General features: G+C 45.0%; 3 protein-coding genes, 2 long non-coding RNA genes and 3 pseudogenes across 10 annotated transcripts; 6 read left to right on the top strand and 2 right to left on the bottom strand.

The window, feature by feature from the left end:
* Nucleotides 1-69218: 69218 nt before the first annotated feature.
* Nucleotides 69219-132200, top strand: LOC309663530 (cyclin-Y-like protein 1; the record flags this gene model as incomplete). Its single annotated transcript, XM_082478878.1, has 8 exons — nucleotides 69219-69362; nucleotides 115286-115386; nucleotides 118941-118976; nucleotides 121178-121229; nucleotides 122202-122321; nucleotides 126141-126307; nucleotides 129583-129745; nucleotides 131304-132200. 8 exons carry the CDS (start codon nucleotides 69219-69221, stop codon nucleotides 131418-131420), a joined length of 900 nt encoding a protein of 299 aa, XP_082335004.1. The 3' UTR covers nucleotides 131421-132200.
* Nucleotides 97685-393503, top strand: LOC309663529 (cyclin-Y-like protein 1 pseudogene; annotated as a pseudogene). Its single transcript, XR_014268273.1, has 3 exons — nucleotides 97685-97729; nucleotides 383939-384309; nucleotides 393403-393503. The product of XR_014268273.1 is annotated as a cyclin-Y-like protein 1 pseudogene (transcript).
* LOC309663533 (transmembrane protein 18) lies at nucleotides 178905-184892 on the bottom strand. 3 transcript variants are annotated; one of them, XR_014265336.1, is made up of 6 exons: nucleotides 184724-184892; nucleotides 183665-183785; nucleotides 181278-181332; nucleotides 180102-180195; nucleotides 179680-180014; nucleotides 178905-179115 (listed from the first exon to the last, which is right to left on the bottom strand). XR_014265336.1 is itself a non-coding variant. In XM_082478882.1 (5 exons), exons 1-5 carry the CDS (start codon nucleotides 184778-184780, stop codon nucleotides 179922-179924), a joined length of 417 nt encoding a protein of 138 aa, XP_082335008.1. In that variant the 5' UTR covers nucleotides 184781-184892; the 3' UTR covers nucleotides 179611-179921. The 3 variants fall into 3 exon arrangements, 2 of the variants coding, with proteins under 2 accessions (XP_082335008.1, XP_082335007.1); XM_082478882.1 differs by lacking the exon at nucleotides 178905-179115 and having other exon boundaries at nucleotides 179611-180014; nucleotides 183665-183782; XM_082478881.1 differs by lacking the exon at nucleotides 178905-179115 and having other exon boundaries at nucleotides 179619-180014.
* Nucleotides 179113-179632, top strand: LOC309663534. Its single transcript, XR_014265337.1, has 3 exons — nucleotides 179113-179306; nucleotides 179436-179473; nucleotides 179560-179632. It is a non-coding gene; the product is annotated as an uncharacterized lncRNA (long non-coding RNA).
* On the top strand, nucleotides 251918-252535 carry LOC309663528 (protein lin-28 homolog A pseudogene; annotated as a pseudogene). The gene has a single exon. The product of its transcript is annotated as a protein lin-28 homolog A pseudogene (transcript).
* A 4573-nt stretch (nucleotides 393504-398076) lies between the features above and the next one.
* Nucleotides 398077-399080, bottom strand: LOC309663527 (10 kDa heat shock protein, mitochondrial). Its single transcript, XM_082478877.1, has one exon. The coding sequence runs from the start codon at nucleotides 398646-398648 to the stop codon at nucleotides 398340-398342; it is 309 nt and encodes a 102-aa protein (XP_082335003.1). The 5' UTR covers nucleotides 398649-399080; the 3' UTR covers nucleotides 398077-398339.
* Nucleotides 399081-415792: 16712 nt separating this feature from the next.
* LOC309663535 lies at nucleotides 415793-418381 on the top strand. Its single transcript, XR_014265338.1, has 2 exons — nucleotides 415793-415920; nucleotides 417466-418381. It is a non-coding gene; the product is annotated as an uncharacterized lncRNA (long non-coding RNA).
* Nucleotides 418382-500151: 81770 nt separating this feature from the next.
* LOC309663536 (thioredoxin, mitochondrial pseudogene) lies at nucleotides 500152-508287 on the top strand (annotated as a pseudogene). The gene is made up of 2 exons: nucleotides 500152-500157; nucleotides 507721-508287. The product of its transcript is annotated as a thioredoxin, mitochondrial pseudogene (transcript).
* Nucleotides 508288-511108: the final 2821 nt, after the last annotated feature.

Raw genomic sequence — 511108 nt, 5'->3', positions numbered from 1 at the left:
ATAAATAAATAAAAATAACAAAACCAAAAACTATTAAAAAAAAAAAAATTAGGGGGCCTGAATGGGGCTCACAGGGATACAATACTCTCCTACACGAGTTAGGTTGATCAAGGCCTGTGCAAATCCACCGAGCGCAAACCAGCCCTCAGCTAAGGACTGATAACAGGTCAAGCCTCTCCCTCCTGAGCTAAGTCGTCTGGGGACCTACACTGTCTGCACTGGATTAGCACTACAGAAGGTGAAGACACCAAGAAGTAGAAAGGAGAGGCAGGAACGAGGTCACCGTCGTCAGCTGCAGAGCGTTCTCCTTCAGCCTCGTCTCAGAGTTAACTACAAGACCTGTTCAGAAGGTCCTCCTCTGCTGGTTACTTTGCTCGAGCTGAGAGAAGAGCTTCTCAGCCTTGGCACGACGGCTGTTTGGGGCCAGATCGTCCTCCGCTGTGGGCGCTGTGCTGGGCACTGTCGGACGTTGAGTAGCATCCTCGGCCTCCACCCACCAGATGCCAGGAGCAACCCCCTGCCCACTTGTGACAACCAAAAGGTCTGCATATATTGCCTAATACCCCCGTGGATCAGTATTTTCTGAACTGGGGAGGGAGGGTCACTCATGTGATTAGACAGTTGTGAGTTCAATGGAGTAGGTGGTGACCAGCGTTGAAAAAATGAAATGAAAGTGGATAAACAAGAAAGTTACAGGTTGTCACACATGGCAAGGGTAAGGGTGATTTCATGAGCATTTGGGTTCGACGCGAAATGTGCTTCTGACTGTGGATGGTCAGGAGCACATTTCCTATCTGGAGAGAAGGAAAGATAAAAGAGCTCAGCTAAGTGTGGTGAGGTTAGCTGGAGGAAACCCTGCACTGTAGCCTCAGGAATCAGGGGTTAACTGTATAAATCTCCCGTGAGATCAATTCATGGAGTCTTTTGTAGGGTATTTGGGAGAGGCGGCCAAGCATACCATCACAAGGCTCCTCGGGCAGAATGCAGGAAGACACAAAAGACTACAAGGACTGAGCCCAAGTGTATAGATGGAGTGATTAGGGCTCAGACCCGGTAGGATCGGGGTCACAGAGAAACACCTCAAAGAAAAAGCCAGTGTCTGGCACAGGGTTGCTCTACCATGTGCTAGTGTCAGGGTGGCTTATTTTGAAGATACTCTGTCTTCAATAGGTCTGTGTTAGAGGCCCCTTTTCACTTAGAGACAGTGTCTGCAAAAATTGCATTATATTACTGCCTTAAAAAATTCTTTTATTGAGATACAATTTACATCCCATAAAATCCACCCACCGTAAGTGTATAATTCAGTGCTTTTTCTTTGTATATTCTGAGTTGTGCAACCATGACTACAAATCTAGTTTTAAAACATATTCATCACCCCCAAAAGAAACGTGGCACTCATCACCTGTCACTCCCCATCTCTCCCCTCCTATAGCTGGCAATAACCACTCAGCTACCTCCTGTCTCCGTAGGTTAATCCTTCCTGGACGTTTCAAAGACATGGCATCAAATAATAGGCAGCCTTTTGTGTCCCAGCATAATGTTTCTGAGTTGTAACCATGCTATAGCACGAATCAGTATTTCATTTCTTTTTATGGCTGACTCATATTCCATTGTGTGGAGAGACCACATTCTGTTTATCCACTCAGCTGCTGATGGACGTCTGGGGTGATTCCAGTTTTTCTTTGAATAATGCTGCTGTGAACACTGCTCTAGGAGCCTGTGTGGACGTGTGTCTTCTTTCCTCTTGGGTGGCTATTTACGACTGGTCACACTATAACACTGAAGTTGTCGATTCAAAGAACAAAAAATTCACTACGTGAGTGTTCTGCAGAGATACAAGAACGCCTCTGGAATTAGTTCTCGACTATAGAACCCAAGTTGAGGGGTCTTGCTTCGTGAAATGAAAGGCTGTGCATTTTTCTCACATCTCTTCTTTTCACAGTCCGTGTTGAAGCATGGGAAAAAATAACCTGGGGAAACAATCTGCTTACAAAGTCCGTGTGATGGGTACCAAAAGAGGGAATCATTCAAACCCATCACCCCGATGTCTCCCAGGCCTGTGAAGTTTGTCATTAACAGGCGGGGACTGATGTCTTCTCTCGGTGATGCCTCCTTGCCCTACCACCTAATTTTGTGCGTTCAAAGTCATTCAATTTTTATGTAATTAGTGATATCCATCATGCCCCTAAAATGTGCATGTGTATATAAACAAAAACTGTGTACTTAACAGAATACAACAGAGGGAAAATTTCCACTCCTCACCATGAACGTTTTGGCTTTGCTGGATATCCCAGGGAACGTGACAGGCAGTGCTTTGGGACAGAGAGCTTCCCATCCCAGATCCTTCCGAGACCAGGGTATTCAGGTATTTTTGGTTTTCTCCAGTCACCTGAAGCATGCTTTTTCCCCCTTCAGGCCCACCTCTTCTCTGATCTGAGGTCTCAAAGGACAGGAAGCAGCTCTTGGCTTGGAAAATTTGCCAATGTTTTTTCTACCTTTAACACCGGAAAGCTTCGAATAGGAATACCAAATAATCCCAAAGCAAGCAGTCAACACACTTATCCATGGCAGGAGGAAACTGTAACCATTTTTTTTTTTGCCCTGCGGGTTGCGGGTAAAGAAAGTTACTTGTATAACTACACAAGGAGGTAATTTAGGATAAATTTCTTTAGGGTTGAACAAGAAGAATGCTCTGCACTAAGGAAATTAAAACTGTATACACTGGAATTTTAAGCCGTCATTAAAAGTATGCCTTTGAAAAATATTTAGCGACCTAAAAAAATAGTTTTAAGGCTAGGTAACCAAATCAGAATGCTAAGCTATTTAGACAGTGCGAGCCCCATTTTATTATTCACCTCCCTGCTACCCTCAACTCCCATGTTTGGATGGAACATTTTTTTCTGCAGAGAAAAACGACAGGCATGTCATGCACGCAAACATTAACACCGGTTTTCTCTGGGAATCTTTATTTTCCTGGACAGAAAACTGGCTATGCTTCGCTTTGTATTAGGAAGAGTAAACATCATTTAACATCTAAGCGGTAAAGTCTCAGGAAAGTGGCAAATATTTCATCAGGAGGCTCACGAATGAACCCGACCGTCTCCGATAACTTTGCGAACCCTCTCGCCACTACACCGTACCAGACGCTTCTGAGGTTACATTTATGGGGCGTCTGATACTAGGCAGGCAGCACACAGCAGTTCCAGGGCCCAGCCTCCCGCGCGGTCCTACTGGGGGTTTAATTATAGGGCTGGGTAGTGGGGAGCGGTTCTCAAACTGTGCAGCGGGTACTTCACCATTTTGACATTCAGCAGAAATTCAGAGAAACCCTCCTGCGTCCACCGACAGGACGGAGAGCCCTAAACGTGTGGATCTGGCTTTTCCCTTCCCTGAATCCTCCACCTCCGTCCCCCAGTGCTACCACAAAGCACCCCCGGCCTCCAGGACCTTCCCCTTTACCTTTGGCCCCCCGCGTCCACCTATCCCCAGACCCACCCGCCAGTCCCCCGCGGCCCAGCCCCTCTGCTGTCCCTTTCCCGTTTCTCCGCAGCCCCCACTCCCCGCCCCGAAAGGCCCTAGGATCCCCGGGAGCAAACTGTGAGCCCTAGCAGTGTTTTGGGAGCAGAGGATTTAGAGAGAGCAGGGCCAGCAGGGCCGGCAGGCCTGGGGGGAGGGGCCGGGGTGGGGGGGCGCTGCGAGTGCGCCGCTCTTCGAAGGTCGTCGGTAACTCCTTCCTGGCGGGGCTGGGCGCTGGCGTTGACCTCTTAACAAAGAACAGGTTCGGCCGCCGCCCCTCCCCCGTCCCGGAGGCCGAGGAGGCCACATGACCTTTCCAGGCTCGCCCCTCCCCCGCCGCGAGTGGCTGGAGGAGGGAAGGAGTATGGGGGAGGGGAGGGAGTATGGGGGGAGGGGAGATGGAAGGAGGAGGAGGAGGAGGGAGCCTGCAGTTGCGGCGGGAAGGTGGTCGCAGCGAGCAGGAGGGAGTGGAGGGCGAAGGGAGAAGGGGGCGGTGAGGAATGGGAGGTGGAACAGAGGAGTGGGAGGAGGAGGGAGGGGGAGGGGAAGGGGGAAGGGACGGGGAGGGGGAAGGGAGGCGGAGGGGGAGGGGATGGCAAGTAGAGGAGGAGGGGGAAGGGAGCAGAGGAGGGAGGGGGATGGGAGGAGGAGGGGGTGGGAGGAGGAGGGGGAGGGAAGGTAGAGGGGGAGGGGGAGGGAAGGTAGAGGAGGAGGGAGAAGGGAGCAGAGGACGGAGGAGGGACGGAAGGCTAAGGACAGGGGCGTTGGAACCCCATTCCGGAGACTCATTAGGATGTAATTGCCAATTTCTTTTTTTTTTTAAAAAAACCAGACTGTATAAATTTACAGTTTCCTTTTCAGCTGAAGCAGACAATGTTAAAACACATTAGATTTTCTGTTTCGGAATGCAAATTAAACATAGCCGAGCTTTTGGAAGGCTTAATTAAGGGCTTAAGAAAATATGAGATTTAAAACATGGATACTTGAGTAAGGCAGATTTTAGTCTGAGGGGAAATGTGGCCTTTTTTTTTTTTTTAAACTTAAAAAGAAAATTGCTTAATAATAAAACGGCCCAAGCCTTCCTTGAACATAACAGGAAGTCTGCTTAAAAAAACATTTTTTTTTTTTTTAAACAACCACTTGTTCACAGACTGAGAGGGGGTGGGTTTGAGGTGGAGGCTGGGTGCCCTGAGACCCAGCAGCGGAGCTGCCTGCCAGGTCATCATAGAGGGACCCCCCCCCCAAGCTTGCTCACCCGCCAGCCTCAGCAGTCCTGAGCCCTTCCCCCTCTCGTCTAGAGAGGACTTTCCTAAATAGCTGCCTGTAACTGGGTTCCCTTCTGTTCCCTGCTCCCGTCGTCTTCAGCCCCAAAGCAAAACAACAAAACCAACCAACCAGAAAAGCCACCGCCTCCCTCCCCCAAACAAAAACCAAAACCCACCCCAAACTTTGCATCAGCTGTTCTTGCTCACGTTACGTGAACTTCGTGGGCTATTTTCTGCTCTTTTCTTTCCCTTAAGAGATATTTAAGGCCTTTAAATGCCATTCTGTGCACACAAAACTTAAAAATGGTCTGACACGGGGGAAAATTGGCAAACGTATAGTTCACAATCTGTTACCGTCACGTGAAGCCAGATTCAGTAAAATCTCCACTGGCTCTTTCTTCCAAGCCAGGTTATGCAACATCTTAAAATCCTTAAAATCGTCTGGGGACTTGTCTGAGAGAGGAAGAAGGGGGAGCCATGAGGGAGAGGAAGACAGGATTTGGTTGCCACGTGTAAGTTTTTTCTGGGGGGGATGGGTCGTCGTGGGTGTAGCACATGTTTGGGTTTAGTAAGCTATACCATTTCAGTCTAAAGAGCAAGAAGTCTCTGGCATTTTAACTATCTGGGCTTTGCAAATTGGGAAGGAAAAAAAAACCAAAAGGCATCCTTTGAACCTGAGAGTTTCTGCAGGGTCTCTGCATCCGGCAGCAGAGCAGTGGACTGGCTTTGCCGGGACTGCCATGTCGGAGTAGCACAGACAAGGCTGCTTAAACAACAGGAATTTATTTCCTCACAGTCCGGAGGCCAGAGTCCAAGATCAAGGTGTCGGCAGCATTGGTTTCTCCTGAGGCCTCTCTCCTTGGCTTGTAGACGCCACCGTCTTCTCCCTGTGTCCTCACATGATCTCTCCTCTGCGAGCGTCTGTGCCCTAATCTCCTCTTCTTATAGGGACACCCGTCCTGTTGGGTTAGGGCCTACCCTGATGACTTCATTTTAACTTAATCATCTCTTTAAAGGCCCCCTTTCCAAATATAGTCATGTTCCGGCCTACTGGGAGTGAGGATTGCAGTTTACGAATTTTGGGGAGGACGCAACTATGGTCCTAATAGGACTGAGGGCTTCACACAGGAGGAGGGAGAGAGGGTGGCTAAGGCACTCCCACCCCTTCTGCACCCTGGCCTCGGGGTGCCCCGTGGTCTCTCGGCACCTGGGCTGTGCAGTCTGGAGGGAGGAGTGGGTGGAGGAGGTGGGGGACCTGCCCGTGGGTGGTGCAAGGGCAGTGGCTAACTGCCAGACCTGGGCCCTGCGCCCTTAACGACAGCTGCAGTTTTAATTCTCTTTTCTGGGAGATGAGAGGTTTTTAAAAAGAGATTACTTCAGTATTCCACCTTCACCGCAGCCTGTGTGTCATCTGAATATGCTGCTAGGGGTGAATTATTCCCAAGTAATATCTTTTTGACAGGAGTTGTATCTTGTTCATGTTTGGGTCCCCAGAGCTTGCTAGAGAGCTGGGCACCTAGGAGGGAGCCTAAGGTGTATCTGTGGAATGATCATGTGGGTTTTCCAGATGTTAATTTAATCTTCATTGATCCGATATACCAGGAACCACAAAGCCTTCTGTTGTGAAATGATTACTGGTAATTACTGAAAAGAGACAGTTTTGTCTTTCTTCTTTGTTTTAATTGGGAAGAAATATCCCTGCTGTGAATGTTCTGATGTTGCTGGTTTCCTCAAGCCATTCTCAGGAAGGAGATGTCCTAAGGCTAAAAAGTCTGTTGGAGCTTCTGTTTCAGTGGACTTCATTAACACTCGATTCCAGTGCAGGGGTGACTGGAAGGGGTTGGTGATCTCAGGATGCTTTTAAATGTGCGCAGATCAGCCTTGCAGTTCAGCCGTGGCAGTGTCGGCAGAAGCAGAGAGGATACAGTGAACCGCAGACATAATTCTGGAGACGTTTTTGCTTGTGATTATCTTGAAATGGTCCTGGAGCACGGGCTGGCTTGGTCACTGGTAGGCGGCTTGTCCTTTGCCTCTGGGGGAAATCCATCCTGTCCTGGACGCTCCCAGGGCATTGGTGACCTCCCCCTGTATACACTTTAAGGAGCGCAGTGAGTTCTGTCGTCCCCTGAGGCTCTGGGGCAGAAGTTGCTGGTAACTGGGCGAAGCTGAGGGAGCTGGGTCAATCCGGCACCCTTCATGGTCCTGCCAAGCCGAACAATTCTAATCTGCTGCACCGCGCGAGCAGGAATCTATTGTCAGTAAGTCACTAGCAATTATATATCAGGGCTGATGGAAAGCTTTGACACAAAGTTCCGTTAGGTAATTAATGACAGGCCAAAGGTTGGGGAAAATGGCATCACTCATTCTTTCAGTCCTTTTGCTCCCTTCTAAATTCTTGGGTCTTTTTCCGTGTATTTTGCTTATCTTGTTTGCCTTTGCACTTTATTTGGGAGAGGGCTGGAAAGGAAGTGAAGTGTTTGAAATATAGGAGTAGGAAATGAAAGGAAATTACTGCTTGGTGACAGCACCAAAGAAAGGTGGAAATATCTGTAGTGGACACTGGTGGGTTTTGTCTGCTCCCCTGTCCACCCCCGTCTTATGGTTAAAACAAGTCAGGTTTCCTTTAGGGAACACATGGCTACGTGTTCTTTAGGGAACTCTCAGGCCCTGTGATATAAAGCTCCAGGGGTAGACCTGGAGACCAGGCCTGGCCAAACAGCATTTCAAATCCCTTGGCTACAGTGACTGGTTAGGCAGAAGTCTGTGACCCATGATCTAGAGACTCTAGAGACAGCCAGATGTGGGCTTTTGCTAGAATTTCTAACAAAGAGATTTGTTTGTTTATAAATCCATCTTTATCAGTCCTTGAGACTGAAGACAGCACTGAGGCACTGAGAAACACGGAGCCAAGGAGTGGAGAGAGAAAGACCATAGTAGGTAGCATTTTAGCACCTGGACCTAGCCAAGCCTGAATAATATTAACTTCCTTTTTTTTTTTTAAACACAATTTGAGTTGCTCATGCTTGCCATTGGAAAAACACATCCTGGCTTATTAGAATACTAACTAACCTCTGTTTTGTAGAGAATTAAAATGATATTGAATGCTACTTATAGAGTCACAGAGATTCCCTCCTTTCTTCTTTCACTATGATGTATGATCTATGGGCATAAAAATGCATTCAAGATCCATATGTTTTACTGAATAGTAGAAAAGGAACAATCAGCGATCACTCAAGTCGCGAAAGAGAACACGGCCAGTGCGTCCGTCATCACCACCCATCTTTCCCTACTAGAAGTTACCACTCTTTTGACTTTGGGGATAATCATCTCCTTGCTTTTCTCTGTAGCTTTACTCCACGTCTGCACCCTTAAACAGAATGAATTTTGTATTAATGGATCGTACGGCGTGTATCTTGGGGGTCTTACATCTGTCACTCACCGTTACAGGCCTGATGTTCCTCTCTCTGCGTAGCTAGAGCTCATTCATTCTCAAGGCTATCAGAGCATTCAGCAGATGACAGTGCCACAATGTATCCATTAGGGAGTATTTTTTGCACCCGATGTTTACAGTAGAGAATTCACTGAAGTCGATCAGTCCAACAGAGCTCATATTGGAAACAAACTGAAATGTTATGTACTGCTCTTTGCGGAAGCCTGATCTTGAATCAGCCCAGCCATCTGCCGTCCTTGGTCCACATCCAAGCTGCTGATGGCTGCTAAAGAAAAATTGCACAACTGAGTGAATTCATGTTACTACAGATCACGATCTTCAACCCCAGCTGGGCCCTCCTGAGAGCGAGTGATTCTGCGAGCCCCTCTTCAGCTTTCTATTCCATCCTCCGGTCCCAACTGCGTCAAAACGACACAGCTTTCTCCCTGCCCTGTCTCGGCATGCTCTCAGCGGATGACCTTGCCTGACGGTGGTCATTAGGTAGAAAGTCATTCATTTCTTAACTTGGCAATGATGACTCTTACTTGCATCCACACCCACCTTCCCTGCCATCTCTGGGGTCCAGCTGCCCTTCTTTCCTGGTAACGCCTCCCCCTGTGCCCTCTCTCCACTTGGTAGCTCTGTCCTTGGCTCCCACTTCCCACCCCCAACCCCGAGTTTGACAATGTCTGTGAAAGGCCTTTGCCTTAATAACCTCATCTTCAGCATCCCTGCCACACTCCTGGGTCTTTTCAGGTCTCATCTGGATTATTACAGTCTTCCTAACTGGTCTGCGTTTTAGTTCAAGCTCTTTTCCTCTACCAAAGTCAGAATAATGTTTCTGAAATGCAAATCTGATTATATGAATCTGTGTTCATTTCCTAGGGCTGCCATAACAAATGACCTGTAACAGGTGGCTGTATTCTCTTACAGTTCTGGAGGCCACAAGTCTGAGATCAAGGTGTCAGCAGGATTGGCTGCTCTGGAAGCTCTGGGGGAGAATCCATCCCATGTCCCTCTCTCAGCTCTGGTGGCCATCAGCCACCTTGGCTTGTGGGCCCACCACTCCAATCTCTGCCTCCATCTTCACATGGAGTCTTGGTCTCTGAGTTTCGAACCTTCATCTCCTTTCTCTTTCAGGGACACGAGTCATTGGATTTAGGGCCCACTGTGAACCTGGATGATCTCATCTCAAGATCCTTACCTTAATTACATCTGCAAAAAACCCTATTTCAAATAAGGTTGCATTCTGAGGTGCCAGGAGTTAGGACTTGGACATATATTTTGGGGGCTGCTGTCTACCTCACTACATGCCTCCTTGCTTAAAATCATCCAGTGGTACCCCACTTCTCTTCTGGGTGTGAACTAAACCCCTCAGCCTGGAATACTTTCCCCAGCCTGTGCAGTCTTACCTGCTGTGCTGAGTACCCACATTCCTCCCCCTTTCTTAGTCCCTTCCACTCTCATGTCTTACTAAGTCTCTGCTCAGCAATGCTCTCCCTCCCTCTGGACTCCCCCATCTTTCTCCAAGTCCACAAAGTGCCATGTGTAGACGCACAACTAATAGAGCACAGAGGTGAAAACCGTCCCCAAAGCCAACCAGTGCAGTAGACTAGAAACGTGTGAAGTTTTATATGGAATGTTTAGTCTTAAAAAAAAGAGTCAAAATATACCTACTCTTAAGTTACCTGTTGGTAGGGAAAAAAAACCCCAAAAATCTTCATTAAAGAATTTGATTGCTTATGAAAATGACAACTGCAATTTCCCATTACACAGAAATTACTGATAACTATCGACAAAGAAGGGGAAATATGAGTGTGGCCACGGAATTCGAAGATGTAACTGGTTATTATGGTAATATTTAAGTGGAATTCTGTTTGCACCTTAGGGCAAAATAACCGGGCTGTGAGGTGAACAGTCTAGATAATCCTGTGTTTTAACAGCATATTTAAATTACAGCCCTGTTTACTTATAGGACTGAATGGCCAGTTGGACCAAAAAAATGTGGTTAGTACGGGCGGCAATTTCTGGAACTTCAGGTCATGAAGGAAAAGCAGATTTGGCATCTGGCAGGTGCCAGCAATGTAGGAACAAGACTTGCCATCAACACTGTGTTATGGATGACGTTTTATGGCTATCTGGTTTTATTCCATTTTTTTATACTTCTATTAAAAATTTTTTTTATTGTGGTAAAATATACACAACCCCAAATTTACCATTTTCACCATCTTTGTACAGTTCAGAGGCATTAAGTACTTTCGCAATGATTTTATTTCACCTTCCTGAGGAATTCTAGAATGCATACAGCATAACTTAAAACTGGCTTGAAAGTGCAGACACTTGGCAGTCTGTTCTTTTTTAAACCTATGAGAGAAAGAAATCTTTATGTCCAATAATACATTTGAGAATTTGATGAACTATTTTCTTGATGGCCTCTCACTACAGAGAGAAGAAAAAACTAGTTTATAAGCCTATGGACGTGATGCAGGCTATTGTTTTTTCAGTGCATTTTGTGCTTTCTATTTTGGAGTGAGCTTTCTGGTTTGTAGGATAAAAGAATCTCAAAGTGGGCAAGACGTCAGGAAAATAAGACTAAATCATGGTACCGATCCAAATGGAGAGAGCCTGTGAGAACTTGATGAGTATCCACGGGATTCTGGAAACCTTTCAAGTCCTCCTAATGCCTTCACTTGTAACTTAGGCTAGAAGCTGAAATAACAAGAGAACTTTGAAAATTCTGATGTCTCCAGATGGGGTGGAGTTATTTCAGTCTTCTGGATTTTGATGTTCATTTGGACATATTAACGTGCACACAATTAAAAAAATTTTTTTGTTCCAACAGAAAGATAACCCTCATTCTGCACAAAACATCTTTCGAGCAATCATTAAATAACAGATCGATGAAGTGCTTCGAATCTTCAGCTCAGCAAGTGAATTAATTTGAAGAAGAATGACATAAAGGTTCTCTGTTCTTTCTGTGAGGAAGTTTCGCCCAAATGATTTTTCAAGATGAGCAAAAGAAAAAAAAATGCATAATTGCAGCTGTCACTAGATCATTTTCTCCTTCATTTTTGGGATCTATTCTTACTTGTTCGAATTGTGTAGACAGCTTTGATCATGCTGCCGTTGCCAAGCAATTCACTCATCTGCTGAGTCCCCTACTGCCAAACCGAACTGCTCTCTCACCAGACGATACTTTGTTCCAAACAATCCGATTTTCATCCTGTGCTTTGAACTCTGTTACCACTGCCTTAAGAAGAGAGAATACTTTCGGAATTTTTTGACTATAGGAAACAGAACACATGAAGCTTGGTTTTCGCAACTTGGATTTTTATGTGGATTCCCAGACAGCTCTCATATTCTAAAATTACTCTTTGGTCATCTCACTATGTGTTCCCTAATTCTGCACTTCAGTGCTTCCAGAAGGGCTGCCCTCCTTTCCCCCGAAGGCAGAAAGGGCACAGTCACTATGTTTCCCCCCCGTACAGAAATAAAAATTATTTGTAGTCCATTTTTATCATGACTCTTGTGTGGACTCTTTCTTTTCTGTGTAAGGTGTTTCTAGTGCCTTGGTGGAACAACACACTTTTTTTTCTCTTTTTCAAAGCAAAACCTTCTTTTTTTTTTTAATAAATTTATGTATTTATTTATTTTTATTTTTGGCTGTGTTGGGCCTTTGTTGCTGCACGCGGGCTTCCTCTAGTTGTCGTGAGCGGGGGCTACTCTTCATTGCGGTGCGTGGGCTTCTCATTGCGGTGGCTTCTCTTTGTTGCGGAACACGGGGTCTAGGTGTGCCGGCTTCAGTAGTTGTGGCTCGCGGGCTCTAGAGCGCAGGCTGAGTAGTTGTGGTGCATGAGCTTAGCTGCTCCGCGGCATGTAGGATCTTCCCGGACCAAGGCTTAAACCCATGTCCCTGCATTGGCAGGCAGATTCTTAACCACTGCGCCACCAGGGAAGTCCTAGAAGACACTCTTGAAGCTTAAAGATAAGATGGTTTGAGGCAAGGTCTTAGAGAAAGCGAATTAGTCAGATTATTAAAGATACCAGAAAGAAAAGAAGCTAAGCATTAAAGTGTAAGTCAGCTTTGTTTCCAGTACATAGTTCCTAAGTATACCAGGAGTTGTTTGGAGTGGAGGGCTGAAAAAAATGCAAAATGCAAATATTCCAGAGGTGTCTGGTAATTTTTCTCTAAGTTTGCCTTTTCTTTATGCTTGAGTCCTCAGGTGTACATAAGAGACTACTGGAATAACTTGGTTTCTAGAAAAAGGGGTCACATGTAAATTTTCCAGATACTTCACACATTTCTAGAATAGTAAATAATCACATAAGGCAAGTACCTATTACTAGAAATCAGAAAACTAGGGTGTTGGTGCTGAGAAACCAAATTATCCCTTTTCTTCATGTCTGTACCCAAGCAGTTGAATGTTGCTTAGAGAAAAACCGCATACTGGGCCAACTGGTTTAACTTTAAACTCATGATCACAAACTTCAAATGGGTACCCGATACCACCAAGGCAGGCCCACTAGGAAAACTGCAAGCTTGCTTTCTCTCTCCCCTGCATTTGCACCCATCTTCACCCTTGTTACCCTAATTTCCACAGTGGAAGCATCCTGTTCCTATCCAAGGTCAATCCTCCCAGTTTCCTTATATCCTCCCATGAATTGCACCCTGATTTAAGTCAAGCAAGGGAATTACCTGGCAGTCCAGTGGTTAAGCGCTTTCACTCCTGTGGGCCTGGGTTTGATCCCTGGTCAGGGAACTAAGATCCTGCAAGCCCTGTGGTGCAGCAAAAAAAAAGTCAAGCAAGGCTTCGCTCTCCTGTATCACTCCCAATGACAAATAAACATGCTCTAGAACCCTTTCATATTTTAAAACATGCTCTAGAATTCTTTCATCCTCCCTTAACCCCATATCCTTCCACATTTATCCTTGAATTTCTTTGCTCCCTTCGCAGCTAAGCTTCTCTCATGTTGCCTATGTGTGCTGTCTCTATTTCCTCACTTTCCTGTTCACTCTTCAACCCATTCTAGTCAGGTCCACACCTCTGATTTACCAACATGAATCAAGCCAAAGTCACCAATGATAATCTCATCTTCCAAGGTGACCAATTCAATATAGCCATGTTTCTGGCCCAAGTTTACCTCTCAGCAGCACTAAACACAGTTGACCATTCCCCTCCTACCTGAACCCTTCGCTGCCCTTGGATTCCAAATTCAACACTCTGTGGATTTCCTTCTGTCTTCCTGGCTGTTCCTTCTCAGTCTCCTTCTCCATTACCCTATCTCTAAATGCTGGAGTGCCTAGGATTTGGCCTTGGAACTTCTCTTCACTCTTTCCTCCAAGTCAGAGGTCTTATCAACTGACAGCCCCCACGTGCGGCTTAATCAGCTCATGCAGTTTTAAAACATCTGACTTAGTTGCCAACACCTGGAGATGTTACACAACCCCCCCCCCCCCAGATTTCCTTTAAAAAGAAAAAAACAAAATATCTGTCAACATTGGGCTAACATTCTCATAATGGAACAATCAGCTCAATGGAGCAGAAGCTGCCCACTTGATGGGTCAGTTTGTTCTCCATGATCTAAGGTAAGGGAGTTGAGAATACAGTCCTGAGTTAGATTCCCGTAAGTATCAAAGACTGTCCTCCCTGAGCCACCAGAACATCTTCCAGTCAGTCTTCAGGGAATTTTACTGCTGGTTGGGTAGAGTCCGCAGGTGCATCTCAGGGAGGGGGAGGGGCGACCGCACTGTGAGGGGCTGAAGGACCCCGCCCACAGAGAGCTTAACAGCTCTCGGGCAAAAACAAGAAATGTAGGTTTTAAAATACACAATTACACCGCTCCAAATGCATAAAGTCCTTTTGGCAAAAGACTGCTATGATCGTGTAAAAGCATCAAGTCTGGCCTTCTTCTGGCCTCTCCGGGCTGAGATGGCCTGGGCACACCAGAAAGCCCTCGCCCTCTTCTCTCACACCCGGTATTAGGAGGCCCTCTTGTAGGGCGGAGAGATCCCCCAAAACCGCTGGGCAAGGACAGCCCTGCTCGCCGTGGCTCGCAGGCGCTAGAATGTTTCTGAACAGCCAGGAGTGAGAAGGGACCCGCCCGGCCTTACCCGGTGGCGGGCTGCGGTGCGGCGCTCGGAGGGCGGGTCCGGCCCTGGTAGGGCGGAGACTGGGGCGGGGCCCCACCCAAGAACCGCCTCAGCCCCACCGCCTAGACCCGCGCGCGCTTCCTCCAAACACCCTCCCCCCCACCCCCTCCCTTACGGATTCAGAGCGGGTGACTGCAGCTAAGGAACCAGGTCAACCGGGCCGGGATCCTGGACCGCCCAGAGGCGACTGCCTCCGCCCAGGAAGCCCCACCCAGCGGGAGCCCGGACGTCGGGCTCCCTAAGAACCCACGCGCGACCGGTCGAGGGCGCGTGCGGCGTGACGCGACCCGCAGCGCGTCCCGTGACGCCATCGCGCCCGCTTTTGAAAGTTGGCGCCCGGGGCCGCCTCCCATGCTGCCCTGCGCCAACCCCTCCCCTCACCTTTCCTCCCCCGCCCTCCACTCGTCGCCCGACCGGCCCCCCCACCCGTCCCTTCCCTTATCAGCACCCGCGGCCCTGGCAGCGCCGACGCAGGCGCACTGCACCGCGCCGCCGCCATTTTGTGTCCGAGTCTGTGGAGCGATTAAACCGTGCGTGGAGCTGCTTCTTTGGCGGCAGCGGCGGCGGCGGTAGCCGGTGCGGGTGCGTGGAGCTGCCTGGGGACGCCGGGTGGCCGGAGCGGTGGAGCGGCGGCGGAGCGAGCGCTGCGGGGGGTGTGGCGCGGAGGTAAGGGGGCCCCGGGTGGAGGAGGTTTCGCGGGCCGCCTCTAGGTGTCACGATGGGGCCGCTCCGGTCGGCGCTGGCTGTAACCCGGCGCCAGCGCCGCCGCCGGGGGGTGTTTGTCTCCCTCTACCGTCCCTGCTGCGGCGCGGCCGCCGCCATTGCCCGTCGCCGCCGCCGCGGCCCGGCCGCCCCCCCCCCCCCCCCCAACCGCGCCCGCCCGCCCGCCCGCTCGCTCGCTAGGCCTCCCTCCTACGGCGCGCTAGGCCTCCGGCGGTGGCAGCGACAGAGGCCCGCGCGCTGGCGACTCCATTTTCCTTCCTTTGTCTCTGCCCTCGAGGCCGGCTCTTGGCCCGACCGATCACCCGGCCGCGGCCCGCCCTCTGCCCTCCGCCCCTCCCGCCATGGGTGGCCTCAGCCGAGAGGCGATCTCCGCTCCCCGGCTTCCGCGCCCGCCTCGCTCAAGTGTCGACACCCAGCCACCGCGCGCGCAGCCAGGTCTCCATGCAGTATGGGTGTCGGGCCCTTGCCGACGCCTCTCGGGCTGCCCATCCTCCAGCCTGCCCAGTCCCGGAACCTACCCTGCGGCCTTGCGAGCGTCCCCCGCCGCCCGGCTGCTCCGCGGTCGCTCCCAGTCCGCGCGTCGCCGCCGCTGGTGTCCGTCTCCACCGAGTGGCGCAGGCGGCGCTGCTGCGGCTGCGAGTAGAGGGACCCCAGAGCTGCCGAGAGCTCCCTCTGCAAGGCTGGCTGAGCTGCTCGCGCCTCGACGCCGCCTGAGCGGGCGGGGGGACGCGCGCTCGCCGCCCCCGCCGGGCCCCGCTGCGCCCCCAAACTAGTGCCCGGGCTCCTCGCCCGATCCGACCGGTGCGGCCCCCCCACGGTGGGCGGAAAGGACACGAGTTCCACAAGTTTTTCTCGAGCCAGGGTCGGATTCCCCTTGCAGTGATAGGAGCCTGACTTTGTGCGCTAAGAGATCTCAAAAACCAAAACCTTCTTAAAAGGAAGATTGCTTCTGCGTTTCAACTTGCAGACTCATTGGTTGGTGATGGCATTGCTGACTCGTGCTGAGGGGTGCAGCCTGGGCTTCTGCATGACCCCTGGCAGCCCTTGGGCTGGATAAATTTAGCATTAATTGATTTCCCAGGCCAGTGAGTGTGCACACACCAGCAATTTTCAGAACCAATGAAATAATGAAGTGAGGCAACCAAGCTGACTGGAGGGCATCGGAGAGCATCCCCTCCTTTCGCTGCCTCCCACTTGAATTTTTACTGAACAGGAAAATTCAGGGGCCGAGGAATGGGTGGCCAGATAAATTACAGGACACCTAGTTACATGTGAATTTTGGACACACAGCGAATGATGTTTTAATATCAAGTACATCCCAAATATTGGTTGGGATATACTTAGAATGAGCCGAAAGTCTATTATCTCACATTTCACTTGAGTGAAGCTGGAGCCTTCATTGAAAAACTCATTCTTTATTTCTTTTTCTCTTCTCACTTATCATGCCCTTTAGACCTACAGGGACCAAGTGACTATCAAGCTGTTGAACTGTTACTAGTCTGAATTGTTATGTGAGGTAGACTTCTAAGGCTTCATATGAAGAAAAAAAAAAAGATGCCAGCTTCCTAAGACTTTAATATGAAAAGACAAAGTTTCTCATTAATAACTTTAGTTATCAATATTAGGTCATATGTTGAAGTCATACCATTTTGCATCTACTGGGCTAAAATATATTATTAAAATTAACTTGTTTTTAATTTTTAATATGGCTACTAAACCATTTAGGATTATATACGTGGTCTGCATTATATTTCTGTTAGATGACCTGGCTTTAAAGCAGGGATTGGCCAACGTGTTTTGTCAAGGGCCGGATAGTGACTCTTGTGAGCTCTGTGGTAGACAGACAGGATCTCTGTTGAAAATTCGCAACTTCATCCGACCTCGTAGCCTTTGATGATATGTAAAACAAATGGGTGTGGCTGAGTGCCAATAAAACTTTATTTATAAAAATAGGCGTGGCTTATTGGCCCAAGGGTGTAGTTTGCTGATCCCTGCTTGAGAGGCTTGGGGTTTTTATTTATAATTTTTAAATGAAGTATCTACATGACTCTTAGTCTCATGATTTGGACAGAGGGAGAAAATACTTGTAAGCGGACAATTTATCTTTCTCAGGGTGGTCTGACTACTAAATAGGAAATTGTTGACGGTTTATTGCTTTTTTTTAATAAGGGAGAAGAAAAAGCACGGGTATAGCCACTCATATGGGGGTTCTTCCTTGTGTCAAAGCCTCCTGGATACCCACCCACACAGGGAAGCGTAGGTCGGCTGTCATCCATTCTGCAGAGGCAGTGAGGGCCCGGGATACACACATTTTGTCCCAAGTGCTGCAGAAGTGTGAGGGCATGCTTCACCCACAGTCCATGTGAGAAACTGCAACTCCCTCTAACAGATGTTAAAGACAGGAAACAACAGACATGGGGGCTTTCATGCTGGTAAAGCGAAAGGAATTTTTACAAAGGGCTATAGAAGTAGTAAATCCCTTTTCTCACCCAATTAAAATGTTTTATTTACTGAGAGCATGGCATGATGTAATTTTATAAGAACTTACTTCCATGTGATTGGGAAATGCCCTGAAATGTAAAACCTTTCAGGATCCCATTAAGAAAACAAAAAAAAAAACAAAAAAAACCAGCGACAGGCACAGATACATTTTGGGAGGTGGGCTGGGGAACAAGAGCCATCAGTCGTGATTGGTAAATAAATGAGGTGCTTATATGTTTCTTTTACTGACGAGGGAGGCTCAGAAGTAGTTCTGGAATAAAATCATCATCCATGAAAGTGTAATCCCAAGAAGTTTATAAATTAAAGTTTGATTTATTACCTGATTCATGCTCTTCTTTTCAGGGCTGAGGGAAACTGGAAACAGTTTATGTCCCTTCAGTTTTGCAGTCCGTGAAATGTGCCTCAGTGACAATGTTTAAGTTGAATTTCCATTTCCATTGTTATTTTTCCTTTTGGCACTGGTGTGTAAATGTAATTTCGCTGCAACTGGAGTACTTGCTTAAGTAGCTGGGAACTCCTGTGGGATTAGGTTAGGGCTGGCAATGGGGTGCACTTTTCAGACCTAAGAGCTTTCAGCCTTTGGGGATTCCAGTGAATGGCTTGTACACGAGTGCCTATTTGGGGGCACCTGTTCCATCTCTTGCTTTTCATTACTTTGTCAAAAATCTCGATATTCTCCTGGAAGAAAAAAAAGTAAAATTTAGTGGATACTACTGTGTAATGGGCACTTAATGTAGGACTTTACATATATCTCACTATCAAAATTACCCTTTGACTACTAATAAGATACAAAATCTATAGTAATATAAAACATACAAAATACTTGGTAATATAAAGTAATACAATACCTTTAAAAATAGTCCATTTTATTCTCTCCCTAAACCGTATATCATTAAAACTGCTTTCCAAGTGATATAAATTGAGGCACAAATCATCAGTCTAATAAGTTCTAAATCATCTGTTGCCTTTTAGAAATTGTTGGTGGGAATCTTTGTTTTAACACAGCTGCCACTAACAAAATAATGCCAGGATTTGATAGGGGCAACTGTGTTAAGCTACTCCAGGAATGCAATGTGCTGAATGTTGATGTCCTCCTCCTAAATTCGTATGTTGAGATCTAACTCCCAAGGTAGTGGTATTTGGAGGTGGGGCTTTTGATAGGTAATTAGGTCATGAGGCTGGAGCCCTCATGAATGGGATTAGTGCCCTTATAAAAGAGACCCTAGAGACTTCCCTCTCCTCTCTTGTCATGTGAGGACACAGGGAGAAGGTGCCTTCTATGAACCAGGAAACAGGCCCTCACTGGATACCAAATCTGCTAGCACCTTGATCTTGGACTTCCCAGCCTCCAGAACAGTGAGAAATAAATGTCTGTTGTTTACAAGCTGCCCAGTCTATGGTACTTTGTTAGAGGAGCCCAAAGGGACTAGGCCAAGGGACTTCCCCTTAAAATGATAGACCCTAATGGGTCCTAGGGCCGGGGGGTGTGTTTCAGCTGCAGTGGGTGTGGGTGTGTTGCCTGCAGGTCAGTGCCAGGGGTTTCACCTGGACGGCTGTCTCAGCCTTGCCCAAATGCCACCACAAAAGCAGCCTGCCCCCAGACCTGTCCCGTGCCCCTCCAATGTAGTGAGTCTCCACAGCAGCAGGAGGCCGCCACACCTGCCTGGCCACTGACACCTGTGCCCACTCAGTGGATTCTAGGAGCTTCCGACGTCAGTACAGAATGTGCTTCCAGAGCCTTTACAGAAGTCTGAGATTCAGTTAAGAATCATGCCCTGCATTTGGCTATGACTTTGTAATCTCCTTTAATCTAGAACAGTCTGTCTGCCTTCAGTTTTTCTTTTATGCCACTGACGTTTTTGAAGAGTCCTGGCTTGTTGTCTTCTATAATGTCCCATGGTCTGTATTTGTCTGCCTGTCTCCTCATGATTCCATGCAGGTTGGACAATTTTGGCAAGAACACTGAAGAGGTGTTACTGTGTCCCTTTCATTGAGTTATACCGGGGGATCTAATGCTCAAGTTGACTTTTTACTGCTTTTGCTGAGCTTGGTTAGTTGGTTAGGGCTGCGCCCACTCAATATCCTTGTCATGCAAGCACCTTCTTTCCTGTGTAAGGAATGAGTCAATGGGGGGCAGGGGGGTGATATTTTGGGACTGTGAAGATCTGTTCACACCCATCCCCTAATTGTTCCTGTTTGAAGTACTACACTGCTGGTTACAGAATGGTGAATTACTAATTTGATCATTTCTTTTATAAATTATTCTTTTTTCATTTCCCCTTCAGCTTTATTAAGATGTAATTGACACATTAACACTGTGTGAGGTCTTCTGCAAGTTCTTAGCTAAAATTCCCTAAGAAGAAGAGCTTGACTTCTGTACCCCAACTTCTGTGCATCATTAGAGCCTCATGGTTTTTTTTCTTTTTTTGGTAATTGTTGTTGTTGTTGTTGTTGTTTTGGTTACATGTGTTGTAATCAATTAGCATTATTATTCTTTTGGATGCTCAAACTGTCCCCGAATTGGCCAGTGGGAGTCCTTTTGGCCACCATCAATATTAAAAGGCAGATTCCTGCCCACTCCAAGCCTCCTACATGTGACGTGGTTAAAAGAACTACATATGGAATTGATGTTTTTGATATTACTGTGTTTTCATGCCTTAGCCAGAATTTACAGCATTTAATTTGTCAAAGATTAACATCTTGGGCAAAGTTGACCTGGACCACAGGGAAATTTTGTGTTGATAAAACACTGTGGTTTACCTATTTAAGTCAAGACTCAAGGTTGCTGAAAATTTTACGACAGCAGAAATTCACTGACCAACCCCAAAATGTTTACATCAACATATGAGACAAAGCCCCAGCTCTTAGTGTTTTGAGAAGAAAGGCATTTTTTTAAAAAGTCACAGCAATCTACAAATTTCAATTGGATACAAAGACTTCTTGTGGTATTTCCAGTGTGTGTGCATTACTCCACTGTAGGTGGTGCGTGTCCGTGTGTGTGTGTGAGAGACACTGCTCCAATGAAGACAGTGTGCATGCTTGTGTGTCCACTTCTCCATGTATGTCCCTCTGTGTCTGTGTATGTGGCCGTGCATGTGTACAATGCTCCATCTGAGATAGTATGTCAGTGTGTGTGTGCGGGCACATGTGTGTGCTTCACTGTAAGGTACTTCAGCTCATGAGAAGCTCCTCGGCTCTGGATGATGATGATCTCAATTCACTTTGTAAAAGTAATTTCACTCTTTCCTGCATTTCTTTCATGCACAAGGTCACTGAATATGATTTCCCTCAAATTTCATGAAAAAATGTTCTTCCCTTACTGTTATTTGAGGGGCTGTTTCTTTGTATTTGCATATCCCTGATGCAACACAGGGGCACTTCTGCCGCCTGATATGCACACTTCACAAGCTGAGCCTGAATCTAATGAAATGATTGAGGTTAGCTTCCATGAGGCAAAAATCTTCGGTCTAAACTCATCTTAGAACTGGAGTAAAATGAATCTGGGAAAAATTACTCAGAGCTGCTTGTGTGGTTCCCGTTGCAGTCTCTTCTGAGACTGGGAGGTGGAGGGAATCATGAGTTCGGTAATGTATTACAGAAATGTGGCCTTGTTTGTGCTTGATTATGTTGATAGCAGTGTAATTTAGCGCAGAGTATGAGCTGTGCTAGAAATGTTAAAGCTTCTGATACAGCCAAGATTTTCCCTTTGCTTCCTTGTTCATCAGGCTCAAAAAGCACTAGAACCTCTTGCTAAGTTAGTGAAATATCAAGAGGAAAAACTACAGCATGTAAAAATAGCAAGAGAATAGAACAGTAGGTCAGAGAGTTAAAATACGTTTTGCAATCGAGTATGTGCAACCTTCCTTTTCTTTCCAAAGATCCTTTGTGGTCTCTTTCCCTGGGTTTCCACTGCATTAGGGAGGGGAGGCCATGTGATGGTGCAGTAACTGACAACCCCAGGGACTGACGACTCAGCTTTTTTCTTGCTCTTGCTACATGTCACTGCAAGTTGGCCCGAGGCCTCTGCTACAATGGTCACGTGGAGACTGAAGTTGATGGAGACAGGGAGGTGGGGCGGGGGGGGAAATGACAACCCCACTGTAAAGCATCCCCCTGAAATGTCATGTTTCTCACTTTCATGGGGGAAACAAGTCACAGGGCCAGACCTGAGTTCAGCGAGGTAGGGATGTTTCATCCTTCCTCAGGGAGTACTGCTCACCTTGAAATACGGGTGAGCACTATTGCAGATACCACATTAGTTATCAGGATCTAATACACTGAAGGGCTTGAAATATATGACATAATCATGCCAACGGCAAGCCTGTTCCATCCAGGTTAGTAACAAATACCCTACATTTAAGGTGTGCTGAGAAGCCAGACATAATATGCTCTAAACCATGATGTCACCCCCGTCGTCTTTGTTCATTTTTTCCCCGTGAGTGATCAAATACTTGGACTTCTTTGAATATATCTTAGTATCTAGGTCCTAAATGTTTCACTCTTGATTTTTTGTAAGAGGTTGTTTTTTGTTTGTTTGTTTGTTTTTTAAAGGAGGGGGAATTACCTTCTAAATATAGAAGGAATAGATTTTCATTGTTAAGAATTTAGGAAATGCAGAAAAAGATTAAAAAATAATAAAATATGCTATCAGAGACTTTCAGTTTAGGGGACACACACACAGAGCACAGAAGCCACTGAATTAGAACAAACAAAAAAGACAGCCCATTTTAAAGGAATTTGTATTCCTTTGATTATTAAAAAGGTTCTGAACATTTTCCCACCGGATGTTTAGAACTGTATGTATAATGTTTATTCTCTTACGTTTTCCTGTTCTTTTCTGTGCAGGGCTATTTTGAGTGTGACAGAAACCCAATTCTAAGTGGCACTGGTGACAAAGAGTATTGACTCAAGTAAGTGAGGACAGAGGTGCAGGTGGTTTCTGGAGCAGCTGGAAACAAGGATTTCAGGCCACCGGTTCTCACGGACATGCCTCATCCATCACCTCTGTTTCCTTTGTTAGGCTGGCTTTGTTCTGTCCCACTTGAGCTGCTTCCCCTGCCTAGCAGTGGACATGGAGGCCAGGGTGTCCCAGGCTTAGGTCGTTGGCTATCCCAACAGGGAGGGATTCCGTCAGACCCAGTGGACCTGGCTTGGTCCCAAAGGGCAGCTGTGGGATCAATCAATGGTGGATGGCTTGTTGGAACCAGATGGTTGGGATGGGAGAGGTGGGTACCAGAAAAGGGGTGCTTGTTCCACGAGAAAGGAGGGGCACTGGGCATGCTCTTCACCACTTCACCTTATAAGAAAGAATTTTTCACTTAAACAAATGCTACATTAACACGTATTAGCTCCTGGATTATCAAATAATGTATGGCAAGGTAAGGTCCATCTCACGTGTCACTTGCAGATGCCTCCCAGAGGTACGCATTACTGGTTGGTGTATGCCCTTGTCAATCATTTTCTGTGCACTTATACAGGTATCTATGTGTAGAAGCCCTCCAGATCTGACTAGGTGTTTTGGGGGAGATGTGAGTGGATGATGGGTAAGTTTCCTAGGCCTGCTGTAACGAAGTACCACAATCTGGGTGGCCTAAAACAACAGAAATGTATTGTCTTGAAGTTCTGGAAGCCAGAAGTCCAAAATCAAGGTTCTGGCCAGGCCATGCTCCCTCTGAAGCTTCTAGGGGAGGATCCTTCCTTGCCTCTTCCAGTTTCTGTGGTTTGCCGTCCATCTTTGGCTTTCCTTGGCCTGGAGATCACTCCGGTCACATGGCCACCTTCTCCCAATGTGCCTTCACATCATCTCCCTCTGTGTGCATCTGTCTCCGTGTCCATATTTTCCCCTTCTATAAGGACACCAGTCATATTGGATTAGGACCCAGCCTAATCACTTCCATTTAACTTGGCTACCTTGATAAAGACCCTATTTTAAAATAACGTCACATTCTGAGGTACTGGGGGGTTAGGACTTGTCTTTTTGGGGGGACAAAATTCAGTCCATGACAAGTTAAAAATATGATTTCAGAAAAACTCAGCGGTAACTTCATGTACATATTGCTTTGCAAGTTGTTTCTTTTGGGTGAAAATAATCTTGGAGTGCTGTCAACATCAATACATTCACTTCTGCTTCATCCTACATAATTGCTGCACAGTTTCTATAGTGTGGCCTTTTGACGTACAGTCTTGTGAACAACTGCAAGTATTTTGCTAAGGTGAACATCAAGAATTTTAATTGTGGGGTCAAAGGGCCTGTGTACTTAATCTTAATAGATGTTGTCAATTGCCCTTCAGAATCCCCCCAGCCACCCCCAAAATGATCAGGGCTCAAGGGTACCTTGTCCACCTATCTTCACTAAGACTGGATATGACTCACTGTTTCACTCAGTTTTTTCCCAAACTGAAATGGTATTTCGTTATGTTTTTAATTTCACTATTAATCGCTTCTCGGCCTTTTGGCTAAGATCAAGTGTAATTTCACTATTTACTAGTTAGGTTGAATATCTTTTCACTCTTTTTTCAGCTTTGTCTATTTCCTGCTCTGTAAAGCGGCAATTTGTAGCCGTTCCTTTTCAGTTTGTTCTACTGAACTGTTGGTGGCTTTCCCACAGATTTGTGACAGTTCTTTAGGAATCAAGCACATTAACCTCTTTGTTATTTTTTTTGCAATGTTTTCCCTTATTGTCCTTTTAAAGATATTTTAAATATAGTAAAATCTATAGACCTTTTCTGTGTGATTTCTCCTGTTGCTTTTATGCATCGCAGTTCTTTGCACAGACTTATATGGCTTCGTTGTCAACATCTAGCATGTTCATCTGTCTGGCTGAGTCCTAACTCTGGTGGTCTCAAGGGACAAGATCAGGGTTTTGGCAGACTTTTTCTGAAAAGGGCCTGATTGTAAATATTCTAAGTTTTGAGAGCCATATGGCTCTGTGGCAACGACTTAACTCTGCTGTTGTAGCCGGAAAGCAACCACAGGCAACACCTAAATGAATGGGCATGTCAGTGTTCCAATCGAACATTATTATTATTATTATTATTATTATTTTACAAAAACAGGCAGCAGGCTGTAATTTGCCAACCCTTGGACTAGACATAGGCAAATCTCCTATTCAGCCAGATTATTAGGCACACCAGCGTCCTTTATTTAGAGAGAAACAGTGAACACAGAGTAGAGTTGTTACAAAATCAAACGGACCACAATCAATTAATGACTCGCTTCAAAATAGTTTTTTGCACACACGGACTCAACAAATAACATGGTATGCGACTGTACGTAAGCCGTTGTTTCCTTCTAGTCATTTGGGTCTGAGATTCCTTCATTTGTCAAAAGACAAACGGATGACTGCAGTGCAAGGGGCCTGATACATGCCTCTCAGGCTGGCTGTCTGAGATTCTATTTTGCAAAGAAAAAGAAACATTGATATGGTTATTCTGCTGACTTGGGAAAACCGGTAGCTTCAGATAAAGAGGATTAGCTGTTGTTTTAGGAAATAAACATCTTAGTGACACAATTAATGTAAAGGCACTTATGGAGTTGATGACATTTCACCACAAATGGACGCTCTCCTTTTAAAACTTTTGCTCACTGAATGGTTACAAATGGACAAGACAGCATGCAGCACATCTCCTGCCAGTACCTATGTCAGACCCTGGCCCTTCCCAAATTCTTCTTGGCTTGTCAGGGAGCCCTGAAGAGCCAAAGGTGGTGAGGTTTGGGAGCCTCTAGGTTACGGGTCACCTGGAGTACTGGTAACACACAGATCAGTGCGTCTGCAGATCCTGGTTCCTCCCTGGCTACAGGAGGGGTACCATGCAGCTTGTCAGATGAATGAGCAAGTTCCCGGTCCCACGTTAGTCTCCTGAATCAAACTCTCTGGGGAGTGGTTTCTGGGAATCAGCACTGAGACAAGAACCCTCTGTGATCCTTCTGAGGTACCCTTACCACCTGAGAGCCCTGCACGTGAGGTTTCATGTCCCACAATTAACTTGCCGTGACTCTAATCAACTGCAGGAGATATCCACTCGAATTATCCATTTTAATGTCCAGGGCAAAGAATGTTGGGGATATTTATGTCTCATTCTAGGAAATGACTCAGTGGAAAAACTGACTTTATGTTTTCAACTTAACTCCATCTTCCTGGCTTGGTTATTACAACCATATCAAAATTCTGTCTCTAAAATGTTCTGATGGTTACTAAGACCAGGACTGTTACTAAAATTAACTCTGATGGTCCAAGTTTTCTTTATTTTACTCCTAATCTCTCTTGGTAATATTAACTTCAAGTTATTTTAGAAAAAACACAACGAAACAAACACAAAACAATCAAGCAAAAATAAACATTTTTTTTAATAACATTTTTTAATTGGCATTTTTTTAAAGAAAGAAAATTCTGCACCACTATCCATGATAGAACCAGACTGAGGAGGGGGAAAATGAATTATGCGTGACAATGTTTTTCTCGTGCATGACTCTTTTGATCATATTTTCTTAGTAGTATTGCTTCAAAGGGAAATCATATTGCTTGCATGTTAAACGTCACCTCGCGTAAATTAAATTGGCCTGGACTTGTTAAAGTATTTAGAGACTGTGTTATAACACAACACGTTTTCTTAAATATTTGTGTTTTCATCTGTCTTCGTAATTGGGCTCTCAGCTGCCGGAGGGCAGCTCATGTCTTATTTGTCTTTCTGGAGCCATGCCTGGCATGACATCTGCCCTTAACATACATCCTCTGAAAGCTTGATGTTTGTGTGGAAGAAGGATCATCTTCGTGGAAAATTCCAGCTGATCTGCACATTAGCTACCTTTGATTTAAAAGCGTGTTTCTCCCACTTAGAGATGAGATGAACACTTTGATTTGTTATCTAGTCTACATCTTACAAAAATCCAGATGCTAGAGTCTGACTGTGTATCTTTTATACAACCTGCGTTTCCGCAGTGCTGGAGCACCTCCACATTACTTTGCCTACATCAAATTTGGGTGTTTGAATGCCAGCCGATTAGAGCTGATTTTGAACTCTCCTGCTTTAAAAACGTTTTTTTTTTGGTCTTGAGAGCGTTCACTTTCTGGTTCCCAATAGTTTGATTTGTCTTTCAATTCTGGTGGGCTAACAGCCTCAGAGATGTTTTTGTTTGTGCCATTATTTAGAGAAGGGGAAGAAACGACCGGATCTTATTTACAATCTCTGTCCGATAAAGATTGCTTTGCCATAAAAGAAGCAAACAATAAAAAACTAGAAGTACAAGACATTGGGTCTTAAAGTCATCACACTAAATAAAACCAAAACAAAACAGCTCAGTTCTGGACTCTTGACTCAGGGCTCAGCCAGCTGCAGGTATCTCTGTCAAGGACAGAGGCAAGGAGTCGACTTCCCGGTGAATTTTCAAGTGAGTGTGTAAAATAATTTTCAAAAGTCAAGTTTAGGGCTTCCCTGGTGGCACAGTGCTTAAGAACCCGCCTGCCAATGCAGGGGACACGGGTTTGAGCCCTGGTCTGGGAAGATCCCACATGCCGTGGAGCAACTAAGCCCGTGTGTCACAACTACTGAGCCTGTGCTCTAGAGCTCATGAGCCACAACTACTTAGCCTGCGTGCCACAACTACTGAAGCCCACGTGCCTAGAGCCCGTGCTCCGCAACAAGAGAAGCCACTGCAATGAGAAGCCCGTGCACCCCAACGAAGAGTAGCCCCAGCCTGCCAAAACTATAGAAAGCCCGCATGCAGCAACGAAGACCCAAAGCAGCCAAAAATAAATTTAAAAAAAAAAAAAAAAAAGTCAAGTTTAAAATTCCCTGTTTAACTTTCTATAAACCTTCTGGCTCATCTGTTGCACAAACACCATCAGCAGATCCCTCTTCCAAACAATAAAAATACCTCTATTCTCCTGATAAAATCTTACTTCAAGTAAGTTGAAGGGACTACAGCTTTTTTTTTTTTTCCTGGAGTACTTTCTTTTTCTGCTTTACCCTTTTCTTGTTTGCTTATCGAGGTACAATTTACATGTAGTAAAATTCATTCTTTTTCAAGTGCGTAGTTCAGGAATCTTCAAACTATATACAACTTGTGGGTCCAATCTGGCCCACTGCTTGTTTTTGTAAATAAAGTTTTATTGGAACATGGCCACTCCTACTCATTTACATATTGTCTATGGCTGCTTTCACGCCACAATGGCACACCTGAGTAGTTGCGGCAGTCTTGGTCTGCAAAGGCAAATATATTTGCTCTCCAGACCTATACATAAAGTCTACAATCTCGGCTACAGTTCTACGAATTTTGACCAGTTTAACAGTCACGTAACTACCACCACAATTAAGATTTAAAAAATTTCCACTGCCCTTAAAAATTGAGGAAGCTTCAATTTGAGGTAAGAAATGATTTTAGAGAAGTAAAATTTTATTCTATATTTAACACGGACTTGAGGTTTTTAACATTTTAAATCCCTACATACACACAATATACTGGACATTTGTGGTTTGTCTTTCCAGCAGTGACTTCCCACTTCTCTACCTGATGGAACCCTGATTTCCTGTTGAGGAATTTAGCCCTCCACTGTTTTCATGTCTGACGTGTGGGTGGGCTGGATCCCAGCTGAAGCTCCTTCTATGCTTGCTGGTCCCAGTGATGCATCCAGGGGTCGGCATATGACAGAGTCAATAGGATGCAAGGGCTTCGGGGAAAGGAAAGCCTTACCCGCCCTTGGGTGCTGCCTGAAAAGATTCTTTGCTGTTGGACTTGAATGAGGAAGCATCCTGAATGCCTGGCACCCACCAGGGCCCACAACGGAGGTTTAGTGTGGAAGTGAAACTATGGCTGTCTGGGCAGAGCTGAGAACTGGAGAGAAAAACCAGATTGTGGTCCTGTTGATTTTTTGAGCCCAGATTCAAGTCTTGTCTCTCACTAGCTTTACTGCTGGACTGCTCCAGTAAGCTCCCTTGAGTGTGGAAGTTGGTTGGAGAAGGGATCTCTGTTATTTGTAACTGAATGAGCTCTTATTGATGCCCACTGTGTAACACTCAGGGAATTATGGAAAACACCTGATACGCACATCTATGCCATAAGTTGAGGATTTTATACTACTACTTAGCTTTCTGGGAACAGGACTTGCCTTGTAATCTCTAATCTTTTAATCAAATTCTCATTCTTTCCTTTACCTACTATCTATTGGGGAACTGCAGTGAGGCAGGAGACCTCATAGTGGCCAAAATGGACAGTCTTTACTTTGAGAAAGTGCACATTCCAGTGGGTTTACAGCCCCAAACCCCAAAGGTGCACTAGTCAGGTAGCCCTGAGTGCTACGGAGAAAGATGGAAGAGAGGATGGTTGGATTTTATAGAGATGGCAGAGAAGGTCTCCCTGAGAAGGCAACATTGGAGCAGAGCACTGAATAAAGGGAGGGAGCCTGTTCCAGGCAGAGAGAACAGCAAGTGCAAAGCCCTGGATAGGAGTGTGCTGCCTTGGTTGACAAATAGGCAGGTGCAGACGGGTGGGTGGGTGTGGTGGGAGAACAGCTGAAGACAAGGGTAGGGAGACACTCTTAGTGCTCAGGGCTAATGGCTCAACATGGAACCACTGGCAGCAAAACAAGCATTTGGGAAATGAGTATTGAGGGAAAAAAATGTCTTAACCAAAGTGCAGTCGATGCCTTGTGGATTAACCTTAGGCACTGTGGCAAGAAGGGGGTCTCTTTTGGGGAAGGGCGAGCTTTGGAGACCTCTCAAGTTGGGTGGCATAGACTTAAAGGTTGGGGCAAGCTGGTGTGGGCTTCCCAGGTGTAAGGATGCTTGGCCTGTGCAGGTTGAGGCGGGGAGGCGGGGGTGTGTGTGTCTAGTGCACCTCCTCCTGTTCCCCGTGGCCACGCAGCTGATGACGGGAGGGAGCCCGGCAGTTTCGCAGAGTCCCCCGCCCTCCCCTGAACCACCTGACACCTCAGCAGCCTCCTCTCTGGTCTGCATTCAAATTGCCAGTTGTTTGCTTTGATATCTTCTGGAAATGCTGCCCGACAAACCTGCAGAGTCCCAGGGCCTGTTTCACCGGAAACACAGCAAAACGCGCTGACAATCAGGTCTCCAGCTTTGTGGGGGAAACTTGCAGGGCTGCTCTAAGCCTGATGAACAGGAGCTCCAAGGGAATGCCTGTGATTTAAGTCCAACGGGGAGACTTCACATTTTCCAGGCTCTAAGCGTTTGCACCAAGGTCATAACATCCTTGCTATATTCTTTGCTTGAAATGTGATGAACAAAGACTCCTGGTCCAAGCATCCCGCTGTACCTGTGCTTTGTGAGTGCTTCCTCTGGCTGAGGACCCAAGAAGATGATGCCACCTCCACCGTAAAGGGGCTGGCGTCTAGTTGGGAGAGGCAGATAAAACAAGCCAAGAACTGCTGTGTCCCTGTTCGAAAGAGGTGGCTCGAAGAGATGTGAAGAGGGCCCCTCACTCCCCAGTCCTGCATTTGGGAGAGTGGGGTGGGCTCGGGTAGGATGGGGGTGTGTTAGGGAAACTGGCAGCAGAGGAGCTGTCTGAAATGGAGGTTTAAAACAGTGAGATATAATAATAACCTACCAGAAAAGGCCTCCCCAAACGCACACTTCAGTAGTTTTTAGTACACAGTTGGTCCTTGAACAGCATGGGTTTGAACTGCACAGGTCCACTTCTACACGGAATCTTTTCAATAAGTAAGCGCTCCAGTACTACAAGGTCCACGGTTGGGTGACTCCTCAGATGCTGAACCACATATACAGAGGGATGACCGTAAAGTCCCACAGGGTTTCAGACTGTGTGGAGGCTGGCAGCCCAACCCCTGTGTTGTTCAAGGGTCAGCTGTACTCACAACGTTGTACAACCATCAGCACTATCCCCCTTAGAACATTTTCATCACCCTCCAAAAGAAACCCCATCTCCACCAGCAGTCACTTCCCGTTTCCCTCTGCCCCCGGCCTCTGGCAACCCTAAGATACTTTCTGTCTCGAGATGCGCCTAGTCTGACTATTTCATATAAATGGAATCCTACAATATGTGGCTTTTGTGTCTGGTGTATTTCCCTGAGCATAATGTTCTGAAGGTTCATCCATGCAGTGACATGAATCAGTACCTCATTACTTTTTAAGGCTGAATAATGTTCCATTGGATGGATATGCCACATTTTGTTTATCCAGGTATCAGTTGATGGACATTCGGGCTGCTATGAACATTCATTCGTGTGTGAGTTTTTGTGTGCACATATGCTTTCAGTTTTCTTGGGTAAATACAAGAAGTGGAATTGCTGGGCTGAAAGGAGGTTTGAAACTGAGTGAGATTGGGCGTTTGTTTAAAAGGAAATATCTGGTGCAGAGAGAGAGAGACGGAGGAAGGGAGTGTCTGTGTGACTAATTTTTTGCTTTTAGTTACTCCTTAGAACAGAGGTGATAAATATGATTATTTCTGGGAAGTTCTTTAATCCAAGAGTAAAGAATTTTATAGCTGCTACCAAGTGAAAAGTCACAGGTCAGCCTGACGTAGAGCACCCCAAACAGCGTTAGCTGGGCTGGTTCTCGGATTTCGTGGACTTGACTTTCCTATGGAGCCCTCATGGCTCTGTGGATGTTTGAGAAGAGTCTTTCCGAGGAACACACACGCTTGATGTTCTGCTCTGCTCTCCCTCTGGACACGTGTAAATATGTCAGACTACGCCACGTCAAATGGCACCAAACTTCCTCATGGAGCTGTAGGAATGGGGAGGTTATATCTGCAACTGTTCATTTAGAGCACAGGTGACAGTGCTAAGGAAATCCTCAGTCTCCTGTCTTCTTCTCATTTCTGCAAACCAGGGATTCCTTTCCCTTCTTTCTGCAGGGCTGATGAAACCAAGCAAACAGAAGAACACTTTGAGAGGCCAATCCTGTTTGTGGCAATCATTTGGCTGGAAGGAAAGGAGAAGTGAGGAACACGCCTTGAAGGCGTTCCTCACTGATGCATCTTAATTGACAGTGTTTGTCAATGAAAATCCTCCCTAGTCTGTCCTTAGGTCACAGTGAGGACTCCCATAAATGAGTGCTATAGTTTAGGACTCGCCCGTGGATTCACACTTTCCTCGTCCTCTGTTCTCAGAATTCATGAGTGAAAGAATAAGCAAACTAATTAGTCAACCATCCTCTGGAAACTCGCAAACACAGGCTTTAGCATGAATCTTCAAATTCTGGATCTAGTACATTGTAACGGTTTTCATGCTTATCACAGTTTAGGGGAGTCTTTTTCTTTCTCTCGATTATTTCTGACGCCTTTGCCCAGTACAGTGATGGGACTGCATGGGAATGAAATCATTTCTCTTGTGTGGGACTGTGGAGTGAGTGCCATTAAGAGAATGTTACACCACAGACGCTGTGTAGCAACAGCTGCATGGATGGAAAATTCCAGAGTCTTTTTTGTTGCAATGTTTTCCATTTTTATACGTGCAAGGAAATGTGTGCTTAACTGAACTCAGCTGTTTGAAAATTCACAGAAAGTATGAGATAATACCTGTCTTTGCCATTTAAGCAATTTTAAGTAATGGCAGAAAAGATGTGCTTCATTTAAAAGAGTTTATGAAATATGTATTTTGTGGCCACTACTGTGCGAAAACTGAGGGGGGTTTAAAAACTGGAGTGTTTAAATTCTGATGGAAACAATGAGACGTGTGTGTCTGAAACAATACACAGTTTTTTTGCTTTTTTTTTTTTAAATGATGAGAAAATGAAAGATCACTGTAGAAGACTTTCACGCTTTATGGAAGTAGTAAGTTTTGAGCTGCACTTTTGAGGATGAATAGAGCTTTTTAAAAAACTACTGGAGAATACCTATAGAAAATTGTTTGTACGTGTGTATCTTCAGGGTACAGCTTGCTGACTTTTTAAAACGGAGTACACCCATCTAATCAGCGCACAGATCAAGAACAGAACATTACGGGCACCCTGCAACTCCCCCCGTCCCTGTCCCCTTCTGTCACTACCCACCCCCACTTCTTTGAACAGTATGGATTAATTGTGCTCATTTCTGTACTTTCTATACATTGAATGATATCAGCAAAAGGCAGGAAGCATCTATCAGACAGGAAAGAGGGATGCTATTTTGTGTGTGGAGGCCTCGTGATGTCAGATGTGCTGCTGTTGCTGCATGTGCTTTCAGACAGTTTGTTTTCATCCTGTGTAGCGTTCTGTCGTATAAATACACCCCACTGATCCATTCGGTCGTTGTTGGGATTTGTGGTGCTTCCAGTTTTAGGGACCTTTCAACAAAGCTGCTTTAGATATTAAAGCGCACGTCTTTTGGTGAAAATATGTCCCTGTTTCTGTATGTATTTACCCAGGAGTAGGAGTGGTCGGTTTTCGCAGATACCTAGAGACCAGTTTCCCAAGGGGTCATGTCAGTTCACACTCCCACCAGCAGAGGGCGAGGCTCCAGCTGCTCCCCAGCTTTGACCTGGGCAGTCTGATGGGTGTGCAGTCGGGGAGGCCTACAGAGAGCCAGGGAAGTCGGATTAGACAGGGGCTTAGGCACAGGAACTGATGGTCACATCTGCTGGGGAGCAGTGAGAAGCTAGGTGGCTAGGTGATGGGAGGACAGGTGGGCAGGCTTCCCTGACAGCCTGCACAGTTTGGACTTGCTCCCAAAGCAGAAGGAGACAGTGGTACACAGCCAATCTGATTACTGGGCATCCCACTCAGGGCCTCCGAGGGCTTGCTGTGTTCTAGTCAGAACTCCCTGGTGAATTAGACCTGATTTCCATGCTGCAGAGCTTTACTTCACTCTGCTGCCCATTTCACCCCAAACACAGCGTCCCTGCTGTGGAGCAGAGCCCTCCTTCTCTGACGGACAGGAACTCGGGTGAAGACCTGGGGTGGGCTTTCTTCTTTGCTCCTCCTTGTCTCACGTCTCACATTAGGAGCTGATCATGAGAGACTCCAGAAAACAGTACAACAACAGAGTCCCCTAGCAGGTCTTAAAGACAGCTTGAGGTTTTTGAGTTTCTTGCTATCTGTCTTTGGCAAAATGTAATAATTTTCAGCCTGACTTAACCTAAATTACTCCAGTACCTTGAGAGTGCCCCCAGCTCAAGACCCTATGGGAAATGGCTCTGGAGCAATGCTGCCAGCACCAGAGCTTCCAGCCACTTGTGGACGTTTACATTTCAAATTACTAAATTTAATATAGTCACTACCAACAAATCAATAATTAAAATGAAATTAAATGGAAGACTCAATTCTCTGTCACACGCGCCCCGTTTCCAGTGCTCGGTATCCACACCGGCGCGTGGTCACTGTGTTAGCACAGAACGCCTCCGTCACAGCTGAGAGTCCTGGTGGGCGCTGGATGAGACGATAAAATGCTGAAGCACGGAGTGAGGACTGGATTGAACCTGTACACGTGCTATCACATCCCATTTTGGTGGTTGCTATAAAAATGTCTGGTCTTTGATCAAAGCTGCATTGCTGTAGCAACATTATTTGTTCCTGGGTTTTTAAAACTTTCAGTCGTGTCTCATAGACGTTTCCTGCATTTTGTTTCTCTCACACATTATTTATTTTTTCCCTGGCTGTGAAATAAAATCTGGGTGGTTAGGCATTTCCCACAAAGTCAGAAGCCATCGTGAGTTAGTACTACATGTTGATTTACGGTTCATGTGCGAACAAATAACTTGCCCAGAAAAATGCTGTCTGTAATCTAGGCCTCCTCTGCAGCTGAGGTCAGCGGCAGGCTGGGCCACTCCTGTCTGAGGGCCTGCTGCCCAAAACCTCCAGTCGGTCTGGGACGGAAAGCAAAAGGATCAAACAAGACCCTTTTGATTAGGAAAACATTATTTTTGCATGTCCTGGGGATTTTTGCATGTTGTTGAAAAACAGTAATATATTCTGCTTTTCCAGGTATTTTCTTTATCAGACTAAAACAAATTTCTTCTGCGGAGCTTGAGTCAATAAAATTGTAACTCCAACAGAATCCCCTGCTCCTTCTTCTTTTTTTAAAAATTTATTTATTTATTTATTTATGTTTTTATTTTTGGCTGTGTTGGGTCTTCGTTTCTGTGCAAAGGCTTTCTCTAGTTGCGGGAGTGGGGGCCACTCTTCATTGCGGTGCACGGGCCTCTCACTGTGGCGGCCTCTCCTGTTGCAGAGTACAAGCTCCAGACGCGCAGGCTCAGTAGTTGTGGCTCACGGGCCTAGTTGCTCCACGGCATGTGGGATCTTCCCAGACCAGGGCTCGAACCCGTGTCCCCTGCATTAGCAGGCAGATTCTCAACCACTGCGCCACCAGGGAAGCACCCCCCCCCTCCTTCTTAGGTACAGAATTTATTCCCTTTTGGTTCAGCATAAAATGAAAACAAAGTCCCAGTGACAGACTAGTTGTATCATATGTGTTTTGGCCATTCATTCATCCACAAATTTTTATCGAGTACTCATTACAGACCAAACACTAAATTTGGTGGATTTATTTAAATTTGGGGATGCAGTGGTCACTCAAACAGATCTATCCCCTGTTCTCATGGCCCTTATAAATATAGAAGGGGAAGCCAGTGTTTTAAGAACGTAAGAACTAAATGATCACTGAAAAATGTGACACAGTTGGCAAAGACTGAAATGATGGTTAGGGAAATGGAAGTCAAATGGGACAAAATATTTTGATTTTGCACAAAAAGTCACAGAAAAAGCAGTGGTGTGAAATAAAAGGGCACAGGCTTTGGGGGTCAAGACATCTGGATTTATTTCCTGGTATATCAGTTATCTGCTGCTGCATAACAAATGACTCCCTAGCAGCTTAAAACAACAAATGTTTATTATCTCGTTGTTTCTGGGGGTAGGAATTTAGGAGCAACTTAGCTGGGTGGTTCTGACACAGGGTCGCTCATGAGATTGCACTTACGATGTCAACCCTGGCTGGAGGCATCCAAAGCCTTAATTGAGGCTTGAGGATCTGCTTTCAAGACGGCTCACTCACACAGCTTTTGGTAGGAGGCCTCTGTTCTCTGGCTTTTGGTTGAAAGCTTCATCCTCACCAAGTGGCCCTGTCCCATGGACTGCTTGAATGTCTTCACAACATGGCAGTTGACCACCCCAGGGTGAGGGATCCGAGAGAGAGCAAGATGGAAGCCACAGTGTCTCCTATGACTGAGTCTTGAAATTCACAAACCTTCACTTCACCCTTAATCTATTGGTTAAGTCACACACTCAAGGGAAGGGGAACTGGGCTCCACCTTTTGAAGGGAGAAGTATCAAAGAATTTGTCGACATGTTTTAAAACCATGGCACCTACCCAGGCTCTGCTCTTCTCTGGCTGTGGGATTGTGAGTTTTAGTTTTCTCACACAGAAATAAGTTTAATGGTACCCACACCACAAGGCTGCTCAGAGGATTAAGTGAGATACCATAAGTGAAGAAAACTTTGCAAATTCTGAGGAGTTATGTAGAGGTTGGTCATTCAGGAAAGAGCAGAGAAACATGGAGCCTCACACAAAGTTCCCATTTATTTAGTTCAGGGCGCCTGTTGAGCAATGAAGGGTATCCAGGATGATTCAGGAATGATCTGGGCTATGGAATGTTTTCTTCACCGTTTCATTTCCATTCTCTTCTATTAGAACTCCAGTTTGATATGGGTTGGACCCCCTCAATATTCCTTTGCTCCTTGCATCCCTGTTCTGAGTGGATTCCTTGATGCAATTTTCTAATTATAATTTCCTTTCTTTGCTTAGAGTAGCTTCTGTCTTTTTTCCCCCCATCCCCATGCTGTCTAATTTATTTTTCCCATCTACCTACTATTTTTCTTTACTCCCAACATTTGCTTCCATTCCTAGACGTTGCTGATCTCTGCACATTAGGGGCTTACAAACTAAAAGCGTTAAACCAACACAGACACGCAGAAAAAGGATGCTAAAGAAACAACTGTCTACCGATAAAGGAATGAGTTCTGTCAATGAAGAGCAAATATTAACGCAACAGCATTACACAGATTCAATGCGTTACTGAACTGTTGCGAGGGCTATCTAGGAGGGCCTCATTTCTTATGGTGTCTTCTTCTTTGTCTTCAGTACGGATACTGATAACGAGTAGTGACGCTCTGAATCCCAGCTGGAATGAGCAGGATGAGCACACCAGTTGTTTTCTTGAGCATCTGCTTTCTGCATGTCTGTGTCGGTCTAGCTTTTCTGGTTTGTAAGCCCCTAACGTGCAGAGATCAGCAACATCTCTGATCAGGGCTTTGGCATGGGCTTCCTCTTCTGCTAGCCTTGGACTTCTGGTCTGTTGATATCTGTAATTCCGCCAGTGTGGCTGTATTTAGCAAGAGTGCTTACTTGCCTGTTTTTGGACAGCTCTGGATCTCTCCAAATATTGGCTATTTTAACCTTTCTTCTATTAGCCTCATTTTCCCCCTTTCTTCCCAAAGATCAGTGTCAAAAGGAATGAGAAAAGTGCCTGAGGAATGACATACCACTGCAACAGAAACCTTCTAACGCAACTTTCTTGGCTCATTCAAGCATTCTTTATGGAGCACGTGCCCTAGTCTTAATAATTGACTCTTCTATGCCAAGTGCTATCAGTTTGAAGAAAATGAGGCACATCTTTTATTTTTCCAGAACTCACTGTTAAGCATTTCTGAAATTATTGGACTTCCCCATGCCTATCAGATTCCTTTAGGTTTCTGTAATGACAGCTGTGGGGATGGAGCTTAGGCTGTAGACACTGCTATCAAGTATTAAGACAGTCTCCACTGACAGACTGTTTACCCTAGTGGACACAGGTACTTTGATGTTTCTTCTGTGTATCTTTGAGTAGAAGTCAGAAGATCTGGATCTAATATTACTAGCTTTGCCATCGATGCAGGGTGTCCAGGGTCAGCATGACCACTGCATAGCATGATTGCTGGCTTACACTGTATTTGCCAAATAAACAAAGACAGGAAAAAAATAAAAGTAGGACCTCAGGTAATTTAGTCAACTTGTCTAACTTTGAGATTCATCATTTTAAAAATGAGATAACTGCATCAATGTTTTTTTTTAAAGATTCTAAATTAAATTTTCAGATACTGGATGGATATCTTAGGGAAAAAAAAAACAACAAAACAAAAACCCCAACCCAGAGAGGTCAATAAACAACTGCAGCGCTATATGATAGTTAAATGTTATCCAGTGATGATTTCTCAGGAAGTAATTTTTTTCAAGGAATGTACATAAACTGAAGATGATATTTTTTATTAATATTATCACCGTTATTACTGTCACTCTCCTAAGGTGCTTTACTCTGGCAAGCAGTTACAGAATTCACCTGTTTTATGCTTAGGTGTTTTGATCACACTCAGGCACCTTCACCTACGCGACGTTCTGATAATCTGACAGCTCCTCAGCAATCCCTTACCTTAACTCCTCACGTTCATTCTAATTCTTTTCTCTGTAGGGTGAGTTTTTATAAATCTTCCTAGTAATGGATTGCTGAGCCCCTAGCACAAAGGAATTGAACTTATTGTCTACCCTTCCACACCTACGTGCGTTTCCAGCAGACAGCTTGCCATTAGCAAGGTAAACTCACTTTCCAATGTACAATTTGCTAAGTTTTCCCTAGTTACATACTTGCTATCAATTTCCATAGTTTAACTTGTTTTAGAAATTGATTCTGATTTTGAGTTGCCCACTGTGTATTTCTCACCTTAAAACTGATCAGGAACATGTACAATGTTATACATAATGCTGGACTACCCAGGACTCGAACAATTAACTCTGTCTTGATGCTGCTTGATTTGACTCCAATCCCAAAATCCTAATCCTTGGCTACAAGCATTTCCTTAAGAGGCACTCTGCTTTTAGAATCTCTTCTGTAAATGAATTAGACAAGTACTTGGGTTTTCAATTACAGTCTCATAAATCAGGAAAAACCCCTTTTGCTGTATTTTTTTGTACATTAATCACGTGTAGCAGTGCCACCGCCACATCTGTTAGGTTTCTGCAATGTCTGAGGGACTGTGTATAAGGTAGAAAACTCCTGTACAGGACACTCCCCGGTTTCCTGGGAATTCTACTATGCTATGACCCATGGGATAGATGATAAAATGGCTTGTTTTAAAGTCACTGAGAACAGATGGCTCTGGGGACTGAATTTAGTGATTAAAGTGACCAGGGATATAGTACAGGTTGCAAGTGTAGACTATGGTGTTATGTTAGACTTCACAGGTTCAAATTCTTGTCCTTCCTTGGACTAGTCACATGAGCTGGGCAGAATTCCTTATTCTCTCGGAGCCTCGGTGCCCTCATTGTGAAAGAGGATAACCCGCAATGGTTATTGGGGATTAAATGACTAACAGTTGTTGAAGGCTTAGATCAGCTCTCTGCTCAGGGAAAGCGCTCACTGAATAAACATCAAACAAACAAAAAAGCCCATCTGCGCTATTTCTTTTCCCTGATATAAAGGATAAAAATAAAATCCCAAACCACAAGAAAGCAGGATAGTCACTGACTAAATGTTCTTCCTTATTTTTAATAGCCTATTCCCTTGTGAAATTCGAGAGTGGACTTTGGGATGAGAAGGTGGCATCTGCGGGTAGAAAAATGGCTGGCTGAAGAAAGGACTATTAAATATTTTATATGTGGGGTAATTACCCAGAATACAGAAGGCAGTTTTCTGTGGTTGGGAAACTCCCTGCTGCAGTGAGAGAACCTTCTTAATTTTTGTTCTAAATTTTATTGCGTGTGACAGGCTGTGTTCTCTTTAGCGGCCTTCTGAATACTGGATTTGCTCATATAGTTCATGAACTGAGTTATTCCACTTGTCTGTGAGCTCTCATACACTTGGTTCCATGAATACAATTTGATACATTTGGCTAAAAGAAACATTAGTAACGTGATAAGAATTTCATCTTGGCATAGATGTAGCAAGATTGGAAATATGTAGCAAAATACAGCAAGTCTGGCTCACAGGACTGTCTTTGTGTACAGAAAATTAATTTGTTTCTTAAAAATCCAGAGGGCTTGGCATATCCGGGATAGTTTTATTTGTAATGTAGCTTTTAAAATATTCAGTCCTTTACATGCACAGAGTAAAGGAAAAACATGACTTTAACCCTTCTTCAATGCAAATATTTGACAGAGCATTTAAAATTTTATCTCAATATTTTCCCTCCAACTCAATTAAGTTACTAAACTTTCTTTCGTGGAAAAAATCTAAATCACGCTCTACACAGCATCAATTTGACTAATATTTTTTTGTCAGTTCAATTACATATCACATTTCAAAACTCACATGGATTGCTGGCAACCATATCTAGCCAGTTATGGAAAACTCTGGAGAGGCGTACAGACCATTTCTGCTCTCTTTACCAGAATATAATCAGAAAAAGGAACTCTGTAGGAGGAGGTACAGTGGTTCTAAGAAGAAAAAATTTAATTGATATGCAAAGTATCCCCATGTTTGATTTTTGATACTTTAAAGACCATCAGTAAAAAAAATTATTTTATCTGCTTCACTGAATGCTCTGCTGGAAGGGCCGACACTTTGGAAGAAACTTTTCCTGTTGGAGTTGAATCCTTTTCTGGGTAATCTGTGTTTGGTATGTATATATGTGTGTGTTCCAGCTACTACGCTGTGTAACAGATCACCCTCAGAATGCAGTGGCTTAAAACAACGGTAATAATTCCTTCTCTCTCCAGGTTTCTAAGCATCAGGAATTTGAGAGTGACTGAGCTGGGTGATCCTGGCTCTGGTTCTCTCATGAGGTTGCAGTCAGTTTTTGATCAGGGCTGCAATGATCTTGAAAGCCTGACTGGGGCTGGGGATCTGCTTCCAAGGTAGCTCCCTCCCTTGATTGGCAAGTCAGTCCCTGTCTATGTGGCCTCTCTACATGCTGCTTGAGTACCCTCACAGCACGGCAGATGGCACTGTGCAGAGTGGGTGATCCAGAAGACCAAGGTGAGAGCTTCGCCGCCTTTTGTGGCTTAGCCTTGGAAATCACACACCATCATTTCTGCTCTGGTCTGTGGGTCATGCAGGGCCAGTCCTGGTCCAATGTGGGAAGGGCATGAATTCAGTTGGTGAGCATCACTGGGGGCCATCTTGGAGGCTGGCTACCATGGAGCATATGCTTCCATCACATGTTTTTATCAACATTTGAGAACATGCTTGGTAAAATACCAATTTTCCCATAAACTACTGGACATGATCTACTTAAAAAGAGTAAAATAATTTAAGGTTTAAAAAAAAGAACTCAAACACAGCAAGTTCGGGAACCGTGAATGTGATGTGCTTTTGAACAAAAGAGTGGTTTTAAAGGCACTTCCTTCTTAAAGGGATAAAAGATTTAAAAGCTGTTGTGTATGCAGTCATTTTTTTTTTTAAAGATGCATTTTTAAAATACATTTATTTATTTTATTTATTTATTTTTGGCTGCCCTGGGTCTTCAGGCAAGCAGGGGCTACTCTTCGTTGCGGTGCCCACGGGCTTCTCATTGCTGTGGCTTCTCTCGTTGTGGAGCTCCGGCTCTAGAGCACAGGCTCAGTAGTTGTGGCATATGGGCTTAGTTGCTCCGAGGCATGTGGAATCTTCCCAGACCAGGGCTCGAACCCGTGTCCCCTGCATTTGCAGGCAAATTCTTAACCACTGCACCACTAGGGAAGCCCTGCAATCATTCTTAAGCTTGGAATTATGCCTTTTCTCCTTTGCTTGGCTAGAAGTTATACATGCCTGAGGAGTTTAGCACCTATAATGGTAATTCAAGGAAACAGGTCATTAGATACAGAAAACGTGTATGTGCTATGGTTCAATAATGAACTTATTCACATAGAAGAGAATCTGGGAAATTTGGGATCTGCAATCTAAAAAACTCCTGATGTATGCCTCATTCCATAAAACCTCTCCACCACTGGAAGCCTTAGAAGGAGCACGTTGATGTCTGTAAACGTGGTAGAAAAAGCCCAACTGCCTGCTCCAGAGCATCTGAGATGCACCTGATATATCCTCATGAGAAGCAGCTTCAGAGTTCTGGGGGTGGCTCCACGACATGAAGCACGGCCTGACGCCTCATTAAAGACAGCCTTGGAACAGGAACCCTATGTTCCCTGTGTAGTAGAACACAGGCACAGGCTGGAGAAAGAGGCAACTGCAGAAAGAGATTAATATGGAGAAAGTGATACCCAGCTTCGGGAGTCCGTAGTCTCTTTGACTGGGGCTGCTCGTGGTTGCTGTGTATGACCAAATTTCAATGGTGGTGCTAACCCTCCAGCTCATCAGCATTGAGTGCAAATGCACCTTTGCAGGTTTTCTGTTTCATTGCCTGTTTGGCTTGGTTTTTCTTCTTTATTGAAACTGGCCTCATAGCTAAATTTGAAAAATGGAATGGTGGGTTTGCTCTCTACCTCTAAGAATTTGTCATGAAAAACAACTTTACCAGAAACAAGACAAAGCAAACTGCCAACCCTCACCCTCAATTTTACCTCTGTAATAAGAAACCACAAAGAGATAGGGAGCTATGAGAAACATGGGACAATTCTTTGAGAAGGTTTAATAGTAATTTGTCTTTAAGGTACCAAAAATAACATGTGCAAGTGAGATAATACATATTTTTAATTAGATTTTTTGGGGGGATGGATTCTTCTCCAGGCTCCACTTGCTAGAGGCTTATTTTTATCTGGGTTCTTCCTTTTCTAAAACTGTTGGAGAGAATTATTTTCTCAGGACATCAAATTCTTGGCTCAAGTTGTAACTAGACAGGCTGAAGCAGTTTTTTTTTTTAAAGTATCTTCTTCCTTCTTGTTTCTCATCTTTTATTTCTCAAAATACATGTGCTTTTTATAGATATGGGAGCAATTTTCAGATCAAGCTCTCTGAAAATAGTCTGAATTAGAATATATTAGGGGAAAATCATAATTTACCCACAGAAGCCCATCATGTTTTATTTTATTAAAAGCAGTACACAGAGGCTGCAGACAGGAAAAAAATGAGGTGGAGATTTTCCCCTCAGCTATTATTTAAACCAGAGTGTTTTTTTATAGGAAATGTTTTTAATGTTATATGGACACACTAATTGAAAATAAATTTAAGCACAACTAGTTTCCTTTCTGCTTTGCTTTGCTTTTATTTCTCCTCAAATATCCTCTGGGAGTTAAAGTCCATGGGTCATATTTTACAAGGGTATCCTTTTCCAGCTGTGGAATTAACTCTGTAAGATTCCAAAGAACTTTGCCCCTTGGATCTGTTTCTCTTGTCCATTCCTGTTGACTCTCTTCTGGTTCATGCCCTTCATCCTTTTATTTATATTTATAGTGGTGGCTCAGACTCTTCATGACCAGTTTAGCCTCCACACTGCATGAGATTATTACTTTTCATATAGCAATACTGTGATAGCATCCTATCTGCCCAAAAGTTTGTGAACACTTTCCATTGCTGTTAAGTAAAGTCCAAACCCCTCTAGGTCAGCACTGATGGTATGTCAAAAAGCTGGCACCGTGACACACGCAAATACCGTATAATCCAGCAATTGCCCTCTTGGGCTCTGGTCCCAGAGAATTGAAATTTATGTTCACACAAAGATCCATATACGAATGTTCATAGCTGCTTTATCTGTAATTGCCCCAAACTGGAAACAGCTCCCAGTGTCCTCAACAGGTGAATGGTTAAAGCAACTGTGGTACAACCGTACTATGAACTACTACTAGGCAATGAAAAGGAATAGGCTATGGACCCACGCAACAACTTGGACGTATCTCCAGGGAAATATGCTGAGTGAAAAAAGCCAATCAGCCATTCGCTGAAGGCTGCTCCCGAGGCAGAGTAATTCCTCGGCATTTTTGGTTTGCTGCTCACAAGAGCACAGTGGAGTTTGTTGCCACAGCAAGTCCCCAAGCCAAGAGTTGTAGGTGCCAGCAGTTGGAAGACAGCCTGGCAGACATGAAAACGCATGTGCCAAGGGGAAATGGGTAAGCGCAGAAAGAGCTAACGGCTAAGAGTGAGATAAAGGAAATCTACCAGAAAGTAGAGCAAAAAGACAAGGAGAGAAAGGATAAAAAATCAGAGGACCATTCCAGGGGTCCAACAGCTAAATAACAGGAGTTCCATAAAGAGAAATAAAAACAAAAAAACAGAAGGAATAAATCATACATAATTTTTAAATTAAGTCCAAGAAAGTGATTTCTGCCTCTGATAGGCACACGGTGGCAGCTTAGTTCTGAACTGTCTCCTCCTAGAAAACATGCAAAGCTACAAGAAAAACAGCAGCAACCTGCAAGTCACATTTCCAGTGGATCCGGGAGTCAGAGAAAACTTGCAGACTCCAAATTACAAGCACAGCTCTCCAAGTCAGAACCAGCAGGAAGCCCCAGTAGTTTTATATCATCCTACTACAGACACAGTGTTATAAAGTATCAGGGAAGATTAATCTGGGAGTCATCTGTGTAGAGGTGGTATTTGAAGGCTCTGGAATAACCACTATGCCAAAGAGAGGAGAAAGGGCTTAGTCAGTGACGTTTAAACGTGCTTACAGATTTACGAAGTAAGTTCTGATATGGGGTGGGACCTGCGGCTCTGCATTTCCAAACAGGCCCCTGGGTGATGCTGAGGCTCGGAGTAACCAGATCCACGGAGCAGACTCTGGGTACCAAGGCTTCAGGGCAGGGCTCTCAGCCTCGGCTGCACTTTCCAGTCCCCCAGGGAGCTTTACAAGCCCCACTGCTCAGGCTTCACCCCAGAGCAGTCCATGGGATCTCTGGGGGCCCAGCTCAACTGCAGCTATAAAGGCAGAATCTGGTGCTCAGCATCGCTAATTATTAGAGAAATGCAAAGCAAAACCACAGTGAGGTATCACCTCACACCTGTCAAGTGGTTATCGTCACAAAGTCTGCAAATAATAAATGCTGGAGAGAGTGTGGAGAAAGGGAACCCTTGTACACTGTTGGTAGGAATGTCAATTGGTGCAGCCATTATGGAAAACAGTATGGAGGTTGCTCAAAAAGCTAAAAATAGAGTTATCATATGATCCAGCAATCCCACTTCTGGCTGTATATCTGGAAAAGATGAACATTCTAAGTTGGAAAGATGCATGCACCCCAATGTTCGCTGCAGCATTATTTACAACAGCCAAGACATGGAACAACCCAAGTGCTCATCAACAGATGACTGGATTACGAAGATGTGGCATATGCATACAATGGAATATTACTCAGCCATAAAAAGAATGAAATGCTGCCATTTGCAACAATGTGGATGGACCTAGAGAATATTATGCTTAGTGAAATAAGTCAGACAGAGAACGACAAATACCGTATGATATCACTTATATGTGGAATCTAAAAAATAACACAAATGAATATATGTGCAAAACAGAAACAGACTCACAAATACAGAAAACAAACTTGTGGTTACCAGTGGGGAGAGGGAAGGGGAGAGGAACAAATTAGGTGTATGGGATTAACAGATACAAACTACTACATATTAAACAGATGAGCAACAAGAATATACTGTATAGCACAGGGAATTATACCCATTATCTTGTAATAATCTATAATGGAGTATAATCTGAAAAATACTGAATCACTATGCTGTACACCTGAGACTAACACAATATTGTAAATCAACTGTACTTTGGTAAAAATAAAATGATGCTTTCCGGGAAGGCGGGGGAGCAGATGAAGGCAGAATCTGGGAATCAGGTTGTAGACTAGATGCCTTTGGGGCCATACAGATGCCTTAAAGAGGGAGGCAAGCAGCCGCAGTGGAGGAGAGCTGGCAGCCCACACACAGTGGCCACATGTAAATATGGGCCCCGTTGCTACCAGATACTCAGTTTGTCAAGAGGGCCAGGCACTCGGATGGTTGATGGGAAAACAATGAAATTTTACATGTTGCCACCTAATCCAGATTTCCCTGAAACACAAGAGTGGGGAAGCACTGGGCAGGTTGGAAGACCTGTTGGTGGGATTTAGTTTGGCCTGGTGGCAACCTCTGATCAAGACTGGCACTCGGAAGTGTGCAGGGAGGGGCTTCCCTGGTGGCGCAGTGGTTAAGAATCTGCCTGCCAGTGCAGGGGACACGGGTTCGAGCCCTGGTCTGGGAAGATCCCACATGCCGCGGAGCGACTAGGCCCGTGAGCCACAACTACTGAGCCTGCGCATCTGGAGCCTGTCCTCCGCAACGGGAGAGGCCACGACGGTGAGAGGCCCGCGCACCACGATGAAGAGTGGCCTCCGTTCCCCACAACTGGAGAAAGCCCTTGCACAGAAACGAAGACCCAACACAGCCAAAAATAAATATAAATTAAAAAAAAAAAAAAAAAAGAAGTGTGCAGGGAGGGGAGGGAGGGGTTTCCTCATCCCCGTGACTGAGGTTTGGTAGGTTCACTGGATGGAGTCTACGGACGCCAAACACCTGCAGTGCTGGCATAGCTCTGCACAACGAAGACTTGTCCTGATACAATGGCAAAGGTCCCACTAGAGAGGCGGGGCACTTCAGGACTTGAGGAGGACAGCATGAGAAACTAGGTAATCCAGAAAGCTTCTCCATCTTATTTCCGGGATACAATTATCTACAGACAGCTATCTATCTATCTATCCATCCATCCATTCATCTGCTATCTATTTATCAATATACACACATAAAACTTTTTTTTTCTGGTCAAGAATTATTGAGGCAATGGTAAAATGTGTACTGTCAATGGCCTTATTGATTTTTATTCAATAGGACATTTTATTACACATTTAAATTTATGTATTCAGATTAACCCATGAAAAGCTTCATGAGCACCTCCACCCAGGCAGCTTGCTTCTCTACCTTCACGACAATATTCCTTTATCCATTCATAAACCCATACACCACACTCTTGAGTACATTCCCATGGAAGTTGCCAGCACAGTGGCCCTTAAATCATCACAACTTTCTACTTTTCTCTCTCATTCATATGATTTTCTAATCCTCTATTAATGTTTAAAAAAATGCCCAGTGATATACAATGAAAATAATTATTTTTCTAAACCTGCCTAGGTAACCTGACCATATGTTAGGTGAGGTTTTACAGACTTGTACTGTAAAGATATAAATTTATATTACACAGAAGAAATACAGGAGAAAAAATGCTGATTAAAAGGCATCATACTGAATAGTGACAATGTGCACTGAGGAAGAAAAATGGAAGTAAGATTGAATTGTAAGTATGAGGTTCTAGAATGGGAGATTCTGAATGCCAACTGGCCACTCATTTCCAGAATGGAATGCATAGTAGCACCGTACTTACTCAAGTTTGATTTAAGTCTTTACATGTTCACTGTTTTGTGATCAGAAATATAAAGAAGAATCCACAATGCACTGTATACAAGGGCTGTCCCTGATCACTGTCTGAAATCATCTTATTTGCTTCTATCTCAGCCCTCCAGTACCTAAACTCTGTGAGGGCAAGACCTAATGGGTCTTGTTGAGCAATTAGAGTAGGAGCTGGCAGTTAGCAGGCTGTTTTAGTTTGCTAGGGCCACTGCACAGAATATCACTGACCGGGGGGCTTAAACAACAGAAGTGTATGGTGTTGCAGTTCTGGAGACTGGAAGTCTGAGATCAAGGTGCCGGCAGGGCCAAGCTCCTTCTGCAGGTACTTGGGAAGGGTCCGTTCCAGGCCTCTCTCCTAGCACCTGGTAGTTCTCTGCCTTGTGGCAGCAGAACTCCAATCTTCGCAAGGAGTTCTCTCTACGTGTGTCTCCAAACTTCCCTTTTTAAAAGGACATCAGTCATACTGAATTAGTCCCCTCCCCTGCCCCACACTACAGTATGGCCTCATCCTAACTTAACTAATTACTTCTGAAATAGACTATTTCCAAATAAGGTCACATTCTGAGGTCCTGGGGGTTCGGATTTCAACATATGACCTTTAGGGAGACACAATTCAACCCATAACGTAAGCACACATTACATACATAGTGAATAAATGAATAATGAAACAGGGAAAGAGCCTGCCTGGGCACCATTCTACTCCCTAGTGACCAGGTCACTGCACATGTCTGATGACATCTACTCCACGAGCTAGAATTCTGTAAAATATCTGACAATAGTATTTTATCTTGATTCTTTATAAACACAGGATAGTGATTCCTTGAGTGACATGGATTGTGACACTGTATGAATTGCATATAGTTTAATAACAGTTAAAGTGTATAAAGAATTTTAGGAAGGATATCCAGTTAAACCTACAGAATGGCTTCTGGTGTGACCTGTTGGCCTGAGCTGAACCTTTAAGTTTGGACCCTGGGAACACCGCAGCCCAAGGTCTGAAAACCCACTACTCTAAAGTGGAAGTTCGGCAAACAGTCCCCTGTCCCACATGTGCTCCTCAGCTTCAGATACGCAGACTTTCCTCTCATTTGGCTTCTAGCATCACCCTAGGTATCTGTTGTCTTCTGACCTGTTTTGTCTTCTTATTCATCCTATACTTGACCAACCCTGACTGGTCACTTACTTGTATCACAGGAGACAAACTCATTGCAGAAATTCTTAGACATTTTACACGTAATCTCTCAAAGGTTACAACTTTAACAGAGAGGAACTTTCTGTCACATATGGAAACGTCAACACCTGCATGTCTACTGTGCGAGCTGCTTTTGTTCCTAACTGCTATTGCATAGATCTGTGCTGGACCTTCTGGGGTTGCAGAAAAATAAGCACCATGAGGGGAAGAAGCCAGATCTGATTTTTTTCATTTGCAACTGTATTTCCAGTTTGTGAACAGCACCTGGCATATATTTGTTTTCTTACTGAGATTCCCTTCCTGCTGGGAACCTAAGTGCTAATTGCTTGGCCTTCAGCAGAATGACTGAAACTAACTAACATGGGGCCCCTGTGGAAGGCATTTTATGTACTTCTGTACTTTAGGCTGCGGCCTGCAAGCTGCTGGGAAGGTGTTCTTCCATTATTTAAAATACTTTTTCCTATATGTTGTTTTCTCTGTCAATAAACACCCTCACTTTCAAGATAACCACGTATCTACTGAGAGTCAGCTTGACATTTGGGTAAGACTTTCTTTAAACCATTTCAAATATGGGTTCCTCCCACGTGAAACTGATACTAAAAAATCAGTGGCCAGCCACTTGGCCAGGGAGTGGAAGAAACAGAACTCAAAGCAAGCTTTCTGACGCTAAGCTCAGTGTTCTTCCCAGGAAAACGTCCAAATGACTCTCTTACTTAAGAGACAAAAAAGGGAAAGAGGAACACACAGCTTTTATAATTCGTAGATCTAAAACTGGGAGCGACACGTGCCAGTCACCTCATTCTATAGGTGGGGAAACTGAGGCCCCAACATTCCCCCAAAGGGTCACAATATAGTAATGGAAAAAGAGTGTCTAGAACACAACAACTAATAGAAATATAATGCTAGCCTCAGACGCCAGCCATATTTGTAACTGAAAATCTTCTCACAGTGCCATTAGAAAAAGTAATAAGAAACAGATGAAATTAATTTTAATAATACATGTAACCGATCCAATACATCAAAAATGTTATCATTTCAGCTTGTAATTAATATATAAATTATTAATGGATATTTTACACTCTTCTTCTCACACCAAGTCTTTGAAATATTCTTACAGCGCATCTCAATTCAGGCTAGCCACATTTCAAGGGTTCAGTAGCTGCATGTAGCCCGGGGCTGCCCTCTTGGACAGCACAGCTCCAGGGCAGCCCTTCAGCCCCAGTCTAATTTTCTTCTCCGCAACTGCACCCCTGGCTCCCAGGCTTACACACCACCAGAACTTGTAAAATATTAATCGTAAACAGCTGGTGCTTATTTTGAATTACCGTGCGTGGAAGATACGAGGGGTAGCAAGCAGCTGGGAGGTACATTTCGTTCACGGAAGATGTTTTAAATTTTAACTCCTGTCCAAGAAATGCAAATCAGTAATAAAAACTAGATTATAAATTTCAGAGTGGGACCTAACATTTAAAATATTTGTGTTCTGAAGATAAAGGTGACTAATACACGTGTGACGTAACGCTTCCAGTATTGCTGAGTTTCGTTCTTTTGAGTTATTTTCAATTATGGTAACATTCCATTAAAACTCACCCCTGGGGCTTCCCTGGTGGCGCAGTGGTTGAGAATCCGCCTGCCAATGCAGGGGACACGGGTTCGAGCCCTGGTCTGGGAAGATCCCACATGCCGCGGAGCAACTAGGCCCGTGAACCACAACTACTGAGCCTGCGCATCTGGAGCCTGTGCTCCGCAACAAGAGAGGCCCGCGCACCGCGATGAAGAGTGGCCCCCGCTCGCCGCAACTGGAGAAAGCTCTCGCACAGAAACGAAGACCCAACACAGCCAAAAATAAATAAATAATTAAATAGTTAAAAAAGAAAAAAAAACTCATTAAAAAAAATGTTATTAAAAAAAAAAACAAAAACTCACCCCTGACTCCCAGGCTCCTCCACCCCGTCCCGTCCCAAGGAGCAGCACATGGCCTCTCACACCAACACAGTAGAGGAGCTGGAACACCATTCCCCCCCACCCCGCCCCTTATTTAAATCCTTTCTAGTGCTACTGGTCAGTCTTTCCTAAAATGTGCTCGGCAGAACAACACTTTTATGGGATGTGGTTAATAGATTCTAGAAGACAAAAAAGAGTTTCTGTGTCCATGTAAGTTTGGGCAACACTGGGCTAATCATATTAATTATGCTGGGGTTTGGCTGCCTGTGACCAAGCTGAAGTGACTCCATATTCTCCCCAGCATCCCGGGCTGTTTCCCTCCCCTCTCGTCTTCAGCTTGTACCCTTAGTCTTCATGCTCACTGCCTCGTATCTGCAAGATGGTTTCCCCACGTATGTGTGTTCTAGACTCGAATAAGAAAAGAGGGAGGGAGGGACGGAAGGAGGGAGGAAGGGAAGAAAGATGCTTCCAGCTGAAAGCTAAAACGTTCCCCCAAATCTCCAGGAGGGTCCTACTCAGGCTCATCGGCTAGAACGAGATCCCACGGCTCGCTGCAGCTTCAAGGGAAGCTGGGAAGGTGCATAGTTTAACAAAGCACACTACGGTGGTGAACTCAGTCACCCTCGTCTACCTGAGAATGACGGCGGAAACGGAATCTGGGCTGCTCCGGATCTGCCACACGGAGTCAAAGCTTTCTTAGAGCCATTTACTAAAAATTTTGCTTTCTGCGTGTCAAATGGGGGACCATTAATCTCTCCCCCCCCGCCCCCCCGCATAAAATTCTCATTTTTTCATGGAGGAACTTGCAGAACTGCTGTCCGGTTAAGTATGCTTTGGGCGAAGCTGCAGCCACGCGTCCTAAAAGGGAGACGCACAGAGGGTCTGAGGAAGACCCCGTCTCTCCTGCCCCGGGCGTCCTGTGTCAGCTTCTACGTTCCTACAGCCTCTCTCGGAGCCTCAGCTGGTCTCACGACCTCTCTTCGGGCCATGAGGCATACGTGGAACTCGCTCCTCCAATGCAAGTTTCTGCTTTCCCCACGGAAGGGGCGGACATGCACACAGCGACCCCGTCCCGCTCCCTCTGCCTCGGACACAGCCTGCAGTGACAGCGGCCAGGTGGTGAAAATGAGAGCAAGTCCCCCAGAGTTACAGAAACACCCGCCAGTCACTCGACGCCAGCCGCTGCCTGCCTCCAGATTCTTGTTACGCGAGCAAACAATAAGGCTCTCTTACCGTACGATGAAAGCCGCCTCGTCGTGGCAGCGTGTCACTCACCTGTCCGCCCGTGACGCCTCACTCCCGCAGCCTCAGGCCCCCGGCGTCCTTCGCCGCCGCCGGCTCCGCGCACCCGACCTCAGCTTCCGGTTGTCGTTCCGGCTCAAGATGGCGGCGGCGGCCAGACAGGAAATCCTTGCTCCCAGCAAACCCTGAAGCCCGCGGAGCGACTCCTACTACGGAAGACGCACCGCGGCGGGGAGGGCAGGTGGGAAGCGCTGGGACACACCCTCTCCCCTCAGAGGACCCCTCGGCCCGGCCCGGCCGCCCACCCAGCCGGGAGGGAACTTGAAATCCGGAGCTGCCCAACCCCCACCCCAGGAGGGAAGGGTTGGAACGCCACCTATGAAGGTGTCACCTGAGAGAGGAGCCCCCAAACAGGTAGCGCTGAAAACCGAGGGGTCGCGCCTCCATGAGGCCCACAGCCTCGGCTCTTGCAGGGCTCGCCTCTCAGACTCGCACGGCGGGGCCCAGCGCAGAAGAGGCCTCAGGAGGCGTGAGGGCTGCCGGGACGCGGTGGGAGTGGGGCTCGTTTGCCTGCCAGGCAGCGTGGTCCTGAGGGGCCGGCACCTGCTTTGACATGCGTCTGGGAGCCAGCTGGGGTTTTCTCCGGCGATGGAGGCTGGCAGGTGCCATCTTCCTTCTTTTTTTTTTTTTTAAACTCTGGATCCAGAGCTTTCCACAACAGATGAGAAGCTTAGATGCACCCGGGACTGCGCTCTGGAATGGGTGCCGGCGTTCCTTGCTGACAGCCAGTGTTTCACGGAAGGGTCATGGGCCCTTGTGGAGGGTTCAGCACTCAAAGTCAGCTTCCGACCTGGGTCTCGGTTCCTGGTTAGCTCTGTCGCTCACTTGACAGCCTGGAGACCTACCCTGATCCGCAGCCGACTCCTTTCTCAGGGGGTGGGGTGGACTCGCTTTCCCCAGCTGCTGCCTGCACTCTTGCCCCAAGCTGAGTAGACCATTTGGAAGGACAGTACTGCCTTCTGTTTGACTCCAGTCAATTCTCTACTGCCTCAGCCATTCACAGGATTGGATCGCCTCTGATGTTTGGTATTTTCATTATCTCAGGAGCACCTTGTAATTGCCATGCATCTTTGGATGCTGAAATGTGCACTGGTGGCCGTCCTGGTACAAGGTGAACCAGTCTCCAGCCCTAGGTAGGCTTGGTCCTGACCTTTCTTTTCCCACCAAGGTTCCAGCAGGTCTGTGGGTTTTGAAAATATTCTCATTGTTTTCTGGGAGACAGTATAGCTTAGCCAGCATCCAAGATGGCACCCAGTGAGTCTTCCCTCCTGATAGTCACATCCTTGTGCAGTTCCCTCCACATCAGTGAGGGCTGACCACTACTATATGATAACGGATAGAATATTATGGACCTCTTTGGTTGTGACTTTGGCAAGATGGGTCATAAAAGGCATTGCCACTTGTTGCCTTGCTCTCTCTTGGATCACCTGCTCTGGGGGAAGCCAGTTGTCGTATGATGAAGACAGTCAAGCACCCCCATGGAGAGGTCTTTGGGATGAAGAACTGAGGCTTCCTGACCACTAGCCAGCACCAAATTGCCAGCTCTGTCTACACCCCGTCTTGGAACTGGATCCTCCTCCAGTCCCAGTCAAGCCTTCAGATGACTGCGGCCCTGGCTGACACCTTGACTGCAACCTCACGGGAGACCCTGAGCCAGCACCACCCAGGTAGGCTGCTCCCAAATTCCTGACCCATTGAAACTAGGAGGTAATGGTCCTTATTGTTTTAGACTGCCAAGTTTCGGTGCAATTTGTTACACAGAAACAGGTAGCATATATAATAGTTCAGCGGCCAGCCATGGCCACCAGAAGTTCTTGCAAAGTCCCCTGCTTTTTTGCTAGACTATTATAGAGTTTGTGGCACAAAAGTGCCCATATAGGATTTTCCATTTGGGACATGAGTAAGTACTTTTAAAGTACTTAATCAATACTTTAAAAGTACCTTAGCACTTAGTACTTCAGTACTTTTCAGTATTTATTAATTTGGAAAAATCAGAAGTGGTGTGAGAATGCAAAGAAAAAAAGGTAAAGTGATATTTAAAAATGTAATTGAGATAAGAAATGTAATTGAATTAAAAAAAATCGAGAATGTCAGCTCCGGGAGCCAAACATTTCCCCACTGAGTTTATCTGAGACCCTGGATGGCTGCAATAGGCTGCTGGAATTGAGTATTACGTCTCCTTCATCCTACTCTTTACTTTTTGAAGGTGAGTTTTTTTTCTTTACTCTTGCAAAGATACAATATGAGAGCCCTGCCCAGGAGCCAAAATGGAAACATACATGCATTAAATGAGAAACTGTATGTTTCGTCTGTAAACAATGAAGGATTTGCGGGTAATATATGTGGAAGAGGCATGTTGAGTGAGTCAGCATCCAGCCTGGCTTCCTGGATCCTGGACAAGTCATTAATTTTCTGCATCTGTGTGCTCCTTTGTAAGCGGGGAGATGGAAGAAGGTTCTTGTGAGGGTTCGATGAGATAGTTCACTGGAGCCGCTTCCATTCTGTTCTGTTTTTGTTGTGATTATGATATACAATTAAATTGCATTAAGTAACTGCATTATTAAACGCGAACATGGTTATAAGGGACGGGTCAAATAGCGCACGTTACAATGCAAATAGAACCTGAGCCCGATGAACCACAGCTGATATTTAACCTAATCCAATCTCAATGAGGTGGCCGGCACATTCATTTAGTATGATTAAAACAAAAATGGGGTCATTTAATACAGAAGTATTACTCTAAATTTTTACCTTGTACAATTAGCACAAAATATCTTTTCATCGTGATTATCCATTGTTGTTAAAAACATAGTGAATTGTTCCTGCGGCAGGCAAAGCTAAAGTGAAATATAATCTTCCCTCTGAGCCCTGAGATGAAAAAGTAAAGACACAGTGTGTCACTCAGAAGGAACTTACACACACAATTTTGAAAATGCAGTGTCTTCATACATCGGCTTTCTTTTTCTTTCTGTTGATGACAGCGTAACAACTTCATATTAGCCCTTAATGAACATCTCTGACGTTCAGCTTATTAACTTTTGAAGATGTAGGACAAAGAGTTAAAATTGACTGGAAACTCTTGATAGAATGATGGGTGTTAGACATCAGGACTTGATGGCTGTAACCCTCATGGCTGTCCCATTGGGTGACATTCATACCAGTAAACAGAAGGAAAATTTCCATTTTCAACTTTGGACTCTGAACATTAGGTTTCATTTACAAGCTGATTTGTCCTGATTACTTAGAATTATCCGATAGAGATCAGGAGCAGAAGCCCTTCTGAAGCCCCTGCTTAGCTGTCCCCCCCCCACCCCCACCCGGGGGACCCTGCCTCCCTGCTAATCGCCTTCTGTTTGTACTCTGCAGATCCAGGCCACATTTTAATAGGGATATTAAAGATGTTTGCCAAGCACCCAGTCAGCCGGAAGACCGCTGGCAGGTTCACGGTGTCATTTTATTGAAAACAGAGTGGCATGTTTTTTTGGAATACATTTACATAAGAAGGGAAGGCTTAAAGGGAGAGAGAAAGGCAATTTGCTTGTGAGGGCTTTGATCCCGTCAGGCATCCTGAAAACCTTTAATGATGAGTTGTTCTTTGCTCACACCCAGTGGGGCTGAGTCTGGTCTGCAGACAGGGAATAGGGTATATAGCTCTTCTCGCCCTTCCCGCTGTCACCCACACCTGGGCCCTACCTGGGCACCTGCCTACCTACCAGGAAGACCTAGTTCCTGGTGCAAAGAGCAGGCAGGTAGAGGGGGAGAGGAGGTCCCTGTGTACTGCTCTCTAAGCTGATCTAATTTTTTAAAATCTAAATTTATTTATTTATTTCATTTTTTATTTTTGGCTGCATTGGGTCTTCGTTGCTGCGCGCGGGCTTTCTCTAGTTGTGGCGAGCTGGGGTTCCCCTTCGTTGCGGTGCGCGGGCTTCTCGTTGCAGTGGCTTCTCTTGTCGCGGAGGACGGGCTCTAGGCGCGCGGGCTTCAGTAGTTGTGGCTCGCGGGCTCTAGAGCTCAGGCTCAGTAGTTGTGGCGCCCGGGCTTAGTTGCTCCGCGGCATGTGGGATCTTCCCGGACCAGGGCTTGAACCTGTGTCCCGTGCATTGGCAAGCGGATTCTTAACCACTGCGCCACCAGGCAAGTCCCGTAAGCTGATCTAATTTTGTTTTACTGTTTTTCTGTGTTGTGCTTGCTTCACGATTTTCTCGCTTTGGCTCAAGGGACCTTTTTTCCAGGAGCAAACCTCGGAATACAGGAGGTTTAGGTTTATTATGCTAAATTATAGTCAGCATGTTAGTGGAAGGTTAATACGGGAGATGCAGTGGCCACTGCTTCCCTCAGACTCGGGCACCAGGTATGGAATGCTTCCTGTGCCTTATAGGAACATGAGACCAGGTCTTGGTCACTGGGATGAGAGAACACATAACAGCCATCACGAATTGTGGCAGAGAGTACTGGTGGCCCAGGTTCAAAGTCTCAGTCTTGAGAATGTTGTTGCCTCAGCTCACAGTTGAAAAATAACGACCTCTGCCTTGAAAGAGGCCCTTAACGTCTGCCGCTCGTGTAATTTGTTAGTTGTTGAAAAGATAGTTTACTACTTTAACCTGTGTGGGTGTATATGCACATCATGAGTGTGTATGGGTATATATGTGTTTCTGTATGGTTGTATGTACTTAAAAGATAAACTAAGGCATGTTAACAATTTTAAGAGTTTGAGCAAAAATTGATTTGAATCAGGCAGTGCCTAACCGGAAGTGGTTAGGAATGCTCCACCGACAGGAGCTGGGGTAGACTTGGATAGAGAAAAAGCGGAAGCAAAGTAAGGAAATGATTGGTTGGCTATAACTTCACGCCTAGTTGGCTGTTTGGGATTGATTCTGGTTTCCTGACTAGGCTTCCACCGCATAAGAGCCCCCTCAGTCTAATGGCCTCCTTGTTTCATTAGTTTAACAGTGCACGTGTGTACAGGGGCACGTGTGTGCATGCATGAGTGTTCACAGGTGTGTGTGCCTTCATGTGTTTGCACGTGTATGCATGCGTGCAGATGTGTATGTGCACACATGTTTGTGCAAGTGCATTTATGTTTGCATGTTTATATTTGCTCACTGTACACAACCTGTGGTAACCTCTCCTGTACTTCAGTCTTTTTTTCCCACCACTGCTGCTTGCTTTAATGTTTGTATGTAATCAGAAATGATTTTGAGGCCCCCGAATACTAGACTGCAGCTTCAAGGAATTAATGCGTCAGGAGGAGCAGACTGATTATGGCAGAGCGAGGTTATTTGAACATAACTCCCAGCAATCAGGGACCGCAGGAAGGAACAGGAGCAGCGGCCCTGGGAGCAGGTTCCTGCCTCCCTGCTCTAGATGGGAGGGTGCCCGTTGCCTAGAGCAGGGTGAAGGGCTCAGGTAACAAAAGATGTTCTGGGGCTCCTGTGAAGGGCAGTAGCTTCCAGGGCTGAGGCGGCTGCTGAGCCTGGCGTGGCTCCGTGCCGTGCTTGGCTCCCAGGCTGCTATGTAGACTGTGGGAGTAGCATCATGTTGGTACATCAGACAAAAACACCACTGCGCTAGACCACCACAACCTGCCTATTCAGTTAAATGAAGACCAGCTGATGCCTGGAGACATTTCTTTTCCATTGTTTCTCTTCCTTTCTTTTCATCTCCTTTTTCCTTTCACTCTCCTCTCTCTTCTCCCCTTTCCACCTGTCACTCTCCCTCCCTCCTTTAAAAAAAAAATCAAATGGTTATAAAATCACTTTTCTGCCTAGGCAACCCTCATAATCAGATGGAAAGTCTGGCACAGTATTTATCCCGATACATAACCGTGTTTTTCCTGTAGACGTAACATTTACTCCTTAAGCTTTTCTTACATTTATTCCCATATTTTTTCCCAATGTCCTACTAAGTTGTCTTCTTAAATGTAAAAGCAAAATATATCCTCTACTTCCGCTTAATATCATTTGGGCCGAGGAGGCTCTAAACTATGTATCTGGTTGGGATAGAGCCATGGAAACACAAGCAGAGGCAGCACTGGGGAGCTTTAAAGAATGACGTCTCATGATGTTGATTTATTCGAGCCGGCCACGCCACATGAGTCATATTACAGGCAGTCACGGTGAGGATAAAAGCCACCATGCTTCTTGGGTGCTTTGCATGCCAGGCAGTCTAAGTGCTCTGCTTGCCTTGTCACACATCACCCTTAGCCCTCAGTGATGTCCTTACTCAGGTTCTCTCCGTTCACTGAAGGAAGGTATGAGCTTTCCTCCAGAGGGCACAGTACCAGGAAGCTGTGATTCTAACCCGGGCCATCAGCCTCCCATCCAAATCTAACATATGCAGCAACCAACAGGTGTTAAAGGACATGTGCAGCAACAAAACGTGAGTGAGCGCCCATCCAGAGGCAGCAGTGAAGGATGAGCTTGCAGTCTGGATCTCAGATCTTCCCCACGGCTTATTTAATTAAACTCTAGGTGGTTTTGCGAGGGTGGGTGAGGGGAGGCTGGTTAGTAATATGCACTCTTGGGGCCCGCACGGGACCTGCTGAAACAGGTGGGGCCACCCTTGGTGTCTGAACGAGCCTTCCTTTGGGGCTTGCTGATTGTCATTGGTGCTCAAGTTTGGGACCCATAGCTCCAGGGTGAGCTCTACAGCCGTTGCAGATTCTGAGGCCACTTTCTCTCCTCCCACAATATGAACCCAAGCTGTGACCAAGGGGGTTGAGCAGGAGGGAGAACGCAAGTATGAATGGGAAAGGAGAGGGCATGTGACAAGGGTATTTAGGTTGCCACCCATGTGGTCATCAATGCTTCAGCTCTCTGCCATCAGGGTAAAGGCTTGCAGTTGGGTTATAATTATTCCTGAGCGGCACCTTTCTTCTGAGAGAGTCACAGCTTAGAAGAGTCTACAGTGAAGAAGCTGGTTTTTAAATTCTACTACAAACTCCAGATTCTTCCTACCCTCACCAGTATGCATCACCTCCCCTGACTTGGCGAGCTCCTCACCCCTGGGAGGCTGATGTAATGAGAATTAGATGCTAAACCAGGAGGCCAAGAGGCAGGGCTCCTGGGTTCTCTCTCACTCCAGGGCCTCTCGCTTGCTTTAATTTCAGCAGTGCCTCAGGCAGGTTAGCCCAGGGCCCTGTGAGGTAACTGCACAATGACCCAAAGCTGCTGGGTCATTCTTTTATTAGGCTGTTCCACAGTCTAGTGGATTTCATGATTAGGAAGTAATTTCATTCCCTAAAGCATACTGAAGACCCAGGCTACGCTGGGAGAACATTGGTTCAGTTGCCGCTGTCTCCCAGCTGAGACTTAAGAAAACAAAAGAAACAATTTCGTATGATAATATTAGCAAATATGTCTTCTATAAGCCCTGTCTTCATGCCTTTTGAATTGCATTGTCTCCTCCCCATATTGTTGACTTACTTGTATAAAGGATTTTGCTGTGCCAAGTGGGGAAAATTATTTCACGCTTGCTTTGATCAGAAATCTGTTGAGGTGGCTAAACCATTCAGTATATTCTAGTGTGGTTAGCTTTGCTAAGGGAAGGGAAAGGCGATCAAATCATTAGCATAAATTAAGAGGCCTAAGTGCTGTCTTGAATATTTTTAGATGGATTTAAAAAGTAGTGTAAATTTATGAAGGTCAAAGATGCTGGGAATCTAAGGCATGCACATTGTTCATTATTTTAGCAATATTCTAATACCATGTTTCTCATGTGTCATCTGACATCTAGATTATGTAAAGCCAAAATGAGGTCACCGTGACAACCATCTGTGCCATTAATTCATTGTTATGAGTTAATTTGGATTAGGATCTCGGCTAAATTATGAAATGTTTGGCCTTTGTTTTAGCTGAAGACCATTTGGTGGTGATTTGCATTACTTCCAGTTTCTGGATTCCGGCAGCTAATGCTGCCTTTTTCTCCCCTCCCATGAAAAGGAGTAATCCCTTCATAATAGAATTTGTAACTTTACGTAAGAGGAATTGGCTTACAACTTTGTGGAGGGCGGGTGGTGGTGCTGGTGGTGTGTCTACTACTTAATGATAATAAAATATTTGTTTTTAAAATACCTCGAAGCTTCCAGGATTTTATTTACTGATTATATCAAGTAATTGCCCACGGATATATGGCATTATGGAAACTTGCAAAAGTGAAAGATTAGTTGGTAGGCCACAAGTAAATTATGGCTGGAAGAGCAAAAATGACCTAAAATTAATGAAAAATATGTGGCCTCATCCAGTAGTAGTCACTTACAAATGACAACAAAAGTTGCCCAAAACGTAGTTATGTAATTAGTTTGATGTGGGAAGCTGAGTTGCCAAGGAGTCCTGGGACACTGTAGCTGGCCTGCAGGGGGCTACAGCGGGCCCGTGGGAGTAAGCCCTGGAATCTGGCCAACCTGGAAGGGTCTACTGGGCAGGCTGTAGGTGACAACCAGTAAGAAAAAAAGTCTCAGGATAAGTTACGAACCTTTATGCAGGTGTAAAAAAGGTCTTAAGTGTTTTTATTAGTTGCATTATTGCTCTATCTAATTATGTTAAGTATAGATAAGAGTAAATGAGAAACAAAGTTGAGTTTAGGAATTAAAGTCTGGATTTGGTGCAAATTGAAAAGTACACGTTTTGTTTCAGGCAGAGAAAAAGGATCCATAGATCAGAAAATGTAGGATGAAACCAGTGGATCTATATATGGTGGAGGGTAGATAGGAAATAGATTCATGGCTTTTTATCCTAGGGTGGAGAAAGTACCGGAAAGATGGACTAGTGGGAATCATTTTCGGCTTTGAATTCAGAGAGACTTAGTAAATCCTGGCTTTGACTTTGTTATGGCAGCCCTAGGAAGCTGGTGTATAAACAGTGAAGTGATAAATCACCAGCAAAGGAAGTGGTTTTGCATCCCAGCTGCCACAGCTGGGAGCCGTGATGTTTACACATGAGACGTAGAAAATAGTCATGGAGGAAAGCACTTGGAAGAAACGGTGGAAACCTTCCAGATCATACAGAGGCCTGAGGATTCCTTTTTCTGCTTAACACTTTTGAGGTTGAACGAAATCTTCCCAGTTCATGCATAGAAAAACAGGGGCCTTCCCATCATCTCAGGTCACTGTAGCTGCTGTATTTACTGAGATTCCGGTGTTGTGTGAACTGACGAACAGGAACTGCAAAAGCAAGGGAAGTAGATGAAGAATTGCCAACGTGTTACTTGGTTTAGCCAGAAACACGGAAAAGCTTGAACACTGAACATACTGCACCCTGAGAAGGGAAATGTGGCCTATTTGACAACAGAGAGGAACCAGTTTGGCTTAGACCAAGGGTTGGTAAACGTTTATTATAAAGGGCTGGATAGTAAATATTTTCAGCTTTGTGAGCCTCACAGCCCGTTGTCGGGTTTCAACTCTGCTGCTGTGGTGTGGAAAGCAGCCACAGACAACATCTAAACAGATGAACACGGCTGTGTTGCTGTAAAGCTTGCCGCATGGACACTGGAATTTGACTTTCACGGAGTTTTCATGGGTCATGATGTAGTAGGATTCTTTGATTTTGTTCAACCATTTGAAAATGTAAAAGCAATTCTTACCTTGAGGACTATGCAAAAAGAGGTGGTGGGCTGGATGTGCCCTTGGGCTGTGGTTTGCCATCCCCTGGCTTACTGACCCTTGGTTTAGAATAATGACAATGCTGGAAGAACTGAGACGTTGAAAGGTAAAGTGGGTCCGAGTCAGAGACCAAGACAGAAATGCTTGCCTAGGCTACTATGAAGTACAGTTTTCTCTTATATCTTTGTTATCCGTAAGATTGGCGGCTCACGTTACATCTATAGTTGAATGAATGAATTCTAACCCATAGTATGTTCCCTGGTGTGGGTTTAGCTGTTTTTAGTTTATCCTCCCCACCAACCGCATTATTGTTGTTGTTTATAGTTAAGCCCAGGGTTAAGAGAACAGTGGTAGTTCTGAAGACATTCCTTAATTGGGTAAAACCATATCTTAAAAACTTTTTCTTCCATGACTATTCTCTAGTCATCTCTGTGGTCCCTACCTGGTGCCCTGGGGCAGAGGCTCACTGCGCTTGTTTCCTTCTCCTCCTGTGGGCTTTGGCACAGCTAGACCCCATTTCCTAGTTTCCCTGGTACATAGGGCAGCCCTATGCCTGAGTTCTGTCTGGTGGAATGAAGCTGAAATGACACATACCACCACCTCCAGTCCTCTAGCCCCAAACAGCCTCGTGTGCTGTGTTCCACACTCTCTCCTCCCCTTGTTGTGCCTGGAAGGCAAGTTCTTTTTTATCCTAGAATTTGGCATATCCATAAGTTGGAAGGAGGAGAGGCGTACAGGAGCACTGCCAGAGCAGGAACTTGTGTGTCGGAGCAAAAGCAATAATGTTTATTCCGTTAAACTGGGAGAGCTGTTTGTTACAGCCATTATCCTACTCTGACTAACATGCACTTGGTGTGTGAAGACAGAGTACACCTAACAAAACGGTGCCCGCGGAGTAACGATTCCTATTTCAGTGACCATTCACTCACGTTTGGCCCTATGTACAGAATCACTCATCTCACTCCAGACCTCTGGCTCGTCCCTCATGGTCACTTTCTAGGCCCATCCTGAGCGGGCACACCTCGTGGTCTGTGCCCCAGTCCTCATCTGCTAATTGATTGTCTCTCTCCTATGCTGGGTTCTATCTTCGAGAGCCATTCGTGGTGCTCAGGTGAATTCTCTGTTCAGTTTTCCTTGCATCTTTTTAAACCTTCAAGTTAATGGATGACTAATAGCACAGAAGATACATTCAAAGGGCACTGAAGTAGATGGTTGGTGCATGTTTTTGTGAGCCAAAGGGAAGCCGGGGGTAGGTGAGGAATGTGAACCAGTTCAGGAATGAGGTCATAATGTCCACTGATGACAACCCCATGTTAACCTGGGGCATCCAGAGGGGTGGGCAGGCTGCCACGGTCTAGTGTTACTTTGGGATGTTTATAAATATTATGGTTTGGTAGTGTTAGAGGCTGTTGTATATGCTGGTGAAAATATGTTGATGATCATGCATATTAATGTATATTATGTAACAGATGTCACACAGAATTATGGGATATAATGATATATAAAATATATATAAAATATATAGTTGTATTCTATAATCATATATAATAGAAAAACATATATAATTATTTACATATGATTTTTTGATATATACAAATATATTTTTTATATATAATTTTCATATATTATATAATCATTACATAATATAATATTATATAAAATAATATATTATAAAATATTACATACACATACACATGGTTGTTGGCATCTATTCCGCTGAAGTGGAAGCTGCGTTTTGGTTTGTTTCGTTTTTTCTCAAGATGTAGCACTTTGCTTTTCCAGATGCCAATTGATTTACCACCTGAAATAAGGGATACAAGATTATAGGTTATCTTCTCGAGTGTCAAATGGTGTGATTGCAGAGGTTTAGTGTTTTGTCTCACGATACGTGCCTGATATGCAGCACAACGCATCCTAGAATCTCCATAGCGTCACTGCCACCGAGAGCGGCCTCAAGGGTTTTTCAGTGGAGTAATCACTCGCCTTCTCCCACGTTTACAGGTTTGCACGTGCACTCGTAATAATGACAGATCCATTTGTCAATACGTAGAGAGCCTGCTGTGAGAAAGGGCTCCTGGGGCAGTTTCCTCGAGTGGAAACCCTTGTAGGGCAGTGGGCATACCTCATCCTAGTGTGGTTTAGTGTTGTGAGTATTCCCCTCCTGTCTCCCCTTTCCCACTGCCTTTTCCATCTCAGTAATGGACACTCCATCCTTCTGCTAGCTCAGGCCAGAAACCTTTGAGTTGTTCTTGTGTGTATCTTTCTCTCCAGTCCACACCAATTCAACAGGAAGTCCTTTTGGCTCCAGCTTCAATGTGGGTCCAGATCTGACCATTTCTCCTAACCTCTCCTGCTCCAGGCCACCACCATCTTTCTTCTGCAGCCCTCCGAGCATTACTTTTATACATAGCAACTTTAGTTAGAGGTGATTTTTTTGTGGGCAATAAAAGAGAGATAAAGGATCTGCAGATGAATAAGAATTGTGAGAAACAGAGGACCTGAAGTAGAACCAATTGGTCTATTTATCAGTGATGGAAGACAGGAAAAGGAGAGAAGTACTTCTGAGGGAGGAGGTCAAGTCTTGGTTGGTTGATAAAACTTAGGTGAGAGAGTTGTGCATGGGTTTCTAGGTTGTATAGCACTGCTTGACGGTCTTGCCCCTTGTAGGGGTCTGGTGGGTGAGCAGGGTGGGGAGGCAGCATAGAACATTCTTAGGTGACTTGGAGGGAGGGGAAGAAGCAGGTTTGTGCAGATGCCTTTTGAAGGCCTTGTAGAGGCACTTTGTTGAAGGCAAAATAACATAGCTTCAGGGTGAGGGCCAGTCAGCCTATTCTGGAGCGATAATGAGGATGCCTGGGGATCTGCTAAAACGCAGATTCTGATCCTGTAGTTCTAGGTAGGGCTGAGGTCCTGCATTTCATTTCTTTTCTTTCTTTCTCTCTTTCTTTCTCTCTTTCTTTCTTTCTTTCTTTATTTCAGTTGAAGTATAGTTGATTTACAATCGTGTGCTAGTTTCAGGTATGCAACACAGTGATTCAGTATTTTCGCAGATTATAATCCATTATAGGTTATCACAAGATATTGGGTATAATTCCCTGTGCTATACTGTAAGTCCTTGTTGCTTATCTATTTTCTGTGTTTTATGTATGTAGTTTGTACCTGTTAATCCCTTACCCCTACCTGCATTTCTAAGACGCTCTTAGATGGTGCCCACGCTGCTGTTCTCTACAGATAGCCTGGGGCTGTACTCTCATATGGTAAAACTTCAAATCCCTCTGCATTAACCTACCTACAATTGCCCAGCTATGCTTCTTAATCTCTGTTTTCTTCATTTGATTTGGGGTAGGTAACCTACAGCTATTTTTGTCTTTTAGTTATGGGATCCATACAGTAAGGTCCCCCCTCCCCCCTCCACCTCCCTGCCCTTAGGACCACTTATTCTTAAAGTTCACTAAGGGACATTAAAAACAAGTGACACAAATGTAAGATTTTATAGGTTTCTTGAACAGTCTCGTAAAAAAGAAAACATAAACTCTTTTGGAACAAAGACCTTACAGATCAGGTAGCAAAAATGTTTTTCAGACCTTTTAAATCATTTAAAAAAATTGAGGTGAAATTTGCATTAAATAAAGCTGATTATTTGAGAGTGAACAATTCATTGGCATTTAGTATATTCGCAGCATTGTGCAACCACCACCTCTGTGTAGTTCCAAAACATTTTCATCACCCCCAAATTAAACCCTGTACCCATTAGGCAGTCACTCCCCTTTCCCCTTCCCTCAGCTTCTGGCAACCACCAATCCGCTTTCTGTCTCTATGGATTTGCCCCTCCTGGATATTTCATCTAAATGGAAGCATACGATATTTGTCTTTTTATGTCTGGCTTCTTTCACTTAGCATAATGTTTTCATGGTTCATCTACGTTGTAGCCTGTGTCAGTACTTTATTCATTTTTATGGCTGGATAATATTCTATCGTAGGTACACTCCACAATTTGTATATCCATTCATCCTTTAATGGACATTTGGGTTGTTTCTACCTTTTGACCCTTGTGACCAATGCCGCTGTAAACATGTGTGTAAATTGTGCATTTTTCTATGTGTAGTTTAGGGAGTGATTCTTTCTGAAAGACACAAGTTGATTTTGACGTAAGCAGAGGAGATTCATCAAAGGTTTGACACTCTACGATTCAAATTCAAAAATGAAGAAAATGACTTTCTAAAGCAGACCTCAAGGTATTCTAAATTGTTATAAGCGATGAACACTCTCCTTTGAAAAAAACTCTTCAATTGTTTATTCAGGAATCCTGGGGTTTTAGGCACAAAAGGGATGTGAGTACAGCCGTGTGTAGTGTCACAGGAGATCAAGAGAGATTTCTTCTCAGAATTCTTTCAAAGATCCACAGGACTTCAGAGACGCCCGCCTCTATGCCCCACAGTGGAGCTGTCTGCCTGCCTGCCTGCCTGCGAAGGGTACAGTTTGAAAAGTCTCTTACCTTCTAGCTGTTAGAACTCAGAACCACGTGGAAGGTCAGTCACAGTGAAATGGAACATAAACATGCACCTGTCATCCCAGGGACCCAGAGAGGCTGCTGCGCTTTTCTGGGAGTTAGGTGGAAAGAGGGGTGTGTGTGTGTGTGTGTGTGTGTGTGTGTGTGTGTGAGTGTGTATGTGTCTGTCTGTCTTGCAGTCATTACTGTTTTGTGTTTTTTTTTTTTTTTCCAAGCAGCACGGCTCATCTGCTCTGAGATATCATCAAGCCTCATAAGCTGAACTCTGAAAGGGTGACCGTGCTGGGTGCTGATCACTCCAGACTGAGGCCCGTGATTAAGATTTATCCTTGAGCAGCTGCAGAGCCTCTGCTCCCGTCTGCCCTGGAATTGGCCCCATATGGCAGGCCTTGTCGGGTGGGGCTGGAGGGAGAGCGTGTGCTCCTGAGCTGTGGTTGTGGACGGTGTCGGGGCAGATACTGAGCTCCTGTCCGGGATGTGATGAGACTGGTCCTAAATAGCTTGTCCAGCACATGGCACAGAAAGGGATCTTAGGGGGCTTCCCTGGCAGTCCAGTGGTTAAGACCCTGTGCTTGCAGGGCAGGGGGCCCGGGTTCGACCTCCCGTCGGGGAGCTAAGATCTTATATGCCACGTGGCGCAGCCGAAAAATAAAAAAATAATTAAAAAAAAAAAAAAAAAAAAGAAAGGGATCTTGGGCGATGGAATGTGGAGTGCAGTTGAGTCAGACAGAACCAGGGAACTTGGGGCCAGGGGTACAGAAAGCTGAGCTTGGATGTGGAGCTCCTGCACCAGAGCTGGCTCTTGTACATTGCTCCTGCAGCTTCCTGGGAGGAAGGCCCTTTGATAGGAGCAAGGCTGCGGTGTGGGAAATGCTAGGTCTCCTCACAGCACAGAAGCCCTAAGGTGAGGATTGGTGAATAGGGACGGCAGACTGTGCACGTGGAGATATTTTGATGCCATGTTTAGCATTTCATGGATGCATTGCATGTCTCCACTCTAGAGAGACCTGGAGAAGCCATTTAAAGCCAGATGCACTTGGGGGGAAGCATTCTAGAGTTTATAACTTGGGTTTACCATGCTTCCTTACTGGAGAGCATTTAAGTCAGGGGTGATGGGTACCATAAAACATCAGAGGTCGTTTGAGTTCTCACTGATGCTGGCAAGGGTTAGGTTTGTATTTGGAAAGGGTAGATGATTGCCTCTCTTAATGGTAAGGTTGCCTGCCTAAACATAATTTCTTCTTGGTCACACTCGGCCCCTCCCTTCGGAGGACTTCATCTCTTGGACTCTTAACGTATGCATAGCTATCTTTTACGTTGCTTTGGGGTGTTCCCTATTCTTTCTTTTTTTTTTTTTGGCCACGCCTCATGGCATGCAGGATCCCTTGCCCCCCTGCAGTGGAAGTGCAGAGTCCTAACCACTGGACCGCCAGGGAATTCCCCACACTGTTCTTTTTAACTTTACCTTGTCACACCAACTAGACACTGTGGACTTATTGGTGTGGATCTGAAACTGTCACCATTAGCATTTTTCATTTATCTGATGGCTCAGACACTAAATATGGGGATGTCCCTTCTGGAAGGCCATGAGTCCATGCAACCAGGATTGATTAACCCGCACTGGTTCCTCGCTGTCTGTGAGGGGGCATTGGATCTAATGGAGCCTGAGGACAGAGACAACTCCAAATATTAACAAAACAAAACAAAGTGAAAACACTTTATAAACTGCAGGGGTGAGAGGTTCAACTATAGAAAGCCCGATTGGAATTTCTAACAGGACCCCTGGTTCTCTCAATTTATAGTTTAGGTGGGGAATGAGGCCAGTGTCCAAACTCTAATAATCCAAACAATAAAATTAATTCAAAATAAACAAGCAGAACAACAAAAGTGTATGTGTTTGTAATATACTTTGTGCATAATACATATATATATACGTATTCATGTATATGTATGTAATCTTCACGTTTGATTGTAGTAGATGATTACAACCAATTTTTCAGTACATTATACTAGAGTAGAATGTTTGTCATCCCCCATTCTTCCAAATAATTTACTGAAAATATTACACTTGCAATTAACTTTTCTTGACTATGTTTCAAAAAAAGTGTAAATTTTCTCAGCCCAGCTTATGTAGTAATTATTACATGTCAGAAATTAAAATGGGATTTCAAAGTAACTTTGTCCTTGGAAAGCTTTGCTTTGCTTTAGTGGCAAATTTCAGCCTGCACATTTCATGGTGTTTATGATGGTGGGTTTTTTGTTTTGTTTTGTTTTGTTTGTCTTCAGTCCTATTGACCTGGACTAGCTAGGTCTGCTAGGCAGTGGAGAAATGGCTCTGCTGTCTCAGATTTATGGTTTAATTTACCCAGCAGTTCTTTAAGCATATGAGGGGCAAATATTCTTTAACCTGTGTTGAAAACTTTGGGCTTCTACTTTTTACTTTCAGCTGAAGTTGGAAACACTTCAGAGGGAGAAAAGATACAAAGATGTATGACAAAGAAGACACGTGATAACAGTCTCTGTCTTTAAGGAACTTGCAATCAAGTCGAGGCATTTAAAACAGAAATACATGAAAAAGATAACTAAGAATTAAAAGCAGAAAATTAGGGGAGTAGCCCCTAAGCATTAGACAATAGTTTGGGGCAGGGCGGGTGAACTCTGGCTGGAAGGCTTAGGAAAGGAGCTGCAATTTGAGTAATTTATTTATTAATTGAAGTATAGTTGATTGACAATGTTGTGGTAATTTCTGCTGTACAGCAAAGTGAGTCAGTTATATACACACACACACACACACATACTTTTTAATATTCTTTCCCATTATGGTTTAACCCAGGACAATTGAATATAGGTTCCCTGTGCTCTACAGTGGGACCTTGTTGTCCATCCGTTCTGTGTGTAACTGTTTGCATCTACCAACACCAAACTCCCAGGAGCTGCAGTTTGAAACACTGCAGATTTTGCAAGATGGGGAAGAGTAGGTAGGACATTATAGGCAGAGGGAAACAGGAAAAGTGTGGGATCAGTGTCTTCCCCATCCAGCATTTCAAAGATTGGTGATATTTATAAATTCCAAGAACTTGCTATTAGTGTAAAAGAATTCTAGGTGTATCCTGTCACTTTTTTTTTTTAATAGTAATTATTTATTTATTTATTTTTATATTTATTTTTGGCTGTGTTGGGTCTTTGTTTCTGTGCGAGGGCTTTCTCTAGTTGCGGCAAGCGGGGGTCACTCTTCATCGTGGTGCAAGGGCCTCTTCACTATCGTGGCCTCTCGTTGCGGAGCACAGGCTCCAGACGCGCAGGCTCAGTAGTTGTGGCTCACGGGCCTAGTTGCTCCGCGGCATGTGGGATCGATCTTCCCAGACCAGGGCTCGAACCCGTGTCGCCTGCATTAGCAGGCAGATTCTCAACCACTGCGCCACCAGGGAAACCCCTATCCTGTCACTTTTGACCTTCTTCCTCCATCTGTACTTTCCCCCTAAATTGCAATGAGCTAATTTTGAGAAAAGTCAGACTTTATAAAGGCCAGACTCCATTTGGGCCATCTCTTTCCTTTTAAACACAGTTGTAAGGTATACCAAGTTTTCGTCACTAATTATTTCTCTGAAAAAGAGAAATAATTAGTGACGAAAACTTGGTATACCTTACAACTGTGTTTAAAAGGAAAGAGATGGCCAACTGTTAAATGAAAAACAGAGAAAAAAAAAGGTGAAGGGAAAATGATCTAAGGAACCGAAATGTGTGTTTATTTTGTTTCTTGTTGGTTTTTTTGGCCCCCTTGGGATGGCAGGTACTGCGTCTTGAGAAGGACCACATATGTTGGTTTTCTGCTGCAGCCAGGACTTCCTACAAAGTACGGTATGGCCGTCCTCCGGCAGTGCAGCTGCACGGCCATTTTGCTTGTAGTCTTCAGCGTCTCCAAGTTCACACGTCTGAGGATGGCACCCTGCGACGTGGTTGGGCTGCTTCCATGGCCCCCAGCCCTGCAATCCACCCAGCTCCTGGTGGGACCTGGGGCGGTGCTGGCGAGGACGCACTTTGCTCTCTTCTGCCCTGGCTAGCACACAGACCTTTCTGATCGCCTCCTGCTGGAACACAAACAGGGGATCCGTCTCTGCCTTGTTTCCCCAGTTACAGGTAATTAGCTCTGTGCTTTTGAATGCTAGTGCTTGAAATTGCGTGTTCTGCATCTGCCTTATTACGAAGCCGCTCGGCTGCCTCTAGACAAAACATCATCTAAATGAGATTTGCTCTCAAGTATCTGGTATGTGGGAGGAGGCAGCAAAGGAAACAGCGGATATTTCAGATCTATGGAAAAATATACAGCATGGCTGAATAATGGCATCCAGCACACTCACGAATTAAACACATCTTGATCTAATAGCCAGTGGTAAGGAGTACGCATTTCTATTTTGAACTCTCATTTCAGAGGTGGGGTGAGCCATATAAATTTTCATAGCAGTGATTTGTTTATTTTATGATTTCCCGTCCTGACCCTTTTCTCTTTCCAGCTCTCCAAGAGGCAGGCTATTTGGCTTATCACTGGCTTATTTAAACTTGTGCAATTCAAATATGATTTTTTTTCAAAACACAATTTGTCACGCATCTGGAGTCTCATTTTGATAAGGGCCTTCGGTGTAGAGAACTGTACTAAGATTCCAAATACTAAGGTCTGTAAAGGAGTGTCTGTCTACAGGCCGTAAAGATTTTATCTCACATCTTTCCAGAATCTGGCTTTATTAGTACATTGGCGCCAATATCTGATGTAGGTTTTAATCCCGGCAGAGGTGGAGGGCCGGGGGGTGTCCATCCTAGTGTGCCCCAGCTTTCCTTCCCTCATCTTCACTTCCCCTTCCATGAGGGGCTTCACCTTACTTTCCTCAGGCCACAGATGTCTCCCATCCACCCCTCCACCTGCCAGATTAAAAAAAAGTTGTGTACATTGATAAATGATGGAAAAGACCTTTATATACATGTACAAACGTGCACATGAATTTCATCTTATGAAAGCTCTTCCTTGACATCTTATCTTCCTCCAGCCACCACCTGTTTCTCTTCTCCTGTGTGAAAAGGATGGCTAAATGGTCTCCAGAATTCACTTCCCCTTCCGTAGTGTGGAGATGTTGCTGGGAGTGGGTGTCCAGGTCAAGTCTGTTTTGTAGCCCTCTTGCCTTGAGGAGGGGTGTGGTGACTCATTTGCTGGTGAGATATGCGTGTCCCTTTGGGAATAGGTGGGGGGAGAGTGGAGCCACAAAGCAGGCGGAGCCTGGGTGTCCGGAGCGTCCTTGGAGGAAACCTTTCTGACAGCTAGGAACGCTGGACTGCGTTGGACTGGTACAAGAGTAAGAGTAAACTTGTATCCTAAAAGCCATTGAGACATGTGGGCTTATTTGTTGTGGCAGCTCATGTTACTCTAACTCAGGGTTCAGCAGCCTACAGCCTGTGAGCCAGATTAGCCCGTTGCCTGTTCCTGTAAATAAAGTTTTGTTGGCGCTCAGCCACACTCATTCAGTCACATATTCCCGTGGCTGCTTTCCCACTACAACGGCGGACAGGAGTAGTTGTAACTGAGACCCTATGGCTGTTAAAGCTGTTTACTGCCTGACCCTTTGCAGAAAAAGTTTGCAACCAGTGCTCTAATATTTGAGCCTCAGATGTCTGCTGAGAATGCAACACCAGGTGCATGAGAAGTACCTCCTGGTACTGTTGAGGGCAGAGGACAACCCCCCATGGACCTGGCCCTTCATTTACTGACATGAGGTCCCCAAAGCCTCCGAACTTCCCCCACCCCCTACACACAGACAGACACACAGACACACACACACACACACACACACACACACACAGTCTTAGGGGTGAGAAAACCCAAGGGAAGAACACGCTAACACACCTTTGTTTATCTAAAGGGATTGTCTATCTAATCGATGGTTCTCCAACTTGAATGTGCATCAGAGCCATCTGGAGGGCTTGCTAAACACAGATTGCAGGGCCCCACCCCTGAGGTTTCTGATTTGGCCCGTCTGGGGTGGGGCCTGAGACTCTGCATTTCCCACATGCTCCCAGGTGGTACCAGGAACCACACCTTGGGGGCCACTAACCTATGTTGTTCTGTAAGACTATGCTTTGCACTGGAGTGGACATAAAGTAAATTTTTTTTTCTTGCTCATGATTGGGTCAGAGGGGAGAGTTTGTTTTAGGAGTAAGGTATAATACTTTATGGAGAACTACAGAGCACCTTTTCTGCTCGTCCAAGTAGGGGTGTGAGTTTTGTGACTCTGCTACTCTAAAAGTTTTTAATTAAAAATTTTTTTTCAGTACTTGTGATTTTTCTAAAGCAATGATTACTTGAGAATAACCAAAACCATACAGTAGGATGATCATCCACAGTTTGCTTAAAGCTAACCTAACCACAGACCAGTAAGCACGTGAACAAACACAAACAGCCAGCAGGGTAGCAGCAGGCCGCCCGGCCTGTGTGGGATGCGACCTTGGGTGTTGAGGCACCTGGAAGGTACCACACATGTGTCTATGGGACTGTCTCAGCCCCAGTGTCTCCAGGACCTTCTCCTTGGGACCCTCCCCTCTTTTCTCCTCCCGGCTGCTCTTCTCCTTCTAAGGTAGACCCTGTATGTTTTGTGTTGGCCAGGTTTCTTCTCAGAGAGTGACATGGTGCAGGCCCTGGAGGTGGGGCTCAGATCGAAAGTCTTCTCATTTTTGCCAAAACTGTTACCGAGTCCAGACTCGTTCCGCTCACTGCACGACAGGCCAGTAAATCGGGAGACGAGGTGTTGAGGCAAGGAATAATGACTTCATTTGGAAAGCCAGGACTCCGAGAAGATGGTAGACTAATGTCCTAGAAAACCATCTTACCCAAGTCAGAATTCAGGCTTCTTTTAGTATACTACAAGGGGAGGGGCTGTGGTTGGTTCTTGCAAACTTCTTGGTGTCGGAATCCTTCGTTCTTGCAGCTGTCCACGTAGGTTAGGTCACAATGTTCCTATAATCCTCCAACAAGACAAATGTTATCCTCTGTTCTGAAACTTTTAATCGCTATATGAATGGAAAAGTGTTATACCGTTAAAGGTCATAGCCTTGAGAATGGGCTGTCCTATATATTTCACGGTATGGGCAACATTCTTAACTGGAAGCAAAGACGATAGAATACAAAGGTTAAAGTAAAAGAAAAAAATCTAATATAGAGTCACATTTGTTCTTCCCTGTTACAAAACCACTGGTGGCATCTCAGCAGAGATCTTGCAATCGAGGAAATGCAGGTGGTAGACTTTAAAATCACATGTTGGGCAAAGGTGCAGGGAGGGGAGAAGAAGAGGGACATGGAGGGATGGCGAGAGAGAGGGAGGGACAGAAGGGGAGAGATTTGGGGCAGGGAGAATATTCTTCACTTGGTACGTCAAGCCTCACGCATGTGGCTCTACCCTGAGTCTCCCCATCACCCACCCCCATAGGAGCAGTGGTGGTTTCAGTTAAAAGCTTCCCACCTGCTCTTTCACTGGCGGTTTCTATTTAACTATTTCACGTGTGGCTTAAATAACCAGAACTTGGTATGAAAAAAATTGTGTCCGGGCTTCCCTGGTGACGCAGCGGTTAAGAATCTGCCTGCCAGTGCAGAGGACATGGGTTCGAGCCCTGGTCCTCGAAGATCCCACATGCCGCGGGGCAAATAAGCCCGTGCGCCACGACTACTGAGTCTGTGCTCTAGAGCCCACGAGCCACAACTACTGAAGCCCGCGCGCCTAGAGCCCAAGCTCTGCAACAAGAGAAGCCACCACAATGAGAAGTCTGCGCACCGCAACGAAGAGTAGCCCCCACTCGCCACAACTAGAGAAAGCCGCGCACAGCAACAAAGACCCAATGCCGCCAAAAATAAATAATAAATAAATAAATTAATTTTAAAAAATTGTGTCCTTCTAATGCATTAATGAATTATATACCGGGTGCCATGTTAAGTTCATGCTAATTACCTCTTCTCTGCCTGTAAATTTCATAAAGACAGACACTGTGTTTCTTTGGCAGGGTCCATAGGGTAGAAAATGGTGCTGGACCTTGGGGGGTTTAACTTGAATGAGGTCTAGAAATTTGCCTGATGATTTCCATTACCTAATGGGCCAAGCAGATCTCTTATCAAAAAAAGACTGTCTACTTTGTCGTTACGATAATTTCCTGCTGTGGTTTTAGCATAGGTGTCTAGCGCCCCCTTTGCCACCACAGTAAAGGTTGAGATCAGGGGTTAGTAAACATTTTTCTGTAAAGGGCCATGTACATATTTGCAGCTTCTCAATTCTGCCATGCTAGTGTGAAAGCAAGCAAAGACAAGTTAATGGCTCTGGCTGTGTTTCAGTAAAACTTTATTTACAAAAACAGACAGCACCGGATTTGGCCTGCGCATCCGTAGTCTGCCTTCCCCTGGTTTAGTCAGTGCATACAGGTCACCTAGGGAACTTGTTAAAATGAAGTTTATGGTTCAGTAGATGAGAGGTGGCGGAGAGAGAGTCTGTGTTTCTAACAAGCTCCCAGGAGATGCTGTTGCTGCTGCCTCTTAAACCACACTCTGAGTGTGGAGGCTTTAGGTAACATTTGCTTTTTGTAGATAGATTGGGCAGTTGCAAGCAACCAGGAGAGGCTGGTGATGATTCCAGTGAGCTGCACAATTTTACAGAATTTCAGAGAGAGAGAGCCTCAAAAGCTGTATCTAAACTCGGAAGAAGACTGTGGGAATGATGCTTTATTTACTAGTGTCTTCTAACCAAACCAAACCTGTGAACATTGGGTATTGCTTCTCAGGTTTCCTGGAACCCATTTACTTTAGAAACCTTTCCAGAAGAATTCAGGTAATTAAAAGGGAGCCTAGTTTTCTGTGTGACCTTGGATCTATCACTTGACCTTCCAACACCTGGGGGCAATGCAGATGTACTTATCAAATTGTGTCAAGACAGGATCTTACTGGAAAACAGATGTTGGGTCAGCATTTCCCACATGTGGGAGAGCTGAAATCCTGCAGGTAGCTCATAGTCGACCTATTCATAATGATGACTTTTCCAAATACGAGAGCTTGAATACAGAGGACTAATTGCTTTCAGATTTGGGAAAGGTTAAAAAAAAAAAAAAACCCAACAAAAAACCTTGCCAGAGCAAGAACAACTGTAGAAACTGTAACAAACTATGAAACTGTCTTTAACTCACTATCTTTAGTTGTTGTCTTTCTAAAGTATGAAACAATCTTTAAAAGGATAAGCTTTCCTAAAAGTCTTCCTCCAAGCGTTTACAGTGACTTGTGCTCGGACCACACTGCATACTTGATAGTGCAATATGGTTCCGCTCATTGGAATCATCACCGGCCTTCCCCACCCCTCCTCCCCTGCCCTTCCACCTCTGCCCAGTTCCAGTAATTCTTTCCATATGGAAATGAGACGCTGCCAAATTTGAGAGACCCCTTTCTCTGGTGGATTGTTGGAATCAATTCCATGTGTATAACTTATCTGGCAGTTTTTACGACACGTGGCCAAGGGGTCTGGGATTATTTTAAGTTTCAGGTTTTAAAAATAACAGGCAAATTTGACCCTCTTGGAGGATTTGCTACTACTGGGCACTCTCCTGGGACATTCAGGTAGGGATCAGGTCTCCTCCTGTCATGTCCAAGCCCTCTCCCAAGGAAAAAGACTTTATGTTGGCGACTGTTTGTATAAGGCATTTGTTTTGGTTGACCTTTCGTCTGCTGTGTTAATGGTGTGGAAGGGGCTGCCTGGGTAAGAACGTTCTAGCTGTGGCTCCTTCTAGGTTTGGGTCCCCTCAGAGGAAGCGTGGCCTCAGGGTTAGACCCGGAAAATGTCTCAACAGATAGTCTTATGGCCTCCCTCTGTTTCCGATGTGCCTGCCCTTCGTGTAGCCATTTTCACGTTTTGTAGAACATATGTAAAGTGTTGTATCTTACAAGGGAGTGTTGGTGATAAAAGCGTGGTTGTTTATTGTAGCATGACAACCCCAGCAATGCCTGGCTTTGGGAGGCCCCACAGAAGTTGACAGATTGCCTTCAACTTGTACTTCTGAGAGCAAAGGGGCACAAAGTGGGGAAGCAGAATTCTCTCAGAAGAGAAGGGAGTGCTGTGAGACTCCCCGCGAAAGAGCAGAGATCGATAGCTATTTTGCTTTGACTTTCTGTGGAAAGTTCACTCCATAGACTAGAGTCAAAGACATTTTCTTCTAGGTACCACAAAAGGTGAAAGGGTCGCTTGTGCTTTTGGCGCTGCCTGAGTATTTTGGCTGTGGACACTGGCCAGTGTCAGGCTAGGGGAAGTCTTTATAAAATAGCGTGTGTATGAAAATTTTATACTCTTGAAATGAATCCCTTATTATTTGTTTAATCTTGGCTCCACCACCAACATCTGAGTCTTAGTTTCACATTAAAAGATAATCTACCTTGAATGCTTCTTTTGAGAAAGAATATACAGATAGAAGCATCTGTCATGCAGCTAGGTTCAAATAAACAGTAACCATTGGCTATAAGTCATTTTGAATTAATCGTATGTGCAATTCAGAAGATTTCTCCTGGTTAAGAGGAGAAAAAATAGCATGAGGGTGTCTGTTTCCTTTTAACTTTTGCTGTTTATAGTGATGGCATTTCTTGAATTGATCGTCTCTGTGGTAGGCTGTCTGGGCTAGAACACTCTGGGTTGGGCTACTCATTGTCCTGGGTAAATGTGGGAAATGCAGGAGTTACGTGCAAATGTGCCCATACATTTGATAATGAGTTTTGAGGACTTCTGAAGAACTGGAGGAATGTGGGGTTAGATGCTTTTGGAGGCTCAGGTGAAGGACCCAGCTTCTAGGAGATCCCAGGAGCAGCAGAGTTCTTGGGTCTGGTAGGTGGATGCCAGCACGTGTGTATATCCCACAAGAGGAAGAGCAGAGGAGACACAGAATCATAGGTCCCACTGGCGAGCAGGCTTCTGTTCAGACTTTGCCCAGGTGGCCCTAGAGGACAGGACTGGCCACGTTTTATCAATTCTGAAATGTACATTTTTGTAGGATAGCACGTTCTGAAATCAGACTGCTTCTCACAATCAGCCACGTCTCATAATTATTGGCATCTTTTTCTTCTTATGTAAAATAAAGGTGTGTCTTGTAGTCGAAACCCTCTTATGTTTGGTGAAATGTGGTAGATTTGGGCTCCTTAAGTTGGAACGAGAAGGCAATAAAATGAGTTACTTCCGTCTTCTGGAATCAGAGGGCCAGAGAGAAAGAAGATGAAACATTTGTGTTTTCCCCAGCTGACAGTTCTGCTCAAGGCAGAGAGGAAAGGTCAGCGTTCCTTATCTAGAGCTGTGGTTCTAAAGGGGGGGTTCCGGAGCAGCACCACCATCACCTGGGACCTCGTGAATCAGAAACTCTGGGGGCAGCCCCACAGGCTGGCTTTGAACAAGCCCTCCAGGGGATCCTGACGCACAGTCAATTTGAGAACCACTGAACCGGGGCTCCCACAGTTGTTTTCCTGGAGGGGTGTTGTCAGAAGCATCCGGTGTGGGATCTTTAGTGTTCCTCCTCCCCTCACTTCACCTTCAGTCCGGATGGAGCCGTTCCCTCCTTTGTAATTATCTGTCCTTCCTGCGTCACGTGGTACTACGCTCTCTTTTCTCATCCCACCTCTTCCGTGACTTGTTTTGCAGGCTCCCCCTTCCGTCCGGCCCTTAAATGGTGTTCTTCCGCAGGTCTGGTCTGTGTCACCTTTCTTTTTTCACTCTGCACTCTTTCACTGGCCAGTCCTCTTGATGCCAGCGGTTTCAACCCACTTCTCTGGCAATGGCTCTGGCATTTCTCTCTCTAGTCTGGGTCTTTGCCGCCCCTACCCGCATACCCATGAACGTTCACAGGTACCTCACACGCAACCCATTAAAACGGTCCTCCTTGTCTTCCTCCTCAGACCAACTTTTTTCTTCCTGATTTCTTTCTTAGTGAGTAGTTCCAGCATCTCACTTATTGCTTAAGGTGAAAACTTGGGTATTTTTGTACGTCTCCCTCTCTCTCAGGACTAACATTCGTTACCCACCATCACATCGCTCCTACCTCTTAATATCTCTCCAAGGCATTCTGCCCTCTCCGTGTCCACTCCCTGTGACCCTAACTGGGTCTCTTATTATCCTTTGGAATATTGTGTGGCTCTCCCTCTGTTTTTTCCTGCCTCCGGGCTTACTCCAATCCCATTTAATCTCTCCATGTTGGTCAGATTAGAGTGACATTTCTCATGTGCAAAACTGGTGATGAGATTCCTTTATTAAACAGTCTTTAATGTCTTCTCATTCGCTCAGCGATATTTCCCAGTCCAGATCCCTTCCGGAGCTCTGCTCTTACGAGATTGTCACCTAAGTTTGGGAACTGCTGCTTAAAGTTTTTCCCTTTGGAAACTCATAATCACCTTTGGCATTTTAAATGTTTTGGAAAGTCCTGTCGTCAAGAAACTCATTTAGGTTTGACCGGGCATTTCTCATGGTCTTGGTTGACCCTGCACCTCCCACATGTCAACCTTGTAACACCCCGTGGCATTTGTGTCCTCAGTGCCTTCTGGGAGAGGCTGTACTTTCCATGAGGCTGGTCATGAGCTGACCCCAACTTGCTCTTTAGCCTCATTTCCCGTAGCTCCCCGATCACATTTTTACTGGTAGTGATTTTGAAGTCTAATTTCCTAGAAATGTCATGTTACTTCATGCTCTTGGACTTTTAGCCTTTGCTTTGACCTCTGAATGCAGTGCCCTCCATCCTCCTTGCCCCCTGGAGAATTTCTTCTTGTCATTCAGATCTCAGCTCGACTACCTTCTCCTTCAGGAAGCCTTCCCTGACTCCTCTAGACACAGTTGGCACCCTGTCTGGCACCTTTGTGTCTTGTTTACACTTTTATCATCATCATCTCCTTACAGAGTGTACCCTTCTTGAGCACAATGACATTGGTCCAGCAGAGTGTCTACATAGCACAGATGTTCAGTAAAGACTATTTGTTGTGAAATGAGAATGTGAGTAAGTGATTGAGTAATGGCACTTTCTGGCTGTCACGATGTTAAGAGCTACTCCTTGTAAGACACTTACTGCACAGGAGGGCTGTTTTAGACACACCGTCTATGTTAACTCATGTAATCCTCCTGCTGCCCCTATGTGGTGGGCACTAGTGTTATTATCCCCATTGTTCAGATGGGCTGAACGTGAAGGATGTTTGGTATGGCCAGCCTGTTTTCTGCAGGGGAAGGTGAAGGGGAGCGCTCATCCCTGTGAGGACATTGTGGGGGAAGGAACAGATATCTTTAGGAGGCACTTCTCTAGAGAAGCAGAATAGATACCTGGAATGATCTTTTTTTTTCTTATTGAAAAGGAAGAATTTCTCAGTCTCCCCTAAGAAAATGAGTACTTCCATTTTGTTAAGTAATCGGCTGCTGGGTGTTACTTGCAACTTGCTGGCAAATTTAATATATAGTTTCCTGAGCTGTTAGTGCTGAGGGTCTTCTTTTAAATGGAACGGGTCGTTTGGTAGCAGTGGTTTTCAGCTGGGGGCGATCATGCCCCCAAGGAGACACTGGGTAATGTCTGGAGACATTTTCTGTTGTCACAACCTGGGGGAGGGGGTGCTCCTGGCATCTAGTGGGCGGAGGCCAGGGACGCTGCTCAGCGTCCTACAGTGCCCGGGACGGCCCCCCAACCCCGTGGCCCCGGCACCACAATAAAGGGTGATTTGGCCCAAATGTCCCCGGTGATGAGTTGAGAAAAACTTGAAAAAAGTTGATGGTTATAGGTTCAAGCTTACAGTGAAAGAGAAATTAAACAGAAAACTTGGAGGTCTAAACAAAGCAAGGGGAAGCGGCAAATAAGGCCTCGTCAGAAGTGGGCTGTGTGGGAGTCCCTAAGTTTTAATGAGCACAGCACAATAAAAGTCATAAAACTAAAGGAAGGTGACCCCCCCCCAGCACTCCATTCAGTATTGGCAAAGGAAAGCAAAAAAGCCCCCAGCCTTGAAAGGTAGGATTAAGGAAGTTAGTTACTTGCAAGAGACCTTTAGACTATTTACACTTGTTTCTGGAAATCTACAAAAAACATACACTGAAGAATTTTCTCTAAATGTCATTCTTAAGGCAGTGTCCTAGAAATGTCATTCTTGAAGAAATGTTCCAGAATGATACTAGCAGGAAAAAAGATTGCTTTCCATAAATAGGAAAAGGGGAGTCAGATGCATGACCAATGTGTGTCAGATCTGATGGGTCCAAGATGTATAAGACTTGGCAAAGAAATGGAAACTGTAAAATATCTTTAAGTATCTTAGGGAAAGGAGGCCAACCGGAAGAGACATCTCCACATTGGGCAAACATAAAAGGAGGTGTTTGTGACAGTCTGTTGCATGGGGGAAGAAAATACTAGACCATTTTGAAAGAATAAACAATACGTGTCAGTGTCAGAAGGTCTTTAGCATTGTCAACACGCATACAGACCCTTCCTGGTGCTCACACCCAAGCTGTGTGGTAGGTGTCCCGCGTCAGAAGCAGGAGGAGAGGTAATCCGAGGACAGAGCGCCCAAGACACTGGCACGTGCCTGGCCTCGCTCACTTGTGGGCAGGCTGATCTAGAGATTATGTCGTGAAGTTTATGGAGAGCCAACCTCCACAGGACATTTGAGTAGCTTAAAAAGAAGTCTGAAAACACACAACCTGTTAAAACCAAGCGTACTCCTCCAAGCACAGCGAACCGCAAGAAAAATGTCTGATTTGTATTTGTTGTTTGCTATATTGTGAGGTCAAAACGTTGTCCCTGTCACATCTGGCAAAAAGTTGACCGCCCCCGAAAAAATAAATAAAAACGATCAAGAAGACTATATGGTTTTATGTCCAAGTTTGATAATGATAGATGTTTTCCTATGTACGTATTTTTGTGCTGTACTATATTCCTGAGCGGCAGCAGTACTGGTAAGTCATTTGGAAATACATAAATAAGCATACTGCAGATGCACACTCCGGCTTGACCATTCAGGAGCCTTGTGGTCTACGACAAGGCACTTGTGTTTCTTTCTGGTGACTGACTGTTTTTTACGCTAAGCTTTGTTGATGTGTAATTTGCATCCAGTCAGACACATCCACTTTAAGTATATGGTTTGAGATTTGACAAACGCTTATAACCATGTAATCACCATCACAATCATGATATAGAATTGTTCCGTCACCCTCCCAGAGTTCTCTCTTGTCCCTTTGTGGTCAGGCCCTCCCCCTCCTAGCTTCTGGCAGCCACCCATCTCATCTCTGTCCACAGTTTTGCCGCTTCCGAAATCTCATGGAAAGTAAATCATACAGCATGAGGCTTTGGTGTCTGGCTTCTTTCCCTTGGCATAACACCTCTGAGGGTCGTCCAATTTGTTGAGAGCATCAGTGGTCTTTTCTTTTTACTGTTGCATAGTCTTCCCTTGTATGGATGTACTTACTGTAGTTTGTTTATCCGCCCATCAGTTGAAGGCCATTGGGTTGTTTCCAGGTTTGAGTGACTATGAATAAAGTCACTGCATACTTGTACACCTGTGTCTTGGCGTGAACACGTGATTTCATTTCACTTGTATACATCCCCAGGAGTGTGATTGCTGCCTCGTGCATTAAATGAGTGTTCAGCTGTGTAAGAAACCCACCAAACTGTTTTCCAAAGTTGCTGTGCTGTTTTACTTTCCTACCAGCAGTGCGTGAGAGTCACAGTTGCTCTACCCCCTTGCCAGTCTGGGTACGGTCGGTTTAAAAAAGTTATCCATTTAATAGTGGTATTTTATTGTGATTTTAATTTGCAGTTCCCTAATGGCTAAAGATGCTAAACATTTTCTCCTGTGTTTATAGGCCATCTTTATCTGTTCTTGGGTGAAGTGCACTTATACTTATTGAGCGTCTATATATATACATGCAGAATGACATTTGTGTTGATAGGATTTTGTTTTTTAGTATTAAAGTGAAATAATGCAAATGAATTTTTTTCCTTTTTTTTTTTTTTTTTTTTTTTAAACCCCATGCCTGGTACATAGCTTTTCCTTAACTAGAACCTGTTTGTTTGTTTGTTTGTTTTAAAATAAATGGATGGTTATTGGACAAAGAGTGACTTAGGGGTTATGAAAATTTGACAAACTGAATGATGCTTTTTTCTCAGTTTTTCATGAGGGTGGACCTGGAGCCCCAGGTCTAAAGATCTTTGGAGGAAGGGAGGTGGAAAGGGGGTGATGAAAACTTGGATATGGAGATGGATAGCTGGAGAATGTTCCAAAGAGCTGAGCAAGTTTGCCACACAAAGAAATCAGCCCTTAGCACATGGGCAACCAGCAATCATTGAGGATGTGAAGATGAGAATGTCATCGTTAGATCTGAGTTTCAGAAATGCAAGTGGGACAGTCCTCTACCATTTAACCTGTTTTCCCTGTATGCTCTTGAGTGTGTCAATACGAGCAGCATCCTGTTAAGTCAAGACAGTTATCATTTCAAAACCTAAAAAGTATGGAGGGGTCAACTCTGTAGACTTCTACGAAAATGATCATCATGCCAGGCATAGTTACCTCTATGGGGTTGATAAAGCTCCATGGACCCAGATTATCTTCTGCATGAACGCAGCACAAGACCTGAAGACGCCACCATTTGTCCTTGACATCTGACCTTAATCATCTTCACTTGGTCGCCTATCGTTCTGTTACATGAATGCAGGATGACATATTATCTCAGTCTTTTTTGTATGCTCTTTATTTCTCCTGTTTCCTTTTTGCAATCATAGCTGTTGTAATTCCCCATGGAGGCATAAATATATTCTGCTTAAAAGCAATACTGCTAAAAAGTATGTGCACTAAAAATGGGAAGTCTCAGCACATTCAACACATCTTGATTCAACACATATTGTTGGAGCACCTATTGCCAGGAATTCCCATGCACTGCACTTAATATTTGGGATAAATATATCCATGTATAAAACATGCAGAGGTGCCCAAGGAACATGGCTCTGCATGCTAGCGGAGGGAGAGAGGCAACGCGTGACAATAACAAATAACAGAATTATATGCTATGTTAGAAGATTGTAAGTGCTCTGTGGAAGAGCTCTTTAAAATGCTTCTGTGTGGGGCTTCCCTGGTGGCGCAGTGGTTGAGAATCTGCCTGCTAATGCAGGGGACACGGGTTCGAGCCCTGGTCCGGGAAGATCCCACATGCCGCGGAGCAACTGGGCCCGTGAGCCACAATTACTGAGCCTGCGCGTCTGGAGCCTGTGCTCCGCAACAAGAGAGGCCGCGATAGTGAGAGGCCCGCTCACCGTGATGAAGAGTGGCCCCCGCTTGCCACAACTAGAGAAAGCCCTTGCACAGAAATGAAGACCCAACACAGCCAAAAATAAATAAATAAATTTATTAAGTAATTTAAAAAAAATGCTTCTGTGTGGCTTGGGTAGCGTTGTGACCCTTGTGCTCTTCCATGGCCAGGGCCATTTACGCCACAACTGGGATTTGGTCCTCATGGGACAGGACAGAGAGCTGTGAAGCTGTGATAGCGAGAAAGGGTCAGGGGCGTGAAGAGGTAGGGAGCTTGGGAGCCTGTCTGCACAGGGTGTTGGAGGTGGACATGCCATCCACAATGGAAAAAGGAACCTCCTGCCTCCCATTGGAAAAGCTATTTGTGCTCTCCTGATTTCAGGATAATTTCACACCGAAGTTTCTCAGGGGCTGGGTGTGGGGAAGTTGAAACAGAATTTTCAGACGTAAATACTGTCTGTAATGAAGTCGGATTGCTGTGTCTGTAAGTGCAGATCGAGACCTTCTATAACAGAAGACCTGAAACGGCCCCTGATGCAGCTCAAGCATAAATTGATCTTTTTGTTGTGTTGTTTTTAATTCCACCTACAAATAAGAGTTTCTTGACATGTTACTTTTGGGTATTTCACAACTTAATTTGGTTACGCAGAATGTTCTTTTGCTTTCCCTCTTTCTTGGTAATAAAACACGCCTGGCTGTTCCTTCAGGGGCAGCTCTGCCTCTGTCCTGTTGCTACTTGTGCTTTGAATATTCCTGAAGAGAGAGGGTTCACTTGGCAGGCGTACATTATGACCTGGTTTGAAAAAGAACTCCTCCCCACAAACACATTAATTTCTAGAATGTAGGCAGGCTCTGTTGGGTGATACAGTTTTCATCTGACACATAAAACATGCCAACAGATTTTTTTTTTTCTCTTACAAGCAGAATAGAATCTTGTAATGCCATAAGCCATCAGATACTTCTGCTTTCCAAGTTTGAATTACTCCTTTTCCTCTTGAAGCTAATGATTTTATTAGGATGAAGGTTTTCTGCGTATAATAGATTTCTTTGCTCCTTTGCAGAGTTTGAGTGGTGTGTAATTGAGCCTTTAGGTAATTAGCCGTTGCCGATAGGCTAGGTGCTAGGGAGATCAGATGCAATTCCACCCCCTCTCATTATATTGTGTGCACTGGCCCATGGGTAGAAGTTTGCCAACCCTTGGTGAAGATGATGAGAAACAATATAAAATGTCAGTTAAAAGCCAGAACTTAAGAATCAAATACACCTGGGTTTGTATTTCCATTTTTTTTTTTTTTTTCCATTACTTGCTGTGTGATCTTGGGCAGGGAATTAACCTTTCTTTGTTTCAGTTTGGGTTTGCTCATCTTTTTAAAGAAGACAGGGACAATAATGCTGATTTTGCCAGGTTTTATAAGGATTAATAATAATATGTGTAAAGCATTTATCCTGGTTCCTGGCATATTATAAATGATGTCATCGGTAGAAAATAATTGTGTTAAATTATTTAGAGCTTTAAATTTTAAATATGAAACATTAAGGTCTACTTATGTTCCAGTATCTTATTGTTCTTAGACTTTGTCTCTGGATCCTCAGATATACAGGCAAATAAATAGCACATATACCCAGGCTGCCCCAGCACATGAGGACAAGTGATGACTATGGGAAGTCAGTTTGCTTGTGGCAGAAACAGAGTTGTCATATAACTTGAATTCAGCACCACTTAAGAAGTCCTTGTTTATCAGGAAAAAAGTCTGAAAAAGTTCTCAAAGTCCTTTGCCCATTCTTCTGTTTTACTGTGTGCCTGTGTAGCCGAAGGTACAGGTGGACCTACTCTCCCTGGTGATTTGATGCCATCTAGTAACATAGCTGAGGGATGAAATGCAACGTGAGTCTCTAAAGTGTTTCTTTTGTTTTTAAGGTTCAAAAACAAATAAAACATGATGCCTTTGACAATTATTAAAGACCATAGCTGAGTCTGTGTTGTGGGCATAAGATCTTTGCTTTCAAAGAACAGAGCTTTGCACAGTTTTCTCATGTCTACCGGAAAAATGTATTTTGGTGTTATTTACAAATACAATTATTTTCTCCCAGGTCCTATTTGAGTCCTAATTTTTGCAGAAAAGACATATTCAGAAGCGTCAACCTTTTCCCCAGACTGTTGTTCTTTGATTGCCATGCATCTGTTTCACTTGTATTTAAGAAAGGCAGTTAATCTCAAGATGTAGCTAACAAAGAAGAGCGTGTATCTTTGATGATGGCATCAAACTTTTTTTTTTTTAACCACCATCCACCCAGTGTCCCCTCCACTTGTATGTGCATTTAGAGTTGGCTGCACCTTGTTTGGTCACTGCTGTAGAAGTCCAGAAAAGATTTTCTTCCCCTCTTTCCCCTTGGGTTGCGGTTGCCATCACATTTAAAGAGGCATTGCTGCATGTGTAAGAATAAGCTCAGTTCCTACTCATCCTTCAGTATCAAGCTCAGGGGTCTCTGCCTCCAGAAAGCCTTCCTGATCGTTCCATCCACCTGGTTTTGTTCGGAGGCTCTTGTGGGTCCCCCACCACAAGCTCTGCTTGCTTCTCCTATGGGATCACTATGGTACGAATATTACCTGTGAGTCCTTTGCGTTCAGGTTCTGTGCTTTCCATGGCTGGAATAAAGTAGGAACTTAATGTATTTCTGAATGCATCAGCAGAGCACTTGAGAGTTTTGTGCTCGATTAAATCATTATTATTTTAAATGAGATAATTCATGTATCGCAGTCACATAGTGTCAGGCACCTAGTAAGTACTTGGCTAGTTTTTATATTAGTTGGGATCATTCAGCTGAAGGTACTGGAAAACCCAACAAACAGAGGTTTAAACAGAGAGGGATGTTCTTGCCTTGCCCATCGTGAAGACTGGGCGTAGGACGTCATGGTGGGCGTGGTGGGACCGTGGCTCCGTGATACAGGCAGGCACTTCCCATTTTTTTTTCTTTTCTCCACCTGGCATAGGAGGATGCCTGTGTCCTCATGCCTACATGGCTGTTGAGTGGCTACTGCACCTCCTGGCTCAGGTCTCTGTATGGGCAGGAAGAAGGAAAAGGAACAGTGGGACCAAGAGTGTAACTTTCCTTGAAGCCGCACTTACCCTGTGGCTTTCACTTACTTCTCATTGGCCAGGACTAAGTCAGTTACTTAACCAGGGCTGTGGAAGGGGCGGGATCAGCCAACTCAGAAGGTCTGTTAGAGTTCATTGTTTTACTTCTGCACTGCTGGCTTGCAGAGGGGGTTGGGGGAGTATGTGTTGATGGTCCTCTCAGTGGGCCAAGGCGGTGACAGGTTCACACACCACCCCCCCTGCCTCACTCTACGTTGCTCTCCTTCATTTCCCCTCCATGTTTCCTTCCTCTCCTGTTTTCCTCCCTCCAGTCTCTCATTATGGCTCAGTATGGTCTGTGGTCCATCATCAGCATCCCCTGCGAGCGTGTTAGAGCTGTAGGGTTTCAGTTTTCACCCCAGACCTCCAGAATCAGACACTTTGACAGTGGGGCCCAGCAGTCCGTATCATGACATGCCCCGCAGGGGCTTCTGATGCGAGCATGAATTTGTCAGCTCCTGTTTTCTATCTCTTGCTCTGGGTGTTCTTCCAGGTAACTGGTCACCTAGTGGAATCAAAGCATTCCAGAAATATTTGTGTGCTTGACCATTTCATATTGTGTTGTTTAAGAATCAGGTGAGTTTATATTTATAATCCAGTTTTTAAAAATACTAGCTGACTTGAGTGGCTCTTGGACGGGGTGAGTTTTTCATTGTGTGTGGCCCTTGACTGGGGGTAAAAAATGGAGTTTCTAGTTCTTGCTCAACATGCAGCAAACAAGTTTGATTATTATTTTTTTCTTTATGGAAATATTTGATTGTGTATTTGAATAGGCCTAATGGGCAGTTAGTTCTCATGTTATAAAGACTGTATGTACACACACACACATATCTCAAAAGAATACTGGAAGAAAATATTTCTAATTTTTTACTATAACTTTAGTTAAAGCAACAGCCTTAAAAATAGCAATCATCAGGAAGAAACTGTTTATGGAATCAGATGCAGACAACTTACTTTTAGAACAAACACCTTGCACTTTCAATAAGAAAAAAATAAATGATTGTATGTGTTTGAGGTGTGAGATAAAATTAACACGAGGAGGAGAGGAACAATGCAGATTGTGTGGGTAGGAATTTATTTTCCTTTCGGGTTCCAAGAGTCAGCGCTATTATCAAACTAAAAATTGGCCCTCTTCCAGGAAGACAAGGTTTTGTGCCAGCTTTGTTTTATTATTATTCTTTATGCTATTATTTTTGGCTTGCAGACAGCAGCTTTCTGCAGCAAGGATTCACAAATGGTTCTTCATGTTTGATGTAAATGTAAAGTCTGTCAATTCCTGAGCCTGCATATTTTGCAAAAATATCATGCACCAACATCTTCATTCTTGTTTGGAATGGATTCAGGAAAATGTCCTTGGCTCCAAAATAGCTTTAAATCAGGTTTGGACGCTCTAGGAGGCTGGGCTTGGCTCTAGCCTCCTTTCCTTCTGCCGCCTCCAGTAAGGGTGGAGATCTGTGGGCATCGCTGCCTGAAGAGACTTGGGCCTAGAAATAAACAGAAAGCTACGTTTTTCCATGCTACCTGGCTCTGAACCTTTTGCATAATCAGACATGCGTTGTCTGAAAGTAACATACGAAAGTCACATGTGAAAGGCAAGAAAAACAGAGCGAGGAAGAGATGTCTGTCTCACCTAGAGAGTCTTGCTCACCTCACCAAGGTTTACTAGCCCTGTGCACACCTGTTTCAGGCTGCCTTGGGTTTCAGGAACCGGTGGACTCCAGAGAAAAAACAGGAGCTGGCTTCCCATGGGTTTTTGCAAGTTCCTGTGTAATCTTGAAGAATTTTACCTGAGTCTTCCCGTGATGATATGCATGCGTACCCCCAGTGGTGACATATATGGCGTCCCTTGGCCTACTCGACCCTGAGCGATGGGGCCGCTGACTCCCTCTCATCTACTGTTCTCTCCTATCTCGATGTGCAAGCAGCATGTTCTTCTCTGTGTTCCTCAGTCGAGTCCTTGGGCATTTGCACGTGCAGCGTTCTTGATTTGGAGCCCTTTCCCCCAGATACGCACATGGCTCTTTATTCACCCAAGAGGCCTTTTCTGACCATTCATGCTCAGATAGCCCCTCTGAAATCTCTTGCCCCTTACTATGCCTTATGTTTCTTCATAGCATTTGTCTCGACTTGCCATAATACATTTTTAACTTTATTTCTGTCTTCTCCATTGGAAAGTAATCTTGATGGCGCAAGAAATTTGTTTTGTTCCTTGCTTTCCACCTCAGTGTCTAGAAGCTGGTACTCACTGAGTGAATAAATGATATGTTATGTAAATAAATTAATATACAAATGTGTTCCTAAATAGTAATTTTGATTCGGGTGATGTATCGTACTTATGTTAGTTGGATATCACTTTACTCAAGAATTTTATCTGACTCTTCCAGTGATGATATGAATGCATAAATCCAAAGATTATCTATCTATCAATCTATCATCTGTTTATCCATCTCTGCCCTCTACCTATTCACTGATCTATCATCTATCTATCCATCCATCCATCTCTTCTCTTTTTTTTTTTAATTTTTGAATTTTATTTTATTTACTTTTCAACAGCAGGTTCTTATTAGTTGGGATTGACATATATACGTCTATTCTCTTGTCCATATCTATCTATCTATCTGTCTGTCTATCTATCTGTCTGCCTATCTGTAATTAGGTTCCAGATAGGAAGCACTAACCTGGGTAGGGTGACCCTGGCTTCCATGGAGAGTATTAGGTAAGAGGTTAGACTTGAGGTGGCTTCTGGAGGGAAACGGATTTGTCATCATCATTATCAATTACCATGATTGATTAGTAATGAGGAGACAGTGATTAACTATCATGTAGAATTCAATTTTTACATTAGCAGTTACTTTGTTAACTATATTAGTGTGAATATGAATTTTTTGAAACTCCCAGTATAAAAAGGGTGAAAGGGCTTCCCTGGTGGCGCAGTGGTTAAGAATCCGCCTGCCAATGCAGGGGACACGGGTTCGAGCCCTGGTCCGGGAAGATCCCACATGCCGTGGAGCAACTAAGCCCGTGCACCGCACCACAACTACTGAGCCTGAGCTCTAGAGCCCGCGAGCCACAACTACTGAGCCTGTGCACCACAACTGCTGAAGTCTGTGCACTTAGAGCCCATGCGCCACAACAAGGGAAGCCACCGCAGTTAGAAGCCCACGCACCACAATGAAGAGTAGTCCCTGCTTGCCGCAAAAATAAATAAATAAATAAATTTAAAAAAAAAAGGGTGAAAAAAGGATGTAGTTCCTACATTATTTTTTTGTGCAGTGGCTTATTCATGTTACTGAAAAGTAGCTTTTATTATCATTTAAGGAGCAGTTCTTTTGCCTCCCACTTCCCTCTCTCTAGCCCTTGCCTCCTCCTTCTAGCTCCTTTTTTCTTTTCTTTCCCACTCACTGCATCCCTGCCTTCTTCCTTTGATTCTTCGTTAGATGAGGAAGTTCTTAATAAAAATAATTGAAATAGGTGATTTTGCTTGCATAATGACATTCCCTTATGTCTCATAATAATAATAATAATAATAATAACAATAATAATATATACCAGGTCATAAGCACTTTATGTGCACTGCCTCAGCTGACTCATCTGTAAAGTGGGGATCATGGTGAGTACCGTACAGCTGGAGGACTAGCTCAGGGTTAGTGGGTGTAAATAACTACCTTGAAGTCACGTGGCTAGATAAATATCAGATCCAGAATTTGACTTGGGAGTGTCTTTCTGACAGTCCACCTGCTTCTCCAAAAGCTGTTGACCGGGTGCAGAAAAGAAAAATTATTATTAGTTTTTCATTCTGCAGAAACTTGAGACTTACAAACCATGTTGCAAAACTAGTACACAATCTTCCCATATCCCTTTCCCCCAGCTTTTAAAAATGTTAACATCTTACATAGCCATAGCACAATGATCAGAATGAAGAAACAATAACATTGATATGATACTGTTAACTGGCCTGCAGATTTTATTCAGGTTTCAACAGTTTCCCCATTAATGTCTTTTTCCTAGTCTGGGATCCCACATTGTATTTTGTTGTGGTATATTCTTAGTTTTCTTCAATCTGGGCAGTTTCAGAATCTTTCTTTCCCTTTCATGATTTTTACATTTGTGAAGAGTATTGGCCACTTGTTAAGTGAATGGCTTTTCCTGGTATTTCCTCAAGATTAAATTTAGGTTATGCATTTTTGGCAAGAATACTACAGAATCGAAACTGTCTTCTTCTCAGTGCATCATATCAGGGAACACTTGATGTCAGCATGTTTCGTTACTGGTGAGATTAACCTTGATCATTTGGTTACAGTTGTGTCTGCCAGGATTCTCCACTGTAAAGTTACTGTTTCTCCTTTGAAATTAAAAAATATCTTGTGAGGAGATACTTTGACAATATGCACATATCCTGTTTCTTATCATACTTTTTTTCTTTCTTTTTCATCGTGTTTATAACCCTGACATTACTACTCTGTACACAATCCTTAAAAGAGAAAACTACCAGTCATTGTATTCACTTGTTTACTGGAACAAATGTTTGACTTACACTGTTGGTAAACACTAAAAAATTGGAGGGGCATATTATATGGGAGCACTGTGGGAAAAGAATTTTTTTAAAAAAAATTTTTAATTGGTTTTTTTTTTGAATTTTATTTTACTTATTTTTTTAAACAGCAGGTTTTTATTAGTTATCCATTTTATACATATTAGTGTATACATTTTAATCCCAATCTCCCAATTCATCACACTACCACCACCCTGCCCCTGCCACTTTCCCCCCTTGGTGTCCATACGTTTGTTCTCTACATCTGTGTCTCAATTTCTGCCTGCAAACCGGTTCACCTGTACCATTTTTCTAGGTTCCACATATGTGCGTTAATATACAATATTTGTTTTTATCTTTCTGACTTACTTCACTCTGTATGACAGTCTCTAGATTCATCCACGTCTCTACAAATGACCCAATTTGTTCCTTTTTATGGCTCATAATATTCCATTGTATATATGTACCACGTGTTTTTTATCCATTCATCTGTCAGTGGGCATTTAGGTTGCTTCCATGACCTGGCTATTGTAAAGAGTGCTGCAATGAACATTGGGTGTATGTGTCTTTTTGAATTATGGTTTTCTCTGGGTATATGCCCAGTAGTGGGATTGCTGGATCATATGGTAATTCTATTTTTAGTTCTTTAAGGAACCTCCACACTGTTCTCCATAGTGGCTGTATCAATTTACATTCCCACCAACAGTGCAAGAGGGATCCTTTCTCTCCACACCCTCTCCAGCATTTGTTGTTTGTAGATTTTCTGATGATGCCCATTCTAACTGGTGTGAGGTGATACCTCATTGTACTTTTGATTTGCATTTCTCTAATAATTAGTGATGTTGAGCAGCTTTTCTTGTGCTTCTTGGCCATCTGTTTGTCTTCTTTGGAGAAATGTCTATTTAGGTCTTCTGCCCATTTTTGGATTGGGTTGTTTGTTTTTTTAATATTGAGCTGCATGAGCTGTTTATATATTTTGCAGATTAATCCTTTGTCCGATGATTCGTTTGCAAATATTTTCTCCCATTCTGAGAGTTGCCTTTTCGTCTTGTTTATGGTTTTCTTTGCTGTGCAAAAGCTTTGAAGTTTCATTAGGTCCCATTTGTTTATTTTTGTTTTTATTTCCATTACTCTAGGAGGTGGATCAAAAAAGATCTTGCTGTGATTTATGTCAAAGAGTGTTCTTCCTATATTTTCCTCTAAGAGCTTTATAGTGTCCCATCTTACATTTAGGTCTCTAATCCATCTTGAGTTTATTTTTGTGTATGGTGTTAGGGAGTGTTCTAATTTCATTCTTTTACATGTAGCTGTCCAGTTTTCCCAGCACCACTTATTGAAGAGGCTGTCTTTTCTCCATTGTATATCCTGCCTCCTTTGTCATAGATTAGTTGACCATAGGTGTGTGGGTTTATCTCTGGGCTTTCTGTCCTGTTCCATTGATCTATATTTCTCTTTTTGTGCCAGTACCCTATTGTCTTGATTACTGTAGCTTTGTAGTAGTATAGTCTGAAGTCAGGGAGTCTGATTCCTCTAGCTCCATTTTTTTCCCCTCAAGACTGCTTTGGCTACTTGGGGTCTTTTGTGTCTCCATACAGACTTTAAGATTTTTTGTTCTAGTTCTGTAAAAAATGCCATTGGTAATCTGATAGGGATTGCATTGAATCTGTAGATTGCTTTGGGTAGTATGGTCATTTTCACAATATTGATTCTTCCAATCCAAGAACATGGTATATCTCTCCATCTGTTTGTATCATCTTTAATTTCTTTCATTAGTGTCTTATAGTTTTCTGCATACAGGTCTTTTGTCTCCCTAGGTAGGTTTATTCCTAGGTATTTTATTCTTTTTGTTGCAATGGTAAATGGCAGTGTTTCCATACTTTCTCTTTCAGATTTTTCATCATTAGTGTATAGGAATGCAAGAGATTTCTGTGCATTAATTTTGTATCCTGCAACTTTACCAAATTCATTGATGAGCTCTAGTAGTTTTCTGGTGGCATCTTTAGGATTCTCTATGTATAGTATCATGTCATCTGCAAACAGTGACAGTTTTACTTCTTCTTTTCCAATTTGTATTCCTTTTATTTCTTTTTCTTCTCTGATTGCCATGGCTAGGAACTTCCAAAACTATGTTGAATAATAGTGGTGAGAGTGGACATCCTTGTCTCATTCCTGATCTTAGTGGAAATGGTTTCAGTTTCTCACCATTGAGAATGATGTTTGCTGTGGATTTGTCATATATGACCTCTATTATGTTGAGGTCGCTTCCCACTGTGCCTACTTTCTGGAGAGTTTTTATCATACATGGATGTTGAATTTTGTCAAAAGATTTTTCTATATCTATTGAGATGATCATGTGGTTTTTATTCTTCAGCTTGTTAATATGGTGTATCACATTGATTGATTTGCGTATATTGAAGAATCCTTGCATCCCTGGGATAAATCCCACTTGATCATGGTGTATGATCCTTTTAATGTGTTGTTGGATTCTGTTCGCTAGTATTTTGTTGAGGATTTTTGCATCTATATTCATCAGAGATATTGGCCTCTAATTTTCTTTTTTTGTAGCATCTTTGTCTGGTTTTGGTGTCAGGGTGATGGTGGCCTCATAGAATGAGTGAGTGTTCCTTCCTCTGCAGTTTTTTGGAAGAGTTTGAGAAGGATGGGTGTTAGCTCTTCTCTAAATGTTTGATAGAATTCACCTGTGAAGCCATCTGGTCCTGGACTTTTGTTTGTTGGCCGATTTTAAATCACAGTTTCAATTAAATTACTTGTGATTGGTCTGTTCATATTTTCTATTTCTTCCTGATTCATTCTTGGAAGGTTATACTTTTCTAAGAATTTGTCCATTTCTTCCAGGTTGTCCCTTTTATTGGCATAGAGTTGCTTGTAGTAGTCTCTTCGGATGCTTTGTATTTCTGTGGTGTCTGTTGTTAACTTCTCGTTTTTCATTTCTAATTTTATTGATTTGAGTCCTCTCCCTCTTTTTCTTGATGAGTCTGGCTAATGGCTTATCAATTTTGTTTATCTTCTCAAAGAACCAGCTTTTAGTTTTATTGATCTTTGCTATTGTTTTCTTTGTTTCTATTTCATTTATTTCTGCTCTGATCTTTATGATTTCTTTCCTTCTGCTAACTTTGGGTTTTGTTTTTTCTTCTTTCTCTAGTTCTTTAGGTGTAAGGTTAGACTGTTTATTTGAGATTTTTCTTGTTTCTTGAGGTAGGCTTGTATAGCTACAACCTTCCCTCTTAGAACTGCTTTTGCTGCATCCCATAGGTTTTGGATCATCGTGTTTTCATTGTCATTTGTCTCTAGGTATTTTTTGATTTCCTCTTTGATTTCTTCAGTGATCTCTTGGTTATTTAGTAACGTATTGTTTAGCCTCCATGTGTTTGTGTTTTTTACGTTTTTTTCCCTGTAATTCATTTCTAATCTCATAGCGTTGTGGTCAGAAAAGATGCTTGATATGATTTCAATTTTCTTAAATTTACTGAGGCTTGATTTGTGTCCCAAGATATGATCTATCCTGGAGAATGTTCCGTGCGCACTTGAGAAGAAAGTGTAATCTGCTGTTTTTGGATGGAATGTCCTATGAATATCCATTAAATCTATCTGGTTTATTGTGTCATTTAAAGCTTCTGTTTCCTTATTAATTTTCTGTTTGGATGATCTGTTCATTGGTGTAAGTGAGGTGTTAAAGTCCCCCACTATTAATTGTGTTACTGTCGATTTCCTCTTTTATAGCTGTTAGCAGTTGCCTTTATATTGAGGTGCTCCTATGTTGGATGCATCTTCTTGGATTGATCCCTTGATCATTATGTAGTGTCCTTCCTTGCCTCTTGTAACATTCTTTATTTTGAAGTCTATTTTGTCTGATATGAGAATTGCTACTCCAGCTTTCTTTTGATTTCCATTTGCATGGAATATCTTGTTCCATCCCCTCACTTTCAGTCTTTATGTGTCCCTAGGTCTGAAGTGGGTCTCTTGTAGACAGCATGTAGATGGGTCTTGTTTTTGTATCCATTCAGCGAGCCTGTGTCTTTTGGTTGGAGCATTTAATCCATTCACGTTTAAGGTAATTATCGATATGTATGTTCCTATTACTATTTTCTTAATTGTTCTGGGTTTGTTTTTGTAGGTCCTTTTCTTCTCTTGTGTTTCCCACTTAACGAAGTTCCTTTAGCATTTGTTGCAGAGCTGGTTTGGTGGTGCTGAATTCTCTTAGCTTTTGCTTGTCTGTAAAGCTTTTGATTTCTCCATCGAATCTGAATGAGATTCTTGCCAGGTAGAGTAATCTTGATTGTAGGGTCTTCCGTCTTCCCTTTCATCACTTTAAATATGTCATGCCATTCTCTTCTGGCTTGTAGAGTTTCTGCTGAGAAATCAGCTGTTAACCTTATGGGAGTTCCCTGGTATGTTATTTGTCGTTTTTCCCTTGCTGCTTTCAATAATTTTTCTTTGTCTTTAATTTTTGCCAATTTGATTACTATGTGTCTCGGCGTGTTTCTCCTTGGGTTTCTCCTGTATGGGACTCTCTGCGCTTCCTGGACTTGGGTGGCTATTTCCTTTCCCATGTTATGGAAGTTTTCGACTATAATCTCTTCAAATATTTTCTCGGGTCCTTTCTCTCTCTCTTCTCCTTCTGGGACCCCTATAATGCGAATGTTGTTGCGTTTCATGTTGTCCCAGAGGTCTCTTAGGCTGTCTTCATTTCTTTTCATTCTTTTTTCTTTATCCTGTTCTGCAGCAGTGAATTCCACCATTCTGTCTTCCAGGTCACTTATCTGTTCTTCTGCCTCAGTTATTCTGCTATTGATTCCTTCTAGTGTAGTTTTCATTTCAGTTATTGTATTGGTCATCTCTGTTTGTTTGTTCTTTAATTCTTCTAGGTCTTTGTGAATCATTTCTTGCATCTTCTCAATCTTTGCCTCCATTCTTATTCCGAGGTCCTGGATCATCTTCACTATCATTATTCTGAATTCTTTCTCTGGAAGGTTGCCTATCTCCATTTCATTTAGTTGTTTTTCTGGGTTTTTTTCTTGTTCCTTCATCTGGTACCTAGCCCTCTGCCTTTTCATCTTGTCTATCTTTCTCTAACTGTGTTTCTTGGTCCACAGGCTGCAGGATTGTAGTTTTTCTTGCTTCTGCTGTCTGCCCTCTGGTGGTTGAGGCTATCTAAGAGGCTTGATGGGAGGCTCTGGTGGTGGGTAGAGCTCTCATTTACCAGTTTTATTTTACATAGGATGCCTCATTTACTAAAACCATAGATTCCAAGTTGCTCCATGAAAAATGTGATATTCTTAGCTGTCAACATTAGGGAATATCCCCAATCACATTTTTAAATTGATTTAATGTGTTATTTTTGAAAACATAAGTTGGGATATCACAAAATGGATTTAGCCTGCAGAGGCTTACTTTCAACCAGAGAGCTCCATTTCCATGTTCCGCTTAACAGAACCCCAAAATGATCTTCCTTCCCAAACCTCTTCCTTTTCCTGCACTATCTAAGAAAAAGTAACCACACTCTACATAGTTCCCTAAGCCAGAACCCTAGCAGCCATTTTTGCTTCTCTTTTCCCCTTCCCGCTCCATATCTAGTCACTGAGCACTTCTATTCTACCTCCCAAATGACCTCAGATCCTTTCCCTCCACTCCAATCTCTGCCACTGCCTTTAGTTTGAGCCCTCACTCCTCTCTTAGATGAATATAAAGTCTCTTAATGGGTTTTGTTGCTTCCATCAGTCCTACTTATTCTCAAGCGTGACCTCACTACAAACCACCTGATAGTGACGCCTTAACTTCACAACATTCAATGGCTCTCATGTTTCTGGGAAGAAAACCAAGCTCTTTACCCCAGCATCTACTTGGGGTTAATAGATCTAGGTTTGAATTTCAGGTTTAAGTACTTTGCAGCAGTGTGACCTCAGACTATTGGGCTTTCTAAGCCTTTGTTTTCTCACCGTGCCTGAGGTCACTGAGGGCAGGACTATTTTTCACACACGGGTGCCTGGCATGTAGGAGGGACTAATCAATGTTGAATGAAGGGAAAGTATTTTAAAATCCACATCAAAAAATTGTTCCTCCTTAAAAAAAGAAAATCCTGATACACTATGCCACTTCCAACCAAATTTGACTTCGACCTTTATTTTCTGATGATCACAATAAGGTGCCTTTGGGGATCCACACAATCGGGGATCAAATCCTGGCCACACCCCTGAGCAATCATGTGACCTTGGGAACGTGACTTAACGTCTGTAAAATCTGTAAAATGAAGGTTTCTGAGGATTTTGTTCCCGAGGGTTAAATGAGTACCTCACTTGGAACGGGGGCGGGCGCATAGTGTTTGCCAAATGTTAACTATCGTTATCATCTTCATCAAATCAAGACCGTGGTACTTCACTTTGTGACTCTCAAGTTTGTATGAGAAAATCGTGCTTTATGCGTTGTTGTTGGCTAAAGTAGGGAAACCTGGAAACTCCTGCCGTGGAAGAGAGCAACAGGCGAGAAAAGCGAGTTGCTGAATCCCAGCGCCTCAGAGGTGGGAGGGAGGAGTTCGGTCCCTAATTTACTGATGAGGAAGTGGAGGGGTGACGTGTCCTCGAGTCTCATTCAAGACACAGCCACAGCTCTTTATTGAGAGTAGGACCAGGGCCCCGGGGGTTGCTATGGTTAAACTGTAGGCGGAAACTAACACTCTTTGGAAGGCAAGACAGGAGGAGCATTCAGTTATAAAAAACGGTCAAAAATTGGGGTGAAACTAAGTTCGTTGAGCAATACATCAAATGAGTCAACTGTGGACCCGGTGAAACCGAGTTGCTAACTGAACTGGTATTTTACGAACAGGGGCTTTCTACAGAGCCCACTGACTCAGGACGGCTTCGATTAACAAAGTCCCGCGGCGCTTCCCGCAGGACCGGAAAGCTCGGAGCGCGAGAGATGAATGGAAACCAGAGTCTGGGGCGCGCCGCTCGGGGGGCGGGGCAGCCGCGGGCGGGGGCGGGGCATTGTGAGTCACATGCCTGCGCTCTGAGGAGGGCGCGTGGAGGGAACTCTGGTCGTGATTGGTCCGTCGTAACCAGGTAACCGAAGGACACATTCCGGTAGGCAAGGGCCGGACGGGCTAGCTACTTTCAGTCGGGAGGCGGTGGCGGAAGGAGGAGGAGCTCCGGCTGCGCTCTCTCCCTCAGTGCCTGCGCGTCTCAGCACTTGTCTGGTTCCCAGCCCTTTTAAATAAGCGGGTCTGGTCACCGCCCTCACAGACTAGTTGGTTCCGGGGAGGCGGCGGCGGGGGTGCGGCCGGGGCCGGACCCCTGCCCGGGGCCCAGCGGCTGGGCGGGGGTGCGGCCGGGGCCGTACCCCTGCCCGGGGCCCCGGCGGCTGGGCGGACAGGAGAGCGGCGGGCGAAGTCGCGTCTGCATGTGCGGCACAGCCCCGGCATAGCCCGGGGCTGCCAGTGCCCGCCGCGCCATTGTTGGGGGAGGGGGCGTCTTCTGAGCTCGGCGGAGTCGGGGGACGAGCGGAGGCGGCGGCGGTGAGGAGTGAAGGCGCCCCATGGGGAACTCGCTGTGTTGTTGCCTGTCCCCCAATGCCAGCCCCAAGTCGGGCCGGCGCAGGGGGTCAGCGGAGCCGGACTGCGAGTCTGAGGTCTACAAGGCGGCGGCCGGGAACGCGGTGGCAGTAGCTCCGGCGGCGGCTACCGTGGAACCCGCCGAGTTGGATTTCGCAGGTGGCGAAGGCCACCACCTGCAGCACATCAGCGACCGGGAGATGCCCGAAGGTAAGAAGCGGCTGACGCGCCTCGCCCCTCGCGGGGTCGGCGCCGTCTGCTCTCGGGCTTACCTCTGGCCTCCGCCGCCCCCAGGGTCCCCCGGGAGGGAGACGCCGCCTAGGGCTCCTTCTTGCCCGGAGTTGGCTCTCCCAGGGCTGGGCACCGGGGACGAAGGCTGGCTCTGCTTGGCGTCCCCACCCCTTATTCTTTACCAGTCGCGTCCGGCCAGTCTCCTTCCCTCTTCCCTACCCGAATGCCCAATTCTTTCCCCCGTTCCCATTTCCCAGCCCGGCCTGAGACCCTCCAATCCGCGGCCCTTCCTGTTCGTGGTTCTATTTAACATCTCGTGGGACTTAGCAGAGACTTTCTGGTGTATTCTCTCTTTTCTTAATGCAAACTTAAATACTCTAACTTTGGCGTATCCATCCCGTCTCCCTATCCAGATGGTACCTAAGCGAAGGAACTAGGTAAGGGCCTGATGATAGACTTCTATTTGTTAAGGTAGTTGATATTCGAGACAATTAAGACAAACATTAGAGGATTTGTCATTTAAATTCAATATAGAGATGGACAGAGTCAGTGTGGTGTTCTTAACTAAAATTCTTTGGATTTTAATGTTTTCAGTCGCCCTGATAGAAGCTACTTTATCCCTTCTAACTATAATTTGAACACGATAGGAAAGAAAATGGTGGGAGAGGGGCTTAAAATAACTGTGAATGGTGTGAAACGTTACTGCCACGGCTGCAGAGAATAGTTGTTGGGTTTTTTTTCTTTACCAAAGGAGACCCCATGGAGTTCTGATTACTTTTAAATTCCCACTTTGACACAAGTATGTCTTCAGTTGCACAGCCTTAACCGACTTCTTTTGCACGTTGCCTGTTCTAAGGGAGGGGTGAGGTGGTTCCTGAGACTGCTGGACAGAAGTTTCAAAGGAGAAAAAACAAATTCAGATTGTAATTTGTAATATAAAGGTTTGGGAGTTAACATACCACATCCATCCTGCAGAAAAATGTCTCCATGGCTCCCTCCTCCTCCGCCCCCCCACCCAAGTAGAATACTATTTAACTTTAAGAATGTTCAGGTAAAAGTTCTGAAGACTAAATGGCTGGGGGTGGGTGTTGTCGGGGAGGAGAGGAGAGAGAGAAGAGAGGAAATGTTTTGATTTTTGCCTCTAGAATTTTGGAAAGGGATGGCTCTAGGTTAAAAAAAAAAAAATTTCTGGGTAGCATAGTGGCACTTTAATAAAGACTGTTCTTTGAAGTATAAAACATTGTATCATAAAGATGTTAAAGCCCCACTGGCCCATTTGTTTCATTTAAATGCCAGAGATTATTTCATTATTTCATAGACGAAATGTCTTACAGCTCTTCTATTTAAATTTTAGTTGGGTTTATTTAATTTCTTTAAAAGTTAGAATAATTAAGCCTGTGGATTCACCCTTATGATGGACGTGGCTTTGTAAGTGGAAAGTACTCCCTTTTCAGAATCGTTAGATATTGTGAAAGAATGAACAAATTATGTGAATTAATTGTAGCTTTAAACACAAAGCATGTAAGTACTTGTGAAAACTGCTCTGCTTGTTGCTATAAGGTAAGCCTCTAAATGATTTTTAAAAACAGTTAGTAGTTGTCTAGTGTAGGAGGAGAGACGAAAATTGGACCTTTATAGAATTCTTTTAAGATTTACAATGCATTTTCTTGTGTATTTCACTCGGCCCTTCCATCTACAAATAAGGCCCGTATATATTCTCCCTCTGTTGCCGATGAAGAAGCCAAGACTTAGAGATCTGAAATGACTGTGTAACACAGCTACTGAACAAAAGAGACAGACTTGGGAGGTGGTAGATATGCCAAATTCAGTTCTTGGGATGCTGAAGAAAGTGTTTAGAGTGCACCTTATATTTTATAATTTATCCATAAGTTAGGCCTATCTCAGCATACTCCAGTTTTGATTATTGCCATTCCAGTTTATTGTACACAACTCAGAAGCAACATTTACCTCTCCATTCTCTGTCTGTACATACATTGCAATGGATATGAATAAAAGTAGAAGTCATGAAATAGCCTAAATTTATCAGTCAGGTAAACACGTTGATATAATTTAAAGAGTTTGTTCTGGTGAAATCCAATTGAAGCCGAGAATGCCCTGGACAGAGGGACATTAGGGGAAGCTGGTAAGCGGGCAGGTAAGGTACTAAGCATTTAGCATACGACTATGTATGATAAGGAAGGAGTGCTAAATCAGGAACTGGAAAAATAGAGTTCATGAGTACAGAATTTACCTTTTTATGTTTAACATGATTGTTAAAATTTCATTTCAATTTGTCTTTTTTGGGGGGGCATTCGATAAAGTGATAAGAGAAACCTCAATTTCAGCATTTGCCTATTAATTAAGTTTCCATAGAAACAAGGTCAGAACACCAAATATAAAGTACAGGCACATTGGAAGTTTGCTCTTCATGTCTTTATTTCAGACAATTTTGTATCAGTTTCCCTGGAAACTGAGAAATACCTACTCAGATATAAAACATTTTGGCTTTTCTACAGTGAAGAATTATTTGGTTACTTAGAGAAAATCGTACATAAATGATGCTCTGTCTTGTTCTTCAGAAACATTGGAGAAGAACATGATTTCTTCAAGCCATCTCAATAAAGTAACTCCTAAGAACGTAGTATAGATTTCAGATAGACTCAAAAGAATTTTTTACTACTTTGTCTTTAACAGTATATCTAATATAACTGATGGTAGTGTCATAATAGAAAAGAAGATGCTACGGTCCTATTATCTGATTTTATTTTTATTCATCAACTTTTCATACAGCCTTTATGTTCTGACCTTAGGAGCTTTGCTAATTCTCTGGTGAAAGGTGCTCTCTCAAGTGACCCCTACCTCCCATCCCCCTGAAGAGTGGGTAGGGAAGGAATTGGCAATATGATGTGGAAAAACCTCTGAGCAACAGATCTTTCCTTTTTTTGGTGACAGTATTAATGAACATTTGATGTGAAAGATTGAGAAAACACAGAAAAGTCCTTCACTCACACTCAGAATATCCAGAATTTTTATTAATATTTTGGTGTTGATTCTTCCTGAACCTTTTGTATGCATATAAACATAACATTGTGTTTATTTTACAAAGATGGGATTGTTCTTTATGTGCCACTTTGTAACTTTGTGTTATAAAGAAAAGTAACAACATGAAGCTCCTGGAACTGTGCTGACACCTAGAGAGTGCTCCAGGGTGATGTATTTCCATGCAACTGTGCATAGCTCTACAGCCTGCCTTTTACCAACTGTTTACTGTGCCATCGAATGGTTGGAGCATAATTCATTTACCCAGCCTTTATGGTTGAGCATCTTTTATAATCCCATTATAATGCTTTATTCAGGGGACACAGATAAAAACTGATGCATTATATTGATACTTCCCTATAGCATTCTGATTGTACACTTTGTCTTATGACTTAATTAAATTCCTAGGGTGAGTCACTTTGTAGTAAAGGTATTTTAACATTAAATGTTCTTTTCCCAAATTAAAGTTACCATTGATTTTTCACTGAACATTAGATTTCCTCTTTTAGGTTTTCGTGGTTCTTGGTAACCTGTCTTGTGTCTTTGATTCTGAGTAACTAAACTACTACTCTAAGAGATCTGAAATTAACTCTGGTCTTAGGTGACAGACACATCAAAAGACAGCATTAGAAGAAATCTTAGATGATGTGGGAAAATTGGGAGAACCTTAACTGGTTTTGGGTACACTGAAACATGATTATTAGGCACCATTCCAGAGGCAGGACAAACAGTGGTTAGACAAGACAAAACCCGTATCCTAACTCAGGTCCTTACTTTCTAGAGGTGCCTGGGGGCTGACGACACAAGAATAACATCAGGTAGTGAGAACAGTAAGAAAGAAAATGAAGGTAATGGGCTGGGGAGGAGGACAGTTTTACAAGGGGTGGTTAAAGACAGCTTCTCTCCTTAAGCGACCCATGAGCAGTCCTAAGAGAGCCATGTGAGGCTGTGGGAGAAGAGGCTTCTGTGCAGTTCCTAAGAAGGGAATATGCTTGATGCGTGCCAAGGACAGAAAGATGGGTGGCTGCAGCTGAGTGAATGAATGCCAGGAGGAATATGGGGGATTAAGACCTTGTATGCCTAGTGGGCCTTGACCAAAAAATATGAATTTTAGTCTAATTGTAATGGGAAACTATTGAAGGATTATATGCAGGGGAATGATGTTAATTCTTAGAAAAAGGGAAGGGGGGTAGAGAGGGTGGAGGGAGATCAGACCAGCTACTGTGTGAGAATAGACTGTAAGGGTGGAAGGAAGCAGAGAGGGAGACCAGTTAGGAGGCTGGTGCGGTAGCTCAGGTGAGAGCCAACAGTGGCTTGAACAAAAAAGCGATATTAATAAGGGTCTAAAATAGGCTGTAGTATATAGATTGCTCTTGCATGTCATTTGATTCTCACCATGTTCTGAGTTAGGTAGTGTAGGAATTCTTCTCTTAGGTATAAATTGAGTTGTCCAAGGTTTTAAAAATGAGTATTGATAGAGAGTAGGACTGTAAATTCCAAATGCATGGCATATAGGAACAGAATTTATTGTTGACATTATGTGAGCTTCTTTGGAATACTACCTTTTTTCTCAGCCTTTTTTGTTGTTGTTGTTTTAGTGTATGAAAGTAATAAAACTTAAGAGTTAAAACAGTAACACTGCGTAATGTGAAATGAAATGAAGGTAACTTGCAACCCAGAAAGGTTCTTAAAAGTCCAAGAAACTGAGTAAAGTACTCTTTAGAAATATATAAAGCCAGGTGTACTTACCTATGTGTCACCTCTCAGTCATGATCACTGTAACACTGATTGAGGATTAAAATAAGGCAAAACTGAGAACCAGGGTAGAGGCAGGTACAGAAGCAGTTGGAAACCAGAGCTGGGAAGTTTGGAAGCCAGGATTGTCCGAAGCTAGGAAAGCAGGATCAAGGCTTGGGTGAGCAGTAGCCTGGCAGGTGCAGGAGCCTGCTGTGTACCCGCTGGTGAGGCAGCCCAGCTCAGGGCTGGCTGGCAGGAACTCCCTGACTGCGGTGGAAAGTGTGGACTCAGAGATGAAATCATCAGTTTACATGGTAATTGTAAAGATTGTAATGTTTGTATTATGAGCCATAAAACTAATACACTGCACAGTATAGGGATGCTAGGGCAGTTCAGTAAATGCAGTGGTTACCGTTAAGTAAACTGGTGCTCAGCAGTTGGCCCAGAAACTGCTGACATCTCCTGTTTATTTGGAATATATTGAAATCAATATGTCGATATTAATCGCTTTCTGAAATATGCTGCTTCTGTCAGATGCTTTCTTGGTCACTTCCCTCTCCCTCTAATATTTTAACAAGGACAAATCATTTATCGACAGTTTGATAGCATAGTTTTAACACTTTTAGCCTTCAGTAATGCATTTCATTTGTTCTAAGTTGCCTATGTTTTCACACTTTTAACAACTGCAATTGAGATGGATCTTAACAACTGGTAGAATCTTAGATTGGAGGAAAAACAGTATTCAGTGTCGGTGGTGTTTTACAGGTTTCCTCTGAGGAATGTTTACATTAAGACCGAGTTTAATTTTTCTTTAATCATACTTTTTCTACATCGACCTATCATGCTGTCAAATAAGTTGCAATTTAAATTGATAATACAAAAATGATGGGTCTTAAAATACAGTTTTAATCATAACCCCTAATCATGAGCTCAAGAATATTTCTCCTGGGTAAAACATTCTTAGAGGTTTCTAAAGAAATAACTTTCGGAAGAATCCATGTAATTTCCTGAATGCACAGTAATTCCCTGAAGTCTCTAAATTACTGTGTGTGCATGTGGTGGGGAGAGGGATGAGAGGGATGGTGGGTGGTAAAGCTTTGCTTAATAGTTGGCAGTCTTACCTTTGTGATAGTGAAGAGTGTGGTAGGTTTTATCATAGTCTCCTTAGGCTCTTGGGAAGATAGTTCATGGGAAGTGCAGAAATATTGTGTGTATGTATGAGTTTACTGTCTAATGGCTCACATGTCCATTCTATAAGATAGTGATGTGGTATTTTTCATTAGCAAAAAGTGCAAGTTATATAGAAAACTGTTAGTTATATAGGCTATAAACAAAAGATTAATATTTTCTGAAAACCTCATGCAAACTGACAGCAGTAGGGCCCTGATGTTTACAGTACATTCAAATGATAGGCCAACTCACCAAAGTGGAAATAACACTGATAACTGTGGGAAAATGGTCAAACTGTGTAATCAAAAGAAATACAAATTAGATCTACAGTGAGGTTCCTCATTCATATCAGTAGGAATTTTTTTTTTTTTTTCAAGTATCCAAAGCAAGGGTAGGAACTCAAAATGTCATGATTGGTAGCATTATACCCTAATGTGCCCCCCATCTTCTTTAGGAAGCAATTTAACATTGTACATGGAGCCGTGAAAGTGATCTAACCTTTTGGCTTAGTCATTCCACTTCCGAAGATCTTTGCTAAGGAGATAAAACCATTATTTTAAAAAACTATGTACATGAAGATTTTCCTCATAATATTTTAAGAATAGAACTTTGTAAGCACCAATCCCCAGCAATAGGGGATTGGCTAAGTCCAGTATAGGAATAACACTTGATGGGCCAGTGTGTATTCATTAAACAATAAATATGCAACAGTGGGGTGGAGAGCGCTTGTTAGTAACAAGAAGACATAAATTGTACACTAATTAGAGCTTTTTTTAACGTATAAGAAAAGCAACTAAAAGTAATGGTTGTGAATCATTGTGTGTTAATGATTGTGAATGGTTGTGTGTAATTTTTAAACAGAGCATCGTTTTGTCTCATGCAGATTTTTGTTCATGATATTTGTTAAAGGAATGAGCAAGTGACTTTTACCTTTCCCCACCTTTAGTGTGATCATCAGTACTGCTGATTAACCAGGTCTCCTTCAGTTGCAAGGTAAAAGAACATCACAGAGTTAAGCACTACTTGACCCAGGAGTTAAATGATCTCCTCAGTTCTGCTCTCCTCTGTTGATGTCTCCTGAAAAGCCTTTCCCCTCATGATAGCAAGGGAAGTGTCCAGCAGCTCAAGACTAGCTAAGGATCCTAGAGTACAGTTCTGCCTTTCTCTTTTCTTGGCAAGTCCCAGGACAGCTGTGATTGATTGGCCGGTCCTGGGTCCTGTGCCTACCTTTGAACCCCCTAGGATAGAGTAGGGAGAGTGCCAGCTTTTTTCTGGTCACTTGGGCTCAGTTTACTTTTTTTTTTTTTTGCATGTTGTCATTTCTTTTATCCCAGCCTTCTTGACTTTTGTATTTAGATCTGTAGTAGCACATCTTGGTTTGGCGGGTGTGTGTGTGTGTGTGTGTGTGTGTGTGTGTGTGTGTGTGTGTGTGTGTGTGTGTGTGTGTATGTGTGTGTGTGTGTTAAAGCTTGCTTCTCTTTGATTCTGGCACTTAATTTTCCTGGACTTCCATTGAAAATTGTTAAGTTTTACCATGCCATAGACACTGATAAATAAGACAGCTACTTTGCAAACATTTCTGCTTATTTTTTTAGATTCAAATGTAGTCTATTTACTTTCTTTTTGGTATAGGTAAGTAGTCATGAATTCTTTCGGAAGCTATAGGTTAGAGGCAGCTGTGAAAGTCTCTGCCTGCCATTTTGTGTACAGCTGAAATAATTTATTTTCCCATTGTCTTAATTTTTCAAATATGTAGGAGAAAAAAACTTTAAAATAATTATATGGGTCTTTTACATAAAAATGTTGAATAGAATATTTTCTCCAAAAGCAGCTTTATAAACTTCAAATTCAGTGAAGGAATTTTCATGAAGAACAAAGCAGTTGGTTTAGCTCTGTAAATTACTAGTGCTGGCAATGACATTAAAATGGATGGCTCAGATTCCTGTTAAAACGGGAAGTCCAAAATTACTGTTCGTGCCAAATTCTTTCTGGGTGGGAAAAGGGGATTCTAGGTAGATACATTTGTGAAATGCTGGGTTAGACAGAATTCACTACTAGACTAATTAGTTTTTAATATATCAATGTGTGTATTCTTTGGATTCTCTAAGAGGCAGGGATATATTTGTATTTCGCTTTGACCATCAAAGCCATCTTTCAAAAACAGATCAGTTATTATGTGGTTTGGGAAATAATTGCCTTAACCATTACTCTTTATCTGAATCTTGGTCCAGTTTCTTAAAAGATTGGTTAAATGGTTTGAGATGGACTTTGCTGAGGAAGTGTCATAGGGCTTTTATGTTTGTTTGTTTGTTTGAAACAACAACCTTACGATCCTATGTGGTAGCTTGTGCTTGTTTTGTATTTCTGCCTAAATAGAAGACGCTATCCCACCTTGGTGCAAGGTGGGCTACAGGCAGACCCACCTTTTCGTGTAGGTATGGCCAAAATTTTTTTCTAGTAGCCCTATGATCTGCTCCAGAAAGTACTCTTATTGAAGCCCCAAATTGATCATGCAGCGTGGAATGAAGAAGTGAGTTTAGCTTTGGAAATAGAGGGCAAAGTTAAAAATCACTCTCATGGAAGTGTTCCTCTAGATTAGAACATTGAACTTTTATGTAGTCCTCTTAAATCTGCCATGATGAATAGCCCCCAGATAAACCACAGCCAATGAAATGAGTTCATTTGTTGAATGGAGTTAGAATTAGCCATTTGATTGTCTGAAGAACATTTGCCAAAAGCAACTCACTTCGTTTTGGCATATTTGATATATTGAGCTGGTATCTGACAGTAGTTGGCCACAGCATAACTTGCTTCTTGAGACTGTTCCTGGAATGTGCTAGTAATATCAGCTTTAAAAGAGGGTGACTGAATTTTTAATTGATAAATAGGAGGGGAGTCACATATATGATTCATCTAAAAATGGCATAGATTATTTAGGTGCAAGTTAAAGAAGTCTAAGACATAGCCATGGTTTTACTCCACATGTATGGAGAGTTTCTACAATTTTGCTGTTTCCCAATAGAATTTTTATATTGTGCCTTTACTAAAATTGCCTTTTTGTCATTACTAAAAGCTCTTCTCAAGACTATTAATAAGTGGTTTCAATCAATGTGTAGCTATCTTTAAAATCATGTATTTTTCTACTCAACTAAATCACCACACCTTTTTCTCTTCTTCCTATACAGACTTAGCTTTGGAACCAAACCCTTCTGACCACCCAGGGGCAAGCACCATTTTTCCGAGCAAATCTCAAACAGATGGTAAGGCAATGCTTTTTTTTCCCTGAGAAAAAGAGTGAAAACTGTTTTTGTTTTGTGTATTATAGGAGGTATTTAGAAAAACTCTTACAGTGGTTTAAATGTTTCACTTTTTTATGTATTCACTTGTCTTATTTTAATATGTTGATGATACAGTTTCCTTTAGTTGTCAGTGTTTTAGGGAGGAGAACACTTAGACTATCTGTTTATACATTTTGCCACCTCTTTATCAACATAGTCAACTGGCCCCATGATTTAGATGTGGTCTATTTCTCCATGCTACTTTGTCCTTTTCCCCTTGCTCCGAAGAGCACATATGTTAAAGACAAATGATAGGGTTTAGGTCACAGTTAGGTTTTCATTTGATCAAATCAGAAAAATCAGTTGTTATATATGGGAATTGAGCCTTGTGATTTTGGCCCTGTTTTACACAGTGTTCAACCAGACGAGCCTATCTCACATCCAGATTTATGCTACTCAGAACTTTTAAGCTATTCAAAACTTTCTCATCCTAATGTAGTGCTGTGCCAGGGTAATAAGAGCAACATGCCATATGGGGTTTTCCAGAAGATTATCCTCAGCATGTGAAACTCATATACATTTCCTGTGTCCTCCTTGTTTTAAGATGAGAATCAGAACCGTAGAATTTTTTGCACTCCTGCTTGCCTGCTTGTCTTCCTGAATGTTATGTTAAATCCTAGTTTATTTGCTAAAAAGCCATACGTGACCAAGTTTTTCAGTTGATTACGAGAGCAGGAATACAAGAAGTGAACATTCCATAATATTTAAAGTGATGCAGCACAATAAAAAACGGAGGTTTGGTTTTTTGTTGTTGTTGTTTTGCTTTTGGTTTTTTTCCGTTAGATCACTGGTTTTTATAAAAGGATATAACTCAGGAACAGCCAGATGGAAGAGATGCATAGGGCCAGGCATGGGGACAAGGCACAGAGCTTTGATGCCCTCTGCAAGGGTACTACATGCTCACCAACCTGGAAGCTCCTGGGGTTTCTAACTTGCATTTTTCTAGTGTGTGTACTTGAGCCACTCATTTCTGGTTAGGATTGCTCTATTTCTCAGTTTCTTCCAGAGCCATGAGCTGCTCACATGTAGAGGGGCTCTGGAGACAGTAAAAGAAAAGCTGTCCCATGCCTGTCTCTCTCTTCAGCCTTAAGGAATCCGTGCCTGTGATGCCTGTCTGGAGTTAAAGGAGGCAATGTGAGCAAGAGTGTGGCCTAAGACCCTCTTCAGGCTTTTATTCTTCTGGCCTTTGTTGGAGCAAAACCGTTTTGTGTGCTGTAGATATGTTCATTTAGGTCAGCACACTCATTTTAAAATTTACGTTTAACATAGGTTACTTTCCAGTTGTGTATTTTTTCAGTAAGGTATTTGAGTAGGTTACCATTAAGTGGTTCAGGATGCTTCCAGAGATCCTGGTGCGTTCGGAGATGAGTGCCTGGCCAGAAACTGGTTCTTAGAGTCGTCATCTGTAGATTGTGGTAATTAAAGTAAGCTGTGTGTAAATGAAGACTTAGAAAATACTCCTGGCTAGTAGTTCAGCTATGCAGCAGGTACATTTTTTTATTAGCTAAGTTTCTCACCTGGCCTAATTTGCTTTGTCCTTTTCTTTTGTAAATGGGGAGTCTTTCATTTGTACCTAATACAGAATATCTATTAGGTCAAAAAAGTGAAACTAAGTTTTTAGATTTTATTTATCGGACTCATCTTGCTGGGTGATTTAAATTATATATTTTGTTGGAAATTATTTTAAAAAATAGAATGGAATTTTATCTCATTGTGTTATTGGTAATCCATCAGATAATTAGTGACTACTTTTATTTTTCTATGGCATTTGTATCAGAATTCATCAGTTAATTTTTTTTATTCTTAGTGCGGGAAAAGAGGAGGAGCAGCCATTTAAACCATGTAAGTAAACAGTTGAAAAGTTAAGAAATTAATAGTTTGAATTAAAAATATGTCTGCCATGATTCCTAAAAAATATGATGGATCCAATACTGTTAGCATGGACCTCTTTTTTGTAGATTTTCTAAATCTCTATTTTCCTAATTATCAAATGTATTCAGGAAAGTCTTTGACTTAGTAGTGCCCATTTTTTAAGGGTTCTGACATTTACGTTAAATTTCACTAATACGGTTGTAGTATAAAGATCTGCCTGAAATTCTTTTGCCTTATTTTTTTGATCTTATTTTTTAACCAAAGTAATAAAAGTATAACAGGTAAGTTAATTTTTAGCACTGTCCATTGACTTCTTGTCATAGCAGGTGAAAGCTGAGCTTCTTCGCTCCACCATGACGTTATTTCCCTCCCTGTGTTCCCTCAACATGTATCAGTTTTTATTAAATCAGAATCAATGTTTACATTACTACGACTCTGCAAATATTGTGCATTGCTGAGCCATAGAGTTCTCTGACTGTGCCTCCTCCTTGTACACCCTTCATTCTTTTTCTTAAATATTAATGAAATTGGAGCACTTCTGCACTTCTCTAGGATAACCCAATCCCCCTTTTCCTAGCCAACGTGATCTCACACAGCCAAATGCAGTAAGTAGCTCCCTGCCCGGTCTCCCTGCTTTCACATTCTTCATTTTTTCTGTGGAATTAATTTCCTGACTATATTCACTTGCCTGTTTTCTAACAGCTATTTTTTTCCCCAAATGTTTTAACATTTGTCACATGCCTATGAAAACTATTTTCCGTCTACTAAGCCACATCTGTTCCATTTATTTCTTGGAGACACTTTGCCCCAATCTTTTGTCTTCCTACTCCCATATAGACTAGTGTTCCCCTAGGCCTGCTCTATGCCTCTTTTCCTGGGATATCTGTGTGAAGTCATCTGGGATCTCACATAACTCTGCTCTCTTATGTTGGATCCCCTATGTCCTAGATTCTGTTTCCCTCTTGTCTTGTTATACTTCCTTGTTTTACTGGAGCACATTTTCCTGGGAAAAGGGCACATGGGCAGAAAGTTTATAGAGATCTAGCCTCTCTGAAACTCCTTCTATTTGATAAAGTATAGAATTCTCAGTTGAAACTAATTTTTGCCGTTCTAAAGACATTTCCCTCTCATCTTCTCATTTACACTGTTGCTCTTAAACCTGTTGACATTGTATGGTACATTGTACATGACCGATTTTAGTCATTTTCCCCCATCCCTTCCTTCTCGGGAACCTTTTAGTACCTTCCCTCTCCCTGGGATTTTGAAATTTCATAATTTGGTTTGGTATAGACCTTTTTTGTGTGTTTCTTTGATATTCTGTTTTTTTCTTCCAGGTTCGTATTATTCAGATGTTGGAAGTCTTAGACTTACCAGATCGCTAACTTTTTTCCCCTCCTGCTTTGCATTTTGTCTTTTTGTCCTGCTTCCTGGAGATTTCCTTGACTGTGCTCTAATCCTTCTATTGAATATATTGTTTTGTCTACCTTATTTTCAATTTATAGAGTTCTCTTATATCCTGTCATTCTTTTTTTCACTGATGCAATTTCAAGTTTTCATTTGCTCCTGAGTTTTTATCACTCCCATCAATTCCTTCTTCCTGTTTTGTTTTGTTTTTTTTTAAAGCGGCCTTATATTTTATTTTATTTATTTATTTTTTGGCTGCATTGGGTCTTGGTTTCTGCACGTGGGCTTTCTCTGGTTGCGGTGAGCTGGGCCTACTCTTTGTTGGGTGCGTGGGCTTCTCATTGCAGTGGCTTCTCTTGTTGCAGAGCACAGGCTCTAGGGCGTGCGGGCTTCAGTAGTTGCGGCTCATGGGCTCTAGAGCGCAGGCTCAGTAGTTGTGGCGCATGGGCTCAGTTGCTCTGTGGTATGTGGGATCTTTCTGGGCCAGGGCTCGAACCCGTGTCCCCTGCATTGGCAGGCGGATTCTTAACCACTGCGCCACCAGGGAAGTCCCATTCCTTCTTCCTGTTTTGATCTCTTACTTGTTGGGGGCTTCCCTCAAACGCGTGATGGTCCTTGGCTGTCTGTTAAGATCTAATTGGAAGCATCACTTGGACAACTCGTTAACTGATGGGCCTCACTGCAAGGATTTGGGGACCACGCCTCTGAACTCTGAGCCTGCCTTGGGTTCTGTAAGACAAACTGGTTTTCTTGTTCCTGTCCTAGTCACTCTCTGTAGGTACCAAGGTTGTGCTTCCTCTGTTCTGCCATGTCAGTTACCACTCCTTTATCTAGTCTTTTCACCTTTCAAACATTAAAAATCATCTGCTGTTTATCCTGTCTTATGTATAGCTTTTTTAAAAAATGCCTTTAATTCTAATGAGATGATATCTGAAAGAAGGGGGAGAGGAAATAGATTTGTGGTCAGTCTACTCAAACTTAGATTTATTCTTTGAATATAGGTTCTGAGTTTGAAGTTTAATGCAATATAATTAACGATATTAATTCAGACAATATTTTTGATTATACCTATAATTAGAATATTATACTTTTCTACTAAGGCCTTGAGTATGAATTCTATTCAAACCACTCACCCTACCATATTGTCCATTAATGTGCAACATAGATGGAGTATTACAGACTTTTCAGTGAAAGTCATTGATTCTTAATAAACGTATCCAAAACTTGTGAAAAGGGGGAAAAAAAAGTGAACTTCAGCTTTATTGTCTTTTTTTTTTTTTTTCATTTATATACTTTTATTTGGGAATGTTTAAATCAATACAGAGAAAACGAAATTTCAGAGACACTGAATATCATTAGTTTGGATATCATTATTATAAAAGAAACACGGAAATTATTTACAGGATGAAAGATTTCAGAACTTCAGTGGCAGCTTCACGTGATGCCATTGGGGGAACGGGCAGCTTCACGTGATGCCATTTCATATAGTGACTTATTTTAGTCGACATATTGTCCAAGAATGTCACCATCTCTAAATAAGAAATAATCCTTGTCATCTAGAACTACTTTGGTGCCTCCATATTCTGGGAGAAGAACTTTATCTCCAACTTTCACACTAACTGGTTGAATCTCTCCACCCTTTCCTTTAGAGCCTGATCCAACAGCTACTACCATTGCTTGCAATACTTTTCCTTGCGATTTTTCTGGAAGCATAATGCCTCCTTTGGTTACAACTTCGGGTGCACTTCTTTCAACTAATACTCGGTCAAAGAGGGGAAGAAACTTTCTAAATGCCTGTCCTGCCATGACTCGGGTTGCCGCACTTCGTACTCTCGCTCTCTCCAGCTTTATTCTTTTAATGGGTTAAAATCAGAGGCAGTAGGCACAATGGGAAGAGTCATTGGGTGGGGGCAGGATTTCAACAGGTACTTGACCTTTAATGATAAGCTTTGAGGGTTGTTACTTACTAGCCTCCTAGGTATGATTATTTTCTAGTCTTCACCATTAAACCTGCAGTCTACTAAGCAACCTTTCCCCTTATAAAGATTGTAAAAGTCCATGTATTTTGTCCTTAGTGCTGAATGAAGATAAATACTCTTCTTCAGTGACCAATTGAAATAATACCTGTGAACATTAAACTGTCAGTAGTGTTTTTTGCTACTTGTTTTTTTTTTTTTTTTGTATTTGCATTTTATACCCTTATGTGTGTCAGTGCAGTTTATTGAGGTTGTGAGCCAGCAATGGTAAAGCTTTAATCATAAGGGACAGTTATCTTAAATTTTCAAGCAAGATGAGAGGAAAGTAATCTGCTGGCAGCTAACATATCTAGGCTTTGCTCAGAGGCTTCAATTCTGCCATCCTTTAGTGAACACTAGATGCTGGAAAGTTTGAATAGTTTCAGGAGTAGGCCTGTGGAAGTGTTTCTTTTGTAGGATCGAGCCAGTAGACTGTAAGTTGCTGATACAACTTAAATGAGCCCCCATAGGATTATAGAGCACATCTAATTAAAAATTTTAAATGTTTTAGCAGTAATATTTCCAAAGACAAATCAATATACATTCATAATAGAAAAAAAAGTTTTTAATAGAGGAAAACAGGATAAATAGCACCCAAAGCTCTACCAACTAGTCTATATTTTGGTACATTTCCTTACTATTTTTATTCCCCTCATATATATAGATTTTTGGTCAGAATTGACTTTTATTACGTGTAGTGTATGTCATATTATACCCTAATAGTAGTGACCTTAAAAGATAACCTGCTTCGTTTAGAATCAAAGTATTTGAATGAGTGAATTTTCATTTTTCATGCTGTATCTGTTTTTTGAGATTCTAAAATTACACATTAACCAAATAGCTTAAGGACCATATCAGAGTTTTAGTTTAAAACATTTCTAGCTTGAAGGAGAAATTAGTCTTCCAAATAGTGATACTGTTTCAAATATGTTACATCTAGAACTTTTTGTTAATAAGGAATAAGTGGCTTTGCATAAAGCATCTGAAACAAGCAAAATGGTGTTTTATATATGCCATTTGGATATTTCTGATTATTGGATACTGGCAATTTTTATTTAAATGCTCTGTATTTTAAAAAGCATCAACTAGATTTTCTCCCTGCCTCACCTTTCATGTATTTGTGGAGGACATTGATGGGAGAGTGTGACAGCATGGTGAAAACTATTTTATATTAATAGGAGGAAGGAAGGCTCATCTGAATTAGTAAACAAACAAAAACCAAAACCAAAACCCAGCTTTAAAATTGTTCGTATTCTGTGGTATTAAAGAATGCTACTCTTCCTTCCAGTGGCTTTCAGTGATTGGGATTTGGTTATTGGCCTTACTTTAAGGAACAGAGTTGTCCTAACATAGTTTAGGCCATTTTAGTATTTGACTATTGCCGTGTTCATGGGCTCTTCACAAATAAATGGATACTTCTAAAGTGTTTTAAAGATAGTTCATTCTCTAGAGGGTCTCAAAAAGTTCTTTGTCACCTATCCAACACCACTGTAGATAAATTCTCACGAATTTGTATCTTTAGTAAGATTTACCTCCAGTTGTAACTGATCTTAAATAATTTCTCAAACACTTGTCGAATCCTAATTTGTCCCAGATTCTGTGCTCAGTAGCTGGAGGTAGGAGAAGAATCTTCCTAACCTGGAGAAGCTTGTTTACTTAAGAGGGTGGTACTATGCAAGCAGCTGAGACCATGGAACAGTTGGTAAATTAGATGTGTGAGTGTGCAGAAAGTGAGAAGTTTTGTGGTGTGCCTGCTGGCAAAGGGATCCTAGAGGCAGATGGGGTCAAGCTTGCTGGGACAGGAGGAAGAAAAAGGCATTGCAGGCAGAGAGCAGCATGGGTGAGGCAGGAGTGTCAAATAACACGTAGAACAGAATTAGTACAATTTTGAAATGAATGGCAAGTATTCTCTGAGGTTCTCACTTGAGTAATGTACTGGCAGTCTTACTTAAACATGAAGTGAGAAGTTAAATTCTCAGAGTTGTTTTATCCGTTTTTTTTGGATGCGAGAGAATCTTTAAGCAGTACCTTTTTGTCCTCCAGATAAGGAAATTGAGGCCCAGAGAGACTTATGGCCCCCAGCTTTTTAGTGATAGAGCAGCCCTGGCATGCCCAGCCTCTGATTGGAAAACGTTTGTTTCGTCACACTGTCTCCTGAACATTTATTATTGGTGTTCATTTACTGCAGTGAAATGCTCCTACATCGGTATTATATAAAGCATTACGTTTTATTGTAGTAAATGAATAGAAATAGGAAATCTCAGCTGCATTTCATTGCTTAAGGAAAAAACCCTGAAATCTTATTCTAAACTTTTTACATTATTATAAAGGTAATTTATAATAGGTGCTTGCCAGGTTTGATTATAGGTACTATATCAAGGCAGCATTTTATAACCCATTTCTCAAAGCTCGTCTGTGGAAGTCAGAGTATAGAGGTTTCCCATAGAGCTGCACATGATATCACACTCAGGCAGTTCATGGAGTGTAAGAAAAATCTTAATGCTTTATCGTTTGACATTTTAACCGAGGAAAAACACACACTTGATAGGTTTAACTTACTGTGACATTTTCTTCTATTTCCCTTCCCCTTCAGGTATCTCCAGGGCAGCTTACTAAAAAGTATAGCTCATGCTCAACAATATTTCTAGATGACAGCACGGTCAGCCAGCCTAATCTTAGAACCACAGTAAAATGGTGAGTACAAGTAGGTTGCCAAGGGCTGAGTGACAGACCCCCTTATCGCTAAAAGCATCCTAGCCATACATAAGTTCATTCATTTGAATTGTCCTTTTCAGTGATCAGGTTAAAAAACTGGTGTCAACTATAGATTGATTTCAAGGACCTAAATATGAATTTTCAGTTTCCATTTTAATCTTAGAGCGCATGATAGAAGGGAAAGCCAGTTAGCAAATAAGAAATCCCAGAAAAAGTATAAATCTTTATTTGACGCGTTTCTGTTGCTAAGCCATTGTTGAACACAGTGAGAAAGAGAGGTGCTTTTGATTGGCTGTTTCTAGAGACAATTATTACTGTATGAGTTGTAGTCCTCAAACAACGTGCACTACTTTGGAAGCTGCTCTTAGAAGAAGGAACAGCTTGTCCCCTGCTGGCACCAAAGCGAATCTGCATTTAAATTTAATTGGAGTTTGTCAGATTTATCCCACTGTGCTTTTTTTTTTTTCCTGCACTCTTTCTGTATGAAATTTTACTTCTCCTTCCTGTCCCCCAAAGAGGGGGAGAATATATCAAACCAGTCTTAAGAAATACACACTCAAGCTTAATTTCTTTGTAGATGAAATTTGTTCAACTGAGGTTTTAACTTAATAGACACATTTAAGTTTTGTTTATATATATATATCTCCAACACACTGTATCACTCACAGCAGAGAACAATAAAAGAGGTGAGGTTTCGGAAACATGGCTGTGGTCAGGCTTATACTTAAGGAGACACGAACAGTGTCATGATGATGGAAACCATTCTTTAATTTCTGGGAGCACCTCATAGTCCACAATTGGAGATGCACTTTCAAAACACCCTAATGATGAACCTTTCAAGCTTATTTAAGAGAAAAAAACCAAACGGGATGCAGAGCTTCTTGCCTCCTCCCTCGCGGTTGTCCACGAAACATTAACATCTCCTTAGGATATGAATGTTGATTTTCCAGAACACAGTTTGGGAAATGCTATTTGAAAATATTAATGTCCTTATCCTTAATTTTATTTGTTGTCTTAATTTTATAAGCTAATTGTATTTTTAATTGGTTTTTAATGTGCCAGCTTTTTTTTTAGCTATTTAAATTATCAGTAACTTCTACTTTAATTAAAGACAGCAAGTTCACAGTCATAATAATGTAACTTTCCTCTCTTGCTTACAATAATAGTTGCAGTCAAGTCATGTTTCAGCAAAAATTGAGCCCCATCTCTAAAGTCCTGAGTTTGGGCACTTATCACATAATCACTGAATGTTTTTATTCAGCCAAGACACTGAATCTGTGGGTACAAAAACCACTCTACTTTGGCTAGAGTCGCAGCTTCTTTTGAATTCAAAAGAGTCTGATGTCCAGTATATAATTCAAAAGTACTTTGAAAGTAAACCTTGCTCAGGGACTTCCCTGGTGGTGTAGTGGTTTAAGAATCTGCCTGCCAACGCAGGGGACACAGGTTCGAGCCCTGGTCTGGGAAGATCCCACATGCCGCAGAGCAATTAAACCCGTGCGCCACAACTACTGAGCCTGTGCCATAGAGCCCGCGAGCCACAACTACTGAGCCCGTGTGCCACAACTACTGAAGCCCACGCACCTAGAGCCCGTGCCGTGCAACAAGAGAAGCCACCACAGTGAGAAGGCCGCGCACCACGACAAAGAGCAGCCCCCGCTCTTGGCAACTAGAGAAAGCCCGCGCGCAGTAACAAAGACCCCATGCAGCCCAAATTAAGTAAAATTAAATAAAATTAAAAAAAAAAAAAAAAGATTAACCTTGCTCAGACAAGAAGGTTTCATCCTTTTTTTTCCCGACCTAGTCTAATTTTTGGAAGTACAGTAAATTTTAATTTGCTCTCATGAAGTTTTAGAAATGATCATTCATCACATTCATTATTGGTGAAATAAAGGTTTACTGAGAAAATTAATAGGGCCAATTGGCTTTTAGGAATGATTTTGAAAATGTTTATCATGGGGTTAGTTTTCAGTGGGGTAGTTGTTCTCAGTGGGGTAGGTGAGCCTTATTAGAATCACTTATGCAACTTTTCAAGATATATGTTTCTGGATGCACAAAGTCCACCCGCCTGCCCCCGCCTCCAAGACACAGTGTCTGTGTGTCTGTCTGTCTGTCTCTCTCTCTCTCACCCACGCACACACACCTGTTGACAAGATGGGGAATGATGTGAAGCATGATTATATGGACAAAAGCATCCCGAGTGATTCTCCGATCTTAACCCTAACTCATTCATCCCTAAACTTTGCTGCACGCTGCAGTCATCTGGGGCTCTTTAAAAACAGTCCTGATGCCCAAGTCATACCCAGTGCCGGTTAAATCAGAACATCTTGAAGCAGAAGCCAGGCAGTTTTTAAAGCTTCTCAGATGATCCCAGTGTGCAGCTGAGCTTGGGAGCCACTATTTGGTTAGAGGGCAGGAGAAAGAGAACTGCTTCTGATAATTAGTGGGACCTTAGGTAAGTCAGTTTTAAGCCTTGGTTCCCTTATCTGTAAAATGGGTTGTTTAATTAAATGTCATCTACGGTTCAGTGGTCCTTTCCATCATAAAACTTCTAATGCTGTGATTTTAAAATCAATTTGAAGATGAAACTTTGAAGCACTATAGAAGTATCCATCTTTGATGCTAACGGTGTTACAGGCCTTTATACAAGTGCTAAGATTCTATAGACCTATTCTAAAATTCAGATTTGCCTTCCCTCAATTATTTTGAGTTTCATTTTAGACACTGAGAACAAAGGGGAGCATATAACTTAACCAGAGAACCCCTTTGTTGCCTAATATACAACATCTGTGAATAACTTAGGAATATAGTAACTTAAAAAAGACTACCTAAGGACTTGTATCTATCTGTTCGTTAATACTTTATTTAAAATAATTTGGAAATACCTGTCATTAATAGGATACTGTGTAGTATTATGCTGTCTTATTAGCACTGCTTATTTCAGGATAGCTAGACCTATCATCAGTTTTGTGGCTATAAAATTTTGCTATTAAATTTTCTAATAATTATGTAAAAGTGATTTGAAATCATTTTGGTATAGAGCACTTTTATTATTTACTTTTAGGGAAATAATGGAAAACGGATGGGTAGGTGGATAGCGAACTAAATCAACTGAAATGCAGGGGCTAACAAAACAACCACACACACACACACACACACCCCCACACACAAACTACTATATGGCTTAAATTTAAGCATGTGTATAGATAGATATAACTTGTACAGGACAGAAGGTTTTGTGGGTAGAAGGACAAATGACAGGGGACATATGTAATAATTTATATATTATAATAATCAACCAAAACATGCCTTCTAACAGCATATCTAGCATTTTGGGTCTCCTAATTTTGCTAAAAGCTGAAGAACCTAAAACAAGGGGGAAAGCACCCATGTGGTACTGTTCTGAATTCGAGGATTTCGGGGCCACTGGGCCTCTGGAAGGTCTTCCCTCCTTGCTAACCCCTTTTTAAAAATGTCTTCAGGCCTGATATGATAAAAATCAGTGATGACAATGTATTTTTTTTCCTCCACAGTATGACCTTAGCAATATATTACCACATCAAGAACAGGTGAGCTCTTTTGAAACCTATCTTGTTATTCCAGCTAATTAATTTACAAGGTATCAAGTTTAGTGTTAGGTAATAACTATAGATGTTACTGGCATAAGCTTTTATTATTAGAGTGCTTTTATTACAATATAGAAGTGAATCATTTATTTTTCTCTTAGGACCCTTAATTCTTAGGTTACTGAGCATCCCAAAGAGTATTTGTTTATATGGGTTATATTGATAATTTACTGTATTAGAAATTGAAATTGAGAATTTAAAAAATTAAATTCATTGTATATTAAAACAGGGTGTGCCTTAGCACTACTGAAATTTTGAGCTAGATAATGCTTTGTTGTGGGGTGTCGTCCTGTGTGTTATAGGATATATAGCAGCACCCTTGGCCTCTACTCACTAGATGCCAGTAGCACCTTCTTCCCTCCACATTACGACAACCAAAACTGTCTCCAGCCATGGCCAGAAGTCCCCTGGGGGACGAAATCACCCCTGATTGGGAACCCCAGTGTTCAACATAAATCATTTTTTTTAATGAAAAATAACTATTTTCCACAACAAAAAATATTGAGAGAAAAGTATCTCCTCAATAGAAGACAGCTGATTCTCATATCTATTCTGTCTTCAGTCATTTGTTTTGAAGAAACAATATGAAGAAGATCCAGCCGCTTGCAGATATATAGTTGGAAAAAGATGTATTTTTAAAGCCTTCAGATAATTTGGTATATTCTTTGATACTGTACCAAAAGTCTGCATGTGCTAGTTTCTTAAATTAGTTAAAATGGAATTCTAAATCATATCAATGAACTTGTAATAAATACTATGTTAAATTAATACCCATTGATCTGTCATGCATACTGAGTAGATCTTTTTACCTGTACCTGACTTTATAATATTATACATTGGTCATTTGGAAAGTATTGGTTCACATTTCTTTAGACAGTGTCAAAAACTCACTTTTGTTAGTATCACCACCAGTCTTACCAGAAAAGTCTTTTAAGTGTTGAGAAGTTGTCAAGTTCACAATCGAAGGTAGAAGTTTTCCAAAACTCCTGATATTTTTAGCTTGATGGCTTGAATTTTATCATTGGCAACAAATAACTTTAGAGTTATTTTCCTTGAAGTGACAGGCTCACTTTGTTCATTTTTGAAAGAATGACTGTGTCAGTTGTACATTCAAATAACGATGGTGTTCAATGAAAAAAGTGTTTCAAATAAAGATGGTGTTCTATGAAAAAAATGACTTACCGCCAAGTCACAAGTGCTTTTCCTTAACACAGCCATATTTCAGTATGTAAAAGTGCTTAATGCATACTTTTCACTTATTCAGAATATTAAAAAGAAGGACCAAGGTTTAAGAACACTATTAATTTTTACTCTTTTATCAAGGATGTTCTTCAAGCAGATTTTTTAACTGCAAGTGGCAGTGAATAATTGAATGACTTCTAATTCAGTTTGGTACCACTGCCTTGATTCATGCTCAGAAACCAGCAGTTTTACCCACTTTTGCTTTTATACATCCATAGCAAATGTCACACAATGTGAAGGGCAGGTAGTGTCTTAGTATTCTTATAAAAGCAGTTTTGACCTCTTGGGCCTCCTGAAGGAGGGGATAGGGGAGAATCCCAGAGGCCTGCAGACCACATTTAGAGAACCGCTGTTCAAATGAGCGCAGTGTATTAGTGTGGTGAAATTTTAAATTAAAAAGCCTGGTTTCTTTTAAAATAAAAAGACAATTACATTTTTAACTCAAACTATTTAAAAGAGACAAGAAGAAATACACAATAAGGATATAAAGAACTAAAGAGAAAAAAACGGGAAAAAACCATGAATCTCATATTCACATTGATTGAAGTGAGAAGAATTTATTGCCCACCACCACTGCTTCATAAAATGTTCTTGCATATTCCAGTGTGAGGTTAGAGGGGTGAAAATATATTGGTTTACTAGCATTGCCTGTTAGGGAGGGTCAGTGCTTATAGAGGCAACTCTGGCTGGTTGTTGTAGAAAAGGTTTCACAGAACTTGATGTGCTGAGTAAAAATAGGTCAGGAAACCTTTCTAAGGGTGGAATCCAGGAGAAGAATTTATAAAACTGTTTGCTTCGTTGAAGGTTAAGCTTCCTCTACCCCTCTCTCTACTCCTAGCCGATATTTTACTAAGATAGTAAGTCCTGAATTAATTTTTTAAATGCACATTCTTATTTTATAGAGTTGCAGATAGATCCTTGGATATTTTTGATGAGAGATTACATCCACTCACAGTAAGTGTCAGTTTTATTGAAGTGGTATTTTTCTCTTATACAGTTGTGTTTATTTCATGCTGATTTGCTTTGAAATTAATTACTAGAAGAAAATTACTTCCTCCAGCTCGAAGTCAAATTCATCTTCCTTTAAGTCTTCTTCCCCACGCCATGTTGTGTCTAGTCATTTTCCCGAAGGCGTGTTGTATAAGGGGTTGATGGATATGAACCGAGTTGCACTTTGTGTGAATAGTGAGCAGGTAAGTAAACATACCCAAGTAACAGAAAATGTATCTTTTTAAAGGATGATGTTCCATAGCATCAAACAATATAAATATTTGTAAATAAACCTAATATGATAAGGCCTCTAAGAAGAAAATTAGAAAACTGTTTACATTTTAAACGAATTAAAATGACAAAGTTTTAAAATTCACTTCTCCGGGTGCTCTGTGGCCACACGTGGCTGGCGACTGCTGTACAGGACAGCACATTCTTAGAGCCTTATGGTTACAGGACACTGGAAATGTGTTTTCAAAGTTGACTACAGAAAAGTATGACATATGGTGATCAGCAAGACTTTTGAGCCTAAAAGTATTGGGTTGGCCAAAAAGTTTGTTTGGTTAGTGAATATATTGTTCAATAAAATGCTTGGTGAAAATGAAAACTGTGTCTTTTATTTTTACTTAAAACCAAATGAACTTTTTGGCCAACCCAATAGTTTACATTTGGTTAGAATTCTGTGGGGAGGAACGTGGAAATACATAAATTTTCTGCGGTTGTGCCTGTATTTTTCTTTAATGAATGGTGGTGAGTACTGGATCACTGTGGTATTTTAGGATCCCATTGTTTAGATTTAAAAGACTACAAGACATGTCACCCAATCAGAATTATTTTAAGGGGCACGTGGGCCCAAGTGTGAAGACTGCTATCTTAAGGGTACTTTTAAGTATTTTTCTTCCGTGGATACTTAAATTGCATTTTTTCTCCCTTCAGCGAGAAAAGATTCCAGAGGAATACTTCGAGCATGATCCTGAACACAAATTCATTTACGGATTTGTTCATACTCTTTCTAGTGCCGCACAGCTAACTGCTGAAGGTGCAGTAGTAACTTTGGTAAGATATTTTTTCTTTCATAAAGCATCTGTAGAAATTTCTGTCTTGTACACATGGTATGGTCCTGTTTTTCCCAAATGAAAGTAGGTTCCTGAAACGATCATTAGATCTTTATTAAGAGAAACCTATCAAAAGAAAGTAAAGTATACACATTTGAGCTTTAATCATCATTATGATTTAAAACGTTGCCATTGCTTTTCTCATCACAAAACAATTGCTATTAAAGGCAGCAGGAGAGATTTCTGGTTTCTCCTTCCACACCTGAGGGGACACACGCACGCACAGTGCACACACGCACACACAGACGACGCGTGTGGTGGTGGTGGGGCGGGGCAATCACTGAGCGCTCTGGTCCACAGGCAGAAACAGGTTCCGGGCAGTTTGAAGCTGAGTCCCAGACTGCACTGCCTAGGCAGTTCTGATGTGTGTCCTGACTGAGAACTACTGCCCTCAGTTCTCTGTTCCTTGCATAATGGATAATGGTGTTAACCATCCCTGCTGTCCTCTTATTGCCTGCATGTGAAGTTGCCCAGGACTAGGGTGCCAGTAGGACTTCAGAAGGCTTTACTCTAGTTAGCCTGCTAAGCTACAGCTGTGTAAGGACCTTTTTGTCATCCATTCCTAATTCCTATGGTAAGGTTTTATCATTTGAATAATAAATCATATTCAAGTGAGAGGTAGTTGGGATTGTTTTACTCCTCCCTATAGCAAACCTGTAGGGGGGAAAGTCAGCTGCGTGGTCTGCAGGGAAGGAATACTTAGGCCACTCACTGCCTGCTCCTATCAAGGCAGAATTTAGGACAGGAGGCTTGTCCTTTTGAAAAGAGACCCCTCAGTGGGTACTGGATCAGACACAGGCCTTTTCTTGGCGCTACAGGCCACTTGGAGTGCTTAGCACATGCTTGAGAGAGGCAGGAATGGTGCTTGCATATGGAGAGCTAGGAAATGCAGGAAGGAGAGTATTTGGGTTGGAAGAGGGGCATTTCTTTGTAGCCAAGTTAAGCTTGATGTACCTGCGAGACAGCAGAATGGCAGTGTCTAGTAATCATTTGAATATATGGGATTGGAGCATGAATCTGAGCTAGAGGGAGGGAATTAAGTGTAGCTGTTCAAATGCAGAGAAAGTATGTAAAATAAAAAGTGGGTAGAAGATAGATCCTACTAGAGACTGTCAGCACTTAAGGGACAGATCCCCAGAGGAGTGGCTACAGTGGTAGGAAACCCAGCAGAGAACCCTAAGAGACACCAGGAGAGGTTCAAGAAGGAGAGTATGGTCCAAACGCTAAATGCTACCAAGAAGTTGCTCATGTCATAAATACCATGTCACTGAATACCTACTCTGTGTCACTTTTCTACATGTGGGGGGTGGAGGAGAGAACAAGTTGGATAAATAAAGTTCTCGCCTTTATGGAGCAAGTGTGGAAGACGTAAATTTTTTTTTTTTTTTTTTTTTATCGGAGTACAGTTGATTTACAGTGTTGTGTTAGTTTCAGGTGTATAGCAAAGTATAAGTGTTTTTTTTTAATGAGTGTTTTTTAAAAGATGACTATTTCAAGTGGTGGTAAAAACCATGAAGAGAAAGCAAGGTAAAGGGATAAAGTGATTAGAGGGGCTTACTAGAAAGCTCAGGAAGAGCCTCTTTAAAGAGGTAATGTTTGAACCCAGGACCTGGCTGAACTGAGGAAGATCAGGTACGCTGGCATTACGGGCAGAGGGGACAAGTGCAAGGCTCTGAGACAGGAACTTGTTCTGTGTGTTCAAGGAAAAGCAAGGTGGCCATTGTGATCCGAGCGGGGAATGAGGGAAAGAGCATAGGTGATGAGGTCACGGAAGGACAAGGCCGTACCGCACAGGGCCTCGTAACTTGCAGGCCACGGGAAGAAGGTATTTGTTTGATGGGAAGCCTCTGGCAGATCTGGAGCAGGCGCATAAAGTACTCTTAATTGAAGAGGCTCTCCTGGCTGCTTTGGGGAGAACAGACTGTAGTCTGTTGGGAGGCAGAGAAGTTAGGCAGTGGCAGCGATACAAGTCAGAAGTGACAGACAGAAAAGCGGTCAGGGTACCAGTGAAGGTAGAGATAACAAGAAGTCCTAACAGATTGGAGCAGGATACACTCAAGTGCAGGTTTTTGGTCTCAGCGACTGGGCGTGTGGCAGTGCTCTTTCATTTATGAGGGAAGGCCTGGGGAGTGGAGCTCTGGGACGAAGAGCTCTGGGTTGTTTGTGTGAAGGCACTGGTGACCACGGCAAGAGTAGTCTCTGTAGAGTGGTAGCAGCAGGAGGCTGACTGAAGTGGGTTAAGGAGAGGATGGGAGATGAGGAGCTGGCCTCAGGCCTGAGGACGCCGTCTAGGGGCAGTGGGGGACAGGCTGGGGACATGGAAGCATTCACACTGGAGGAATCCTCTGACAGGGAGAAGTTGTTCAAAAGGAGACTAACTGTGGGCACAGTGCTCTGCAGAAGTGAGGTGGGATCAACTTCATTCATAGGAGAGTTAGCTTCAGTGAAAAGAAAGAAATCTCGCTTCCTCCGAGACAGGAGGGCAAGTGGGATAAATGAATATCAGCACGTGTACCAAGTTTGCCAGTACAAAGGTGAGAGGAAGTTGAGAGATTGCCAGTGTCGTTTCAGTGCCTCTGATGAGTCCCATAAAGTAGAGAGTTGAACCTTGCGGGGAGAGTCGTTCTTAGGGTACTAGAGAGTGCTGAGTTCTTTGGGGAATGGGAGCCGAATTTCACTAAGAACATATAATCTCAATACCCGTGTTTGAAAACACAGTAGAGTTTGGAGGGCATGGGCGAATCTGAGCTGTCAATCTGATAACCCTTCAGAGAGTAAACAGACTCTTTCAAACTGGACATTTTTCTTTTTGTCAAATGGCATATACACTCTTCTACAGAGGTAACAACAAATCACAGCTTACCTCTCTAATCTTTGCTCAGCTGTTAACTCCATCCAGTTCTTTGTAGGGTAGACATTTGATACATGTAAAAGAAACCGTGAAATCATCTCACAAACCGGCAGGTTTAGAGGAGCCCCAGGGATACAGACACAGGCAGGTCTTCCCACCTTAAAACCAAAAGAATTGACTAAGCTGCAGATTATGTAAGACAGAAATGAATAATGAAATGATAATGGAGATGTGAAAAATTGGGGCTATGAAAAGGACTACCCTTTGTATGCATGTGTGTTCCTTCAAAAGGCACTAAAATATGGGAATACTTGACAGTTGTAAAGCCCCTTTGTACTGCCTGTCCTGCTGTGCCACGCAGCAGCCACTGGGAGGCTCTCTTGACCACCAGTTTTTATCTTCAAGTTCATGCCACAAAAGGACTGGTGACTGACTCTGAAGAGAAGGTAAAGATGTGCTCAGTCTTACCAGAATTTTACACACTCAAGCGTTATGTAAAATCGCCATGCAACCACCACCAGTCTTGTAGTTAACATTGCACGTGATAGGCACTCAAGCATTTACTGAACAGTTGAAGTCGACACTGGGCTGTATGTGCTGCCCTTGACAAGTGGGAAGGTAATAATACAATGCGTGTCTTTAGAATGCCCTTTGCTGAGATGTCCTTTCATTCCTGTGACCAAAATTGGGTTGGAAATTCACACGGGCAGAGTAGAAATATCAGACTCACAGAAATATCTGACTTACAACTGTGACCTGGCCTCTGGCCTTGGCTTGGCTGAGCAAAGTCTTTGTAGAACCTAGGAATAAAAGGGGTGTCAAAAAGAGATGAAATCTGTCATTCCTAACAATTCTTATCACAGCACTTAAACTGAACGAAAATCAAAGATCAGTGCTCTACTTTTGCAGGTTTACTTAGAAAGGCTTTTAACTTATGCTGAGATCGACATTTGCCCCACTAACTGGAAAAGAATTGTTTTGGGAGCCATTCTTCTTGCCTCCGAGTTTTGGGACGATCGGGCTGTATGGAATGTGGACGACTGCCAGATCCTCAAGGACGTTACAGTTGAGGACATGTGAGTTTGTAAGGTTACCGTGAACTTTCTAACCATTTTCCAATACCTCATTTGCTCTCATAAAGTTTACATTTTTAAGAAATGTTACATTTTAAGAAAGGTTACCTTGTGCAGAGAGCTGAAATAGACATAAAATTACAGCCTTCTTTCTATCTAGCTGTAGTATAACAATTTGTATTTCCCCTCATTCATTGGTAGGTCTTGATGTGTTATTGTTGTAATATTCTGCTTGAGAAATTGAAATTATTTTTCTGGTGGTTTTTGCCAAACATTTTACAAGCTCACTACCAGAGCAACATGGTACAGTAAGTAACTTGACAGCTTTCTTAAAGCTGTCTACCAGGTCCAGTCCATTTTTAAGGGGCACATGCCTGGTCTTTGAAGCAAGTGGCCACTGTTAAGGTCTTAGGGCCTCTAGACTACTGACAGGTTATAATTTCAACCTGAGTCACACATTGTGTATTTGCTTTTGCTGGTCTATTTCTCCTTTTTATCTGAGGTTCTGTTGTTACAGAAACTATGAGGTACAGGTAGCCACATATAAAGGTTTCAGATCCCTGTGTTCCTGTCTCCTCCCCTAAAGTCTGCTGAGTTAGGAAACACCTACCTCTCAGGTCGTCCGGGAAGCATCCCTGGGGCCTCACCCAGGGCACTCAGCAAACACAGCAGCACTTTGTGGGGCCTTGAGTTAACTAGGCAGGTTCTCCTCACAGATGGCACGCTCACATTGGCATGAAACGCCAGGCTTCCAGTCTGGCTCTGGTGAAGGGCCCCAAGGGTGGGAAGCAGGATGAGCCAGAGAGGTAATTCCAGCAGACTCTCGAAGTGCCCGCTTGACAGTGAACCTGTCTTTGTGGGTGGCATTCAGGAAAATGTGAAAGGACACCTCTTGATTATATTGGACAGCAGAGGCCGATCAAGATGGCAGGCAGGGGCAAGAGTTTGTTTTTGTTACCTTTGCCCCTTACCCTAGATAATTCACAATTACCAAAGTGCATATTTACAGCTGAAGCGAGGAAAGCTGTGACTAAGAGAAGGGACCAGTGACTGTCAGTAGCTGTCAAAGTGGCTTTTGGTGAAAATGCCCACTTTGGTGATCATGTAAACCAAGTGGTCGTGGTGATATTGCTGGTAGCAATCTTAGCAAACAGTGGAACAGCAGATAATGAATTTGAAATGAATAGAAGTACTTTTGGAAGTTGCAGAAACTAAAGTGACGTTGACCAACACTATCATCAGTCTTGAAACTGGTCCCTTGAAGGAAGGAAAATTTGTAATCGTGAACACCATCCCTGCCATGATGGCAGCTGAAATTTTCTCAGAATCTGCAACTGAGCTGACTGGGGCTCTGGTTCCAGGTACAACATCCGAGAACATGCAGGGAAACGTGTGGGTGTTCATAGACATTGAGCCCAGGAGCATTAGCGGCACTGTCCAGCTATGAAGAAACTAATTCTAAACAACGCTTTTCTGTGTAGAACGGAGAATCACCAGTAATTATGTTTATAATAGGCTGCTTTTGTTTATGATCTTTGGGAGTTGGAAAGCATTACAACAAAGTGTTTAATACACATTTGTTTCATCCCTCTGCTGTTGACTACTATTTGTAATGGTCTCATTTTGAGTCTGAATTGAAAAATTGCTGTCTATCAGCTTTTCCTTAAAACTTTCTAACATCTCTGTGTCTTGTTAAATATATATTTCCCTTCAAAAGAGTAAGTTAAACTGAGCAGCTGCTGTTCAGACAGTTTGCTGCGCCTGTAAGTGGTAGGCTCTTCAGCCACCTAGCCATTTAAAAACAGCAAAAAACACAGAAGATGCATATTCTGTAGGCATAATGCTTTTCTTCAGTGATTAAAGCTCTATTAATAGACATGTTAATCCTATGAAGTACTGTATTTCCACACAATTAAAATGTATTAGTGGAGAAAATATAAAAGGGATAGTGAAGTGCATTTATTCCTGTAGTAAATTAAGTCCTGATTAGCTGATTATCAAAACATTATCTGATTTACATTTCTATAGACTTCTGGCCGTATGAACAGGAAATTAATTTTGGAAGTAGGTTCAGTTAGGTTTAAAGTTCAACAAATGAGAAACCTCATTTCTGCTCATACTCTGCTCTCCATACAGGAGAACATGGAGCATTTGTTGATTTATCCAATGGATAAAATATTAACACTTGAAAACCAAGAAACCAAATGTATTGTAAAATAAGCCACTTGCATGTTTGTTTGGGTATTTATCATTTTTATCTAATCAACTCTCTAAAGTGATTGCTGTGAAAAGTGGTAAGATTTACTCTAACTTTATATTTATTTACTTAAACATTTGGCAAGCAAATGGCTGGATATGGTCATATAGCAGAAGCCTGCTCCCAGCACTCTACTTTCCCACTTCATTGAATTCGCCCTCTGTGGGCGTGTGCAGTCTGTCCTGGCAAGGGGCGGTAGGTCTGAACATTCTGGGCTGCTCTCCTAACACCGGGGGCAACAACTGCTCTATCAGAGGTCGTATCATAAAGTGGGTTTAGCCTAGCTGAGACATAATCTTACTGCCTTCCTAAGCTTAAAAAGTGCATCCTGTCCTGTCATGGTGACGACAAGTCACCCTAGTAAGGTTTTAAGGTGAACAGAAACTTGCATTATGCCCTTTGACACAGCCCCATGCACGGGGTGGGGGTGGGGGGATTCCCTTTCCCATCGAATGTAGCTTATTTATTTATTTACTTGAGATGAATCCTTGTTGCCTCAAGAGTTTTCCCCCCTCAGAGATAATAGCAGTGGCTCTCGATGGATCCATTTGTTGCCATGGTGATGTGCCCACTCCTTTTGTTGGCTCGTCTCTACTTCAGTAAGCCCCTTCCTGTCACCAGCCCGGTGAAAATGTCTGCAAGTTCTTCAGAGCTAATAAACAGCATACATCATTCCTTTCAACTGATCACTAGAGCGGGGCCTCGTGAGTGAGTGTGGAGCATGAATCGTACAGCTGCACTAATGGAACTCTGAAGAATGAGCCCCTGAGTCAGCAGCATGAGTGCATAAGAGGGCCATGACCTCTTCCCCCTTGTCCCAGACTCAAAGTGCTGGGACGCAGAAAGGACCACAAATAGCTGTACCTTGTTTGAACATTAGGGTATTAATCCAGCTGGGTAGCCATTATTGGTTTCAAAACAGTATTTAGAGCCATCCTAGTAGCTCAGAATGGTATTTTTGAAGATAGCTCAGTTGACTAAAATTGTCCTGTGTTGGTTTTGTCTTCTCCTCCTCCCCCAGGAATGAGATGGAAAGGCACTTCGTGGAGCTACTTCAGTTTAATATTAATGTTCCTTTCAGTGTGTATGCCAAATACTACTTTGACCTTCGCTCCTTAGCAGATGACAACAACCTGAATGTTCTATTCACTCCTCTTAGCAAAGAAAGAGCACAGAACTTAGAGGTAAGGCTGTGAAATCACTAACTGGGGTTTTCTGTCAGCCACCGAAGCCACACCTGTAGCTAAATTATATTAAGCAGTGATTAGGAAAATGGAAAGCTGTTAACAGTTTGAAGAGCTTATTGACCCGTTGGCATCATATTTCCTGTGTCTTTTATGGTTTATACAGGGATCCCACATTATAAAAAAAAAAAATTGTCTCTTCTGTAACCATAATACAGAATACTTTCAATCATATTTAATCTGTTCTTAATGGTTTTCCATTTGAACCTCTACACTTACATATAACCATACATGAATAATTTCTTAAAATTGTATCCCTAATCAGATGTACCTACATAATCTACTTACCACTCTTAACTGTCTTTTTTTTTTTTTATATAATTGATGTTTTGGACTATTTCTACTGTCTTGATATTTTTAATAAATAAATAAATGTATTTATTTATTTATGGCTGCATTGGGTCTTCGCTGCTGCACGCGGGCTTTCTCTAGCTGCGGCGGGCGGGGGCTGCTCTTCATTGCGGTGCGCAGGCTTCTCATTGCAGTGGCTGCCCTTGTTGCAGAGCACGGGCTCTAGAGCGCAGGGTCAGTAGTTGTGGCGCACAGGCCTAGTTGCTCCTCGGCATGTGGGATCTTCCCGGACCAGGGCTCAAACCCGTGTCCCCTGCATTGGCAGGCGGATTCTTAACCACTGCGCCACCAGGGAATTCCCTCTTAACTGTTTTTTACTCAGCTTGCAGTTCGTGTGTGTGTGTGTGTGTGTGTGTGTGTGTGTGTGTGTGTGTATGTGTATCACAGTTCAGTCCCATGAGTTTATTAGACAAAGCATCCGTGGCTAACCTGAGAGACCTATACTTGGAAGGTATAATGTGGATTCAGATACTGGATGTAGAAAGTACATGAGTTTTTAATATAAATGGTAACGTACATGGAACAACGTAATACTTATGGCTTATGATTTTTGGTGGGTATACAGCAAAATTCACAACTGAAATGAACACATTTAAAATTGATACTTTCTGTGGTACCTTGGTGGTACTTTAGAATAAGATGTTTTTCTACCATAATTTATGTGCAAGTGAAATAGCACCTTTCAGCGCTTGTCATTAGACCTCTCCTACCTTCAGCACATACCTACCTGATTAAAATTTTCTTAGAGTATGTAATAACTAATGAAAACTGAAGAGAAGTTGAATAGCTGAGTAAACACTGATTTTGCCCAAGTGTATGTCCATTACGTTTAAGGATCACGTGTGTAGGTAACAGATGATATTGCTATTAGGAGCCTATCATTAGCAACCCAATTTTTAAGTAACTCTAAGTTATTAGGGCAAGTTACCCCTTGCCCCAGCAATCTAATCATAGCCCTTAAAGGTTATTAACTTAGGGAACTGTCAGTTAGTGTAGATATCAGCTATCCAAAGTAGCAGTAACTATGAACTATCTAAACGAATGGAGATGTGTGGCTTATCAATGATGCTTTTTTTGTTTTTTTAAGGTCCGAACATTTTTTTTCCCCCCTAATTATACCTATGTTCTACCTGATTGACTTTCCTAGGCCATTTCCAGATTGTGTGACGACAAATACAAAGACGTGTGTAGAGCTGCTATGAGAAGGTCTTTCAGCGCTGATCATTTCATTGGTATTCGGCGCTCCAATGCCATCCTCTCTTAAGGGAGAAGTGAGGGGTTGTAACATCATAAACCCCTCGAAACAAAGACTGGAGAAATATCACCTCTCCTGCTCAGAAACCAGCAAAGTTAGTATTTTCACCTTAAAGAAAGACATTGAATTCAAGAGACTCATGGACAAGCGAAGATTATGCTCATAGGAAAGAACGGGACCTCGTCAATGTAACACGCTCTTCTGTCCTTTTTATTGTAAACAGAGTTACAAAAACCACTCCAAAGCTAAAAGCTCCCAATCCACGCACAGATATCTGCTCCCAATCCACGCACAGATATCTGATAGCTGTGAGCTATGTGACGTTTTTTAATTAATAGTTTAAATTTTTAGACTTTAAAGACACTAGCTATATAACTTCTATGTTTTTCTTACCTCACTGTCCCATACTGCTGCATATTCCTTTAGAATCAGTGCAGTATTACCATCAAAAAATGGGACTCCAAAAAAAAAAAAAGTAAAAAAACAAAAAAAGAAAAAAAAACAAAAAACAAAAAAAAAACAAGAAAAAAAAAAGAAAAAAAAAAACAAAAAAAAAACAAAAAAAAACATGGGACTCCTAACAACTCATAAAGCCAAACTTCGGAACAGACTGTTGTAGCATCGTTAGGTTTTGCAGGGTTCTTCCTCCCTACTATATCATTGAAGCTGCTAGTCATTATTGGCAATCAATTTAAACCAAAAAGCTGCTGAATAACACATGTCATCCAAATTCTTTGCAGGCAGTACTTATTAGCATATTAGCATGTTTGCGATCATAAACAGAGAAAGTAGGTTATTTCCTTCTATTGGGTCCGTGCTGCATTTCTTGTTAACTATAATGGTGCTTCTGATTTTGTGATGATTTTCCTCTTTGTTATATACTTGTGTTAAAGGATATTTTCATAATTCCAGCCAACATGGTGGTCCAGTAATTAACAAGCCGGTGATGAAATAGAAGGTGTCCCAAAAGTCTTAGAACAATTTTAAGCTTTAATATAGTGTGCTTGGATACTCCAGAACAGTGTCGCAGAAGTATAAATGCTAGACTGGCAAAACATCACTTGAAACTTTAATCGAATTTCTTCTAAACTCATTTACTTTTGTACATTTTAAACATTAAGCTTTTATTTTTTTATTTTTTATTTTTTTAAATGAATTAATTTATTTAATGGCGTGTTGGGTCGTTTCTGTGTGAGGGCTTTCTCTAGTTGTGGGAAGCGGGGGCCACTCTTCATCACGGTGCGCGGGCCTCTCACTGTCGCAGGCTCTCTTGTTGGGGACACAGGTTCGAGCCCTGGCTTGGGAAGGCCCGTGAGCCACAATTACTGAGCCTGCGCGTCTGGAGCCTGTGCTCCGCAACAAGAGAGGCTGCGATAATGAGAGGCCCACGCACCGCGATGAAGAGTGGCCCCCACTTGCCACAACTAGAGAAAGCCCTCGCACAGAAACGAAGACCCAACACAGCCATAAATAAATAAATACATAAATTTTAAAAAATAAAAAATAAAACAATAAACGCTTAACGTTTAAAATTTACAAAACTAAATGAGTTTAGAAGAAATTCGATTAAACTTTCAAATGATGTTTCGTAAGTTTGTGGCATTTATACTTCTACAAGTATCAAACCTTAAAATTGCACTAAGACTTGAGGGGATACCTCCCCTCCTCTTTTTAAAATAGTCCTTTGCAAGGCTGGGGTGCTTACCTGCTTGATCACCTAAGTTTCTTTTTTTTTGATTTGGTAAAGGAATTATGAACAACAGTGTTAGTTCACATGTAATAAATTGAAAAGAACTGGACCCTAGTAGTAGTGACAGGAGAGTAAGTGATACGAAACAGCTTTTCTATCCTGTGTGTTAACCTGGCTGTAGGTGTCTCACTTCAAGTTCTATGTAAGAGGAAACATATAAACCTTAGGAACCCTTACCTCAGGCTTTAAAAGGCAGGGAGGTCCAGTAATCAGTCTTTTTGGAGATTGGTAACGATGTCACCTAAACTTGAAATATTAAAAAAAAAAAAAAAAAAGTGTTCTCAGCTATGTGAAATCTTTCTCCTCCTACCTTCTCAAATGTAATCCTAGGAATTTTGCCTGTAAACAAAGCATTTCTGGGCCAGAAGTACTTTCTCTCTTTATAGCAAGGCTTCACATTATACTGAGTGCTGCAGGTTCCATCATTTTTAAGGGACAGAGACATAAATGATAAATTATGGTATATAAAATACTACAATCTACCACCTCAAAAAATATTGTTTATGGAGTTTGGAGCTTGGAAATTCAAGTACTGATTGCAGTTTTATTTTGAAAAGAATGCTACAACTTATGTGGTTTTTCTTCCTCATGTTTATATTAAAAGAAAAGCTAATAAACTCTGTTTTAATTAAAATATATGGCTACTGTGTTTGTAACACTTCTCACTGTTCACATAACTTTACAACTCTGCCTAACTCAAATGTTTTCAGTCAGCTCTGATAGTCGGGCCTTAAAGCATTTTCCAACTAACCATTCATAAGTTGTTTTGACCCCTGCCTTTAGTTAAGATGTAGACATTTATTTCTTCAGCTTACGCTCTTTTCAACCTGAAGATAATCTAGTCCACTTAAAATCACTGGCTACAGTGCTCAGTGGCATAATGCATTAGATGGCATTTTTGAATTGTTTGTTATGGTGCCAAGATGGAAATGCACATTGAAAGATAAAAGTAGGTAAATCCACAGAGAAAGGAATTACAGGAATACTGTAGAATCAGAACTTGTTGTTTGAGGGTTTCAAGCAATTGAACAGGAAAGAAAATGGAAGAACAGGAAGCAGTAGAATTGTGGTTGCTGTTAAGAGGGTGACTTTTAAACAAGCCACGTAATTTGACTTTAACATGCTATTTCACTTAACATTCAGTTGGAAATATACCAGATCTCTAAAGTTTCTTTTAGACCCTAGCCACTGCACTTGAGCAATATTCCATCAGTCCTGATAGTATTGCCGTAGTATTTCCTCCACCTTAGTTACCTTCCTAAGGTCACATCTTTAACTTTGTTCTTGTTAAGTTGCTGATGAGGAGAAATGATCTGATTTAGTACAGAAGGAAAAAAAAAATCTATCACAAGTCACTGTTTATATCAATAGTTTGCACCGCGTAGTAATATGCCAGTTACTAAGCAGAAATGCTGACATATCTCGAGTGGTCGAATGTTTGAAAAGAAAAAATTGGGGGTAGGAACATTGGGCATGACTGTAGCTTCAAGAACAAGTTGGTAGAATAAGGGGAATCGCTAAAAATTGCTTTTCCCCTTCAGCTTTAATTCTAGAGGCAATACAGCCATTTTAATAAATGGGAAATTGAGGCAACTTAAGGTAAAAATTTAAACATCACAAAGTAGGTTCTCCAACAAATATGGGGCATGGAAACTAGTTATTAATAGGGTGGCAACTATGGCATTTTTTTCCAGATTTTTATACCGAGGAAGGGTTTGTTCCCTAAAGTAGTAAGACTATAAAAGAATATCTGACTACCTGAACTCAAATTTTATTTTTTCGCTTTTTAAGAAAAATTATTTTTCTCTATTGGAATACTGACATCTGTGCAATTTTAACTCTGGCATACCGTGAACTGAACTTTATTCTTTACAAGGAAAAGACAAAAGTTTGAAATGTATGTTTGAACCAAATTAGATTGCCATTTTTGTATGTTAAATTCATGTGGTTGACCCTAAGACAACTTCTTAGGGCCCAGTGTTTCTGGTTAAGAGAAATTTTTTCCATCCTGTATCAGATTCCATCATGACCCTATTCTTTCACATTTACTCCTAATGTACCCTGTATGCCCATTCTTGAAATTCAACAGCACTAAATCCTAGTTTTACAACAGGTCAAATTTCATTTCTTAGTTTTCCCATTCTATAAAATATACCATTCCTTGATTTTTGAAAAATGCTGAAGCCAGTATTTACTGGAAAACAATTCACTCTGTATTCAGGTTATGCAATGTTTTTGGAAATGTTTACCTATAGCGTGTAGGTTAGCTAAAATCTTTCATCACCCAAGACTTCTCTCTAACCACATGTAAAATGACTACGACTGTTCCCTCACCCAGAAGCCGCATTCTTGAGTATAGAGCTATTTGGTAAAGCACTTGACAGCTGGTAGGGGCTCTCCCAGGGGTAAGTGCTAATTTCTATGCAGAATCTGTAGATTACACCCAGCATCTATCAAGTTAAGGATTAGATCACCTAAAATCTTAACTGTTAGCCACTCACCAGCCTGGCCAGCCTGACACCGTGCCAGCAAGAATACAAAAGATCTAGGAGCCCTTCAGAGACACCTGGTCCCTTGTACACAGGTGCAATCTGTTTGGCTTCTGAGGCAATTTCCACTAGTCCGTTTTAAATGGGTTTGGCAGATGAGATAACATGTACTTCATGTGAAAGAAATGTTATGAATACCAGTTTATGGTTTAGGATCGCTAACATGCAGAAAGAACCAGGAAAGTGAAGTAGTATAGAAATTAAGAGAAATCCAGAGTCAAATGAAAAGAGGTGAATGTTCTTTAAAAAAAAAAAAAAAAAAAAAAGGAACAGGTTAGGTGATTACTTAACTGCTGTGAGGGCAGCTAAATAATTTGAATGTGATTAGAGAAAGTCAGTGACAGCCTCAGAACCTAAGGTCCTCAAGAATATGTCGATCTCTACTTCAAGACCTCAAATTACTCTGCTAGCTTTTTCTTACAACATCTATTCCTTCATCTTACCGTTCTCAATTCTACTGACCTTTACTTCTAGCTCCCCAGATGGTGGCCCTTTATCTCCTCACTGTGGGAACCGACTCTTCCAAACGCAGGGCATCAGTGTTTTGTCCACCTCCCACTGCCCTCTCTCAACAAGGTCATCTCAGCTTCACCCTTTGACTCTCTGCTCGTGTCCAATGTGGCAGTGCTTGATGTTGGTTACTACTATGAGCCATTTCTAAAACACTATCACCAGGTTCCAGGAAATACAGGATTTCTATGGCTCACGGGCTAACTGGCCCCTTGTAATCCCCTTTAATCAACTACTTGAGCCCTCCTGTGTTCCCACAAAGTAGTTGTTCCCAATTTGCTGCACTCACTCCCCTGATCTGCCCACAACCCTAGATGTATCTCCTCAGGCTAGGCAGCAACCCCACCTTCCAAACTCCAAAACTCATTTCATCTGGCATTAGAAATAGATGCCTCACTTCTTAAGGTAACCCCTCTCATCTAAGGGAGAGGAGTCCATCCCAACTCTTCAAATCAAATTTCTATATCCAACAGCCCCACCACCAGGATGGTGGTGAGGATGGGGCAATTTGACCTTCCTCAGCCCTTGACATGTCCTAGTGTTTCTCAAGATGTGGTCTCCAGACCACCTGCCTCTCATGGGCTGAAAGTCCCTGTAAGAAATGAAATGTGGAATCCTAGAACAGATAAAGAACATCAGTGGAAAAATCTGGTGAAATCCAAATGAAGTCTGGAGTTAACAGTAGTGCGTTAATGTTGACTTCTTAGTTTAACAAATGTGCTATGATAATATGTTAATATTAGGGCAAAACGGATATATCTTTGCAACTTTTCTGTAAACCTAAAATAATTCTAAAAGTTTACTAAAACAGAACAAAAAGACCTAATTCTTGGATCCCAAATTAATCTCAATTCCTGGAGCTGAAGCCTGGGAATCTACATTTCTAACAGGAACCCCAAATGATTCTTATGCAGACACAAATTTGAAAACTAGTCTTTCAATTCCCTTTCCATTCCATGCCTGAATGGCTGCTTCCTCCTTGTTTTACTTACCTTAACCTGATTTCATCTTTTAGATCCTCTCAACCCTAAAATATAAGTACTATCATTATCCCCCTTTCACAGATGAGAAAGTACTAAGATGCAGTACACAAACGAAGTACTAAGAGCTTAAGTAATTTGTTCAGGATCAACAGCCCATGAATGATGGAGCTGGGAGTTGAATCCCTAATCAGTCTAGCTCCCAAATCTATGCACAGAACCATTCTACTTCCTCTCATTCTGTTGCACGTAAGAGCTCTGTAACTAAATCACTAAGAGAAGCATTATTACCTATTTCTCCAACTTCCTAAGTCCAACAGTGCCCCCCTTTTCCACTGGGGGGAATGAACAATGAGAAAGCATTGGGAAGATGTGCCAACTAGAGACCTGGACGGGTAAGGCACAGTGGCTCTTGCACCAGGATCCAGCTCAACTGCTGTATTTTCTGTTCTCCCAAATGCCCTAACATGTACCAATCTAATAATGCTCATAGTACTCACTTTGATGCTAAATTAATTATCTCAGGTTTACTAAGCATCTGTCCAGATTGTCAGGGAAGTGCCAACTCTAAATCAATTGACAGTTGGCCCTCCGTATCCACAGGTTCTGCATCAGTGGATTCAACCAACCATGGACTGAAAATACTTAGGGAAAAAAATTTCAGAAAGTTACAGAAAGCAAAACTTGAATTTGCTGCACACCACCAACCATTTGCATTATATTTACAACTACTTACTTAGGATTTGTATTTGGTGTTATAAGTAATCTAGACATGACTTAAAGTATAAAGGAGGGTGCGGGGGAAGATGGGAGGATTGTACGTAGGTTATATGTAAATACTGCACCGTTTTCTATAAGGGACTTGAGCATCCATGGATTTTGGTATGGGGTGGCACGGGGGGGAGGGAGACTACTGGAACCAATGACCCACAAATACAGAGGGAGAACCATATATCCTCTTATCTTATCTGGGTTCCCTTCGTGAAGAATAGATTAGAATTGCCAAAGCCAACCTCCTAACGAGTCAAAGCAAGGAATTTATGTCTCCTCATCCCTCGGGGCCTGGACAATCTCATGCCTACTTAACGTCAGACCTCCCAGCCAGGACTCTGCAAGGGAGGCTCGGCTCTGGGACAGGCAGGTCCCCTCTTGCACTGGGAAGGCTGGAACATCACTGATTCGAGCTGGGGAAGAAAGCCGAAGACGGGCAGCTCTGAGGAACTGCTGAAAGCAGCGAGCCCCTCTTTCTGCACTTCCTAATCTGTGTATTTTCTTTGAAAGATGCCAAGAATGACACAGCTGCATCCTCTTAAGACATTTATGTCCATGGAAATGAGGGGGCTTTCAATGTTTAATTATGGAACAGGCTACAGACACATCTAAATAAGGGGAAATGAGTCTTCTAAAAAAGACCTTCTTTAAAAGGTTGTACAAATGCAAAAATTGTGTTCTTCAGACACAGGAAGGCTGGGGTCTGAGTCAGACAGGCAGCCGTGAGGGTGCCGTGTGGACCATCACTTCTCATTGGTGACTGGGAAGGAAGCAGGTCCCTGACTCTGCGAGGGGAGTCCGGGCACCAGTGCAACCAGCCGTGTGGACCTCCAGGGGCTACTGGACGTCGTAAATGACCCCTTGGCACATAGTTGCAGTACCACCTTCAAGCATTAGCAGGAGGAATGAACAACAAAATGTTTTATGGGGCACTTGAGAGAGTTGCCATTGCTCTGTGGAGTGTCAGTGGTCTTCTGCCCCCTGATTTCTCTCAGGGAAACACTGGGCTCTGTCACCACTGCCCTGGGCGGGAGAGGCCAGGCAACCTTCCACACACCGCACTCCTCACTCCTCACTAGGGGTCTGTCCAGGGGCAGCACACAGCCTGTGAGCATGCTGGACACAGGGAGGTAGGTCCTCTCACAATAAAGGCGCATGGATAACCTGATACATCTACCCCACTCAGAGCACAGAGTCCCAGAACACCAGGGTGCTTGCTCTGTGAGCTCCTTCCAGAGACTGAAGCTGCCACGTAACTCTGACATGTGCCTGCAGGGGACACTCCTCTGAGTTCCTCAGGGATGGGGGAAGGGCCCTATTGGCTGTCGACCCCAGTTAATGGCCTAGGTGGGTCAGAGACAGGTATGCAGCAAACATTCGATAAATTCAACACGTCGTAATGAAGGGGCTGAGTTATGCCAGGCAGCTGCTCAGGACTCCACATCATGAGGTTCCATGGTTGTTGGCTGACTGCCTGCTGGCCTGGCATTGTCCAGCAGCCACAGAGGCAGCAGCAGGATCCTTCTTCACTGGCTGGACGAACAGGGCTGCAGGTGTCCTGGATCCTGAGGGATGATCTCCGCCAGAATACCTCCTAAAGGAGGTCCAGATATCACAGTAGGAATTAATGAAACTTAAAATACCTGTGATTAGTATGTGCTAGAAATTGTAAAATAAAAATTTTAGAAGAGAATTGGAAGCTTGAAAAGACTATTGGAAATTCTAGAATTAAAAAATCAATAGCTGAAATCAGTAACTCAGTAAACTAACTAGAAGTGATAATTAGTGAAGTAGACAGTAAAGAGGTAATACTCAGAACAAAGCACAGAGAGAATGCAGGAGAGACTACATAAGAACAAAAAGCATAAGAGGTTGTGGAACAAAGTGCAAGCCCTGCTGTATTTGTAATCTGGGTTCTGGAAGGGCAGGAGGGATGGATGGAGAGAAGCAATCATTGAAAAGATGAAAATTCCTCCAAACTGATGAAAGACGTCAAGCCACAGATTCAAGAATCCCATAAACCCCAGTCAGAATAAGCATACAAGAATAAACAAAAAAAGAAGGCACATCAAAATAATATTCCAACACAGAAAGATAAAAAGACAAGCAGAAAATCTTAAAAACAGCCTAGGAAAGAAAAGACCTATTCCATTTTATAAAAGCAGAAACTGAGATGGATAGTTAACTTTTTAATAGAACAAAAGAAGCCAGAAGACTGGAAAGGCATCTTCTAAAACAATAAAAGCAAATAAATGTGGGAGCAAATTCTATAGGCAGTGGATACATATTTCTAAAATAAAGGATAATATAGAGAACATTTTAAAAAGGGAGGGGGCAGAATTGAAAGAGAATGTGAAAAGTTAGAAAAAAACTTGTCAATTGCCTGAGAGACACTGAATTCTGGTAAAAAGATGTTACTTCAAATTAAATGCTAGGAAGGGGGAAGTGGGAGAACCAACATTCAAAATAAAGAGGATTGGACAATGTTAAATAAAAGTACTGGGATAAAGCAAAACTATACAACAGAAATACAAACTTCTCTGTAAACCAAACAACATGTCTTAAGTGGGGAGAACAGAGAGAGACCATCTCAAAGCCTGGTGGACACATAAATACAACACAAAACAGATGACAAAACTGAGATTAAAATGCCAAGATCAGTAAATGTAAATGTGCTCAGTGCACTTAGTGAAAGATTTTACATTGACTAACAGAGCAAAATTCAGCACTAATTTGTATGTAAGAGACATTCCTAAATCAAAAGATTCAAAACGTAACAACTAAAAGGAAGGGTCGGAATAGAGCAGGCAGGTGTCCGTAGCAACTGGTTCCAATTTCCAGGTTTTCCACATCCCCGGAACCAGCTCATCATGGGCCCCTGGATATACCAGCACCTACCACAGGCGTGCCCCCTCAGGAGTCTGGGTCCCCGTTTCTAAGAGCCCCGACTTCTTCCCCTGTCTTCCCACTCCTCGGGGTGTATCTGTTTCCTGCAGTTACTGCCTCTGATAGCTCACTGTCTGCTTTTCTACTTGTCTAATACAACTTAACCAATTCCTTGTATTACATTTTCTCTCCTAAAATAAAAAAGAAAGCACAAGTCAGGAAAAAGTAAAGATCAAGGAAGAAATTAATGAATTACAACACAAAGAGCAGAATAAATCAGAAATACATCTTTGTGAAAAAATCAACAAAATAGGCAAAAATTATAAGCTAACTTAATCAAGACAATAGGAGAAAAACAAATGGATTAAATTAGAAATGACAAGAGAAAAATAACCACAGATCAGAAGAAAATTTTAAAGTGCAAGGTAACACTTTGTGCAACTTTATGCATATAAAATGTAAACACCAGAAGGAATTAAAAACTTCATTTTATAGATTTACAAATTTGACCATGGTAGAGTCATAAACTTGAAACCAATAGCCTTAGAAGAAATTGAGTTAATAAAGAATCCTCCTATAGAAAGCAAAATACCCAGGTAGTCTAACAGGCAAATTCCATTAAACTTTATAAATCTGATTATCCCAATGCTACCTAAATTATTTTGGAGCACAGGAAAAAAAGGGAAACTTCCAGATTATCTTTATTGAGAGTAAAACATTGATTCCAGAAACAAAGAATGAAACAAAATGACTACAAATCACTTTTATTTAGTAATAATGATGCAAAAAATTAAATATTTGCAAAAGAATGTACCAACACATTAAAAATATGATACTTCTTTTTTTTTTTTTTTTTTTTTAATTTTATTTATTTATTTATTTATTTATGGCTGTGTTGGGTCTTCGTTTCTGTGCGAGGGCTTTCTCCAGTTGTGGCAAGTGGGGGCCACTCTTCATCACGGTGCGCGGGCCTCTCACTATCACGGCCTCTCTTGTTGCGGAGCACTGGCTCCAGACGCGCAGGCTCAGTAGTTGTGGCTCACGGGCCTTGTTGCTCTGCGGCATGTGGGATCTTCCCAGACCAGGGCTCGAACCCGTGTCCCCTGCATTGGCAGGCAGATTCTCAACCACTGCGCCACCAGGGAAGCCCTATGATACTTCTTTAACATAACATTGAATACAGTGGTTCCCAAATTGCAGGGCTACATCCGAGGGTCCTGAGGTCCCTGAAACACTTTTAAGGGATTCCTGAAGCCAAACTATTTTCAAAATAATACTTGGATATGTTTTTTCTACTGTGTTGATATTGCCACTGATAGTGAAACAAAAACAAGTAAAAACCAACCACGCACAAAGCAGTGGTGGGTAGAATGGCAGATGCCTTAGTGCAAAGGTGGTAGCGGCCCCAAACTGCTTTGGCTGTAGGATGTCCTGTGGACCAGCTCCGGGTGAGGATGGCCCTGATGAAGCAATCGCCTTATTAAGTATACACCACAGACCTCGAGCACACAGTTTATGTGACACAAACAGAAGGGATGCGTCTTGCACAGTCTGGGATGTTGATGGGCAGGAAGGAAGAGGAGGAGAGTGGAGTCAGGGAACAGAAGGAAGAGAGACCCCAGAGCCCTGATGCGCACAGAGCAGGGACGGTGCTGGGTCGGAGCCGAGGGGTGTGAGCCCTGGCTCTGCCCTCAGGTACCATTTGGGAAACACGACAACAGAGCAACAGAGCAGGACAGAAACCGGCAGTGGCTCTCAGTTTTTACCAAAAGTGCTTTAAAAGCTATTTTTCATACTTCTTGTTACTCATTAACGTGTGTAATTTTATTTCTGGTATTGCTGAGCCAACACTATTTAGCACCATATTACGTTGCTAAATAATATCAATAAATACCCGATAAGTGGAGTGGCAACAGTACACAACCAAAATGACCAAATTCAAAATATTTGTATGGATTATAAAGCTTTAACTTTAGATGTTTGTGTTTTACACTTCCCTCTACTTCCTGAGGTCATAATTTTCACACAGGGAAGAGTTTTGTTTTTGTTTGATTTTGGTAACATATTGTCCTTAAAGGATGCTGGGATGCAGGCATGAAGCCCCATTGATGGGCTGGTCCTTTGGGGAGACACCCTGAACTCCAGCCAAACACCAGATTTTTATCAGAGGTGCTGTGCTGACAGCTGAGTGGAGGCGCTGCCAGTGTGTGCAGGGAGTCAGAGACGGAGAAGCCTGTGGCCCCCCTCCCCACTGTGTCCCCCCCTCCCCACTGTGTCCCTGAGATGGCCTCTGAGCAGGTGACTGTCCCGGAGAAAAGGCACTCCTTCCCTGACTGCAGGAAAGCAGAAGGAGCTGAGGGTGCTGAGATGTATACCATGCCTCTAGCAAACTTTCTTCCTACCTACAAATTAAAAAGAAAAATAAAGGATTAAATCATGTAAAGTTACCACGCTCAGGGAGATAGAGAATTTCAGAGAAGGGTGCCGACGGGAAAACATCATGTGTGTCTGTGCATCTGACCGTAATGCTGCCCACTCCTTGGAAGGGAGAATTCACTGGAAGACCAAATTCGTAGAGTTGATAAATGGAGATGTTCTGAGTTGGAGGACGTTTGCCCAGAAGTGCCCTAGGAGTCGGGTTTAGGGCCTCCAAATAGTCTTAATCGAGTTATTAATGATCTGAAAAAGGTGATAATCAGGCCGCTAATGTGATTTCAGCAGGGCTGACATTCAGAGGGGTCACTAACCTGTGAAGAGGAGGAGGATATAAATGGTTCAGGAAAGTATAATCATTCAACTGTGAAATTCCAAAAACCTGGTGAAAAAGAAAACAGGAGCTCATTTTAAAATAAATAGCTCTAGTCAGCTTACAAAATGAATTGCTCATTTATCTTAAAAACCTTGATCACCATCAGAGATTTAAGCATTCGTGTTTACAAGGGGAAAACAAACAAGCAAACAGACATGAGTAGCTTTATTTGTTTTCCCTCCTGACTCAGAAAAATGAATATTGTACTGGATTATCTTTTCTAAAAGTTAGTGATGTGGCACTAGACAGGCCACCCGGAGGTTTTCTAGACATCTGGGTGTGGACATTCCTGGGTGCCCAGCTCTTTGGGATCCAGGCCTCCCTAAGTGACAAACGGGGCCTCAATGGCCAGTGCTCTGGTGACCAAGCAGACGCCTGGGTTGAAGGTCTTCTATGCGTTCACGGAAATACTGTTGAGACTGAAGGTGGGACCCAGTTTGGCTGGATTTACCTGTGGTTCCAGTGTAATTATTACTTGGGCCCTATTTTAGTCTCAAGTTTTCCTAACTTGAGTGGAAATTGTATTGCTACCCCAAATTCAGACGTTACGGTTAAGAGCCCGGACCCTGGACCAACCCCTGGCCCGTCCACCTCCTCGGTGTGCAGCGAGAGCCAGTTATCTTAGCTCCATGTGCCTCTCCCACCTTTGTAAACTGGGAGAGACAGTGCCCTCCTGCCGGCTGTAGTGGGGACCACGCCGAACGCCTTCCGCCCGCGTCCCTGTGCAGTGAGTGCCGTGCAGAGGCTCTCAGCCCAGGAGCAAATGAGACCCGTGCCTGCTTTGTCTCTGCCAGGGGCGGGGCCCCCTCCCCCTGCTCCAGCCCATCCATGGAGATCTGTGGAGACTACTTGACCCGCTGAGCCCCCCAGGCCGCGGGTTCTGCCATGTGGACCCAAGGGAGCCTCCATCCCTTTGACGTGGAAATGACCAGGGTACCTGTGCCCCTCGGGGGATGCACACGCATCAAAAGGGAACCTCTCTCTCTCTCTTAGTTTGGTGACACAAACATGGAGGTGGTAACAGAGAAAAAGGTTTTTGTTAGAAGAGAACTGGGCCAGAGCAGAGCGAGATGACAGTCCCTGAATAGACTCTTTCCTTTCCAGCAAATAAAATAAGGCCGCTTAATTATTCTGTCACCAGTAACCAAAAGTACCTTGATGTTTACATCCTGCAGGACTGTTTTTTCCAGGTTAGTAGAGCAACACCTGTGGGGTAATACAGTCTCCTAAAAATTGTGTTTGTTGGACCGTTTGGAAGTGTCTGGGGAGAGAGAAGAAGATGGTCCAGCTTTCACATCGTCTGCTCGTCAAGCTGGACAAGCACAGGGTGATGAGAGCGGCCACATGAAGTGCAGAGCAGCGGGCAATGGCGGGCTGGGATCCCCAGACGCCCAGAGCGTCACTGCCAGAGAACCAGCAGAGCAGGTGCCACCTGGAGAGCCAGCAAGCTCCCCGGGGGTCCCTGGTTCTAAGGCTACAGGCACATAGGACACAATCTATTTCCCTTACGTTGCCACCGCCCACAGATCCATTGAAACAATTGTTGTGTTTTATTGTAAATGACTATAAACTTAATGTAAACACATCATTGTGCATCCCCAGGCACCAACATAAATAAACCCTATCGTGTATTTATGGGGTTTTCTCAAATCCTTCCATGTGCAAAAATTTCCATTTCCACAGCATAAACAATCCAAATGCAGGAGGAGCTAATCCCACACCATGAAAAGATGTTATAAATTTTTAAAAGTTGGACGTCTTTTAGTTGCTATCAAAGTAAAGCAAGATTGTAAAAAAACACTTCATCACTTCAAAACGAAGAGTAGTATTAGTTTCAAACAAAAACTCAATTTGCTTGGCCTCTCTATGAATCTCACAAAGTTAATTTGCCTCTTTTCACAAGAATGAATCTCACAATAAATCGTCAACCCTACTTACATGCCCATCTTGTCACTGAATGGCTGCTAGCAAAATAGCTACACAACCCTGCCGGTTATCAGGAATGTGCTTCCAGTTTTGGTTTATTTTGATTTGCATGTTGTAAGGGACACAGCAAAGGTTTGGTCCTTAAAGATCGTCAGTCCTCCCAGCAGTGCAGGAAGAGGCACTGGCTTCCGGAGAAGAAGTGGGACCCAAGCATCTCATCAGCAACCGAGCCCAACTCAGGCCTGGCCTTTCGCATCCCTCACCAGAGCTGCACGACTGAGCTGCTAGGGGTCTGGGGGCCCATGTATATCTGAGGGTAAAATGAAAATAAAATCTGTATTTCCTTGCTGGAGAGGATGTGGAGAAAAGCAAACCCTCCTACACTGTTGGTGGGAATGTAAATTGATGCAGCCACTATGGAGAACAGTATGGAAGTTCCTTAAAAAACTAAAAATAAAACTACCATATGACCCAGCAATCCCACTACTGGGCATATACCCTGAGAAAACCATAATTCAGAAAGAGACATGTACCAGAATGTTCACTGCAGCACTATTTACAATAGCCAGGACATGGAAGCAACCTAAGTGTCCATCGACAGATGAATGGATAAAGAAGATGTGGCACATATATACAATGGAATATTACTCAGCCATGAAAAGAAATGAAATCGAGTTATTTGTAGTGAGGTGGATGGACCTCTGTTGATGTTGGAGAGCTTCTTGAGCCCTGCACTGTGTGATGTTGGTGACAATGTCATCATGAACATGGTGCAGATAGCGCGGTCGTTTACATGGAGGAGACTGAGGCCGGAAGACTCTGCCCCGCTGCTTGGACACGCGCCTCCTCTGGACCCACGCCTGCTTCCATTGCCACCTCTGCCAGGAAATGGAGGCTCCCGGGGAAGTGGCTTTGACGAGGATCTGCCCTGCAGGAGCCTGGGTGCTCAGAGGCCACGTGCCGCCCTCCGTCCCCTCCCAGCGCTCTCGTGGGGCCAGGAGCAAACGCGAGACCTCACTGGTCCGTGTTCCAGGACCGGGCCTCATTTCAGAGCGAAATCCCTCAGCCTCCTAGGATGCTTGTGATGACGGTCCCCCTCCTCTACGTGGCCAGGCCAGCGGGTGGCCAGTGTCCACACCTGACCGTCGTGGGTGTGACGCTGGTGTCACAGCGAATAGTTGCATCGTTGTCACGGGGCCTGGGGGCTTTTGGTGTCGACTGAAAGGACAAGGGGGCTGTGCGGACTTCCAGCAGGTTTCTCAGCCAAGGGTGTCCTCCCCCTACAGATCTCAGGGGGGCTGGGGAGTAACCCGAGCTCGTAAACAACAGGAGCCCTGCCTGATCGCTAGAGACTAAATTCTGTGTTTGTTTCCTCTTCCCAGGAAGGGACATTTATCAGATGGTACTTGTGCCTGTTACTCCCTCACGCTTTCATCAGGGGAAGCAGCCTCAGCCTTCCAGAAGGAAGAGGACGGGGCGTTCTGGAGGCTGGGACGCCTCCCGCCCCTGGACCAGCAGCAGGTGAGCCGTCTGAGGCACCCAATTCCCTCAGCACCCTCACTTGCAGGTGGGCACAGGCGCCAGGATGGAGGAGGTCCTGAGTTCTCAGAGAGATGCAGGAGGCCCTGAGGTCCTCCCAGCCGTAAAGCTCACATTTCCATCCGCTACGGCAGAGTCACCTGTACTTAGGGTTTTCCAGTTGACCCGGGAGAGAAAGGTGAGTTCTAGGATTTAGACAAAAAATCCCACCACAAGACTTTCACAATTCACTTTGTTTATTTTTAAATTTCATTTGGTGACTTTACATGTTATCAGAAATCCTAAATAGCACAGGAAATAGAATTGTGTTCGCACAAAAGGACAGAGAACTGTGGAAATCGAGTTTTCCCAGCCCTCTAGAGTATTAATTAAATTTTGTTATTTACCAGCTAGATGCTGACTGTCGATTAGTGCTGACAGAGACTAATCGTGTTGTCAGAGGCCGTGGTAATTGTGTCCAGTAACAGGGTTACACCTTGAAGTCCCACAGGTAGACTCACGTGAACCTGTCTGCTCACCCCCAGCAGCTCATCCAGGGAGGAGAGGACCAGAGGGCAGCTGGGGTGTCAGTGCCGTCCTGCCTCTTTCTCTGTCCACCAGCACCAGATCTCAGAGTACAGCCAACAATCCCTCCACCATGGTCCCCAAGGGACTAAACGCTCTGCACCCTCGTGTGTCTAGGTTCCAGTTCTTTTTTTTTTTTTAATTAAAAAAATTTATTTACTTATTTATTTATTTTTGGCAGCGTTGGGTCTTCGTTGTGGTACGCGGGCTTCTCATTGCGGTGGCTTCTCTTGTTGCAGAGCACGGGCTCTAGGCACGTGGGCTTCAGTAGCTGTGGCACGTGGGCTCAGTAGTTGTGTCTCACAGGCTCTAGAGCGCAGGCTCCGTAGCTGTGGCGCACGGGCTTAGTTGCTCCACGGCATGTGGGATCTTCCCAGACCAGGGCTCAAACCCGTGTCTCTGCATTGGCAGGCGGATTCTTAACCACTGCGCCACCACGGAAGTCCCCAGGTTCGAGTTCTTGGTTCCCGTTATCCCAAACTTTCCTTCCAGAAATTCCCTATCTCATTTTGTTACCCTGCCACGCTCCAAATTTCTCAAACTAAAAGTGCACCACTCCTCCTTGACGCCTCTCTTTCCTCACACAGCACATCCAGAGCTTCCTAATGTCCTGATAGCTCCCTCTCTGGAACGGATTTCGGATCCACCCACTTCCTCTCTCCGCCACCTCCCAGGATCAAGTCAGCATCAAACTTGCAGGAACCCCTGCAGGAGCTCTGGGGTGTCCCTTTGCCAGTCCGTACTCCGCTCTCCACCCAAGACTGGAGTAACCACCCAAAAACAGAATTTAGATTACATCACTGCATGGCTCCAAGTCTTCCACATGGTGCCCATTACACACGGAAGGAAACCAGGACTTCCCTTTCTCGCTCGGCCCGTAAGCCCTGTGTGCGCCGCTGTGGGTCCGGCTCTCACCTTGGCTCCCTGTGCACCCCGACCACGCGGCCTCCCTCTGCTCCTGTCTCGGAAGTCTTCGCCCCTTTGAGGCTTTCTTATTTCTTCTGCCAGGATGTCCTTGTCCTTGGCTGCCCAGCCTGCAGTCCTAAGTCAGGTGTTGCCTCATCAAAAGGGACTTTCTCGACCAGCTTGCCCAGTAACACGCTCTCGAGTGGTTCTCTAAGTCCAAGACGATTTTAAGTCCAACGGTCAGTCGTGACCTTGGTTACATCTGTGCTTACTGCTTCTGTTAGAGAAAAAGATGGTGAATGTCATTTTTGCTGCACTCTGAATTCTTAGTGCACAAAGTGGGTGTTTAGTAAGCATCTGTTTGGTGAAAAGTCACCCAAGGAAGAGGGTGGGTGTGAAGGTGAGAACAGGAAATGCAGACTGAGCCAGGCCTGACCTGTCCTGCAAGCACAGAGCTCATTCTTCACGGCCTTTCCCAGCACCTTACACATCCTCACTTCTGTTTTCCTTCTTCTCTGTGTTATTCGTTCATACATCCATCTCCCCATCCCCGCTGAGGTGAGGGCTGAGGTGGGCACTCTCCGGGGACACCCGCCAATTCCTGGAGGACCCTAGCGGGGTCGGGTGGGCTCAGGTCGGCCTCTCCCTCCCTCCAGGCCACCTCCTCTTGGCTGGTCAATGCACTAAGGCTCAGAGAAGAGGCCACACTCACTTAGAGGGGGTTCCATCCCCATGGACCAGTTTTGCTGGAGCTAAAACAGAGCTGCCATCAGTCCGCGTTTGATCAAGGGCCCCAGCCTGACCTCGGGTGTGACCTTCTGCTTTTGCAAGATCGGGAAAACCGAGGGTGAGGCCGTCACCCCCCAACCGTGGATCCACACGGACTGAGGTGGTGCAAAAGAAAATATATGATATACTGTAATACACAACTAGATGCACTATTATCATGTATATTATGTTTCCTTTTTAATTCTTAGAAACAATATATCATATTATATTTTATGTGTTTTATATTTAATATAGTATATTAAATACACAATACATAAAATAACTTTTTGTATCATATATATTGTATATTATATAATTTCTCTGTATCTTATAGTCCTGTTAACACTCACCAGGGTCCAGATGCTAATATATGTGCGTGCCTGTGATCAGCCCGTGTGGGTCCCTACAAAGACTGAGCAGAGGAGTGAATTTGCCAAGCTTTGTGAACTTCTAGAGTCTGTGTCTACAGTCTCCTGGAGAAAAGATGCTTCCGGTGGGTGAGCAGCTTTCCCGGGACAGAGGCTCTGAGATGGAGACGCTGCATGAGGTTTGTCGGGGGTCGTCTCCCAGCACCAGGGACAGCCCTTCAAACTGCCCCCCGCATAGCGTTCCCACCGCCCGGCCGCCAACACTGTCATCTTGGGTTGCAGGGAGTGTGACCTGGCAGCTTCCTGCCCGCCAGGCAGTTTCTGCAGGAGCCTCAGGCCGTCGTGCGAGCAGCTCGACCCTCCCCTCAGGCCCGCAGTGATGAACGTCTCCATCCGTGTGTCTGAGGGACACGGCGGGTCTGCTCCCCGCCTGCGCTGTCACGGGGAGTGTGCACTTCTCTGAGTGAGTGCGTGTGCATGTGAGCTAGTTTGAAAATCAATCCATTTTGAATTTTGTTATTCCACACAAAAATATAGTTATTTTATAGATCTAATCATAGTAAAATTAACTCAGACATTCTTCAAATAAACTTAATTAATTTACACTGGTGAGTGTTGGGTGGAGATTAGTGCCCTGTGGTGGGCATGTCCCCGTGAACGATCACAAAACCATGTGGGTTTGAGAACAGTGTCTGTTCAACCGTGGTTTTTTGTTGGTTGAAACCACTTCACCCAGACACAGCATTTAATGCAATTATCAATGAAGTTTTCGAGGAAGTGTTTAGATGTAGGAAAAGCACAGGTGTGATTGATGCAGATTTTTTGTTTCCTTGAACCAATTTTTGTTTGTATGACCTGGAGCAAAGGACTTTAATAAAACATTAAAGACGGAACAGAATTTTAACATTGTCTGAACAAAATTCTAATTTTGTAGGTAAGAAACTGTAGCTCAGGAGGAAAAGTGGCCTCCTGAGGAAAGAGTCGCAAAAACATTTTAGATTTTAAGCAAGACCCGAAGACTTGCAGTACAATACCATTGAAACTGTCTCTAAACACCCCAGATTGTGTTGTGAGGACTTGGAAATGTGCGAAAGCGAATTCTAATGTCTAAACAGCTCTGCTTGGACGGAGTCGTCCCCTCACCCTCGTGTTCCCGCTCCTTGTGAAAGGCAGACATTGTACCTGTCAGAAGACATCCTGTTCCTGGTCTTGCTAGGATAAAGAACCAAATTTTTTTGGCTTCCAGGCCCAAGATAAGGAGAAGTGAACGGTCCTGGCAGGTAGTTGTCCTGTCCCCGATGCTTGTCACCACTCTGTCAGACCAGGAACCTTCTGACTCTGACCAGGAAGCTGTAGCCCGTGGGAAGTGGGACAATTCAGAGAAGCAGCAGCAAACACAGGGCGCTCACTCCACGCGGGGTTTTTCTTGTGACCCTCAGGTCTTGAAATCCACCCACTTGTATTAATTATACCTTACTGACCTCTGGTATAAAGAGTTTATATCATGCTCAGAAATAGATTATTAAAGATTATGAAATAAAGCAAATACTGTTGCATTGTCTTGGTAAGCATAGAGTGTGTAAGTACTATGATTGTGTTTGGGTTATTAACTAAAACAACAGAGATTTTATTCTGAGTTTTGAATTCTTGACTGAAAAAATCTTGTTACATTGAACACTTCATGTGAAGGCTTAGAAAACGCCTGGACGGGAGTCTCTGTGGCGGGAGCAGGGCGTTCGTGGGGAGAAGGTAGGTGACGCCTGGGGCCTGCCTCGGGCACTGGCCCTGACGCCGCACGACACCCACCTGCTCGAGGCTCCGCTGTTTGTAAGTTTGGTCCATTATTCCCGAGAGTCTCAGCTGACCCGCAGCACTGAGCCTAGTGTCGCCTGGCAATGGTGGCCGGGGTTATTTGCATACTTTTTTCCTAATAACTAGGTCAAGAGAAAATGATGTGTGTCACAACAACAATAATGAAGGTCAAACATCCAGAACCGGCGCCCAGTTACACATCCCAAATCCCAACATTTTGCTGCCACCGGTTTTGCTGGTAAAAAACAAAGAGGACATGGAATTCCAAAAGGCAAGAGAAGGACACATGATGGGGACAGATAATTCTTGAATCTTCATCGCCTGCTTTATTACTGGTACTTTTCTTATGAGGCATTAAAAATAAATAAATACAAGCTTTTTAAGGCCCATTGTTAGTGGGACTCAGTTCAATAAAATTCATGAGTTCAAACTGTTTTTAAATGTGCAGCTGCAAACAATACAGCTGTCCACTGAAAATTACCCAAATGGTTTTGTGAGGCATCTCTTTACAGCAGAGAAAACCAGAGCAACGGGCTGTGCTAACTCTGACACTCAGGCTGGAAGACTGAACCCTACACTGTGTTTTGAAGACAACTTGAAAGCATTTTGTTACTGATCATGTAAATATTGAGCACAGATTACTTTTGCTAATACTGGTAAATGCAGAAAATTTACTAAAAAGTCATAAATACAGAGAAGATTAATATCTAAAATATATAAAGATGCTCAGCAAATCAATAAGAAGACATAATGGAAAAAAAGCAAAGGGTATGATCTGGTAATTCACAGGGAAGAACATGAATAATCAGAATAATGATTAGCAAATGCTCTGGGGTTTTGGCCTGAGCACATCACCACTGGGTCAGGGGGAGAACCTCCCAGCCCCCTGGCTGAGAGAGGAGCTTTCCCTCTGAGTTCTGACTCAAATGCCTGGGGATGCATTTAGGATGGTCTCTTCAGCTGATGCTGATGTCTGGGTGGGTTTGGGAGTAGCTAACATACACTAGATGTGGCTGAATACTAATAACTTTGAAAATATTGATCAAATGGAAACATTTATGAAAAATACAATCGGCCAAAATTCATGTAACATTTTTAAAGAGTATATAAATATCCAATATAGAAAAATTTTAAATAATGAACAATCTCCAGTAATGCTTCTGGAGTCAGAATGAGTTCTGAGATAATGAGTTCTTTCAAGATTTCCAGCCTTAGCCCCTGGGAACCTGCATAAATGTTCCAGAGCCCGTTACAGGACTGAGCACCAACCCTGCACTGTGGTGATGCCAGAACAGCTCTGACCAAGACTCTCAGAGATGCGTCACCGAAGGACTCCATGGGCAAACCCGCAGTGGATCATTCGTGGAGAATCCAGAATAGTGAACCCTCTTCTCTAACAAGAGGCTCAGCGCTAGGAAACCAAGTGCTGTGCTATAAGACAGCATCCTGGCAAGTGAGAAGATTTGCTCGATCATCTTAAAGGATTCCAAATAAAATTAAACCTTACACCCATTTTTGATAGAAAGCCATCTAAAACCAACTGTAGAAATCATATTCAGAGGAAATCTCATTAATAACTGCAAACAACGCCAATGATCTTTAAAGCACGCTCTGGAAGTTCTGACCACTCTAATAAGATATAAGATAGATTCTGCTATATAACTATCTTTCAGACTCCTTCCATGCAGTAGACGTTCAATAAATATGCTCTATAAAGGAACAGTTGAAAAGATGAAGAAATGGTGTTGTGTTGAATTGAATTTCCGTGTGACAAAGAGCCTCGGCGCTGCTCTCTGCGTCCTCTGTGCTGCGCGGGTCATGCGTAAAGGAACCCGGTCACGACTGCACTTGGCTGCCTGTCGCTGCTCCTTTTTGAAATTATGACATAACCACTCCAACAGGCTTGTCTGACCCCAACCGTGGCTTCTAGACTGAATGGTTGAGTAACTCGAAGTAGGAGAGGCAGAGGAGCCCGGGATGTCTGGATGGGCTCCGGCCAGGTTGCAACCGTGGAGTGTCAGACAGTTGCCAGCACCCAGAGGGGCCTCTGAGAGCCGACACCAAAGCTGCAGTCAGGCTAGTGACAAGGGCATTAGAGGTGAGCAGGAAGTAGGGGGTGGTTCGCCAGAGTTCACGCTGCCGTGGGAGGATCGGGCCCGTGTATCTCACACGCGCGCACACGCACACACAGGACACGGTCACGGGAACACTCCCGGGGCTGTTTGTATAAGTCATGTCACCAGACTAAGCAGCGGAGCTACCCAAGCCAGCAGGAATATTAAAATAGACGCCACAAAGGAATTTTGAAATCACAGCGCAGTTATAAGGGCATGTCATTCGAATTAGCCAACTTTAAATTTTTAAGATATAAATATATTTTAAAAATTTTAATTCATGTGCGAGTTTTAAAATAATTCTAATCTCCCAAGGTTACAAAAACCATGTAATTTTCAAAGTTGTTGGAATTTGTATATTGTGAATATTTTCAGAAAAAAAATATAACTAGAGTCACTTTTTTAATTACTGCAAAATCGACCACAGTAAGAGATTATCGTAATTTTATAGCCCAATGCTCCCAGTGAGACTTTCAGGAAGGAGTGTAACATGAAGTTACATACAGAGGGTTTCTTTTAATGAAACATTTACCAATTCTCTTATGCCTTAAATAAAGTAAAAATGTTCTAAAACAGTTAATTATTACTAATTATTAATGCTTTAGTTTGTAGCTAGCTTTAAAATTCTAGGAACTGTAATATACTGTATCTTTCATATATCAAATATATATATTTGATATATTTAAATATATATTGACCATATTTTGGTATAGCTATAATTCTGCATCTCTGCTCCCCTTAACAATAAGCTTCCGTAAGAAAACTTGCTTACCTGCCCTGCTTATGGGCTTGTAGAATTAGTATATAATAATATTGTAACGTCTTTGCATATCATGTTTCTTTGACCAGGAGCAGATGATTTTCAACACACCTCTTGTCTATAAACAAATCATTTTCCATAATAGCCAGGAGAGAAAATAAATAATAATGATCAGAAAAGAAATGCAGCCAAATTTTCTTTGATTGAACTTCATATGTATGATTATGCCACTAAATTAATGTTTTAATTAATAAATAACACGGACATAAAAGGGAAAAATAATGCATTAAATATTCAATTATGTTCACATATTTTTGAAAAAAAGTTAAAATGTATATTAAACATTAGTCTGTCACAGCAATGAGTAGCTACATTGCAGGTTCTATTTTTGAGGATTCTTTCACAAATACTGGAGCATCAAGTGGTCTTCTCTGCAGGGTCACAGTTCCTGGACGTATAGCCCAAAGCTGCCAGTCTGCCCTCAAGGTCAAAAGCACATTTCAGTCATTTTATTTTGGATTTTTTGTGTGCATGAAGGAACAGATATACATGTAGATAGGAAATGTCTTAAGTATTAAGATAATTTTGGTCAAGATTCATAAATATCCCATTTCACAATAAATTCCAGAAATTTCAACACTGCCCATGTCACTGTTTCTCTGAGATTAATTCTAGATGCTTTCAGAGTCTCCAGGGTTAAGACATTTCCACTAATATGCCTTCAACAGAAAATTGGCCAAAATTTTCTAATATGTTCCATAAACCACCACAGTTTTTCAAGCTCTCATGAATCAGAGAAAGTGGCTGAATTACATTATTCGATCCATTGCTGAGAAGAAGTATCCACTTTTTGTTGAATCTGCTGGGGGTGTTGAGCCCACGGCGTCTGATTCCCCAGGGGTGTCGTGCTTCACAGGCATGGAACTGACTCCTGTTCTGTCCTTTGTCCTTATGCTTGCTCTACCGTCACTGCTGGTTTCAGATCTACTGTTTAAAAGCAGTCACCTAGTACCCGGGGCTGGAAACTCAAGGATTCAGGACCCCTGGGCACGTGACCCCAAGAAGGGTGTGCATAGCTGACTCAGCGGGTAGTCCACCCAGGAGTTCTCTGAAGACACTTCTTATTGAATTCAACAGCTACTAAAACAGAAGGCATGCAAATGGGAGATTTGAAGTTGTCCTGGATAATTATTAAAACAAAGCAATTATTTAGAACATGGATCGATAAAATATTTCTACTGGGTAGAGCATGTTATCACTTAAATTGTCTACAATTGCATGGTTTAGAAAAGCAATGATTTACAGTGACTTTTATTATTGTTTTGAGTTCTTGACAGACTTGCCCCTGTGGTGCCCTTCACAGAGCCCTGATTGGTACCCACCACACAAGCTAAGGAGGAACATCAACCAAACCTTCAGGTCCTGCTGTGGGTCCCCAGCAGTAACCTTTGTCTTCAGGTTGGTGTTTGACTCTCTTGTGTATGAGCGTTACGTACGTGAACCCCTAGTAACACGGGGATTGGCTGCTTGCTACACAGAGCCTCTGGTGGTTTTTCTGTTCGAGGGCTCTTGTGAGATGTTTCCATGCTAATATATGCAGTCGTAGGAGTTCACTTTAACTGCTGTAATCAAATCTAGGAATGCTTATTTCCCTACTATGTGCCAGTGGGAATTCTGTGATAAGGAAAACAGGCAGAGTTCTTGTACTCCTGGAACTTACAGTCTCCTAGGAAGACAAACCCATCAGCAATTAAATATAACCTGTCTGATTATGACTATACAGAATCATATCTATGCTAATAATTAAAACAACATTTATCATCAAATCATGCTGGAAGCTTTTACGAAAAATAAATAACTGTCTCTGATGATTAGAAACATAATTCATATGGTATTATGGTTATCAAATAAAATTCAGGAAAATGACTTCATATTTAAAGAGTTGCAACTCCCAGATTCAAAAGTGGCAAAAAAAAAAAATAGTTTGTCTAAAAAAGAGATGTTTTAGAATAGCACTCCATTAAAACTAAGGTATAGAGAAATATTTAGAGAAATAATTTGAGAATAAACACAAATAAACCCAGAACAAAATCATAAAAACTTGATAAAAGAGAAAGAAATGTATTGCTTAAAAGAAAACTAAGGAAAAAGGATTGCTTGAGTATGAAAGTTGGAGCAATAACTCAGCTTCTGTAATTCATGATACTTACATTAAGCGTTTTATTTTGGGGTTTTTCTCCCAATAAAAGAGTGGAGAACACCCTTACTGTGGTAGAAGATGTAATCTATGAAACGAGAGAATCAGAGATTTTTAGTGTCGAGTAGATATCACTTGAATACCCACGGTCTCTTTCCATGAAGAATGTGTACAACCGAACCTGCTGAACCTTTGTTTAAAAGTTTGGGTGACACCAGAGGGTCCAAGATCACTAAAACTGACTTTAAAAATTCCTTTATATTTATTCCAAGTAAGCAAACTATATTTTTTTAGGTGCTAGATTTTCTCACTTCAAATGCTGTATGATTAGGAATATTGGTTTGGTTTTGTTTGCTTGGATTTCAAGAAAATTGAAAGCATAGAAGCATAGGGAATATCTTTACTTCATTTCATAACCATAGAGTGTGTGAGGGGTGTGGGAGACAAGAAAAGGAAAAAAAATATCAATTTATTTAAAAGGAAATGCATAAAACAAATACTTATATTTGGAGCAGAATTTTGAATTATAATAATTTGATATCCTGAAATCTTGAAGAATCCAATTAGGATAACTTAGTTTCTTTAAGAAAAAATACTACCTAACTGATAATAAAATATTATGACTCTCTGCAAAGGTTATAATGCAATATATTTTTCCATTCTCCTGTAATGGTCACTGACATTTCCAGTGTTTCTCTTTTACAAATAATGTTGCCATGAAGATTATTTTATGTCTCCTTGGGATTTGTGTGATAGATTCCTCAAGGTACAGACATAGAGGGAGGATATACATGTGCAAATCTTCCACTGAACTCACTATTTTTCAATGACTGCCTTAGGTGGTTGAGCCATTTACACTCTGTGCAGCACTTCATGATCTCCTGTGACTTTAGACACTGACCAGAATGTGTTATTTCTGGACTTGTACATTTTTAACCACCTGGTGAATGTAAAGTGGCATCTCGCAGTTTTATTTTGCACCACCCTGATTACCAGTGAGGTTATCTGTATTTCAATATACTTTTCATTCGGGATTTCTCATCTGTGCACTGATTTTTTTGTATCTTTTGCCCATTTTTATATTGGGTTTTTGACATTTTTGTATTTTTTATAGCATTTCTCCATACTGTAGAAGCTAATTCTTTGTAGACCAGAGGAGCTCACTACAGCTTTCTAATACATCTTGATACTTAGTAGGAAAAGTCACCATTCCATTTTTATTTTATCTTGTTTACATAAATTTTTAAGTGCCAATTTTCAAGGTCCCTGTAAAAACCTCTTAGGGTTTTTATTAGAACCACAGAGAATTTACAGATCCATTAGGAAGCAGAAGGCATCTTTCTGATAATAGGTGTTCCTATCCATGAATATGGTATATGAATCCCTGATTGTTCTATAATTTTGTTCAATAAAAAGTGGTAATTTTCTTTATTATAATCTCTTGGTTTTACTGAGTAAACAAATATATCATTTTCAAATAGTAATAGGTTTTTTTTTAATCTTTACAGCTTTTATTTGTCTTCTTGGACTATTATTTAAGAATATTACCTAAATGGACTATTACCTAAAGTACAGTGCTGAGTAAAAATGCTAGTAGTGGTCATCTCTGCCTCTCTTCTTCTTAACTATAATACTTGCTCTATTCTCTGACAAATAACCTTCATTAATTTTCTAGAATGTTTAGTTCTTTTGGTTTCCTAGGAGTTACTTTTAAAAATAATAAATGGGTGCTTACTTTGTTCAAATTCTATTTTTTCTATATCTATTAGGAAGAAGATATGGTTTTTCATTTCAGTTTGATAACAATTTTCACACATTAATATATTTGTATTATTAAAACTAACTCTTTCTGGGATCATCATAAATTTGTCTTGATATATTGTTTTGTTGTTGTGTGTGTGTGTGTTGTGTTTATATTTTGCTACAGATGATTTGAGTAACAAAATTAACAATCTTGACCTAATAGATATAAAAATTTACCCTCAAGTCTTGGGTATGTTCTCCTGAAGCACATGTGGAACATTCAAGAGCTGACCATGTACCAGGCTGTAAAACAAGTTGATATCATTACAAAAACTCAGTGTAAGACATAAAACTTTCCTGACCCCAGTAACATTGTTAGAAATAAAAGGTAAAATGCTATTTTAACATACAACAGCACACATTTGTAAAGTAAATGAAATCCACATATAACTCGTAGATGAAAGAAATGTCAAAGAAAGTTTGAAAATATATACAGGTGAATAATAACAAAAAATACTACATTAAATCTTTGGGAGACAGCAAAAACAGTATATAAAGGACAATTTATAGCCACAGGTACTCAAAATACAGATTTTTTTAAAAGACTGAACAATAATAAATTAAGAATATAAGTAAATGTTTATGCCATTAAATTAAGCAAATGAGTGGTTTAAAATCTACTTACAAAAATACTATCAGCCTCAAAAGTTTTATATTATATCAATGCATCACAGTAGAGATAAACCCAAACTTTTACAAACTACTTAGAGTATAAATTAGGGAATATTCTTAGAGTGCCTATTTTTTTTAATTTTTGATGAGTCTCTTATAAGCAAATTTGATTATCTGCATCTTTTTAATAATCAACTTAACAACCATTTGAATTTGACTTTGCATGTTTCACCCATTTACATCTATTTTGATGAGAGATAGGTTTGCATTTATGTCTATTATCTTATTTCATAGGTTATACTGACCCTTGTTATTAACAGTGGTTCATCTTCTACTCTAACGACTGCTTTCGAATTGAGTGATTTATTCCATATTTTTCCTTGTCTAGTAATTCCAAAGCTATTTATTGACTTTCACTTTTTTCTTTAGCAACCATCATTGAGATTTTGACATGTGTCTAAACACTCTCTAAAGGTAAGAAGCCCTAAAGTGCTGTTTTGGTGGGAAGAGTTTTGCTTCAAAATTCTATTTTAATGTTTATAGGGAAATCATGTTAAGTCCATTTTAATAAGTTATATTTTTCTAAGAATTTATTAATTTACTGCAATAATTCAATATTATTTATATTTTGTTGAATCTGCAGTTTATGCAGTTAGATGTCCTTTTTATTCTTGATATTGACATTTCTGAATTATTTCCTAAACTAGGATCTGTAGAGATTTATCAGTTTTATTAGTATTTTTATAGATCTATTTTTTTATCTTTAGGCTTTCTATTGTATGATGTTTTCTATTTCACTAATTACCTCTCTTATCTTGACTACTGTTTCCTTCTCTGAGTTTTTTGGTTGCTCTTTTGCTAACTTCTTTGGATGGTGACTTAATGTTCAGTCTTTCTTCTTTGCTTATCTCTTCACTTTAATACTGCAGTCACCCTCCATCTCTGCCAAGATTGGTCCCCAGGTGTTGACAGGTGGCACTGTCACCTCTCGCTCTGGTACTGCATCACCATCTGCCCTTGAACAACAAGACTGCGGTTGTTTTGAAACAAGTGAGCATGTCCTGTCCTTACTCAATCCCTCCAGGTTTTCTCCAAGCAGGTAGACTGCACTGCACTCCGTGGGACCCACATGACCCTCTGCTACTTCGTCCCCAGTGTCATCTGAAGCCATGCCGGCCTCGTGACTGCAGTGGCTCTTCTGTGGATCCTTGTGTCTGGAGTGTTTCCCACTCCATTTGATCACCATTCTATCCCACCTCAAGGAGCTGTCCCACTTCCCCGTGGTGCCATCCCAGAACAAGCCTGTTTTCCAATCTGCGGTGATCTTGTTTTATTCTGTGTGGGTTTTTTAAAATTTAATTTCTTTCTAGAGTGGGTCGGCACTGAGAGGAGGAAAACTTTCTTTTAAATGTGTCTCTATTTGCAGAACTTACTACTTGAGAGGTGCTCAACCAGCCTTTGTTGGAAGGAGTTACCTCGAGGTGGGAACCACATGAAGATCATCACTGAGCAGCCTGGGTGTGAGGGGCTGGGTGTCCACAGCCTGAGCTGCAATCCAGGTTCTCACCCACTTGCCCCGTCACCCTTCGGGGCTGAGTTCCTTACTCTGTGACCAGTAGGCTTACCAACATCACATCTAAATGGACGTTTGCTGAATATGTCACCAGACATGGAAGGATATCGCCAGAACTGCAGGTGTGCTAAGTCAGGTTCCTGGGGTCTTCAGAGCCAGTCCCTGCCTTGGGGTCCTGTCCCTGAGATGCAGGAACCCCAAGACTGGGGCTGCAGATGATGGTGCAGGAGTATCAGAGGTCAGACCTGGGCGACGTGGGCGGGAGGTGAGGCCGGCGTCCAGGGACAGGGGAGGGCCATCACTTGGAAGGGTACGAGAGGGCATGTCTATGCATTTACTTATATTTATATGTATTCCTGTGTTTCCTCATTTTCCATTCAAATGCCAAAAAGTTCCAAAGTGCATCTTAGCCAAGATGTTCTACCAACTTCCCTAATGTGTGGCTCCACTCACCTTGCTCGCCAATGACTGTTTATATGCCTTTGACTGTCAGATGCCTGTGGTTCCTTCTGGTAGAGAGTGAGACCCAGTGAGAGGAAGAGAGGAGGGGAGGAGGGAAGAACGGAGCCGAGGACGTGGTTCCATCCATCCTGCCGTCCTGCTCGTCTACTACTCAGTCCCCTGCAGTCAAGTTTCATATCTCGGTATTTTCCTAATAAAACCGTCTCCCTCACTATACTTCACACTGATATCCTCCATATACTTTAATTTGTTTCTCTTATTTTAATTCCATTCTGTTTTGGGTGCCTGACCTCAAGATCATATTGCATACCCGTTCCAAGTTTTGAGTCTTTGCATTTGTTTCCACTCACATTTTTAGAACCTGAAGACTTAAATATCAAGCTACTTGTCTCTGTCTCAGTGTTACATGAATGAGTCTGTTTTCCAGCAAACGTGGTGTGAGGTTTATGTCGGCCTTAATTAGGGAATAATGATGCCCTGGACACACACATCTGGATTGTAATCAGCCCCCATCCCCCCCTCGTTCTTCCTTTCCCTTCCTGAGGGGTCCTGGTCTCCTGTAATATACGAGGTGGTCCTGAACATTTATTACAAGAACAAAATGCATACCATACACCTCACTATTTATAATAACTGCCAAGGACTGAGATTACATATTTCAGTGAAAATACCATAAAACATTACATGTAAAGTCAATTATGTCTGTATTACTAAGACTTTAAATCTGCTACCTTAAATATCTGTCATTGACACTGAATTTTTAAAAATCACTTTACATTTATGTATTATTTCACAATGACTAAAATCCCTCTTATACTATGAAATTGGTTTTAATTATTTTGTAAATAAAAAGAGCTTTATAATCCTATTCTTAAATGGTATGTTTAGCTTACTATTTAAAATGACAATTTTAGCTGTAGATGAATGTATTTTGCTGGACGAAATTAAGGAACTTAGAAATATTACCTCACATCGACCACGTATTTGGCCTTTACATACTGCACATATGTGTATTTGTGCAATATTGTGTGTATCGGGTAACATGTACACACGTATTTAGCAATAAATCCAAAGAAAGCACTGTTACTAGTTTTACTGTTACTAGTTTTACTGTTACTAGTTACTGTTCCTAGCAGCTGTTACTAGTTTTCACAATGAATGTTACAGTTGGGGTTAAAGCGAGGATCTCACCAACTGATGGACGAACTGTCTTGTTAGAATGGAGAGTCTGAGAGACAGAAGAATGTCCAAACAAAATGTGGCTCATTGCGTTTCTCTAGAAAAGGCTGACACGTTTATTCTGGAATGGAGGTGAGATGCTGGCCCCAGACAGCCCCCGGGGTTTCCAGGTGTTGCACGCCCTGTGGGACACGACCGTTCCCGCAGGAGTGAAAACGATGAGATGTAGGTGGCTTTGGGGAGCAAGTGGTGGGGACACAGGCCACCCAGGAGTCTGACCTGGGGGCCTGGCTAGGCTGGGATGTGGGAGCTTCCAGGCGCCCAGGAGAGGCAGGAGCTGCTGGTCCGAGGACCACACGGGGTCAGGCATCCACAGCCAGGGCTTCGTCCTCAGCCTGATCTCTCAGGGAACACCTCCTGACGCGGCCACATGACTCCCAGGTCTCGGCAGGTGCAACGTTCTGGGGGGCTCTTGCTGTCGATGGGATGGGAAGAAGCACCAGCTTTCAATTAAATCAAACACCTCCGCCCGATGACCCTTCCCTCCTGGGTGGGACGCTCCCCCCTCCCTGGGGGCTGTTATGTTCTCGAGGGAGAGTCACACCCCAAGGAGAGGAGTGGGCAGCCTATGTGGTGTTGCTAAACGAGACGTATTCAGAGCATCTCACTTCCTCCACACGAGACCCAGTGGCCGCCGTCACTCGGAGACTTTTCCCATGGCAGGTGGGAACTCAGCAGAGCCGAGGCGGGTTCAAGTTAGGTGCAGATCAGCGAGGAGGACCTTTCATCTGGAGGAAACTCCGTGACCAACACTGAAGACGAGAAAGACCAAGCAGGTGTTGTTTGGGGGATTGGTCCCCCAGAGCAGTGGGGCGTGGGGAATGCCCAACCTTGAGGCACCCTGTGGGTCTGAACAATTGATGAATAAGACAAACAGATGGAGTACGTGGCAGTGACCAGACCTGGAGATGGTGACAGAGCTGCAAAGTGGCCAGGGAAGGACCGGGGAGGAGGGATGTCTGGGGGAGAGGGTTTACAGAGAGAACAAAGGAGGAAGTCAGGAAAGGCTTCAAGCTTGGACCCAAGAGAGTAGACCTACGTGTGGCTGGAGAGACAGGAGTGGATGTGGTCACCCCGGGACAGGGCAGCCTTGCCGTCGTGTCTGCAGAGAGCGGGTTTCCCTGCGGCAGCCCCGGCCCGCATGCAGCCTGCTGCCCGGACTCGTCTGACCCCCACCCGCTGGCTCTCCAGCCTCCCCCCTGCTCGGGTCTGTGTTATCACCATGCTGTCCTCACGCCTGTGACTTTCCTTGCTTCTCACCGGGACGAAAACCCAGGGTCCCTTCATCTACAGAGACCAGCCGAGAAAGACTCTGAAATCACCAAACGGAGGAGAAAAGACAGAATGACCTGAATCATCAAATTCAAGTTCAGGGATTTTAGGGCAACCTTTGACACTGAAGAAAACGTAAACTTAAGGTAAATAAGAGGAGGTGCGCTCCGTGCGGTAGGTGGTAAACCACGGAGCTCACCAGCAAGGGCCACTGAGATGCAGCTTTGTTAACTTCAGAAGTGACATCCTAGAAACTTTCCCCATCTTTTCCACTGAAGCGGTGGCGAAGTCCCTGTGCCCCCGTCGGGGGGGGGGACACCCGTCGGGGGGGGGGACACTGGCCTGGGGCCTCGCCGAGGCTGAGGCTGATGTGGGCGACGGGCGTCTGGTCAGCAGTGGAGGATGGCGGGGAGGACGGCAGGGAGGACGGCGGGGAGAAGCAGCGTTGGGCCCGTAGAGGAACTGCAGGCTCCCCGAGGGCAACTTATGAAGAGAAACCCTGCAGTGCCACCTGCTGCCTGACTCCTGAAGACGCCAGAGTAAGAGGTCTGAGCCAAAGTCACTCACTAAAGCGGGAAACGCGGGGCAGGCGCTGTCCGTGTCACTGGGTCATTTCCTACATGCACCTGGGAGGGAATCAGGGCACACGTGGGTTCTGTGGAGCCCAGTAGACAGATCCGACTGAAGCAAGGAGAGACGTATTCAAAGGACTCTTCCTCCTGGGGGCCCTCCTTTCTGAGGAGGGGCGGGCAGGGCTGGGGGGCCGTGTGGGCAGGGCAGGGCCTTGCAGGGAACGGCCCCCATCAGGAGAGCACCCCCAAGGGGCCTCGGCAGCCCCCTCTGAGGGCAGGGTGGTCTCAGGGTGAAACACGCCCATAACCCACCCAGGCTTTGCCCTTCACTCGTTCTAACATGAGAGATCCGCAGAGTTTATTGCGTCGTCCATCAGAGTTCCTGGACGTGAGACTAGAATCCACCTTCTCGCCTGCCATCCGCTGTGAGCGGGCCTGGAACTCAGAAACCTCCCATCCGCCTTCGTGGCCGCGCATCCAGACGGCCTCAGTTTAATTCTGGGACCAAAGGTGTGAATGTTTGGGCGTGTGTGGGTGAGAAGGTTCCAGAAGTGGAGCTGCTCACCCCGGGCCAGCCGTGGCAACCACAGGCGATGTCCTGGATCTGGCTTCCTCAGCCCTTTCCGAGTGCGCACTGACCTCCCTGAGGAGGGCCGACCTTGAAGTGAAGGATCACCTTCTTGGGGTGAATGAGAAAGATCCCAGAGCACAGCTTACCTGCCAAAGGCCATGAGGATGTTTCAGGCGGGGCCCCGGCATCTCCACGTTTTCTTGCTTTGTTTCTGTAGCTGGCCCTGGGGCGGAGGGGTGGTTATTTTGTTTTCAGACAGGAAGTGAGGTGAGTTGAGTAGCCGGTGGGCTTGGGGCAGAACTGGGTCTTCTGGACCCAAACGCGGCTCAGGACTCCGTCAGAGGAGCCAGGCGTGGCCCCATCCAGGAGACAAGCTGAGTCTGGGAGTCAGCTTTTTTCAAACCTGGGTGACGTACTGACCCTTCAAAATGTGGGGAAATTCCCCAAATTAACTAACTTGAGAACTATTGGCCTAAAAAACTAAAATGTATTTAATTAATTCTATCAATTACTAAATATCACTGCAAGATAAGCCTTTCAAACTAGTAAAATAAAGTCAGAGATTATCATGAAAATGGAATCCTAGGATTTAAAACACATCTTATTCCAGACCTGACTTCTGACATCCTTGGACCCAACCTAGCAGAGGCGGGCCCAGATCTGGGGACTGGGGCAGGTGCACCTCGCCAAGAAGAGTGAAAGCTGTGAGTCCAGGGTGCCCGAGGGCACGTGAAGGCCGCAGGGAGCAGGGGACATGCAGCTGGTGGGAGACGTGCAGCTGGGCAGCGGGGATCTGCTGGGCCCTGGGCACAAACGGCTCAGATCTAACTGGGGGGCAGATCCGGGGAGCCTACTGTGTGCACCCAGGGCCATGAATTAACACGGAGACACCGCGAGGTCGGGGTCCAGACAAGTAAACTGCTGGCCGCTGTGTGTGTGCTGCCTGATTGAGGGTCGACCTGCAGAAGTGTCGTGTATTCAAGAAACGTCCTGCTCCTTCGGTGAGAAGAGCGGTCCCTGCAGGCTTGGGTGGACGGTCTTTGCCCATCGCCCACGTTCAGATTCCCCTCAGGCAGAGGACACCCCCAGCCCGGACTCGAAGCCCTGGTTAATCTCCCAGGTGGCCAGAGCCCCTCAGTCCCTTCAGGTGAGTCTCAGGCCCAGACATCTGCCTGAGCATGGCAGCGGCCCCGGGGCGGACAGGGTGCAGGGGGAGCCCCGTGAGAACCAGTGCCTCAAAACCCGCAAGAAAACGGGCCCTTGCCCTTATCTGGGCCCCCTGGGGCTTGTATCGTCACACGTCCTGCAGTGGAGATTGGGAAACACAGACGGTGCTTCCAAACAAGCCAGGAGCCCTGGGGCAGAGCGGGACGCCCTGGGGCCGATTTCACTGCCCGGGCAAGTCCGCACCAGGCCTGCTGCCCCTGATGGCACAGCTGGGGAGAGATCGCAGTCCTGACTGTCGCCCCCCATTGCAGGGTTAGACTAGAGCTTATTTTTATGTGTGGTTTGTGTGGAAGTGAGTTTAAATATGTCCTTTCCAAACCTGATTTTAGAGAAACAGGGATCAACATCTATCAATACCCAGCAGCAACTGCCAGGTTTGGAGTCAGTGGGTTGAGGGGGTTTCATCCTGAGAGCCCTCGGGCTACCAGGTCTGGGCTCCCTCGTTGCCGACAATCAAAGATGGTTGACATTCACGTGACTTTAGCCCAAAAAGTGTGGTGATACGAATCACAGTAGTGTCAATGATGAAACTACGCAACTGATCAATGAAATTTTTTTTACCCCACCAAACCTCTTTTCTTTAAATTTCTCACGCACGGGCCCTCTTTTTTTCCCCAGAAACGCAAGCTGCTGTCTTCCTTCTCTCCGCTGGCCCGCCGCCTCTTACACCAGCTCACCGAGGACAGCGCCACCAGCCTGCTCTGTCCACTCTCTGGGCCAGCGTCTCCAGGCAGCTCTGACCCAATGACCACGCAAGGGTGATTTCTGAGGGAATGCATGTAGAACTAGATGAAGTACAACAAGTTTAGCTTCTACTTCCAATTCGGACATCAAATTCCGAGGGCTGGGCCTCTTCCTTACACCAAGCAAGGCTCCGAGGCCCGCTGGGTGCCCTACGGTTCGACTCAGCCCTGACACTGTCTGCCTGGAGATGGCCTCCGACCCCAAGCTGAAGGGCTCAGTCCTGTACGACTGCCCTTCCTCCGCTGCCCACTGGGCCTCCAGGTCGTGCTCCAGGGGCCTCGGCAAGGTGCCCAACTTGAGTCAGTGATTGAACTCAACCTCCCAGAGGTCAGGGGTGGGACCGACGGGGGCGGGGGGGGGGTGGAAATCCCTGGCTCCCAGCCCCCATCCTCGGGGGCTTTTCAAACATCACCTCACTCACGTAACAAAAGACACCCAAGGCTCTCCTCACAGGAAGTTCAAAGGGTTTCAGGAGTGGGACTTTGACCAAATATGTATTTCTTACTATAGATCACAATATCAAAATGTTACACCAGGTCCTTGCAGTTTTAAAGATAATTATAACTGGGAAATGTTGACCATTATATTTGTGAATGAAAAATGTTGCTGCCGTATCAGTAAGCAAAGGACGCTGCAGCCATCCAGCCATCCGCCATTACAGCCGCCCAGACGGTGAGCCCTGAGGATGCCACTGCCACGCCCTCAGCCACTGCAGCCACCCCCTGAAGACGCTGCCCCCTGAGGGCACTCAGGAGGGAAAGCACAGGACACTGGCCCCAGAGAGCTGAGGTGCGGATCAAAGGAACGATTCCAGTGAGCCCAGACTCTTGCATCTTCCCATACATAGAAAAGCACTAAATTCTTTAACTTGGGATGTCTGGTTTTCTTTAATTAACAGTAATTTTTCGATGTTCCAACTACCTGATCTTTGTGGCAAAAACCCCTGTAGATCCCGGCTCCCCCCGACCTCTTGTGAGCGGTCCCTCAGAGCTCTCTGAGAGGCTGCGTCCTGGGCTTAAGTCCTCAGTTTTGTCCTCCAAATAAACATCATTCTCAACTTTTAGGCTGTGCATTTTTTTCAGTTCACATATACATGTATATATTTGTATATTTTTATAATATATATTTTACAAGTATGATTTTGCCAAGAGAAAAGTCACCTGGCTCAGGTGACAAGCACTTGTACACGCAGTGCGTGTTTCACTCACTATGAATCTGTGACACGAGGACACACGTTTACCTGCGTCACTGTGCTCAGCGCTGCATGGGGCAGGGTCGGCCCGCGCCTTCTCGGGGATGCCCCCCCCACCCCCCAGCCCTGCTGCCAGGTGGGCTCAGGTGCGTGTGACTCTGGCTGATGAGACCAGGCAGACAGACACCAGCACTCCCAGGCGCACCCCCAGCTCCTCACTGACCCTGCAGGTCCCTCCCCCAGGTGCGGAGCCAGGACAGAGCCTCCTAGTGTGAAGACAGCAGGACCGTGGGTAGTTGGTTAGGGCAGCTCATAGGCGTGGGGCTGTCCTCCCAGACACTCAGTACAGCACAGGAGAATGGACCGAAGGGCTTAACTTTGCATTAACTTCACAGCAAAGAAACACGCTGCTCCAGACGGTAGGAACCTTTCCCAGGCCCTAGAGCTCTCAGCGTTGATGTGAAACAAATTCACACTGAGCGTGAATGATTAGTAACAATTAGAAGTGCAACAGTATTTGCATTTTATTTATAATTTTTAAAAACATTAAGACATTTCTATTTGTAGAGCAGATTTCAGCTAGATCCTGGAAGTGCAGGAGATAATTTGGTCCAAAATTTTTCACAGAGATGGCGTTCTAGTTTTTTAGAATAATCGCTTTTTCCTTTTGCAAAGGAGTCACTGCTTCCTGAGCCACCTCCCCGTGCTCGCATCTGTCTCGGAAAAGTTAAGCTTGAGAAAAGTGAAATTCTCCAGTTTGCCTGCCAATTCATCCCTTAGAAATATCAAAACATAATTCCAATTTAAGTATTTAGAATATTTTTCTCTATATGAAAATTACAGCCAAATAGAATAAAATATTTATGTATTCACAAATACAGATTTACAAACTATAACTGTGGTATTCTTTTCTAATAGAGATTTGGCAAAAAAAAAAAAAGAGTAAAAAAGGAGGGACTCAGAGCTGAGATGGGGGACCAGTTACTTGAGAAATAGGTGGTCACAGATGAGCTGACGGCTGGTCTTACTCAGAAGGCCAGTCCGCCTGGGTCTCGGGGGAACCTGAGGAAACCACAGGTGACGCTTGAGTCTTACCGACCGGGTGGGTTCATGACACTTCCCGGCAACCCTTTGCTCACATCGATGAGGTAATATTTTCAAAATGACTCTGAAATGCATCTTTAATGAATTAAGTACAACACACCTGCAGACGATCGAAGTAACACATATCTTAAGGTGCAATCTCGAGGTCTCAAAACCCACACAGTTGTTATGGGAGTCAATACCGTGGCCGTTTTGTATTCCCAAAATACGGGCTTTAGTGCCAAGCATGTCTGTCTCGGTAGAAAAAAATCATTTTTTCCAATTTTCATGCCATTGCATTTGCTAAAATACCCTTTTGAATTTATAGTTCAATGCAAACATTTTTTTGCTGTAGACTTCATGCTTCTGTAGAACTATCCAGAAAACAAATTGGAAGAATCACTTTACTTCTTTAGTAACTATTTACTGGACACTACTCCAGGTGCCTGGGGAGGACATGGAAATAACGACACAAGCCCTGAATCTTAAAATAACTAATAGCATTTTTTATTTGATTTTTTTGTATGATCTAGTCCATACCTTCATGGAAATTATTATCTGGTTAGATAGATAATATGTAAGCATTTAAAGAGATGGTTAAAACCAAAATAACGTGCTAGCATTTGTTAAGTCATGTCAATACTCTGGAACCCAAATAAAAGTCTGTTTTCCATGATTTTCCCTAATTTTTGCCACAACACAGTGGGTAGGTATCAGCCATACCTTTTTCCAACTGAAACTGAGACTCAGAGAGGTTGAGTGCTTTACCAAAACTTAAAAAAAAGCAAACAGAGCTGAGATACAGAATCGGGGTGTCACATCCGAGCTCATCTCTTCCCGCCACACCCAGACACACTCGACCCTCCAGGGAAGTAGGGGGCGGACACTGGACGGCGCTGGGTCCCCCTCCTGGACCGGCCCCGGGAGGGACAGGGCACGGCTTGCCCCTGGCCAAGGAGCTGTGAGTGACAAGGGCAGTGGCCCTGGCTCTGCTGGGACGGTGTGGGGACATGGCAGCACGCTAAAGTCATATGTCTTCATAACTTGGGTCCTTTCAAAAAATGTAAAGTAAAAACAAAACAGGAAGTTTACTCATAGTTGGTAGACTTTAGGCCGTTTTAGAAAGAAGAGGCTGCACAGCCAAAACCAGCGTCAAACCCCAGGATGTTGGTGCCACCGCCCTCCCCCATGGGCCGCCAGCCCTCCTCCACGTGTGGGAGTGGCTGCCACGTGCCAGACATCGAGGCCACTGTCACGGGTGGCGGTGCTGGCCACGGACGAGCTGGTGGCAGAGAAGCCAAGGGTGGACGGTGCAGGTCGTCGCTGTGGGGTCTGCAGGGGCCCTGAGACAAGAAGGTGTCTCCCTGGGGGCCTTGGTGACCCCCGTCTGCAGTCTGCACTGTCCTGGGAGTTACTGCCTTGACCACGTCTCTGTGCTCAGGGTCCAGGCTCAGTGGGTCCTCGGCTGCAGCCACAGGGCAGCAGGGACTACAGTCACTGGTCATGCCAGCAACCGCTCTCAGGACTCAGTTCCTCGAGGATGGCGGGTCAGGGGTCGTCCTTGGTTTCCCGCTACACTGGCCTCTCCAACCTGGCGGCTTGTTCCCCCAGAGCAGGAAATGTTCACAGTCTTGGAAGTGACCCCATAGCTCTGCCATGTCCTTATCACTGGAAGCCCTTCACTAAGTCCAGCTCACATTCTCCAGGGGAAGGAATCACATGCGGCCTGAGTGCCAGGGCCTTCCTTGAAAGATGCCAACGTGGTGGGGGGCAGGAATAATTGGGTCAGGAATGCACGAAATTTCACTCTAATCAAAGGACAGGATGTTCTCTAAAAATCAGAAGTGCAGAGCCCTTGACATCTGGTGGACCGAAAGCCAGGAGAGATGGCTGAGCTGACCCGGGGCAGGTGAGGGGGGAGGGAAGCCCTTGGAGGTGGTGCGAACACCCCAAGGCTGCAGGGACCCCAAGGACCCCCAAGGGGCAGCGTGGCCGGTGCCCTTCCTCAGGCCCACACGAGGGCTCTGGTGGGGCTGAAATGCAGCTCCACGCCTGGCTGGGGCCCTGGGATCTTCTGCGAGTCCAGGCGAGGTCACCGTGAGTGACAGCCCGGCTTCAGGACCAGCATCGGCAGTGGGGGGCCGGGCCTTCTTCCTCTAGATCAGGATCGCAAGACGGTCCAGGGGAGTGACTTGACCCCCTCCCGCAAAGGCCAGACTCTGCACCCGGGGCGTCATCCTGCACAACCGGCCCCCCGGGGCCTGGAGGCGTCTCTGATCCCCACTGGTGGCCATCCTGACGGACCGTGCACTCCCAGGAGATCTGCGTCTTCTGGGGAACCGTCCGCAGAGAGGACAGTTTCCCAACACTGCTTCTTACCAGCCTTTCCTGCTACAAGCCCAATTAGGGGTTCCTGTGATACCAAACCATGGGAAACTTATGAAGTATTCAGACTATTCTGTTTACTCCGGTGATGCAATCAAATCAATAGCAGTTGTAACCAGAATCTGGGGAGTGATTTTCTGGAATGGATTCTAAAATATTTGCAGCTCAGGGGGGTGGCCGTTGTCAGGCCGTGTGATAAAGCGCAGGTCAATTACGGAGCTCGATGCTCTAAATTAATGCCACATGACAGCACGTTCGGGCCGCTTAACAGACGTGGTTTTTAAAGGGGGTTGACAAATGGAACTTACGGGCCTGTTTTCCTTTCGAGAGGCTGTGATGGAATTCTGCAGCCCCCCTGCCGTGGGCTGACATGAAAAGATGACTCTGCAGAGTCCAGATTTAACACCTGGTTACGCTCTGGCCCTGGGACTGCAGTGCGTTTAGCTTCTCAGGGGTCCACTACCCCCTCCATCTGGTACCAAGGGACCACGTGAGCCGGTTCTGTTCCCTTCAAACTGCTCCCAACAAAGAACCCGGCAGCATCTACGGAAAACCAGGGTTGAACTAAATAACCAACGCTTTTCTCAGTTCAAGAAGCATTTTGGGGTCTGCCGTGTGCCAGGCCTGCTGGACTCTCCACGGACTTGTAGGCAAGCAGGATGAGAACAGCAAGAGGAACGTCACCGGGGGCCTGAGACCCCCTCAGGTCCCAAGGTCCGGAGCTTCCCCCCATGAGCCTTTGATGGTGAGACTTTTTCTGGATGTGCAAGGAAAGGCTTTGCTGGTTGTTAAAGGGATTTCATGCAAAATGATGTAAAACAAGGCGAAGTGAAGAGATGCCATTGGAAGATGCAGACTTAGTGCCTGTGGGGTGCAGAGCCAGTTCACAAATGAGCCAGAACCTGGGCTGTTAACGCCCTCTGGGACCCTGCATGGGTGGCCCGAGGCAGTGCCCCCGGGGGCCTCCGTGAGGTGTCCATGGAGGCGGGACAGCCACGTAGCGGCCCGACCCGAGGGCAGCAACAACTGTGCCGGCAGGAAATGGGGCTGGCGCCTCATTTCTCCTCGTGGGGACCGTCCCAGAGCTCCTAGGCCACGGGTCAGCCCTGGCCACACCCCCGACTCAGGGTGGACAGCGTTCTGGCCTCGGGCTCCTCACGAGGGGACGCCTGCAACGAGCCTGGTGCCGCGGGGCGCCCTCGGCTGGGGTCGTGCAGACTTGTGGGTGAACCGCCCCCCAGGCCTCCTCATGTGGCCTCTTCCCTGACGCTGCTTCTCCCGCCCGAGACCCCTCAGCACCCCTTCTCGCCAGCATCCACCTTCTTACAGACACAGGCAACACCCCGCCCAGAAGCGTCCTCAGCCAGGAGCCCCTGGTTCTGCCCCTTCCTGGACGCGGGGCCTTGAGCATCTGGGCTTCAGGGGAGTAGCAGGCACTGTGGGTGCCCGGCTCAGGCACGGGCGCTGCACGGGAGCCTGCCTCCTCCAGGCCGCCACAGTTAGGAGATGCAAGGAAAGAAACATTACCTACAGGGCACACCGTGTTTCCCTACAGCTGTTCTACTGCAAGCCATGGCTTACTTGACTGTAAGTGGGATTTCTTCTTCAGAGTTGAACTTGGCAGAAATGCGCTAAAAATGCTAGCTACGCTCCTAAACCACAGGGCACGTAAACCTTGAAGTCAGAAACGTTTCCAAAAACTGCCATTTAATTTTCTGAAAAGCAAGCCAAATACAATGACAGTTATGATTTCCACTTGAATCGAAGGAGGGTCAGTGGCGGGGGACCTGACCCGTCCCCAGACCCCTTCCCCGGGCCAGCCCACCGCCCTCGGGATGAGGCTGCCTGGGCCTGCGAAGGGGTTTGCAGAACCAAGGAAGGGTCCTGATCCATCTGGGGGATACCCCGGGGCGGCCTGACCTCATCAGGAGAGTCCCCAGGGAGACCTGAGGAGGCAGCAGGTGAGGCCGGGGACCCAGAATCTGCTGACAGCCCCGTGCACTCGGCAGGGGACCCCATGGCCCGGACGAGGCACAGCCGGGCTGCGACTTCAGCCTTGAGACCTGAGAGGAGAGCCCGGCCCTGTTTTCAGCGGTTACACTGCGGTGTTTGTTCTGCAGAGAAAACTAAGACAGTTGCTAAAACTTGAATTATTTCCTGTAATTTCTCTGCAAAATTCTCCACAACCGTTGCAGCACAAGTGAGAGCTGCGTGTCAGCTGAGCTGCTTGGAGAAGGGCACCACTGCCCCCGGGACGGCTCAGGGCACAAGCCTCTACCGCATCCTCTCCTCCGGGCCGGCGCCGTCCTGGGTCTCTGACGCTTCGCCCTGGAGGCTTGGGTACGTGTGTCTCCAGCCGGGACTTGAGAGGAAGTGGATGGGAAAACTGTAAAGGCCTGTAGTCCAGCTGCTGAGGCCCCGAGGCGGCGAGGTGGCGGAATTTAGTGCCTGGCGTGAGAGCGAGGCCGGGGGCGAAGGGCCCACGGGGGTGGAGGCGGCATTCCAACGATGTGACGGCGCTCCCAGAGCAGGCCGGTATTTGAAGGGAGATGATCTTAGGGCAGCCGGACCATCCGAGGAGGGAACTGACGGGTCTGAGACCAAGCGGCTCCTGAGACGGGGTGTGCCCCTCTTGGGGGGGCGGCCTCGCGGGGGGCCGTCCTTGGTTAGGACAAAGTAGGGAGCCCCGGGCGGGACAGCGGAGGCTTTCGAGGACCAAGGCCTGTGGGCGGGGTCTGGTTGCGGAGGCAGGTGATGTCCCGGGAGCCCCCAGCATGTCCCTGGTGACGGGCAGACAGGCCCCGAGGCCCGAGGGGGCTGGGCCAGCGGGCAGCTCTGCTGACGTGGCAGAGCGGTCCCCACTCTGAGCTCTGCGGGTCCCCCTGAGACACCGGCGTGGACCCGCCGAGGGTCCTGAAGGAGAGGCTGCAGTGGTACGGCCAGGAGCTTCCAGAAACGGCGGGCCGTCTTCAAGGGCTGGGGAGCGCCAGCCGCCTGAGCAATAGATGAAGATGTCTTCTTAAAAGTGCTGATGTTTTCAACAAAGACTCTGAAACAAGCAAAAAAACACAGGCAAGCCAATAAGTGAAAAAAAGCAAAGACAAGCTAACCTTTCATGTGTTCTCATGGAAAAGCTTTGTCTTCTCCTAAAATTGCAGTTTGGCTTGTTTCCTACATCAATTTACATGTAAACTCCGAAGTTCTAGCCCTTTTATTGTGACACAAACAACCAAACCAACCTTTACCTTCTTATTGTTTTTGAGGCTGAATCTTGGGAAAATTCCGGATCACATCTTCTCTTTTCGGGTTGGTCATAAATCACCTGGCCTGTCACTGCTGTGAAAACTCCTGGGCAACTAAGACGACGGGGAGTTGGCGGGTCTGCAGCCCCGAGCCCACGACCTCAGCTTCTCTCACCAGCTAGAACAGCGGGCCGGGCCTGCGCTCTGGGACCCGCTCCCTGAATTCCTGCTCGTCTCAGGAAACCACGGTTCAGGTTGGATGCCCAGCGCCCCCGGTGGACGTCACAGGTACCGAGTATCTCGGCCTTCACTGTTGCTTGCAATCCACGTAGATTCCATTCCAGTTATTAGCCTTCCTTCTAGTTTTACTGTAGAAAATGTAGGGAAAACATGTTGACATCTCTAGACTGAGAACTGTACTTTGAAACATAAACGTAAATGTTAACTGTGGAAACAGAAGCATCCGTTTGCTGCAACACGTTTAAAAGCAACTCGTGGGACCCGGGACTGCCGGCCATCCTGCCGCCCCCACGTGAGGCCGCGTTTCCAGAGGGTCTGTCCCTGCTGTGTCGTGACGACACAGGCATCCAAGGTCAGGCAGAACACGTGTAAACAGCTGCCGAGACGGAAGCAGACAGCAGGCTGGTCCCACTCAGGGGCAGAGCGGGCGCTCAGAGCTGGGGATTCAGGGACGAAGCCCCCATCTGATGCTCTGGGACTCTGAGGCCGGTCGTGCTGGACTCAGCGCCGGCCTGTGACGGACGCAGGGACTCGGGGGGGAGGCGGGCCCCCCCTCCACCTGAGGACGGAGGGTTGGGCCCTCAGGCCAGGCAGATGCCCGGGACTCCATCAGCTTCCCGCTCACACCCACCACCGCGGGGCCCCGGGACCCGGCAGACCTGGAGCCCGCGTTCGCAGCCTCGGGGCCCGGCTGCGCGGTGAGGGGTGAACTTGCTGCTGCCACATCCTCGGGGGCTACTGGGCGGTGACCACAGGCTCCCCTGTAGCAGCCACGGCACCCCTTTCCTTGGCTCAATCTGTCTGCAGAGCAGCCTTGAAACTAGAAGACAGTTCACGAGCAAATGTGCTTATTGACTGACCGGGAGGGACGGGGGCCGGGCTGCTACGGCCGGGCGGTGTCCCCTCGTGTCACAGGAGGGCGAGTTCCTGACCTCCAGACGCCTGCGTGTGCCTGTGTGCACGTGTGCGTGGGCCACGACGTAGTCTGGACGCTGTTAACCTAGTTCGCGTGAAGAAAGGGACTCAGAGCCCCTGGGCCCGCTCGGCGCCCTCAGCCCAGACAGCAGACGTCACACTCCTAGAGGCAAGGCCGCCTGGCCTGGACTCAGCCTCGGGCGGTGACACGGTGCGTTAGCGCCCCCTGGGGGTCGCATGTGCCAACACGAGCGGAGGCTGAGAAACGGATTAATAGCGCGGTGGAACCGGCGGAGGTCGGGCTCCGCCTGCGAGCTGCCCAGAGAAGCCTCCTGGCCCTGTGGTCACCTGTCCGCGTCCTCCTGCTGGGCGCCTGGGGAGAGCTGAGGCTTCACAGCTCCCAGGGGCTCCAGGCGATTCTGACGTTAGATAAACCCCGTGTTACCACCAGCCCAGCAAGAGCAGTGCAGGGAGATCTGACACGTGTCGGATGCTTTGGTCCTTACAGCGATCTTATTAAATACGCGAGGCAGACCCCTTCCCACCGGGGTCTTGTCTCCCAGGGAGCGACGCTGTACACTTCTAAGCAAACCCCTGGGACCCTGGGAACTCTTCATGCAGGAGATGGGATCTTACAAAAGGAGCTACTCCCAGGGCGCCTCCGCGGGGCCGAGACTTAGCACGGGAAGCACCCTCCCTGCACCCACGTCACACACACACACGTGACTCCCGAGAAGTTTTTCATGAACACGTTAATCGTTACAATCACGTGCACTAATGCGTGGAACTCCACAACAATATTCTGTGGCTCCTGTTCTGGAATATAATTGTGTATTTTAATTTGCTGTGGAACAGGGCTATTAAAACTCCCAGGACGGTGTGGAGACCCCAGGGTGCGGATGTGACAGCTCTGCAAACACAGAAACCCATCCTGTCTGCACCTGAACTTCCAATCTCTGACCGTTTTCAGTGTCAGTTATTCTGCTCCAGACGGAGACTCCAGGGAGTAAACAGAGGACGCTCTGCATCTGTCACACACACACACCCCTTGGCTGCGGAGATAGGTCCCCTGGTCACTAGCCCAACCTAAGCAGGCGATCAGCTACAAAAGGAAGTGAGGTGATGACTGAGGCTGGATGCTACGCTGCAGGAAAGGGAACAGAATCCCACCAATTTCTACTCAATGTATTTCAAAACTTTAGACCTTTGAATTACATACCAAGTATGTCTTGAGAGATTCTTGGATAAATGTTTATACTGTCAAAATATAAATTGTCTGAATTTACAACTTTTTTCAACTTTGCAACTTTTACTATGAAATGCATGTAACTTTAACACTCAAATCTGATTTCACATAAACTGAATTTACTATTTTGGTTTGATAACTATGACGTCAGTAACAACTTGCAGAGCACAATTTAAAGAGCAAAAAGCTTATCTTGATTAACTTCACGGTAACACCTTCTATTTTCTGCGGTTTACACCACAATTCTCAGCAAGCGAACCCGTCAGGAAGAGACCGTGGCCCTGACATCCCTTCATGGACGCCTGCTGAGATTGTAAGGATGCCGGCAGAAGGTGACAGCCAAGTGACATGCAGTTAGTTCAAAACAGTCACAAACACACTGTCATCTTTACAGTTTTGCTTATTTATTTCATGTAGATGTTAGCTGATGTGTAAATGTTTTGTGGTCTGTTTCATTTACTTACACAAACTTCCATCAGATGCCCAAACAACGTCACCGGGCATCCTTCTCTGGCTCCAAATCCACCCCCTTTTGCTAAAGCTTTGGGGTGAGAAGGGACCGCAGGAAACCAGTAATGGGGATATGCTTTCCTTCAACGGACCAGGAGGCCCCCTGTGAACCCCTCCTGTCAAGCCCCACGCAGCAAGGCTCATACACCCCAAACCCTCTGGGGACACTTCTGGCTTGTAGGATTTCCCCAAGCAGGAGGACAGAGAAATATTTGTTAACACTGAATTAGCCACTGAATGTGAACTTACTAAAAAGTTAAAAAATAGTCTGTTTGTGAAAATAAAACTGTTCCAAAAAAATTGCACACGCCAGTGAACAAAAAGGCCCACATCATGTCTTTAGGTTGATATGCCATTAACGCCAAATTTATGCAAAGTTAACAATGTTATTACACTACTGTCACAGGAAAACTGAGATCCAGTCAGACAGTCCCATATTAAGAGAGCCCAAATAATTATGGACAGTGAAAATGCCCCAGAACCTCCTTGGCTTGTGTGGCCGAGGCCAGGATGTTCCTATCCATGCATTCTGTCCCCTGGGCCCTGGCCCAACCGCACAGCTGGAGGGGACCAGCCTCCCGCCCTTAGCCCCTCCCACCATACCCGTGCTCCCAGGGCACCGCGCTCACAGGGAACCGGCCAGCTCGGCCCTGCTCTCCGAGGAAATCACTCGGGATGCAGTGGACTCTTCTGAAGCCATGAGACCATTAGACACCCTGAAGTGGAAATTTCCAGAAATGCACAATGAGGCATGCTGCCAGGTACAAGAAATTTAAAATCTGACTTCACATGAGATGCTGTTTTTTAAGCCGATTTTTAAAACATTCAATACAGAAGTTTAAGACATCAAGGAGGGACTGGAAAAAATTTCAGGATAAGATCTCCAGTAGCTTTATCTAGGAAGTTCTACCTACTCACTTCTACAACTAATGTCAAAATTCAGGAAATAATTTCTCTACTGAGAGTTTACAACTACCTAGAAAAACTTTATATATCTGGATTTCAAGATTTAATTTCATAATCTGTCAAAGTGTCACCTTTTGAGCTTCTAAATATAAAAGCTTTCATATGAACAGATTTTCTTTTCTTTTTGAAATCTGAAGAATGTATTTCACTTATCTTGTGAAAATTATGGTAACTGTTCACAAAGTATTTTCTTAAACCCGAATCAGGAGCCAACAGCAGCCTCTTTACGGAACACTGTGTGTTCAGACAGGGGCTCTGCTCACCTGTCACCCTCCAGCTGCAGCTCCACGTGTGACAAGACCACGAGCGTCCTGCACAGACGCTGGTTTACAGAGCAGACATCACAGGGAAATAGTGCACCTGCTCCGATAAACCAACAGCGTCACGTCCCAGGACACCCAAAGGGTAAAAAGAAGGTGGAACATAGGAATATAATCAATCTTTGTATTTGCCATAAAAAAAATCTGTTAGTTGAAACAGGTGTTGACAGAATGTTGACTGTGTTTACTTGTAACTTTCCTTCCAGAAAACAACTCAAGGGGCTCATCCAGCCACTGCTTCCGTGGATCCCGACCCGGGGCCTCCGAGTGTCATCACATCTCTAACTGGATGAAAGGCAAGGCAGCCCCTCGTGTTCTGTCCTGTGGCAGCACCACACGGAGAGGCCACCGCTGTGCAAACCAGGGTGACACGAGGTGACACGGGGTGACGGAGGTGACGGGGGTGATGGAGGTGACAGGGGTGATGGAGGTGATAGGAGATGATGGGGGTGATGGGGGTTGACGGGGATGACAGGGTGACGGAGGTGATGGGGATGACGGGGTGATGGGAGGTGACGGGGGTGATGGAGGTGACACGGGGTGACACGAGGTGACACAGGGTGATGGAGGTGACGGGTGATGGAGGTGACAGGGGTGATGGAGGTGATAGGAGATGATGGGGGTGATAAGGGTGATGGGAGGTGACAGGGGGTGATGGAGGTGATGGAGGGTGATGGAGGTGACGGGGGGTGATGGAGGTGACGGGGGGTGATGGAGGTGATGTGGGGTGATGGAGGTGACGGGGGGCGACGGGGGGTGATGGAGGTGATGGAGGTGATAGGAGGTGACGGGGATGATAGGGGTGATGGAGGTGATGGGGGTTGATGGGGGTGACGGGTGATGGGGTGACGGAGGTGCCCACGCGTGGATGGCACTGTCCCTCACTCAGTCACCGTCCCCACGTGGATGGACGTCTGGTAGCTCACACGGTCGCAGGAGTGCTGTGGACGCGTGGCGGCGTGCGCGGCTCCGTCTGCTTACAACTTAACTGGAGAGACGGGAGCCCCTGCAGGCCCGGCGAGGGCCCTGGTGGACGTGCGGTAAACTCTGTCCTAGAAGCTGGTCTAGGTGCGTTCCAGGAGCGGACGGGGTCTGAAGGATGCTCACGCAGGGCCGGCTCCGAGCCGTCACTCCTCCTTGGGTCTGCTCCTCGCCCTCCGCCTCTCCTGCAGGGTCCTCAGCTCGGTCATCTCGGTCAGGGTCTTGCGCACCCACAGGACCTGGGAAGAACCGTGCAGAGACGCCGTCAGAAGTGGACACGCGCCGTGTGGGGAGGACGGAGGCCTGGAGCTCTGTCACGCACGTACCACGATGGCCAGGGCGTTGAGCAGCAGGGGCGCCGAGAACACTATGGAGATGAACATGCCCCTCGAGTCGAAATACTGGTATTTCGAGAACAACCTGTTTCAAGAAAGATTTAAAGATTACGGGGCGTCACAACACGGCGTTCTCGTGATACTCTGTCTCAGGAGCCCCTCCACACAGGAGGACGAGGTGGGCGCACAGCCCCGCCTGCACACGATGGCGACCTCAGTCCCTTTACGAGGCGACCCTCCTAACCCCGTGGGGGACGACCCCCAGGCCCTCCAGGGGCATTGCGGCCCCCATGCAAGCTCAGGCCGAGCCCCCGGAGAGGGGGACACGGCGTGGCCGGGCCAGGCTGCCCCCAGCGTCCCGCTCGGTGGCGGCGCAGGACGTGACCTTTACGTCACTGACTCAGCGACAGTCATCGCCCTGGGGCCACAGTGAACAGAGCCCAGCGAGGGGTGCTCAGCATGTGCGTCTTAATTAGAAGCGGAAGAGACAAAGCGGGGGCCGGGTCGTGCGGGGGGCCGAGGGTGGGCTCCTGACCGAACGACAGGGGCCTGAAGCCGCCAGGAGGGCACGGCGGCCGGGGCACGGCTGTCACTCTGCTCTGAGGCCCGTGCGGTCCGGGTGCCGAAGGCAGAGCCGGGAGGCGGGGTGCTGATCGGGCCACGTCGTCCCCCGGGTTGCGGGGACACAGGGGGACGGCGGCGCTCCCCTCCCCACTCGTTCCAGCCTCCCGAGGGTTCCTGCCTGACCTGCGAGGTCCAGAAGGAGAAGCTGCGGCCCCCGAGGGAGGAGAAGGCCTGGGGGCGGCTCTGGAAGGGGGGCCAAGGGGAAGGGTCAACTCTACAGCGCTCACTGGACACGGAGTGGCTTGCCCGGGTGTGTGAGCAGGAAAGGACACGCGGGTGAGGACAGAATGGCCGGTGTCCCGGAAACCGGGGAACCAGCGTTTTCAGGACCAAGTAAATCGTGGGTGGATCTCAGTCTCCCCGTCACGGACTAGAGCGCTTCTGTTTTGGGGTGGGGGGGGCCTCCAGGGCCCACGGTGACCGAGGAGACCGGACGGTGGTCACCGTCCAAGGCTCATCGTGAAGGAGGCTGGGGGCCTCCCGGTGTGCTCTGCCGCTGACGGGGACGGTGTCACGCAGGGTCCGCGTGCCCGGGCCGCTCACCTCCAGTTCACTGCCGCCGCTTCATTGATGTACTCCGCGCAGTAGACTAAGGTCACTGAGAAGAGAGCAAGCCCACGTGAGAAGTCAGGGGACCAGCCCACCGCCACCGCCTTACACATCCTTCACAACGTGCTGCGTAACGTAAACGTGACAGAACAACGCCACGCTGGATGAGACGTAACTTCTATTTCACACATAACGTGAGGGAACATTACACAGAAAGGAAACCCAAGGTGACACACGAGGCCGGTGGTCTCGGTCAGACCAGGCCAGCCCTCAGCGGGGCAGCGCCGCGGGGACCAGGCTTCCTGCCCCGACGCCACCGTGGCCGCACTGCGCCGTCTGCCGACCTCCCTGCCCCGCAGGTCACCGTCGGGTGCAAGGCCGGCAGTGGCACCCGAGGGCCCTGAGACCGGAGCTGAAGGCCACCTGCCTCCACCCTCCGGCTGCCTGGATCCCCCAGTGGTGCTGGCGGCAAAGACACGGAGGGAGCACCGACCTGAGGGGACAGGAGCCGAGGGGACGGCCCTGGCCGCCCTCACAGTCCCACCTGGAGCGCGGGGAGCGCTGGGGGCGTGGGGAGGGGGCCCACCCAGGGCGGGAGGACCGCGGGCTGGCCCAGCACCACGTGCTGCTCAGGGCCTGGAGGGGGTGGAGGAGGGGGAGGACGGCCACCAGGAGCCTCAGCCTTGTAAAAATGTGCACACCCTCCGGTTCCTGGGGTAAAATGGGGGGAGCAGTCCTTGACCACTCCCTCGACGACTGGACCCGGAGACGCACATCAAGGAAGCAAAAGAAAGGAGACGGTAGAGGAAAAGAGAGGCCTGAGCACGGGGGGCCCACCTCCCCGGAGGGCAACGTGATGCATCGACCACGCGCCCCACTCAGGAGCTGGGGAGCAGTGAACCAGTCTGTGCTTCATTTGTAAAACTGCAGCAAATAACATCCCAATCTTCTGCAGGTGTGAGAATTAAATGCGCCATCAGATGTGTAAACGCACTTAGACCAGCATCTATCAGCCCCACGCTAAAACAGTCACCCTCTGTTCGTCCTTGAAAACAACAAACCCAAACGTAGCTCCCAGGTTCACAAAGCTGTTCAAGTATGGGCTCCTTGCATGAGGCTCTGTGGCTGAGGCCATCACCTTTTTTGTGCTTCCTGCCTCAGGGCCTTTGCACACATTATTCCCAGGGCTTGGAGTGTCCCTTCCGGCCCTCGAACGCCTGCTGCCTGGCTGGTTCCCCCGCATCCTTCCCCCCTCAGTTTACCTGTCAGGGCAGTGACTTAAGTGCGGCCCCCTCCAAGGGTTTCACGGTGCTCCTGCCTCTCCTGCCATGATGCGCAGCAGGGCTGTGGTTACCCAGTGGATGCTGGGGCCCCACCAGCTCTACGAGGCTCAGGGGCCCATCTGTCCTGCTCACCCCTCGCGTTCCTTACTAGGGCTCTCACGTAAAGAAATGAAGTAACATCCATCCCTGACCCTCAGGACTATTTCTGTGATGCAGGCTTGCTGCTTCGCGCCTGTCCTAAGACAACCTCTTGTTTGGAGTTCCCACCTTGCACAAGGCCAACTGAAAAATGACAGTTAAGATGAGTTTTTGGACTTTGTTAAACTACCAAGCAAGATCTTCAGCATCTTCCCAACGTCCGCAAGATTAAGAGCCCAGCATAGCCTCTGAGGCCCCGGCCCACCTTTCCTGCCTGAACATACTTCTAACTGGTCAGCGTCAGAATGTGGTTCCTCTGACACCTGGCCCACCCTTTCTGTCCGTCACCCCTGTGCTCTCACCCGTTGCCTCCGCCCCAGATGCCAGGCCTGGGCCAGACATCTGTTCCTTACCCAAAGAAAAAGAGATTTTACTCACTCTTTACAGCCCCTACCATAACTTTATCTCCTCTGTGAAATCTTTCTCAATGATTCCACACAGCTCTGTTCCTTCTCCAAACCCTGTAGATCTTACCTTCAAAACTGACCCGGGCAGTGTGTTATTTTTGCACCACAGAGCTTTCCTTCCTGGTTTGCACTCCCTCCCAGAGCACGCAGAGCAGCTAAGCCCCCAGAGGAGCCTCTTGTACAGACTCAGCGTTTCGGCAAACCCAGCTCTCGTTTGTGTAACTGGTATTCAGCACCCTCCCAGGAACACAACAGGTGCTTGAGACGCCTTTCAAATCCAATATCCAAAATGTACCTTATCTTTACAGTACCCACAAGTGAAATATGGGAGCGGCCTGCAATCAAAGTAGAACACAAGACAGGAGCGTTGGGAGGCCTTACAAGTACATTCACATATCACTGGGGCTACAGAGAGAACGCGCACACGCGCTGCCGCAGCACACAGCCGTACTCACCCAGGCACTGGAAGTACTCACCGCGGAACTGTACTCACCCAGGCACAGGAAATGCCCCACCTGCAGCTTATAGCTCCGCGATGAGAAGCAGGTGAGCAGCGCGCAGAGCACGTGGAAGGCAGCCAGCCCCACGAGCCAGGGCTCCGTCCAGTCCGTCTGCTGGAGGACACACAGCAGAAACCCCTCAGGGTCCCCCTGCACTGGACCAGGCTGCACGCTGCCTCCCCTCTGAGCACGTCCTGAGCGCCCCAGGCCTCACAGGACACGGGCAGGGGGGACAGGGACCCCCACTGCACCCACGTCCAGGGACTGTCACCCGGCCGTGCCTGGCTGCCCCCACACAGGACTGAAGGCTTTCCTACTTGTCGAACAGAACTGCACTTCAGGCTGGGAGATTCTAAAGACCCTCCTCCGCGGGGAGATGAGAAAGTGGTGCCTGGGTCGGGATGCACTCGGTCGCCCCCAGAGGCAAAGCTACCAGTTCCTTAGAGCAGTGATTAAAGCCTCAGAAATCCGGGCCACCCAAACTTGCAAGACGTGGTTTTCTCCCGCCTTTGTGACACACACCCTGCACTCCAGATAGTGCTGCGACCGCATGTCTGCTCAACTCCAGAGGTGGGCTCGTCCGCACCCCTGTACTCGGACCCCCTCCTTGAGGCTCAGGTCCCCCGGGGGCACGGGTGCTGGCGGAGCGGCCCGCGCCCCGCCACTCTGCCCACAGCGGGTCCACGCCACCCGGACCCCCCATCCCAGCCCAGGACGGCCCACCTCCCCGCTCCCCGCCGCCACGAGGTCCCAGCTCTCCCCGCAAACCCCCTACCCCCGACCGCCCCGCACCTCAGCATCCCGCCTGCCCTGAAGGTCCTCCCACCTCGTCCCGCCCCCACGCCCCGGACCCCCGCCACGCCCCGGCCCCTCCCCGTCACGCCCCGGCACCCTCCCCCGCCCCGCCCCGCCCACCCAGATACTGGCCCCGACCCTGCACCCCCCCCACGCACGCCTCCCGTCCGGCGCCGCCGGCCTCCCCGGCGGACGCTGGGAAATTTGGAGAGGCCCCTGCCGACAGCGACCGAACTGTCAAGGAGGCAGCAACTTACCGTGATCACGGCGGGGATGCTGACGGGGAACTTGCTGACTGAGAATGCAGACGACATCGCCCCCGGAAAGGCCCAGCCTCACCACCACCTTTTCGTCTTCCCCGCCCCGCCCGGATAGGTCAAGAAGTCCTCTGGTGTCCTCTCGCGTTATCTCCACTTGTCGCGATGCCTGCTGTGTCCGGAAGCGGCAGGCACCCTGCCATCTCGCGATATCTCCAGTGCCCGGTAACAAGTTCAAATCTCGCGAGATTCCGTGGTGTTAAAATAAATATAAGGGAATTACGAGTAGCCGCCAGCGTTGTTTTCCCCGCCGAGCTGCTGCGAGAGGGATGTTTTAGTTCTTCCTATGTGACGGGCGCTCATAAATGGCAGCTCGGAGGACTGGGGGCTAGTGGGCGTCCCTGCCTTCCTCCCCCGCAACTCCCAGGGCTGGGGGCGTGGGGTATCGCTCAGGAGAGTGACCTGGACCCCTAGGAACATAGGGGAGAGTGACCTGGATCCCGGGGACAGAAAGGGACAGTGTCCGGGACTCGGGCGGGGGACAGAGAGGGAATTGACCTGGACACTGGGGAAAACGGGACAGTGAGCTTTATAGACAAAAGCTTTATAGACAAAATACAACAAATTAATATCTCATCTTCAATTTATATATTCACTATTCTGTTAGTGTCTCCTGACCTCAGGGATCTTGGAGGAGTTTGTAACTACATGGATTACAGGGCACATCGCCATGTGCTGTTTCCGTTGATTTATGTTTCTGTCTCAGACATAGGAGACGGTATATTTATTGATCTTTGTCAAACTCACAACATTTTGTGCATTGCCTGGACATACTAAGAAATTTTTAAATGGAATTTGAGGGTTTAAATCATGTGTAACAATTGTGCCTTCGTGTGTCAAAATTGGGGCTGCCAGGCTGTGGACTCGGGCCGGCTGTGGACTCAGGTTAGCCGTGGGCTCCTAGGTGGGGCAAGCAGGTGTTTCGACTGTGGTGGTTTGCAGACCTTGGGCTCAGCCAGGTGGGCTTTGGCCTCTGCATGTGGCGCTGATGTGGGTCTACAAAGGCAGGGACTGGGGTAGATGCCATCAGATCAGAGACACCCAACAAGGGCTCGATTTTATACAAGTCTTAGAGACATTGTTTGCTTTGGCCTTTGCAAGGCGGCTCCAGCTGTAAAGGGGGGTTTCTGGCCCAGCAAATCGTGCCCTCCACCATTCTGCAGGAAGGGCCAAGGGGTGAAGCCGGGAAGCCCTGGACCGTCCAGCAGTATACGAGTCACACCACGGTGCCTCCAGACTGAACCTGGACGTTGGGCATCTCCGGGGCCCAACCTGCCACACAGCCAGCACTGTGTTCTTTCCTGTGGCTGCCCTGACGGAACACCCGACGGGGGGCTTAAAACAGCAGGAGATGGTCCCTCTCAGTCTGGAGGCCAGAAGTCCAAAGTCCCAGGGGCAGCAGGGCCAAGCTCCCTCTGAAGGAGGGGGGCAAGGTCCCTACTGCCTTTTCCAGCTTCCCATGGAGGATGGCAAGCCCTACATTCCACTGTCACGTGTGCCTCCATCTTCTCTTCTCATCAGGGCACCGGTCACTGAGTCAGCGTCCACCCTCCTCCAGTAGAGCCTCATCCTAGCTTGATCACATCTGCAAAGACCCTGTTTCCAATAGGGTCCCAGTCACGGGGACTAGAGCTTGAACATATCTTTGGGGGACACAGTTAACCCATAACCTGTGTAACAGATAGCTCTGCCATACCCAGGGGTGCCTGCTCCGGGAATGGACACAGCAAGTGGGAAGAAAAGGTTCTGAACACAGTGGATGGGAAAAAAAGAAGGAAACCTCAGTAGGAGCTCAGGTATGTAGGTTTCAATTGCCACTATCTTAGGGAGGAAGTAATAGATGTCCTCCCCTCCCCGAGGATATAATACCTGTGTTACGGAACTCAGGTCCAGCTGCTTGCTGCTCAAAACTCAATGTTCAAAAGGTAAGTTTTGGTAGAAATGGGAAATATTGCTTCTAATCAGAAAGCCAGCAATCTGGGGAGAAGGTGGGCTGGGTGTCCCCAAAACCAACTCCGAAGATTCTGCCCGGCCACGAACGTTTTTAAAGGGAGAGAGGGGACGTAATCTCAGTTAAATCGTGGAGGTAGGAGATCAGACTCATCGCCATCCCCCACTGTGTGCAGGCTGTCGACTCCTTGGCTCTTTCTTTAGATGCTGTCTTGTTCACAGTTTGTTCACAAGATTCCTGAAAGGGGAAGCTGAGGAAAAGATCTGGTCATCTGTTAATTACTTATTCTTCATTTTTACTTCCTTGATCTACGGGAAGAACCAACAGATTAGGCAAGGCTTTGTGTGACCAAGAGATTTGAAAGGTGTGCTTGGGTCTGAGATAAGCAGAGCATGGGGGTGGCTGGTTTAAGTTTAGTGACAAGACAAAAGGGGCCTCCTGCAGAGAGCTCGTTCCTGCCAGAAGCTGCTAACACCTGCATAATCTCAAAATTGACTTCCTTCTGGGACCGTCTCTTAATTGGCTTCAGTCCTGCTTCACAGGCCACAGCGTTCCTTATCTGAAAGAGGTTGACGTGATGGGGGTGTAGTTGACCGTTACCAGAAGCAGAAACCCCCTATGTTGACCTATTACTTAAATGCTCCTGAACCACTCGATGGGATGGATGTTATGGATTCACCTCGCAGTGAGGAGACTGAGACTCAGGGAAGTAAACACGCTGCCTAGCATGGCAGCCAGGGACACCGTCAGGATCTGGGCTAGACTCAGCTGATTCCAGAGACTGTTACTTTTCCGTGGCACAGACTCTGCCAGATGCTTTCCCCATCAGCCTCCTCCCAAGTGGTCCCCCTCTAATTAGAAAACGCTTCTTTGCATAGGAGGCAGCTATTCCCCAGAGTAGTAAACCGTTGGTTCAATGCCTGACTCTCTTCGCAAATACTGCCTAGTCTCAGAATGCAACTCTCCAACAATTCTGCCGACCAACAATCTGCCTTCTTGAGTTGACGTTCGGGTCTTAGGTCAGGTTGAGCTCTTCTCTCGAGGCAAAGCTGGAGTCGTGGGGTGAGGGCCCGAAATGCTGTGACTGTTAAACCATCTGTCCAGGTGAGGATTTGGTTAGAAGACGGAGCTGTCTGAGGATGGGCCTGCCGTCCTGCAGTGACTGCTCTTAGCGCTGACGTTGGATGCTTATACTCAGCGTTTACTACCCTGACCTGTCAGGGAGATGGGTTGTTGAAATCCAAGACTTCAAAGGCAGGTTTTCTCCTCACGACGATGGCTTCTTACACCAGGGCATAAAGGGCGGGGTTCTCGGCGTCCCGCCGACGCCGGCTCCAGGGCAGAGTCGCTGGCCAAAGGCCGGGTCAGAGGAGCTGACTGCGTGCAACGCAGGGCAAGAGGGATGCTTTAGCAGCTGCCGCGCACTCCTGCTGTTCCCATGACAACCCTCCCGGGAAGTGACCGGTCCGCTCCGTGGGCTCCTGTCGCCTCAGGGCGCCCGCTGCCTTCACGGCAGCCACTGGTGCGTTCCTCTAAGAGTCCAGAGCCGGTGGAGAAGGCGTTGTGGGTGTCGACTGAAAACTAATGCACAGCCTAAAAGTTGAGAATGATGTTTATTTGGCGGACAAAACTGAGGACTCAAGCCCAGGACGCAGCCTGTCAGTAGCGCTGAGGGACGGCTGTGAAGAGATCAGGGGGGAGCCAGGATCTACAGGGGTTTTTGCCGCAAAGACCAGGCTGTCAGAACATCAAAGATGACTGTTCATTAAAGAAAACCAGACATCTCAGGTTAATGAATTTAACACTTTTCTATGCATGGGAAGATGCAAGAGTCTGGGCTCACTGGAATCGTTCCTTTGATCTGCACCTCAGCTGCCTGGGGCCAGTGTCCTGTGCTTTCCCTCCTGAGTGCCCTCAGGGGGCACCGTCTTCAGGGGGCGCTGCAGGGGCTGAGGGCGTGGCAGCGGGCATCCTCAGGGCTCACTGTCCGGGCAGCTGTGATGGCGGATGGCTTGATGGCTGCAGCATCCTTTGTCTACTGATACGGCAGCAACATTTTTCATTCACGTGGGCTTTCCTGTGCTCGGGCCGTGGGGTTTATCATCTCACTTATTTTTAAGACATTTGAGGGCTTCCCTGGTGGCGCAGTGGTTGAGAATCTGCCTGCTAACGCAGGGGACACGGGTTCGAGCCCTGGTCTGGGAAGGTCCCACATGCCGCGGAGCAACTGGGCCCGTGAGCCACAACGACTGAGCCTGCGCGTCTGGAGCCTGTGCTCCGCAACAAGAGAGGCCGCGATAGTGAGAGGCCCGCGCACCGCGATGAAGAGTGGCCCCCGCTTGCCGCAACTAGAGAAAGCCCTCGCACAGAAACCAAGACCCAACACAGCCATAAATAAATAAATAAATAAATACATTTAAAAAGAAAAAAAGAAGAAGCTGGTCCCACGTGATGGGTGGAGAGTCGAACTCTCCTCTCCTCTCCTCTCAGGCAGCCTCTTTAAAAAAAAAGAAAAAAAAAAGACATTTGAGACAAGTAAGATATAATTTTAAATGCAGTTGTTAAGCACAAGGAAATTTCCACCTCTGCTTCAAGCAATCATTGGCTCATTCTTACCAAATTAATGGGCCAAAGACATTCTGTTGAGTATCTCTCACCTTATTCGTTTAGGGGCAACTGCTATTGTCCTGGTGCCACAGAAAGACAAAAGCCCCAAGGCATGAATGGTGCAGCCAGCAAAAGCCTGCTTGTGACTTCAAGCAAAAATCAGCAGGTGATCATTCCTGGGCTCTTGCTATGCAGATAAGCCTTTGGGATTCCTTGAATGTTAGGGCCGGTGCTCTGACACGAAGAATCGTGTTGGGAGATTTGCGGGCTCCTGCACTGTGGAGGTGGCAGGGTTCCCCAAATATTACACCCTTCTTACTGGTGTAAAATCACAACGTGACACGTGGCGATCAGTTCATATTGACGTCTCCTGGGACATTTAGAGAGGATAGACTTCACGTGGAATATCTTAGTCCTTCTGTGACAGCTGCCAGATGATTTTCTGGGTAACATTCTGCGTGGGCTGCCATAACAAAATACCACAGACCAGGTGGGTTAAAGGACAGAAATTCACTATCTTAAAATCCTGGAGGCTGGAAGTCTGAGGTCAAGGTGTCCGCAAGTTGGTTTCCTCCGAGGCCTCTCTCCTTGGCTTGGAGACCACTGTCTTCTCCCTGTGTCCTCACGTGGTCATCCCTCTGTGCCTGTCTGCGTCCCAAGCTCCTCTTCTTTTAAGGCATCAGCCATGTTGGACTACAGCCCTCCCATGTAATCTCATTTTACCTTAATTAAAGGCCATCTTTCCAAATATCATCACATTCTGAGGTACTGGGGGTAGGACCCCAACACATGAATTTGGGGCAGGCACAGTTCAGCCATGACAACTCCCAAGGGGATCATTCAGTGCAGAGAGAGGACCTTTCATGTCCTTGTTTCTAATGGGATAAGCTCTGGGAATAGTGGAATGAAAATGGACTTTAGATCAAAGAAAACGATTTGAACCTGAATTCTTTCCCTTACTGGCTGCATGACCTTACGACTATTATTTTTTACTTATGTGAGCACTAGTTTACTCCTGTGTAAATGAGCATTCTAAGGCCTTTCTGATGTAATTTTTTGTGGACTGTGGTGATATGCCTTCACTGCCTTGCTCTGTGCCAAGTGTTTGCTATCTGCCTCATAAATAATAGCTATTACTATTTCTATACTGTTTTATCCCAACTATCCCCGGGGCATCTTCTTTTCAACTTTTTTTTAATGCATAAGATGGATATTCTATCTGTTTCCAACTCTTTTCTGCGTGTGGAGGAAGCAGTGCAGATGGAGGTGAAGGGAGATGCATCAGCTACTCTCGTCATGACAGTGCTGTTTCTTTTATTTTGGGGACGGTGTTGTTCTGAACAGAACACTATATTTTATTTGCTTCTTTGAATTCCATTGCACATTGAATATTGCATCTTGGAAGAGGTTTAAAGGTCAGAAACATTTTTTTTCTGAGACTCTACAGCCAGTTCATATCCAATCACTGTAATTTTGCTTCTAATGTAAATATTCCTGCATTCATTAAACATAAGGTATTTACACAGATATTCTACTCTGAAGCTGGAGATCTAGGTTGCCTAATAAATAGGTCTCTTATTGAAGATGAACAGTGTTCATCTTTGCTTCCTTGATTTCTTAACTTGCCAGGTTCATGTTCCTCTTTGTCCTAAATTGCTTCCAGTCTATTCGAGAATATAGGATGTACAGTTACTCCTTGGAAGGAGGTAGACACTTCTGACCAGTGACAGGAGGCAGGTGTGAGTTGGGCTTTTACCAAACCCTTTTCTCTTCTTCCTGGGCATGAAGCTCATCCCCGCCTCCACGTGGCCAATGGCAGTGTTAACAAGGACTTTAACCAAAAAAAGGGAAAAGGAAGTGATCGATTGAAGGTCAAACTGTGTGTGCACAGATCTTGGAAAGAGGGCTGCACCTTCTGGTTGTGTGTCTGTCACTTGGCGACACCTGGCATCCGTGTTGGGGTCTGTCTGGGTTCCCAGAGTCCCTTCCCGGCCCCTTCGGTTGTCCTGAGTCACCCTCTCCTCCAGCTTCAGCTCATGGAAATTCAGCTCTGCAAAGGAGGGGAGCGGGTGCTCGGGGGCGAGCAGGAGTCAGCAGCTGGAGGCCCCACTCGGGGAGTCCTCCTTACACCCGACTTCCGGGGCGTGTTAGTGGCTTGCAGGTCGCTATATTCGTGCGTGATCATTTTAACTTTTCTTCAGTTATTGCTTTGAAATCATGCAACTGCCAAGAAGCATGACATTTTTGTTATCACGAACTTTGTGATTAGAGCTGCTGAATTTCAATAACATCTTAAGGAATATCATAAGAAGATGAATGCAGTATCTAATCTAGAATACAAATTTACAGTGAGCAGAAATAATAGTTTGTTTTGAATCACAAATCTCCCTCCACACACAAATCCACATGTAATTCTGCATAGTATGTCTCTGGATTGTTAGTTGTGACCTGGATGAAATGATAAATTAATAATATGGTGATGACACACTTTTTCCTTTGACAGCAGAGTGAATTTAACTATTGAGAAGCAGGAAAAATTGACAACATACTTTGATGGATTGGTCATTTAACTAAAAGCCAACTGGATACATCTTTCCTTTTTGACAAAAATCAAGGTTTCTGAAGCTGCTATCCATGGTGGCCTCAGTAGATCCATGAAGCTCTGGATATCACCAAGTTTCTTCTTCAGTCTGTTTACATGTAATTTTTCTGCAGAAAATGTCTAAATCCTTAGTTAAATTCTCAGAGAGTCCATGGAGAATATCCAGTCCATTTTCTGGTTCCCAGAGCTTACATATCCTGGACTTGTCTGCTCTGTTGTTTCCCCTACGACGCATCTCCCAGTGTGCTGTGAGCTGGAGCCTTTCCCGGGGGCACACGTCCCTCCACACTCATAAAGCAGCTGAAGTGTAAATGAGGAATGAAGTGAATAAGATCAGCCCACCCAAGGCGAAGAGGAGCGCCACGCGTCTGGGCAGCTAGAATCACCACTAGGCGTTCGACCATCCCCAGCGAGAGACAGGCAGGGCCACCCTCCTGGCTGGAAAGTCCTGGATCACACATTTCCTCATAACACTGTCAACAGAAACCCCTTTTGAGTTCAGAACTGTCCAGTTTGGGATGATAATTGTACAATCACTCTAGTTACCGGGAACATGATCGGATCAGCGGATCCAGCATCGCTTTACCTTTTTGCTGTAAATGAGTTATTTTGTCAGAAGTGATGTTTTATGTGAAATTGTGAACGGTGGATGAAGTGGTCAAGACGTCCACAGTTGGCATCAGTGGAAGAAGCACCGTGAGCCCCGGGCACCCAGTTTGGGGGGATTTTCGTGCGGCTGACCATTGGGGGTCTGTAACCTGTGTCTACTTCCTGTGAACATGTGAATCGTAACTGCACGGGCAGATCACAGAGGGGAAAGGGAGTGGCCATGGTGACCGAGCGCTGGCTGGAGGGACGGTGCTGACTGAAATTCACGTGTCCTCTGACACGGAGGCTTCTCTGCCGAAGGGACCTCCTGGCATGTCAGTCTATCCTTTACGGACCAAGGTAGATCTTCCTAAAACTTCACCTTCACTAATCCTACATTTATTCTTCAAATATCTGTTCATCTGACACAGGACGTGCTTGAAAATCCAGGTCAACCTCTGCCCACAGCCGTCTCTCCCGTGAATGCCCTGTTTAGGCAGAATCCCCTTGCTGTCCCCATGGAAGAAGTAGCAATAGGGTGATGGATTTGCAGCCCTACCAGGGGTCAGCTGTGTCAGCAAATAGAGGGGTCTGGAAATGAGGACTATGGGTAAACACATCGCGTGCGTTCAGACACTGACTTCGTTCCATAGAGGGGTCTGGAAATGAGGGTTGTGGGTAAACACATCGCGTGCGTTCAGACACTGACTTCGTTCCATAGAGGGGTGTGGAAATGAGGACTGTGGGTAAACACATCGCACGCGTTCAGACTCTGGCTTCGTTCCATAGAGGGGTCTGGAAATGAGGACTGTGGGTAAACACATCGCGTGCTTTCCGACACTGGCTTCGCTCCACAGAAAATCTGCAGGTGGTGCTTAGCGGTCTCTTCCTCTCCTTTAACTATTACTAAATGATGCTTCCTTATCACGTGCCCACGGCTACGTCCTGTCGTTAAAAAGACACGGACTCTTGCTACTGTCTGTTCCCTTCACTGCTTTCGTGGTCTTTGAATTACATGCACCGAGTCGGTTAATATTTCATTGGTAAAAGGATAGAATTAAAACAGAAAGGCCAGGTTCCTTTGCTTGCAAAGGTGCTGTTCCATGTCTGCTCTGTTCTGGGCTGAAAGATGTGCCGTCCTCCCTGGAGACAAGTCTCAAAAAGTAAGCAAAACAAAACGCTCGCATGAAAAGTAATCGTCCATAAATCTACTCCAAATCATGTGTGATAGTTTGATGTTTTAAGCAGTGTTATTGTTAAATAATCTTTTTATCAATCATCTATTATTTTCCAGTGGCTGCCATAGAGAATGCTTTTACTTTTTTATCGTGTGATATTTTATTTACAGGATATAGAATGTAAGTGAGTGTTAATACTCACCTTTTCCAAGAGAGTCTGAAACTGAGCAGTTCAGACCTGAGAAGGTTAGGGACTTTCTTTCTCTTGATTTTAAAATTCCTCTGTCCCATATGACTTACAAGAGCATATTTTTATTTTCTTTATCGTCTATAAATTTACACTGAACTCAATTTCATCATTTTAAGAGTGACGCCTATCCTAATACTATCTTCTGCACACAGCCACAGAGAGTATTTATAAAAAAAGGATGCATTAAACTGTTTTATGGAAGCTTTACCTGCAACAATAGCCTTAAATCACATTTTCCTTTCCTGATGGAGGGCAATGACTTTCTCCTTCTCTTTGTAGGAGATAGCTTTCTCTACAACCTCCCCATTGATTTTAAGGGAGGATCCAAGCTTCTTTTTCCTCTATAGTCTATTATGTCTTAGTTTGTAATCGAATTCAAATTATTTATGCAACAGTAGTACTTATTTTATTTCATTTACATACTTGCTTTTCATTGAAGAGTATAGGTGAACTGAGGTTTATATACCTATTTTAAATTCACTCTGGCATAAATGAAGGTTAATTTAGAATTCTGACAGGTCCTAAGGGTCAGATCTTCCCTCTTGCCAGGTCCAATCTAATAGAGTTCCCATTTTTCCCTTGGAAATCTACCACAAAAAATCCTCACCCGTTTTTATAGGGTCTTTTACTTGCCGTTTTCTAGCACCATCAGAGTGTGGAAAGGTAGGCACCGGCGCCTCTGGCGTCTGAATTGCCTGGACCCCCAGTGTCTGCCGGCTGCTGCCCTCGAAGCTGCACAGACTCACTCCCTAGGTGCCCTGGAGGGTCTCTGTCTCGGGTGGGCTGTGATCAGAGCGATGGGGGGACGCACTTGCCTGGTCTTCCAGGGCGGGGTGCAGACCTCACTGTCCTCTCTGAGGAGCCAGGGGAGGGGCGAGCAGCATGGAAGCACGGGCAGGATGCGGCAGGCGAGGCTGAGATGCCTCCACACGCGCTGATTCCTGGTCAGGAAACCACGCTGAGCAGGACGGATGCGGGCATCCAGGCCTCTGGTACCGTGTTCTGTCAGCGAGGGTCCAGCTGCTTAGCACTGCTTGGAAAGTTACTGCTTTGTTGGAAGCAGCCGTGAGAAGCATGAAGTTATATATTCCTGGTAATGCTTGTTGTACTGGAAGAAGGAAAACCATGTCTTCAGCATAAGTGGCATTTCCAAAACCGCCAGGAGGAGGTCCTCCTGTAGCGGAAGTAACTTCCGGACGATACGTTTACACCGAGGGAGTGTGTCAGAGGTCTCATCATTTCTACACATTATAAACTATATGGAAAACGGCCAGCTGACTCACGCTGATGACACCTGACCGCTACACACATCTCTCACGTTTGCTAAGAGTTCACTCGGCCCAGGAATTACTGACCACCTTAAAGAGCACGTGAAGCACAGTTTCAGACAGTTGATGTTCCTTCATTCATGTTCTCAAAACTCAGCAAAAATGTTGGTATCTTACATTTTGTATACAAATTTAATGATCATATCTTTTCTAAATAAAAATAGAATATTATACCAGAAATTGAGACCTTTGAATAATCACTTTAATTGTCAACACACTCATGACCTCTTTTAAATTTTAATGTGTTGTATAAATTTAAGAACGTATAGAGTCTGACTTTTTTTTTTTTTTGAAAAGCATATTTATTTATTTATTTATTTATTTATTTATTTATTTATTTATTTATTTATGGCTGTGTTGGGTCTTCGTTTCTGTGCGAGGGCTTTCTCCAGTTGCGGCAAGCGGGAGCCACTCTTCATCACGGTGCGCAGGCCTCTCACTATCGCGGCCTCTCTTGTTGGGAAGCACAGGCTCCAGACGCGCAGGCTCAGTAGTTGTGGCTCACGGGCCTAGTTGCTCCGCGGCATGTGGGATCTCCCCAGACCAGGGCTCGAACCCGTGTCCCCTGCATTGGCAGGCAGACTCTCAGCCACTGCGCCGCCAGGGAAGCCCCCTAGAGTCTGACATTTTAAAAGGAGATTGTTATGTATGCAACATTCGTTCTGAAACTTCTTTTACCCAGACATCTTTTTTAATATGAGGAGGGAATTTAACCAAGTCTTAAAAAATGTGTTGCTTCAAAAATCAGAGTCACTACAGGAAAAAAGAGTAACATAGGTTAGAGGGGAGAAAATGGGGTGGGGGGAGAGAAGAGAGAGGCAGTGGTCAGATGAACATGAGCTGTTGTTCAATTTAATCGTGTGTCACAGAGATACACACAGTTCTTAAATCATCTCTGGCATCACCGTGGAAACCTGAGGGCACTTTCTCTGGAGAGGGGACCACATCCCCTGCAGGCAGCATTTCGTCCTTTGGAAAGCCAATCTGTTAGGAAGTTAAGCTTACCTTTTTTCTCATATGTTTTAATTTTTTTCCCTGAGGCCAAAACTATTTTTCTACTTAACATCTCCTAAAATATTCTTTATGTCTTTAGGGACCCACCACCCACTGAGCACTTGGGGAAACGGCGGGGCCAGCATTGACCCTCCCTTACCCCGTCCTGCCTGTAAAGCTCTGTATGCGAAGTCTGCCGGGGCTGCGCCTACGAGAACACACATCATAAGGACATGATGTAGCTATCGCCCACCAGTTGCTTCTGTGGCTTTCCTTACAAACACGGCTGTTGAGAATGTTTTCCCATTTATAGGAAACAAATGTGAAACAAGGTGAAAGCGTTTCCTTCTGTCCAATATGGATTCAGCCTATAGTTTGAGGACTTATTTAAACATTACACTCTCTTCCTCTCCTTTTCAAGCCAACTTCCAACTTGATTATTGTGTTGTAATGATCAAGGACACGTGCATTCAGTCCTACAGTAAATTACAAGTCCTCCAGTTGTGTTGTCTCCCTGCCACTGGACCATCAGGAGAAACAACGCCAAGTCTGTTACTTAAGCCTGTAACCAAAGTCCTCTTCAGTACTGTAATGGATCAGTCTAATGACCCAGGCTTATTAACGATCCATTAATAAGCCTATTAATGGTTATCAATGAGAGGAAATTGGGGATTAGGAGAGAGGAGATAAAAGCAGACAGCAGAGCAGATGGGATTTTCTTTTATTTGTCTTTGCAACGCAACCTTAGGAGAAAGAATAAATGCTGAAAGTAGGAAAAGTATACCTAAACCTTGGGCCTCTATTACGACACCTGCAAAGCAGAGAGCAAATAGGTGAAGAAAGGTAAGGAACGTGGGAAGGGTGCTCTGCTCCGCCACCTGACCCCACGTAGCCAGGAGTGGAAGGAAGGGCTGGAGAAGGTAACTCTAAGAGCAGATGACCATGTCCTCCTGTCCTGCTGCCCTCCCCGCACAGGTGACCAGACCTTCTCCTTAGGCTGCACACCTAGAGCAAGAGGGGGGAGGACGTCTGCTTCTCCTAATAGTGCTCATCGCAGGCAAATCGTTCCGATGAACACCACTGGCAGCAACCAGAAAATTGCATAAACACAATCAATATAGAGAAGAAAAACATTAAAGTCATCAGAGACCGAGCAAGGCAATAAGGAATCCAAGGATCTGGTTCCTACAAAGACGGGAAAATGGGGAGCGGACCCCAACACTGGTGCCCTCTTCCCTTCATTGAATGTGTTGATTCACAAGCAGCAGCTGAGATGTGGAGAAACCAAGGAGAAAGAGGCTGGGAAATTCAGAAAATACATTTTACATCTTACAGAACTAAAGGGACGAGAGTTTGAGTTCAGGGCCCACTATAGGGAAGGGGCTCAAATGGGCCCCCAGAAGTAAGGTGAGCAGAACGCAGAGAGGAGGTGGGGACCCAGCGGGGACATCGCAGTAGGGATCCACCTCCACCTGCCCGGCCACCAGCCGAGTCCGAAGTGACCCCTCTCCGGGGAAAGACAGTGGCATCTGGAGGCCTAAACTATCTCTGAAATTATCTATATACTGTCGGTGACTCGCTCAGATGTTTCCAAGCATGTGGGGGACAGCATCAACTGCCTAAAACCAAGAAATTCAATCCTAACTGTTCACTAGTCGACATTTTATAGGCGTTTCTTGTCAGTCAAATAAGCTAAATAAAATAAATGGTAAGAATATTTGAAATGAAAAATACACGCGTCTCTACTTACAGATGAAACGTGTTTATGAAAGAAATATTCTGTAAACTGTTAAGTTTCACAGATGAGTTAGACTCACTAAGCACAATGTCATTTCACAGAAACCCAGTTTATTCTCCAGCAATTAACTAACAGAAAGTACATTTTTAAAGTGATACCATTTACCACAGCATAAAACTCACCAAGACCCTAGGAAGCATGTGTAAATAAGTGTAAAGCCTCTATACCAAAGTTATGAAGATTATTGAGAGAAGGGAAAGAAAGCCTAGATAAATGAAGGACAGAGTGTTTTCTCAGGTTGGAGGAAGCAACATTCTGAGAATAAAACTTCTCCCTGAATCAGAGCAGGTATTTTTGTTTGTTTGTTTGCTGCCAAGAGACTTGCTAATCTAAAATTTAAAAGGAAGCAGAAAGAACCAAGAATAGCAAAAGATCTTAGAGCCCAGAGGAGAATATATACTACCCAAAGTCAGGATTTATTGGAAAACTAAGTTAAGTAGAACAGTGCAGTTCTGGTGAAACGGAAGGAAAGAGATCGATGAAATAGAGTCTGGGCAAGAGAAAGCCTGCCCAGAAAGTTGATATAAAACAAACGGGGAAAAAGGGAAGTCTGCTTAGTAAAAAGTGCTGGATCGACTGAAATACTCAGTGAAAAAAACTCAAATCTGGATGGACTGCAAATCTAAATGTGAAAAATAAGATAAAACAGCTTCTAGAAAATAATGTAAAGATTCTCTCCTTTGTTATTGGGGTAGGGAAAATTTCTTAAACAGGATAAAAAAGCTCTGGATATAAAGAAAAAGGGACTTCTATTTATTAAAGACTCCACTACAAGTTTTGTTTTTTTTTTTAAAGCCAGCCACAGAGGAGGAGAACATATTTGTAATACATATAACTATCGAGAGAATCATTACAGTGATAATAATAACATATATAAATCAATAAGGAAAAGACCATCAGAAACAAAAAAGAATATCATGAGTGGGCAATTTGCAACAGGGAATCTCCAAATGGCCAATAAATGCATGAAAAGTTGCTCAATCCCATTAGCCCTCAGGAAAATGAAAATGAAAACCAAAATGACAGAAACAATCAACACAGTGAAAATCAACCTGTGAAATGAGAGAGAATATTTGTAAAGCATATATCTGATAAGATGTTAATATCCAAAATATGTAAGGGACTCCTACAACTCAGCAGCAAAAAACAAATAATCTCATTAAAAATGGGCAAAGGACTTGAATGGATATTTCTCTGAAGAAGGCATAAAAATGGCCAATAGGTGCATGAAAAGATGCTTAACATCATTAATCACCAGGAAAATGCAAATCAAAATCACAATGGGATACCACCTCACACCTATTAGAATGGCTATTATCAGAAAAAAAAGAAAAAATAAAAGAAGATAAGTGTGGGTGAGATGTGGAGAGAAGGGAACCCTCGTGCACTCTCAGTAGGAAAATAAATGGTGTGGCTATAATGGAAAACAGTATGGAGGTTCCTCAAGAAATTAGAAATAGAACTGCCATACAATCCAGCAATCCCACTTTTGGGTATTTATCAGAAAGAATCTTGAAGAGATGCCTGCACTCCTATGTTTATTGCAGCATTATTCACAGCAGCCAAGACACAGAAACAACCAATGTTCACTGATGGCTGAATGAATCAAGAACATGTGGTGTATATATACAATGGAATACTATTCAGCCTTAAAGAAGAAGGAAATCCTGCCATTTTTGACAACATGGAAGAACCTTGAAGACTTTGTGTTAAGGGAAGTAAGCCATCACAGAAGGATAAACACTGCGTGATTCCACTCATATGAGGAGGTACCTGGGGCCATCAGACTCGGAAGCAGAGGGTGGATGGTGGTGGCCTGGGCCTGGGTGGGGGGCAAAGGGGGAGACGCTGGTCTAGGGGATAAAGTTTCAGTTCTGCAGGATAAGTTGTGGAGACCTGCTGTACAACATGTGCCTACCGTTAAAAATCCTTAAAGAGGGTGGATCTCATGCAACGTGTTCTTACCACAATTAAATAACAAAACATAATGAAGCACCATTGCCTTGTACCTGAAATGCTAATTCTGATGCCATTGGCTCCACTGTTGGTGAGACTGTGAGCGGCTGAACTCCCCGAGCTGCCTGTTGTCACCTGGTGTAACCACTTTAGGAAGCTCTGCCATTTACCTTAAAATCTGGGTGTACACGCATCACAAAACTTAGCATTTCTACTACTAGTTATACAACCAACAGAGATGCATGCATAGGTGCCTGTGTTTATACCAGTATCATTTATAACTGACTCATGTTGAAAAAGTATCCATGAACAAGCAATAAAAGGGATAATCAGTCATGGTGTGTTTATACAACAACCTATAAAACAGCAATAAAAAAATAACTCCTCTACATGACAGCACATATGACCATCACAAATGTACTGCTGCTCAAGGAATACACACACACACACAGACACACACACACAGGTTAACCCTGGGCTGGTGATAAACTAGTGATTGGGTGGATAGGAATTCATGGGTGTTTTCACTTTGGGGTAATGCATCAGGTGATAACATTTGTCACTTCACCCAAGTATGCTAAACTTCAGTATAAATGTGAGTCAAAAAGAAGAAATTAAGACTACACATATTAATAAGAAAAATAAGCTCTGTTAGCTTGATTTGTTCTTCGTGACCTGTGAAGACGCTGGTGGTTATTTCTTCCTTTTCCTGTACGCCCACGGGCTGAGGTATAACAAGAATTTTCACACTAAGTTACGGGGAGGGAAGTACCACGGGCCGCAGGAGCGAGCTCGCAGGTTGGAATCAGTGTTAGTGATGCTTCCTGGTTAAAGTGCACCCACGTTTCGCAAGCAGCTTCGCTGCAGGAGGGTTATCAGAGGAGGCGTTTTCATCAGAGAACCCTGGACAAGTGTATCCAGTGCTCTTTCTGGATGTGCCAGCACCAGGGCTTACGTTACATTCGGGAAACCTCCCTAAACTATGCCACCTCTAGGACCACGGAGACACAGGCGGCGGTGCAGGCGGCGTGGATGGAGATGCTGGCGGGCGCGCAGGCGCACAAGGCCCCCGCGTGGGTCCGGAGCGGGTGCTGGTGGTGGGGCTTAAACGCTGGGGCCGCCCTCACCTGGGACTGCGCCCCGGGTGGCCTCGTCCCCGCAGTCAGGGGCTGGACCCTGAGAGCAGAGCTCGGGGGCTGGCCGTGCCCGGGCCGGGAGGGGGATCTCTCCAGGCCCCTCCAGCTCTGCAGGCTGTGCGGCAGCCTTGTGTTCCTCAGCCCGCGGCGGCACCTGGCCACCTGTACACGTTGTTCTGTGTGTGTGTGTGTGTGTGTGGTGTCCGGGCCCAGACTCCCCCTTTAACAGGGATTCCTGTTGTGTTGGATTAGGGCACACCTGACCCAGGATGACCACATCTTAACTAGCCACACCTGAAGTGTCCCCATTTCCCAGGAGGGGCCCCTCCTGAGGTCCTGGCCTTCCGACACGCGACATCTCCCCGACACGTGTGTCCGCCCCGTGCTGTAGGCATCGTGCTGACTTGGTCCAGGGTATTTCAGCACGTGGGGGGCCGTCGGTGTCCAGTTGCTGACTGAGCAGATCAACAAATTCAGGTGCAGGTTCCCATCAGGATGGTGGCAGGAGACATCGCTCCCTCACGAGAACCTGGACGTGGAGTCTTGTTATAGCAGAAATCGGTTAGGGCTGCTTCCAATCTGCAAGGCCTTTTTCTTTTAGCCCGATCAGCCGTTTTCTCAGAAATGTTTCTCTTTCTTACTTAATCCCATTCTGAAAATGGTTACTTTCTAATCAGAGCTGTACAATGCACCTGGTGTTTGCTCCTCCAAGGAAGCACTCCCAGCACTCCCTTCCTTTGTGACCATCCTTTGTTCCAGAAAGAGAGTCACAGTGTGATAGCCTCAAGGACCACTGGAACCCTCCCAAGACTGCCCGACACCAACTTTGACCACGTAGAAGTTTTCCAGGAGGAAAGAAGAATGCAAGCTTGCACCTGCCCTTCTCCTTATCAGCACACTGCCTTCCCCTCCTGAACTCTAAGACCCCGTCCTATTTTCTCCCAAGGGACGGCACAGTCTTGAGGGCGCTGGCTTACTGTGGCCTCCTTTGCCTGGCAAAGCAATAAAGGCTACTCTTTTCTACTTCACCCAAAACTCTGTCTCTGCGCTTGTATTTGGCACCAGAGAACGGAGGCTGGGATTTGGCAACAGTCTCAAAACTCTGAGAAGCTGTCCTCCCGCCTCTGCCCTTCCTCCTGTCCCCGCAGGGCGACCTCTGCTCACCCGCTTCTAGGAAACAAGCTCTGGGATGTTGGTTCCCACACAGCATGGCCCCCGGCCCGTGGTCCCCGGGTCACGGGTCTGCACGCAACACTGGTAGATCCGCCCACTGGTCCCCGGTGGACCGCAGCGGTCTTTCTTCTCTCACTCTCCATCTTAGCTTTTAGCAATTAAAATAGTTTTTTCACATGCAGAAAATATGAATTCCTTACACTTTTCTTTGCCATTATTGTTTTTAAATTAGCTCCTTCGTGCTACTAGATTTTAACTTTTCCATGCTTACTTGGAAGGCACTTGAGTAGAGGTGACAAGTACTTTCTGAACTCAATCATACTCAATAGTTTTTCTTTTCACTGTGAAGGATCTTTGAATGTGTGTGTTTCTTTCACTAGGCTGGCGGAGAAATTTATAAACTGATATTAGAATTTCTTAAAGGCATTCTAGATAATGAGGTGAAAAACACCAAGTGTGATGTGGGAGGGATTCAGCCCCTGAAATGTTGTTTACGAATCACTGGCTGAATCTTATCACAGGAGAACAGTTTTCAAACACTTAGTTTTGAGAAGCATCTAAAATTCAATATGCGCCGAACCTTCAAATGCTTTTGAAGGAGGTTGTCTGCTGCAAAGCTAAATAGCAGTGAACTTAAAAATGTATCTCTTCTGGCTCTAAATCAGCCCATCTGCTGCGGAGAAGCCAGCGTATGGTGAGAGCCCAGAAGCCGCTCGGTCCGACCCCAGAAGCCACGCGGGTCCTCCCACACTGAACCACCTTGAGGACTCCTGGCTGGTTTCCCAGTAATTACGGCTTTGGTGCTGCCAAAGTGACTTGATAAATTGTGAATACAATGAGCAGTTTGAAAGGCTAGTGTGACCTTTTCATTCCCAACCACAAAAAAAATATAAAATAAAGTTTCTAAAAGGCTGATGAAAATACATAATCTAAATCTATTCCATACCTGATAATGAAACAATAAATTAATCATTAATCATGGTTAAAGATGTTTGTGTATGTGCATTTAAATATATGTAATAAATAGTAAATACACACATAGAAGAAGAAGTCACCTTCAGCAGCCCCATGTCTGCTGGCCTCTGTTACGAGGTCTTTGTGTCACAGGCTGTCCGGTTATTGGGAAACAATGGAGGAAGAAGACCACACACTCAGCCCTTAGTTTAGGGTCTTTGCACAGGATGTGGTCTCCTTCTGACCCGGGCTTGAATCTCATTATTGCAACTTGTGAGCTCATATTATCCTGGACGAATGACAGGGTTCTCTGAGGATGAGCAGAGGGGATCTGCTCGTCGTGGGGATCTCCCACGTGGAGTTCCTGTGAGTGTTAAATAAACGTCTGCGTGCACACACACACGCATGAAGCACAGGCACGCCGAGGTCCAGCATCTGAGGTCCTGGTCGTACTGGCTCATCAGCCTCGCTGTGCTGACGGCTGCATCAGGCCATTTAACCTGATGCCATTACGTATCCAGCTGGCCCAGTTCTCATTCATTTTTCAGATTCTAGGCTCAACAAACTCTCCAAATACAATTTAGTGTTTACGATCTATTCTCCATTCCATGTTGTAGCCGTGCAAAGAAGGAGTCTTGCACTGCCTGTTGTTTGAAGACACACACAGACACACCCACACACACAGACACTCATGCACATCTTCTGAATTTTGAGACAAGCGAATGCTTGCTGAAATGTAACTCTTTGTTAACTTTGTTAACGCTCAGGTTTCTGTGCACGGACACGAGTTAATAAGTAGCTGGTGTGGAACAACCATCGCTTTTGTATATCGATTTACCCACAATTAGTTTCTAACTGTTGACCACATTTAGTTACTTAACTTTGATCTGATTTGCTTCTGTAGACTTTGCTTAGTGTACGTCTCAATTTCATCTTTGTGAAACAATAGATGATTGGCTTGAAACTCTTAATCCTAACAGTGTTTTGTATAATTTACTAGCAAATGAGCATCAGGGACAAATATTTAGGAATTAGAACAGTAGGTAAGATTACCCACTGCAAAGTCACTCAGCTCCCCAAAGGGCTTTCTAACCATCTCTCCTCCCTCCACCATCCAACAGCTGCTCTTGGTTACTTCCTAGACCGAGATCATTATTCCTTTTCTGGCTTCCAAAGCTTTACCGTGTGTGGCCTCACTTTAGCCAGCCAGCTCTTCACATCTCCTCATCCTGTGTCCTTTGCTTCTGCCCTCACTACCACCTGCTCTCCTGCCCTGGGAGGGTGGGGTGACCCCAGCCTGCGTCCAGGTTTGCAGTCACATTAAGTGAAATAAATAAATTCAACCCAGTCTCATCTCTCAAAACATCCAGAGGGCAGAGCTGGACGTGGTCAGTGCCTGACGTGGGTTCAGGCCCAGCTCTGTCGCCTTTTATTTGATCCTGGGCGAATTCCATGAGCTTGAGTCTCAGCTTCCTTTGCCTGGGAGATGGGATCGACGGTTTCCAGGTGACAGCGTGCGTAAGCGAGGCTCACACAGAGGGAGTGCCCGATGCACACCACGAAGCACCCAGCGCAGCCTGGCTCCCGCCGCGTGGCCCCTTCAGGAGCCTCGAGATCTTGGAGGGACGGCTAGCTGTGCCTGGAGGCTCTGGGCCCCAGCGCCTGGGCATGAGGTAACTGCTCAAGTTGGCGGGTTCGCTGGTAAACTGATCGCCACGCATCACACATCATTAATCCATGTGAAGCACTCGGCAGAGTGCACTTTAGTTTGGCTCTAATAATTTCAAAATAAAAGGAATACAACAAAATTATACAAATAACATATAACAGAAGGAATAAAGGATTTCCCTTTGTCTATTACTTTCAGCTCACCCCGCTTTACTCACTGTAAGCTAGTCTTAAGATCTTCTTAATAATCAGTAGTAACAGAAGTGAACTAGCCCTGGTTCATTATTCACGGCGACTCCAGGATCTCTGAGCGTCACGAGTGATCTTTGCTGAAGGCCCTGAGCGGAGCGTGTCTGTTACCGAGTGTGGCCACTAGATGGACACATGCACACTCTCCCCACGCTCCTGCGGGTCTATTTTCATTCTTAACTGAAGTCCTGTTCAAGCAACTGCATCTTTTTTCTCTCTGTTCCTGGAGCCGTGAATTTTTATAACATTTTTCATTGTCCTTTTAATAATCCTTGAAACTTTTTGTGCCTTCATTTAACCCCAAAGCCAGATTACTATTCAAATGGTCCCATTTGATAAAAATATTAGGTGTCTATCAAGTAACAGCAGCTTAATCCTGCCGCCCCAGGAAGCTGATGGAGCTGCGGCTTTGGGGTTGCGAGGGGAGCAGGCAGGGGTCTGCACCCGGCAACGACCTTGAGGACGAGCATCAGGCCCAGAGCACACCTGTGCTGCAGAACTGGAAGACGGAGCCCTGTGGGGGGGTGAGAGCCCGGGAGGGGGTCTGAAGCGTCCGCCTCTCGGGCTCGTTTTACCCTGTCTATAAACAATCGGTACTCGGGGAAGGGGATTGGAACTCATCACTCCCAGAACCCTCAGCTTCAGCGATTTGCTCAAGGTCACAGAGCTGTTCAGAGGCAGCTCAAAAGCGATTTCAGGTGGGAATCCTCCTCTTCTACTTGGAGATAAATCATCATTCAATGCCAGGTGTGCTGAGCACTCGGGGTGTCAGAGAGCCGGAGGTTCAAATCCTGTCCCTCGCCCGCCGACCTCCAGGCGTGGTGGGGTGAACCCGCCTCTCTCTCCCCTCCAGGGGCGTCTGCTCAGCGCCCAGTGACGTGGAGGCCGCGGGGTCCCAGGGTCCGCGTCACAGAGCAGCCCGAGTGGGGCTCATCCCCTGCTTGAAAGACGCCTGTCTGCGCTGGACGGCGGTGGACTTGTTCCTGAGATGGAGAGGCGGCAGGTGCGGGGTCAGCAGGGAAGGAGAAGGACACAGGGGGCTGCAGGGCGAGGAGGTCAGGAGCCATCACCGGCCACCCTTGGTGGCACGTCTGCCTGTTTGGACTCTCTTTTCAGAAGGTAGAGGAGAACAGCTGTGCAGCTTTAAGCTGTGGAGTCCCTAACAGATCATTTTATGAAGCTTGCTCACTGTGGGAATGTGTGGAAGGGGGAGGGCGGTGGTCCCTGACTCGGGATGGGGGCCCGTGGGTGGGGTCACAGTGGGGAAGCCAGTGTGGACGGGTGGTCACGACAGCGCCACAGGGGACCTGAGAGGGGAGAGTCAGGGGATTCTGGGCCCCACGGGTCGGGCGGAGGGGCTGGGAGAGGACGCCGGGGTGGGATGCAAGCCTGGCGCTTCGCCTGAAAGCTCTGAACGGAGGGACGAGCACGCGGTGCCCTCGGGAGCAGCCAGAGCCCCTCCGGTTCCTGGGGTGCCGGGCTGCAGCCAGAGCACCACCGGGGTGCGAGCCCCGGCCTGGATTTCAGGAGATGGACAGAGGCTGCTGGGCAGCCTGGATTTCCACAGCATCGAACGCGTGGAGGCCCCGCTTTAATCCCGCCGTGCCCCCTGACCTCACTGAGCGCGACGTGTGGGGCCGGGGCCGCCGTTCCTGCTCCGTCCTCCGCGGTACCCGGTGCCCCTCACCTCGTGTTGTGGCAAACGTGTTACCTTGAATTTCCCGGCGATGGATCAAGCCTAGAGCTAGAAAATGCAATTTCTCTTTCCTCTGGGAGACCCACCTCACAGCCCCTCTGATGCAGGACTGTGGAGACTGTCCGCCTCTCTTTGCAACGTTCTTGGCCTGAGGCTTCCGGCCAAACATTATTAACTACATGCAGAAACAATTTTAAGGCTTTTTTTTTTTTTTTTTTTTTAATTTATTTTTGGCTGTGTTGGGTCTTCGTTTCTGTGCGAGGGCTTTCTCTAGTTGCGGCAAGCGGGGGCCACTCTTCATCGCGGTGCGCGGGCCTCTCACTATCGCGACCTCTCTTGTTGCGGAGCACAGGCTCCAGACGCGCAGGCTCAGTAGTTGTGGCTCACAGGCCTAGTTGCTCCGCGGCATGTGGGATCTTCCCAGACCAGGGCTCGAACCCGTGTCCCCTGAATTGGCAGGCAGATTCTCAACCACTGCGCCACCAGGGAAACCCTAAGACATTTTTTTTAATTGAAGTAAAATTGCTCTGCAATGTTGTGTTAGTTTCTGCTGTACAGTGAAGTGAATCAGCTATAGGTATACATACATCTCCTCCCTCTTGGACCTCCCTCCCCCCCATCCCACCCAGCTAGGTCACCACAGAGCACCGAGCTGAGCTCCCCGTGCTGTACAGCAGGTGCCCACTAGCTGTCTGTTTTACACGTGTTAGTGTATTGATGTCAAACCTAATCTCCCAATTCGTCCCACCCTCCCCTTCCCCCCTGTGTCCACATGTCCGTCGTACAGAGTGAAGTAAACCGTTTTAAGGCTTTTTAACCCAAGCTTTCTATATTCATTCGGAAGTACATACTATTAACCAGGTTCGTGAAACCAAAGTGTTTTCCCGAAACCCCAAATTTCTTACTGAATTTCCTTCAGTGACATTTGTTTGTCTTTTTCAAGTCACATGAGGAAACTTTACTGTCAAGACTCAGTCTTTAAATAATGACCAAATAAGACCTGTTTCTCCCCAGGGGCCCTGTTCCCTCCTCTTACAAACGTCAGAAATAAAGGGTCTGTCAAATGAGAAACCTCTGAAGCGAATACAAGTTCCACGTCCCTGTGAGGTAAAGCCCGCTTTGTATTTGAGAAAATGAATAGTTACATAATCATTTAGTCAACCTTTCTGTCAACACATATGTATTGACGTTTACCTGTGGAACGCGGGCCTTACTGAGATGATTCTTTTGGTTTGTGTGTGGCCCTCATCCAGCAGATGGGTGAACAGGTTCATGACAAGTCCACATTGGCAGATCTATTTCTGCCATAATCAGAGGTGATTCCAGACACTTGGCTACTTTTTATTAATTGTTTTGTTGTGTCTATTAAGATCAGGAAGAACTTTAAAGTTAGTTTCATTGGCATGTAGGTATTAAATCCAATAAATAGATTATTTTAATTCTCATAGATAATAAAATATATTTTGCACCGAAAAAGCACTCTTTCACCTTTTATTTTATTTGAATGGTTAAGAAAAACACATTCTTCTTTTCCATTAGTTTCTCTTTTAGAAGTCATAATTTTCAGTCCAAATCCAAACTGGTAATTGTTCAGTTAATTAAAAACAAAATACAAGCATGTGCTGAAGCATCTGTGTCTGCAATGTCTCAAGGAACAGTAACAACTGAGCAGAAATGGTCACTGAACCTCCCAGGCGCCCAGAAGGGTCCAGGTGCCCCTGCTTCTGGAGTCCCCTCGGCCCTGGACTCCTGAGGGGGGTGTGTGGGGTGTAGGCTGACATCCCTCCTGTTCAAGCTACTTCCTGCTGCGTTTCTCTCATTTGCATCTAAAAGGGGTTCTGATTACTAACTCGGCCAAACTGAGAAAACCAAGGACACTTCGCTTCTACCTTCAGGGTCAGAGCAAGATCCTCCTTTCTGCCTTTCCTTCCACCCGCGTCCGGCTCAGAGCACGGTCAGCTCTGCTCCCTGACCTCTGGGCTGTGTTCCCATCTTCCTCGGCTTCTGCTTATGGATGTATTAGCCCACCTAGTGTTTGCATTGAGAGTTTTCTCCCACTTTTCCTCTTCTGCTTGTGTTGAAGCTCCTGGAACCGGGGCTGCGCCTTGCCAGCTCAGCGGACGTCCCTCCACTCGACCGCACACACCGTGCCGTTGAGAAGGGGTGTTTGGGAAGCAGGCGGGCTGGACGTGCTGCTCTGAGCCTCGGAGCCAGCACGTGCTTCAGGGATGCTGGCTGGGGGGAGAGGCTGCTTCCCTGGGAGGCCTTGAGAGGATGGTTTTCTTTTCTTTTTTTTATTGAGGTGTAGTTGATTTACAATGTTGTACCGATCTCTGCTGTACAGCAGAGTGACTCAGTTTTACACATAGACAACAAGGTCCTACTGTATACAGCACAGGGAACAATATCCAATCTCCTGGGATAAACCATAACAGAGGAGGGTTTTCTGAAGGAAGACATCTGAGCTGAGACCTGCGGGATCTTTGGGAGCAGGAACCAGAGAGGACTCTGAGGGGTGTCCAAGTCCCAGGAGGGGGTCACGGGGGAACCTTCTGGACCCTGTGAGGTGGGCCCCGAAAGAGAACCTGCACCAGAATTCCAGGCCAAGACCCCATGGCCTTGAAAGATAGACAAATCACTGTGCTTTTTTCCAGCATGTGAGGGACGTCCATCAGGCGGCATCTTGTCAAAGACATTTGGATTTTTAACCCCACTCTCAAATATGAAAAGTCACTTTGTCTCAGAAAAAAGAATGCTGTCAACATTCAAAAGTCAAGAAGGGGGTCTTTCAGGAGGCTGCCTTAGAGACCAGAGGCCTAGCTCCTGCAGGCCTGACTGAAACGATTTGTCCACAGTTGTCCCCTTAGCTCCAGGCCTGGAGCTGGGGTCCCCCACCGGCTCTTCCGAGGTCAATCCAGGGCCGTGTGGAAGTCAGATGCTCTTTCCTGACAGAAGTCAGATCGTCTCCTGGGCTTTCCCTCCACATTCTCTTGGGTAACAAAATCCAAGGCACGCGATGCTGAGCTGTATCATTTCTCTGGAGCAGAGTTGTTCTCTAGACTAAACCACAATTTGGAAGCTTGAAAGGTGTAAAGCAAACAACCAAGAAAGGAAAAGAGAAGGTGAAAACAGACAGGGGACGGGCTTCTGCGCTCACTGCCTTGGCAACAAACTTCCAGAAGCCTGATGGTGCCTTGCGATGTGGTCGTATTCCTGTCCTTTATGATCGTGAGAGAACAAACCCAGCATTTTCAGTGCGTTTTACACGACAGCAAAAAGAAATGCTGTCCCCCCTGTTAATGACGCTGGGAATCAAGACGCAGAATTTTAGTCATCAGAGATGCAGATGATCATTTTTTCAGAATAATTAGAGTGGGAGCCAAGAGAGTCAGGGCACAAGGGTCCCCGTGACAGGAGAGGGGGGACATTCAGACATGACAGCTCGCCTGGTGTTGACATGGGCGGACGAGGGGGTCTCCAGTGCTACAGGGAAGGTTCCAGAGATTTCAGCCGTCACGAGAAGGGGTCCCTAAAAGCAGCATGAACTTTCAACCATTTTCTGTAAAAGCTTTATTAGGGACCAAGTATATTGCTACAGCAGAATCTCATGCTTCCTTGTCTTCTAAGAGATGACAGTTGTCATTGTTTTCCAGTATATGAAAGGAGTGCAGATTTTGACTTTAGCAATGACTTCTGTGCTGTAGAAAGAAGGGGAGTGATGTGCTTCTTTGGCAGCGTCAGCCCTTTAAGATGACGGTGATCTTGAAGCTTCCAAAGAGGTCCGGGGCTTTCGGTGCTTCAGTGAAGGGTGGGCCAGCCTCCCAGGGCTCAGCATTCCCGAGCCGTCCCCACCGTTGGCTGATGGGTGCAGGCCCAGTTCACGCCCAGCATAAGTCATGGTTTTAGACTCACCTGACACAGAGGCTAACTCGATCTTAACACCAACAGAGCAACCACACACATTTCCTCCAGAACAGGTCATGGACCCTGTGACTGGAGGTTTCCATCTGTGTAGAGGCTCCCTGGACCCCAAGCCTGCACGGACCCCCTCACCCTGCCCGCAATGTCTTCACAGGAAACTCCCCCAGCACAGAGCCCATGGTGGAATCCAGTTAACATGCCACCTGATCACATTTAATTACCAGTCCACAGTGATTTACTCAGAGCCAGCGATGATTTCCAGGAGGGTTAGCTAGGTTAACAGTGCATTATTCTTCCAATGCTTAGATCAGATTTTTTTATCTTCATCTTTTCTCTAAACTATTTTTTCCTTCCTCTTAATGTGAGGAAAGGAATCTAAGTATTGGGGCAGCTGGTCAACTGGCATGTTTTGCCATTAAGTTTTGTCATGTTTAAAAGGATGGGTTTGAAAATAATACTTAAGTTTTTATTTGTGCTCTGGTTTCTTCTACAAAGCAGTTGGAGAAGGACTGCATGAAAACTGGGTAATCTTGCCAACTCAGTAGAATATCACTGAAGAAAGAGATGTGACTTTTATTTTAAGAAAATGCTTAGAAGTCTAACAAAATGCAGAAAACACACAAAGGCAATGGAATGTGATGAAAACGTGACTCTGGGGAAGAATGGGTGATTATATTACTTGTAACGGGTCTTGGAGATGGAGCACGTGCCTTTCAGAGCTCATGGTTCTCTTGAAACAGGTAGGATTTGTCGTGAGCGTCTACAGGCCTGAGTTACACCAGATAACGTAGAACAAAGGAAGCATTTTCGATTAATGAAAATGCATCTTTGTTTGTGCTTTAAAAAATTGATGTCTAAGTCCTGCCTGCCATATGCCCATGGGAACATATGTAATGCTTGAAACTGGATATTTAGTTTGACTAGGTTAATTTCAAAAACAATGACAACTGAACTTAAAAGATCAGGCTATAAACGAAAGGAAATAAGAGTACAGGTTGTTAAAAGACAGGTATAAAATAATGCAGAAGAAGTGCTGCTTCTTTCTATCAATCAGGCTCCAGTGATCTTAATTCAGCTCGAGCTAGTTTTCCATGTTTGATTTCTTTTTATTATTTTAAGGAGCAGATTTTCACTTGCCAGATGGATTTTTGAAAGCAGTTCCAGTTTTTTCTTTTTTCTTCTTGGTTTTCCCCAAATGCAAAGGAACAGGTGTCTTTGGGCTGACGTGTCCTTTCCAGGTTACACCCTTAGGATTCTGCCATCTTGGTACCAAGTAAACTTTGAACTCAGTGCTGGGTTATAGAACACAAGGTACGGACTGGATGGGGTATTTTCAGGGAAACTATTTCATGCTGTTAATTTGAAGAGAAGTGCTAGGCTGACTGCACGCACTTGACAAAATGCTTCTTTTGTTTTAATATGTACAGTGGTAATTTTCCCAGAGGTGATCTTTAATTTCTGTATTGTGGTAAGTCACTAGCTTGTTCTGATATACTTGAAATATAAACCTGTATGTTAACCATACTCAGTGAATTCTTTGTTATAATATCTTTGCTTTCAAAATAACATGGCATCCCAGAAAAGTGATGTGTACTTTTCTGTCATTTTGTCAAATTTCAAGGTAATTCCATTTAAATAATGTGAAAAAATGATATGTTTATTTATAAAAATAATATTTGGAGATAAGATATATAATAGAAGCTTTAGGGCATACTATTTTTTAAGATTGCATGGTAAAATAGGACTACTGGGATGGTTTTTCGTTTTGAAACAAAAGTCTCTGATGATAATGCTAAGAGACGTGGTCACAGAAGTGTCTGCTCACAACCCCGTCCTGCATGCTCGCCCAGAGAATGATTGTATGCTCCACTATGGGAAACATGTACAGCCATTTTATTTATTATAACTTTTTTTCTGTGGTATTAAAAGTTGGGAAAAGCTTACGTGTTTGTCATTAGTAAAATAGAGCCTATGCGTGCCCTGGACTACCACTCCACGATCTGGAGAAGTAAACAATGCTTTACATGCAGCAATGAATGACATCAGAAATGAGAATCAAAATGGTGTGCAATACATACAATAGTAAGTATGTAAATTAAAATATATGAAGAACATCACATATTTTTTCACACACAAGCTGGACTACCAAGAGATTCATTAATTATAATAGAGTGAGTGCTTATTGGAGGGAGAATAAAGATAGGGAACAGGGAATAAAAGGAACAAAACAGAAAATACAATTTCATAACAGAGGGACCCAGCCTGGACCTCTGATGATCACCTTCTGTCAGTTCAAAATACGAAAGAATCAACTCTTTCCTTTCAGTGTCTTGTCTTTATAATAAAAAAATAATAAAGTGTAAAAGAATGTAAAATCATGATATTAAAGCTGGTCTTGGATTATAAAAATAGATGAATTACTATTAACAAAGAACATTTTAAATCAGATATATTAAGCAGAGGCTAATTTTTTAATGCTACCAATAGATAAAGAAGAGAAGCATCTAGAAAAAAAAATCACATGTTTTATTAGATGATTAAATAGGGTCTGGACAGTCATTGCACAGAGATGTTAAATTTTCCATTATTTTTTTTTCCATTATTTTTTGACAGACTGGAAACTGTAGAGCCTCTTTAATTAAAATATAATCAGCTGTGACGGAAAATCCACTAAGAATTTGTGAGTCAAAATGTGATTTGAGAAGATGACAATTTCCTTAATAAAATGTCAAACTTCAGCTCTAACATGTCACTATTTACATTAATTGAAAACGGTTTAATACACCAAAGAAGTTAGAGGTTGTCAGAATGAATTTTTCAAATGACCGAAAAAAGATGTTTAAAAGAAACTCACTTCAAATATAATGTCATATGTAGGATCAAAATAAAGGGATCTAAACAGATGTACTCTGCAAATCTGAATTTTAGAAAGGAGAGGACTTAGTATATTAACAACAGATACAGTAAATTTTAGAGCAAAAAAATTACCAGGGACAAAGATAAATATTATCCATGGATAAAAAGATTGACCCGTGGAGAAGGCACAGCAATCCTGAATGCAAATCACCAGACACAGCCTCAAAATACGTAAAACCAGAGCTAATGGAGCTGAAAGAGAAGCGGACAAATCCACACTCAGAGTTGGCAACTTTCAGCAACTGACAGGACTCTCAGAAATTCATCACGGGCGAGGAAAGCTGACACCCTGAGGCAGCGGGTCTAATGGACATTTACAGAACCTCAACTCACATACACGCCATCCTAAAATCCACAGAACCCGCACCAAAATACACCATGTCTTAGTGTATATGAGAAGCCAAACAATTTTAAAATACTTGAAACCATACCAGGTGTGCTCTCTGACCACAATGGCATCAAAATAGAAATCAATAAAATAAACATAATACAAAATTTCTGAACATATAAAAATTAACAAAACATTTCTAAATAATCCATGTGTCAAAGAGAAAATCTCAAGGGAAATAAGAATAAATCACAAGTATAAATAAAAATTAAAATATATTAAAATATGAGAAGCAACTAGACCATTGCTGAGAGAGAAATTTTATACCACTAAATGCTAAATTAGAAAAGATGAAATCCTCAGATAAATGGGTTAAGCTCCCAACTCAAGAAAATATAAGAAGATAAACTCAAATCATGAAAAAGAAAGGGAATAGGAGCAGAAATCCATAAAATTGAAAACAAGAAAATAATACAGATCATCAATGAAACAAAAAGTTGGTTCTTGGGCTTCCCTGGTGGCGCAGTGGTTGAGAGTCTGCCTGCCAATGCAGGGGACACGGGTTCGAGCCCTGGTCTGGGAAGATCCCACATGCCGCGGAGCAACTAGGCCCGTGAGCCACAATTACTGAGCCTGCGCATCTGGAGCCTGTGCTCCACAACAGGAGAGGCCGCGATAGTGAGAGGCCCGCGCACCGCGATGAAGAGTGGCCCCCACTTGCCGCAACTGGAGAAAGCCCTCGCACAGAAACGAAGACCCAACACAGCCATAAATAAATAAATAAATAAATAATTAAAAAAAAAAAAAAGAAAAAAAAAGAAAACAAGGGAATATAAACTTAAAAAAAAAAAGTTGGTTCTTTAAAAAGACTCTTTAAAATGATAAACCTCTAGTGAGACTGAAAATGGTAAAAAGAGAAAAGATACAACTTACTAATATAGGGAATGAAGCAAGATATATCACTGTAGATCCCACAGATTCTAAAATATTAACAAAAACATAAACAATTCTGTGCACATGAATTTGAAACCTTACACGAAATATATCATTTCCACAAAAAAACACAAAAAATCACTCAACATGAAGTGGATAATTGGAATAATCATATAAATATAATGTAACTATCCTATAAATAAATGTACTGAGATAGGGCAACTGACATTATCCAGTTTGTGGAGCAGGAAGAAAAATGAATGAAGACACGTGAGCAGAACCTCATGTGAGCAGAACCTAAGGGTCTGTGAGATGCCATCAAGTGAACCAACATATACCACATACACAAATATACAACACACACATGCAACACACACAAACATACATGCACCACTCACACACAACATATACATGCAACACACATACACATAAAACATACACATGCAACATACAATACACACAACATGCACAAATATATACGCATACAGAACACACATACAACATACACAAGAATACAAAAGGATACAAAACTATCATCCAAACATAAAGGATAAATGAATCCGTTCCCAGATAGGCAGAGCTGGGGTGTCTGATGTAGTGCCTGTCCGACAGGAAATGCTGAAAGGATTCCTTCTGACTGAAATGAAGACCCAGGTCGTCACTGGCACACGGTGTATCAAGATGAGACCTGAGCCGTGGGAAGAAGGAGGGACATTGATAAATATTCACGCACAGGAAATATAACCACCATTTTGCAAGTCATCTTCTTCTTTCTATGTGATTAGAAAGACAAAGGTACAAAAAAGCAATTTTCGACCCATGTTGATGGGCACACATGCTAGACGTAATTTTTGAGGGTAACACGCAGAGGACGGGATGGGGCGGTACAGGAGCAGAGGACGTATTCGCAACTACCGTCTGAAGTGGCACTTGCGTATAAAAAATACAAAGAACTCTCAAAGTGCCACAGTGAAATCGAGCAATCTAATTATAATTAGGAAATATGCAAAAGACCCGGAGAGATATTTCACCACAGGGATATAAGGATGGCAGATCAGCACACGGAAATGTGGTCACATCTTACCCACGAGTGAAATGCAAATTAACACCACAAGGAGACCCACTGCTCACCTGTTAAAACAGTTTAGCTTTTTTAAAAAGTGACATTCTAAATGCAGGGAAGGATGTGAAGAGTCTGGTGAGAACGTAGAAAGACAGAGCCACTATGGAAATTAGTTTGCCAGAGTACATGATTATTTCAAAATAAAGTTTAAAAAGTAAAGAGATAGACAAAAAGCAGTCTTGGGATAGAGAATGTTAACATATATTGGTGAAATATTAAATTCATTAGGAACAATAAATAATTCTGAACATTTTGCATCAATTAAGTTTCCTCAGTCAATCTGCACAACACACACAAATTGATGGAACTCCAAGATTTAAATTTCTCTCAATTTTGTTGAGTCCAACAAACAAAATATTATCAAAAATCCAAGATTTAAACAACACAAAACCTTTATTCCTTGGATATACATATTCAAAATTAGAGAATTGACGCTTTACAACACCCTGTGGACACTATACAAAACTTACTGTATATATGCTTTGCTGTAAAACAAGACTGGAAAGGGTATTTCTGACAAAATGTAGTCTTATTAGCCCGGCTCTATTCACTGTCTCACAGGAGGGATTTTCTGTGCAAATGTTAACTTCAGTGCGGTCTCCACCTAGATTTCCACCAGAATGCATCAGCACCCCGCATCCTAGGAACCCGCGTGGTGGGGTACTCTGACCGTCCACGATGGCCATTGCTGAGGACGCAGCCCAGGGAGCTGTCACACATCCTAGGTGGCTTTAGTCTTCCCTTTTGGGAAGTAACCCAACAGAATCCGGTTAACCTAAAATTCCTAAAGGAGATTCTGACACATTCCAGTACTTTCCTAAGATGACTGTGGAATCCTTTTCCAGAGACTTTTATTATTATGGAAGATTGAGTAGATATATAAAAATAAGATAATGTTATCCAACCAAGTGATTAATTTTTGTCAGCTCTTTCTCGTCAGCTGCAATCTGAGACATTTTCTGACCCCAACATTTACTTTTCTGAAGTGTGCATGGCAGCTGTGTTTACAAAGAACCCGTCACACCTGGATGTACTGATTTCCCACCTCAGTTGTTTCTTGCCTGAGCATCTGTGCTAATTGTTTTTAAAAAAAGCAAGGTTTTAGAATTGTTTTAACACCTGGAATATGGAATTTGAATTTCTCAAATGGAGAATTAGATGTTTCATCATCTGTCCCACGAAATCACATTGATCCCTCTCTTTGAAAAGATTTCATTTACTGATCCCTTAGCTGCATTTTTTAAGCAGCTGTTTTTAACAATATATTTTTAAAAGGGCGTTTACAAATATTTATCAAGAAACTTAATTTAGGAAGTCAGCCCCTCCTCCCTGAGCGAGCACTAGCCTTTGAAGAGCGTCATAGGAAACATTTATCTTTCATTTGATCTTCAGCTGGATTTTAACCCACTGCTTGTTGTGTTGGTGTTGGGTGGGGTGAGGTTGAATACATGAAAACAGCCAGATTTACCCTTAATGCCCTTTGCCAATGCTCTACTTCTAGCACTTGCTTGTATTATTCCCCACAAATGATAGAAAATCTTGGCAATTCCCATAGTGCTCGGTGGGTCGTACACTGTCCTTTGAGGTCAGGCGTAGCTGAAATAGACCGATGGCGAGACCCCACCTCTGGGGCTGGTGCTTGACCCTGAGACAGGGCTCAGAAGGGCCAGGCAGCAACAAATATTGTGCAGGGACAAATACCATTCAGAAGGAGTATGAATGCTTAGAGGAACGCGCAGCCCCCAGCACAAGATGCTGCATCATCAGAACTTTCGTGCCCAAATCAGCTTAAGGCTAATAAAAAGTTAACAATTGGCCAGTGGATCTGCCATTGAACCTCTGGCCATCATGCAGTCCGACGGCATCCCAGTCTCACGTCCCCCCATGTGAACAGACGGCCGGGACGAGGGTGAGGGGTGACGCTTCTGCCAGAGCAGGGGCTTTCCTGGGGGCCTCGAGCCGCCCAAAATTCTTCAACCGCAAAGCTAGGGCATCCGGCGACGCAGGCTGTGTTTCCCAAGGATCCAGGACAACAGAATGTCTTAGTTGAATCTTAATACTCTTTTGTGCCATGGTGAGTAGAGTCCTTTAGACGATGGGCCTCGCATCAGGCCCAGCCCAGGCCTACGACCATCCTGGGGAGATGACCACAGAACGTTTAACTCTGCCCGTGAATTTGTCACCCAGAGAGATCACGGTTTTTTGTTTAATATACGGTTTTTGATGATATCTTGATTTTTTTTCCCCAACTAACTGTACTGCGATCAAACTTGTTCCTCCTAATCTTTCTTTTCATTGCTGCCAACGAAGCTTCTCTCCCGACATGCTTCCTCTGAGCCCTGAAGGAAGGACACAAACATAGCAAATCTGATGCCATAAATGACAGCTGCCCTTGCTTGTCCCTGACAGTTTCAATTAGCAGAGGGTTTTCCTACCAAGTAATTTATTATTCATAGAAAATCTTTGATGTAAAATTTATTTTTAATTGAGTAGGTATAAATTTTAACTTTAATTTTTACTTTGATTTGTTTTCAAAGTACATCAAAGTTAACACCTTGTTAAGAATCTAATCTCTTTTCTAAGATTTCAGAATCTTGTGATTAATTTGAACAAAACAAAGAAACTGTAAAAGTCTTGGGGTATTTTATGTTCCAAGTGATACTATAAATAAGCTCCGCTTGACCCTCACAGCCCCCCAAACACATGTACCTAAATATCTAATGTGGCACCTGGCAAGCCCGGCTCATTTTACAGAATCAGAAAACTTCAGAGTAAAAATTGTATATTCTTGCAACTGTGATTCCAAGAACTTCTGTGCAGAAACTATTCCCTTTCCCTCTACCGTACCCAGCTTCAATTAGACATTTGAAAAAGCCAAAGTGGGCATCACCTAGTGTTACACGCTCGTGTCGTGAGCCAAAAGGAGCAGGGACCAGACGCTCAGTGAGGCTGTGTTGGTCCCGGCCGGGCACCTTTTTCCTGCTTCAGGAAAATTGGAGTCATCAATTCTGTTCCAGGCAATGTATAGTGACAGATTTCCTTGTGTTTGGTACAGTTTTGTGAACTTCTGCTTGCACTGCCTGGACGAAGCAGTAACACAGTTACTACGTTGAATTAGCACCTGCCAGGTTGTCTGTACACTCACCATCACACCTTCTTAGAGTGGAAGGTGCGGGTCTCAGGTGCCGGATGGAAGAGAAATAACCGAGTGTGATGCTGTCACCAAAGTAACACGCGAGCATCTTTACACGTTAGTTCCATCAGGCCTCTTACGGGTTAACCTCCTGGAATTAACAGGCTTAACTTTTTCACGTGGGCTTGTTTGTCAAAAAGGCGTCTTTAGGGTTTCCCTGGTGGCGCAGTGGTTAAGAATCTGCCTGCTAATGCAGGGGACAGGGGTTCGAGCCCTGGTCCAGGAACATCCCACATGCCGCGGAGCAGCTAAGCCCGTGAGCCACAACTACTGAAGCCTGTGCTCTAGAGGCCGCAAGCCACGGCTGCTGAAGCCCACGTGCCGCAACTGCTGAAGCCCACGTGCCGCAACTTCTGAAGCCCACGAGCCACAACTACTGAAGCCCGCGCGCCTAGAGCCCGTGCTCCGCAGCGGGAGCGGCCACCGCAGTGAGGGGACCGCGCACCGTGGGGAAGAGTGGCCCCCGCTCACCGCAGCTGGAGGGGGCCCGTGCACAGCGACGAGGACCCAATGCAGCCAAAAATAAATAAATTTATACATATAAAAAAAAGGTGTCTTTAAAAAATATACAGTCCATCTGTTTTGGGCGAAGGGTTGGAACTCGCTGGCTATTCAGGCAGCGCTGCCACAGCTTTTATGGTGCGTTTAGTGGACGATCGAGGCCTTGTCCAAGGGGAGCAGCTCAGCTGTGACACTTCTGTGAAGTACGGCAAACCAGGCAAGGTGCCTCACTGCAGGGACGCAACATGGGAAGAAGGCGCAGTTTAGAAAGCTGTAAAACCCCCGGTTTTCTTTCTCAATGTGCCTGGACCTCCCAGTTGGCTCAGAAGGTGAATCACAGCCTGGCAGAGTCTCGCTTGGACTTGGTGGCCAGAGTTCTCTGCGGCTTGAAGGATCCTGGGCCCGACTGGCTCTGATGGGGGAGGGATCTCTAAGGAAGGGGCCGCCCCCGGAGGAGGCTCCCCCCAGCTTGTGCTGGGAGCTGCCCCTCCGCCGACACCCGCACCCCTGCCCCAGTGAGCGGACACCCACGTCCCGGCACTCACACGCTGCCGCGTCTCAGACGGGTTTCCAGACGCCCTTCATTTGCCCTCCTTCTTGCCTGAGATGGGATTAAACACTCAGTTAAAATTTCCCTAAAGAAAGAGAAATATAATGAGGCTAATATGTTCAGTTGGCGGTGAGGTGACTTTAATTTTTATTTCTATACTTCATAATGATTTTCATTTCAGATTGACAAATCAATGTACATAATTTTCAGGAACTTATGGGACGATGTAAAATATTACATAATGCTTAAGCCATATGAGCTGGTCTGTGATTTTTCTGTGTCCAGAGATACATTTTTTTCAATACTTCAATTGTAATAAAAAGTATGACTATTCATTATTAAGCACTGGACTGGTGCCTCAGAAACATTAGTGTTTTGTTTAAACTTACTATAAAGAGTGGTCATTCTCCTATTAGTCTTGGTGTATTTGAGATTTCTCAAATTAGCACAACACCAGCTGTGACCTCTTCTTGAAGACCGAACAGCCCAGAGATCATTTTCAAAAGTTAGCTTTTCAATTAGCTGCTTCTCCTGTAGATGCAGTGGTAGAAGCTTCAGAAGTCTTACTACTAAGCTCTGAAAAAATGACTGAACCTTTTCTCCAGTTTCTGATACATTCAGTTAGGACAATAATAATAGGGTCTAACAGCTGGGGGCCCTACAAGAAGCAATTATTTCCAGAAGGAAAGAAAATGTGAGTAATTTTGCCTAAAAGTGAAGAAAAACATGGAATCATTTCCATCTCTGAAGTAACAATAGAGCAACCATGGGGTTTTTTTGTTACTTAGGTGACTATTAGTAACACATCTTTTTTAAATGAAGATTTAAAAAATTTCACACAAAACAGCCGAGAAGGAAACACATCACTGTTAAAGTGATCAATATCACATACAGGTTATAGATTAATTAATGCACAGCTAGTAAGTCAATCAGCTTTGTTTGATTTTATCTGGTTAAATATTTCTAAGTCGTAATCACCTTATAGCATTGCTAAAGGAAATATTTTTAAATGCTTAACAGTTTTTACTTCTGTATGATTCTATTAAAATATGTTTGTGTGTGTATAGTTTTTACATACTTGCATCTACAAAGCCTAGTATGTTTTCTGTATTTTAATGTATTCAGTAAGGACTTCTACCTGTTAGCAAGTGAACATTATGTTATCTATGCACAGTGATTTGAATGTAAACTTGGAGTAGTGTTAATTTCTGATTTTGCTCCATTTTTAATCTGTGTTGTTATGAGGTGCAGGATGCTAGTCTAGTGATGGTTGGGGCATTTCAGCAGGGACTACCAGGTGCCCACTCAGCCGGCTCTGGTCCTGAGGACACGTCCCGGTAGCTGTGATGGGGAAGAAGGGGTACAGGGCGTGTGCTGACTTTGTGGGAGGAGAGTCCTGTAGGAGGCGGTGCCCCGCTGATGGAGGGGAAGAGGGTGGGGGTCTGCTCCCAAAGGGAGAGAAGAAATGCTCCAGCTTCATGGGTTTCTGGGGTTCTCCTCATCCGTTTGCCCCCGAGAGAGGCCTGATGTGCTTCCGTATTTGGGAAAGTAACTGCTTCAAAATAGGCATTGGCTACCTCAGATCTGTTATAACCGTGTGTCTTGTCCGGTAAGCTACAGCTTACACTTGATGGGAATTTAAAAATTTGAAGAGTTTTAATATCCCAAATTCATTCTAACTTATGATATTAGTGCTTTATCATAAAGAATTGCTGATGCTTTTATGTCTGATAAATACTCATGGTTCTTTCTCAAATGTCAAACCAGGAGAAAATACCCTTTTCCACAGACATTTTGGCTGTTTTGTTTCATTACCTGATTTCTCCCCTTTGATTCTACCCTATGGTTTACCAGCATGCCCTCTCAGCACCTCGTCATTCTACGTGCTTAAATTCTGCGCAATCAACATGCCGGACAGCTTAGCGGAGAGACAGGGTGCGGAGAGCAGCGGTTCGAAGGCCTTCTGACTTGAGTCACCGTCCTAAGGCTGCACCGGAGGGACAGACTCAGAATGCAGCTGCTCCAACTCCCAGCTCCATCTCGCTGTAACACGCGAAGCAAATTAGAGTTACGAACACAGGGAGGTCTGAGCACTCACACATTGCTCTTGAAATGAGGTCTCTTTCTTCAGTAGAAAAATGAATCTGTGTAAAGCGATCAGTGTTCAGTGGAAGCAGCAAGGACTGAAAGGAAAGATGGAATTTGTGGCTGGGTGGCTCCTGGGAATGGTGGATGGTGACACTGTTGACGGTAGTGACATTAGACCTGCTCCTGATGGACATTCCCTAGTGACATCTGTGCTGTACTGATGTCACCTGCTCCTTTCACCTTTAAATGCCGACCTTCTCTGTGGTCCACGGGTCAGCACAGAAGGAAGGATCGCAGGGCCTGGCGCTGACTTAGGCCTTTCCTTCACCAGCTCCAGGCCAACTGGGGCCAGTCGGCTTGGGCAGTGACCATGGGGGGGGGGGTGTCCCCACTGTCCTGAGCTTCACTGAGGTCTTTGCACTTCAGGGGTCCCATTGGCCCCAGGAGCATCTGGGGCCTTTGTGGGGGGCTCCTAGTGGGAACCCAAAGCCCTGAGTGGTCCAGGGCCTCTGTTGCTGTTTAATATAATAAAGTCAATATGAGGGCTTGTATCTTCCTCAGCCAATTGTCAAGGCTAACTTAACAAAAGTGAAAAACTACTGTAACATACACGCACCCAAAGTGAAGACGTGAGGAGGCGACAGGGGCCCCTGGGAATACACGCTACAGAACCGAGGAAAGAGGTGAAGCAGCGGCAGCATCTAGGCAAAGGTGTAAGGGTGACAGTTAGAGAATCCACGTTAGAAGAACTTAGCCTAACACACAGCACGGGAGTAACATGTGATCGGGAAACAACAAGTTTAGCCAAGGTCTGAAAGGACGGACGGCCTTTCCAGGGCTGATTCCTTCTCAAGGAGATAAGCGCAGCTGCAGGTTCTCATTCCCTCCAATATGCTCCTCTTGGTCTCAGACATGAACAATTACAGGCTTTAGTTGTACGGTCATTTTGGTGAAAATTACACAATTTTATGATGGGGTAAAACTTTACGAATTCTAAGTCTGCATATCTCTATAGCATAACTTTTTTTTGTGGTTTATTTTTGTCATGAAAAATAAAGTAAGTGGCCCTCCCGTGCTGATGACTTTTTAATGCAGTCACGAGAAACTTTTGAAATCCCAAACCTAATGATATTAGATATTGGAAATGTCACTCCCTGTAACCTATTTATGGGGCATATTCTGAGAATTCACTGTTCACCAGTTTCCATTCTGACTTGAGTTAACATCTGTGTCTTCATCTCCACCTTAAATGGAGCTAGGCTTGCAAAGTTTCTGAAAATTCTAAGTATTTATCTCTGTGAATAAACACCTGGATTGTTTTACTTGTAAAAAAAAATCTACACCTTTTAAAAAGAACAAAACTCCACTACTTATTAGATTTTTAAAGAGATTTGACTTATTCTAAAATGAAAACACATATTCATAAAATACCCCGTGCATGAATGCTCAGAGTGACTTTATTCATACTTGCTCCAAACTGTCCAAGAAGAACAGAAACAAACAAACAGAAATCTGATGTGGTGTACTCACACAATGGAATCGGGCTAAAATCGCCCAATAACACGCGTGTATCTAAAAAACAGTATGCAGACAGACACCAAGAAGTACCTTTAATAGGACTTGGTTTTTATGCAGCTCTGGACCGGGGGAAGTAGAGCAACAGCGATGGGGACACATCTTGCTGTGGGGCGGCGGCTTTCTCAGGGAGACGTGCTTGGCGTGATTTGGAGGCTGGCGACACTGGTGTGCACGTTGGTCAAAGCTTATCGAAATGTACACTTAAAACATGTGTCTTCTGCGTGTCAGGTGAAAGCACAGATTTTGTTGAACTAAGAGGAACAAAGGTGTGGGGCTAGCCTGGCTCAGCGGAGCTCTGTAGGCCGTGCTGTTCACCTTTTTCTCCCGCTCTCAGCCCCAGACGCTGGTCCCAGGGGGGTGGGGTAGGGGGAGGAGGAGCCCCTGTTAAGGGCTCTGCAAGGGCGCTTAGCGGGTTCTTTGGCTTCAACCTTGATGAGAAGTCAGCTAACGAGGAAAAGCAGCGCTCACCGCGCCCTCCTCCCTCCTCGCCTACCGTCCGTTCCCTCCGCCATCGCGGACCGGCTCGGGCAGGCACCACGGCGGCCCCGGGGACGCGCACAGACAACCCTCTGCTCCAGGCGCCCACGTGCCGGACGTGGGACGGAAACGAGTGCGAAGCTCAGAGTGAAGGCGGCGTCGGGCTCGGCGGGACTCGGGCAGAGGGTTGAAGCGGTCGGCCCTGCCGGCGGGGAAAGGCCCCGGGCGCTCGGCTGGGGACACGGTGGGCGGCCGAGCGGTGCGGGAGCCCCGCCCCGCCCCGCAGGGCGAACAGCCCCGCCCCTCGGGGACAGCAGCCCCACAGCTCGGCTCTCGCGAGACGGGCCCCGGGAAGGTTCCGGGAAGGGGCGGGGCGGAGAGAACCCTGCGGGCTCGGGGAGGCGCGGCGGCGTCCTGGGGTCTCACGCCCCGCCGGGGGAGGTGGCAGGTGAGCGAGGAGAAATCCGTGTTTGGACGGGAGGCGTCGTCTTCCAGCAAGTAGCGAGCACCCTCTCGGGCCGCACGTTCCAGGGACACGGGATGAGCGAGCGGATGTGTTTCCTGGTGATAAACGCTAGAACGACAGGCGCCCCGTGGGTGTGATCCCGTCTGGAGAGGCCGGGCTGACCGGCCGGGCACGAGGGACACCTCCCTGAGATGGGTTTGGCACTTGGGCCGAGATGAGGAAACGCCTAGAACGCTTGACGTTGGCGGATTTAGTGAGCGGTCCGTACAGGTCCTCCCAAGGCCCCTCCTCTGTCTGGGTTATTCCCCCCTCCGCCCCCGTTTTTCCATCTGGGCGATGGGCCCCGGCTCCGCCCTGAGCGCAGGGGGTTTACGCTGGGGGATGCACGGGCCTCACAGGAGGAGGCTGAGCGAGGCCCCGGGGACCTCAGGGACGCGGGACGCTCCGTCGCCTGCACCCGGAGCTCTGTCCCCCGCCTCAAGCCTTTGCAGCAAAGCTGATGAGAGCCGGGTGCTTAGCTCACACGCACAGTGTACCGCCCTGGGGAGCTTGCCTTTATTTGCTTAGGAAACCGTCTTTCATACAGTTCACGTTTCATTCAGGATACTTTCTGCTTACAGACATTTTAAAAAAGATAGCTTTTAATGGCTCAACCGTTAAATTAATTTGAAAACCACCTCAAGTATTACTTACTTATTTTTAGTTTAATTGCACTATTACATCTTTCATAGTTTTCCTTGTACATAAGGAAATTCAGGTGTTTGTTTGGCATAAGTTGGGTTAGTCCTTAATAGAAGCACCCAAAACTAATTTATTTTGGAATTTTAATTCACTGATTCCGTGTCTACATAGGCTAAAGTAGGTGAAATTGCATCTTTTAAAGATTTCATTGTTAAAGATCATACTTTATAAATGGATTGTGTTACTTTTTAACTTACATGCATAGGCAGACTAAGTAGATTCTGTGTGAAGCAGTATAAAACAAAATGCTTACATTTTTATAAATAATGCAAATGCCTGAATCATCATAATAACTTTTTTGAACATGGGTATTCATTGTGCATTATAATTGTCTGAAGTTCAATACTGCGTTTCATTAACTTGTGAAATTGTTTCTTGGCATGTTTTTCTATAACTTCCAAATCACCACTAAACGTACTTTCTTATATACCATTGAATTTTAATCTATGTTTTTATTAATACGAAAGACAGAATAACTGAAAAAATCAATTTCTTATTTTAAAAAGTGATAAACATATTTATTAATGTGTTGATTTAAGAGTATTTACATTAATTAATTTCTAAGTCCCTAAAGAACTGGGGGTGCTAAGAAGAGCAAAGGTACAAGATGAGCTTTAAAATGAACCCCTCACCCTCCTGCACTGCCCTTGGCGCAGGCTCGCTCCTCCAGATCCGCTCACTCTCCAGGGAAGAGAGCAGAACGATTGCTGCGACTCCCCAGGCTTGGAACCTCGGGGAAAGGTCGGGGAAGTGGTAAGCTCCCGGGACCCCAGGTGGCTCTCGTCCTAGGAGCTTGCAGGGAGCCCCGAGCTGTTCCCACAGCAGTGAGGACGAGGCTCCCAGAGCTACAGGTGTGTGGGTGTCACTCACACACCAGGAACCTACAGGTAAACATCCAGCCACGGAGGCTGAGAGCAGGAATTCTTCTGCCCCGTTTACTCACCGTCCCCAAACCGCCCTTGCCTGCCTTTCTAACTGCTTTGCATTCAAACTGCTCTTCCTGTTCTCAGGCCTCTCGCTTGAGCTGCTTCGTCGGGGAAGCAACAGAAATGGGCCTGAGCCTCTCTGTGCCGTCCACCCAGCTCGTCACCAACCCACCTCCCCTGCAATCACGCCACCCAGGGACGCTCCACGCTGAGGGCATTCCTGGGAAGCAGGCTTTTTCCCAGGAAGTGCTCGTGAATTAGCAATTTAGGCAACGTGTCTGTGGGTCTAAGTTAAAATTCTATTGCCGTAGCAGGTCGTGCTAAAATTAGAGGGAGACAGATAAGAAAATATGTTGTGCTGAAGCTAATTAAGCAAGGCTCTTAAGATGGCATCTGGGATTTGGCCTCTGATACATTCTCAGGCATCAGCTTATACGTCGTTCTTACAGCCATGAGACTGGGTGAGACGGCAGGGAAATGAATCACAGGAGGAAGGAGAGAGATGGGAAAACGCACTCCTGGAAGCCACGCGAGGATACCGACCACGTGTGCCGTGTCACCGTGTCCCGTGCGAGAGCCCACTCAGACCCGACCCGAAGGCACAGGCACGTCACGTATGCATTTTACTGCATTAACATGTAGATAAAATCTCCATGGAGAATACAGTACTGATGGGCAAAAGGAGGCGTTATCTGTGCATCTAGAGTATAAATAACCCCATTTATGGTGTGAGGGTAATAATGGGGAAATGAATGGGGTGGAGAGATTTCTTTCTGCATCAATTTTATTCCCCACTTTGGATAAATGTCATTCAAGAACTATAACAGATGATATTTCATCTCATTTTCTTTTTCTGATGCTGACCAGGCATGTGGTTTGAAGTAAGACGTGCCACTCGCTCAACCTGTTCCCTTATTTATGAAGTGAGATCCTGAAGGAGCGATTCCTCAGCTGGTTGTGAAGTCACTTCTGCATCCAAAGTGATGTGCTTCCAGACTCCACTCTACCCTGGGTTCTTCCTTTGTCTCTGCCCAGAAAGCCAGGTAGGCACACGTGTGTGTGTGTGTGTGTGTGTGTGTGTGTGTGTGTGTGTGTGTGTGAGAGAGAGAGAGAGAGAGAGAGAGAGAGAGGGAGAGAGAGAGAGAGAGAGGTTCTTGTGTGGAGGAGACTATTGACCGTGCTGGGCCCCGGACAAAGCAGTTTTCGTGCAACACCTAAATCCTCACAAACACCGAATTCCGTCCCCTCTGCCCTTGCTGAAGGCGTGAAGAGGTGTGGTCTGCATTATCATAAAATTCTCTGCTCACTTCACTGAAATGTTGCATTCACAACACAGTCAGTGCTTGATTATAACTGTCTAACTTTCAAATTGTCACTTGGTTTTTTTCTTGGATCTTGAGTAAAACTGTGAGTTCCTTAAGAAGCCAATTTCCCCATTGCATCTGACAAAGGGCTTTACACTGAAGCTGGAGCTGAATTAGGAGAAGTTGTGCATCACAGGACCTTAAAGTTTGGAAAGAAACATGCCTCATTCTACCCTGATAGCAGCACCGTCTGTGAAGCCCAGTGAAGATGAATGTTAAAGTGCCCGTGACGAGTGCATCATCTTCAATAAGGGCTTCAGGCAGAGACACAGAAAACGTAAATCCATTAGAAGACATGAAGAAATGAAAAGATCTGAGAAAAAATGGTAGATATGGGAGACGGGCATAATAAAAGTCTCTGAAGATTAAAAATAACAACAATCGGACAGAGTAAACACAAAACTTCAAGCAAATTATACATAAATTTAAAAATAAAAGTCTTCAAACTTATTATTAGGCTATACTGTCCACCTGGAAAAATCAATCCAGAAAGACCAGAACCAAAGTCACTTATAAAACGAATGGATTAACAAAGAAAAACAGTTGAGCATCTACGTGATGATATGCAGGGAAATGAAGACCAGACGGTCATGAGGCTTTTCGGAGAAGACAGTGAAGCAGCACATGTCAGATCCTTAAGAGAGAAACTGTGAGCTAAGTTCATCACCCTCTGCAGGGAGAATTCCAACATGAAGGCCACAGGCTGCTATAAGCATGCATAACCTAGCGTATCTTTTCTTTTAGTGTATATATTTCTTGTGAAGGTTCCCCTAGAAATCTAAAGAAGAATAAGCTTCAAACAACCAAAAGGATGAGACATTGGCCTAGGATTCATATGAGCCTGAAATGCATATTTATCTTTATAACTAAGATTACATGGTGGATATAAAGGAGAGAACGTGTGGTGTTATCTATTGGCTCGTAGTGTCTAAACATGCTCCAACACTGTTAATACGGTACCAATACCAAAATCTGGATATGCGGGAATGTAAACGCATGCAGCCACTATGGAAAAGAGTATGGAGGTTCCTCGACAAATTAAAAGTAGAACTAACATATGATCCAGTAATTCCACTTCTGGATATGTATCTGAAGAAAGTGAAAACACTAACTAAAAAAGATATCTGCACCCTCATGTTCTAGCAACAGTATTTATAATTGCCGAGATGTGGAAGCAAACTAAGCGGCCGTAGACAGATAAATGGGTGAAGAAATGGTGACGTCTATATGCCGTAAAAAAGAATGAAACCTTGCCATTTTTGACAACATGGATGGGCCTCTAGGGCATTATGCTGAGTGGAATAAGTCAGACAGAGAAAGAGAAGTGTCATATGATCTCACTTATGTGTGGAATCTAAAACACAGAACAACAGCAACAAAATTAACCAATCTCATAGATGCAGAGAACTGATTGTTGGTCGGCGGAAGTGGGGATTGGAGAACAGACGAATGGAGGAATATGGTCCCCCCAAAAAACTGGAGGATAATGGAGAGGATGGTAGAAGTTAAAGTTGCTGTATTTACCCAGCTTGAATTACTTTTTAATTTTTAAATTAACATTCAGTTCTTTGAAATGAATTATGTTCTCCCTGGACAGAAGTCGGAATTTGATTGAAATGGGGGCAAAGCACAACTCTATTGCTTCAGTATCAACCCACAGACCAGACATTGCCCAGAAGGTGAAGGAACGGAGACACATAAACATTTTTCCAAAGAAGACCTTCAAATGGCCAGTAAGCCACGAAAAGATGGTCAATATCATTAGTCACGGGAGAAACAAATTGAAGCCACAAAGGTGTGCCCGTTTGCACCTGTGAGGACGGCTAAGCTGGAAGACAGCAACGTGGCGCTGAGGATACGCCGAAGCCTGGAGGCTCACCCGCTGCTGCGGGGACGGAAAGTGTACTGGGCAGCCCAGCAGCTCCTCACCCGGATACACACTGAAGGGACAGAAAACAGCCAAAAGTCGGACGCAGTCCAAATGCCCACTGTCTGATGAAAGGATAACAAACGTGGTGCATCCACGTGATGGAATATTGGTCAGCAACAGGGAAAGAGTGAATCACTCGCTGACAAGTTGCTACAATCCTGTTACTGACAAGCCAGCAGCGGAAGGTTGCGTGTTGTATGGTTCCGGTCCTGGGAGGATCCAAACCAGAAACGTCTAGAGAGACAGCAGGTGGATGGTTGTTACCTGGGCTGGGGGAGGGGCGGGCGGGGTGGAGGGGCTGCTCGTGACCAAGCAATTTCTTTTGTGTGTGATGAGAATCTTCTAAAGTTAGACTGTGCTGATGATTGCATAACTCTGAATATACTAAAAACTACTAATCTGCACACTGCAGAGTTACTTTATGGTAGTGAATTATATCTCACTAAAGCCCATAGGTTAAAAAAATAATCATAATCAAAAGTATGAAATACTTGGAAAATGTGATGATAAAATCAACATATAGGAAAATCTGTGGGATACAGACTATGATTTTTTTTAAAGATTTGTTATATATATATATATATATATTTTTAACATCTTTATTGGAGTATAATTGCTTTACAATGGTGTGTTAGTTTCTGCTGTATAACAAAGTGAATCAGCTATACATACACATATATCCCCATATCCCCTCCCTCTTGCGTCTCCCTCCCACCCTCCCTATCCCACCCCTCTAGGTGGTCACAAAGCACCGAGCTGATCTCCCTGTGCTATGTGGATGTTTCCCACTAGCTATCCATTTTACATTTGGTAGTGTATATATGTCCATGCCACTCTCTCACTTCGTCCCAGCTTACCCATCCCCCTCCCCGTGTCCTCAAGTCCATTCTCTACATCTGCATCTTTATTCCTGTTCTGCCCCTAGGTTCTTCAGAACCTTTTTTTTTTTTAGATTCCATATATATGTGTTAGCATACGGTATTTGTTTTTCTCTTTCTGACTTACTTCACTCTGTATGACAGCCTCTAGGTCCATCCACCTCACTTTTAAAGGATATTTTATGGCTTTAACTAATGTATTTCACCCCCGTCCAAAAGAACTTGTGTAATGATGGAAATAATCTATTCCAGGCTGTGTGATGTGGTAGCCACTGACCACATGTGGCTTCTGAACCCCTGAGATCTGGTTAGTGTGACTAAGAACTAAAGTTTAAAATTTTTAATTTTAATAATTCAAATTTAATTGTAGACATCACATTATTAATTAAAAAACTGATAATTGGTGGGTTAGGTCTTCAACTCTATTTTTTTTTTTTTTCTTTTTTTATTTTTTTTTTAAATTACACTATACTAGGTGAGCTTTATTTATTTATTAATGGCTGTGTTGGATCTTCATTTCTGTGCGAGGGCTTTCTCCAGTTGTGGCAAGCGGGGGCCACTCTTCATCGCGGTGCACGGGCCTCTCACCATCGCGGCCTCTCTTGTTGCGGAGCACAGGCTCCAGACGCGCAGGCTCAGTAATTGTGGCTCACGGGCCCATTTGCTCCGTGGCATGTGGGATCTTCCCAGACCAGGGCTCGAACCCGTGTCTCCTGCATTGGCAGGCAGATTCTCAACCACTGCGCCACCAGGGAAGCCCCCTTCAACTCTATTATACTTAAAATGAACAACAAAGACAATGAAAAGATACAAGTAATAAAGACAAAAACAGAAAATTGTGAAATTGAAAATAAATAATCTGCACACGGTTATCATTACCAGACTCAATTATTGCAAAGAATAATCATATAGGCACACAGTTTTAATGAGGTTAAAAAGGGAGGGGACTGCGGGGGTGGGGAGGGAAGAGGAACGGGGGGGGGGGGGGGAGACATTCTGAGGACACAAAAGTCCCCTGAAGCAAGGATCTGAATACAGAGGGGGTAGAGGTTTCCATCCTTAAGTGTGCATCATGTTTACTTGGAGGGCTTGTTAAAACAGATTGCAGGGTCCACCCCCAGGGTTACTAGTTCTGTAGGTTTGGGTTAAGCTTGAGAGCTTTCATTTCTGACTAGTTTGTAGGTGGTGCTGGGGACCCTCCTTGAGAACCACTGGGGTAAGGTAAAAATCGACAGTAATGAAAGCAATTAACACACTCTTAGCAATAGTTTGAATAATTTTATGCAACTGATTTTTTAAATGTATATAAATGTGTACAATTTCATAAGTAAGAAGAAGTAAGACACCTAAATCTAAGTGCTACTTCCAAGTAGTCCCCTCCAGCTAGCGGCCCAAATTTCCCCCACCTTGAAAAAAATGGATAAGCTTTATTTACAGTTACGGTAGAGGGGAACAAAACTTTAAGGAATTAATCATCTTTATCTCAAACAAATGATTTGACAAAACAAGAAGACATAAAACTAGCCAAATAATTCCATATGTCTAGCAAAACTTTGACATCAAATAAAGCTTTACTAAAGAAGATAATTGTTAATTAATCTTGTTTAAAAATCTAAATGCAAAAATTATTTTAAAAAAGAAAAACAGTGTACCCGTATTATCTAGTAATGTGTGCATAAACCATGACCAAGTTGCGTTTATCCCAAAGAAGACAAGTGTGATTAAATATTAGAAAATCTATTACTACAAGTACCACATGAGCAACATGAAAAATTACCTTAGGATTATCTAAAGGGTTCAGAAACAAACTTGTCAATAGCATTTAATTCCTATTCATGATAACAAAAGAGAGCTTTTTTTGCAGAATAGGAATAGAGAGGAATGGCATTGACCTGATAAGGGATATTCATAAGGAAAAATAATCAAACATAACAATGGTGAAACTTTGAAGTTCTTTTCTCTAAAGGTTACCAGTGTTATGCTCAGTTTTTTAAAAAGGTATTTCCTTTATAGTCAAGAACAAGGCACAGATAAACTCTATCATGGCTAATGTTGAATACTGTACAATGGCCATGAAATTAAAGGACAAAATTGGAGGCATGTGTATCTTAAAGGAAGGAATGACATTTCCCTTTCTAACAGTCCATAAGATTGAAGAAAAGAGAATTATGAAGAGAATTCAAGACTTTCTACAATGATCCATAAGAGTTAAGCTCAACAGATGAATGTATTCAAAATAAATATACACAAGAAAGCATAATTTGTTATTATATTCCAGAAAGGGCCAGTGATAAAAAAATACCATGTATCAACAAAATATTATGTGGCACCTCTCAATAAGCCTAACATCTACTAGATATGTAAGGCCTTTTTAGAGAAAATTACATAATTGCTGAATGCGTAACATACATAAATGGAGGTATATACCATGGTGGTGAAGTCTCAGTATTCTAAAAAATGTTAATTTCCCCCAAATTAATCTATGCATTCAGTGAAATATTAAAATGTGTAGAACGGGTGAAAGTGAGGCTAACATTTTATATGGAAGTACAGGAGTCCAATTTAAGCAAAGGAACATTTGAAAAAGCAGAACCAGGAAAGTCAATTGGCTAACCAGACAGTAGACTTTCTTTACTTCTATAGTAACTAAGTTAAAGGAGACTCAGTGTAAAAATTCAGAAATGTTTGCTCTGCACACATGTAGATTGAGAGCAGGTGGGCTTCAAATCACTAGAGAAAAATAGAATTAATTTCTACCTAACGTCATAGCAAAGATTAGTTTCAGATAGATGAGTGTGAAAAAGAATTTTTTTTCACAAGAAAATATATGTGGAGATGTGTCGCATTCTGAGAACAGGAAGGCTTTCTCCAAGGTTTACCAGTTGCCTCTTTAACCCTTAGCACCAACCACATGAGGCAGGCACACGTGTGGCCCCACTTCAAAGACAATTAAATGCCTCACAGAGTCTCAAACTGACTTCCCCCCGAGGTCTCAGAACTCAAGGGCAGAGTTTGGATTTTGCTGAGACCCCTGACTGACTCAAGGTTTTCACCCAACATGGGTGCTGCCCCTCCTCTTCCTTAGGTTTCCTTTTAGACAGTCATTTCTGAGGACAGATGCTAGAAACCTACTGTAAAATCTGTCTTCTCTAGAAATCATACCACGCATGCTTTTTGTTCTCTTGTTCTCAAAATAGCCTTGAGCACAAATCAAACTCTGACTGGGCTTGACCTGTATTGAACAACCATTAAAATTCTGTGTCTTTCCTCAACTTCCTTGGCTAATTGTAGAAGAGAGAACGCATTCTCCTTGCAAACTCACCTGCCAAGCACCCCACTCCTGAGACTTCTTCCTTCTCTTTCCTGCTGGACCACAGCTCACAATCAGCATCCTTGACTGCCTCAAAACTGTCCATCTTAGATTACAAAGTCTAGGTTGCAGAGACTCTGTCAGCTGCACCGATTTTGTACAACGATGCTACAGATTCATTAGTTCCATGGCCTCGTTGATAAGGATAACTCCATGAGCACAAGACATCAAACTCCACTTGCGAACACCTTTATGAGCACTTGCACAAATTATTCTGCCAGCTTGACAAGAGGAAGACTGGATGAATTCGTCTTGGGCTCTCGTGTAATTGAGCACTAATCCCATTTAACGCTGACACTAAATTCTGCCCTCAAGGACTACATTTCTCCCTGCAATTGCCAGGCATGTTGGAGTGCTAAGAGAAAGAGCACCAAGTGGAGTTTTGAGAAATGAGTCCAAATCCACACTCAGCAAGCATTGAGTTAGTGTGACTCTGAGTCAGTGATCTCAAATGTCTACACTTCATGATGCTGCTGGTGTCTTATTTACCTTAACCTGCTCTGCTCATCCAGTCCTGTTCCAACCGGTAAAGAGCTTGGACACCATCACTCTTGTCCTCAATAACAACAAAAAAGTGAGTAAGCTGAAAACCCATGATTATCTTCAGCTGCATCGAAGAACTGAGGTCACAGGAAAAGCCCCACCCCTAAACTGGAGAGACTGGTAAACACAGAGAATCACAGCCAAATCCACTTACAAGGATCAGAGTCACTGCCGCAGCCGTGAACTGATGGGCCTCCTTAAAGGTCGACTGGCAAATTGCTGGGTGCTGAGTGTGGACAAAATCAGGAGTTAGAAACTCCTGGGGCCCAGCCTTGGGGACCCCACACTTTCAAACGTTTTACTTCCAGGAAACACGTTGTCCTCAAGGTGAAGACAGGAGAAAATCCACCCATGCTTCCACCAGGAGGAAGGGGAAAGTCTGCCATCAAGGGAGACTGATTTGCTAGAACATTACGTGACTTGGGGGAAGGGCAATTAGACATGTAGACATCTGTGGTCTCTGCCAGCCTTTCTGGTTTATATAAGGGGGAGGGGGGCAAAGGTTAAGACATTCTTCTGAAGGTCACAGCCCAGGGACACTTACAAGCCTGAGATTTGATCATAAAATTGTGGACTGTTCTTCTCCCTCCCCACACCTGACCACACACCAGCAAGGGTGCAGTGAAACAACAGTAGGTCACAGCTGAAAGAGCTTCAAGACACTGACTCTATTTAAGAAAGGATTTTTAGAGAAATCCTAATATAATAGGGGAAAAAAATGAGATTAGAGAAAACGGAAACCCCTGGCACTGACAGCTATGCGAACAGCAAACACAGCCCAGATTCTTGCCAGATTAACATAAAACTTCATGCTGAAAGCCTGATTACCTCCGCTCCTCTTACCAAATACATCATGTCCAGCTTTTAACCAAAAATTACAAGACATGCTACAAGGCAAGTAAAACCACAACCTGAAGAGAGTATCCGAACAAGACTCATATCACTTTAGGGTGTCATGCTGGCCCTGCTACGCCCCCTATAACATTTCATGGGTATGCCACTTATCCCAGTTATCAATTTCTGGCTTTGCATCTGCATCCATTCTTCACTGCCAGCTCTGCAGCGATGGAGCTGGTTACTCTCAGGACCTCTCCCGTTCAGCTGGCGTGATGAGAAGCTCTGTCAGCAGAAGATGTGCGTGTAAAGATGTCACAGGAGAGAACTCCTGCTGCCAGTGTCCTTGTCCCCACAGTGATCCACAGCCACCCCCCACCTCTGCAGGAGACCCTCCAACAGTAGCAGATCAAAGAACACTTTGTGAAGGGGTAGAGAATGCTGGCAGGTGATGGGATGTCCCAGGTCACCAAGACACTGCTGGATTTAACTCAGAGGAAAAACTTCTATGCAGGCAATCTTCTAATGTCTGTGGAAATCCTCAGGAATGTGACAGACACATTTTAAAGGGCAAGTTACATGCCTGCATCTGATGGCGTCCAGAACTTCTTTCAAATAGTTAGCAACCTTCTAGATGAAGACAACAAGGAAAAATGGGAAGATGCACAACAGATTTATCTGGGCTCAATAGTGTTAATGCAGGTGATTGAAGATTTTATACACATTGTTGGAGTGGGGATGATGGACTTTCACAATTCATACTTAATGACTGGAAATGCAGTGGTCAGCATTCAGAAGCTTCCTGCAGCCTCTGTTCTAACAGACATCAACTTCCCAATGAAAGGATGAAAGGACATGGTTGACTGGGCAAGGAACTCAGAAGACAGGGTGGTCATTCCAAAGAGCATCTTTACTCCCATATCATCAAAAGAATTAGATGAATCATCAGTCTTTGTTCTTGGAGCCGTCCTGTACAAAAACTTAGATCTAATTTTGCCCACTCTGAGAAATTATACTGTCGTTAATTCCAAAATCATCCTGGTCACCATAAGGCCTGAACCCAAGACAACTGATTCGTTCCTGGAGATAGAACTAGCTCATTTGGCTAATGGTACTTTGAATCCCCTTTGTGTGTTATGGGATGACTCAAAAACGAACGAGTCTTTGGGAACCTGGTCTACCCAGAGATGTAAAACTGTGCTTACCAACGCATCCCATATGAAATGCTTACGTGATCGTCTCTCTACCTTTGCCATTTTGGCTCAGCAACCTAGAGAAAGAATCATGGAATCCTCTAGTATACCTTCAGTTACCTTAATTGTGGGCAGTGGCCTTTCTTGCTTGGCCTTGATCACCCTAGCAGTTGTCTATGCAGCATTATGGAGGTATATATGCTCTAAGAGGTCCATAATTCTGATTAACTTCTGCCTGTCTGTCATCTCATCCAACATCCTCATCTTGGTTGGACAGACCCAGACACATAATAAGATAATGGTGGACACCCAGGAAGATTCAGAGAGAGAACTTCTCCCTACAACCTCACTACCAGGTGATAATGAAAGCAAGCCAAGTCTAGATTCAATCAGACAGTCTGATATTTATCAGATAAACAGCTATTAGCAAATCAAGAGCAAAACCTGTTCTGTAAACTCAATGAAACCATGAGTCTCTGTCATTTTAGATACTTTGACCACACCTTGTATGCAACATTCACTTAAGGTGGACATAGCAATACTCTAGAGGCAGGCTTCTGTGCCTTCAATCAGCATCTTTCAATCAGAAATCCTCCTAATCGAGGGTCTGGATACAGAATGATTGGGGATAAAACTATGGGCCTCACCTCTATGAGGTACAGGTTCAGTGGAATCTTCCATGCAGTCCATTTAGACTAAGAAGTGTTTAACTACATTAGCTCATCTACATATCCTTCAATGCCTTTGTTTTCACCAAAGGGAACCCATTGATACATCCACCATAATAATTGACTAGACACTAGTTCATCAATAAAGACCAATCTCCTATAGTCAGTTTGATAATAATTGAAGTGTTGATTGTGGATACATCTACCTAAATCAAAAGGACTTGCAGTTGACTCTGCAAGACTCTGGGGTATGATCCTTTCAAATACAATGCCAGCTGACTGCCTTGTTCTGTGCGTTCCTGGACAGTTCCTAGGATTAAAGGTTAAACTAACTGGCACATATATATCAATAGTATCATACTGAGAATACCAAAGTGTTATAAAATAAATTATAGACATCCTTATTTTGAAAAATAATAACTAAATGTGAGAGGGCAAAGTTAGACACTAACTTTAGTCCCAGGAGACCTAGCAAAAGTCCTCATTGACAGATCAAGGAAGCGTCCCAAATTATTTCAGATGTGCAGACATTTCCTTATCACTCTTTAGAAGGAATTTCTCTCATAGTTCTTTATGTATGGACCACTGAATTACATAATAGGCCTGTGTCTTTTCATTCAATCTTGCAAAAAATAAAAAAACTCTGTGTTGGAGCACTTTTTAAAGTCACATAATCTACAAAGTTTCCTTACTACATCCAGTGCTTATTTATCCTTTATCAAGTGTTGTTATGTTTTTGTTATGTAGTTGCGTAGAGATAATTGGTAAAGATGGGCCAAACTAGAAGGCTGTGGTTATTCTAATGGAAGATGTTCTTGTGTTGTCAGAATTGTGGGTTTTTTTTTTTTTAATAAAATCTTGAATTTTAATACTTTAAAAAAAAAAAAGATGTCACAGGAGGAAGAGGTTTCTCCCTCTCATTCCAGAATTCCACTTCTTTTCGATCCTACTGTATAGCTGCCAATGGTGTGTGTATGGGGGTCCAGTTCTTCTGAATCATGTCAAGTGTCAACAGCGTCCCAGGGAGAACGCCCCATAGGTTTCAACTGCACGGCCACAGTTCCCAGGTTTTCAGGGGCCCCCAGGAGCCCTGCAGCGTGCTCCCCTGCCTCAGACATCAGGCTGAGAAGAGTAACAAGGAAAAGAGAAAGAGAGAGTCTCGTTCAAGGTTTATGTAATTAATCTCTTAACAAAGTCAGGGAGGATGTTTATTTCTATTTATTTTTTTCTCTTAAGAGTATTGTTACATTAAAATTCTTATGTATTAGATAAAATGTATATAGATATTTGTATATTTGGAACTATCCAATCTAAAGATCATTGTCTGTTTTTTCACTAATACTATGTTAATTGGAGAATTAACAAACATCCTAATCAAATATTATGAGTTTTCTATAATCTTTGATTTAGTGATTAGGATGTACTTTAGTGGAGATTCTTCATTCAGTCAACAATGTTGAACCTACTGTATTCAAGAGACTATAAGAAGTATCTGGGATGGTGCAAGCAAAGGAATCACACAGGTATTTCACAGGAAAGATAGGCGTGTTCTCGTTGGGCAATTAAGACACTTACGTGCAAAAGTGAAATGTGAACTAGAAGGTGATCATTTTCCAGAAGGGACACCTGCCCACCTAACAGGAGGTCTGTCATGGTCACACGAGGAGTGTGGTGCAAATTGTATGTGAGCTCAGCACGCAGCTCCTGGCACTGTGCCCAGGACTTGACAAACCCTAGTTTTAAACTCCGTGGTGGATACTTTCTGTTGCTATTTGACTGCATCAGTGGAATGCAACTTGGTTCCCTTTGCTCCAAATGGCAGGTAAACTTCCAGCAAGGTCTGTGACTTGACCTCCCACACACCTGGCCTAGAACCTGACATTCAAGGCTCAGAAACTCCTTCTAAACCAGTTACATAGTTATGTTAACGTAGGTCAAGCCACGTTCATTGTATAGATCTCATATGTTAACCTATAAGAACTGTGCTCTACTTATCAGTTATAACAGAATTATGTCGTATAGTAACTTTTATCTTGTAAAATCCATCTTGTTGTCAAGTAACGACATTCACATTGCCGTCTTCTAAATAGCAGTTATAAAAACAAAATCTATTTAAAGCACACGTCTTAGCTGCTGGGTGTATTTCTTCTGGTTCTTCTTCTCCTCTTTGTCCAGGACTAATTAGTTATTCTTTGAGACATATAGGTGTTGAGGTCTCTTTCTAAACAAAGAAGTTCTTTCTGGTGGGGGTATTAAGAGCGTAATGGAAGGAGTGTGTCAGTTCTCAGGGAACCAGCAATTACTTACGAGACACCTGTGGGCCCGAAACCCGCCATCCTGTGCAAGAGTGCTCTTTCCAGACCACAGAGGTGAGGCTGATGGGCTGAAAGCAAAAGGGCACAGTGATTTATTCCAGTAGAGCTTTCTTTTTTTAAAAAAAGTTATTAAATAAAACTCTCAACTCTGAGAGTGACATTTCTAAAGAACCAAAGGAAAAGAAAATGTGAAAGAAACAACCAGACATGCAAGTGACATCCTCTAGAGCATTAGCTTTCCCGAAAAGATTAATCAAAACTAATCAGGAGAAAACCAAGATACACAAAGTGCTGTTTAAAACCTGCTACCAGTTCTAAGTAAGAGGTAAAGCTGTGCATGGCAATTATCAAAAATGCTTGAATTGATATAAACATTTTAGATATTGAGCAAAATGTATATGTATATTTATATACACACATACACCTTTATATGTAATGTGTGTGTATGTAGAATATATATATATATATATACATACACATATGTATATATTGAATATACATACCTGTGTCTGGTCAAATGTATGCGTGTAATTACAAGTATTAAAAATGCAAGTGTGTATAGTGTGACTAGGACAATTGATATTCATTCAATAAATATTGAGTATTGAGTCAGGTACTGATTTATATGGGGCATATATTTCAAAAGGCTTCACAGAAGTAATGATGTGACTACATGCTTCTATTAAAAAATCAGCCTCATAAATACACTATCTGATTTCTTTAAATTTGCATTATAATTTTACACTCTGCAAAAAGGCACTTTAGTTGATCCTTCGGCAAACTAATGGAAGGCCCAGTTGTACAGCTCTGGGGTTTGACTGACATCATTAGAAGCCCGTTTGCAAGTCCGACTAAAATTTTAGTCCAAAGAAAGCGTAATCTTCCTGAAGATTGGATGAATAAGCATTCTTCCAAAAGGAGCTGGGAAACAGGAGACAGGACTCTGTCAGAAACTCCGCATCATCCGGGTTTAAGTCCTTCGCTCAGTGTCATGGCCGGGACATCCCAGGACACAGCGGCAGCAGCGGTCCCTTTGCCGAGCCGGGCTTTGGGGCTGTTCTGACTTCACTTTTCATGACAATTATTCCTCCTGTTAGTGGGTTTGCACAAATGTTCTACGGAAATCATGTTGAAGACTTTGGTCACAGGCTGTGCTGCAATTTGAAATGAAGAGGATCATCTCGCGTTCCTTGAGAGGCTTTCGCGGAGGAAGCAAGCCCTGGGGGAGGAGCTCACAGAGGGAGGAGCGTCCTCAAACCCAGCTGCATCCGAGGAGCTTCCGGTGAAAATAACGAAAGCTGCTGATTTTCCGCTGCCCCGTGAACAGTCATTTAAAGATAACACCGATAATACTCACATCGTGCCCTTTGCAGTAAAATTTACACTCTTATGCATGCTCGTCCGGGCATTGATTTTTGGCAAAAGATCACAAATTGTCAAGGTTTAACTTTACATTTTTTAATGGTTTCCCAGGTATGTGTTTATGGGATGTTGCTGGCATTTCTAATTCTCATCCATCCAGGTGTCTACATTTTGAAGGGCCCCACTCATATTAATTATTGAAATTGTTTTTAATGCCGTCACTGTCTTGAACTTTTTCATAATTTTTGAACAACAGGCTCTGCATTTTATTTTGCACTGGGGCCCTGAGATTGCACAGCTGGGCTTGGGGTGGGGGGAGAGGGGGGGGTGTACACACCTGCCTCCTGTCCTGCGTGAGGCTCCTCCCCGCTCACCTTCCTGTTGGTTTCCGTCCCCGCATCAAAAGACAGGCATGCGGCCTGGACGCAGAGCACCTGGAGGGCCCAGGACACACCTGGTGATCTGAGGACACAGGAGCCCAGGCAGGTGAGGGGGACAGCAGTCTAACCAGGTGAGCGGGGTGACAGGGGCAGAGATGCCACCTGGACTCCTTGGTCCACAGACATCACCCTCTTCCCGTCCCTCTCTCCTCTCCTGACTTGTCTTCCCGCAGCAGCTGGGCTGGTCAGAGCTCAAAGTGCCGGCCAGGCTGACCTTGGGCACCATAAATGGAGGTGACACGAAACCAGGCCTCCTAGCTGCTGGTGGCTGAGACACCTGCTGAGGACGGTTCCTGAGAGCAGGCAGGCTGCCCGTGGGCATCTCCACCTGGGGACCAGAGACAGGCCCAGGGCCAGGGGATACAGGACGGCCACGACCTGGCCTTCACTTTATTCTCTGGCAGGAAAACAGAAACGTGATGAAAGCTCCCCAGGCCTACAGAGCTGCCTTTGGTCTGGGGTCCGCAGGGTGTAGGGCCAGGTGACTTGTCAGCTTTCTCCCCAGAGAACGCACAGAACAAGTGTCCTGCCCACAGTCGCGTCTAAAACGCAGAGATTCAAATGCTTCTGCTCAGCTCCGTGTGCGTGTGTGTGTGTGTGTGTGTGTGTGACCACAGTGCCAGACCTGGGAATCTGGAAATGAATCTTTTGGTCCATGGAGTCGTCGGTAATGAGAAGCTCACAGGAGTGTCCCCGCCGGGCGGCTGGTGACACTAAGTTAAGATGGTGAATGCTGGTGACACAGTGGGCCCAGGGTGGACCAGTTTGTCAAGGAGTCTTCACTGCTACTGCTTTCCTGTCAGGTTACGGAGCCTCCACAGAGGCGGAAATCAGTTTCTAAGTTGAATTAGAAGAAGATTAATTCCGGTCAATTCACATGAAAACTAAGGAGAGAAACTCCCTGGTCTGAGATGGTTAGAAACACGAGGCTCTGCAGGCAGGTGTCCCTGTGAGCAGGTGCATCCATGGGCTGGGGACGTGCTGGGGATGAGGCGGGGATGGGGACAGAGAGGGGACAGAGAGGGACAGAGAGGGACAGGGGGACAGAGAGGGGACAGAGAGGAACAGAGAGGGGGACAGAGAGGGACAGAGATGGGGTGGCGATGGGCTCTGAGGAAGCACCGAGGGAACGTCAGCACCTGATTCCAGAGCAGAATGGCAACGGCTGCAAACGTCATCAAGGAGATTCATTCTGAGTTGGGATGTGACAAGAAGGCAGGTACACTTACGGTTTTAGTTCTTGATCGTGGTAAAAGGTTAATTTGCCAGATTTTGCTGTGTTGTCGGAAAGCTAATAGCATTTGAGGAATGCTGACATCGGGTGTGGAAATCTACTGTAAAGGGGGTCTTACCATACTCTTCCAGGAAGACTGATTGATTGATTGATCGACTAATTTCAGTGCCTGTCTAGGAGAGGTGCAGGGGTGACTAGGGCTATTTCTGCTCTGTTCTTAACAGTTGAAAACGCTTCCTGGCTTCCCCTCACCCCTAAGTCCACTCCATCCCCTCCGCTCTGACCAGCATCAGCTGGAGTCCTGGTGGGCTCTGTCCTGTCCCAGCCAGACCAGGGCTCGAGCCAGTGTGCAAGGCTCTTCATAGAACAGGACGTGAGGGGATTCGCTTGGGCGAGCCTTTGATTGGACACCGGCTGCCTGGACTTGCTATCTTGGTGGACAGGAGCCGATGCAGAGGAAGGGAGACATCTGGACGGCTTTCCCATCACCAGCCCAGGAGGGTCTCTGCCCCCTCTTGTCACTGTGGACATCAAGGCTTAGCCCATCTGAGGGGAGAGTGACAGTGACAGGCCCCCGGGGGGAGTGGGCCAACTGTGACATTACATTTCATTATATTCTGCATGGAATGTATGTGCATATGTGCAGGTACATGTCACAGGTTATGCTACAAATAAGCAGATAGATCACAGTTTACCTACTATGTTATTGTTACCTTTTTGGTATCAACCCCCTGTTTACAGAATAACGTAGTTGTGTCTCATCTGACTTGGACATCAGCCCTGCCCAATAAAAATGTAAAATGAGCCCCATATGAAATTATAAAGTTTCTGGTAACCATATTGAAAAAGTAAATAAAAGCCAGGTAGATTAATTTTAATATATTTTAATCCAGTGTTTCAAAATCTTGTTTAAGCGTGTGATCAACATAAATATATCCTTAGATACTTAAATGGTCTTGGAAACGTGGTTGATCTGCCCGCTCACCCCCGCCTGGACCAGCACACAGGGCCAGTGATTGTGTCATTCAGCTTTCCCCCAGAGACCCGAATTTGTGCTTTCAGGTGGTTTGCCTTTGAGTGTCCTGAAGCTGAGCCTCAAATCAGGACAAACTGCTACCCATCCGTCCAGGGAGGCCCAGCACTGGCTGATTGAAGGATGGGGCCACACGGAGGGCTGTCCTCAGCCTCTCTTCCTGCCCCCGAGGGCCGCCCGCACGGCCTCGAGTGGACACTGGAGCGGCTGGGGGCCAGGCCGTCGCTCTGCATGTCCACTCCTCCACAGGGCGTGCTCCAGGGTCACTACGTGAGACCCACAGAGCTTCACCCTGCGCCCCTTTCCTGGACGTGACTGCGGCCCCCCGGGATCCAGGGTCATCTCCTCTCCAGTCGCTCCTCCGCAAGGCGAGGCCCTCCCTGGGGTGAGGCCACAGGACAGCACTTTCCCTGCCCAGCTTCACCAGCATCCCAGGCTGACCCATTTGTGGATCCAGCCTGGGTTTTATCTTCCATTTGGCTGCTGGTAGAAAGCCCACCTGGGGACACAGGTGTGTCCTGAGAGGGACTTGTCAGTGCAAAGAGGTGCAGGGTTTCGAGTCGCCTGTCCAGGGCGCTGGCTTATGATCTGGACCTGCCCCTGCCCCTTACTGAGTATATAACTTCCTGGTAGGAGGTTCTGCTCTGTTCTGCCCCAGGGGCATCACTGGGCTCTGACCACACCCACCTCAGGACAGGCGGCTCCGGGCTCATGAAGCCTTGTGTGTCCAGGACCAGGTGCCCCGTGTCCACTGGGACTCACTTGTCAGCGGGTGAGCCGCTCTGCCCTGACGCCCGTGGACCGCAGCCTGGGTGGGCCTCCTGGCCCCTCAGCGCAGCCCTTCTGCACAGCCGCCCCCCCCGGGGCCCGGCCCGTGCAGCAGGGCCATACGCACCCGGGGCCAGTATCAGTCACTGCATTAATTGTCACCATAGACTGGTAAGGCTTTCTTGGTCAACTGTGGGAGCCTGTTAAAATTTCTGAGTGGGAAACCTAGAATACACGTGACCAGGGCCTAGTGAAGATGCTCTTCTTGCTTTAGGACCTGTTAGAGTCAAATGAAAATATTCGGAAGGGGATGGAGAGAGGCCAGAAGAGCCGGTACAAGTCAGAGAAGGAAATGCGGAGCCTGACGTTTGTAGTATCTGACTAATAAACAGCAATCCGATCATCTTCTCATTTCTCTTTTCTTTTTAATCTTCAAAACCGGTAATAAATTTAATCTTTTAAAAAAGTGAATGTACAATTATTTTTACAAAGTTTCAGAGTCACCGGTTATGAATTAAAAATAAAAGTCTCCGTAGCCATCCTAGGTGCCCGCGTTGCCTTTGGCGACTTCACCAGCTCCCAGGTTCCACCGCCCCCAGACCTGAGACACGGAAGTTAATTGTCAGCTGAACCTCTTCGGGAGAACAGCACCGCCAAGAGGGAAAGTCCATCTGTTGAGGGTGGTGCGGGGGGCAGCCGGCTCCTGAAAGCGGGTGTTCATCTTTTCATAAGGCTCACGGTCAGAGCAATGGGAAGGTTAGCCAGCTCTGACAGACCTGCCTCCACCCTGGGAGGGTCAAAGGAAGCGCCATTCCTCCTCCAAGCTTGCAGAAACCTGCAATGGCAGCCTCGGGCGGACCCCAAGTCCCTTCCCTGACCCTGACCCCTGAGCTTGGGCCCAGCCAGGCCCTTATTTCTGAGAATGTAATTCGATCTATTCTATTGTTTTCAGTTTTGCTTACCGCCTCTGTCACTGTGTTGACACGCCCGGGCGAGTGTGCGTGTTTCACTGTGTGTGGACCTGGCACTTTCCACTTATATTCAGATTGGCTCATCCACAAAGGCTTGTGATAGGATAGGATTAAACAGAAAAATCAGGCACTATTAACTTCTTGTCTTCTTTGTTTCTTTCAAGAGCTCCTATTTTCTGTCGACCAATTTATCTCGACTGGGAGGAGTTTATAAATATTTCAAAGACATAAAATAGACCCCAGAGCACTCTCTGCAAGGCTTTCACAGAACTTATCATAACAGCCACGTGTGCCTCCTCTGAACCCCATGAAAAGAGATAAAGCAGCTCCCAGAGACGAATCTTCCTCAGTTTTAGCTCTTAACCATTCACTTCGCTCATTCTTAACCCCGGTGTTAAGAGCTGTTCTGAAAATAGAGTGTCCCCCTCTGCACCTGGCTTCTCTCTCCCGTTTGGAGATTTACTCGCTGACAAGAAGACCTTGACAGTCGTCACTGCTCCACCCGCCCCGGCCGTGGGATCTGGGGTGCATCCACCTTCCATCAGGCCGTGAAACTGCAGTGGGCTTTCTTGTACCACCTCCTTCTCACTTGGTGACAGTTCCCTCGGGACAGGTTTGGGCACGCAGGCGGTGCCATGTGGCCATGTGGCTGTGTGGTCGGGGTTTCCGCCTGCTGAGACCACGACACCCTTAGCCTTCGGGCAGCTGGAGGGAGTGGCCTCGGGGGTGCGAGGCCGGGGCTCTGCCTGGCAAGGCTGTTTCTTTTGGACGCAGGATCCATGCAGACCCTGCCGTTCTCCATCAACGACAGTGTAAAACAGGTGCAGGAAGCGTGACTGCAGGCTGTAACTTTACAAGCATCCTGGCTGGGTCTGAGGATACCTGTGTCTCCACTGGTTTGTCTCCAAGTGTCCGCTCAGATTTGTTCTAGCAGTTTCCCTGTCTCCAAGCAAGGTCTCATCAGGTGTTTCCCTTCTTGCCAGTCTGACTGATGTGAAACGCGCCTCCCTGGAATTTACACATCCCTGATGGCTGGGTCACACTAAGCCACGATACCAAAGCCATGTGGTTGTGTGTATTACGGTTACCTTCTCTCAGTCTCTGGCTTGTCTTTAAATGACAAGTCACTTTGCTTATTATGCCTTTGGCATAAGTATTTAAGATCAATGTTACCCAGTCTTGTCCATAATTTCCTTAATCGATTGTTCTCTTTGGGTTCTTTTTAAAAAGTCTTCTTACTCAGATCATGAATATGCTCATCCATGTAATTCCAAAACTTAAAATTGTTTTCCTTTCACTTGAACGCATTTTCTCTATGAAGAACTTATTTTCGTGTATGGTGTAGAGGAGAAGTAACTTCATTTTTCTCATGTTTAACCCACTGTCCCATTGTCAGTTCATCCATGAGTTTTATTTCTCTTCTGCTATAAATACAATATCCGTACATGGGGATGTTCATGCCAAAGCTCTTCATTCTCTTCTGTTGAGTTTTGTTTTTCTCTTTAGTGTCTAGAACTTTGATATTTGGAAGGGATTTCTGGCTTCCCTTTTCTCCTTGGTGGTCAGCACTGATTTTCTATTCTTGACCATTGGTATGAATTAAACATTCACACTGTTATTGGGACTGGTATTGGGACGGGCAGAAGGTCTGCATCCCAAACACCAGAGCACAGATCCTCTCCTGAGGACAACCTACTCTCTCATTTAGCTCCTGGGGGTTTAGCCCCAGGGAGGTTAGTGAAATACTCAGTGTTATTCGTTCACCTCATGTGTTGAATATCTAGTATGTGCCATCTAATCCTGGAGATACAACAGTTGACAGAGGACCCATTTATCTGTTCTTTCAACAAGTAATTACGTAGAGCTGATTTTTGTGCCAGGCACAGGTCAGGGATCTAAAATCTATGGCCAAGTCCAACATGACAGCTGGTTTTGTAGTAGAGATGTTTTGGAACACACTTGTGCCCATCATGTATTGTCTTGATGGAGGACGTGATCTAATGAGGGAAACAAGAACCTCAGGACGATCCCACTCAATGGTAAAAGGCTTTTGGGGCCAGTGGGTGCGTTGGACAGAATTCCACACTTACTGAGACAGCTCACGATCAGGAATGGACATCCGTGTGCTGACTCCCTAAGTGTGCTTTATAGGGATTTTTTTCCCTCTTATTCGTGTAGTACCATAGCTTCTGTATTTTGGTTACCTTTATATTTAGTTAATTTTTGGTGATTTTTTCTTTAATTTCAATTGAACGGAAACTCATTTCACAATTTTAAAAGCCCAGCATAAATTCAGAATTCATTTTAAAAGACATCTCAATCAGTTGAGGAATGTTAGTTTACTCAATAAATGTAACTGGGATAATTGTACTTCAGTTTGCGGAGGTGACCCCAAGACCACCTGGGATGGCCCAGTAGAAGGACCACGGGACTTAGGGAGCTCAGGACTGTGAAAGGACAGAGATTAAATTCAGCAGAGGGAGTAGGTCCAGGACCAAGCAGGGGGACCAGGCAGGAGCTTCCAGGCGCCCCTCCCTTGGAACCGCGGGAATGCTGGGTTCTCCCAGCCACGTGGATGGGGCGTGATGTGCTGTCCGCGTGGAGCCGGCCCAGCCTGGGGTCGGGAACGTGGGGTCACGCGGGGCAGGCCATGCCCAGGGCATTAAACTCAGCTACCGGGACAACAGCCCACAGGCAAAATGCAGTCCCCGTAAACCAGGTTAACAGGAACTTTCTGATTGAACTGGTACTACGTGTGCCAAGGGTCAGTCCCGAGACAAACCTCTGGGGAGAGTGTGCGGGGTCTGAGCAATCCCAGACTACAAGGTTCGGGGGGAAAATAAAGTAGTATCCCTATTTTCACCCTTTCACAACAATAACTTGAAAATGACTAAAACTCTAAATGGAAAACCAGAGTATAACTATTAAAGTTCTACTAAATACAGAATGCCATTTTAAAGGTGTAAGGTGATTATGGCTCCTCTGAATATGAAATCAAACCAAGTAAGTCATTAAGAAATATACCACATCGTTGAAAAAAATTAAAACTTTGATAGAGATGAGAAACAAAGAGATTTGTAGAAAATATTCTTAAAATATATAACAGAAGAACATGAAAATAGTGAATTTCAAAACCTACCTTGAGACCTCACAAATCAGTCAATAAAAGATCAGCCCAAGCAGCGGGCAGTGGACAGAGCAACACCTCCCTGGAGGAGGGCATCCTACCCACAACAGTGACTCTATTTACAGATGCGCCTACAGGGCTGACCCCAAGAGGGTTATCAGGGCAGGTCCAGAGCAATCACACAAGTCCATAGGCACAGAGAACCTTCCCTGGGTCTGCGAGAGAGAGATCATGACAGAGGAGGAAGGGCCCCTGCAGGGAGAAGGAAGAGGGAAGACGTGTCCATAGAACAGGGATGTGGTCCCGCTGGAGGCTCAGCCCTTGCCTGATGCCCAGCAAGGAAGCAGCTGCAAATACCTGAGTTCCGCGAACAATCCATGAGCCAGGAAACCTGATCGGTCGTCCCCGAACCCCAGTGAGACCCAGCTCAGCCTCTGACCTACAGGGCTGCAGAAGGTAAACGGGTGATGCTAAAGCCACTACAGTTTTGGTAGTTTTGGCAACAAGAGAAAACTAACTTTCTAACACACAGAAGAAAAAAAAGTGAGCTTATAAACACCTGAAAAGTCACTCAATTTTATGGGAGGTCCTGCAATTCCAAATTAAAACCATACTGAGCTATGATTTTCCCCACATTGGTTAAGAAAAAATAGAAGAGTGACAAACACAGCTTTGACCAGGACGAGAAGAAATCTGAAACTTAAGCACTGTTTACGGGAACTTAATATGGTACCAATGCTTAAAAGGTCAAGGTGGAATTGTCCATCAAAATTTAAATCCCGCACAACTAGAGAGAAGCCCATGCTGCAACGAAGAGCCCACGTGCCGCAACTAAGACCCGACACAGCCAAAAAATAAATAAATAAATAATAAATCTTTAAAAAATTTTGAAATCCCACACATAATCTGACTCAATAATTCTACTTTTATAAATTCATCAGGCAAATATATTCCTGTAATTTTGAAGATATGTATACATAAGGCTGTTTCATGTTATCATTACTAATAGCAAATTTTTAGGAAAAAAACTGTTATAAACTGGTGATATGTTGGCAAAATTGTGTAACAATATACAATGAAAAAGATTTAACACTCTGAAAGTGTGTTAAAGAGCTGTATGCGCTGAATAAGAAGTTTCTTGTGAGAAGTGAAAAAAAAAAAAAAAGCAATGAAAAACGTAGACGCAACACACCCAAGACGATGTGTGACGTGATTCCACTATTTAATGACGCATTTGCACACAAGGCACTGTCTCCAAGGGCTTTCGTCGGAGTCCTTGGTAAGACTAGATAAGGAACCAAGAAACACCCGCCCCCTGCACGTTACAAGTTCCAGGAGGCCAGGTGGGTCCCAGGGCCCGGGACCTCTGACTTCTGCTTACTCCAGGCTGTGGGCACCCCTGGATGATCTCATCAACTGTAAGAAATACCTGTGGTTTTGCAACTGGAAAGCACAGGGTTGGGAATTTCTACCTCTAGAAAAAGATGTACCTTTGCAATAGAAAAATAGGATATTATAAATATTAAACTATAGATACGCTATAATTTTTATTCTAGAAAAAGAGCTTCTTATCTAAATCCATAGTAACTTTTAATGTAAAATAGTCCCTAATGTTTTGGTACACTTGAGATATGTTATTTAATCAAAATATTAATTACGAATTAGCTGATGTTAGTTATTCATCTAAAGAATATTATATTCTGTGACTTTAAATAAAGCAAGATACAGAAGAAATATTTATGAAAAGTACTACCCTTAATTTAAATAGTAAATAAAAGAAAATCTCCATTTTAAAGGGCATATATTTTGGTAATTAAAAACATATATATATATTTGAACACTCTTTCCTAAGTATTTTATTTTTATGACACCTCTGGAAAGATACTCTTTTCCAGCAGCACATAGAATTAATGAGAGATAATAAATTTAAAGTGCATTATTGCTAACTGTGGTATGTGTTTCTCTTTATCTTTCTCACCTCTCTTGGAACATTCTTTATTTTAGTCTGTAAGTTTTCTCTTACCTTCCCTTTTTTTGTTGCTGCAGCTGTTGTTTTAGAGTCACAAGTAAACACGCTGAGCGTAAGAAATACGACAGCACGTGTCATTTACACGAAGCGCTTTGTGACTTCATCTTTTTATTACTTTCTGTTTCCTTGAAAATTTTTCTCATAAAAACTCACAGGATATTCTTAGGAGAGGTCTGGAAAGTCAGAATTCTCCTGGGTACATTCATATCTCTTTCTGCTTCTACTAGAAATAACTTCAATTTGAAGTAGATTATTTGCTTTCACAACCCTGCAATTTTTGTCTTGGAGCTAACAGTCTTCAGGGCGTGAAGAAATGTTGAACTTAATGGTTAAGTCAAGGACCTTGGTAAACACAGAGTGAAGAATGATTTCATTAAAATCTGTTAATATGAAGGCTTCACAAGGAGTTCCCTATTAATACTTGTCTTTTGTCTTTGGGTTACTCTGCTTTCTTTCTGTTCAGTTTGTTTCAAATTCATTTTTACAGTTCATAATAATGAGTAAGTAGCAAAATGGATCAGCAAAATGTAAACTGTGGTACATGTGAATTAAAGTGAAAAGGAAGAGATGGCCAAGCAAACTTTAGAAGATGGGGTCCCCTGTGAGGAGAAGGAGGTCTGTAATTTGACCGGACGTGAATATTCAGGGGTGTTGGTAACATTCAGTGTCTGACAGTGTAGACAGAGGAGAGGCAATTTCCTTGTTTGTTAACTAAGCGGGTTTACCTGGTAGAGCGTGTACACTGTATAGGCGTGTAAGATGCAGCTGTAAGAGGATAAGCCTGGCCATGCTGTGAAAATGACAGATAATTTCATTATACACATATTTTATTTGGGGCACACAGGTGTTCAATAAATGTGTGGAAGTGATTAATAGAATTTTGGAGTCTTGGCTTTTACTGTGACTATGAACTTTTAAGATCTGGATGATTAATATCATTTTCATAACAATTAAATTATCTCCTGTAGTTAAATTGACAGTATTTTTCCTCTGTGTTTGTCTGATATATCCTTGTAATTAAAATATGATAGTCCGGACCTCAAATACCCAGAACAGTGCAAAAATGAAATTGTGTCTCATGCATTTGAGCTGATTAGTTGAGAACATTAATTAGCTTAAAACAAAGGCACAACCTTTGCCTCCGGACTTGTCTGGGGCCAGCAGCCGGCCGACCTGGGGCCCGGGGCCGCGGGCTCAGCCGACTACCATGGGCTCTGTGTCAAACCAGCAGTTTGCAGGTGGCGGCGCCAAGGCGCCGGAGGAGGTGCAGGAGGACGCGGCCCGGGCGGCCGAGGAGCCGCAGCTGCTGCACGGCGCCGGCATCTGTAAGTGGTTCAACGTGCGCATGGGATTCGGCTTCCTGTCCATGACTGCCCGCGCCGGGGTCGCACTCGACCCTCCGGTGGATGTCTTTGTGCACCAGAGTAAGCTGCACATGGAGGGCTTCCGGAGCCTGAAGGAGGGTGAGGCCGTAGAGTTCACCTTTAAGAAGTCTGCTAAGGGCCTGGAATCTATCCGAGTCACCGGCCCTGGTGGGGTGTTCTGTATTGGGAGTGAGAGGCGGCCCAAAGGGAAGAACATGCAGAAACGCAGATCAAAGGGAGACAGGTGCTACAACTGTGGAGGTCTAGACCATCATGCCAAGGAATGCAAACTGCCACCCCAGCCCAAGAAGTGCCACTTCTGCCAGAGCATCAACCATATGGTAGCCTCGTGTCCACTGAAGGCCCAGCAAGCTCCCAGCTCACAGGGAAAGCCAGCCTACTTTCGGGATGAGGAAGAAGAGATCCATAGCCCTGCCATGCTCCCAGAGGCCCAGAATTGAGCCACAGTGGGTGGGGGCTATCCGTTTGTGATCAGAAAGTTTTGAGGAACAGGTATCAATTGGCAGAGTGGAGAAAGTTGGGGCAGGGTGGGTAGGGGCAGCTGGCACTGCCGTATATCTCAGGCCGGGGGCCAAAGCGTCACCCCCTCTTCCCTCTTGGTGGGGGGGAAGGGGTGAGGCAAAGAAACTCCAATCACGCTCTATCCAAATGCACGTGAGGGCTTTGGGGGGTAACCCTCCCTGCATGCTTTATCTGAGTCTCCACCCCCAGAATCTCCAGCTTTTGAAAGTGGCCTGGATAGGGAAGTTGTTTTACTCTTCAAGAAGGATATGGAATAATATTCCCCATACCAGAGTGAAAAGCTTAAGCGTGAGACCAGATCGATGGACCCAGCCCACAAGCCACTACCTGCTGGGGGAGGAAATCTCTCAGGGGTAAGGCAGGGTTGTCCGCATCCTGTCTCCTCACAACCTCCTCCTGGGATAGAGTGCTGACAGAACTGTCCCAAGCAGTGGGTTGTGATGATAGGCAAAAGGGGGGTTGAGGGAACAGCTGCAGACCTGCTGCTTCTAAGCTCATTCCCACCCCGTTCTGGGCCAATACAATTTTATTTATTTGCTCCCTTGGATGACTGTACCTTGGGTCCCACTTTCTCCAGGATGCCAAGTGCACTAGCTGTGTGCGAATGACGTATCTTGTGCATTTTAACTTTTTTTTTTCATAATATAAATATTCTGGTTTTGTATTTTTGTGTATTTTAATCTAAGGCCCTCATTCCTGCACTGTGTTCTCAGGTACGTGAGCAATCTCAGGGATAAGTCGGCAGCAGCTCCGGGTCTGCACAGCGGGAATACTTTCTGTTGCTCTATCACCAGAGAGAACAACTATTTGGAGCGTATAGCCTATTGAACTACCTCATTTTTGCCAATTAGAGCTGGCTTTTCTGCCACAGTGTCCTCTTGAAACCTCTCCATCTTCAATGTTTCATGGGAGACTAGGTTTTAACTGGGTTGCCCCATGACTTGGTCTCCTTCTACTGAAAGATTGGAAATTGGTCTGAACAGGAAAAGGTGGTACAGAGAGGTTAGGAGAGGCTGGGCCAGGTAAAAGGTGCAGAGAGGGGAAGCCAAGATTAGGCAGAGGTCATCTGGATGTGTGATAAAGGATTCCTGTTCCAGACCTCTAATCCCAGGGCATAGGACTCGCTTTACATACCACGTCCATCCTTCACTGGATTGGGCTAGGCCTAACATACACAACAGGGTGTATTGTATGTGTTTTTGTAAAAACTGTGAGTTGGTAAGGACAGGTTTTAAGAATGATACCTCTGTACCCATCTTGAGCTGCCCAGGGATGGATATATGAAGCAAGGACAAGATCCTTAATCTTTAACAATTCTGGACTTTTCCTCCTTGGTTTCCAGAGAGACCATCAGTGATGGCTTCTTTGTGGTTCCCAGAGCCAGTGTCCTGCCCTGCTGCAGCAGTAATTAGTGTCATGGTAGCTAAAGGAGAAAAGGGGGTTTCGTTTACATGCTGTGAGATCACTGCAAACCTACCTCACTGTGTTGTAACGGGGCAAATGCAATAGAACGCATTGGGTGATGTGTGTCTGATCCTGGGTTCTTGTCTCCCCCAATTGCTGCCCCCCTCTAGTTATTGTATTTGTCTGGGCTTCGTAGGACTTCACAAGTAGCTGATTTGGTGATTGCTAGGTGGCCTAGTTTGTGTAAATATAATGTGTTGGTCTTCTCCATGTTCTTTTGGGGTTTTATTGTTTACAAACTTCTTTTTATATTGAGAAAAATAGCCAAAGCATCTTTGACAAAAGGTCTGCGCCAGCCAAAAAGATCTGAAACATAAACTTGGGGGCCCCTCTTCTTGAAGTGGGAGGTCTTGAACTACACTTTCTTTTGTGTTCCCCCTCCCCTGTTTCCTATTTTGAACAAGATCTTCTGTCCTAAAAACTGTATTCCTACCCCCTCTTCTTTTCCCCTTCGTGCCCCCCAAAATAGTCCATACACCTATATGTTTAATTTGTGGGGTGTCTGTGATTAAATGATTTGTGCAAAAATCCTGAAGAAGCTAAGAACTCACCATCCCTTGTTCTCAATCTCCTGAGTCATGACCATCCCTTGATTTGATTCATGCCAAACAGACTGCTGTCTTTGGATGGATTAAAACCTACTTTAATCTCTAATCCTAGGGTAGAGAGGAGCAACGAGGGGGCCTTCCATGTAGAAGGTGGGGTTGGGAGACCACGAAAGGAAAGATGAATGTATAGCCAAGTCACTCAGGAACTTTTATGCAGGTGCAAGAAACTTATGTCAAAGTGGCCACAAGATTGTTTAATAGGAGACGGACGAATGTAACTCCATGTTTACTGCTAGAAACCAAAGCTTTGTGTGAAATCTTGAATTTATGGGGAGGGAGGGAGGGTAGAAAAGCATGTACCTGTTCTTCATCCCTTCCCCTCATTACTGAACTGCAGGAGACTGAGCCCCCTTGGGCTTTGGCGACCCCATCTGGGCAGTGTTTATTTGTTGGTTGATTTTGCTGTGCCAGGTACTTCCTTTCCCATTTGCTATCATTTTGTAACACTCATGCTGACCCTTTTCCCTTCCCCTTCTTTTCCTTGGGAAAATACAATGAATAAAGACTTATTGGTACCGAAAAAAAACAAAAACAAAAACAAAAAAAAAAACAAAGGCACATGAAACGATTCATCAGCTCACCTCATGCCTCGGTGCATCAATCGTTCATTTCAATGGTCTCTGTACTGGCAGCGGCGATGGCTCTGGGCTCCAGAGAGTCAGGAAGCCACAGGAGGGGACACGGGTGTCCACAGGCTCTGCCCACGTGGGTCCCGTTTCACAGGCAGAAACTCACACGGGCCGTCGGAGGAGGGCGCTGTGCGGTATTTCTATTAGAAAGATGGTTCTAATTTCTCTGACTTTGTGACATTTTGTCACTATTCCCAAAAGCAGTATTGTTTAAATTAGAAACTAAAGGGACACCATCTGATCCAGGTCACTGTTTTCAATGACTCACCAAAGTCCCAGCAGATTTCAGAGCTGGTCACGCCCAGAGGCAGGAAAGAAGCAAACTTCCTGGATGTGGTGTCCACCCCGTGCAGTAACCCACAGCTTGTGCATGTGTCGCCTCTGCTTTCGTGCATGTCTGTTACATGTGTTGGTTGTAAATCATACATTCATATCATTTTCTTTGAAGTAGCCGGGCTGCAAGAGCGCTGAGAACTACGGCTGGGTGAGTGCTTTGTGCCCAAGATGGCGCCGGGGGGGGGGTGGAATGTTTCACCTGAAATTCCTCACGAGGGACATAATGACAATCGTTATTTGTGATCCTTCCCCAAGTTTTATTTTCATGGAGCCTTTTTATGTACTTATATGCACGGCAACGAGGCGTGTTTTAGTAAAAACTGAGTCATAAGCATTTTTCCATCTTGTCTTACAAACTTATAATTAAACCTTTTAATGGCTGTACATCCATTTGATGGTTGTACCAGCGACATTTCAATGGGAATTCTCATCTGCGTGGTTGTTTACATTCTTACTAATTATTTCCCTTTGTTAAGACCTCATAGATAGGATGACAGTTCAAAACTCACTAACATTTTCCCTCCCTTTTGCACGTAATGCCGAACTCAAAATTTTATGTTGGGTGGGAACACAGATGCAGAAAAAACTGACAATATAAATGAATGGCTGCTAGCCAGTAAGGGGGGGAACTAGTGCACAGTCGCCTCTTCTGGATAATAGTGCATTTGTTCAAGCACAGCACACACAAACCTCAAACTGTCCAGAATGTCTAACCTTCTCACGCCCCTCGCCACTCCACGCTCCAACTTCAGAAAGCTGCCACTTCTTAGAAGTGTCACTTTTCTGTCTCAGGCCTTTGGAAACGCTTCCTCTTTCCTCTGCCTGGAACGTGTTTGTTTTTTTCTCGCTGCTTCACGTTCACACGCGTCACAGTCACTGCTTCCTCTGGGAACCGCCCTGGTGACCCAGCTTCCACCCAATTCCTCTTTGCTCTCCTGACCTCTGCCCTTTGGCAGGCTCCCGGAGACCCCACCCTCCGTGGTGACGTGATCCCCGTCATGTGTCACCGGAGCACGGTGGGTCCTTGTGGATGCGCACGGGGCCAGCGTCCCTCCATGCGGCTCGGCCGGGGTGACTGGTGACCAGCCTTGGGGAGCAGACGCCACATGCTCCTCAGGCAGCCCTGCTTTCAGACTTGCCCTCAAGTTCCCTGTCCCCTGTGCATGAAATAAGGTCAAGTCTCAGCAAAGAGGAGCCAGGACCCTGCACCAGCCCCCTCTTGCGGCTTCTTCTCTGGGGACGAAGCAGCCTCCCCGGGGGCCCCACCTGCCACCCAGATTCAAGGCACGAAAGCTTTGTCAAAATTCAAACGACCAGTCGCTTGGAGCCGCCCGGGTGGGATGCCTGGATGTGGTACCCGAGCCGGCTGGGCCTCCCGAAACCAAGCCCCACACGCCGGGGGCTGGGACCCAGAAGTTCGTCTATGGTCTCAGTGCTGGGGGCTGTGAGCCTGAGGCCAAGGTGAGCCCTAGGGAATAAGGGCCTCCTCCCCACCCGAAGGAGGCTGCCAGGACGGGGTGACCAGAGGAGAAATCTGGACAGAAGTCTGTTCTACCCAGAGAGAAAAGCTGATGAGTGGCTGGTCAGAGAGGCTGGTTTAGTAGAGGTGGGATGAACTGAGACGACAGTGAGTGGGGTGAAGGGTTAAGTCAGAAGACTCTTACAGGGAAACAGAAGATGCAGAGACGCTTCCAGAACGGCTGGGTCAGGATCACAGGGGGTGCTGACCCAGGAGGTTAAGGTTTTGGAGAAGCGTGGGTCACACTTGCATCTCCCCGGAGCAGGGCCCCTCCTGGTCTGTCAGCATCACCAGCCCTGCAAAGTGGAAAAACGTGGTCTCCGTGGTTTGACAGGGTCAGGGTGGGTCTCCCTCAGGTGTCAGAAGCTCAGGCTAACACATCGCGGCCCCTTGTCACCAGTGCCCGAGCTCTGAACTCTCAGGAGAGGCCGCTGTCCTTCCAGGTTCCAAGACTGGGCTTTGGGTGACAAGAAGGAAGGAAGGTGACTTACCAGCCACACCTGTTCCTTGAAGTGAGCAGGGCTGTGTCTCCTGGAAGCCACATCGGCTCCTTCCCCTGGACGTGCGGCCCAGGCCTGGGGGGCGGACAGCCCTCAGCCTCAGGCTTGCTCTCTCCATCTCTGTCTCTGTCTCTGTCTCTGTCTCTCTCTGTATGTCTGTGCCAAAGCGGATCCAGGGCCAAGGGTGGGTGGACGGGCCTCACGCCACCTGCTTCGGGCCAAACAGATCGTAGCCAGAAAAGTTACAGGCCACGAAGCAGATGGTAACCAGGTGTATGTACTTGGCGGGCACAGGGAAGAATTGGGGCGTTCGTGCCACAGACAAGGAGGAAAGCAGAGTGCGTGGCTGGGAACTGGCCTCAGGCCTGGGGCGCCGAGGACTCAGCACCCGCCGACTAAGGCACAGCGGAGCCGGGGCCGCCCGGGCACACCTGCCGGTCAGCCCCCTCCGCCGGCGTCCCAGGCGTCAGCAGGGCTTGGACACGCATCTGAGGGCCCCCCTCCGAAAGACCTGTGGCTCCTGCTGTCTACCCGCTTCCCCCCGCCCCACCTGGAGCCTTGAAGGAGGAGGGGGCGTGGAGGCAGTGAGCATCTCGGCCCCGGGCTTTTGTGTCTCTCTGCGCCGAGGCCGGTTCCGCATGAGGCTGCAGGGGGGGGCTGCTGCCTGAACAGAGGTGCCCGTACCTTCTCTGCTCCGCTCCCGAAAGGACAGACAGTGGCTCCGTGGTGGGTTCATTCCGACGCCGCTTCCCAGAGCTCTTCCCCTAATGTTCACGAAGCGCAGAAAAGGGCTTTTCTTCTTTCGTTTGAATGCAGATTTTTCCTATTGAGAATTAGCAGCTGGATAGTTTTAATAAACAATTTCCAGGTTGATTGTCAATGAAGTGTTATTGAGTCCAACAGCTGTGTGTTTGTGGGTTTTTTTTTTTTCCAAAAGCAATGTTTCCTAGGAGCAGAAACAGTACAAATGTGCACCATCTTTGCTGCTCTTTCATCGGCATCAGTGCCCAAAATAGCTAATCAGTATCTGAATTATAAAGAGATTTTATGTTTTCTTTATGAATGGAAGCACTTAGCCTAAGAGACTGGAAGTGGAAAATTTGGGTCACATTGAGGTTTTGGCCTCAAAGAAGATGGGGGCGGGGGGTGACACGTGCACACATGTCACAAAGAGACACCTTCGGACAAGTGACCCCACAGGAGTCGTGCCGTCCCGTCCACTCGAAAAGGCTCCGTGATCCTGGGGAGAAGCACGGGGAGGGCTGTGCCCCTTCCCCGTCCCCTCACTGAACCCCGCGACTGCAGGCTGGCTGCAAACTCAGAGCGGTGAGGGTAGAGGGAATGGTCTTCGCCCGTGACACAGGGACGTGCAGGCGCTTTGGGGGAGGGTCCCGGCGGCGGAGAAGGGGGTGGAGGCAGAGGCTCCCCAGCCAGGGCTCTAGGGCCCCCTATTCTGTAGCCATGAAGGCTTCAAACATAAAGCATTTTGGTGCTTTCTGAGCTGTCTTTCTCTCATCTTTCCTCCACCCGGGCCTGCAGCTCTGGCCCTTGCCCTCCGTCTGGGCCTCCAGCGCCCCGGCTCACCTTGAGAAGGCGGAAGGCCCGTTCTCTTCCCACACGTGGTCACTGTTAAGAGGGATCGGTGACTCCCGCGGCACAGCCGGCTGAGCTCCCGCAGGGCGGATGCGCGCCTCCTCTCGCTGTCACCTCTGGGCGCAGTTCACTTTGCTCCTGTCTGCAGAGTCAGCCCCGTGGTGCAAAGCGTGTCTGGACTGCTACCCGGCACCTGGAAGTCTCGCGCGGGCTCGGTGGCACACCGGGCTCCAGGTGGGTGACAGGTAGCGGGCCTGCCCGGGGCGTCTCGGATACCCCTGGGCGCGCGCCCTGGCGACGAGCGTGCCGCACCTGCGCCCAGACGCGCTCCTCCTCCCGCCTCCTGCGTCAGCGGGGATGCTTCCAGAACCCCGCGCCGGCGGCAGGGCAGGACCGGGGCGTCTTCCGGGTTCCTCCCTCCTCCGCTCAGGAAACGCAGGTCCCCGGGCTCCTTTTCCCCGGTGTCTGGGCATCGTTTCCTCACCCAGCGTCCCGAGCTCTGTCCTCAGGTGTGGACGGCCCTGGGCTCCAAACAGCTCCTGCGGCCTTGCTTACTGCGCCTCTGACCCGGGACACGCGCCCCTCCCAGGAACAGCCGTCCCGGCCGCGACCCTGCGCCCGGGTCACCAGCGCAGCGCTTCCCCGCCGCACCGCGGGCCGCGCGGCCGGCTCGGCTCCTTCCTGGGAGACTCGGGCCGGACGCCCGGCTCCTCCTCTGCGAGGCCAGCGGCGGGGCCGGTGCTGAGTGCCGCCTGTCCGGCGAGCGGTGCCGCGGTCCTCGGAGCGTCCGGGGATGCTCCGAAGATCCACTCGAGCTCGCGTGGAGGCCCCTGAGTCTGGGCTTGAAGATCTGGACCCTCGATCTGGATCTGGACTCACGAACGGCTGACGCCCCGGCCCCCAGCGCCTTCTGTTCCCTCGGCCTCGGGGCCCTTGTCCGTTTGTTCCCCCGGAGGGCCGGCTGCGACCCCTCTCACACCTGCGCAGGGCTTCCTGGGCACCAGGAGCCCCTCTCCTGGGCTGATTGACAAGCAGGCTCGCTGTCCGGAGCCTTGCGGGCCCAACTTCGCCCACCGTCACCCAGGCAGACGGCTGAGGGCCCCAGCCCCTGAAAAGACGCCGATGGGTCTGTGAACGCCCCCACTTGGCTCTTTCACTTTTTACTTACAGGCCAACTTCCCGAGAGACACACGTGCACGTGGGCGGGACAGGACACGTCTCAGCGTGAAAAGCACAGCGTTCCAGACCTGCTCGCTCCTCCCCCCAGGAAGAGTCCGCCCTGAGGTTGGAGGTCGGGGGGCTTTGCCATAGTTTAGAGGAAAGATCACCACGTGTCTGAGGTCTAATCTGAACACAGTTTAGGAATAAGCTGTGTTTTCTGCTAAAACTCCTTCCTGGAATCATCTGCCTACGTTAAAACCAATTAACAGACAGCACAAGAACAATCAAAACAAACCAGTTTGCGTATTCCGGAATCCTAATAAGTTTCCTGTTCTCTATGATTCTTAAGTAATCACAGCCGATTTGGTGCGGTCTCCACGACGGGGTTTACTTTATCACGACGCACCCTCCTGCCCTCCCCACTGCCCTCCGACAGGTCCCACCTCCTTCCGGTCAACACCGGTCCCCACGACAGGGAAGACAATAGCACAGTAAGTGTTATGATTCTGTTTTCTAATCCATCAGCATCATACCATTGACTACAAAACAAAAAACAGTCCTAGATATACTTCGTTTTTTTTTTTTTTCAATCTGATCTAAATGTAACTAAATGGAAAAGAAAGAGAGAGAGAAGAAATTGGGTTTAATGTTGTTATTTCTGGCAGCCTGAGCCCAAGTGAGTTTGTAAACATCTGGGGCTCCTGACAGCTCAAAACACTCTCCCATGTGTCCTGTTGTTTGTCTTTACTTCAACCTGCTGTGCGCTTTCATGCGAGTCCTCGCGAAGGATGCCGTGACCGCTCTGGTGTCCTTGAGTGGTTTCCCCTTCCTGAGCCATCGGACGCTGCTGCATCTAAAAATCCAAATCCCTACCTTACGTGCTTTGTAATGTTCCTGAGACGCCCTCTCTCAGAATCACAGGTAACTTACATCTACCTCGCCTCTTATTTTCAAGCAACACACAAACTTCCCAAGGTCAGGAGTGTCATTTGTGATCAGGGGGCTCTTTCTGATCTACAGACACAGCTCTATGATAATGTCGACTCCCTGGGAACTTTCAGTGGTCTGTCCTTTGGATGCTGGAGTGTGCTTTCCTGCACAGCTGTGGCCACATGTACAATCATTACGGGAAAGAATTACATGGGAAAAATCAAGCCCTCGATGTCTTCCCACCCCTTCTGTTCCCTAGAAGGATCCACTTGTTAACGTCTTGGCATGTGACTCACTTTCCCAGTAGTTTCAGGGCAGGCACCACGTTTATCAATAACGGTAAAATCCGTAAATAAACGATCACTACAGTTAGTGCCTGCTTCCTGCATTCCAGACACTCTTCTAAAATGTCCACAGTTTATCTTGTCTAATGCTGACAGCGCCCTATGAGGTAGCTGTGACTCTGCTTCCACTTTATCTGTGAGGAAACTGAGGCACAAAAGGAGAAGATTTCGCAAGGTCTCACTGGTGCCCGTGGCCCAGAGGCATTTCCACCCCATCCCTGCTCTGAGCCACTGACAGAGTCGGGGCAGAAGCCGATGGTACTCGTAGAGCCTCCTCCGCCCCGGCAGCCCCGGGCAGGTGTCCCGTGTCCGCACCCACTGGCCCGGAGGTCTGGTGGGAAGAACGCAGCAGGGCGGGCTGGCGGGTGTGGCCTGGGGACCCCGAGCAGCTGGGGTGCACCGCGGAAGCTCCCGTGAGCAGGTGACGATCCCACCCCACCCTTCTCACGGCTACGCAGGCTTTTCCAGGCGCAGCTCCAGTGAAAATACCTGAATTGACGAAGAAAGCCTTGAACGGATCGAGTTTAACATGAATTAATAAAGAACAGTGTGCCAGCCAGCAGAAGGAAGGTGTGAAATAGTAATTATATTCAGTTTCAGAAAAACGAAGACAGAATTTTTGCACCTCGAGGCAATGACCTGAAAACTTCACACCTGCTCTGTCTTGACAACACGCACACACAGGCTTTTATATCCACCTGCACACCTGCCTGATACACACACAGATGCACGTGTGTGTGTGTGTGTGTATGTCACAGGACCAGAAAAGTGAACGGGTCAAAGCCAACTGTAATGAGCAAGGTGCTTGACGCCTCCTGTCCCAGGAGCCTGAGCTCAGCTCCTTTGCCCCTCCCCACATCCCTGCGGCCGCACCTCTGACATCTGTCACCACAGGGTAGTTCTTGAACATTATAAGGACCGCCTGCCAGTGAAAGTCTACTCGGGAGACAGAAACCAGGCAAGTCATTTTAAGAGAGACAATTTTAAACAAAAACTGTTTAGCCAAGCACCGGAGACCTGGAAAGGTCACAAGACCACCCCAGGCGTCGGAGTAGCGATTGGGGGCGGGAGGGTCGAGAGCTGGTCTGTGGCCGGCAGGGCACCGGGAGCAAGGGAGGTGGGCCGGGAGCCGGGTCCACCCCCCGGAGGCCCGCACTGCTCGGGGTGCCTTCAGTGGCCAGCCCCGGGGCGCGTGCAGACCGCAGGCGCATGCCTGGTGTATGTGCTCACCCAGGCGTGCACCCGCAGCCAGATTGATTTCCGCGTTAATCTGCAGACACACTAAAGTAAACACGGCGCGTCTGGTGCACCGCGATCCATCCAGCAGTTCCCCGGGCTCCTCTGTACGTTCCTTCTCCGGCAGTAAGACCGTCTCTCCCGGTTTATAGCACGTGTCCTATTTGGTGAACTCAGGTTCAAAGGCGCAGTGGCTCCAGAGCCGCCAGCCTTACCCTCTGCGAGGCAAGCTCAGCGACAGGAAGGCAGTGCTCTTTGCTCCCGGCCTCACAGTGTCTTGTTAAAACTCGGTTCCCCAGAGTTACTCGGGTTGGAACCTTTCCCTCCTTCAGTGACTCGGTTACCTTCATCGTCCTGCTCTGCATTCCATCCTGGGATCCCAGCATATTGGTTGATTTTTTCTAAATTTGTGTACGTGAAAATTCACTTTGTGGTGTTTGGTTACATGCTGAGGGTCACGTATGCACCACCAGAGCCCCTTGTGGAGAAGTTCTACCATCAAAAGTGATCCTGCAGTCTGCCCTCTCCAGCCCAGCCTTACCCTCCCCCAGCCCCTGACAACCAGGGATGTTTCCCACCCTGGTCCCTTTGCCTTTCTCAGAGCGCCATCTATTCACACAATGTGTAGCCTCTGGACTGGCTTTTCTCACTTAGCAAAATGCAGTTAAAGTTTATCCATGCTGTTGTCTGATATTTGCGTAATACCTTTTTGTTGTTAGCTAGTAATCCATTATATGGACGTACCAAGTTGTTTATCCCTTCTCCTTTTAAAGACCATACAGGTTGTTTCCAGACTTTTACTATAAGTGAATTATAACTAGAGGCCCTATAAACCTTCCTGCACAGAATTTTACAGGAACATAACATCCTAGAAGTCAGATGCCCATGGTGTCACAAAGGGAACGTCCCCAGGGTATTAATAGATACTGTGACCTGGAGCCCTGGTCTCTCTCACCTGGAGCCCATGAGCAATTCCTCCCAGATGGTGATGTTAAACAGGGGCAGGAAAGATGAGCAGGGGCTGAAAAGCACTGCAGGCCTCAGGGCACCGCAGGCAGGGCTGGCCCCGAGCTTGGCAATGTCGGACGCCTGATAGACATTGAATAGGAATTGATGAGCAGTGTCCCCACTTACAAGGATCCACAGCCACGTCACCTTTCCTTTCAGGTGACACCTGCTGACATGAATTCTAAGTCCAATTGGGTGGGTTGGAGGCCGCCCAGGTGGACAGGACCGCAGGGGATGGTGTGTGGTGACTCGCAAGCTCCCTGCAGGTTACTCTCGACTTTCTCAGAGTGATTTCAGCTGATGGCCGATGTTTACAAGGACACGTGTATACGCGTATTCAAGGACACAAAGCTTGGAACATGGCCTCAAGCCACACACAATAAATTTGCACGTGATCTGCCTGAAAAAAAGTACAACTGAAATAAAGTTGGCTCTCCTTCCACCAAATCTACATGTTTTTTATGGTATTTTTAGAAAATATTTTAAATGTCTATGCTGCTGATTTTTCAGTTTTGGTAGTGGCTTCCTTATTTCACATCTGTACTGTAAGAGTGTTTTCAATTCTTAGAAATAACTATAGTCTCTTAGGAGTAGAATTTCATGTTTGGCCGAGAGGCATGGTGGGGTTTCCCTCGTCACAGGGGGCAGAGAATGTCACACTGTCCACTGAGTGACCACCATGCACCACATGTACCTCTCATTGTTTTCTGCTTGAGCTTATTGACCCCTGAACAAACCTTTGAGGTAGTGCTATTATTATTCCATTTATAAATATGGACATGAAGGCTTGGAGAGGTCACAGGAGCTGCATAAATTAAGAAGCTCCTAGATGGCGGAGCCAGGACCAAACCAGTCAGTCTGATTCCTAAGCCTTACTTCTAACCATACACCATAGCCATAGCTTGGAGGAGTCAATAATTCATTGTTGTTGTTGTTTTTAACATCTTTATTGGAGTATAATTGCTTTACAATGGTGTGTTAGTTTCTGCTGTCTAACAATGTGAATCAGCTATAGGTATACCTATATCCCCATATCCCCTCCCTCTTGAGCCTCCCTCCCACCCTCCCTATCCCACCCCTCTAGGTGGTCACAAAGCACCGAGCTGATCTCCCTGTGCTATGCGGCTGCTTCCCGCTATCTATCTATTTTACATTTGGTAGTGTATTTACGTCCACGCCACTCTCTCACTTCCTCCCAGCTTCCCCTTCCCCTTCCCCGTGTACTCAAGTCCATTTAGTTCATTGTTTAATGAACGAAACCTTTGAAATATTATATTCTTTGACAGATGAGGAACATGAAGTTCAACGACTTCTAGCAAATTGCAGATAAGTGAGCAAATACATGGCAGGGCCGGATTCGAGCCCAGACTGTTCAGAAACGGACCGGCGCTATCGAGATGATGGCCAGTTCCAAGCCTGCACAGTCATGCAAGCGTCAAAAGCGAAGGGCACTCTGATTAGGGCGACAGACGACAGCTTCCTACACCAGGGAGGTTTCAGTTGAGAGCAAGAGCCGGGTCAGCCAAGCCAAACGTGAGTCTTTTCCAGTAGAAGCTGAGACAATAAAGTTAGGCTTTTGCCGCTGATATAACTTGATATGTGCTTTAAAAAAAGAAACAAAACCTTGAGTGTTTCTAATTGCTAACATACTGCAAATAATTTTCCAGGAGGCAGTGAAATTTCCTGGGTGCCCTGTTATTAGAACTCAGTGTTTCTGCACAGTGTCGACTGACAAGCGGCCTCGGTGTCCCTGCCTTTGCTTCCTGAGGTCCGGGGCTGGGTCCCTCCTCCCCAGCTTTGTCCTGCCAGATGCTCAGGCTGGTGTTTGCTGGCAGCTACCGTGGGCATCCTGCAGCCACTTCCAATGACTCTCAAAGTCAACCCCGGACCGCTGGCTTGGAAACGGAGGATGGACAGAGACTGCAAAACTGGCCCAGGTGGGTGCCTACGAAGACTTCAGTTAAGACAGAAGGTGCAGGAAATGCCTGGGGGTTTGGACGTGAGGTCCTCGCGCTTTAGACATGATGCTTATTAAGGAATAGGCCCAAGGGCACATCACACCTCCTACTTCTGCGGAGAACTATTTACTGGGCCCCCCAGGTGCCTAGAAATGTGCCTTTCCTTGGGCTTATAAAGATTAAGAAATCACGACAGGAGACATGTTTGTATATAATTATATTGTAATTGTGCTTGTGTTCAGTGTAGAGCCCGCCAATCCTGACGTTTCTTAAGGGAAGCCACCCAGGGGCACAGCCTGCACACCCGCGCTGCCCACATACGACTCCACTCCCTCTGAGTGAGGGGAACAGAAAGTGGGGAAACCAACGGACAGACACGAGGAGACCGGAGCCGGGCTCCGGGGACCAAGGGGGGAGGTGAGAGACACCGTGCGTCCGTCTGTCGGCCCCTCGTGACACACTCGCTGATGGAGCGCACGGTCCACGCTCCCAGAGGGAGGGAGGGTGGTGTGGCTCGAGCAGCCCCTGGCCTGGGCCGCAGGCGCCTCACCAGCCGACACAGATGGCAGCAAAAGTGCAGGGAGGACCGTGAGCGGGAGGCGGGCCTAGAGGCCTGGACGGGGCGCAGCCGGACGTTGAGGGCAAAACTCAGATCCAGATTGAAAAACAAAAATGCCAGGCCCAGTGGGAGAGTCTCTAGATGTTGGAGAGAGAGGGCAGGGCGCTGGCAGGGCAGCCGGCCCCCGGGCCACCCTTCCCACCGTCTCTGATTTCCGACCCCAGGACTGTTCCTGGCGGGCGGGGAGGCCTCAGGGTCTCTGTGGGGAGTGGCCACCCCCCCTCCACCCCCGCCTTGCGGTCCATCCGACCCTCAGGGGGTGGAACTCCGGGGCTGGCTGGTACAGGACGGGCTCTGCTTCCCACCGGACACGTGACACCGACCTGGACGCGGCGTGAGCGGCCGCCTTCAAAGCAGATGCGAAACCCCGAGGACCTCAGACGCCCCCAGTGTCACCGTGTGGGAATGGCCCGCGGAGCATGGGCCTCGGGGGACAGGTCACACTCCCTCCCACGAGGGGCCCCTCTCGCCTGTGTCTCTGTCTTACTAATGTGTGGGTTTCAGCTCGGCCTGATCCCGATTAAGAGGCCGTGACCCACTTTGTGAGTGCAGAGGTCAGGGCGCTTGGAAGTTCAAGGGGGCGGGACAGGGCTGGGGGGCAGGGTCTGGTCCCCAAATGCCCCACCGCATCTCGGTCACCCGACTCCTGCGGATGGGCGCCCTCGTCTCTGCAGCCCCACGCGCGCTGGTCAGAGGGTGGTGTCCGTACGAAGCAGGCAGGTGCACACAGAGGCACATCGTAACATCCCCTGTGTCTGTAAAGGTCTGAGCTACAGACGGAATAAAATAAAACTGAATCCCCTGCGTTACAGATCAGGTGCCGTGTTCATTTCTGAACGTTGATGGAGTAGTGACTCAAAACAGCAGAAGAGCAGGCTCTTGGGCTCTGGCGTGCAGGCTGATGTGCTGCGCTAGCCGGCTGAGCCCCTCTGGAGGCTCTCGGGGGTCCTTGCTGTGGCTGCATTTCCCCACGCCCCTCCTCGGTCCGAGTGTAACCTCTCCCTGCCCTTCACAGGGATGCATGTGATGGCATTTAGGGCCCCAGACAGTCTGGGGTCAACTCTTCAAGACCCTCGACCCTCGGGTAAGAAAGACTCAGGTTCCAGGATAGGTAGGGAATCTCTCTTTGGGGACATTTTCTCACCTTCCGAGGGCTTATATTAAATTCAGCGAGTTAGGTGTTCCTGCCCCACAGCTGCCTGGAGCTGTGTGCAGTGTGGCATCTCTGGACTGGCGAGGGAGCGGGGACGGGGAGGCCGGGTCGCGGGGCGGGAGCGCACCGGCCCGGAGCAGGGGGACCGCCCACGGCACCTGCCACCCGCCCTGTGTGCTGCCCTCAGGGGCTCTTCCCCTTCGAGAGAAAAGCCTGCTACCACCAGGCGCTGGCGTCCACACCTGGGGCAGCTGTTGGCCCGGAGGCTGTGGGTCCGGGAGTCCTAACAGCCGTCGTTCCTGTTAAATTGCCTGCGACGGGCCAGGGCATCCATGACGCCCTGACATGGTTTGCAGAACCCTCCTTGTGTAAAGCTGATGTTTTCGGCTTCCCCTGGGGAGAGTTCTTGTGGTTTTCAGTAGGTGCTGAAGTGGATTCTGTCTCTGAGCCGCAAAGTTCAGAGTTACTGCCCCCACCTGCTCCCTGCAGACACCGCTGAGGGACACCGTTGACGGCGTGGGCTACAGGCACAGGTGAGCACTAAGACGTGTCCTTTGGCCAGTGACGTGAGGGGCAGATTCATGCCACGGTCACCTCCTCTCCCTCCTTTGTGAAAAACCCTCATGAGAGGAAAGCAGGGCCACTTGTGTTAGGACGTGAGACTCTGAGCTTCAGGAAGGTCCTTGACTGGTCACTGTCATGGGCACAGAACCCACGGGACGCCAGCCCAGTGCTGTGACAGCTTTGTCTGAATGGTCACAGCATCGCCCCTTTGGCCTGGCACTTGGGGAAGGTCAGTGCGTGTCTGCCGAAAATATAACCAGACTCTGTCCCGCTAGCAGGACTGTTGGCCGATCATGTAGGTGAATCTTTTTCTCTTGGTCCACAGAGCTCACCCCTGTACGGTTTTACGTTTCCCCTGGTTTATTCAATCTCTTGTTCTCCGTGTCTTCATATGAGACAGAATTTCATCATGATGATTCCTTTCCTTTTATCTGAGCACGGTCTTTATATTGTCCTTTAAAGTGTGTGAGGGTAAAAATCTGCCTACTTTTGTCCAAAATTATCTTTTTGTCCCTGAAAATCTAGATTTGATGAGCATGAAATTCCAGTGTGATTGTAATGGTGATAGTCTCTCCTTAGCACTTTCAAGGTATAACTCACTCTCACCCGGGCTTTCACTTGAGAAGTCAACTCTCAAGTTAATTCCTATTTTATCTGTGGTGGAAATCTTCTTTTTCTTTCTGGATATTTGCAAGATCTTCATTTTGTCTTTGGGACACTGTAACTTCTCTGTACGCATCTAGATACTTCCTAGCATTGCTATTTTCTTAAGTCTGAGACTTAACGTCCTTCAGAAATTCCGGGAAATGCTCAGTCTTCACCTGTTCAAATCCCCTGGCAGACAAGTTCCCTTTGTTCTCTCTGTGAAACCCTGAACCTGACCCCAATTCCTGCCTCTCGTCTGTCCAGACTTTCCTTCTGCTCAGGGCCCCGTGTTTCCCAGCGCTGCCTCCGGGTTTCTGTGTGGGCCTCTGTGAACTCACCTGTAACTCGGGGTTGGATCTTCCAGTCTTAGCATCTGTATAAGGAGTCGACTTGCTACAGCCCGAAGCCAAGGCCTCTTTTTGTAACTCAGGTTCCGCTGATCACGGCGGCGCCCGTCCCGCCACCTCGTCGGCGGCGCTTTCCCGCCGCAAAGGCCTAGCCCTGTGGTTGCACGAAGCTCTCTAGCCTTCACGCTACAGAAGCAGCCTGCCAACCCCTGGCCCGTATATGATTTCAGTTCTAGGCTTTTACCTTATTCTCATCAGATCTACTCGGTCATTTTTCAAAGTTTCTTCCTACTCATATTTTCAACCTCTTTATTTCTTTAACTAATTTAAAGACATTTATTCTATATTCTGCGCTGCTAATTCCTTTACCAACAAAGATCTGCGTCTTTGTAGATCTGTTCTGTCACCTCGTTCCTGTTAAATCTCGCACAAGCATTTTTCTCCTTCTGGCATTTTATGCATTAGTGGCAAACCCAAATTCCTTACAATTTAACTTTGAGAATCATTGGAGGTGGAGGCTTTGCTGTCTATTTTTCTTGCCGTTGGCTGTGAACCCACCGTAGGAGAAGGGGTTCTGACCTCCCCTCTCCCCCCACCCCACCCTCTCGGGCAGGCATGTCCACTCAGGTGTCACCATCACCCGGGGTCTGGTCCTTGGTCTCAGCTTTGGGAAGAGGTGACAGGAGGCCCATCTACACTGGGTCAGCCCCAGGCCGGGTTTCCCTCCAGGGCCCCTGCCCAGCCCGCGGGAAAGGAAGCCTAGGGCCAGGGTCAGGCCGACGCCCTTCAGCTGAGGCAGGGTCATCGTTGCTGACCCTCCGCTGTGACCTTGTCTTTGCCTGGCGCTCCGTCCACCTCGGAAACCTCGTTGCCTCTTGTCAGCTCGTCAGCGAACTGAGTGTCACTTTGTCTTTGGCAGTAGTGTCGTCAGGGCTCTGGTCTCGCAGAAGCTGTAAGAGGACCTTCAGCTCAGCCCTTTTAGGTAAAGTGCACTTACATCATCTGTGTGGTTAATATTGACAAAAATGTTAAACCGGAAAGCATTTTAGTGATTATCAAACTGCAGTTTCTCATTTTATTATCTGTGGCCAAGAGCTATGAAGTGATCTGAGCAAAATCACAGGCTTTATGAGCCTCTTCTCCAGCTTTAACGCAGAATATCGCAGTAAGCCCCTGCACGCTTGCTCCTAAGTGCAGCCCAATGCCTTGATTCGCAGCAAACCAGAGCCTGTGTTCCCTTTGCCGACGTGACAAATGTTTAAAATGAGAGTTTACTACAGGATTCTGATGGTTACGAGATGAACTTGAGCACAAATGACTACAAAGCACCAAGAAAATACCACGTGCCATAAGGAATAAAGTTTATCTCTACAGGGGTATGTCCTTCAGTATGAATAATCATCTGCCTGAAGGAAATAGACTCTGTAATTGAAGATAATGAGTATAATTAGAACTGAATCTATAAATCTCTGTCTTTCTCAAAGTACAGTATTCTCTGACTCTCAATATGTACTTCTGCATTTTCACCCAAAGAAAATCTCCCAAGGCTGGTGCAACAAAAATTTTTCCACAGATGCTGACAGCAATTATTGTACTGTGCATATTATACACTATATTTTAAAGGTAATTCCATACTAGAAAATCACTTTAAAGTATAAAAAAATCCAGGGCTTCCCTGGTGGCGCAGTGGTTAAGAATCTGCCTGCCAATGCAGGGGACACGGGTTCGAGCCCTGGTCTGGGAAGATCCCACATGCCGCGGAGCGACTAAGCCCGTGAGCCACAACTACTGAGCCTGCGTGTCTGGAACCTGTGCTCCGCAACGGGAGAGGCCGCGACAGTGAGAGGCCCGCGCACCGCGATGAAGAGTGACCCCGCTCGCCGCAACTGGAGAAAGCCCTCGCACAGAAACGAAGAGCCAACACAGCCAAACATAAATAAATAAATAAATAAATTTATTTTAAAAAAAAAAAAAGTATAAAAAAATCCAAAGCGGTGTATGGTAACATCCAACTTAAACCGAGACACAGAGTTTCAGGGAGGAGAGAAGGCCCCCAGTGACACCGCGTGACGGAGAATGGGCTGGATTCCGTCCTGGACAGTCTGTCCCCGGGGGCGAGCTCGTTTTTATGACAATGTTCTGTGTGAGACACTTCAGCTCAGTTCCAGCCATGGGCTAAACACAAACATCCCTAATTAAATACTCTGTAATATTTCCCGTCCGTGTAACAGTGGCACGTTTATAGAACTGGTATATTTGTTGCATAAGGAACCTGGCCCTTAATTAATGAACATGCGGTAGTAAAAGAAACAAGTTAATTCCATTAAGTGTGTCATTAGCATGCTCTACACGAACTACAGGGGATTAATCATTTTCTTGTCTCTCTGCTTCCTAAGAAAGCTCTGCTGTGTTGACAAGGAATCGCTAACCCTTAAATCCTCTCGTTATTTTTTCTTGAGAGCCCATGGATTTCTATTCGCTCTTAGAGTCTTGAGGTCTGGCCACGGCACACCTTCAGGCCACCGACGAACTAAAGCAGGTGTGGGGATCCAGCTGCTCTGGACTCTGCCCGGGATGCTCGGTGGCCTGACTCCACCCACCCTCCTTCTGTCCTGGTCCTTCCGCAGGGTTTCTCCCCAGTAAACCTCCTCGCTCCAAACCTGTGACCGCTGGTTTCAGGGGTGTGGGGACAGGTCGCTCCCACCTGGGCCTGGGGGCAGGTGGTGTGCACGCCGTCCCAGGGCTACGACCCTCCCTCACACAGGATGCTGGGGGGGGTGGGGCGCATCCTACATGCAGGAGTTAATAGAATATGTTTACTATATTATGATTCAATGATAATCTTAAACATGTGAAAATAAAAATCACTAAAGGAAGAAAGCCACAATCATCACACCCTGGAGAACGTCCGATGGAGTTACCCGAAACCTGATCCCTCTTCCCAAAGATCCCACTTGGCTCTGAACCAGCTTTACGAGGAGTGAATGGTAACAAGCTGACAAAGCAGTTACACTTTGTGATGTGGTAAGAATAAGCATTCCAACAAGATTTTTAAAGTAACATCTAAATAAGTAATTGGCAGTAGGAAAAACTTATATTCCTTTCACGTAGACATAAATGACAAAATTTCAACGAAGCGGGGGTCCTTCTGGGTGCCTGTTGTCTAAAGTAGCCAGAATCATCTTCATCTGAATATCGGATCCGCAGCTCCCATAGAACCAGGGCGGTACAGACCCCCCCGACGGCCTAGGAAATAGAGCCGGCCTTAGCTTTTAGAAATAAGTAGGGCTGTTCCTCGGTCCTAGGTATGTTTTGGAAAATGTTTACTGATCGGCACACTGCTGTTCTGATGAGACACTCACAGTCCTGTCAGCCCCACTGTCTCGGAAATCGTCCCTTAAACACGTAGCGAAAGCGCCAAGAGAACCAAGGAGGGAAGAATTGCATATTTCAAGATACCTGTGTGTGCAGAACATTAAAAACCCTGCCACGACCGAGAATCCTTATTTGAATCTCTCACTTTTGATGGGTTGTCAGAAACCCAAGGTCAGGAAGGGAACCTGGGGAGTCGGATTCAGCGGCGTCCAGCGTGTGGAGTGTGGCAGGCCAGAGCGCCTGCGGCACAGGTGATGCCCTGCTGCTACCTGGTGCGGCCCTTTATGGGTTAAACCTTAGGGTCACCGCAGAGCAATTAATGGTGTGATGACGTGGCCACTGTGGGCTTTCTTCTCGGTGTTATGAAAATTTCTAGAAACACGAGATATCCACAGATGTGCCGGCATCTCTGTCCTCAAACCCATCCTTATCTGACATGGAAGCACTCACGCTATTCAAACTCCACATTTGACACAGAGACACTACATTTGTTTATTTATTAAAAGGAAAGAACCACAATGGAAAAACTGAATTGCTTTGTTATGTGAAAAAAAGCAGTGTATTTTCATGATTTTTAAACTATCTTTTTTATTGCCATCTTTTTTGAAATATTGAATAACCCAAAAAGCAATAATACTTTTTTAAATAAAATTGCTTTAAATTGTATAATTTAAAATTAACACCCAAGTTATGATAAATAACAATAAGGTAGAAAATTAGTACCTTAGTTTCCCTTTATTTAAGAGTAAATAAAGCAGACCTGCTCTGTAAGAAAGACTAACAAGAGTAATAACAGAATGGACTTGGAACACCAGGAAAAGAGAAATAAAGGCAGAAAGGGCGAGTATCTGGGCAGATACGATGGGCTGCTTTTCTTCTTTTGAATATTTTAAATTGTGCTTGACAGTTGAAAGTGCATATTACTAGATTAACTAAGGGTGTTTCCAATACATGACTGATAAAATTAAAGTCATCTATATCCTACAGCTTCCCTCAATCTGCCAGGTGAACATTTTATAGCTCTTTCTAAGAGTCTTCTGCCATGGAGATAGAGCTACTGCTACTACTAATAATTAAGGGTAATAATAAGCTAACAAAGAGCTAGTATTTATTGAGTGCCAATTTTGTGCAGACAATGAGCTATGCTAGGTACTTTCTATAATTATCTTTAATTATTTCAACCACACTGATGAAAATAATTTTTGGTTCCCATTTTACAGATCAGAAACTTGCAGTTCAGTTAAGCGAACGACTTGCCCCAGACACTGAAGTGGAGAAGCCAAGGGAAAAAACCTTCTTGGCTTAAATCAACTGCTCTTGCAACTAGCGTGCATTCCCTTCTTGTCATTAATCTCTGAGCTCAACCCTCTTTCCTGAGCCTCAGGTCCATCCCCGAGACAGCTGGTGAGATACACGGAGCGCGGCGGATGGGCAGGGTCCTCGTGTTACAAACGCCGCACCGAGTTCGAGAGAGAAGCTCATGGGGATCTGGAAAGATCATCTTCTGTGTTTGCGGGTGAAAGCAATTGTCTTCATGAAATCCCCAGAAGACTCTACCTATCCCTAACTTTGTGTCTAATCTACCATTTAATAAAGCAACAATATTCTCTTCTCAAAGTGGTACACAAGTCTCAGGTCTTTGGGGAATTTAGTTTTGAAGATTAGTTAGGGTTCAAGAGAGTTACTCTTGTATATTTTCCAAAATGAGGACATTTTTTTCAAAAGTAAGTCCAATTTGCTTTTCTTGCAAAATCTTCCATTTTGGATTATCTTAAAAAGCATAAAAGCACTTAGGAAGTAAAAAATATTCTTCATATGCTTGTATACTATACACTTACATCTATCATATAGATTTTATTTCATGTAGAAAGAAGAGTACATTCTCATTTTAGAATATTACAATATACAGGAAAAGAAGAAAATAAAACTCCTCCAACCTCATTAGCCAGCGGTAATCGCTGATCACACTGTGTTTAGGGTTATACTTAATTCTGCTCAGGCATTTACATATTGAATAGTTAGTTACGATGTGATTACACTCTTCACAATGATCCACCAGTTTTATTTATTGTACCTTCTGCCCATCGATTTCAGTAACTACTCTGAAGTCTGATGGTTAATAATTGCCTGACACAAATCTCACATCTGTACAACCTTCCTTTCCTGTGTTTGCTGCCTTTGACTTTAACAACAGTACTGTGATTAAAAAAAACTTTTAACTCTATTTCTATTTATTACTGAGGAGAACATTGTAGGTGTGTACATGTTTGATGGAAAAACTGCCAAAATTTACCCCAAAATATCAACCACTTTATGGACCCAGGGAAAACTCCAGAGAATTCCAGTTTCCCTTTATCTAGGCCAACATCTTATGAGTGTGTATGTGTGTGTGTTTCCAGTGTTTGCCTGTTTATTGACAAAAATGTTAGCTTTTAATTTCAATATCTCTCACTGCCAGTGAGATGGAACATTCTCTTCTCGTATTATTTGAATCTTTGGACACTCGGTCTCAGCTTTCCTCTGTGCTGGTTCCCTTCCCCGAGGAGGTGCCCTCTGCTGCCCCCATGCATTTCTTGCCATTTTACTTTCTTGCTACCAGAGGTCAGAGGCCAGCCTTCCTGATAAACTCTTGGTGCATCCATTACAAGTGGGAAAAGTAAACTGAATCCATGATGGTGATGGGCTTAACTTCCACTTACGTCACTTAGGGGTGGGAACGGCTCAGACTTTCAAATTTTATTTTGGGATCCTTAGACATTTCCTTCCTTGTTTGAACATTATTGACTAATCACAATTTCCTGAAAATTGTGGGATATTATTAAGAGCTCATCATTTCAACAAATGTATCCTTAATTGGCAGGTTCCAGGGCATGTGTAATTTTAATAGCAGAAAAACTTCAATCTCCTGCAGCCCCCTCAGATTTTCAAATACTCTCAACAAGGAGCTGTTGACAGCTCTTCCACACAGCAAGAGGGAATACAACATTTGGGCCAAAGGCATTTTTGCTCTACATTCTTAGGTCAAGAAAATTTCTCTGTATAAACTCACCTGAAATCTAAAAAGACTGCTCCCTGGATTCCCCCCCCCTCCAGGTAAGGTCTAAAACCAGAATTCTGCATGGCGTGTAGACACGGGGTGGCGATGGGCAGAGCGTGGAGGGACTCCGTGCTTACTTTGCACTAAATCTCCCCCAAAACCGTCCCTGCTGGAGCAGAGCATCTGCAGATCCTCCCCACTCACCACTTGCCAGTTGTAGAGAAAACACAGAAACACACACTTTAATTTCAATGAGAATAAATCAGCACTTCTAAAACTGGTTGATTTCTATTCAAAAATACTGAGTCTTCATGTAGTAACAATTTGAGCTTGCACTGATGCCGAAAAAATCAAAAGTGTCTCCAGATACTAAAGTTGTTCTCAAAAAGCAACAGGGCTCTTTCCACTGGCAAAGTCTCACAGGTTTTGCTGGTCGAAGTACTTATCGAGAGGCTTTCCAGCAGCTGGAGGTACAGTCTAACCCCTCACCCCACCCTGAATTGTGCTTTCCCGTCACTCTCCACACTCCCAAGACTTGTGTGTCCCCATCGGACTCCAGCACAAAGGCTCTTAATCAGTCCAGTGGTTCAATGGAATTCCAAAAACTAATGTTATTCCAATAGCTTAAGATTTCTTACTGGTGGCTTCCAGAAGGTGGGCAAAAGTCAATGCCTACTAAGCTGAACCAGAGCAGATTCCTAGAGACGCAGCCCAGCTCCCATCAGCGTCCACTGGTCTCTTCTGCACATCCCAGACTACAGTGAAGATGGGGTACATGTACACAGTGGAATATTACTCAGCCATGAAAAAGAATGAAATATTGCCATTTGCAGCAACATGGGTGGGCCTGGAGATGATCATACTAAGTGAAGTAAGCCAGACAAAGAAAGACAAATATTATTATACACACACACACACACACAAATAAACTTATTTCCAAAACAGAAAGAGACTCACAGACATCAAAAACAAACTTATGGTTACTAAAAGGGAAAGGGGGGTGGGGGGAGGGATAAATTAGGAGTTTGGGATTAACAGATACACACGACTGTATATAAAATAGATAAACAACAAGGACCTGCTGTAGAGCACAGGGAACTGTCCTCAATATTTTGTAATAATCTGTAAAGGAAAAGAACCTGAAAAAGAATATATATATATAGTACATATATACATATATATATATATATATATATAACTGAATCACTTTGCTGTACAACTGAAACTAACACAATATTGTAAATCAACTATACTTCAATAAAAAAAAAAACAAACTTGAAAGGCCAGTTGTTCTGTTTTGCTGTCATGTTCCCCAAAGTAAACGGGGACATTCCTGGGGGCGGAGCTTCCTCCAAATCCTCCATAGGAGTCCTGATGTATTGATTGCACACTCAACACAATTCCCCAGATCCTTATTGACTACTTTGCTGGAATCCACATGCATGGGGGTGAGAGAAACCCAAACTGTCTGCACACCCACGGGGGCCAGCCCATCCTTCTCCCTCACCTGAGGGGCAAGAAGAGGCACAAAGGCCCCTGCTGTTGGCATCATAGGAGGTTCTCGTGAAAAAAGGCCTAATTTGCATTATGAACACACATTTGGGGGATATTTTCATCAGCTTTGGCATCAAGATTTCTGAAATAAGGAGCCATATGCCATCAACTTGATTTAGGCTTAAATTTAAACAGCTTCCATGCTTATAAAGATGAGAATGTTGGGTAATGTTGTACTTTAAATAATAATTAGGGCTTTCTTATAAAAGAATTTTAAAAACTGCTTGAAGGAGTTTCAAAGCCTGCTTAATTTTAGGCTGTCTCAGAAACAGAGACAATTTTCATAATTTTGTTTTCAAGAGTATAGAGCTGTCATTCTTCCAGGCACCTTAAGGAAGCAGTTTTCTTTAAAAGGTTACAGAACCTTTTTTCCTTCTATCACATTTCTCTTCAAAAAGTATCTAGTTTCAAAGAACAGATAAATATTTTATGTGTGCTTTTAAAATTGTCTATTTTTAATATTAGGAACTGAGATATTTTAGTTTCATTGTAGACAGCATCTGCTGGATATATACACACATCCAGCAGGTGTTTATATATGTGTACATTTGATAGGTAGATGGATAGATACACAGTTGGTTTAAAAAGTCTCGTTTGGGGATCATGGTGCTTATATATGATTCACATGGTAACTGCAATTGCCCCAGAAATCCACCGTGTGTCTAAAAGAACGGGAAACAACACATTTTAATCACTTTTCTGTTCTCTCAGGACCATGCCAACAAGGTAGGGTTACATGGGTCTTTTAGACAACCAGGCAAGTGACGGCAGAGAAAACCAAATGAAGAGACAAAACCCACCAGACTATAGGATTTAAGTTAATCATGCACATGGTTTTATTATTAATTAGCCACCAGCTCTGGTTTAAGCAAAATACCGTGACTGTGGGTGGAAATCAGAGGAACATAGTCACATAACCCATCTGTAACCAAGTAACCACCCTGCCTTTCAGTAACTCCATGACAGTCAACACACAGAATCCTTCATTCTGTGTGTTCTGCAAACAAACGCTGCCTCAGAAAAGGGAAATACTGCAGACTCCGCCAAAAGGCATTAAAGTCTAATCGGAAGTAAAACACAGTGAAGGACAGAAAATGAGTGGTCCTGGCCACATGGGGAGTGACCTTAGGCTTTCTATGACCCCAGGTGAAGTCGGGAGCAATTACACCTCAGGAGGATGGAAGGACCATTTATGACAAGAGGACTCGCAGCCCAGGAGGAATTGACGTTAACGGGACTTGATCAGGTCCTGAAAATGAACGGGGCCAAGATGAAAGAACCCAACTTCAGAGGGATGTGAAGGAGGAAGGATGGAGAGAGAAAAGGCGTCTGCAATGCACCTCGGTCTGAGACGAGGACTGGGCCACCCATGACTCAGCACAGCCGTGCATCTTAACACTGTTAAAGTCACATTCTTAAAGTTCGTTTTTAATAAAAAGGTCATACATGTTTATTACATAATATTGAGAAAATATAGAAAACGACGGGGCATTAATCACCTTCAATACCACCGTCCAGATGTAACCACAATGAAGGTCTGTCCTTGTGTGTATGTGTGCAAATGAGTGGGAATGTGTGTGGGAATGTGTGTACGTGTCTGTAGATGTGTGTAAACATGTGTGCATGTGTGTGAACATGTGTGTACCCGTGTGTGCTTAAGATCATCATGTTTTGCTTTCTGTTTTATTTGCTTTTTCATAAAATATTGTACCTTGAGTATTTTCTCCTGTGACGAGACAATCTGAAATATAATATTCCGCTGATTAAACTTATTATAATTTAGTGGTTCTCCCATTCATAGAAATTAGCAAAAACCCTTACCTAAATAACTTCATAAGGTCAAAATGGAAACAACAGTAACCGATTCATGTTTAAATATGAACCAGGAAGATTAATCGCTCTAATTTAATTTCAAAAATTAAGAAATTAATAATAAATCACCAAATTAGTTACTTGAAGGAGGTAAACCGATCAGTTTGATAAAAATAGGTAATCCGTGCCCTGATTAAGTTAGAACCATTTGAAGTTCATTTTTTCATGCCAGAAAGCAAATTCATAGCTATTTCTGCTGTTTCCAATGCAAATGCTAGAATTCTTCTCATTGTACCAAGAGCATATTGTGACATTCTGTGATAAAAGTAATATGATAGAAGGCTAAATTTTATTTCATAGAAATTTCACTGTGCGTTTTAAAAGAATATACTATTTTTAATCAGTGGAGGAAGGTATATGGAGATGGTAATTCTTGCTCTCGGCTTTCTTACCACATTAGAAAATTGTCCCATGGTGTGGCTACATCTGCTTTTATTTGGTTGGATTTTGTTTTGTTTGTGTGTTTTGCTATCCAACCCCTTCTGAAAACGTTTCCTTGTATGCGTCCCCCCAGTTTCCTTCTGCTGCCCGCCCGCCACATGCACTCGGTGTCGTGGGAGTTAAGCGGCTCCATCGTGGGGTCTCAGGAGGCCCCGGACCCGATCGCGGCCGTCGGGAGCGCTGGCTTCCGGACCCCTGTGAGCGCTTCCCTCGGGCAGGGCCCCTGGTAGGGATGACAAAAATTAGACAGAATTGTGCTTTGACAGCATCTCTTTCACTGGCATCAAGAAATTAGGAATGTAGAGCTGCCGGAGATAATCTCAAAGGTTGTCACCATGCAAGAGGTGTTCAGGATAATACCATTCGCCCGAGGATTTACTAAGTTTGGAGCAAACTTCACTGATGAGGGAGAAGCAAAAATTGCCTTTTCTCCTTAATTTAGTCTGAGTTGGGTTTTTAAACTTGCAACCAGGTGTCCAAATAGGCACAAGCCTTTCCTCCACATAGGAAGCGGACTGGACACAGTCTGACAGCCGTGGCCAATGAGCACGGCCCTTTCAGCCTCAGGTGGACAATCCCCTGACCCCGGGTCACTTCTGATGGTACCGAGGACTCACAGATGGGGCCGTGTTCACATTCGGGTTGAATTCTGATGATAATAGTGATGTCAGAAGAAACTTAGGCTTGAGACGGGCCTCCACGCCGGGATGGGGCAGAGTCCCCTGGGTCAGAGGCGCCCCTCTCTCCACGGCTAGGAGTCCGGAGGGTGTGTGAGACCGTTTGGGGTACAGGACGACACAGTCCACGCACGCAGGTACCAGTCATCCCGTGTGGAGCCTTCTGTGCCCCGAGGCCACAGGCCGTCCTGAGTCACCAGGCTGGACGGGCGAGGAGATGGCCCTGGTCCCCGTGCGGTGCGCTAGCTGGGCCCGGAGGCATCGTCTTCCAAGGGCCGATGAGTGAATGACGTCCGGCCCCCAGATCTTCCTGCCCAGGGACGTCCGCCCTACCACCTGCCTCCTCAGCCTCACCTGGGACCTGACCCTCCTCCCCGTCTGCCACGCTCGTCGGGGGGTGGCGGAGCGGCCCCTTCCTATTTTCACCCCGCGGTCGGGGGCCTTGGGCCTGATACTCCGTGTCCAGGTCTTGGGCCGCTGGTCCCCACGGGCCCCCAGCCTTTCCTGTCACAGCATGCTGTGTCAGAGCAAGAGACCTCGTCTTCCCTTCCTTCTGCCCGCGGGCATCCTTCCGGGCTGGACCTGTTCAGCAGTCACGGTCAGGTCTGGCTTGGGCTGTGCAGGTGGACCTGCTGGCAGCCCTTGTTTCCAGAACACTGGGCCTCGCCTGGAGCCGCCTAAGAACCACTCGTCGTGGTTAAGTGGCCCCTCCAGGCGATGGGCTTCCCCGTGGAACCTCTGCCCTGTTAGGGAACTTGACAACTTCGGGGTCGAGTTGGGTTTCCTGACTTCTCCTCCTACCGTTTCCAACACGTGGTGCTCAAGTCCATTATGTCCGGATAATCAGACGTGAATCATAACAGCACAGAAGCTAGTTATTGAGTGTTACACTATTGACTCTGGAACATGTAACCAGACATCCACATAGGGATGGAGGGGAAGCAAAACCTCCCAGGGTGCGTCAGGTGGAGACGGGCTGGGAGCTGTGGGCGAGCAGCGTGCCGTCAGGGAGAATCTGCGGGGATGGGCTTCCCTCTGCCCCCCGACCTCCCGGGGGTCCCAGGTGCTGGCTCACTTGGCTCCCTTCTGCCACCAGGACTCAGGAGCCCTCAGCAGAGATTTTCTCTTTCTGGGGCCATAACTTCCCAGCCCCAGGGCTCCAGCTTCCAAAGATGCTGAGAGGGAGGGAGCGGAGGCGGAGCCGGTGAAATCACAGGCGTGGGGAGCCGATGAGGGGGAAGCAGCAGGGGGACAACGAGGCCCTCCTGCCACGGATGGAAAATCCAGGGTGCCAGCTGCCCTCAGAGCCTCACGGAGCGAGAGGCCAGGAAGGTGTTGTTTCCTGTGATCCCACCTTTGAGAGAACAGTGTGTTAATATAGGAAAGGGAATAAAAGAAAGAAAATCAGGAAGTGCTCATGTTAGGGCTTTAAGATAAGACAAGAGAAATCCTCCCTGGGATGTTTTGCATTTGGTGGCTCCCAGAAAATGTTGACCTGACCGGTGCCTCAGATGCGTCCAAGTCACGCAGAGAATGGTCTGTGCAACTGGACGGGCAGGGGGACGATCACGGGAGTGAAAAGATTAATACACTTAGAAACACGGTGATAACGGGAGGACCCTGCTCTTAAAACAGGAAGAAGGCAGGTACTCTGGAGGGTGTGTCTTAAGACATTTTGAAATAGATATTATGAACGTTCAAGGGAATTGATAGACTTGCAACAAATTCTAGGTTCTTTCTGTATTTCTGCTTCCAGATTGTCTTTCATTGAATCCTTCACCAGGTTATCATGTTTCCTGAGAGTGATTCAGTTCAAAGGCTGCCCATTACATCAGAAATCCTCGGGGAACACTAATGCAGAGGGTGGTCTTCTCCAAATGACTTTCTAGGACTTAATGGGTTATAATTGGTTGGAGGAATGCAAACGGACACTAAATTTTCACTAGGATAATGGTCATTTTTCAGTAATTGCTCCTTCTTTTTAATGGAACTAATTTCTCAGCATTCTTTCTTCCTAGACTTTCTAGAGAAGGTCAACATGAAGAGAAACACATTAATTGATGCTTGGAATGGTTTCTTCTTTGAAAACAAGGTTCAGTAATATCTGCGTTTCCAGTAAGCTGAAGGAGTCATGGCTGACCAGCAGGAAGCCTTGCTGAGTGACAGCTGACTGAAGAGCCTCCCTCACCTCACTCCTCAGTGCCCCACCGGCACCAGCGCTGCAGGTCGGCCTGGTTTCCCTCACCCGCGTACTCATTGCTCCTCCAACCAGCGACCTTCTGTGCGTCCCCACTGTGCTCCAGACCGGCCTTCCTGCCTGCATCTGTCCATTTCCTGTTGCAAACTGCCCTTACCCTTGCTAATGATCTAATCTTATAACAAGCTAATCTAATAACCTCATCTTGGCCATTAGAAGCTAATTATGAAAAGAGTAAGTGTTGTATACAGATTGGGAAGGCAGAAATAAACTGTCTTTGCTCACAGAAGACAGACTATATGTGTAGAAAGTCTCAAAGAATTAAAAACAACAACGACAAAGACCTCCTGGAACTAATAAGTGATTAAAGAGTTTTAGGATTTGCACTTAATATACAAAAGTTGATCACTTTCTTGTATGCCAGCACTGACCAGTTGAAATCTGAAATTAAAAGCACAATACTGGGGCTTTCCTGGTGGTGCAGTGGTTGAGAATCCACCTGCCAATGCAGGGGACACGGGTTCGAGCCCTGGTCTGGGAAGATCCCACATGCCGTGGAGCAACTAGGCCCGTGAGCCACAACGACTGAGCCTGCGCATCTGGAGCCTGTGCTCCGCAACAAGAGAGGCCGCGATAGTGAGAGGCCCGCGCACCGCGATGAAGAGTGGCCCCCGCTTGCCACAACTAGAGAAAGCCCTCGCACAGAAACGAAGACCCAACACAGCCAAAAATAAATAAATTTATTTTTTTTAAAAAAAGCACAGTATTGTTTACATACGCACCAAAAAAGGAGAAATACTTAAGTGTAAGAATTTTAAAAACATACAAAATAAATATAAGGAAAACCACAAAACTCTGATGAAAAAAATCAAAGAAAAGCTAAATAATTGTAGATATATTCTACACCCAAGGGTAAAGACCCAATATTAACAAAATGTCATGTCTTTTCAACTAGTTCTGTAGACTCCGTGTCATTCCAATCAGTAAGTTATTTTGTGGATGCTGACAAACTGATTCTAAAATTTACATGGAGAGGCTAAGACCTGTGATAGTCAACGCAATATTGAAGGAGAAGAACAAAGTCAGAGGACTGGCATTACCTGAATTCAAGACTTACAATAAAGCTGCAGTAATCAAGACAGGGCAGTATTGCTGAAAAAAATAGACACATAGTTCAGTGGAACAGAATAGAGAGCCCAGAAATAGACCCACATAAATACAGTCAACTGACCTTCGACAAAGGAGCAAAGGCAACACAATGGAGCAAAGACAGTCTTTTCATCAAACGGTGCTGGAACAACTGGACAACCATGTTCAAAAGAATGAATCTAGACCCAGACGTTACACCTTCACAAAAATTAACTCAAAATGGATCATACACATACATGTAAAATGCAGAACTATATGACTCCTAGAAAATAACATAGGAGAAAACCCAGGTGCCCTTGGGTGTGTGGGTGTCTTTTTAGATACAACATCAAAAGGATGATTCATGAAAGAAAAAAAAAGATAAATCGGACTTAATTAAATTAAAAACTTCTGCTCTGCAAATGGCACTGTTAAGAGAAAGAAAATGTAAGCCACAGTCTTGGAGAAACTATTTGCAACAGACATCTGATAAAGAATTGTTATCTAAAATATATAAAGAGCTCTTAAAACTCAACAAAAAGAAAATTTATAATTGGGTTGTTTGTTCCACATCATATGTCATCAGGGAAATGCAAATTAAAACAACAAGAGACCACTATACACTTATTAGAGCAAATAAAATCCAAAGCACTGACAACACCACATGCTGGTGAGGACAGAAGAGCAGCAGCTCTCACTTGTTGCTGGTGGGATGCAGAATTGTACGGTCACTTTGGAAGATCATTCTGACACTAAGAGTAAACACTCTGAGCATATGATCCAGGAATCGCGCTCCTTGGTATTTATATAAAAGGAGTTAAAAATTTTATGTCCATACTGAAACCTGCACACAGGTGTCTATAGCAGTTTTTGATAATTAGCGAAACTTGGAGGCTACCAAGATGCCCTTCAGGAGGTAAACAGATTAAAAAAACTGTGGTTCATTCAAACAGTGGACTATCATTCAGCTCTAAAAAGAGATGAGCTCTCAAGCCATGAAAAGACATGCAGGAAGCAAAAATGCAGATTACTATGTGAAAAAAGCCAATCTGAAAAGTCTACCCCCTATATGATTCCAAGTATGTCACATTCTGAAAAAGGCAAAACTATGAAGACAGGGAAAAGGTCTGTGGTTGCCAAGGGGTTGGGGAAGGGAGGGGTCTGTAGATGGAGCACAGAGGATGCCTAGGGCAGTGAAAATGCTCTGTATGATATTATAATGGTGGATACATGTCAGTATACATCTGTCCAAACCCACAGAATGTACAGCACTGAGGGTAAACCCTGGTGTAAACTATGGACTTTAGTTAACAGTAATGTCAGTATCGATTCATCAGTTATAACAATGCACCATAGTCGTGCCAGATGTTAATAACAGGGGAAACCGAACGTCCATGGGCGTGAAGGGTATGTGGGGACTTTCTGTACCTTCCCCTCTCTATTTCTATGAACAACCTTACCTCACTCTGAAAAATAAAGCCTATTAATACAAAATAAAACAAAACAGAACAAAAAAGCGTATCTAGCACAGACCTGTGTACTCAGCTTATATCTGAAAACATTGCCCAGTGAATATTTTTCCCTGTTAACTTACCCTGTAAGCGGACCAAACACACCCACGACCAGATTCAGAGTCAACATCAGCTGTTAGGCATCGGCGCCTCAGGAGGCAAATTCTGCTCAGTCCTAATACGCCTCGGGAGCTACGTGTCAGAAAGACAGTCCCAGCTCCAGCTGGATTTAAAGATCGTGTCTCTAACAACGCAGGTTTTCTGGAGACCCCGAGACAACTTGTAATCCCTGATTTTGTGTTTGAAGTGACCTGAGGGGTCTCAGAGTGCGAGCAGCAAAGAGGGGAAGGGACTTCAAAGGTCACAGATCTGATGACAAGATGTGGGAGTGTCTGCTTACTTCTGCACTGGGGTCCGCGTCTTGGGAGTCATCGCCGAGCTCACACCTGCACCCGCCCCTCCTGGCCCCTCCTAGGGTCCCTCGGCACCCCCAGAAACCGTCCCTGGTGCACCCACACTTCCCACCCAATCTCGGCATTGGCTGCACCAGTGTCTGTCAGACTATCTACGGGAAGGACTATTTTAATTATTATTTCCAATATGTCATGGGCCAATACACGTGTCAAAGACAGCAAAAAGAAATGGCTAAAAATCTGAAACTGAAAATAACAGACACACAAAATACAAACTCAGATATTTTTTGCATTTTAATACATATATAACAAACAGAACATAGGAAAAAAGAAACATTTTTTTTAAATGTATATATTATTCAGTTAAAGCTTTCATATAAGTGATTAGCATAGAGAACTGTTATTCACAATCCCAAGCTTCTGCTTTCACATTTTTAACTAAAAAATGACTGAAGTAGTGATTCTCCACTGTGACCCCTTATAAGCTCACTTTGAAGGGAATGCACGTCTATCAATATTTAAAGCATTAACTGACAAGTGAGCTTGCTTCTTACTTATTAATTTATCTTCTCTGGATTGAATAGCAGTCCTACAGCAAGGGTAACGTATTTCTAAAGGACTCGTGTGACTCGTTTTAATGTCCCTGTGTAGAAGCTGGTCATCGGTTTTGCTAACAGGAAAAGAAGGGCAGATGCGAAGGCAGTTTCTTCAAAGTCAGGGGACTCATTTTTAATATTTATCAAAATGAAGCCAGGGTGACTGCATTTCCAAATATCCTTTTCAACCATTTTTCAGTGGCCAGTTGCAACAAATTCTCCTGTAACATCGTAATTGATTTAATTATCTGTCAGTGAAAGACATAGATTCTATATTTTGTACACTTCAGGGTTAAAGTTGACAAACTCACCCTAAATATCACATGTTGTCATCTGGTCCTCCAGGCACAACCAGCACACAGCTCGTGCTACTGGCAGATCCCCTCCTGAAGTCCCCTGCCCTGGGGCGGGGTGGGGGGGGGGAGGGTCTGCTGCCCCCGGGCCTGGACGCTCCTCCCTCGTCCCTCCTCCGCCCCATGGGGACCGAGAGCACAGACACACATCACCTGTCACGGAAACTCGACTGTTGAAGAGAAGAGAGACAGTGGAGCACTGGACAGCAGCCTTGGTTACAAGCTTCTCACATTTGCAGGTGAAGAGCGTGAAAACGACTGCCTTCCAAGAGGGCTGGGGAAGCAAGGGGGAGGGGTGCAAGGTGTTGAAAGACTATGGAAGGAGGGAGGGAGGGAGGGAAAGAAGGAGGGAGGGAAGGAGGGAGGGAGGGAAGGAGGGAAGGAGGGAGGGAACGAGGGAACGAGGGAAGGAGGGAGGGAGGGAAGGATGGAGGGAAGGAAAGAAGGAGGGAAGAGGGAAGGAGGGAAGGAGGGAGAGAGGGCAGGAGGGAGGGAAGGAAGGTGGGAAGGAGGGAGGGAGGGAGGGAAGGAAGGAGGGAAGGAGGGAGGGAGGGAGGGAAGGAGGGAGAGAGGGCAGGAGGGAGGGAAGGAAAAAAGGAGGGAAGAGGGAAGGAGGGAAGGAGGGAGAGAGGGCAGGAGGGAGGGAAGGAAAAAAGGAGGGAGGAAGCTCTATTTACTGTATGAAACTTGACCTGAGAGCCATGTCATCAAAAAATAAGAGTTTAACCTCATTTTCAGTCTGAGCCTGTGCTGGTGGCAGGTGGCCCAGGGCTGTGAGGTGTTGTGAGGACGCAGCCCCGTGAGGGGTAGCAGGCAGGCTCCAGGCAGGGAGACCCCAAAGAAACAGAGGAACCCGCTGCCCCCGCCCCGCACGTCCTGCCTGAGTCAGGACACGAGCGGGTCCAGAAGCCTTGACCGCGGGTCTCGGGGGTCAGCACCCCCGTCTCATGCACGTCCGTAAGCACCGCTCTTGACACTGTGCGTTGTGTGTTGCGGACTCAGCGATGACTCTCCTTCTAAGGGGAGGGGCTGGTGGCTGCTTATTTACCAAAGTAGTTTTCTGATGCTGACGAACCGATAGCCAAGTTTGCGAGCCTTGATTAAGTTTCTACTCAGCGTCAGAGAAACGAGAACTACTAAGAAGGACTAAAACATGCCTGCCTTTCCTAATGGTAGCTGGCTCTGACCCTGATAATGGTGTGATGTTTCAAATGATGGATTTAGAGAATCATTCCTGCATCTGAGATTCTATTCATTTGCTGTCATTTTTATTCCCAAGTTGCATGTCTGAAAGTTTCCATTTCTCTTTAACACTAGGTCCCTTGGAATTCTGCTTCCTTATGAAGATTGATTACCTACAACTTGAGGCAACTATTTCTCAAACGAGTAAAGACAAATATTTAAAACTAGCTTTGCTCTTAGAAATCCCCTCATTATCTCATTTCCAGAAATACGAATAATCTCCTGAGTAATTTATGATCTCAAATCTTAAGATCACGTAGTTTGGCTGATTTTAACTACATAAATTTGGTTATACGGAGATTTTAATTATAGTATTTTGAGAGTGTGATTGATACCTGTTAACGTCTAACAAAGAGTATCTGAAAAAGGACAGTTAAGAAAAAATGCATAATGATGGGTTTTCACATAATAAACTCATTATATTAAGTAGGGTAGAGTTTGCATTTAGTTTTTAATTAATTTCCTTATTCCTACAGGATAACAGCAGCCTGAATCGGAATCTCTTCACATACCTTCCCGAACCATAGAGCTCAACACAGACAGTAAATAAAACCCTCTTAACGAGGTGGCCTTGTTACCCTCATATGGGAAATAATTATGAAGTTTGGTCACAGATTTTATTTTGCTGCCTCTCAATCATTTAAAAATCATTATCGAGGTGGGAATATAAAATGGGTTTCAGGCACCAGTTTCCTCCTTGATGTACCCTTTGAGCGTCTAGACATATGGATGGCAGGCTCAGTGGCAGCCTGTGCATGCTCTGAGGCTGAGGGGAGGGCTGTGCACCCAGACCTGATCCCAGGAGACCTGTGCAGGCAGCGACCCCTCCATCCACTCAAGCCTTCAATCACGTCCCTTCAGTCGGTCTCCTCCCTGCACTAATTATAACTTAATCAACACCCACAAAGCGTTTACTATTTACACTTGCTTCAGGCATGCTGTCTCCTATAATCTTTAAGAAAAATTTTGATCTGGTTATTATCATAAAAGAGAAAACTGCAAAACCAAAATACACAGTCTGGAGGCTAATTTAAAGGCAGCGAACCACAGTGGACCCAGAACCCTAACTTTCAGCTTCAGACCACCCTCCCTCGGGTGCACAGCTGCGGTGCCCCAGGGACCCTGCCTCGGGGGGGATCCTGGGACACCCCGTCCCCTGGGCCCAGCTCTGTTCCATGCGCCTGTCCCCACCGGCATCTTGTGTCTTATGTGGCTCCTGTTTTAGCAGAGAAAACGACTTACCGTGGGGGGCCAGGCTTAGTCGGCCAGACTGTGGAGGGGGACCCAGGCAAGGAGTCCAAACCAGAGGAGTCTGGGCGGTGGGGGAGGGAATGAGTGGGGTTTGGGGTCAGCAGATGCAAACTGTTACATCTAGGATGGATAAACAGCAAGGTCTTACTGTAGAGCACAGAGAACTGTATTCGGTATCCTGTGATAAACCACAATGGAAAGGAATATGAAAAAGAATGTATATGTAAAACTGAATCACTTTACTGTGCAGCAGAAATTAACACAGCACTGTAAATCACCAATATTTCAATAAAATTGAAAAAATCTATGTGCTATTGCCAGTAACAGGTTGTAAATCTAAAACAATTATTTTTAAATTATCAATAAAAAATTCAATCTTAAAGAAAACAAAACAAAAACCAGAGAATTTTGACACATCAGAGCTCAAGGCCGCGGCTGGTCCCAGGGAAGTGACGGCTCTTGGTCTCGAGGGGCCACTGATGCTGTGAGACAGGAAATGACAGCGCTTCCTGTGGGGCAGGTGGGGTCACAGGTGAGCCCTGAGAGGCCAGGTGACAGGCAGGAGGAGGGTCAGGGGTTAGAGGGGAACCAGAGGCCCGCAGGAATGCTGGGGACGCGCTCACGGCAACCGTCCCTCCCCACCGGGGGCTTGAGGGGAGGCCCTCTCGCCCCAAACCTTTACCCTCCTGACCTTGGGGATTTGCAGGCAGAAGGCAGGTACAGAGGCCAACCCCGGCCCTGCCCCCAGGCAGCGGGAGACGCGGGTGCAGGTCAGGCCCCCGGGCCTGGGGAGGATGTGTTCTCCGGCCCCAGCTCAGGATCCTTCCTGACCCAGCAAAGGGACAGGTCGCTGCCATTTCCTCAGGGCGACAGCTTTCCTCCCCCCCGTGCGTCCATCAGGGTCATGCCCACGTGGGGTTAAATCCACATTCCAGAAGGACAGAAAATAACGATAATAAAGTTACTGAAATGACAAGGGCTGAGCGGTCTATCCACCCCTACATTCTCAGTGTCCTGAATAGAGGAACCGCGTCTTTGTCAGATCTCGCCTGTAGCTTCCATTCAGCTGACACATGGTCCACAGTACATTTATTTAAAATAATCTGAGTGCCGTGAAGGTGGTGATTATAGCACAATGCCCGCAGCGTCGACGACAGGCTGCTCATTTTCTGCACAGAGAAGTTACTTATTTTGGAGGAGCTCTTTTTGTTCTCCTCAGAGGGAGGAAAATGAACGTTCTGGGGACCCTGGAAACCAGATGCACCGTCTTCTGATTCTTTTAAATAAATAATTTAACATGTGATAATATAAGCATTCTGTTTTCAAAAATATTCCCTTGTACTTATGCCTGCAATTCACTGCCAACGTTCTCAAGGTTCCTATTTATTCATTTCCACCTCAGGGATGTGACTTGAATATAAATTATATTTAGGATAATTTGTGAGTATGCAGTGTAATTTTTTTCCTTGTCGATTGGCGCTGTTGAGACACACAAAGTCGGTGCTTTCGTGTGGGGTTCGTGGGGCGGATTAAACTCGGGGGGCACCAAGGAACCACTTCCTGCCATCGCTGGGGCCACGGATTTGCAAATGTCCGGGGGTCCTCTTCTCTCCAGACCCCAGGCTCTCAGGGCAGGGCGGCACCTTTTCAGCCTCTGGGGACAGGCGCCCTGGGTCCTGTTCCTCGGTGTCTCCGCTTCAACCTCACGGCTTGTCCTGCACTCTCGGATTGGGAAGCTTTACCTCCTTCTGAGAACCTGCCCGGCCCCCTGTTTCCTGGCTTCTCCCGAATCCCGGGGGCCGGCGTCCAGGGCTCGTCCACCACGGACCCACGGTCCTCCTCACACGGCCAAGACCAGGTTTAATCTCTACTCTAGTCAATAGCCTGCTTGACTCTCACTGATTTCTGTCGCCGCTAAGATCCCACAGAATTCGCACCCTGGACCTCCCAGAAGAAGGGCAACTTCCGACTGTGTCATATATGGCTTCTTCCCTAGACGCCCACCTTTCTCCACCTGTGCATCCCCAGGACCCATCACCGGGTGAACTGAGAGGCCTGGAGAGGACCCGTGTCTCCGGATTTCAGCATGGATTTTGGCAAAGTCTCCAAAAGTATCTTTACTCCCCAGAAAGGTGTATGAGCTGCCTGGCAGCACGTGGGAAAGTCTGGGGGGCGCTGGGCGGGCAGCGGGAGGCTGCTTCCGAGACCTGGGGTGAGAACCAGAGATTTTCACATGTCCTGATCCGTCGTGAGGAGGAAACGTTTTCACACTTCTCAGGCCCGTCATCGAATGCACAGCTTCAGGGACATTGGCTGCTACTCGGTTCCCAGTCCTGCTCGGGCACCTTGGGTGTGACAGGACAGTGACATCATGAGGCTGGCACCGGGAGGAAGCTGCCCTTGGCCGTGGCCCCGACACAGCCATCACTCCTGCCCTGCAGTCACCCGGCGCTGCTCCCTCCCCATGTCACTCAGCCCAGCAAGGGAGCGTCTGAGCTGGAGGCCCCTTCATGACGGAGGGAAGACAGAAGCGTGGTCAGAGGCTGCGCTCCTGGCCGGACCACGTCCGCTCGGGGAGGAACTTGTCTCGAGATGAAAAGGTGCCTTTGGACATGGGAGGAGATTCTGACAGCCATGCCGCAGAGGATGCGGGTCCTTCCCATCTCAGATGTGACAGGCTTCTGGGATGCGTCTGCAGCAGAACAGCAATGTGTTTTTAGCCTCATACATCTTAGACTTACATAGATTTTTTTAATTAGAGTCAACATAATGGATATTACTGATTTCTGAGTCTATTATGTTAAATTCCAGATTATACTGTGGCTGATTATTTAGGTTACAGCTGGGCATGATTTAAAATTTACACTCTTTAGGTTTAGCCCCTTTGATAATTAGGACTGAGGAGTCATGCTGTGCTTTATTTCCGCTTTTTTTTTTTTTTTTGATGGTGCCTCAGGGTCTGATAAACAGTGAATGTGGAAATTCACATTTCTCTCAGGAATGTTTGAATGCGTCTAATGCTGCATGCTTTATTGCCTTCTTCCTAGTTGATTTTTGATCACCACAGTGCTGTGCAGGTGAGCCAGGCTGTAATCTGCACACCACAGGGGTTATATTTCAATAAAATAGTGAATCCGTACCCAGGCCTTCAGATGACTGGCCAGCTCAGTTCCCAGAGAATTTGATGAAAAGCGGGAGGTGTTTGGGAAGGAGGGGGTGGGGACCCCAGGAGTTAGAACAGGGATGAGAAACACCCTGCTGATGGATGGTGTCCGCGAGGCCGAAAGAGGGACCCACCTACAGGGCTGGGCAGGTTGCTGGAAGGAGCATGAGTTACTGAGAGTGGTTATTTTTATGGGATCGACACTGATACGAAAACTTTTCAAGTGACCACTCACAACGGCTGACAACTGTCATTAGATCACTTGTTTATCAGAACCTTCGCATCAACGTCCGCGTCATCGTCCCCGTCAGGCCGCTGCCCCCCCGACCAGCAGAGGGGGGGGGGGTCGTGCGTTAACAGCACAGCAAGGAGAAGCGCTGGGCTTGGAGGACACAAGGCACTTCACGCACGAGGAAAAGCTTTATTTCTATTATGTGAATGCTCAGATTTGATTGCATGGGAGATTTTCAGTGATTTGATGTTTTAGCTTGGCTTTGAAGAACAAAACAGGACTTTTCAAAGGCAAAGAAATAGGAAAAAAGTTGTTAAGGGTGAGTGAAAGGAAAATGAAAGTGGATGTTTATAAACACACCTTCCTTCCACTTATTCAGCCAGGGGCTTCCATGGAGACAGGCTCCCAGGCCCACCCCCCTTCTCGCTCGGTGCTGACCCCACCGCCCCCTTCCTGTCCCTCAGACCCCACAGCACGTTTCCTCCTGGGGCCTCTGCACCTGCGGGTCCTTCCTCCCGGTTCCTGGCGTCTACCCAGGTCTGCACCCAACAGCACGAGGAGGTCAGAGCAAGAACGAGGCCTCAGCCCCTAAGGGCTCACCTCCTCACCCGAAGTTCTCGAGCTCCAGCCTGCATCTGAGGCCTCCAGAAATAAGAAATTGGCAGATGCCCCAGGTGGTGAGCGTGGGGGCAGGCGGTCTGCGGACTCCAGGTCTGGGAGTGGACGGAGGCTGCAGCTCTCACCTGCGGGTGGTGGGCCGAACGTGCCTCCTCGTGGACCTAGGAAGGGAGCCGAGGCAGTCATAGCCCCCAGAGCTGACCACAGCCTCCGCCGTGTCCTGGCCGCGGGAGCCACATCTCAGGATGTGCTGAAGTCTCCCCGTCACCATAGCAACAGGAAGAGCTGGGTACACTGGGTGAAAGATGGGGAATTTCAGGTGAGACCTGGAAACTTAAAAGGAACCAGATTGGATTTCTAGAAGTGAAAAATCAAGTACCAGATATTAAAAATTCCTTAGATGGAATTAAAAGCAGATTGAGCAAGAGAAGAAAGAACTGGTAAAAATCGAGGCCTGTCTGTACTCGTTACCCAAACCGAAACACAGAGAGAAAAAAATGAGGGAAAAGAACTGAGCCTCAATCCCCTGTGGAAGGAACAGTATAAACAACTCAAACGTGTTAGTACTTTACGCCCCAGGAAAAAATGTCAATGACAAAGAATGGACAGAAAATATATTTGAAGCAATATTGGCGGAAAATAACCCAAATTATCTGAAACAGCAATCTGCAGATCCAGAAAACCTAGCAAAACCTGAACAGGATAACGACAAAGAAAGCCACCCAAGGTCCCTGGGAGCAAGTTGTTGAAAAACGAAGATAAAAAAACAGCCAGATACAAAAAGGGATTTATTCCACAACGGGAACAATGATAAAACTGTCAGAGGATATTTTGTCACAAAAATAACAATAGCGTCAGAAGAAAATGTCACTGAATAAAAAGTCTGTCAAATTAAAAATATATCTAGCAAAACCATCTTTCAAAGATGAAGAATAAATAAAGACATTTTCAGATGAATTAAAGCTGAATAAATCTGTCCCCAGCAGATCCGCACCTCAAGAAATGTTAAAGGAGGTTCTTCAGGCTGAAGAGAGATTATACTGGGAAGAATCATGGTGCCCAGAAGTAATAACGAACACTGGAAATAGTAAATATGAGGATACGGAAAAGCAATTACTTCCCTTTCTTCTGTTACATTCTTCAAAAGTTAATTGACTATTTAAAACAACAATAGCCACAAAATATGGTGAGTTTTATCACTGAAAATGCAGGTGGCGGAGACCAGCAGGTAGGGAAGGAGAGCCTGTGGTAAGGGATGTACAGCGTCGGGAGGGTCTTACGTGACAGACGTGCGAGGCTGCCTCAGAGAAAACCATAAAAACACCAAGATGAATGTCGTGGTTTTGAGGGACACCTCTGAAAGGGAACTAATACAGCCCCAGAGTCCATAGCGGGACAGAAAGGATAATAAGGGGACACGGGAGCAGGACCGCGAAAGGACACAAGCGCTGGACGGGGGGGAAATCCCGCTGTACTGAGAGGGCGGCTCCTGGGCTGTGAGCCCCTGACAAGGCACCGGGGCTGCAGACTTGGCTGTTGACAAACCCCCGCCGGCCGAGCCTGTGCTGAGAGCCTGGGAAGCGTGTGACTGAGCCCCGGGGCGGGAGGATGCTGGGGTCTCCCAGCTCGCCACGTGCATCCAATAAGCCACATCTGAAGAGTCTTAGGAGTGCATTTTTGAGCCAGAAACGCCCATTCTAAATGAAACCAGCACAGTTACTCAATTCCTCTGCCCCAGAACACACACCCACCTGTGTCAGGTTCACACCAGCACGACGGCCTGTGATGTGAACGCTGAACACATTTCCAGCTCACGCGCAGTCTCCTGTACCGTTTACCCACGTGCACTTACAGCTTCACCAGGAAACACAGAAGGCTTAAGTACGTTTGATGACAAACCGACACGACACGTGCACGTCCTGACCCGGACACGGAGCAGCTCCCTCCCGGGGTCCCCACGCCATCCTCTCAGGTCACATCGCTTCCCACAACTGCTCACCTTATTTCCGTCAGTTTATTTGCCCATGTCTTACTATTTAGATACCTGAGTTGTTTCCAGTTTTCCACTCTGACCAGTTAAGCTGCAGTGAACGTCCTCTACGTAGCTGCCTGTGACTGTGCTGGCGTTACTCTAAGGTAATTCCTGCAACTGGAGTTGCTGTTTGAAAGCAGGTGCGCGTAACAGTTGTAATGGACACAATAAAATGGCTCTTCAGATGGGCTGTGTGAATTTATACTCCAATAGCCTGTTCGTAAGAGCCACATCCTTGACAATTCTACATTCAGATTTGTTCATTTTTATAAAATGATGGGCTATGAAATTGTCTTTCATGCGTATTTTCCTAATTAATAATAATGCTGACGTTTTTCATAAACTCACTCTTTTTCTCCTGTATGAATTATCTGTTCTCAGTCTATCCCCACTTTTTCTGTGACAAATCTCTTTATCTTTCAATAGATTTTTTATTGGATTGTGAATGGTCTTTTTCTAATCTTGATACTAACTCACTATTACAAATGCTACAAAAACTTCTCAGACTGAAACTTAGCTATACAATCTCTATGGTGTCTTTTTTACTTGGATTTTCTGTTTCTAAAACCATTGTGCTCACAATTAGTATTTTCTCTTTTCCTCTTACTCACAGTTTCCGTTCACTTCATCGGCCCATACTCCAGGACAATGTTGAAAATTATGATGGACTTACCTATAATTACTCTTGACTAAAATGGGAATGCAGCAATATTTCACTATGAAAGCACTGATATAGGGTTTTGGTGGGTATTTATTTTAAAAAAATCAAATTTGACAACTTCTATTACTGTTCTTTTAGTGTTTTTTTGATTAGTTCATTGAAATTTTATCAAATGTGTGCTCTTTTGTTTATTTTGCTTTTTTTAAACTCCTTCAATTTGTTAACTTAATGTGTTCATCTCTTGAATAATCTTTGTATTCCTAAGTTAATGTGTTCATCTCTTGAATAATCTTTGTATTCCTGAGGTAAATGCTATTTATTCAAGATGGATTTATGTTTCCTAGGACACAGCTAGCTTAGATGTACTAATATTTTATTTAAGATTTTTGTATCTATGCTCATAAATGAGGCTGAGCAATAATTATTTTTTATTCTGCCTTTTAAAAACAAAATTGTTCTGATTTTCAATAAAAGATAGAATTAAATTCAGCAACATCTTATTTTTTTGCTGGCCTCTGTACTCACATAGCTGTGGGACGCAACTCCTTTCCTGGGATGGTCAGATTCCTTTCTGGTTGAAATGGTCTTTCTGATTTTCTTTTTTTTTTTTTTTTTTAGATGAGGGTTTGATGCTGATAATCCTTTATTGTCTGAAAAAAAAAAGATTTTGTTTTATTCTTACTTTTTATATAACTTCTTATCATGGAAAATTTCAACTACATACGTAAAGGAGAATGTAGTATAATTAACTCTAATTGTAGATGGCTTGTCTTTAGCTTTTATCAACTCCTGGCCAGTCTCCTGTCCTCTGCTTCTCCCCTCCCCACCCCGTCCCTAAATCCAGGCTTGTTTCTATCACCACACCAAGTTATCGGTCGTTTCTCACTCTTTGGAGACTTAGGTTGTTTCCAGCTTTTCTGTAACCAATAATGAATGCTGCAGTGAAATCTTTGTACATGTTTCTTTATGCAGTCATGCTGATATGCCCAAGGTACATTTCTTTACATATCTCTAAATATTTCCACATGTATCTCTAAAAGACACAGAAATTTTTTTTTTTCTCTTTCTGGATAAGCAATCAACTCCCAGTTAACTCCACACCTGTGGCTGAACCATATAAACAGTTTCTGAAGAAACTAAAAATACATTTTCAAACTTGAAATTAATCAACAATAATCTCTTCATATCATCAAATATCCAGTCATTCTTCACATTTCTATAATTGTTTTAAAGTATTTAAGATACATTTTTAAATGCTTGAAATAGAACCCAGACATATTCTATGATTTGTTATTGGCTATTATATCTCTTAAAACTCTACTAGTCAGGCTATTCCTTCTTCATTTCTTTTTTCCCCTTACAATTTATGTGTTGAAGAAACTGAGACTTTTGTCTTACAGAAGTCTTACCAGCTGACGCTGATGATTGCTTTCCTGATGTTTAATTTTTTTAAGTATTTTCATCAGTTCCCAGTATTTCCTGTAAACTGATAGTTAGATCAAGATACTTCACCAAATTCATGGTACATGTTTTGGTGAGACTATTCCACTGGTGACACCGTGTTTTACCACCAAGAAGTGTCTAGTGTCTACTCATCTCCCTCCCTCTCTCTCTCTGGCATTAATAATCACTACCACCAAGGCTCATTAATGTATTATGGGTAGCAAAGTCGTGATATTTTAACATTACCATTCTTTTCTTATTTATTAGCTGAAATATTTCTACAAAGAGAAACCTCCCTTTATCAACTATTTGGTTCCTCTGAGGTATGGTTTTTATATGAAAGGCAGGATAAATGCTTTATTCTTTCCCTTTCTTTCCATTTTCAAAATTACGAGTTGTTTCTCCAGTATTTCCCAAAAGAGATCACGGATTCCTTTGATTTTACTTGTTGAGAATCATTAATAATTCATGGAATTTTATATAATAGAGGTGCTTCAGTCCCTTACAGAAATTATCATTCCTGATGCTAAAATTGTCCCGTCCTTTCTCAGGGGAAGCTGTTATGTTGTATCCTGAGCACTTTTCAAGAAAGTTCTAGTAAGTGGAAACATTATGAGGAAAGGGGCACATAGTCTGTTTCCATCTCAGTGAATTTTTACAAACTGCACAGGTGTGTGGGCCAGCCAAGGAGAGCACCGCCAGCGTTTCAGAATCCCTCCCCTCACCCACCCCCCACCCCGTAACAGCTGGAGCCCCAAACAGCTGCTGCACCTTGAGAGCAGCGCGGCCAGGCCTGCCCGTTCCTGCCGCCTGTACAGGTGGGACCGTGTACACAGCAGCCTTTCGTGTCTGATCATCGCTCAGCATCACGTGTGTGCCATCCATCCCCCCCACTGCTGTGGCTACAAGTGGTTCAGTCTTGTCTGCGTTAATCTGCTGTGAGAAGCAACAGTTCATCCACGTGACTCTCCATGGGCCCTCGTGTCTTATCCCACTTTTGGTCACAACGACAGTGCTGCCGCCGTGAATGTTCCAGGACACGCCCTCCGTGCTTCCAAACAAGAGACGCCGTCTGCTCAGCTGCCTTCCTTCTGGTGTCTCAAGGCGTCCCAGCTTCATCTGGTCCAGTTCTTTCCCCGGAAAGCAAATCAGCGGCGACTCTTTCAGCGGGAAATGGTATCTAGAGACCATAATACTTGTTATCATTTCTTTGGCTAAAATTCAAAAAGTAATTCCAACCAACTAAATAATTCATAAGAATTAGTAAATAGCAAAATAAATTGCTTTACTTTTACCACGCTTCTCTTTACTTCTCAGTTCTTTAGACATGTGAATAACAAAATTATTAGCAACCGGAGGGAAAGCAAAGTAAACCACGGTCCTGGGCAGGTCCTGGTTGGAATTTCTAACTTCAAGGACAGGTACAGTATTATGAAAACCCTATACTTTATAGTAGAACACAAGGTTGTTCTCCTAATAAAAATTAAGTTGAATCCTTATCTCACAACTCAACCATAATAAATTATTTTTAGGTCAAAGATTCAAATGTGAAAACTAAAATCATATAAGTGCCGGAAGAAAACTTGGAGATATTTTCATATGATATCAGGATGGGAGATGTTTCTAAGCGTGACTGGAAAGTGGGAGAAGATTTAGAATTCACAATTTGATCAACGTCTTAAATGCTACATTGTGTCCAAGAAAATGAACAAACCAGGAAATATACAATTCAATAACAAAAGCTATGGGATAGCACAGGGAACTCTGCTCAATATCATGTAACAACCTAAATGGGAAAAGAATTTGAAAAAGGATAGATACATGTATAACTTGGTTTCCTGTGCACCTGAAACTAACACAATGTTGTTGATCAACTACACTCCAATATAAAGCTAAAAGTTACAAATAATAATGATAATAATAATAAAAACTGAAAAATGGCCCAAAATATAGAGAATCAATTCACTCACTAATAAACGAAATGGAAGTGTCCTAAGGATGCTTAACTTCATTGTAAAACAGACACTGAAATCATGAACTGTGATTTCTTCCCCTTAGTTTGCTAATTATTGGATTAAATAGAATTTGGGAAAATATGCATTACACATTCTTGGTGGAATTGTAAGCTTTAATGAAACGCAGTTGAGAAGTCTATACCAAATACAAAAGGCTCATGCTTATTCGACCTGAAGATTCAGGAGTACCAACCCGGGCACAGAGAGGAGCCAGCCCGGCCGAGGGGCAAGCAGCTGGCCGTGTTCCCAGGGGCCTGCCGAGCTGCGTCGGGCCCAGGATGGAGCCCCAGGCGGCGAGCTTGCCCATCATGGGGCAGGTCCCTCTGCTGGGGAAGCCAGGTCCTGCTGGGGGCTCCTGGAACAGGCGAGGGGCACGAGTCCCACCCGTCACACGGAGGGCCACGTCTTTACTCTTTGTAAAGTCAGGCCTGATTTCACCCTCACGGTGCCTGGTTGTCCCTTTCCTAAGGGGCTGCCGTGGACATACCCGTTGCCCACCTGGCCAGGCGTGGAGTTGCCTCATCGCAGGACGGGCTCCAGTGCCAGCCCTGTGTCCCCTCCGCTGCTTCAAGGGTGAAGGGGAGTGTTTGTCGCCACGCCTGTCCTCCCACTCTGACATGCAGCTAGGAGCCTGTCTGTCTGAAGAATTTATCAGAGTTGCTGCAAAACTATGAAGAATCCCAAGTGATGAAACTAAAATAATCCGCGTGGAAAGGAGCCCCCTGTGGTCACCTGTGCTGCAGAAATGGGAGGGGCTCTTTGGGGAGAAATCCTCTCCTAACCACTGCGTCTGTTTCTTTTCAGTAACCCAGAAAGGATGTGCTGTTTGCCTTGTATCTTCTTCCCACTAAAAGCTGGTGTCAGAATATGTAGAAAATAAAGTAGCTTAACCTGGAACGCTTTAATAACAGTCTTGTGAGTTGCAGAATTATGCAAAGTAGGACACTTCCTGCTGTTGAAAGTTGTGGGCTCCCGGCTCCCCATTCCCAGGCCTCGCTCACGGTGAGGTTTCTATAAATCCTGCCTGGCAGCCGGTTGTCCGTTGTCTCGGGATCTCATTCTCTTTATCTAAAGGACTGACTTTTCTGAGCAATAAGCTAAGAACAAGGTTTCCCAGCTCCTATGCCCGCAAGGACACAGTCACCTGTGGGAGATTTGGCAACTCCACGTGTCAGCCCCAGAGCTGGGGACAGCTGGGCACTTTCCTTCCTTGACCGTGTTCGTTCCCTGCCCTTCCGTGGGACCCGGGCTGAGGCTCCTGTGTGCCAGGAGCTAAGGGCCAGCATCTCCTGGACCTGGGGCAGCCCGATCCCCGGTCCATACAGGCCTCTGTCCACCCCCTGCCCCTCCCAGAGGCCACTCGTCTCCACTTGCTGCGGGAAGGGGCCCAGATCTGCCTCACCTTTGCTCACTTGTCCTCATGAAATTCAAACCTTGAGCAGAATAACCAACCAGAGATTCTACCTCCAAGTATGTCTGTCTCTCATAAGGCTTTGCAAAAATGCTACATCACTCAAAATCACTTGGGTGTTTCCTCTTTTAAAGTTCAAATCCTTGTATTAGTAAAGGAATAATGATTCTCAAAAGTGGACAGTCTTGAAAGAAGGTCGTTAAAACAGTTAATTCCATTAAAAATAAATTTGTGTTACTCAAAATGTCATAAGTGCTCTTTGTCAAGGTACTTAAAGTAGAAGAGCCAATAAAACTGAATTTCTCTGGATATGCAGTGTCCTATAAATATTGTAAATATTTATCATTGAGTAATTAAAATATATAAATCATGCTAATATTTTTTGCTATATGTATGGACAGAAGCACAAAGGACATCAAATTGCCTACTGTTTAGTTATGAAGTATCTAATTTTATAATTACACCAATTGAAAACATGGCTATTATTCACTTTTAAATTTGACCATATATATGATGGATGACAAATTTAATATCCAACATCTTTTTTCTTGTATCAGATTCTCAAAAGACATTCTAAATTTTGAAATTTGTTAATGGTGTTAAAGGGTATTACTGAGGTGACAAAAAATCCTTTTAGGGAAAATATAGTAATAAAAATAGGGAATAGAGAAAAAGATTAAGAAGTGAGAAGTTTCACTGCTTGAATTGCTAAGCTTGATTTAAATATGAGTATGGGACCATCATTTTTTTAAATTTTAGAAATGTGCACTGTTAATAATTTTATAATAATAGTAGTAACATTTGTAACTCCATGGCTTTTCTATTTGCTCAGGGTGCAAAGTGCACGGGCTCCTTTGCTCTGAAGTTTTCCCTCAGGGAACAGCCCTCCAAGCTGCGAGGGCGAATATGATGCAGCCCGTTAACTGCTGTTTGGCTGGATGGGATGTGTCAGCTCCTTCTCTCAAAGACGTTGGTGGATGTGGGGTATATAGGATACACACACACACACACACATATATATATGTGATATAGGGAAGGATGTATATATAGGATATAGGATGTATATATATAGGATATAGATACAGGATACAGGATATAGGACATAGGGAAGAGAGTGTGCAGGTTCTGGAATCTGGGGTGTGGTGAGAAAAGGCTCTCTCCAAGGGAGACAGGAAATCCTACAAAAGATAAGGATGACGCCCACCCTGGATGTAGATGCTGACTGACCCCATGTCACCGTGTGATTCTCTCCAGCTACTTAAACTGTGTCTTTACATGTTTCCCTGAAAATAAATTCAATTAAATCCATGCTACGGGATTGTAGTGACAACTAACTGACCTAGTGCTGTAGAAAACTGTGTGTACATCTTTAGTACTGTATCTGACAGGCAGGGGTGCACACGAGACTAAGCAGTAAAAGTAAATACACACACACTTGCATCACTGATGCTAAGTTCTGACCCTAAGAAGTCCACTTGACAGATATTTTAATAGAGGCTAAATGATAAAATAAGTTGATAGGTAATCCAAACACTTAGAAAATATTGGTTTTTGTCTACTGAAAACATATTGAAAATTTCTACTGAATTCTTTTCTCATTGTCTTTGCTACAGAAATGTTTAAGCAATCAAAAAGTCAGACACTGGGGCTTCCCGGGTGGCACAGTGGTTGAGAATCTGCCTGCCAATGCAGGGGACACGGGTTCGAGCCCTGATCTGGGAAGATCCCACATGCCGCGGAGCGACCGGGTCTGTGAGCCACAACTACTGAGCCTGTGCGTCTGGAGCCTGTGCTCCGCAGCAAGGGAGGCCGCGATAGTGAGAGGCCCGCGCACCACAATGAAGAGTGGCCCCCACTTGCTGCAACTAGAGAAAGCCCTCGCACAGAAACGAAGACCCAACACAGCCATAAAAATAAATAAATAAATAAATAAATAAATAAATATTTTTTTAAAAAGTCAAACATTACTGTAGCATAAGCGATCAATTATTTATTTAGGAATTGTATTTATGTTGATATAGGGGTACGCTTTACATTAAACTTCTGTTCCTTCGGATGCTGATGGGTTGTGGCAGCTGACTTTAATATTCAGTGTTATACACTGATATTTCTGATACAGAATTAACTCATGCTTTATGTAATGTGACAACTAAGTGGTGAGACTAGTCTTGGTACCTGGCTGTGAACTTGGGCAGCACAATACCCCTCGTCTAATCTTCTATGGTTTTTTCGTTCTTGTCTGTCCCGCGCGGCATGTGGGATCTTAGTTCCCCACCAACCAGGGATCAAACCCTCGCCCCTGCAGTGGACGCTCAGAGTCTTAACCACTGGGCCGCCAGGGGAGTCCCTAATCGCTTACGTTCTGATCCATTGTCTACGCAGATATAAGCAGCTTTGCACAAATTATAGCTAGCATCCCCTGAAATTTTTGTCATGTTTTCTGGGATAAGGAAAAGGCACCATTTAAAACTGTCATGTAGAAGAGTACCTTATTTTTAAATATGTATTACCCTGTAGCTATAATGAGAACAATTTTAATGCAATAGGTATATTGTTCTTATTCTCCTTTCGAAATTCATCCTGACAGTAAAATAATGTCAGGAGGTTTTAGTCTTTTCCTCAGCTTGTGACAAGCAGATTATAACCAAAGCAGTAAAAAGAGAGTTTCACCTTTTAAAAGAACAGAGATCCAACTCCTGTCGGGGCGGCGTTGTCGTGAGCTGCCTTCCAGCCTCGCTTCTGTCCGGGACGCAAAGCTGCTGCCCGGCAGGGCCTGGGGAACCGTCCTGGGGATGAAGGGCATTTGGGAAAAGCTGCGGACAGACCCTCGTCTGCTCAGGGTCACCCTGCGGGCTCATCAGCACTGACCGGCCCCAACTCTGTCCTGTCCTTGAGCACCGCCCAGCAGAGGGGTCACCAGGTGGAGGGAGGGGGCCTCTGCTGGGCCTGAGGAAGCCCCCGGCCAGGGAAGGGGTCCCCAGACAGAGGACAAGAGGATTCAGGTCTGCACAGACACCTCCACCAAGTCAGAGCAGAGGGCCAGCTAGCTGGGCTCTGCAGATCGTCCCTGACCCCAAGCCAGGGGACACTGCAGGCAGGAGGGCAGGGCGGGGCCCTCAGGAACACAGGAGCAAACTCACAAAACGTTAGCCAACTGAACCCGGCAATGAGGGAATGTTGAACTACATTGATTTAACACTGCAATTCCATGAACAGCATTCACCATAGTAACAGGCTGATAAAGATGTACCATGTAAAGGACCATAGATGCAGAAAAGACATTTGACAAAACTAAACATTCATTGAGAAAAAGAAAGAAAGACCTCTCAGCAAACAAGGACTCAGGGACTTCTCCGTCTCCGGAGGGGCCTTGGGAAGTCCAGGCTGCTCTCACGTGGGGAGTGAAGGATGGAGACACCCACCAGCCCACCACCAGGGGCCAGCGGTGCCAGCCTCCTCCATGCAGGAAGGGTGGAGACAAGGCAAGAGAAAGGCTGACAACTGCCCCCAAGTCAGAGGACGGGACTGTCTTCATAGAAAATCCCAGAGAATTAGGAAAAAAACTCATAAGAGAGATACGTGGTTTCAGCAGATTTGCAGAACAGGCAGTCGGTACCTAGAAGTCAGCTGAGTTTCTATACGATAGCAGCGAACAACTGGAAATTGAAATAAACAGTGTGCCACTCAGCAGAGCCCCCAAATGTGAAAGGTCTGCGGTTGGTTTGCATTTACTCTGGCCTGGTACCCAGTGGCCACCACTGGCCCAAGGTGGACCGCACCTGGGGGGTCGCGTTTGACACAAAGCCACATTGACTCCAGCCCCACCTGGGGCCGGCCTGTGCTCATGAATGCACAACAGAAAGCATGTTTCCCACTAAGCACGGCCGACTCTGCATCTTCCTCTCTGCCAGGCAGGCTGTGTTTTCAGCCCACTGTCACTGAGACCCTCAAGGGTCTGCCTGTGTCTTTGCTGCCCTTTCCACTGCCCCCCCGGGGTGCAAGCCCCTGGCTTCTCAGAGGAGCAACCACTGAAATCCCCGCACTGTCTGTTACTGAAGCCAGCAATCCAGAGGGAACACCTACCCATCAGGGCAGAGATATCTTCGTAGCTTTTCCTGTGTTCAAAGCGGCTTTGGATAGCGACCTTTTGTTGACTGTTAATACCCCGGGAAGTCTTTGCTGTTACTTGTAAGTGTATAGAACACGCAGCTACATATCATGACGTAATTGCTTAGAGACATATTTGGTGTTTATTTCAGAGAGACCACTTTAGTTTAGAATTAAAAAACCAAAATAATAAAACAATGTAAAACCTGGACACAATTCTAAGTTTGAGGGTGAGAAGATCAACAGTAAAAGGTAAAATGAAATAAATTCATGAATTTCTTCACTGCATTCACCATGTTGGACAGAGTGAGCTATTTGAATAAGAATAAAGTTTAATTCCTTAATGATTTGGGGACTAAAACTATGCGAACACTTGTCATCCTAAAAATGACTTACATTTGACAATAAGTAGAAGAGTTAGCTGCAACTGAAATGTGGTTTTGCCCCTGGTTATTGGGGAGATCGTGCTGCCCTGTGTTCTCCCCACCATTACCATCAAGGTGCTGACTTAGAGACTGTCATGAAAACTCACGGGTGTTACAGTAATAGTCTCTCTCTGAGTTTGTTTTTTTTTAATCCACGACATTGCTTCTGAATAATGAAAGGGTTTTAAAAGCTAGTGAATAATCAGACATTCTGGAATCAGAGCACAAAAGAAAAACAAAAATCTTGGTTTTATCTGTGCTAGATACCCATTTCAGATCCATCCGATTCCTAAGTCACGTGTACTTGCTGTCATGATTTTCAGGAACAACAAGAAGAAGAGTTTCACTAGTTCCACAGGTGCTGGGTGTTCCCAGGCTCAGTGAAGCTCACAGTTGGAAATTCATTGCCTATTAATGAGCTAATTGAGGCAAAATGCCTTCTTTTGAGAAGGAAATGTCTTGGACTGTCTGTGGAACATTGGTTCACTCCTTGGAAATGTTTGGAAATACAACCCTCATTTTCCCTCAGGGTAAAACAACAATAATTTTTATTTCATTTCATTTCATGTTGATTTGTTTTATTTAATCTTATCCTATCTTAGCTATGTTATTTTATGTTATATTATTGAGTTAGACAGGGAAAAGTGACCATCTAGAGGCTGTAACAGATTATGAGGTTTAATCGGTGTTCACTGTAGCAAATTCACAAAAATCTGAGATTGTTACTTTTTAAAAAATACACCTACTGGTAGAGCATATCCTCCACTGGACTGACTATAAAACCTCCTGAGTTGGCTCCCGTGGTCGACGCTTTCCCACGGTGTGGACAGTGGTCTTTCCGGAGCCCCTCCCAGCCCAGGGTGGGTACCCGCAGCGTGCAGGGCCACATGGGGTGCACTCCGGGACAGGCTGGGGGGGAGCTTCGCAGGAACGAGGGGCTGGCAGCCCCGGCCCCACAGGAGGATGTGCGGGGCTTGTTTGAGGGATTCGGGGCCAGCGGGGAACCGAAGCTGCTGCCGGGGGCGTGCAGGCCTTGCGCCTGGTCCCGGGAAGAGGGGGCATTAGATCCCAGGCGCAGAGCAGGGAGGGGGCTTAGACCATGGGACACCTCCTGGTTTCCCAGATGCTGAAGCTCTCGTAACAATATCAGGCCTTAATTTGAGGCCTGGAACCACAAAGGGCTTGGAGGATACATGTCCAGGAAGAGGAAGACCTGGCCTTAGTTGAGGTAGAAAGAGCACACCTGGAGAGGGCATCACCTTTAAAGGGAGGAGTGAACTGACTGGCCTCGGGGACTAAGAGCCCCACCAGGGGGTGTGCAGTGGCCTCCGTGTAGACAAGGGGGCCCGTGAGTCTCCCGCATTCTCAGAGGATGGAATTATGAGGGTAAACACTGCGACTTCATAGAAATAAGAGACACGGCAATCCGAGCCGCCTCAGGTCACTTGTCTTCTTTTGTTTTTGGAGATGTCGTAGAGAATCTAAACACTGTTTTCCTGAGAAAATGTATTCTAAGATCTGGATAACTGCTTTAGAAGTGATCTTTGGAACACAAGATAATTAAAATAACTTCCCATAGATATGTAGAGTATATAAGACACGGTAAACTTGTTTTAAAGAAGGACCCCAAACACTCTATGTAGATACCTGCCCTCAGGAAAGTGAGCACAGCCCCCAACCCCTAAGTGTGGGCCGTGCATAGCAAGACGACACACACACCACAGTGGGGGAAACAGGGTGTTGGTGGTGTAACTACAGTGAAGAAACCTGACAGACACCCTGAGCCTGGTGGCCGGGGTCAACATCCCCAGCCACGAGTCAGGTTGACTGCACAGTCCCTGGATGAGATGTGAGGAGGATGGTGTTTTACCTCTGGGGTCTTCCTCCCAACAGCCCGTAACTCCAGTCTCATCGGGAGAAAATATCAGACAGAGTCTACCCAAGGACATTATGTAAAATTCCCAGGGCTCCCCTGGTGGTGCAGTGGTTAGGAATCCGCCTGCCAACACAGGGGACACGGGTTCGAGCCCTGGTCTGGGAAGATCCCACATGCCCCGGAGCAACTGAGCCTGTGCACCACGACTACTGAGCCTGTGCGCCTAGAGCCCACAAGCCACAACTACCGAGCCCGTGCACCTAGAGCCCGTGCTCCACAACAAGAGAAGCCATGCAATGAGAAGCCCACGCACCGCAACAAAGAGTAGCCCCTGCTCGCCACAACTAGAGAAAGGCCGCGTGCAGCAACAAAGACCCAGTGCAGCCAAAAATAAAATTAAAAAAAAAAAAAATTCCCAGGAATTACTTCTCAAAACTGTCAAGGTCACCAAAAACTGGGAAAGACTGAGAACTATCACCCCCAAGAGGATCCCAAAGAGGCATGACAACTAACTTCAACCTGGGTCCTGGATGGGATCCTGGAACCAAGAAAAAACTGTGGGCAAAAGCTAAAGAAATTTGAAAAAGTATGGACTTTAGTTCATCATAATTACCAATGCTGTCTATCAGTCATAACATACACGACCCCCCTGCAAGATGTCAACAATAGGAGAACCTGGGTGTGAGGTGTATAGAAACTCACCCAACGATCTTTGCTACTTTCTGTAAATCTAAGATTATTCCAAAATTTTAAAAAGTTTATTTTCAAAAGTGGTTTATGATCTATAAAATACTTTACAAATATAAAGGTCTCTATAGCCCATTATAAATTGATATGGAGTTTATAATCCTTTACTGTTTGTTTTTGCTATAAAATCACAAATGGATTAGTGTAAGCTTTCTTAAAGTTTATCTTTTTAATGTACTGATTGAATTTCATTTTACTGTTACTTTTCCAGAGGCTGACAAGGGAAAAAGAGGAAGTGAAATTTTTGTAGCTCTGCAATTTTCCATAAATCACCAAGTAGTAAAAATATCAGCATAAATTAAAGATAGTAATTTAGTCTAGCTTTATTACTAATGCATGAGAAATGCATTTAAGCAATTTAAATTAATAGCAGAAGTGTTACAGCAATAAAGCCGTTCCCTTTTTTCTAAGTCAAATGTATACATTTTATAATAGAACTGTAGCATTTAGAATTCATAGTAGACAGCTGTTAAAATCACTGTGGAACTGCACCCTGATTGGATAACATTTCACTCCCTCCCCTTCTCAGCCCTGCCATGGACTTGTCAAATGGCCTGGGCTCTGGATTTCTATGATCTTTGCTCTTATAATTTAAGAGCAAACAGCTGGGTTTAAATTTATTAGATTTCTTGAATTAAAATAATTTCTCTCTCCTATGCAAGCTAATAGGTCCACAAAGAGAGGAAATCTTCCAGAAAGTCCAAGTGGAGTGTATTTGTGTGCATGCACGTGGACACCCACAAATGCTACTGCTCACGGTGTTTCTGCCTTTACGGACGCGCCTTCAGCCCCTCCGGATTAACAAAGAGCATCAGGAGGCCGGCTGTGCATGATGTGAGTCAACAACTCTGACGAAGAAAAACAAAACAAACCTCCCTCTGCAGCTGAAGTCAACAGAGAGCAAACTGCTTCCTGGCTCCCCTGTGCGTGGCCCTGTTATTGTAGGTGGGACAGAGACACCCCCCCCCCCCACGGCCTCATTTTACCTTGGTCACCTCCTCTAAGGCCCCACCTCCAAATACAGTCACATCCTGGGGTTAGGACTTCAACACACACATTTGGAGGGGACACGATTCAGTCCGTAACTCTCTGGCTCTCAAATTAAGGCCAAGGATCCATTTTTCAAAACAATCCCTGCACAGTCGTGTTTATTGCTTCAAAGAGACAGATGTTGCCACTAAGTAACAGTTCCCACTAAATATTTAGAACTGAAAACCAAAATGTTATATGTTTCTGAATACAAGCAAAATACAAGGAAACTTACTTTATAGGCAAAGTATCATTTCTGGTTCCTTGTGGAGATCAGATCTGTTTGTACAACAGGCTCAGTTCCTTCTGTGAATGGGGCTTATTTAGAGCCAAATGACAGAAGGGGTTGAAGAGAGAAAAACAGCAGGATGACAGGTGTTCTGCCCCTAAATCAGATACATAACAAACATGAAAGCTGCATACATTCCTCAGAAGCTAAAGGTCATCTTTTATTTTACTTTTTTGACATAATCACATGAATTTATAGTAAACAAGATTTTAGCATAAAGACAAATGGACTCAATAAAGTGTTAATTCCCCAAATGCTGACGCACTTTACCCTCTTCTAACAAAATGCGTGTTTCCCTTTAAAAAAATAAATGAATATATGCACAGGTTTCAGGCTCCCCACGGAGGTCTGCCAGCGACTTGGGAAGGCGTCTCCGCTGTTCTGAGACCATCCTGACGCTAACTAGGGGACCACGTGCGGGTCTTAAGACGCCCACAGCCTGTCACCTGCCATTTCAATGTATTCCTGTGAAACAGATATGAGTGTTTGAGAAGATATCCTTCTGCTTCCACTTTAAGTTGAATTCTGATACATTTGGGAGAAAAAAAATCTCAGTTTCATCAGGGTTTCAAACTGCAGTGCTCAGAGCCTAAGTGCAGGCAAGACAACTTCTGAAGCCTCATCACATCTTTAAAGCACAGCCATCTCTGCTGCGGTGATTTCACTGAGCCCTTGGCTTCAGCCCGAGTACAGGCTGTTTGTACAATCTCCAGGGGTGGAGAATCTACACGGAGCCTCAAGATCTCAATTAGAAGCACATCTGCTATAAGGAAGCACCCCCCGAAGCGCTGGGTCCCAGGGATCCTTCCAGAGAACTAGGAACATTCACAGAGGAGACCCTCCCCAAACAGAGACCAGGAACGGACACACCAGCGCTTCTGTCCTGGAGGGTCTCTTCAGAGGATATCGGGATGAAACTGAGGAGCCCAAGTCCTGGATTGAATTCTAACAGGAAGCACTGAACACCTGAGGGCTTCCAAAGTCAACTGGAAAAACCACTTGGATAAGAATCTGCCACAAACAGGAAAGAAGTCCAGGAATCTGAATGTCGGAGAAGTCTGAAGGTCCTGCAGAGGACTTGCCCTCCCTCTTTTCCGCACGCCCCCAGGCAGGCCCTGCTGGCACTCGGTCCTCACGGACCCGCAGTCCAGCCCACCTCCCTGACACACATCCACGGCCTCCCTCACCCCTCCCTGGATGGGGTCTCCTCACCGTGCCCCTGCCTGCAAATGTTCCACCAACCAAGGAGAATGAACAGAGCCATCAAACCACGCCTCTCCCACGTGCTGGATCCAGGCGTCCTTTCCTGAGCCGTCAGACACAGGCTAAGCTCACCACCCCACCTGCTGAGCCCAACGCCCCCCATTTTCTGCTTCCCCCCATCTTCCTGCTGATGTGTGTGAATCACCGACCTGCTCCCAGCCGGAGGCTGGTGTTTGCTGCCCCCTCTGCCCAAGATGCTCCTCTTCTCCATCACTCAGTGGCTCCCTGGTTTCCCAAAGGTCCCCTCCTCCCAGGATCTGGGCATGCATTGCGAGCTCCAAGTTCTAAAGCAGTCTCAAAGCCACTGTGCTGGCGGCTTTCTGTCTCACACACATGGTTCACAAGAGCCATGAACTCAAGTAACTCTCCCAAGATAACACCACAGTCACAGGAACGTGATGAGAAAACGCGGGGTAACCGCCTTGGTGCTTCTGAGCCAACCCCCGATGCTACTAAGTCAGGGATGTGTGGGTGGAGGGCAAGCAAATCGATGGCGTTGCTGCAGGTGAGACGGACATCTGGTCGCCACCGCATCCCAGGTTCTTTCCTGCAGCCTCCGGGTAACACTGCCATTACCAAAGCATTTCCTCTTTTCTTTCCTCCTAATGCAGTTTTCAGTGTGGCTTTCTGTCCAGGCGCGGCTGCTGTGTTCCATGGTGCTCTGTTGAATGGCGTTTTTTATATAAAAACGATATATGTATGAATCAGAAACTGGTAGCATTTTAAAGGCTGCCAAATTTCACTCTAACCAGGAAGAACACTGCTGGAAATTTCAATACGGAAGAGAAATATATTGATGAAATGATTCTGTCTCCTCAAATGTACACTCAGTGTTTCTTCTGCTGTAGAATTTGTCACAAAATCACTAATGGCCTTCTGGAATGACTTACTCTCCATCTGTCTGCATCTCCTTTATCCCTGAAAGCCTAGACCAGAGGCAACCTCTGAGGGTCCAGTGCAGAGAGAAGAGGACACACCAGATAGGAGGCTGCTTTGTGCACAGAAGTGAGGGGCTTGCCCGTTCTGACCAGGATCCTCAGTCCAACAGCCGGGCTGTGCTGAATGTCAGGTGTGTCTGCAGGTGTAGGAATGAGGCGCCCCCAGCCTAAGGGTGTAGGAAGGCAGCCCTGCCAGCACGGGCTAGCACAAGGGGCCAAGCAGGTAACAGGATGGAACAAAACGCGTCTGACAGCCTGTGTGTGGTGGGAGAGTAATGGCCCCCCAGTATGACCAAGCTCTAATTCCCGAAACCTCTGAATATGTCACCTTAGGTAGCAAAAGGGAATTTTCAGATGTCGCTAAGGTTATGGACATGGATACGGGGAGATTATTCTGGTGGGTGAGTTTTAAAAGCAGAGGTCAGCTGCGGTCAGAGAAAAGTGACCACAGAAGAAAGGTCAGAGGTGAGGGGCGTTGCTGACTCAGAACAGAGCCAGGGACTTGAGCCAAGGCTGCGGGCGCCGCTGGAGCCCAGGAAAGGCAGGAAGAGACCCCCAGAGCCTCCGGGGGCCAGCCCTGCACGCACCTTGGCTTTAACCCAGTGAGACCGAGTCCAGCTTCCGACCTCCATGACCGTAACATGACAGATTCGTGTTGTTTAAGCCACTGAGTCTGTGGTTATCTGTTAAGGTAGCAAAAAAACAAACACACATGATGCGAAAAAGACCAAAAAATACATACGATATAAAAGAAGCAGGTACTTTGTCTGATTTTTGCTAATGCAAAAACAGAGGCTAAATTTCATCATGAATCTAGATTTTTCGAGAGGTCATAAATATAAATTTTATATGAACTACCTCAATTATTAAATATTGGAGGAACACTTCAGGAAGGATCAACCATGACGAGAATCAAACAAAACACATTTGCACGGGGTTGGTTATCAAAACCAGGAAATGTCTGCTTCACGGTCTTCTCAGTACAGTCCCTACTTTGTGTCACTCCTTGACTTTCTTCTCTTAAAAGGAGAATATTTTTATCTAAGTGTGTGCAGAAAATCTGTGAAGGACTCTTCCTTGTAACTTGGCACAATTGTTGTAGTAAATGAAACTCTCTGCTGGAAAAAGTTCTAATGCCTTTGAAATTAAAACATTTGGTCAAACCTGCAACAGTCTTTAGGAGCTGTCTTTAATCACAGGAGTATAAGATGGTGTATGCAGCTTACAGAAGGATGACAGAGCCCCAGGGATTCTTATAAACTGGGGACTCCAGGGACCCAGATGTGCCTGACCCAGGGGAGAAACTCATCTGCTGGATTTTAAGGAACACGTCTATTAGAAGGTGCTTAGCTAATGAATTTTAGTAAAAATGTTTATCAAACTTTATTTTTAAAAGTGTAATATTTTGAGAAATTGTCATATCTAGTTAATGATAGACTGCTTATACCTTCTGCAAATTATGTGACTATTGCTTCAGTGCATATGTATTCTCTTATCATAATCTCACTAAGAGTAGGAACTCTATCTCTTATTCTTTTGGTTTCTCTTGAAGCGAAGAATGTGGTGTTCTACCTGAGATGTGTTAAACTGCTTGGTCACTAAACACACACGCACGCACATGACCTCTTCCTTCCAACATTATCTGGACTTTGCATTATCAACAGTTAATTAGTTCTCTCTAGAGTGGCCATGAGGGGCCTAAATTAAACCCTCGGAAGGAACTAGTACTTACTGTAAATCAAGCCTTCGGCTCTAAATCACAAACATCATAGCAATTCCCCATCACTTGGGATGTGACATGTAGTTGATTTCTAGTAGAATTCCCCTCTGAAGACCACCCTTTGCTTCTTCTGGTCCCTCACTCCTCCCTGCCCTTTCATTTCTCGGTCAAGGGCACAGGGTGTTCCCTGTGACAACGGCTGGACCCCGCACAGGCATCGGCTCCCTCCCTCTGTGCCCCCCCCCCCAGCGTCAGTTCACGCATCACACCTTTCCCCTCTCTCCCTCGGGTCCCCTCCTTCCTCCCAGGCGGCCTCTCCGCTCACGCGGCTCCGCAGCCGCTCCAGAAACGACGCGGGTCACAGCCACGTCCGCCAGGGAGCTCTCCTGCCTTCATCAGTGATTTCCAAGGTTTTGATTATTTTTGAATGAATTCTCACCAGCTCAGTAGCCTAACGGATAAAACCAAGAGAAGGAGAGACTCTCCGGCTGAAGCCGGGACGGCGGGGGGAGGGTTAGGGGAGGGGGTGGGGGGGAGGGTTAGGGGAGGGGGTGGGGGAGGGTTAGGGGAGGGGGTGGGGGGGAGGGTTAGGGGAGGGGGTGGGGGAGGGTTAGGGGAGGGGGTGGGGGGAGGGGGTGGGGGAGGGTTAGGGGAGGGGGTGGGGGGAGGGTTAGGGGAGGGGGTGGGTCCCCGCCGTCGGGCCGCCGCCCAGGCCCGCCGCCCCGGGGTAAGGCCGGCCCTCCGCTGCGCTCGCACCGCCCTCTGCCGTCCGCCCGCCTGGAAGGTCCTGCCCCGAACCAGGCGAGCAGGGCGCCCGCTCCCCGCCTGCGCCTCCGGCGAGGAGGCCTCGCGCTTCCCGCCCCGGGGTCCCCGTCCGCGGAGCGCGCGGCCGCCTCGAGGCCCGTGCACGCGGCCGCCCTGTGACTCCCCGGCCTCACGTGCGGACCGGGACACGCGGCCTCCTTCGAGCTGAGGCACCAGCGAGGCGGGCGCTGAGTAAGCGGCACTGTAAACGCGAGGAAGTGGAGGCCCGGAGGGGTGCGCCGGCCGCAGCAGGAGGCTGGTGCAGACGCGGGCCTGCACTCCACGGCGCCGGGACCGAGGACCCTTCATCCTTCTGCGGCGCTTCTCAGATTCTTTCCCCGGAATTGCTCTGCCCTTTTCCTGGCCACGTGTGTTCAAGGAATATTGAAACGGGACGTGAAATTCCGACACACATTGTCGGGGGCTCCTCCTGCTGCTGTCGGCACCGTTCCCGGCATCCCAGCCGGTGTCCTGAGGACGTTCCGGGAGCAACGCCCTGGACACACAAAGCGTGGCATCCTGCAGGGTGGAGGCGACGGCACGGCCGGGGTGGGAGCCGGTCTCACGCCTGCTCGCGCTCGCCAGGCCAGCGAACCGGAGGCGAGGTGTCGCGCAGGCAGCACGACTTCACTCGGGAAGCCGGCGGACCGAGGGGATGGCAGACCAGTGTCTCTAAATAACCGTCTGAGCGGGGTCTGGAGGCCAGTTTCCTTTACAGAATCAGAGAGGGGGAGGAGATGGGGAAGTAAAGTAAAAAGGCCCTAAGTTTTGCAAATGTCCCCGGGAATGGCCAGCCTCGGGGAAGGGAGGGGTCCATTTCTTCTTTCTTGCAGCCATCCACGGGGTGGGGGTGGGGGTGGAGGGCAGGGTCCGGATGTTTCCCTGAACAAAGACACTTTGGTTTAACATTCGGGCGGAGGGGCAGGGTTCCCCGAGGCAGGCCATTGTGTATAGACAGTATCCTTTTCGTGAACAAAAGCAGCGGGAAGCAAAGGTTAAAGTGAAAGAAACAGATCCAACATGTAGTCAGATTTGGTTCTTCCCTGTTACATAACTAGTAACCAGATTTACACACATTTATGGGCATCGTTTCCAGCTCAGCACCACAACTGCACTGACTTTATTTCCTTTATTGCCCCTCTTCCTGTTTCAATGAACAAGAGATTAGTTGCCGTGAAAATGAAAGTTTTTCATTTGCTAAGGTTTTTATTAAAGCCAGGACATATGGTGTAGAATGTCTACAACTTAAAACTATCAGTATATAAAACCAGTTTCCTTAGGTGCTGATTTTAATTTGAAGAGCGCTCACCCTTTTATTTTCATGCAGGAAATGGAACTGTGGGATCAAGGTACCCCAATTATCCCCTCCTGAGTAGCTGAGGGACACAAGCTTTCCCCAGGCTGTGAGAAAGATAAGCACTCGATCCTACAGACACTTCAAGTCAAACGTTAATCACGTTCCATAAACTATTTTGAGTTGAACTCTATTTCTCAGTAAAAAGGAAGGAATTTCAAGGTGAGGCAACAAGTTGACAGTATATGTCCTTTTAGGTTAGGAGCTGATCAATTGTACTTGGTCAAAATGGTGGCGTCTCCATAGTGATCTGTGAGCCCGGCGTCTGGACCACACACAGCAGAGAGAAGGTAGACTTAGGGGTCAGCGCTCTCCATCCACCCCCAACGCAGCACCTCCAAGATGTGTGACCCTGGGAAGTTGTGTGACCCCTTTAGCCTCTAGGTTCCTGGTGGAGACGATGAAGTAGCAACATTTGTCCCGGTGGAAGAGTGAGAGAATTAGGTAGTGATGGACGGGAGCATGTGCCTGACACAGGGCTTAGCACTAAGCAGGGGCTCAGGACCTGTTAGCAGTCGTCATGACAACCCTAATTTCCACAGGGGCAGCCGTAGGGCTCCCCTGTCTCTCTCTGTTTCTGTCTCTCTTTATCTCTCTCCCAATGTGTCTGTCTCTCTCTGTCTCTATCTCTCTCCCAATCTGTGTCTCTGTCTCTGTCTCTCTCTCTCTCTCCCAGGGACGTGCTCTGCTTTTGCACAACTTCATCTGAACCCTGAGAGAAGCAGTTTAGAAGCTCCGAAATGGAAGGTGGATTATGTAGGGGCCACATCAATTAAACGTGTTACAGTTTCAAGTTTCTCATTAAGCAACTTCTGTTCTAGACTAAAGTTCTATTTCAGGAAGTAAAGGAAGAAAGGGCATTTTATTTCAATCTAAGCCAAAGTTGTAACCACATAGAGAGATACAAATTGATTTCCTTTTGACCTGGGGAGTCCTTCATTTGCAGCCAGCCGTTCACTGACATTCTCAAAAGGCATTGAAGAAAATGTTTAATCAAAGAAAAAATGGTCATAAATATGGCTCTAGACAGGCTTTTAAGGAAACCACTTCATAACCAGTTAAATGGCTCACAAACCTATTTCTTTATATACAAACAGAAAATTACCTTTTCCAATTGCATTCTAAAATGTAGTCCTTTTTTTTCAAGCACAAAGTACTTTTGTGGGCAGTGGTCCCAGTTGCTAACACTACATAATTGGTCGTGTGCAACTTTAAAATGGAAGAGAAAAACACATTTTAATTTGATTTGAGCACTTGTTTTCTAGTAACCTATAAACCAGATTAAACGTTTTAGAGTATTTCTTTTTTTTGCAACCTCTGATTTATTTTGGACTTGCAATCATGTACATGCAATTTTCCAGTAAAAATGAAGTTTCCAGCCTTCTGGACAGTGACCATTTGAACTACTTAACTGTGACAGCCTGTGCTTCGGCCCCAGAGCGGAGCTTCGCACTAACTAACACTGGTTAGAGGCGGCATCCGAGGCGGGTCCTCAGATAATGCTTCAGTCGGCTTCCTCGACGCCCACCACCCCCGCCAGGTGCAGATCCTGCTTCCCCAGCAGAGCTGTCAGCCCTTCACTTGCAGATTCTCCACAACCTTATGCAGCATCTCACACAGCCTGGGGTGGGTGTAAATACGTACGTATTCATCATCACGGTAAGAATTCACTAGCTGGGGGGAAATGGGGGAAAAGACACATGAAAAAGTCAAGTTTAAATGGTGACAAGGTCTAGAAATTAGTGAGTTCTAGAAATGCCCCCAATAAGTTAGTAAGTGACCAGCCAGAGGCCGTGGAGAACCACGTTAGAAGTTTTGAAAGAGTCTGCAGTGATTGCAACATGCAACAGTGCATCTTATTCAAATACTTACCGTCCGAAGGTTTTGATTTACCCCCAGCTGCCTTGCAGGCCTCTCTGAAAACCAGAGATGGTCTTGTTGTGGAGGGAGCACTGTTGCCCTCGACCCCATTGGACCCACTTGTGCAGGATTCGCCATCCGCTGTGCACTGACCTGCCCCCTGGGGGGCTTCCTGACACCCAGAGTCCTGAGGCTGGGAACGGGGTCACCTGGGGTCCTTTGCCTCCAGCTTGGTCCACCAGACACAGCAGTTGGGTAAACCATCTAATCCTTGGAAACTTTTTCTTTAAACTAATCAGAGTAGTTTCTGTTGCCTGGAATTAAACACAGTTCTGTTTCCACCTTCTGTCTGTCATGGATACCTTTCCGTGGCCCCGTTTCCTGATAGCAGGAAGCAGTAAGGCAGCAGCACTAGACACGCAGAGATCTAATCTCTAGGACACGGAAGTCCCTCATCCCCAGAAGTGGGTTAAGTAGGAAAATGTGTAGGCGTAAATTACAAACAAACAGTTTTCTAAGAGGAGGCCAGATAACATAAGTATTTTCTTACTTTACAAGAATTCCTATCCCAGTGTTAAAATCTCAAATTTTTGAGTACTTCTGGCCTTGAGAGATTCTATAAAGGAAAAGAGAATGAGAGAAAAAAAAACAAAAAGGGCAAATGAACATCCATCCTTGGTGTCATTTTGCAGACGAGCTACAGGACATGAGGTGTGTTTCTTCTGTTCTTCCGTTTGTTTGTTTCCAACCGGGTCCCCTGACGCATAGCCCCAGGTGAACCCGAGCCCTGTTTACCCAGAAGAGGCTCTTGGCAGGAAGGGGCCAGGGTAGAGCAGCCCCACACCGTCCGCAGGCCGAGGGTCATGTGGTGACACAGGCCCTGAAGGCCACGCAAGGGTCCTGTAGGAAGACGGGCCTCTTGGTGCCACAAGTCGTGTCTGCCATGGAGACACTTCTCCAGCTGGTCTGATTCCATCCTTGTCTGGGAGCTGCAATTACTCTTTTTTTTTTTTTTTAACATATTTTAAATATCTTTATTTTCTTTCATTATCAGAAGGCAGATTATACCAACAAGCATTGTAGTATTTGTGTGTTCTGGTACATTACAATTCTCAAAGGAGATCATCCCAAATAGTAATTTTTTTTTAGAATAGGATGGGTTTACTTTTTTAAGTTTTTTTTTTAATTGAAGTATTATTGATTTACAATGTTGTGTTAGTTTCAGGGGTACAGCAAAGTGAATCCATTATATATATAGAGAGAGATATAGTTATATATTATTTTTCATATTCTTTTCCATTATAGGTAATTACAAGATATGGAATACAGTTCCCTGTGCTATACAGCAGGTCCTTGTTGTTTATCTATTTTATACATTGTGGTGTGTATCTGTTAATCCCAAACTCCTAGTTTATCCCTCCCCCCATTTTCCCCCTTTGGTAACCATAAGTTTGTTTTCAATGTATGTGAGTCTATTTCTGTTTGTGTATAAGTTCATTTGATTCATTTTTTAGATTCCAGATATAAGTGATATCATATGATATTTGTCTTTCTCTGTCTGGCTTACTTCACTTAGTATAATAATCTCTAGGTCCATCCATGTTGCTGCAAATGGCATTATTTCATTCTTTTTTAAGGCTGAGTAATATTCCATCATATATATACACCACTTGTTCTTTATCCATTCCTCTGTCAATGGACATTTATGTTGCTTCCATGTCTTGGCTATTGCTGTGAACATTGGGGTGAATTTATCTTTTCAAATTAGAGTTTTGTCTGGATATATGCCCAGTAGTGGGATTGCTGGGTTGTATGGTAGTTCTATTTTTAGTTTTTAAAAGGACCTCCATACTGTTCTCCATAGTGGCTGCACCAATTTACATTCCCACCAACAGTGCAAGAGGGTTCCCTTTTCTCCACATCCTCGCCAGCATTTATTATTTGTAGACTTTTTGATGATGGCCATTCTGACTGGTGTGAGGTGGTACCTCACTGTAGTTTTGATTTGTATTTCTCTAGTAATTAGGGTTGATGAGCATCTTTTCATGTGCCTCTTGGCCATCTGAGTGTCTTCTCTGGAGAAACGTCTACTTAGGCAATTGCTCTTATCCTTCCCTTGCACTAGGATCCCTCTCGGGTCCTGAGACAGCACAGCAGTGACCTTGGCCAGCACACTTGGCCTCGGTGTTGGGCCACCTGTGCAGTGCAGACGTCCAAGGGGGCCAAATTCTTAGGGACAGAATCACCCAAAAAGGGCAAATTCCTAGGGACACCTGTGGACCATGTGTGGTCCCAAGGGTAGAATCACGAACAGCTTGCTGGAATGATCGTGACTAAGCAAAGGTCCAGGGGCAGTCGTTGGAAGCAGGAATTAGGGTCAAGGACCACAATTCACATCCTGGGTCCCTGCTTCTCGGCTCCATAATTTTGGACAAGCAAGAGGGCGCCATGCTCTCAGCAACCAGTTCTCCTCTCTTGACCTTGGCAAGTCAGGGTGGTGAGGAGAGGGGCAGGGATACCAGCCCCCAGACCCTGGACCTTCTGCAGCCCTGGAGCTCCACCTTTGGAAGACCCAGCCTGGACCACTGCCCCAGAACATCTCAGGGTCAACAGGCTCTCAGATTCGCCCTCCACCTCCTCCTCATCTTACTTTCCTGAGGACGACGGCCCAGGCCAAGACCGCACAGCAATCCCAGCTCCTGGCAGATGCAGGGCAGTGGGAGGGCACCCTCAGAGCCAGAGCGTCCTGCCGGAGCCCTGAGCCCCGGGGATGTTGCCTGAGGCCTGACCCTGTGACCACCTGGCTTTCTCACCTGGATGGTAACAAATAAGACAAAAGCCTCCAAAACTAAGTGGCGACAGGAGCTCTAAGCCTTGAAGGGCTGCTGTCCTATCTTTTAAAGTTCTATTTTATTGGGTTACTTATAAGACAAGATACTTTCATTTTAATTATAATTGCTTTATGGATTAATTATCACAATGATTATATGAATATTTAATGCAATTTTATGGTGTTTACCGACAGTATCTTGAAAGTTAGCTGCTATGTATCAATAGGCCGATGTTAATAATTTATATTCATAAATGCAGCTTGAGTCTCATTAGCAAAAAAGGCTGGAAAATATGTGAGCACATTACTGACAATGTGTGAGCGCTGGGAGTTCGTCAAAGTAAATCTTTATACAAAAACCACCAACAGCTTAAATGTATGAATATTTCTTAGATAAAAACTTTTTCTTTGTCATGTTGATTTTTGGAGTGGTGGCAGTTTTTTAGAAAATTATGATTTCTATTTCTCATCTACTCGCTGCTCCTGAGCCCTGAGTCTGTGTTCATCAGACACAGGCGTCAGTATATTAGATACCCCGTGCATTGGGCTTTGAGTGGCTTAATTTTAGTGCTGGTTTTCCATTAATGTTTCAGCCTTGTGAGAATTCCTGGGGTGGATAAAGTTTACTTGTTCGAGCCTCGGTGGTGTTTCTCCCACGTGACGGCAGAGGCGCCCATGAACTTCCACAGAACTGGATGCAGGTCAGAACGAACGTGGGTGTCTGCCCACTGCGCCAGCACTGGGGTCACTGCCGCCCGGGGCCCACATTCTGACACCACCTCTGTGTTTGCAAGGCCAGTCTGCCCTGCGTGTGGGGAGCTGCTCTGTGTCCCTGCCTGCACCTCTGACTGGTCTCCCACAGCCCGTGCTGACAAAGTGACAAAGGGGCAACGCCGTAGGACAGGCCATGTGGTCCAGGTGCCCGCTTCCCCGGGGCCGGCATCCCCGCTGCTGACCGCCGTGCCCTGGCTCTGCTGAGAGCACAGCCTCCACACCACCCCGTTCATCCCCCTGCACACCACATCCTGGCCAGGCGAGGCCTCCAGGTCCAAGGTCCCACTTCGCAGGGAGATAGAAACGGGCCACACAGGACATACAGCCGCGCTGGGGTCAGCCCTGTGACAGCGGGGGCTCCCGAGGCTGTTTGGGGGGTCACCCTCCCCTGGGCATCTGCGGGATGTGGTCCCACTACAGGGACCCCTGGGGCCATAGTGATGCAGCGACAGCATCCCACGTTCAGCTCCTTGGGGTCCCCAAACCAATACCCCGTCCCCCTGGACTCTCATCTCATGTCCAGATTTCAGACCAAAGTCTGAGAGTAAGAAACAGTCACTTTGCAACGTTCACATTTTTTTCTGAAGAAAGGTGGGGATAAAACGAGATAATATAGATAAAGTGCCTGCCCCATACTATGTGCTCAATAGATTTTACCGTTTGAGGTCAATTTAGAGGTTCTCTGTGAACAGAATTCCAGTCTTCACATTATCCAGCCCCCCAGGGGGCCCCAGTGGAGGGTCCCAGGCTCAGTGGGGGACACGGCCCTGGGACTTGGGCCCAGGACTTCTCAGCAGACGCATTTCTAAGGAAAAGTCATTGAAGGACTGACCTGAACCTTCCCTTGGCCCGGGCAGGGAATATTGATGATCTTGGGCTCCATCCAACTTGGTCACTGCAGCGACTTCCCAGCCTCGATGGAACTGCCAGTTTAAAGATGCAAGAAGTGTTTTTGCATAATTCCTGTTTTGTGCAAGTAGCCACATTCCTTTCATTTCTCTGTACTTTCTTATTCTTTATTGTTTTCATTTTATTTCAAGAGATGAAATACATTCATGCTCTGTCAAGAGAGCCCCAAGGAATTTAGAAGCCTTTTTATGTGAAGGAGAAAGGCAATAGAAAATAAATAAATAAAAACTTGGGAAACTTTAAAATTCTACTTTTATGATGAGAGAAGCTGAGAGAAGCTGGGAGCAACGGTACAGTGAAGTTTGCATCTCCGTCCATAAGTTATGCCATGTTCTTCTCCATGTCCATAATGCAAATAATACAGCAAATTAACGTCTCACAGGAAGGCTTGTTTACCTTCCACTGAAAATCTAGCGGCTCTCATGCACTTTAAGGGAAGGCTGTGGAACTCTGTAATCCAGCAAGCTCCGCTTCTCACCACCCATCCATCACGGATCATTAGATAAGCCGCCCCCTCCCCGCCCCGTCAAGGCTGACTGCGCTTCTGGTCAACGAGGAGTGTCCTCTGAGGTCTCTGAAACAGCCTCTGGTGGTGCAGCCCTTGCAGGAGCTCAGGAAAGTGGGGTGCAGGCCACGTGACTGATTTACATGTGCTCTTTGTTTTTATGGGATCGGATTCCATTTTGGAAATTGACTTGTGGGGCTGGGTTCCCGCACAGACACGAGCTCTCAGCTGCAGACTAGGGTCCTCCTCCTCCTCTTGGGACGCCGGCCCACGCTGGTCATGCAGGGCAGGAGACCCAGGCCGGCCACAGGGATGAGACATTGCCGTCCACACCTCGGGAGCCCTGCTGTTTGGGGAGATTTCAAGCCGATACAAGGAAACGGTGCCCCATACACGGTGAAGGTCCGTGCCCCGGGCTCAGCCCTGGTGGTTGGCGACCAGGCCAGGAGATGCCTTGGCCAGGATTCGACTCCCAGTCCTTGTGACCTGGGCATGTCACCCACCTCCCCTGGCCTCAGGTTCCTCGCGTGTGAAAGGGGAGAACACCCAGATCAGCTCCGTAGCAATAATATTCTCTCTGTTTAATCGTGTCTGTTCAGGTTCGTAGCCAAGACGGGCACAGCTGGATAGCAAACAACATAACTTTCTTCCCAATGTAGATGACACTCATGAACAGATGTGCAGCATTTCAAGGAGAAGGGGGTGGAAGAGAGCTACAGGTCCCCGGGAGGACCGATGCAGAGTCTTGAATTGTGTCTGATTAAAAAACACGAAAGTGCTGGTGACACGTGTGGTGTTGGTGCCTCGATGGCGTCGGGTTTGATTGCAACAGTCATCCTGCAGGAAACACACAGACGGCCGCCCAGACCCCGGGGAGCCTCTGCCCTCCCCAGGGACCGAGATGCACGTGAGCAGTGGCTGGAGGCCCCGTTACCCCCGGACTTGGGAAAAAGCCCCTGAAATAAGGAAGATGAGGGCACCCAAGACGATTCACGAGCTTCGAGTTTTTGAAACCTCCCCGGGAGTATCTCTGGCTTTCACAGAGCTGTGCTCTATGCTGGTTGTTACTCTTTTTTGAGTTGACAAAAATCCTGATTTCTGTAGGAACAGAGAACCCGTCAGCATCAACACGGGATGCCTGCAGGAAAACAGGCCGAGGGTGTCTGCCCCCAAAGGAAGCAACTTCCTGGATTTCCCTCTATAAACCAAAGAGAGGGGCCCCAGGGTCCCCCACGAGGAAACCTTTAACCCCTATTTTCTCTGGAAGAGGGTCACATCTCTGTGGAATTCTGGATTCTCCTGAGACCGGTTCGCTCTTCACTTACGGTGAGGGACACATGGCCACCTATTAAGGAATTGTTTGGTGATACGTGTTGGCCTGCAGTCTTTGCAGTGCAAACTCATGCAGCCAGTGAACATCACACACAGATACCGTGTCTGGGCCGTAGTTACCCTCGGTGCAGCTGCAAGGCAGTGGGAGTTGGTGGTGTTCTCCTGGCCTGTGCAGTCCCGTCAGATACCCAGACGTCTTCAGTGTTTCTGTTGGAAAGCCACGTTGCCTTTTCCTGACAATAAATACCTTTACTTCTAAAGGATCCTCAAGGTTAATATATCCGACTTTTCTAAGACAGCTATAAAATGTGTCTGTCATTAATAAGGAAGGTGACACTTCATTAATCAGTCCTGCCACACACCTCAACCTCAAAGATCCCCCCTCTTCACGGCTCCCCACCTCTTCATTCTCCCGAGCAGCCAGGGTGGGTGCCCGAAGCACAGGAGAGGCTGCAGGGCAAACCGGGAGCTGGAGCTGAATCCTTGTCGGGTCATCAGACACCCAGCCGCAGCCAGAACGGCCAGTGATGAAGAACATTCCAACGTGACAGGCAGCACACCAGGGACACGGGACCAGACAAAGCCCGGTGCCCAAGCGCCCCGCAAGCACCGGCCCTGCTCCCGGGCAGAAGCTCAGAGCTCCTCGGGGCTCTGCGTCCGTCCCTGGCACCCGGAAAGCCAAGATGTGCCGACCTGCCCGTTCTGTGCTTTCCCGGGAGGATGAGCTCAGCCTGCTCGATATTCCAGGCTGTGTGACCTGCGGACAGGAACACAGGAAAGGTCAGAACGTGCCTGTTGTCAATCATGCTGTTTTGCTCACTTGCAACAATCATTCACTCGTTTGAGCCTCGCAACAACATAATTTTTGTGGACGTAACTTTATCGCCCACTTTAGGCCAAGGCCCAGAGAGGGGAACTAAGTGCCCAAGGTCAGGGCTGGCAGGCGGGGTGGCCCTGAGCCCCAGGGCTCTCCAATGCGGGCACCATGAAAGCCACCAAGGCCGAGGCTCTCACCTGGTGAGGAGAGGTAAAGGTGAGCGTTTTGAAACTCTAAAATGAAATTGAAAACTGAGAAGAAGTTTTTTCAGGTAATTAGGAGGAGTTTGGCAGATCAATGCAGTAAAACAGGTAGGGTCTACTTCCCACACGGTGTCCTCGTGACCACGATGAAATCCCTCACGCGCTTTTAAGGCCGGGTGGCGTGAGGGCTTCTTTACATCCCGACAACCAACCTCTCCCTTCATCTTGAGAGCAAAAGATATCACTGCTCACACATCCTGAGATGAAGACATCATGAAGCCAAGGCCATTTCCAGGGGACTTAAAGTCTGAAATGCATCAAGTCCTTTAAATGGAAAACTTGCCCTTTATATGATAATTAGCTCAGTTCAAAGGACAACTCCACTTTCTAGAGGATAAGAAATATTTGAGAAGTTATATTAGACACTTCACGGCTTGAAACGAAACCCCTGGCTTGCAGGGGACTCGGAAGCACTGCCTTCGCAAGCCTGTCTCGGCTCCTGCCGGCTGGAACGAGCATTCCAGGGAATAAAATGAAATTGGTTTATGTTTCCTCAGTAATCGTATCTGACAGAATAATTTTTCAGTAGCAAATGGAAATGGTAAACATTCAGGCGATATAAACAATTCTGAAGTACCTACCCACAGTGTTACCCTCCTTCCTTGGAGGAGCTTTGGCCTCTATTCTAGAGGTACAAGTGAAGTGAGTTCTTTAGAGAAAGTCAGCTCACAATATCTTTATTAATTATGAATGGTAAGGTTATATTAATGTTTTGTGTTTCAACTTATTACAAAGATATCTCCACTTTAAGAGAATGTTTCTGTGGATGAACTTGGACGTCCTACAGCTATTTGGAAAGAAAGCATATGTGAACCCGTGCCTGTCCCGCAGGAAACCCAGAGTTAGAGCTTGCTCTGATTTCAACAGCCATCTTCACCCTGTATTTATTTTTAGAACAACTGGTTTTCTTTTTTCACGAGGTGATTCTTAGATTCTGGATAGCTGAATAAACTCTTGCTGAAAACAACGTGTTGTAACATAAGCACATTTACATCTCAGCTCTCAGCACCACGCAGCACACATTCCTCCGCGTGGAACCTTCCCGATCCCACGACAGAGGCCCAGCTCCATCTGGCCCACCGACCCTGCTCCCTCCTCGGGACATGACTGCCCGTACGCAGCTCTCCCTGTAAACTGCTTCATGGGAGCCCTTGGATCTGGCCCTTTTCTGATGCTCTGGCCAGTGTTCTTTCCCCTGCGATCAGAGATGATTGTGCCTTTTCTCCTTCCCGTCCTGATTCTCTGGAATCACGTGTGTTAATCAGCATCCTTGGAGAGACCACCTCTGTCATCTTAATCCTGGTAAATCACGAAAATCCCCTCTTCCTGTGAGAGACGATTGGGTCTGTCCCCACCACACTGATTCTGTGTGTGTGCGGTTGGACTCGGGGACCTATTTTAAGAATAGGTCTTCTCGGGGCTTCCCTGGTGGCGTAGTGGTTAAGAATCCGCCTGCCAATGCAGGGGACAAGGGTTCTAGCCCTGGTCCAGGAAGATCCCACATGCCGCGGAGCGACTAAGCCCGTGCACCACAACTACTGAGCCTGCGCTCTAGAGCCCGCGAGCCACAAATACTGAGCCCGTGCACCTAGAGCCCGTGCTCCGCAACAAGAGAAGCCACCGCAATGAGAAGCCCATGCACGGCGATGAAGAGTAGCTCCCTCTCGCCACACCTAGAGAAAGCCCACACACAGCAACGAAGACCCAATGCAGCCAAAAATAAATAAACAAACAAACAAAAAAAGAATAGGTCTTCTCGTCAAGGCTGGCGCTTCACAGGTGGCTACAGAGCTGCCTTAGCCGCATATCCTGGAACTCACAATCCTGAAGAAGCAGGGCCACGCCAAGGAAGTGAGCCTTGAATCAGCAGGTCTGAGAACATTCCATCAACTACTGGCTGTGTGACCTTGGCACTTGGACTTGAAATATCCGAGCTTTGAATTTCTTTTTCAATAGGGGTGCGTGTTAAACACTAGATGGTCATTCCTGAGATCCTTTGATCAAACGTCACGTCAGCACTGAGTTCCTGAAAATGGCAGCTAGTATCAGAAAACATATAAAATAGTATTTTTTAAAGGCTTGAACTATTCCTACTTATAAAGAAAGATGCTGAGTTCTTTTCATTTTTAGTTAATACTTCATTTTCATTTGAAAGGATTCTAACACTGCACAAGCATGCAGAATGATGAGAAAATCGTGCATCTCCGTGGACCGAATAGTGAGTATAAAAACATAGACTCACCACCACTAGGCATGGAGGGTTCAAATTCCATTTCTCAGGCAAATCAAAGCAGCGTTTCCAAAAATACTTTTAAATAATGATGTCTTTACCACCATTTTCATTTCCCTTTTTCTGCCATACTTACCCTAGTGTTTTCTTTATCTTTCATTTTCTACTCATATTTCACAAATAAAGGCATATTAAAATATATTGGTTAAATTGTGGACTTTTTGCTCTCAAATCCCCTCCCCTGATGTTAGTTGAGTTACTTTGGACAAAGTACCCGGCCACTCTATGTCTGCCTTTTCATCCAAAAGATGGGCTGGTGACATTATGATTAAATTAATTGACTTGAAAACAGTTAGAATTATGCCTAACACAAAGGAATCACTCAAAATTGTGAGCTACAATCACAAGGAATAAACTAAAGCCTAAAACAATGTATGCTTAGTCATAGGATATTAGCACAAAGAGTGTTGTATAAAGAAGGAAGGATGCAAGGAGAAATGCATAAGGCTGAAATATCTTTCTTTGCTGCTGTGAATAAATTCAAATAGTATTTGTCCAACACTTGACCACACAGCATGATAAGGCATTACCAGGATTGAAATTTGGAAAAATCCACGTGATCAATTTTCAAGCAGTGACATACTATTTTGCTAGAGATTTTTACTGTAGAGATAGTAATTAATTTTAGCCAACTTTCTGTACTCTCATAATATTGAATAACAAGTGATGTTTCAGAAAAGAGATAAAATACAAAATAATGATACAACCAAATTAGTGGCAACAGAAAGCTGGCTTAAAAAAGACAGTAATGGAATCACAGAAATCATAGGTTAAAAAAAAAGCACAAGTGATATGGGAGAAAATAAAATCAATATTGAAGAGGCAAATATTGTTAGATTGGAGTCCTACAAATTGTACTGATTTTGATTATTATCATTACAACCATTTTTAAGGAAAAATTTTAAACTAAAAAGAAGTTTGTGACAAATACCATATGAGCATCTATTCATTAAATAATACATGGCTAGTCTAACTTGCAGAGTCCATACCTGTATAATGTATCCAAAAAAATTGAGATCAGCATCCGGAAGAGCTACTACACCCCCATGTTCACTGCAGCATTATTCACAGTAGCCAAGAAGTGCAAACAACCCAAGTGTCCACTGATGGATGGATGGATGGATGGATAAAGACGTGGTGTATATATGTACAAAGGAACATAACCTAGCCTTAAAAAGGAAGGAAATCCTGCTGTACAGGACACTTTGGATGAACCTGGGGACACTATGCCAGGTGAAATAAGCCATCACAAAAAGGCAAATCCTGCACTATTCCACTTACATGAGGCGCCTTGAGGGTCACACTCACAGAAGCAGAGAGTAGAATGGAGGCCCCAGGGCCCAGGGACGGGATGAGAGTGGGTGGCTGTTCAGCGGGCGTGAGGTTTCCGTTCCGCAGGATGAACAGTCCTAGAGTCTTCTGTACAGCAGGGTGTACAGTTGGCAATGCCGTATTGCACAGTTTAAATTTTGTTAGGAGGATAATCTCATGTTAAGTCTTCTCATCGCAATAAAAATGTTATCAGGAGGGTCTTTTATATTATTTTCTGTAATGTTTGTATGTTTGAATAGCTAACAATTAGTTTTTTTAATTAAAAGGAAAATATAATATGGTTTCCTGATTCTAGTTGATTTTATTAATTACATATAAGACCAATATTTTTAAGCCACTGTATTCATTTTCAACAATAATAATTAGAATACCTATGGGAGAAAATGATCCCACTTGTACTGGAATAAAAAACTGAGTTATCAAATAGGACTACTAATATAACATGTACAAAATCTTTACAGAGAAAAAAGTTTAAAGATAAAAAAATAAATAAATAGGGAAATATACCATCGGTCTAGATGACAAGGCATAATACAGTACATATGCCAATGCTCCCTAACTTAATTTAATGATCGGCTGCAAAAGACATGGAAGAATATTCTAAGCTGTATTTAATATTTATATGGAAGGCGAGTGGGTCAATGATGGCCAAGACATTCTGAAGATCAAGAATAAGGTGGAGATTCCAACAAAACAGCCAAAATTATAAACAGTACATCAACTTATACAATATATCATGGATACAAAAGAAGGCAATTGATCAGCAAAGCCAAACAGACAATCTAGCTAGAGATGAGAATAAAAAGAGCATCTAGTATAACAGAGTTGTCACTTCAGAGCAGTGGGGACTAGTTTAAAATTAATCTTATAAAAGAGAAGATACCAACCACCAAAGCAAACAGAAATGGCAGAGAGAAAACAACACATATCAAAGTATTACCAGCTTGTGCTAAAGAACCACTGGAGAGCTGCCTTAGTCAGCTCGGGGGCCATACAAACCCCACCGACGGGGCATCTTCAACAACAGAAATGTCATCTCTCTGGTTCCTGGAGGCTGGAATCCGAGATCAGGGTGTGGGCAGGGCTGGTTCCTCCTGGGGCCTCTCTCCTGGGCCTGTAGACGGCCGTCGTCTCCTCCCCGTGTCCTCACGTGGAGACTGGGGTCCTTCTGTGTGTTCTGAGCTCTTCTTCTCATAGGACACAAGGAGTATTGATCAGGGGCCCCCTTAACAGCATCATTTAACATAATTAACTCTTTACAGACCCTGCCTCCAAATATGGTGACATTCTGAGGGCCCAAGGATTAGGACTTCAACATATGATTTTCAGGGGGATGCAATTCAGCCCATAACAATCGCAGTGAGAAAAAGTCAACCAACTGAAACACAGGAATATATATGAAAAGGAAATTTACAAATATGGAAATGAAATGTTAATCTTCTGAAACGTAATCAACTTTGCCAGCATTCGGTTAAATGGAAATGTGTGATGTGATTTCATGGCCATAGTATCTGCAAAAATTAATCTGTGTAAGGTTGTGCAGAAATGTAAATTACTGGACACTGAGGCAGATGCATAAATTGATCAAAGCAATTTGGTTAACTTGGCAGGAGAATAAACTTGCAGGCTCTTGGGCTCTGGGAACCCGCGGTCTCTTGCACAGCGTAAACCCCACTGAGAGTCCGTCACCCTCATGCACCACCGAGACAGAGCACAGATGCTCATTGCAACACTACTTGTGACAGAGAAACATGAGCCTCCATGTAAATGCTGATCAGTAAACAGTGACTAAGGCCCCTCAGACGACAGCACCGCCCTGGATCCCCCTGTGTGTGGGTCCCATGCTAGGTGCACATCAGGCCCTCCCCCTCCTAGATGTCACCCTCCAACAGAGATAACTGCTGAAAACTGAAGTATGTCTCTGCTTTGATGGCAAGAGGAGGGGGTGTTATCCTTTCAGACGCTCGGAAGGAGAGAGGGCAGCCCGAGAGGTCCATCCCACCACACGCCGAGGGGGTCCACCCCACCACACGCTGAGCTCACTGCGTCTGGCTCTTCACACGCCCGTCCCGACCCTGGACTCTAAGAAGCACCTTGAAGTCGCAGACTCTGATGTCTTAGTCAATCCAAGAGCCTCTGTGCCCATCACTAGATTAGGGACCAGGTCAGCCCACTCTCCGTGTTTTATGTACTGAGGAGAAAGAGGAGGAAAGTCCCTCATTGTCAGCTAACGCCAGGGGCAGGGATTTCAGGAAGAGAGGAAACAGGGAAAGGACAGGTCTGTCTCTTAGAGCCAATGCGCTGGTGTTGCCGCACCGTAGCAGAACAATGGAAATAATTCTAGTGCACAGATGGATCATTCAAAAGCTTCCCGTGATACTGGTAGTCAGAACATTTTAAAGAAGCGTTTCTAAGAGATTCAAACAGAACCTTAACTACTTTGTTTGATATAATAAAATGCTTTTAAAATGCACTTTACCCAGTAACTATAATAATTCTGTTTTTATATTAAATTTTCTGTTGAACGTTTTTCATTTGTCTAAAAATACCTTTCTTTGAAACTCAACTGTCAACTTCATATAAAAATTTTAAAGTGATAATGATACATTTTCGTATTAAAATATGAAGGGAAAATTCAAGCCCAAAATATTTTTACATTATTTTTCTGGTGAAACTATATTTAGATACGGATCTGTTATATATCATGCAATAAGTATGTCTATGATTCATAGGAGAAATAATTTTGCAATTCAGAATTTTCTTTTTTGAGAAAACTCAAAGTCTAAATGCAAGAGCATTTATCTTCATATATCTCTATTTACACAGACAACCTAGATATTTCACTTAGAATTTAAAATACATATTGTATGCAGGTTAATAATTGTGATGTTTTCTTCTTGAGGCTTAAAGCACATTTCATGATTTAATAAAAGAAATCTTATTAACGGCCCCAGAGAGAAGATGGGGCATCTAGTACTTTGGTTTTGCTTTTCATGCTGCTCTTAATCCAATGATGAAAGCAGAGGAACATCCTTTGTTAATCCAACTTGGTGTAATTTGAGTTACTCATTGGCCACAGAACTTCTGTGCGGCAGTGTGAGAAACTTACGTCCGATGAGTATTAAGGACATGAAGGTGCCACCCGGTGATAAATTATGTGCCATTGTAAGAAGTTTCATTTCTACAAATAGAATTACCTAAAATTTTAAGGCGGAACCAAATAATGTGTTTTGTCTTAGCTGAGGCAGACACAACAAAGTACCACCGACTCAGGGGCTTGTAAACCACAGACACTGGCGTTTCTCAGTTCTGCAGGCTGAGTCTGAGGTCAGGAGACAGGGTGGCGCGCGGGGGCCCCGTCCGGGTCACGGTCTTCTCTCTGTGTCCTCACCTGGCAGGTGGGCGGGGACCTCTCTGGGGTCTGTTTTACCAGGGCCCTCATCTCGTTAGGAAGCACCCCCCATGACAACATCACCTCCCAATACCATCACATTGGGGGGGTTAGGATTTCAACACGTGAATTTGGGGAGACACAAACATTCGGAACGTAACATATTTCTGCGATGGACTTTGATAGTGAAGAAAAAGCAAAAACAAACAAAGGAAAGCACACTAAAGAACACACACATTTAGGGGAGGGGGGCTGTATGTTTTAGCTAAGAAATGACCCGCATCACTCCTTTCCCTCTCCACTGCCCTCAGAGAGAGAGAGAGAGAGAGAGATGCATGACCCCTCATCCCTGAGGGACACACCACAGTGTATTGTGCTGTGTGGGGCATCGCGTTGGGCCAGGGTTGCTGCTCTGTCTCCGAGAGTCCATCTGTGCTTAGAGCAGCATGAGTGACAAGTGAGACTCAACGTCCCCCAGTTGTATATATTTGTATAAATGGAAAGGCCAGATTGTTCATCCTTTTATTGGATAAGTTAAGTAAGACTTTTCTGAAAATATCTTTTTAAAGAAGAAACTAAACATTGTTTATTTTTTCTAATCTGAAAAATAATAGATGCTGACTTCAGTTACCAGTTATGATGAAGTAACTGGGCCATGCTCAACTTCTGGACAGAAACAACTGGAAAACTGGGCAGAAGATATGAAACAACTTTTTTCAGATGTTGGAAAACAGGCAGCACAGGGGCTGTGATCCCTGATAAAAAGAGAAACAAATGCAATGCTTCCTACACTTGCCCAGGGTGTGTGCAGGGACAAAATCCCCCAGAAAGGCTTACAGGTACAATATTCCCTGAGTGTTTTCCATTCTTAAGACCATTTTCTCGTAACCATGATATGTGAAAAGCAACTTGGCTGGCCCTAGAATCCTGGTTTCTGAGACGGCTGTTTCCTGTGGCCTCGCTCGGTGTGTTTCTCTTGAGAAGAGTGATGTCATCTTCATTCTTCTGCCCACGGAAGTTGTTTGATATCTTTGCCTTTAAGTGCGTAGGATTTTGTTTCTTTGTCTTTCAATTTTAGTAGTTTTACTAGGCTATGTCCCAGAGTTAAATATCCCAGGCTAATTTCCACAAGCACCCAGTAGGCCCTTCTAATATATAACTTCAATTATTTTATTTATGGAAAAGTTCCTAAATTACAGTTTAATTAGGTCTGGCCCACTGGTTTGTTTGGGACTCTAGTTACATGTGTGTTAGTTCTTCTTTGTCTCTCTTTCATTTCACCATTTTCATTCTGCTTCTTTATTTATCTACATTTTAATTTAATTTTTTCATTGTTTTCTTATCTTTCTTCAATGCTGCAATTTTTCACTTAATTATTTCTGTCCTTGTCCATTTTTATATATTTCAATGAAAGTTGTTTTTTCTTACAACCAAATGCTTGGTGAGGATATTTAATTGAATGTATAGCACTGTGCTCCGTTTTCTTCTACTTCGTGGTGATTTTTTAGCAGTGCATTTTCATCAACTGTAATCTTCTGATTCTCGCTTTGTATCTTCCTCTAATAAGAGCTCTCCCCAGCTCTCAGTTCCCTTTGTTCGCGTGTTTCCTCAGTACAGGTGGCTGGCGGTGGCGGCTGACGATTGTTCTTGTCATGGGAGGGACAGTTCTGTGCCTCTGGCTGTAGTCTCTTCTTTGGTCGTGTGAGACCCTGATTCTCCCTCTTTTCTTCTCTCTACTCACTCACCACCTGCCTCCAAAGGCGCCTCTCCTTCCCTAGAAGCACGGCCTTCCCCAGATTGCCTGGAGTCCCCGTGTATTCAAGTGCTTCCCCAAACCATGGCCGGAACCCACCAGGACCCCTTCCAGCTGCATCACCCCAGGAGTGACGTAGCTTCATTGCAGGCCCATCGCTCCTGCAGCATCCGGCTCTGCGCTGGTCAGGACAAGGTCTTCATGGCCCCACTCCCAGGCTCCCAGACAAAGAGCTGCCCGTGGTGGACACACAGTAGGTATTTGCTTATTTTAACTGGTTTACTTGTTTTTGTCTTAATACGGAGGAAGTTTATAGTGTGACAGGAATCTTACACTTATAGCCGCCCCCCAATAAGTACTACTCAGATGATAAGCTTTATACACATTTTTATAATTCTGCTTAACTAGGAACAGGTCATGTTGGCAAAGCAGAGTAAATAAATGTGACTGCGAATAAACAACATTTGTTCCCTTCAGCATCAAAATTAACCGACCCTATTCTGATAACATGTAACCAACATTTTAAATCAATGTGGACAGTTTGGAGCCCTTAGAGTCTAGAGTTTCCTACATGCAAGGTGAAGTGTAAGTTGCTGAAGGAAGAAAGACAATTGGGGACAAAGGAGATACACGTGAAGTACGTACACTTAGACAGAAAATGGGAGCAATCAGGAGCGCGTGAAACTGGGGCCGAGACAGTCACTACGGTTCCTTATTCAGTCTTGGTTGAGTCCTGTGCAGACTTTATAGCCAAGTTCGCACACCACCGGGCGGCTGAGTGCTTCTTCCCCAGCCATCTGAGTCCCCTCTTCACGAGCCTGAGTGGTGTTCACATGCTGACTGCATTCTCCAGCACACTCAGGCACCTTTATGACAACATTTACTGGTAATTATATCTGCTTCTGTTTTGTTCAGAAAATATTTACTTTTATCCGCATATTAAAAATTAACATTTCATTCTAGTGATGAGGAATCTCTAAGGAATATCTAAGCAGGTGAAATAATTTCCAAGTTCACATAATAAGTCACCAATACACCAGTGTGTATTTCCCAAATTACTCTTTTCGTAAGTTGCGTCTAAAGTAGAGAGACATCTAATGCCAGGACAAACATGATTGGATTTGCTACACATCTGGACCCACTTCTGCAGAACCCCAAGCCCTTTCTGGGTTGTAAATCATGGGACCAAGAAAGTCTAACTGTCCAAGTAAGCAAACTAAGGGAGCATCTGTCCAAGGACAAAGTGAACACCAAAGAGACCTTCAACCAAATTCGGAAACTTCCTCTTGTGACCTCACAGATGGTGAGCAGGGGGCCTCGTCCTTGTGTGGAGGTTCTGGTCCTGGAACTAGAAGCAGCGGCCGGATGGGAGGTTGCTTGTCTCCCTTAGAGAAGATGGGAAGGGGTTTCCCTTTGTGGGGAGAAGGAGAAGAGGGCACTGTTGACCTGGGGGACTGGGTGAGACTAGTTAATCACCAAACGCATCTCGTCCTCACCCAGTTCACAGACTTCAGTGCTGTTTCCCAGCAGCGGCCTCTCTGAGCAGCCGTGCCGCACAGACACAGGCACGAAATACAGTTTCACCACCTTAGGCCACTGAAATTAGTGGATTTGTCTATTACAGTAGATAATGTTTTACCGCTAACCAGTTAGTCAACTTTGAACCTCCGGCCCTTGACCTTTGTTACCCGATGGGTGCAGCATGTGCCGGACCCTCCTTTGCAGGATGGCGTGAGGTCACCTGCAGGGATGGGCAGACATTTACTAACCGTAAGGGTCAGGACATAGTTACTAGAAACATCCAGTCTGTTTAGATTCCTCTTCCACTAACTCTTTCATCCTTTTCAGTGACCCAATCTCCGCCCATGAAGTCCCCAGGGGGGTATTTTCCTGTTTGCCTTACAGAGCCTTTTCAAAGTGTTATTCAGATGAGGGAATAACATTGTTTCCCTTCCCCCAAAAACCACGAAACATTTTGTCGACTTAAAATATTGTTCGAAATTGTCCTATAACAGGATTCTATGGCATCTTTGTGCGAGGGGAAATGTACAAAGAAGTAAGCGATTATTCTCATAAGTGGGCACTGCCAAGTGGCTTTCCTTTTCCATCTAACTTGCAGCGAGTTTATTTAAGTTTGGAAGAAATACAATGATTTGGTATAAATATGTCTTTTACTACTTGACAATGAAAATTCAAGTGACTATTTTAATGACTATTTTATTAGTACTCATACAAAGATTAGAATTCCCTCAGTCACCGGACGGTGTCACCTGATTATAAAGTACAAGCAGGATTGCAGGAGTTTGGGGATTAAAATCCTGAGCCTCCTGGAGTCCAGGCTCAGTGTTTGCTTCTCGTTACCCTAACTAATACCCACACAAGGCTGAAGTGCATAGATTTTGACAATTGTGAAATTAATTTTCCCTGAAACCGCCCAGAAGATGACTTTACTCTATCAATTCTTCATAAAAATCAATATGATTAACTTTTCCATTTATCTCTAGCTGTGCATGATGCATATTTCAAAACAGGTGCTTGAACTTATTTTGTCCTATGAAGCCAGCAGTATTTCAAAAAAAATGTGTAATATAACCTGTGAATGTCTATTTTGGGCCATGATTTCTACCCTCAGAAAAATATAGTACATTCAATATGGCTCTTGAAAGCATTTTTAAAAGTTCTTTCTCTCTGGAAAAAAAAAAATCTCATAAATATGAATAATCTCTTTTTCCATTAGAGTGGCATGACATCTATCTTTGCAGATTAAAAATGGGAAACAGCTGGCAACACATTTCTCAGGCAAGACTGCAGCTCTTTTAGCAGAATGTCATTTGCTAAGTTCGAGCAACAGGATTGGGCCATCGGAGCCAGTGACACCCCCCCCGCTGCCCAGAGCATCAGGAAGACCCCACTTCTACACTGACTCACCCCCCTTCCCCCATCAAAACAATAACCAGTAAGAGTCCTCCATGGCCTTGAGGTGAGACTTGTTTAGGCTACTTATACAAAATGAACATAAAATGTTAATACTTTTCCACCTGTAAAGTAAAATACCTTCTGATGTTCAAAACTAGTCTTTGTAGGGCTGGGATTGCTTGGCGCTTTGTGGCTGTAGACACTTTTCCTGCAAATCGATTTTGAATGTATTTTAAGTGACTCCTCAACCAGGAAGAGCTACACCCTCTCAGTGCACCTGCCAGGGGTGTCAGGAGGAAAAAGCCTGATTCTTGACCCTAAAGAGTCACGATCCTTGTGGGGAAACAGAACGTTCACACACAGAGAGTCACAGGTCAAGGTGCAGCAAAGAAGGAAGGGTCTGCTCAGCTGGATGATTGGGAACCACCAGTCCTTTTCACTGAAAGCTCTACTGGCCGTATGGACATCATGAATCCTCTAGAAATGACCCAAAGTCTCTGATAGAGAGATAGACGATCGATAGATCAATAGGTCGATAGATCAATAGATAGTAGGTAGATGATCAACAGACGACAGCTACATGCGTGGCTAGGCCGCCATAGGCACTGATGTACCGAGCCCCAGGGATGCCGAGTCGGAAGTGGAGCTGTTCTGGGCCTTCTGCAGCCACAGCGCTGGGCAGCATGTTCACGGGGGTTTAATCCCAGGCCTCCTAATTCCGCGCAGAGTTCTGGGCTTGGGGGAGGTGAGGGAACCCGCCCATCCGGTCCCTTGCCTACCGCCGCCCCACCATTCACTCAGGCCTCCAGACCCCATCCCCTGCCCAGCCTCCTCCTCCCCTCCCCTCCCCCCTCCGTGTGCAGTCTCCTCTTTCCGAGCTCTGCACCCTTTCCGGCACAACAGGCCAGGAGGCTGTCAGGTAAGAGGCCGTCCAGGAGAGCCCCCTGCAGCGCTGCCGCGGGGTGACCGCATCTCTGCGCATACTGTGACGTCCGTCCGGATCGCCCCCCCTCCTGCGGCCTTTCCTCCTGCGGCGGCTCCAGCAGGCCCTCCAGGCTGTGCTGACCAGGATTGCGCCCGGCCTGCGCCACGCCAGGAACACTGAACAGGCCATGGATGGGTTCGACGTGTCTGGGCCAGAACTCAGGGCGCTGGGCCGTCCCACCCCCTGCGAGGACTGCAATGCGGGGCGCGGGCCTCGAGGGAGAGAGCCCCGCATGGACCCCGAGGACAGCGAGGGACCGGAGGGACTCCGTGCGGGGATCGCGGGCGCTGTCCTCCCACTCAGACGCGTTCCCGCAGCGACGCCCACAGAGGAGCCCTCGGGGAGCGTCCGCGGCCCTCGGGGACCGTCCGTGGCCCTCGCGGAGCGTCCGCAGCCCTCGGGGAGCGTCCGTAGCCGCGCCTGCAGCTGGAAACCCGCTCGCGGACCCGGGGGCCTCTCAGCCTGCCTGTCCTTCCCTAGCGCGCCAGGCGCTGCAAACGACTCTACAAATGTCGGCATGTAAGGTATTAAAAGCAGGGTGTTCTCCATGTGTGTCACCCGTTCTCAGCTCCCCCCGTGGAGACCCCCGGCCCCCAGCGTCCCACCCGTCCAGTCAGCCCAGGGCCCTCGGCCGGAATCAGACGCTTTCCTCCCAGACGTTTCCAACACGCAGCCCTCAATTTCTGTCCTAACAGGATATTTGAATGTTACCACAAGACTCTTGGACCAGGTTAGGCTAAATTTCATCGTGTTTAGTGTTTCAATACATCCCCACTTTATTTGCTCCCTGTGTATTTCCTATTTAATCTTCCTATTTTTCCACGTCCATAGACTAAATTATTGCTAAATCACTTCAAGTCACAGCAGTCTAAGAATTGACTTGCCTCTTGCACAGCAGTCTAAGAATTGACTTGCATCTTGCACAGCAGTCTAAGAATTGACACATCTCCCTACAGAAGGGTCCACATTTTCCCGTTTGGGCTCAATGATGGCAGTTTGGCTGATTTACACGTGTTTGAACAACTGCCAGGAGATTGTTGTGCAGAATTAGGGTCATTGCTGCAGTTCCCTTGGACTCCTTCTGAGCTGTTCACTCACTTTGTTCACTCACTTTTGTGAACAATTTCATTTTAAGACATGGTCAGCACGTTTATCCAATTTTCAGTAAACACAAAGCTGGGAAACCTAGTCTATATGTCAAGTGACAGTCATCACTCATGAATTTTGTGTCAGATTAGAAGGATGTGAGAAAATGAAAAGATAAAATAACAGGGCAAATGTGAACTCCTACGTTGACATTAAAACACACACACACACACACACAAAAAGCACACAACTACAAAATGGAAGAAGCTGGGTTAACTCACATCTCAACTAAAAGAATTTATGCTTTTTTTAAAAGTGGGATCAATAGAAATAAAGAATATTGTGACTAGAAAAGGACAGCGCCGGCCCTGCCCATCTCAGACTCACGTAACAGAAATACAGATAGAGAAAAGTCAAGGAGAGCGTGGCACTCAGCATGGATCAGTGAGTAAAGCCCTCGGCAAAATAATTAAACAGGGACGCAGGTAAAACGCCATGAAAAGTGCTTAGTACTTGGAACCCATGATCCTCCGGGTAAATCTCCCTAGAGCCATCTGAAAAGGACTTCGTCATGAAATTCTCATATAAAAGACTAGTGCTGGGACCTGGTGGTATTCACACGATTCCAGCTGTCATGCTGGTGATTTTGAAAATTCATCTGGTGGTGGAATGCTCAGGGGTCTCAGACTGAGCAGACCCAGGAGATAAGGCAGCATCAGCTGAGAAATGCGATGTAGAGCCTTGCAAATGTGTTCCTAGGGCCATAGCTGCTGTTTCCTCAAGAAAAAATGCCATGACAAGAAACAAATGGAAAAAAGAATCCTTTCATGATAAAGAAAACGTTGCTATTTTAGCTCTACCACCAGCATTGCAGAAGCCGTTGCAAAGATCCCCCTGTGCCTACATTTGATATTTTGTACATAAGCCCCTTGAGAGCTGTATTTTTGGTTCCTGAGTTACTTCAGATGTGGCAGCAAATAAGCCTCAGTTCTGTCAAAGATGAATTTATACAATGTGACTTAAACAAATCCATTTTAAAGTGTAGTCATACCTCCAGAGGTAGCTTCCAAAAACCAGTAACTTTTGAATTTATCTGCAGTTGCATAAGTAAAGTCACCTCACTTGAATTCTGGAGTTTGCACTATTCACTCAACAATTCAGCAGAGTTTCTGAGCACCTACTATGTGCAGAATGTTTATTTAGTGCAACCAACGATAGAACCACAGGTGCTTTTCCTTCCGGTTTTGTATAGAATAGATGTATGTATACAAGTAATATCAAACTAGAGACAAAGGGATAAATAAATTTAGAGAACATGATGCCTGCTTGAAAGAAAATCTCTTTCTGGATGAAATGCCCTGAGCAAGGAATTTAAAGCATGAGCAGCTCCTGGACACACAGAGGTACTGGGAAAATTTCACCTAAGACTACTTACTTGGAATGTTCAAAGAAACACGCCTAGGGATTCTCTCTAACACTCCTCAAAATTGCAAAGGGCTGGGTACACCTAAAGCCTCTGTATTAAGCAGAATCCTCGAGAGAGACAGAACCAGTCGCTATCTGGGACACACACAGGATACACGTGACATACAAAGAGCTGTAAGATAAGGGACTGGCTCGTGTGATTTTGGAGGCTGACGAGTCTCTGGATGGTCAGGGTGAGTCAGCAAGCTTGCGACTGAGGATGAACGGATGTTTCAGGAGGAAAAAGCCCATGTCTCAGAGTGAGGGTCGCCAGGCAGGAGGAACTCCCTCTTACTTGGGAGAACATCAGCCTTTCTGTTCTGCCCAGGCCTTCAACTGATTAGACGAGGCCCACCCACACTGGGAAGGGCCATCTGCTTTACTCAGTTAACTGCACTTAATATCATCCAAAAACACCCTGCCAGAAACCCCCAGAATTACACTGGCCCAAACATCTGAGTACTCCAGGACCCCATCACGCTGACATGTAAAATAAACCATCACAGTATTCAACAATATAAAATGAGTTAAATATCTCATGCTACATCCTAAAAAGGGAATTTTATGTAGCAGTGAAAATGACATAAACTTAGAATCACATAGACAAATACTTAAATATATTTTAGTTGAGAAAGCATAATAGAGAGTGGGCTTCAATGTATAACAACACACCTGTAGTATAATAATATATATTATATTTAACGTAAAGTATACTCACAATCACAGGAGGAATAATATTTGAGAACATTTACACCAATGGTCATAGTTGTGTAGCAGAATTTTGAGTAACATTTCTCTGCATTTCAAAATATCTGGACTGGCTCATTTTTCTTCAAATACCTTGGATGACTTACAAGAAAAAAAAGGGGGCTAATTAGGTAAAGATAACCCAACATCCTCCATGGACACTGAGAGACATGGAGGTTTCAGAATCATTCCCTGGGCATCAAGATTTGATGAAAGCAGAGGACAGACGATGTTCCAAGGAGGGGTTGGAACAGAGAGCTGCTAATGACCCTAATGGGAGCTGGAAGAGGTGCAGAGCCCAGATCTTGGTCCAGACAACGGTAGGATTAACCGTGTCCTGGAAGAACCTTTCACCAATTTCCTATGCTTTGCTCTGTACACAACCCTGCTCTGCAACTAGTCCAGTGTCAAGGGTTTATTTCTGAGGAAATATATTCCAAACTCCTACTGAGCGTCCAAATGTGCTGAAAAGATATCCTAGTGTGAGTTCGCAAGGGCACAGAATCTTCTCAAGGCACCAAAACATTGCAAATAATATATTGCTCATTCCTATGGAGCTGATCTCACCTCCATCTGGTAAAGATAACTCATCCTAATAAAACAGCCGTGTGGCTACATCGTAAGCTCTCTAAGGGTAAGGACACAAATCAAATCAATCTTGCTTCCATTGGATCTGTACCACCGAAAACCACTCTCAGCACAAAGTAATTACTTTAAAAATATGTGATCAATTAATACAATATATTGTTAGTATTACTGTTTAAGTTCTAGATTTTCTAAACATTTTATTTACTTTTATTTCAATTCTCCCAGTCCAGATCTAAAAAGTTGCCTTATTAATGTATGAAAAAGAAAAAAATCCTATGTGTTTACTTATTTAACAAATATTCTGTGATTTTATTTCTGTGCTAGGTGTCTGCTAATTAATGAGTCTATAAAGATGAATTCAAGAGCTAAAATACTTCAAAGGCTTAGTGTCCTGAGGAAATCAACACATAAATGAACAATGACAGCACAACCAAAATCTCTTACTCAGTTCTCAGGCTGCTCAAGAAACTGTACACGTTGGTTTTCTGCTTGTGTCCAGGAATTGGCGAACAGTACTGAGATGAGTGATAAGATTGCAGTTCATCCTAACGGAAGGTCTGGTCTCGCCTCCTAAAGAAGGTGTGTCCGTGTGGCAGCCCTGCCCCAGTGCCTGTGAGGATAGACGCATCCCATCCACCACCACCTCCAGTCACCCGGACCTGGTAAAGCATCCGACAAGAAAGAAGGAAGTTAGTGGCGCTGTTTCAGGTGGAGCTTCAGGAGGTGATAAGCGCGTTAAATTTATAACTCAGTGTTTGCTGGTAAGATGCCCTGGTCTTCCATCCCCGAGGGCTCATGTTCTTACCATGCTATATATCTTCTGTCTGCCTTTCTTACTTACATCCGAAAGCTGTTGGAAATATATAATGAGATAAGATATATGAAATGGTTTTGTGTGTGTGTGTGTCCATAAGTTTGACATTTTCCAATAGTACAGATTTGATAGTTTTATTTTTTCTTTGACATTTCCATTAAATCAGAGTGAAAAACTCACACTGATTCTTCTATTTAAATGTTGATACTTTTTAAAGAAAGTCATGCAAAACATTTGTAGTGAAGTCATACTTAGTAAGGAGATCAAACTTCTGTTTCCATGAGATTAGGCGGGTGGAGAGTTGTAGGCATTTTAATAAAGCCAGATACGTTTCAGGGCAGTTGGCTGATATTTGCAGAACTCCTTTTGGCTTTGGGAATTTCTCCTAACAGTTTAACTCTATGTCTTATAACGGCAAAATATCAGCAAATCAATCTTTTTGGCACAGTTTCCTTGCTCTCCTGGAAAGGGAACAGTGTTACAACAGTTACTGGTTGTAACAGCTGCTGTCAAAGGCCCAGGAATTTGACATAAAATACCTGGTGTTGGAAAACTAAAGTGAAAACATAAAGCCCTTGTTTGTTAAATGGAAAAGGTCAAAATGCTTGTGAGGATGTAAACAAAAAACACATATTAGAACATCAGGCAAGTAAATCAAGGGTTAGTTAGGGACCTTCCTTGCTCTGAAGGATATTTAGCTTCAGTGAAGTAAACTTAAGGGTACTCAACGTGAAAGAGAGACATTTCCTTAACTTGTCCCATGGTTAACAGAAGCGGCATAACAGAATCTTCCTTCAAACATCAGCAAAAAGCCTATTTCTCCCCTAAAATGCTGGCCTGAGCAATAATAATTAAACAAGCACAGGACTTAGGCTTTTTCTGTGGCTACTAAATAAGACAAATTAAATCAGCCTTCAACAATCCGTGTCGAAAAAGTAAACTATATTCCCAAACTGAGAAGGTTTGTTATCAAAAAGCCTGAAAGGTATTGTCGGTTCTGGGTAAACTGTACGTCAAATTCAGTCATTTGGAAAATTGTAACCACTGAACTGGGAAATCCATCCCAGCGATTGGGAGACTTGTGCTCACTGTAAGCTCTGATGCCGAAAACTGTCCACGCTGCTGTGGGGAGACCAAGGTCTACCCACGCTCACGCCGTTTCCGTATTTCAGAAATGAGCTTCTACTCTGACATTTCAGTGGAACTGCCAAGTGAGAACTAATCAGGAAGAGAACCCAACAGCAGCACTGCCGCCCTGGACCTCGGAGGACGCCCCCGAGACAGCCGTCCCTTCTCCAGGAGGCTTCGCTATTCACTGTTCCCCATGATGGGAAGAGACACTGATTCCCCACCTCAGCTAGATCACGACGATGGTCCAGCGAGTTGCTCCGCGCTCCAGGGCAAATCCCTAGCAGTGCAGAGGATGCAGTGAAGTCAGGATAACCCTCAAAGCAGAGTCAAAGGGGCTCTCTCTCTCTTCTGGCCCTTACATCTGGCCTTCCTCTGTCCAAAGCATCACAGCACTTTTCAGTATCAGTAAGACCTCTGAAGGGTTAAGTCTCCTCTCTTCCCGGCTTCAGAGTTCGGGTGAGTGAGGCTCAGCGACGCTGGACGGAAGCAGACTAAACTCTGCCAAGAAACAATTACGTTTTTCCTCCCCAAAGACAAAATAGCCAAAATCAATAAACTTCCTTCCTATGATCCCCTTTGCCCAGTGAAAGAACATCTATTTCTGTTAGTCTTATTTGCAAAGAATTACTGAACAAACAAATCAGTGATTTTATCATAAAACGTAGGGAGAGAAAAGTCACAAAAATTGGGGGAACAGAGAATAGCAAATCCATCAGATTCTTTCTAGTGAGGCTTTAAAACATAATATTGGACATTTAATTTATCCCAACTTTTTGGAAGAGATGCAAGTGGTAATAATACGTCTATATTGCACATGTAATCAGACCAACAGCAGCAGGAGGTGTGAGGGCTGCTGACATCTCCTGAGCACTTGCTCCATGACATGCTTATTTCATGGCTAAGTGCTTTGCCTGCACTGCTTCATGTCAATATTTGAAAATCTCTAGGAAGTGGATTCGCCTCCATTTTACAGGTGATAAAACTAGAGAAGATGTGAAATACATTAAGAGCACAGAGCTGATAAGCAGTAGCCCTAGGAAGCAAACTCAGGCCCGACTCCGTACAACTTACCAGATATAAACCGTACAGTCCGTGGTGAGAATAAAGTCGGCAGTGTGAAGTGCGGCGAAGGTCAGATAGTCAATTCGATTTGTCTCCCCTGCTGAAACCTTGGGTCCCTACATGTGCTGAGAGAGAGGAACAAAGAGGGAGATGGCTGAGGCAGTCTGGAGTCTGGAGGGCAGGCCAGCAGCCGGGATTGGGTGTTTCAGGGAGAATTTCTTCTTTGGGAGACCGCAGCTTTTGCTCTCAAGCCCTCCCACCCACATTACGGAGGAAAGTCTCCTTCACTCAAAGTCCGCTGGTTGTGGACAAAGGGCCTTCAGAGCCACAGCCTGAGCGACGCTAGGCCTGCCCTCCCCAGGCTTCCTCGCTGGTCCTGGTCGGGCGTGCTCGATGACTTGTTCTCAGCTGGGGGCAGCGGAGGGCAAGGAGCCGGCTTGTGACGAGGTCCGTCGGCAGCAACAGCGGAGGATTTGCGAGTCTGCCGTCTGGTCTGTGTCTGGACAAGGACTGTCTGGACACGGCAGAGAGGGATACGGACGTGCCTTGCGGTGTGTCTGTGTTTCTCCACCCCAGGCTGAACTTGAGAAGCCGAAGCCGCTGCAGGTGCCCTGCGAGTCTGCACACCTGTAGTCAGAAAAAGGCCTCACCTGCCACTGTGAGATAGTCCTGCCTCCAGAGTAATCAATAAATTAGACTATGGGGCCCCTTGAAATAAAGGAGCCCTTCTCCGGCTGGTTTTAGACTAATAAGTGTTTGCATAAATCTAATATTCCTTGAATTCCAAGAACATTTACAAAAAAAAAAAAAAAAAAAACGGAACTGCTAACACTTGAAGTGTACTAGACTTCAATGAAAAAAAATAAAAAGAACAAACTTTTGAGAAACTGCTAGCATGGAAGTATTTTTTCCTATAAGAAATCGATTCAAACGAAGATAAGCCTTGGACAGATCAATTTGGTTTGATAATTTTGATTTAAAAAGTCTGTGCAATATATTATCATTTTTCATTTAAGCTGTTATGAGGTCTGAGTTTTCTCATGACAAATCTAGATAATTTAAATTTTCTAAATTTCTTACACTGATTTACTCTGGATAAACTAATAATACACCTATATCATCTTTAAGATTAAAAAATATGTACACTTTTAATTAAATACAGTTATGATTCCGACATACACTTTTATGGCAAGAGTAATTATGTATTGTGGTGCGTGACCTTCAAAATAGTTGTCAAGGTCATCAGTTAAGCAAAGATCTTGGAACAATAGAATTCAGTTTGCACTTGTTTTTATATGCTGTAAACGGGCTCTACCTCTGGGTCATGCTAATGAATGCATTCACTTTTCTGTCTCACGTAGGTATTAAAAAAATGGGTTTGGCTGTAAAGAATGAGATTAAGTGAAGGGTTGTCCACATTCCAGGGCCTTTTTGCTGACCTTCCCATTTGTGCATCTGAAGCACTCTGTGGTTTTCAGAGTCCACACGGCCACACGGCTCGCGGCCAGCGCTCTGCTTGCTTCCCCACCAGCAGCCTCAGGGGCACCAGTTAAAACTCAGGTAGGGAGAATGGGAGGGAGACGCGAGAGGGAGGAGAAATGGGAATATATGTATATATATAGCTGATTCCCTTTGTTATACAGCAGAAACCAACACACCATTGTAAAGCAATTATACTCCAATAAAGATGTTAAAAAAAAAAAACCAAACTGAATTGGACAACCATAGCTCTAAAATTTCCAAAACTGAATCGAATGCTTGTTTTGACTGGTGTTTTGAGGCTTCCAAATATTATCAGGAGCCTAAAATTGCCTCTCTGCAAAATAAGATTTTAAAATTAACTGAGGTAAAGGAATGATTAAAGAAAAATAAAATGGCTTCCAAAGCTTCAAAAAAAAAAAAAAAAAACTCGCACCAGCTGTGCAGGGTCCAGCCTCGGCCACGGATGAGTCGCCAGCTTCTGTGTTTCAGGATGAAGTTCTCGCCAGCGTGTTCCTCACCACAAATGACTTGATGTCGGTGTTAATCTGGTGTCTGGAAATCAGCACCTTGATGTATGTTGTGGATTGATCTGTGTCTCCATAAGAGATGTTGAAGTCCTCGCCCCTAATATCCGTGGATGCAACCTTATTTGGAAACAGGGTCAATGGAAGTACTGTTAGCTAAGATGAGTCACCCTGGAGCGGCATGGGCCCTAATCCAGTAGGTCTGGTGTCCTTACGAGAAGCCGCGTGAAGCTGGAGCTATGCTTCCCAGGAGGTGTCCCCAGAAGGTCGGAAGGGGCTGGTCTCAGGGGGGCGTGGCCCTGCCTACACCTTGACTTTGGGCTTGTAGCCCCCAGACTTATAAGACCTTAAGGTCTGTTGTTCTAAGCCGCCCAGTGTGTTGTGCTTTGTTAAAGCAGCATGAGGACACAGAAGGCAGAAGACAACCATTTAGAACAGGTGCCTTTTAACGAAACTTCCCCTCCCAGAGCCTGGGGTGCAGAAGTTTTCTGCTTTCTTTAAAAGGTATTGCACAAAACCCTTGAAAGAGATTCAGTCCAGGGCTTGTTCCCAAAGAAAATTTTGGGTAAACAACTTCCATTCTTTATTTTTAATGTCTGCTCTCTCTCTACGGGTCTCCTCCTCCTCATTTCTTACATCTGTGATGTAAATTTGTAAAGCTGGAGGGGTAAACTTCCACCCACCAGGCCGTGGATCGTGCAGTAGAAATGACTGTTTCAACATGACCACCGTATGAGGGACCATGAATTACCTTATGGAAAAGGTTAGCTCCTTCCCTAAAGAAAGAAGAAGCTGTGATGAAGAGAAGTAATATCCGTTAACTACGTTTTCCATATTCACACATAAAAAAAGAGTTATTTAAAATAAAATTCAAAGTAAAGGTAATTAGTACAATTTGAAAATAAGAGAAGTAAGGGCATAATAGACTAACGGTTGGGTAAAAGAAAAATAATAACGAGATCTAAAGTAAATGAACTTCAAGATAAAAACCTAGGAACTCAGTAAATGAATGATACAATATTATAATTAAATAGTTAGAATATTAATGAGAGAAAAATTAAAATGAGAGCAGTGGGTAGAATTAAAGATTAAAAACGGGAGTTAAGAACCTTACAATTAAGAAGGATTAAGGAAAACATATCTGAAAAAAATAGAATAAGAAATCTGAAGATTAGAGAGATCAGTATATTAATTGAAATCATATTATGAAAAAGAAAGATAACATAGCATAAGCTGACAACACAATCTATAACAAGAGCAGAATGATAGCTTTAAAGGTTGCTTAAAGAACTAAAATATTGTCTTAGCAAAAACAAGGTGCCAGATGTGGTGTCATTAGTGTCAATATCAGACGGTGGCAGAGGGGCCCATGACCAGATCTGGGCAAGGATGCCCGTTCAGGGCCAGTGTGAGTGGTGTCAGGGCTCTTTTCCTCTTTTCCTCTGGTGAGGCCCACACGCGTGTACATGCAGCCGGATCAGGAATTAAATCTTCATTGTGTGAGGGATGCAGATTTGGGGGTGGTGGTTAATACTGTAGACCTACCCTGACTGAAATAAAAAATGGGACCACAAGTGGGATGTCCATTGAGGGTGATCCAAAAAAATTATTTTAAAAGCATGGAGGGAAGAAAGCAAGCCGCAGGTGGAATAATTGGTCCCCAAACACATGCACGTCCTGCTCGAGGCCTGTGGTTACGTGCGTAACGTGGCAAAGCAAGTGAAGGTTGCAGACGGAACTGTGGCCAGTGGTCAGCTGACCTTGAGAAGGGAGGTCATCCCGGACTGTCAGGGAGGGGGTGCAGGCAGTGTGATCACAAGTCCACGTATGTGATGAGAGGGCAACATGTCAAAGTCCAGGTGATGCAGGTGAGGCAGTGCTCCTGGCCCAGGTGGGAGGAGGGCCAGGACGCAGACAGCACGGCAGCCCCTGGGAGCTGGACCTTCCCCTGGCACCTGTGGAAGGAGGGCAGCCCACCAACACCTGGCTGTTAGACTGTAAACCCCCTTGGACCCTGGCCTGCAGAACTGTAAGAATTAGATCTGTACTGTTTCAAAGCTGATGGAGAAAGTAATTGAGAGGACCCACGAGTTGGTCCCGGGCAACTGGGGCTCCTCACCCCTGACCTTGGGATGTTTGCACCATCCCCACCCTAGACACAGCCTCGAGGTCGAGGCCGTCTAGACAGTGAACCTGATGGAACCCAGGTAAGCCCTCTATAAACGTCTAAAATCTGGCTGGTGGGTGCAGATAGCCACTTGTCTTGCGGTCCAAGGCAAGCCTCATAAGTAAGCCCCCCGCTGGTTACACCTGCCACCCCCCAGTCTGGAGGTCTGCCAGTTTCTTCGGTCTCTCCCTGTCCTCTTGGGGATGGGGCCAGTTTATGAACCAATGAAAGCCACCAAGGTTGTGGCGGTCTGTGACAGCGACCACGGGAAATTGTTCTGCAGTGATGAATACTTAGTAAGACCATCACTTACAGAAGTTGGAATGTAGACAATTTTAGCGGCCAACCTGTGATGCACAGCCTGGCAGGGAGGCGGTTAATTTCAATGGTGGGATGGTACCCTCGGCGTCTCCTCAATTACACGTCTGTCTCCAGGAAATGGGCTAAAGATGTGCTTCCCACACACCTGCTGGGTGGCCCTAATACCAGAGTGTAGCTATTGTCGCAAGGAGCCCCAAATAAGAAGCTCGCCAAGAGTTTGAAATAGTTGATTGTAGAGGAAACCCTGAGCCTGAAGAAGGTCTGCGAGTGCCAGAGAATTTAAATGATGCTCGATCACTCTCCCACAGCGGGGCAGGCTTGGGGGAGGCAGGTTGGGGGTCACAGGCCGCGCCAGAGGTGAGGATGCAAAACCAAAGGCGTCCCCGAAGTGCAGCCGCAGGTCGCATGCAAAAGGGAGTGTCTGTCAGGGAACAAAATGGGGACTCACTGAGGACCCGTCCTCCCGGGCGGAGGGCCCTGACCTGGGCGCTTCTCCTCGGAGGGTGCTCAAGGCGGTGAGTTTGCTCCTGTCCGGCTGCACGGAGAGGAAAGGAGGGAAGGGAACCTTCTCCGTAAGAAGCAGATCCAGGTCTGCAGGCCGAGAGCTGCCGCAGCAGGACCTGAGCAAGAGGCAGCAGCGTGAAACCTCCTGACGCCAAGTCGGGCTTCCATCCCCAGGGTCTGAGGGGCCGTCCTGCTGTCCTGGGACGTGCAGGAGCCCGTTCGGCCTGTGAAAGCATGGGAAGCTGTGCCGCGCACCTGGGTGACTTTGGAATTGGTCACTGCTCCTGCCGGCCAGGGCACAGGGCCGGTGCCCACCTGGGCAGGGAGGGGCCACAGGACTAACCGTGGACGCTGAGCGTTGGCAGAAGTGGTCGGGGTTCCTTTAGGACGAACCTTTGTTGACACTGCCAGACTCAGTCTGTCCTCACCTCCAGGCCTGTCTTCACTTCCAGGGCACGTGAATGTGTATGTGTGTGCATCTGTGCGTGTTCATGTGTGTGCGTGTGAGTGTGTGTGCATAATTTACACTAACACAAGATCATTTTTAATAAGTACCAGCCTAAAGGTGTTTACAAATGGCTACAGAATGAGGGAAAGAGCTAGCACAGAAGTATCTGGGAGGAGGATTTCTTGCCTGAATTTATCCTGAATATCTATTCTCAATTTACAGAGCAAATGTATTAGCCATTTTATAGTTATGTATTTTTTCTAATAAAAGACCTCTCATTTATTTGTACTTTGGGCAATATTTGCCTGCAGGACAGAGCTGCGTGTTATAATCTACAACCATATATCTTATGCTTTTTCAGCTGGACTTAGGCAATTATAAAAATATATAAAATGAAACAAACCCACAACAACAAAAACCCTCTAGGGCAGTAAAATAGCACTCCTCCACACTCACCTTAACACATTCCTACTCGGCATGTAAAAAGCGTGTTGAGAAATAACCGTGCTTCATAGTAATGCAACATCTGAAAAATCAAGCTGATGGCAATTTCTAGCTCAAGAAAAGTATAGCTCAGTCCTTTCTATTTTTTCCACCATCTTAACCAAGGAAATGGGGGGAAAATGATTTTTAAAAGGTAATTCTTAAAATCAGTTCAAAAAATATTATCAGGCAATTAAAGAACATTAAAGATCTCCAAATTAACAAAATCCTACGGGGGTTGGTGTTCTGCTTATAAGCTTATCAACTCTTACAGAACAGGCTGCCTTTGTGAGCTCCAGCCACAACTAAGTAGGAGTTATACTCACAGCAGATCAGAATTACTTTCCATAAAGTAGAAGGGGCTCTAATACAGAGTCTGAGAATTACTATTAGGAAAACTTGTTTGCAAATCCCACGCCAAATAGATAGTTTTTTGTGTCTGGTTGTATGCCAGAGGCTAATTTTTGCTAAGGCAAACAATACTTTCTTCTACTGAGTTTTCACGTTGTAGTTTACTGAAGGGCGAATTAGCAGAATTATCATAATACGTAATGAAATGAAGAGCCCATTAAAAGCAAAGGATTGTGGGCAACACTGTAGATTGATTTCTTTTTAACGTTACAGCACACTTTCTGAGGGAGAAGTCATTTGTGTTTAAGGGGAGAGGATGTGACACTTCTCTGAGTCAGGTCAGGACTCCCAGTCTATCTGTGATGGCAGCTATTATGTCTACAATACGACTAATTGTCATAGCAATTGATGAAATTGGTAATAATTGTAGTGAGTAAATTTACTGAGCTCCTTTTATATTCCAGATGACACCAGACATTTGACAAATTAGTCATTATAACAACTCTCCAAAGTAGGCGTTAGGATTTGGGCTTTGAAATCGAAGTTCAAGGAATAAAGTACGTCGATTCATTAGTCAGGCGCACAGACGGCACGCAGGGCTCCGTGCTAAGGCCACACACTGTGCTCCAACCGCAGGCCCCTGCTCACCAGCCCTGGGCCAAAACAGGCCTCCACCCCTCATCTGTAAAATGGGATGAGACTGGCATTGAGCTCACAGGGCTCCAGAGAAAATACCGTGAGCTCATCCACAGATGACACTTAGCTTCTGGCCCATTGTATAGAAAGCTCAGGAGAACCTTAGTTGCCCCTAAAATCAATTATTGTTACCATTGAAGGTATTCTGTGGGGTGGTGACATTAGGTCCATGCAGCAACAATTTCTGTCCTCCCCAGCACACGACTATCATGCATCACACCTAACACTCTGCAAAGTTTTGAAAGAGCAGTGCAACATTTCGGGTTCCACTTTTTTAATTCAAATCATTGACCACTTAAGAAAAGGAGTTAAGCTTCCATGTTCTGAAGCCTTTTCACAAAAACTGTAAACACCTTTCAACATTCAAAATTCATGTCCTCCTTCTTTAGAAATAAATTTGCAATGAGTTTTCCATTGTTCTTTATTTGTTGCACTGACTCATTTTACAATCAAAGTTCCCATTATCTGAAATTCTGAAGTATAGTAATTTGGAAGAATGGCAGCAACAGGCAAAAAGATCGCTGGGCAAGCAAAGCGATTGTTTATGAGACAGATTTGAAGGCTGGGTTTGGATTTTTTTAATGTGTGGGAAGGATGAACAACAATGATAAATTTTGTACAGGATTTTCTGTGTAATTTGTTAATACTAAGTGATATACCTGTTTCAAAGACGCTCCTCAGGCATCCACAAGGAGACAAAGTGAAAGGGATTTTAATCACAAGGTTGCTATAGCAGCAAAATTCATAGATAAACTAAAGATTTATCATTTATTTATCTGGCAATTAGATAAGTAAAATAGTGGAATTTTATGAAGTAATTGAGATAATGCATTGTTTATATGTCATATTAAAGCAGCTCAATCTCAAAAAAAACAACAACCCAATCAAAAAAATGGGCAGAAGACCTAAACAGACATTTCTCCAAAGAAGACATACAGATGGCCAAGAGGCATATGAGAAGATGCTCAACATCACTAATTATCAGAGAAATGCAAATCAAAACTACAATGAGGTATCACCTCACACTGGTCAGAATGACCATCATCAAAAAATCTACAAACATTAAATGCTGGAGAGGGTGTGGAGAAAAGGGAACCCTCTTACACTGTTGGTGGGAATGTAAACTGATACAGCCACTATGCAGAACAGTATGGAGGTTCCTTAAAAAACTAAAAATAGAACTAGCATACGACCCAGCAATCCCACTTCTGGGCATATACCTGGAGAAAACCATAATTCAAAATGACACATGCACCCTAATGTTCATTGCAGCACTATTTACAATGGCCAGGTCATGGAAACAACCTAAATGTCCATCAACAGAGGAATGGATAAAGAAGATGTGGTACATATATACGACAGAATATTACTCAACCATAAAAAGGAATGAAATTGTGCCATTGCAGAGATATGGATGGATCTAGAGACTGCCATACAGAGTGAAGTAAATCAGAAAGAGAAAAACAAATATCGTACATTATTGCATATATGTGGAATCTAGAAAATGGTATAGACGAACTTATTTGCAAAGCAGAAATAGAGACACAGATGTAGAAAACAAATGCATGGATACCCACGGGGGATAGGGGGTGGGATGAACTGGGAGATTGGGATTGACATATATACACTATTGATACTATGTATAAAATAGATAACTAATGAGAGCCTACTGTATAGCACGGGGAACTCTACTCAATGCTCTGCAGTGAACTAAATGGGAAAGAAATCCAAAAAGGAGGGGATATACATATAGCTGATTCACTGTGCTGTACAGCAGAAACTAACACAACATTGTAAAGCAACTATACTCCAATAAAAAATAAAATAAAATTTTACTAGGTTTAGAAAAATAGTTCTAAAAACATAGTAAGGTGGAGAATGTTAGAAATAGAATGATTTCTATAGCAAAATACCACACACACCCCCCCCACTACATAATTCTAAAGAAATACATATATAAATAAATATGCATGTAAGATAGGGGATGGGCATGGAGATAAAAGAAGAGGAATTATTGTGATATAAAGAAAGTCCCTCAACAAACCAATGTCGATTATTTAAGAGGAGTTGTGTATTACCAGCTCAAGCCTATCAACCTAAATCCGAAGCAATAAAAACAATCCTAGAATATGACAGGGTGATCATTCACACATTTTCCATCCTTTTAGAAATCCCACTGAAACAGAACTATACGTAGATTAGAGAAAAATTATAATCGTAGAAATAAAATAATAAACAAGTAGTGATGTACATGTCAGTAAATAAAGGCTGGTAAATCTCTCAGGATTGAATGTGGAGAAAAGGAAACTTTTGTGCGTTGTCGGTGGGTATGTAAATGGTACAGCCACTGTGGAAAACAGTATGGAGGTTCCTCAAAAAATTAAAAATAGAACTACTATAGGATCCAGCAATTCCACTTCTGGGTATTTATCTGAAGAAAATGAAAACTCTAATTCTAATAGATATCCACACCCCAGTGTTCATTACAGCATTATTTACAATAGGCAAGATATGGAAGCAACCTAAGTGCCCATAAACAGAAGAATGGACAAAGAAGGTGTGAAATATATATATATATATTTATATATGCCAGAATATTAATAATGGAATATTACTCAGCTATAAAAAAGAATGAAGAATGAAATCTCACCATCTGTGACAGGATGGATGGATATAAAGAGTATTATGCTTAGGGAAATAAGTCAGACAGAGAAAGACAAATATGTTGTGTTCTCACTTATATGTGGAATCTGAAAGAAAAGCCTAAAGCAAAACAAATGAACAAACAATACAAAATGAAAAAAGACTCAGACACAGAGAACAAACAGATGGTTGCCAGAGGGGATGGGGGTGGGGGAATGAGTGAAGTAGGTGAAAGAGATTAAGAAGGACAAACTTCCAGTTATAAAATGAATACGTCATGGGGATGTAATACACAGAACAGGGAATATAGTCAGTTATATTATAATAACTTTACAAGGTGACGTATGGTTACTAAACATAGTGGTGATCAATTCGTAATGTAAATAAATGTCAAATGTCTTTGTTGTGCATCTGAAACTACTATAATATCGTATGTCAACTATACTTCCAAAAAAATGAAAAAAAGGATGTTAAAAAAATTTAATGGGAGAGTAAAACAACTGAGTATTTGCATTTGGTATATTTGGCATATATTTTATGACTTTTTAAAACATATTATTTTATTTTTATCAAAAGGACTTTTAAAATAAAAATAAATCTACTCTCACTGTCATTTTTAAAAGAGAAAGGGAATTGTCTCTTTTAAACCTCACAATCTCGTGTTGAAAAATGCGTGTCCTCCAGGGTCAATATGGAGGGGTTTCAGAGCCGGGGCTCCAAACGTGACTACTGGGTGTGACTCCCTCCCTGCCCTCAGACCAGGTGACCTCTGCAAATTACCTGCATCCTTCTTCCCAGGTCACCTCACCAGGGAAGTGGAAAGTGAGGGACCAGCTCCGGGACCAGGTGGGGAGTAAGCATCACGGCTGGGCCACGTCTGAGGTGGGAGTTACTTCTGTGGTGGTGATTTGTATAAACAATCTCAAGAGTATTTATTCAGTTGGGTGGATCTATGGGTAAATTAACCTTCGGAGGTTCACAGGGGAATCAAAGCTTGTCAATATCTTGTAGCCACTCACCATGGATCAGAGAGTTCAGAGTTTCCCGAGATGCTCCAAAATCTTTGTTTTTGGAGAAAATCCCAATTGATATTCACTCTCTGTGCAAAAACATTCATAATGTGTTAAGTACTTGCCACTTTTCCCATATTATATATATGTGTGTGTGTGTATAGAGAGAGACTTACAAAATACTGATATTTTAATGAAAGTCAAAGAAAATAAATGACTTGAAATAAAAATCTGTATTTTACATAAAATTTCATAAGGAGTTGTAAGTAATAGTCCCCAATGAAACAGTATGCACACTAAATCATGTTTGGAAACTTGCTGTAGAGTTCAGTTGAATATAAATTCACATGTATTTTTTCCAAAGGAAAAAACGTGTTTCTGTATAGTGTTTATCATGTAGTATTCACCATATGTATACTACATATAAAGCTATATGGTACTGATAGCATATAGAACTGTATTGATATACAGGTACTAGTTTTTCTCTTTGAAAAGTGAAAACTACAAATTTTATGAAGGATGAGATAAAAGTATTCTTCATAATCACATACATTTCCAAGGCAGCCACCATCCCCACGTCTATGGGAGTACAGATGCCAACGCGCGTACACACACCTCCTTCTCAGGCGCTGGTACCCTGACTGCAGCCAGGCTGCCAACACGCCTCTCCTCGCCCGGAGGACTTGGGGTTCTCCTGAGCCTGCCCCAGAGCACACCTTACTTACATGCATGCTCTATTACGTAAATGCTACTACGTTTTCTCATAAAGTGTATTATTCAGTATGTACATTTTATAACTTTGTTTTCTCTTAACATATTGTAGACTCTGTCTACTAGACATAAATGTAAATATACCTCATTCTTGGTAACAGCTTCATAAAAAATGTGTACGGATGACATTTTATTTAATTAATCCCTTTTTATGTATAAAGATGGTGTTCTGATATTCTTCTGTCTTAGTAAGGCTGGAATGAGCAGTGCTGTATCTGTGTGTGTGTGTGCCCAATTCTTTTTATCACGTACTATGATAAATTCATACATGTGGTATTGCTGAGTCAAAGGCTTACATATCAACCTCTCAAGCCCTGGTTTTCTTCCTCAGATTGGGACTATGATACCAGCACTGAAAGTTATTGGAATGACCGGGTAAGTGCACGGCTGCCCACAGAGCTGTCCTGTGAGCAGATAGGGACGGTGCCTCTTCCGCCGCTGTGCCTTCTGAAGACGCAGAGACCAGGCCTTCTTCTCCAAAGAGGAGCAGGGAAACACCACTGACCTGGCTTAGGAGCAATGGAACTGAAAGTATATGTTTCCCTTTGTCCAGGTTAATCCTGACTGTTGGCCCCTTTCTTAAAATTTCCAGGAAAAAGAACTCTGGTTTTCATTTTCTGAGGATCAACTTGTAACTGGGCCTTCAAGTAACTACAAAGACTTCGTCATTTTTCATTAATTGATTTTTCAGGTTGATATTCACTCAAGTTTGATCAGATCCGTGCGGGACCCTGAATGTCTGGGTGGAGGGGGGCTGTCAGGGAGCCCTGAAGGAGGCTGACTCCTGGTGGCAGGTGGATAAAGCCAGCTGGAGAGGATGGAGGAGAGCCTGAGGTGGGGAGTTAAAGCTCTTTGAGAATCTGGTGTGGGAGGGAGCTGAAAATGGGCAATTCCTCCGGAGGATGAGGGAGGGGGTATGGGGGGGAGGAAGGGATACTGCAGGAAAAGGGGAAAGTGACAGGTTCCTTAGCAATTGGGGTGGGGCGGACTATTCCATAAGGCAGGGCATGTCCCCTGAGACGGGCAGCAGGAAGTGTCTGTGGAGGGAACAGAAGGTGGGCGGATTTGATTATAGGGTGGGAGACACATGAGGTAGCTCCTATCTAATTGTTTCTAGTTTCTCTTTGAATTAGAGAGAATATCTGCAGCAGAGTGAATGGAGGTGGAGGGAAAGGGGGAGAGAGAGAGAGAGAGAGAGAGAGAGAGAATATGGGAAGGAGGGAGGAGGGAAGTTGTTTTAGAGCCTGGAAGTCAAGCCCACCAGGAGGGGTGGCCGAACCACAGGAGTGACTGCGTGCCTGCTTGAGATGTGGTCCTGGATGGAAACAGACCGGTCGGCAGGGCTCTGTGGTTTTCCCTCATGGGGTTCAGGTGTTTGGGGAAAGGTAAGGGACAGGTGGATAGTTGGGCTTAACCAGGTCTGTGGTTTCACGAGGCAAGTCATGACAGCGAGAAAAACTGGGGGAAGTTAGGAATGTTTGTAAGAGACTGAGGACAGTGGTGGATTTTATAATTTAAATGGAATAAGGAAGAAATTGAAGTCATTTTTGAGGGAGGGGCCAGTGGTTGCCAGCAGATTATTTGGCTGTAAGTGTAGAGTGAGACACAGGGGACGTGCAGAGGAAATGAGCTGGCGGGAGGGGTACTGACAGTGGGACTGCAGGTGGTTGGTTCCTGGGGCTGGTGGGGCAGATGTGGGCGGTGAGGACCATGGCGTTGAGGGAGGGGAGACTGAGGAGACTGGACAGAATCTCGGGCATCCCGTACTCACTTGCCAACTAATGCCAAACCCCTTGGCTCCCGCTGTTTCTGCTTACGCTTCCTGTGTTGTATTCTGCACACTGGACCGGAGCATGTGGTCTGTGTCACCATCGTGTTGGTCCCGTGTAGCACAAGCCTGATACATAACACAAGTCCAGCGCATATTTTTTTAATAAATAAGGAAGGAGGTAACTGAATGATTATCTTATTAAACTATGAAACAAAAGAATCCCATATTCTTGGTTGTAGGTGGGTGTTTTACTAAAGCACTTTCTTATAAAAAAAAAAAACCAAAACCTGTAGATTGCAAGCAATTTTCTGCAAGAAAAAGTAAATAAATCAGAAGTTCAAACTTTTCAAAATTCATACACTTTGTACATTTCTAATGTACTTATTAAGAAAAAGAAAGTATTAAATGAGAAACTAGCCTCATAATTGTTTTTGTCACAGCAAAAGTTGAGGAGAATCGTATCGTGTTGCTCAAATTTCTATTCATTTTTCTTAAGCCTATGAGAATCAAAGTATCTTTGTGTTCAGAAACGAATTCTCTCCTCAGAGCCTCTGTACACTTATATAACTGAAGATAAGATTTGGGACTTGGTTATGAGTCAAAACTAAATATATTCATGGTTTATTTCTATTTGGAGACCATTCTAAAAATTCAGGTACATATTTGAATATTACAATGCCTACTCGATATATTTAATATCTTCTCCAAATATTCTTACTCAGGTAAGGATACGGTGACATAATCAGTTTTGAGTTCACTCATACATTCTCAAAGATATTTAACACGTTAGCTAAGAACCTGATTTGGGAAGGACATTTTTATTACATGGGTAATAAAATGTCTGTAATCCCTCAAATAAGGGAGGCAGTAATTTTATGTCCGTGACCCACTAGACTCTGAGCTCCGTGAGGACCTGGTGGTCTTACATTCATCACATCCCCAATATCTACTAAGGCATCTAGACATCGGTCAGCAATCAATTGTTGTTGAATGTGTGAATGATTGAAAAAAATATTGACTATTAAAAGCGGTAAAAGGGGGCTTCCCTGGTGGCGCGGTGGTTGGGAGTCTGCCTGCCAATGCAGGGGACACGGGTTCGAGCCCTGGTCTGGGAAGATCCCACATGCCGCGGAGCGACTGGGCCCGTGCGCCATAACTACTGAGTCTGCGCGTCTGGAGCCTGTGCTCCGCAACGGGAGAGGCCACGACAGTGAGGGGCCCGCGCACCGCGATGAGGAGTGGCCCCCGCTTGCCGCAACTGGAGAAAGCCCTCGCACAGAAACGAGGACCCAACACAGCCAAAAATAAATAAATAAATTTATTAAAAAAAAAAAAAAAAAGAGTGTTAGGTAACACATTAGGAACTAGGTGGCTCTGTGCCCATAATCTTAAAAAAAAAAAAAAAAAAAAAAGCGGTAAAAGATATAAATATTTACATACAGTTATAGGCATTCACTGATCACCTGCCTAAAACCCACTCTTGGACCGTGACTTAAGAGCCCTTGCGTTATCCTGCAGTTGCACAGGCCCCAGGACCCTGGTGCTATAGCCCTGGTCAGTTTCTGAGTCCTCCGAGGATGGGCCGATTCTCAAGGGCCTCCAACAGCCATGGCTCCCCTGGGCGAGGTTTCCTACAGGAATCCCCCTCCACTGCTGTGGAATCTTTCTCTCCTTTCTCCTTCTTCTCTTCCCTTCCTCCCTCCCTCCCTCCTTCCCTTCCCGTTCTTTGAGTAGCATATTAGTGTCGATTATATCACACCATCCTTTTTAAAGTGAAATGTCACTTTTTCCAAAAAAGCTCAAAAATAGTACTCACTTCAACTCCTTAGCACACAAATATGAACAAATTTCCTAAACAATATGAATTTAGCAGTAAAATTTATTATCTGAAGACTGGGAAAAAGTGATACCTGCTCTACAATGTAGTTCTTGTAAGTTTTAGTTGTAATTCATATTAATATCAGGTTTAAAAATAGAAATATGGTAATGATCATGTGATGCTCTTTTTTCTTAAATAATTATTAGTTTTTTTACTCTTTAGTGAATTTCTAGTTTAGACAACATCGAGAAATTATGGCGTATGCAAACACACTTCTTTTGTAGTAAATATGGTTTTCAAAACACACACAAGGAGCTTCCCTGGTGGCACAGTGGTTAAGAATCCACCTGCCAATGCAGGGGACACGGGTTCGAGCCCTGGTCCGGGAAGATCCCACATGCCACGGAGCAACTAAGCCCGTGCGCCACAACTACTGAGCCTGCGCTCTAGAGCACGCAAGCCACAACTACTGAGCCCAGGTCCTGCAACTACTGAAGCCCGCACACCTAGAACCCGTGCTCCACAACAAGAGAGGCCACCGCAATGAGAAGCCTGCACGCCACAATGAAGAGTATCCCTGCTCGCCGCAGCTAGAGAAAGCCCACACACTGCAACGAAGACCTGACACAGCCAAAGATAAATAAATAAAATAAATTTTAAAAAAATCCCTCAGTTTAAAAAAAATAAATAAATAAAATAAAAACACACACTAGTTTTCTGCTCATAGGAAGATGGAGAAAGCAGCATGGAAGTACCTCGAAAAATAAATAAAATTATTATTATACCCAGCAATCCCACTTCTGGGTGTATAACCAAAGGAAAACAGGGTATTGAAAAGGTATATGAACTCCCGTGTTTATTGCAACATTATTCACAATAGCCAAGACATGGAAACAACCCAAGTGTCCAGCAACGGATGAATGGATAAGGAAGACGTGGGGGTGTGTGCCTGTGTGTATGTATATGTATTGTGATATATGTCAGATATATATGTATATATGTGATATATATGTGCCTATGTGTATATGTATGTATATTATATGTACGTATAATGAATATTATTCAGCCACCAGAAAGAGGAAATCTTGCCGTTTTGCAACCACATGGATGGACTTTGAGGGCATTCCGTTAAGTCAGAGGAAGGCACATGCTGTATGATCTCACTTCAATATGGAATCTAAGAAAGCCCAACGCAGAGAAACAGAGTAGGTGGGTGGGTACCAGGGGCTGGGGAGTTGGGGTCTGCAAAGGTGTTGATCAGAGGGTACAAACTGTCCAGTTATAAGATGAATACATTCTGGGGGTCTAATGTATGGCATGGTGATTCTAGTTATCAAGACTGTATTATACACTTGAAAGTTGCTCTGAATATTTTCCCACTTCTGAAAAGAAATGGTAATTATGTGACCTGGTGAAGGTCAGCTAACCGAGGGTGGTAATCACACGGCGGTATAAGTGGATCAAGTCAACACTCTGTACACCTTAAATTTACACACTGTTATCCATCCATTATTTCCCGCTAAAGCTCGAAAAAACCAGGTTACCGTCAGAAGGAGCAGCGTCTCTCGTGTCTGTTCCACCGCCACTTGCCCGCCATGCGTCAGGCGTCCCACTCGCAGAGACGGGTCACGCCGGTGCTGCCACCTCGGCCTTCGCGCTTTCCCGCCTCGGAAGGACAGCGAACGGGCTTCCGCAGATGAAAGGCCGCGCGCGTCTGCGCCCCTGAGAGTTTGCGGGACCGGGAGACGCGGGATGTGGAAAGGGAGGAAAACCCACGCCCTTCGTAAAGGTTGGTAGCTTGGGGGGGGGGGGTGTGTGTGTGTTTTCCTGAGATTTATGCCAAACTTTCATTTACGCTTGAACGAGGATGACTTGAGTCTACGCAGCCTGATACTGTCCTGAGAGAGCAAGGGACTCGCCGACCGGCTGCTGCCCCACTGCCCGGAGGTGCGCCCAGCCCCGCGCCCCGGGGCGTCGCCGGGTCCGCAGCGAGGACACGGGCGCCGCCGAGCCGCCAGCCCGGGGCGCGGGTGGGGCGCGCGGGCGCGAGAGGCGTCCTTTCCTCTTCTGGACAGTCCCCAGGGTCCAGCACCAGCTCCACGTGACGGGGAGACCCCGGCGGAGGGGTCCCCAGGGACCCGGCAGGCAGCTGCCCTGCGACCCTCCGAGGGAGGGGAAGGCCCGGAGGCACCCGACTGCGGACGGGGGGACGCCCCAGGTCAGATCCACCGGGGAGCAGGGGCGGGGAGGGGCCGCCGAGCGGCAGGAGCGCTCGGCCCCGGCCCGGGGGAGCGGCAGCCCCCAGAGGCTATCACCTCTCCCGCTCTCCCCCGGAGCGCCGCAGCCCGGGACGCGTCCCGCCCCTCGGCAGCCGCGCGCCCCTCCTCTCCCGGCGCGTCGCGTGGGCGGCGGTCACGGGCGGTGGGCGGTGCTCAGGGCGGTGGGCGGTGGTCACGGGCGGTGGGCGGTGCTCAGGGCGGTGGGCGGCGGTCACGGGCGGTGAGCGGTGCTCACGGGCGGCGGGCGGCGGTCACGGGCGGTGGGCGGCGGTCACGGGCGGTGGGCGGTGCTCAGGGCGGCGGGCGGTGCTCACGGGCGGCGAGCGGTGGTCACGGGCGGTGGGCGGTGCTCAGGGTGGGGGGCGGTGGTCACGGGCGGTAGGCGGTGCTCAGGACGGTGGGCGGTGCTCACGGGCGGCGGGCGGCGGTTACGGGCGGTGGGCGGCGCTCAGGACGGTGGGCGGCGGTCACGGGCGGTGGGCGGTGCTCAGGTCGGTGGGCGGTGGTCACGGGCGGTGGGCGGTGCTCAGGGCGGGGGGCGGTGGTCACGGGCGGTGGGCGGTGCTCAGGACGGTGGGCGGTGCTCACGGGCGGCGGGCGGCGGTTACGGGCGGTGGGCGGTGCTCAGGTCGGTGGGCGGTGCTCACGGGCGGTGGGCGGTGCTCGGCTGCTCCCGCCGCAGCCCGCGGAGCCCGAGCCGAGCCCGAGCGGCGCCGAAGCGCAGAGGGGCGCGGACGTGGCGACCGCGGGGCCCTAGGAGGCTCGCGCGGGTCCTCGGCGCTGAGCTCGCGCGGCCCGGAGCGCTGGTCCCGCCGAGTGGGCGGCGATGAGCGCCGAGGGACCCTTCCCCCCGGCTGCCCCCCGCGGGCGCCCCGGCCGCCTGCTAGTGCCCGCGAGGGTGAGTGCCGGACCTCCCGGCCGTTTTTTCTGCGCGCGCCCCTCCTCTCCCTGCGCCCCCTTCCCCTCTGCACCCCTTTCTCCCTCCAGGCCCTCCCCTTCTCAGCGCCCCTGTCTCTCCTCCGCGACCCGTCTTCCCTCCCCGTGCCCCCTCCTCATCCTCCGCCCCCTCCTCACCCGGCGCCCCCTTCCCTCTTGCGTCCCCATCTCCATCTCCCGGGGCGGCTCGTGCGGGCGGGCGGGCGGGCGCAGACCCCCTGACCCTCCGTCCTCCCGGCCCAGCATCCCAGACGGAAACTTGTAGGGTCTGCCTTTCCCCGTCGTGAAGGTGCAGCGGCTCCGTGGCCCGTGGGAATCAGGTTCTCCAGGGTTGGGGGTTGGGGGTTCGCCCCTCCTGTCTCCCTGCGAGCGGCTCCTGGCCTCGGGGGCCGCGGCGGGCGTCCTCCTGAGCTCCTCTCCGTCTTGGGGGGGCCTCTGCCCGGGCTGGGGTCCCCCCCCGGCCGAGCGCCCCGCTACTTAGGGGACAGCTCAGCTCTGGACGCCCAGTTCGTGATACCGATTCGTGCGTGCGTGTCTGTGTGACATCTCTTCTTATCCCTGCCCCAGACGACTCCCCTCCACCCTCTTACTTCTAAATAACTTAACTGTTGGGGGAAAACAGAAATGTGGCTCAGTCAAAAACGAAAAGTTCTTGGAAGCCTTCGCGTCGCCACCCCCAGCATAACCGAGTGTTCTGGAAACAGTTTAGGAACCGCAGCCGAGGCTCCCCGACTGATTGACTAATCCGGCTGGAACCGCCTCCCTTCGGGTTTGTCCTCACAGACTCCCTAAGCCCGGGAGCGACAGTAAAAACCGGCGTGTGTCTAGCAGTCCTTTTCAGGATAACAGAGAAATGTTTCGGAGACTATGGGTTGAAGGCTTTTATAAATTCCTGTGTGTCAGGATGCTTCTAAACCAGGGCAGTACTAATGACTGTATGATTTTCTTAAAAAAAAAAAAAAAAAAAAAAGCTTATGTAGAGACAGTTGCTTCTTCCATCAAGTTATACAATTCTGGGGTGTTTCCACAAAATCTTGAAATTAAATTTCATGTGAAGTTCCGTGCTGATTGTGTAAAGTACTTTGTCACGGAGCAGTTTTCCTTAAACCGGGAAGACGTGCTTGGGGTAGTCGGAAGTCAAGTGCTTAAGAAAGAGGCTGGGAGTTCTGTCACTGCCTGGAGTCTTGCGGCCATGCGCTCGCTGGTTAGGAGCTGCGCATCTGCTTGAGGTGTTCTTGCAGCCGTCCTGTGTGTAACCACCGTAATTATAGTGGAAGAACCAAGTGGATTGATCATACTGCATAATTGACTCCGTGGACGAGTTATTGGCAATAACTTAAGTTTTTAAAAAATATGTCAACTGCAGGTTCTCAAATAAGTACTCTCCAGGGTGCTAAATGTTGACTCCATTAAGATACTAAATTGGGGGCTCAGAAAGGGGCTCCATACCCCATTTGCTGAGGCTGTAACTAGTGCTTATTTGTAATAAGAACCTTGATTATAAGATGCATCCTATGTGCCTCATACTGGGTTTGAAACGACTTTCTTGTATGTCATCATTTTTCTAATTAGAAGCACTAAGTTCTCCTTCGTAACTGAAATGATGAAATAACTCTGTAAACTCAATGATGTTATGGACAGTTACTGATAAGAAAAGCAGCAAACCTGCATGCTTGTCTAGATTCCAAGGATTCAAGTGAAAAATTTATGGCCATCAGAGGTCCACAGTGCAAAGATGTTTAGGGCCATTTTCCAGCCAAGGTTCCAGCCATGATTGTGTTCCAGCCAGGAAGTTCTGTCAGCACCAAAGGACAAGTGTTGGAATAGTAACATGGATCCCGTAATAGCAGGAGTGGTCCCTCCGGTGTCCTAAGTAATCAGGTGTGCTCAGATGCTGCGTGCTCCAGCCTACAGCAGAGCTCAGATTCTTGCTCATTTATAACAAATCTGTTAACTGTTCTGTCTACACATGTGTCTTTTAAAACAGGAACATTCATAGCTCACAATCATGGCTGGAACCTTGGCTGGAAAATGGCCCTAAACATCTTTGCACTGTGGACCTCTGATGGCCATAAATTTTTCACTTGAATCCTTGGAGTCTAGACAAGCATGCAGATTTGCTGCTTTTCTTATCAGTAACTGTCCATAACATCATTGAGTTTACAGAGTTATTTAATCATTTCAGTTAAGAAGGAGAACTTAGTGCTTCTAATTAGAAAAATGATGACATACAAGAAAATCGTTTCAAACCCATTATATTTCTAGTTGTAAACATTTTTTTGAAGTCAGAAAAACAACATGTTCTTTATGACTGCTGGTTTGAATCATGAGAATTTGGCCACATTTGAATGTCTCTTGCTCAGGATTGGAACTTCTTTTTCTCTTTCGTTTTAGGTAGCCATACCCTGTTACATGTATTCCCTAAGTTGAGCCAGTTCGTATACCTGTGTCCCTGAGTCTCCTGTGTCCCTGTGGTTAAACCCCTGGGTGGAGAACCGCCAGTGCAGTGTGTAAAGGTGTCCTGCTTTCCTGTTCAAACACTGCTGTTGGTTTGTGCTGAACGCAATTTTCTGTTTTTAATTAACATCACTGCTTCAGTCGAGGGGCTGGAAGCCTGGGAGAGCCAGTCATATGTGAGTTCTCACGGTGAGCTTGGCGACTGGAAGGTGAGAGCATGTCAGGTCATTTAAAGTATGCATCTAGTAATGTCACCACTTCGTCATCTAGTTAGAGATGTGAGTTGTCGCGGGAGCTAAAGGAAACAGGTAACCTCTGGGGAAGGATGTCCGTTTGTTCTAGGCTTTTGTCACGTGTTTCTCATCCTTGCTGACTCATCTTTGATTTCAAGTGTAGAATTTCTGATGATCTCTATGATGTCATAAGCAAGATTCACATATTTTAAGATGGGGAATTACCTGACTTTACCAGGAGATAGGTTTCCTATCTTGGATAGGTTTCCAAGATCCAAGTTTAAAAAGTGTGCTTATTTATTGAAAATACCAGATGTAAAAATTGCCGTATTTCACCAAATGTGTAGAACAGCGACCTTTTATATCTACATGTCTGTATAGCTACATAAACATAAATGTGGCTTTTTAAATTTCAACGTTAATTTAGTTCCATGTCCCTAGATGTCCCAGGAGACACACTTACGAAGGGTGACAAGAGGGCAGCACTGATGTGAGTTCGGTCAAGGGAGTGAGTGGCAGACGGAGACGTCGAGCTGCTTTATCGCTGGGTGGAGGGAGGGAGCTCGTGTCAGTGAGTTTATAGCCCGGTTCCCTCTCTGTCACACGGGTACCCCAGCTGCAGAATTATGAGAGCAGCTCGCCTGCCACCACAGGAAGCAGGTGGCGTCAGGCACGTGAGGTCCGTCTCTGTACCCCAGGCCCCCGCGCTGTCCTTCTCAGAGCAGACACTCGCTCTGAGGCACGTGGACACGGGTGATGGGTGGCCGCTCCAGGCGGGACGGGGACGGGGAACCGTGTGTCCCCTGCCTCCCCCTCGCCCGAAGAACCTGTGGTCTGGGTTCTGAGTCACTTCAGACCTGATTCCGACATCCTCAGAAACTCGCTAATTAGAATCTACCTGTATTTTTTGCAATGTACCAAGGCAGGTTCAAGAAATGCTTTTGGGGGAAAAGTGCATGCGAATTTCGTGGAAAAAAGTATTTGTGTTTCGACTGGCGTGTGCTTTTCCTTAGTATCAGCTGGTTACTGCATGTTGTCATTCAGATTGTACCTTTGGAGAGCTTTGGGCTTGTTTTCAGGGAACACTGGATGTCAGTTTCCCCCAGGCCACCGAGGTCCCCACTCATTCTGCGCTGAGCAGCGGAGGCTCGGCGCCCTGGACGCCCGCCCTCCGGCCTCCCCGCAGCCTCACCTCCTTCCTCTCTTGCGTTTCATCTTCAAGGCTGTTGCAAAAGTGTGGCGAATATTATGCTGTTGTGATTTCTCAATTGAAATTATTGGTGAGACAGTTTCTGTTTTCTACGGAGGCTGTAGTTTTACATCCATAAATATTGTTAACTAGCTATCTTTTAATGAAGCAAGGAAGTAGGACTTTTAAAAAGTGAATGTGACTCTTAGCTTGCTTAGCGGACCACTCAGCAGGCCCTGTTGGAAACAGTTAGAAAAGGCCAGTTACGTGTGGGCGCCGAGCTGCCCTGCCGTGGAGCCCTGGCACCGGCGATGACCTTGTGAGAGTTTCCAGAGCGGCTGAGTCTCGGCGCTTTGCACTCAACACTGTCTGCAGGTTATTTACAGTCACACTTATTATTCTGAGTGACTAAATCTGACTCTAAACTGTTGACATTTGACAGCAATTCTAGTTTTGATAGGCACCAAAATTCATTTGAAATTTGGATGAATACCATTGTATTATGGCGCTGAATTGTACTATTATAAATACGATCATATAAATGGTAAGGTTCAGTATTGTAAATCTCATGGTGTTATTAGCATTCATACTGTTTTATTTCTTGTGCTGATTTTACTTGAAGGCTGACTCCCCTCCCCTTCCAGTGAGTGGTAATTGCATTTAAGCGTTGACTAAAAGAGAAGTAACTGTAATTATTTGTATTTTAATCGAAGTAGTTTGAATGACAAATCATTGTAAGAATCCAATTCCATTTCTAGAATGAATGTGAATGCTCTCAGCAGGTGTATATTTTATTGTCTGTTTTATGAATTCATATCAGTAAGAATATAACCACATGGATGCACCCAGATTCTACATTAGGACATTTTTGTTCATTGAGCTAGTGTTTAGGAGAATAATCTGTATTTATAAAGTGTGACATAACTGCCAATTATTCCTATCAGGAATTACAACACTTTCTATTGACAATAAATGTCACATTTGACAACGTTCGCACACATTTTGCATGACACGACTTTCAGAAACTAAGTGCGGTGGCCGTCGGGTCTTCTTTAAAGGGAGACCAGCTTCCCTTGCTAAGTCAGAATCCAAGAGGTGGCAGGGGAGCTGAACCCACCTCCCTGACTCTTTCCCTCCGAGTGTGTTGCCCTGGGAGCTGTCCCTTCGTGGTCCCTGCCCCCAGCTGACCATCTTCACCTCTGTCCCTGCAACACTTAGGCCACCGTGTCCCCAGACCTGCTGCCCCTCTGGCTTCACCTCCAAGGGGTTTGAGCTGCTGACGGCTCACCTGGCACGCCTCCCTCCCCGACCCTCTGCTTTTCCTCCTTCCGTCTCCGGCTCTTTGGGGACCTGGTCCTCTGCTCTGCCTTTCAGAGTGCGGTGTACAGACCTTCTGCTGTAGGTTCTTTTCTCGCTGTATGTTTCCAGGTGGCCTCACCTGCCTCTGGTTAACCCACTGATGCCCAACACGGTGCCTCGGTGAGCCCCGCTTGGCTGTCCAGTTAACACTTCCAAGATCCTCCGCCTAATCTGAATCCCGAAACCCCGCTCTCTCTCTGTGTTTATATGTCAGACAACGGCAGCACCACCCAGCCAGCTCATGTCTCTGTCTGATGTGCTCGTGCCCTTGAGGCCGCCTCAGGGCCTTTGCTCACGCTCTCGTCTCTCCCTGGACGTTGACCCCGTCCCTGGCCTCTGTCCCAGCCTCCATCAGCCCTGCTCATTCCCAGTCACAGCCGCGCCCCTTCTCTCTTGCTTTCAGAACCCACGTTTGTCTGGGTATCTGGTGCCCGTATGCTTTATGGGCCTCATCCCACCCTCAGGTGTAAATATGGACCAGTCTAAGTCAATGATTGCCTTTGGAAAGGGCATGATTGCAGCTTTGCCAGTGAGGCTGCTTGTGAGTGAGGGGGGAAGTTCCCCTTTCTTTCAGAAAGAGACGCAAGACTGGGTGAATAAATTACATGCCTGGTACGTAACAGCTGATACGCACTGTTGAATCATAAGTATTTATCTGAATTAATGGTATGTCATGCTGTAAGAGGGAGGAAGTTCTGTTTCTGGCTCTTGTACTGAGAATTTATATTTATGATTAGCTATTTTGTAAATTTATTTATTTATTTATTTATTTATTTTAGGCTGCATTGGGTCTTCGTTGCTGCGCGTGGGCTTCTCTTGCTGCAGAGCACAGATTCTAGGCGTGCGGGCTTCAGTAGTTGTGGCACGGGGGCTCAGTAGTTGTGGCTCGTGGGCACTAGAGCGCAGGCTCAGTAGTTGTGGCGCACGGGCTTAGTTGCCCCGCGGCATGTGGCGTCTTCCTGGACCAGGGCTCGAACCCGTGTCCCCTGCATTGGCAGGTGGATTCTTAACCACTGTGCCATCAGGGAATCCCTGATTAGCTATTTCGGGTTTGAATAAAATTGTGCCTTTATATTTTTATAATTGCTGCATTTTGATATCAATTTTACAAATCAGCATAACTGTTAATGGTAAAATATACCGTATTCTCTTCTCATCTCTATCCTGCTGAATATTATCCTTAATGATTTCTCTTCAGATAATTATACTTTACCAAATGGCTCCATTAGTTGACTCTTCACATTATAATTATCTTAAGTTTTTGTTACGTGCCGAGGAGCATGAAATTACTCCTCAACTGTAAACCTGGGGACATTCGGACCCCTTGAGGCGGCAGCAGTGCTTTGGGGAAGGTGTGTGGGCTCGACATAGGCAGTGCTAGTCCTGTCATCTTGGTGATAGATCCAGGCTGTCATGGCTTGTGTGACAAGGTAGAGAAATAGCAGCTTCTGCATTTGTGGCATTAGAAACGCCAGAGGTTTCACTGCCTTCCTGCCGGGGAGGGCAGCCAGGAGAAGTGGCGCCAAGCTGGCCTTTTCCACAGCCGTGAGGGTTTTCCTGAAGGGGTCAGGACTTTATGAAGGTAAACTTAAATGTCATTTGGAAAAGTACTTTGTGGTTACAGATGTGTACGTACCTGCACCTGCGTGCACACCATTTATGCGTGTACATCACTAACAGAGCAAAGTGTGAGCGCCTGTTAGGAGCTGTGCTGGGAGCTGAGAGGACAAAGCAGGACAGAAGGGGTCCAGACACAAGGTGCATGCCGGTGAGCACCCCCCAGCTCCCCCCACCCATGACCACTAGCGGAGGTAGATTCTGGAAGCGCAGGCTTTGGGGCGGGGCAGGGGGGCGTGAGTGGCGGGCGACAGGTGCTTCCTTCCTGCCCCGAGTGGTGACTGCTGCTTGTTGCTGGGGGTGCGGCTGTGGCTGTGTGCACAGGAAAAGAGTGACACACGGAAAACATGATCGCAGATGTTTATGGCTGTTATGAGGGAGAGAGACACGACCTTCCGAGAATACCGTATGTGTTAATCATAAGTGCTCAGCTTGGCGTCTCGGGAGGCTGCCTGGACCATCAGCTGCCCGGTTGTACCCTGGCTCTGTGACCCCAGAGTCTGGGGCCTGGATGCTCTCAGGTGACTCTGTGCGACGGTGAGCAGGTACCAACTTCTTTGTGTGACTCACCTGTAAGGTCGGGAGAAAAATAGGGAGGATACTCATATCTCTAGAATAATGACTATCATTTAATTCTTTTTTTTGAGGGGGATTAATAAGAAAAGATCCAGGTGGGATAGAATTGATTACAAACAGGAGACAGCGTGTGCGTGCATGTGTGTGTGTATGTTATAGCACATTTGGAAAAATCATTTGCTCTTATTAGTTATCTATATTATACACATTAGTGTATATAAGTCATTCCCAATCTCCCAATTCATCCCAACACCACCACCACCCTGCCCCCGCTTTCCCTCCTTGGTGTCCGTATGTTTGTTCTCTATATTTGTGTCTCTATTTCTGCCTTGCAAACCGGTTCATCTGTACCATGTTTCTAGAGTCCACAAATATGCGTTAATATACAATATTTGTTTTCCTCTTTCTGACTTACTTCACTCAGTATGACAGTCTCTGGGTCCATCCACATCTCTACAAATAACTCAGTTTCGTTTCTTTTTATGGCTGAGTAATATTCCACTGCGTATATGTACCACATCTTCTGTATCCATTTGTCTGTCGATGGACACTTAGGTTGCTTCCATGACCTGGCTGTTATAAATAGTGCTGCAATGAACATTGGCGTGCATGTGTCTTTTTGAATTATGGTTTTCTCTGGGTATATGCCCAGTAGTGGGATTGCTGGGTCATACGGTAATTCTATTTTTAGTTTTTTAAGGAAACTCCATACTGTTCTCCATAGTGGCTGTATCAATTTACATTCCCACCAACACTGCAAGAGGGTTCCCGTTTCTCCACACCCTCTCCAACATTTACTGTTTGTAGATTTTTTGATGATGGTCATTCTGAACAGTGTGAGGTGATACCTCATTGTAGTTTTGATTTGCATTTCTTTAATAATTAATGATGTTGAGCAGCTTTTCATGTGCCTCTTGGCCATCTGTATGTGTTCTTTGGAGAGATGTCTATTTAGGTCTTCTGCCCATTTTTTGATTGGGTTTTTTTTTTTTTTAATATTGAGCTGCATTAGCTGTTTATATATTTTAGAGATTAATCCTTTGTCCATTGATTCATTTGCAAATATTTTCTCCCATTCTGAGAGTTGTCTTTTCATCTTGTATATAGTTTCCTTTGCTGTGCAAAAGCTTTTAAGTTTCATTAGGTCCCATTTGTTTATTTTTGTTTCTATTTCATTTCTCTAGGAGGTGGGTCCAAAAAGATCTTGCTGTGATTTATGTCAAAGAGTGTTCTTCCTATGTTTTCCTCTAAGAGTTTTATAGTGTCTGGTCTTACTTTTAGGTCTTTAATCCATTTGGAGTTTATTTTTGTGTATGGTGCTAGGGAGTGTTCTAATTTCATTCTTTTACATGTAGCTGTCCAGTTTTTCCAGCACCACTTATTGAAGAGACTGTCTTTTCTCCATTGTATATCCTTGCCTCCTTTGTCATAGATTAGTTGACCATAGGTGTGTGGGTTTACCTCTGGGCTTTCTATCCTGTTCCACTGATCTATATTTCTTTTTTGGGCCAGTACCATATTGTGTTGATTACTGTAGCTTTGTAGTATAGTCTGAAGTCAGGGAGTCTGATTCCACCAGCTCCGTTTTTTTCCCTCAAGATTGCTTTGGCTATCCGGGGTCTTTTGTGTCTCCATACACATTTTAAGATTTTTTGTTGTAGTTCTGTAAAAAATGCCATTGGTAATTTGATAGGGATTGCATTGAATCTGCAGATTGCTTTGGGTAGTATAGTCATTTTCACAATATTGATTCTTCCAATCCAAGAACATGGTATATCTCTCCATCTGTTTGTGTCATCCTTGATTTCTTTCATCAGTGTCTTAAAGTTTTCTGAGTAGAGGTCTTTTATCTCCTTAGGTAGGTTTATTCTTAGGTATTTTATTCTTTTTGTTGCAATGGTGAATGGGATCATTTCCTTAATTTATCTTTCTGATCTTTCATTGTTACTGCATAGGAATGCAAGAGATTTCTGTGCATTAATTTTGTATCCTGCAACTTTACCAAATTCATTGATTAGCTCTAGTAGTTTTCTGGTGGCATCTTTAGGATTCTCTATGTATAGTATCATGTTATCTGCAAACAGTGACAGTTTTACTTCTTCTTTTCAGTTTATATTCCTTTTATTTCTTTTTCTTCTTCCAAAGAAGAAGCACTACCTGACAGCACTATTTACATAGTTTTTTGCAAAACTATGTTGAATAGGAGTGGCAAGAGTGGACATCCTTGTCTTGTTCCTGATCTTAGAGGAAATGGTTTCAGTTTTTCACCACTGAGAATGATGTTTGCTGTGGGTTTGTCGTGTATGGCCTTTATTATGTTGAGGTAGGTTCCCTCTATGCCCACTTTCTGGAGGATTTTTATCATAAATGGGTTTTGAATTCTGTCAAAAGCTTTTTCTGCATCTATTGAGACGATCCTATGGTTTTTATTCTCCAATTTGTTAGTATGGTTTATCACACTGAATAATATGCATATATTGAAGAATTCTTGCATTCCTGGGATAAATCCCACTTTATCATGGTGTATGATCCTTTTAATGTGTTGTTGGATTCTGTTTGCTAGTATTTTGTTGAGGATTTTTGCATCTATATTCATCAGTGATATTGGTCTGTAATTTTCTTTTTTTGTAGTATCTTTGTCTGGTTTTGGTATCAGGGTGATGGTGGTCTCATGGAATGAGTTTGGGAGTGTTCCTTCCTCTGCAATTTTTTGGAAGAGTTTGAGAAGGATGGGTGTTAGCTGGTCTCTAAATGTTTGATAGAATTCACCTGTGAAGACATCTGGTCCTGGACTTTTGTTTTTAATCACAGTTTCAGTTTCATTACTTGTGATTGGTCTGTTCATATTTTCTATTTCTTCCTGGTTCAGTCTTGGAAAGTTACACCTTTCTAAGAATTTGTCCATTTCTTCCAGGTTGTCCATTTTACTGGCATAGAGTTGCTTGTAGTAGTCTCTTATGATCCTTTGTATTTCTGCAGTGTCTGTTGTAACTTCTCCTTTTTTATTTCTAATTCAATTAATTTGAGTTCTCTCCGTCTTTTTCTTGGTGAGTCTGGCTAAAGGTTTATCAATTTTGTTTATCTTCTCAAAGAACCAGCTTTTAGTTTCACTGATATTTGCTCTTGTTTTGTTTCTATTTCATTTATTTCTGCTCTGATCTTTATGTTTTCTTTCCTCCTACTAACTTTGGGTTTTGTTTGTTCTTCTTTCTCTAGTTCCTTTAGGTGTAAGGTTAGATTGTTTATTTGAGATTTTTCTTGTTTCTTGAGGTAGGATTGCATTACTATAAACTTCCCTCTTAGAACTGCTTTTGCTGCATCCCATAGGTTTTGGATCATCATGTTTTCATTGTCATTTGTCTCTAGGTATTTTTTGATTTCCTCTTTGATTTCTTCAGTGATCTCTTGGTTATTTAGTAATGTACTGTTTAGCCTCCATGTGATTGTGTTGTTTATGTTTTTTTCCTGTAATTGATTTCTAATCTCATAATGTTGTGTTTGGAAAAGCCACTTGATATGATTTCAGTTTTCTTAAATTTACCAAGGCTAGATTTGTGACCCAAGATATGATCTATCCTGGAGAATGTTCCATGTGCACTTGAGAAGAAAGTGTAATCTGCTCTTTTCAGATGAAATATCCTATAAATATCAATTAAATATATCTGGTCTCTTGTGTCATTTAAAGCTTGTGTTTCCTTATTAATTTTCTGGCTGGATGATCTGTCCATTGGTGTAATTGAGGTGTTAAAGTCCCCCACTCTTATTGTGTTACTGTCGATTTCCTCTTTTAGAGCTGTTAGCATTTACCTTATGTATTGAGGTGCTCCTATGTTGCGTGCATATATATTTATAATTGTTATATCCTCTTCTTGGATTGATCCCTTGATCATTATGTAGTGTCCTTCTTTGTCTCTTGTAACATTCTTTATTTTAAAGTCTATTTTATGTGATATGAGTATTGCTACTCCAGCTTTCTTTTGATTTCCATTTTCATGGAATATCTTTTTCCATCCCCTCACTTTCAGTCTGTATGTGTCCCTAGGTCTGAAGTGGGTCTCTTGTAGACAGCATATACGTGGGTCTTGTTTTTGTATCCATTTAGCGAGACTGTGTCTTTTGGTTGGAGCATTTAATCCGTTCACATTTAAGGTAGTTTTCGATATGTTTGTTCCTATTACCATTTTCTTAATTGTTTGGGGTTTGTTTTTGTAGGTCCTTTTCTTCTCTTGTGTTTCCCACTTAACGAAGTTCCTTTAGCATTTGTTGCAGAGCTGGTTTGGTGGTGCTGAATTCTCTTAGCTTTTGCTTGTCTGTAAAGCTTTTGCTTTCTTCATCAAATCTGAATGAGGTCCTTGCTAGGTAGAGTAATCTTAGTTACAAGTTCTTCTCCTTCATCACTTTAAATATATCGTCCCACTCCTTCTGGCTTGTAGAGTTTCTGCTGAGAAATCAGCTGTTAACCTTATGGGAGTTCCCTTGTATGTTATTTGTCGTTTGTCCCTTGTTGCTTTTAATAATTTTTCTTTGTCTTTAATTTTTGTCAGTTTGATTACTATGTGTCTTGGCGTGTTTCTCCTTGGGTTTATCCTGCCTGAGACTCTCTGTGCTTCCTGGACTTGGGTGGCTGTTTCCTTTCCCATGTTAGGGAAATTTTTGACTATAATCTCTTCCAATATTTTCTCGGGTCCTTTCTCTCTCTCTTCTCCTTCTGGGACCCCTATAATGTGAATGTTGTTGCGTTTCATGTTGTCCCAGAGGTCTCTTAGGCTGTCTTCATTTCTTTTCATTCTTTTTTCTTTAGTCTGTTCCACAGCAGTGAATTCCACCATTCTGTCTTCCAGGTCACTTATCCGTTCTTCTGCCTCAGTTATTCTGCTATTGATTCCTTCTAGTGTAGTTTTCATTTCAGTTATTGTATTGGTCATCTCTGTTTGTTTGTTCTTTAATTCTTCTAGGTCTTTGTGAATCATTTCTTGCATCTTCTCAATCTTTGCCTCCATTCTTATTCCGAGGTCCTGGATCATCTTCACTATCATTATTCTGAATTCTTTCTCTGGAAGGTTGCCTATCTCCATTTCATTTAGTTGTTTTTCTGGGGTTTTTTCTTGTTCCTTCATCTGGTACCTAGCCCTCTGCCTTTTCATCTTGTCTATCTTTCTCTAACTGTGTTTCTTGGTCCACAGGCTGCAGGATTGTAGTTTTTCTTGCTTCTGCTGTCTGCCCTCTGGTGGTTGAGGCTATCTAAGAGGCTTGATGGGAGGCTCTGGTGGTGGGTAGAGCTCTCATTTACCAGTTTTATTTTACATAGGATGCCTCATTTACTAAAACCATAGATTCCAAGTTGCTCCATGAAAAATGTGATATTCTTAGCCGTCAACATTAGGGAATTTCCCCAATCACATTTTTAAATTGATTTAATGTGTTATTTTTTTTTTTTTTAAATGAAACAAATAACTTTTATTCCACATTGCTCTTTAGAGAAAAACAATACTAATTCCACAATATATATCACTAATATAATAGATCATTTTAACTATTGAATACACTCATTCATAGTCACATTTATATCATTTCCTTTTTTTTTTTTTCACACACACACACACACACACACTGTATTTTATTTTTACAAGAGATAAATAGACTGACACCAAGCATTGTACATGGATGACCACAACAAAAGCAACAATGATTGCCATTACCAAACATGAAACACACTCATACTATGTCATAATATTGACATTCAGTCCAGTAATCCTCCACTGTAACAGCTCCTTTACTTTGCAGTGAAAATTGATTTGTATATTCTTTGCCTCTGAGTCCTTGTGGGATTTTTTTTTTTTTTTTTAATTCAGACAGAAAGTCACAAAAATTATACTCATCCTCATCAGTTCACTCAGTCCCATGTAATTAATTGTTTTTTTTCATCTTGATCTTTTGTTAGCACTTTTATGAGTTCATAAGTTTTTCATCAGAGTTCTGAAAATGCTTATTCATTCAGTTCAGCAGTACAGTCAGTTACCAGAAACCTGTACATGTCAGAGTCTTTTCCATGAATTTCTTGAAGATGAAACCCTTTTATAGGAACATATTTGCAAAATCATCAGAGTACACCCAGAACTGTCTGTAAATGACAAAAGCCTTAAAAATGACCACGGTAAAAGATTTGATGAAAGTTCATAATAATGCAGTTGACAAGAAAATTAGTTATTTCTGAGATATACATTTTAAAGTAATAACTAGGATTATTACATATAACATTATACCAGAACATATAAGATTTTTAGAAATTTCATGTAATGTCTGAAACATTTATATTAACATATTTCCATACATATTTCCATACAAATATAAGATTTTTAGAAATTTCATGTAATGTCTGAAACATTTATATTAACATATTTCCATACATATTTCCATACAAATACAAATATAAGATTTTTAGAAATTTCATGTAATGTCTGAAACATTTATATTAACATATTTCCATACAAATAACCCAATGAAAGTTTAGTATTAGTTGTTTTGTTTGCTTTTTTATACTGCAGGTTCTTATTAGGCATCAATTTTATACACATCAGTGTATACATGTCAATCCCAATCGCCCAATTCAGCACACCACCATCCCCACCTCACCACAGTTTTCCCCCCTTGGTGTCCATATGTCCATTCTCTACATCTGTGTCTCAACTTCTGCCCTGCAAACTGGCTCATCTGTACCATTTTTCTAGGTTCCACATACATGCATTAATATATGATATTTGTTTTTCTCTTTCTGACTTACTTCACTCTGTATGACAGTCTCTAGCTCCATCCACGTCTCAACAAATGACTCAATTTCGTTCCTTTTTATGGCTGAGTAATATTCCATTGTATATATGTACCACAACTTTATCCATTCGTCTGTTGATGGGCATTTAGGTTGCTTCCATGACCTGGCTATTGTAAATAGTGCTGCAATGAACATTCGGGTGCATGTGTCTTTTTGAATTATGGTTTTCTCTGGGTATATGCCCAGTAGTGGGATTGCTGGGTCATATGGTAATTCTATTTTTAGTTCTTTAAGGAACCTCCATATTGTTCTCCATAGTGGCTGTATCAATTTACATTCCCACCAACAGTGCAAGAGGGTTCCCTTTTCTCCACACCCTCTCCAGCATTTGTTGTTTGTAGATTTTCTGATGATGCCCATTCTAACAGGAGTGAGGTGATACCTCATTGTAGTTTTGATTTGCATTTCTCTAATAATTAGTGATGTTGAGCATCTTTTCATGTGCTTCGTGGCCGTCTGTATGTCTTCTTTGGAGAAATGTCTATTTAGGTCTTCTGCCCATTTTTGGATTGGGGTGATTGTTTCTTTGATATTGAGCTGAATGAGCTGTTTATATATTTTGGAGATTAATCCTTTGTCCGTTGATTCATTTGCAAATATTTTCTCCCATTCTGAGGGTTGTCTTTTCGTCTTGTTTATGGTTTCCTTTGCTGTGCAAAAGCTTTGAAGTTTCATTAGGTCCCACTTGTTTATTTTTGTTTTTAATTCCATTACTCTAGGAGGTGGATCAAAAAAGATCTTGCTGTGATTTATGTCAAAGAGTGTTCTTCCTATGTTTTCCTCTAAGAGTTTTATAGTGTCCAGTCTTATATTTAGGTCTCTAATCCATTTTGAGTTTATTTTTGTGTATGGTGTTAGGGAGTATTCTAATTTCATTCTTTTACATGTAGCTGTCCAGTTTTCCCAACACCACTTATTGAAGAGACTGTCTTTTCTCCATTGTATATCTTTGCCTCCTTTGTCATAGATTAGTTGACCATAGGTGCGTGGGTTAATCTCTGGGCTTTCTATCTTGTTCCATTGATCTATGTTTCTGTTTTTGTGCCAGTACCATATTGTCTTGATTACTGTAGCTTTGTAGTATAGTCTGAAGTCAGGGAGTCTGATTCCTCCAGCTCCATTTTTTTCCCCTCAAGACTGCTTTGGCTATTCGGGGTCTTTTGTGTCTCCATACAAATTTTAAGATGATTTGTTCTAGCTCCGTAAAAAAGGCCATTGGTAATTTGATAGGGATTGCATTGAATCTGTAGATTGCTTTGGGTAGTATACTCATTTTCACAATGTTGATTCTTCCAATCCAAGAACATGGTATATCTCTCCATCTGTTGGTATCATCTTTAATTTCTTTCATCAGTGTCTTATAGTTTTCTGCATACAGGTCTTTTGTCTCCCTAGGTAGGTTTATTCCTAGGTATTTTATTCTTTTTGTTGCAATGGTAAATGGGAGTGCTTCCATAATTTCTCTTTCAGATTTTTCATCATTAGTGTATAGGAATGCAAGAGATTTCTGTGCATTAATTTTGTATCCTGCAACTTTACCATATTCATTAATTAGTTCTAGCAGTTTTCTGGTGGCAGTTTTAGGATTCTCTATGTATAGTATCATGTCATCCGCAAACAGTGACAGTTTTACTTCCTCTTTTCCAATTTGTATTCCTTTTATTTCTTTTTCTTCTCTGATTGCCGTGGCTAGGACTTCCAGAACTATGTTGAATAATAGTGGTGAGAGTGGACATCCTTGTCTCGTTCCTGATCTTAGAGGAAATGCTTTCAGTTTTTCACCATTGAGAATGATGTTTGCTGTGGGTTTGTCATATATGGCCTTTATTATGTTGAGGTAGGTTCCCTCTATGCCCACTTTCTGGAGAGTTTTTATCAGAAATGGGTGTTGAATTTTGTCAAAAGCTTTTTCTGCATCTATTGAGATGATCATATGGTTTTTATTCTTCAATTTGTTAATATGGTGTATCACATTGATTGATTTGCGTATATTGAAGAATCCTTGCATCCCCGGGATAAATCCCACTTGATCGTGGTGTATGATCCTTTTAATGTGTTGTTGGATTCTGTTTGCTAGTATTTTGTTGAGGATTTTTGCATCTATATTCATCAGTGATATTGGTCTGTAATTTTCTTTTTTTGTAGTGTCTTTGTCTGGTTTTGGTATCAGGGTGATGGTGGCCTCATAGAATGAGTTTGGGAGTGTTCCTTCCTCTGCAATTTTTTGGAAGAGTTTGAGAAGGATGGGTGTTAGCTCTTCTCTAAATGTTTGATAGAATTCACCTGTGAAGCCATCTGGTCCTGGACTTTTGTTTGTTGGAAGATTTTTAATCACAGTTTCAATTTCATTACTTGTGATTGGTCTGTTCATATTTTCTGTTTCTTCCTGATTCAGTCTTGGAAGGTTATACCTTTCTAAGAATTTGTCCATTTCCTCCAGGTTGTCCATTTTATTGGCATAAAGTTGCTTATAGTAGTCTCTTAGGATGTTTTGTATTTCTGCGGTGTCTGTTGTAACTTCTCCTTTTTCATTTCTGATTTTATTGATTTGAGTCCTCTCCCTCTTTTTCTTGATGAGTCTGGCTAATGGCTTATCAATTTTGTTTATCTTCTCAAAGAACCAGCTTTTAGTTTTATTGATCTTTGCTATTGTTTTCTTTGTTTCTATTTCATTTATTTCTGCTCTGATCTTTATGATTTCTTTCCTTCTGCTAACTTTGGGTTTTGTTTGTTCTTCTTTCTCTAGTTTCTTTAGGTGTAAGGTTAGATTGTTTACTTGAGATTTTTCTTGTTTCTTTAGGTAGGCTTGTATAGCTATAAACTTCCCTCTTAGAACCGCTTTTGCTGCATCCCATAGGTTTTGGGTCGTCGTGTTTTCATTGTCATTTGTCTCTAGGTATTTTTTTATTTCCTCTTTGATTTCTTCAGTGATCTCTTGGTTATTTAGTAACGTATTGTTTAGCCTCCATGTGTTTGTCTTTTTTACGTTTTTTTCCCTGTAATTCATTTCTAATCTCATAGCGTTGTGGTCAGAAAAGATGCTTGGTATGATTTCAATTTTCTTAAATTTACTGAGGCTTGATTTGTGACCCAAGATGTGATCTATCCTGGAGAATGTTCCGTGCGCACTTGAGAAGAACGTGTAATCTGCTGTTTTTGGATGGAATGTCCTATATATATCAATTAAATCTATCTGGTCTATTGTGTCATTTAAAGCTTCTGTTTCCTTATTTATTTTCATTTTGGATGATCTGTCCATTGGTGTAAGTGAAGTGTTAAAGTCCCCCACTATTATTGTGTTACTGTCGATTTCCTCTTTTAGAGCTGTTAGTAGTTGCCTTATGTATTGAGGTGCTCCTATGTTGGGTGCATATATATTTATAATTGTTATATCTTCTTCTTGGATTGATCCCTGGATCATTATGTAGTGTCCTTCCTTGTCTCTTGTAACATTCTTTATTTTAAAGTCTATTTTATCTGATATGAGTATAGCTACTCCAGCTTTCTTTTGATTTCCATTTGCATGGAATATCTTTTTCCATCCCCTCACTTTCAGTCTGTATGTGTCCCTAGGTCTAAAGTGGGTCTCTTGTAGACAGCATATATATGGGTCTTGTTTTTGTATCCATTCAGCCAGTCTATGTCTTTTGGTTGGGGCGTTTAATCCATTCACGTTTAAGGTAATTATCGATATGTATGTTCCTATGACCATTTTCTTAATTGTTTTGGGTTTGTTTTTGTAGGTCCTTTTCTTCTCTTGTGTTTCCCACTTAGAGAAGTTCCTTTAGCATTTGTTGTAGAGCTGGTTTGGTGGTGCTGAATTCTCTTAGCTTTTGCTTGTCTGTAAAGCTTTTGATTTCTCCATCAAATCTAAATGTGATCCTTGCCGGGTAGAGTAATCTTGGTTGTAGGTTCTTCCCTTTCATCACATTAAGTATATCATGCCACTCCCTTCTGGCTTGCAGAGTTTCTGCTGAGAAATCAGCTGTTAACCTTATGGGAGTTCCCTTGTATGTTATTTGTCGTTTTTCCCTTGCTGCTTTCAATAATTTTTCTTTGTCTTTAATTTTTGCCACTTTGATTACTATGTGTCTCGGCGTGTTTCTCCTTGGGTTTATTCTGTATGGGACTCTCTGCGCTTCCTGGACTTGGGTGGCTATTTCCTTTCTCATGTTAGGGAAGTTTTCGACTATAATCTCTTCAAATATTTTCTCTGGTCCTTTCTCTCTCTCTTCTCCTTCTGGGACCCTTATAATGCGAATGTTGTTGCGTTTAATGTTGTCCCAGAGGTCTCTTAGGCTGTCTTCATTTCTTTTCATTCTTTTTTCTTTAGTCTGTTCCGCAGCAGTGAATTCCACCATTCTGTCTTCCAGGTCACTTATCCTTTCTTCTGCCTCAGTTATTCTGCTATTGATTCCTTCTAGTGTAGTTTTCATTTCAGTTATTGTATTGGTCATCTCTGTTTGTTTGTTCTTTAATTCTTCTAGGTCTTTGTGAATCATTTCTTGCATCTTCTCAATCTTTGCCTCCATTCTTATTCCGAGGTCCTGGATCATCTTCACTATCATTATTCTGAATTCTTTTTCTGGAAGGTTGCCTATCTCCACTTCATTTAGTTGTTTTTCTGGGTTTTTTTCTTGTTCCTTCATCTGGTACATAGCCCTCTGCCTTTTCATCTTCTCTATCTTTCTGTAACTGTGGTTTTTGGTCCACAGGCTGCAGGATTGTAGTTTTTCTTGCTTCTGTTGTCTGCCCTCTGGTGGTTGAGGCTATCTAAGAGGCTTGATGGGAGGCTCTGGTGGTGGGTAGAGCTGACTGTTGCTGTGGCGGTCAGAGCTCAGTAAAACCTTAATCCACTTGACTGTTGATGGGTGGGGCTGGGTTCCCTCCCTGTTGGTTGTTTTGCCTGAGGCAACCCAACACTGGAGCCTACCCGTGCTGTTTGGTGGGGTTAATGGCAGACTCTGGGAGGGCTCACACCAAGGAGAACTTCCCAGAACCTCGGCTGCCAGTGTCCTTATCCCCACGGTGAAACAGAGCCACCACTCGCCTCTGCAGGAGACCCCCCAACACCAGCAGGTAGGTCTGGTTCAGTCTCCCCCAGGGTCACTGCTCCTTCCCCTGGGTCCCGATGCACACATTACTTTGTATGTGCCCTCCAAGAGTGGGGTCTCTGTTTCCCCCAGTCCTGTCAAAGTCCTGCAATCAATTCCCACTAGGCTTCAAAGTCTGATTCTCTAGGAATTCCTCCTCCCGTAGCCGGACCCCCAGGTTGGGAAGCCTGACGTGGGGCTCAGAACCTTCACTCCAGTGGGTGGACTTCTGTGGTATAAGTGTTCACCAGCCTGTGAGTCACCCACCCAGCAGTTATGGGATTTGATTTTACTCTGATTGCACCCCTCCTACCGTCTCACTGTGGCTTCTCCTCTGTCCTTGGACGTGGGGTATCCTCCTTGGTGAAGTCCAGGGTCTTCCTGTCAATGATTGTCCAGCAGCAAGTTGTGATTCTGGTGCTCTCGCAAGAGGGAGTGAGAGCACGTCCTTCTACTCCGCCATCTTGGTTAATCTAATGTGTTATTTTTGAAAACATAAGTTGGGATATCACAAAATGGACTTAGCCTGCAGAGGCTTACTTTCAACCAGAGAGCTCCATTTCCACGTTCCGCTTAACAGAACCCAAAATGATCTTCCTTCCCAAACCTCTTCCTTTTCCTGCACTATCTAAGAAAAAGTAACCACACTCTACATAGTTCCCTAAGCCAGAACCCTAGCAGCCATTTTTGCTTCTCTTTTCCCCTTCCCGCTCCATATCTAGTCACTGAGCACTTCTATTCTACCTCCCAGATGACCTCAGATCCTTTCCCTCCACTCCAATCTCTGCCACTGCCTTTAGTTTGAGCCCTCACTCCTCTCTTAGATGAATATAAAGTCTCTTAATGGGTTTTGTTGCTTCCATCAGTCCTACTTATTCTCAAGCGTGACCTCACTACAAACCACCTGATAGTGACTCCTTAACTTCACAACATTCAATGGCTCTCATGTTTCTGGGAAGAAAACCAAGCTCTTTACCCCAGCATCTACTTGGGGTTAATAGATCTAGGTTTGAATTTCAGGTTTAAGTACTTTGCAGCAGTGTGACCTCAGACTGTTGGGCTTTCTAAGCCTTTGTTTTCTCACCGTGCCTGAGGTCACTGAGGGCAGGACTATTTTTCACACACGGGTGCCTGGCATGTAGGAGGGACTAATCAATGTTGAATGAAGGGAAAGTATTTTAAAATCCACATCAAAAAATTGTTCCTCCTTAAAAAAAGAAAATCCTGATACACTATGCCACTTCCAACCAAATTTGACTTCGACCTTTATTTTCTGATGATCACAATAAGGTGCCTTTGGGGATCCACACAATCAGGGATCAAATCCTGGCCACACCCCTGAGCAATCATGTGACCTTGGGAACGTGACTTAGCGTCTGTAAAATCTGTAAAATGAAGGTTTCTGCGGATTTTGTTCCCGAGGGTTAAATGAGTACCTCACTTGGAACGGGGGCGGGCGCATAGTGTTTGCCAAATGTTAACTATCGTTATCATCTTCATCAAATCAAGACCGTGGTACTTCACTTTGTGACTCTCAAGTTTGTATGAGAAAATCGTGCTTTATGCGTTGTTGTTGGCTAAAGTAGGGAAACCTGGAAACTCCTGCCGTGGAAGAGAGCAACAGGCGAGAAAAGCGAGTTGCTGAATCCCAGCGCCTCAGAGGTGGGAGGGGGGAGTTTGGTCCCTAATTTGCTGATGAGGAAGTGGAGGGGTGACGTGTCCTCGAGTCTCATTCAAGACACAGCCACAGCTCTTTATTGAGAGTAGGACCAGGGCCCCGGGGGTTGCTATGGTTAAACTGTAGGCGGAAACTCTCTTTGGAAGGCAAGACAGGAGGAGCATTCAGTTATAAAAAACGGTCAAAAATTGGGGTGAAACTAAGTTCGTTGAGCAATACATCAAATGAGTCAACTGTGGACCCGGTGAAAGCGAGTTGCTAACTGAACTGGCATTTTACGAACAGGGGCTTTCTACAGAGCCCACTGACTCAGGACGGCTTCGATTAACAAACTCCCGCGGCGCTTCCCGCAGGACCGGAAAGCTCGGAGCGCGAGAGATGAATGGAAACCAGAGTCTGGGGCGCGCCGCTCGGGGGGCGGGGCAGCCGCGGGCGGGGGCGGGGCATTGTGAGTCACATGCCTGCGCTCTGAGGAGGGCGCGTGGAGGGAACTCTGGTCGTGATTGGTCCGTCGTAACCAGGTAACCGAAGGACACATTCCGGTAGGCAAGGGCCGGCCGGGCTAGCTACTTTCAGTCGGGAGGCGGCAGCGGAAGGAGGAGGAGCTCCGGCTGCGCTCTCTCCCTCAGTGGCTGCGCGTCTCAGCGCTTGTCTGGTTCCCAGCCCTTTTAAATAAGCGGGTCTGGTCACCGCCCTCACAGACTAGTTGGTTCCGGGGAGGCAGCGGCGGGGGTGCGGCCGGGGCCGGACCCCTGCCCGGGGCCCAGCGGCTGGGCAGGGGTGCGGCCGGGGCCGTACCCCTGCCCGGGGCCCCGGCGGCTGGGCGGACAGGAGAGCGGCGGGCGAAGTCGCGTCTGCATGTGCGGCACAGCCCCGGCATAGCCCGGGGCTGCCAGTGCCCGCCGCGCCATTGTTGGGGGAGGGGGCGGCTTCTGTGCTCGGCAGAGTCGGGGGACGAGCGGAGGCGGCGGCGGCGAGGAGTGAAGGCGCCCCATGGGGAACTCGCTGTGTTGTTGCCTGTCCCCCAATGCCAGCCCCAAGTCGGGCCGGCGCAGGGGGTCAGCGGAGCCGGACTGCGAGTCTGAGGTCTACAAGGCGGCGGCCGGGAATGCGGTGGCAGTAGCTCCGGCGGCGGCTACCGTGGAACCCGCCGAGTTGGATTTCGCAGGTGGCGAAGGCCACCACCTGCAGCACATCAGCGACCGGGAGATGCCCGAAGGTAAGAAGCGGCGGGCGCGCCTCGCCCCTCGCGGTGTCGGCGCCGTCTGCTCTCGGGCTTACCTCTGGCCTCCGCCGCCCCCAGGGTCCCCCGGGAGGGAGACGCCGCCTAGGGCTCCTTCTTGCCCGGAGTTGGCTCTCCCAGGGCTGGGCACCGGGGACGAAGGCTGGCTCTGCTTGGCGTCCCCACCCCTTATTCTTTACCAGTCGCGTCCGGCCAGTCTCCTTCCCTCTTCCCTACCCGAATGCCCAATTCTTTCCCCCGTTCCCATTTCCCAGCCCGGCCTGAGACCCTCCAATCCGCGGCCCTTCCTGTTCGTGGTTCTATTTAACATCTCGTGGGACTTAGCAGAGACTTTCTGGTGTAGTCTCTCTTTTCTTAATGCAAACTTAAATACTCTAACTTCGGCGTATCCATCCCGTCTCCCTATCCAGATGGTACCTAAGCGAAGGAACTAGGTAAGGGCCTGATGACAGATTTCTATTCCTTAAGGTAGTTGATACTCGAGACAATTAAGACAAACATTAGAGGATTTGTCATTTAAATTCAAAATAGAGATGGACAGAGTCAGTGTGGTGTTCTTAACTAAAATTCTTTGGATTTTAATGTTTTCAGTCGCCCTGATAGAAGCTACTTTATCCCTTCTAACTATAATTTGAACACGATAGGAAAGAAAATGGTGGGAGAGGGGCTTAAAATAACTGTGAACGGTGTGAAACGTTACTGCCACGGCTGCAGAGAATAGTTGTTGGGTTTTTTTTCTTTACCAAAGGAGACCCCATGGAGTTCTGATTACTTTTAAATTCCCACTTTGACACAAGTATGTCTTCAGTTGCACAGCCTTAACCGACTTCTTTTGCACGTTGCCTGTTCTAAGGGAGGGGTGAGGTGGTTCCTGAGACTGCTGGACAGAAGTTTCAAAGGAGAAAAAACAAATTCAGATTGTAATTTGTAATATAAAGGTTTGGGAGTTAACATACCACATCCATCCTGCAGAAAAATGTCTCCATGGCTCCCTCCTCCTCCGCCCCCCCCCCCCAGTAGAATACTATTTAACTTTAGGAATGTTCAGGTAAAAGTTCTGTAGACTAAGTGGCTGGGGGTGGGTGTTGTCGGGGAGGAGAGGAGAGAGAGAAGAGAGGAAATGTTTGATTTTTGCCTCTAGAATTTTGGAAAGGGATGGCTCTAGGTTAAAAAAAAAAAAAATTCTGGGTAGCATAGTGGCACTTTAATAAAGACTGTTCTTTGAAGTATAAAACATTGTATCATAAAGATGTTAAAGCCCCACTGGCCCATTTGTTTCATTTAAATGCCAGAGATTATTTCATTATTTCATAGACGAAATGTCTTACAGCTCTTCTATTTAAATTTTAGTTGGGTTTATTTAATTTCTTTAAAAGTTAGAATAATGAAGCCTGTGGATTCACCCTTATGATGGACGTGGCTTTGTAAGTGGAAAGTACTCCCTTTTCAGAATCGTTAGATATTGTGAAAGAATGAACAAATTATGTGAATTAATTGTAGCTTTAAACACAAAGCATGTAAGTACTTGTGAAAACTGCTCTGCTTGTTGCTATAAGGTAAGCCTCTAAATGATTTTTAAAAACAGTTAGTAGTTGGCTAGTGTAGGATGAGAGACGAAAATTGGACCTTTATAGAATTCTTTTAAGATTTACAATGCATTTTCTTGTGTATTTCACTCGGCCCTTCCATCTACAAATAAGGCCCGTATATATTCTCCCTCTGTTGCCGATGAAGAAGCCAAGACTTAGAGATCTGAAATGACTGTGTAACACAGCTACTGAACAAAAGAGACAGACTTGGGAGGTGGTAGATATGCCAAATTCAGTTCTTGGGATGCTTAAGAAACTGTTTAGAGTGCACCTTATATTTTATTATAATTTATCCATAAGTTAGGCCTATCTCAGCATACTCCAGTTTTGATTATTGCCATTCCAGTTTATTGTACACAACTCAGAAGCAACATTTACCTCTCCATTCTCTGTCTGTACATACATTGCAATGGATATGAATAAAAGTAGAAGTCATGAAATAGCCTAAATTTATCAGTCAGGTAAACACGTTGATATAATTTAAAGAGTTTGTTCTGGTGAAATCCAATTGAAGCCGAGAATGCCCTGGACAGAGGGACATTAGGGGAAGCTGGTAAGCGGGCAGGTAAGGTACTAAGCATTTAGCATACGACTATGTATGATAAGGAAGGAGTGCTAAATCAGGAACTGGAAAAATAGAGTTCATGAGTACAGAATTTACCTTTTTATGTTTAACATGATTGTTAAAATTTCATTTCAATTTGTCTTTTTTGGGGGGGCATTCGATAAAGTGATAAGAGAAACCTCAATTTCAGCATTTGCCTATTAATTAAGTTTCCATAGAAACAAGGTCAGAACACCAAATATAAAGTACAGGCACATTGGAAGTTTGCTCTTCATGTCTTTATTTCAGACAATTTTGTATCAGTTTCCCTGGAAACTGAGAAATACCTACTCAGATATAAAACATTTTGGCTTTTCTACAGTGAAGAATTATTTGGTTACTTAGAGAAAATCGTACATAAATGATGCTCTGTCTTGTTCTTCAGAAACATTGGAGAAGAACATGATTTCTTCAAGCCATCTCAAAAAAGTAACTCCTAAGAACGTAGTATAGATTTCAGATAGACTCAAAAGAATTTTTTACTACTTTGTCTTTAACAGTATATCTAATATAACTGATGGTAGTGTCATAATAGAAAAGAAGATGCTACGGTCCTATTATCTGATTTTATTTTTATTCATCAACTTTTCATACAGCCTTTATGTTCTGACCTTAGGAGCTTTGCTAATTTTCTGGTGAAAGGTGCTCTCTCAAGTGACCCCTACCTCCCATCCCCCTGAAGAGTGGGTAGGGAAGGAATTGGCAATATGATGTGGAAAAACCTCTGAGCAACAGATCTTTCCTTTTTTTGGTGACAGTATTAATGAACATTTGATGTGAAAGATTGAGAAAACACAGAAAAGTCCTTCACTCACACTCAGAATATCCAGAATTTTTATTAATATTTTGGTGTTGATTCTTCCTGAACCTTTTGTATGCATATAAACATAACATTGTGTTTATTTTACAAAGATGGGATTGTTCTTTATGTGCCACTTTGTAACTTTTTGTTATAAAGAAAAGTAACAACATGAAGCTCCTGTAACCGTGCTGACACCTAGAGAGTGCTCCAGGGTGATGTCTTTCCATGCAACTGCGCATAGCTCTACAGCCTGCCTTTTACCAACTGTTTACTGGGCCATCGAATAACCTTGGAGCATAATTCATTTACCCAGCCTTTATGGTTGAGCATCTTTTATAATCCCATTATAATGCTTTAGTCAGGGGACACAGATAAAAACTGATGCATTGTATTGATACTTCCCTATAGCATTCTGATTGTACACTTTGTCTTACGACTTAATTAAATTCCTAGGGTGAGTCATTTTGTAGTAAAGGTATTTTAACATTAAATGTTCTTTTTCCAAATTAAAGTTACCATTGATTTTTCACTGAACATTAGATTTCCTCTTTTAGGTTTTCGTGGTTCTTGGTAACCTGTCTTGTGTCTTTGATTCTGAGTAACTAAACTACTACTCTAAGAGATCTGAAATTAACTCTGGTCCTAGGTGACAGACACATCAAAAGACAGCATTAGAAGAAATCTTAGATGATGTGGGAAAATTGGGAAAACCTTAACTGGTTTTGGGTACACTGAAACATGATTATTAGGCACCATTCCAGAGGCAGGACAAACAGTGGTTAGACAAGACAAAACCCGTATCCTAACTCAGGTCCTTACTTTCTAGAGGTGCCTGGGGGCTGACGACACAAGAATAACATCAGGTAGTGAGAACACTAAGAAAGAAAATGAAGGTAATGGGCTGGGGAGGAGGACAGTTTTACAAGGGGTGGTTAAAGACAGCTTCTCTCCTTAAGCGACCCATGAGCAGTCCTAAGAGAGCCGTGTGAGGCTGTGGGAGAAGAGGCTTCTGTGCAGTTCCTAAGAAGGGAATATGCTTGATGCGTGCCAAGGACAGAAAGATGGGTGGCTGCAGCTGAGTGAATGAATGCCAGGAGGAATATGGGGGATTAAGACCTTGTATGCCTAGTGGGCCTTGACCAAAAAATATGAATTTTAGTCTAATTGTAATGGGAAACCATTGAAGGATTATATGCAGGGGAATGATGTTAATTCTTAGAAAAAGGGAAGGGGGGTAGAGAGGGCGGAGGGAGATCAGACCAGCTACTGTGTGAGAATAGACTGTAAGGGTGGAAGGAAGCAGAGAGGGAGACCAGTTAGGAGGCTGGTGCGGTAGCTCAGGTGAGAGCCAACAGTGGCTTGAACAAAAAAGCGATATTAATAAGGGTCTAAAATAGGCTGTAGTATATAGATTGCTCTTGCATTTCATTTGATTCTCACCATGTTCTGAGTTAGGTAGTGTAGGAATTCTTCTCTTAGGTATAAATTGAGTTGTCCAAGGTTTTAAAAATGAGTATTGATAGAGAGTAGGACTGTAAATTCCAAATGCATGGCATATAGGAACAGAATTTATTGTTGACATTATGTGAGCTTCTTTGGAATACTACCTTTTTTCTCAGCCTTTTTTGTTGTTGTTGTTTTAGTGTATTAAAGTAATAAAACTTAAGAGTTAAAACAGTAACACTGCGTAATGTGAAATGAAATGAAGGTAACTTGCAACCCAGAAAGGTTCTTAAAAGTCCAAGAAACTGAGTAAAGTGCTCTTTAGAAATATATAAAGCCAGGTGTACTTACCTATGTGTCACCTCTCAGTCATGATCACTGTAACACTGATTGAGGATTAAAATAAGGCAAAACTGAGAACCAGGGTAGAGGCAGGTACAGAAGCAGTTGGAAACCAGAGCTGGGAAGTTTGGAAGCCAGGATTGTCAGAAGCTAGGAAAGCAGGATCAAGGCTTGGGTGAGCAGTAGCCTGGCAGGTGCAGGAGCCTGCTGTGTACCCGCTGGTGAGGCAGCCCAGCTCAGGGCTGGCTGGCAGGAACTCCCTGACTGCGGTGGAAAGTGTGGACGCAAAGAGATGAAATCATCAGTTTACATGGTAATTGTAAAGATTGTAATGTTTGTATTATGAGCCATAAAACTAATACACTGCACAGTATAGGGATGCTAGGGCAGTTCAGTAAATGCAGTGGTTACCGTTAAGTAAACTGGTGCTCAGCAGTTGGCCCAGAAACTGCTGACATCTCCTGTTTATTTGGAATATATTGAAATCAATATGTCGATATTAATCGCTTTCTGAAATATGCTGCTTCTGTCAGATGCTTTCTTGGTCACTTCCCTCTCCCTCTAATATTTTAACAAGGACAAATCATTTATCGACAGTTTGATAGCATAGTTTTAACACTTTTAGCCTTCAGTAATGCATTTCATTTGTTCTAAGTTGCCTATGTTTTCACACTTTTAACAACTGCAATTGAGATGGATCTTAACAACTGGTAGAATCTTAGATTGGAGGAAAAACAGTACTCAGTGTCGGTGGTGTTTTACAGGTTTCCTCTGAGGAATGTTTACATGAAGACCGAGTTTAATTTTTTTTTAATCATACTTTTTCTACATCGACCTATCATGCTGTCAAATAAGTTGCAATTTAAATTGATAATACAAAAATGATGGGTCTTAAAATACAGTTTTAATCATAACCCCTAATCATGAGCTCAAGAATATTTCTCCTGGGTAAAACATTCTTAGAGGTTTCTAAAGAAATAACTTTCGGAAGAATCCATGTAATTTCCTGAATGCACAGTAATTCCCTGAAGTCTCTAAATTACTGTGTGTGCATGTGGTGGGGAGAGGGATGAGAGGGATGGTGGGTGGTAAAGCTTTGCTTAATAGTTGGCAGTCTTACCTTTGTGATAGTGAAGAGTGTGGTAGGTTTTATCATAGTCTCCTTAGGCTCTTGGGAAGATAGTTCATGGGAAGTGCAGAAATATTGTGTGTATGTATGAGTTTACTGTCTAATGGCTCACATGTCCATTCTATAAGATAGTGATGTGGTATTTTTCATTAGCAAAAAGTGCAAGTTATATAGGCTATAAACAAAAGATTAATATTTTCTGAAAACCTCATGCAAACTGACAGCAGTAGGGCCCTGGTGTTTACAGTACATTCAAATGATAGGCCAACTCACCAAAGTGGAAATAACACTGATAACTGTGGGAAAATGGTCAAACTGTGTAATCAGAAGAAATACAAATTAGATCTACAGTGAGGTTCCTCATTCATATCAGTAGGAATTTTTTTTTTTTTTTCAAGTATCCAAAGCAAGGGTAGGAACTCAAAATGTCATGATTGGTAGCATTATACCCTAATGTGCCCCCCACCTTCTTTAGGAAGCAATTTAGCATTGTACATGGAGCCGTGAAAGTGATCTAACCTTTTGGCTTAGTCATTCCACTTCCGAAGATCTTTGCTAAGGAGATAAAACCATTATTTTAAAAAACTATGTACATGAAGATTTTCCTCATAATATTTTAAGAATAGAACTTTGTAAGCACCAATCCCCAGCAATAGGGGATTGGCTAAGTCCAGTATAGGAATAACACTTGATGGGCCAGTGTGTATTCATTAAACAATAAATATGCAACAGTGGGGTGGAGAGCGCTTCTTAGTAACAAGAAGACATAAATTGTACACTAATTAGAGCTTTTTTTAACGTATAAGAAAAGCAACTAAAAGTAACGGTTGTGAATCATTGTGTGTTAATGATTGTGAATGGTTGTGTGTAACTTTTAAACAGAGCATCGTTTTGTCTCATGCAGATTTTTGTTCATGATATTTGTTAAAGGAATGAGCAAGTGACTTTTACCTTTCCCCACCTTTAGTGTGATCATCAGTACTGCTGATTAACCAGGTCTCCTTCAGTTGCAAGTTAAAAGAACATCACAGAGTTAAGCACTACTTGACCCAGGAGTTAAATGATCTCCTCAGTTCTGCTCTCCTCTGTTGATGTCTCCTGAAAAGCCTTTCCCCTCATGATAGCAAGGGGAGTGTCCAGCAGCTCAAGACTAGCTAAGGATCCTAGAGTACAGTTCTGCCTTTCTCTTTTCTTGGCAAGCCCCAGGACAGCTGTGATTGATTGGCCGTTCCTGGGTCCTGTGCCTACCTTTGAACCCCCTAGGATAGAGTAGGGAGAGTGCCAGCTTTTTTCTGGTCACTTGGGCTAAGTTTACTTTTTTTTTTTTTGCATGTTGTCATTTCTTTTATCCCAGCCTTCTTGACTTTTGTATTTAGATCTGTAGTAGCACATCTTGGTTTGGCGGCTGTGTGTGTGTGTGTGTGTGTGTGTGTGTGTGTTAAAGCTTGCTTCTCTTTGATTCTGGCACTTAATTTTCCTGGACTTCCATTGAAAATTGTTAAGTTTTACCATGCCATAGACACTGATAAATAAGACAGCTACTTTGCAAACATTTCTGCTTATTTTTTAGATTCAAATGTAGTCTATTTACTTTCTTTTTGGTATAGGTAAGTAGTCATGAATTCTTTCGGAAGCTATAGGTTAGAGGCAGCTGTGAAAGTCTCTGCCTGCCATTTTGTGTACAGCTGAAATAATTTATTTTCCCATTGTCTTAATTTTTCAAATATGTAGGAGAAAAAAACTTTAAAATAATTGTATGGGTCTTTTACATAAAAATGTTGAATAGAATATTTTCTCCAAAAGCAGCTTGATAAACTTCAAATTCAGTGAAGGAATTTTCATGAAGAACAAAGCAGTTGGTTTAGCTCTGTAAATTACTAGTGCTGGCAATGACATTAAAATGGATGGCTCAGATTCCTGTTAAAACGGGAAGTCCAAAATTACTGTTCGTGCCACATTCTTTCTGGGTGGGAAAAGGGGATTCTAGGTAGATACATTTGTGAAATGCTGGGTTAGACAGAATTCACTACTAGACTAATTAGTTTTTAATATATCAATGTGTGTATTCTTTGGATTCTCTAAGAGGCAGGGATATATTTGTATTTCACTTTGACCATCAAAGCCATCTTTCAAAAACAGATCAGTTATTATGTGGTTTGGGAAATAATTGCCTTAACCATTACTCTTTATCTGAATCTTGGTCCAGTTTCTTAAAAGATTGGTTAAATGGTTTGAGATGGACTTTGCTGAGGAAGTGTCATAGGGCTTTTATGTTTGTTTGTTTGTTTGAAACAACAACCGTACTATCCTGTGTGGTAGCTTGTGCTTGTTTTGTATTTCTGCCTAAATAGAAGACGCTATCCCACCTTGGTGCAAGGTGGGCTACAGGCAGACCCACCTTTTCGTGTAGGTATGGCCAAAATTTTTTTCTAGTAGCCCTATGATCTGCTCCAGAAAGTACTCTTATTGAAGCCCCAAATTAATCATGCAGCGTGGAATGAAGAAGTGAGTTTAGCTTTGGAAATAGAGGGCAAAGTTAAAAATCACTCTCATGGAAGTGTTCCTCTAGATTAGAACATTGAACTTTTATGTAGTCCTCTTAAATCTGCCATGATGAATAGCCCCCAGATAAACCACAGCCAATGAAATGAGTTCATTTGTTGAATGGAGTTAGAATTAGCCATTTGATTGTCTGAAGAACATTTGCCAAAAGCAACTCACTTCGTTTTGGCATATTTGATATATTGAGCTGGTATCTGACAGTAGTTGGCCACAGCATAACTTGCTTCTTGAGACTGTTCCTGGAATGTGCTAGTAATATCAGCTTTAAAAGAGGGTGACTGAATTTTTAATTGATAAATAGGAGGGGAGTCACATATATGATTCATCTAAAAATGGCATAGATTATTTAGGTGCAAGTTAAAGAAGTCTAAGACATAGCCATGGTTTTACTCCACATGTATGGAGAGTTTCTACAATTTTGCTGTTTCCCAATAGAATTTTTATATTGTGCCTTTACTAAAATTGCCTTTTTGTCATTACTAAAAGCTCTTCTCAAGACTATTAATAAGTGGTTTCAATCAATGTGTAGCTATCTTTAAAATCATGTATTTTTCTACTCAACTAAATCACCACACCTTTTTCTCTTCTTCCTATACAGACTTAGCTTTGGAACCAAACCCTTCTGACCACCCAAGGGCAAGCACCATTTTTCCGAGCAAATCTCAAACAGATGGTAAGGCAATGCTTTTTTTTCCCTGAGAAAAAGAGTGAAAACTGTTTTTGTTTTGTGTATTATAGGAGGTATTTAGAAAAACTCTTACAGTGGTTTAAATGTTTCACTTTTTTATGTATTCACTTGTCTTATTTTAATATGTTGATGATACAGTTTCCTTTAGTTGTCAGTGTTTTAGGGAGGAGAACACTTAGACTATCTGTTTATACATTTTGCCACCTCTTTATCAACATAGTCAACTGGCCACATGATTTAGATGTGGTCTATTTCTCCATGCTACTTTGTCCTTTTCCCCTTGCTCCGAAGAGCACATATGTTAAAGACAAATGATAGGGTTTAGGTCACAGTTAGGTTTTCATTTGGTCAAATCAGAAAAATCAGTTGTTATATGTGGGAATTGAGCCTTGTGATTTTGGCCCTGTTTTACACAGTGTTCAACCAGACGAGCCTATCTCACATCCAGATTTATGCTACTCAGAACTTTTAAGCTATTCAAAACTTTCTCATCCTAATGTAGTGCTGTGCCAGGGTAATAAGAGCAACATGCCATATGGGGTTTTCCAGAAGATTATCCTCAGCATGTGAAACTCATATACATTTCCTGTGTCCTCCTTGTTTTAAGATGAGAATCAGAACCGTAGAATTTTTTGCACTCCTGCTTGCCTGCTTGTCTTCCTGAATGTTATGTTAAATCCTAGTTTATTTGCTAAAAAGCCATACGTGACCAAGTTTTTCAGTTGATTACGAGAGCAGGAATACAAGAAGTGAACATTCCATAATATTTAAAGTGATGCAGCACAATAAAAAACGGAGGTTTGGTTTTTTGTTGTTGTTGTTTTGCTTTTTGTTTTTTTCCGTTAGATCACTGGTTTTTATAAAAGGATATAACTCAGGAACAGCCAGATGGAAGAGATGCATAGGGCCAGGCATGGGGACAGGGCACAGAGCTTTGATGCCCTCTGCAAGGGTACTACATGCTCACCAACCTGGAAGCTCCTGGGGTTTCTAACTTGCATTTTTCTAGTGTGTGTACTTGAGCCACTCCTTTCTGGTTAGGATTGCTCTATTTCTCAGTTTCTTCCAGAGCCATGAGCTGCTCACATGTAGAGGGGCTCTGGAGACAGTAAAAGAAAAGCTGTCCCATGCCTGTCTCTCTCTTCAGCCTTAAGGAATCCGTGCCTGTGATGCCTGTCTGGAGTTAAAGGAGGCAATGTGAGCAAGAGTGTGGCCTAAGACCCTCTTCAGGCTTTTATTCTTCTGGCCTTTGTTGGAGCAAAACCGTTTTGTGTGCTGTAGATATGTTCATTTAGGTCAGCACACTCATTTTAAAATTTACGTTTAACATAGGTTACTTTCCAGTTGTGTATTTTTTCAGTAAGGTATTTGAGTAGGTTACCATTAAGTGGTTCAGGATGCTTCCAGAGATCCTGGTGCGTTCGGAGACGAGTGCCTGGCCAGAAACTGGTTCTTAGAGTCGTCATCTGTAGATTGTGGTAATTAAAGTAAGCTGTGTGTAAATGAAGACTGAGAAAATACTCCTGGCTAGTAGTTCAGCTATGCAGCAGGTACATTTTTTTATTAGCTAAGTTTCTCACCTGGCCTGATTTGCTTTGTCCTTTTCTTTTGTAAATGGGGAGTCTTTCATTTGTGCCTAATACAGAATATCTATTAGGTCAAAAAAGTGAAACTAAGTTTTTAGATTTTATTTATAGGACTCATCTTGCTGGGTGATTTAAATTATATATTTTGTTGGAAATTATTTTAAAAAATAGAATGGAATTCTATCTCATTGTGTTATTGGTAATCCATCAGATAATTAGTGACTACTTTTATTTTTCTATGGCATTTGTATCAGAATTCATCAGTTAATTTTTTTTATTCTTAGTGCGGGAAAAGAGGAGGAGCAACCATTTCAACCATGTAAGTAAACAGTTGAAAAGTTAAGAAATTAATAGTTTGAATTAAAAATATGTCTGCCATGATTCCTAAAAATATGATGGATCCAATACTGTTAGCATGGACCTCTTTTTTGTAGATTTTCTAAATCTCTATTTTCCTAATTATCAAATGGATTCAGGAAAGTCTTTGACTTAGTAGTGCCCATTTTTTAAGGGTTCTGACATTTACGTTAAATTTCACTAATACGGTTGTAGTATAAAGATCTGCCTTAAATTCTTTTGCCTTATTTTTTTGATCTTATTTTTTAACCAAAGTAATAAAAGTATAACAGGTAAGTTAATTTTTAGCACTGTCCATTGACTTCTTGTCATAGCAGGTGAAAGCTGAGCTTCTTCGCTCCACCATGACGTTATTTCCCTCCCTGTGTTCCCTCAACATGTATCAGTTTTTATTAAATCAGAATCAATGTTTACATTACTACGACTCTGCAAATATTGTGCATTGCTGAGCCATATAGTTCTCTGACTGTGCCTCCTCCTTGTACACCCTTCATTCTTTTTCTTAAATATTAATGAAATTGGAGCACTTCTGCACTTCTCTAGGATAACCCAATCCCCCTTTTCCTAGCCAACGTGATCTCACACAGCCAAATGCAGTAAGTAGCTCCCTGCCCGGTCTCCCTGCTTTCACATTCTTCATTTTTTCTGTGGAATTAATTTCCTGACTATATTCACTTGCCTGTTTTCTAACAGCTATTTTTTTCCCCAAATGTTTTAACATTTGTCACATGCCTATGAAAACTATTTTCCGTCTACTAAGCCACATCTGTTCCATTTTTTTCTTGGAGACACTTTGCCCCAATCTTTTGTCTTCCTACTCCCATATAGACTAGTGTTCCCCTAGGCCTGCTCTATGCCTCTTTTCCTGGGATATCTGTGTGAAGTCATCTGGGATCTCACATAACTCTGCTCTCTTATGTTGGATCCCCTATGTCCTAGATTCTGTTTCCCTCTTGTCTTGTTATACTTCCTTGTTTTACTGGAGCACATTTTCCTGGGAAAAGGGCACATGGGCAGAAAGTTTAGAGAGATCTAGCCTCTCTGAAACTCCTTCTATTTGATAAAGTATAGAATTCTCAGTTGAAACTAATTGTTGCCGTTCTAAAGACATTTCCCTCTCATCTTCTCATTTACACTGTTGCTCTTAAACCTGTTGACATTGTATGGTACATTGTACATGACCGATTTTAGTCATTTTCCCCCATCCCTTCCTTCTCGGGAACCTTTTAGTACCTTCCCTCTCCCTGGGATTTTGAAATTTCATAATTTGGTTTGGTATAGACCTTTTTGGTGTGTTTCTTTGATATTCTGTTTTTTTCTTCCAGGTTCCTATTATTCAGATGTTGGAAGTCTTAGACTTACCAGATCGCTAACTTTTTTCCCCTCCTGCTTTGCATTTTGTCTTTTTGTCCTGCTTCCTGGAGATTTCCTTGACTGTGCTCTAATCCTTCTATTGAATATATTGTTTTGTCTACCTTATTTTCAATTTATAGAGTTCTCTTATATCCTGTCATTCTTTTTTTCACTGATGCAATTTCAAGTTTTCATTTGCTCCTGAGTTTTTATCACTCCCATCAATTCCTTCTTCCCGTTTTGTTTTGTTTTTTTTTAAAGCGTCCTTATATTTTATTTTATTTATTTATTTTTTGGCTGCATTGGGTCTTGGTTTCTGCACGTGGGCTTTCTCTGGTTGCGGTGAGCTGGGCCTACTCTTTGTTGGGTGCGTGGGCTTCTCATTGCAGTGGCTTCTCTTGTTGCGGAGCACAGGCTCTAGGGCGTGCGGGCTTCAGTAGTTGCGGCTCATGGGCTCTAGAGCGCAGGCTCAGTAGTTGTGGCGCATGGGCTCAGTTGCTCTGTGGTATGTGGGATCTTTCTGGGCCAGGGCTCGAACCCGTGTCCCCTGCATTGGCAGGCGGATTCTTAACCACTGCGCCACCAGGGAAGTCCCATTCCTTCTTCCTGTTTTGATCTCTTACTTGTTGGGGGCTTCCCTCAAACGTGTGATGGTCCTTGGCTGTCTGTTAAGATCTAATTGGAAGCATCACTTGGACAACTCGTTAACTGATGGGCCTCACTGCAAGGATTTGGGGACCACGCCTCTGAACTCTGAGCCTGCCTTGGGTTCTGTAAGACAAACTGGTTTTCTTGTTCCTGTCCTAGTCAGCCTCTGTAGGTACCAAGGTTGTGCTTCCTCTGTTCTGCCATGTCAGTTACCACTCCTTTATCTAGTCTTTTCACCTTTCAAACATTAAAAATCATCTGCTGTTTATCCTGTCTTATGTATAGCTTTTTTAAAAAATGCCTTTAATTCTAATGAGATGATATCTGAAAGAAGGGGGAGAGGAAATAGATTTGTGGTCAGTCTACTCAAACTTAGATTTATTCTTTGAATATAGGTTCTGAGTTTGAAGTTTAATGCAATATAATTAACGATATTAATTCAGACAATATTTTTGATTATACCTATAATTAGAATATTATACTTTTCTACTAAGGCCTTGAGTATGAATTCTATTCAAACCACTCACCCTACCCTATTGTCCATTAATGTGCAACATAGATGGAGTATTACAGACTTTTCAGTGAAAGTCATTGATTCTTAATAAACGTATCCAAAACTTGTGAAAAGGGGGAAGAAAAAAGTGAACTTCAGCTTTATTCTCTCTCTCTTTTTTTTTTTTTTTTCATTTATATACTTTTATTTGGGAATGTTTAAATCAATACAGAGAAAACGAAATTTCAGAGACAATGAATATCATTAGTTTGGATATCATTACTTTATTATAAAAGAAACACGGAAATTATTTACAGGATGAAAGATTTCAGAACTTCAGTGGCAGCTTCACGTGATGCCATTGGGGGAACGGGCAGCTTCACGTGATGCCATTTCAATAGTGACTTATTTTAGTCGACATATTTTCCAAGAATGTCACCATCTCTAAATAAGAAATAATCCTTGTCATCTAGAACTACTTTGGTGCCTCCATATTCTGGGAGAAGAACTTTATCTCCAACTTTCACACTAACTGGTTGAATCTCTCCACCCTTTCCTTTAGAGCCTGATCCAACAGCTACTACCATTGCTTGCAATACTTTTCCTTGCGATTTTTCTGGAAGCATAATGCCTCCTTTGGTTACAACTTCGGGTGCACTTCTTTCAACTAATACTCGGTCAAAGAGGGGAAGAAACTTTCTAAATGCCTGTCCTGCCATGACTCGGGTTGCCGCACTTCGTACTCTCGCTCTCTCCAGCTTTATTCTTTTAATGGGTTAAAATCAGAGGCAGTAGGCACAATGGGAAGAGTCATTGGGTGGGGGCAGGATTTCAACAGGTACTTGACCTTTAATGATAAGCTTTGAGGGTTGTTACTTACTAGCCTCCTAGGTATGATTATTTTCTAGTCTTCACCATTAAACCTGCAGTCTACTAAGCAACCTTTCCCCTTATAAAGATTGTAAAAGTCCATGTATTTTGTCCTTAGTGCTGAATGAAGATAAATACTCTTCTTCAGTGACCAATTGAAATAATACCTATGAACATTAAACTGTCAGTAGTGTTTTTTGCTACTTGTTTTTTTTTTTTTTTGTATTTGCATTTTATACCCTTATGTGTGTCAGTGCAGTTTATTGAGGTTGTGAGCCAGCAATGGTAAAGCTTTAATCATAAGGGACAGTTATCTTAAATTTTCAAGCAAGATGAGAGGAAAGTAATCTGCTGGCAGCTAACATATCTAGGCTTTGCTCAGAGGCTTCAATTCTGCCATCCTTTAGTGAACACTAGATGCTGGAAAGTTTGAATAGTTTCAGGAGTAGGCCTGTGGAAGTGTTTCTTTTGTAGGATCGAGCCAGTAGACTGTAAGTTGCTGATACAACTTAAATGAGCCCCCATAGGATTATAGAGCACATCTAATTAAAAATTTTAAATGTTTTAGCAGTAATATTTCCAAAGACAAATCAATATACATTCATAATAGAAAAAAAAGTTTTTAATAGAGGAAAACAGGATAAATAGCACCCAAAGCTCTACCAACTAGTCTATATTTTGGTACATTTCCTTACTATTTTTATTCCCCTCATATATATAGATTTTTGGTCAGAATTGACTTTTATTACGTGTAGTGTATGTCATATTATACCCTAATAGTAGTGACCTTAAAAGATAACCTGCTTCGTTTAGAATCAAAGTATTTGAATGAGTGAATTTTCATTTTTCATGCTGTATCTGTTTTTTGAGATTCTAAAATTACACATTAACCAAATAGCTTAAGGACCATATCAGAGTTTTAGTTTAAAACATTTCTAGCTTGAAGGAGAAATTAGTCTTCCAAATAGTGATACTGTTTCAAATATGTTACATCTAGAACTTTTTGTTAATAAGGAATAAGTGGCTTTGCATAAAGCATCTGAAACAAGCAAAATGGTGTTTTATATATGCCATTTGGATATTTCTGATTATTGGATACTGGCAATTTTTATTTAAATGCTCTGTATTTTAAAAAGCATCAACTAGATTTTCTCCCTGCCTCACCTTTCATGTATTTGTGGAGGACATTGATGGGAGAGTGTGACAGCATGGTGAAAACTATTTTATATTAATAGGAGGAAGGAAGGCTCATCTGAATTAGTAAACAAACAAAAACCAAAACCAAAACCCAGCTTTAAAATTGTTCGTATTCTGTGGTATTAAAGAATGCTACTCTTCCTTCCAGTGGCTTTCAGTGATTGGGATTTGGTTATTGGCCTTACTTTAAGGAACAGAGTTGTCCTAACATAGTTTAGGCCATTTTAGTATTTGACTATTGCCGTGTTCATGGGCTCTTCACAAATAAATGGATACTTCTAAAGTGTTTTAAAGATAGTTCATTCTCTAGAGGGTCTCAAAAAGTTCTTTGTCACCTATCCAACACCACTGTAGATAAATTCTCACGAATTTGTATCTTTAGTAAGATTTACCTCCAGTTGTAACTGATCTTAAATAATTTCTCAAACACTTGTCGAATCCTAATTTGTCCCAGATTCTGTGCTCAGTAGCTGGAGGTAGGAGAAGAATCTTCCTAACCTGGAGAATCTTGTTTACTTAAGAGGGTGGTACTATGCAAGCAGCTGAGACCATGGAACAGTTGGTAAATTAGATGTGTGAGTGTGCAGAAAGTGAGAAGTTTTGTGGTGTGCCTGCTGGCAAAGGGATCCTAGAGGCAGATGGGGTCAAGCTTGCTGGGACAGGAGGAAGAAAAAGGCATTGCAGGCAGAGAGCAGCATGGGTGAGGCAGGAGTGTCAAATAACACGTAGAACAGAATTAGTACAATTTTGAAATGAATGGCAAGTATTCTCTGAGGTTCTCACTTGAGTAATGTACTGGCAGTCTTACTTAAACATGAAGTGAGAAGTTAAATTCTCAGAGTTGTTTTATCCGTTTTTTTTGGATGCGAGAGAATCTTTAAGCAGTACCTTTTTGTCCTCCAGATAAGGAAATTGAGGCCCAGAGAGACTTATGGCCCCCAGCTTTTTAGTGATAGAGCAGCCCTGGCATGCCCAGCCTCTGATTGGAAAACGTTTGTTTCGTCACACTGTCTCCTGAACTAATACATTTATTATTGGTGTTCATTTACTGCAGTGAAATGCTCCTACATCGGTATTACATAAAGCATTACGTTTTATTGTAGTAACTGAATAGAAATAGGAAATCTCAGCTGCATTTCATTGCTTAAGGAAAAAACCCTGAAATCTTATTCTAAACTTTTTACATTATTATAAAGGTAATTTATAATAGGTGCTTGCCAGGTTTGATTATAGGTACTATATCAAGGCAGCATTTTATAACCCATTTCTCAAAGCTCGTCTGTGGAAGTCAGAGTATAGAGGTTTCCCATAGAGCTGCACATGATATCACACTCAGGCAGTTCATGGAGTGTAAGAAAAATCTTAATGCTTTATCGTTTGACATTTTAACCGAGGAAAAACACACACTTGATAGGTTTAACTTACTGTGACATTTTCTTCTATTTCCCTTCCCCTTCAGGTATCTCCAGGGCAGCTTACTAAAAAGTATAGCTCATGCTCAACAATATTTCTAGATGACAGCACGGTCAGCCAGCCTAATCTTAGAACCACAGTAAAATGGTGAGTACAAGTAGGTTGCCAAGGGCTGAGTGACAGACCCCCTTATCGCTAAAAGCATCCTAGCCATACATAAGTTCATTCATTTGAATTGTCCTTTTCAGTGATCAGGTTAAAAAACTGGTGTCAACTATAGATTGATTTCAAGGACCTAAATATGAATTTTCACTTTCCATTTTAATCTTAGAGCGCATGATAGAAGGGAAAGCCAGTTAGCAAATAAGAAATCCCAGAAAAAGTATAAATCTTTATTTGACGCGTTTCTGTTGCTAAGCCATTGTTGAACACAGTGAGAAAGAGAGGTGCTTTTGATTGGCTGTTTCTAGAGACAATTATTACTGTATGAGTTGTAGTCCTCAAACAACGTGCACTACTTTGGAAGCTGCTCTTAGAAGAAGGAACAGCTTGTCCCCTGCTGGCACCAAAGCGAATCTGCATTTAAATTTAATTGGAGTTTGTCAGATTTATCCCACTGTGCTTTTTTTTTTTTCCTGCACTCTTTCTGTATGAAATTTTACTTCTCCTTCCTGTCCCCCAAAGAGGGGGAGAATATATCAAACCAGTCTTAAGAAATACACACTCAAGCTTAATTTCTTTGTAGATGAAATTTGTTCAACTGAGGTTTTAACTTAATAGACACATTTAAGTTTTGTTTATATATATATATCTCCAACACACTGTATCAATCACAGCAGAGAACAATAAAAGAGGTGAGGTTTCGGAAACATGGCTGTGGTCAGGCTTATACTTAAGGAGACACGAACAGTGTCATGATGATGGAAACCATTCTTTAATTTCTGGGAGCACCTCATAGTCCACAATTGGAGATGCACTTTCAAAACACCCTAATGATGAACCTTTCAAGCTTATTTAAGAGAAAAAAACCAAACGGGATGCAGAGCTTCTTGCCTCCTCCCTCGCGGTTGTCCACGAAACATTAACATCTCCTTAGGATATGAATGCTGATTTTCCAGAACACAGTTTGGGAAATGCTATTTGAAAATATTAATGTCCTTATCCTTAATTTTATTTGTTGTCTTAATTTTATAAGCTAATTGTATTTTTAATTGGTTTTTAATGTGCCAGCTTTTTTTTTAGCTATTTAAATTATCAGTAACTTCTACTTTAATTAAAGACAGCAAGTTCACAGTCATAATAATGTAACTTTCCTCTTGTGCTTACAATAATAGTTGCAGTCAAGTCATGTTTCAGCAAAAATTGAGCCCCATCTCTAAAGTCCTGAGTTTGGGCACTTATCACATAATCACTGAATGTTTTTATTCAGCCAAGACACTGAATCTGTGGGTACAAAAACCACTCTACTTTGGCTAGAGTCGCAGCTTCTTTTGAATTCAAAAGAGTCTGATGTCCAGTATATAATTCAAAAGTACTTTGAAAGTAAACCTTGCTCAGGGACTTCCCTGGTGGTGTAGTGGTTTAAGAATCTGCCTGCCAACGCAGGGGACACAGGTTCGAGCCCTGGTCTGGGAAGATCCCACATGCCGCAGAGCAATTAAACCCGTGCGCCACAACTACTGAGCCTGTGCCATAGAGCCCGCGAGCCACAACTACTGAGCCCGTGTGCCACAACTACTGAAGCCCACGCACCTAGAGCCCGTGCCGTGCAACAAGAGAAGCCACCACAGTGAGAAGGCCGCGCACCACGACAAAGAGCAGCCCCCGCTCTTGGCAACTAGAGAAAGCCCGCGCGCAGTAACAAAGACCCCATGCAGCCCAAATTAAGTAAAATTAAATAAAATTAAAAAAAAAAAAAAAGATTTACCTTGCTCAGACAAGAAGGTTTCATCCTTTTTTTTCCCGACCTAGTCTAATTTTTGGAAGTACAGTAAATTTTAATTTGCTCTCATGAAGTTTTAGAAATGATCATTCATCACATTCATTATTGGTGAAATAAAGGTTTACTGAGAAAATTAATAGGGCCAATTGGCTTTTAGGAATGATTTTGAAAATGTTTATCATGGGGTTAGTTTTCAGTGGGGTAGCTGTTCTCAGTGGGGTAGGTGAGCCTTATTAGAATCACTTATGCAACTTTTCAAGATATATGTTTCTGGATGCACAAAGTCCACCCGCCTGCCCCCGCCTCCAAGACACAGTGTCTGTGTGTCTGTCTGTCTGTCTGTCTCTCTCTCACCCACGCACACACACCTGTTGACAAGATGGGGAATGATGTGAAGCATGATTATATGGACAAAAGCATCCCGAGTGATTCTCCGATCTTAACCCTAACTCATTCATCCCTAAACTTTGCTGCACGCTGCAGTCATCTGGGGATCTTTAAAAACAGTCCTGATGCCCAAGTCATACCCAGTGCCGGTTAAATCAGAACATCTTGAAGCAGAAGCCAGGCAGTTTTTAAAGCTTCTCAGATGATCCCAGTGTGCAGCTGAGCTTGGGAGCCACTATTTGGTTAGAGGGCAGGAGAAAGAGAACTGCTTCTGATAATTAGTGGGACCTTAGGTAAGTCAGTTTTAAGCCTTGGTTCCCTTATCTGTAAAATGGGTGGTTTAATTAAATGTCATCTACGGTTCAGTGGTCCTTTCCATCATAAAACTTCTAATGCTGTGATTTTAAAATCAATTTGAAGATGAAACTTGGAAGCACTATAGAAGTATCCATCTTTGATGCTAACGGTGTTACAGGCCTTTATACAAGTGCTAAGATTCTATAGACCTATTCTAAAATTCAGATTTGCCTTCCCTCAATTATTTTGAGTTTCATTTTAGACACTGAGAACAAAGGGGAGCATATAACTTAACCAGAGAACCCCTTTGTTGCCTAATATACAACATCTGTGAATAACTTAGGAATATAGTAACTTAAAAAAGACTACCTAAGGACTTGTATCTATCTGTTCGTTAATACTTTATTTAAAATAATTTGGAAATACCTGTCATTAATAGGATACTGTGTAGTATTATGCTGTCTTATTAGCACTGCTTATTTCAGGATAGCTAGACCTATCATCAGTTTTGTGGCTATAAAATTTTGCTATTAAATTTTCTAATAATTATGTAAAAGTGATTTGAAATCATTTTGGTATAGAGCACTTTTATTATTTACTTTTAGGGAAATAATGGAAAACGGATGGGTAGGTGGATAGCGAACTAAATCAACTGAAATGCAGGGGCTAACAAAAAAACCACACACACACACACACACACCCACACACAAACTACTATATGGCTTAAATTTAAGCATGTGTATAGATAGATATAACTTGTACAGGACAGAAGGTTTTGTGGGTAGAAGGACAAATGACAGGGGACATATGTAATAATTTATATATTATAATAATCAACCAAAACATGCCTTCTAACAGCATATCTAGCATTTTGGGTCTCCTAATTTTGCTAAAAGCTGAAGAACCTAAAACAAGGGGGAAAGCACCCATGTGGTACTGTTCTGAATTCGAGGATTTCGGGGCCACTGGGCCTCTGGAAGGTCTTCCCTCCTTGCTAACCCCTTTTTAAAAATGTCTTCAGGCCTGATATGATAAAAATCAGTGATGACAATGTATTTTTTTTCCTCCACAGTATGACCTTAGCAATATATTACCACATCAAGAACAGGTGAGCTCTTTTGAAACCTATCTTGTTATTCCAGCTAATTAATTTACAAGGTATCAAGTTTAGTGTTAGGTAATAACTATAGATGTTACTGGCATAAGCTTTTATTATTAGAGTGCTTTTATTACAATATAGAAGTGAATCATTTATTTTTCTCTTAGGACCCTTAATTCTTAGGTTACTGAGCATCCCAAAGAGTAGTTGTTTATATGGGTTATATTGATAATTTACTGTATTAGAAATTGAAATTGAGAATTTAAAAAATTAAATTCATTGTATATTAAAACAGGGTGTGCCTTAGCACTACTGAAATTTTGAGCTAGATAATGCTTTGTTGTGGGGTGTCGTCCTGTGTGTTATAGGATATATAGCAGCACCCTTGGCCTCTACTCACTAGATGCCAGTAGCACCTTCTTCCCTCCACATTACGACAACCAAAACTGTCTCCAGCCATGGCCAGAAGTCCCCTGGGGGACGAAATCACCCCTGATTGGGAACCCCAGTGTTCAACATAAATCATTTTTTTTAATGAAAAATAACTATTTTCCACAACAAAAAATATTGAGAGAAAAGTATCTCCTCAATAGAAGACAGCTGATTCTCATATCTCTTCTGTCTTCAGTCATTTGTTTTGAAGAAACAATATGAAGAAGATCCAGCCGCTTGCAGATATATAGTTGGAAAAAGATGTATTTTTAAAGCCTTCAGATAATTTGGTATATTCTTTGATACTGTACCAAAAGTCTGCATGTGCTAGTTTCTTAAATTAGTTAAAATGGAATTCTAAATCATATCAATGAACTTGTAATAAATACTATGTTAAATTAATACCCATTGATCTGTCATGCATACTGAGTAGATCTTTTTACCTGTACCTGACTTTATAATATTATACATTGGTCATTTGGAAAGTATTGGTTCACATTTCTTTAGACAGTGTCAAAAACTCACTTTTGTTAGTATCACCACCAGTCTTACCAGAAAAGTCTTTTAAGTGTTGAGAAGTTGTCAAGTTCACAATCGAAGGTAGAAGTTTTCCAAAACTCCTGATATTTTTAGCTTGATGGCTTGAATTTTATCATTGGCAACAAATAACTTTAGAGTTATTTTCCTTGAAGTGACAGGCTCACTTTGTTCATTTTTGAAAGAATGACTGTGTCAGTTGTACATTCAAATAACGATGGTGTTCGATGAAAAAAGTGTTTCAAATAAAGATGGTGTTCTATGAAAAAAATGACTTACCGCCAAGTCACAAGTGCTTTTCCTTAACACAGCCATATTTCAGTATGTAAAAGTGCTTAATGCATACTTTCCACTTATTCAGAATATTAAAAAGAAGGACCAAGGTTTAAGAACACTATTAATTTTTACTCTTTTATCAAGGATGTTCTTCAAGCAGATTTTTTAACTGCAAGTGGCAGTGAATAATTGAATGACTTCTAATTCAGTTTGGTACCACTGCCTTGATTCATGCTCAGAAACCAGCAGTTTTACCCACTTTTGCTTTTATACATCCATAGCAAATGTCACACAATGTGAAGGGCAGGTAGTGTCTTAGTATTCTTATAAAAGCAGTTTTGACCTCTTGGGCCTCCTGAAGGAGGGGATAGGGGAGAATCCCAGAGGCCTGCAGACCACATTTAGAGAACCGCTGTTCAAATGAGCGCAGTGTATTAGTGTGGTGAAATTTTAAATTAAAAAGCCTGGTTTCTTTTAAAATAAAAAGACAATTACATTTTTAACTCAAACTATTTAAAAGAGACAAGAAGAAATACACAATAAGGATATAAAGAACTAAAGAGAAAAAAACGGGAAAAAACCATGAATCTCATATTCACATTGATTGAAGTGAGAAGAATTTATTGCCCACCACCACTGCTTCATAAAATGTTCTTGCATATTCCAGTGTGAGGTTAGAGGGGTGAAAATATATTGGTTTACTAGCATTGCCTGTTAGGGAGGGTCAGTGCTTATAGAGGCAACTCTGGCTGGTTGTTGTAGAAAAGGTTTCACAGAACTTGATGTGCTGAGTAAAAATAGGTCAGGAAACCTTTCTAAGGGTGGAATCCAGGAGAAGAATTTATAAAACTGTTTGCTTCGTTGAAGGTTAAGCTTCCTCTACCCCTCTCTCTACTCCTAGCCGATATTTTACTAAGATAGTAAGTCCTGAATTAATTTTTTAAATGCACATTCTTATTTTATAGAGTTGCAGATAGATCCTTGGATATTTTTGATGAGAGATTACATCCACTCACAGTAAGTGTCAGTTTTATTGAAGTGGTATTTTTCTCTTATACAGTTGTGTTTATTTCATGCTGATTTGCTTTGAAATTAATTACTAGAAGAAAATTACTTCCTCCAGCTCGAAGTCAAATTCATCTTCCTTTAAGTCTTCTTCCCCACGCCATGTTGTGTCTAGTCATTTTCCCGAAGGCGTGTTGTATAAGGGGTTGATGGATATGAACCGAGTTGCACTTTGTGTGAATAGTGAGCAGGTAAGTAAACATACCCAAGTAACAGAAAATGTATCTTTTTAAAGGATGATGTTCCATAGCATCAAACAATATAAATATTTGTAAATAAACCTAATATGATAAGGCCTCTAAGAAGAAAATTAGAAAACTGTTTACATTTTAAACGAATTAAAATGACAAAGTTTTAAAATTCACTTCTCCGGGTGCTCTGTGGCCACACGTGGCTGGCGACTGCTGTACAGGACAGCACATTCTTAGAGCCTTATGGTTACAGGACACTGGAAATGTGTTTTCAAAGTTGACTACAGAAAAGTATGACATATGGTGATCAGCAAGACTTTTGAGCCTAAAAGTATTGGGTTGGCCAAAAAGTTTGTTTGGTTAGTGAATATATTGTTCAATAAAATGCTTGGTGAAAATGAAAACTGTGTCTTTTATTTTTACTTAAAACCAAATGAACTTTTTGGCCAACCCAATAGTTTACATTTGGTTAGAATTCTGTGGGGAGGAACGTGGAAATACATAAATTTTCTGCGGTTGTGCCTGTATTTTTCTTTAATGAATGGTGGTGAGTACTGGATCACTGTGGTATTTTAGGATCCCATTGTTTAGATTTAAAAGACTACAAGACATGTCACCCAATCAGAATTATTTTAAGGGGCACGTGGGCCCAAGTGTGAAGACTGCTATCTTAAGGGTACTTTTAAGTATTTTTCTTCCGTGGATACTTAAATTGCATTTTTTCTCCCTTCAGCGAGAAAAGATTCCAGAGGAATACTTCGAGCATGATCCTGAACACAAATTCATTTACGGATTTGTTCATACTCTTTCTAGTGCCGCACAGCTAACTGCTGAAGGTGCAGTAGTAACTTTGGTAAGATATTTTTTCTTTCATAAAGCATCTGTAGAAATTTCTGTCTTGTACACATGGTATGGTCCTGTTTTTCCCAAATGAAAGTAGGTTCCTGAAACGATCATTAGAACTTTATTAAGAGAAACCTATCAAAAGAAAGTAAAGTATACACATTTGAGCTTTAATCATCATTATGATTTAAAACGTTGCCATTGCTTTTCTCATCACAAAACAATTGCTATTAAAGGCAGCAGGAGAGATTTCTGGTTTCTCCTTCCACACCTGAGGGGACACACGCACGCACAGTGCACACACGCACACACAGACGACGCGTGTGGTGGTGGTGGGGCGGGGCAATCACTGAGCGCTCTGGTCCACAGGCAGAAACAGGTTCCGGGCAGTTTGAAGCTGAGTCCCAGACTGCACTGCCTAGGCAGTTCTGATGTGTGTCCTGACTGAGAACTACTGCCCTCAGTTCTCTGTTCCTTGGATAATGGATAATGGTGTTAACCATCCCTGCTGTCCTCTTACTGCCTGCATGTGAAGTTGCCCAGGACTAGGGTGCCAGTAGGACTTCAGAAGGCTTTACTCTAGTTAGCCTGCTAAGCTACAGCTGTGTAAGGACCTTTTTGTCATCCATTCCTAATTCCTATGGTAAGATTTTATCATTTGAATAATAAATCATATTCAAGTGAGAGGTAGTTGGGATTGTTTTACTCCTCCCTATAGCAAACCTGTAGGGGGGAAAGTCAGCTGCGTGGTCTGCAGGGAAGGAATACTTAGGCCACTCACTGCCTGCTCCTATCAAGGCAGAATTTAGGACAGGAGGCTTGTCCTTTTGAAAAGAGACCCCTCAGTGGGTACTGGATCAGACACAGGCCTTTTCTTGGCGCTACAGGCCACTTGGAGTGCTTAGCACATGCTTGAGAGAGGCAGGAATGGTGCTTGCATATGGAGAGCTAGGAAATGCAGGAAGGAGAGTATTTGGGTTGGAAGAGGGGCATTTCTTTGTAGCCAAGTTAAGCTTGATGTACCTGCGAGACAGCAGAATGGCAGTGTCTAGTAATCATTTGAATATATGGGATTGGAGCATGAATCTGAGCTAGAGGGAGGGAATTAAGTGTAGCTGTTCAAATGCAGAGAAAGTATGTAAAATAAAAAGTGGGTAGAAGATAGATCCTACTAGAGACTGTCAGCACTTAAGGGACAGATCCCCAGAGGAGTGGCTACAGTGGTAGGAAACCCAGCAGAGAACCCTAAGAGACACCAGGAGAGGTTCAAGAAGGAGAGTATGGTCCAAACGCTAAATGCTACCAAGAAGTTGCTCATGTCATAAATACCATGTCACTGAATACCTACTCTGTGTCACTTTTCTACATGTGGGGGGTGGAGGAGAGAACAAGTTGGATAAATAAAGTTCTCGCCTTTATGGAGCAAGTGTGGAAGACGTAAATTTTTTTTTTTTTTTTTTTTATCGGAGTACAGTTGATTTACAGTGTTGTGTTAGTTTCAGGTGTATAGCAAAGTATAAGTGTTTTTTTTTAATGAGTGTTTTTTAAAAGATGACTATTTCAAGTAGTGGTAAAAACCATGAAGAGAAAGCAAGGTAAAGGGATAAAGTGATTAGAGGGGCTTACTAGAAAGCTCAGGAAGAGCCTCTTTAAAGAGGTAATGTTTGAACCCAGGACCTGGCTGAACTGGGGAAGATCAGGTACGCTGGCATTACGGGCAAAGGGGACAAGTGCAAGGCTCTGAGACAGGAACTTGTTCTGTGTGTTCAAGGAAAAGCAAGGTGGCCATTGTGATCCGAGCGGGGAATGAGGGAAAGAGCATAGGTGATGAGGTCACGGAAGGACAAGGCCGTACCGCACAGGGCCTCGTAACTTGCAGGCCACGAGAAGAAGGTATTTGTTTGATGGGAAACCTCTGGCAGATCTGGAGCAGGCGCATAAAGTACTCTTATTTGAAGAGGCTCTCCTGGCTGCTTTGGGGAGAACAGACTGTAGTCTGTTGGGAGGCAGAGAAGTTAGGCAGTGGCAGCGATACAAGTCAGAAGTGACAGACAGAAAAGCGGTCAGGGTACCAGTGAAGGTAGAGATAACAAGAAGTCCTAACAGATTGGAGCAGGATACACTCAAGTGCAGGTTTTTGGTCTCAGCGACTGGGCGTGTGGCAGTGCTCTTTCATTTATGAGGGAAGGCCTGGGGAGTGGAGCTCTGGGACGAAGAGCTCTGGGTTGTTTGTGCGAAGGCACCGGTGACCACGGCAAGAGTAGTCTCTGTAGAGTGGTAGCAGCAGGAGGCTGACTGAAGTGGGTTAAGGAGAGGATGGGAGATGAGGAGCTGGCCTCAGCCCTGAGGACGCCGTCTAGGGGCAGTGGGGGACAGGCTGGGGACATGGAAGCATTCACACTGGAGGAAGCCTCTGACAGAGAGGGAGAAGTTGTTCAAAAGGAGACTAACTGTGGGCACAGTGCTCTGCAGAAGTGAGGTGGGATCAACTTCATTCATAGGAGAGTTAGCTTCAGTGAAAAGAAAGAAATCTCGCTTCCTCCGAGACAGGAGGGCAAGTGGGATAAATGAATATCGGCACGTGTACCAAGTTTGCCAGTACAAAGGTGAGAGGAAGTTGAGAGATTGCCAGTGTCGTTTCAGTGCCTCTGATGAGTCCCATAAAGTAGAGAGTTGAACCTTGCGGGGAGAGTCGTTCTTAGGGTACTAGAGAGTGCTGAGTTCTTTGGGGAATGGGAGCCGAATTTCACTAAGAACATATAATCTCAATACCCGTGTTTGAAAACACAGTAGAGTTTGGAGGGCATGGGCGAATCTGAGCTGTCAATCTGATAACCCTTCAGAGAGTAAACAGACTCTTTCAAACTGGACATTTTTCTTTTTGTCAAATGGCATATACACTCTTCTACAGAGCTAACAACAAATCACAGCTTACCTCTCTAATCTTTGCTCAGCTGTTAACTCCATCCAGTTCTTTGTAGGGTAGACATTTGATACATGTAAAAGAAACCGTGAAATCATCTCACAAACCGGCAGGTTTAGAGGAGCCCCAGGGATACAGACACAGGCAGGTCTTCCCACCTTAAAACCAAAAGAATTGACTAAGCTGCAGATTATGTAAGACAGAAATGAATAATGAAATGATAATGGAGATGTGAAAAATTGGGGCTATGAAAAGGACTACCCTTTGTATGCATGTGTGTTCCTTAAAAAGGCACTAAAATATGGGAATACTTGACAGTTGTGAAGCCCCTTTGTACTGCCTGTCCTGCTGTGCCACGCAGCAGCCACTGGGAGGCTCTCTTGACCACCAGTTTTTATCTTCAAGTTCATGCCACAAAAGGACTGGTGACTGACTCTGAAGAGAAGGTAAAGATGTGCTCAGTCTTACCAGAATTTTACACACTCAAGCGTTCTGTAAAATCGCCATGCAACCACCACCAGTCTTGTAGTTAACATTGCACGTGATAGGCACTCAAGCATTTACTGAACAGTTGAAGTCGACACTGGGCTGTATGTGCTGCCCTTGACAAGTGGGAAGGTAATAATACAATGCGTGTCTTTAGAATGCCCTTTGCTGAGATGTCCTTTCATTCCTGTGACCAAAATTGGGTTGGAAATTCACACGGGCAGAGTAGAAATATCAGACTCACAGAAATATCTGACTTACAACTGTGACCTGGCCTCTGGCCTTGGCTTGGCTGAGCAAAGTCTTTGTAGAACCTAGGAATAAAAGGGGTGTCAAAAAGAGATGAAATCTGTCATTCCTAACAATTCTTATCACAGCACTTAAACTGAACTAAAATCAAAGATCAGTGCTCTACTTTTGCAGGTTTACTTAGAAAGGCTTTTAACTTATGCTGAGATCGACATTTGCCCCACTAACTGGAAAAGAATTGTTTTGGGAGCCATTCTTCTTCCCTCCAAGTTTTGGGACGATCGGGCTGTATGGAATGTGGACGACTGCCAGATCCTCAAGGACGTTACAGTTGAGGACATGTGAGTTTGTAAGGTTACCCTGAACTTTCTAACCATTTTCCAATACCTCATTTGCTCTCATAAAGTTTACATTTTTAAGAAATGTTACATTTTAAGAAAGGTTACCTTGTGCAGAGAGCTGAAATAGACATAAAATTACAGCCTTCTTTCTATCTAGCTGTAGTATAACAATTTGTATTTCCCCTCATTCATTGGTAGGTCTTGATGTGTTATTGTTGTAATATTCTGCTTGAGAAATTGAAATTATTTTTCTGGTGGTTTTTGCCAAACATTTTACAAGCTCACTACCAGAACAACATGGTACAGTAAGTAACTTGACAGCTTTCTTAAAGCTGTCTACCAGGTCCAGTCCATTTTTAAGGGGCACATGCCTGGTCTTTGAAGCAAGTGGCCACTGTTAAGGTCTTAGGGCCTCTAGACTACTGACAGGTTATAATTTCAACCTGAGTCACACATTGTGTATTTGCTTTTGCTGGTCTTTTTCTCCTTTTTATCTGAGGTTCTGTTGTTACAGAAACTATGATGTACAGGTAGCCACATATAAAGGTTTCAGATCCCTGTGTTCCTGTCTCCTCCCCTAAAGTCTGCTGAGCTAGGAAACACCTACCTCTCAGGTCGTCCGGGAAGCATCCCTGGGGCCTCACCCAGGGCACTCAGCAAACACAGCGGCACTTTGTGGGGCCTTGAGTTAACTAGGCAGGTTCTCCTCACAGATGGCACGCTCACATTGGCATGAAACGCCAGGCTTCCAATCTGGCTCTGGTGAAGGGCCCCAAGGGTGGGAAGCAGGATGAGCCAGAGAGGTAATTCCAGCAGACTCTCGAAGTGCCCGCTTGACAGTGAACCTGTCTTTGTGGGTGGCATTCAGGAAAATGTGAAAGGACACCTCTTGATTATATTGGACAGCAGAGGCCGATCAAGATGGCAGGCAGGGGCAAGAGTTTGTTTTTGTTACCTTTGCCCCTTACCCTAGATAATTCACAATTACCAAAGTGCATATTTACAGCTGAAGCGAGGAAAGCTGTGACTAAGAGAAGGGACCAGTGACTGTCAGTAGCTGTCAAAGTGGCTTTTGGTGAAAATGCCCACTTTGGTGATCATGTAAACCAGGTGGTCGTGGTGATATTGCTGGTAGCAATCTTAGCAAACAGTGGAACAGCAGATAATGAATTTGAAATGAATAGAAGTACTTTTGGAAGTTGCAGAAACTAAAGTGACGTTGACCAACACTATCATCAGTCTTTGAACTGGTCCCTTGAAGGAAGGAAAATTTGTAATCGTGAACACCATCCCTGCCATGATGGCAGCTGAAATTTTCTCAGAATCTGCAGCTGAGCTGACTGGGGCTCTGGTTCCAGGTACAACATCCGAGAACATGCAGGGAAACGTGTGGGTGTTCATAGACATTGAGCCCAGGAGCATTGGCGGCACTGTCCAGCTATGAAGAAACTAATTCTAAACAACGCTTTTCTGTGTAGAACGGAGAATCACCAGGAGTTATGTTTATAATAGGCTGCTTTTGTTTATGATCTTTGGGAGTTGGAAAGCATTACAACAAAGTGTTTAATACACATTTGTTTCATCCCTCTGCTGTTGACTACTATTTGTAATGGTCTCATTTTGAGTCTGAATTGAAAAATTGCTGTCTATCAGCTTTTCCTTAAAACTTTCTAACATCTCTGTGTCTTGTTAAATATATATTTCCCTTCAAAAGAGTAAGTTAAACTGAGCAGCTGCTGTTCAGACAGTTTGCTGCGCCTGTAAGTGGTAGGCTCTTCAGCCACCTAGCCATTTACAAACAGCAAAAAACACAGAAGATGCATATTCTGTAGGCATAATGCTTTTCCTCAGTGATTAAAGCTCTATTAATAGACATGTTAATCCTATGAAGTACTGTATTTCCACACAATTAAAATGTATTAGTGGAGAAATATAAAAGGGATAGTGAAGTGCATTTATTCCTGTAGTAAATTAAGTCCTGATTAGCTGATTATCAAAACATTATCTGATTTACATTTCTATAGACTTCTGGCCGTATGAACAGGAAATTAATTTTGGAAGTAGGTTCAGTTAGGTTTAAAGTTCAACAAATGAGAAACCTCATTTCTGCTCATACTCTGCTCTCCATACAGGAGAACATGGAGCATTTGTTGATTTATCCAATGGATAAAATATTAACACTTGAAAACCAAGAAACCAAATGTATTGTAAAATAAGCCACTTGCATGTTTGTTTGGGTATTTATCATTTTTATCTAATCAACTCTCTAAAGTGATTGCTGTGAAAAGTGGTAAGATTTACTCTAACTTTATATTTATTTACTTAAACATTTGGCAAGCAAATGGCTGGATATGGTCATATAGCAGAAGCCTGCTCCCAGCACTCTACTTTCCCACTTCATTGAATTCGCCCTCTGTGGGCGTGTGCAGTCTGTCCTGGCAAGGGGCGGTAGGTCTGAACATTCTGGGCTGCTCTCCTAACACCGGGGGCAACAACTGCTCTATCAGAGGTCGTATCGTAAAGTGGGTTTAGTCTAGCTGAGACATAATCTTACTGCCTTCCTAAGCTTAAAAAGTGCATCCTGTCCTGTCATGGTGACGACAACTCACCCTAGTAAGGTTTTAAGGTGAACAGAAACTTGCATTATGCCCTTTGACACAGCCCCATGCACGGGGTGGGGGTGGGGGTGGGGGGATTCCCTTTCCCATCGAATGTAGCTTATTTATTTATTTACTTGAGATGAATCCTTGTTGCCTCAAGAGTTTTCCCCCCTCAGAGATAATAGCAGTGGCTCTCGATGGATCCATTTGTTGCCGTGGTGATGTGCCCACTCCTTTTGTTGGCTCGTCTCTACTTCAGTAAGCCCCTTCCTGTCACCAGCCCGGTGAAAATGTCTGCAAGTTCTTCAGAGCTAATAAACAGCATACATCATTCCTTTCAACTGATCACTAGAGCGGGGCCTCGTGAGTGAGTGTGGAGCATGAATCGTACAGCTGCACTAATGGAACTCTGAAGAATGAGCCCCTGAGTCAGCAGCATGAGTGCATAAGAGGGCCATGACCTCTTCCCCCTTGTCCCAGACTCAAAGTGCTGGGACGCAGAAAGGACCACAAATAGCTGTACCTTGTTTGCACATTAGGGTATTAATCCAGCTGGGTAGCCATTATTGGTTTCAAAACAGTATTTAGAGCCATCCTAGTAGCTCAGAATGGTATTTTTGAAGATAGCCCAGTTGACTAAAATTGTCCTGTGTTGGTTTTGTCTTCTCCTCCTCCCCCAGGAATGAGATGGAAAGGCACTTCGTGGAGCTACTTCAGTTTAATATTAATGTTCCTTTCAGTGTGTATGCCAAATACTACTTTGACCTTCGCTCCTTAGCAGATGACAACAACCTGAATGTTCTATTCACTCCTCTTAGCAAAGAAAGAGCACAGAACTTAGAGGTAAGGCTGTGAAATCACTAACTGGGGTTTTCTGTCAGCCACCGAAGCCACACCTGTAGCTAAATTATATTAAGCAGTGATTAGGAAAATGGAAAGCTGTTAACAGTTTGAAGAGCTTATTGACCCGTTGGCATCATATTTCCTGTGTCTTTTATGGTTTATACAGGGATCCCACATTATAAAAAAAAAAAATTGTCTCTTCTGTAACCATAATTCAGAATACTTTCAATCATATTTAATCTGTTCTTAATGGTTTTCCATTTGAACCTCTACACTTACATATAACCATACATGAATAATTTCTTAAAATTGTATCCCTAATCAGATGTACCTACATAATCTACTTACCACTCTTAACTGTCTGTTTTTTTTTTTAATAATTGATGTTTGGGACTATTTCTACTGTCTTGATATTTTTAATAAATAAATAAATGTATTTATTTATTTATGGCTGCATTGGGTCTTCGCTGCTGCACGCGGGCTTTCTCTAGCTGCGGCGGGCGGGGGCTGCTCTTCATTGCGGTGCGCAGGCTTCTCATTGCAGTGGCTGCCCTTGTTGCAGAGCACGGGCTCTAGAGCGCAGGGTCAGTAGTTGTGGCGCACGGGCTTAGTTGCTCCTCGGCATGTGGGATCTTCCCGGACCAGGGCCCAAATCCGTGTCCCCTGCATTGGCAGGCGGATTCTTAACCACTGCGCCACCAGGGAATTCCCTCTTAACTGTTTTTTACTCAGCTTGCAGTTCGTGTGTGTGTATGTGTGTGTGTGTGTGTGTGTGTGTATCACAGTTCAGTCCCATGAGTTTATTAGACAAAGCATCCGTGGCTAACCTGAGAGACCTATACTTGGAAGGTATAATGTGGATTCAGATACTGGATGTAGAAAGTACATGAGTTTTTAATATAAATGGTAACGTACATGGAACAACGTAATACTTATGGCTTATGATTTTTGGTGGGTATACAGCAAAATTCACAACTGAAATGAACACATTTAAAATTGATACTTTCTGTGGTACCTTGGTGGTACTTTAGAATAAGATGTTTTTCTACCATAATTTATGTGCAAGTGAAATAGCACCTTTCAGCGCTTGTCATTAGACCTCTCCTACCTTCAGCACATACCTACCTGATTAAAATTTTCTTAGAGTATGTAATAACTAATGAAAACTGAAGAGAAGTTGAATAGCTGAGTAAACACTGATTTTGCCCAAGTGTATGTCCATTACGTTTAAGGATCACGTGTGTAGGTAACAGATGATATTGCTATTAGGAGCCTATCATTAGGAAGCCAATTTTTAAGTAACTCTAAGTTATTAGGGCAAGTTACCCCTTGCCCCAGCAATCTAATCATAGCCCTTAAAGGTTATTACCTTAGGGAACTGTCAGTTAGTGTAGATATCAGCTATCCAAAGTAGCAGTAACTATGAACTTATCTAAACGAATGGAGATGTGTGGCTTATCAATGATGCTTTTTTTGTTTTTTTAAGGTCCGAACATTTTTTTCCCCCCTAATTATACCTATGTTCTACCTGATTGACTTTCCTAGGCCATTTCCAGATTGTGTGACGACAAATACAAAGACGTGTGTAGAGCTGCTATGAGAAGGTCTTTCAGCGCTGATCATTTCATTGGTATTCGGCGCTCCAATGCCATCCTCTCTTAAGGGAGAAGTGAGGGGTTGTAACATCATAAACCCCTCGAAACAAAGACTGGAGAAATATCACCTCTCCTGCTCAGAAACCAGCAAAGTTAGTATTTTCACCTTAAAGAAAGACATTGAATTCAAGAGACTCATGGACAAGCGAAGATTATGCTCATAGGAAAGAACGGGACCTCGTCAATGTAACACGCTCTTCTGTCCTTTTTATTGTGAACAGAGTTACAAAAACCACTCCAAAGCTAAAAGCTCCCAATCCACGCACAGATATCTGCTCCCAATCCACGCACAGATATCTGATAGCTGTGAGCTATGTGAGGTTTTTTAATTAATAGTTTAAATTTTTAGACTTTAAAGACACTAGCTATATAACTTCTATGTTTTTCTTACCTCACTGTCCCATACTGCTGCATATTCCTTTAGAATCAGTGCAGTATTACCATCAAAAAATGGGACTCCAAAAAAAAAAAAAAGTAAAAAAACAAAAAAAGAAAAAAAAACAAAAAAACAAAAAAAAAAAACAAAAAAAAACAAAAAAAAACAAAAAAGAAAAAAAACACAAAAAAAAAAAACAAAAAAAAAACATGGGACTCCTAACAACTCATAAAGCCAAACTTCGGAACAGACTGTTGTAGCATCGTTAGGTTTTGCAGGGTTCTTCCTCCCTACTATATCATTGAAGCTGCTAGTCATTATTGGCAATCAATTTAAACCAAAAAGCTGCTGAATAACACATGTCATCCAAATTCTTTGCAGGCAGTACTTATTAGCATATTAGCATGTTTGCGATCATAAACAGAGAAAGTAGGTTATTTCCTTCTATTGGGTCCGTGCTGCATTTCTTGTTAACTATAATGGTGCTTCTGATTTTGTGATGATTTTCCTCTTTGTTATGTACTTGTGTTAAAGGATATTTTCATAATTCCAGCCAACATGGTGGTCCAGTAATTAACAAGCCGGTGATGAAATAGAAGGTGTCCCAAAAGTCTTAGAACAATTTTAAGCTTTAATATAGTGTGCTTGGATACTCCAGAACAGTGTCGCAGAAGTATAAATGCTAGACTGGCAAAACATCACTTGAAACTTTAATCGAATTTCTTCTAAACTCATTTACTTTTGTACATTTTAAACATTAAGCTTTTATTTTTTTATTTTTTATTTTTTTAAATGAATTAATTTATTTAATGGCGTGTTGGGTCGTTTCTGTGTGAGGGCTTTCTCTAGTTGTGGCAAGCGGGGGCCACTCTTCATCGCGGTGCGCGGGCCTCTCACTGTCGCAGGCTCTCTTGTTGGGGACACAGGTTGGAGCCCTGGCTTGGGAAGGCCCGTGAGCCACAATTACTGAGCCTGCGCGTCTGGAGCCTGTGCTCCGCAACAAGAGAGGCCGCGATAATGAGAGGCCCGCGCACCGCGATGAAGAGTGGCCCCCGCTTGCCACAACTAGAGAAAGCCCTCGCACAGAAACGAAGACCCAACACAGCCATAAATAAATAAATACATAAATTTTAAAAAATAAAAAATAAAACAATAAACGCTTAACGTTTAAAATTTACAAAACTAAATGAGTTTAGAAGAAATTCGATTAAACTTTCAAATGATGTTTCGTAAGTTTGTGGCATTTATACTTCTACAAGTATCAAAGCTTAAAATTGCACTAAGACTTGAGGGGATACCTCCCCTCCTCTTTTTAAAATAGTCCTTTGCAAGGCTGGGCTGCTTACCTGCTTGATCACCTAAGTTTCTTTTTTCTAGATTTGGTGAAGGAATTATGAACAACAGTGTTAATTCACATGTAATAAATTGAAAAGAACTGGACCCTAGTAGTAGTGACAGGAGAGTAAGTGATACGAAACAGCTTTTCTATCCTGGGTGTTAACCTGGCTGTAGGTGTCTCACTTCAAGTTCTATGTAAGAGGAAACATATAAACCTTAGGAACCCTTACCTCAGGCTTTAAAAGGCAGGGAGGTCCAGTAATCAGTCTTTTTGGAGATTGGTAACGATGTCACCTAAACTTGAAATATTAAAAAAAAAAAAAAAAAAAGTGTTCTCAACTATGTGAAATCTTTCTCCTCCTACCTTCTCAAATGTAATCCTAGGAATTTTGCCTGTAAACAAAGCATTTCTGGGCCAGAAGTACTTTCTCTCTTTATAGCAAGGCTTCACATTATACTGAGTGCTGCAGGTTCCATCATTTTTAAGGGACAGAGACATAAATGATAAATTATGGTATATAAAATACTACAATCTACCACCTCAAAAAATATTGTTTATGGAGTTTGGAGCTTGGAAATTCAAGTACTGATTGCAGTTTTATTTTGAAAAGAATGCTACAACTTATGTGGTTTTTCTTCCTCATGTTTATATTAAAAGAAAAGCTAATAAACTCTGTTTTAATTAAAATATATGGCTACTGTGTTTGTAACACTTCTCACTGTTCACATAACATTACAACTCTGCCTAACTCAAATGTTTTCAGTCAGCTCTGATAGTCGGGCCTTAAAGCATTTTCCAACTAACCATTCATAAGTTGTTTTGACCCCTGCCTTTAGTTAAGATGTAGACATTTATTTCTTCAGCTTACGCTCTTTTCAACCTGAAGATAATCTAGTCCACTTAAAATCACTGGCTACAGTGCTCAGTGGCATAATGCATTAGATGGCATTTTTGAATTGTTTGTTATGGTGCCAAGATGGAAATGCACATTGAAAGATAAAAGTAGGTAAATCCACAGAGAAAGGAATTACAGGAATACTGTAGAATCAGAACTTGTTGTTTGAGGGTTTCAAGCAATTGAACAGGAAAGAAAATGGAAGAACAGGAAGCAGTAGAATTGTGGTTGCTGTTAAGAGGGTGACTTTTAAACAAGCCACGTAATTTGACTTTAACATGCTATTTCACTTAACATTCAGTTGGAAATATACCAGATCTCTCAAGTTTCTTTTAGACCCTAGCCACTGCACTTGAGCAATATTCCATCAGTCCTGATAGTATTGCCGTAGTATTTCCTCCACCTTAGTTACCTTCCTAAGGTCACATCTTTAACTTTGTTCTTGTTAAGTTGCTGATGAGGAGAAATGATCTGATTTAGTACAGAAGGGAAAAAAAATCGATCACAAGTCACTGTTTATATCAATAGTTTGCACCGCGTAGTAATATGCCAGTTACTAAGCAGAAATGCTGACATATCTCGAGTGGTCGAAGGTTTGAAAAAAAAAAAATTGGGGGTAGGAACATTGGGCATGACTGTAGCTTCAAGAACAAGTTGGTAGAATAAGGGGAATCGCTAAAAATTGCTTTTCCCCTTCAGCTTTAATTCTAGAGGCAATACAGCCATTTTAATAAATGGGAAATTGAGGCAACTTAAGGTAAAAATTTAAACATCACAAAGTAGGTTCTCCAACAAATATGGGGCATGGAAACTAGTTATTAATAGGGTGGCAACTATGGCATGTTTTTCCAGATTTTTATACCGAGGAAGGGTTTGTTCCCTAAAGTAGTAAGACTATAAAAGAATATCTGACTACCTGAACTCAAATTTTATTTTTTCGCTTTTTAAGAAAAATTATTTTTCTCTATTGGAATACTGACATCTGTGCAATTTTAACTCTGGTATACCGTGAACTGAACTTTATTCTTTACAAGGAAAAGACAAAAGTTTGAAATGTATGTTTGAACCAAATTAAATTGCCATTTTTGTATGTTAAATTCATGTGGTTGACCCTAAGACAACTTCTTAGGGCCCAGTGTTTCTGGTTAAGAGAAATTTTTTCCACCCTGTATCAGATTCCATCATGACCCTATGCTTTCACATTTACTCCTAATGTACCCTGTATGCCCATTCTTGAAATTCAACAGCACTAAATCCTAGTTTTACAACAGGTCAAATTTCATTTCTTAGTTTTCCCATTCTATAAAATATACCATTCCTTGATTTTTGAAAAATGCTGAAGCCAGTATTTACTGGAAAACAATTCACTCTGTATTCAGGTTATGCAATGTTTTTGGAAATGTTTACCTATAGCGTGTAGGTTAGCTAAAATCTTTCATCACCCAAGACTTCTCTCTAACCACATGTAAAATGACTACGACTGTTCCCTCACCCAGAAGCCGCATTCTTGAGTATAGAGCTATTTGGTAAAGCACTTGACAGCTGGTAGGGGCTCTCCCAGGGGTAAGTGCTAATTTCTATGCAGAATCTGTAGATTACACCCAGCATCTATCAAGTTAAGGATTAGATCACCTAAAATCTTAACTGTTAGCCACTCACCAGCCTGGCCAGCCTGACACCGTGCCAGCAAGAATACAAAAGATCTAGGAGCCCTTCAGAGACACCTGGTCCCTTGTACACAGGTGCAATCTGTTTGGCTTCTGAGGCAATTTCCACTAGTCCGTTTTAAATGGGTTTGGCAGATGAGATAACATGTACTTCATGTGAAAGAAATGTTATGAATACCAGTTTATGGTTTAGGATTGCTAACATGCAGAAAGAACCAGGAAAGTGAAGTAGTATAGAAATTAAGAGAAATCCAGAGTCAAATGAAAAGAGGTGAATGTTCTTTAAAAAAAAAAAAAAAAAAAAAAAAAAAGGAACAGGTTAGGTGATTACTTAACTGCTGTGAGGGCAGCTAAATAATTTGAATGTGATTAGAGAAAGTCAGTGACAGCCTCAGAACCTAAGGTCCTCAAGAATATGTTGATCTCTACTTCAAGACCTCAAATTACTCTGCTAGCTTTTTCTTACAACATCTATTCCTTCATCTTACCGTTCTCAATTCTACTGACCTTTACTTCTAGCTCCCCAGATGGTGGCCCTTTATCTCCTCACTGTGGGAACCGACTCTTCCAAACGCAGGGCATCAGTGTTTTGTCCACCTCCCACTGCCCTCTCTCAACAAGGTCATCTCAGCTTCACCCTTTGACTCTCTGCTCGTGTCCAATGTGGCAGTGCTTGATGTTGGTTACTACTATGAGCCATTTCTAAAACACTATCACCAGGTTCCAGGAAATACAGGATTTCTATGGCTCACGGGCTAACTGGCCCCTTGTAATCCCCTTTAATCAACTACTTGAGCCCTCCTGTGTTCCCACAAAGTAGTTGTTCCCAATTTGCTGCACTCACTCCCCTGATCTGCCCACATCCCTAGATGTATCTCCTCAGGCTAGGCAGCAACCCCACCTTCCAAACTCCAAAACTCATTTCATCTGGCATTAGGAATAGATGCCTCACTTCTTAAGGTAACCCCTCTCATCTAAGGGAGAGGATTCCATCCCATCTCTTCAAATCAAATTTCTATATCCAACACCCCCACCACCAGGATGGTGGTGAGGATGGGGCAATTTGACCTTCCTCAGCCCTTGACATGTCCTAGTGTTTCTCAAGATGTGGTCTCCAGACCACCTGCCTCTCATGGGCTGAAAGTCCCTGTAAGAAATGAAGCTTCTCTAAATGCAACGCGGAATCCTAGAACAGATAAAGAACATCAGTGGAAAATCTGGTGAAATCCAAATGAAGTCTGGAGTTAACAGTAGTGCGTTAATGTTGACTTCTTAGTTTAACAAATGTGCTATGATAATATGTTAATATTAGGGCAAAACGGATATATCTTTGCAACTTTTCTGTAAACCTAAAATCATTCTAAAAGTTTACTAAAACAGAACAAAAAGACCTAATTCTTGGATCCCAAATTCATCTCAATTCCTGGAGCTGAAGCCTGGGAATCTACATTTCTAATAGGAAGCCCAAATGATTCTTATGCAGACACAAATTTGAAAACTAGTCTTTCAATTCCCTTTCCATTCCATGCCTGAATGGCTGCTTCCTCCTTGTTTTACTTACCTTAACCTGATTTCATCTTTTAGATCCTCTCAACCCTAAAATATAAGTACTATCATTATCCCCCTTTCACAGATGAGAAAGTATAAGATGCAGTACACAAACGAAGTACTAAGAGCTTAAGTAATTTGTTCAGGATCAACAGCCCATGAATGATGGAGCTGGGAGTTGAATCCCTAATCAGTCTAGCTCCCAAATCTATGCACAGAACCATTCTACTTCCTCTCATTCTGTTGCACGTAAGAGCTCTGTAACTAAATCACTAAAAGAAGCATTATTACCTATTTCTCCAACTTCCTAAGTCCAACAGTGCCCCCCTTTTCCACTGGGGGGAATGAACAATGAGAAAGCATTGGGAAGATGTGCCAACTAGAGACCTGGACGGGTAAGGCACAGTGGCTCTTGCACCAGGATCCAGCTCAACTGCTGTATTCTCTGTTCTCCCAAATGCCCTAACATGTACCAATCTAATAATGCTCATAGTACTCACTTTGATGCTAAATTAATTATCTCAGGTTTACTAAGCATCTGTCCAGATTGTCAGGGAAGTGCCAACTCTAAATCAATTGACAGTTGGCCCTCCGTATCCACAGGTTCTGCATCAGTGGATTCAACCAACCATGGACTGAAAATACTTAGGGAAAAAAATTTCAGAAAGTTACAGAAAGCAAAACTTGAATTTGCTGCACACCACCAACCATTTGCATTATATTTACAACTACTTACTTAGGATTTGTATTTGGTGTTATAAGTAATCTAGACATGACTTAAAGTATAAAGGAGGGTGCGGGGGAAGATGGGAGGATTGTGCGTAGGTTATATGTAAATACTGCACCGTTTTCTATAAGGGACTTGAGCATCCATGGATTTTGGTATGGGGTGGCACGGGGGGGAGGGAGACTACTGGAACCAATGACCCACAAATACAGAGGGAGAACCATATATCCTCTTATCTTAGCTGGGTTCCCTGACTTGTATTTAGACCTTAATACAAAGTTGTGGATCTAACTGCTGAATGATGAAGTTTTGGGAGTTTCTGACTGCAAACCAGACACACACAACAACAGCAGCACTTCTATCCAAATTGCTTCAGTACAGAGTATAGATGGAGGGTTGATAAAATAGAACACAATCTCAGGTAATGTCTCTGTTCTTATGTGTATTTTCCTTCATTTCTTCAAGTGAATCATGAAACAATCACAGGATCAGCAGGAGAAACCTATGAAGTATATTCATTCAGGTAAAACATGTTTTCATTAGTTCTCCTTCTGGTGATTGGAATTTCTTTGATTTTATTATCAATAAAAACGTTGCCACTTATATTCAAAGTACATCCGAGAAATCTGATCATGAAGTTAGAATGCACATACCTCCTTCAGATACTCTTAGAAAACAGTGTCTCTCCATGAAAGCATGAGAAAACTACTTGTACAGCATCTTATTTGCTTTACCATTGCTTTAATGCACTTTAAAATTTAGCTACATTAATTGGGAACAAAGAAACAAAAATAGACATTTCTTTGTTTTTCATAAATAACTACTCTCCATATTTGATAAAAATCTCAAAGCATTATTTTAACTTCCCACAAGTATAATACATACAATTTTTTTTTCTGAAATAATAAGGTCAGCAAATTAAGTATCTTGGCACTAATATAACCACATACAACTGCTATTCTACTGACTTCCAGGAACAAAACAAAAACAGAAAACTTCTTATCAAGATGCTCTGGGTTTCCTTTTGCTAGTGTTAGGGATCCGGAATTATAATCATCTGCCAGTAATAATTTTATAGATTCTAGTTGATTGTCTACAAATAAAATATCGCTGGCTCTGCTTTGTGAGTTCTGGATTTGACATGACACTGACAATACCGCATGGGACAGGCACTATACACACATGGAAATCAGGAAAAGTACTGAATGCCCTGGACTCGAACTACTGACTCAGTATGTGCCTCACTTGGCTCAGTAATAAATTCACCTGCACCAAACCCGTATCAAAAGTCACTAAATCTCTCATATATATAATATATATTATTTATATACACACCCACAACACATACACACTATACATACAGTTTGTAACAACATGAAGTAATATTGTCTTCAAATGATGTACCACAGACTGAAATAAATCCTGTAATTGTCATCAAGCTGCTAGAAGCTTTTGAGAGTTCTGAGCCAGGTTACTTAGTTACTTTCATCCTGCCTACCCTTCATTCACCCTGCTTTAATGTCTTGGTAGCTTTTTCTTTCAAAACCACCCTCCTCAACCCAGGCGTATTTCTTTCCCAGGATCCCTTGATCGGACTTTGGAGGCAAGAGAGGGCATGCAGGGGGAGCAGGAAATCCTCAGCCACTGTACCTCACACCTGCCTAGATTTGTGATGTTCTCTGTCCTGTTGGCCACATTCGGTGTTAGAAAGCAGTTATTCAAAGCTTTGTCCCTCCTACCCCCCTTGGTCTTTCTGTAGAGCACAAAAGTGAAAGAAGCCTCTTTAGCAGGGGTAGCAGTTCATTAAAATATACAACTACATTTCCTAGCTCTGGGGTTCCCATTCTGTACTTGAGACTGCAGGTCGCGAATGCTGTTATTAAGGTGCGGTGTGGGCTCCATGAGGTTTTCTCCTGGCAGCCGGTGTCGGGATTAGTGCAGCCCTAGCCCAGGAGGAAACGGCCTAATGAATACCAACTTGGAAACAGTGGTGTCAGCACGTGATTTAAGCTTGTACATTGCTCACAATTACACACAATACACACACAGGCTTATCACTGGAAATGACTACGAGAAAACATGACAAAGGTTTGCAAGGATAAACCAATAAGGCACCAAGAATACTTATTTTCAGCCAATTTAGACAACTTCAAAGCGTGAGGTTAATAATATAAATTAAAATGACTTCCTAAGTCTTATCAACTGATTTACTGAGAGGTCACATATTAGTTCCTTCTAAATCTTTACCCCCTAATCTGTGATGGGAGACGTTGCTTACAATTGAACCATGAAAGGGACAGCCCAAAAGCTGTACATGTGAAACTAAACTGGGCCTTAAATCCTCACTAAAATCACAGAGCTGGCTGTGAAAAAGCTGCTAAATCACCCCACAACCTTCCAGTTTATAATTGTTTTCAGGAGTGTGGATTGTTTGCCTAATAAAAATAAAAATCAGAAGAAAACAGCATATGAGATGGAAATAGGGGGCGACCATAAATAGATGGGCTTCTCTGCCCTGGGTAGCGGGAGGGGTGGCTGAGGTAAGACTTGAGGGAAGCAGGTGGGCTTCATCTTTGAGGGAAGGGAGGGGGAGAGCAGCGGTGAGAACAGAGGCTGAAAACAGAGGCAGCTCTGAGAGTTGGCCTGGACCTAGACCTCCAAATGCATTACCTGTATTGCCTTTCCTTGGCTTAGTATCCTTTGTCTTAACTGTCTTTTTTTTTTTTTTTTAAAGTAAATTGGTTGTTCTTTTTAGGTTTGGTATGTTGCCAAAATGAAAAATAGTTGTTTTAACAGGAAGAATTAAATCACTTCAACCACATCATCCCACAACTTTTAGATACATTCTGCATCATCTTTACACTCCTCCACAAAAAAAAAAAAAAAAAAAGGAAGAGGAAAAACCCAAATTAGGCACAATGACCTAAGGCAGCAGAATAATCTTTGTACTTTCTGGGAAGAAATGTTAACTGAGGGAAGAGGTCAAGGTGATCAGAAAAGTTCCTCATTTGAAAAACAAGAGAGGAACTGGCCCTCAGGCAGGGGATCTATTTCAAGGTTCTAAGAAGCTTCTGAACAAGTAGAGGAATTAGATGTGCAAAAAGTTCTGTAGCTCTGTGTACAAGGTTTTGTCGAATATACTGAAATTTTGATTCAGAGGATGAGTGTGTAAGAGCAGTGCATTTTTATAAACGTGAATAGCTTCTGAAAGTCCATGAAAACTATAACACCAGGCTTCTTTCCACCAGCAAAGTGCTTAAATACACTATGGAAACTATACACTTGTTTACTTAATATCCATAATGTAAAAACTGACCTGGGCTTAAATCTGACTTTTCCAACTTTGGTATAAATGAAGCGCAAATCCCTACACTTGCTGTTTTTCTAGGGAGACATCCTCAAATTTTAATTGTTTTTGCCATTTTAGCTTCTTAAATTTAGTCCCTACTCAGTCCTGGTCACTGGTATTCTGCTGGCCAATGCACTGTCACCCCCTTCCCCAGTAATGGCCTCACACTCTTCTTGCATGAATGGTTAAATAGATTAGGAAAGCAAACAGAATTTTTAACAGTAAAGTATGTATGCGTGGTGTGTGTACGTGTGTATTCATCAATACATAGACTTTCATATATAAATGAGGGAATGGTTCAACAGATTAGGAAAGCAAACAGAATTCTCTAACAGTAAAGTGTGTGCTCATCACTATATAGGCTTTCTCAGAAGAGGAGGAAGAGAAAAATATATTGAGGTGAGGCGGGGGGGAAACAGCTTTCCTTTTGCTACACTGATCCATGTTTTAAAAGCTTATGCAAGGGTGTTATGGGTCTCATTTGTTTTCAGAGGCCGCAGAGGGCAGTGTCTCGATGCTTTTGGAATATCTGGCTGTAATCTAGTCCAAAGTCCAGGGACACTTATTTTCCCCCATCGCTGCCAGTGTGTATTCACAGGACTGCATGGTGCGCGCCCGCCGCCGCGTCCCGCCCGCCGCTCTTCTCCTCCCCTGCAGGGGGATCCGCGCTCCAGCGGACTCCTGGGGGCGGTGGCGGTTCTCCCGGGACGCGCCGGGCTCCGCTCCTCCCCCGCGCTCTAGCACCCTTTGGCCCACCTCCGGCGGGTATTGAACTGCGCGCGGCGGCGGCGGCGGCGGCGGCGGCGCTGGCCGCAGTGGAGTCACGGCCTCGGGCTGACTGGCCTCTCCCGCCCAGCCTGGGTCACCTGCTTCTAATGCCCGCCGGGAGGCTCCGCCCTGGCCCCGCCCCTTACAAAGAGGGTTTGAATTGTTTCCCGCTCCCCCCACCCCTTCCTTCTACTGGAAGAAGGCGGCAAAAAGGCAGGAGGGCCTGAGTTCTTGAGGGACTCAGGACTGCACTTTAGGGCTGAGTCGTTCTTGTGTCCTGGATCCCACTTACACAGACTGGGAGACAAAATTGCAGAATAGCCCTCTTCCTCCTGCTTATCAACAAGACTTTGTGAGAAATAATGAGGAATACGTGTATTAATCCCAGCCTCAAAGTTAAAAGAAATAAATATAAATCTCTTCACAAACATTAAAACCGTTAATAAATATGTTTAAAATGTACTTTACCTCTTTCCTTCCCTGGGATTCTACAGGTGCTTATATTTTTTTGGTTTTTTTGGAACTACTTGGCACTCAGTGTCGGCAAACATCCCAGGGTTGAAAGTAGTGGGAGTTGAAAAGCTATGGAATAGCAATCAAAAAGAAAGGGAAACCCTCAGTGGAAAGTATGCACAGATTGTGAACATGCCAAGAGAGGCTGCCTCATTCTGTGGCCTGTATGCAACATGTGTATTATTGGGGGTGGACAAGTGTTGGCTAATAATAAAAATTATTTGAAGTTGGAGAATGTTAATCACTCATGCTGGAATTGAACCAGAATACATGTGTTATTTCACTTGGTTCTGACTCAAAGGATGTTATCTCCTAGTCTGTAAACCTCTCCCTTCTTAATCAACAGGGAGATGTTATTTTTGCTTGGAGATCTCTAATAATAGTAGTAATAATAGCGGGAAAACTTGGCCAAAAGAAACGTATTTTGCATTGTATAGCTTTTTGTATCATTTGAATTTTTGCTTTTCTGCACATAGTATTTCACTTTAAAGGCAGTTTAAAATATGCTGTTTAACATGTATTAGGCAGGGTGCTACATAATTCATTTCAGTTAGCTCATTTGATCCTCACAACAATCAGATGGAACTGGCATCATAATGGCTTCCTTGAAGTTGCATGTTTAGTCCATGGAAAGGACAGAAATCACAGTTTTCTTCTGAGTCATAGTTATTGTTTAACAAACTGGAAAACACTGAATTATTTTTAAAGATGCAATTTTTAAGCAACTAGAACATTGCCAGGCATTCTTAGCTATTAATTCACTCATCTATCCTTCCATCTAGCCAGCCAGCCATCCATCCATCCAAAAACACCAAATTTCTGACTTGAAGACACTACTGTTATATTAAACGTGTTGCTACAAAGTGGAATTCATGAGGTTCAACTTAAATTATTGTCCAAGGTGTACTTATTAATTGATGAAAATACGGAGGATCATGCCAAACATTCCATCCAGTAAGGCTGTGACATTTTGAAAGTTTTGAAGTATTGGTTTTGGATTTTGTAATCAGAGAATAGTTATGGCATTTCTAATCTTACTATACTTGTATTGATTATACATATTGAGACACTTGAGAGTTCAATGCTATAGGAATGACTGGACAGGTAGCCTCTGTATACTCTTCAGTATCTTGATAATCAAGCCTGGAACAGTGTGCTGCCCATAGATGCCTTTGGTAAATATCTGTGAAATAAATGGATGAATAAATGGCAACTGAGATTAACTTTTTAAACTTTAGCAAGTGGCATTGAATCCTTGGATAAAGCTTACCTTATGAGCTATATATATCTCTGAGGTTGACCCTACCCTGTTAAATGCAGCATGAGTCCAAACCTTGGCTCTTCCTTTACTAGCTGCCACTTTGGACAAGTCACACGACAGCTCCAGGTCCTCTTTCCTCATCTGTAAAGTGGAGTTACCCCTCATAGAGTTGTAGTGAGGGGTAAATGAATTTATATGGTGAAGAGCTTAAAACCATGTCTAGCATCTCATAACTCTATTTAAGTCTGTTATTAGTTTCTACTGGGTTCATGCTATTTTTCTGTTTTCCCACTCTATTTTCTTTTGTGTATCACTTTAATAATGGGGAAGAAGTTACATTTTTTAGATGTACAGGCATACCTCAGAGATATTGTGGGTTTGCTTCCAGACCACTGCAATAAAGGAAATATCACAATAAAGTGAGTCACATGGATTTTTTGGTTTTCCAGTAATGTCTATAAAACTTATGTTTACACTATTCTTCAGTCTATTAAGTGTGCAAGAGCATTCTGTCTTTAAAAAAAGTACATATTTTAATTTAAAAATACTTTATTTCTCAAAAATGCTAACCATCATCTGACAACTCAGGGTTGTCACAAACCTTCAATTTGTGAAAAAGCAAAGTCTGCAAAGCGCAATCAAATGAGGTATGCCTGTACTTTATGTCTGAGCACACTCCCAGCTGTCACCAGCTATCTCTAGCATTTAGATATTAGCTAGATTTTATGCCAAAGCAGGGATCATTTCACTTGCCCTGGATCAAAGTGCGTACACCTGACATCAGCAACCAGCCCGCAAGTGTGCGAGTGTGCACAGGGCTGGCACAGGACAGACACCCACAAGCCAACTTGAAATCCCTCACAGGTATTTCCAGACTAGCTTTTTCCATGTCCTAGAGCATTTCTGATAACTCCTCTTCTCATCAGATCAGACACCTCTAGATGAGAAACCCAGACACTAATCAGAGGATTAACATGATGAGTCATTTATCCAGGTTCATAATAAGAATGCCTTGTTCACATTATAAGTGGAATCATTCAACTGTAATCTTTAGTCCTCTCCCCTCCTCCACTGTGGTGGCGATTATAGAAAAGTAAGAGCTTCTTTCTTCTTTCCCAGAGGCGATGGAAGCGCTAATCTTTCCCACCCTCAGCAATGGCTCTCAGCTGCACATTACAATCACCTGGGGAGCCTTAAGATCTACTGATGCTTGGGCCCTACTGAATCAGAATCTCTGGCTGACGGACCCAGACATTGTTTCTTGGTTTCGTTTTATTTGTTTCTTTTTGTTGCCGTTTTGTTTTTAGCTCTCCAGGTGATCCTGATTTTCAGCTAGGGTCGAGAGCCACTGACATAGATGGTTTTGTTATTTCCTCAGCACAGCCCCAAACTTGGGCCTAGCTGGATCTTCTGCAGAAAAGGGTTAATCACATCATGATGTAAAATGGAACACCTCGGGAGAAAGTATAGAGAAGTACGTTCTAGTCTAACTGCATGTGAGTCTGTTTGGGCTGAAGGAAAGTATATGTATATGAAGTAAAAAATATGTAACAGAATTGTGGTACAGTGATGGCACAGTCAACAACAATGGTGGCCGTAACAGTAACTGATGGGTATTGGGCATTTCCAATGTGCATGCACTGTGCTAAGCATTTTACATATATAATCTCTTTTACCCCCAAGAATCCTGTGAGGTTGATATTATCAGCCCCATTTTATAGATTAAGAATCTGAGGTTCAGAAAGTAACTTGCTACACAACGGCACACACCTTCCAACTTGGGTTTTCCTCGCTCCAAAGTCTATGCTGCCATTGATTGCAGGCCTCGTTGTAGGCCCAGCAGTAGAGGGTCCTGAAAACCACCAGATGGTAACTCTTGAGATAAGCAACTTCCCTTGTTCCTTATCATCCTTTTCCTGGGGATCAGGTCAAATTTTCAATTCTGGTGTGGCCTCTTGTGTGGGGGACTAAAGTACGGAAAAGCTGAGGGCTCTGGATTCATCTAGAATCCAGTATAAGTCTAGAGCCACTTGTTCTTTGGGCTTTGCAGACCAGGCATGAGGTGGGGCACCCTTTAGACTAGATTTCAGGACCTGTCTGGTATCTTGGCAGAGGGAGTTTCAGTTCGGTAAATATTGATGCTGCACATGCTGTGAGCCAAACACTGGTGCCAGGGGTGCAAAGATGAAGAGGCATGGGCTTACCAGGCAGGACGTGGTGGGAGCACAGAGGAAGCACCTGGCCCAACCTGGTGGCTCAGGGAAGACCCAGGCTGTGCCTGGAAGGCTGAATATGAATTAGGTGATCTATGAGTCAGGGTTTAGTACAGGAAGAAACCACTCTAGGTGTTTCAAACAGAGAAATATTTAATACTGAGAATCAAACAGAGGCTTACAAAATTGATGAGCTGGAGGGGCAGAAGTCAGGGGGGTACCCCTGGGCTATTGAGTTCATGGGCCTACCACAGTAGCTATGTTCCAGAAGTTGGGATGGTGCTGCAGCAAGGGCGCTTCACACCCATGAAACTGGTGACTAGACACTGAAACAGGACATGGAGTCCAACAGCATTAAATGCCTCTTAACATTATTGCTCAAACCTTGCTGGCCAACAGCAACAGCAACAGAATGATGCCTTCTCCTTGCATCTGCCTCCAAATCTTACACAAGTGCACCTGGTTGACTGAACTTATTTCAGATCAAGACCCTAGCTGCAAGGGAGTCTGAAAAAAGTAGTTTGGCAGTTCGCCATCTCTTCAAGCAAATTACTAGAAGGATAGAATGGACGCTGGAGAGGCAATCACTAGTATCCACTATAGGTAAGGAAACTGAGAAGGACTTCCTAGACAGAGGAATCAGCACAAGTAACGGGCACAAGGCCATGAAAGAGCACGATTCAAGTGGTGAACAGCTGGGCATGGCTATGCTATCAGAAGCATGTGAATCAAGGTTTTTACCTGAAAGTGCACTCACGTCTAATCAACATATTTTTGATTAATTAGATTCGTATGTACACTGTACACATGACACTCTTTCCTATTGATACAGCGCTTGATGTATTCAACTGACTACTAGTGCAGAGGAGAAAGGAAAGGAGCAAAAAGCATGAAAAAGAATAAATAAAATTGTTAGGTAATAGTCATCCACAAAGAAAACAGAACATTAACCTTCCCCAAGCCTAATGTTGCAAACACTGTTGATTATGTGCCGAGGAGTCATCTCCCCTTTTTCCTTCCTAACAAAACCCCCGTTATTTGTTTTGTTCTGTTTTGTGGGGGAATCCACCCTTTTCTGCATAGCCCTGTGCTTCAGGAGAGGCAGGAGCTTCAGGTCAAGCCCCAAGGAGTAACACGTGATTAGTCTAACTGCTCGTGTTTCTCCCCTTCTTCTTATCAGCGTTTAGGTTACATACATGCATGGGACACAGTTCTAGCCAATAAGGCGTGGTGTGGGGGCCAGTGTGAGGTAAGTCTGTCAGGGGCTTAGGGGAAAGCTCTTACTCCAAAGGAGAAGCAGTCCTCTCCCCTGCTGGGTATTGTTTTGTCTGCCTGTGATGCCTACCACTGTGGGCACCATCTTGCAACCACAAAGGAGCTAAGTTGACCCAGTGAAGAAGGATGGCATTGAGGCTGCCTGAACTGTTGGCCTCCAGACTTGTTGTTATGTGATACGATACGCTGCTTATTTTTTAATACATTTGAGTCCCTGTTTTCTTTCACTTGCAACCAAGAACATTGTAACTACTACTTGCAGTCTGTACACTTAGGATGAGATCTGCCCACTTAAACTTGGCTAATGAAGTCTCTGGAGGAGATTTAAGGAGAAAAATTTATTCCCTTTTTTTTCCACCAGAAAAATTGTTGTTTATCCTTCAAGAGCATTCAAGACCCACTCAAATGTCATTTCTGTCAAGCTGAGTGCTTTGTTATTGCCTGTACTCCCACAGCCCTCCCACTACTTCTCTATTACAGCACTTTACTCATGTACTCTTTCAGCAAATATTTATTGAGTGCCTATTTGGGGCTTGGTAGTGTTTTAGGCACAGGGGTTACAGTAGGAAACTAAATGCATGGAGATTCCAATCTAGTAGAAGACAGACAATGAATGAAAAAATTTTAATGTGATGACTCTTATCAAAGGGAAAAAAAAAGAATTCTTGTAAAAGAGGGGGAAATAACTACCTTGAAATTTATTTTATTGTACTGTGATTCTCTGTTCATATGTCAGTTTTTTCCACTAGATTGTGTGTTCTTGTAACCTCACATCACCCACCACTTCCCTGGGGGATTGCATTTTCCAAAGATGGCTGCGAAAACCTCTCCCATCCCACAGGTTTTTCTGCAATGTGATCTTGCCATTCCCCATAGGGGAGGGATGTAGGCGGTCCTAAGTCTCCTCCTCTTGAATCTCAGTGGGCTTGTGACGGTTTTGACCCATGGACTGTGTTGGAAGTGATGCTCTAAAACTTCCATGGATAGGTCATAAAAGGCCGTGTAGTTTCTACCTGGGTCTCTTGGGACACTTGTTTTTTGGAAGTGCTTTTTCTTGGGACACTCCCTCTTGACACCTACATATAGATGCTCCACTTGACAGTCCCAGCTGAGTGAGCCTTCAAGTCATCCCAGGTTAGGTAAAGAAGCTTCCAGATGATTCCAGCCCCCAACCTCAAGTCATTCCTAGTTGTTCAAGTCTTCCCAACTGAGGCCCCAGATGTCATGAATCAGAGACAAGCCATCCCTGCTGTGCCCTCTCCAAATTCCTGATCCACCGTATCCATGTGCATAATAAAATGCCTGTTGGTTCACACCACTACTTTGGAGTGGTTTGTTACACAGCAGCAATGACTGGAACCCCCCAGATCTGCCTTTCTGTGAAATTTTAATCCAGTAGACAACTTTTTTTCTTTTCACCTGACCCAGTTGGTGATCAACTTATGCACTGAAGCTTGAGAACTTTCATCCATCTTACTTTCATCCCATTGAGTGTCGCTGTTGATGATATGCATGTGAAATGTCTAATCTTTTAAAACACAAATCTTCACCATTGATCTTAATATCCTGCTGCAGTGCGTTCCCCAGTTCAATTGTGTGTAGTGGGGAAAAAGTGCCTCCTTTTATCCATTTTAAACATGCTTCCTTTTCATCTCATCTTGTCCTCTTGCTCTTCCCCAAGTAAAGTGATTTCCATTTTGTGGGTACCTAGACACAGAGAACTGAGTTGAGACAATAATCTTTCTTTGGTTACCCAGAAGGCCTCGGGCGTGCTGCGACGGGGAGCAGTGGATTTTAGCTGGTGACTTAAAGGTGGTGGAACACTGTATTCTAATTAGTCACAAGTTTAGTTCCAAGCTTTCAAAAAATAGTCTAGATTCTGCAAGACACAGTAGGTGTCCTCTTGTGGTGCTGGGAAGTAGAGCACAGTAGAGAGGGAAGAGCATTGGCCAGTACATAGGCAATCCGGATTCAAGTCTCGTCTTGTGAGCCAGCTGTGTGCCCTTGGGCATAACACTTAGCCTCTCTGGACCTCATTCTCCTCAACTATAGAGTGAAGAGATTCAACCAGAGGGTTCTGGAGCACCCTTTTGCCTCTAACTTTGTATGAATTCTATGTATTTGCCAGTCATTTTGAAACATCTACTACATAAATCCACGGGAAGGAAAAGTTTGTATTCCAAACAGTTTGCCATTTTAGCTTCAAAGTGGAGTTGGAGAGAGCCACCACTCCCCCCTAACAAATTTTCTAGTTTTTAGAAAACTAATGTTATCGTTTTCCAAAAACACAATCCAAATTAGGCTTCAATTACCAAAAATATATCCTGCTGTGACTGTTAAGTGACAGGTCTTGCAACCTGAGTCCTTTTAGTTTGGGGGTGCACCCCAGGGCTCCCATCAGCCTTGCTTTCATGAGCCTATCAATTCTCACGGTGCCATTGCTCGATGTTTGCATGGGGACAACTCCATTCTAAGTGATGAGAGTGAATGGATGGGGTGAACTGCTGCTGCATATGGCCACCTTGGGGAGGAAAAAGAATATTGTCCCAGTGAGCAGTCCAGTAGGAACTATTCAAGGGAATCTCTAGAAATCTGAAATCTCTTCCCAATTCTTTCTCCCCCTACAGAAGAAAAAAGGCAGTTACCATGTGGGACTTGGGGAAAGCATTCAGTCTCACTCAACCTGGACTCATTTCACTAATTTTCTGGTCTGCTTAATATTTCTTCAACAGTTGTGATTCTTAGAACTTCGTGGGCTCTAACCCACTTCTTAAGCTCTGCATCCTGTTTTGTCTTACTGAATTTTCTCTTTCCAATCCCAGGTGGGTGGGGGAAATGCTTCTCATCTCTGATTTTAAAATTCATTCCAGAATCTCCACTATTGAAGTGCTACCATGCATTGAGAGGACAGATTGCTTTCACTGTTGGCTTAACAAACTCTATCAATAGCAACAAGTAGCATGACGAGGTTCTACTCAACAGAAACTTACTTGTAAGGTTAAGAAAACCCCTGCGGTCCTTAGACAAAACTTCAGGTAACAAGTAGGAGAAGAACAGCAGTAAAAGTAATAAAAAATATATCTAGTGTTTAGAAGAGCTTTTTGAAAATATTCTAAAGAAGAACCCTCCCACACTTCCCTTAATAAGATATCTCATATGTGATCACACATATCCACTTCCTTATCATCAGTATCATATGCGAGGATGTTTTGACGTTTTTGTGAAGGCTTTCAAGGAAGGCTTGAAAACAACACAGCAGCATCTATAATGCATAATACTGTCAGTTGTATCAATGGGAAAACTGAAGATCATGTAGGATGAATCACTTGGTTATTATTTGCTTGTTTAAGTTATTTGGGTAAAACAAGTCAGAAGTGTCGCTTGTTTCTTAGAGCGGTGCTACCCCTGCGAGGCTGCCTTCATGTGCTCAGTGACTCCTTGATTGTAGCTAAAAGGGGGACCCAGGGTTCCACACACCGCATTCTGTTCCCCCTTCTGTCATTCCTGCTCACACTCTAGTGGGGGGATGAGTTTGAAGGCTTGTTGTCTTCAAAACCCTTCTGTCTATGTGGGCTATGCTGCATCATTGCTTGTTGCCCAAAGGCGCTCTGCAAAGATAATTTACTGCCTAAGAAAGTGGTATATACAGAACTGGTCAAGCCATGGGTTGCACTTTTTACAAAATTAATAAACAATTTTTTAAAGCAGTTTTAGGTTTACAGAAAATTGAGCAGATAGGGCTTCCCTGGTGGTGCAGTGGTTAAGAGTGTGCCTGCCAATGCAGGGGACACGGGTTCGAGCCCTGGTACGGGAAGATCCCGCAGGCCGTGGAGCAACTAAGCCCATGCGCCACTACTGAGCTCGCGTGCCACAACTACTGAAGCCCACGAGCCACAACTACTGAGCCCACGTGCCGCAACTACTGAAGCCTGTGTGCTGCCACTGAAGCCTATGAGGCACAACTACCGAACCCACGTGCCACAACTACTGAAGCCCGCACACCTACAGCCCATGCTCCACAACAAGAGAAGCCACCGGAACGAGAAGCCCGCACGCCGCAACCAAGAGTGGCCCCCTGCTCGCCGCAGCTAGAGAAAACCCACGCACAGCGACAAAGACCCAACGCAGCCAAAAATAAATAAAATTAAAGAGAAAAATAAAAGAAACGCAGCCAGGCCTTGGCCGGGCTGGGCCAGGCAGCAGACCTCCAGCAGATCACAGGGGTCCCTGCTTCGCTCAACAGGCAGCAGGCTTCCTTTGACTTGACCCTCACATTTCCAACTTCCTTTCAGAGTTCGGGGACCTGCACAGCTGGCCCGTGTACAGGGACCTGGCCCTCTCCAAGGAGACAATCTTTGGAGAGAGCCGTTCCTGCAGCACCGAGCAAGTGGAAAGCACCCTAGGCCAGGGTTTCTCAGCCATGGTACCGGTGACATTTGGGGCTGGGTGGCACCGCTGTTGGGACCGTCCTGTGCACTGCAGGGTGTTGGGCAGCATTCCTGGTCTCCGCCCAAGAGATGAGGGGAGTGCCTCCCTCCCTGGGACAACCCAAACCATCTTCAGACATTGCCAAGAGTCGCCGGGGGGAAGATCCCCCTTCAGTGAGAACCAGAGCCCTTAAAGGCTCCTCACTGGAGCCTAGTCCAGTTCTGGAATGTTCCGGAGCCAAGTGTGAACTCTGACTCCTTTTGATGCGTCCTGGTGGACAAGAAATGGAAGAACCAATCATAACAGAGCACGAGAAAAGAACTTGCAGATGTGCAAGCTCACGAGTTTAACCGACTCACTCAGACGGCCTTTGGGAAGATGAAAAAAAACTGTTCCTGTGCAACGTCAGGCCTCACGTGAAAGGGGTCTTTACCATTTTCACTCAGCAGGGCTGTCATTTCTAGGGACTCAAGATGGATGTGCGATAATTTTTCCAAGAGCAACAAGAACCACAGCAGTACTAATAATGACAGGGGTTAAATCAATATGATTTTAACGAATATCAAGGCTGGTACCAGGGAATTCCCTGGCGGTCCAGGGATTAGGACTCCGTGCTTCGACTGCAGGGGGATGGCTTCAATCCCTGGTCAGGGAATTAAGATCCCGCATGCCAGGCGGCACAGCCAGGAAAAAAAAAAAAAAAAAGCTGGTACCAGTGTGGTTCCCTTTACTTTCATGAACCCACTTAAAAGATCCCCTCTGTCATCTCCATCTTCCCGTTCCCTTCCTCGACCTTCTGTCACTCCCAGGTGCAGAAGTGCTCACATCCAGCGTGGGAAATGGCTGTGGGCTCCCTCCTTGCTGTCTTCTGGGGGGGGGGGGGGGCAGGCAGGGACTAAAAGGCTGACTTGTTGAGAGGAGGTCAGGGTGTAAACCAGCTAGCAGTCCCATGCTGCTCACTTCTCTTCACGGCCGCACGGGGATCCTAGCCCGCCAGATCCGGAACCCCCAAATGCAGAGGGCATCCCGTGCTGCGTAAAGGAAAATGACAACCAGCTCTTAGCGACTCACGGCCCCGTCGTTTCCTCCCTCAGCCTCGCAAGAATAAACAGGGCATGCTTTCGAGTCCCTTCTCAGCTCACATACGGGATCTGAAAAGTCAATCTAATTATTCTGGTTCCGATTTCCAGTTCTATCGGTAAGCGTCGACACAAGATATGTCAAGGCCAGTCCCTAGAAGACGTAAAATCGGAATCCTAGAAGCTGCGCCTTCGCTACCCCACAGGCAGGTGTCCTAAAGCCCCTTTCACACCAAATTTAAGACTGGAGTTTGCGACGAGGCCTGGGTGGGCTTCCCAGTGCATCGACGGTGGAGATACAGTCCGCAAAGTTCAGCTCTGTTACAGCTTCTTGCATCACGTTGTTGTGGAGATGAATTCTGTTATAACAAGACGCCTCAATTCTCTGCTGAAAAGGAATTTATCTGACACCTCCCTCCCCCTCTCTGTGGTTTTATTTTCCATGGCTGGAACACAGAGTAATTCACACATTCACAAATATTTAGGGGAAAAAAACACAAAACAATAAACTGCCTGGAACTGGAACAAAATGCCTGCTACTCTTCGCTTTAAGGCATTTTACATTAAATAGGATCCAAAATCCCCCCGGGGTTTCAAGTTTGCCAGAGAGCTTATTTTTGTGAATGATTTCAACTTAACTCCTAGGATAACTGTCTTATTAAATTGCTGACACATCTGTCCCACTTAAATCTATGGTTTCTGCAAACAGGATAAAAATGACTTCCACAGAATAGAAGCATCATGGTTTCATTTCTTTTTCCTCTTATTATCAATGTTATCTGTTTGGCAAGCTGTCCGAGCTTCCTCAGGATGACAGAGGTCGCAAGACTTTGCAGTATCCTTAGAAGAAACGGCCCGTTCAGTTCCACGATGCCAGGAGCGGCCTCGCTGCCGAAGCGGCCCCTGCACCTGCCGCGGCGACCCGTCTGTGCTCGAGCACAGGACGCCGCTTGTCTGACTGCAGCATCCCGTTCCGGTCTGCACCACCGACAGAGCCCTTTTCGGCCCCGCATCTCCCAGGGCTCCTTCCCGCTTCCTCCAGCTTGGCGCGATGCAGCGCTCAGCCTCGACCCGCAAACGTGCACGCGGTCCTCATGACGCCCCGTCGTTCTCGGGACCAGGGCCAGCTCCCACGGCAGCAGCTTGCTTTGGGGGGGAGGGCTGGGGGTGCTGGGAGGTGGGGGACCGCCTCCAGCTGGGGTGCGTGCCGGGCCGTTTACTACACCCAGGAAACGTTCTTAAGAATTCCCTCACGGCCCTAACGAGACGTGGGTGCCCCTCTGCGGCTACCCAGCGGACACGGGCTCGACACTGCCAAGACGGGTTCGCAAAAAAGGACCTTTCCAAATGCTTTCTGAGTATCTTGGAGGGGTAAGTCACCAAACCCGAAGTGACGAGGACACATCCAGGCCCCATGGCCGTCTCCCGCCACGCTGGTGACCAGGGAGGGGCAGGGTTCCCGTAATTCAACTTGAGAGAAAGCAGCGCAGAGCAGGGAGGACTTTGTGGCTTCTGTCACTTAAAAGGACACTCTCAGACTGACCCCTGACAAACGCCGCCTTCCTACCGTACACTCAGTGGACCAGCACACGGGGGGCGGGCGCCCCACTCACCGCCTCCGCCTTGGTCCCACCGGGCGGCACACTTGCCCCGGTTCGAGCCCGTGAGCAAGCTCCCTCTCGCCATTTACAAGATGGGGCCGCGGCCGTCTGCGCCCCATGGAAGGACCAGGCCAGCCTCGTGAATCTGCAGCAGGGTTTCTCCCCCACGGCACTGGTAACATTTGGGACCAAATCACTCTGTGGGGGGCCGTCCTGTGCACCACAGGATGCTGAGCAGCATGCCACCCACTAGATGCCAGAAGCTCCCCTGCCCCCCGGCGGTGACAACCCCAGAACGCCTGCAGACACTGCCAGATATCTGGGGAGGCGGAGGGGCGGCAAACGCAAACCACCTCCTCAGAGAACCACTGCTCTCAGGGGTCAGGGACCACACAGGTTTCCAGGTATCCCCCCAGATAAAGGCCCAGGTCAGTCTGGCTCTTCTACAGACGCATCTTGTCTCCTGCCACCACCGCGGGCCTCACTGAACTCACCCATCAAATCAGGCTCCTGATCTACCCGCTCTGTCCACGAAGGGCAACCCCTGGCCACATGTGGCTCTTTAATGTTAAATGAATTAAAATGAAACGAATCTAAAATCCACTTTCTCAGGCACAACGGCCACATTTCAAGAGCTCAAGATCCACACGGGGCCAGGGGCTGCTCCACCGGATGGCACGGGTGTGGAACGACCCCACCTTCCTAGGAAGTTCCATCGGGGGCGGCTGCCCGAGGCCATCCGACGGCGTTCATTACAGTTCTAACGCCACGCGTGCTTCTCGAGGGCCTCAGGAGAAGAATGACCGGGAGGCAAATTAACACCAGGCACGATGGAGGATGTAGGCTCGGAAAAATAAGAATAACTCATTGCAAAGAATGTGGCGGTTCTTATAGATTTAAAGAATGGGAATTTCCACAAACTGACCACTGGACCCTTGGACAAGCTGGTAATTTTAAGAACTGTATTTTTTAAAAACAGGAAGTCGAGAGAGAAGGCATTTATTCCAAATTTACAGGCCATACATGAAAAATATATGAACCTGGAAAATACTTAGATGGGCCTAAAAATATAGTCTGGGTTAAAGGAAAAGGGTTGCACCTACCTCATCCGAACAAGCTACGTGGGCCCATTTAAATGACCTGCTGCACCTCATCACGTTACCCGACCTTCCCTGATTAGCCTGCTCCCAGTTCTCTGCTCCTGGAGTTCTCCGGGTCCATCTACAAACCTGTTTGCATACTGCACCGCCTTCAGCAGGCCTGGCATCTGCCCAAGTGTGCGGCTCACAGCGTCCGAGGCATTCCTGGGTACAGCACACTCATGTGCCCTGGCTTGTCCCAACCCAGGGAAGGACGCAACACCTTCCAAACTTCAAATAGCCCTGTTGTGCTATACTCTGGGGGACGGGGCGGGTGCTAAAAGACAAAAACACATTTACAAGGATACTTGTCTTAAAAATCCTTAACTTGAAAAAATGTACATTTTCATCTTAAAAACCTCCCTTTGTTATTGGGTTGGCCAAAAAGTTTGTTCGGGGTTTTCCGTAACCTCTTATGGAAGGAACATCTAACATCTTTCTGGCCAATCCAATATTTTGAGAGCGAACGGTTCACTGGGTCATTTTGATCTTACTTTTGCACACATCCACACAAAACCTGTACTGGAATGTTCACGGTAGCATGATTCCCATGGTCAAACCGTGGAAACAACCCATGTCCATCAACTGATGAATGGATGGACAAAATAGGGTCTATCCCTACAATGAAATAGTATCATTTGTCTATAAAAAGGAATGAAGCACTGACACATGCTAGGGCACGCACGAAATCTTGAACACGTTATGCAAAGTGGAAGAGACAAGTCACAAAAGGCCATGTATCATATGATTCCATTTATGCGAAAAGTCCAGAATAGGCAAATCCACAGGGACAGAAAGCAGATCTGCAGTTGCCAGGGGCTGGGGAGAGTGAGGAAGAAATGCGGAGTGACTGCTAAGGGGTATGGGCTTTCTTTTGGGGGTACTGAAAATACTCTAAAATTAGATTGTGGTGACGGCTGTACAGCTCTGTGAACACCCTAAACACGATCAAATCATACACTTTAAGGGGGTGAATTTGATGGTACGTGAATCATACCTCAATAAAGCTGCTGAAAAAAGTGGCTCTGGCTGAAGTGGCTACAAGCCATCCAGCCTGGGCCATGAATCACAAATGCACTAACACAACTCATTCCTTCTCTGAGACAGTGGATGCAGTCAGCAAGCAGAGGATGTTTCCACTCTAGGGAAGTGTGTGTGTGTGTGTGTGTGTGTGTGTGTGTGTGTGTGTGTGTGTGTGTGTGTGTGTGTGTGTGTGTGTGTGTGTGTGTGTGTGTGTGTGTGTGTGTGTGTGTGTGTGTGTGTGTGTGTGTGTGTGTGTGTGTGTGTGTGTGTGTGTGCTGCCATTTCCAAAATCCCTGCACGGCCCGGTACACCCCACTCCGTTCGTCCTGCAGGTGCTGCAGTCCTGTCGATGAAGTCCTGTGACGCCGGGAGGGGCGCCCGCTCGCCGAGCCTCGCGTGCACCCTACCTGGCTGACACAGAGCCTGTGGTGTGGACACTCCTCAACCTCCAGAGACTAAATGGACCCGAGAACCTGCTTTAGCCACTGGGACCCCAAAGCCTCCCGGGGATGCGGAGCAGCTCTGCCCATGCCCGGGCTGCTACACGAAGGAGGCATCTCACTCTCCTCTCAAAGGGAGTGCACGGCTGCAGCATCACAGCATCAGGACCAAACCAGAGAAGACACGTCGCAAGAAGCAGATCCCTGACAGGGTGACGTATTTTGTGGCACATCAGGTCACGCCAGCCCTTGCTAGCCACAGTCCAGAATTTCTTTATTCACAGCTCAAGAACTCACCGCAGCTGCAGAGTTTACAGGTTTCGAGCGCCATAAATCCATCTGCCCCCTGCTTATCTGAATTTCATACAAGATTAATATTCTACCTACATCCACTGACAAAGACAAATAGCTACAGCACGCAAAGTGACAACATTCTATGTCAGTAAACACTGTGACAAGACTCAGCTGAAAACACATTTGCAGCTTAGATTTGGTGTTTTAGAGGAACATACGTTTTGTAAACCAAACACTATGTGGTCACATAGAAAAATGCCTTCAAAGTGGATGGAGGTCTTCCCTGGTGGCGCAGCAGTTAAGAATCCGCCTGCCAAGGCAGGGGACACGGGTTCAAGCCCTGGTCCGGGAAGGTCCCACATGCATCCCACGGGAGGAGCAACTAAGCCCGTGCGCCACAACTACTGAGCCTGCGCTCTAGAGCCCGTGAGCCACAACTACTGAGCCTGCACTCTAGAGCCCACGAGCCACAACTACTGAGCCCGAGAGCCACAACTACTGAAGCCCGCGTGCCTGGAGCCCGTGCTCTGCAACAAGAGAAGCCACCACAATGTGAAACCCGCGCACAGCAACAAAGAGTTGCCCCCCCTCTCCGCAACTAGAGAAAGCCTGTGTGCAGCAATGAAGACCCAACGCAGCCAAAAATAAATAAATTAAATAAATACATTTTTTAATGTATTTACTGTAAAAAATGTAAAAAGCTTTACATTTAATGTAAAAAAACTTTAAAAAAAAGTGGATGGAAAAATATTAAAGGTCAGGAAATACCCAGCCCTTTATCACTGTCAAATGCAGTGCCTCCGATTAGGTTTGTAAATGAAAGAATGAAAGTAACCAATAATGTAATTAATTTAACAAAGAAAAAAATGTGAATCACACTTAAAATTAATCAGCAACATAAAAATAAAGACTAAATGCGTACCCAATAATGTAATTAATTTAATAAAGAAACTATAAGTTAAAACTTGAATCATACTTCAAATTAATCAGCAACATAAAATAAACCAGAAAATCCTTCTGCTCTGAGGATCTGCCTTTCAAATGAAGCTTTTCTTTAGGTTTACAAAAAAAAAAAAAAAAAAAAAGCATACAACGGCGCCTTATTTAGTTCGAAAAAACAAAAGGTAGCTGGTGTCTGTGTATTTTAAAAGACTTAAAAATGCCACGAGAGCACTTTGTTGAGTAAGGTAACTTGCCAGAGATAATATAAATTTTGTAACAGATTTTCAACTATTTCTATTGCGCTTACATCAACCTCCAAGTCTGCACCCTACGATTTCCATCTCAGACCAAAAACCAGATCAAATCTTTGTGTGGCAGGCACCCCTAGCAAAATAATATCCTGCTCCATTCTCAGCACCCAGCACTCAGAAGGCACTCCTTACCTGCGAAACAAAAGAACAGATACAACATGAATTCTGTTTTCCTACTTTGCACCAAAATGTCAAAGAAATTCATTTCAATTGTTCTGTGTAAATAAAGTTATAAGCTCATGAGAGTTGAAAAGACACCCCTGCAAGTAAACAACAGTTGCTTTAGGATTAAGTACCGCAATAACGTGTCAGGACAAAATCAGATCCCAATACAGGAGCGCTAAGTAGATGATGCTTAAGTTACAGACACATTTCCGAATAATCAAGAACTCTTTCACATAAAGACTTCATCATGTTGATTGCAAAGTGTCTCAGAAGTTTATACACCCAGAGCCAGAGTTTACACTTTCGCAGAGAAGGAAAGGCACAAGAGGTGGAAAGAGGAAAACATATTCAGGGGCAGCGGGGGACATTCACACATCTCCATTAGGGGGTTCTGGTGAAAAGCTAAGGAGGAAGAGCCCTCAATGCAAGAGAGCACGGTGGGACGTGGGCTGGCACAGGGTGCCATTCTGAACACTTCTGCTACCCATCAAAATACTCCTTCTATTGCTCTCTCCTTCGGAAGCTGACGGGAACGAGGCAGGTGGGATGAACATATAAGCTCATCTCAGAAGACAGTTCCTACATCAGCAGAGAATTGTGTTAAGGGCACTTGAGGAAAAGTATGAGGAAGATTCTGGAGTGTTCTATGTGAGTACCTCGTCATTTCCCCACACACCACCTGGAACACTTTCTATGTCTAAACAGTGGTCACAAGTCAGACATAAAGGGACCCAACTTTAAAATAGTTCTTTGTAAACCATTCAACTATCCATCGATGGGGGAAAGGATAAACAAACTATGGTGCACACACACAATGGAACATTATTCAGCCACAAAAAGGAAAACGGTTCTGACACATGCTACACCATCGCTGAACTGTGAAGACATTTCACTGGGTGAAATTAACCAGGTACGAAAGGACAACTCTTGTATGATTCCACTTATGTGAGGTCCTTAGAATAGTCAAATTCAGAGACATAAAGAAGAATAGTGGGTGCCAGGGGCCGGGAGAGGGGAATAGAGAGTTATTTAATGAGTGTAGAGTGTTAGTTTGGGAAGATGAAAAAAGTTCTGCACGTGGATGGTTGCACAACAATGTGAACATACTTAACGACACTGAACTGTACATTTAAAAATGGTTAAGATGGGAAATAAAACTGTCACCTATTGGGAAAAAAATGGTTAGGATGGTAAATTATATGTTACGCATATTATCACTATAAAAAATAATCCCTTGTAAATCTGACTTAAATAGGTATTAAGTAAAGGCATGATCTTTCAGTTACAGTCTTCCGGAGGACTATTTTCATGTCGGGGGTTCCTTTAAAAATTTGCTAATTGTGCACAGAGGTATCTTATAAAAGTAGGAACTTGGGGACTTCCCTGGTGGTCCAGAGGTTAAGACTCCAAGCTTCCACTGCAGGGAACGCAGGTTGGATCCCTGGTCGGGGAACTAAGATCCTGCGTGCCTCGTCGTACAGCCAATCAATCAATCAATCAATAAGTAGGAACTTCGAGGATCCCACAATTTTTTTTCTGATGGCCGTGCAGCATGCCTTGTGGGATCTTCGTTCCCCAACCAGAGATCGAACCTGGGCCCTGGGCAGTGAAAGCGCAGTGTCCTAACCACTGGACTGCCAGGAAATTCCCCGCAATTATTCTAAGTAATAAGATTTAGAATTATCACTGACCATAAAAAAAAAAAACCAAATTATGCAAACTCTTTAACAGACTATAAATTAAATGAAGTTGAACTGAATTGATGCCTATGAATTTATACATACGATCACACTGTCAAAAATGCATTTCTTCCTGCAAAGGAAAACATAATTTAGGAACAGAAATGCAAGCATATACTTTTCTAAAAGTATAGTCATACTGCGTATTCGTGACATCGTAGGAGGATCAAAAACTCCTGACCATGGTGCTTCAGAGTCAATGCCAACAGGCGCTGAACTACTGTGAAAGAAGACAGAGGGCGATGTTCAACACGTGCCAAGTTTTGGGCCAAACCCCAGAGCAGCCAAGCTCGTACTACTGACATCTGGGGCCAGATAATCCTCTGGTGTGTGGCGGGGTGCGGCAGACTGTCCCGTCCATTGTGGTTTGTTTGGCAGCACCCACTGACACCAGTATCACACACACCCCCAATCAAATCAATCAAACGTGACCATCAAATATGTCTCTAGACTTTGCCAAGTGTCCCCTGGGGGTAAAAAACTGCCCCCACTTGAGAGCCACTGTCCATAACCAAGAAAGAGATCTCTGGGAACCACCCATGTTTACAAGGAAAGCCAAAAGGAAACACTAAGAAAAACAACATACTTTGATTTGGTACAAGAGCCAGAAGTAGCAACAGATGTCAGAAACGAAAGAAACGTCTCACCATTTTCGGGCCAGTTTACAACCAGAATTGACAGCCAATTTCAAGAGCTTATTCTTGAATTTAATTAATCAGAACGTAATGTCTATCTGCATCAGATTCCATCGTGAAGAAGTTCACCAGACTTTCAATCCCTCAGTTGGGACATGGCTGCTCCCGACGGCCCTTGCCCAGCCTGCGTGGGTTCGAGAGGAAAGAAGCAGCTTCTCGGGGGAAAGCAGTTTTCCTGATGACATGGAGGGAGGGAGTGTCTGTGGGGCTCGACCTGTGTGTTCTGGGCATTCAAGAAGACAAACGTCGTTTGAAAGAACAGTACACTGAATAAATCTGAACCGAAGGTCGGAAGGGAGGAAGGAAGGGCTGAATCACACTATCAACAGCACCTCATCAAGCACGTTTCATCAGCTGGAGACCACAGAAAATGCAATTGTTCCACCACATGGAATTCATGTCTTTAAATCAACAGGCGATGGTTCCGAGGGCACCCGGGACGCTTTATGGCTTTCGATAAGACAAATGAGCAACACCCCACTCTAGCCCATGGCAGCCCAGGCCTGCTGAACAAACCCCACCCCTCCCCGGGCTGCCACCTGCACCAACTTAGTATGAAAACCCCGGCAACCGGTTTGGTCTTTAACACAACGGTCCACCCAGATGAGATCCACAAAAGACACTGTTTTGTCCTTGTTTCTGTGCCCACTTCTAATTAATTCTAACGGGAAACTCTCTCTGAGCTCCAGGGAACCACTTCTCTCAGTCAGGGCTCCTTTTAATGACAGCTACCTGGGTCATTTGAGCCCTTCTTGGATTTTATGAATAGAAAGGAATTGGTGAGAACTGGCCACCCATCCCAGTTACTAGGAACCCCCTACCAAAAAAAAAAAAAAGAACAGCAGAGAACAATGAGAAAGCAGAAGGCTTAGAATAAGCAACACGCGTGTGCGCGCGCACACACACACAGACACACACACACACACAGAACGCAGCCCCAAAACAAACACTGTGTAGTCCGGGGTTCTCCATCACTTCCAGACTGTGACTAAGGCAGGGGAAGTGGGAAAAGAGCAGGAGGAAGAACAGGCATGTGCGCTGACTCGATGCACTCAAGACACTGCTGCACACGCTGTACCGAAACACTACGAAGCAGGATTAACCTCCTCGCTGCACAGAAAAGAAGACCGAGGCTCAGAGGATCCCACCAGCCTCCCAGATGGGCCAGAGGCGCGGGTGATGGAAGCAGGGGGGCTCTCCTGCTCTCCTGCCTCTGTCCTTGCACTACGACAACACTGACAGAGGACACCGCTCAGCCTCTCGCCGCCTGGATGACTGAACTCCAGGTGGAAGCAAGCAGCCCCTCTGAAGGCAGCTCCCGGAGACGCGCGTGGGCAGCAGCTCTGGGAGCGCAGCCGGGTGGCTCTCGGCAGCAATGACACGGATGCGTGCCCCGTGGACCGCGGGTTTGACTTCCATCACCCCAAAAGCTGACAACACCTGCAGGGCTTCCCCGGGCTCCCAGCTGCCTGACCCTCCTTCCCGATCACACACAGAGGCCTCCAAAGGGGGATGCGGCTCAACAGGACAGCGGGCTTGGCTCCCTCCGAGCTGGGTCTGTTTCTGTCCACGAAAGGGATTCATCCCCAGCGGCACGGCTCAGATCCCAGCCCTGACGCTGGCACTCTTCTCTTTGGCGGGGGACGCGGGGTGGCTTGCTCTCCGCATCAGCTGGGCCAGAACTCTCTCCTGAGCAGCGTCCTGAAGGTGGGGAAGCCCAATGCCATCGCTGCATCTTCCGAACTCGGCAGCTCCAGCACTGCCCACATGACCTGGGGAGGCCCAGGGCTCCTCTGTGCCATAGCATCCTTCTCTGGGCAATAGAGGCAACAATGGCACCGACCTCGCCGGACGGCATGAGGAATAAATGGGACCTGAAAACAGCATCTGGCTCACACCGAAACCTGTGCGTGGGTGTTCACAGCAGCTCTGTTTGTCGTAGCCTCAAACCAGGAAGATCCCAGATGCCCTTCAACACATGAGTGGATAAATACACACTGGTGCATCCAGACTGTGGAATACTAGGCATAGGCGCTGGTAATGATACACAACACCTGGGATGGATCTGAAGGGCTGGAGGCTAAGTCACTAAAGGCAGTCTCAAAAGGCCGCACGTTGCACGAGTCCATTTATGGAACATTCTTGAAGGATGAAATTACAGAGACGGAGAAGCCAGTTGTTGCCAGGAGCTGGAGAGGGTGACCATACAGACGGGGCACACGGAGCTTTCCTTGTGCTGATGGAAGAGTTCTGCACCAGATTACAATGGGGGTTGCTCGAATCTACACGTGATTGTATTTCATACACTGTCCGCATGCACCCACACACGCACGCACATAAGAACTGCTAAAATCCAGATAAGGGCTGCATTTGTGTCAACACTGCCCATGTCAGTTTCCTACTCTCGATAAGCAGTACCTTCACGTAAGATGTTATCAGCCGGGGAAGGCGGAGGAAGGTGCTCTAGACTTCACTGTACTATTTCTGCAGCCTCTTTTTGAGTCCAACGTTACTTCAAAATAGAAGTCTTCAAAAATAACGGTGTCTGATTCATGAACAGATAAACAAAATGTGGTCTATTCATACAATGGAATGTTACTTGGCAAACAAAAGGAATGCTACAAAGAAACTTGAAAACATTATGCTAAGTAAAAAAGAAACCAGTCACAAAGCACACATATTACATGATTTATTTCATTTACATGAAATGTCCAGAATGAGCAGATCCCCAGACACTGACCGTAGACTGGTGGTGATCAGGGGCTGGGGGGGGTGGGAATGGGGAGTGACTCCTAACGTGTATGAGATTCTTTGGGGAGTGATGAAATGTTTTAAAATCAACTGTGACGGTTGCATAACTCTGTGAATACACTAAAAACCAGTGAATTGTATGTGCACTCCAGATGGGTGAATTGTCAGCTGTGTGAATTATGACTCAATAAAGTTGTTAACCAAACTATGGCAGTGTCTGGCACACAGTAAGTGTTACAGAAGTATTTTGCCATGATATACTCATCCTTCTTCACCCGTGGGGGCTGGTTCTAAAGGTCACCTTTGGTGCACAAAGATGGCAGCTCTAATGCTAAGAGAATCAGAATCAGTCTCCTTTAGGCACTGTGCAGACAGGGTCAAGTTCAGAGTCCTTGCCTCTTCCTTATACCTTTTCTGCCCCTCCCCCCAGTCCCCTGCATTCCACCAGGCTGGCCTATCCACTTTTCCCTAAAAAAAATAAAAGCTTTCTTATTCCTGACTCCTCCCCTTTGCCCACAGAGTCCCCGTCTAGAACGCCTTTCTTCAGTACGTATTGAAATCCCATGCAGCACCGAACCCAACCCAAGTGTCCCTTTCAAGAGAAAGGTCCAGCCTTCCTCAGCTGCTCCAGCACAGGCTGATAGACCCTTCCTAGGAATTCCCACAGCAGGAGATGTCTGCACCACCCACGGCACAGCCCATCCACACCACGGCTTTCCAGCACCTGTAATCCCTTACCCCAAAACACAAGACACACCTCACACATCCTTGTATACTCCACAATGCTCCAGAAGTAACAGATTCAAAGGATGGTCATCCCAGAAATAGGAGACTTTCATAAAAGGTGGTCTGAAAAGGATGTTCTTGATGTGGGTGAGAATCAGGCCTCGCTGTAAACTGGGTGAAATACAGCAGCCAAGATGGCAACTCCAGAACCCAGACGGCCCTGTTCTCGGTGAGTCTGGGTTCTCTCTACCCCTCACAACAGTCCACGTGGGGCTCAGACAGAAGGAAAACGCCTCCCCAGGGGCCTAGAGCACAGGCCACGTTGCCTCACAATGGTACCAAACAAGGCTTTTATGGAAAATTCTGGTTGGTCCACAAGCAGTGGATGCCTGTCATTTTCCAAACACATTCTGAGAGGCACATACAAGACAAAGGGAGCCTGTAAAAGGCAAAAGAGTCAAAAAACTCTGCTTATTATACATCAGCCATCTGAGGAAAAATAAGTACCTGAAACGCACATGGGAAAAAACAGCAGCAATGATGCTTGCCTCGGAAGCACACGCACTTTAACAAGCATCTCCACTTCTCTCTCCTCAAGTTCCTGACTTCCAGAAGCTAAATAACATAGGAGCTTGCTATGAAGTGCCGACGCAGATACAAAGCATTTTCTGGTTACCAAATCACCTACTACAAGAAATCCTGGGAATTCACTGTTTCCGGTACGTACAGCCAATACAGTAATAGTTAATTTTTAAGCCCAGAAAACGTGGAGGGGTTGACAGGATATTCATTATGGAATAAGAAAGAAATCCATTTTACAATTCCACTTACTCAGAGCCAAATGCAGGCAAATCCCTTCTTCCTTCTAGGGTTTATTTTTAGGCCTGTTTTCTGTCTTCAGTTACCTGTCAATGAAAAAAATACCCAAAGTCAGGAAAAACATATCAACGAAGATATCTCGAATACATTCTCGACCGTTCCCGAAGCAGGCAGACTTCTGAAATAGGAGGTCTTAAGAAACTGAAATAATAACGGCCTCAGATGGTGGACCACCACCGTAGGTGAACGGCAGGCTTACGTCTCTAGGTAAAGCACACGACGCGACTGTCCACACACACAAATCTGTTCAAAAGTCTCGCTGAGAACCGACTGTGATCACATCCCCAGGGAATTCCAGTCACTGAAACATCTACCCATCTCTCATTTTTCTCTAGCATCCTAAAAGACGCTAAGTGAAAACACAGGTATTTCTAGATTCAACGCAACTCAGCACATGCTTACTGAGAACTACACGCCCAGTCCTGTGGAAAGCGGAAACGCTGCTCAGTGCGGCCCTGGTTTCCGGGACACCTGAGGTCTGCCGTCATGTGACACTTACCCGGCCGGACAGTGAGAAGGGGGGATGGGGAGATCTCAGTGAGGGGAGATCAGTTGACAATAAACTCGCCAGAAAACTCACAACGAGACCGTTTAACAGGAGAGAAGTGATGTCGCTCAAACTGGTAGTGAGAGACAAGGGACCAGCGGACAAGCAGCTGAGTTTACACCAGGGCTGGGATGGAGCTCTACGAGGAGGGAGCCCTCGAATGGGAGCGAGAGTGGCCAGCAAGTGCAAATGTCCCGTGGTGAGATCGACCTTGGCGACTGGGAGACAGGGAGGAAGGCCAGCGGACTGGGCAGCAGAAGTGAGTGATAGCAGGTCCTGGATCACGGAGGACTCTGCCGCCCTTGCAAAGGACTCTGATCCTTTCTTCTTGACCTCTCTTCACCCAGCACCAGACTGAACGAGAAAAGAAAATGTGACCATCTTTCTACTTAGACACCCTTCAGGGGCTCCCATCGTTCTTAGAACAAAACCCGAAGCAGCTCTTGCTCAGCAGAGGAACACAGTGGCTCACACAGTGCAGGTGGGGAAGATGAGAGACGAGATGGAGAGGGACGCACAGAGTCTGAGGTGTCCTGGGGGTGCGATGCGGAGGACACACCGGTAGGGCAGAGGCGTGCTGGGGAGGGGACGGAAGAAGCAAGGACGACTTCTAGGTTCAGAGCTTGAGCAAAATTTGGACGGTGGGGCCATTGCCCGGGATGCATGAAGGCTGAGCGGAAGAGAAATCAAGAGTCTTTTAAGGTGTGAACTTTGAAACGCCCACTGGCTCTGCAAGCAGGCTGTTAACTAGGTAGTTAAACACACAGGTCTGAGCAAGTGGGACAGGTCACAGTCACAGAGTTAAGTCCGGCAGTAACCATGACCTCTGAAGCTGTGGGCCTGGAAGGAAGCATCTGATGCAGGATTTCTCATCCTCGGCACTGCTGGCATTTAGATCAGACCGTTGTGTCTGCGGTGGGGCTGTCCTCTACGCTGCAGGATACTGAACAGCATTCCAGGCTCTTCCCACTAGACACCGATAGGAATCCCCCATCCTCCCAAGCGGTGACAACCAAAACTGACCCACACTGCCCACGTCCCCTGGAGGGCATACTCGCCCCGTTGAGAACCACTGGTCTCAAGATGGTCATGCTAAGTGAAGTTAGGTCAGACTGAGAAAGACAAGTGATATCATACGATATCACTTACATGTGGCGTCTAAAAAACTGATACAGGGAATTCCCTGGCAGTCCAGTGGTTAGGACCCTGAGCTTTCACTGCCGAGGGCCTGGGTTCAATCCCTGGTCAGGGAACTAAGATCCCACAAGCCGTGCAGCACAGCAAAATTAAATAAATAAAAATAAATAAATAAATAAATAAAAATGATATAAATGAGCTTATTTACAAAACAGAGACAGACTCGCAGACATAGAAAATAAACTTACGGTTACCCAAGGGAGAAGGGGGGAGGGATAAATTAGGAGTTTGGGATTAACAGATACACACTACTATATATGAAATAAAGAACAAGGACCTACTGTATAGCACAGGGAACTATATTCAGTATCTTGTAATAACCTATAATGGAAAAGAATCTGAAAAAGAATAGATTATACATAAATAATCGACTATATATATAATACATATAATTGACTATATATGTAATATATATAGTCGGTAATATATGTGATATATATAATCAACTACATATATAGTATATAATCAACTATATATTATATAATCGATTATATATATAATATAGTCGATTATATATATATTATATATACTGACCACTGAACCCTGAGAAGAAGGACCTGGCCAATGAGACAGAGGAGAGTATGGCAACGTAGGAGGAAATCCAAAATAGTGTGGTGTTCTTGGCTTCTAGTGACAGCCGTCTCTCAAAAATCAGGCAAAGACTAGCAAACAACTGCTACTGAGATGGAGGACAAGGAGGACCGCGGCTGACAGGATGACCAGGACTCATGCACGCCGTCTTCTCCGCATGGAAGAAATCTAGAGAGGCTTCATGGAGGAGGTGGCACTTGTTGGCGCAAGAAGTCAGGCAAGGTAGAAGAGGAAGGGGCTACTGCTTGAGCGGTACTGGAGGCAACGAATGGGAGCAAGAGGAAGGCACGGAAGTTTCCCAAAATATCGGGGGATGCTCTCGCTATCACGTTACTGAGGAATGAGGATGCTGACAGCAAGCAGAGTACCGGAGGGCCAGTCGGTGGAGAGAACGCGGCTGCCTCAATCCAGCAGAGGGAGGAAGGCGTCGCCCGAACGGTACGGACCAACGTCACTCTTTGGGCCACCAGTGTGAGTACAGCTGCAGTGGTTGAGCATGCTGGCTCCAGGACTGCCCCAACAAGAGCTGGGAGGCGGGGGGACCTGAGGCTTCCCTTCCTGACTTGCTCCTGCGTCATCCTAGACCCCCTACCCCCCAAAGGGGCTCTGTCTGGACCATCAGGAATCGGAGTTCAGGAGCCCCTCGTGAGCTTCTGGCTTCTTTTTTTTTTTTTTCCCTTCATTTTGTCTAAGCTGACAAGGAAGGGCACACGCTCCTGGCAGATCATGCTCAGAACGCTGAACTGTATGGAGGTGCTGACAAAACACGCCAGAGGCCTGATCCATTTCACTGCCCTGTTCTGTCTCCCTTCCACAGCATTACTGTGCCCATGCATTTTATTTGTTTAAATGAAAACGCTAAAAAAAAAAAAAAAGAGCAGAGTTACAAGCCTCACTTTGCTCCTAATTAATTATAAGAAACTCTCTCTGAACCAGAGACTCTTCAGCTGTGAAATGAGGGTATTAAATTATTTATGAGGTTTCATCCACATCAAAAAAAAAATCTGAGGAACCGTTTTCCTGTTGACTTCCTTTGTAAATTCTAAGGGAAAACACCTTGCAAGGAACTGAACCAAGAACTTGCAAAAGAATTGTTGGGGGAGGGGGGGAGGGAGGGGGGAGGGAGGGAGGGAGGGAGTGGAGGTAGGAGGAATGTATCTCGTCCTGCAGCCAACTGAGCAGAGAAATATATCCAAAGCGCGCATTTTTTTCCCCGAAGTTGCCATAATGATTAACATTTCCACTCTGGAGAAATTCAGTTGTATCACCCTGAAAATAATGTGAAAAATCTAAAATATGTTTTCCGAAGCCACGGTGCATGACAGAGGAGCCGCGGTTTCCTCCTGAGTCCTTTTCTTTTTTTAGTGAGCCCTGAATTAACCGGGCCAAGAGCCAGGGGCTAAGACACATTCTGGTCCCAAAGGCAGGGGTGGGCGGCGGCGGTTCACGGTGCCAGAGAATTCCAAACCACTTCATTTGCTCCATGTGGGGTTCAAGCTCTGCGTGATGAGGCTGCTGTTTCCTGCATTGCCCATACTGTGCTGACCAGCGTTTTTATATATTGAGATGATTCATTCCATACCAGATTTTAAATCCTTTAAATCGGTGCTTCTCCAATGGCGCTGATTTCGCCCCACCCCCGGCCCCAACCCTGGGACACGGGGCAACGTGTGGAAACATTTTTAGTTGCCAGGACTCCGGGGAAGAATGCTACTGGCATCTGGTGAGGCCAGGGAGGCTGCGAAACATCCCACAGCACACTGCATAGAGCCCCCTCCACAAAGAATTATTTGGATCAAATGTCAATATCACCAAGGTGGAGAACCCCAAATCTGAACCATACTAAAACTTCTATAATTCTGCCCAAGGTATATATACTGTGTACTTTCATTTTCCAAACCATTTTTATTCTTTTCAAAGTAGTACACGCACACAGGGGAGGCAAAACACTCCTCCTTTTTCACGGCAAGCTTTCCAGCACCATCTATCCTCAATTCTACTTCACAGAGCAACCACTTTCAAACCTTACAACTGTTTCTGTTATTGGCACTGCTCCCTAGTATGGACTTCCATGTTTCTAAGTAAGCTGCTTATAATATATCCTATCAACGTCAGATACCACTTAACTTGATTTTCTCACACATGGAAGAGGATTTTTGGTTTTTAAAATTCCCATCACCAATCCTGGACTTACCCTCCCATGTTTCCCCAACAGTATAACATTTGGGGGGTTAAATCTAGACTGCACACGTATTATTTTGACAATGGAATCGGTACCACTGAGCAAGCAGTATAGTGTGATTATGATTCCTTTCTTATGCAACTCTTAAATTTTCCTGGGATTATTGGTTGCCTCTGTTTTTATTTTCTTTGATAATTCCTCCAACACCCTCCACAACCTTTCAATTTTTAACTCGGATAATCTGTCACAGTTCCATGTCTATCCTGCCCTCACCCCCACCCCCTCTCCCCAAATATATACACACCAGACCTTCCTCTGGTCTCTGCTCCAGTCTGTACTCGTCAGAGGTGGGTCGGCTCAGAGCAGATGCCCCGAGATCACACCAGCATCCTGAGAATTCCTTCTGCCTCTTTCTGTTTCCAGGACCCCAAATCTTCCCCTTTCTTGGTTTACTCTCTCATTCTGATGGGACACATTCTCTAGTAGCTTCCTGAGAAGTGATGTATGAAATCTAAATTATACTGATATCCTGAACATGGACAAACAACTTTATGCTACTCTTAATTAACAACCAGTGAGGGAATGACTTCAAAATTCTGAGTGAAAATAAATTTTCATAGAATTCTAAGCTCAGTCTGTTTTCTAATTTAAGAAACATGACGTCATTCTGATTCAAAATCCTTCCTATGACTTTTTTTTAAATCTAGAAAGTGCTTAGATACTGCCTTTATCCCTGATTTTCTAAAATGACATGATGATGAGCCTTCATGTAGTAATTTTTTTGATGTACTGAATTTTTATTCACTGTTCTAGTCACTTGGTTTGAAATTTCTCTCTTCTTCAGACTTGAGGTATTTTCCCCTCCCTCTCTTTCCTGGAATACCTGTTAGGCAAAAATCTAACTAACCATCTCTCATCTGATAAAGCTTTCTGCACTGTACCTTCGTTATCTAGTAAGGTATTCATTTAGCCACATGTGACTACTGAGCACTTGAAATGTGGCCAGTACAACGGAGGGCCTGACTTTTAAATTGAATTTAATTTTAATTAATTTAATTTAAAGAGCCACACGTGGCCAGTGGCTACCATATGTGACAGCACAAATCTAAAGAGGAAAAAAAGACAGCAATGGAAGATCAGTGCCGTTAGCACCCACCCTGAGATGATATTAAACACGAGTTCAGAAGAAAAAATTGAGAGCAATTTCTAAATCCCCGCCGTTACTATTTCCAATATAAGGTTCTGTGATTTAATTCCTTAGGGCCTCCTTCCTCGTTAAGAACTTGAGGACCTTTTAGAATGATATCACACAAGCAGAAGCATCCCTCTGCACCTAAGACTGGATTTTATTACACCCAGTGTGTAAACAGGGCAACCGAGGGCCCTCTTTCATCTGAGATGAGATAGGAAGGTCCCTCACAAAACAGAAATTTGTACCGTACTCACAACATCATAGCAGAAAATAGCAGCGAAACATAAAAAATAATAAAACACAAGGGACAACTGGTAGGTTGCTAATGGCAACTTCTTTGAATGCCACCTCATGACGGCAGTCAGGGAGCCCTCACCCCATCACACTTGGGTGTAGAACACGGCTCTCTACATATGCTTTGGCAAGAAACACTGCTTCTGCATAGTGGACGCTCCAGGGGAGAGAAACTAGAACAGCACGCAAGGCCTTCTCTGTGCATTCATTCATTCGCTTACTCATTCAACAAATGTCACAAATATCGTAAACTGTCATCTATCTATTAGCAACAACCAAGACAGAAAACAGAACAAAACCAAACTGCACAAGTCCTATGCACCTGCCACAAAGCCAATCAGCCTCTTGTTTCATCAGAATCACTGAGAACCACTTTATTATGGCTGAGTACAGAATACAGCCGGCATGCCCTAGCTGTGCATTCAAAACAAACAGCAGGATCCCAACCAAAAGAAAGTCACTCTTCTTTTTTAATCTCTGAAGAAAAACAAACGTAGCACTGTAGGTACAGGGAAATAAATAGTCAGGAAACATCATTCATTTTTAATTTAAGAATCAATGGGGAAACATATTTTCTTCATATACTCTTCAGGTAAGTCATTTAATATCCATTCGTTCCTGCAAAATGACATTTTATTATGCTTGCAGGTTTTACAAGTTCAGTGTAAAAGTATGAGTTATTCAAATGAGGAGAAACAGAGACACTAACCAAGACACATATAAACTTGATTTCTTCTTTAAAGCATTATGACACTAATAACAAGTATTTAACGCTTGTAGAATTGGCAAAATCAGTATTGTGAGCATGCATTGATGTATATGAGCACATATATATAGACATGTGTATCATTTACCCATCACCCCACGACAGCAGATTCAACCATATACATGTCACACGTGACGAATGCAAAGCACTTTCCCAACTCACACCATGATATGCCAAATAAATCCCATATACAAAGACCAAGACAGGACTTGTCACATGAAAATCTGGTATGAGAGAGGTAACATAACATGACCCAATTGGGCTTACAACTATATAGTCCATTCAGAGCTAATATCAACGGGAAAAAAAACCACGAAAAACTTTAATAAGCTCTCAGTCGCACAATATTTGTTTGTAAGCGTTAAATTTTATTCAGTGGCATGAAATTTTATTTAGTGAGAGAAAAAGAATCACAACATTTAAAGATGATACATTAAAGTATTAGGATAGGGACTTCCCTGGTGGCTCAGCGGTTAAGAATCCGCCTGCCAATGCAGGGGACACGGATTCGAGCCCTGGTCCGGGAAGATGCCATATGCCACGGAGCAACTAAGCCCGTGAGCCACAACTACTTAAGCCTGCGCTCTAGAGCCCGTGCTCCGTCCTCAGCGAGAGAAGCCACTGCAATGAGAAGCCCGTACACCGCAACGAACAGTAGCCCCCGCTCGCCGCAACTAGAGAAAGCCCGCGTGCAGCAACGAAGACCCAACGCAGCCAAAAATAAATAAATTTATTAAAAAATAAATAAAGTATTAGGAAAGCATGATCTTTCTTATTCAGCAAATTGTCAACCAACAGCAATCTGAATCGCTCCCCACAGATATAACACCAAACTATCGATATAATCTTCAGGTGACACATCAGTTTCTGGTCTATAGATGACACAATGAGGGTACCATGGGGTAGAAAAGAATGCCAATTAATCTCTTCCTCAACTCCCAAAGCACTCTCTCCACATTTTGCAATGAGCACTAAGTGTACTTTTAAATGTAATTGTCAAGCACGTTATTTAGTCACTGAAATTATCATAGAAGTTTCTGAACGCCATATGGTCCTGGTGTTCATGTTTCAGTTTCTATGATTTGCAAACACATCCTACTCTCCCACCCCTCACCTGGAAAGGTCATGTGTACCGTCCTCAATTTCATTTAGCAACACAGCAAGCAAATCCCTTTGGGAAAACAATTAAATTCAACTCTGTGCTTACCTAAATACCTCAAAATCTAGGACACCAATGGCAATGATCAGCTAATTCAAGAACAGAGTATTAAAACACACGCGCACACACACACAAACAGGCACACAAACACATCTTCCTATTCACAAACCAAAGTGCTTCTTCAAGTGTCACCTCCCTATTTAGGACATCAGAAAGATGTCCTAAGTAAAAATAAAAATTTAAAACTAAAACCAAAACACCCAACACTCTCACACAAATACACTAGAGTTTCACTATACTGAAAGAAGCTCAAGAACACTCATAAGGCAGAGACCAAAGTTATGCAACTCTCTGATCCTTCCCCCTTTGGAAACAAGATGCCCTCAAAATGACTTAAACTCCAGCCTTTTCCAAAAGTGGGAAAAACATTTTATTTGTCAAATTAACGACTGGGAGGTGGTGGGTCACTAGGAATTCTGATTCAGTTTGCACTGAGGGTCAGTCCTGCCCCCAAGTCTTTAGACCAGTGGCTCCCAGCTGGGGGTGACTGCGGTCCCCAAGAGATGTCTGGAGACGTTTCAGGTGGCCACACCTGGGGCTGAAACTGAGGGTTTCTCCATCACCAGCAAGCTCAGGCAGTTCAGCTAACAAACACGTCTCCAGTCTGTCTACAGCTGCCTCAGCACACCACAGACTCTGTCTGGCCCTGCCATGCCTCACCCCCGAGCCCCAATCTTTTGCCCCGGCTGTTAACAAGCTCTCCTAGCTGGTTTCACGTTCCCCAGCCTCGCGCCTTTGCGAGAACCCATGCGTTCGACCCTGAGAACTGTATCGCCGGTAGCATCTCCAAGTCACCTGCCCTTCTCACCCTGTCTGCAAGCGCCCCACTGACCCCACGCCTTGCTGCCAGGGGCATTTCTTCCAGGCACACCCCTCGGGTCCCATAATGAACGTGAGAACTGAGACGCAGCTCGGCCTCAGCAGCTCTTCTTGGTTGTGATACGGACATGTCCTGTTATTCTATCCAGGATGCAGTTGGCCTGGCAACTAGAGTGGGGTAGCTGGGGCCAGAAGGGCTGAGACAACCCACCCCCGGCCGGCTGTACGCATCCTTGGGCCAGGCTTCCCCACGCCTGCAGTTCCACGTCTGTACGAAGGGGACAGGTAATGACGGAACCCTCACAACAACATCAGGGGTGGACCCCACCATGCACACGCACAGAAAGGACAGAGAACCCTCCCTGGCACAGAGAGACCACCACCTAAGCATTGGAGAAAACTCCTTTCACCACTGTGGTCCACACATTCCGGAATCAGCTTACAGCCTCGTCACCAAGTGTACGTGTGGCCCCAGACAAGAACCTGTGAGCCTCCTAGTTCCCTCTCCCTCTAAAAACGGGACGAAGGACGCCTACGTTACACGACGGTCGGGAGGAATAGAGACCTTGATTGTGAAATACACAGCACAGCTCCTGGCCCATCAAAGCAATTAATCAGAGGCCATTACTACGGGCTGTTATTAACGGGGAATAGCCAAGGCCCTGAACTGATCCAGAAAAGTCATTCCAAATCTTTCCTTCTCATAAGCTCGAGAAATAGCTATTCTTCCTGCACTAATTCTTTATACTTGTTTAGCGGGAGACCCATAAGAACTTTTAGTTCAATAACCTTGATTTCATTTCCTGCTTTTCAACTAAAGTTATGAAGCATAATCAAGGCTCTGAGGCCCAGTTTTCAATGGAGTTTAGAGGAAAGTGCTCTACCACTCTTGTGGAGACAGAAAAAGAATTTCCGCTCCATTCAATGTACCTTTAAGCCCAGGAATTTATTTTTTAATGGCTTTTTTCCCCCAGTAAAATTAAATGATTCAGGACTTTCGTTAATTGTTATGAATCTTTCTTTCATAGATTGGTTTCTAAAGGACTTTAATTTTCACGCTTGAAAGGCCTAGAAAGTTTAACTAGGGTCTGCTCACCAGCTGCTTTTGACTCAGTCCTCATCGTACTAAATTTAGACATACACTTTGCCCCAACGGACTTCAACAGCACACATTCAAGCAGCCACATTAAAATAACATGCTGCTAGCGCATCAGAACTCAAAAGCCACCGTAAGCTGGCAACTTCCAAGAAGACACAGCACTCTCTCATTCCCTAAAATACCTAATAATTTCCCACCTGGGAAAAGAAAGGAAGAAAATGATTTGAGGTGGGTCCCAAACACACACACGCACAAAATAGCAAAAGTAACATAATTAACCGGGTAAATCAGGGCAAACAGAAGTTAGTGGCACGAAAAAATGAGATAAAGCTGAAAGGTGAGGACAGGACCCAAAGTTTGCCATCAGACACAACTTGACATCAGTTGGAAGGGAACTATATAAATCAGAGTCTGAGTTTCCTAGACATCGATTCAAAGAAACAAATATAATTAGATGCTTGATTCACAGTATCCAAAAAATGAAGGAGATACAAATATCAAAAACACAGCCTCTAGAGTTTGATACACATATAAAATTTCTCCCATGGGTCCCAGAGAGGAAACTGTGGACTCGGTAGAACTCTACCCTCAGTAACTGCTGTCCACCAGATTTTCACTGGGTCACTTTTAAAATAACCCTCAGTGTTAGATAACCATACAGCACCAAAGCACAGCTCAGTAAATCAAATTTACAAGTGGGTAACAATATAGTAGCAGCATGTAGATCTCCACACAGCCCAGTTTACTCCAAGGCTACGTCTTAGAAGTGCTCCAAGTCCCAACTGGGGGGCGGGTCTCCTGGGGTCGCAGAAACACATTACAGTATATCGTAAACACATTTTGGCGCCAATAAATATACCACTTCTACAGTATTGCTTCTAATGGTTGCCTGGTAACCGACTGTATGGGCTAGATCATACTGTGATTTTCACCACTGCGTTCAATTGCTTGGTATTGTAAGCGATGCCCCAATAAAACAAGGAGAAACATTTTGTAAGTGTCAAAACTTTTGCGAACCACCTACACTAAAGAAAAAGAAAGCTGGGGCTTCCCTGGTGGCTCAGTGGTTAAGAATCCGCCTGCCAAGGTAGGGGACACGGGTTCGAGCCCTGGTCTGGGAAGATCCCACACGCCGCGGAGCAACTAAGCCCGTGCGCCACAACTGAGCCTGCGCTCTAGAGCCCGCGAGCCACAACTTCTGAAGCCCGCGTGCCTAGAACCCGTGCTCCGCAACAAGAGAAGCCACCGCAATGAGAAGCCCGCGCACCGCAATGAAGAGTAGCCCCTGCTCGCCACAACTAGAGAAAGCCCGCCGCAACTAGAGATAGCCCGCACACAGCAACGAAGACCCAACGCAGCCAAAAATTTTTTAAAAATTAAAAAACAAAGCTGCATTTTATTACCTAATGTTTAAGGGAAAACGCCTAATAGCAAGACTACATAATGGCAGTTAATTCCAAGGTGCCTTTGAAATTGTTTATGGTTCTGTTAATCACAATAGGGTCTAAAGGTATTTGCAGAATAGCAGCACACACGACACGTGAACCATGCCTGGTATGTGTGTGAACAAATTTCCAGGCTTCCTGAGAAATAATTACAAAATATGTGGCATTAAAACTTTTCCACAAATTTGAGTTGAGAACTTCAGGAAAAACATCATGAGCTAACCATGACCTTTATTTCACAGCAAGATATTCACCTGTCTTTCTTCTTGAGACGATCCTGGTTGATCCCCGCCGTCCCAAGGTAATTATTAACAGTGCTGCCTTTCCCTCTCAGAAGTGCCCCAATTTGGACAATAAATTATATGGCCGCTCGACTCAACAACCAAGATGGCCTAGGTTCCAGAACAACAAGCTAGGAATGCTAAGGTCCCAGACATGGGTTTCTGCATAAAGAAGAAGGAAGTTATTAAATCTGGAGATCCTAACACAGCGAAGGTGGTGGAAACGGCCCTCAGTCAGAACCACGTGAATTGTCAAAGGAAGCTTCCTACTCTGCTGTCTTGAAATAATCCACTCCTTCCACACAGCCAACAAGTGTAATGACCAGGCCTCATCCTTCCCACTTCTCGGGGACGTCTGGCATTACTGTTTCTATAACACTCGCCTCCACTGGCTCATGTAACGGCCACAGTTATCCAAGTGAATGGGTCCAGAGCAATCCAGCTGCATACAACTTGTTGCATACAACTTCCCCCTGCCTCATCTTTCCCCCTGCAAAGCCGCACATACATCTTCCTAAACCAAAGGTTTAGGAACTCATCACTCAAAATACGTAATGGAAAAATCACTGCTCCGGAAAACACCCAACTCACTCCTTGCAGTTCCTGACTGAACCCCTGGTTCCTACACCAGAAAAGCAGAAAAGCAGGCGGTAGGGACTAATACCAGGTCAAGAATAAATTGTTAAACTACTGTAACCGATGCCATCTATGGTAGCAGAGTCACCCCTCCGCACCCAAGTTGTGCCCATCCTAATCCCCAGAACCTGTGAATATGGCAGGTTCCCTGGAGCGGGGGAGTTAACAGTGCAGATGGAATTCAGGTTGCTAATCTAACCCTAAAAAAAAAAGTTATCCTGGATTACACAGGTGGCCCAAAGTAATCAGGGGAGTCCTTTTAGTGGGGAAGAGGGTTTCAGGACAGCCAACGTCCAAGCAATGCAATGTGAGAAAGACTCAGCCATGGCTGGCTCTGAAGAGGGAGTAAGGAAGGGGCCAGGAGCCAAGGAACACAGGCGGCTTCTGGAAGCTGCAAGAGGCAACTGAAAACAAAACAAAACAAAACAAATATTTCCCCTAGAGCCTCCAGAAAATAAGTGTCCCTGCAGACACCTCAATTTTAGTCCAGGGAGAGCCGTGTTGGACTTGTGACCTCCAGAACCGTGAAGTACTAAACGTACGTCATCTTAAGCCCCTACGTTTGTGGTCATTTGTTCCAGGAACCACAGGAACCAAATACAGCCTCCTGCTTGCCGAATACCAGTTCCCTCTGTGCTATAACCCCTTTAAGAGGACTTATTATCTGGGCGTCAGGGAACGTGCAGTGCGGTCCATGTGTGGTCTCTATAGCTGCTTGAGAAGCTGCAGCATCAATGCTGGCTGCAGGGAGGACTTCAGTCACTCGGGGTGGGATGAGGGGGAAGCGAGTGGGGACCCCGAGAGTGAGCACCTCCTTAAGTTTCATGCCTCTCCAAGGGGGCTCGCTCACCTCACCCTTGTCGGGGTCTCACTTCCTCAGCATCTGGCCCCAACTCCCCCGCAGTGCCAGGTTTCGTGTCCTATGGCCGTGCTGTCTATTTCCTGATGAGGATTCTGTTCTGAAAACCTGCACTCTCCTTCCCAATGTTTCACCCCTCAGCCCGTCCCTTTAGAGTCCAAGCGAGTCTTGTTGCAGGGGCTTTGGGAATGGACTTGCCCGTTCTGACTCATCCTTTGTGCCCCAGGAGCCCTGAGTCTCTGCGGCCTCTGGGCGGGTGTGAGGGTGGTGGTGGTGTCAGTGCCACCGTTTCTTCCTCTCTTGGGCATCACTCGTTAATTCCTCTGCTCTCCCATCTGCTCAGACCAAGCTTTATGAGATGCTCATTACCCTATAGAGACACAGAAGATCCGCTCAGCTCCTTTCTTCAAGGAACTCGTGATCTTTAAAGCAGGCGATGAAAACCCCTCATTTCCTACTCAACAAGCGACGCTGTGGGCCTTACAACTGAGGTTGAGGAAGTTCTTTGAGAGATGATGACAAGTGCTGGTGAGGATGTGGAGGAACTGGAACGCTCACACATCGTGGGGAGGAACATACAATGACACTGCCACTTTGGAGAACAGTCTGGCTGTCCCTCAGAAAGTTACACATGGAGTGACCGTATAGCCCGGCAATTCCACCCTGAGGAATAGACGCAAAAGAAATGAAGACAGACGTCCACACAAAAACCTATGAACAATGGTCACAGCAGCTCATTCATAAGAGCCAAAAAGTGGAAACGGCCCACACACCCACCAACTGATGAGTGAATAAGCAAAATGTGGTCTATTCATAACAACAGAATATCATTCAACAATAAAAAAAGAGTGAAGTGCTGACTCACACAACAACATGAATGAACGCTGAAAGCAGTATACTAAGGACTCCCCCGGTGGCGCAGTGGTTAAGAATCCGCCTGCTGATGCAGGGGACACAGGTTCGAGCCCTGGTCTGGGAAGATCCCACATGCTGTGGAGCAACTGAGCCCGTGCACCACAACTACTGAGCCTGTGCGCCACAACTACTGAGCCCACGTGCCACTACTGAAGCCCGTGAGCCTAGAGCCCATGCTCCGCAACAAGAGAAGCCACCACAATGAGAAGCCCGCGCCCCGCAACGAAGAGTAGCCCCCGTTTGCCGCGACTAGAGAGAGCCCGCGTGCAGCAACAAAGACCCAACGCAGCCAAAAATAAATAAATAAATTTAAGAAAGCAGTATATACTAAATGAAAGGTCAGACACAAAAGACACATATTATATGATTCCACTTGTTTGAAATGTCCAGAACAGGCAAATCCATAGAGACACAAAACAGACTGTGTTGCCAGGGGCTTCATGGGTAGGGGAGTAGTGTCAATGGGCACAGGGATTCTTTTTAGGTGATAAATGTTCTAAAATTGTATTGTGGCGATGTCTGCACAACTCTAAATTTACTAAAGATCACTGAATTGAACATTTACAACAGGTGAATTTTGGTATGTCAATTATGCCTCAGTAAAGCTGTTTTTTAAAAAAACCTCTCTGAAAAAAAAAAAAAACCTCTCTGAGATCCTTAAAGCAAAGATTATCTATGTATATGTGCACAAATGTACAACAAAATATAGTTACATTGTTATCATACAATCAAAAATCTAGAGACAACTTCCAATTTTTTTAAAAAATGAAAACTCTTTATTTGCTCTGTTACTAAGGATTTAAATAAGCTCACTGCCTCTAATGTCAAATGCCTAATTGCATAATTTAAGTTGGTAAGAGGCCTATAGATAGGCTTTCTCATTCAAATTACACCTGAACAATAAGTTTTATTGAATCAACTCATATTTACACATAACATGATTTTCAGCCGGTTTAAGATGAAAACTGAACACGTAAAACATTTCTTCTTATAGTCACAACAGAATCCAGAAGATGAAACTCACTAGAATATCTGCTTATTAGGACTCAAGAATCGTAACACCTGAAGCCCTAGTTTAAGTGGATTTTAAATTCAGTATAAGTGGATTAAGAAATTCAATTTTCTGGTGTCATACATGACAAAAGCTTCAAGAATGACAGTAAAATATATATTTTTAAATTGCCCAGTAGCTAATAAACTTTTTGTTGGGTTTTTTCCAGATGGCGTAAATTTCAGCACTGCTTAAAAAAAAAAAAAAAGACGTATGGAACTCACACACTTTAATGTCAGCTCATTTCTGTGAAAGTACTCTTCTATGTCGGACTGAACCATCATTATAAAATCAGAATTTTGTAGGGCTATTATTTTTCCCAGGTTCTGCAAAAGAACATGGTCAAATCTGGTCAATCTTGGCAGCACACGTCACACTGGGCAGAAACAGGATCTAGGAAGATGGCGACAGCAAACACCGCCAGGCTGTATGTCTCACTGCAAGAGGAGGAAGCAAAGTCCTGGACCCTGACCTCCTACCACTTGCTAGCTGAACCCCTTCGACCCTGCGTATGAAACTCCTGACTGGAGCACCTAGACGGGTGTGTCCCCTATCTTAGTTTGCTATGGCTGGTGTAGCAAATGACCACACACTCAGCAGCTTTAAGCAACGCAGACTGACTGTGTTACACTCTGGAGATCAGGTGTCAACAGTGGGTCACAGGGCTGTGCTCCTTCTAGAGGCACCAGGGAGGGGAGAAGCTGGGTCCTGACCTTGTGCAGCTTTCGGAGGCCGTCCGCCTTCCTTGGCACATGGGCCCACATCACTCCAGCCTGTGCGTCACTGGGCACATCCCCTCTCTGATGCTCACCCTCTTCGTCCACTGCGACGTACCTCTGCGGTGACGACTCTGGGCTCAGGAGGATCATGTCCCCACCTGCAGATCCTGGAATCACATCTGCAAAGTCCCTTTTGCCGTGTGAGGTCACACGTTCACAGGCTCCAGCATCAGGCCTGGGACGTCCTTCGAGGGCCATGACTCTGCCTACCACAAGTACCAAGGACCAACTTGAGAAATGTGAAAAGAACCTGGAGTCTATGAAACATGACACAAGAGTAAGGCACAGCGGCGGGAACAGAGATTGGAAACAGCAGTGTTCATTTTTACAACGTTGACCGGTGGTGGTAGTAGCCTTTCTTTGCTTTAGGCCAATCCACACATTTCTGCCTGTTTCTGGTGGCCTCTGGCCTCCACCTCACCATCTGTACAGAACTGTGGTCAAGGGAGCGGGCAGAGGTGGGCTCCGCCTTGTGAACTTCACAGTTCAGGCTGGAGCCCCAGAAGTGGAGGCAAGCCCGGCCAGCTCCTACTCGCGGGAGCCTGCCTTGGAAGGCACACAAACTCTTGAGTCTTAACCCTATCTAATCCTCCCACGGACTACAATCCCCACATCACAGATATACAGACCGAGGCCAGATGATTTTCACAGGATCACACAGCTACGCGGCAGCAGAGTCCTAGACCGGCCCCTCGTCCACCGCACAGAAAGGCCATGGCATCTTCCTTCCTCAAAGGCTATGGGGTCAGCCCAGTCCCTAAATGCCTCCACTCTCTTTTTCCTAAAACACCCAAACCAGAAGCACGTGACCTCACAGCCAAGAGAAATACAACCATGAGATTCACAGCCCCAAATGGAGGCACAGTCGAGGCCCCCTCGGCAAGCTGGGCCCAGCTTTGCATGACGTGGCCCTGCCCACTCGGGGCCTCACACACCTGCCCTGCTCCCTCACCTAAGGGCCTTGCACCCACTCGTCCAGCAGGTCCTTCTCAGGGCACACGGCAACACCCATACCTTCACCCCAGCTCTGCCCCCTGCAATGGGGGCCGCTGGCACCACGCCCGCCTCTCCAAAGAGCTAAAGTTCTCAAGGGGAGCGGTATGCTTGTTCTCTACGACTCCAAGCCAGCCGAGCGCCTGGCACAGCACGTGCTCATGAAATGTGGGCACCGTGAATCCACATTCTTCACCTCCACGGGCAAAGCTGAACATGGACAAATGTCCCATGTCCTCTCCACAAACATTTTGGAACACAAACATTTCCAAAAACTAGCATGTGCCAATACAATTCTTCCTCCATATTTACAGGGAGCTGTATGTTCGCATAAGAGCCCCTCTCTCTTTACCCATCTCTGCTTCTGGACCAGGAAGTTGTATAGGAGAACAGTGCAACATAACCAACTTACGTGTGCAAAAGAAAATTTTGTTGAAATGTGCCACGCTAAAAATTAGAATGTTGTAAACTACATTTTGAAAATATGAAATCAACTCTACTTTGCACCCTTGAGTGGAAGAAGAAACGAGGCCCTTTGGTCTTAATGTCACTACCACCACCATCATCAACGAGACATATGCCGCAGCACACAGGAAATTACAATCTCTGCGGAAATGCTGCGGATTCATTTTAAAACCAGCTTTCAGGGCACAGTCCCACAGCACACGTCCTGTGTACAGAGGCAGTGTTGTGTGTGCATGCGTCTGTGTGTAAGAGAGAGAGAGAGAGAGAGACAGAGTGCATGCCTGTGCACATGTGTATATGTGTCTGTGCATATATAATATCTTACATTAAAAAAATCATGAAGTGGGACTTCCCTGGTGGCGCAGTGGATAAGATTCTGCACTCCCAATGCAGGGGGCCCGGGTTCGTTCCCTGCTCAGGGAACTAGATCCCACATGCATGCCACAACCAAGAGTTTGCATGCCACAACTAAGGAGCCCACGTGCTGCAACTAAGGAGCCTGAGAGCCACAACTAAGGAGCCCGCCTGCCGCAACTAGGACCCCGTGCAAATAAATAAATAAATAAAAATAAAATTTTTAAAAAGTCATTAAGTGAGGCTCCAAAACACCCTCGAGTCCCGAGTTTGCGAGCCTCAGTACTATGAACGTTTGGGTCCAGTCGTTTCTGGGGTGGGAGCTGCTGTGTGCATTGTAGGATGTCTAGCAGCATCCTTGGCCTTCACGCACTAGAAGCCAAGAACATTCCTCTTAATCTCCACCTGTGACAACCAAAAATGTCTCCAGACATTGCCAGATATTCCCTGGGGAACACAGTTGCCCCTGGTTGAGAACCACAGCTCTCAGCTACCAAAAAGTCCCCAGGATGAGTGTGGCCGGATTATTTAAAGCATACAGGGTCCCTGAAACCAGAACAATCTACTTTCCCAGATTATTATGAATTACAATGAGAATTATCTTTCTTTGAGGGGATCTTAAAAACGCAATAAATTCTGCATTACACTTTGTTGACCTACACTCTGTTAAAACGACCAAAATGTTAAGTTCTTACAAAGGAAACCTTTCGAAGTCATTTTTCCACACAACGAAAGAGTCAGTATTTTACTGAGATGATTCTGAAGAGTCTAACAAAAATCAAAACTGCTTTCTTTCATTAGTCTTACACCGAAGCCTGTAATCAGGGAGAGAACGCAGCAGACAGTCCTGCATTAACCCAGATTCCATCTTTAGCTCGTTTGACCGAGATTTTCATAGGTTACACAAATATTACCTTTAAATTAGTGTTTATCTTCCTCCAACATGTGGACAAAGAATGAAATGTATTGCTGGAAACAGAGTCTACATAAAAGCTTTAATTTTCTCCTTTATCCAGAACGCCAATGAGAATTCTCAACGCTTTCGTCTACCTGACTCTTCCCCCACCACTAATGGCATAGAGCCTTTTGGGCAGGATCAGAGAGCAGTACTTCTGGGATCCCAGGCCCATGGCTCCTCTTAAAAACAACTGTGATCCGAAGCGAAGGGGCTCTGAGTGATTTCTAAGCTGGATCCTCCAGGTGGGCATGGAGTAGGGGAACGGGCCACGTCTGCCCATCGTGCCCTGAATCCTCCGAAAGCTCTGTGATCTGTTCCCGCCATCCCTCCAGGCTTCCATCCCACACTGAAGGCTGCATAAAGTGAAAGCTTCCTTCACAACTACTTTTAGAACCTGGGTAGAGGGGAGCCGACCCCGTACTCTTTTTCTCCAGAGTTTGAGAGGGAACTGACCGGTGCACATGACTAAGTCCAGGCCGTGAGGTGTCCAAGTCACGTCCGACCCCCCAACACACACACCCCCATGCTCAAAAACCACCGGCAGGTGAAAGCATCGCAAAACAAACTCTGCAGGGTGAGCCCAAGGTACGACGGAACTCCCGCTCGCAAGAGGGCCTGCTTGGTACAGAAGGAAGCAAACCATTCCCCTGATTTCTACTCATAAAGCGTAAGAATTGGGGCAGCTTTTATAACGTCTTGAGACACACAATCCGTAGCATCTGTTCGGAGGGTCTGATTCCATACAGTTGGAGTCAGTGGATCTTTCTGGAAAGGGCGAGACAGGAAATATTTTAGGGTTGGTAATTGAGAATACAGCGTAGAAATTATATAACGAGAGAGAAAACAAATTTTCCCCAAACTTTCACTGACAAAAATCAAAATTTTGTGAATTCAAAATTTGCATTTCCTATCATTTTCATGCGTCATGAAATATTCCTCTGTGATGTTTTCCCCCCAATCATTAAATAATGTCAAAACCATTCTCAGCTGGAAGGCTGCACAAAGACAGGCAGTGGGTGGGTTTGGCTTGGGGGCTGCAAAGGTGGACCCCACCTCCTGGGGGCAGACCCTGCAGGCCCAGCTCAGGGCCTGGGGAGGACAGAAGGCCGCGCAGGCAGCCGCAGGCAAAGACGAGAGAGGGAGAGAGAGAGAGAGAGAAAGAGAGAGAGAGAGAGAGGGGGAGAGAGAGAGAGAGAGAGAGAGACAGGGAAATCCAGACGGAGACATCACCGGGGCAAAGGGCTTTCTGAGCCCAAAACGCTATCTTTGTGTTGTCTGTGCTAAGAAACCTGTATCAGGGGACAACTGATATCTTCAAGTGTGAGAAAGGCGTGGTATTTTGTATATAAACGACACTGCTTACCCCCATAACTTTGCGCCTTTCAGTGTGGCTGGCTTGTGATAGCTTCTTTTATGTGTTACACACACGTAATTTGAATGCTGAGTGATCACAAATGGCCCTAGTTGTACATCTCTTCACCACGTCACTGGAGAAACCCTTATAATTCCAAAAGAGCACTGAAAGTCCTACAAACCAAGCTTAATAAACGGTAAAACATGTGATGCTAAAGTGGGATGCATCCACAGGTTAGCCACTGACTTTATGAAATGTACACCCAACTTGAGCAGGTGTCTGACAGATAAAAGTATGTTTTATTGACAGTTCTCACGAAACTGGTGTCCAGGTACAAATGTCCCCACCCTTTCAGCTCTGCACACAGCCTAAGACCATTGTGATGGGAACTCCCCAGAGGGCCTTTATCAACGTTCACAATTTTCATGCTTTCATAATGATCAGTCACAAACCCTACTTAAAGAGGTGACATTCTGTTTATATAAGAATCATCAATAGGGCTTCCCTGGTGGCGCAGTGGTTAAGAATCCGCCTGCCAAGGCAGGGGACATGGGTTCAAGCCCTGGTCCGGGAAGATCCCACATGCCACGGACCAGCTAAGCCTGTGCTCCACAGCTACTGAGCATGCGCCCTAGAGCCCACGAGCCACAACTACTGAGCCCGCGTGCCACAACTACTGAAGCCCGTGCGCCTAGAGCCCATGCTCCGCAACAAGAGAAGCCACCGCAATGAGAAGCCCGCACACCACAACGAAGCCCGCGCGCAGCAACGAAGACCTGACACAGCCAATATATAAATAAGTAAAATAAATTTATAAAAAAAAAAAATCATCAATAGATCTTTAAAGGGGGGCTTTTAATCACGTTAAAGAAATGCAGAAAGAACAAAGAAAAGAAGGAGAAAACCATGAGGATGGACTGAACAGGTGAAGTGAAAATAGTGTGGAAGTGTAAGGACAGAAAAGGGACTCCTCAGTACACATACACATAGAGTGTCAACTTTTGGACCATGTAAATGTTTTTTACATCCAAAAATATCCTTACTCTCCAAAGGTTCAGCAAAGAAGAAAGAGGAAAGGGAGAGGAAGAAAGAGAAAGAAAGGGAAAGAAATTTACTGTTCGAGAGATAAAGCAAATATGGCAAAATGTTAACACCTGATGAATGTATTCTTTACGTTTTCCATGGGTTTGAAATTTTTCAAAATACAAAGTGGAGGAAAAGAACGGAATACAGCTTGGCTTTAACTGAGTTATTCTGCCCTCTGACACCAGCTCCACTGGCTACTATTTGTCTTCAACAAAACATCCAGTTCGGTCAGTCTTAATATTGAAATAAAAGTTCAAATTATTCTTATTTAAAAAAACAAAAACAAAAACCAAACCCACTGACTCGGCACTTGTGTCGAGCTGGATATTTCTGGTTCACCGTGCGAGTGTTACTAGTCTCTCCAAGTCTCTCTGGAGAGCCGGGCTGGCGTGCCCATCCTCCCCCTGCAGACTCCGTGAGGCCTGGCCTTGGGCAGGTGACCTCGAGTGTGGCAGAGTGAAAACCAGGCCAGAATCTCCACAGACATGATGCACCCCCGGATCCCCAGCTAGGACACCTCCCCAGAAAGTCTCACAGATCCCACAGGGTAGCAAGAGGCATATTTCTCGTGCTCCTGACTGAGCAAATACCTAATGATTAGTAGGAGTTAGGAATATATATTATTTTTGGCTGTGTTGGGTCCTCGTTGCTGCTTACGGGCTTCCTCTAGTTGCAGCGAGTGGGGGCTACTCTTCATTGCCGTGCGCGGGCTTCTCACTGCGGTGGCTTCTCTTGTTGCGGAGCACGGGCTCTAGGCACGCGGGCTTCAATAGTTGTGGCTCACGGGCTCAACAGTTGTGGCTCGTGGGCTCAGTAGTTGTGGCTCGTGGGCTCTATAGCGCAGACTCAGTAGTTGTGGCGCACGGGCTTAGTTGCTCCGTGGCATGTGGGATCTTCCCAGACGAGGGCTCGAACCCATGTCCCCTGCCTTGGCAGGCGGATTCTTAACCACTGCGCCACCAGGGAAGCCCCCCAGATTAGCCTTTTAAACCCCAGTGAAAGCTGCACAGAACTTCTCATTCTCGCCCTTTGTTAGTGACCTGCTCCTTAGACAAGCCTTCCTGGAGGCGACATGTAAGAAAGAGCACTTAGAATCATCTCTTCCTTAGGGAAAGCACTTCCTTGAGAGAAACCCCGAATACCTCAGAGTTGTGCCAGACCTACAACCTCAACGTATGACAAGACACTCCCTGCACACGGGCTGAAGCCCGCTGGAGGGCTCTGGGCTATTTTGGAGACGAGTTTAAATCGCAGACTGAGCTTTACAGCTGGGCGGAGCACTGCTGTCTGGGGCCCGAGAGGGCTCTCATTCTGGCTCCGGTCCTCTTAGTTTTCACCCTTGTGGGACACTTGTGTTGGTGAAACGCTTAGTTCTCCTAGTTTAGAGTTTCTTTTTCACATGTGATCTTCGAGGAGCTGCATTTTCCCTGGCACCTGGCTGATTCAGATACCACCTCAAGAACCTTTCTGGGCGGCTGCGACCTGGCCATGATGGAGAGCAGGGGCACGCGGTTGTTGGTTTTTGTACGAGAAGCTTGTGTTTGTGTGAGAATGTACTATTTCCCCCTTTCCAGGCACCACACCTGGCACCTAGGAGACCTCAGCTAATTCCAACCAAATAAATTAGAGAGTGAGGTTTAACAGAGGGTCCTCACGCTTGTCCCTTACAACCACTGACAGAGCAGGAGAGCTGCATGCCACCAGCATGCAGGCGACACACCCTAATGTCTCTGCACACCCTGCCTCCTGTGGTTTGCTTTCAGTCCACTGGACGGGCTTGCATACCCCACCCAGGATGTGAGCTGGTCCGAGAAGGGCCGGGGGAAGAGGAGGAGAGAAGAAAGGACCCAAACCTCTTACTCACAATCAGGAAAACATACATTTGATTCCAACAGCTCCAGCATCCCTGCTGCCTTAAGAAGTGAGACCCACAGGGGCCTTCACGGTGGCAGAGATCGATGGCCGGCGCACCTCTAAGTCAGCTGATTTCCTGCTCCGTCCCCTCGTCCCACCCACACAAGACACTCACGCAGGCACCCAGAACAGTCGTAAATCAAGTCCAGGGCGGCACAGAGGCAGCAGGGACATTCAACTGGAATGCCAAGGCACAGGTGCTTGTCACCACTCACCGTGACTTCCAGACCCGTGAACTGCACTCTCCTTGCTCCTCAAATGGGGCAACAAGGCCTGGCCTACCTGTCTCACGGGGATGCACGGAGACGTGCTCAAAACCACAAAGCACGGCAACCGTTCGCTATGATGAGCGCTGAGGGGGGAGACAGGCCGAGGGCTCACGCTGCACTCGCCCGACGCGCGCCCAGGGACTGAACAGCTGAGCAGTCACAGCACGGGCCCACTGACAGCTTCTCGGGACACCACAGTTCCCTGCCATCTGGGGCTCCCGTACACACCAAACACACAGCGTCGTGCGAAATCCCATCCTCACTCTACAGTGCAGTCTGAGACAGTCTAGCACGTGGACGTTTACCAGGTTTTAACTGTCCCTGCCCTAGCCCTCTTCCTAACTGTTCCCCAGTTTCTTTACGGGGAATTTCTTTTCCTCTTCTGTCTCACCCCCCATAGTGCTGGGAACAGAGGAGAAGTGACCATGGCACGAAGGAAGACCCAACTCCCTCTCACTCTGCTCTCTCCCAAGGCTTTAGGAGCAGTCGAAGCACAGTGTTCACAAGCTCGTATGACTATGAAAATCTGCAAAAGCAAGACATGTTACCATCAGTGATCAGGTAAGTCCTCTGCCCCTTGCACTCTCTCTCCCGACCAAGAGAGGACGAGGGGAAGCGGAGCCATCTCGATACATCCGCCCTGGCTCAGCGGGATACAGCTGTGAGATTCGCACACGTCCCCTTGTACGGCTGCGTCACTGCTGGCTGTGCCGGAATTAAGAATGGCTTCCAGAAATACTTTATTTTAGGACAAATTATCCAATGTCAGGGCACAGTGGGCAGTGCCAGATGGACTAGCATGATATAAACTGCATGAGGGCAGAGGAGAAACAAAACTGGAAACTATCAAAGCCAGAAGCTAGCCTATGGAAAATTCTTCCACAGAATTTTTATCACTTATCAAGTCATTTGTCAATTTTTACCATTTATCTCATAAAATTACTAGAGACTTTCCAAAGTTTAAGAAGCCAAAAAAGTTCACACCACATTACCAATAATGGGCCATGAATCACCATAACAGCAGCAGCAGCTGGTCACCAGGCTACAGGAAACCCTGAATGGTGTATTTCCTCTATGGAAAATGATACTGTAAAGCTACTGTCATAGAAAGAGGTCACACCTAAGAATACACAACTTAAGAAAAAAAATGGAAAAAAATAGAGAGGCATGTCAGGCCATGAATTCATTCATAAATGTTATTTTCCCAGAATGTGCTATCTGCAGTACCTGCCAACTTTGAAAAATTGTCTAAGTACTTACGCCCCTCAAAACCTGGCGAGGGCAAGTCCTTGTGGGAAGACTGCCAAGCTGGCTCTACTGAGCCCCTGGTCTAGCCTAGAGATGGGCACATGCTTCCAGGTCAGCCAATTAAATATGCACATGTGCACGGGCACGCACACACACATACACACACACACACACTTTGAATCTTGAGGTACTGACACAGAACAGAGATGTAGTTGGAGTTTCTTTTATGGTCTTGGTTACACTGGCGTGATGATATCTCGTTCCTGCCGGAGCGAGAATTCTCAATTCTGCAGACTGTCCTTGATCCCTGCTGCTCCCAAGACTGGCCTCACTGCCCCTCTTCAATTCCCAAGGGTCCACCTTAAGTCAGGCAGGAACTGTTTCTCTTGTTTAAAACCAAGAACCCTACAGGATACTCACTGAATCTACAAAGGGATTTATGTCTCCTGGTATACCAATATGCCCAAGATATATGTGCTTATGTGTGTGTATTTTATTAATAGGTTTGTTTTTGTTTAAAATCGAGCTGTAAATAAAGTACACACAACACACATGCTTATAACTGCATGCAAAACATCAGGAAAAATACACAAGAAACTATCAACAGTGTTTACTCTGGGAAGTGAGATTATGAGGGAGAAAGAGGCTTTTACTTCTAACTCATACCCTTCAGTACTCCTTGAATTTTTAAGTAAATAAACAGCATGTACTATAATAAATGCATACAAAACTAAAAGGAGGGCCAAACCTACAGAATAAACTCTCACCCATGAGAAACGCTTCATCTCCTCTTGAATCTTTTTTCCCCCTTCCTTGTAAGGCAATTCCCTCTGACAATATTCACCCTGAGGCTCATCTCCGTCCGTGGGCCAAGTTCAGTCTAACCACCCAGTGTTCCAAGGAGCAAGACAGAAACCTCTTTCTCTCAGAGAAGCAGAACTGAATTGCCAAATCTAGCCTTAGTAGCTCAAGCTCGACACACCGACTTTCCCACGTTAGGTGCTTCACGTTTAATGAGTAAAAAAATTCACGAATGAATGAGTTGCACCATAATGAATGAGTTGGCCTTATGATCATTTGTTTCTACAATATTGAATTAGTACAGCTAATTATAGTTAAATTCCACCAAAAACACCTTTGCTTTTTTGTTTCGTTTTGTTCTTACATTGCTTGATTCCCAGCGTCCTTCTTTACCCTGGTGAGTGAAATTCTCTCTTTAATTGTTCGTTACTTACACCTCATACAAACAGCACATTCTTAACAAATGCTGGAGAGGGTGTGGAGAAAAGGGAACCCTCTTGCACTGTTGGTGGGAATGTAAATTGATACAGCCACTGTGGAGAACAGTATGGAGGTTCCTTAAAAAACTAAAACTAGAACTACCATACGACCCAGCAATCCCACTACTGGGCATATACCCAGAGAAAACCACAATTCAAAAAGACACATGCACCACAATGTTCATTGCAGCACTATTTACAATAGCCAGGACATGGAAGCAACCTAAGTGTCCATCAACAGACGAATGGATAAAGAAGATGTGGTACATATATACGATGGAATATTACTCAGGCATAAAAAGGAACAAAATTGGGTCAGTTGTAGAGACGTGGATGGACCTAGAGACTGTTATACAGAGTGAAGTAAGTCAGAAAGAGAAAAACAAATATCGTATATTAATGTATATATGTGAAATCTAGAAAAATGGTACAGATGAACCAGTTTGCAGGGTAGAAACTGAGACACAGAGGTAGAGAACAAACGTATGGACACCAAGGGGGGAAAGTGGCGGGGGGTGGTGGTGGGATGAATTGGGAGATTGGGATTGACATGTATACATGAATATGTATAAAATAGATAACTAATAAGAACCTGCTGTATAAAAAAATAAAATAAGATAAAATTTAAAAAAAATAGTACATTCTGCCTTTATTACCAATTAGAAAGGAAAAGCAAAGTTAGAGACTGGGAGAAAATTAACGCTGCATTCACATTTGATTAGACTGATAGAAAAAGCATTTTTACATCCTTAACATGACAATGAGAGAGGGATACATATACAATATGTTAGACCAACTAATAGTAACAGTCCCTGGGGCTTGTCATTAAATTGGAGGGTTTTCCAAAGAACACCCCAAGCATTAGTGAATGCATAAGCATCTTCTCTCCCACTTTTATCCGTAATAAAAACTACAGAGAAAAGAAATCCTGCCTAACCCACTGAATTTGGATTTGATTGTAATTAACTGTCCTTTCGCACCTGCTAATAGAAAACATTTTGCTATTTCTAAATTAGCACATATTGGAAGGGAAGATCATTTCCTGGGGCATCACTTCCCTCAGCTGCTCCAGCCTTCTACTAATGAGCCCAAAGTATTTAAATTTAACCCTGGCGAAGAAAGATTAACTTTACAAGGAGGAAAACACAGCAAGACAACTTCACAGTTGTCTGTGAAGGAGCCAGTGCCAGAGCTGGGCCTTTCTGGTTCACAGTTTCTCTCTGGCTTCACCTGCCAAATGACTTGATCTCTCCAGCACAAGACACAGATTTCAACAACCGTTACTTAGGGCACTGGGAAGCCCGGGCGGACCGTCTGGCTCCGACCGTGTCCTCTGAGTGTGATGCTCAAGCTCTAGCGTGCCTTGGTCCTGTGACTCAGTAGCCACCCAGGGTGTGGTTTCTTTGTAACCTGCACTCCATGCCTCGTCCTTTGTCCTGGTAACCCCCCTAGGACACTAGACCCTCTAGAACCCGAATCCTGCCTGGCACATAGTAAGTGCTCAATGCGTGTGAGCTCTGACAATGAAATAATGATGATGCTGATAAGCTACTATGATCTCTGTCCACAGGGTCCACAACTTCACTTCTTGTGCCAAATTCTCCCCAAGCTACACCTAGCACTTGTGGTATCTGTACAAACTCTGGATGTTCTGCTCTACTGCCAACTATGGATGTCTTCTAAGATTCCACCCAGAACCGAATCTATCCCCTGGCACCTTTCTGAGCCCACCGGGTCAGTCTAGTTCTAACTCAGCCTACTGTCTACATGGATTATCTGCAACTGATGGGACATGCCCTTCCCGTGAATTGCTAACAGGGGTGGATGAGAAGAGTCAACCGCCTGGTCTTCACCTGTTTGCCCGAGCACACGCAGGTGCCAGGCTCTGTGGGAGGTACAGGACTACACGACGAATGTGACGCAGCCCTGGCTGTGACACAAGAACAGTTTGGTGTGGAGAGACATATATCTATAGACTATCATAAAACAACAGAGACGTGCTTATAACAAACTGCCCCTGGCATATTATAAAACACAGACCAAAAAAAGCCATCTGGGTGGGAGACAAAGGCCTGCTGGAGAAGGTGATACAGGATCCAAGTTTTAAAGAAAACGCAAAGTTAGGAGGAAAAGGGAATAGGGACCATCACAAAATGCCCCTCGTTTATAACAGAAACTAGCCTTTCCCAAGTGCCCATGTACCAAGATTTTCACCTGTGTCCATCTCATCTCATTGAGTTCATTCAACTACCTTATAAAGTAAATAGCGTCAACTCCATTCTCCTGATTCAGAGACCAAGGCAGAAAGGTTACCTCGGCCAGGCTCCACACCCATTCAATGGAGGAGCCTCATTCCACCCTGATCCAAGTCACTCCCAGACCACGCAACTTCCAGGACACCTACGACCTTCGTGGGACCACAGTATCGTGACGAAGGTCACAAGAAGGGCTTGTGCCTTTAAACAAGTTCACACGTGCCCAAACATTCCTCTTCATCCCCAAACACAATCTCTCCTCTTCCTCGTTGCAGCCACTCAAAGGCCCGTGAAGGGTAAGAAAATCAACACCCTAATTCCCTCTTGTCAGTCCCCTTCAACCTGAACTCTACCCTGCCCCTCCTCGGCCCTCCCGTTCCAGCACCATGTTCCCTGAGCGTCGGCAGCCCAGGACCACCACGCGCTCCACCTGCCCGCCGTCCTCCGCCCTAGCCGGCGCTGACGGCAGCAGCCCCGCGCCTGCCTCTCCCAAAGGTGCACCCACACCTCGGCATCCAAGCATGCAACTTCTCCCCTGGCCACCTCTACCCGCCAAAGGTTCATTGGTAGATAACAGACGTGCTCTGGGGTCTGGACACGTGACACAAAAAATATAAGAACAAATACCATTGAGGAAACTGATACATAAGACAGAGCTGGACGCTCCCGTCAACGCTTTACTATAAGAAAAGTCACATAAACCAGGCAGAAATTATTAAAACTAAGAGAGCAGCATGACTGTCACGAAGACAGGACCCTTGAGGGAGGAAAAACAAAACAGAACAAAATCCAGACAAAATAAATCAATCTCCATACATCATTATGTTTAAATAATTAACGGAACCCTCAGACACCAAACAGCACAGATGCGCCAGTGGTTAACACTTAAACTCCTCGAGTCAGCGTCCCGACCTCTCCATGGCCCTCAATGTCAGTGACCTGATCTCAGCTGCACAGATGCGCTCCCACCACCTCGAACGGGGGCACATCTTGAAGCTGCTCGTGGTCACAGAGAATCACGTCCCTTCCAAAGTCTTCAATGCTGCAAGTTCTACCGTGCCACCCACCTCTCCCACGAGCGGTGCCACAAGCCCCCATGTGCCTCTGCAAACTTTTTAAGTATAAATTGAATTTAAGTTCATAGCAGCACTATTCAGAGTAGTCAAAAGGGAGCGATAACCCAAGTGTCTATCAACAGATGAATGGATAGAAAAAATGTGACTTATACCCACAACGGAATATGACTCAGGCTTGCTCGCTCTCTCTCTGTCTCTCTCTTTCTTTGGCTGCGCTGGGTCTTCGTTGCTGCGCGTGGGCTTTCTCTAGTTGCGGCGAGCGGGGGCTACTCTTTCTTGCGGTGCGCGGGCTTCTCTTCGCAGTGGCTTCTCCTGTTGTGGAGCATTGCTCCGCGGCATGTGGGATCTTCCCGAACGAGGGCTCGAACCCGTGTCCCAAACCCGTGTCCCCTGCATTGGCAGGCGGATTCTTAACCATTGCTCCACCAGGGAAGTCCCTGACTCAGGCTTTAAAAGGGAAGTCTGACAAATGCTCCAACACGGAATGAGCCTCAAGGACATGATGCCAAGTGAAACAAGCCCATCACAAAAGGATGAATTCTGCATGATTCCACTCATGAGTCACCCAGAGTAGTCAAATCCATAGAGACAGACAGCAGAATAGAGGTTATCAGGGGCTGGGGGAGGGGAGGAAGGGGAATCACTGTTTAATGGGGAGAGAGTTTCCATTTGGGCAGATGGAAAAGTTCTGGAGATGGACGGCTGTACAACCATGTGAACGTAGTTAAAGCCACAGAAGTCTACATTTTAAAATGGATAAAACGGTAAATTTTGTTGTATTTGTTTTATCACAATAAAAAAGGTAAACGAAATTTAAAGTTCAATTCTTCTGTCCCACGAGCCCCATCTCAGGTGCTCACCGGCCTCACCTGAACGGCTACCACGTGCCAGCACAGATCACTGAAGGTTTCCGCCCCTGCAGAAAGTGAGTGGCTAACATGGGTTAGTGGCTGCTGACCACGTTTCCCTGGACTAAGGAACTGGCCTGACCGGTACCTCGGAAAAGCTACATTCCCATATTGAACCAGCCCACTGTGCTATCCAGCGTGCATTCACTCATTCATTCATTCAGCAAGCATTGCTGAACACCATTCATCTTGGTGCCAGGCACTTGGTCCGAGTGCTGATAAATAAAAATTATCAAGACATTCTTGGCAGCTAACGCTTCCTAGGATGGCGGAGGAGCACACAGTTTAAAGAGAAATCACAATGTAACGCGACATGTGACCTTTCACCCACATAAGCCAAATGCTAACTGCCTCCGGACTTTGTTCTTTCCAGCACACATTCCAGAATGCTCTACGTTGCTCAAGGGCCAGCTCCCTAACCCAGTGCAGGCAGGTCACGCTGCACCTAGACTTCTGCAGAGTCTCCACTTCTCTCCTCCCCACCCAAGAGCTCATCTTCCCTCCCACTGTCTCAAAGGAAGAATTAGCCTTTACCTTCCCAAAGTTAATCCCGCCAACACTTCTTGATTCCATCCTCTCCTGCCTGTTCTGGGCCCCTCTCCATCCTCATCTCTTACCTCTCCGTATCCATAATTCCAAAGGACCCCCTACCCTTAGTCTACAGACAAGCTCAACTTGCTCTTAGTATAGGGAAAGCCAGGTTGTCCTCTCCTTTCCAATCCAACAGGGCTAGGCAAACTACTTCGGAGAAAGGCCAGGTAATAAACTTCGCAGGCTTTGCAGATCACAGGCCGTCTGTGCTGTATATTGCTCTTTACCCTTCTTTCACTACTCTTTAAAATGCAAAAAGCGTTCTTAGCTTGGGGGCAGGGTGGAGGTGTACAGGGATCTGGCCCGTGGGACACAGGGCGCCAGCTCGATCTACATGGTACTCTCAGATCATTTTTTCTTAGGTACAGTTTTTGATGTGTCCCTTCTCTGTCCAAAAAGACAACACTTGGTGGTCTCCTCTCTTTCCATAGAGTAGGAAGGGTGGGCCTTCAATACCCCAACCCACCCTCTGAAAGTCCCAGCTCCCTCTCCCCTTCAAACACCTTTGAGCACCACCCAAATGGCCCACTCCGTGCCACCCTCCTTGTCCTGCCACCGGGCTGCGACCACACTGTCTAGTGATCCTTGCCCAGATCCATCACACGTGCAGAGCCCCGTGCAAACGCCACCACGTTTACAAAGATCACTGTCTCCGGTTACAGTGACCTTCCTGGCCTGCCACTAACCCAAGCTTCCCTAACCTATCGTGCCATCTCCCCAAGACACCGAGAACAAGTTATTCCTGATATGCTACAGTTGCTCAACGAAGGTTTTCTTAAAGAATGACAACTCTCAACTTATACAATATTGTAACTCAACTATACCTCAATTAAAAAGATTAAAGTAAAATGCACCTGCCCACACAAAGAAAGAATGAGAACTCTCATCTCCACGGGGGCATCAGAAGCAGAATTTGAGCTGTTCTCACCTTGATCACCACTAAGCACCACCACAGCAGGGCTGCACAATTCCTTGTCTGACCTGTGAATCAGAGAACCGGTTCCATTCCTCTGTCTACTGGGAGTGCCTCTCAGGAGAGGGCATACCCCATAGGCCATCACCAAAGTCACCTATTTTTATATGATCCCTGCTATGGACTGAACGTTTGTGTCCCCCAAAATTCAGACGTGGAAACCTACTCCCCAGTGTGACAATATCTGGAGGTGGGGCCTTTGGGAGGTGATTAGGTCGTGAGAGCGGAGTCCTCAAGAACAGCAGTAGTGCCCTTATACATGAGACCCCAGAGAGCTCCCTCAGCCCTTCCACCGGTGGGGACACAGCAAGGCAATGACCATCTGTGAACCAGGAAGCAGGTTCTCACCAGCCACCAAATCTGCCTGCACCATGATGCTGGACTTCCAGCCTCCAGAACTGTGAGAAATAAATTTCTGCGGTTTATAAGCCAGCCAGCTTACACTATTTTGTTCTAGCAGCACGAAGGGACTAAGACAAATCACCCCTGAGCAAATTCAAAGCTCTCAGGTGTCTGGGTAGTCATCAATGTCAAGACCAGCATCAATTAACAAGCATCAGGGGTTAATGCTCCTCAACACAGCCGAAGCCTTTCACGACACAGTGCAGACTGCAGGCAGGTCAAGGTCATTCTCCCACTCACTCCACAGGTACTTAGTAAGCACCTACTATATGTCAACACAGTGCTGGAGAGTGAGGTACAATAGGAAGCAAAACTGCCTCTAACAGCAAACTCTTTAATACAGCCAAACAAGAATGCGACGACATTTCTGAAACCAACATACACAGATCACGCAAGACAGTACACGCCTCAACGGTAAGGACCAAGATCCCTGAGACGCCCCACCTGGCCACCACGCTGTGCTTCGCTCCAAGTGAGCGCTCAATAAATACCGGCCACACAGAACCGCGCTCCAAATGATTACATCAAAAGCCTTCGGTAACTCTGGAAGGAATTAGGACTGACCTTTGAGTAATTACTTCAAGACTGAAAAAGGAACAGCAGCAACGCAGAGCCTCAAAACCACTCCAGGAATAATCAAAATAAGAGAAAGATGTTTGGGAACAGATTCTGCAGTTCAGTTTCTGTTAAAGGGAGATGGCTCTCATCCTTCAAGCAGAAGAGAAATTAAAGTCATCGCCTCAATCCAATAGCTGGAAAGTGTCTTTATCGTGAAAATTCAATTAGCAGTCTGTGACCTCCACGTCACTTCTCCGTCTGTAGCTCCACTCCCTTCCCGCTGAGGTTAAATGCACCACAGAGGTCAGGAAGCGCCCCATTTAGAAGAAGCGCCCTCGCCTTTTTAGAATGAGCTGTGCTTTGATTTTACACCTACGCTAAAGAGGCTGCTGGGTCAACGTTTATACGCGGGTTCCGTGGAAATTATTTCGCAATTATTACCTGTGTGTACCAAACGGAACTTATTTAAGTTTCCAGGGTATTGGCAGTACGACACCACCACCACATGATAAAAGTGCTCAATTCCAATGCTTGGCCAAACAAGAATTGTCCAATACACTTAAAATCTGATAGCTTTTATGTAACAGCCACTTAATAACTATCATAATACCTGCTTGTAAGGTACTTTAAAACATAGAGGGCGTGGACTGAACTCATCATGGGATAAGAATGCCTGTTGCTGTGCACTTCAAGCTGTCAGACTTCATGAAAGATCACGGCACAGCTGGGTATCTGACTGGTATAATATGGGTGCCAAGGCGCTCGCTGGCTAATTCAGGCTGATCAATTTCAAGCCATTCTAGTGTAAAGAGTGAATTATTCATAAACGTTTAGGGAACAAATCATATGACCTTAAACATTCATGCCCCCCACCTCAATTTCACCAATCTTTGTCACCGATACTCTACTGCTGGTCTGTTAAATGTACATCACTGTAATCCTCCCACACCCATGATTCCATTCAAACAGCTCGCTCTAAATAGTCTTTTCACAGTAGGAATGTACAGAGGTACGCCTGGCTACAGAACTTTATACAGAGACTAGTCTATCTATTTATACCCACACAAAGAGAATACAAAGCACGCCGTTCATGAATACTAAGCGCTCAGCATTAATGACACCCCTTAATGATGGGTCTGCTGACCTCTAAGCCAGTGATACACGAAGCACGGATCTGGGCTGAACTCAACCACAGCCAGAGGAGGTCTGCTGGGTGCTGCCCTCCTCTCCCAGGAGCACCAAGTACGACAGCCACAAGCAGAGCCAGTGACCAGGTCGGAATTTCTGGCAACTTGACCCTTCTGGCCTGGTAATTCAGCATCCCTCATGTTTTCAAAATACCACCAAGCATCACTCTGTCCTTACTCTGGGTCTACCGTGTTCGAGGCAGTCCCTTTTTTGCCTTGGAAATTGCGCTGGCCTTAGTGCCGCCTAACACGCATCAGGAATGTCCACAGAGGAGTCCAGAGCAATCTGACGATTTTCTTTGTGCTTAGAACTTGAAAACTGCATTTTCTCAACACCGGGAAAAAGGGAAGTATGTCTTTTCATTGAAGATTTTCACTGAGAAGGAAACCAAAGCTTCGCAAAAACTGTCTTCCCAATTTATCTCCCTAACATCAGAACATGTCTCTGAAGTGTAGCACTGACATTTACAAAATTTCATTTAGACACCGTTAAGGACCATAAGGTTTCTCTGAAAAACCAGAGGGGAGGGGGAAGGGAATGCATGGTTACAAAATAAGAAGGTAGAGAAAACCATCCCAAAGGACGCAGAAAGGAAACACGCTCTCCCATATCCGACACACCTGTGTCAAGTGTTCACGCTATTAGAGCTGAACCGTGTCTCCCCAAGGCCCAGATGCTGAAGCCCCAACCTCCCAGGACCTCAGAATCTGGCTGTATTTGAAGACAGGTCTTTAAAGGGATGATTAAGTTAAATGAGGTCACTAGGGTGGGTCCTACTCCAAGAGGACTGGTGTCCTTGTAAGAAGAGGAGATGAGGACACAGACACACACAGAGGGACAACCACGTGAGGACACAGGGAGGAGACGGCCGTCTACACGCCCAGGAGAGAGGCCTCAGGAGGAACTAGCCCTGCCCACACCTGGATCTCACATTCCAGCCTCCAGCACAGGGAGGAATAAACGTTTTGAAGCCTGCCCCACCCTGTCTGTGGCACTTTGTTACGGCAGCCCTCGCAGACTAATTAATACACGCTATGCCATGCTCTGTGCCAGGCCCTGCTCTCGCTCCGAGGTATGGACAGAAAAAGCAGAAGGGAAGAGCTTTCAAGGTTGGTCTTGCCCCGGGCCCTCGTGTGTTTGGGTGGAACTCCGCTTTTTTCTCTACGCCTCTCTTTTCTCACCTGTATAATGGGATAATATGACATGAAGGCCATCATTAGGATTTCCTGAGAGAGTGAATACGCAGTACCCAACAGAACTCCTCATACGTCCCAAGCACGCAATGCACACTATCGTTTTTAAAACTGGGCCGCACCCAGGCCAATTCAACCTGTCTCTATGAGGTAGGAATTGGGCACCAGAAAAATCTGTAAAGCTCCTGGGGGCTGGGGCAGAGGTGGGCACACAGGTGGAGCAGAAAGATGAAGATCAGGAAGCCCGCCGGGCCCAAAGGCTTTTTTACCTTGAATCTCACGATGCCGTTGTTAAATCCACACTATTATTATTCCCAAATTAAGAACAGTGGCCAGCGCTGGGGCAGTTCTGGCAGGGGGTGGGAGAGGCGGAAACAGAGGTAAATAATCTTTTAGGCGCGCCGATCCTACGATCCTACGCGACGGCCCAGGGGAGATGTGTGGGGGCAGCAGGTGACACTGCTCTGAGCCCAGCAGAGCCAGGGCGGGGAGGAGGGTAGCGGATCAGTGAGGCCTCACCCCTCAGGGGGATCTGGGGTACCCCCTGGGCCTCTCCTGCTCCTCATCCAGTTCACCAGCCCAGCCGGCAACGTGCTCACATCAACACGCCCGTCCCAGCTCCAGGGTTACCTGCTGATTGCCTATGGGACCGCTTTACAAACAGCCCAGGGAAAATGCTCTTACAGTGACTGTGTTTAATCTTTAATGTGAAACATTCCATTGTTTGAGAAGGGGAGCTGTTTCTAATTGAATACATCTACAAATACGATGAGAAGGTATGAATTAAGGTGAAAGGGTAAAATGTGCCATTGAAAAAACAGATGTATTTTGGAACAAATCCAGAAATGTCTTCCTCCTGTTACATGTTAAGATTTCACGGGTTGAAGTCAAGCCAGAAACACGCATATTTGTGATGGAAAGACAAGTACTACTCCTTAAAATTGAGAGACCAGCAGGATTTTCTCACTTTATTCTGAAAGAAAAATGTAAATACTTTTGAAGGGGTAGTGGGGAAAAAAGGAAACATGCAATACTTTAAAAAAAGAGCACTGTTTTACCACTTTAAAGCCATGGATAATTTAAGAACATAAAAATATGTGATGTGGTCTGTTCATTAAAGTGTAAGATTTAGTATACATTGAATTTTAAACTATAATTTACCCAGACAACAATTTCAAATGTAATGACTGAATATGCTTTAACTGCTTCTAAATCCTGCTGGCAAAATTTAAGGAAACTCTTAATTTCTGCCAATTTATTAAGAAGCAGGCAAACTTGAGTACAGAAAAAAATCATTAATAAAAAAGTTTTCTGAACTTGGTGACCCCACAAGGTCAAGCAGACCCAGAAGCTACTTGTTTAACAAAAGAAGAGGAGCCAAGATGAGAGAAAAGACCACCTCATTCCATTAAAATAACATCTGGCTTCTTATCGACATGTGTTCATTTGAAAGACAACGATAAACAGGATCCTTCTCATGTTCGCTTTTCAAAATTACCCTTTTAAGTCGAGGAATTCATAAATGCTTTCCCTCACGTTTACGAGGTTTTCTATTCTGTCCTGGGTTGTGTTTACGCCTCCATGTGGTGTGTTTCTAGACATTAACCTGTTCATCCACGTTTTGGAGAGGAAAAGCATCTGGAACGGAGGTTTCCTACCAGTTTTCACCCACAGCCTCCTAAGCCCTTCTTGCTCTTCTTCCCTGTCAACAGCCGAGGAAATGCAGCACCCACGACCGAGGGTGGCGTGTCTCAGCCCTGGAAACCAGCGGGACTCCGGCTACTTCGTGGGGCAGCCGTGCAGAACCGCAGACTGCACTCCAGCTCCCCGCGCCTACGCGGATTCTGAGCTCATCGCACTCCTCGGGGGCCCATCCTTCAACCAGCCTGAAATTCTGCACTGCGGGCCAACGCTGAGTGTGCGATCACCCCTCCCAAGACGGGTGAGGGATGAGTGAACAGGAAAGGGAAATGAAGAGGGACCAACTTCCCTTACACAGTAAGTGGGTCACGGGCATGAAACGTACCGCGTGCGGAACACAGTCAGTAATAATGTCCTATCTCTGTATGGTGACAGATGGTAGCTAGACTTACCGTGGTGATTATTTTGAAATGTACAGACATAGTGAATCACTATGTTGTGCACCTGGAAATGACACAGCGTTGTAGGTCAATTAAACTTCAAAAACAATCAAACAGACAATCAAAGTCACAGAAAAAGAGATCAGATTTGTGCTTACCAGAGGAGGGGGCTGGGAGCAGGTGGAAGTGGACGAAGGCAGTGAAACGGTACAAACTCCCAGTTATAAAGATAAATAAGTACTAGGAATATGTAATGTACAGCATGGTGAATATAATCAACACTGCTGTATGTTACACATGAAAGTTAAGAGAGCAAATCCTAAGAGCTCTAAATAATTATTAGAAAATTATCAACAACAAAGACAGAAAAAGATTCCTGTCCAGAGCTGAAGCGATTGACCAGTGTCTAGCTGACCTGCTGGCAATAAGAAGTCAGGACTTGGACAAGGCTCAAGGAAACCGGCTAAAAGCAAAATACTTTGTGTAATTTCTCCCTCCTCTTAGATGGGCAGGCACGGGGCAGATAAAGGACATTCCCCAAGACTTTCATTAAAACTAAATTTGTTACAGGAGCTTAAATGTCCTGATCTCTGGAGAGCAGAGACAAAGGTGCATAATGGAGATGTCAAAAAATTCTACTTCCTGGGAATTCCCTGGCCGTCCAGTGGTTGGAACTCCGTGCTTTCACTGCCGAGGGCCTGGGTTCGATCCCTGGTGGGGGAACTAAGATCCCGCAGGCCACGTGGTACAGACAAAAAAAAAAATTTCTACTTCCTGCTTCTCCCCTCTTCACAGTAGGTGCCTTCTGAATTATTACTGTAAAGAGAAGCAATCTTTTTTTTTTTTAAGTAGGAGATAAATATATTATTCTACCAAAGGACAAATGAATGTCCACGTGGATCCTGACGAGAGTGAAATCAGGTGTGCTCCTGGTGCCCGGACGGTATGGAGAACAAGACCATCGCTAGCTGCAGGCGTCTGCATGCACAGTGCAGGTCTCTGCTTCCCTTTACATACAAAGCTACGCTGCAAACTCAGTATCCACAAAGGGAAAAATAGGCACAAACACCAAAACCGAAGCTAACGTATCAATCATTTCAAATTAAACAAACAAAAACGCTGCTGTGGAAACCTGGAACTACTTGCGGTCGACATTTAGTGTCATGAAAACCAAAGCTTCAGCCATTCTCAGCAAACGACCTCAGCCAAAGACCTGAAGTTTGGAGGTGAGTCCTATGTCTCACCTCCACAGCCCACAATGTGGTCTGGGTTGTGAATGTAACTTTTGTATTTATTTACTCTCTGTAACACCAGTAATACAGCATCAACCAAAATGACAGTTTTCTCTTTTAAAAAGCCTCTAATGTGAAATGCAAAAAGTAAAAAAATAAAAGATTTAATGACAACCATGATGGATGAAATGTATTTCTGGAAAAAAACAACAACAAATAAACAGCCAGACTGAAGGCACCCAGAGACTTTTATCACAACCCAGTTCCAGCGCTCTCTCACATCTTTTAAAGTTTGAATCACGTATTCGACAAAAAGCCTGGTTTTGGGGAGCCCTGAGGGCATCCGTCAATGAAAGCAGCTGATTTATAAACAGAATTAAGTGATTATGAAAACACTGCGGCGTCATGAAATGCTTAAAAAGCACAGCATTGTTCCAAAGTTTCCTCGTGCACCTGCAACTGGGATATTGTCATCTGGTTCTGAAACACAAATATTTTTTCAGCTTTAAAAACACGCACAATCCTGTAGATCCAAAACGTGCCCAGTACCCTGTCAACGTTGTTCTTTCTTCCCCAAATCACATCATTAATAGCTATGCCTCTGGAGGGATGTCCAATCTTTAAGCTGGCAGATCTCAGTCACAACACATGTGTGTGTATACACACACACACACACACACACACACACACACATCGTGGCAGGGGAATACATCTGTGTCCCACTTTATTCAGGGACTTCAATATCAGCCCCTCGTCACCTCTGGGGACCCCATCAGTGATCTCTAGATGCTTTTTCATTGCATATCCCTCTCAGTGAAAACCTTTTAAGCATTAACTCCAACTCATGTAACCTATTAACTAGAGACAACACACAACAAACATTATATGCATTTTTCATAGACCACAAATAGACATTTTGTAACTATTAAATAAAAATACATAAACAGAGAACTTAAGTTTCTTCCTGCACTCCAGTAAATCCCATTGTCACTGCCAGAGGATATGCAGTCCACTTGGGAGCCCACTTTGTGAATTAAAACCTGAGACAAGGCATTTCTGTCACCCTCTACCCCAACTAAACATGGAGACTATTGGTGTCAAGGAAATGTACTAGGAGGCCCATGAAATTTATCAGGCAAGTCTAATTTCCACAGGCCTCTCCCCTTGTTCTCATCTGGTCTACAACAGTTTCTGTCATGCACTGGACACATGAGATCATTACTTCTTATTTTCACCAACTTCTGAGCTGGGTGCCCCTCCAACGCTGTTTCTCCTGGCAAGGCTTTTTGAAGAATTACGCTACAGATCTCTGGAAATCGTTGAAACTGGCACAGAATCATCGTGCATCTTAGAAATACAAACCTAATGTGATATTTTTTCATAATCAAATTAGGAGTTAAACCAAAGCGCGTCTCCCAAGACTGACCTGTGACTGTCAGGGACTGGCAACCCTTGTTTTTACGTTGATCACTGTGAATACTTGAGTCTTTACCAACACAGAGTTGGCATTCAAGTTTCAAGGGATTAGAATGCCTGATAAGATTCTGCTGGGAAAAGAACCTAAGGCAAGGACCCAAGTTTATTCTGTCTCCCAAATGAATCAAATGGTAGAGACATCAGTTCTCTGCTCAACTGCTTTTCTAAATACAGCCTAAAACTCGGCAACCACCTGGAACTTTATAGGTGCTGAGAATTATGTCTGCATACCGGTGCTACAGATGTCTGCATCATATGAACGGGGTAACATCCCTCCAACTCCACTTTCTCATTTCTCATCTTCAAACGGATGTCAAGATAAGAAGGGTACCTCGACGGGTAGAGCTGACCCAGCTAAGGCTAAAAATCACCCCAACGCACTAGAAACAAAAAGCACTGCTCAGTTACACAGAATTTTCTCCAGTTCCCAATCATGACTTACGTGGTCTTACCATATTAAAGTATTTGTTATTACTGATTTAAGAAATAAAATGGCATCACATACAGTAAGCTTCTTTTGCCCAAATTTCCATCTATTGGAAAGTTTAAACAAGCAGAAGTGTTTGCAAATTCGATACCGGATGTTCACACAAACTCTAAAGCCCAATGACAACGGGCAAGTCTATAATAGTATGAGCCAAGCTCTCCCAAGAAGCGGACAGTGTCCCTCTAGCCTTGCTCCAACATGGATGAGGCTGGGTGTCCAGGTTGCGGTAGACATGAGGAAAGTCTTCAACATCTTGGAGAGAGAGAAGGTGATCATCACGCCGGTGGGGCGGTGGGGGGGGGGGGGGGGGAGGGGCGGGGAGAGTCCTCACCTCCTCCTGCCTCTGTATTCTCCCTGGGGGTTGGTGTTAAGTGTTCCAGAAAGGAAAGTGCTCCGGGCTGGCTATCTCGGGTCATATTCTGGGTTCCAGGCTCAAGGGAAGTAAACAGAGAAAACTCTCATGTTTTCTTTACAGTATTCAAGCTCCATCCACCACGATAGGAAAAAATGACAGGAATTCAAGGCAGAGACACTCTCTTCAAGAATAAACACTATGAATTTTGCCGTGAGCATTGTTTGTGCTTATTTTACAGGGTCTCCTGAAACTGGGAAACTACAACACTCGTAAGAGTTATTCAGAGGCACCCCACAGCCCAAAGTGTCTTCTGAATTGCTGGGGTCTTTTTTTACAGTAAAACATGCAACTAACTTAGCAATGTTAAGTTGAATATTGTTTACTTCAATCATGGGTAAAATGTTAGTTAAAGCATGGAACATAGTTTACTCAAATTGCTAGTTAATATAAAACCACCATAATCCTTAACCTACAAAAGTGTTAAAAAAAAAAAAAAAAAAGAGCCTACGCAACATTTAACGTGTGCCTTTTCCACATTACAATCCGCAAACACGGGGTAGGAGAGGCCTCAAGATCAGCTCATCAAGCCTTTCACTCTACACGTGAGGACACACACAGGTTCAACAACTTCACACAAGCAGACAGGCAACACAAGGCAGGACACAAGTGACCAAAACGCCAGGCAAAGGATTCTCTAGAAAACATGATATTCCTTATTTGATCACAAATAGTGAAATTACGACCCAAGGTAAAATTCAGGTGAACAACCACATAGAAACACAGACGTAGGAATTTATTTCTACAACAAACTAATGCAAACACAACTGGATATTTTTAGTGTACTTTTTGGTCACGTTATCAACCCACTGGGAAAACCACGCCTCTTAATGTGTGTCCTGTTTTTGAAACTAAAGACATGAGTCTAACCTACTGATGCATTTTACATAGTACTGCTCCAGAAACAGTCTCTGAAAGTGCATCCAAAAATGTCCCATCTCAACTGATTTGGCAGCAAGGATCAACTGGCATAGGAAATGTGCAAATCCTATAGGCAGCTCCAACAAGATAGCCGATATTTTTTCACTATGATTTCTTACAAGTATTAAGAAGCTCTAAGTTTTGGCTTTTCCTTGCTTTTGATAATATCCACAGTGCAAAATCATTCTGAGAAAAACACATGGGCCCAAGTGTGCCACAGTATAAAATTCATGAGTCAAGGAAGGTGCTCGAAGAGTGGAGAGATTCACTATTAGGCATTTCATCCTGAGTTAAAATGTGATTACCAAGACCAGGAGAGCAGAGCTGATCGGCAGGTGCCCCGAGTTAGGGGCTGAGAGAGCGGGGAGTATGGAGGGAAAGCACCACGGACACCTTTGGGGTGACGGAATTTAGTTGTTTGGTATCCTGATGATGGTGGTGGTTACAGAAATTTAAGCATGCTGAAATTCATCATTTATCACATAGTAAATTTAGGAAATATACAGAGAATACATATGTGTCTGAATACAGCACGTGTGTGTGTTTGTGTGCGTATGCCAGCCCTGAAATTTAACTTAAGAAAAGCAAGCAAGCAATTGATGGAGACCACCGTAACTAAAAAAGATATATTATTACTGTCATTATTGGATATTTCCACACCAATTCCCAACTTCAGAGTAGAGGAAAACCTAAGGACACTGGGCTCCAAGCATGATAATAATCCTCCTTCTGTTAATACAAGCCTGAGAAACAGATTTTATTTTCTTTCTCTCTCAAGAAGAAAACTAAGGCCAGAGAAGGTAACATGTGCCCAGAGGCGGTCAGTGCATGGTGAGCTGGCTGCAAACCAAGTGTCCCCGACCCCATGACCACCAGGAGCCCACAGGGCCCCCAACCAGGCTGGGCTTGGCGCTCCTCTTGGGCGGGGGGGGTCACAGGCCACGGGGCCACGGGCTGGCTCAGGAGGACCAGACTCCAGGCGCCAGCAGTGCCCATTCGTGGGAGAGGGCCCCACTGCAGGTCCGCACCCAGCTGCCCCCAGCCGTTCACGAATCAACTACTCACAGGAGAGGACAGGGCCTGAAACAGCATCCAGAGTCCTGCAGGCCGCAAACGCCTCCCACACTGATGTGTCCGCCCGCCCTCCCAAGCACGGCGGTGGAGGTTACCCCAAGTCCAGGTTAACCGACATCTCGCTGGGCACAGAGAGGGTCCGAAAACAGCAGACAGGTACCAGGTGTTCCCCTGATAAATACCCAAGTCCCAAGAAGCCGACCAAAGGTGAGACCCGCTAAATCTGCAATGACATCCGCAAAACCAGCAGCAAGGAGCCCTGCAGGCGCGCTGGCATCGGGGCTCTAAAATACTCGAGTTGAGACAGAGCTCAGGCGACTCGCAGCCGCCCCCCCGCCCCCAACACCTCCTGGCCTTGCGCCGCTCCCGCCATCCACTTCCCACCTCCTCCTTTCCCTTCTCATTTACTTCCTAATGTATCCCAAAACGGCCTACGGGAGCCGGAGCCGTGAGAACCACAGCGCCGGATACCTATCTTGACATCCAGCTGCCCGTGGACCTTGCTCAAGACAGGACTGCACGGCTGACAGCAGAACTCAGGGCTGGTGTCTCCACCCTGGCATCACGGCCATTAAGCACCGGGTCGCTCTCTGGGGTGGGTCTGTCCCGTGCACTGTGGGATGTTACGCAGCATCCACGGACCCCCCCCCGCCCCCCCGGATGCCAGGAGCATCACCGTCCCCCTCCCCCAACTTGTGACAACCACACGTCTCCAGATATTGCCAAAAGCTGCTTGACGGTAGGGGACAAAACTGCCCTGAGAACCATGGGCTGACCACAAGCTTCTAGAGCTCAACGCTGAAAACACGGTTCCAGTAAGCCACCATCTCCGCTACCTTCGTCCCTACGACGTCCCTTTCTCTCGAACCTGCGAGTCACACGCTCCATCTCCACCTCTTCCTTCCCAACTACCAAGAACAAACCAAAGCCATGGAAACGGTACCCAACTTCCTCCATCAGAAGAAAATACTCTCTCCTCTGTTTCCAAGTTTAAATTTGCTCCAATTTAACTTTTCAATGGCTTCCAGTTCACATCTGCAATCTTCAATCAGGCAGTGGATTCTCAATAAATATTTGACGACGGCGATAATGCACAGAAGTGCTTTGCAGGAGGCGGCCACCTCCATGGTCAAGTTCCCGGGGAGCACATTCCTTAATGACTGCGTTTTTCCCCTGAGGTTTTAAACTCATTTTCTCACAGCAGGCTCTCTTTCCCTCTACAAACATGTTGACTGTTTGTCCCTTCCCACATCCAGCGTTTATTTTGGTTGCTGGGTCTCGCTCTACTCACGTGGCCGGGGCCATCCAGTTGGTCGAGCCCCATGGAAAGGATGGACAGGAGGGAGGGCCAAGGAGGGCAAGACCCGAGGGAGAAACTCACATCCAGTCTCCACTCACGAGGCCAGTTACTTCCTTCACGCTAAAAATAGGTATGGAAAAAAAAAAAAAAGTTTATCTTTCCAACTTAAAAAACAAAAAAGTTTACAAAATGACTTTAGTCTTGCTTCCTGATTGAAACTATTTTTTAAACGTCTTGGGTGGTGAAAGATTAACAACTTATTGGAAGTCACGTACTCTTCTTTTTTAAGGGAGAAAAAGGAGGCAAATGCAAGGTATCCGGGGACACCACACCTGGGACAGTCTCGCCTCACAGGGCAGAGTGATCGTGCTTGTCCTCTGGCCCGGGTCAGGCCTGGCAATAACCACGTGTGCAGAGCCCAAGACCCAGACACCTGGCGGAAAGCTCAAGGAGGGGGCAGCCTCAGGGTTGGGGTGTGGGGTCCTCCCTCCCAATAGGTAACTGATGAAGGGTCTGAATTCCTGACACTCAGGACCTACATGAGATGGCTCTTGTGGGCCTGGCTTCCCTCTGCAGGAACCCATTGCCCGCCTCTGGAAGAGAATCATGGATATCCCAGGTGTCTCAAAAGCTTGACAGGTCACAGCAGTCCTGAGAGAAAGCAAGAGTGAGGACAAATGGCAGAGGGGGATCTGGGAAGTCACCTCTCTCACAGATGCAAAACTGGGTTTTTCCCCCCAACCACAAATAAAATTTCTAATACGTTGCTATAAAAAAATACAAAAGACTATGCAAAGAACACACCAACTAAGTAATAAAAATAACATCCTGACTCAGGGACCAGTATACAGGAAACGGCCAGCACTCAGCCGCTTTTAAAAAATACTTTGACTATTGTTAAGCCTCACTTTGTTGGAAGGATTCCTGATCAGTCTTTTAATAAGAGAAGATTTGACCCTCAAGAAATTAAACCTTAAAACTTAAGACATAAACTTGGGGGGAGGGGTAGGTAGCCCATGGCGAACACCGCTTTAAACATATCAGATAAGGCCTCTACATCACCTAAGGCCTCTAAATCACCTACGAGGGGCTTCACTGACGGTCACACCTTGGGCTCCCCACCATCCCAAGAGATGTTCGCCACGACACACTCAAAGGCAGGCAACATGGGGACTGGCTATGCCATTTTTCACATGGGGAAACTGAGGCACAAAGACACTAAATGCCGTGTCCAAGGTTAAATACTCAGTGAGAGACTCCAGCTTGGAGTTCTGGTTTTCTAATTCAAAAGTGATCCAAACCACCTCAATCTAAAAAACCACAGCTGTCAACCTCACTGAAATCACTTTCCTAGGTCACCTGCTAGCTGAAATGGGCCTACCTTTTTTTTTTTAAAAGTCTACCAGTAAATTATTTCAAACTCTTACAGCCTCTCCCCTCCTCCCACAAAAAGTAAACTAACTCTCTTTACTGCCTTCTTTATCAATCCTTACTTGCAGTAACTATAGAGAATCGCCTTCCAATAGAACATTCTGCAAGTTCTGCGCTGTCCCAATATGGCGGCCACTAGTTACACACATCTATTGGGTATGTGAATTATGGGTAGAGCACTGAAAGAACAGAATTGTTTATTTTAGTAACAACAGAATTGTTACTGAATCTTAGTTTATTTGAATCTAAATATGCACATGTTGGCTAGTGGCTGCCACACCAGATAATTAAGCTACAGATGAAAACAATCTTTCCACTGTGGTGGACATTTCATGATTTCTGCTGAGATTCATCTAGGTGTACAAACAGATTTCAATGTAGGTTCTTCTGTGTGGGAGAGGGAGAGAAAGAGAGAGAGAGAGAGAGAAAGAGAAATGGTGTGTGTGTGTGTGTGTGTGTGTGTGTGTGTGTGTGTGTGTGTGTGTGTGTGTGTGTAATTTAACGAGCTTGTCTCCAAGTGGGAAGATTCACACTATGTATACACAGGAAGGCAAAATAACACCAAGCTTAAGAGCTGGGCTTTCGGAATCAAACAATCCTCCCTCCACCATATATTAACAAGTCAGTGTCCTCTGAAGTAGAATGAAAATAATTGCTGCACACAGGGCATTAAGTGCCTGTAAAATCCTCACTGCATGGCATTAGAGTAACATTAGGAAAACTACTCTACCTGCACAATACCATAACAACTAAAACTTACAGGCAGCGTTGTAGTTTTCAAAAAAATTACACGTACATTCCCTCTTTCTGTCCTTGCACTACCCAATGAGCACCACGATTTCAGTTCCCGTTTTTATTTTTACATACAGAAAACGACACTCAGAAAAGTTACAGGACTTGAAGGTCAACGGTAGAGCAGAACAACAGGGTGGGCCCTTTCACTAGTTCAGGCCAAACGGGGACAAAGGCTGCTTTTCTAGCAAAGCGTTAGGTGTCCTGATGGAGCTGGACTCGGGCTCTATTCCCCTTTCTGCTGGCTAGCGCTGAAACCCTCCTAACAGCTCACCCAGATAGACTCATGATGCCATCACACAGATGAGAAAACTGACACTCCCATGGTTAAAGGTGAGATTCGAGACCAACTAGGATACCACACACTTCATTTAAACACCCAAACTTTCAGGAGGGGTGAGCTTTGGGAGATTTAAGGGTCAAGGTGTGAAATTTAAATGAGGGGTGTTGACAATTCCCAGAGTGACTTAAGCCCTGGACAGAAGCACAAGAAGAGCCAACCTCAGAAGATCCAATGACACACACCCTGCTGTGCACAACACCAAATCAACACCTGAAGTCTCCATTTTCGTCCCACAGGTGTGTGTTCCCTTCAGGTCTAGAATATCCTTAAGGAGATATCTTAATAAGTGGGTCAAGTGATGCACTTCAACTTTCATCCCTGGATTCATCATCCAGCTGGGGGGTTTTCCACGAAAATCTGCCGTACGTTTGAGATATTAACATCCCTAAACATAAAAGAGTCATCTTCACGTCTCAACTGTTCCATACTCAACATTCGCGCCCCCCTCCCACCCATCGCGTCTTTCCTAGGAATGACTAGTTGTAAACTTTTCATAAAATCGTCCTGGGCAATTTCCTACACCGAGGCCACCGTTCAGGACGGAAGAGTGGCGCTCCCCTCCCCCTCCCAGGCTGGAGTCCCGCCCCTCCCCTTTCAGGTTAACCCAGGGACCCAGGCGGCGCGCCTGGAGAGAAAAACATCCAGCAGTCAGGTCAAACCACATGTGACAAAGCAAAGCAGAAACCGTGGCACAAGGAATAGGGCATGGGTTTCTGTTTCTTTTGGGGTTCTGCTCTACAACATCAGCGACAGAAAAGAAAGAAGGAAAAAAAAAAAAAACACCCCACCTCCGACTCTAACTTTGTGGAATTTCCAAAGCGAGGGGCTCGGAGAATGCGAGGCCGTGCTAAGAACGAGCCCCCGCGCGGGCCTCACCGCGCACGGACAGCGCACGTGAAGGGCAGGCCCTAACCCAGCGCCCGCGGGCCTCTGGCAGCCCCCAACTGTCAAGGACCCGGCGACCTCCGGCGACCCCCGAAGGCGCGCCCCACCCCGTTCCGAACACCGGCCCCCGTGGGCAAGGTCCCCCTGGGGAGCAGCGCCCAGGACGCGAATCTGGGGGCACCCCTCCCCCCAGCCCGGGAGCAACAGGTCTGCAGCCTCCCCAGGCCGCTCTCCGCAGACCCGGCCCGACCAGGGACGCCCCCCGTCCGCCGAAGTCGCCCCCAGCCCGCACTCCTCGCCCGGGCTGGGGAGCTCCCGACTTCCTTGACGGTTTCTGCGGCTCAAGAACTGAGCCGCCCAGGGCCCGCGCCGCCGCGCTTCCAGCCGGCCCGGGGCTGGCCGGCCCACGCCCGGGGATGAATGGGGCTCCCCTCCCCCCACGGGGGATCCCGCGGCGGCGCACGTCCGTCCAGCCAACCCCGGGTTGGGCAGACAAAGGGGCACCGGGGGACAAATCGAGCGCTTCCCCAAACTTGCCGGCCGCCTCCCCCGCCCCGAAACAAAAGAGCCCCCCAGCCTCCGCCCGCCCCCAACGCGCCGGCACTTTGGGGAGCAGCCAAAACGGGGTATTGTGCAGCCTGCAGGGAGCGCGCCGCACCCCAGCCCAAGCCCGAGAGACACTTGGGGACCTGCCCCTCCAAAGCCCCGGAGGCGGACGGAGCGTGCGGGCGCCCCAGGCCGCCGGCCTGACCCCGGAGGGAGGGAACCGCCGGCCCCCATGCGGGACAAGTTGGCGTTCCCCCCCGCCCCACCCCGCGCCCGGCCAGCCGGCCGGCCGAGCCCCGCGCACTCACCTCGCCGCGAGCAGCGCAACTTGCGGCGGCGCCGCCGCCCCGAACCTCCCTCCGGCCGGCCGTCGCCGAGCCCGGGCCGTGCCGCGGCCGAGGAGGGCCCGGCACCCGGAGCAGCCGCGCGCCGCCCCCGGGCCGCCCCCGCCCCGCCGCAGCCGAGTCCCCGAGAGGCGCGGGCGCTGGAAAGTTTCGGATGCCGAATGGCGGCCGAATGGCGGCCGAATGGCGGCCGAATGGCGGCCGAATGGCGGCCGAATGGCGGCCGAATGGCGGCCGAATGGCGGCCGAATGGCGGCCGAGGGGGCGGCGGCGGCGGCGGCGGCGGCGGCGGCGGCGGCGGCGGCGGGGCGGCGGCGGCGGCGGCGGCGGGGCGGCGGCGGCGGCGGCGGCGGCGGGGCGGCGGCGCTGGCGCCACCTCGCTCCCGAGCGCAGAGAGTGCGGGGGGATGGGGGGGGCTGGGGCGAGAGCGGTGGCGGCGGCAGAGGGCGGGACGGCAGGAGGGACCCGCACGGGCAGTGACCTCCGGGGGGAGCGGCCGCCAGCGCGCCGACCCCGGCCGGGAGGACTGCCAGGGAGGCCGCCTCCGCCGCCGGGCCGGCCCCTCCCCCCACGGCCCCCAGCCCGCACCCTCCCCCACCGCCGGGGAACGGGAGCCCGGGTCCTCCCCCCCCGACACACCCCCCACCCACACGCCCGGGGGGGAGGGGCGCGTCCCAAGCCGGTCCCTCCCCCACGGAGGGTGAGGCCACCAGGCCTGCCCTCCCCCACAACCAAGAGGGGGAGAGTCCGCCCCCAACACAGCCCCTCCCCCAGGGCTCCAGGGAAGACTCGCGTCCTGAGCCGCCCCGTCCCCACGGCGGGGGAACCTGCAACCCTCCCCCGTCCCTCACCCCTGACTCTGCTCTCCCCGCCGCGCCCGGGGTGGCTGAAGGGAACCCGGGTCTCCCTAGTGTATCCGAACCCCGTCCCTTCCTCGTGGCCTCCATGCGGGCGGAAGGAGACGCAGGCCTGTGCCCACCCCGTCCCAGGCCCGGACCCAGCCAGGAGGGGACAGGAGCCCGGTCACCAGCACCGCGGTTTCCAGGGGAGGGGGGAACCGGGCCACCGCTCTGTTACCCTCCCCCACCTCCAAGAAGCAGCCGCCCAGCTGCCCTAGCAGAACCCCTGCAACCTGCCTGAGGACGCCGCTCCCTCAAAATCCGCGGCCGGCAGGGCACCCCAATGGTCTCCTCCCCTCCCCGGAAAAGTGGGGGCCCAGGGGGGAGCCTCGACCTTTGCAAAATGCCTCCAGTGAAGAGCCGGCAGTGCGTGGGGAGAAAGAAACTCGGGCCCAGCGGGGTGGAGGCTCCCGGCGGGGGCAGGGGGAAGAAGCCGGGCGCTCGGGCCTTCTCACCCCCGCCCCCGCCCGGAGGCGTCGGGCCTCGGGCCCCAGCCAAGTGCTAAGGTTGCCGCAGCTCGCTCGGCCCAGCTCTGGTGAACCCGAGGCCCCAGCGCTCCTGCCTCCCCTCCTGCTTGGCGACAACTGCCCCCCACTCGAGGCCTGAGTTCACTTAAACAAACATCTGCACCCACCCGCCGGCACCTTGGGTGTCTGCTTTGCCGAATATTTTAGAATAAGTTTGCCCCTCCCTTTGGCGTATAAGGAGCTTCGCCCCAAGAGCCCAGTACACACTCAGCGTTTTACACTGGCACCTCACTTGCTCCTTGCTGGGACACCGGGCCATTTGCTGTACTGGTTGTGCAGAGAGGGGGCCCGAAGTGAGTGTTTAAGGGGCTGGTCCTCCATCAAAAAGGCAGACTAAAAATTATGCTGCCAAATATTGCTGTGAAACGTCAGTGATGTAAAACGACGGTTGCTGCACATTATTATTAGAGCACATCAATAAAAGATACACTTACACAGTCTCCATAATTGTGAATCAGCAGAATAGATTTTGCCTTATTTTGTATCAGTTGCCATTCAAGGCCCCCCAAAAGGACGTGGTGGGACCTTCCCTTGAGCTTGCCCGTCGTTGCTCCCGGGCTCCCTGGGCTTGTGAGGACTGATGCTGAGGTATTAACAGGCAATCGAAAAACCAGGGGGGCAACAGAAAACCCGAGCGAGCTCCTGATGCAACCCTGCCCGGGTTACACGTGCTTCCCTTCCCCCACCGCCTGCTGATGGGAGCGCTGCGTTTTTTCCGCCTGTAGGGTCACATTGTGGTTGATTGATTCTCCTTTCGCCTTGCTCAGTCATTCAGATTTGGAAAGTAAATAACAAGTTGACAGCATTACAGCTCTCGCCTTTACTGGGACACGGCCCCCGGCTACCGCACACTCTCGAGTAGCCGCGCAGCCAAACTGGCCCTCTGGCTTGCCAGCCGTGCTTGTCCTTAGCCGCTTGGAAATTCCGAACTGAACACCATGAAAAGGTTCCTTGGTATGTTTTGATTACTTGGCAGACGCCAATCATTTAAAGTATGAGAAAGTGGTGGAAATCCTCGCTTCCAAACTAGGACCCGGTGTGACCACTTTTTTTACAGCTGGTCTTCCGTAGCTAACAACGCGAGGGAGCTTGGAATCCATCTTGCCTGTTTGATCGTGTCCCAATAATCCCAACGATCTTCTTGCAAGTAAGGAGTCGAGCACTTTTACCACAGACTCCTAGGAGCCCCCAGGGACTCTGTAAGACCTCAGACAGGAAACGCGACCCCCTACATTTATCCTAATAACACCGAGAAATTCCACCTTCTGAATGCTAGACGGGTGGTAGGAACGTGTTAAATTAGACTATTTTATTTCATCTGTTTTGCAGATTTTTCGAATGGTGTAAGAAAAGAGGAGAAAAAGCACATTAAAGTAGAGCAGGAAAGGAGCTAGTGCGTTCTGACAAAAGTATAAAGGTTAATTTGGAGGCCGTGAGCAGCAACGATCTACACAGGTATCCACTGCACAATATCTATATTCCAAACAAGTATTTTTGGTTGCTGACTGCAGGGGGCTGGAATACAAGAATCCGCTCGCAACAAATGCTATCAGTATTCCCCCTAAACAGTAGCCAAATGTTTAATAAAAAGGCAGCAGGAACCCACACAAATATAGTCAACTAATTTTTGACAAAAGAGCAAAGGTATTTCAATGGAGAAAGAATATCCTTTTTAACAAATGGTGCTGGAACAACAGACATCCATAGACAAAACAAACAAAAAAATTAATCTAGCCCAGACCTCAAGGCTTTTCACGGAAACTAACTTAAAATTGATCATGGGCCTAAAAGTCAAAAGCAAAAACATAAAACTCCTAGAAGATAATGTAGGAGAAAATCTAGACGACCTTGGGTTTAGCAGTGAGTTTTTAGATACAACACCAAAAACATGATCCGTGAACAAAAAAAAACTGCTGAATTGGACTTACTGAAATTAAAAACTTCTGCTCTGCAAAAGACACTGTTAATGAAAAGACAAACCACAGACTGGGAGATATATTTGCAAAATCCATATCTGATAAAGGATTATATCCAAAATATGCAAAGAACTCTCAAAACTCAACAATAAGAAAACAATACAGAATAAAAATGGGCAAAAGATCTGGGAAAAAAAAACTCACCAAAGAGATATACAGATGGCAAACAAGCATATGAAAAGATGCAGAATATCACATATCACAATGAAAACGCACATTAAGACAAAATATGGGGAATTCCCTGGCAATTCAGGGGTTAGGACTTGGCGCTTTCATTGCCAGGGCTGTGTTCTGTCCCTGGTCTTGGGACTAAGATCCCACAAGCCACGCAGCTCGGCAAAAAATCAAATGCTAACAGGGTGCTGAGCAACAGGAACTCTTCCGCGTTGCTGGTGGGAATGCGAAACGTAAGACCACTTTGGAAGACAGTTTGGCAGTCTCTTACAAAGCAAAACATACGATCCAGCAACCATGCTCCTAGGTGTTTACCCAACTAAGTTGAAAACTTATGTCTGCACAAAAACCCGCACAGGAATGTTCAACAGTTTTACTCACCAAACACCGAAAGCAACCAAGATGGTCCTCAGTAGGTGAATGGATAAACAAACTGTGGCACATCCACACAATAGAATATCATTCTGCAATAAAAAGAAATGAGCTATCAAGGCATGGGAAGACAAGGAGGAACTTTAAATGCCTATCACTAAGTGAAAGAGGCCAATCTGAAAAGTCTACATACTGTATGAGTCCAACTCTACGGCATTCTAGAAAAGGCAAAACTGAAAAGATCAGTGGTTGCCAGGGGTTCTGGGGATGGGAAAGAAGGGACGCATATGGGGAACACAAGGGATTTTCAGGGCAGTCAATGGATTCTGCATGATACTGTAGTGGCAGATACATGACATTTTGCATTTGTCCAAACAGGTAGACCTGTACAGAAACGGAAGTGAACTCCAATGTCAGCTGTGGATTTTATCAATATTGATTCATTCATTGTAACAAATGTACTACTGTTACACAAAAGATGTTAACACTGGAAATGGTGTGTGGGAGGAGGAAAATTGGGAACTCTCTGTACTATATGCTAAACCGTTCTGTACATCTAAAACTGCTCTTTAAAAAAAAGTCTATTATTTAAAAAAAAAAAAAAAAGACAGTAGGAAGAGGTGTTAAACTTCTCGTGAGAATTACTGCCCAGTTTTCATGGAATCCAATATGTAATTTCATCGAGGCCCATCTAACGGCTCCTAACACATAGGCCAATATTTGTTTGCATGACTGGCCTACTCAGAAAGGCCTGCGAGTCCAGGAGTCGTGTGCTCCATGCCGCAGTGGCCTCTCGGTGATGTTTGCAGAGCATGTCTCAGCTGTGAGGAAGCATCTGCCACAAGCTTCTCGTATGAAACAAAGAAGAGGGGTATGCTCGCCAACTTCACTTACAACCCTCTGGCCGAGGTTTGCTTTGGGGCTTGCTTCTACTTTTCCTCAGGGAGACTGGAACCGAAACTACAAAGGGAGATGGTTGTATCAGGTGGTAGCACGTGGTGAACGCACTTGGAGAAGTAAACAGGAGTGAGGACAGAGATTTCCATCACCTGCCTGCCGTGGATGTGAGATGAGGTGGGTGGTCGCCCCTTCTGCTCCCCTTGACCTGGGTAGGCATCCAGTCTTTTTTTCAAGATAGGATGAATTGTGTCTCCCGCCTCAAATTCATATGTTGAAGTCCTAACCCCCAGCACCTTAGCATGCGACTATTTTTGGAAAGACGGCCTTTAAAGGAGTAAATAAATCAAATGCAGTCATTAGGGTGACCCTTCCTTATCCAATCTGACTGGTGTCCTTATAAGAAGAGGAGACTGGGACACAGACATGCACAGAGGGAAGACCGTGTGAAGACACAGCAAGGAGGGAGGACTCGGGAGAAACCCACCCTGCCGACACCTTGACTTGAACTTCCAGCCTCCAAGACTGTGAGAAAATAAGTTCTGTTTGTTTCTCATTCTTTTTGGCTACGCCGAGTGCAGGATCTTAGCTCCCCGATCAGGGATCGACCCCGTGCCACCTGCATTGGGAGTGCAGAGTCTTAACCGCTGGACCGCCAGGGAAGTCCTAATAAATTTCTGTTATTTAAACCACCCAATCTTCGGTGCTTTGTTATGGCAGCACGAGCAGCAAATGCATGTGAGTTATTGCTGTTTCTTTTCTATTTGGAATGTCACATTCACTTCACATCCTTTGAATACTGAAAACACCTCACATTGGGCATGGGGATGTTCGTGCACAGTGTCGAATTTGATCCTCCCAGTAATACTGGAGGGCAGGGATTTTTATCTCCAATGCTCAGAGTAAAAGACTTGGCCCAAGAGGTTAAAGGATTGAGAGGAGGGGGTTTGTAAGCACTTCTACGCCCCAGACCTTCTTTGGCAAGTTACTGACTATATTGATTACCACTGCATAAATACATAAAATAATATACATAAGATTACAAGGAAACTCGATTCTGTAAAAATATAGTTAAATTAAAAAAAGAAATTCCAATGTCATAATACATGTGCTTCTTTCTCAGTACTTCCAATCATAAGCTCTAGAGGTGGTACTAATAACTTCTGTCATTTCAAAGTAGTGGTGGGTACAAATAAAATCTGCTTCAACTCTAACCTGCTCTGAAAATACATCAGACTTCTCTTGGTGACAAATTGGTAACAAATCAAAGATACAGTTAATGCTACTGTCATCTCCTCTATAGTCATAGTTGTCAGAAATGCTCAATTTGGGTTAACTGCAGAGGTTTTCCCCATCCATGTTCATGGACCCCCTGCAATCTCTCCCTGGGACCTTCCTGCCAAGGGAGGAAGTGCAAGCTGCATCCCATGACTCTCTATGGCCCTTCTGCCTACCTAGACTCATCCATGCCACCACCATGGACCCCCTCCCATGGCTCATGGGCCGGGACCCTAGAGTGAGATGACTTTAAGGGGATGCCAAAAACTTACTCATCCAGATAAGTAATACGTGCTTCCCTGGTGGCGCAGTGGTTGAGAATCTGCCTGCCAATGCAGGGGACACGGGTTCGAGCCCTGGTCTGGGAAGATCCCACATGCCGCGGAGCGACTAGGCCCGTGAGCCACAATTGCTGAGCCTGCGCGTCTGCAGCCTGTGCTCCACAACAAGAGAGGCCGCGATAGTGAGAGGCCCACGCACCGCGATGAAGAGTGTTTATTTTGACAAAATTCAACACCCATTTATGATAAAAACTCTCCAGAAAGTGGGCATAGAGGGAACCTACCTCAACATAATAAAGGCCATATATGACAAACCCACAGCAAACATCATTCTCAATGGTGAAAAACTGAAAGCATTTCCTCTAAGATCAGGAATGAGACAAGGATGTCCACTCTCACCACTATTATTCAACATAGTTCTGGAAGTCCTAGCCACGGCAATCAGAGAAGAAAAAGAAATAAAAGGAATACAAATTGGAAAAGAAGAAGTAAAACTGTCACTGTTTGCGGAAGACATGATGCTATACATAGAGAATCCTAAAACTGCCACCAGAAAACTGCTAGAGCTAATTAATGAATATGGTAACGCTGCAGGATACAAAATGAATGCACAGAAATCTCTTGCATTCCTATACACTAATGATGAAAAATCTGAAAGAGAAATTATGGAAACACTCCCATTTACCATTGCAACAAAAAGAATAAAATACCTAGGAATAAACCAAAAAAGAAAAACAAACAAACAAAAAAACTGGTAAATGAAAACAACATTTAAAATTGTGTTGTCATTAGAGTATACACAAAGTAATTGAAGCTGTAGGTATAGAAGTGATTGCCTTGAGAAGACATGTATAATAAGGAAAGGAAGAAAGGAAGGAAGGAAAGAAGGAAGGAAGGAGGGGAAGAAGGAAAGGAAGAAGGAAGGAAGAGAAGGAAGGGAAGGAAAGGAGAGGTCTTCAAAAATAGGGAGATTTAAGTGGCATTTAAGTAAACCTGCCAAAGGGAGCAGTGGCAATCAAGGGACCTGAGTATTAATTAGGAATGACTGATCACGTGAGTCCCATGAGGGTAGGGATCACATCTGCTTCTCATTTCTGGAGCAGAGCACCTAGCACAGTACCTGGCCAGTAGATGCTCCATTCGCAATTGTCCAGTGTTGTCCGTGGGGCAGGAAAGCTACAAATACCATTGGCTGCGGCAACTGGGTGACTGGGGATGTGTGCAAGCTGGATGGCAGGCAGTGAGTAAAGAAATGAATAGGGAACAGAAGTGCCCTTGACCGGTGGGGAGGGCCGCGTTGTGCACCCCTCTGCTCTCGCTGCAGGGAGATGGCTTAGCGACTTCTCCTGGGGAGGTTCCTGGCCTCCATAATCTGCAGGAAGCCCTCTCAGAGTCAGTGGGCGCCCCTTGCCTCCAGGGCCCTGCAGACCCCACAGCGCAGTCCTAATAACCTGACAGTAACACCCAGCCAAGCCCAGTCAATATACACCACCAGAGTCTGTACAATGACCTTTAACATCCAGGATGGACCAGACTTTCAAGACTGAGTTGTCAACAGTGAGACACCAGTGGTTGTGGATTTCCATGCACAGTGATGTGGTCCCTGCAAGATCCTGGGGCCAAGGTTAGAGAAGGTGGTGGCCAAGCAGCATGGAAAGGTGGTGATGGCCAAGGCGGATATTGATGACCACACAGACCTCGCCATAGAGTATGAGGTATCAGCTGTGCCCACCGTGCTGGCCATCAAGAATGGGGATGTGGTGGACAAGTTTGTGGGCATCAAGGATGAGGACCAGCTGGAGGCCTTCCTGAAGAAGCTGATTGTCTGACAAGCAGGGAAGCGTCCTGACTGCCCCTGCCCACCTGGGCCCCGTGGTCCCGGGGGACCCAGGTAGAACTCATAGCCCTTCTGTGCCGGCCCTTCCTACCTCCTTCCTCTGCCTGGCCCCTGTGGGTCCGTGCTTTGGAGACCAGGCCTCCAAACACAGGAGCCTCAAGTGCTCCCAACCTGGCTGACCGCCAGGGTGGCCGCCCAAGGAGCGGTGCCGCCACCGAGCTGGGACAGCCGTCTCCTCACCCACTCTCTGCTCCTTCTAGGGCTTGTTGCCGTGCTCCCAGGATGCTGGGACAGAGTCCCGGGGCCAGCCTGCAGTAACAGCTTGGTCTCCCTGCTCCCTTCTGATCTGAACCCCGGTGCCTGGCTCATCTGCCTCCTGCATTTTTCTTTCCTGCTGCTGTTTTGTAAAAAAAAAAAAAAAAAAAACAGAAGAAGCAAAAAAGAAACCCAGGGCTTCCCTGGTGGCGCAGTGGTTGAGAATCTGCCTGCTAATGCAGGGGACACGGGTTTGAGCCCTGGTCTGGGAAGATCCCACATGCCGCGGAGCAACTGGGCCCGTGAGCCACAATTACTGAGCCTGCGCATCTGGAGCCTGTGCTCCGCAACAAGAGAGGCCGCGATAGTGAGAGGCCCGCGCACCGCGATGAAGAGTGGCCCCCGCTTGCCGCAACTAGACAAAGCCCTCGCACAGAAACAAAGACCCAACACAGCCATAAATAAATTAATTAATTAATTACAAAACAAAAACAACCCATAGAATACAGTACCAACAGCAGACCCTAATACAATCCACGGTCGTTGGTGATAACGATGTGTCAATGTAGGTCCATTTATTGTAACAAATGTACCACTCTGGTGTGGGATGTTGATGATGGGGAAGGCTGTGCATGTGTGAGGGCAGGGGGAGTATATGAGAAGTCGCTGTACTTTCTACTCATTTTGCTAATGTTTTGTTATTTGTAATTTCTTCTTCTAAAAAAAAGAGGATATTAAAAAAAAAAAAAGAAATGAGTTATCAAGCCATGAAAAGACACGAAGGAACCTTAAGTGCATATTGCTAAATAAAAGAAGCCAATCTGAAAAGGCTGCATACTGAATGACTCCAACGATATGACATTCTGGGAAAGAAAGTAAAGAGATGTGATAGTCAGGGGTCAAGGGTCAAGGCGGGGTGAGGAAGTGATGATTAGGTGAAACACAGGAGATATTTAAGGCAGTGAAACTATTCTGTAGGATACCGTATTGATGGACACATGACATTATTTGTCAAAACCTACGGAACTGTATAACACAAAGAGCGAATCCTAATGCAAACTATGGACTTTAGTTAGTAATGGTATATGAATATTGGTTCATCAATTGTACTAAATTGTAACTGCACTAAGGCAAGAGAACTAAGAGAGAACTAAGAACCGCACTAAGGAGAAACTGTGAGTGGGAAAAGGAGAGGATATATGGAAACTCTCTGTACTATCTGCTCAATTTTCTTTTTTTTAATTTTATTTTACTTTATTTCTTTATTTCTTTATTTTTGGCTGTGTTGGGTCTTCGTTGCTGCACGCGGGCTTTCTCTAGTTGTGGTGAGCGGGGCCACTCTTTGTTATGGTGCACAGGCTTCTCATTGTGGTGGCTTCTCTTGTTGTGGAGCACAGGCTCTAGGCGCACAGGCTTCAGTAGTTGTGGCACGCGGGCTCAGTAGTTGTGGCTCACGGGCTCTAGAGCGCAAGCTCAGTAGTTGTGGCACATGGGCTTAGTTGCTCTGTGGCATGTGGGATCTTCCCAGACCAGGGATCAAACCCGTGTCCCCTGCATTGGCAGGAGGATTGTTAACCACTGCACCACCAGGGAAGCCCTATCTGCTCAATTTTCTGTAAACCTAAAACTGCTTTAAAAAATTGTTTATTAATTTTGTAAAAAGTGCAACCCATGGCTTGACCAGTTCTGTATATACCACTTTCTTAGGCAGTAAATTATCTTTGCAGAGCGCCTTTGGGCAACAAGCAATGATGCAGCATAGCCCACATAGACAGAAGGGTTTTGAAGACAACAAGCCTTCAAACTCATCCCCCCACTAGAGTGTGAGCAGGAATGACAGAAGGGGGAACAGAATGTGGTGTGTGGAACCCTGGGTCCCCCTTTTAGCTACAATCAAGGAGTCACTGAGCACATGAAGGCAGCCTCGCAGGGGTAGCACCGCTCTAAGAAACAAGCGACACTTCTGACTTGTTTTACCCAAATAACTTAAACAAGCAAATAATAACCAAGTGATTCATCCTACATGATCTTCAGTTTTCCCATTGATACAACTGACAGTATTATGCATTATAGATGCTGCTGTGTTGTTTTCAAGCCTTCCTTGAAAGCCTTCACAAAAACGTCAAAACATCCTCGCATATGATACTGATGATAAGGAAGTGGATATGTGTGATCACATATGAGATATCTTATTAAGGGAAGTGTGGGAGGGTTCTTCTTTAGAATATTTTCAAAAAGCTCTTCTAAACACTAGATATATTTTTTATTACTTTTACTGCTGTTCTTCTCCTACTTGTTACCTGAAGTTTTGTCTAAGGACCGCAGGGGTTTTCTTAACCTTACAAGTAAGTTTCTGTTGAGTAGAACCTCGTCATGCTACTTGTTGCTATTGATAGAGTTTGTTAAGCCAACAGTGAAAGCAATCTGTCCTCTCAATGCATGGTAGCACTTCAATAGTGGAGATTCTGGAATGAATTTTAAAATCAGAGATGAGAAGCATTTCCCCCACCCACCTGGGATTGGAAAGAGAAAATTCAGTAAGACAAAACAGGATGCAGAGCTTAAGAAGTGGGTTAGAGCCCACGAAGTTCTAAGAATCACAACTGTTGAAGAAATATTAAGCAGACCAGAAA

The sequence above is a fragment of the Balaenoptera physalus genome (assembly GCF_965194825.1).
Source record: "Balaenoptera physalus genome assembly, contig: SUPER_6_unloc_3, whole genome shotgun sequence".
NCBI classification, from domain to species: domain Eukaryota; kingdom Metazoa; phylum Chordata; class Mammalia; order Artiodactyla; family Balaenopteridae; genus Balaenoptera; species Balaenoptera physalus.
Note: the sequence above shows the minus strand (reverse complement) of the source record. Positions and strands in the feature narration are given on the sequence as shown.

What these genes read in the sequence shown, in the direction of transcription:
- LOC309663527 (XM_082478877.1), bottom strand. Translation starts at nt 398,648, where the DNA reads ATGGCAGGACAGGCATTTAGAAAGTTTCTTCCCCTCTTTGACCGAGTA.
- LOC309663533 (XM_082478881.1), bottom strand. Translation starts at nt 184,780, where the DNA reads ATGTCGTCTGCATTCTCAGTCAGCAAGTTCCCCGTCAGCATCCCCGCC. An exon ending in GGGGCATTTCCTGTGCCTGG is followed by an intron (nt 181,333 to 183,664) that starts GTGAGTACAGTT and finishes CTCTCTTCTCAG; the next exon opens with TGACCTTAGTCTACTGCGCG. An exon ending in GCGGCGGCAGTGAACTGGAG is followed by an intron (nt 180,196 to 181,277) that starts GTGAGCGGCCCG and finishes TTCTTGAAACAG; the next exon opens with GTTGTTCTCGAAATACCAGT.